This window comes from Pseudonaja textilis, chromosome 2 (assembly GCF_049901715.1).
Source record: "Pseudonaja textilis isolate UNSWEBS1 chromosome 2, rPseTex1.2, whole genome shotgun sequence".
Lineage (NCBI taxonomy): Eukaryota > Metazoa > Chordata > Lepidosauria > Squamata > Elapidae > Pseudonaja > Pseudonaja textilis.
Window position 1 is genome coordinate 105,835,752 of NC_141991.1, and position 448,341 is coordinate 106,284,092.

The 448,341-nt window shown below is 39.3% G+C and overlaps 1 protein-coding gene and 1 long non-coding RNA gene across 4 annotated transcripts; both read right to left on the reverse strand.

The window, feature by feature from the left end:
* Window positions 1–84,240: 84,240 nt before the first annotated feature.
* Window positions 84,241–329,345, reverse strand: MGAT5B (alpha-1,6-mannosylglycoprotein 6-beta-N-acetylglucosaminyltransferase B). 2 transcript variants are annotated; one of them, XM_026702067.2, is made up of 17 exons: window positions 328,577–329,345; window positions 314,569–314,681; window positions 226,901–227,045; window positions 199,720–199,832; window positions 184,124–184,197; window positions 178,218–178,388; window positions 176,216–176,380; window positions 175,875–176,044; window positions 142,992–143,123; window positions 135,685–135,818; window positions 129,398–129,528; window positions 122,305–122,460; window positions 120,168–120,314; window positions 119,152–119,268; window positions 96,462–96,536; window positions 89,554–89,825; window positions 84,241–84,802 (listed from the first exon to the last, which is right to left on the reverse strand). In XM_026702067.2, the coding sequence occupies exons 1-17, from the start codon at window positions 328,642–328,644 to the stop codon at window positions 84,604–84,606; spliced, it is 2,382 nt and encodes a 793-aa protein (XP_026557852.1). In that variant the 5' UTR covers window positions 328,645–329,345; the 3' UTR covers window positions 84,241–84,603. The 2 variants fall into 2 exon arrangements, with proteins under 2 accessions (XP_026557852.1, XP_087780915.1); XM_087924789.1 differs by lacking the exon at window positions 89,554–89,825 and having other exon boundaries at window positions 84,668–84,802.
* A 23,397-nt stretch (window positions 329,346–352,742) lies between these two features.
* LOC148126994 (uncharacterized) lies at window positions 352,743–368,373 on the reverse strand. Of its 2 annotated transcripts, none has more exons than XR_015741443.1 (4): window positions 368,082–368,373; window positions 366,409–366,561; window positions 356,534–356,573; window positions 352,743–352,943 (listed from the first exon to the last, which is right to left on the reverse strand). It is a non-coding gene; the product is annotated as an uncharacterized LOC148126994 (long non-coding RNA). The 2 variants fall into 2 exon arrangements; XR_015741444.1 differs by having other exon boundaries at window positions 356,497–356,573.
* Window positions 368,374–448,341: the final 79,968 nt, after the last annotated feature.

Below are 448,341 nucleotides of genomic sequence, written 5' to 3' on the forward strand. Positions count from 1 at the left end.
CAACAGCTATTGTTGTGATTTCATTATTTGTATTGTGATATCTTGTGAGGTGAGTGAGACCAACTGGTATCTTTAAGTGGTGCAAATGGATCTAAGGATTGCTTCTCCTGGGTGTGCTCTTTCTGGAGAGCTTAAATGACCTCTCTGCTAAAGGGTTTCACTTTATGAGCAAGAGTTGGCTGCTGATAGTTATCATTGCATTTTAACTATTTTAATTCCTCAAGGTGTTCTGGCACCCTGCCTGATTTGTAACTCCAGCTTGCAGGTATTTTTAGTCTAAAGATTGGTGTTTAGGGCAGCTTTTTGCAGGCAAAGAAGCTTTTTGTATTTTTGTACAGGTAATCCTTGACTTTCAACAGTTCATTTAGTGACCATTCAAAATTACAATGGCACTGAAAAAAGTGACCATTTATGACCATTTTTCACACTTACAACCATTGCAGTATCCCCACTGTCATGAGAGGCCAGGTGAGGAGAAGTGCCCCTTGACATGAGTAACATCAAGTTGACCACGACCACTTAGTCACATGACTACCAAGCCACACCTACCAACTAAGCCATGCCCACAGAACTGGTTGTTAAAAATTTGAATCCCACTCCTGACTATGACACTGAGTGCTCTAGCAGTTGGGTTGGAGTAGCTTTGCTCTTTTGATAGTGTACGGGTTGTATACTACCATCAGTGGTGGGATTGAATTTTTTTTAGTACCGGTTCTGTAGGCATGGCTTGGTGGGCATAGCAGGGGAAGGATACTATAAAATCTCCAGTCAGAGGTGGTATTTGCCGGTTCTCCGAACTACTCAAAATTTCCACTACCGGTTCTCCAGAACTGGTCAGAAGCTGCTGAATACCACCTCTGGCTACCTCTGGCTACCATGATCTGAAGATGGAAGGACTCCAATTCCATCTATATTGAGCTGGTACTTGGACACTGTCAGGATCTGGATGGTCAGGAACAAGTGCAGGCTGAATCCCTTCCAAATGGAATAGCTCCAGGTTTATGAACCAAACAATCCCAAGATGATTCTGAAAATAAAGTCAGTTCACAATTTTGGAATCTTCCTGGCTGACATCTGTGACCAGAAGCTCTTTTGCACAATTGTGATCATTCCTGACTCATGGTCACTTGTGAATTAGTCACCTCCTGCTTGAGACTACTAGAAAAGGGCTCTGTACAGGACTGTTGTTAAAAAGCATTTGAAGTCTACCATTGCTGCAAAATACAATGGCCTAGACAGGGATGGGTGTGATATACAGCTTTGGATTCTGTAGGAATGAATCAAGTTTGGAAAAATCTTTGTTCAACTCATCCGCTTTTTATTTCCTTCAAAGGAGCAATTGTAAGTACGACAGCAATTGTTCACACACAGTAATACTGTACTTCTGTTTAAGAACCTGTTACAACCAATTGGGCATTGCTAACATTGACTCCCCAGATATCTGTCTTACTAACTTAGCTGGTGATAGAAGGGAGAATGCTGCTGATTGAACTCGGGATAGATCCCAATTATCTATCTGTAACGAAGAGGGATTCTGGGAGGGAGAACAGAAAATTTTAAAATAATTGGGAGTAGGAAAAACTCCCGATAAAAATGTGCGTCTTTGGTGGGGGGGAAGCAGTAGGTGAGAGTCTAAAATGTACTTTGACTAGAATGCATTTATTTGCAGGTAAAAGAAAGTAGCAAGCAAACAGACAGGAAAGCTCTAAATGCAGCTCCCTACATGGCTAAGTAATCATTTTAGAGTCCTATAAAATATTACTTCGACTTTTCACACATGCACCCTAATGGATGGAAAGATGCTTTAAAAAAAAAACTAAAATGACAAGCACAAAGTCTGTTTTTTAAAAATAGCTGGGAATGGAAGAACTTGGTTTTCTTTTTGTCAGCATGCCCTGCATTATCTCCCCCCCGCCCCCGATATTCTTTTTCTTTTAGAGCCAATGTGACATTGCACACATCTTTGTTATTATTCAGTATATATGTATCTTCTCGCTCACTCTCTAGCACATGGATGAATGTATTTCGGGAGTCTGTATATCATCTTGTAGAGCAAAGCCTCCCATTTGAAACTATATGAATGAAAGCCCTTAATAATATTAAAGTATAAAAGAAGAAAATAGCTGTTGTTAAAAGCATACAAAGTGCTAAATATACTCAACAAGTGTTTGACATGAAAGGGATTAGAGATTTGTTAGAAACCATTAAAATATTGGGGTTAGGGGGAAAATACTTAATTCATGAGGAAGATAATTTGCAGGTATCCAGTCCACTACAAAATAGTCAGTCTCTATTGTGCCAGCCAAGTTAACAGATTTGGGGGATTGACAGGTAGGTACTAAATGTATAGCCAGTCTTTCAAGTAACCTGCCTTCACATCATATTACAGACTCTAAAACTGTGTTCTGGCCAGCCACTTGGACCCCACAAGAATCTGAAGAGCTGCATTATGCATCATCTGAAATCTCTGACCCATACTTAAAGCCAAAGCATGTGTTAACAATGGCCAAGGAAAGTGCCAGAATATGCGTAATTGCAGAGATGTATAATTAAGGCAAGCTCTGCATTCTGCAGAAAGAGTTACAATTGGTGACCCAGCTAATGTTGATTAAACACATTGTTAAGCACTGCTAGTACAGGCATTTAAAGGTGCTGAATTCAGAAGAATGGTCAAACTTTTGGAGAGGGCAGCAGCCCCATTCCCAACTTGTTCTGCCATCATTGGACATCCAACTTAGGACTTATCTCATAGGTAAGCTGCATTTTGTTTGTCTTCATCCAAAACTTTCCAGAAACCTACCCATTGTTTTTAGAGGTCACATGGGACAAGGCAGGTCAATTTTTCTAAGACACCCCCAAATTGTAACTGAATCTCTTCTGATAATGCATTTATCAAACTCTTCTTCCTCAGTAGGTATGTCCATATCACAGCATTACAGTATACGCAGTGGTGGGATTCAAACATTTTTACCACTGGTTCGGTGGGCATGGCTTGGTGGGTGCACTTTGCGCGCATGCACACACTTTGCATGCGTGTGTGCACCAAAAGCACACTTTGCGCAGGCGCAGAGGTGTTTGCGCAGGCACAGAGGCATTCTAACTCATCTTCTACAAGCCTCACAATCCCAGTCGCTTCAGCAGCTGTCTCATGACACTCTTCTATACCGTGCAAAGCAACTGCGCTTCAAATTCAGAGGATAAAGGTGAGTATGGGAGCCAGGGCGGGCGGGTGGGCCCATCAGCAGAGCAACAGAGAGAACTGATTTGGTCTCTGCTGCTCATTGTGCTACTGGCTCGGCAGAACCGGGCCGAACCGGTAGAATACCAACATTGAGTATGCTGATTTTACTTATGTTCTCACTTCTTCCCATACAATAGGGAAATTACAATTCAAGATTAAATCTTGAAAATATATAATTCCCATCCAGCAGTGGCATTTTCATAGAATTGGGGGGGTGGGGGAGCAGGGGGCAGAAATGACTATATCGCTGAAATGAACAATATTTGATACAGTGATGTGTTTCCTTCATTAAGTATCCCTTCAGAAAAATCCTTATTCCAAACCTTGTTAGGTTGCCCTAGCATCTATGTCCTCTGTTTGTATTTTGCATTAATCTCAAACAAAACTTTAACAGAAGGGTTGATTTGCATGAGCTATTTAGTCCTGGTGCTTACATCAATATTCAGAAAAGTAATTTTTGAGACTTTATAAATGATGAAGCCATCCTTTGTGAACTAAAATCACAGTTGTTCATTATGCAGTAATGCAGAGCCATTGTCAATAACCTTCTAAATAAAACAATGCAAACTATTTTGATAGAGAAATGTTTTTAACAGATGGTAGCATTATGCCAATTCTACATGAAACATCTTTCTTTACTGAGAACATTCCAAAATTTAGAGAGTTATTAAAAGACTATATTTGTGAAGTGCAGGAAGGAAGGAAGGAAGGAAGGAAGGAAGGAAGGAAGGACTAGCTTCTAGGGAAGTTGTCTTCTATTAACATACACAGGAAGTAGGAATATTTTATTTGTATTTTGAATTTTTTTATGCAATATACTGGCTTTGGTAGCAATGATCTCATGACTGAATTGTTGCAATGCCCTTTATGTGGGGCAACTTTTGAAGACAGCAGCAGGTAGGGTGTGGCTGTCAGTTTAGTGGGTCAAAGCACTACATTGATTGACAGTGAGTTACTGAATGAACTCAGTTCAAGCAGGCACTGACCAGTCAGAAAAAAGCCTTAAATTACTTGGTGCCCCAATACTTACCCCAATAAATGTGGATCATCTTAAGATAATCACTAATCTGAGAAACACCTGGAGTATGAAGACCTTAGACCAATTCTTCCTGATCCAGCATTTCAGGTGACATTCCTCCTATGTTTTGAAGTGGTATGTCCTCCCAGTCTTACACGAACATATATTTATTTAGAATTATTAGATAATTGGAATTTTCTGATTTGGAAAAGGTTACCTTGAAGCAATTACAAAAAATACCTCCTACTAGATGACAGCACAATACTTAGGCACTGTGATGACTATTAATCACTGATCTAGTTCAACTGCAGCTCATAGGTAATTATGCTGATCTCATGGCTCTAATTCGAGTACTGCCTTCACCCACCTAGCTCTGGAATCGGCATGGAAAGGAACAATGTAATCAGTCTGATCTCTCGGAGCTTGTTTTATGGAGACAGAATTTCACAGGAGTAGTTTTCCAATGGACATCCTGTAGGGTTACCACATCTGGACTGCAAAACTTCAGATAACCACTAGATGGCAAAAAAAGAGGTACAGAGGACTCTCTTTGTTGCCATCTAGTGACCATTTGGACGTTTCCAGCCAAGATCTGGTCATCTTGTATATTAAGTTACCTTGACCATGTTAGAATTAGATTTAGGACGATAGCATTGCTATCTAAGCACTGTTAATGTATTAGATTTATACATATGATTTGAGCTAAGACTCATCTGAATGATGGAAACTTAATGCTGATTGAAAAATAACATGGAGTGCCACTGGGCTCTTGACCTTTGTTTTGGTCAGGCAGTAGACTTCACCATAGCACTTTGGTGTGTAGCAAGCAATGTATCATGGCAGTACAGGAATATCCAAGCAAGTTTAATCATATTGATTGCAGGCACAAGAGGGCCATCTTTTTGGTTGCTGAGAATAGTACTCTATATAGGTAATTAGTACAATACACTTAAAATGATAAATTTTCCTTGGTGGTAATTAATTTCCAGCAGGTTTCTGATTTGATCTGTGAAAAGGAGATATTGCCTTCAAAAGCCTGGGAATTTCTAATGTTGTATGTTAACGATCTACTGATTTCCACCCCCTAGTCATTCATTCTAGATAATGAAAAATACACAGGAGATTCAGCTAAATTTACCATAATCTTTTTTGTTCCTTTATAATTTTAAAAAGCATGCATAAATAAATCATGAAAAATAAGGAAATATTATTACTAGAGGGGATTCTTTCCTTCCTTCCTTCCATCCTTCCTTCCTTCCTTCCTTCCTTCCTTCCTTCCTTCCTTCCTTCCTTCCTTCCTTCCTTCCTTCCTTCCTTCCTTCCTTCCTTCCTTCCCTCTCTCCCTCTCACATGGCCTCCAGAGCTTATAAAAATCAGAGGGGAATCGGGTGTGCTTCCAAAAAGTCTGGAAGCTTTGGCAGAGCATACCCCATTTTTATGTGGCCTCCACAGCTTCCCTCCCTCCCTCTTTCCTTCTCTCCCTCCTCTACTCCAGAAAATTATCTGAAATACTCATAAAACAGTTGATGGAGTTGATGCTACACTATGGAAAAGGAACAGTCAGAAAAGAAGGAAGCAACATGGTAATTTAAAAAGAAGGTGGCAGCCAAACCAGAAGACCTGGACATTAAGGGATTCCCTGTAGTATAACAATGCTATAGGAGCATTTGCAAGAGTGACTAAAAAAGTCAAAATGGTGATTGTGGCAAAACCCCGTTCCCTTGCCCTTTTGATTGTTTTTTTTTAATCTCCCCACTGCTCCTCCAAGGCTGACAAGAAGAACATATAGATATGTGTTGAAATACTGACGTTTGCTGTTTAATGAAATAATCAGGGCAGATAATTTTTTATTCCTTTGATTTGAGTATTTTGTATTTACCATGCAAGGAAAATGTGTGTTGTATTGTCATTGCCAATGCATCAGCAGTTCAGTCAGTGTGTTTTCTAGAAGAGAGATAGCAATTTTGGGACATACGTGTCAAAGCTGACATGTCATGATGCTTTGTTCTAGTGTTCACGCCAGTGTTCACTAACAGCTGACAACTATTCTCGAAAGCACATCCACTTCTTGTGTGGTTTTTGGAGACTGCAGACTGTGAATCAAAATGAGTCATGGCCTCTGGACCCTGTGGAAGTTGCACGAGAGGATCATGCTCTCATGTGGCCTCCAGGGTGTCTAAAAGTCACATACAAACAGGGTGTGCTTTCATGCAATTTTTGAAAGCTGTGGAAAAACCTGCACAAAAATGGGAGTATGCGCTTGGGTAGCTTCTGGATTGTTCAGGAGCATACCCCATTTCTCTCTGGCTTTTGGAAGCTCTGGAGGCTGTGTGCAAGCACATCCCATTCTCTCATAGCCTTCGAAAATTGTACAAGAGTAGGTTGTGCCTTCGTGAGATTTTTGTTTTTTGCTGCAACAATGCACTACTGTTCAGGGTGGCCTAGTTGATTTCAGGGTGGCCTGGTTGAGTTCAGTGGAGGTGGGGTGACAGCTTGACAGCAGACAGTTTGTGAGTTTTTGACAATGAATTCAAAGTGTTTGCCCTCTGAAGTTTGGATTTCAAATAAAGTGCCAGTGCCTACATAACTTTTGTTACCCCCAAAATAAAAATGGGTTTTATATTAATTTTTGCTCCAAAAGATGCATTAGGTCTTATTTTTGGGAAAATATGTTACTAAATGCATCTGACTATCTGACAATCTTAACTGGGGCTTATTTTTGGGGTGGGGCTTTTTTTACGAGCATCTGAAAAATCATTTCCCAGTTGAGTCTTATTTTCAGAGAAACCAAGTGGGTTTGAGCTAGTTGCAGCTTTGCCTCTTCTCAGTTTAGCAAGGTGTAAGAATTCCAGTTTTAAACCTGTACAGTCAGATGTATGGAATATAAACTTGTCTTGGTCCATGTATGCATACAAACACATCAAGTATAAGGGGAAAAGAAGAAAGTTAAAGAATTAAAAATATGTACTTCCACATAATATTCTCCAGTGTGTAACCTCCATTACTGTGACATTGCCTTCATCTTATCCCCAGTCCCAGTTTTTAACTTCTTTCACCTGTCTTGATGTTAAGGAGGAATCCCCCCTCAAGCTAAATGCAAATTAATCTGGTTCCATCCATGTAAAATATGACATGGATGGGATTCCACCCTAGTGATATAGAATTACTGGCAATCAAGCAACGTGTGCATTTAATATATTGGTATTCTTGATTACACAGGCAAATGGCACCAAATTCATACACAGAACAAGCTGAACTGAAGCACCTACAAATCTCCATCAGATTGCTCCTCTGTGATTGTAAAATCAAATGTTCTTTACTTTCCAGAAGTCCTATGATAAATCCAAGGGACACCAATGCAATTTTTACTAATTTCAAAGAGTGGCCAATTCAAAAGCTGCAATGCACTCAATAGGTAAAAAAAAAAAAAAGATCATTGTTATCAATTTATCAATGCCAGCAGTGGCATCAGCACAAGGATTTGTCATTAGGGCCATACATTTTTAGCAGAAAATGCACTCTCCTTGGTTACCATAGCAGCCAGCATTGACTGAGTCCATGATACAGTGACTAATTTTGCTTAATTGCATTTCTATTCGCTCCTTTTAGATAAATGAGCATGAATTTCTGTGACACAGATCAGTTGGCTAAATTTACCAGTTTGAGGAAGCATTTGGCCTGAGATGTTTCCAAAGGCTCTGATGTTCCAGGAATCTCCCAAAAGGTTCTGTTTGGAACATTGGGTGCTGAATGTGCAAAACTGACATTGATGATAAAACACTGAAGCTGTGATTTAAGGGAGCAAATGTTTGTTAGAAAAAGATGAAAGGCAGTGGTCCTAGGAAATAAACTAGCACCTTGACCTTTTAGAGATTGATGAACTATATTCCAACCAGCACTGCAATATTTGGAAAACCTCAGATTCTTTATTATTTTATAATGGATAAGATCTCCTGACTGTAAATTACTGTACCATTATAGTTACATTTCCTTGAAGAGAGTTGTTGTCCTTACCCAGGCTTAAATAATCATTAGCAGATATTGCAGTATTTTATTTGCCAAAAGGGTCTAGTGCATCTGTATTTATAACCATATAAACTGTTTATGTGTTAGATTTAAATCCCACCCTGTGTCGTACAGAGTCCTTATCCTCCTATTTTACCCATGGAGACAACCCTGTGATGTACATTGGACTGAGGAAGAGTGATTGGTCCAAAGCCACCCAGGGAGCTTCTGAAACTGAGGATGAATTTGAACCTGGACCTCACTCAAGCCAACACCTTAATCACTTTTTTAATCTTTAAATCTGTGAATTCTGAAGAAGGTACTGAAAGCCAGAGTTGTTTTTCCAATATACCATATCAGGAGACATAAGGGATTTTAACTCTTAGAAATGTTGGATTTATAGCTAATAGTCTGTTTAATATTTTTAAAGTCATTCTGCTTCTGAAGGTCAAAGTCACACTGACTCTCATTACAGCAGTGATGTAATGTCCCAATTGTACTATAAAGATGACGAGGAGAGATTTGAAGATCCAGTTCAGATGCTGGAAACTGTATATCAACATGGACCAATCTAATCTGACTCCCACTGGATTGGACTAACCAATCCAAATCACTGCCTGGATCTGGAGTAATGGTGGTTTCTTTTTATTCCATTATCTAATATAGAAAATATATAGTATATGGTTGAAATTGCTTTAAAAACAAGGCTGTTACATTTTCAAATAAATTGTATTTTTATGGCAAGACCATCCTGCTTAAAATTGCTTAACATTGGCATAGAACAGGGGTGTCAAACTCAAGGCCCATGGTTTGGATCCGGCCCACAGGGTACTTAGATCTGGCCCATGGTGCTGCCTTGGAAACAGTGAAGGGCCAGCCTCTGGTGCCTCTGCCAGATAAAATAGAGCTTGGGAGGGCCAAGGCTCTGTTTTCAGCTGCGATGACTGCCGCCCTCTGCCAGTGGAAATGGAGCCTGGGGGGCCGGCATGCAGCTCCTCAAGTGCCATTTTCACTGACAGAGGGTGACAGGAGGCCTTCGCAGTTTAAAATGGAGCCCGGGAGCCTGTTTTCACTGGCAGAGTGCTTGGGCCACCACAGATGACATCAAGCTAGCTTCACCCACCCCAGCCACACCCACCCGGCCCCCAAGGTCAAACACAACCATGATGCGGCCCTCAATGAAATTGAGTTTGATACCCCTGACGTAGAGGATTTGGAGAAGTATTCCTTGAAAGTTTTATTTTTTCAAAAAAAAAAAAGATTGAAATTCTGTTGTCACATAGATCGAGGGATACAGAAAGAGAAAACCTTTATATGAAATGATGATGTCTCTTCCTGAATGTGGAAAATCTCATTCTGGAAGTAGCGGGATGAAAACAGAGCAATTAAAAAGGTAAGGGCATTGTCCATTATCCATTCTTGTTGATTTTTAACAAAATAGGCTAAATTTAACAAAGATACTGATGGAAGGAAAATAATGTTATTAAATTGTATGCGGTTGCCGCTTCTTGACATTTTTTTAAAGTGGATCCTCCAAAAACTACTTGAGAATTGCTGTTCCAGGATGTATTTAGTGTAGGGTCTCAGAATTCTATTGGCAGGAGGAGAATTTCAAAGCAGAAATGCAAAGAATGTAAACATGCAGTGCCTTCAATGAACTTTTCAGGAGAGCGCATTAAAAGAACAGCCAAAGCATCACAATTATACAGGAAGAGGCACAGGGGGGGGAAGGCAAGAATGACTTAAAGCAAAAATGGGTATACAGTTAGTTCTTGAGTTATGATCATTGTAACTCATGATGGTTAGTGGGTGAGTGCCAATTATATGATCTTCTTTGTGGCAGTCATTTAGTGAATGCTATGATTAAGTGAACCACTGGTTCACTAAGGGCATGGTTTTGCCAAAACCCTGTAGCAAATGTTGATTTTGGGCAAAACCATCATAAAATGTAGTCATGTGACTATGGGATGCTGAAAATGGCTATAAAAGGAGGCCCTGGTGGCCCTGTGCCTAAAGTAGGGAGGATGACTGTCAGAACTTTGAATTTGATAGGTCTTTTGGAACTTAAGTGACCAGTCGTAAGTTAAGGACTCCCTGTACTTTTTTAAAGGTAAAACTTGCTTGCTTGTTCATCACATCAGCTGGTTGTAATGGTTTCCTTTTTTGAGTTATCATAAAAATACAATTCTACGTTCATCTTCATGATCATCCAGCTGTCTGTGGAATTTACTGCCTATTCCTTGTCTGACTTAGGGGAGCTTGCCATACAAAAACCAACTCAAGCTATACTAAGCTTCCTATGCATTAAGAATATATCCTAGAACAAGCATGAGGTAGCTTTATTTTCATCTTTACTAGATTCTAATAGATTCATATCAAAGGCAGGTCTGAAATAGTGCTCAAGGGTGGACATAAAAGGGATCACCAAAGAAGCTCTTGATTTTTTATGATCCTATCTTGAGAAATGGTTTTGTCATGCCCCTGGTGGAGTCTGACTCTGAGGAAGAGGAGGAACAGCCAACAGGGAGTGGGAGTGTGGCTCCAGAGGTGGTGGAGGAGGCTGGGGAAGGGCAGAGGCTGGCTGACCAGTCAGAGGAGGATCCAGGCCCATCCCCTATCCATCCTAGGTCACACAGGGAGGAGAAGATCAGGGAAAAGGGAGGTCTACTCAAGAGAAGATTACCATGATCCTCCTCATGGCTTGCAAGTGGGAGCTATGTATATAAGTTTGAAGTGCGCAGTTAGAATTGCTGAAGCCAATTAGTGTTCACCTTGAAAGAGGCTTATCTTTGCTGGCTTTTTTCCCATGGACTTTTCTTGGTTATTTGCCTGGAGTTTATGATTAGTTATCTTGGCTTGCTTCAGAACTCTCATCAATGCGGTTTGTTTTGGTTTTCTGTTTGCCTCCTTATTTACTTTTGTGACTTTAAACTGTGCCTAATAAAACAGTGAAGTTAAGTTGAAGGCTTTACCGGACTTTAATATATGTTTTGGGTTTTGAGTTATTTTGAGAGACTACGGATTATCACAGGTTTCTTCCAGGTTACATGTTACCAGAGATTAGCCACTGTGAGTTTCAAGAAACTTGGTCTGTTGCTCTTGAACTTCCCATCCAGATAAGCTTCCAAGCCACCATTGTAATATGTAATACGAAACATGGAAACATTGATCTGAAAAAGAACAAGATGCTGTATGTTCATCCAAGACATTAATGTTATCTCTGAATTATTGCAGGGGGAACTAACTCCCTAATTGAGTTACTTTTTGTTCTGCTTCCTAAATTAACATTGGGAACCTGCTGTGAATTGAGCAGAGATTCAAACCATTCTAGGACTGAACCACCACAATCCAATTGCAATCACAATGAAAGTTGGAATAATAAATATAGCATTTCACCGAGCACCTGGGGCTTTGTATATTTTTAATTAGCACTTGCAACTAATTAAAAATATTTAGTTGATTATCACCAGCTTTTTAACCAATTTTAACCAATTAAATTTGCATAATACTAACACTGCAGTTTGTGTCCTTTTTGCATATTTGTAAAAAAGACAAGATCAAGTAAATTATTGTTAGCAGAACCAGACACACTTCATGGGTTCCAATTGTTTCCCTATGATAGTATTTCAGCAGAGTAAAAAAAAAAAAAAGCACAAATCCTGTCAATTAACATTATTCCTGAATCAGTCCATTTAATTGATGCATGCTGCAATCTTATGCATGTTTATTTGGAAGCAAGTCCCTCTGTGTTTAGATTTATTTCCGTACCTAGGTAACCATATCTGTGGTGGCGCAGTGTTTAGAATGCAGTACTGCAGGCTACTTCTGCTGACTGCCAGCTGCCTGCAACTTGGCAGTTTGAATCTCACCAGAGTCAAGGTTGACTCAGCCTTCCATCATTCCAGATTGTTGGGGGCAGTATGCTAACATTGTAAACCACTTAGAGAGGGATGTAAAGCATTATATGTCTAAGTGCTATTGCTATTATCACTGAAACTATGCACAGTACTGCTAAAAGATTTAACAGTATTTTATTTTATTATGTGATCCCATTGTTTTACTACCTTATTAATTTGTTGCCCTTTCATAGTTCCATTACAGATGTTTCCCACACCAGCAGGATATTTAAATATCTAACAAATTGGTTCTATGAATTTTGTTTGATATGCCTGTATAGAAGGAAGCAGTCAGAGTTTAGGGTTTATTCAGGCAGTTTGGATTTTGGCTACTAAGACGTGTCTCCTGACTCTCTCTTCTTTTCTTTCATTTTACTGCTAATTTTACACTTCTCTTTTTTAGTTGGACTGTTGAGAGTAATGAACCTGGGGCTGATTTGCTGTCAGATAAATACTCACCACCGAGACTATATTTTTCCTTTGTGATGAGTTTTCAATATCCTCCCAATGAGTTATTACTTCAAGATCTTTAAGACTTGGACTTTAAGTACCAACCAATTACTCTGTAGTCATTTCAAGGCTGTCTACCCAGCCCTTTAAGCGTTATCATCAGGATGATTGGAAAACAGAAGAAAATAGTGTAATTTCCTGGATTTGTGATGTTGGTTCCTTTCCTTGCTCACTCTTGCTACTCCCTTACTTCTCACAGTTCGGATTTCTTCCCTTCTTGCCCCCCACGCCCCAAACCCCCACCTCTACCAATACACACTTCTGCACTGCTCCTTTATTCAGATTGGGATATTTTGGCAGTGGCATGCAAGGGATCAATCCAGACAGCCACCCCACCACCACCCCCACCCCCACTGACAATGCTCTTGCAGCTGTGCTTTTGTCAGTCTTAGAAGGTAGACCAGATGAAGAAACCACTGCTGTACAGGTCAGGGCTAGTTTTATTATAAAATGATAGTCACAGCATTTTACAACTCTCAAATCTCCTCATCTTTTATCTGTGTGAATTAGGAAGGAACTTGTCTGAGCCATTTACTCAACTTAGTTCTTATCCTGGGCTCAAGCATCTCTTATCTGACTGTTGTTTTGTTCCCTTGCTTTTCCATCTGTCTTCAAGGTCATTCTCTATATCCACAACAGCTTCGCCAATTTCTTTCTTTTCTGTGGGTGGGTCTTACTAAACCTAGATACTTTTTTTTTTGAAACTCTTAAGGCTGTTTACAAAGTCAAAGCATGAAAACGCACATGTATGCTGGCATAGCAACCAGCTTTAAAAACATTTTTTTTAGTTTTTTTCAGGTTTGGTTCTTTAAGATCTACTGTATCTATCACTCATGTATTATTTATTTATTTACAGTCAATGACCAGCAGCTATTGTTCTAGCAGTATCCCCGATAACCCAGTGGTTGAAACATTTGCTTTATACGTTAAAAACAGCCTGGTTCAAAACCCCTCAGGAATGCATTAAAAAAATACAATTTTTTCTTTGCCAACCTACCCACTTGATTGTTGTTTTCAAAACAGTTCTCCAGTGCACCATTTCATCATTTTTGCTGTCACCTGAGGCACAGTGGTTTCCCCTCAGCTACCAAACAACACCAGCAAATAAATATAGCATGAGTTATCATAGTACTTATCTGGGCCCAGTAAAAGAAAATAGAAAAAAGCCATCTCCAGCATTTCAGTGGTACACTATGTATCTGCTTCAAAGCCAAATCAAGGCCGGCCGAGCCTTGTGAAGAAGTAGATAGCTTGGTGTGGTAATGAAGGAGGAATTGTAATATGTACAACAAATACCATTTGCTGTGATTGAGAACTTGATTGAGACATGAAAACTCACATTGCAAGAGTCTGGAGGCACCATTCAAGATACATTTATTTATCCTTGTTAAAACTTTTATGGATCAAATTCCACTGTATCGAATGTATAACATAGTCTGGTGAGAGAAGGATGATATATGTAGCTGAATACTGCTTTCCTGGAGCTAAATTGCAGACTTATATAGAAGGAAACTGAGTGACAAAAAACGTATGTCATAATAGATGTGTTCATTTATAGATTTTCACCAGACTCTCATTTTTGCTGCAGAGGCATAGCATGAGTATTCCCCTTAAATTGATATACATGAAAAAATATCTTGTGTGACAATGTGGCAATGTGATATTAGCTTCTTTGCATGCATAGCATAAGCTACTTTGATAAGAAAGTATTGTAAGTCTGATTTAATAGTAACAGTCCAGGGTCATGAGAGTCACTGAATTACTATTTCCTAGTCTCTGGAGTATACTATTTCCTAGTCTCTGGAGTAAAAGAAAGATGCTTTTAGCCAAAGGCTATGGGGATCTGCACTAGTTTCATGCCATCATTGAATGTTCCATAACTCTTAGTTTCCTTTCACATAGGATAGGAAAGAGACTGACTATACTGGATCCTCCATCATCAATACATTGCAAGAGCTGATCTTTTAAACGGGTTTCAGAATGGCCTAACTCCACTCTATGCAGATTTGCAACTCTCTACCAAATTTAATGGACCGTGGAATTCAGTGACATGAATATTGCCATTGAATATTGGGTGAGAAGACCGCATGATCCAAATTATAATCTGATTTGCCTTTGGTCAACCCCTTAATGTAAAGGACATAAGTCTTTGCCTGGACCCTTGGAAGATGAAATCAGCAGGAACTCAAGGTTTAGCCATAGGCAGCACAAGTAAACATGAATTCATGGTTTTGAATACTCTGCTTGCAATTGCTGAAGGGGCTCTTTGGATATCTTTAATTGAGAAATAACAAAGCAAACAGCCGTTATATTATATAATGTATAGCTATTATATATATCTCCAAGCTTCTTTCCAGTTGCAGCTGACAAATAGTCTTAGCAATATCTCTAGTTACGAAATGATTTTAAAACATGGGAGGTTTGATAGGCCACTAACATGCTTTTGAAAAAGTGCTCTGTCTATGCTTAATGCAGCCATTTTACTCTGTGTGGAGTCAAGACACCTGCAGCAATGTGCGAACTTTCATAGCAGTGTTGTAATAGATCCATTACATGCTGCCTATTACTTGTGGGAGACATTTTTATTCCTTCTGAAAGAAGAAGATTCCCTTTATCACAGGAGGACGAGGCAGAATGATGCTCTTGATGCCTATATTGGCACTAAGTGTTCCTTTGGTGCTTCTTCAACAGCTTCCTTTATATAAGAAGAGCCAACTGTGCAGATGTCTGTTCCTGCCTTTACTGCATATTAAGAGCCATGGTGGCACAGTGGTTAGAATGCAGTACTGTAGGCTACTACTGCTTACTGCTGGCTGCCTACAATTTGGCAGTTCGAGTCTCACTGGCTCCAATTTGACCCAGCCTTCCATCCTTTCACGGTAGGTGTCAGCCTTCAAGATTTTCTTCCTTTGCTTTGCATCTTTCGGCTGTCGTAAGTAACGGGGGGAGGAGGGAGGATATGGTTATGGGAAGCGAGCTGGAGGTGTTACAAAACAGAACTGTATAAGTTGAGGGGGGAAAGTTTCTTGCTTAGGCTTCTATCTTATGCTATGTGCATCCGCAACTCTTTATCAAAATATGTCAAGGTCAACGGACACAGGCCTCATCATCACCTGGAGATGCCCACATGATGCTATACACAACTTTTAATTGGATGAGCCAGTTGAATTATTGGGAGTGGGAACGTTGCCATCACTTTGTATATATGATTTACGCGCTCATTTTCTCAGATTCACAATTCTTTTGTTGCTACCACTTGATTTCCAGTAAAAGATATATTTGCTCTAATTAATGGAGCCTAAGTATTTCTTTCTTGGATTTTGAATGGAGCACCATCTGACAGTAGGTAAAATAAGGACCCAGATTGTTTGGGGCAATAGGCTGACTCTGTAAACCGCTTAGACAGGGCTGTAAAGCACCATGAAGTGGTATATAAGTCTAAGTGCTATGGCTATTGCTATATTTCTAAAGATTTGGGAAGATGTAAGTAAACCAAACCTATCTTCATATCCTAGCTTCATTTAGGAGTTGACAATATGAGAAGTGGGTCACTAAGATGCTTCTTTGTTTTGTTCCTTGAAGGCAGGGAAACACTATAGTTAAGAATAAGAGACAGGTTCCATTTGTGTATTTGTGATGGTTTTTCTTGTGTTAGCATTTAAGAAAAGACTGTCCAGCCACTTGTCTGAAATAGTATAGGGTCTGCTGCTGAGCAGGCGGTTGGACCTCTAAGGTCCTTTCAGTTTTGTTATTCTGTTATTCTGTCTATTTCCGTGATGGCGAACCTATGGCATGCGTGCCACAAGTGGCATGCAAAGTCACTTGTACTGGCATGCGAGCTGCAGGCAAACTTACCTCACTGCACATGTGCGTGCCCCACAGCTGATTATTATTATTATTGGTTGGTTTGAGGCCTTTTTCGGCCTCCCAGAGGCTTGGAAAAAGCCTCTGCAAGGCTTTTCAGGCCGAATTATAGGCCCGTTCATCACTTTCTATAATAGAGGAAGTGATGAAATGGGCCTATAATGTCTCCTGAAAAGCCTTGCAGAGGCTTTTTCCAAGCCTCTGGGAGGTCAAAAAAGGCCTCAAACCAGCCGAAAAATCAGCTGTGAAGCGCAGTGCAAGTAAGGGGATTGTGTGCGCATGTGCGGGGGGCATGGGGAGGGGGCTATGCATTGCATTCTGGGGTTTTGGCATGTGAGTGTGTGCACACTGGTGCGTGCGCAATTTTTAGCACAGGAGCCCCAAAAAGTTAGCCACTGCTGGTCTACATCTTAATATAGGTCAACAGTTATTCTCAATGTCACGTTATAACATTTGCATCTACCCTGTTTCTCCAACAATACGGCCTCCCCCAATAGGAAGTCCCAGCATGTTTTATAGGCATGAAATGAAATTAAGCCTCTCCCCCAAAATTAAGGCCTATATTAAAACATGCGAAATGGGGGAGAAATGGCAGGGGGGCTTGCTGTTAGGAAGTACTTTTGTTGCACACCTGGATATGGTGCTACCTGCGTTGACCCTGATACAAAGTGCCCCACCAATGCCAAGGTCAACATCCAAGCTGTCGCTGCCCGCCTGCCCGAAGATGCAAGGGGGGGGAATTAAGTCACCCCCGAAAAGACAGCCTAGCCATTTTTTCGGGGCTCAAAAAAAATAAGACCCGGCCTTATTATATGCGAAACACGGTAATAACTAGGGATCAGAAACATTGCAGGAGATCCCATGATTTCTGACTGGTTTACTTTGCTTAGCAATTAACAGGTTTCAAATTTCTTGCTTTGTGTGAGAGACTGTGGGGAACAAGACAGCAGTGGAGGAGTTCAGTAGGTGCAAGAAGAGGCAGCAGAGAGCAGGGGAGGAAAGGAAACATTTTAAAGAGATTCGGCTTTAATTGGTTTGCCATAAGTCTCCCTGGCAACTCAGTTTTATCATTTTCAAGATTGAATTTTTACCCTGACAAGATGCCGTTCTGAAAGCCACATGGTTCTCACTTCTTCAGTTTGCCAGTTCCGTGGGGCTTGACTTCTTCAGTTTGCCAGCACGTTGAAAACTAAAAAAAATAAGGTCAAGGCAGATTTATAGCGAGCCAATTAAGATGGTGTCTCTTTGAAATATTTCCTTCCCATGGCCCCTACCTTTAGGCTGTGCGGCCTCTGAGCTCCTCCTCTGATTATTCCCACAGTCGTTCATGGCTAGCAACTTCTCTAAGATGTATTTCAGTGAGAAAATGTGGCCGTACAGATGGTCTGGACTACACTCTTCAACAGTGCCAAGCAGCATGGCCAAAGATGAAGTAACTCATCAACTATTAGAAGTCTATGCTTCTTCTTATAATTGCCATTTACCCCAACAATATAATGGAAGGGGCAGAAACAACTTTCCCCAACTAACGCCATTTGAAAAATTGCAGATCAGAAAGTTCTTTATATTGTTTTATCTAAAATGTTGCAGGCTATTTAGCGAAATGCCCTTCTAATGACTTATGTCATTGATCTTCATTCTTGTCTTGAACGTGAACAACTTTATTGCTCCTGGAAGCAATAAGGGCTGCTAAATTAATCAGGGTTTAGTAGTCCAAAAGTTCTGGACATCATGTACATAAGCTCCCCAGATGGCATACATAGACCACCATCCCATTAATTAATTAAATTAACAAATCAATATCCAAAACAAAGAATGCCAAAATGTTTCAAATGGTGTTGAATTCTTGAGATTTGGACTATTTTAACCATTATATTCATTTTGTCATCTACATCATAGATCTTCTGTGGTGCTCTTGTAGGCCATCAGAAGCTTTTGAATACTAGTTGGGAATGTATGTCCCATATAGAGATGCTTAGTAAACATCCAGCTTCATCCAGTCACCTGTCTCCATCCCAAGTTAAGGGATTACGGGGTCATAAAAAAAGGAGGCTTAAAAAAAAAATACTACAGGTAGTCCTTGATTTACCATCACAATTGATCAGAATTTCTGCTATTAGGAAAGTAAGGCAGCTGTTAAGTAAGTCATGCCTGATTTTATGCACTTTTTTGCCATGGTTGTTGAATGAATCATTGCAGTTGTTCAATGAATCACACAGTCGTTAAAAGAAACCATCTTCCCCCATTAACTTTGCTTGTCAAGGCCACAAATAATCTGGTATGGTGCAACTGTTATAAATGCATCCCAGCTGCCATGTGGCCAGATTTTGATTTAGGTGACCAGGGGGATGCTATGGCAGTTGCAGGTGCAAGAAAAAGTTGTAAGTCTGCTTTTTTTTTTTTCAAGTGTTGTTATCATTTGGAATGAGTGATTGTAAATTGTAATGGAGGACTACCTGCAAATTGCACACAAAACCACAGCATTCTCCTTCCACAACCTCCAAACTTTTTTTTTTAAGCAGGGAAAAAGCCAGAGGGGAAAGAGGGAAGAAGACCTTCTCCCCCACTGCCAGAACAGAATGAAGACTTCAGGAGTCCATGGCAATGGAGGCAACCCAGAGAGAAAATTGGGATGCCAACCAGCCCATTAGGTACATTTCTGCCTTTTCTCTTGACCCAGAAAGGCTGCAGCTGAAGGTTTTGTTGTACTCTTCACCTCAGGGAAGCACTGCAGAGGCCTGTTTTCCAAGGGCAGGTTGCAGTCCACTGACATCCCTCCAAGAGGGGAAAAATAAATGCTTCATCTTGACAGATTAAATCAAAACCCGACATGTTTGTGGATAAAAAGAGGATACATCCCTCAAATTTTTGTAAAAGGCAAGACAGCCAATATTGTGTAATGTTTTCACATTTCAGAGACTGACAGCAGTTTTTGATTTGTTGCTGCAGAAGAGGCAAAACAAAGTGCATGGGAGAGAGTTGTGGAGATAGTGAAAAGGAGCCCAAAGCAATACCACAGAAAGGAATGAAAGGAGAAAATTAAGGTTTCTCTCTCTCTTTCTCCTTCCTTTCCCCAGCCGTTGTGACCGCTTCTGAGAAAGGAGAAAATGTGTGTGTGTGTGTTCATGGCTAACAGATGGTAAATCCACAGTTTCTCACTTCATATACCTCTTTCCATTCTTCATTATCTTGTTGATGGTGAAATAATGCTGGGAGGCATATTGTCAAAGAAAGAAACATTAGACATGGCATTCAGTATTGTTTTTGCGTCATTGCAGTATCTTCCTTTTGCCCCTGGTCTTGCAAGAAACATTTCCTGGATAACTTCAGATTAAAGTGAAGCGGCTGTTCAGGTTGCACTGTTTAACCTGCCTGGCATTTGTCTTGGGTTCTAGAGTGGAAGGGCCATTCTTCCTTTCTCCCCTGTGAAATGTCAGTTGGATGCAAGTTCATCCAGCAACATTCAAATATTAGAAAGACTCTGACGAAGGAGCCATCAACCAGAAGATTATGTGTGATTGGGCAATTCTGCAAGGTTTTTTGATACCTGTAGAAGTCCCACAAGAATGTATATGTTCAGTCTCATTGAGGTAAAATAATGTGTTGTTCTGGTAATTTTCTTGTCCCACAACAATGTCCTGCATCCAGACAATAAAATTGCCAGGCTTCACTGTTTGTCTGAGTTGGTATGTCTGGGTAGATAACAGGTAACAGATAATCAGAGTTGGAAAGGACCTTGTAGGTCATCTAGTCCAACCTCCTGCCCAAGCAAAAGGTTGTATTAACAGGTCCCTATAGTCCCTTTCGTGGTTCTGTTCTTCTTTGTCTCAGGCATAATGGAAACTGAAGTCCTAAATCTGGAAGATTCAAATTGAGGAAGACTATTATAATCCAAAAATTCCTCCCTTGATTCCAAACAGGAAAAAAATATCACCACCTATTCTCTCATAGTTTTGTCTGTGTTCTTCTGTCAATTCACCCACCTGGTTCACTTGTGCAGATGGTCACTTTTTAGTAAAGCATCTCTAAAATCTATATTAATATATGGTGCACAAGGGATTGGGTCAGACATGTGAACATAAGCCAGTCCACTAGTATACCATCAGATGGCCTTCAGAAGCAATCACACTGCCCTACATCTACTAGCCCTTGATCCTATGACCTCCATGAACTGGTCCAACCCTTTTGGAGAGCAAATCAAGCCAACATCACATCTCATGATCAAAAAAAAATCTTGAAGTTTAACTATATGCTGTATGTTTGTGTGTGTGTGTGTGTGTGTGTGTGTGTGTGTACATTCCTTTTGCCTCTCCTGATTCTTTTCAAATTCAATTTCATTGATTATTCTCTGGTTCTAAAATTTTGGAAAGGGGAAAATAACTCCTCTTTGTCCATTTTATTCACACCACATAAGATTGTGTATACCTGAATCATGTCCTCTTTCGCATGCCTCTTTTCTAGACTAAAAAGCCCCAAATGTCATAACCTTCCCTCATGGGAAAGCTGTTCTGGTCCCTTCACTGCCCTCCTCTGAACCTTCACTAGCTCCACTCTGTGCTTTTTGAAATGCAGTAATCAGAACTGCAGACAATATTCCAGATGCAATCACACCATTGATTTATATTAGGGCATAATGGTACAGGCACCTCTATTTCCAATACCTTTACTTATTATACCTAACATGCTGTTGGTCTTCCTCCACCCCCTTTTACTATTTGAACTGTTTGTCACCATAAGATTTCTTTCCTCAGCAGTCACTGCTAGCTCTGATCCCATTAATTTGTATGAGTAGGTGAGATTTTTGGTATCAACACCCAAGACTTTACACTGGCTGATGTTCAGGGACATCTACCATTTTGATTCCCACTTGCCTAATATACAAAGATTACTTTGGAGTTTTTCCCAGACTCTTATTTGTCAATTTAGTGTCATCACCAAACTTGGCTATTCCATGGGTCCTGTCTAATTCTAGGTCATTCATAAATATGTTTAAAAGCACTGGTCCTGGGTCAGAACCCTGGGAGGCCCTACAAGTTAGACCTCTCCATTTTGAGAAAGTTTAGTTTAGTTTAGTTTACTTTATTGTCATTGCACCTCATACAACAAAATCAAACACCATCTTCAGTGCAATCATGACCATGAAAATAAACACAAATACACATCCTTCACCCTCCACACATTGAACCAGAAACCCCTGATACCACACCAATACTGCACTATACAGCAGAATTCAAAACAGCTACTGCCCTGGGATAGAAGCTGTTTTTCAGCCTATTTATCCTTGTTTTTATTATTTTGTACCATCTGCCAGATGGTAATAGTTAAAAAAAGGGTTCCCAGGATGAGATGGATCCATTTACTCATTACACCCTCTCCATTGTGAGAAAAATCCATTTTCCCTTACTCATTTGCTTAATAACAAGAGGAGCTGACCTTTATTCCATGGCTGTTAAGGTTACAGAGAAGTCTTTGATGAGGGACTTCATCAAAGAAAATTTCTACTGGCTTATTCTTATCCACGTCCTCAAAAAAACTTTTAGCAATTAGTGTAACAAGATTTTTACTTCATGAAGTCATGAGAAATACCTATCTCTAGATGTTTGGTAATTTTATCTTCGGTGGTAGTTTCCATTATTTTCACATACTAGTGTTTAAGCTGACAAGCATATTATTTCCTGGAACTCCCTATGAGCTGTTCTTAAAAATTTGAAGGCATGTTGGCCATCTTTCATTCCTCAACTACAAAGGACAAATGTAAAGACTGGCTGTATATTTTAGTTTGAAGGTCAAAAATCTGTTTTAACCTCCTTAATAACTCTTGAGTGAATGCCATCAGTGCCTGTGATTTGTTGATGTGCAATTTGTCCATAACTTCCTTCCTGAAATTTTCTTGCTTAACTTTGTGACTATATTTAGATAAATCCATAGACCAATAATCTTTGCAAATTATGTCAAGAAATAAGAATGCAGCAGGTAGCCAGCCTCCAATTGTGAGTGGAATAGCCCTATTTTTGTCCCATATTCTTCTTAAAATCTCCATGCCTTTTTCCCCCATGCCATTGTTTATTATTTCCTTCATTCAGTTGTCTTTGTTCCCTTTTACTACTTCTACCAATTCCAAAATCCTCAATATCCAAACAGTTATGGCATATTCTGATTTTTAAAAACTCAATGAAGTAGTAAGGGATGAAATAATTTAATGGAGTTAAATTAAAAGGAGTTGGGGGGGTTGGGGTGTTATATTTTAGCCCGGCCATGAGCAAAACAGAGTGGCCATTGGTACTGTATAAAGCCTGTGGAACATAATACTGTAATCACCTGATAACAAAGAAAGTCATAAGGAAAAGTGCAGTTCAAGACACATGGACTGGTCATCACATTGCCAAATCTACTTGGGGTAAAATGAAGATCACAGAGAGCTACTTTTACAAATCACTGGATCACATGTGCTCATATTAGATGGAGTGTTCTTTTTTGTTACCAACAAAAAAAAATACATGACACAGGGTGAACAAAAATATATCAATTTGTATGGAAACCAAAAAGTCTTCCATACCACCAATGGAGCCTTGTATGGAGTCTATCAGCATCTCTTTTTCCCTGGTTGAACATTTGCATCTTAAGACCTTTATTTTTTACAAAAGAAGTATAAGAGACCATATGGTGTTCAGAAAACTGTTTATAAAAACAGATTTTTTAAAAAAGGAACATACGACATTATAGTTTTAAAACCTCTAAAGGGGAGGATGGATTTTTTTTTTAAAAAAAAGAACAATAGGAATGCTCATTCTCAAGATATTCATTTGCTACCAAAATAGGGCAACATACAAAAAGTTCTCCACCTTGGTAAAAACTATAAATGAAAAGGAATGTAGTTATTTTTAAATGCCTTTTAAAAATGTAAAAATGCACAACAGACTGGAGCAGTGATTCTTAAACTATTTGACCCAATTATTCTTTTCCTGGTTTCCTACAATATCGTGATACTCCCTCTCCCTCTCCCTCCCCTCTTCACACACACAACCCCGCCCCCCAAAATAAAATAACATAGGCTCTGTTGTTTTATACAAGTGTCTCAACAGCAGAAGCAGTCTCAGACTGGATTCTCAACTCAGAAACAAGCAATTAGAAATTGCTCCATTGTTCCCACGATATGCCCAAATTATTCCCTTGAGGTAATTACCCCAGATGGTCCAGAATATCATCCTATTAATGTGGGCAATAAAATGGACTATATATAGCAAGAACTCCCGATCCCTTAATATCATCTCTGGTAGAACACTGCCCTAGATTTCAGAATACACTGTGGTGAGTTGCATGGACCAATGGTATAAGCCCTGACATGCAATTTGGCTTTGGGTGTGTTTTTAATTGGAAAACCTCAGGGTTCAAGAATTAAGAAAAGGAATAAATTTGATCCTGTCCTTTACAGGAGGGGCCATAGCTCAGTAACAGAAAACATGCCTTGAATTAAGAAAGACTGTTCCATATTCAATCCTTTGACACCTTCAGAGAAGGCTGGAATTCAGCCTAAAAGTATAGAAAGTCACTCCTCATCAGCATTAACATAACTGAGTTAATTGGACTAACACTCAACCTAAGTGTCAGGCAGCTTCCTGTGTTTCTGGTGATGCCTCTGGAAATGTACAGAGTTGACACAACTTTCTCTCTCCAATTTTCTCTACCGTGGATCATATTCCATGCAGGGAGAGAAAACTATCACGGAATGCAATAATGTTCATTTCATTAAGGCCACTGCTACAAAGCACACTCATTCTAGAATAATGCTTGCACCTCAGGGATGTTGTTCTGGTTTCCCAAAGCTTTCAATCCCTTTTGCAAGATACCACAGATGTGCTCAGTGTACCTACTGAATGTTGGAATCAGCCTAAATCCATCACATCACATTAAGATTGGGCAAGAGAAGAATGGATTAAGGGCTTCCTGCATTTTCTTTATACTTTCCTTTCTCTATATTGAGGGGCTAATTTTGTTCCAGAGCAATAGGACGATAAATCTTACCTATTAAGATTTTTCAGGTGCTCTCTGATCTAATTTCTTTGTCCTGCATGTTTTTATCAACTAGCATCTTCCAGGGTGCCAAGGTTTGCAAATGGAAATTCTGTCTTTTGGGATTAACAGCTGCTTTTTTCCCCGTTAGACTCTTGCTACTATTTATATTTGGACTTTGTGATGCATGGCATCAGCACCTGTTTCAGAGAAGAGAAAACTTGCAGCAGGATTAGTTTTAGCAAATCTAAATCTGCTAAATTGAATTGCTGTAAAATAACTTGATATCCTACCAATGAAGCGGTTATTTTATGGCTGAAGTATTTCTTGGAGAATTAATTAGGTGCCATTGAGCTGGGCACAAATCCTGACAACCACATGGGCAAATGTCTGTGGAGGTTCCCAATCATCCAAGTCACGGTTGTCCCAAAGGTGCTTTTCAAAAGGCAAGTAGACTTTCTTGTTGAAGAAACTGTTTTGCTTCTCATACAAGAAGCTTCTTCAGTTCAGGGGGAAAAAAAACAAACAACGTTCGGATGCTTTTTGAAAAGCACCTTTGGGACACATGGGCAAATGTCCACCCTTTCATCTTATCCCTGGCACCAATCTGTGACTCTTCCAAGGGTGCTGCACAATTTTCTTGGTCTCTTTCATTCACCCTCCCTTATCTTCACCTTCTTGGAATTCCTTCAACCTTATCAGTTCTAGACCCTTTTATTCTGTCTAACTCTAACCCAACAACATGTATGAAAGAAATTATGTACAGAGACTCTGCCTTTTTACCAGCAGGATAATGCTCTGAAAACTCAACAAAATGGAATCAAATTCAGTATGGGGAAGCACTATCAAAAGAAAGGTCAAATCTGAAAAGGGATCAAATCCAGCTCATTCTTTCTCTATGTCCAACTTGCATCACCACTGTAAAAAAAAAACAACCCACTGCTTCAAGTATTCTGATTTTTGTTATCATAGAAATATCCTTATTTTTCACAATGTTTTTCTAGACGTTTGTTATTGCCTTTCCCTTAGTATCAACATTTTTAGTTCTCCTGAATAATCCATTTTAATCTATTTTTGAGTCCAAGAAAACTATAGTTCACAAATGATAAAACTTCACCCTTTAATAGTCATCTGTATATTTATTGAGTTAACAGATTGATCTTATCTGTGTATCTCAAGTTTGCACTTTAGTGTTTAACATGCCATTTTTATTCCAGGTGTTATTTCTTCCAATCCAGTTAATTGTAACAATCCATTTATCGTATAGATTAAACAAGGCAGACAATGTTTTTCCTCGTCTCATTCCTTCCCTATTTGAACCACTATTTTTCAAACTCAATTCTTACAGATTCCTTTTCACTACAAATGATTCTCAGAAGAATAATCAGGTGTTCTGCTACATCTATTATTCTTAATATACCGTATTCCACATTCTGGCATGTCCTACACAATCAAAGGCCTTGCTGTAGCTAATAAAGCAAAGGTAAATCTTAAATTCGACTGCCTTCTCTATTTCCTGTCATAGTTTAATTTTTAGTGGAACTCTGAAATATATGTTTATTTTAAAAAAATGTTTCTGCTATTCTATAATCCTATTTGAAAAGGAAGGATTTCTTCCATGATTATTTTGAATAGTTCTACATTAGCTGCAAACTTTCTTGTGATTTAAACAAATAATTTCCTTTCCCATCATCCTTCTCTATTTGTTGGTCATATCCTTGGCTGAAATATTTTTCCTTGCTTCTTATTATTTATAAATGGGAAGTTTTCATTCAGTTAGTACATTGTTGCCCAAGACTTCTTTCTTTGTCTTTTCCTGGCTACATGATAACTTGTTCTGAAAGTCACTTCATATTTTTGTCTTTGAAATTTTGGGATTCTCAATAGGTTGGCTTTCCTTATGCATTTAGGGCCTCACCTTCCCTCTCACCTGCTTTCCTGCCTCTTTGCCCATAATGTTATCTCTATAATTTTCTTCTCACACCAGCATTGCTCTCAGAACCATGGAAGCTACTGAGCCCCCCTCCCCACACACACACACATTGAAGGGCTAATCTTCTAGAAGACCCACTTGATAGAAGGTAACACAATATTTGGATGCTATTGCCTAATCTGTGCCTAGAAATGGAAGAATTACCCAGAAGCTTTCAAATATATTTCTCCATGTGATGTTCCTAAATGGTGCATGTGATTTGTCCAACTCTTTTCTGTGGGATGTGCTGCCTTCTGAATTAGTACAATTGTGATCTTTCAGGGATTGTAATCTGCTTCCCGAGTTTTGCTTTATTGGCATGCATCTTAATATTTATTTTATTTGTTAAATATTTATCACAACACAAGAAACAATACAACAAAATAACAAAAAATATAAACACTTAAGTGAGAATTAAAATAGTAGCTTAATTCATTTTTTTCAGCATAATTTATCCCCCCCCCCCCCATGATATCCATAGAAATGGAACTGACTATGTTAAGAATTATGCAGATTGGCAATGTGGAATGGGAAGGTATAGGCAAATATTTTGCTAAAAGGGAAATTAAGTTGAGATTATCTATCGTCTGTGTTAAGTATGGTCGGTGGGTCCCATTGAGACACGAGGCTCGAGTAGTGAACAACACCTCTTTATTAAGGAGGCAGATTCTGAGACGACAAGCCTAGCCGCGGAAGCCCTTTATATAGAGCTGGCCGCGGCCAGGCAGCCTATGACAGTCTTTTAAGCTTGCCGCGCTTGGTTTCACCCAATCGCGGCAAACCCCGTATGAACCAACCAGGAATGCTTATATCGTCCAATCACGGCCCGGCTATTCCGGACCAATAGGAATGCAGGTCTACGAGCCTGCTTAGTATGGAACAGTCTGTCTGTCTGTCTATTATCTATCTAGTTAGCCAGCCAACCAACAATTCAACCAGCCAGCATCTGGCTGATACTGTCACAAAATGTGGGATGACAATATGACATAAACTCTACTGCTCATTTTAAAAATACCTTCCAGTCCCTTTTCATTGCAACCATTTCTAGCTCATACATTTGTTTACCCAATTTAGAGGAAAAAATTGTGAGCAAATATTTAATATTAAGACCTGATGATGGATGGATGGATACAGATACATTAGATAGATAGACAGAGAGACAGACAATAGATATGGGTGGTAAGAGACAAGATAGTAATATGTGGCAATAGGTAGTAGGAGAAAATATGCTTCAGGAAGCATGCATTTGTATTCACATCGGATTACAGGCATCAATCAAATAATCCAATGTGCAAGGTCACCTGTTAAAAGAAATTTCATTTTCATAGATTATATTCCACTTTTAGTGGCTTTTGTTTCTTTCCACTCTTGTTCTTTTCTAAGACCCTTCTTTCTTCTTTAGGAAATTTATGGAGCTGAAATTAGCACTCAAATTCCTTAAGCTTCTTTAATGTGTGAAACTGGGAAGGTACTCCCTGAGAGACTAAGGTTTAGTAGAAAATTTACTATTCACTTCTCTTCTAACTTTAACTATACAATATGCCACAACTGGATCACAAGGGAAAACAGCACAGAAGGCAGTGAGAACAACAAGTTGCGTCACTTTTCTTTATAGGTATTTGAGAAATGATCTGTTGTTCAAATAGAATGTATGAATAATGTTGGAATGGGAGGACAGTAAATTAATATTCAATTTCTACTTCAGAGGCTCATGAGGAAGTCAATGATGTCAGACAGATTAATCAAATCAGAGCAGCCAATATAGATAAAGCAACTACTGCCAGCACAGTGAAAGCAGAGTCTCTGTGTTGAGAAGCAACATTACCCAGAACCAGCAAATGAAATCTAAGCTTTCATGTTAAGGCAATCAAAGGATGTTTTCTTAGCTGAAGTCTTATATCGATAGTCATGATTTGCCCTGTGGTCAGTTCCACCCACTAAAGGAGTTTGCTGAACTATGAAGTGGCTGTCGATTCATTTTACTTGGATTTCTGTGAATCTGGGATATGGAAGATTCTTTTGCATAACAGTGATGGTTGGTCAACTTCAAGTGCTGAGGATTTGTTAAGGTTCTTGAAAAGTTTTGAACATAGAATCAAAAGACTGTCCCCCGAAAAAGCAGTCTGAACTTCTTTCATCCTATCATGCTGAGAAGTCCTAGGTCACAATGGCAGATTCCAGTCGTTCTGAAAGGAAATAGCTCAATTTATCTCAACATCTCAGTATCAGTAGTGGGATTCAAAATTTTTTACTACCGGTTCTGTCGGCATGGCTTGGTGGGTGTGGCAGGGGAAGGATACTGCAAAATCCCATTCTCTCCCCACCCAATTAACCTGCTTTCCAGCTCCGTTCTCCTGTGCAGGGCAACAAAAGAAGACCCAGCCACTCAGCTGGGATTCAGGAGGCGGAGAATAGATGCGGGTGGGGCCAGTCAGAGGTGGTATTTGCTGGTTCTCCGAACTACTCAAAATTTCCACTACTGGTTCTCCAGAACTGGTCAGAACCTGCTGAATACCACCTCTGCTCAATATTATTCCAAAACTGGGGCTTTGAACAAATGGTTCAGCACAGTGATTTTTTTAACTCTGAGAGAAGGGTAAAGGATATGAAATTGTCTTATAGGTCTGACCCACGTTAATAATACTTAGGTAAAGTGACTGATATGTTTGGTGTGGGACTTGTTGGATGTTGGTGGTTTTCAGCGGCCTGCTATATCAATAGCCAGCAGAATTTAAATGCGACACTACTTCAACCATAGTCTACTTCCCTTGTATAATTATCACTTTTCCCCCTTTTCAGAGAATGATTGATTGATTCATGGAATGTCTGCCACCCAGTCAATGTCAACTCCTAGATACAGGAGAATGTCATAGAAAAATAAATATTTTTTTTGTATGACCTTCTACCCCAAACCTGGTCTTTCAGGTCTTCCCATGGTGCACTTATCACCACTATAATGGAGTCCATTCATCTTCTTGCTGGTCATCCTCTTCTCTTTCCTTTCACCTTTCCTATCAGTAGAGTCTTCTCCAGAGAGCCAGGTCTTTGCAAAACGTGTCTGAAGTAGAATAATTTGAGCCTGGACATTTGTGCCTCAAGTGGGAACTTTGGGTTGATTGATGATCCATTTCTTTTCCTCCAGTATTCTCATAGGTTTTCTCCAACACTAAAGTTCAAAGTGTCAATATTCTTCTTATTTTGCTTCTTCAGAGTGCAACTTTTACTTCCATAGTTACACAGGGAATACTGTGACTTGCATGATTTTGAATTTTTTAGGTATAGATGTGACAAACATTGGAATAGCTTTTCCAAGGCTTCATGGGGCCCCCAATAAGTGCTAATTTGTTATATATTTTTGGTTGCTTTTTCCTTTACTGATGATGGTTGATTGATGCACCACTTGGATTTCTTCACTGTCATTTCTAAAGTTGGTTGATATATTTGCTGTCATTACTCGTAGAATAAGGGATGAGCTAATTGACAGTGTTGATAAGAGAGCAGCCTGAAATTTGAGACAGCCTGATAGCAAAGTCAGGATGAATTGATTTTATGTGTATAATTCAAAATTGCTGGCAATGTATAACTTGTATACATGTAGATAAATATAAATATTACAAAATATAATATAATAAGACTCTGGAGATTTAATGGTAAATAAAACAAACTTGGTTAAGTATTCAGACTCCAGGAAATTCTTGTCATTTGTTGAATTGGGTTATACATAGTGAAATAATTATGTATGGTTTTATGGAAATAAAATTAGAATCAGGAATTTTGTTAAGAATGAGCTGCATATACCTACATGAAAATACTTGATACATCAGCCCAAATCTTTGTATTTACTGTTGACAGTTCATAAACCAAGTTAAATTCTTATGTCTTCTAAGAAATAGCCTGATGGATTTTTAAGGCAGCCTTTTTAGTGTTGTGTGTTCCAGATATTTTAGTACAACCATGCTCAGAAATCTCTAGCCTTATGAACATCTAATGAACATCTTTCAGAATTATCACTCTGTGTTCCCTTGAATTTTGAATATAATATACACATACATATACTACTTATGTGTGTGCTTTTGCACATATCGTAGCTACATGTTTACAGTTAATTTATCTTTCATATAAGCTGACAAAAATAGTATTTGCAAAAACATTTCAATCTCTATTTATTAAATCAATATTAAGAACAACAAAAGGTGAATTTCACAATCTGTATAGTAACATAAACAAATAAACAGTGGTATTCCTTGCAGACATTCCTGAAGGCATGTGGAAGGGCACAATTAAATCTCTTGGACTCGTGATTTGGGAAATTACATGGTCTGAAAAGGTAAGATAATGATATAGGGCAGTGTTGGTGAATCTTTTTGGCACCAAGTGCCGAAATGGGAGCATGTGCGGGTGTGTGGAAGAGCGCCAGAAACTGAAAGCTCAGCTTCCTGGTGCGCACATGCAGTTTCCATGGCGCGAAGAGCAACGGGCGATGGCTGGAATGCATGGAGAGATGGCTCTGTGTGCCTCTTTTGGCATGAGTGCCATAGGTTCGCCATCATGGGTATAAGGTCTCCTTCTTGAGCAGAGGATAACCTAACCCTAACCTCCAAGGTCCCTCCTACCTCTATTCTTATTCTAAAAGATTATGGGGATATAATCCCCATAATGGGGAGCTCTTGGGACTGTTCAGTGAAATTAATTGTAGGTTTATTCTGTGGACCAAAAGGATAGAATAGAACGTGGCCACAAAGTCATTAAGAATTTGCATGGTTTAAATGTTTTAGATGTAAATAAGACATTTAAAAATTGTTTTAACACAATGTAGGCTCTTTGCTGGCCAACTGAAGATTGTGTCACGATTTCCTAATTTCTGCCCTCTGTATCTTAAAATAATACTGCAGAGAGAATATCTCAGAAATGCATCACAATAAGCCCTTGAGGCATCTAGTTAAAATTTGGCAAGGTCAATGTTCCCTAAAGGGGTCTACCATTCCTGCTATTTTCAACCCATTCTCCAAAACAACGAGGCAGCTGCAGAGATTTTGATGTTTCCCTTTTATAGCTTATGAAGAAATGAATCTTGAAGTGGCGCAAAACAAATTGCTTTGCCCTTGAATCTCAAGCTGCATACTTTAATTGAATCACATCCTTGGTGAATCTCAAATTTCCTAATCAAATCAAGACTAATTCATACATCTTTGAACTATTTTCCACAAGCACCTCTGTTTACCATTAATGCTTGCTAGTTTACATAATTAAGCTATGACCAGCCAATAGTTTATTAAACTAGATGTGGAGCCATTTCTCTATAGCTGATGACGATACCTTCCATCTCTGATCACCTCAGAAAGCAGTTAATGAGTAAAAATCTATTCTGACCATTCTGATAAATAGGCACTGCAACTAAACAGGGAACTTTGTGCTGCCATGGCATGAAAATTGGCTCCTATTAGTGCTATGAGAAATAACAACAACTTCTTGATGTTAATGAGGTGATTAAATCAGTATGAGTAATCCTGTTGGTTGAAGCCAGATGTAGATTGAATTTCAAACTATAGCACAGTTAAGAAAGCGATAGCAAGAACAGAAAAAAGAGGGGGAGAGTTAGGAGAGAAGGGAAGAAAGGGAAATGAAGAAAGTACTTTTCAAGGTAAGGTTTTCTATCTAGTGAGCAGTCTTGAGGGATGGGTGAGAGTCTGTTTGAATATGATGGCAGGAGATCCGGAAGGAACAAACTAAAGATTTTAAATTTCGTGACAGGGAGACTCAATTAGTAATTTTGTTTCTGCATAACTAAGCTGCATGTTGTTGAAGAAAAGACGAAAATATTGGTAGGAACTATATATTCCACTGAAATAATGTTTGAAATCCAGCAACCTAGAGAAATTGAGTTAGCAAGTTTCACATCTCCATCCTCATTCTTTAGGGACTAATCATTCTGTAGAATTTTTCTGCCTTACTTGAATCCTGGAGCAAGGAAGAAGAGTTTGTGTACTTTTTCATGTACTTCTATTCCCATTTTGCTTTCCCTTGATATTCTGTTATTACTATTTCCTCCCTGACTTCAACCAAATTCTCAATCCTCTTGGTTTATTAATGCTATAGAATCAGGGGCCACTTTGTTGTATGATCAGCACAGTAGTCTTGTGTGATGCTTTGCCTGTTTCTATAGCAACAGAGGAGAGAAAATACTATACAATACTTTGGCAGGCTAGCATTAGGATCCCAGGTTTCAATGACTTTCTTTTCTCTGGTGGAAGTTCTGACCATTGTACTATTTGAGAGAAATATTCAGACGAGGGTTTCTCTGGAACCATTGGGCCTTGATATAGATGCTTATGATTTGGGAAAAAAGATTAGGATTTCTGGGCCTGTTATAAACCTGTGCTGTGCCAGAGAGCAAACAATAAACAAACAGAAACCTTGTAAGGCAGGAATAATCCACATCCAAGTTTGTAAATTGGTTCAATCAGTTTTGGACCATTTCTATGGCTCACTAAAGTTAAGAAATTTTCTTCAAAAAAAAACCCTGCTTGAAATTTCAGGAAGGTTTTCTTTAAAGGGCCACAGGCACCACCATCTCTCTAAAAATCTATGTGTACGTGATGTGCATTTTATTCAAAACATTGTACATAATTTCTCATGTTTACATTTCCAAAGCACTTTACAATAACATTAATATGAAACTAAAGGGATGGTGACCATGCCAAAGACACCCACTGAACTTCATGTCCATTCAAATATACATTATTTTTATTTATTTATTGAATATACGTTGAATGTACATTTGCACAAGAAGTGTGTATATGGGGCCCACCTGGTTATTGCATAAATGTCATTCCCTACTTGCTCCTTACAGCTCCAGCTTCATTTTTCAAATTATGCTTTCCTTCAGTCTTTGTAGGTTACTTTGGGTAAAGATAATTCTGTCCACTGTCACCTTCACTTATGATGTTACTTATAACAGCTGCAAAAAAAAAATTGATCTTGACTCTTGGAAAGAAAGGGAAGGTGAATCAGAAGCTTCAGTTTTTCCATTCCAGGGTCCTGATGAGGCCAACAAAAACTGTGGCAAGCATCCTTAAGATGGAAATAATGAGATATAAGACATCTGCTTAGTCAGGCTGAAAAGATGGAAAGGCCAAGAGTTAGGGTTTTTTGACTCCAGAGCGTGCCAAAGAAGGGGAGACCACTTGAGGTTTGTTTAATACATTCCAGCATCCAAAGCAGAAAAGGACTTTCTATTGGCAAAGATACTCTCTGACTGTTTCAGCTAAGATTAACTAAATCTTATTTATTTTTATTAGCCATTTATAGACAGATAAAATGTGCCACAGTGATGCATCATAACATGTTTACAGCCAGATTGGGTTTAATTACAGCGTATCCATTATAAGTGGTGTGATAGATTTTAAGGGGGGAAAAAAGCCTGAAGATTGGGTAAGACTGGGACCTCAGTCCAATGCAGTCTGTGGAAGCTTCTTTTTCACTGGCTGTGACTGCCAAAAGCAGGAATAGCTGCTTGCTTATTTCTGAATTATTTAAGATATCATTATGTCACATTGGCAACTTGCTTGGAGAGGCATGCTTTGAACTCCCAGCTATTTGCTTTGTTCACTTAGATGGAAATGTGCCAAACTGAGGGCTCCAGTCCTGAGTAAACAATCTCAATGAACGTCCATCAAGTAGAGTTTCCACATTGCACCCTAAGGAAGGAGGGGAAAAAAAAAAAGATCTGAATTTGTAAAATATGTCATGCCACATGTCCAGGAAACCAGATGTGAATTCTTCAGGTTTTTCTTCAGAAATTTGACTTCACTGTACTATTGTTCATCTGCTGCAGAGCTATTAACTATTACAATTGCATAAAAATAATAACATAGTGAGTATGTTGCTACAGCTGGTATGTACATGAGAGGCTGTTCATTTCTTTATGGGTTGGTTTTATCATAGCAGCCTTAACTATCTTGGTGCCTCTGAACTTGGTAGCAGCCTTGTAAATTGATGAGCAAGGCTGAAGATGTTTCTATACACATCTGGGCCACTTGCATGTCTTTTTAATTACCACCCTGGCTCTATGAGAAGATGCTGGCTATGTTCTGTGCTGCTTAGTGCAAGGGAAGAAGCACTTCTGAATTCTGGTTATGTAGGAATTAATGTGCACCATTCCAAGACTGCTGCTGAAGACAAATGGAAGGTTTGACTATCTGAAAACACGGAGGTATCTCTGTTCTTTTCTTTGTCTTTCTGGGAGCACTTATGAATATTTAATGACAGGGTTGCTCTCCTTGGTCCTGAATGTTTTATAGATCTTTTTCCATAGTCCTGAACATGTGCTTTCCATAGTCTTGCATCCTTGTGTCCACATTTGCTTCCATCATCTATTTTACATTGTCTTGATGTAATCATAGGGGGAATGACCTTGGTGAGACAGGAGGAAGAGCTGCAGCCTAGACAGTGGTCTGTTCAATCAAATTTGAGTCTGAAGGAAGAGGGGTGGCTCAGAAGGGACCTTCCCTAGTTTTCAGGAAAGTAAAAGTGAGGGGTGGGAGGATCTCTTATAATAAAGATAGAGATAATATTCCTGAGCATGCCTCTCAAGGCTGACATTCCTTTTGAGTGAACTATCATTGACTTGAATGATAAAGGCCTTGGACCAGAGCATAGAATTGGAATGTCATTAAATCAGTTTGTTTCTGGTAATAAGGGATGAAGATTGCTAAACCTCTATGCTATGGAAAGAATTATATCCCTGCTGCTTTCATTTAATTCAATTCCAAAATGAAACAGCTGCAAGCATTTTGATGCTTTCCAACAGGGATGAATCATGAACTTCAATTAAATCATGACCATTTTTAATGTCAGATCTTCAATCTGAACTCAATCAGAACTGATTTGCGCAGGCCCAATATTGACTTGGATTCTCAGCTATCATTTTAAGATGAAGGGATTTCTTCTTCTTCTATAGCTACTGCCAGGAAACGTCAAATGGAATATTTGTTGTCTTTAGGAACCAATTCCAGCTCAGGTTAAAAGTTGGATGATGAAAGATGAGAGTTGTGAGAACCAATAACTGGAGACAAGCATTCAAAAATATACTCATTTAGAGAAAGGGAACATTGTGTTTCAATCTGCAGTTGTGTCCAGCAATGCAAGTTTTCAAATGCAAACAGTCAGCGATACCACCAAAGAAAATTTAAAGGAGACCTGCTGTTTTTTCTGCTGCTTTGGAAACTGATGCCATCAATCTTCGGGGGGCGGTGGGGGGAGACCTCTATGTTTCTGTTTTACTATGGCTAGAGGCCTTTTCTTGTTTATTTTTTTTTCTGAAACATTGTAAAATACTAGCAAGAAGGTTCTTCCATTCATTTCCCAGCCTGTTCACATTGTGGCTGCTGATGGCTTGAGTGTAATGCTGGGGAACATATGACAAATGCTGCATTAACTAAAGGTAGATGGGACAAGCAATTGGCTGAAGGTCACCCAGGGAATGCATGAGAGGAGGAGGCTCACATCCCTCATTCTATTTTCCCTATTGCTGCGCTGCCACACGTTCCAGCTTCATATCATGGTTGTGCAAAAGAACTTTTTTAAAATTAGTTTTTATTAATGAATTTTTACAGAATAAAAGCAATTCTGCTTTTAAAAAGAAAAGAAAAAAGAAAGAAAAGATGGTAGATAGATAGAAAGAGAAAGGGAAGATATAGAAAAGAAAAGTGGAAAGGAGCAGCTTCCGATCATCTTTTTTTGTAGTTAAAATGCATATACACTTTATTCTCTCTCTTTAAAATTGAAGCATAACTCCGTATTTTTCCTGTTCTAATCTTCAAACCTATAAATCTCATGTTCATTCCCCCCATTTTCATCAAAAAGTCCAGTCATTAATAAGTTTTCATTAGACATATTAGTTTTGCCATTTCTTGCAAGTTCTGTCACCTTCACCAACCACTCCTTGGTTGTATTTCAGGCTTTCTATCTAGATACGTATAATAATCTCACTGCATATAAAAACAATATTCTATAAGACTTTTCTAATTGACTGCCATGAATGCAGACAAGAACAAAGAAAATCAACAAGAGCTGCAGGAGCAACAAAGTGAATTGTCCAATCTGATGCCAAAATCAATAATCGGTCAATATGCTCTGAGGATCTGGAGATGCCATGCTTGCCTGCTCTTGAATTCAGTGATTAAGTATTGTTTTTAGATATTTTTCACTTACCAATTGTTTGCCATGAAAATCAATGATATGGATCAAAGGCACATGATGTGATCTGGATAATATTCATCAGGTAATTTCATGAAGCCTACTATGGTTGCATGATGAAATAATAGTGGGATATAAGTTACCATACTCGGCATTGCAAGACAAGATAGAAAGACCTACACATGGATTAGAGAACAAATGAAAGTATACAATATAGTCAAGAGAGTAAAAAAATTGAATAGAAATGGGCTGGTCTCATAGCAAGAAGAACCAATGACAGGTGGACCAAGGCAGTTAAGAATGGACCCCACTTGATAAAAAGAGACCTAAAACCAGATGGACTGATGACATCAGCAAGTATTGCGTGCCCAATTGGCAAAAGAAAGCTCAGGACCAGACTGGTTGGAAACATACAGAAGAGGCCTTCATGCTGCAGTGGATAGACAATGGCTAAAATGATGATGATGATGATGATGATGATGATGATGATGATGATGATATTATTATTATTATTATTATTATTATTATTATTATTATTATTATTATTATTATTATTATTATTTACCATAAGTGACATATGTTGGAAATAGTAGATATAACACTATGTATTGTTTAAGAAAGGGACCAAATCTTAAACAGCTGACCAGGTTGCATTATCATAGTTAAAAAGGAAGAAAGACACTATCTGGGATATGGGGAACATAGATAAGATTTATCCTAGGAATGTCAGCTCCACTAAATCAGAAAATCAATTCCATCAGAAAGCTAAAATTATTGTTTTAGAGATTGAATCTTCCCCTTCATATATTCCTCCCCTTCACATACTCTAGTGCATCAGGGAGGCATCAGCCTGAGGTACTTCTGAATTAAAAAAAAGACAACAACATTGCAACTCCTTTTGCCTAGTTTACAATCTTGTATATTTCCATCGTAGTCATCTTTCTTACTTTCTACACTGAATTTTAAAATCCCAGAGCTGTGCTTTGCTCATAAATCATGGCCAATAAATAGTTGAACTATTCTGGGCGAGTATCAAGTGCTACCACCTGAAAATGAACCACTGTAGTGTAATGTGACCGGGAATGCTAAAAGCAGAAAACTCAGCTGCAATTATATCATAAGGTAGTGCACTCAATTCTACTGAATTTCTTTCTGTATCATCCCTTCCTCATTTTGGGCAACTCAATGAGAGCCAAACGGTTGTGGAGTGACCCTGAACATTTTTTTTTGGGGGGGGGGTGGAGGGACAGCATTTGGAGTCTCTTCCAATGACTGTATATTATCTACCTGCCACTTTAGGAGAGGAACCCAATGCTGGAAGTCTAAATAGCTTAATAAAATCAAGAACATAATCCAAAGCTCCTCTTCCCTTACTCTACCTCTGAAAATGTATGGATATATGAATGGTGAAATTACATCCCTCTTACAATATTATCCCATCTCCTATGATCCTTCTCAAAAATGTTGCGTGTAACCCCTCCCCCCAATAATCATGTGCATCTACACTGGATAATAATCTCACACATCTGAGGCTCCCTTCACCATACAGACTTCAAGAAGGAGGCCTCTGTCTCCTCCACACCTCTGTTATTAGCGAATACAGGAATCTAGCCTAAAACAAGCCCAACATCAGGAACTTCTCTGATATAGTTGAGAAACACCAGCCAGAATTAATGTAGTGCATGACCATGGACTTGCAGAAGTCTCAAGCTGGCCCTATGACAGCATGTCAGTGTGATTTGCAGAGAGGCACTGGTCTGTGGAAACCCATAGCAAAGAAATACACCAGTATTTCACAGCCAGGGCTTGACAAGAAATAATCACCTTATTTTTTCAAGTGCATCCAAGAGGCAGTGGCATGCTGACAGGGCAGCCTGGCTTCTTTAGACCCATGGGGATGCCATCTGGCATTGAGAGCTGGGCAACTGTCAGTGAAAAACTATGTTCCTGCTCAGAAAAAGGGATGTGAGTACACAGCTGGAAATTTGACTTCTCTCTTTAGAGTTCCATGCACTTAGCCTGTCTATTCAGTAGGGACTCCAAAATAAAATGGTTCTCATCCTGCAAACACCCTGCAGGAATTTAGTGAAGGCATTGAGTGTTGGTAATGCAAGCAAAGAGCAGAGTATTGCTTCTGAATCAGGAATAATTGGGTTCAAATGTCTGCTGAGCCATGAAGCAATTCCTTAGTCTCATAACAGAGGTGACTGTAAACACCTTTAGCTTATCGGCATACCCTTGTAATTTTTATACAAAAGAATATTTGTAGCTCAGGCTTGAACTGTGGGCTCTTGGTGATCTCTGAGCTGGGTTGTTTTCTTGCAGATATTTCATTACCCGACTAGCTAACATCCTCAGTGCGCTGAGATTGTAGGATACGAATGGTACCAATTCATGGTAGTGTTGTGGTCTGCTGGTGGCCTGCGGAGCTGGCAGCAGAGTCAGACAGTGGGGAGGAACATGGGCCAGTCCTGGAGTCTGTGGAGGGCTTGGACGAGGGATCTGCGTCTGACTCAGAGATGGGGCCAGAGCCATCTGAGAGTTATGTGCGGATTCCAGAGCCTCCAGAATCTGACATCAATGAGGCAGAGGAACAGGCAGCCTGAACAGGGCACAGAGCTGCCAGAAGGCAAGAACAGTTAAGAAAAAAGGAGTGACTTGGGAATAAGGCTTGGAGATGATTGGCCCCTCCCATAAGATATAAAGGAGGAGCAAAGGGACATGAGCCTTTGCAGGAAGCAACTTCGTTCATTCTGATTTGTTTAAACTTTGAAGCTCCGTGTTGACTTTGTACTCTGTTTGGCCTTATACAGCTAATTGGCAATTTAGTCAGCATTTCAAGGGAAATAAAGGTGAATGCTTATCAGCCTTATCCCGAAAAGACTGTGGCAGACTTCTGTTGGACTATTCACAAACTGTTTGGGACTCATTATGAGCTGTGAATTATATTCATTATACAGTTTATAATTCACAGCCATTGAAATAAAAAGAGTTTTTTGGGGACTGAGCATGTGATTGTTACTGTCTCAGGAAGCCTTGGTCAGAACAGGTGGTGCCAGAAAGCTGCTAATTAGTTGATCCTCTTTTGTATAATTGCATGTGAGAAATTAACATTATATTTCTTTGTATTTTAACTGTGGAATCAACATGACAATAAATTGGGATTCTCCTCCCAAGGAGGGGATTGAGCAGAGCTCATGATAAGGCATCACCATTCCATGTTAGATGCTGCATCCAGTTTGGGTTGCCACAATGTAAAAAAGGTGTTGAGGATGTGGAACAGAGATGTCAAACTCACATTATCGCGGCAGCATCATGCTAAACCGAGCATGAGTGTGGCCAGTGTGGGGTGCATCCAGCCCATGGGCCCTGAATTTGACAACCCTACTCTAGAACAGGGGTCTCCAACCTTAGCAACTTTAAGTCCGGAGGACTTCAACTCCCAGAATCCCCCAGCCAGCTTTAAGTCCTCCAGGCTTAAAGTTGCCAAGGTTGGAGACTCCTGCTCTAGAAGGAGTGCAGAGAAGAGCAACAAAGATGATTAGAGACTAAAGGGGGTTAGAGACTAAAACATATAAAGAATGGTTGCTAGAATTGGGTATGTCTAGTTTAATGAAAAGGACTAGAGGTAATATGATAGTAGTGTTCCAGTATCTCATGGGTTGCCAGAAAGAAGAGGGAGTCAAGCTATTCTGCAAAGGACCTGAGGGCAGGACAAGAAGCAATGGATGGAAACTAATCAAGGAGAGAAGCAACCTAGAACTAAGGAGACATTTCCGGACAGTTAGATGCCATGTTCTTTAGTCAGAAGGTTTTCAGTTCAACCCTTCATCTCTGCAGAAAATAAAAAATAGAAGATAAGAAAAACTGTGAAAAAAGGACTGCAGCTCAGTCTGAACTCTCATGCCAGAAATTCAACTTCTATATTAATAGTGAACATTACTATGAACTCCCAACTCATTTAAAGGAAATTATTTGGGAAAAGCTGGAGTAAGTGCTAGTGGGAAAAATGGAGAGATTGGAGAGACCCTGAGTGATTATCTCTAGAGTTCTTGTGTTTGAAAGAAACAAAAGAGTTGGAAAAGTGAAGGTATCCCATCACCTTGGATAAATATAATGAATACAGAACATGGAAAAATAGATCCAAGAATTGATTGTTTCTCTCTGCTGACCTGCTAAAGGAGAGTTTGGGTAAAGCTTCAGTCGACACTCAGGTTGACCAAAATTCAAGAATGTATGAAAATGCATTTATTTCTGATAGCTACTTCCAAACTGTTTTGATCCTATAGCCCAAGAGTCTTCAAACTTGGCAAGTTTAAGACTTGTGGATTTCAACACCCAGAATTCCTGAGCTAATATGACTGGAGAAGGAATTCTGGGAGTTGAAGTCCACAAGTCTTAAAGCTGTCAAGTTTGAAAACCCCTGCTATAACTTGCTGAGTGCTGACAAATATTGCATTTAGATTTGTAGCTGGGATATGCTGATATAGTCAAAAAGAGTTTGTTGCATTAAAATCATGCATTGAGAACATGTTGCAATACCTGGGCAAGCCAAGTATTTCTATTTACAGACATAACTCTTCAGATGGCCAAGCTACTGCTTTAGACATTATATCTCACCTATTAGAAGAGTTCCTTTTGAATGTAACTTTCAACAAGTGTTGAAAGTGTATACATATACTTTCTTTTACCCCCATCCTTTAAAAAAAAGGATGGAGGTAAAAGAAAGTAAGTGTATACACTAGGAGTACACACTGCTTATAAAATGGTACTCATTTTCAAGTATACAGGGAAATAATTGTAAAATTAAGATAAACTCTTGATAGCAGCTGCAACCTTTCCTGGGAGCACATGACTGCTTTCTACAGCTGCTGCAAAACAAAAAGCAAAAGGCACAGTGGCTTTAAAGGGTTGAAAGAAATGTTACGTTCCACATTTTCCAAAGCAGGATTTAAAACTGAATCTGGAATACTGTCATGAACTATAAGGATGTTTATATAGAAGTACAAAGAAAGAAAAAGGAAGATGCTTATTACCTTGTTCCTTGTAGATGACATCTCCTGCAAAGTGTAAAGTTGAATCATTCCTTGGAGTTGAAATCCATATTCAATATTTTCAGATGCAGTACTTGAATATCATCATTTGTTCTGAACAAGCCTTTATTGGATACAGTATACATGAGTTGAAAAACCTGTCAAATACCAATGATTCCCAAAATTGTTATTTACAAGTTTCTGGGAAGTTTTCCCCCCACGAGCAGCTGTTTTTGCACAATATCATGCAACTGAAATGGATATTTTGAACAATATCTCATAACTTCCAATGTGCAAAGAATTACATATATAATATGCCTAGAAGCAGCTTAAAGTTCATTGACAACTATGAGTCATGTTGCAAGCACTGAGTTTATGATTGATTGTTCTATATTCAAAAATCCATTTGTATATCTTTGCTTTAGTTAAGCAATGAGCTTCTCAGCTTAGCAGATATTCTTAGTTTTTAAATATATTGTAAAACCTCCCTGGGGACATAGGTCTCTCTGGAATCTTACATGAGCAATATTTATCTTTAAATCATTTTCTGAAGCAAAAAACCCTCTCTTTTTATTAAACGTAATTCTATTGCAGATTAAACAGGCAACTATCATATCAAAGATTAAAAAATTGTTAATTTAGCATGGCACTGCGTTTATACAATTACATACTAGTACATTTCTATATCAAGACTTGCATACTTAGCAGGACTAGTTGAACCACACAATTAAGAAGGAACTGTTCAATCTGGGTAGCTTAAGCAGTTTCAAGAAAGTTTATATATATATATATATATATTTATCTATATATATATATATATATATATATATATATATATATATATATATATTTATCTAAGATTTATTAATTGTCCATATATCATGTTTAATTATCATTTATGTCCAAATAATATGTATCATATTCCAGCAATGTGACTGTGAACAGCACACAACAAACTAAAGAACAGAAATGCAACAACAAAATGTATTTATTTATTTGTATCCTGCATTTATTGTTTTCACAAATAACTCAAATAACTTGCTTGAGGTAGATTTGCACTGGTATATGCTCATTGTCTGAAATATCTATGGAGTATCCGCTCTGCTTCAGCTCATTCAACTTATTAGCCCCCAATCCTTTATTGGCTTATTAATGGATGTTTATTTGCACAGCAATGCAGATAATTCCTTCCCATATCTTTAGTATTATACATAGAGGATGACACTTCATCCTCCTGTCCTCTATTGTAGCATGAATTGCATATATTTAAGTCCAGGTTCCTTTGTAAGTATACCTGTGAATAATAATATTAATAAGTGGCAATATTAAGGAAGTTCTTGTCTGATTCTACATTTTTAAATATAGGGATAAGTAGATAACCTTGAAGTAGATATGCAGGAACAAGTAAGGCAAAATAAGGGACTGAGATAAATAAAAATCTGAGAAAGAGGCTCAAAATAACCCCATCTTCATTCTGTATGGTATAAAAGGGGCAGTGGGAAATTCTGACAGACATTCAAGATTCTGTTATTACGTTCTGCAATGATAAAGTAGCACTGGTCTAATCCTTGTACTGTGTTTCCTAATCTGGCATACCTCAAAGGGCTGACATTTTCTGTCGACTGACAGCAGTTTGATTCTCATTGCTCAAGGTTGACTCAGTCTTCCAGCCTTCCGAGGTTGGTAAAATGAGGACCTAGATTGTTGGGGGCAATAGGCTGACTCTGTAAACTGCTTAGAGAAGGATGTAAAGCACTATGAAGTGGTATATAAGTCTAAATGCTGTTGTTATTTTGGTTGCTTCTCTCTGATTGACACACAGGCACGCAATATTATAAGGAATGTATAAAATGTTCTGTGCACAGGCCATACTGTGTATAGAGCAGCAGATACAGATGGGCCATAAATTGAGTAAAATCAATATGTTTCATCTGGATGTGGAAAACGTATCTGTGATCCAGGCACCGATCAGGAAAGATGTTCCAGGGCAGGAGATAGCAGAGAAAAAACTAACCAGCAGCAAAAGGTAGAAGAGGGAACGAAATTGATTTGAGAAACGGGTGGGTGGACTGTTTGGCTTAGGCTGCCTTGAATCTATCTGGAGCAGCAGCAGGAAAAACAGAGAACAGAACTTGATGCTACTGGGCAGATTAGAGGAAGGGGCAAGGGAATGTGGGCTGGTTTAGTTTAGCAGAGGTGATAGCAAAGAATAGGGAAGGAAGGTCCTGGTGCTGGGTCGATCAGGTGAATGATGGACATAAGGTGAGATGCATAGCACTATTTTACTTGTCCTCCAAGACTATTTGGAATTTGTCCCCACCAAAAGCCAGAACATCAAGAGGCAGGAGGCACCACCCATTTTCTTAGAAAGACTGATGCAGGGAATGGACCCCAACCACCTCTGTGACCACTTTTATGATACAGAAAGAACCTCCATCCAATAAACAGGTAGCTGGACTAGAAGCACAGAGAACCTTGTCCGTGTCCTTGGGAGTTACCAAGTCAAACTATTCTGGATCAGGGCTGTCAAACTCCCGGCCCGTGGTCCAGATGTGTCACATGCTGGCCATGCCCACGCCCACTTTAGCGAAGGGAAAAAAGTCCTGATACATCACGACATGAGTTTGACACCTAGATCACACTCCCTGCTTGTGCCCTAAGGACCTCAGCCTGCTCTGCCCAGTCAGGTCCATATTGGAGCACTTCCTTAAAATGATGCAGAAACATGATATACTTCAAACTAGTCAAAATCATCACAGATCTTTTCCAAGAATGAAAAATGGTTCTCTTAAAAACACATACATTTTAAAGACAATTAGGCTGAATACATATTATTCAGTACTATATGCTTCTTCTCTCCAGAAGAGGACACTATTATCAAAAAGCTCACTATTTTCATCAAAGTATAATGAAGTTATAGCTATGTATGAATTTGGCCACTAGAATACATAGAAAGATGTCCAATGCTTTATTTATTTTAAATAAATGAAGAAAAATATCAGATCAAAGCAGGACGTCAAACTTAACTTGCTCTTTTAAGTGGCATGAGATCCTAAGGGTTCCCCACTCCCCGCCCGCCCCACAATCAAGAGACAATTTCATTTTAAGAAATGCTTGTTTGTGAGGGAAACAAAGTATGTATCCTGGTCAGGCTTCCTTCATGAATTTCTCTAAGACATTTGTAGCATTTGTCAAACAGAAGACAACATAAGACAAGACAACAAGAGTTGTCCTGTTGAGTTAAATTGTTTTCCCCATCTTAACTGCAGTTCTAAGCTAACAAGACATCTCATCTAATCCAATTTAGTACTTTGTACTGTCATATATTCTTATGCCTTTCTAAAATACCCAAGGCTCTGTAACTGATATGAGCTGAAGCAAAGGTTTTGACATCTTAATGTGTGTGAGAAAGAATCAGAGTGCCTGAGCATGAAAATAAGTGGGAATCCCTTCTTAAAGGATGGGTATACAGTATAGTGTTTACTATTGTGAAAAACAAAGTAAAATCTAGAACAGTGGTCGCCAACCACTGGGCCGAGGACCACTGGTGATCCACGAGAAAATTTTGGTGGTCCATGGAGAAATGTTACCCCCAAAGCACCCCACAAAGCAATGCTTCTTTCTGCTTCTTTCTTCTTCTGCTTTTGGCTGCACACAAGGAAAGCAGCAATAGTCTTTCTTTCTCTCCCCCAAACTCCACCAGAAATGAGTCTTTGGGACCCTGCAAAGTATCCTGCTCCAAGAGGCTGCACCAGGGTGACAAGTCTCATAAAGAATCAGTTGTGGCAGAGTTTGGGGAGAGACAGAAAGACTTCTGCTGCTTCTGCTGCTGTCCTTGCATGAAGCCAAAAGTCTCAGTCTCTCTCTCTCTCCCTCCCCCCGCCTCTCTCCCTGAGAATGAAGCTGGAGATGATATCCCGTGATCCCAAATAAAGAATTATCAATCAGTAGGAAAATGGGGTGGGGAATTTTCCTGCTGACTTTTTTGGGGGTTTTCCCGGGGTCTCTGGTCTGCAGGATTTAAAATTATGAGTCTGGTGGTCCCTGGGGTCCAAAAGGTTGGCGACCTCTGATCTAGAAGAAAGATCAGAGGTAGTATTCAGCAGGTTCTGACCAGTTCTGGAGAACCAGTAGTGAAAATTTTGAGTAGTTTGGAGAACCAGTAAATACCACATCTGACAGGCCCCACTTCACCTATTCTCTGTCTCCCAAGTCCCAGATGATTGACTGGGTCTTCTTTTGTTGTCCAGGAGAATGGAGCTAGAAAGCAGGTTAATGGGGTGGGGAGGGAATGGGATTTTGCAGTAACCTTCCCCTGCCAACACCCATCATGCCACGCCACACCACATCCACCAAGCCACGCCCACAGAACCGGTAGTAAAAAAAATTTGAATCCCACCACTGAGCAAGATATAAGAATACACTGACAAGCTGACTTTCTTCTATAGACTGTGGGAACACTTCTAGAACACACATCCTATTTTTGTTACCCAAACTCAGTAACTTATGTCCTTGCAACCTCTCAATTAAACTACTGTAACATGGAGCTGCCCCTGAAAATCATTCAGAACTTTCACCTGATGCAGAATGCAGCTGTGTGGACAGTAAATGAAGCCAGATACATGGCACACTTAACACCATTTCTGCATGCGCTGTATTGATTACCTGTGTGTTTCTGGGTACAATTCAAGGTATTAGTGGTTACCGGCTTGTGACTGAGGTACTTGAATGATTGCCTTTTTTCAAGGGTCTGTCCAACCAGATCTAGCAGAATGGGCATGCTGCAGATCCTGTCAGCCGAAGAGTGTCAGAAGATGGATTTTTCCAATCTATGGAATGTCTTCCCTTCAGAAATTAGAATGGCCCCAATCCTGTTAGCTTTTCATTCAAGGTCCTAAAAACCTGGCTATGTTCCCATGACTGAGGCACTGAATGTGTTAAGAACCCTGTTTCTTGGCTATATAGCTAACTGGCCAAGTATCTTGACTGCTATGTATATTTTTTTTGGATACTTTTTATTGTTTTAAAATTGACTGAGTCATTGACTAAGATGGGCCACTATAGAAATTGAATAAAAAAAATAAAACAGAAGACTCTTCTGTTCTTCTCCCACCCTTTTCCATATCTCAGATTTAACCTTCTGAATTCTTTTTTCATTCCACTTGGCTTTTTGCTCCTTTTCCTTAGTAACCCAATTAATCCTTTTTAAACAGCATTATATCATATTAAATATAATTTTGTTATCTAAGTATTTACTGTTCAGACACCTATTTGAGGAAATGTGTTCTGATGACTATATTAGAAAACCATGTGCTGCAAAACAAATGATAAAATTTCACCGAATAAGCCAAAAATGTTGGCTACAACTCTTAGGAACAAAGATGAAGTTTTATATTGAAGAGGTTAAGCCCTTGGCTGATCTGATCATAGCCAAAACTAAATGATTTATTTAAAACTGTATCCATCCCAGTTAGCAAATAGTGATAAATAAATTCCCCAGCTGTAGCAAACATAGGTTGGGAAATGGACTAGAGAAATTGAAACTTTCATTACTCATACTCTCCCAGACATTAACCATTCAATCTGCCCATGACAAAGAAGGAAATGTACTTTGTGTCATGCCAGGTCATTGAGCTTCAAAGACACCCTTCCACCACTGACAGCACCTCTTGAAGGATATACCTTTAAGGCTAAAAGAACGCTCTTAGAAAGCATTTGCTTTTAATCATTGCATTATATCAACAAAAGAGTTCATTGAAATTTCCTAGCACTGACTAAATATGCAGAGTAAATATGTATTCTGAAGTCTATCTATGAAGTTCTCAGTCATACAATGTAGAATTGGTCCTTGGCCCCATTTGTATGCATAGAAGAATTTTATAACATTATTTTTGTCAGATAATAATGTCATAAGAAAAACAATCCAACAAGTGTTATTTTTTCTTCCTTGTTAAAAAAATACTTCATAAGAAATTCATCGCCTTATGTTTGGGAAACAAATTGAGTTTTCTTTCCTATTAGTAGTCTCTCTGGGGTGAGGGTGGGAGGAAGAAAAGCCTCAAGAAATCAAAGGGAAGATTTTAATTGACTACAATTTTGGTTTGGTCTGGTTTAGTCAGCCTAAGGGACTTTTACAATAGGTAGTAAGTAGAATTATGCCAATTTCTGAACTTGCATAAAGCGTACTTTTCCTGTGCTAAGGAAAAGTCCATAAATCTTTGGGGTAATTTACATAAAATGGTGTAAACTGAGAAGCATCGTAACCAAATTATAAAAGGTCATCATTCCATTATAGTCTATGCTGGTTGGATTGCATTTAGGGTCCAGGTCTTGGTATGGCATCCTAGAAGGAGCATGAAAAGGTTAGATTAAGTTCAGAGGAGAGTTATCAGGATAATAAGAAGTCTAGAGACCAATACCAGAGCACATTTAGCTTTCCTTTAAAAAGGAAAATAATGACTTATATCATCATGACCTAAAAGGCTCTCACATGCAAGAAGGAGTGAGCTTTGAAACAAAGAGCAGATGAAGACTTAATGGACTGAAAGAAAAAACAGAAAGAAAATTCAGGCTGAATGTTATGTTAAGAGCTATAAAGTTATGGAGCTTGTCTGCCTATAGGTTTTAAAATGGGAGAAGGGTTAGATTTATTTGTTTATTTTATTTATTTTGTCAAAAGCTTATAATAAAATAGAAATAAGAATAAACATAAGTTTAAATATAAGGAATAGGAACTAATAATTGGGGACAATAGGACAGGGACAGTAGGCATGATCAGGGATCATGATTACAGATCAGGGATGTCAAATTCGATGTCACTGAGACCCACATCAGGGCTGTGTTTGACCATGGGGGGGTGGTGTTGGGAAGTGTGTGGCCAGGAGGCATGGCCAGCTTGACATCACTTGTATTGGGGATGCCTGTGGTGGCCTGAGCACTCTCCAGTGAAAACAGGCTCCTGAACTCCATCTTCAGTTGTGATGGCCTCCTTTAACCCTCTGCCAGTGAAAACAGAGCCCGGGAGGGCTGCACACAGCCGTCCCAAGCTCCGTTTTCACTGGCAGAGGCACCATGGGCCATCCCTCACTGTTTCCAAGGCAGCCCTGCGGGCCAAATATAAGCCTGTGGGCCTTGTGTTTGACACCCCTGGGCTAGATAGTCACATACTGGGATGGTTTAATGGATTTCTATATTAAACAGATATTGGACAAAATGGTTTATAAAATCCATAGCAATGGACACATTGTGTGTTTTATATACTTGGAATATAACACATTACTCTCATAACAAATGGACTATTTCCTCCAAGGTCTATTTGAGAAAAAACAAGGAGTTGGAATTTCTGGCCCAGATTCTCTTCCGTTTGGTTTCATCTGGGGGCTCAGCAGTTAAACACACTGAGCTTGTTAGCTGAACAACAGACAGCCTGGGTTTAAGACCCAAGCTCCACAACAGGGTAAACTCCTGTTCCTTCCTTAGCTCCTGCTCATCTAGCAGTTTGAAAATATGCAGATGTGAGTAGATTAATAGGTACTATTTCGATGGGAAGATAAAAGCATTCCATGCAACCTTGGCATATAACCATGCTGACCACATTATCATGGAAAATGTCTTCAGACCACTCTGAAGCCTCGACCAAGAAATGGAGATGAGCACCATGCCCTAGAGACAGACACAAATGGTCAGGGAAATCTATACCTTCACATCATTTCATCCAGTTAAAGGAGCTCAATGGCTTACATTATTAGGAAGCTGGTTTGGAGGTCAGCAAGCCCAAGTTCAAGACCTGAGTGCTCTGTGGGGTGAGGTGAGCTCCTATTTTTTTGGTCCAGCTCCTGCCAAGGACAGGAAACCCCACCCTGGCATCCCTTGGGCAACGGTGATGTCACTGTCTAACCTTTTTCAAAAAGTGAGAAGCCATTTTGTCCAACTTCTTTCCATGTTCCAAAGAACCCCTTCTCCATAATCATGATGAAAAGCTAATAGGGAAAGGGACTAATGAAATCCTTCTAGTGGGAAATGTTTTAAACTTAATTCTACCATGTCTATTTTTGCATGTAAAGGGCAGGAAGGCAGGCATTTATGCTGGAAGGAGTGCCAAGCCTTCACAACAGCAGCAATATTCTGTCACCCTCCATCTCCTTCAAACTATTTAACCTACTCTATCAAGAATAGATTGCTCCATGCCTAGGTTGTGTGTGAATAATCAGCACCATAGCTACTTAAATTCTAAAATATGGTTCTTACATAAGGCTCCAAGCAACCTTATCCAAAGAGATCCCAGATCAGTATCAGATATCCTGAAGACCCTCCATTTTCATGATGTAGTCATAGAATCAACAGCCACCTGTGAAGCTTCAAGTCTATTTTTTAAAAAACAAACCTTCACTGTCTATATTTTTCTTCATCTCATCTCACCTCTGCCTTAAGTGATAAGACTTTCATCTGCATTCCCAATATATCTGTAAGTTGAAAGTCTTCAGGCTGAACTTCCTATAAAGTTATTCTGGATGATAAGAAAATATCCTAGACTGATATGATCTAATTTTGTTTGAAGAGATAGATTTCCAGATTCAGACCTATATTTTAATTAAGTTAAAATGCATTATTATACACAAAAATGACAATGTACACAGCAAATGAGATAACCATGCTGGGTTTCGTATTACAAATCACTAGTCGAACACTTCCCAAGTGTTTAGGACTGCATGATGTATTATTATTATTATTATTATTATTATTATTATTATTATTATTATTATTATTATTATTATTATTATTATTATTATTATTATTATTATTATTATCATCATCATCATCATCATCAATCCCCAACCTAATTGAAGCTACAGGATATAGCATTTCTATAACACTATCATTTAAGCATAACATTGTCTTTATATGCAGGATTTAAATTTAATCTGAATAATCTGAATCTGGTTTCAGCTGTCTTTTCTTCTTTTCTTGTCTTTTTTCAGAAATGGCAGGATCATCTCTTATTCCCATATTCTGAAAGTAGTCAGCAAGTTAAGACTCTCTTTTTTAATATTTCCAAGTTTGACATTGTCTGGCTCAATGATTGAGAAAATAATATTGTCTTAAAAGAAACAAAACAAATAAGTCCTTATTAGATGTCAGCTGTAAATTAAAAAGGATAATCCAAGATATTTTAACGAATAGAATATATTCTTACAAACATGCTTTCTTATAAAGAATTGACATTATTAATGGATCTAATTCTAAACGGAGAAATAATAGCTGCAGCTTTGAAGGAAATCATTGTGAAATGATGGTCAAAGGTATTTGACTCAAGAAAAATTATTCAGAACACATAAGAGCTACTGAGAATTGAAACTTAATTGCAACAGCAATTTTCACAGTTGTTCATGGATTATATCAAACACAGACACTTTGAGATATTTTTGGAAAAAAACATGATTATATTATGAATGTTAATATGAATTGAACTCAAATATTTTAACAGTGACTTTGCAGAGGTTAAAGACATTTTACATGGTAGTAGCTGCCAGAATTTCCCTACTAGTTGAGAAATGGAATGTATCCCACCTCATTTTATAAGATAAAATGAATAGAATGTGAAATAGCAGACCATTGGGGTAAATTAAACTGACCAAAGTATATTAGTAATAGGAGAATAATTAAAAATAGTATAGATGTTATCCTTATTATTCATAGGTTTCCATTCCAACTTAATTATGATTTAAAAAAAAACATATTTCACAATGCATGGCACTGAGTTTTAACTGGCCTAGTATGTTATGGTTATGCTGGTGTGATAGAAAAGGAGAGAAGAAATTCAATTCTAGTCTTGAAGGGCAGCTATGCTATCATAAGGGTAACCAGTTGCTTGCGGGGAAGTTGTAGACAGTAACCCCATAGGTCCAACCTGGTATGTAGGTGTTGAGGATAGAGCCCTGGGACAGCAGGGGTTGAGGTAGGTGGGGAACAGTTACCCTTTCAGTGGTTGAAGGGCATGCTTCTGAACTGACCCACAATTGGAAAGAGAGAGAAAGACAGAAAATAAGACTGTGTAAAACAAAGCAGCTGGAGAGAACAGCTGGAGAGTAAAGTTACAGCATTGCGCAGAGTAGTTGCTAATATCCAGTGGGACACAGAGAAGAAAAGTCCTTCACCTAAGGCCCAAAATGGGATGGAGGGACCTGGAAAAATAGTTGTCATTGGCAAAACACTGATCAGTGGGAAAGGAATGGGCAGAAGACCCAAAGAGATGTTCTACTCCCAATGGAGAAGGTGATTGGCTGAGCAGATCTAGGAGAAGGAGGCAAGTGGGGCTGAGCAGACCACACATTTTCTCTCTCTATTGATTCGGCCAGAAGCGAGGGAGGGAAACAGAGTAAAGGGGGAAGAAGAGAAGTAGTCAGCAGGAGGGCTAGAGGAAAACCCACCACAGGTTAAAAGGACTGCTTATCTGAACCCTGTTGTAAATAGCTTCACTGTGTATAGTAAAAAAATATAAATGCTTCTACAGTCTTGGTCAGGGTTGGGGTTAGGATCTGGGTCAGTTGCCATCCTTGCAAACCAAGATATATCTCCAGTTTAAAAGAACCTGGTAATACTGTAACCACATCAGAAAAGCCACCTGTCACTTCCATACATGTAAAATATACAAAAATGTCCTCAAAGCATGATATGCAAAATTCTTTTTAATAGAAGTAGAGAAAATGAGGGACACCTGTATTTTGCAAGTGTATTTAACATGGTGACAGCTGTTTATGCTATTTTATGACATAGTACAATGCCTTCTAAATCCAATAACTCTTCAGTTGGTGGGTGTTCATTTATGGAACGGAAAAATATTTGAGAAGGGTTGGACATAAATTAATTACATTCTTGTGATACTTTATGATTCTTCTCTTTCCTATGTAAACTTTGTTTCTTTCAATGCCTGGACCAAGTAACATTGTATTTCCTTGCATAACAACAATAATTTTGTTGCAAATTGTCCAAATGCTTTGATTCTTCCTAAGGGCGGGCATTTTCCCTAAAACATCTCAAATCAGAGAGATCCTTACAATCAGGTATAGAGAAACGGTAGGGAGAAAGAAAAAAGAAAGCTCTTAGTTTCAACATCATTTGTTTTTGTCTAGATCACACTCCCAGATTTTGAGATTTTACAAGAAAATTAAGAAGACTGTGCCCTCAATTAATCCTAGACCAATTGAGATCTAAACATGAAAGCATCTACTTGTCAAGATTTCTTTCTATTTAATCCATTTTTTCTTCCAATAAATATGATCAGAGGAGTCTTTGTGAGAATCATGATTTCTGTTATGAAGTTTGTCTACAGAGGAAATTTTTTGAATTTCCCCAAGGACAAGAAGCAATGGATGGAAATTAATCAAGGAGAGAAGCAACCTAGAATTTAAGAGAAATTTCCAGACAGAACAATTGATCAGTAGAACGGTTTGCCTTTAGAAGTTGTAAGTGCTCTGACTTTAGAGGTTTTTGAGAAGAGATTGGACAACAATTTATCTGAAATGGTATAGGATTTCCTGCTTGAGCAGGAGGGTAGACTAGAAGACCTCCAAGATCCCTTCCAACCCTGTTATTCTGTTATCCAGATCCAAATATTGACATATTACTAAGGACCATTAGTTTATGAGCTTTACATCTGTTCTGAAAGCGTCAACCAGCAACATTTAAAGTTGGATCTGGGATCTGTGAACATTGCATTGGGGCACTTTCTAAAAGCAGCTAATCAGAACATGCAGATATGCATAATAACTGAAGACTAATTTCATTCCCATTGTAAATGATGCTGTATTTATTAAATAATAATAAACTGGCTAATCATTTTTATAAAGGTTTAAATAACCCAGCTGGTCTTTTTACTCTGTGCCATCTATCTATTAGCCACATGTAAATACTGCTTATCATATGACTGTTAATCCCTCTGAACCACTATTAAAACAGATGTCTTTTGCTAAAGCTTAGCTGTTCAGAACGTTATTGTTATCAGAATTATTAACAACACAGATCATTATTTTTCCTGTTAAAGCCAAGTGTTGTTCTTTATTACTATCTGAAAGCTGTTCTTTGACAGATGTTCACCAATTGTTTTCTGTGTTATGTAGGAGCTAAAAGCTGTGTCAAAGACTGGAAGTATTTTCTGTTTTTACATTTGCATTTATTATGCCTTCTATTGGATCTAGCTAGAGTTTCCAAGTTTAGAGATTTTCTAATGCTAATACTCCTTTATTAGTCTCTTCTGGCCAGCCAGAAATCTGTACACAGAACAGATTCAGAACAGGAACTTTGGAATGAATTCAAAAATTAAAATCTGTAATGTTCAAGGTTCAACTGAATTTGAACCTTCTAGAACAAAAAAACAATAAGTTTTTTTTCTTACTTCCCTACCAAAATCCAATTATTAATGGTTAAGTCAATGGTTGACCTTTACTATTAATTGGCCATGAAAACATGCCTTTGGAATGGTGGACAAAATGAAACCACTGTGTCAGATAGTCTTTCCCTATATACACTCTCAAACTGCTATTAATTTTTAATATTGCGGCCTGAAGTTGATGTAATGGTTAAGGTACCAGGCTAGAAACTGAGAGACTGTGAGTTCTAGTCCTGCCTTAGGCACAAAGCCAGCTGGATGACCTTGAGGCCAGTCACTTTCTCTCAGCCCCAGGAAACAGGCAATGGCAAACCACTTCTGAAATCTTTGCAAGAAAACTGGAAAGACTTGTCCATGCCGTTGCCAGAATGTAACACTGACTTGAAGGCATTTTAACAAAATGAAGAGACTTCTTGGGAGTACCCCTTGTGCCCACAGGATGTTCCTACATCCACTTTCAGGTTCCCAAGGAAATAGTGCTCTGATATTAGAAGTTGAAATCAGATATCAAACCTTTACTCTCACTCAATGAGGCCCTTCTCCTCAACTGAACTTCTGTGTGACATGAATACATAAGAGCAGCTATAGGAACAGATACCCTACTAGAGTCTCTATGAAAATTACATTATGCAAAAAAAAAAAAAAAAAAGCTTTGCTGACAGAACACCTTCCCTCCCCCGACAATGCCTTATCATACGGGGTGATTGGAGATTCTAGGAAAGGATGTTCATGTTGGAACGAAACCCTGAAATAACCAGGGTGGTTGTGGGGAGGGAGAGGTTTATAATAGTGCCAGGCACAGAGATTCACTGCAGAAGATGCTGGCAACACTTGTAGGGGAAGAGGGATTGGAAACATGAAGCCAATTGTCTCTTCCAGCCCTCTTTCCTCAGCTTATAAACAGATGGTGGGAGATCTGTCTTCAATTATTATTCAATTGGCCACTTAGAATGAAAATGATTGAAGCAGTATATAAACTTTCAAAATGAACAAATAGATAAATATTGCTCCACATTATCTACAGGTACCTTCACTTTTTCTCCAATAGCTTCTATTAGTCTTTCTGACAAATCCCACTAAGGCCACATGGATTTATTGAACGCTGGGAAATCTTCACTCTTTCTTTTCTCCAGTCCAGCACAAAAGAAGGTAGATATTATGCAGATTCACAAGTTCAGCCATGTGCTGGATCCAGAGTGAACTTTTAGGAAGAGCAGCAAAGTAGCCAGTCAGAGAGCGCTTCCAAGCAAGCAGCCTTTTCATCCCTTAATAACACAAAATATATGCCTGACCTAGAATGTTTTGACTGTTTTCTGATCTGATCAGACAGACATTGGATACTATATGCTCAGGTGTGTTTTTGAATCTGTAAGGCCCTTTGTGGTCAACAAGTGAACATCAAGAACTGACAGCCAATCAGCACCAATCAATAACTGAGATCCTGGTCCCACCTTCTCAGGTCAGAACCTAAATACATATTCCTTTTTCTTGTTGCAACAATAAAATACCTCCATCTCTCTGCCTCTGTCTCCCTCCCTGTCTCCATCTCCATCTCTGTCTCTGTCTGTCTCTGTCTCTGTCTGTCTGTTTCTCTGTCTGTTTCTCTGTCTGTCTGTCTGTCTGTCTGTCTGTCTGTCTGTCTGTCTCTCTCTCTCTCTCTCTCTCTCTCTCACGCACACACACACACACACACACACACACACATCAGGTTAAACCTGTTTTGCCTTCAAAATACTTAATGCTCACCTGCTGGCACTGCCGCATTTCAATCCCTATAATTAATTATACTAGCACAGCACTATGACAGCTTCTCAGGAGATAGAAAGTACAGCTATGGAAAAATCTTTTCTACAGACAAGCCTTTCAAGCAGTGGACAGTTTTAATGGCATTTGCTGACTTGAAATGGCATTTTCCTGATCAGTGCAACCAGGACACACTAAAATTGTTTTTGTTTGCAAGCCCAATTATGATGTTATATGATTAAGGAGGAACTGTCCTTTTGTGTGGAAAAGCTCTTAATTGCTTGCCCTCTTCTAGTGAGAGCATCCCATGAGTGAAACTATGTTCAGAGAAACTCTGGATCCAAGTCTTTGCCTATATAAGCTGTTGAATAATTAAACCAAAGGAAATTAATATTTTCCACTTTAAATCTAAATGAGAGTATGTGTAATCACACTTTTACGCATTAAAAATTAAAGTGTATCTTGAGGTTGTACTTTAGGTAAGTGCTGTAATAAGTGCTGGTGAATACAGTTGAGGGACTCAAGAGAGCAAGCCAAGCTTTTGAATAGAGACCACTAATTAATGAATAATATGAAGAGCAACAAACCTATAAATGGTATTACATGCCTCAAAGTTGCCAGAGGAGAACATTTTTACTAGAATTAGGTCTAATGAAAAAATATGTACCATATACTCTCATTATTTTAAGAAGTTAATTAAGACAATCTCAGTGTAGAGAATTGGGGCTGATGATCTATTATTAGCTGACCTTGCAGTCCAACTATATTTGATCATCTTGGACTAGAAATGTAGCATTGCTGAGCTGGGCTTTGTCCTACAAGCAGAATGTCTTAGAGGTTCTGGTTTTAGGATCCTAACCAGCAGGCTGAACAACAACAAAACAATTCCTTAGGTCCAATGCAAACATTCTACTTGGAATCTTTCTCTTCTTTCCTTCCTTCTTTCTTTCCTTCCTTCCCTCCCTCCCTCCTGCCTGCTTGCCTGCCTGCCTTGTTTAACAGCAGTTAACATGTTGGAATAAAACTGGTATGGCTGATATTCCGTTCCACCCATAGGCTTGAAAGCCCAGTGAGTCACTCTAATTTTAACCTACCACAAAGGGTATTTTGGAGACAGTTTAGCTTCTTCTTTAGGAAATGAGGTAAGATAAATCAATAATAGTAATAATGGCAAAATTTCCATCAATGTATTGCCAAAAACAAACAAACCCCATGCTGTTTTGATCCATATATATATTGTGTTGATAGATTGCCATCCTAGATTCTTGAAATTAACTTGATCCATTTGAAGGTCAACACCAGCTAAAGAAGACAGACCAGAAATAAAAGTTAAAATAAGCAAAAAAAATAGTAAGAAAACACCTGTCTGATCTTGATGAACAGAAATCACCAGGGCCTGATGGATTACATCCCAGAGTTTTAAAAGAGCTGGCAGAGGTCATCTCAGAACCACTACACCATATCTTTCAAAAATCCAGGAGCACCGGAGGACTGGAAAAGAGCTGATGTGGTTCCCATCTTCAAAATAGGAAAAAAATAGACCCAGGAAACTATAGACCAATCAGCCTAACATCAATACCCAGGAAGATACTGGAAAAGATAATAAAAAAACAGATCTACAACATCTAGAAATGAGTGAAGTAATAACTAACAGTCAGCACGGGTTTGTTAAGAACAGATCATGCCAAACCAATCTTATTTCATTCTTCAACACAGTGGCTAAATTAGTAGACCAGCAAAATACTGTGGACATAATATATTTAGATTTCAGCAAGGCATTCAACAAAGTAGACCACAACCTACTTCATAGTAAGCTAGAAAAAAGTGGAATAGATAGCACCACCACCAGATGGACTCGCAACTGGCTGACAAACTATGATAGTCCTTAATGGGTCTAAGTCTACATGGAGGGAAGTAAGCAGTGGGGTGCCACAAGGTTCAGTCTTAGGCCCAGTACTCTTCAATATCTTCATTAACGACTTAGATAAGGGAATAGAAGGGGAACTTACCAAATTTGCGATGATACTAAGCTGGCAGAATAGCTAACACCCCAGAAGATAGGCTCAAGATCCAGATGGATCTTGACAGACTAGAACACTGGGCCCTATCTAACAAAATGAAATTCAATGTAGAGAAAAGTAAAGTCCTACACTTAGGCAAGAAAATCCAAAAGTACACATATAGATTGGGTGAAACCAGGCTCAACAGCAGTAACCGTGAGAGGGATCTTGGAATCTTAGTGAACAACCAGATAAATATGAGCCAGCAGTGTGCAGCAGCAGCCAAAAAAGCTAATGCAATACTAAGTTGTATTAACAGAGGGATGCAAGGGAGGTATTAATGCCACTCAATAAAGCCTTAGTAAGACCATAGCTAGAGTACTGCATCCAGTTCTGTTCACCATATTACAAAAAAGATGTTGAGACTCTAGAAAAAGTACAGAGAAAAGCAACTAGGATGATTAGGGGACTGGAGGCTAAAACATATGAAGAACGGTTCAGGAACTGGGCTTGGCTAGTCTAGTAAAGAGAAGGACCAGGGGAGACATGATAGTGGTCTTCCAATATCTGAGGGGTTGCCACAGGGAGGAAGGGTCAAGTTATTTTCTAAAGTGCCTGTAGGCCAGACAAGGAATAATGGATGGAAACTGAACAAGGAGAGTTTTAACCTGGAAATAAGGAGAAACTTTCTGACAGTGAGAACAATCAACCAATGGAAAACCCTGCCCTCAGAAGTTGTGGGAGCACCATCACTTGAGACTTTCAAGAAAAGATTGGACTGCCATCTGTCAGAAATGGTGTAGGGTCTCCCACTTGGGTGGGGGGTTGGACTAGATGACCTACAAGATCCCTTCCAATTCTGATTATCTATTATCTGTTAAGTGGCAGTTGTGACTTCACATTGTTGTGAACAAATAAGAATAATAGCCCCTCCATGATATCCCTTGTCGTGGATTCTCTGATGCTGCTGCAGTAGTGTATTCTAACAAAAGGATCAGGCTCCACCAACCCATTTAATATGGCAAGAGAATAGAACAAGAATCCTACATTAGATCAATAGTTGCCTCGACAAGATGTTCAGAGTTCATTGGCCTCTATTGATAAGCAGGAAGCAGAACTCAAGAGCTGTGGTTGGGCAACCAGGGCCTAGCCCTGTAGGATTACTGGAAGAACAACAATCACAGAAAGAACAAAAAATATACTTTCTTTGAAAATCACACTGTTGTAGCCTGCTAGTATAATTCAGAACCCACAAAGCAGGGGAGGGGGTGTTTAAAACAAAGTTTTGAATATTGGAAAATAATTTATCCAGACTCAAATATCACTGAACAACAATTGGCAGATCAAAGGAGATTCATTGTTAAAAATAAAACATTCAGGGAAGCAGAACTGGAACAGATTCAGAAAAATTGTGAAAACGGAAGCCCCCCCAAACAATAGTAGAATAGTAAAAGAAATTCAGCTAACAACGATTGGAAATATAAAAGAAACAGTTCATGTGAACAATAGAAGTGATAACTTAGAAGAAATACAGTTAGTCTTTGACTTACAACCAGTTGTCTAGCGATGACTTCTTCAGAAGGAGTATACCACTGCCTCCTTGAGAACCTACAGAGCCCCCTCTCCCTCAAGGAATTATTAACTAATGCCCAGACCTAGTCACATGTTTTCTCCTGAGTGATCAGCCTTAACTAACCAGGAGAAACATGGATCTAACACCAAAGTAGCTGGACTAGCAGTTGCAAGACCCCTGTCCACCTCCATAGGTACAATAGGACCAAACCCTCAAGTTGAGAGAATGGGATTGGCCCAGCTGGATTTGTGCTTCAAGTGGGACTAGAACTCACTGTCTTCAAGTTTCTAGCCTGTTGCCTTGACTGCTACTCCAGCTCTATTGGCTCTCTCTAGCCCAGGGGTCCCCCAACCCCCCAGTCTGTGGACCAACACCGGTCCTCAACATGCCAGAAACCAGACATGCAAACAAGCAAAGCCCCATCCACCGGATGCAGGCAGCACATGAAACCACACCTCATCTGGTCCATGGAAAAATGCCCTCCACAGCACCGGTCATTGGTGCCCAAAAGATTGGGGGGGGGGGTGCTGCTCTAGCCCATTCTTAATGATCTTACCTAAGAATCTCCTTTTCCCTTTTCTGCTTCTACTCTCTTGGCTAGAGAAACAACTGTCCTAGGACAGTCATACATTGTCCCCCAGAAGGAACGCTGATAAAACCAGACTGGGGCCTCAGCTGAGTTCTGTAATAGTGATGGCACTGCTGCTGTGACAGAAATGAGGCCTCTCTTATCTTAGCTAAAACAAGGCAGCAATATCTCCATCACCTCCCAATCCTTTTTCCGAGGGGAGATATTGCTGGTTCAACATATTGTAGCCTGATCAGAAGGAATAAACTGGAGAGAGGCTGAGACATGAGAGTCTCCAATAGTAGTTCTATTATACAGCTGCTGCTTTTCTGATATAAATCTGTTCTTATTTTTAAAACCAAACCAGGGGCTTTTCTGATCAAGAACTTCTATTTTTAAAATCTTTTTGTTGCTTTGAAACCAATCAGAAATTCACGCCAAAAACCCCCCCAGTGAACTTACATTCAACTCCTCGTAGAGGGCTAGCAATTTATAAAGCCATCTGGTAAGGCAAGAAATATATTGTTTGCAAGTTCACCATTCTCCCCTCTGTAGCTAGGCATGCTTGGCTTAATCTTTGAGATAAGCATTTGCTGCTGGCAGGATTAATTTCAGATACAACTGCTCCCACAGTGAGAAACACGTCTGTAGCTGCAGTTGGATAATATCTTTTTCTATTGGATCCATCGCTGTAGGGCTTCAGAGACAAATGCATGGAAAGGTAGGTGGGAAGAGTACAACTGAATACATAAATGCATAACAGATAAACAAAAAGGTAAAAAAATTCAGACCAGCTCATCTCCTTGCTACTTCATGGACAGGCTAATATATTGTAGGTTTTTGGACAATATCAAAGTAACTTGACTTTGCCTTCCTCTGAGGTGCTTTTCTGACAGCCGTAATATCCCCTGAAGACCTCTCATCTTGGTATTAACCAGGCTTAACCTTGCTAAGCTGCTAAACCTAGACTCAGTCAGCTAGATCCTGCCACTAGCTGAGAAACAAATGAAATGTTATTGGAAACCTATGAGTGCCTGGTGGGATATTAGCAATCTTTTTATAGCAAGAGTTCTCAAACCTTACCATGACCCTCTTTAATGATAAATGAATTTCTGAAACATCTCTCATGAATAAAATTAACAATTTCATTGGGGTTAATATAAAGCGAGAAATAAACATGCCAATTACTTGAAATATATGTGGCTTTTGCCACACTTTCCTGATGTAGATTTACATACTGGAAGGTAGATCGTTTACTACCCAGTGAAAGCTTTTCTATTTTGACAGATTGTGAATTAAAAATGACTGACAAAAGTACTGAATTTGACTAACACATAAAGACACTTCAGAGAATATGGATATACATATCACACTGGAAATTGCCAGCCAGTGGAAAATGTAGTTTGATTCCTCAAGTCTGATTGCCTTTAAAGAAAATTTATGATCTGTTTTTAAGCTGTTTATGGTTGACTCAGCATGTGTGTGTGTGTGTGTGTGTGAGAGAGAGAGAGAGAGAGAGAGAGAGACAGACAGACAGACAGACAGACAGACAGACAGACAGACAGAGAACCCTAAATTATGCTTCTCTCAATCCATTATTGGAATGAAGTGACCCTTTCAAAGTTTTGGCACTGCAGAATAACTTAAGTACCATTATAACCTACTATTTATTGTAATGAGCAAAGTTTGGTCACTGGCCACAATTATAAAATTACTACTATTAATAGTAATGAATGGGATATTTGGCCCACTCACAGATCCAGAAATTTGAAATTATCCACCTTCTCATAGCCTGTGCCTTCCAGGCTTGCTTCTTCTAAATTATTTAGCAAAACAGTTATAGAGGGTTACATCAATGACAGATAGATAAAGAAAATAACTGGAAGTGATATTTATGAAATGTAAGTACTTAACAGTTATATAGACTATTTTACTGGTATCTAGCAGTTGTAAACATTAATAATTGTTTTGCTAATAGTTTTTTAAATAGATGTAAGAGAGACAGTTTGGTGCAGTGGTTAAGATAGCAGTTGAGAAATTGGATCTGGTGAGTTGTAGTCTGAACTTAAACCCAAAAGTAGCTGGTTGGTTAACTTTGGGCCAGTCACTTACGTCCAGATCTAGGAAAAGGACAATGGTAAAGCACTTCTGAAAAACATTGCCATGACAACTGCAGGAACTCATCCAGATGGTTGTCAGAAGTCAACACTGATTTGAAGGCATTAAAAAAAGGGTGCCCTGTTGGGCTTTTAAGAAATAATATTCTACAATTTACAGGCAAAGACTCTGCACTGTTTTCAGAGAAATATAATTGTCCTACTTTCAAAAATCCAATAGGGAATAGAAAAAAATATGGTTCAATTTCTAATCAAGGTATAGAACTGCTTCCATCTGTGCTGTTCATTATAGCCCAGTACAACAAATCATGGGTTGAAAATTACGAACCTGAGTTCAATTCTTAGAAACTTCCACTGACTTAATTCTGAAAATCTATCATCAGAAGCAGTTGCAGATGTAAAACCCAAAGAGATGTACAAATTCAACTTTCAAAATCTTTGTGGAATATAATTATCATAATTTCATCCTGGATTTTAATAGCAAAATCAATGAGCAAAAAAGTTAATCAAAAACCAATGTTGCACACAATCCTTTTTATTTATATTGTCAAAATATACTATATAAGAATATTTCAAAGGAACAGCAGAAACACACTGCTAGATTTATTAAATCTTCCAGAAATAGGGTGAAGCATGTTTAACATACTGCAATGCTAAAACTGAGTTAACTTTGACCAGAGTTTTGTTCACTATATTCAGAGATGGAATCCATGACTCCAAGAAGCAAAATGATCCAACACCTAGTAGCTATATATAATCTTTGTTAGAAATTGTTTATTAAAGATCCCAAAGACTTCAGCATTTGGGAATTTCAAGTCTTAAAAGGTGGCACTGTGGACTTCCTGCTTCCATTTTCATTTGGTGGTGGTGGGAATAAAACTATCCTACCATATTTTTGCCGTTTTGAGGGTGTGATGTTGGAGGACTGGGTCATGAAAATTGGGTGGTTGGTCATGATTCTTTATATAGCCTTTGTATGTTGACCCAGACAATTGGGAATGAGAAAGAATCATCACATTGGTGCACTCACTTTTCATTTTGAGGTCACAAGTATCCCTAGTCTTTATCCTTGTAGAAATAAACCTTTTAATGTATGTCTATTACCTGATGAAATCTCAGCTGCTGAAAGTAAACTCAACAAAACTGCCAAGCAAAGGGGCTTCAGAGTGTTTATCTAGGTTCAATGAGTTTTGGGTAATAACATAAAATAACTAAGCCAGGAATTCCCAACATTTTTGTGCCTTTGGAAATCTTCGAAAATTTTGTGGACACTCTTGCAAAATAATTTGGGAGGGGGAGAGGGAGAGAGAGGGAGGGAGAGGGGAGAGAGAGAGGGAGAGGGAGAGAGAGAGAGAGAGAGGGAGGGAGAGGGGGAGAGAGAGGAAGACTTCCTATAGAGAAAGTGATATTCATGAGGACATAACCGTTTACAAAGTACTAAATGACCAGTATGCTACCTGCCAGCATCCAAATTTATCTCTTCACCTTCTGGAGAATGTACTGGATTAGCTCAGTTTTCTAGTATTCTATTTCTGGACAGAAAGATACATTTTAAAACAGTGGGGCATTCAATTGTTTTATCTATCAAGAAAAGTCCTTCTGAAATCCAAAAACATTTTTAGAAATATGGATGATTGTTGGATTTTTTCTTGGCAACATGTCAATTTTCTTTCTTTTAATTAAGAGTTTTTTTAAAAAGGTAAAAAAATTAAGAACAGCAGAAAACTTGGGCCCCAGATAAATATGTGAGTGGATAAAAATGTTCTTAATTAGAATAATCCAAGCAGGCCAGTGAAATCCATTTTTTTCAATACAGTATGTGGATGGCTTATTTTCTACCATATGCAAAATATCTCTAAATATGTGGTCATTAAGATTAATATTTTGAATGAACTGTTCTTTTGGCTGGATCTTCCAAATGACTCACATACAGATTTCCTGCGGATATTGATGCCAATATGATCTCCAACTCCAATATTTCGGTCTAATTCCATTGCTAGAAAACATTCTGTCACTTACAAATGTCTTTAAATTCATATATCATATCCTTTCCAACTGTGAGAAATCTCTATAACTATTCTTCAGATGAAAATTACGACTTTGAAAAGGACTTGATAAAGGAAAAATAAATCCTATATTTATCCCACATATCCCAGAATTGAGAAGAGTTGTTATAGTTATAGAAAATGATATTAAGTTTAGAAGCAGCAGATTATTGTTGAAGAGTTTATTTCTATTGCTAGAGACTTGGGTTATATTGATGGACATGCCTTAGAACAGAGATACAATTCATATTTTTTTAATGTTTTGAAGAAAATTCCAGTTTAATGTTTGATGTTCTATAGCTGATCTCTCCACCTTGATTTAAGGATATAATTAAGAACTGGAAACAACTCTATTTATAATATATATTATCCCTTGTTCAGGTGTCAACATATTCAAATGATTAAGTGTAGATGATTGTGAAAATACTTCAAATAATATGTTGAAAGCTGACATTCAACCTTTAATTATATTAATAATCAGTTTTTCAGGAACAAGATGTATTTCTGCAAAATCTAAAGTGTCAGTGCAAATGCTTTTAACAAGATAATGGAAGTAGCCAAAATTTATCCCAAAGGTTAAATAATTAAATTATAGAAATGGGAAAGCATATGGGTATTTTATATAGGATAAATATTCCCAGTAATTTATGTGAAAACATAAGCTCTACCTCTTAAAAATAAATTAAGATATATATGAACAAAATGATCTCATAAATTCAGACTTAACTGGGAGCTTTTTATTTTTTATTTATTAAGATTGTTTGCTGCTCATCTTACCTCGAGGTGACTTAGTAATGTTAGAATTCAGTAATTCTACCTCTGTACCTCAGATGTATGCCACATAAGAGTTGTACGTTTACCCTTTTGGGTTGATGGCAATGAGACTAAATTCTTATACTCAAAATAAACAGAAGAAATCAATTAGTCTGATGTAAACCCAGTTTCATCATATGGCTAAATAGGAAACCAAAGGATAAATCTACAGTTTTTAATATTGAACTGGATGAAATATACAGAAACCTGAAACCTGCTTTTTGTCACAAGCTCTTGAAAATCACTTTAGAAATCTATTGGGATACTGTTTGTATATGTGCTGCATTATATGTTTAGCTAATATATATAGCTAATATATATGAGTTAAATAAACCATACATCACACAAACTCAAGTGTCTCTTCATATCAAGGAAACAAAATCCTAGGAAAGAGAAGGCAGCATTGGTATGAAAGGCATTTTACAATAAATTTGAAAACCTTGCAGAATACCTTATGTCACCAGACTTGAAATTCTAGACCTTGAAAACTAGAACTACGCCGCCTTTGGTCTGATCTAATTGTAGTACATAAAATTATATATTGCAATGTCCTACCTGTCAATGAATACTTCAGCTTCAACCATAACAATACAAGAGCACACAATAGATACAAACTCAAGGTAAACTGCACCAAACTTGACTGCAGGAAATACGACTTCAGCAACAGAGTGGTCAATGTCTGGAATACTCTACCTGATTCTGTGGTTTCTTCCCCAAACCCCAAAAACTTTAACCTTAGACTTTCTACTATTGACCTCACCCCTTTCCTAAGAGGTCTGTAGGGGGCGTGCATAAGCGCGCCAACATACCTACCGTCCCTGTCCTATTGCTTCTTTTTATTCTTCTTATATGTATCCATTTCATGTATTCATAACTATGTTTATACATATACCTGTTATCTTATAATCGCTTGACAAAATAAAATCAATAAATAAATCCGCTGTCCTTTTTCTCAGAAGAAAGCTCATGTGAATACATGCAGAGAAGGAGAACAGCTGGTCTGCCAGGCCATCCTATCCTGTTCCTGTAGAAAATGGGAGCCTCCAGTTAGCAGCCAAATGAAAAACCAAAATCTGTGTTCAGAAGATTTCTAGTAGAAAGAGCTTTGAAAGAAGAAATTACTCAACATTTCCAAGCAGAGCCTTGTTATAGAAGAGAGGACTGGGCATTATCCCAGGGACTCCACAATGGTGGGTATTTCTCTGCAAAGGGAAAGCATGGGATGCTTGTTTCAGCCTTTTCATCCATAGATAAGGGGATCCTTTCTCCATTAAAATGGAGCCAAGGCAGTGCTTGTTACCATACGATGGTGAGGAGAAGTTGAGACTATCAAAGAAGCTGACCAAAATCTTGCACCGTTCAGATTTCTTGGACAACAGTTGGCATAGTTTCTAGAAGGAAACCAATCTCCATACTGAGGCTCACCTTACATTAGAGTTCTCAAAGTCACAATACCGGATCCAAATTTATAACTTTCCCTCTTCTTTTGCTGTCTATTACTTTATGTACAGCTAACAATGCTGAATTACAAGAAATAAGGTGACCACTAGATGAAAATAGGGTTGAAGATTTGTGTGGCTCTTCGCTGCCATCTGTGGTCATCTGGAATTTTGTGTGTGTGTGTACATACATACATACATACATACACTTATACATATATACATATATACAAATATGTATGGTATTCAGCTTTGTTCGGGTATTTTCCCACATCATTATAGTTGTGCTTTTAAAGTTGTAGCGACGTTTCAGCAGAATCTCATCTGCCATCATCAGGCTTGTGTATTGTGTTCGTCTGTGAGCCAGACTTTCACAGCCATTTCTGTTTAAAATTTGGTGCAAGCCTGCTGCTGTGTTAGAATGGTTTTTTCTTCATCCTGATTGGTTCGGAGTCTTGGTCTGTGTTTATTGGTCTTGGAGTTTGCTATGTTCTGCTTGATTGGTGTTTCTAATATCTTCTGTCTGTTTTGTAGCTTTCTTTTTGTCTTGATTGGCTGGCAACATTGTGTTTCCTGTATTGGAGGCTTTTAGTGCAGCTTGGCTTCAGGTAAAAGGACGGCTATCATTTATTAGGAAGCTAGGTTTCATCTGGGTGCCTAGTTGGGGTGTGTTTGGCTTTTATGTGTTGGACTAGTGAGGAAGTGTGTTCCAGCTTTTTTACTGCATTTTTATGTTCATCTAGGTGGGTACTTATTCTTCTATTGGTCTGTCCAATATATGTGGCAGGGCATGATACACAGGGACTTCATATATGCCTTGGTTTTCCAGGTCAATTTTATCTTTGGGGTTTCTTAGGATGGCTGCTATTTTTCTGTCTGTTTTGAAGGCAGTCTTGATGTGATGCCAGTGTAGTATCTTGCTGATTTTGTCTGTAGTACCTCTTATGTAGGGCAGGACAGCTGTTCCATAGGTCTGTTCATCTTCTAGGTCTCCATTATGTCTCAGTGTGTTTTTGTGGATCAAGCCAGTGATTTTGCTTTTGTGGAAGCCGTTGGATGTCAGGACTTTAGTTAGGGTGCATAGTTCAGTCTTTATGTGTGTCTTGTCTGCCAGACATTTGGTTCTGGCAATTAGTGTTTTGGCCACAGAGTTTATCTGTGCTAGGTGGTGGTGGGATTGGGTGTTGATGTAGTGATTGGTATGTGTTTTCTTCTGGTATATGATGTGTCCTAGTGTGCCAGCTGTTTTTTTGTAGATTAGTACATCTAGGAATGGTAGTTGTTTGTTTGTTTTCATTTCCATGGTGAATTTGATTTTGGGATGTGTGCTGTTTAGGTGTGTTAGGAAATTGTTTAGGTTTTCTTTTCCATGGGGCCAAACAACAAATGTGTCATTGATGTAACTTAGCCATAGTTTGGGTTTGTGGGTGGCATTGGCTAGGGCTCTGGATTCGAATTCTTCCATGAACAGGTTTGCAATGACAGTGGTGATCCCATAGGAGCTCCTTCAATTTGCTTGTATCTTTGTCCTTTATATTTGAAATATGTGTTGTTTAAGCAGTGTTCTGTGAGTTCCATGAGGTGTTTGGGTGGTTGGTATTTATTTTTGATGATTTTGAGAGTTTCTTTTATTGGGACTTGAGTGAATAGTGAAACCACGTTGAAACTTACAAGCAGATCTTATTATTCCACGTGTAGATCTTTGATCATTTCCAAGAAGTGGTATGAGTTTTGTACATGTGAAGCTGCTGCTTCAGCATGGGGCTGTAGCTGCTTTGCTAGGTATTTGGCTAGGTTTTGTAGTGGTGCTCCTCTGGAGCTGACTTTGGGTCTGAGAGGTATGCCTTCTTTGTGTATTTTGGTGAGGCCATATAGTTTGGGGCATCTGGAAGATTTCTCTCTTGGGATGATCATCTGTTGGATCTCTTTGCTCATGTGGCTGGTTATCATTTTCTTCTTGGTTATTTTTTTCCAGATATGTGGTTGGGTCTGTGTTTATGGGTTTGTATGTGGAGTCTTGGAGTCTGTCAATTTTGTTTCATAGTCTTTTCTATCCATTACTACTGTGGCATTACCTTTATCTGCTGGAAGTATGATTATGCTACTATCGTTCCTTAGGGCTTGCAGGACTTTTAGTTCCTCTTTGTGCAAGTTGCTTTTGGGTGGTTTGCTTGTGCATAGGATGTTAGTGACTTGGTGTCTTGTTCTAAATTTAAGAAACTTAAACTTAAGAAAACAAATATATATACATATACATACATACATACATACATACATACATACATATAATGCCTTCTTTAATGTATCATCCAGAGAGTTCAGAAACTTGCATATAGTCACTATGTGACAGTTTGACCCTAAAATGGAAATTTGCCAAGGTAAACTGCCAGTCTGTGGGTCTTTATCTTAATTTAATTTTCTCAAGGACCAACATCGCTAAGATTTTTTTAAAAAATAACAAAGGGAGGAATTTTTAGCCTTTCCCCTGTTTTGCTCATCGCTTGGTAACATCATAACATTATTGAACCTTATGCTATCTCTTTTGATACAAGACTATAATTGTGTGGAAAAGCAATATTTTTATAAAAATAAGTACATATTTGGCACACTCTATTCAATATTAGTAGATGATTTCATGAAAATGCAGAGGTAATGGGTAAAGGAGACCAGGGCACATTGGAAAGTTGTCTGACATGTCAGGAAATACTCCTTCCAATGGGGTCAGGTTGAAATGGGCCTCAGCCAAAATTAATTAAAGAAGAATAAAACACAAAGTAATAAATAATAAAATCAACTGTATTGCCTATTGTTCATATTTGCTGTTGATAATTCCCTTCATCTGTTGTATTAATAATTATAATTTGACAATCAGTTTTGTGAGGACATAGCCAAAGGCAGTTTATGGAATCCTTGTGGAAATGGATTTGTTTAGTGTGAAGTCTGGAATCTTTCAAATTATAAAATTCAAATAAAAACCGGTGCGGGATATTTGTTTCTTCCCCATACAAGTTATTTCTCCCTATGTGTATGTTCTGAAATTTTTGAAGATATTTAACATGCCACATTTGTTTAACACTGGTGCTTTGAGCATTTCTGTTAACAAAGCTCCCATTCCTTTTGGCAGATGCTTTTACAAATGACAGCTTCACTGTAGAGGACTTCCTTTCTGCTGAATGACATGTTCGGTTTTTCTGGGCTGCAGGTTTTTTTTTGATGGACTACTGCTATTTCTTTATTTTCCTGATGGAGAAATTATATTGAATTGGTCCCATCTCCCCTGAGAAAACATTGATCGGCAGTTTAAATGGTTCCCATTAACACCTCAATGGATGTCACTGGAGATTAAGTTTTGATCTGATTACAAAGGGAAGTGTCAGATATTCTGCTTCAAAAGAAGCTGCTATATATTTCAAGCCTTGTCCCTCCTGCAAAACTAGGACATTTTTTCTGCTGTTTTCATTCAGAATGCCTAAAAATGCCCTCTTTCTGATGCATATCCCTACATACATGACAACATGACTCTGACAGCAATTGTATGTGCAATTTGAGAATAAGTCCTGTTGGTCTCAGTGGGGCTTAATCCTGAGAAGAATATTATCAAATTGTGGTTTTAATTTTCAGAAAGATGCAGGGCATTTATTTATTTATTTATTTTAAGATTTTTAAAGCTCTGCCTTTATTATTTTGATAAATAACTCAAGGTGGCAAACATAGCTAAGACTCCTCCCTCCTCCTATTTTCCCCACAACTGTGTGAAGTGAGTTGGGCTGAGGGAGAGTGATTGCCCCAAAGTCACCCAGCCAGCTTTCATGCCTAAAATCGGACTAGAACTCCATTTTAGGAGGTTTAGGAGCTTTCCTGGTGTTTAGTCTGGTGCCTGTCCAGAATACCAAAACTTATAAAAAGAGCCATTTTCAAGGGAAATTGCACAACACTCGGCCTCAATTTTAAATGTACAAGATGCTTGGGAATTTCAGCTAAGTTTTGTAACCCAAATACCAGTAATTATTACAATTCATTCAGCAGATTAGAACCATTTCCATATTTTATTTAACACCATGCTAACACCAAACTATTACAAATTTGTTGGTGTCATAGAAGATAAACTCTAGGGTTGTATATAGGAGTGTGAAAGTTTCTGACATCAAGGAATTAGCCTCAGGGCAGAAATGGTGGGGAAAGATGAAAGATTCAATTTTCTAAATCCTCAGCCATTTCATTATCTTTTGCTAAAGCTCATCTTCTTAATAAAAGGAAGGCATTTGACTAGATTTTTAACAACACAAAATCTACTTGGTGAACATGAACTCTTAAGCAACCATTTTGTCTTCTAAATCCCAATGTTTTCATTTTAGCTTCAGAAAATTGGAACTCTTAACTTCAGTCCCCCCCACCCCCAAATATCATGTAAAAATCTACAATGAAAGTAAAGATATGGATTTTAAAAAATGCTGGGGAAGTTAAGTCAATGTTTCTCCCTACAGTACTGATTTTTTAAAAAAAATAAAACAACATAACTTGCTATTTTCATGGAATTTGACATCAATATGTTTGGGAAAGTAGTTTTATTTTCAAAATAGCCCAAGGACATATGTTTGACATTCCAAAATAGAACATAAATAAAGATTGCAAAAATATTTGTTTATGTCTTTTCTGGCATATGAGCTTGTCCAAATATTACAACAGTTTGGAGATTAGAAAGACCCCCAAATGTCTCTGTTTTTTTCCAGATCCAAATTTCTGTATAATGACTCTCCCATCTCCAAGTTTCTGAGCCTTCCTACTGCTGGAATGAACCAATTTCAGAAGCAGGAAATAAATGCTTGGGTAACTAAATGGATTCTCAATAAGTACCTCCTTGATGTAATCCCTTATCTACTGTTATAATATTTAATACAATATAAATGTAAGATACAATGGATCAGTCTTTTCAGAATGATTACCAACATCTGCTAAATACCATTTTGCAAATTGTAGGATTTGCTCACAATCTATTAAGGCTTTCTAAAATAATCCAGGATAATACTTCCAGTGCTAAAAATAATCATTTTTATGTACATCAGCCAAAATGGTTTCAGGAAGACAGCAGGAGCATCTTCAGATTTAATCATTTTAAAAACAGTAACAGAAACATTTAGCTGTTTTGCAGATTGATAAATTTAATGGATCTTGTTTATATAGTAGGTAAAACAGCAGGTCACCCCTTTCGATATGAGAGGCAACTGTGATGACCTCCACAATTGGATTGGCAATTCAATGCCAATTGATACTGATTTATGCATGGCAAACATTCTATTTCCTCCCTTCTTCTTAAAAAAATAAGAAGTGTGCCTTTGTCCTTTGAAGCTACACATCATTAAGAAAGAGGCATTTGCATTGACAGTGGAAGGAGGAAATGCTAAATCAGGGGGAAAAAACCCACACACCTGAAAACAATGAGTGGACTGGCCAACTTTTGTTCCATCTGACTTACACTGATTTATAGTTGCACTCACAGCATTAGGTAAAGTCTGTTACTCATTTTACAGATAGAAGTTGGCTGATTGTCAAATTTCTAAAGCTTCTTCTTTGCATGATGTGGTTGCAGGTGGCAAAGGACAAGCAAGATAACATCACACCATTCACAAATCGCCGTCACCTAGAGGGTGATTATGCTTACATTTATGCAGGCTTCCATTTATTCATATTTTATTGAACCCTGCTTTCAATTCGCAGGACGGCTTTAAAGCTCAATAGTAAACGCATGCAGAATAAAATGCAAAAGAAAATGCAGAGGAAGAATTACAACCAAAGATACATCTTTGACCTTGTAAATATGCAGTGCCACCGACATTTTTTTCCCTGCACTAAGATTTCTAGTTTTAATCATGTTTCACACCATTATTGATCCAGTTACAATTTTCTATGGCATACAAAGAAAGTAAAAATGGTAGGCAAAGGTAATTTGATTTAAATCATTGTATGTCACACAACTGATAAAAGCGTAAAGGTCCGGCATTATTTGCTTTTCGGAAACAAGTAAAAACAGCCACCCATAGCCGATTAAGAATAGGCATGAGTGGTATTATGTTTATATTTTCCCCCTTCCTTTTCTATAATTTTTATTATTATGGTTTATTGTATTTTCTTTTAGCTTTTCAGAGTCGTTACATGCTGGGGTAGAATATGAATACCAGAACAAAACTAGACAAACTGTGATTTAGTGATTATAATAGCAATAGCACTTAGACTTATATATTGCTTTACAGTGCTTTGCAGCCCTCTCTAAGCAGTTCACAGAGTCAACACATTGCCCCCAACAATCTGGGTCCTCGTTTTACCCACCTTGGAAGGATGGAAGTCTGAGTCAACCCTGAGCCTGGGGAGATTTGAACTGCCAAACTGCAGTCAGCCGGCAGTCAGCAGAAGTAGCCTGCAGTACTGCACTCTAACCACTGAGCCACTGTGGCATCAAATAAACATATACACTCTTATTATATATTTCAATTAAGTCTTAATTATTGTTACTGCAACCTTGCCTAATTACATGAGCAAAACTCCAACCAAGCAGTTAAGGGTTTAATAGGCATGAAATACAGACATACTGAACTCTTCTACTTAAATAGGCAGAATCATAGGTGCCTCTGCCTAATCCTTGGGATATATAGTGCCCTTTGATTTGAGGAACTGCCCATGAGAAGATCATAATTTCATCAGCAACATTTATGAACGCCTATAGATCAGTATTTATAAGCAACAGAAAACCTGTTTGGTAACAAGAAATATCTATGATTGTTTTTTTAAAAAAAATAAACAAAATGAGTTTGTAATGAAAATACTGTATTTTAGAAATACATCATTCTCCTCTTGCATTCAATACCTCAGTTAAAATAAGCCTTAACAGGTTTCTAGAGCAGATGTTGATTGGGGAATTTTGGAATTGAAGTCCATATATCTTGAAGGGATTGAGGTTGAAAAACACTCTTCTAGAGCATTTTTCACCAGGAATGTGCAGATTTGGATTTTCTAGGAGTGATTCATCAGAAATTCTGGATGGTTAATTCAGACTGGAGCACAGATGGAAATCAATGACCCACTTCTTTTTCCAGAAGATTCACTTCCAGAACATAATAAAGCAGATGGGGGAGGGGAATCCAGATATAAGCAAAGTTTAGAGTATGCACAATCCTAATATAGTGATACCTTGGTACTCAACTACTCTGAAACTCATTGAATTTCGTAGTCCACACATTTTGACATGAACATTTTGTCCTGGCACTCATCGTTTGTCAGGTACTTGATACACAAACTAGACCTTTTGGGTGTTGGCTGCCTTGTGACTCACTATATTATTCTTTATGGGAAAAATTGGTTTGGTACTCATTGTTTTTGGTACACATCATACCTCCTGGAACCAATTGGCAATGAGTACTGAGGTACCACTATTTGTTTATTTGTTTGTTTTATTTATTTATTTTTCTATAGCTGCCAATGTCAATCAATGGGCATCTTATAATTCCAAAAAATATATTACAGTTAAAATGCTAAAAACATATTTAAAACAAAAAAAGTAGAGCAAACCAAAACTAATCAATAGAAACATCCAAAGTAAATATACATAGCAGCTGAGATACTTGGCTGGTTAGCAATACAACAAGGACACAGAGCTCTTAACACATTCAGCACCCCAGGCATGGGAACATAGCCAGGCTTTTAGGGCCTTAGGAAAGGCTAACTGAGTTGGGGCATATGGCGTTTGCACATTTCTAATTATGACAGGTGGAGAAATTTATCATTGCTATGTTGGTGGCAGCAGCAGTATTTTCTCAATTCAGCTCTATCATTGTCAGCAGCCTGAATTGTTCTCAGGGTGAAGTAAAAACATTTTTCCTCCATCCTGGAATACTCTATCATCTGCTCCTTGAGGCATCCATGGGGTTTGTCTAGGAGTTTTGCAATAGGGGGGATGGGGCAGGGGGAATAGATGGAGAAATTCAATTGAGATAATTAATTGAGGGTAACTATGTAAAGTAAAGCATAGTGCTGGGGAAGGAACATATCAGGTAAGAAGAAGTGAGACTAACATCTTGTCCCTAATCCCTCTTCCTGGTTACTCCATTATCCAGATGAACTCTGGTAGCCATATTAATTTGCTGTATCTTGCTGTATCAGGTCAATAAATATTTAGCTTTCTTTTACCCATGATTTGATTGTGGAGGAGAAGGTTGACCTCATGTGCATAACAAGGATGGAGGCTGTTTGTCTTTCCTTGCCATTTTTCCCCTCAGTACTTTCAGTAGTCAGTTAAGGAACTAAGAAGGAGTTGCTGTGGTCTATAGTAATTTTACTTCTCTCTCCAGGCTTCTTGTCCATTTAAGTGCCAATTTAGTATTTGTATGAGGCAATCAGGGAAAAAATGGGGTTTCTGCTGGATAGTATTTCCACTAGTGCCCAACAATTTTTCACCATTGCTGATGGACATGGTCTGCAACCAGGTGTTAAGAACTCCTAGAATATTAGTTCTAGGAAACTTCCATACTCTTACCAAGATTACACTAGTTGAAGTATCTCAGCATTTCATGGTTGCCATAATGATCTGTTTGAATTTGTTACTGGCCCAAAACAGGTGGCAGGACTCAAATTTGGTTTGTGTTCAGCTTGGCATGGAAGGCTGAAAGTGGTTTTGTAAGACCACTTCTTACTGAGATTTAGACTTGCCACAACAATTTGCATGACTGAGGAATCTGTTACACACTGGAGACTGATGGATTGCAGAAGGCTTTGAGGGACTATCTGGCTAATATGGTTAGGACATTGAAGATTTGATTGGATATAGAGATTCTGACCAGAGCATTCTGGGATTATTGTTTCTGATGTTCACTTCCACTGAATAAAGCTGTTTAATCCTTGGTAAACCTCTGAGCTAAGGCAATGAAGTAGAGACTTCTAGAAGACTGCACAAAAACAATAGCAGCAAAACCATTTTCTCCAGTGTTATATCCACTCAGTGTCACTCAGCAAAGCATTTTCTCCAGTGTTATATCCACTCAGTGTCACTCAGCAAAGCTATTGTAAGTGATTTGTGGCCTTTTGGGATCTGGCCAGGTACAAATCCCAGGGAACCCTCAATGCGACATTCTCATTAAAACCCATGAGGTTTTCATCATTTAATTCCATAATTCAATACAATTCAAAGCCTCCAGGGCACTATCTGATCACTTTTAAGGCTTGATGATACAGAGAAAGCGCTTGATTGAATCCAGCAGATTGACTCCTCGTAGTTATTGTACCATATGTAGTAGGAAGGAGGTGTTCACCTGGGTGCAAGAGGTTGTAATATGCTCCATTTGAGAAGAGGCTTCAGACTTAATAAAGGAAGCTGTAGTGAGGCCACCTCATCAAACCTAGAAATTCCTTGTACTTAGAAAATTTAAGTTATTCTTGAGTCAAGCAGAACTACTTAACTAAACAAATAAAATAGACAATATAAATAATTTTAGGCAAGGAATTTAAATAGTTAAAAGTATGTTCTATATTCATTTCAAGTAGGGATTAGGGCTGGTTTTGCTTCTGAAACTGCCTCTGGGTGGTTGTCTTTGCTTTATTGATTCTCCTGGATTCTTGCATCTTCTTGCATATTTATGCTATGGATTTCCTTCTGGGCCCATTTGATCCCCATGCTATTTAGCATCTCCATGGAACTGCTGGGTGAGATCTCTTGGAGACTTCAAATGTCACTATTATGTGGATAGCACCCAGTTCAGTCTCCCTGTTAACTGGATTTAGAAAAGATGGTGAAATTGCTGAACCAGTATCTGCGTGCACTAACGGACTGAATAAAAACCAATAAATTGAAACTTAATCCAGAAAAGACAGATATGCAGTTACTGTGTGATATATTCATCTAGTTCAGGGGTGTCAAACTCAAGGCCTGCGGGCTAGATCTGGCCCTCAGGGTGCTTAGATCTGGCCTGCAGGGTTCCTCTCTGCCAGCTAAGATGGAAGCCCTCCCGAACTCCATTTTTGCTGGCAGAGCGTTGCCACACCCACCCTGGCCATGTCCTCCCCAACCCCTGAGGTCAAACACAACCCAGATGTGGCCCTCAATGAAATTGAGTTTGACACCCCTGATCTAACTGATTAGAGTTCAAGTTGTTGCTGTGCTGTGTGATTGCACTTCCCACAATGAACTGTGACTTTGGGAGCACTTCACATGTTAGAGGCATGAGTTGCCCTCTGTGGCCCAAAACACCCTTAACCCGTCAGATAGGTCCACCAACTGCAGCTCCGCTTAGAGAAAGACTCATTGTAATTGTCCATGGCCTCTTAACTTCTCATTTAGATTACAGGCAGTCCTCAACTTACAGCCATTCATTTAGTGATTGTTCAAACATATGACAGCGCTGGAAAAAGTGGCTTCCAACTGGTCTTCACTCTTACAACTATCATAGCATCATCACGGTCAGATGATCTAAATTCAGGTGCTTGGCAACCAGCATGTAATTATGATAGTGGCAGCATCCCTCGATCATGTGATCTGCATTTGTAACATTCACTGGTCTGTTTTCAATTGGGAAAGCCGGATTCACTTAACAACAGCATGATTTGCTTAACAACCATGGCAAAAGAAGGTTGTAAAATTGGGCACAATTCACTTGACCACCAACTTGCTTAGCAATGGAAATTTTGGTTCCAATTGTGGTTGTAAGACATGGACTATGTGTACTGCAATGCATTACACAGGGAGCTGCCCTTAAGGAAGCTTCTGAAACCTCAATTAGTTTAAAATGCTGCAGGAAGAGAACTCAGTGAGAATGGGAGACCTGATTTCAGAATGAAATTAGTCCTTCTCTCTGTGTTCCTATCTGTTACCTAAGGACCCTTTTTGAGTGTCTGATCTGAGTGGTCTTCTATGCCAAGATGCAGAGAGCAGCTACTCCAAAACCAACCATTTCAGTGGTTATTCCTGACTGTGGAAAGTTCTCCCCAATTCTGGTGCTATTCTTATTGCCTTTTTGCCACCGGTAAAGGATCTGTTTATCTTCCAAAGCTTTTCAATAGTATTTGTCCCATTTATCTTCTTAATGCTGCTTTCACTCTTGTAGCTTTTATTTTGTCCTTTTGTAAATATGTTTGAATATTAAAGTCGCCTGAGATAGCCTCCTATTTTTAAATGTAAATGTAATTTTTAAGTGTAAATCACTCTGAGGTTTCTTTTAATGGAAAGCAGTTTGGAAATGTTTTAAATAAATAATGTTAATGAAGGATAATTTTACACATGTTATCAGGGTTTAAAGGGAGAATTGTTAAGGAAGTCTTAGGGCATTTCCGCATGGCCTGCTAATGGCAGATTAGAGTTGCCTCAGCAAACAAATTTAGGAGACATGAATGGAGACAGCCTGAAGTCATGTTTTCCTGCTCCATTTGTAGAAGGCTGCTTTCTAACTTCTTTTGGCACAAGGCTATCTGGTTTGTGTGAAGCACATTATATCCAAGTAAGGATAGATAGAGAGGGATCTTCTGCTTGTCTTGGCCCATCAAGGTGCTGCGGGATGCCCATCCATCCACTGCCCATGATTTTTAGGACCATGGGCCTTTTGGCAAGAGGGAAGATGCCCAAACATCATCTTTCCTATTTCTCTGGTCGTCCTGTGGTTTACTCTATGCAGCTCTCCAGCACCAAAAAGGCCTGCTTCTTTACATGGAATACCAGAGAAAAAACTGTTTTTCTGCATTCCTTTCTGTTGTGACTCAGAGGTTTGAGCCTGCTCTGTTAGAAGACATAGACTTGAGCAATGAGGAAGAGGAGGATTTGGCCTTGAGGTTTGAGCCTGCTTTGCTGGAGGATTTGGAATTGCCTTCCTCCCCAGGACCTTCCTCCCTGGTTGTGCCTCAGGTGTCGGCAGATAATCAGGAGAGCGTAGCGGAGCCTCTGGCTGAGGATCAAACGGAAGAATGTTGGTTTGATGCGAGGCAAAGATGCAGGCATAGGCGTGAGATGCAATGTAGAAGGAAAGGACAAATCAGGGACTGAGATGAGAGACTGACACGCCCCTCAGGGAATAAAAGTGGGCATGTTAGCTCTGGATTCTCGTTCGGGACAACTTGTTAACTTGGGGTAGAAGCTTTGACAAATTCTGTGTGTGGCATTTGCCTGTGATTTATGTTCTTGCTTTATTATTGGACTTGGCAGGCAGCTTGTGGGAGACTGCCAAGGACTTCTCCAGCCAAAGGAATTTAACCCTGTCATTACTGGTCTTGTCTGCTTGTTTATATTCCTTTGGAAACTTGGATTCTCACCTCGTGGGCACAGGTGAGACATAACACCTTTCTATATCCTCTCCTTTGCTACCCTTACTTCACTTATCATCCATGGCAAAAGAGGAGGGGGTGAGGGGAGAAAGAAGTAATAGGTAATAGCTCCTCTGTTGACATTCTCTGTAGAAAGAACTGTCAGCAGAAAACCCTTTTCTTCCTCCACTTCACTTGATACCCTTGGCAAGAAAAACTGCAGGAGAGAAGCCAAGACTAGGTTTCTCCTTCCTTCCTTCCTTCCTTCCTTCCTTCCTTCCTTCCTTCCTTCCTTCCTTCCTTCCTTCCTTCCTTCCTTCCTTCCTTCCTCCCTCCCCCTCCCTCCCCTCCCTCCCTCCTTCCTTCCTTCCTTCCTTCCTTCCTTCCTTCCTTCCTCTCTCTCTCTCTCTCTCCCTCCCTCCACCTGTAAGTGAAGTGGGAGGAGAGAAGCTGTAGGCAGAGAAGTAGCAAAGAAGGGTGTTTACAATCCCATAGATTTACAACTCCACAGGGTAGTGTTGCAAACATACAGCAGAGCCTATGGGTTTTCTGTTGCCATCAACTTGCACCAAAGAAAATATGACCCCCTGCGGACACCTTCGCCACTCCTCATGCAGACCAAACTCCTATTGTGCTTCAAAGGAGAATAAGGGTTGGGAAAGTAGTCAGTACTTATTTAAGTCATTATACTTTTCTGCAGGCTCTCGTGCTAAGTAATAACATTATAGAAGAGCCAGGCAAGCCACTTTCCATTTATTTGAATACAGTATTTAGTTTAGTTTTAGAGTTCCACAAAACTACACTAAAGAAAAAAAATGGAATTTCAATGTCCTCTGAATATGTTTAATGGAAAGCATTCATGTTCTTTATCATTGTGCTAAAAAAGACTATCATCTACAATACATTCATTTCACCCAGAATCCAGTACCAAGGTTATTACCTTGGCTTTCCAAATGGGTTGAACTTGAAAGAGTCTGGCTTGCTTGATCCACCTGGGAAGTTCATGATGGAGGCAGGCTATAAACCAGACATTACTTTGCTCAAAGTTTTGCCCCATTGTTAGAACTTGTATGGGATATGAATCACAGCTGACCAAGAATCAAATCCATAAAGAAGTAGAGCCTCCTGTAATTGTGCATAAATTTATATAGGGCAAGACTGTATCCATGCTAAGTAACTTGTTTAGAAAATTCAGGATATAGAAGCAATAAAAATAGCAGTAATAATAATGGGCTTGCGTATCTCACATCAAATTAAATGGTGCCTTTATGATCCCTAAGCTCAAATCATAACTGAGCACCATCCCAGCACTATGGAAAGATTCCAGAAGGTTTGGAAAGCCCCCCACTCCGCCCACAACATGATAAACATTTGCAGGAAATCCCTCAAAATTCTCGAACAAGGGAGGAGAGAGCTGCATCTGCCTGAGTCTGAACTAAAGGAGAAGAAACAGGATTAAGACATATGAAAGTGTTATAATAGAGGACCGCCGAGCCCAAACCCAGAGGTGACACTGAGAGGTCCAACTGAATTCAGTCCTTTATTCTAATTACACATAGATATTCTCTTTTGAGGCTGCCTTCTCCTCTTAGCCTGAGACTGACCTACCCAATAAGATCTAGAAGAGAAGGCTTCCTCTGGATCCCAATTGCTTCATTGTGTTTCCATCTGGTAGTTTATGGTGATCTTCTAGGTCAGGGGTGTCAAACTCACGTTGTCACAGCAGCGTCACATGATGTATCGGGACTTCCCCCCCTTCATTAAACCGGGTATGGGCCAGTGCATGATGCATCCGGCCCACCGGCCGGGAGGTTGACAGCCCTGTTCTAGGTCATTTTCATCTCAACTAGAAGAGCCTTCTTCAGAGAACAAATAATCTCTAACTCAGATTTTCAAATAGTTGTGAAGACCTGATTTTTCCAGAAGACTTTTGAAGTGAGACTTGAAATGTTTGTTTTTATAATATATGTTACTATCAAGTTAAGTCCCTTTCCTCTAATGTTCCACTCTGATAACGAATGGCTCAAGTATAATCTCTAGCATAGGGATGGATGATTTTATTCACACTGCAGGCCATATTTGAGTTTTGAAAGACCTGCTGAGAGTTATGTTCTACAAAGTGGACAAGTTCAGAACAAAACTTTAAATTGAATTAAATGCAGCTTATAGGATATTTCCCAGGGTATTTAATAACTCCCACTTCTTTTGCTTTAAGAATTACAGTTTAGCAGCAACTTTTAGGATACTATATCACTTCTAATCCCTTAAAAATTGTAATATGGTCACGAGAGGTCATTGCTTCAAGCATGTATCACTTCCCTAGAACAAGAAGGAAAAATAACACTTTTTGTTTTGTTTTTTAAATTAAACTTCCCTAAATTTCTTCTTGTTCCTATGGGGATACAAGAAATATCTAATATAGGTGGGGCAAGGAGAACAAAGGGTTAGAGCTTTTGTCTTCTCAATAACTCCCTCACTTCTGTCTGTCACTTAATGGCTTCCAAAAAATTAAATAACTAAGACTAGCAATCTAGTGCCCTGTGATAGAGCACAATTCCCATTGATCCTAGCTGAGGATGATGGGACGAGAGTTAACACAGTCAAGGTGTCCTGAAGGTAGGGAAATAAATTGGGGATCTCTCCTACCTCCATACTCCTATCTTGGTTGTTTAGAGGAGGGTGGGGGGGAAACATTTTTGTGTATTTTTTTGTAAAACTTGTTATGGTAAAAACAAAAGAAAGATAATGGAGAGGGAGAAATAGCTCCTCTCACCTAAACCATTGCCTGATCCACTTTGGCACAATACAACCTTAGTTGCATAGGTCAAGTTGGTACCAAATAACAACCTATCAGTCCCTGGAATACATATTCTCACTGAAAGTCAACAGCTTGCACTCATGATGCGCAATGTTTTTGAGCCAAGGGCTGTCTTTATGCTGATGGCTGCATTTCATGAAGTGCCTGGGGAAAAAAAATCAAATTTCATTTCATTCGCATGCAATTAAAATCACATTTATTTAGTTAAATAGAGCTCATGTGATAACTCCCTTTCTGCCATTTTTAAAAAAAAAATCACAACTAGGCAATCATTCTTGAAGGTTGTCAGAGAATTTACACAGAAAGATTTCAGAGGGGGCACATAGGCCTATATTGTGGCCCAAACTGCCCCATATATTTAAGTACACGACTATGAATAAATAGTAAGAAAAAAGAGAAAGGTTCCCTTACACAGAAAAGGAACATTTTTGAAATTTTCTTTGCTTCTAACCCAGCCTGGAGATTTGAGCACATTTATTTGTTGGTTTGTGGGTTTGTTTGTTTGTTTGTTTGTTTTTCTGTCTAAAAATCTTATAGAAATTTTGCCTCGGAACTGCAAGCACAACCACTTAACAGCAGAAGAAAATGGGAACTTGTCTATAGGAAAGCCTGGCACTTTATGGTAGCAAGTTCTTGCTGGCTGTGTTGTTCAATTACAGTATAAGATTGACACGGCATTCATGGTATTTTTGAAGAGTGGTGACATCATGCATTCCTTTTATGTATAGCAGACTATAAAACCACCATCACCCATTATGTAATGTTGCTTCTACAAGAGTAAAGTAAAAAAAATATTGTTCCAGCTACGTTTCTTTGATATCTTTAATTTCCCCCCCTCCCGCCCTTCCCATGTTGGTCAAAAAACACCATAAAGGTTTACTTACCTACTATCTCTAAGAATGAATGGCACATGAGTGTAATTAATGATAAAATCCCTGGTCATTTTGAAACCATGAGGCCTCAGTCTGTAAGTTGAACACAATGACCACCATACCTGTTAGGCTTAAAAGCAAAAGATGGTTGAGCCTAGAAAATTCACTCATGTTTTCATTTTTCCACTATAAATTCCTTCGATCTATTCTCTTTTTTTTTTCCCTGCAAAGCCACCTGAGGTTTCATACACACTATGTGCCTTCCTTCTCATACATTTTGTACGGGCTTTTTCATGACACGCACAGCTGCATGTTGGTGTGTACTTTTCCATAAAACCACTTTTCTCTATTGCTGACTGTCTTATTATATCACGTTTTTGCAATCTTTAATATTAAGCACCTAATGCTACGTGCCTGGAATGTTGCAATGCAGTTTGCAATTCAAAAAGGCAATACTGACTGATAGGCACACATTACTGGCACTGATTGTGGACTGTAACTCTGTTCCATTTTATTTGCAGGTATTGGAAGAATGAACAGGTAACCTTTATACTGAAGTACAAATCAAACAAATCCCACCCCCCACCCCCACAATGAAGAAATGCAAAATCTGTCTCACTCAGAATGACAGTGAGGAAAATATTGAGGGCCCATCCCTAGACCAATAATACCATTATCAGCTTTTTCAAATTCCAGTGGCAGATATCAAATCCTGATAGGCACAAGTCTGCTCCAGAGGTCTTCCTTGCAGCAGAAAACCACCCAGAAGTCATCTTAAATGAATAAACATACTCCTGAGCTTAATGCATTAGTTGCTTTACTTAGGATAAGGCAGCTTCCAATATCCTATCACCTTTTTGCCTTTTTCTAATTGCAGTAATGACTCCGTGGTACGAGTAATCAGTGATTTATGACAATGGGGGCCAGAATTTCCACCGCTAAATGCTTGTTATATGGGTCATGCCTGGTTTTTGTGACCTTTTTGCCACAGTTGCTAAGTGAATTTCTGCAATTGTTAAGCGACTCATGTGGTCCTTAAGTGAATCCATTTCCTCTATTGACTTTGCTTGTCAGCTGGGAAGGTGGCAAGTAGTGACCCCCTGAACCTGGGATGCTGCGGCTATCATAAATACATGCCAGTTTCCAAGCATGCAAATTTGATCACTTGACTGTAGTACAAACACTGGTTGTAAGTCATTTGTTTCGGTGCCACTGTAAGTTCGGACAGTCGAAGTTGAGGACAGTTGCTAAACGAATGATTGTAAGCTGAGTACAACAGCATTGCATGAGATACAGTAGTTTTCACGTTCCCCTAACCTGATGCATTTCAGATCTGCTCCTACTTACAGTGGCCTCACAATAGTTTCAGGTGAAAATGTGGCCAGGATTATACCTGAACACATTTGGAATGTATCAGTTGGGCAAAGAAGGGAAGGGAAGAGTTGGAAGGGACCTTGGAGGTCTTCTAGTCCAACTCCCTGCTTAGGCAGGAAACCCTGTACCATTTCAGACAAAGCTATGAAAATGAATAATATGCTGCACTACATCTCTTGGCAAGTACTTTCTTATTCTTTTCCTTTTCATCCCATGTCACCTTTTATCGCAGGGTTAGGCAATAGCCAGAAGTTTGGGATTGCAGCTTTCATAAACCTGAGATAGCATGACCAATTGTCAGAGATTGTGATAGATGTAATTCAAAGCAACACCACTGGGGGATATAAATACTCCATTGCTTAGTCTGCACGCCTACTAAGATTTGTTCTTTCCAAAGAGATAAGCAAGCATTTTGAAGACATGCCACTTTGAAAAAAAAAAAAAAAACCACACACACACACACACACACACACATACTATTTCATGACTTTCCTGCTTTAATCTGAACTTATTTTCCTCATAAAAAATAATGTTTCAGGAAGATGAGAGCCTAAAGAGGTGCTTTGCTTTCTGAAAAATATTCAGCTTGTTCTTCTAAGTTCCTTCAGGGGTGCCAAATGATTTTGGGTGTGGTAGAAGAGTTGTAAAGGAACATTAAAAGAGTTATTCATCCTTGAATGGCAAAACCAACATCATTGGCATCCAAGCATTTTTGCAAGTCTTCAGAAATAAGTTCCTTCTTGGAATTGTCTTGAATTCCAGATCCTTCTTGACTATTGCAGAAGAGTTTATGAAAAAAAAAGTCACTCAGTGCATGTGATATGTTGCCACACACTTGCCTCACAAACAGTCCCTGCAGAGTGCCACCTGTCCCTTCTGGTAATCACGGCATGGGCAGAGACGCTGGTACTTGGTATTGCATCCGGCACAGCTGAATAACAGATGATCCTTCTGAAGGTAGCATTCCTGGACATTTTCAGCCACAGCTGGATAAAGGTGATTCATCTCAGACTCTGTGCTGTCACAAACAATGTTGAGCCTAGAAAGTGAAGGAAAGACTCAGTAAGAACTTTGTGAGGGTAGATTTTAGCAGGGCTCTTGAGATGTCATCTCCATGGAAGCAGTATTAAGGACCATTTAACACTTTACCCAGCAATAAACACAGGGTTATTAACGCAATGCAATTTAAAGCACAGAGGACGAGAACATACAGATATGCTCTCTTTGGTGAGCATATCTGTGTGATGCGTATTGTCTTAAGGGGTTATAATCTTATGCTTGTAGATATCTCCTGAGGGTCAAGTTGAATGTTGTTAGTAAATCCACAATTGGAGGATTAAAAAAAACAAAACCTCTGCTGGGATTTCATTTGAACCGTGAGTTCCTCTCTGTTTTTACAATTGGTGTCACTGATATTTACACATATGCACAACCAAACTGCTCTTAGCCCAGCACAGAAAAGAGTTACATAAAAGACCTACTTTTAATTTCAGTGAGGATAATTAGGAACAGAAGAGTTTCATGGAGTCAAACTCTCTTCTAAACTGGTGAAACATCTCTCAGGAAGTACATAGTATCATTGTTTTTGTTATTTTTTCTTGAATGTTTCTTGTTCTTTGACAAAATTCACTTTAATATGTCCAGTTATCTCTCTATCTCTTTGTAGACTATCTCATGGCTAACCAGTAATGAAATGACACATAAATTTCCAAACTGGCAGCAAACCTGTTCTTGATCTAATTTATAGATGCTTAATCCACACTCCTCCAATGGTGAGCCCCTCTAGATGTGCTGGGCTTCAACTTCCATCAGTCTGCCTAGCATTCTTGAGGGAAATCATTGGCACTCTTGCCTGACGTATCAGAAAAGCATTTGTTGAGAAAATCTAGGTTAAACTAATATGTGATACTGTAGATAATGCCAGCAACCATAAAGAGGCCAATGCAATGAGTGTTCCCCAGAATTTGTATTTTACTTCATAGTAGGTGCTTTTCAAAATAGTAATTGATTTTCAAAATAAACATTTCCATTCTTTCTATCTCTCTGAGTCAGAACATCTTTTAGACACAGATTCCTGATCCATGTTCTTCCTAATCGTAATCATAATGATCCCTTCAGAATTATTTTTTTTAAAAAAATAAGCACCCATTTTTTCCTTCTTCCTGATTCCTGGGGACACTCCGGATGTTGTGACCCATCGGCTGCCAGCAGAGCTAACAACAGAGTTAGACGAGGAGAAGTGGGAAGGAGAGCCTGGGCCGGTTTCAGAGCCTTTGGAAGGCTCTGATGAGGAAGCAAAATCAAATGCAGAGCCGGGGCCTTCTATCCAATCCCAAGTGGAGAGGCAGCTCTTTTTAGGGCCTGAGCTGAGTGAGGAGAAGGAACAGACAGGGCCCATCCTAGATGCGCATATGTGTAGAGAGGAGAGGAGAGGAGAGCAATGGAAGGCAATAAGCTAGTTCTCAGGGAAAATAAGTTGCAGACTCTAGTCAGCTCTTTCCCTGGCTAGGAAATAAATAGTAGGGGTTTGGGAGTGTCCTGTTATCATAGACAACCATTCATTTTCTAGTATACATCAATCAAGTTGGATTCTTTTGCCAGAACCAGGTTTGTCAGGACTAATTACTCTGTATTTGAGATGCCAACTGAGTCTCTCTGCTGGGAAATGATAGGTTGTGAATTTCCCTCAGCCGGGGTGAACAGAGCATTTCTGCTTGGCTTAATCATTGAAGGACTTTTTTTATTTTGAGTTCTATGTGAACAGAGACTGTGCCCTGTTTCATAAGGGGAAAAGACTCTCATTTGTGATGAATTATTTTTGGTTTTGTCTATCCAGCATGAATAAAGACTGTTCCTGCCCTGTTTTTAAAAAGAGGCTTGTTTTACTCATGAGTAAATGGCTTCTCATTGCTTGTGAAGGCTGGGTCAGAACACTGGGAATCCATAACATAGCAGATGATTGCAGCTGGCGATACTATTAGCATCAAATTAATAATAAGTAGAAGGGGATGAATGTAGGTAACAAGGAGAGCAAGGTTTTGAAAAAGCCATTTATTATATTTATAACTCATCTTCCATTGAGGAGCTTCAGGCAGCATACAGTCATTTCCCTCCTCTTATTTTTCCTTACAGCTACAGCCTAACAGAGGGAGGGAAACTGATCCAAAGTCCTCCAATGAGTTTTTATGGCTGAGGCTGGACCAGAAGCTGAAGCTGAGTCTATTTATTCTAGTCCAATATCTTAACCTCTCATCACCCACTAAATCTCTAATAATAACACTAGGAGTTTTTATCTCTGGACTTCACTGAAAGTTACCAAGTAATATATCCTTACTGACAATTTGGAGCCATCCGGTTCTTTTAAACTACAACTTCCACACCTGTTTGTCATTGACTTGGCTGACAAGGGTTGATGGGAACTGAAGTTCAGACTGCCTGAAAGGTCCCATGTTGCAGCTTCTGCTCCAGCTTTGCCTCACCTTCTCAGTAAATGTCCTGCCGTCTCTTTAATAAACTATGATTTGAACTAGTGATTCTGACCTAGCAATTTCTCTAAAATGGTTGAATTGTAAGGAGCTAAAGCGGCTTAGCAAGTCGAATCTCAGCTCTGGCTCTTATTTATCATATAAAAATGTCACTCGGACTCAAATTGCCTGCTTGGCCGCCGTGACAAAAATGATAATGCACCCATTTTAATTGTCCAGAGCTATGTATGGAGCTGGGTGGCAGATTTATGTTCTGTTAAAATGTCAGTGCCTGTGTGTTCCAAATGCATGCTCATAGACAGAGGGATAAAAAGGGAAGGAGATGAGAAGAGAATAATGGTGCCTCAAAACCCAACATCTTTCAGCTGCGTAAAGCTATTCATCCTCAATACAACTGGAAAGTCTATCCAAATATTTTTTTTTTGTCTTTTGCACTGTGTGCAAGGGACACTAAACAAATGTCAGGGAGACATTTGCAGGGGGAGGGGGAACCATTTTAAAACAGGAAATAAACAGCTACAGTCTCTGGTCTGTGAGAGAGGCTTGTGAGATCTACTCTGCATTCTACTGGCTATAAACCGTGAGTCAGATGCAGCTAGAAGTAGACGCACATGGCTCTAAGATAGAACGAAGGGATATGATATCTTCAGGGGTGGGCTTCAAAAAATTTGGCAACCAGTTCTCTGCCCGGTTGCTGGATGGCCTAGTCAGCCTCCTGCACCGGGGGGGGGGGCTGTTTTCACCCTCCCCAGGCTCCAGAGACTTTTCTCGAGCCTCCAGGAGGCCAAAAATGGCCTCCCAGGGCTCCGGAGGCTCTCTGGGGGCCAGAAACCAGCCTCTTTCTGGCCTTACAGAGCCTCTGGGAGACCCATTTTCACTCTCCCCGAGCCCCCAGACAGGCCCTGCACTTACCTGGGATCCAAAACGAGCTGTGTGGAGACTCCTGAGAGGGGTGGGGTGGAGTAGGTGGGGCTAGCCAGTCGTTGCAACTACAGGTTTGGCAAACCACATGTAAAATTAACATCCAGTTCACACAAACCGGTGTGAACTGGCAGGAGCCCAGCCCTGGATGTCTTTAAGCTGTTGTTGAAGCCAGAGAGCTATATTTGGAGTACCAGAACTGAACAGAACTTATGGTTTTCCCATCAAAAACTTATTCCTGGCTACCACAATAATTTTTCATGACATTAGTTTAATTTGTGAAAGGGACTTCATTTTGTTGATTTGGCAGCAAAAATAAACAAATCACTGAAAAATGTACACATTAATTCAAGACTAATTTTAAGAGTTAAGAGCTGTGATGGTGCAGTGGTTAGAATGCAGTATTGCAGGCTAATTCTGCTGACTGCCAGCAGTTCGATCCTCCCCTGCTCAAGGTTGACTTAGCCTTCCATCCTTCCAAGGTGGGTAAAATGAGGGCCCAGATTTTTGGAGGCAATATGCTGACTCTGTAAACCACTTAGAGAGGGCTGTAAAACACTGTGAAGCTGACTAAGTGCTACTGCTATTGCTAACTCCTGCCTATCCTTAAGCTAATTGGGCCAAGAGAGCAAAATAGCTTTTGAATTAGGGCAGATATGGAGAAACATTGTTTTCCAACTGTAGCTGAACTGCAGTTACTAACAGCATCAATAAGCATTTCCAACACTGAGAGATGCTAAGAACTGTAGTTCTGCCATATTTCAAAGATTAGGGACTCCTTATTCCTGAAACAGGGACTGATACCTCCTACTGAGCCTTCCCCCAAGCTCCCTAGATATTTTGAGACAATCAATATTGATAGCTACAGAATTCTGGGATTGGTCATTTCAATAGATCTAAGAGGGAAAGGTTGGAGAAAGATGGCATAAAACTTTGTGTAATATTTCTTTCTTGGCATTATCAATTTTGAAACAGTAATCCGAAACTGTAAAAAGCTTAACATGCCACTCTCTTCAAATTTGCCATAAGACTCCACCTCGGATACAAAACATTAATTTTCAATATAGTCTTGCCTAAATGTCAAAACTCAGCATCAGTATAGATAAAGATAACAAGGTGTCCTTTACTGCTTCCCCCAAATCAGCTTCCAAAGCCTGCATTGGAATTTTACATCTTTAAAGTTCCATAAAGAAGAGAGGAACATCTTTGGTTGGGAGAATAAGAGAAGGGTGTATAAGCACGCCAACATGCCTACCGTTCCTGTCCTATTGTTTCTTTTATTTATTTATTTTCTTATATGTATCCATGTATTCATAACTATGTTTTTACTTATACCTATTATCTTGTGAGCAACTGACAAAAATAAATAAATAAATAAACTTACTGCTGGAACACTTCCTTTTTGTTCAGGAACTTGAAAAACTCAGGCTCACAGACTAAATTGTGCTGCTGACAAGTTCTGGTGCATGCTTGGCCAGCCTCAGATAGCCACACCTGCAGGGATTTGACTGGGGGCCAAGCTGGAAGATGGCTGCTGGTCACATTATGAGACCATACCAGAGCAGTTGAATTGGGTTGCAGGATGAAAGGACTGAGAGAGCTTTGCATAGTTGGGCTGCTGGACTTGTCTGGTAGAGCAGCAGTAGCACAGAAATCCTATCCGATTGGGAGGGATAAAAAAAAACAACATTTGTTACAAAGACATTTCAAAAGACAGTGCTGCAAATATGTCACCTGATCTGAATTTCTCTAATCTGGAACTTTCCAGAGTTATAACTCCCACAATTACTAGCCAGCATATTGCCCGAGAATCCTGGAAACTGTAACCCCAATGCATCCAGAAGATGCCAGATTATACCAAGGACAAATTTGAATGTCAAACATGCCCCCAATAGTCTCTTAAGACTGCAGGTTAATTCAGATGCCATAGTTTTAATATCACTTTCTTTTCTTGCCCACCCCTTTTTGGTTATCAACTTGCCAGGTGCAAAATTCTGGAGGTACATATAAGCTTACACATTGGTTTCTGATCTTGAACTGGCCTAAAAAGAGTAATTACTATGCAGCTGCATGGGAAAGTGTAGTCTCCCTCATTCGATTGCATGTTACAATGTATTCTATGTGAATAGAGGCTGATACAACCTCTATATTGTACAAATTAAATACAATCTATTTTTCTCCAAAATTGAATGCATACTTACTATTAATGCAGAGATGCAAAATAAGAAAACAGTAAGCATGGCGACTTCTGGTTTGAATCTCTTTGGCAACAGACCAAAATCTGTGATTGTGCGTGGTTTCGATCTGTGCTCGCTGCCAGAGTGCCCCGAGCTGGCTGGTTTTGGGGCTAAGCCACCCCGTAGAGGTGGTGAAGAGGGGGGAGACTGCCAGCAGGGTCGAGGAGAGCTGCATCTCTCTTCCCCAGCTGGCCATTACTCCCTTTCTCGAAGGTGGTTGCAGCGGTGGTCAGAAATGGCCACCTCAAAAAAGAACTGAACCGGAAAAGAATGTGCAGGAGGAAGATAAGAAGAGAAAGTTTTGGTTGACTGGGTTAAATCGAAAAAGCAACAATGTAAGGTACCCTGGAATTTAAATTTAATAACATTGTTCCCAAAGAAGATTTTGAAGCTGCAAAGGAGAGAGAGAAGGGAAAGGAGTAGGGTTTTTTTCCTTCCCTTCCTTATACTGACAGCTAAGAGACTTAAGCAAGAAATTGAAAAAAATCCACTTTGACATTAATAGGCATCTAAGCTGAAAATAAAAGTCAAAGGGATAATAAAGATTTCTGGATATTTAAAAGTTTTTAAAAGCAGGAAAGGAGGGGAAAAAAAAGAATAAAAGGGCAGGATCTGGAAAAATGGAGGAGACTGCCTGGAACTAAGGAATGGAACTGTAACTAAAAGGAACTTACAGTGAAATTTCAACAAGATTCTTCAAAGATACATCTTAATTGAAACTTAGTAACAAAATAATAGAACCCCAGGAAGAGAAAGTGGAAAAAAGAAGCAAGAAGAAACAGCCTTGGATTATCTGGATTACTTGGTGATTTTTGGTTTTTGCATTTAGATGACTAAAATTAACCGGGTGGTTGTTTAAAAGTCTTTAAAATGGTATCACTCTTAGAAGAACTGAAAATGGAACTTTAAAAATGGAAAGAAGATGCACAAGAAGGGAGAGGTTTTTTGGCTTCATATTTCAATTCTTAGAAATGGAGATCTGGAACTATGAGAAACAACAAGAAATGCTTGCAGAACAAGAAGATTGGGACAAAGAAGAAGCCATCTTTAATGATCAAATAATTTTAAGTGGGGGGGGGGGAGAAAAGGGGGAAAGAGAGTGAAAGGTTTAATACTAGAAAAAACAACCAAAAAGAAGAAGAACAATTTGAAAGATAAGTATAATATTAGAAAGCAACAGATGAGAGAGTTAGAAGTAGAGAGACGAGGGGGTAAAAAGGGGAGGGAGAAGAAGAGGGGGAAGAAGGCAAGGAAAAGAAGTTGTAAAAGACAGAAACAAGAAATGGAGAAACAGGGAAAAGATATAAGGATTGTAATCATAAGTTTGTTTAGAGATAATGGGTGAAAATTTAATTGCAAAAGGGATTCTGCAAAGGTACATAAGATAGCATTGTTAAATTACAAACAGAAATAATTTTAGAAAATATGATTAAAATGATGGATAAAATATTTACTGTAATGTAGTGGAATGTTTGTTAATAAATAAATGAACTAAAGTGATTGAGAGAATTAAATGGGAACATTTTAATTATTAGTAATGATTTATAAAAATATAAGTGAGAAATATGGAAAAAAAAGAATTAACTATGGAAAGTTTATAAGTGTTCCCAAGGAAGCATGATATTTAATTGAAAAGAAATGCTAAAGATGTTAAGATTTTAATGAATATTAATGATAGAATTGAATTGGAATGGAATGTGTGTTTTATTTACATATATATGTTCTGTCTCACTTTTCTTCTTTCCCAAAAGATGAAATACAAGCTCACACAAACAAAGGCAGGCAAGCTGTCTAGGACTTCACAGAGTTAATTCTTTGGAACTGATAATATCCTTGGCATTCCAACACCCTCTGCCTGCCAAGTCCGAACTGATAACAAATAAAAATCTACTCACAGAAAATTACAAGGCAGTCCACAAAAATCATTCACGAAGAAAATTTGAAGTAAGATTAAACTTTGTCCCGTACAAAGTTCCAGCTGAAAACACACCCACTTTTATCCCCTGTGGGGTGTGGCTCAATGACTCAGCTCACTCTCTGACCCTCCCACACCTCCTACGTTGCTGCTCACGTTTCTCCCTACGACGCTGCTTAGGATCAAGCCAACATTCTTCCTCTTGACTCCCTGTCAGGGGCTGCTCCGATATGCCTTCCTCCTGATTAATCTCAGGCTGTTCTCGGTTGTCTGATGAAACCTGAGGCATTATCAGGGAGGAAGACATTGCCAGAGAGGAAGGTCCTGGGGAGGAAGGCATTCCCAATTCCTCCTCCTCATCTTCCAGGTCTTCTTCCTCTGACAGCATAGGCTCAGGAATCGGGGCCACAACATACATACATACATACATACATACATACATACATACATACATATTTTCTTTTTAAGAATATAGTGTGTATTTTAAGAATGTACCAAGAAGAATTCAATTGGAGGTTATGCATTATATTGAATGCTATAATCTTAAAGGTATACATTGAAGCTTAAATAAGAGTTTGAATGGAAAACAAATGAAAATTTGTTTAATAAGAAAAGATAATATGAAATTGAAACAGGACAGACAAAGGTATAAATATAATGATTTGAATTGAGATGAGATAATTAAAATAAAGTTGAGAAAATTAAAAGAGGGTAAAACTATGTAGAAAATATAAAACGGTAATAAGATATGGAGTAGAATATAAAAATGAGCATGAAATTGATTTTTGTGTCTGTATGAAGAAGTGATAACCTGGGACCATGCTATTTTCAAAAAAAGATGTTTTATTTGTATTTTGTTTTTGTGAAAACCCAAATAAAATTTTCAAAAGAAAAAGAAAAAAGAAAATAGCAAGCATGGCAAGCGTAGACATTTGAATACTTTTCCCATTGATTCAGCGTCCCTTTTTTCCCCAAGTCACTCTCTCTCAGCCCAATCCACCCCACACAGTTGTTGTTGTTGTGGGGAAAGTAAGAGGAGGAAGGAATATTATGTAATTTGTAAAAAAGAATATTAAAGGCAGGATATAAATTAATACAGAAAACACTGATTACCTGAACTCTATATTTAGCCGGATGATGATTCTACAGGTAAATAAATATTCAGATTCTTCTAATCTTTGAGTTTGTGACTGTTGTTTCTATCTACTTTTCAGCAAAATGAGCTCTTCTAGCAGCTGTATAAGCATTTGAAAATTAAAGTAACAAAACTAGAGAAGACGTTTTACAGAAACTAAATGTCTCCAGCTAGTAAATTCTAGTAATTGAAAAATAGTGATAAGAAATGGAAGTTGCATACTGTAACTTTTAAAATCAAGGTGAAGTCTGGAAGAGCAAGAAAAAAATATTTTTACCAGACCTGTCTTGAAGGAGATCACATCTGCAATACAAAACCTGTAGGCCATTGCAAATGACCAGCCAAAATATTTAGCTGATGTTGGAGTGGTTGTCCACTTGTCCATAGAATCACATTGCTTATACTGTGCATGGGACAGTAATCAGAAGGAAACTTTTTCTCCAACCTCTCATCATCTAGTATGCAAAAGAAAATCTTGATAAAATATTTTAGAAAAAAGTGCCTTGGATTGTTGAAACAAAATTTGAATGGTTAGGTCACAAAACATGCATTTGGAGAAAAAAGGGTGAAACTTTTCAACAAAAGAACTCCTAGGTAGCTATTAAAATAATATTTGGAATAGCCATCACAGTTCCATCAAGCTTGAGCCTTATTGAAAATCTGTGGCAGAGCTCAAACATATGCTGCATTCAATATTTCTGAACTAAAAGTGTTCTGCAAGGAAAAATAGGAGGGGAAACTTTCAAATTAAGAACAGATGGGCTTTTAGTTGGCCAGAGGAAATTGTGGAAGCTGTTATTTTTGCCAAAAAAAGTGTTACAAAGTCCTGAATGAAAGGGTGTCCAGGCTTTTCCACCTGCCATGTCCTCTGTTTTCCTATTTTGCATCTGTAAATAACTGCATATAAATATTAAATATGCATTAAAAGTTGCAGAAATATGCCATGATTAAATAGTTATATGTGGCAGTGCTGCCTCTGTTCACCGAGGAGTCTTTGAAGGATACAATTGGACCGGAGATGCATACATTTTTGCCTGCAACTGCAATAAAGCTCATTTCTTATGGCCAAGAAACCCACCCTTGCTTTTATGCAAAAGTAAGTACTTTAATTATGTTAATCCTCTTCTTTAATAGAGTCAGTCTTATCCATATCCTTCCATAGGTAAGTGCCAAAGAGTTCATAGGTATTACTGCTAGGTAAGTAGATAGAAAAATACAGCTGTTAAATGGAGTTTATAATCACTCCCAGAAACCTCATATGCTTGTTAAGAGATGAGGTTAAGGACTGAATTCCAGGATCATTGGCAGTGGCTTTTTAATAGATTGGTGATGTGATGTGGTGAATATTTGGTGGCCAGTTTTTTAAAGCAGTCTTTAATTATATCTAAAATCAGCTGAAATTACTCAAAAATATGGATCTCTTGATCCTTTGCTGAAGTTGCTGATATGCTTTCTAGAATAGACTTTCCTTCCTTGAGGTGCAAAACACTTTTTCCATAGTATTAACACAATTGTGGAGAAAAATTTACACTCTACTTTCTGTGCACAAAAGGGTACTAAGTTACATCCTTACTTTTTATTCCAATAATAATCATATTATTTCAAGGATTTAAAAATGGAACAGTGTGCTGGTATTCTCTGTCATATCAAAGCACATCATTTTTCCAATTAGCAAAGAGAAAAAAAGTGTTGAAAATAGTAACTGTCATTAACTGTGGATGGAGAGAAACAAATTATACAGGAATAGATTAAACATTGGGGTGGGGAGGGGGAAGCTTGAGAGAAAATACACGTTTAAAATAGCTTTTTCCCATTTTAATTGCTCAAAGTTTGCCAAAGTTTCCAACATGGCCAAGAATTGGCAGGAAAGGGATTCAATCTTACTGATCATTTGGCAAATCAAAATATTTCAGGTAGGGATTTCTTCCAGATTCCTTCTCCATATTTTTATTTTTCCATTTCTGGAACCTCAAAAGAAGGGAATAAAAACACCCTTTCCACAGTAGCCCAGTAACAGAGATAGAATAGAATAGAATAAACAGAGTTGGGAGGGACCTTGGAGGTCTTCTAGTCCAACCCCCTGCTTAGATAAGGAAACCCTATTCCATTTCAGATAAATGGTTATCCAATCTCTTCTTAAAAACTTCCAGTGTTGGAGCATTCACAACTTTTGGAGGCAAGTTGTTCCACTGATTACTTGTTCTAACTGTCAGGAAATTTTTCCTTAGTTCTAGATTACTTCTCTCCTTGATTAGCTTCCACCCATTGCTTCTTGTCCTGCCCTCAGGTGCTTTGGAGAATAGCTTGACTCCCTCTTCTTTGTGGCAGACCCTGAGATATTGGACCACTGCTATCATGTCTCCCCTAGTCCTTCTTTTCATTAGACTAGACATACCCAATTCCATCAACCGTTCTTTATAAGTTTTAGCCTCCAGTCTGCTAATCATCTTTGTTGCTCTTCTCTGAATTCTTTCCAGAGTCTCAACATCTTTTTTACATCGTGGTGACCAAAACTGGATGCAGTATTCCAAGTGTGGCTTACCAAGGCATTATAAAGTGGTATTTAACAGTTCACTTTCTGTGCACAAAATGATGTGAAGTGGGCTTCTTGCTTTGATTTTTATTATCATTGTTATTTAGTATTATTTTATCTCCAAAAGTGCTATGAACATGGCCTATGATGTCAGGATACCACTGGAGTATACAGGGCCATCATTTTCAACCCATCTGTTAAAAGAGAAATAGGTCCCTCATTTCGCTCTTAAAATACTTGACTCCCCCAGAGAAAATAGGACTCAAAATTTGGCCTTGCTTACTTTAGTAGATGTTAGTAAATATTTGAGTATCTGATGGCTATGCTGGCTGGGGAAGGTGGGAATTCTTGTCCAGCACAATGGGAAGAATTAGGTTGATCAGAGTTATTTTATACTACATAAACCAAGTTAGTGGTTCTAGGATATTCCTATTTGCTGGGTTAAGTCGGAAAGAAGGAGAAGATAAGTTACCTGGTTTTGAATGTAGGCATGAATCCGCTCTAGCATTCCTTCAGATGTGTATTCATAGGGCAAGTAAGGATCAACCTAGAGGAACAAAGGAGGAAGAAATATGGACATGAATGAGCGTAGAATAGATCACTTCTACTTTCTGTGAAAAAGTTATGAAAAATGTGGTATCCTATCATTACGACAGAATGTCTAACTTTCCATAGGAAGCAAATGAAGGACAAATAAGCAAGTTTGGTTGCATTTACAATCTTTTCTGCAAGAACTTATCTCTTTTTCATAGTTAAAAGTGAAAATGTCATTTCATCCTCATTTACCTTTAAACAGACCTTCAAACAGGTTTTGGCCGTGCTTATAATGTAGTCAATGTAGGACTTAACAATTATCTATATTTGGTCAGTAATTAAATTGAATTGCCTTTTAGCACAACTCTTAGAATTTCAGCAAGTGAACTGAAATTCCTGATCATTTCAGGAATGCACATTGTCCAAGCAAATACTCTCTGACATAAAGAAAGCACTTGGAGTGTGTTGAAGAAGCACATTACACAAACCACAAAAAATCTAACCTCCATTGCCTGGAGCCACCACCTAGTTCTCATGCAGGTTCTCATGCAAAACTACAGAGGCAGCTTTGCATTTTCAGAAATCTGATGAAATTAGTGTATTGATCAAGTCCCAGATTTTGCAGTTACACGTGACCATCTGCTGGGATGCAAAGATTCTTCAGATCTGTTCGCCAATATATTCCGATCAAAACCATTGATGCTGACTGTATATTAGACTACTGGCACATACTGCTGGGCCTGGAATATGAAGACTATTCAGTTTCAAGCTTATATCTTAGCAAGCCTTAGCACACATTTTCCCTCCCTGCTTCTTCTCAGACATACCAGCAAGCCTCCTGTTTGATCTGTCAAATATACTCATGATGGCAATGACAGCAGATGCTTGCATTCATCTGCTACCAGCAAACAATTGGATGAAGTATCTCCCTGTATGGCAAGAAGGCCAACAGCCAACAGATTCACTAGGGTCAATGGTTCTAATGAGCCCATCTTTCATCTTTCTCCATTCCCTTTATTAAAAAAAGAAAATAAAGATCAAAGCTGATTAAAATATGCCAGCAAAACAAAAATAAAAAATTATCTAAGTAATAAAGGTGCAAGGCATTCTTTCTTTTATCCAAGGCCTGCTGAATGCTTTGGTTAATTCTGTGCTTCTAGAGCATACTAGTCTAACTATGAATCCTTTGACCCTAAGGGTGTTTGAGTCTTTCAATAGTTTATTGGTGAGGAATGATGACAAGATGGATGCTCTCTTTCATGGTCTCTGATCTAAGAGCTTCTTGACATTTTCTACTTATTGCTTCTCATTTTATTTTCAGAATATAAACTTTGAGCAGGTCCTTCTGAGGAGTCCTCAGATCCTGACTAAGCACTTAATAATTCTGTTGATTTTTTCCCATTTACTCAGATTTGACAGCAGACAAGTCCTTGAATGACTCAGCACATTGTCCTGAAAGGAAGGTCTGTTTATGGAGCTTTTGAGAAGATGTCACCAAAAGAAGGATCTTCAGAACTAAATTGTTTACAAGCCTTTTCTCAGATATTCTGCTTTCCTGTTTTAACTGGTTTTTCTCTTTATTAAGAAAGAAGAAACAAAAACAAAACAATGGGAAAATATGGAAGGGTTTCAGCTGGGCATCTCCTTTCTCATGAAATTCAAGGACTGAAGCAGAGGAATTACTGATTAAGGATTCTGCCTGGAAGCAACGAAACTACACCAAGCCTACCAATCTATAAAAGGATTGTGCTTTCAGGTTACATGGAAGCAAGGGTGGGATTCTACCGATTCTGTGTGGCTCTGTAGAACCGGTAGCTCTAAAGAGCAACAGACATAGAACCGGTTCTATATCTGCTGCTGTTTTAGCCCCCCCGCACCCCCGGTTTCTTTCCTGACCTTTCTTTCCTGCTTTTCCAACCTCAGCTGCTTTGCACGGCACGGCTGCGGTTGAAAAAGCAGGAAAATAGTGCTTTTCCAAATGCTACGTACCCACACGCAGTGCTGCTTACTGTTCGGGCAGCATAGCTGATGATGTTCTACACGCACGTGAAGCGCACATGCGTACGCAAATCGCAAATCACAAAATCACCAAACCGGTAGTTACACAGGTCGGATCCCACCCCTGAGTGGAAGGCTCTAAATTGGGAAACAAGAAGCTGAATTATGATGCCCAAGAATACTTCCGTACAACCATCACTTCAACTCATAAACCAATTGTCAGAATTCTGCAACTTAGGTACTCTACAAGGCGGTGATATAAGACCAGTTACATTCTCTTATTATGTTCTTCAGGATGGACAATTCGGACTCATCAGATATGCGTAGACATCTTTTCTGTAAGGTTCAACCCCTCTGCCAGGAATTGAATTTATGGTCTGTTTATTCATTAAGTAACTACATGCAGTACATTAACTTTAGGAGTTATTCAGGTCCTAGTATTCATTGGAGTTGCAAGAAGGGATACATAGAAATCTATCAAATGGTATATACAGTGCAAATAAGCTTTCTGAGAGAAAGAGAAAGCTCACATTATAATGTAACATGGCTGACTCTAACATCTATATCTCTCTGAAACTATAGAGGGAATAGGGATGGCCTAGAACAGGGGTGTCAAACTCACATCGTCACGACAGTGTCTCATGACATATCGGGACTTCCCCCCCACACCTTTGCTAAACTAGGCATGGGTTTGGGCAGCAGGTGATGCATCTGGCCCATGGGCTGGGAGTTTGAGAACTCCCAGGACTAGAAGGACAGGAGAAACAACTGCTACCAAGACAATGATAAATGGGGCAAGAGCCCAGCTCAAGAAAATAACTTGAGAAAATATCTCAAATTCCTCCCTAGTTCACAGGAAGGTCAAGTGAGAGAGGGAAGGACTATACAGTCAGATTTCCAAGATTCTGTTACTATAGATCAGGGGTCTGAAACACAATTTACTTGGGGGCCGCTGGAGGCAGAGTCTGGGTGAGGCTGGGCCGCACATAGAAGTGTTTAGCCAGCTAGCGACGCATGGAGAACGCACTAATATTATACTTTCATATCACGGGGGGGGGCACAGGATATCATCCTGCGGGCCGCAATTGGCCCGCAGGCCATGAGAATGAGACCTCTGCTATAGATGTTACAATAAAAAGTAGTCCTAACCTATATGGCATTGGTTTCTCAGTCTGGGCTGACAAAAAGCTTCAGAGAAGGTACATTGTATAGATCAAGTTGACAAGGGTTTCCTCCAAATGGCCAGATAATGAATACAAGAAATATAATGCTGATCTCTGGATCTCCAAATCCTCCTATGTTGCTACTGAGCCAGAAACAAATTAGCTCCATTCCCCAAGGCAGAAGCTAATATAGGGATACAGTGGGTATGATGTCGACCCAGGAGTGACATCAAAGCCATTTAGCTATTATTCCCAGGTGTCCTACTTGAACTTGAAAGGGAATACAAGTAGGACTGTTCAAGTTCTACTTGAACAAGAGAGGGAAGTCAAGGGATAGAACTTAGTTATGAAAGGCATCCTTCCCTTTTGTACATAGTAAGAGCATTGACACACCCTGGAACAACAAGCATAGCATTTCCATTCAGTTCTGAAATGTAATAGAGACAGGCAGTCTTCTTTGCGGCATCTGTGCAGATGGAGTAAAGATGGAATAAACACCTTCCTGTCTGCTATAGAAAATAACCCAAGAAAGAGAACAGTCATTTCCATGTTTTATCAGCAATTGTTCCTTTCCCTTGTTTAGCATGTTGAAAGGAGGGGAGGGGCACTGAGTAGTCTCAGTGGATATTTCACACTTGCAGTTTAAGTTTTATTGCACCAGAACACCAAACTGTATGTACAAAGGGATCTGTGTCACAGAAAAAGATTAGCATTTAAATGGAGAATATCTTTAGTTCCCAAATCCAGCAGGCCTAAAGAAAGAAGAGGGTGACACTAATGTCACAGCATTAAGAAACAGAAAAAACTGGCTGCCAAACTCCAGCGCTGTGAATGCTAAATATTATGGATGCTTGAATCTACTTTGTTCACTCAGATTCTTACCATAACTGCAACATATGGCAACCTTTGTGGCCTTTCATTTAGGAAATGAGAAGGAGAGGAAGGAGGCCAAGCTAAATCCTTGGTGGCTAAGGGCTTTGCCTTTGCCTTCTCTAATTACTCTTCCAATCCTGAAATTTTTGGCAGGTTGGGAGTGGTTGATTCTTTAAGTTTGATTTGGTGATGAGACCTGCTCTTTCATGTTTTACTTTCCTTGACATAACTCTGCTGCAGAAGATTGGGCTTGCTTTCTAAATGGGCCAAGGACCCCATCTATAATTTTTTAAAAAGAGAAGCAGTAGTGTTAGGATCTTTAAAAAACATTATTTCCTTTCCCAGGTCTTCCCAGATTCAATGGAACAATGTGATTTGTAAGTTATGGATTAGTGTGAAATATGGGTCCAGCCAATTGTAGACTTTCAACAAACCTAGTGTAAACAATTGTATGATTCTAGCCATTGAGATTCTGGTGAGTTTACTATTGTTACACAGAATCCTTGGAGCATAAAAATGGCTGCCTTTAGTGGGACAGTGGCTATCGTTTCAACGAGAGGTATATTAAAGTAATGGCTTGGAGTCTTAGTATTAATGAAAAGTAGAAACTCCTCTAATTATGGAACAGTCAACATCTAGCAGAGACTTTATCCAGATTCTCATGATATCTTCCTTCGTGTAGAATCAATTCCAGATCAATTCCTATGGTCAAACCTTGGGGCTAATGGGGAAATTTAAAACCTTATTTTTCTTCTGAAACTGATCCATTTCCTGTTATTTAATATTAAAATGAAGTGGAGCACTTGAGATGCCTACTATTACCAGCTGTGTTCTTTTCTTCTAAACTGTCCACCAACTCTCTGGATCAAATTTTCAGGTTCTGGGGAGGAAAGTACTGGCAATAAATCTCTCTTCTGTCAAAGGGAGTGCTGTGAGCTAGACTCTACTCAGGAAGTGCTTCTGTCAGTGACAATTCAGGCAACTCTACTGAAAAATCACTTTGAAATGAAACAACAACAATTTGAGTCGACAGCAAGAACAATTAATGGAACTTTGCCTACCCCCCCACCCCAAATTGTGATTGCTCCATAACTGGAAGTTTTTAAGAAGAGACTGTAATGTGATGTATCAAGACATTTTTTCCCTTCATAGAGCTGGGATGGGCATGGCCTGCGCATGATGTATCCAGCCTGCAGGCTGGCAGTTTGATACCTCTGGTATAAAGTCTCCTGCTTGAGCAGAAAGCTAGAGTAGAAGGCCTCCAAGCCCCCTTCCAACTCTCATATTGTTAATTTCATAAGAAGGCCAAAGATTAACTGGCAATTATTTTGCAAAGTAGCTTGAGTATACTTAATACAAAAAATTAGCATCGTCCTTGCACATTTGTATAAATTATACAAATGGCTGGAATCATTATGGGCAAGAAAAAAAAAACTCATAATGGTATTTCAGTCCATCTCCGTAGAATTCCAACCAAAGACTTCCCACTTCTCCAGTTTATGAAATTTTAGAATTATTTTCCAGAACAGTACAAATGTGCTTATGCAGAAAAAGAAGCTGTTTCAAATAGTCAACTCAATTCCCCAAAAGTAATATTTGCATTGGCTTAAAAATATATTTGTACTAATGCTTGCATTTACAGTATGTGCAAGGAATAAACTACAAAGTCAATATTTAGATCACTATAAGTCCTACATCTTGAAAGGTGACAGCACATAGTCAGTCTAGATTGGATTAAGAAGGGGGAGAGAGAGGGTGGAGGGAGAGGGAGAGAGAGAATCTATCCATCTCCTGGAAGAAGACAATAGGAAACTGCCAAGATAATCCCATAACTGAAGTCACCAGAAGTCAAGCTTGATTCGGGAAATATTTCACCTTTTTGCTAGTTTTGAATCTCCATAAAGTGATGTTCTTCCTAGTGCTTGGACAGTGGCATTAAATGGGCTCTAAGCCAAAAGTGTCTTCTGATTTATGACCTATTTTCAGTCTATTGGTCCAGCTATATATTCAGTGGAGAGAATTATTTCTTCTCTTCTGATGAATGAATCAAACCGAAACTCGAAAGGCTGGGAGAGATAATTCTTAGCAACCTTCTGCCATAAATATCTCAGCAGAAGGTTCAGCAAGGCTGGAAATTGTAGCCATTATATCTAATTACAGGTGCAAATGGTAATCAGTTCTGACATAATGACAGGAGTTGATACTGCCTATGAATTATTGAACTTGCCCCCAGTTTGATTGGGTTACTTTCAGACAGCAATTGCAGGATGCTTCTATGGAGCTCTTAAGCAGCCTGGTCATCACCCAGATCCTTCCTAATGCAGAACTCTGTATTGTGCTTGACTTTCACTTACAGAACTAACTTTTCTATGACCTATTTGTCATATTTCAAATTCAAAAGCATTTAAAAAGTGTATGTGAATGGGAGAAAATCCTGCTTCTGGTGCTCTGGAGCTAGCAAAACTACTTTTCACTCATTTTAAGCCATATGCCAGAAGCCTTTCAATCATCTTCTTCCTTTCTGATAGAGGGCTTGAAGAAGAGCAGAGGAGGAAGACTAAAGAACAGCTGCAAATACCTGAATGGCCACAGAGGATAGATGTCACCCTAGATTATTATCTGATGTAAACTAATTTTAGCTTAAAAATACACAGAAAGTCAACATGGATGTAGAAACATGGTGACAAGGACATCAGAAGGAGAGAAGATTAAGTAAATCAGGGGGCATTAATATCAAAGACGTATATTCTCAAGGGATTACAGGTTTTTATTTTACCAAATTTAAACTCAGAACACACAAGCAACAATCTCTCTTCATTTTCCATACTTTACATACAAGTTCACAACAAATGTGGGATCAGAAGGCTTCAGAATTTATGATGGCTACCCAACAGCCTTCCCAGGATTTGCACACTGTCAAAGTACATCTTTCTTTCCTTCTTTCCTTCCTTCCTTCCTTCTTTCTTTCCTTCCTTCCTTCCTTCCTTCCTTCCTTCCTTCCTTCCTTCCTTCCTTCCTTCCTTCCTCCCTTCCCTCCCTCCCTCCCTCCCTCTCTCTCTCTCTCTCTTTCTCTTTCTTCTTTTCCTTTCCTTTTATTCATTCATTCTAAACCTACCTCATTTCAGAGGTTTTAGTCATGCTTTATCTTACTTTTAATGGTCATGCTTACTGGGAATTATGGATGTTGTACTCCAACAATTAGACATAATAGTTTGAAAGATGATTTATTATACATTTTGAGCTTTTCTTCCCACTGGTGACTGAAAGTACTAGCCACCCAATCATCAAGTTACTAGAACAATGTACTGGTGTGAAGTATGCTGTTCCCATTCCCTCCTTTTCTGTTGCCTCCATTATGATTCACAGCCAAATGTGCTGTTTTGTTCATATATCACAGCCTCTTAGCCAAATCTGTGAACCTGGCATTTTATCATGTTTCCTTGCATGTGTTTTATACAGATAGTCCTTATCTAGCAACACAATTGAATTAGCCACAGGATCATTTAGTGAAAAGCCTGCTGACAGTCATGACTGTACTTAGGTTTTTCAGCTCTGTCAAGATTATAAATTCAAGCATTGGGGACAAATTTATTTTTTCACCATTGCGGTAACTGTGAACAATTGCTAAATGATGCAGTCACTTAACAAGGATCACTAGTAGAGAAGAACTATTGCTTTTGTATTGTAACCATAGCACCTAATCTTATCATGAGTAGATTAAACCTTACATCCAATGAATCCAGTTTGAGAAATGGTGAACAGGCTTCCTATTATAGTTTTTCTGTAATTTAGGATGAAGCCATACAACCCATTCTCAAATAAAGCCATTACAGAAAACATATGGTATCGTGAAACTTCCTGCTGTAGCCTCACAAAGGAAATTTTATTTAGTTCATCGTGCTTAAAAATCAAATCACAGACCAGTTTTGCAGCCAAATTGCATAGCTTTTGAGCACAAGGAATAGATAAACAGATTTTTCTTTAATAGTTTCATAATAATTTCACCTAATGGCTATTTCTTTTTTGTTTATGCCCAGGTCTGAAGTTAGAACTTGCCACCATCAGAATTAAATTACATTTTGGCAGCTCATGCTAAATTCAGTCATTCTACCTGGTTTATAAGAAAGAGTAGATAGCCCCGTGTGCCCATCTCTTCTCAGAGAAAGTACCTGTCACTGTCATGACAGACTGTTGTCTGGAAAGGTCTCAAACACTACGATGACCAACAGAAGACAGAACATGTCAGTTTTTAATTAAGCAATTATTTTTGGAGAAGGCAACACTTCGCTGTGGCCCTGAGAGCACAATCTGAATTTATAAACAGAAAAGAGGGGGTAAAGAATAGGAGCATAAGAGATGCTCTTGGGATTGTGGTTAACAGATGGGTCATCAGAAATATGCACGAAAGATTCAATTAAAATGATTACAACACCAGGAAGAATGCAGAAGATACAAGATTACAAAGAAACTGGTTGCATCAAGAGTATTTCAATATGGTCTGAAAGCTGCAGAAGAAGATAAGAGGAAAGTTCTAGAAGAGATTGAAAAACCACATATGTGCATCATTACACTATGTGGACAACTCTTAACATTGCAGCGCAAAGTCAATGGGATGTTCATTGTGGATGTCCAATAAATATTTTCCTTTACTAGGTAAATAACTGCCAAGCAGAAGTCCCTGAACAATCTTGGGATTAACATGCTGTAAATTAATCTTTTACAGGCATGGTGCCTTTCTGCAAAGCTGCTGTTTGCTTTTCAAGAAAGCTCTCAAGGATGCCATTTGATGCTTCCCTGTATGAAAATAGCAACTTCACAAAACTGATTTTTGTTAGGCCAAGAGCAGTAGGTTTTAGAGACCTTGTGGCTGTTGTTGGATGCTGGTGGTTAATGCAGGGAAATGGTACTTTAGTATCAATAGAGCAAGAATATTCTAAACTGGTTATACACATGTACTTGGGATAAGATTATCAGGATTAATGCTTTGGCCAAGAAATATTGTGCGTGGATTAGGTCTATTTGGCTCTGCTACAAGCATTCCCTTTTAATATAAACTTATTTGGGAAAAAACATATACTATATTCTAATCTGGTAATAATACTTGAATATGTTTCTGGTGGTTATCATAGATGCATCACATGCCCATCTTGTGCTCTTTTGTTCATGGAAATGACTTCAGTAGACAAGGTTTGCAGAATCCAGAAATGTTGCAAAATGACAAAAAATGCATTGTGATAACATGATGCAGGCTCTCTCTCTTACATACATGCATGAAAAAATTAAAACTATAGAGAAAATGGTTATATTTCTTTTCAAAAGGCTGTCCTTTTTTAAAATGGGTGTTCCATCTAGCAGATGAGATTATAAACCCTTCAAAAAGATTATACAGTTTTATCTACCTTTTATCTATTTCTTTACTTGTTTTATAAGCAGTTAAAAACAACTTTAGAAAACAATAAAAACACATCAAAAGATATATAAGGACTGAATGAAACAGTGCTTCCAATGTCAGAAGTCATCAATAGATGGCAGTAGTGACATGCTAGAAACTCTGACGTGTTCTTTAACAGGTGTTCTTTCATTACAGTTGGCAGGAATTTGTTGTATGTTGCTATTGTTTGTAAAAAGGAAGGCTGCATCAAAGCAATGTGCCATGATTAAATTTTTGATTGGCATCGAAGTCCCTCCAATTAAAATTCACTGCTAAATGCAAGTTGTTAATGTTATGACTGTATGAACATGAATATTGTGTATTGCTGCCCCTCCAAAATGTAAAAATGAAAAAGCTGATTTGTGTGTTCTAAAACAAAGGGGAAAACCTGTGATAGCAATCAATAAGTTTCAGATGAGCAAGCTTGCTGAACTGATTAAGAACAATTGGTGGATCAGTGAAATGGAAATTGCTGTCAAGTCTGGCACTTCACAGGAGCATGTAGGCTCCTGTTGATGTTCTTATTGATGTTCTTCAATATCAGAAAGTTTGTGCAAAATGGGTCTTTCAAATGCTGATGGCAGACATGAAAGTTTCAAGAGTTGAAATTTGCCAGCAATCATTGTTACATTGTGAGAATAAACGGGAGGAATTTCTTCATAGCATCATGACAGCTGACAAAACATAGGCTCATCATTATGACCCAGAAATGAAGCATCTGTCCATAGAATATCACAAAACTTACCCTCAGAGGAAAAAAATCAAAACCCAGTCTTCAGCAGAAAAACTTGTGGTTATCATTATTGAAATGGTGATTCTTAATGAATGTATCTTTTCTTTATATGTACACTGAGAGCATATGCACCAAGACAAATTCCTTGTGTGTCTAATCACACTTAGCCAATAAAGAATCCATCCATCCATCCATCCATTCCTTGAACATGACACCATTATCAATTCAAACCATTGTGTTTCAACCTTCAAAGCTTTGAGACAACAAAGCATTAACCAGAATTCAGAAGCACAAGAAGTAATCCACTAGACTTTACAAGATATCCAAGAGACAATTGTAAAGTTGGACCTCACTTTCCACTACACTCTCCAGACTTGCTGATCATATGACTTCCACCTTTCCCCAAAATTGAGGGAATACCTTTGGGGGCATCTTTTTGACTCATGTGAAGAGAAGGAAGGGATTAACAGGATCTAATTGAAGAGACAAAAAGTAGTGTTCTTTCATGACAACTTTAAGAAGCTTGTCTGTCATCTATGGAGATTCTCAATCGTTCAGGTCATGGTTGTCCCAATGGTGGTTTTCAAAAGTCAACTGGACTTACCTAGTTTTTCCCTTGAAAATGTTTCACTTCTCATCCAAGAAGCTTCTTCAAATCTTCAGAACTTCTTGGGTGAGAAACAAAATGTTTTCAAAGAAAAAACCCAAAAAAGTCCAGTTGCCTTTTGAAAAGCATCTTTGGGACAAGCTTGTCCTTCATTGGCAGAAGTACAAACTGAATAGTGATGGCTATGTGGAAAAGTGAAAACAGGTAACAAAACAGCTCATTTCAAGGATTATGTTTTGATTTCATGTATTAAAATAGCCCTATTTCAACAAAGTTATGGAATGGAGACATTACTTTTCATCATAAGAAGAGCCCATTCAACCTGTCGTATGATAAGACAACAGGTAGCCTGAAGGTGAGCATTGTGGAAACTAGCAGCAAAATTCTTTTAAAAAAATGATAATAAAATAGATAATAGCACAGCCATACCAGCACACAATTCCACTGTAAGAGATAGCCCTTCACATTTCATAACAAAAAGCTTTTTTTTTTCAATAAATGGACCATTTTCTTTAGATCACAGATAAAGATTGGATAGCAGCAAAAGAATGGCTGAAAAAAATTAATTCAAGCTATCTTCACTTAACTTTACAGCAGTATTTTTCAAACTTGACAACTTTAAGATGTGTGGACTTCAACTCCCAAAACTCCCCAGTCAGCATGAGAATTGAAGTGCAAAATGGGAGTTGAAATCCACATATCATAAAGTTGCCAGGTTTGCAAACACTGCTTTGGAGGAAACATACTTAATCCAGAAGGGCTTTTTTTTTTTTTAAGAAATAGAGGCTTGCAGAGCAGTGAATTCTCTTCAACTAGATCTAGGAAGCAGATCTTCCTTACCCCGCCCCCAATTTCTAGTTAATTTGTTTATTTATTTCTAAAGGTCTTCTGGGCGTTTGACTAACAACAACTGTACTAATATACCCCAGTAAATACATTCTCTGAAGAAAACTGGATCTCCATTCAAATCATAAACAAGCAAACACACTCATACTGTAATCTAGAAACACATACTATATCAAAATAGAATTTCTCCACAGGAATCATAGCCCTGAAAAGAATAATGAATTAATTATAAACAAAATAGTAGGGGAGAGGAAGGAAGGAAGAAAGGAAGGAAGGAAGGCCCAACCCAAATGGTACTAGCCAAATAAATAGAAAATAATGCAATTGCCTATGCAGCAGCTGGGGGAATGTTTTAAGCAGCTATTTTTGCAGTGATGCTTAATATGCTGCTTTCCCTAGCGTAACCTGAAATATATAATTTTCTATTATATTCCTTTCATTTGACTTTAATATGACAAAGCCTTTTCCCTTCACTACACCAGAATATTGGCTGCATTAAATTGCTTATGCAGGAATCTTTTTTTTTCTCTTTAATGTAGAAGTTCAAGTTCAAGTAAAGGACCTCAAAGGAAAGCTGTCTCATCTGTACAGTCACCTTTAACCCCTCTGTAACAGCTGCAATTCATATCTGAGACAATACCTCTGAGATCACCTTTCTCAGAGGACTGTAATTTGTCTTTTTGTCTCGCTTGCTCTCAGGGTGTCGTACAACTGCCCTTCAGTCTCTTCTCCTCCCGCTATGAATGTTGTGTGTCATGTGAAAAATGACAAGCTCCTAGTGTAATTATCTCAGGGAACAATAACTTAACTTTGATAGCACAACCAAATGCACACGTTCAAAAGCTAGTACAGGGCAGGGTGTTTTTTTTTTCCTCTGTAGGAAAAGAATTATAGCCCTCTTGTAATTCATGGTGCCCTGGTACACTTAGGCTTCACTGAACCACCTGTTTTGGATGCCACCTAGGATGGTTTTAAAAGGGAAAACCACTGCAAAGTTTACACCAGAAAATACAGGAGTAGCACACATGTGTCAAAACTACACAGGGCACCATAGATACACCATTTTGCTAAGGAACCCAAGGAAGAAGTTCACATGTGTTTTGTTCTAAACTAAAGAGTAGTAACTCTCTGTAGTAGAAAAGCTTTTTTTCCCCCATGGGTTCCATAAACAGATTTTAAAATTATTTCACTAAAGGATACATTTTATGTTTCCCCTACTCTTTTCCAATGGTTCAAAAGAGTTTGGGGGTAGGAGGTAAATAAATGTGTGAGTGAGGCATTTCCAGTCCACGTTGAAAGAAATCCTAAGTGGGAAAAACACCATATATTTAAGGCAAGAATACACAAGCTGAAACCTCAGAGCATTGGGTACTCCTTTAGACATCAGGGTGATATCCAACAGTAGTAGTGAATTGTAATTTTGAATGTGACTGAAGTAAAGAATTGTTAAATACAGAGAATATTCATGTGAACTGCATCACTATATTCACATCTAGTTTAATTTTTGCCCTCCTCTGACCCTTCTATTTCTTTTACCTGGCCCCATTCACATTTTTTGAATTGATGGTTCAAAAACCAACTTATTTTAAAGGCATTAGTAGGAGTGTGTTGCTGGATTTCTCCAGTGTTTGGTTTCTTATGAAAGAAAATTAAAAACAAATTCCAGGGCAGAGAGATCAAGTATCTTAGTATGCAACAATATATGCATTTGTCTAAGATAAGCCTCATTAAACTTTGTAAGGCTTACTTCTGAGGATTGCTATAATACCTGATGTTCTCAGCTTACTTGTTCTATTCCTGAAATCCTTCCTCCATCTGATGCTTAGAGGCACATTTAACTAGAAGGGGAATCACTGGAATTTCTGAATAATGTGAATAATACAATTGTAATTTTTCTTTTCTTTCTTTCTCTTCTTCCTAGGACTTTCTCCAAATGGAGAGTTTGCTTTTTTTAAAAAATCCACTGAGTTTTGATCTGTTAATTGCGAAAGGGATTGACCAATCAACATGTCCCCTGAGCCTGCCATCATTGGCTAAGAAAAAACCAAGACTGGCTCATGGTTTCCCAGATGGCTTTCATGCCTAAAGTAGGACTAGAACTCACAGTTTTCTGGTTTTTAGTCTGATGCTTCAACTACTGGATCAAACTGGCTCTCTTTATATATAATAATACAATTGTAATGCCTATTTAAAACTACCATGGGGTTTTGTTTTGTTTGTTACAAGTATACCCCGTCAAGTGCCAGATCATTTGGTACCTCCAATTTTGGGAAGTTATTTTGAGAATTGCCTTAGGAAACTTTGTTTTAGCCAAAGATATAACTTTAGCCTCTTCTTTCAGTGAGTTTCCACCACAGTCTTGGGGAAATACTGGTATTACTTTCCTAATATTAAATTGAATTATGCTGTAACAATTCTTTGCATTTTTGTTGCTCTGGGCATAGTTGTGGCTTTCTGGAGTTCAGGTACAGTTCTCCCAATGCCCCCAGATTCTGTCACTGAATTTCAATAGCACTAATCCACTTGCTTGGGTCTCCAGTCCTTCTCTTTTCTTAATTCCATCCTGCCACTGCTGCTTTTCTGTACTATTTCACTGTGTAGCATCTTTCTTCCTGCTAAGTCACAAGTCACTGAGCCCCCAACACTCCACTCCTGATCCTGCCCCCGCTTTATAGTGTGCAACCTTCCACATAGCATTCAGTGTCTATTTGTGGCTGTCATTTCTATGAAAGCTGTGCACCATTGGTACAGATAGCCTTGAGGACCCTCTTGTTTTAGAGCTCCTCAGTTTCACTACAATGAGGGCCAGGACAGCTCTTCTGGGCCAATGATGTGGTGCAGTTATTTTTGTATTGCTTTTGCTTTTAGCAGACTTGTACTCAAGAAAAAAAGATAAAGCTAAGTGCCTTAGCACTTGGATGGGAGACATTTAGGAAATCGCAAGACTGTTGTAGGCTAAATTGGGGTCAAGAAACATCCTGGAGTAAACTATGGCTGCATTGTTGCCAAGAAAGCCACGTGGACATGCTGGTAGTTGCTAAAGGTCAAGGTTCAACTCAAGGGAGTTTTCAATCTTACCTAATGTTCCTCCAAGGTGCACATCTCAAAATGTTATTAGCAGAGAATGTTCAGCTGTTGATGTCAAACACATTTGGCTTTTGAACTCATTAGTGCCATCCTTACCTTTGTTTTCCAGCAGAGAGGGAAAACAATGTTGGCATATGATGGAATGCAAAGAAAAGGATGCTCAAATAAATATTCAGCCTGTAGGGCTCTTACAATGAACCATCTGTGTCACCGTTAATATTGATTTAATTATTAGAGTGGCACACACATGGCAAAGAACGTGGAGGAAATATTTCAGACTATGTGCAGTCACCAATTTTTAGGAAAATAGCCCCATCTTGTTAAAGTACACAGCTCTATTGTTTTTTCTGGGTCACACATTTCTCTGCATGGTCTCTCATATGTATATGTATACAGTATGTGTATGTGCATATATACTATATACATACTCTGTATGTGTGTATGTTTTATGATCTGATCCTCATTCATTCTCTCCATAAGACTAAACTGTCTCAATGTGCTTCTTTCATATGTGTCTGAGGTTATGTTTCTGTATTCGATCCACATCCATTCATTGTTCCTATATTTTTGGCTCCCTCTGTTCTTGTTTCACCACGTATATTTCTTAAGAAGCCCATTCCTACCCTATTCAGCTTACTTTTGTTTTTCCTGACATAGCCAATCTTCACTTCCATATAACAAGGTAGACAGAAGCATAACCTTAGACACAGTCATTCACACTTCTTTCAATATTGCAGGAGACAAACACTACCAAGTTCTGTTCTATCAGCATTTACACACCTTAAATTTTTTTCCAACCAGTTTCCCATCTTTACTAAATATTCTACCAAGATTGATTCATATATTTATATTAGTCCATCACACACAATTACAAAGCCTTCATTTCAATCCATTCTATCCCTACCATTTCCAAATTATGCCCTTAAACTGCTCCTTTTGGGATTTCCTTCCTTTAATTATGCCACAGATAATGTCATCACTTTTATTGTTAATGGCATTCAGTGGGCTGGTGGTTTCTTGTTTACCTTTTTTTTTTTTCTCAAAATGACTTTTGAGTAAATTATTTTTAAAAATCCATTGGTATTTTCTCTATCTCTGTTTATCTTAGCTATTATTTGCTCTCTTTGGCTGCCAACACCACTAGGTAGACCAAGCCAGGAAATCAAGTCTACCAAAGGCTAATTCTATCTTTACTGAATTGGCTGCAATAACCAAATCTTGTAATTCTGATTGTGCTGAGCCTCCTGGTTTTTTCTTACACTCCAGTGAATTAGGAAGGCATCCACCCAAACCATTTCCTAATATCATCTCATTTCTCAGGATTAAAAAAAAAAATGTTTCAGCCTCTTTTACCTAGATAATGGTCATCTTCCTTACTCTTCACACAGACTATGTTTGTCACAACTATCTCTTTTCTTTCCACTACATAGGATCTTTTTGCCTCTTCATTTTGTTTTTAGACAATGTTGTCTTAAATCCATTTTTTTCATCGTGCAGGTCCCCATTCCACCAAGCATCCTGTTTCATATCTCCTATCAAATTTTTATGGTCTTTCAAAACCACTGTTATGTTTACTCTGATCTGACCAGCTTCCACATCTTCTTTATGTCCTCTTTGTCAGCTTTGAAGCTGACCTGACCGGAGCCATTTTGGAGTTTCAACATTGCCACAGTGAAGCTGAGGGATAGGGAGGGGGGGATAAAGATAGCTGGGGTTTGTAGTCAAAACAAAATACTTTCTCTTGGGAACCAAAGACATTCTCACACCTGGTAAGAGGCAGAGGAGGAGTGATGTTACCAGGCAACTGGATGGCACCCTGATTGGACCATGTGACTGATTGTTTGGGGGAAGGGGAAAAACTTTTACTTTTAATTTGGTGAAAACTGGGAACCTTCAGAGTCAGTTTTCACCAGAACTGTGCCAATATGATATATCCAATAAAACTATTATTTGAGGAATCTACCGCTCTTGGAGTTTTGTTTGCTTTGGGATTATTGCTTGGAACCCTGACACTTTTTTGATGTATTCTGTTGGGAGACTAATCTATGTTCTAATATTTCTTGATAAAACATTCATATTTTCTTTTCCTACAATTGTTATACTTTCAATTTCATTTTATTTCATTCCTTTCTTTTTCTTCTATATTGGGTTTTCAATCCACACCTGATACTATCAAATAATAGGCTGCAGTAAATTCTATCAGTCTTTCATTGTAGATACTTGAACATGTTTTTAGATCAATTGCTCTGCCATGTGTATGCATGAGTAGATCGAAACTTAAATCATACATTTGAAAAAGACCTTTCTTTGCCAGTTATTGACCAAATAGTCACCAATCTCATTTGGGGCTCCACATTTTCTATACTCTGTACTCTTTTATGCCATTCCCACCATTCATTTGCATCACTAAGCATAATATCCCCACTGCCCGGATTTCAGATATTCATAATTCTGCACTATTTTCTCAAAATTCTACCTATTTACTCCCCTTATATTCCAAGTCATAGTCTTCCATCATGGTTTTGATCAATCAAACTAGTCATATGTTTTTAGTAAGACATCTTCCATGTCATGACTATTCTATGAGAGCCCATAGATATTAAACTTCCCATCATGGTGTAAATAATAAAAAAAGCATTGTTAGCAGCTTTAGTCACCCTATGTTACATTGTTAGCAGCTTTAGTCATACCTATGTTGGTCAAAATGACCAATGTGCCACAAACATAGCTAAACACTCAATTTCAACTTCAAATATGCTCATAAAATTATGTGCAATCTAAGATCTCTAATCTAATCTCTATCATGTAACCAACATACCACCACACATCCCACCAGCTAGGAATTACATATCGTATATTGTGGCCCCGGTTCCCAAGGCTATGCTGTCAGAGGAAGAGGACCTGGAAGATGAGGAGGAGGAACTGGGAATGCCTTCCTCCCCAGGACCTTCCTCTCTGGCAATACCTTCCTCCCCAGGAACTTCCTCCCTGATAATGCCTCAGGTTCCATCAGACAACCTAGAGGAACAGCCTGAGATTAATCAGGAGGAAGGCATATCGGAGCAGCCCCTGACAGGGAGTAAAGAGGAAGAGTGTTGGCTTGATCCTAAGCAGCGTCGTAGGGAGAAATGTGAGCAGCAACGTAGGAGGCGTGCGAGAGAGTGAGCTGAGTCATTGAGCCACACCCCACAGGGGATAAAAGTGGGTGTGTTTTCTCCTGAAACTTTGTATGGGACAAAGTTTAACCTTACTTCAGATTTTCTTCGTGAATGACTATTTTTGTGGACTGCCTTGTGATTTTCTGTGAGTAAAACTTTATCAGTTCGGACTTGGCAGGCAGGACATGTGGGAATGCCAAGAATATTATCAGTTCCAAAGAATTAACTCTGTGAAGTCCGTGCCAGCTTGCCTGCCTGTGTTGGTGTGAGTTTGTACTCTTTCATATTTTGGGAAAGAGGAAAGGCGAGACAGAACAGTATATATTAATCTACCACTCAGAATGCAAAATGCAGAATTCAAATATAACAGATAGCTATTTGGAAATCTTTGTACTGCATAAAAATAACAACGAGATTTAATTATTTGAAAGACTAATGATTTACTGTGGAATAATCTTCTCAACACATGATAAACTTAATGTCATAAAATGGACACAATTTGAGCTGCCGCCAAGTCCTGTTGCTACAAGCCCGGATGTCATGACTATTCTATGAGAGCCCAAAGAACCCAAACAAAGAGACAGTTTTGTCAGCCCATGAAACAGATCTGGAAATCAAAGCTGCACACTGAAGTAGATTTATGTAGAGTTTCTCAGAGGGAATGGCTTTTCTGCCGTTTCCAGGCTTGTTACATGTATTGCCTGATGTTGCAACTTCATTTCCTTATATGGAGAATGCTGGGTAAGCATGTTGCCCTCTAGTTGTGTCAGTCTGACATTGATCTGCCAGCTTTCTCAACTGCTTGTCTGTCAAGGAGTGTAAAGCTAACATCCCTTTGGGCTTAGTCCACTTTCTTCCCTAAGCGTTGCTGTCTCTCGTCTTAATGGACTGTTATTCCCCTTCCAACAAACAACTAAGGAGCTCAGCTCAGCTCACAACACTTTAAATAGCGACTTAGGCCTGAGCACCCAAACTTTATTTTTAAAATCTGCATAAATGAGTCAGATGCCATTTGATAATGAATGAGATAGGACAAGACTAACATTTATGGGCATTGGCCCACATATTCTGTTTTTTTTTTTTTAAGAATAGTTGTGTGGCAAGCCTATGGCTGGCCTGTCTCTGAGGCATTGTATTCCAATGGATCAAGATGTTTCTACTGTCTTTGCTAATTTACACAGACTATTGCCAGCAAGTCACAATCATGTCTGCTCAGAAAAGTACATCTTTGCCAGTGTGCAAAGGCAGTGTGGAGAAGGTTTCCAGGCAGGCAATAATAGACCAACCAGGTGTGCCATCGTGGCTGGTTTATTAGAGCTGTGGTGGTACAGCGGTTAGAATGCAGTATTGTGGACAAACTCTGCCCACAGCCAGGAGTTCAATCCTGACCAGCTCAAAGGTGACTCAGCCTTCCAAGGTTGGTAGTATGAGGGCCCAGATTGTTGGGGGAAGTATGCTGACTCTGTAAACCACCTAGAGAGGGTTGTAAAGCACTAGGAAGCAGTATATCAGTCTAAGTGCAATGCTGTCATGGAACTCAATGATCAGAAGAAGCAAAGCTGTACTTCCACTTATGGACTAGTCAATGGACAACCTCCATTTTCATGCAGGCCCAGCATACTCAAAAAGTGGGTGGAGGATTACATACTTCCTTTCTATTGCTTTTAAAAAATATTTTATTCCACTAAGAAAGAGTGGGACATTTTATTCAACTAAGAGTGGGACATTTTCTGCATTGGTTCAACATGGTTTTTATGCAGGTTATTTGAAGGGAAATTGAGAAGCTTGTTGAACTACCCCTGTTCTCATTCCTGTTGCCTCTGCCTTAAAAGAGGCACAACTCTGCTCATTATATGCCTGCTTCAGAACTCGACATACAAGTACAAAAGGGGTAGAGTTTGCATCATGATAATACAGTTCACATTTAATCATTGCTCCTCGTGGGTGCAGGGGGAATGTTTTAAAAATGACTTCTGGTAACATCTTGAAAGTAATCTGATGGAACTTGGAGAGTGAAGATTCTCTACTGCACAGGTATCAATTTTGCTGTGTCACATTGCCACCACATGACATTTTGTGATGTTTTTCCCCTTCACAGAGCTGGGGTGTGCATGGCTTGCGCATGATGCATCCGGCCCACAGGCTGCCAATTTGACACTCCTGCTCTACTGAGTCTCCCATTGCTATTACCTTATTCCCATTCCACCAAACAGCATGGAAGCAGCTTCAAATATTCAGATACCTCCTCATTTATAGCCTATGTAATCCTAACATAATTTGAATCAAACTGGCCTGCCCTTGAATTTTCAAATATGATTTAATCATAAGCCCTTTGAATCCCTAATATTCAATCTGAATGTAATCAGAGCTGATTTGCACAGGCCTAATAGGAACTTTTACCAGGAATATGGGATTAGCAATTATTGTACTTCCTGGCACATGTACATTTGGCAACGAGCCAGTTTTGTTATAGTATATGAAAGCTCTCACACTAGTTCCTAAAACATTCTCTTTAATAGCATCTCAGGTGAGCTGAATTTCTTGGCTCCTGCTGATCTTCAGAACCAGGTATTAAAAAGAAGCAACGTTTTGCAGTATATCATCTTTTGGAACAACAGGGACTAGCTTCTACCCCCTGAAGTAAGTTGAAAGCAAAATGGAGATCAGCCCATTCCCTCTCTCCCACCCCAGGAAAATTGACTTTAATGATCTAGACAAGTTGAAAGGCTTCTGCTAGTAGGGAGTTGACAGATATATGTTGAAATTTTGAAGGAAAAAACTGCATCACACAGCAGGACCCACATTTTTCAGAAGTTGCCTTTTTCAAATTACTTTTCCCAGTAATTTTACTAGCATGCGAAATACTCATATTGGGAAACGAGTACTTGACACATTTTCTCTTATTGTTGATTAGCTTAATATGGCTAATTCTAATAATCATTAAATGAAAGAACAACCGTTGTTTGTTTTTGTCGCATTCACATTTGAGGAAGAGCAAGCTTCATAGAGCTGCCTGGGGGTGCGGGGGAAGTGCCCAGAAGCTGACAATGAATATATTAATGTGCTGAAGTCTGTGACTGCTTGTTGTTAATGATGAAAAATAACGTCACCCACTAAGATATGGAGGCTGAGATGCATAGTGGTGGTAAGGTAGCCTAAGAATTATTAGTGGGTAGAAGCTATTTGCAGATTAGATGGAACTGCAAGGGAGGCTTTTAACTGCAGGACCGGGCAATCTTTTAAAACTGGAGGAAGGCTGAAGATTATAATGGGCAATTATCCATAGAGGCAAGTATCAGGATTTTTTTTGGTTTGGAAAGGATTGGAAAGTTGTGTTTTTAATAGTTTTAAACCCATGATAAAGCTTACATTATGCTTTCTATCCCATTAATGGAATAAAGAGAATCAGTTTGATGTAGTAGTTAAGGGCACTGGATTAAAAAGCAGAAGACCTTAGTTCCAGCTTAGGTGAAAAATCAGCTGGGTGAACCTGGGCCAATTACTCTGTCTCAGACCTAGGAAGGAAGCAATGGCTTCCCCGTGTTATCTGGAGTCAATACTGACTTGATGGCAGACACACACACACACACACACACACACACACACACACAGCAATGGAATAAAAGACACAGAGAGGAATATCTGTCCAAATGTATCGATATAGGATCTAAGACATTCATATTGAATGTGTGGAATGAGAGAATGAGAAACATAGAGAAACTAGATGCTGAACTGATAAAAAAAAAAAGATATGCACATTTGGACCTGTGAAATCACTAATAGAGTGATAGCCTAAATCTGCCTTTAGGAGTATTACTGACTTGAAGTTAAACAGACTAAAATGAATTATGCACAGCCTAATTTATTGGCTTCTGAGTCTATTTTGGGTAACAGGTTCTTGCAATTCTCCCAGATTTTGAATTCACTATGTACTACATACTAGTATATACTAGTACAAGGACTTGGGTTGATCAGATCTTGGAAGGGGTAAAACACTGGTAGCTTTGAGATATCTTTGTGGCTTTGTCTGTTTCACTCATCTCCCATCATAAGATATTTTGAAGATATTTTGTTTTTTGCAAGCCAGATGGACACACAGGAGTCTGAGAAACCATTATAATAAGAAAAAAATACTCTAGACTCAATTTTAAGCAACTGAACTCATTTTGCCCTTTTTTTACCCCTTTGTAAAATTTGATACAGAAAGCCATGTGTTTTGGCAGCACAATAATCTCCTTTTAACAACCATCATCAGACCATGCTGTGGGCAATGGAGCAGAGGCACATTCACACTGTCTCAGGCAGCACCCCATGTGGGTACCACATTGTTATAATAACGTGACATCTTCACAACAGGACAGCTAGTTTTCTTATGACACAACCTTGGTACAAGTCAAAATTGCAAAATTTCCATTTTTGATATTGACAGAAAGAGGAAAATAGCAAAAAAAAAAAAAAGAGTAACAAATTGGGGTCATTGTGCATGAAGTCCTGCAACTGGTCATATATGCAAGCCAGTTGCCAAGTGCTTGAAATGTGACCATGTGACCATACAGTGCTTTGTGGGGTGTGTGTGTGTGTGTGTGTGTGTGTGTGTGTTAATTATAAATTCAAGGACAGGTTCTACAAATTTTTTAGCCCATCATAACTTTAAATGTAAGTAACCAAACTTGCTAGGCAACCAAGAACCACCTGTACTAGTGCAGTCCATCAATAATTCACCTACAATTACCTTAGTACTCATAATGGCTTTGATGGCCGATTCAAACTCCTTTGAATTATTATAATCCACCGTCCACACATGAGGTTTTCCAATGAAATCTTCTGCATAGGGATGCTGAGAGGACACCTAAAATGTACACAAGAAAAGAATTACTTAGCATTTCCCATATGGCCCTCTGGGGTGGGAAACATTTCTGAAAATATGACAAAGCATCAGAGCCAGAAGAGCTACAGTAGTTATGAGATAAGGGTGGGAATGGGTTCGTTTTGGTTTCCTGACTGCTTCTGTTCCTTACTCTGAACTAATTCTTACTCGTTATTCTGCATCAGTGAATTCAGCAAAATATGAAATCTCCATGAACATTTATGTTATATGTTATAAGAATGTTTCCTACTGATTTCTGGCACATAATTCTTCTGCTGTTTGGATAAAACCAGGGGTGGTAGTTGTGGAAACCACAAGCTCTCACCATCATTCATGGTGAGTGAGATTTTGGAAACTTCACAGGCATCTAAAGTGCCCCACTAAGGTTCCAAAAGCATGCATTTCATAAGTCTTCATAAACATTTTCATGGACCAAATCTTCCTTTTATATCAGATAAATTCTTATAAAATAATTTGAGTCATTTATACATTTTTCTAGGTTATTCAAAATCAAACATGAATTTGGCCGAAATATGGTCCAAACCTCTCACTCATACATCTATATGCATATTGCAACATGCAGAATCACTTTTACTTTGCTTTATGCAAGCAAAAATAACACTACATTTTTCTTCAAATGCATTTGTTGTCAGAACAACGCATTTAAGTAATTGGTTATATAACTTCTTTATCCTCTGGAGCAGACTATGTCTCAAAAGTATTGACACATTTAGTCTGGATACAAATTACCCCTTTCTGCGTCAGTTATCCAAGTCAACAAGACAGTTCTGGCTCATCAGTTCAGAAATCATAATGCAGTATGTTATGAAAAAGCAAACAGACAAAAGAAGCTTGGTCGTAACATCATAAAGCAGACTAACCTCCCTTGATGTTGGCTTCCCTCTGAAGAATTCATGATTGAGTGAACTGTGGGGTGGATTGAAACGAGCTTGCAGAAAAACACATCCATTAGCTATTGCTTCCAAAGGGGCAGGGCCTTCGTAAGGAAAACCAAAGCCGATAAAGAGCTGTGGAAAGCAAATCCAGGCATTTAGCAATCTTTGGGAGAGGTAGGCTATTCAAATATATGTATTTTCTCCTTCAGTTCCTTGCCTCGGCCAGGGGGAGAAAAATTGTTGTACAACACTTTTGTAAAGCAGTTTTGATTGCTCCTCTCTCACCCATTCAGCCGAATGGAACTTATGGCTGTTTTACTATAAGTGGGAATGAATGTTCCATGAAGTCTTTGCTTGAACTTTTCATTGACATGTTTCCTCTTGGTTGACCAGTCTTCCTTTTTATATACTGTAGAACAAGCCACCGAATGTTTTTCCTCTCACTGCCTATGACTATTACCCTTTACTAACTTGCCCATATTAATAATTAGCTATTGAAGTCTAATTTTCTTCAATAGACCAGATGTCAGATGATAAGTTTATAAATGTTATCTTGTAATTTACTTTAGGCAGAGAAATGGTGAACAGTGTGAAATTGAGAAGTGCAAGTTCGGAATTTGGTTTCTTTATCTTTTCTTTCCTAGTCCTTCTTGTGTTTTTCATTTCTTTAATCCCTGCATTGAGAAGGCCTATACAATTAAATGGGGCTTCATTCACCCGTGTGGTCTCAGATTCCATGCATGCAATTTCAAAAGGTTGCACTTGTAAAAAAAAACATTTCCTATATACTGCAGTAAGAACATGCTTTATGAGCTATTAGACCCTGAATTTGACCCTTGGAAGAAACTAAGTGTTTGGAACTACATCTAAGAGTATGATCTCCCACACACTTTCACATGAAGTGTTACACAATCCAAATTTGGGAGGGAAAAGGTGCGCAATGTTCCATGACTGATGTGCATCCTACCTTTCCCTCCCTGAAAAATAAATGTTCCAAAGTTCTGTTTAATTTGTCTTGAGTGATTCTATTTAGCTTTATTCTAGAGTAGCATGAAAAACCAAAATGATGGCTAAAAAAAGCTGATCATACATTTTGAATTCTGCCATCCTCCATAAGGCAATCTGGTCACCTACTGATAAAGTCTTTAACCCATAGTTCTAGTGGACAGATTTCATCCCTGGAATGCAAACTACTATATATCTGTACTGTATATCTGTACTATGAAAAAAGTCTCCTGTCTTAAACTGTGTTCTCACAACCATTATAGTTTGACCATAATTTAGAGCAACTTGCATGGCCGGCTGGAGAATTCCAGGAGTCGAAAAACACACATCTTAAAATTCCCAGGGTTGGGAAACATTGATTTAGAGCAAAGAAATGCTGTCAAGTGCCTGATCCCCACTAGCAAATTAAGCAACTTGCCAAAGGAAATTTTCTTCACTGATGTTTTTAATACCACTCGCCTGATGTTTCCATTGTTTTTCAGCTCTGCAATCCTGCGATGCAAGGCCATCTAGATCCTCTTTCCTGAGGCTTTTTGTAGGTATGAATACATTCCCATAATTTGTTTCTGTGTTCATGCAACTGCAGGAAGCAAAGCTTTTTTTCTGCCAAAAAGGGGCTTTTAACCAGTTAAACGAACTAGTTAATTTAACAATTAATGAGTGGAACGGTTTGCCTTCAGAAGCTCCATCATTGGAAATTTTGAAGAAGAGAGTGGACAGCCATTTGTCTGAAATGGTATAGGGGTTCATGCTGGAGCAAGGGGTTGGACTAAAAGTCCCTCCAAGATCCCTTCCAACTGTTAATCTGTTATTCTCTAAGAGCTGCAGTGGTGGTGGTAGAATGCAGTACTTGCAGGCTACTACTGCTGCCTGCCATCTGCCTGCAATTTGGCAGTACCAATCTCACCAGGCTCAAATTTGATTCAGCCTTCCATCCTTCCAAGGTAGGTAAAATGAAGACCCGCATTGTTGGGAGCAATATGCTGACTCTGTAAACTGCTTAGAGAGGGCTGTAAAAGCACTGTGAAGAGGTATATAAGTGCTATTGCTAAGTGCTATTTTTTCCGTTAGCATCCACACATTCCTCAGCTAGGGAACAGAATTATCTGGCCAATACCTTGGCTTTTCTCAGCAGTTGCTGAAAGTCATGCTGGGACAAAAGACCGTGATTCTTCACAAAAGCTGGAACCTCCGGTGGGCGTTGGGTTTCATAATAAACAGTGCCATGGATCTCCATGTACTTGTTAAGGATGGCCAGAAACTTCTCTTTACCCTGGAAAGAAAAGAAAAGAAAGGAAAGGAAAGGAAAGGAAAGGAAAGGAAAGGAAAGGAAAGGAAAGGAAAGGAAAGGAGCTAGTCAGGTCCTGTTAAGACAGCCTGAAATCCTGAACATTTTGCTCTTTATTTTTCTTCCTCAACAGGCTTTGGAGTTTCTTTGGATGGCTTTTTGGACTTCTGAGAGGAGGTAGAGGTACGTTGTTCTTCCTTAATGATATTTATGTGTTAGTATTTTACATACTATCTCAATCCAGTGAGATCTGGGCAGTCTTCAGACATTTTGCTGCTTAGATAACACCCCCTCTCTTTCCTAGCATGACAAAGTCCCATGGGGGTTGTTTATGATAAATTTCTTGGGTTTCATATGGAAAGATGCAATACAATGCATCTCACACGCTCAGCCCTAACTAAATCAAAGGCAAGAGTGCCACCAGAGACAACTCAAGAGTCAGGCAGCTTAGAAATATGATATATACATAGGCAAATTTTGATATATATTTTCCTCCTTCGGGGGGCACAATATAATATATTTTCTATCAAATCTAATATGAATAGCTAAAAGAAGAGCCAGTGGAAAATACATTTTCAGCAGTCTGCTGCCAACTACATTTGAGAGTAAGGATTCTGTAACCCTCAAATTTTATTAAACTTACATAGATTTTATTCAACTGTTGGTCTTCTGCTGAAGAAACATAGAATTAAGCAAATAAAATGCATTCCAAATCACATTTGTAGATCCACTAAGGCAGGAATAAAAGAATAAGCTGTGATCTGAGAATGCTGTTTCTTCAAAAACCTCACCACAGCTATAAGCTGCCTGTGTTTAGAGACCCCTCTGTGAATGTGAGATTAAAAAATACTGGCCTATAATAGAAGGAATGTTATATGACAATGGATATTTGCCCTTCTATAATATCTTTTTTAATGAACATGGTTGATTTAACTTTGTACTGTGTGTGTGAGTATGTGTGTGTGTGTGCATGTGCATGTGTGTGTGTATGTATGTATATGTATGTGTATACACACACACAGACACAGACACACACACATCCCATATCAAAAACCAAACTTTACTTTTTAATGAGTAGGGCCTGAAATAGATGAAATTTTCATTACCTGAGAATCAAACCTTCAATTCTAGTGGAAATTAACTCAATCCACTAAGCAGTGCAACTGGCCTTAACTAATATTTAGAGTTAATGTCAATGTAAACTTAACACTTAAAACAAACCATACTCTTGGTGTCTATAAAACTGCTTTTTAGATTAACTTTAGATTAACAAGGGATCTGTGTAGTTTACTTCTGCACTTCATTTGTCCCCAAAGGGTAAATCTGCACCCCAAATTTCCCTTTTAACATTAAAGATTAGCCTCAATAAATTAAACTAAACACCCAGCCAAGAATTCTAAGTACTTGAAAACTTACTATGGATATTTTGTTTCTGGGATTTACTAGTTGATACTAAATAAAATATCACTTTGGTACAATTTGGATGGTTTTTTGGTGTTTTTTTTTTTTGGCTTAAAATATTAAAATTTATTCTTAATGAGAGGGGCTTCCTGTACTGTATGATTTCTCTCTTCTCTCTTTTGCTCTTTCTCCTTTATTCTAATTCTTCTGCAACACCCATCCTGTTAGAGAATGATTGTCTTTGATCAGTGTGTGTATTTATTTATCTATGGGTTACTGAAAAGCCTTCAGAACGAAAAAAAAAGTATAAACCAGTGATATTATAAACAGCAATTAAAAGCCTGGTAAACAGTTCTATTTGGAAGCATTCAAAGGGTATGTTTAGCAAATAGCACATTCAGTGCAAAGCTAAAGAGAAAAATAGGGTGAACCATTTATATGTTAGAAGGTGAGAGCCTCTTGAACACCTTCTTGAGTGCAGGTAGAAAATGTAATTGCTTCTATCTTGTTTAATTGCTTTATTGCAGGAAGAAAATAGACAGATTTAAAAAGATAAAAGAAGAAGAAAAGTGGTATCTTGCTGCCACAACCTGGCAATTTTCCTTCTGGAGATCCAACATGCATTAGGTTGATTAATTTGGAGCTCATCTGATGCTATCTTTAAATAATTGCACAGAGCCAGTAAGGACTTCATTAACGCTCTATCTAATGCATACGCTTGCAGATCAATATATATTGCACAATATTCCCAAGCATGGATCTCTTTTCTGCAGCCAGCACAAATTCTACTCAAAAAAGCAAATTCCCCTTTGAAGTCAACTTTGGTCAGCACCAAACAGCACTCTGAACAGCACTCTTTTCATTCCCCTTTCCTTTCTTCAACTCCTCATCTACCTCAGCCTTAAAAGACCCAATTATTCTGAGAAAAAAGCAAAGGTGTCAACATTCAATATGGTGGATCTGAAACTCAACTTTACACAAATTCTCCTAATTAACACTCATAAAGGAAGGAATGTCCCAGTATTGCTGATCAATTTATAGAACCTGCAACAGCCATGTGGTACAAAGATTGGGCTCAATTGCTCCCACTTCAAGAGATCAGTAGTGGGTCTTAGTCATTTCAAATACCAGCATTCATCTAATTCCTATCTCCTGGAGCAGTGTGCACAGCATCATATACAGGGAGTCTTCAACTGATGACCACAAATTGAGCCCCAAATTTATGTTGCTAAGTGAGACATTTGTTAAGCGAGTTTTGCCTCATTTGATGACCTTTCTTGCCACACCTGTTAAGTGAATCACTGCAAGGTTACAATGCATGGTTGTTGACAGAATCTGGCTTCCCCATTGATTTTTCCTCATCAGAAAGTTGCAAAAAGTGATCAAATGACCCCGGGATATTGCAACCATCATAAATATGAACAAGTTGCCAACTATCTAAATTTTGATCACATGACCACGGGGATGCTGCAGTGGTCATAAGTGTGAAAAATAAGTCACTTTTTAAAGTGCCATTATAACCTTGAATGCTCACTAAACAAATGGTTGTAACTTGTGGACTACCAGTATCAGCTTTTTGGAAACAGTGAATTCAATTGAATAGGCCACAGAACAGTGGTGGGATTCAAAAATTTTTACAACCAGTTCTGTGGGCATGGCTTGGTAGGCATGACAGGGGAAGGATACTGTAAAATCTCCAGTCAGAGGTGGTATTTGACGGTTCTCTGAACTACTCAAAATTTCCTCTACTTGTTCTCTAGAACTGGTCAGTACCTGCTGAATGCCACCTCTGCCAGAGTACAGCTAGAGCTAAGCATACTAGCAGTTGTGAAATGTTTTGGGGAACCCAGATATTTATTTCTCGATTCCATGAACTCTATAGCTTCCTTGGAGCCTGTGACGACTCAAACTGGGAAAAGAAATGAAGCTACCTGGCTGCCTACCTTTTTTCTGTTCACACCCCTTTCCCACCCAGTTTTACAAATGGACATATAAACTCTGAAAAGAGTTGAGGGGCATTTGCATCAGAGCCAGCAAAGCCAGTGGACGATTTAATTCCTAGATTATTATTTTTTTACACCCAAGCAAATAGTTGAAAAAAAGAAAAGGAGAAAAGGGTGGAGGAGGCAGCTTTATTATTCCTTGCTGTCAAAAATTAGGCCAAGTTGCTGCATCAAGTTGCTACTGGTCTCCTTTTGGCTGATAATTAGTAATGACTGGCAAGAAAACAAGCCATCTGTCAAACAAGGAATGAGATTTGCCTGTATAGCAACTGAGTCTCTGTGGTGATGTCCTTGCAGGCCCCACCCTGCAGCTTCATCATGATGGAGGCAAAAGGGAGGGGCTTGCAGTGTGATGTCACTGCAGGGCAAGGCTTGCCACTCCTTGCCCATTGGGTCCCTCCCAGCTGTGCAAGATGCCTTAGAATCGATGTTGTTTCAAAATTTGTTTTTGAGTATACAGAACAGTGGTGGGATTCATTTTTTTTTTTTTTTGCAACTGGTTCTGTGGGCGTAGCTTGGTGGGCATGGCAGGGGAAGGAAGGATACTGTAAAACCTCCAGTCAGAGGTGGTATTTGTTGGTTCTCTGAACTACTCAAAATTTCAACTACCAGTTCTCCAGAACTGGTCAGAACCTGCTGAATACCACCTCTGATACAGATGCACAAATGTGTTGGTACTTTTTTAATGCAGCTGTAACTTGTCTCAGTATCATAATGCTGTTCTGCCCATGTGTGTGATCTGCTTCCTTTCATTGTGTACTATTGCCTTGCCTCAGGCAACTTTTTCCTCAGATTCCCCAAAATTTCAACAATGGGCTATTCCTGATTTAAAATTCTACCCTTAGTATTTCTGGCCATGAAACACACCCCAGGCCCGCTGCTGGACCTTATAGCAGAGGTACAGAAATGTTTTAGCATGGATTCTACAGGTGAATGTTTCACGATTTCTGATTCTACACAGGGATGTCTGAACACAATTGAGCAGAAGAATATATAGGATGATGATGCTACCTAGTTAGGGTAATGAAACATCTGCAAGAAAACAAGCAAGCTCAGAGAGCACCAAGGAGTCCTCACATATAATTTATATGTGTCACACATTTATTCCTACATATCAACAAAGGAAAACCATTTGATAGCAGATATGTATTTATAGTAATTGTTTTATTTGTTTCATGTTAGATATGCATAGAAATGAACAAGACAGTAAAATATGTTGCATATTTGGTTGGAGTCATAAATATGATGGGAAAAGAGAAAGAACTTTCTCTAAAAATGTCTGCTGTTTCTCTTTGCGGTTGATGCTCTTCACTGCCTCTTAATAGAGCTTTTTTGCCGCTTAGAGATTTCAGTAAGGAGCAATTGCAGAATGAGGCATAACTGATTTCTCCAATTGTGGAGGGGCCAGATTTCTAGGGAGAAAATGTCTCTGCCAGAGTATGTGTAGATTAAAAAAAAAACCCTTTCTCTTAAAAATTCACTATGAACACTTTGATTCTGCCTAGGGAAGAAATAATTGTTTTCTCTGAAAAATGGAACAGTAGTCACAGGAGGGAAGATAACCCTTTTCATAGATATGCAAAGTATATCAGCAGCAAATGAGAGGAAGCAACATGAAGAAAATGAGAACTTGCCATGTCCATGTCCTTTATAAAGAATGTATGTGTGTTGAGCAAATGCCATTTGTACCAAAGCAATCAGAACAAAATGATTTATCTTGCTAAAAAGACGAGATGAATGTCACTTTAAAGAATTATCCAAAATCTCTTTGTAATAATTCATATTAAACTCCACTTTGAAAACAGTTATTTAAATGCATATAATCTACATATGAAAAGCATTAAAGCACTATTTGTTCTGCTATAATACATTAAACATATATATATATATAGTTCAAAATGATTTGTGACTTACTGTACCTGTAACTGGAAATCCATGTTGGCACATAGAGAGAAGCAAGAAGAGGCAAGATTGACTTCCTGTGTATAAAAGACAACAAACTAAAATGCTCCAAGATGGTGAAATACAAGTTATATGACCATGTAAAGAGCTTGGGTGGATCAGAACAGCCATTCATCAAATCTAACTTCCCCCAGCCTGGTGGTCACCAAACAAGCTGAATTTATAATCAACCCATAGCAAATTCTTCTTCATTCTTGAAAAGGCCAGCAACATAGCTGTCATCACTCTTCCCGTGGAAAACAATATTCTCCAAATAAAAACAAAACAAAACAGAACAGAACCAATGCTATGAATGTTTTAGATGACTTAGGTTTGAAGGGGTCAGCATGAATGATCAAATATGGAACATAGAACTCTTAAAAGTTGTGATTAGTTCAGAATCTGATCTTGGTTTGTAGCATTAATGCAGGAAAATATTTGCTATGGTCAGTTGGCCTGTGTGACTTGTCTTCTTCTAGGAAAATTGAAGCAAGCTTTGATTGCCAGTTTGTATCCTCAAGATATGAGCTTTGCAACCTGAAGTCAGACCAATCATGACATCTTTCTCTCAGTTCTACCAACCACCCCATACTGCACAGCCAGGTTTTTGAAGGAGTAGATCCCCTGTACAGTAGTTGATTGATGGATTTTGGGAAAATCTTTGGGTTGCAGTTTCAGAATACTGTCCAAACAGTGCTTCTACTGAAACTTCACATGAAATTAACTTCAGGTATAGCTTTTTCAATTCAGGATTGCTTTGAATGTCAGTTTTTCTTCTCTTGGGCAAAATTCTCACTGAATGTCAACATAGCTTAAAACTGCAGCCTGCTTTTCTATGACATTCATAAACGCCCCTGGGGCCATTATTAACATTAAGTAGTATAAAGAATAAAAAATTAAGATAAACAAAGATTAAGGTCTGGGCCGTCACAAAATCAATCTAATAGTCATAGTTTTCCCAGGCTAAATATAACATTCAAAGAACTCAACAGGGAGTGAGACTATGCAACTAGGTTTGGTATGAAAAAAAAGAGACTTGTGGATTATGCACCCATAATTGGGCGGAATTAGCATGCAAGATGTGGTGTCTGAAGATGGGATTCTCTAGAAAGAGGTTCCCAAACTCTGCAGGACTGCAACAACTTAAAATGGCACATATGTTTATGTGGTTCTTCCCCCATCCTCACCCTCAATTAAACAAATGATTTCATTAATGTAGGGTTGAGCAAGATATTTATATATCCCTCTTATTCATTAATACAAAGGGCATTTTAAACTTGGTTTAGCAACTGCCCTTCAAGGTTTGGATAAATAAAATCAGGAGACCCAATTTTGACCCCGCAACTCCTTTGCCTGTGGAAGCTGGATCAGGCTGGGAAAAGTGTGTGAATTCACTCGGTCAGTTAAATCCCAATTTGAGGAGATAAAGGATACATTCCTTATTTCACAAGATCCTTGAGCTTATATATAAAATGCACCCCAAAGGCATAAAAGGCATTTCAAACAGTGGCGAGGGATGAATGAGTTTCATTATTTATATGGTTGGGATGAAATGTTTGTTTGTGTACGTAACCAACCTTCCAAATGCTGGCTTCCTTCCCATAGACAACTGCCATATTGTTGGCCTTGTTGGATTTAATAAATTGCTTCTCAGTCACATTGAGCTCTTCTGACACAAACCCCATGAAAGAATTATCTGGTGTATGAGCTGTGGAGGAATAACATATTATGTCACTGTAAGAATGGAAATATTCATCTCTCTCCTCTGAATAATACAATCTACCCAGAGGTGGCATTCAGCAGGTTCTGACCAGGTCTGGAGAACCAGTAGAGGAAATTTTAAGTAGTTCAGAGAACCAGCAAATACCACTACTGACTGGCCCCCACCCCTATCTATTCTCTGCCTCCTGAGTCTCAGCTGATCAGCTGGGTCTTCTTTTGTTGCCCTGCACCAGGAGAACAGAGCTGGAAAGCAGGTTAGTGGGGTGGGGAAGGAATGGAGATTTTGCACTAACCTTCCCCTGCCATGCCCACAGAACCGGCAGTAAAAGGTTTTGAATCCCACCACTGAATCTACCCCATCTCCAATGAAATAGCATTCCATTTCATTGGAAGAGTATATCTTTTGTAGAGGCGACATTGAATTTTGTGCTTGCCCTAGATCAGGGGTATTCAATCTTGGCAACTTTAAGACCTGTGGATTTCAACTAGCAATGGTCCTGGCTGGATAATTCTGGGAGTTGCAGTCCATAATTCTTAAAGTTGCCAAAACCCCTGCCCTAGAGATTTCTTGCAAACTTTATGTATCAAACCCTGAAACATGGGATCCTAAACATCATCATTATCAGAGTTGGAAGACACCTTGGAGGTCTTTTACTCCAACCCCCTGCTCATGCAGGACACCCTATACCATTTCAGATAAATGGATATCCAGTCTCTTAAAACCCTTCTGTGATGGAGCACCCACAACCCCTGAAGACAAGCCCTTCCATTGGTCGATTGTTCTCACTGTCAGGAAATTTCTCCTCAGTTCTAGGTCTATACCACCAATCCTCCGGCTATCCACATGAGAGGAGCTTTGTTGGTTTAGAAATCAAATATCCTTATTTTAAAAATGAATCTACTAATATATTTCATACCTCTCTTACCTGATACTTTTCATTCTGTAATAGAATACCACTTTAATTTTATTTATTTTTTTGTTCATGCGACAGCTATAATAGTTGAATGAGCAGTCTGAAGAAGGATGGACAATTTTTAGAATCAAAAGATCAGTCCTGAAAAAAATGTTACTTTTATATAACAATTTATTTTGGCTCATAATTTGCACTTGGTACAAGTGTTTAAACATCTTAGTGAAAACTTGGCTGGCCATACTAATTCTTATTATTGTTTGGAAGGTTTTCAAAGCTTTGATGATTTGGGCATACTCAATGACTTGTATTGATGCTAAAGTTGTATTTTTCCAAAATTCAAAGGTTTGGGTAATTGAATTATTTTAGAACTGAAACTTGTTGCAGGATTAATTCAACAATATGCTATAGTTTGCAGTTTATAAGATCAATTCAACTTCTGGTTCCATGAATAAAGTTTCATCTAAAATAACAAGAAGATCAAATAATTAATGGTAATTTCTTAAAACCAAGAGCTATCTGCTATTGATCCTGTTACTGGATCAGTGATTCATCAGATTTTCATGAACAACCCATATTTATTGAGAGAAAATAAAAGGGGAATAAAAGAAAATGTAACAGTACTAGCTTTGGAGAAAGGGAAGAATGATAGAGTATATTTAATTCCCAGTACATTTTGTAGTCAAAATATGTGCCAAAATATCACATGGACCTCCAGATGTCAGATTTCTATCTACTCTAACAAGCATGCTCAATAGTAAGGAATCATAGAAGCTGCAGTCCATTGACATCTGGAGAGCTATAGGCTACTCATTTCAACCTTGAGTATGTATGCATGCTCACAACTTGGTTCGTGCAATTAGGAATATTTCTTTCTCCCGAATTCAAGTCATTTATACAGTATGTAATCCCGGCCACATGTTTTGGCAGAATCTCATCTGCCATCATCAGGCTTCTGTATTGTGTTCATCTGTGAGTCAGACTTTCACAGCCATTTCAGTCTTAAATTTGGTGCTAGCTTACTGCTGTGCCAGAATGGTTTTTTCTTCATCCTGATTGGTTGGGAGTCTTGGTCTGTGTTTATTGGTCTTCGAGTTTGCTGTGTTCTGCTTGATTGGTGTTTCTAATATCTTCTATCTGTTTTGTGGCTTTTTTTGTCTTGATTGGCTGGCAACATTGTGTTTCCTATATTGGAGGCTTTTAGTGTGTCTTGGCTCCGAGTAAACGGATGGCTATCATTTATTAGGAAGCTAGATTTCATCAGGGTGCCTGGTTGGGGTGTGTTTGAGCCAGAGGTATAATTCTTATATTGAAAATAAAAAGAATCATTATGCTACATTTATCCATATTTTTATACTATTATTTTGTCTACACATTTTTACTACCACTGATTTTGAGTTTGGCTTTGTTTTGACTGCCTCTTGGCAGAAAAAAGGAGCACCAACCAGCATCTTCCTTGGTCTGCTTGCTTTCCCAGCATGTTGTCAAACTCAACAAAGAACTCATTCTTATCCCCTTATGCATGCCATATTTCTTTTTAAGAGATGGCAGGAAAGATCCACGGCTTCCTTTGCATGTATTTAAATATATGTTGGAGTCAATCATATAAGAATGGTCTTTCTGAATAGTGGTTAACAAGGCTTGAACCTTTATTAGAAAACACACTTGGTTTATTTAGAGATAATTCTTAATTCTTTGATAAAATATTCCCATGAGCATATCCCTGACATAATATTACAAACAAGAAAAATGTTATGAGATGATTACTGCTAAATGTCACCCTCAGCCAATATATATTATTAGAGGAATTAGGATAGTGAGAATTTTGGACCGATTGGGAGGACAGAAATTTCACTCTTTTAAGAGTCACTCTTAAAACTGACTCTTGTTCACCTGGCAAGGGCATCCTAAAGGGCCAAAAGAGGCAAAATGGGGGCAGTAACCCAACCTCTACCCTTTGTTTATGGTTATTGCATGTGGAGATCCTTTCATTGGGTGATCCTGGACTCATCTTCTCTCTCAGCCTAACCTGCATGATCAATTTATTACGAGGATAAAAAGGGATGCAATGAAAATCTGTGCTCTTTGTTAAAAGTATATGCATAAAACATTTATTTACAAATGAAACTTTTGTGTCTGTAACTTTAACTGAGCAAAACAGTGTATCATAAGGCAACAATTTTTGAACCAAGATATAAAATGGGTTAATTTATGGAATCCATCCATGGAATTCATGACTCCTGTGGGATTGAAATTTAGCAAATTTGTAGTTGCTTCTCTGCTGCCACAATGTTGCCCAGATGTTCAGTAATCTGGTTTTGCTGTAGCACTCCAGAGACCAGGTACACCAGCCTCTTCCTTGGCTGCTGAAGATCAGGTAGACTTATCCCACCCTAGCCCTTTGGAGGCCAGGTAGACCAGTCCCACTATGACCTGAGGGAGGGCAGTCAACCACAGCAAAGCTGTCAAGAAGTTGAAAATTGTTGTCACTGTCACTGCTTTTTTGCCTTTGGTCATTCTGTTTCTCTGTTTTGGTAAGAAAATATCTCTGAAACAATGACCCAACGGATCACAGTTTGTTTATTGACAAATAAAATAGTAATATTGGATAAATCTGTCCTAAGTAGAACTAAATTGATAATGGCATATTATCAGTGAAAAACCTACAGACATGCCTAGCACATCTCAAAGCTAACAAATAGGACAAAGAAATCCATTTTGACTATAAGAGATTGCCTGTGAAGCTAAGGATGAGTTAATCTCACTACAAAAAAACCTTTTCATTTCTAACCAATACATTGTTGATTCTCACCATACTGATTTCCAGGGACCTAGCAACAATGAAGTCACCCATCCTTAACTAAAACTAGAGCTACAATTTTCAGGCCACACATAGCTGGCCTTTTCCCAGGAAACCTGCCTGCTTCTAACAATGATTTCTGGTTGTTGTCATTCCCGCAGCCCATCTCTCTTTAACCTTCCACTCGGAACTGTGTATTTTCCCACCTGCCTCTTCTGATAGTTTATCACATCCTCAGGGAATTCTGAGACAGATTCTGTGCAATAAAATATATCAAAGGAGGGGACCTAAGAAACCTAATACGATGCCGATCTATAAAAGCCCATTTGTTTCATTTCTCATTTGATCCTTAGATTGTTTTGACCACAACATCACATCCCTCTCTTACTGCTTCAATTGGGTTTTAGCTAGGTGAAAATGATTGGTTATTTTGGCAACTTCCAAAGGGAGACAGAGAGAGAGAGAAAAAAAAACTTGCATGGGAATCATGCAGTGTTGATCAAACTATGCTGAGGAAAAAGGTAGGTACTGGGGTAGCCTGAAAACATAATTAACAGAACAGTGGGAGTGGGTAGTTAAAAGCTAAAGTGAAAGCTAATTAAAATGGCAGGCCCCATTAAGCCAACTTATCCTTGGGGTATCGTTGTCAAGGTTAAGGGTAGGGTGAATCAGGAAATTTGCCTATTGGGGCCCTTGGGAAATCAGCACAGAGGTGCACAAGTGGCAGAATATCTTAACACAACAAGAGGCATCTCAGGGAAAAGGGTATTTTTAGTTTCTGTATTTGTGGTCCCTTTGGGATTTTTCCATTTTTCACAGCTTCAACTTTATTCCCTAGTCTCCAGAACTGAATGTCAGTCAGTCAACCTGATGCAAATTACTGGTTCAAAAATATGATCAGATCTGGGCTGCCACAAAATCAGTGCAGTCACTAGACAACAGCAAAATATTAGAATTATATGTATCTTTTGACTGTTCTCATGGGATCATCTGTGCAGCCCAGATCTGGTCCCCTGGTTCAATCAGCAGTGGTGAAAAATAGCATCATAGATTGATTACCTGGTCAGGTAATGAGGTCAATAATTGTTTGCTCAAAGTATAATCTCCAAGCTTGTCTTAGAGCAAAGAATGTTTTGAAGATGCAACAGTGCTGTAACAAGAAGGGAACACTAAAAGAGTTCAGATAATACATTTTTCTTTGCTTTATGTGTGTCCACTCCTCGAAAAGCAGAAATAAGGCTTGGAGAGCACAAGTTTGGCACACCTTCTGGCAGGGGTGGGATTCAAATTTCTTAGCAACTGGTTCTGTGGGTGTGGCCTAATTTGTGGGTGTGGCCTGGTGGTCATGTGACTGGCTGGGCATGGCTTGTTGACTGGACATGGCTTGGTGGTTATGTGACTGGCTGGATACGGCTTGTATGTAAATATTATAAGTATTTATGTAAATATTGAATTTTTTTTATAAAAAAGAACAACTTTTACCCCAAATCAGGCAAAGCAGGCAAGCAGATTGAGTTGCTCACAGAATCACAGATTCATTCAGAGATCTGTGTTTCTGCCATCTGCTACCTGAGTCAGCACTGAATAATAGAAGCTTCAGGCTCAGCTCTGCCTTTTGATTAGCTAGAAAGCAAGAAATCCAACAATTGTCTGCTTTTTAGCTAATCTAAATCTCCAGACACAGCAGAACAGCTGATGGTTGGGGGGTGGAAAAATAGCAACTTAGCAGGCAAGTTTGATGGCGCGCATGCCACGTAAGGAGTGAGTGGGCAGGGCAGGGTCATCCAGTGGTGCAATTTGCTGGCTCTACAGCAGGTAGAATCCCACCCCTGGTAAGAGTTCATTTTGCACACGCGTGTAGACCATTTCCAAAAAACCTCAGCTGTGCCACCCGGACAGCTAAGAAGCGCTGTGCGTGGGTGCACAGCATTTGAAAATCCTCTTCTTTCCTGCTTTTTCAACCTCAGCCATGCTGTGCAAAGCAGCTGAAGTTGAAAAAGCAGGAAATAAAGGACAGTCAAGAGCCCAGGCGGGCAGCTGGGCCAAACAGAGCAACAGACACTGAACCGGTTCGGTGTCTGCTGCTCTTCAGAACTGGGCCAAACCAGTAGCATCCCACCCCTGCCTTCTGGGACAGACAAAGACAGTTCTGAGGTTTACAGAATGAATAGTACATTGAATAGCGTTCAGATAGTGATCCATGCTTCATATAAGTAGTCAACAGGCAATGTTCAGCATTCTAGACCAGCTGAAGGATCCCAAAAACACATTTCAAAAGGGACTTCGGACAGAACATAGTGGAGGAGGTTTGTTTTTTGGGTTCTTCATATAGAGCTTCCTGGAGATTTCTGTATTTCCACTCTGGAAACCTAGGAAGGTTCTTACCTTGTTATCCCACATGATAACCACAATGAATATAAAAATCACTTACGAAACATTGTCATGAACTGCTTAGGATGGAGGTTCCAATAGCCCCAGTTTGTTCGATATCCATGTAGAGTGGCATATTCCTCATGGTTGTATGCAGGTTCAGTCCCAAAAGTATCAATTACTCGAACACGGCATCTGTGTAAGAGAATAAGAGGGGAAACCTATAACACTGACATCTTTGAAAGTCATGCTTTCTTAAGTGGAAGTACCCTATTATGTAATTTAGGATTCCTGTGATCTTCAATGAATAATTATAAACTTCTTGCACCGGGGACCTGTTTATTTGTTTGCTTGTTTCGTAGAGATATATCTTGCTTTTTGTTCAAAGGCTGCACTTATTATTCCTGCTTTTTATTTGTCCTCACAATAGCAACCAATAGTTGGCAGAAAGAAATATGGCACAAACACACCTGATGAATTTCCATGGTTGAGGAGTACTCCAAACCTGGGTCTCTCCAATGCCAATCCAGCAGCTTAATCACTATAACATCCTAGTTCGACATTAGACTCATGTCCAAGAGTAGCCTTAGCAGTCAGGCACTAAGGAAATGCATTGCCAGAAACAGAAGAATGTGTCCCCAGTGCTTTGCACAACTTCTCTTAGCAATAGCAATAGCCCTTAGACTCATATACCGCTTCACAGTGCTTTACAGCTCTCTCTAAGTAGTTTACAAAGCCAGCATATTGCCCCCAACAATCTGGGTCCTCATTTTACCCACCTCAGAAGGATGGAAGGCTGAGTTACCCTTGAGCTGGTCAGGATCAAATTCCTGGCAGTGGGCATTCTAACCATTGTGCCATCACGGCTCTCTTCCTTTCCATTTCAGACGATGTATGTAACCCATGCCCAAGTTAGTTTTGGACCTGAGTTTAATGCTCTTTCAGAAAAATTCTAGCCTGTGTGTCATCAGCTCAAAAGACAGATTATATGTAATGAGCACTTCTCAGTGATTTGTCACTCAGGATACTTGAAAGATGGCTAAATCCTATGTCTCAGGCACCCATCTCCATCTCACCAACTGTTACAAAGAGCTATTAAGTTCAGCCATCAGTGTAGTACATTTTATGCCAGCATACTTTTTTCCATTGACTCAATGAATGCAGGAATGAGTGGGATCTGTTCTTGAAGATAGCTAAGACTCCTTTTTTCTTGAGAAATCATATTCATGAATGTTAATAGGAGGAGCCATGTAACAACAAGAGACCATTGGCTTGTTTTTAGGTGCAATTCAAGGAGCTGGTTGCAATATTTCAAATTGCCTTCCATCCTTCCAAGGCGGGTAAAATGAAGACCCGTATTGTTTGGGGTGATATGCTGACTCTGTAAACTGCTTAGAGAGGGCTGTAAAAGCACTGTGAAGTGGTATATAAGTCTAAGTGCCATTGCTATTGTTTGGGGCCTGGTTATCCACAAGACCAGTTCACTCTGAACAGAATCCATCTGCCTGAGGTATTCTACCCAAAAGATTTGCTGACAGTCCCCACCAGCCATAAGTGGCAATGAGAGGAAACCTGGAAGTTAGCATTTTCTGAGATCTCCCCTTCTGTAAAACGCACCCCCTCCCCCACCAGCTATAAAGATCTGCCCCTCTCCCACCACTCCTGGTGCCCAAAATACCACTCAAATTTGAGTTTTCCAACATGAATTAGAAATACGCCTCTGTGACGTATAATCTGGTATAAAATAGCCCAAATGCTTTACGATTATGGGGTTGAATTGCTGCAGTTTGAATGATTATGTTACATTTTGATGTTTTTGGTATTTGCTTATCGTATTATTTATAGATTATTTTGTATTTTGCAGCTTGTGAGCTGCTCAGAATTGAGTTAATGGAACTAGCAACAAACAAATGTTAATGCAGACAAAGGAGAAGCTCTAAGACTCTCTTTTTCTTGAGAAACCATAGTCATGAATTTTTTAAAAATGTGCTTTTAAAACAGAGCTTGCAAAATGAAGCATAGCATGCAACAAAGACAATAGGAGCCACTAGACTTCATGGAGTTTTTACTATTAAATTTGCCACTCCATTAATCTACAGTCAACTCCATGTATATCTTGCACTTAAAAGCTTGTGCAGTGAATAATATTAGTCTGTAAATAGCCTCTGCAACCATGTATTTCCTCAGAGAACAGCTGTTGGATCAAAAGAAAGTGTAAAGTAAAGGGCAGGGGAGAGAAAAGATCTCAAGCAATACTTCCCCAAAACAAAGCATAAAGAACCCTCCCACCCCAAATCTGGATCGGTGACAGATTTCAGTTCCCATGGAAGTGCATTACAAATCAAAACATTATATTAAAAAAATTATGTACAATGTATGTTAGTTTGAATCATGGAATCTAGCCTGCTTTATCTGTATATGTACTGACAGTGTATCTGTGTGGTTTTCTTCAATCTTCTTGATCTGTTTCATAACTACATAACCTCTAGTCCCCTAGAGTAATATTGTGTCCTCCCAAACACCCTTAGAATGGATGGGATTTGCTTTTTCCTGTTAGGGAACTGTAAGATAAATTTAAGGATCATTATTAGCATCTCTCTCCATTAAAATTCACCATTCAACCTCTCCCTCTAAACAAAAAGCGAACCAAGAACTTGATTCTACCCATTCTGCTGATGTTTGAATTCATCTACCCAATTACCCAGATATATGGGCAGGGACAGAGTGCCTCTCTCTCTCTCTCTCTCTCTCCCCATTAAATCACTGTGTGAATTCTAATATGTTTTAAAAGAAGTCTTTTTAAAAAAAATACAATTTCATTTGTAGTTGCACAGGAATTCTGTTTTCTCTATCTGTACATTGTGGTTTTTGTTTCTATTTGCCAATAAAAGATGAGTGTATAATGTCAATAGTACAGAGTCGTTCTGGAAGCATGCAACTATCAATATGCAAAGAAGAGGAAAAAGAGATGGAGTCTTCTCATTGTTTTTACCTTTCTTCTTCACTCCTCCTTGCATGGAATATCTGTGAGTCTTTCCACTGCGTGCTACAGTGACTCTTTAGGCTGCATGGGCACTGGAGGGCAGGAGCTTACCATTTTGTCCCACCCCAATCCTCACACGCCTCTGGATATTCTCAAGCCAATCAAAAGAGTTCGAGATTGGGAAAGGAAGAGAGCAAGATCTGAGCATACAGCAAATATGAATCAAGCATCAGAATCCCAACTCTGCTCTCTTAGGTCAAGCAAAATACACAAGAAAAACTGGTTTATAATAAAAGCTATAACACGACGTGATATTTTTGAACAACAATCATGAAGGATAGCAGGGGTGGCAGGTGGGAGAAGAAAAAGATACTATCAGTGCTAAAATGAAATCCCAAATTTTGCTAGCAAATGATCTGACAAGAGACAGAGAGTTGGGTCATTTTGCTTTGTTTTCCTGTATTTTTAGTACTGGGGGGTGGGGTGGGAAGGCAAAATAAAGATGACTTTGTCCCTTTAACGGTCACTTTTTCTTTTTTTTTGTGATGTTTACAGAATGTAAACATCAGAAGGCTGATCCATTAGTTCCCTCTGATCTCTTCACACACCGAACACCCAAACTCTTGCCTCTTCCCTCGAAAGCCTGAGGCTGATGATGATGGTGATAATTTCTCTTTTGAGAACAATGTATAACTTTGCTCTTTTGCCATTGTAAGCACAACATAACATGTGACAATGGCAGCTGGGACAATGGCAGCTGGGAAACAGAATCTCCATTGAGTGTGCAATTGACCAGCTGTCCCAGTCATGGAGATAGTCAAGGTTTGGAAGCGTAAATCTTAAGGATGTGTTGGAAATGTACTTCTCCTTGCTTCAAAGGAGAAAGAAAGGCTAAAGGGATTTTCAGTTTCAGTCCCATTCAGAATTTGGAATAACTGCATGTAATAATAACGTCCAGGTACAGCAAGGGAATAGTACAGTCCATTTTGTTTCCTTGAAAAAGCAAATAACAGGCGAAACCCATTTATTAAGAGAACAGCCATTGAAAGAAAATCACTCTACTCTCTGCTCTGAGAAGTGTCAAATACTGGCTATAGATTTCAAAGGAATTGGTATTCTAGGCAGAAACATAGAAATTTAAAGGTTCCGCATGGTGAGTACCATCCAGCGATATTAGCACTGGGAATGCTGCATGTATAAATAAGGCTGGGAACTTAATCAACACCCCGTGGCCTTCCTCCCTAAACGTACATGAACATACCAACTGCCCAAAGCCATAATGGGCAAACCAAGTCTAAAATGGGACTTCTGTTGGCAACCAAGCCATGTGGAAGATTCAGGATCACAAAACACAATGAACACATTGTGCCACCCTGCCCAAGGGCACTTCATGATACAGGGCTTCCTGCTTGAGCAGGAGCTCTCCAAGGTCCTTCCAGCTCTCTTATTTTGCATTCTGTACATAGAGGGGCATCAATTCAGTGGTGGGATTCAATTTTTTTTTACTACCAGTTTAGTGGGCGTGGCAGGGGAAGGATACTGTAAAATCTCCGGTCAGACGTGGCATTTGCCAGTTCTCCAAACTACTCAAAATTTCCGCTACTGGTTCTCCAGAACTGGTCAGAACCTGCTGAATACCACCTCTGCACCAATTGTTTCCAAAACCACACCACCCTATTTTATAGAAAGAGACCATCTGTGAAACTGAAGCAGGTGCAATATTCTAAATATTTTTTAAATGTGAGGGTTTTGGGGGGAGGGGGTGTTAAGTGAAATTCTGCACAAGGGCGCTTTGTATGTCAGTCATGACTCTGGAAAGACTACAGCCTGGAATGTAAGAAGAATAAATGGCAATGGGTTTAAAGGAAGAAATCAAAGGAGGAAAAAAATAGATTTGTTCTGTGTCTATGAAGCTAGGAAAAGGAGAAAGATATAACAGGTTGAAATAAAGATAGTCTGATCAGTGACTGAGTGAACAAAGCAAGGAAAAGGAATTTGGCCCATGAAGTCAAAGGAGAATCATTTGTTGTTGCTGTTGTGGTACCATCAGAAAAACAGGGAAATGGAGAGAAGTTTCAGCATGACCTGCAGTACAAAGACCAGGCAACATATAACCTCCATATTTTGGGGGAATGAAATCACCACAGTTCTGTATCATTTAGGCCATGCTGGTTAAGGTTGACGGGATTTGAAGTACAATGTATGTGGACCAATCATCTTGTCTAATACAGATATAAATCAAACCTTGAGCCTTGTAAGAAAAAACAATTTCTTAAATGAGATGTTTTGATATTTTTTAAATAAGCATTCATGCTCTTCTTTAGGATGGGAATCAAGAAAAATGTCCAAGCAATCTTATAATTGGTTCCGGGTTTCGCCTCAAACTATCTATGATCCCATTCCTTCTATATATGGATGAAACATGACTTTGGAAGAGGGCTTGCAGGGGAAAATATTAAGCAGCTTTTCTCCATGCTTCCATAACCCGTTATCAAATTCAGTTTCCAAGGATTTAGCATTAAAATCCTGATGTGTAAAAATTTCTCAGCTGACCAACCTAGAAAGGACCACAGAATTGTGATGAGGAAAGTTTTGATGATTGAAATAACAAAGAAAATTTCCAATGCATGACAGAGTTAGCGGAATGGATCTGAAGGCTGGAATATCCAAAAATAGAAAGCACCTAAGAGATATATAGCTGGTCCTTGAATTATGACTGTGATTGAGCCTGGAACTATGGTTGTTAATCATGGTGGTCACTAAACAAGTCACCACATCACCATGCCCAGTTGTACTATCTTGCAGTGGTCATTAAATGAATGCTATGGGCATTAAGCAAATTTGTTTTCTACACTAGACGTTTTTGCTGGAAACCAGAAATAAGTGCTGGAAACTAGGGGAAAAACACCAAAACTTGTAGTTGCGTGACTGCAAACAGTCATAAAGATGAGCTGGTTGCCAAGCACCCAAAATGCAATCAAGTAACTTTGTACATGTGTGTGTGGCCATTGGAATTTTAAACTGATTCATAGATAGGTTTGAGGAAGTCTGTTGTAACTTCAGACGGTCACTAAACTTAAGCATGATTGTCTATATTTAAGATTACATGGATTTTATGCAGTTTCATTCAAAAATCAGTTTTCAGTAATTTACAAAAGTGGTACAGTATACAGTATATTCAGGGTGGGATTCAAATTTTTTAACAACCAGTTCTGTGGGCATGGCTAGGTGGGCATGGCCATGTGCCTGGGTGGGTGTGGCTTATTCTTTTTTTTTTTTTGCATCACACCTTCCCCACCCCCGTGTGCCCCTTTTTGCCTTCTGGGCCTCAGGGAAGGCTCCTGGGCGAAGCAGTAAGACAGCAAGGGGGATCCCAGCACAGCTGATCATCAAAATAGCTGATCATTGGGAGGGTGAAAAATACCTTAAGGAGCGACTGGGGGAGTGACAATGCAGTCAATGATGTCGGGAATGCGCAATAAGGACTGACTGGGCAGGGAGGGGAGGGGTGGGCAGGGAGGGGCAGGGCCAGCCAGAGGCATGATTTGCCGGTTCTCTGAACTGTGCAGAATCATAACAACCAGTTCTATAGAACCAGTGTGAACTGGTAGAATACCACCCCTGAGTATATTTGTATAAATTGTACAGTGTATATGTCAGCTTTGAAATTCAGCTGCTACATTTTTTTTAAGGGAGTTGGAGGAGTTGAAAAGTTCAAGGTTATTCTGTGTGTTGTATTAAGAAATTCCAGTTGCAGTTAATTGGTTCTCGTGATTTATGAAGTGTAGAAGTGGGAGGAGAGAAGCAAGGAGAGAAGGTGGACTCTGTGTAACATTTTCATTTTAGGAAATTGTTTTAGACATACCAGGTCTGTTTCTGAATAAACCAATTGGAGAGAAAATATCTTGGAGTGATTGATATCATGGATACTTCCTGGATGCCTTACAGTATGTACGTATGTATGTATGTATGTATGTATGTATGTATGTATGTATGTATGTATGTATGTATTTATGTATGTATGTACGTACATATGTATTTATTATGAAATTTATTTGCCTCCATCTTGTATCCAATGTCTCTAGGTGGCTTATAACATATTATATTATAATAACAACTTCACATAAATGAAAATGTAATCATGACTACATTCTTAGAAGAAATGCCCATATATACTCTAGTTACATACATCTTCCATATCAATCCCAGAATTCCTGCTTTCAAAAATATGTCTTCTCTACTTAAATTAACAAGGTAGATGCTGATCTTATTTCTATGGGAAACTGATTCCACAGTAGTAAACTTGTACATCTGTCAGCCAGTACTGTCTTTCTCCCTTTCACCAGATATGTTGCAAAACAGGATCAGGGGATGTCAGTTCTTACCTGTATTTTTTAAAGGAGAGGCCCATATGCTGTTTCATCTGCTGCAGTCCATGGTAGTCCGTATAAATGAGATCAAAGGGCAGAGGAACCATCAAGGGACAATTACCTCGACCAGGTGGCACTCCTAAGTTACTGGAAAGAATAAAGGGATGAGTTGCATTTGTGCACAGAAATAGGACAATCTGTTCAGAAGAATTAACACTGTGAAACCACTTGGGAAATAATTACTATTCTACATAGGCGGGGTTCACACAACCCAGCTAAATAGATTTGGTTAGTTTGTGATTCAATAAGTTATAAGAACCCAGCCACTGACTGACTATATTTTTATTTTATTTTTTTGTCAAATATGTAAAAGATAACAAGTATAAGTATGAACATCAACAAGGACAAAGGGAGTAAATACAGATAAATGGGGACAGTAAGACAGGGACAGTAGGCACACTGGTGTGTTTATGCATGCCCCATTAAGGACCTCTTAGGAATGGGGTGAGATCCACAGTAGACAGTTTGATGTTGAAGCTGTGAGGGGTTGAGACTGTAACAACGAAGTTGGGTAGGGCATTCCAGGCTTTGACCACTCTGTTGCTGAAGTTGTATTTTCTGCAATCGAGTTTGAAGTGGTTTACTTTGAGTTTATATCGATTGTTTGCCCGTGTATTATTGTGATTGAGATTGAAGAAGTCATTGACAAGTAAGACATTGTAACAGACAATTTTGTGTACTATGCTTAGATCAGACCATAGGAGGCACAGTTCTAGATTGTCCAGGCCCAAACCAAACTGCAACATTAAACTGTGATATAGACAGGTGAAAAACAGTGATTTCATTAACAAAAATTCTGGTTTGGAGGTGTTATACAAAAATGGCCATATTGAAATATATAAGATAGACTCTAAGCTGAACCATCCGTTTCCAAGAAAGAACCAACAAGCCCTGAAAGGCTTAATTCAAATCATGTTCACTGAGAATTCAGTTGGGCTGCCTCCCAATTAATTGCTTATATGATTGTAGCCAGATTTATTGCCTAGGGCTGTGTTTTTGGAGAGTAGGTCACAGACTCCCTGGGGTGCATAAGGCAGTGAATGAGGGTCACCCAAAATGCCTCTCCATGCATGATGTATACAAAACAACGATTCCAGAATTCTCAATCTTCTATGTGGGTTTTTTTTTAAAAAAAAAAAACTCCTCTTTTTTTTTTAGAGGATAAGGAATTCTGCACAAAACATTTATGCAAAACTTTATCAGACCTGATTCTGTGCAGTGGAGACTATGAAGGGAAGGAGAGGAGAAGAGAAGAGGAAGGGCAGGGAAAGAAGATGCGGTCTGTAATGTCAGCAAAACTGAGTTGGCAGAGAAAGTGCCAAAAAGAATTGACACCCTGCCCATCTTTTGCAAATTGTAGCATTTTAAGGGAACCTAATTTAAAGGATCACATTTTTCATTCTTTCTTTTTTCCTTCCACCCTGACTTCCAGATTTCAGAAAGAGTTTGCTGTATGGGAAAATAAGAAAGATCACCCTTCCCATTAGGATATGTTTTTACGTTTTATTGGGTTTGCTTTGATTTTATGTATGGTTCTAGCATTCTTTTATCTGATATGTAAAAAAATTATTATTTTGATATGTATCTGATATGTAAAAAAATAATTATTAAATGTGGTATATTTTTTTCTGGCCTAGCCCTAACTTCAATGAAATCGGGTACATTCACTTCTCCATCCATAATATTAGGGGGAATAGCCTACGAATGATGGCTGTTCTCTGCCAAACAGTATGAATTTTTTTATTATGGCACTGTGTCCCAAATGAATGAAAACTATTGTGTCTGGAAGAGTTGACTTGCTGGTATTGACAATTACCAGGATAGTATTAAAATGCATATCACTAGAAAATATATCTCTGTGGCTGGTGGTTACACACATTGGGTATCACATTGTCCTAAGGCTCTGGATATCACCCAGAAAATTGCAACACCAAAGAATACTGTCAACCTTGTCACACAGAACATCTTAAGTGGTGTCCAAGTGAAAAGAGACTGCACCAAACTGCCCACATGTACTACTATAGTGGCAATTTCAACTCAGATGCAACTGCATCAATCTAGCAGGAAGGAGATTTACAACCTAAATGGTTCCAAATTCACGTACCTGTATTATTCTGGTATGAATATCCGCTACAAGCAGTAGGATTCACAGCCAATAGTGGATAAAACAACTCAACAACATCCTTTGAAACAGTCTGGACTGTATTGCCATTTTGATCTGCAAAGGAGCCTTATCTTGAGTATATTCTACTACAATTGTCTGATTTCTTGATAATGTGTGGGAGATAACTGTGCTGGCTTACATGCTTTTGATGGACACTATTTGCTTTTTTATAGAGTTTGTTTTTCTATGGTTGGCATTAAAGACTCAGCCTTTGTAAAAGACTCCTGGAAAACTTGCTCCAAAACCAAAACTGACAGATCCCTTAATTCAATGAAATTGTACTAATCACTATCACTGGACCCTATGTACCAAAGAGATGTGTAAGTGAAGACAAAACAGACCATTTTTTCATACTGAACCACAAAACCCTCAAAAGAGACTTCTTCATTTTGGCGGGTGATCTAAATACACAGATTAATAAACTGTGGTTTTCCTGGAAGTAATTGTGAAAACATTTTGGTCTGTTAGCATGATCAAAAATGCTCTGCGTCATTAAACTCACTGGTCATATGAAACAATTTATTCCAGCCAAGCCCAATCATCCATTAACTTGATATTCACACGCACTAAGTGGTGCTTCTACAGTCTATGTTTCCAATCCTGATTGGCAAACACTTTAGGCCTGCTGCTAATGATGTCCAGGTGTTGAAAGGTGCAGAAGAAGGGTCTGATCATCACCTGGTTTGATGCTGATTAAATTGAAAGCTGTATCACAGTGCCATCTACCACCTTAACTCCTGTTGAACTTGCTGCCACTTCAGCAACACCACGAAGCATTTCAGATAGCACTGTATAACAGATCTGAGGCCCTGCTCCCAAATCAAGGTGATGACAATGTGGAGGAGCAGAGGCTTGAAATCAGAGACATCATCAATGCACCAAGAGAAATTATCTGCCCTTGTGGGAAGAAGGATAGCACTAAAAAACAGATGACAGGTGACACAATGGACTTGAAATGAAGAAAAATCTGTGGCTAATCTTGCAAATCCAACAAGGTCAAAAAAGCTGACAAAACAAATCCGTAAAAAAGGTAGAAGTGAAAAGGAGCCTTATGTGGATAACATAGCTGCAGAGGTGCTGGCTACAAAAGACACTGGCACTGTGACCAAAATTCATTCTTTTCAACTTGGAAAGTACTATCAGAGCCACAGTGGCGCAGTGGTTAGAGTGCAGCACTGCAGGTGTGACTTCAGCTGATCAGCTGCTAGCAGTTTGGCAGATAGAATCTCACCAGACTCAAGATTGACTCAGCCCTCCATCCTTCTGGAAGGACCCAAATTGTTGGGGTGCAGTATGCTGACTCTGTAAACTGCTTAGAGGGGGCTGGAAAGCAATTGTGAAACAGTATATAAGTCTAAGTGGTATTGCTATCGGGAAAGGCTAGTTATCCCAGAATGAGGATTTGCAATGCAACTGAGTGACTTGCTAAAACAACAGAAAATTCTACAATGACAGAAACAGTGTTTTGATTTAGATTTAAAATGTAATCCATTAGCTGCATTAGATTGGGAACTCGATGATCTAAGACCATCCCCTAATATTGCCTGTGAATCTGAGCCAAATAAAAACAGAACAATGCAATATTCAATGGCTTAAAAACGCAGGACCTGAGCCCTTGGAAGCAATGAAGGCAGATTAGCCTTTGGTAGAAAGTTAAAATGGCATCTGGCAAACCCAGTAAACACATCTGATTCTCTCTGAGAATGGTTGTTTGCTTTCAGATGTTTCATTAGCCATCTTGCAGTGGTACATTTCAAACATGTTTACCACCCTTTTCGGTAGGCGTACCTTGGTGGGTGTGCTTTGCATGCTCACACACATTTTGTGTGTGTGTGTGTGTGCATGTGTGCCAAATGCACACTTTGCACAGACGCTTTCTGACTTGCTTCCTGCATTCCTGCACTCTCCCTGTTGCTTGATGCGCGGCAATCTGCTCCGTTGTGCAAAGCAGCTGCGCTTCAAAAGCAGGGGATAAAGGTGAGTATGGGAGCCCTGGCAGGCGGGTGGGAGGGCCCAATAGCAGCGTGTCAGAGAGAACCAGTTCGTTTCTGCTGCTCATCAGCTCTCCCGGCTCAGCAGAACTGGGCCGAACTGGTAGAATACCATCACTGCCATCTAGGTGACATCATCAGCACCAGTGAAATTGTGTTTGCTCATTTATATACAGTATAACTTGTCCTGCTAGTGGGTGTGGTTTTCCCCTTGGTCATTCTTTCATTAGGATAAGGTTTTCATTTGTCTGGTGTTAATCCCTGCTTATCTGGGTGTTGGCTGCTGAAGAGGATATGTTCTGGTGATTTTGTTTCCTTCTTTGCTTATTTTATTGTGTCTTTCAAATGGTGTGTAAATGTGGTTTATCACTATGTGCCTACTGATGGCTAATGGGTCTGAGTTCCAAGATTCCAGGAATTCCCTAGTAGTTTTGGATTTAGCTTGGTCTACTATCCTCACAGGTTTCCAGTTGAGTCTATGATTGAGTCTGTTCATGTATTGTGAGAATAAGGATTTTTCATCTTGTCTTATGATTGCTAGTTGGTATTCATGGATGAGCTGTGCTAGTCTCCTGCTTGTCTGTGCTACATAGTGGTTGATACAGTACTTTACACTGTATGTGGTAGATGACTCCTCCTGTTTTTTCCTTCTTGGGATGCTGGGTCTTTTGATTTATTTAAGATATTTTAGAGGGCTTTCATTGGTTACCTAGTTTAGTTGTTAACTAGTCAGATAGCAAAATGCCTGCAAGGAAAAAAATTAAGCTCAGCAAGCACTAAGGATTCCACAGTTTAACCCTGAGCTACTTATATTCTCTTCTACTGAAACTCATCTGAATCATTGCTGCCTTTTATGACAGCACTCCTGGGAATGTTACAGGGCAGGCTCTTTAAGAGTCAAACAGGAGTAAGACATTACTGTTCAGTAAGGTGATAGATTGGATAAAAGGGAAAAGCATCCTTGGCATACAGCATTTTAATGTAACACAGATGATCTGAACTTTACAGAAACAACATATACTGATGGTGTTGTTTTCACAGAGGGATCAGAACAGGAGTTACTAGATGTCATAAGCAAAGCAGCAGAGAGCTCAGGATATGAATAAATACCCCCCCAAAAAATAATCTACACTATGTCACCTGATGGCATCAAATTAACCTTGCCTCTTAAGGTGCATCAATAGAGCGGGCGCATGAGTTCAAGTACCTAGGCTCTTCTATCTCTGCACTAATGCTGCTGCACAAATTGGTAAAGCTCAAGGCACTTTTTCTAGCTTACAGTGTGCTTCTAGAAGAAGAAAAACATCAGTGTGAAAACAAAGATAAAATGCAGTCACCATGCTAGCCTTGCTCTATGAAGAAAAAACATGGACAACAGATAGGAAACATGGACAATGCTAGCTGAGGAGCTGTCAATGCTTGCTCCTTAACAATCAAAACAGGAGTAAGACAAATGTGTGCATTACCATCACTGTTGTTCAGTATGGTGACAGATTGGGCTAATGGGGAAAAGCATACTTGGCATACAGGAGTTCAATGTGACACAGATGAGCTGAACTTCAGGGAAGTTCATGGTCAGGAGCAGAATGAGGACACTTGACAAACATTGCTCCCTTCTCACATTCCATTTGGTTATGTATTTATGAGACTTGTATACACTCTTTCATCCAGAAGGTCAAGATGCCATGGTCGGCATACGTACTTCCTATTTCCACTCATCAATAAACTGGAAACTGGGCTCAGAAAGAGTAATTGGCCCCAAGTCCCCCAATGAGTTTAAGTAGCAAAAAATAGATCAGATCGTCCCATTTCCTAGTCCAATTCCTTGCCCACTATTCCATGCTGACTGTTGTTTTACATACTCCCCAAGATACCCTCCTCAGACTATCCCTGAGCTACTCTCAATTACTCCTTTCCTTGCCATACAAGTATTGCTCCTTTATAGAAAGCAGGAACATATTTTCCAGTTTGTAGAAATGGTTACTATATCATCTTGGACGGTTTTATCTGAAATTTTGAAATCTTGGCAATGCTTCTTATGTACTGAAAATATTCTCCTAATCTCCTAATTTGTTATTTCCATTTCACTGTCCCTTCAGTGATGGAGTCAAGGTAAAAATGTAAAAACACTCTGAACTTAAGCTCAATCCCTAATTTATAAAAGAAAAGGCTTAGCGTTAGCTCAAGAACAAAGGCTCATTAGCAGACTAATTAGATTTATGTACCACTTTACAGTGGTTTACAGATTTGGCATATTGCCCCCAACAATCTGGGTCCTCATTTTACCCACCTTGGAAAGATAGAAACTCAAGCCATTCTCTGGGCTGAAACTAAGGAACACTCAGAAAAAAACTAATGAAGGAAAAAACCATAATAAATTGCAAAACATGAGGGAAAGGTTCTTGAGTATATGGAAGTCTTAACTGGTGATAAGTGGTTGCAGTTGCTTCATTGCCCTTGTCACAAAGAATAAAAGGCCCAGCACCAGGTAAAACCCCAAAGGCTGGCAAATGACTAAGACAGGTTACTTATGGGCAATTTTATGCTAAGTGGTTGGCTGGAAACACAATATGAGCAGAAGGTCTCAGACAGGCACTTAAAAGTAAAGACATGATGTAAACCAGCACAAAAGGCCTTGGGTGACTATTATAGAGGAACCTTCTAAAGCTTTACTGGTGCTTTTTAAATAGCTGTGAATACAATGCCACAAAAAAGAAAGGAGGGAAACACTCAACAGGCAAAAGGCTCTTGTGAATCAAAGCAGCATTCAGAGGAGAGCAGGGGTATGAGAATTCTAAGGCCAGCTCATATTGTGTTTCTGGCCCTGCAAGCTCAAGAACTACACACTCTTGTCAGACTTACAAGAACACCATTAGCAATGCCTTTAATGGTTTTTATCACTACTATCAACTGTAGCCCAATGTTGGGAGTACCAATAGTGATAGGCTCCTTGGGTGCAATCCCAAAACTACTGGAGCAGCACTTGGACACCATTGGCAAGGAACCCCCATTTCATCAGTCAAAATCCCCATCAGTCAATTTCAAAAGGCGGCTTTAGTTGGAACAGCTTACACCTTGTCTTGATACCTTTAACACCATGAAACCACATCTGCCTATCCCAGGTCCTTGGGAAGGACTCAATAGGTGAATAAAAATGCCAAATGCAATCTAAAAATCTGGCTGACTGTGCAACAAACCACAAGAATAAAGTATTTTCACTTCATTTCACTTCTAAATGGCACCTCCGAGCTAGACTTCTAAAGTGGGCAGGTCCAGAACAAAGACATGGGTTGTGTACAGACAAAAACACAATACAGCAAGCTGGACTTTGACTGAATTTGATTAATTTCATTTTAGAGCTATACATACCATATTCTCTTTCATGGTAAGCAATGTTATGCCAAGCACAGAAAAAGAGTAAGAAACGGTGGGCCAAAGCCATTAAATGCACCATTTCTGATTCTTCAATAGAATCACTATAGAATTATTTACTACCACCTATGGGGTCCTATTTTTAAACACACCCAAAGCAGATGACACCATTTTCTTACTTTTTGGACATTGTTTTTAGTCTTTCATTTATGATTAAATCTATACCTTTACTTCTCTGCATATATTTATCAATTCCACTCCATAGTATCATACAATCATGGAATGTAAAGTTTGAAAGGAATCTTGAAGGTCATGTAGCCAACCCTGTCCATTTTAGGAATCCATATCTCCAACAGCTGGTAATGCAGGTGTTCAACCTTCAGTGAAGGAGAGTCAATCTTCTCCAGAAGGAATTTGTTGTATTGTTGAACAGTTCTTACCATTTGGATTTTTTCCAGATGTCTAAACTTTTGATTTAAACCTATTATATCTTGTTCTATCTCCTGGAACAATTTTGAACAGTTCTGCTCCATCCAGATAGTTGAAGACAATAATCAGGCTTACCTGCAGTATTTCCTCTTCAGGCTAAACACATACAGTGCCTCCAACCCAGGGGTGGGGTTCAAATTTTTTAACAACTGGTTCTGTGGGTCTGGCTTAGTTGGTGGGCATGGCTTTGTAGTCATGTGACTGGCTGGGCGTGGGCGCTGCAACAGTTATAAGTGTGAAAAATGGTCATAAGTCACTTTTTTCAGTGCCATTGTAACTTTGAATGGTCACTCCACACAAGCAAAGTATCAACAAAGGAGGGGAAAAAAACCTCCAGAGACGTTCCAGAGACAGGAAGTCTAGTCCTGCCAAGAATGTAATAAGGGTTAACGGAGAGGCAGTTTCTATAAGCAACACCAGAATGTTTCCTTCCTGCCTTCCTTACAGGATTAGGCCAGTAATTTCTTCTAACAACTGGTTCTCCAAACTGCTTAGAATGTTAACAACTGGTTCTAGCAAATAGGTGCGAACCTGTAAAATCCCACCCCTGCTCCAATCATTCCTAACCCTTTATTATTTTGACTGCTGTCTTTTGGACAATTTATCAATATTCTTCTTTAAAAAACCTGGAACCGGACATAATATTCTAGATGTGGTCTGCCCAAGACAGAATAAACAGGAATTGTTATTTGTCTGGTTTTCATTATATTTCTGGGATTGCATATACCCTTTTTGGAGCTGCATCAAACTAAATGCTTAAGTTCAGTTATTGATCTACCAAGATACTGAGTTCTTTTTTGTCTATTCTGTTTTCCAGTGTAATAGATTCCATTCTCACCTTGATTTTTCCAACAATTGTAGGGCTTTGCATTTATGTTAGGTGAAATTCATCATTCTCATTACTGTTCATTGTTTCTACTTATTAAGATCCTCAAATTTACCACAGTGCTATCTTCTTAAACAATTTTTCTCAACCTCAGCAACTTTAAGATGGCTAGACTTAAACTTCAGTATTATCCAGTTCACCTATCTTACAGGTGGTAAGACTGAGAAACAATTCCCTGAGATTTTACTATCTCTCCATCTAGGTATGATTTGAAAAAGAAAACACCACCATATTCTTAAACCTTACACTCAAGTTATTTCTAAATATGTTGCAGTAGAAAGTCTAGAATGGAGCCTGCAACTCAACACTTCCTCCCAGCTTGATGCTAACCTATTAACATATACCCATGGGCATATGTTTGACAGGAAAGAGTAAATCAACCATCACGTATGCCCCCAGGTTTTTCAAGGCCTAGTACTTCATACTGTGTTCCCTTGCACTGTCTTCAAGGCTGTGTTGAGCTATATCATTTGTTCTCATGTGGTTCAGCAGGAAGGGATATTTGTCAGTAGATTTGAAGACTATTAGGAGTTGCATTCTGAATCTGTGTCAAAATTTCCTTGTAGCAATCTATTGTGTGTGTGTGTGTGTGTGTGTGTGAGAGAGAGAGAGAGAGAGAGAGAGAGAGAGAGAGAGAGAGATGTGGGCCTAAAGCAAATAATTATTTGACATTGACATGTGGAACTAAATCAAAGGGTTTTTGTTTAAGAGAAGCCTCTTTTTTTACACTCCAATGTCCATTTTATTAGCCATTTTAAGAGTAAGCAAGCATGAGGAAGTTTTTCAAGTATCCAATAGTACTTCAGATTAGATCCAAGAAAAATTAAGCAATATTTATTAGAATGACTTACAAAGCCAGTGCATTTATATGGGATGAATAATGAAGCCGAAAGCTCAGCCTAAAAGCAGGGGTTTCTTTTGAAATAGGTTTTAAAAGTATAATTGCATACAACTGAAAATCCTAGTGGCATAACAGACTGAACCATTGTGGATGCATTTCACAGGTTTCAGATTCAGATTCTCTTGCTTGTACAAAGTAGAATTTTGTTACAATTCTTTCTTCATTCTGTCTAATGGGGAAAAAACTACGTCCTATTGGGTCGTAGAGACATCCGATTCAAGATTGCACAGGCGAAAGCAGGAAGGTTATCATTATCATGGAGAAGTGTGATAACATTTATCTCTGTGCTTTCAGGAGTGGAAGGGTAATAGGCTGGGAGCTTTATGACCTACAAGGCAAAGAAATTTCAGCAGTTGGGGTTTTTTTTAATGCATAGAGAGAAACTAAAAGCAGGAAACCTTTGAAGGTTGTCTGAACTGGGTTTCTTCTTGTTGCAATTTTAAAAAATGCCACTTGTTGCGCACTTGCCTCAATTAGTCCTAAATGCTTATATAGAGTAGTGATTGGAAAGGTGACATAGATGTGTAAAGGCTTGAAAGAATGGGAGAGAAGCTTCCTGGAACCTTCATATTTATTCATGCCAATTCTTATTTATTTCAGCCATCTGCAACCTGCTATAGTTCCAAAAGTAGGACGAAGACAAAATTCTTCCCAATGTGGAATCCTCATCTCGCTACAGGGCATTTGGCAAGTAATGACATCCATTTATCTTCTGGCAAGCAAAAAAGGTGTCAGATTTGGACACTATGATTATGTGTTGCCTGCTTTCAAAGTGGATCTCTCTTGAGTGCTCCAAATAATTATACCCTGAATAAATGTGGCTATTGTTGTACATGTGTCTGCATATGGAAGAATCAATGGATGGATTGGACAGATAGATAGATAGGTAGATAGATAGATAGATAGATAGATAGATAGATAGATAGATAGATAGATAGATAGATAGATACTGGAGATACAGATAGATGATAGATAGATAGATAGACAGACATAGACATAGACCTATAGACATAGATATATAGATAATATAGATATAAATATAGATATAGAAGATATATAGATATTTTACACTAGAAAATAGTTTACTAGAAAGTGTATGTATGTATGTATGTATGTATGTATGTATGTATATATATATATATATATATATATATATATATATATATATGTGTGTGTGTGTGTGTGTGTGTGTGTGTGTGTGTGTGTGTGTTTTCTGAGGTTCTCATGGTATTTATATGTGGATCTTTGGTTGTTCGGTTTTCTCCGCGTAAGATTCAAGTATCTAGGCAACGTTTCGATGAAGTCTCATTCATCATCTTCAGGCTTCTGTCTCCGGCTCTGTGCTTCTCAGAGTAATGTGAGATTGCAGCTGCTTCCTCCTTTTAACTGCCAGTGGGGTGGGACTTGATTGGGTGGGGGCTTGGCTGTGTTCTGATTGGGTGGGGTGTGTTCTCATTGGTAGGGGGTTTGGTTGTGTTCTGATTGTTTGGGGGGGTTAGCCGTGTTCTGATTGGTTGGAGGCGTGTTCTGTTCAGGTGGGGGCTTGGTTGTGCTCCGGTTAGTCTTAGTTGCTGGGGGATTTGAGCTGGTGAGTTGTGATCTTGCTGTTTGGCTTCTAGTTCGTGGTCCTGCTGCATCTTCATAGTGGGTGTCGGTTTGCTTCATGTATGGCTCGGAGGGGTTTGAAGTGGGTAGTGATGCAGCTGTAGTGCAGCTTCTGGTCCATGGTCGTGTCTCATCTTCTGAGTACAAACAAATAGAAGGAGCACCCATGGGATCACCCCTCTCACCTGTCATCGCTAACCTCTACATGGAACACTTTGAAACACAAGCTCTAGAAAAATACGACCACAAACCCAAACTCTGGCTCAGATACGTAGATGACACCTTCATAATCTGGCCACATGGGAAAGAAAAACTGAACAACTTCCTCACACACCTCAACAGCCTACACCCCAAAATACAATTCACCATGGAAACAGAAGCCAACAACCAACTTCCCTTCCTAGATGTCTTGGTATACAAAAGATCCAATGGCTCCCTAGGACACACCATCTACCAGAAGAAAACACATACTAACCGCTATCTACATGCACTCTCACACCACCACCCAGCACAGATCAATTCCGTAGCCAAGACACTCATCTCCAGAACAAAATGCTTAGCCGATGAACAACACCAAAAACCGAACTACACACTCTCACCAACGTACTTACAGCCAATGGATTCCAAAGAAAGAAGATTACCCACCTAATCCAAAAAGAAACCCCAACCAAAATCCAAGACAGAGAACAAGAAAACGGCAAAGCCCTCCTCCCATATATAAAAGGCACTACAGACAAAATTAGCAAGATCCTCCAAAAACACAACATCGAAACAGCATTCTGCACAAACAGAAAAATATCTACCATCCTAAGAAACCCCAAAGACAAAATTGAATTAGAAAACCAAGGAGTATACGAAATCCCCTGCACTGCCTGCCCTACCACATACATTGGACAAACTAACAGAAGAATAAATGCACGCATTGAAGAACATAAGAAGCTGCAATCTCACATTACTCTGAGAAGCACAGAGCCGGAGACAGAAGCCTGAAGATGATGAATGAGACTTCATCGAAACGTTGCCTAGATACTTTGAATCTTACGCAGGAGAAAACCCGAACAACCAAAGATCCATATATATATATATATATATATATATATATATATATATATATATATATATATATATATATATATATATATATATACATACATACTTGTGTGTATATATATAAAGTCAGCATTTTATTAGACTCTACTAGTATATCTATGCAACTGACATATTTTTAAAAAGAGTCACAAAAATGTTAAGATGAAGCTTGCAAAACATTTTGCAAACTATATTTGCTAGATGAACAAACACCCTGTTCAAAAAAATATAGTTTCCTTCTGAAATCTATTTTCTTTTCTATTTTTAATTTCCAAGTTTAGCCTGCTGGCAGATTTTATAGCAACCTGTTGTACCTTAATTTCTGTATATGAATGACTCAAGAAAAAAAGACAGGCATTTTCTGCAGTGGCTACAAATTACAGCCTACCATTACAATTTGCATTTCCCATCAAAGCAAAAGCCAACTTGCTGGCTAATTCAGAATCAGTACATTTTCATACCATATGTCGATAGAACCATATTATTTGGTGAACCAGGTTTTCTTCAGTCAAAAACTCTGCATTCACTACCAGTCTCCATTCATCCATCATATATTTTAATATATACTAACTTAAGTATTATGCTCAATTCAGCCTACACCTTGAAGCTTTACTTCCACAGTTTCTCCTGCTTTAAACATTCTCTATTCAAGCTTTATCATCTGACAGTTCAGTCAACTAATTTTCTCCTAAACCTAATTTCACTCATGGCTGGAGTGAAATCGTGGTAATTTTTCCTCATGCCATGTACTATTAATGGTGCTTGAAATTATGCAAATAAAATTGAACACAAATGCTTTCTTTGCCAAGAGCTTAACAGATTTGTTTAGGGGAGAAAATGAACTTTGCATCCAGGGCCAGTCATTTCTGAAAACTTAATCTTAAAAGAGGAGGGGAAGAAAAATTTGCTAGTACAAATCTGATTGGATTCTAATGTAACCTCATTCTCTGATGCTACAAACTTCTTACAAGAGTATCATTAATTAAGATGGCTCTGGAACATGCAATAACAAAGCTAATGAACAGAAAAAACTCTGCAAAATTAGTCTGGGTTGCATTAACTGAATAAGAAGTAAAATGAGCAATAGCTTGCATAGTTTTGTTTCCCCTTTAATTAAACTGCTTAACAATGTTGTGTTCACCTATTCAGCAACCTGTTCTGTCAAGGGGCATCTGTCTTGAACATCTGCACACATCCCAGAATAGATATGTAGCCAGCATTTCCTCCACTATTTCCACTTATAAGTAATTTACCTTGGCAGGAGACCATTATGAAGCTTATATGGCAGATTCAGATTACAGCAGGAGGACTTTACAGCCCATTGACCTATTTTCAAATTAAACTGAGTTTTGCTTCCAAATTATTGATCCCTGAGCTAAAACATCCAGCACAAAATATGTCTAGGACAGTCTCCATTTTCTTACAGAAGACCTTCTAATATTCTAATTTCTCTGCTGTTGATTCTTCAATGGAAACTTTGTAAAAGAGAGGGGCAAAAGGACTCAATCCTAGTTACATGAATCCCCTGTTTTTTTATTTATGAATATTGGGTTAATCTAACCCTGAAGTCTTTGGTTTATACCAGGGAGTGAGCGAAGGAAGCCATAGATGTGTGTATAGGATATGAAGTGAATGAAAAGATAGGAATGGGGAAAAAAAAATACAGAGTTATGGAAAAAAGATACTGTAGATAACAGAGAAGCTGATGCAGAGGTGGAATTCAGCAGGTTCTGACCAGTTCTGTAGAACTGGTAGCGGAAATTTTGAGTAGTTCAAAGAACCAGCAAATACCACCTCTGACTGGAGATTTTACAGTATCCTTCCTTCCCCTGCCATGCCCACCTTCCCCTGCCATGCCGTCATTACTCTGCTAAAACAAATAATTCTCTCAACACTATTCAACTATTTACAAAGTGTACACTACTATTACTGTTAATCTCACCACTCCTTATCACCCATTCCCTCCCACATGACTGTTTCCTAGTATGATTTGATTGTTGATTGTACCCTATGACTATCATTAAGTGTTGTATGTTATGATTCTTCATTCTTAACAAATGTACCTTTTCTTTATGTATACTGAGAGTATTTATACCAAGACAAATTCCTTGGGTGTCCAATCACATTTGGCCAATAAAGTATTCTATTCTATTCTATTCTATTCTATTCTATTCTATTCTATTCTATTCTATTCTATTCTATTCTATTCTACTCTACTCTACTCTGATCTACTCTACTCTGATCTACTCTATTCTATTCTTAAAAAAAAACACTAGTATTGCTTGGGACAAATAATGCTAAATCTTTATCTCATTCAGATGTACACTGGAGAGGTTTATGGAACTACTGCTACTCTCTGAGCTTGGTTGTTTGATTGCAAATGTTTTATTACTCAACTAAGTAACATCTCCAAGACTAGAAGGCAGTAGGGTTTGTTCCTGTTTATATCCATTAGTTTGCCCTCTCAGTGTTGATGGGGTTGATGGGGTTTTCTCCTTGGTAGTTCCTTGATTAGGCTACTGTTTACTGCCTGATTGTTTATCTGAGTTGGTTAGGGTGTTGTTTACTTCTAGATTATTTGTTTAGTGTAAATCCCGGTGTTAATTACTGTTCATATGGGTGTTGATTGCTGGCAAGGTAGTGTTCTGGTTTCCTTTTTAACTTTTTTATTGTCTTTTTTGAATGATGTGTAAATGTTAGTTATCTCTGTGTGCCTGTTGATGACTGATTTCCCTGAGTGCCAAGTGGAGAAGTTCTTGTTTTAACAGTAAAAAGACATAGAGGCAAAGGTTGCTTAATTATCACTCTTTCCTTGCCTTACCTCCCCAGAAGTACTTTCAAAATCAGAGCTGGGAATTTTGGAACAGTAGAGATGAAATGAGGTCTACCATTTTTCTCTTTTTATGCATCACTTTATCTTTAAAAAGGGTTGACACGTGAATGGCTATCATGTCATATCACATCTGGCCTCAGGGTGAAAGAGCAAATTAAAAAAACCCAAAAACCACCTGTTACCTCCTGCTTTCTTTCTAACATTAGAAATATTTCCATATGCTTGGTATCTTAAAGTGATTTAAAAACACACACAGGCCTAAGAGCAATTTCAAGCATGAAAGAAAAAGCTGTTCTATTTTAAGTGGTCTGATTGCATGGGAGGAAAAGATAGCTATTGAGCACTGAGTGCTGTTGGACAGCTCCTCTATTTGTCAGAGAACTGCAGTCCATACTTCCAACATTACAACAGTAAAAAGTAGCATAGACATTTATGTACACACACACACACACACTTGTGTGTGTGAGAGAGAGAAAGAGGTACGATGGGCTAAGAGAGAATGACTGTCCCAAAGTCACCACTCTGGCTTTCATGGCTAAAGTGGGACTTGAACTCATGGTCTCCCAGTTGGTTAAGTTATGAGATTAGACATATTATGGGTTCCTAGAATTGGAACAGGCCATTTTAGGCCATCAGACCCAACCAGTTAACGCATGAATCCAATTCAAAGCATTCCCAGCTGAAGGCTGCCTAGCTTCTGACGGAACACATCCAGTGATGGGAACTTCCTCCTTCTGCCCCGATAAATGGTTTCAGTGACAAACTGCTCTTCCTATTAGGAAGATTTAGCAGGGAAAGGGACAAGAACTTGTCTTCCTATAATTTAAGACCATTATTCTGTGCGCTGCACTCAGGGATGATAAAGGACAAGTCTTGACCTTCTTCTGTGTGACATTCCTTCAAGTACAAGAAAAGTATTTTCATTTTCCCACTCAGTCATTTTTCCCCTCAAGGCAAAGCATTTCTCGGTTCATCAGTCATTCTTAAGACTTAGTTTGCAGTTCCACAATAGCTATTCCTTGAACTTGTTTGGGTTTCTTCTAACATTGCTTACAATGTTGCACCTAGAACATGACACAACCCTTAAAATAGTCTTAACAGTGCATAATACAATGGAACTCTTAGTTTCCATGATATACAAACTATATTTCCATCGATACAATATAAAATTGCATTTGGCTTTTCGGCAGCTGTCATATTGTTTGTGATCAAATACCTTTCAAAAGCCTTTTCCTATGTATCTTACTAGTACAAACGATATGTTCCCCCTTACATTCATTTGTATTTGAACTTTTCCCTCCTGGAAGAACTTTCCATTAGTCTCTATCAAAGCTCTTTCTGTCATTTCCACTCTAATTGTCTAACCTAACAAGGTCATTTTTGTCTCTTTCAGCATTAGCTACCTGCCCTCTCTTTATTTGAAAAAATATTATATCTCATCATCCAATTCATTACTGAAGAATACTAGACACAAGTTCAATGGCACCCCAGTAGATATCCCAGCCCAATTCATTGAATAAAGACAATCAGCACTTGTTGGATATGGCTTTCAAGCCAGTGGCTATCTGCCTAATAAGCACACTATCAAGTCCATACTTAATTAGTTTGCCAATCCAAATATCATGGGATACTCTGTCAGATACCGACATAGAACTCAATGTTTGTGCCTTCTTGTCTGGACTAACTGAAAGGGCTGACAGATGCTTTGCTAAAGTCAAGAAATATTATTTCTCCAACAGAGAGAATTTATATCCAGTCAGAACGGAACAGAAATAGACCCAGTTTAGCAAACCTTGTTCTTAAGAAATCCATGCTGCTTTCTAATAATATAATTTTTATGACCATGTTTATTAATTTATTATCAATCTTAGAATGTCAAACTGATTGGCTTGTTCTTCCTCCCATCCATGTTTTCCCTCTTTCAGTCATGTGGTACTTCTCTACTATTCCAAAATTACAGTGGGGTAGAGATTGGTGATCAGGTGCTCTCTGAGCTTGGTTGTTTTTTTTGAAGATGTTTCATTAGCCAAACTAGGTAACATTGCTCCTGAGGAAGTGGACAGGATCTTAGGGAATATGTGTCGAAGCACCTGTTTTTAGATCCATGCCCCTCCTGGCTTGTGAAAGCTTCCCAGGAGGTGACAGGCAGAGGAGTTTGGCAGTCATTAATGTTTCCCTACAAGAGCAGTAGACCCCCAGCACTTTAAGGAGGCTGTGGTCTGCCCTCTTCTCAAGAAACCATCATTGGATTCTATCCTATTGGATAATTTTCAACCTGTCTCCAATCTTGCCTTTTTGAGGAAGGCTGTTGAGAAGGTGATTGAGTGGTAACTCCAGAGGTTTCTGGATGAAATGAATTATCTAGACCCCTTCAGGATGCAGGCCCAGGTATGGGACAGAAACGACATTGGGCATGCTTTCTGATGATCTCTGGCAGGAATGGGATGGGGGTAGTGCATCTATCCTTGCTCGACTTGACCTCTCGGTGACTTTCTATACCATCAACCATGGTATCCTTCTGGAGCAGCTTTGGGGATTGGGAGTGGAGAGTGGGCTCTGTGTTATCCTGTCACTTCCTTCCTCTGGAGCCTTTCTCAGTCAGTGTTAATAGGAGGCAAGAGATACAGCCCTTACCCACTGCTTTGTGGGGTCCCACAGGGATCGATAATCTCTCTCTGCTCCCATTCACCATCTACATGAAGCCATTTGATGAAATCATCCATCATCATAGACTGAGATATCATCAATATGCCAATGATACTCAGCTGTATATCTCAGCCCATGGTGAGTTAACATGACTTCCCTCTCACAGGGGTTCTCCTGGAAGTGAACCTGGTGGAGGTCGTGGCCAGAAGGGCCTTTGTACAACTGTGGATTGTGCACCAGTTATATCTTGTCCTGGACCAACAATCCCTACTCACGGACACTCATGCCCTAGTCATTTCCTGTCTTGACTATTGCAATGTGCTTTACCTGGGGCTGCTCTTTTTTTTTAAATAAAAGTTTTATTTAAGTTTTCACAAAACATACAAATACAAATAAAATATCGTTTTTTGAGAACAGTGTGGCCCCGGGTTATCACTTCTCCATATAGACATAAACTTAATACATACTTATCTTATACATTCTAATCCATATCTAATAACTATTTTTGCAATTTTTTCAATAGCTTTTCCCTTTCTTTACTTCCTATAGCCTTATTTTAAACTATCTCATTCCTTTCTTAATTCAATTACATATCTTTTTCTAATTTTTAAAATCTTTCTAATCAATGTTTTTATACTTTCATCTGTCCTGTTTATGATTTCATATTATCTTTTCACTTAAAACAAATTTTCCCCTGTAATTACTAGACTGGAGTGTAACACCTTTGTATCTTTTTTCAAATCTTATTCAAAAATTTAAATTACATCTTTGCAATTATAACATTCATTTTCTAACCTCTATTTTATAACACATACCTATTTGTTTTGGCAGAATCTCATCTGCCATCATCAGGCTTCTGTATAGTGTTCATCTATACAGAAGCCTGATAATGGCAGATGAGATTCTGCCGAAACGTTGCTACAACTTTAAAAGCACAACTACAATGACGTGGGAAAATACCCGAACAAAGCTGAATGACATACATGTAAATACCCGCGAAAACTTGAGAAATATATATATTTCTATATATATATAACTTGAGAATATATCTATATCTATATCTATAACTTGAGAAATATATATAAAATTATTCTATTCAAGTACAGCTCTGCAATTAATATTAATAACAATCTTTTACATTCCTATTTTTTTAACAAACATTACCTAGTAATATCAGTTGTCTTTCACTTTAATCATCTATATTTTATATTTTACTTATTACTGTCTTTAAATAAAAAACCAAACAATAGTTATTAACAGTAGTCAATAAAGTTATTATTCTTATTCAAGTTCATCTTGTCAACTGATAAAAATCTTCCATGTTTCTTTTCAGTTTTTTTTTAAACTTTCTTTTCAAATCATTGAGAGCCTTATTCTCTTTACAAACAAATATTCCACTACACATCAATAGAAATTTTTTCTATTATTTTAATCATCTAACATATTTTCTAACTATTTCTAATATAACAATGCTACCCCATGCACCCTTGCAGAATCCTCTCCTTAAGTTAAATTTTAACCATTGTCTCTGTGTCTTTTAAATAGGTTTATACCTTTAATTCTTGTATGTTTTTCCTGTACCTCTATATTTTGTTTCTGTCTTTTGTAGCGTCTTTTCCTTTCCATCTTCCCCCTCTTCTTTTCCCTCCCCTTTTTATTCCCTTTTCTATCTGATTCTCCCTTCTGTGATCCTCCCTTCTGCTTCTTCCTGATATTATGATTACTTTTCAAATTACTCTTTTTTTTGGTTGTTGCTTCAGTGCTTAAGTTTTTAACTCCCTTTCCCCCCTTTCCCCTTTTTACCCCGCTTAAAATTGCTTGGTCATTAAAGATGGCTTCTTCGTTGTCCCGCCCTTCTTCTTCTGCCAGCGTTTCTTGTTGTTATTCATAGTTCAAGATCTCCATTTCTAAAAATTGAAATACAAAGCCAAAAGATCCTCTTCCGTCTTGTGCTTCTTCTTTTTGCTCTTTAAGTCTCATTTTTAACTCTTCAAGGAGTGATGCCATTGTAAAAAAATTTAAACAACCCCCAATTGATTTTATTTTATTTCATTAGGATCCTCCATCCAAAGTTCCAGGAATCATCTAATAATCCAAAGCTGTTTCTTGCTTCTTTTCTCACTTTCTCTTTCCAGGGGCCTTGTTATCTTATAACAAAATTTTGGCTACAATGTATCTTTTGCAAGCCTTGTTAAAATTCCACTATCAATTTTTTTTTAAATTCCAGGTGGTCTCCTCCATTTTCCAGTTTCTACCCTCTTTTTTCCTTTTTCCCTCTGCTGCTTTCTTTCTTTTTTTTTTACAGAAAGTTTTTAAATTATCCAAGAATCTTTATTCCTTTGACGATTTATTTTCAGCTAAAAATAGCCTATTAATGTCAAAGTGGATTAGTATCAATTTCTTATTCGAATCTCTTCTTCTAAATGTTCCAAGTCAGTTAAAACTGTTGATGTTAGAGGGAAAAAAAGCCAGTTCCGTTTCCTATCCCTTTCACTTTCACAGCTTAAAATCTTTTTTAGGAATAGTATTAGTCTTTAAAATTCAGGTTTGAGGTACCTTAAATAGATGTTCTCCATTCAACCCAGTCAGTCAAACTTTCTCCTTTAAACTTCCTCCTGCACAATCTTGTCCATCAGGTTCTTCTTTGAGGTGGCCATTTCTGACCACCGCTGCAACCGCCTTTGGGAAAGGGAGTAATGGCCAGCCGAGGAGTAGAGATGCGGCTCTCCTCAACCTCTCTGATGGCTCCCCCTTCTTTACCACCTCTATGGCATGGCTTCAGCCCTGAATCCAGGCGGCTCAGGGTGTTCCAGCAGTGAGCACAGATCAAAACCGCGGACAATCGCAATTTCGGTCTGTCGCCAAAGCAGCCTTGACTATTGCAACGTGCTTTGCATGGGGCTGCTCTTGAAGAGCATCCAGAAGCTCCAGTTGGTGCAAAATGCAGCAGCCCACATAGTTTTGCGTAGACCTCAGTGTGCACATGTATCACCTCTTTTCTGGGGGCTGCATTGGTTGCTGGTTTGCTTCCGGGTGCAATTGATGGTACCAATTGTCACCTTTAAAGCCCTTCATGGTTTGGGACCAGGTTATCTGAGAGACCGTCTCTTGCTGGTCATATCTACCAAACCCACTAGAGCAGGGAGGAAAGGAATGTTGCGGGCCCCATCCCCTCAAGAGATACATCTGGCAGGACCCAGAAGATGGGCCTTCTCCGTGGTGGCTTCCTTCCTCCCCTTCCTCCAGAACATTATCACTCCAGAAATTAGGCTTAACACTTAAATAAAAAATAACACTCTTTCGGAAGGCCTTGAAGACATGGTTCTGCCAGCAGGCTTGGGGACCCAGAGTAGGATGGCAACCATTAAATGGCTGGTATGAATGTAAGCCATCCTCAGTTTTTATTACTTTGGTCCTTTTGAACAGGCTGTATTTTGTGACAGTTATGATCATCACTTCTGCTTCTGCTCCATAAGCATGGAATATATTTGTGGAAGAACAGAAAAAACAGCTTCTCGTTTATTTAGGGACAGAAGTAGAAGTGATGTTTGTCTTTCCTTGTACCAATTTTTTGTGCCCAATATGGGCAAACTACACCCATCTTTCTTGGCAATAAATTTTATGGATGCAGATCAGAACATCAGTTTTTCTATATAAGCTGTGATCTTGCAATGGTTAGAATGCAGTATTGCAGGCGAATTCTGCTGATTGCCAGCAGTTCAATCCTGACCATCTCAAGATTGACTCAGCCTTTTATTCTTCTGAGGTCAATAAAATGAGGACCCAGATGGTTGGGGGCAATATGGTGACTCTGTAAGCCACTTAGAGAGGACTGTAAAGCACTGTGAAGTGGTATATAAGTCTAGGTGCTATTGCTGTATTGTGTGCAATTTCTTTTTTGCAATTCCTTCATGGATTATTAACTAAAGAAAGAAAGAAAGACAGAAGACATGGATTTCTGAATATCCCATCTAATTTTGCATGCAAATGTATACACTGGAGTCTCCACACCCAAGTGGCCATTTAAGCAATCTAAATTTTACAGTTACCATTATCAGTAAAATAATACATGCAATTAAAATTGAAGATTAGAATCCTGAACACAAAGGGACCACCTTATAAACCACCGGAGATGTATTCTAACTTCGCTTGTACCTTCTGAAGATGATCAGAATTCCTCGCACCTAATAAACATTTATCATTACTCCCCTGGCTAGAGTCACACTATGTTAAGATATATTTATTTGACTCTGGATTAGTGATTACTGTGAAGTTAATCATTGCAGTTTATTAAACAAACCATGCTTAAAGTAAGCCATGGTTTTGCATATTGTATGAGGGCAGTTCACAGGCCAATATTTTCTTATAATCCAAGTGGTAGCATATCACTTACAAAAAGCAAATAAGGGTCATTCAGCAAACAGCAAACAATTTCTTTATGTCACAAAATCAACATTGTGCTCTTAAATCATTCAGAGATGCAAAATAAGGCCAATAGACTATTTATCATCAAATCTTACTGCTATGAACTGTGTTTAGATATTTACAGTTGGTGCTATAGTAGCAATATAAAAGAAATCCATTATGGATAAGGCCAAAAACATGACCTGCCAAATCAAAATCTGTTCTAAGGCAAATGAACGCTTAATGCAGGGAATCAACATTACTCAACTCCAAATATTTATTAGGCTATAATTGTATCTAATAGTAAACATAGGAAGTTGAATACAAAAGTGAAGTACACCTGAAGAAACTGCATAACATACATAGGTAGTCCTCAACTTACAAGCACAATTGAGCCCAACATTGATGCTGCTAAGTGAAACATTTGTTAAGTGAGTTTTGCCCCATTTTACGATCTTACTTGTCACTGTTGTTAAGCAAATCACTGCAGTGGTTAAGTTAATAACGCGGTTTTTAAGTGAATCTGGCTTCTAAATTGACTTCGCTTGTCAGAAGGGGACAACAGGGGATCACATGACCTTGGGACACTGCAACTGTCATAAAGATGAACCGGTGGGAAAGCATCCAATTTTGATCACATGACCATGGGGCAGTGGTGCGATTCAGCCAGTGTAACAAATGGTTCGGTGATTGCGCACTTTGCGCGTGTGTGAGCCAAATGCATGCTTTGCGCACTTGCACACCATTTTAAAAAGCTCATTTTCAGCTATAATACTTACCTTCTATTGCAGCCCCGATGAGTAAAACAGCTGAGGGGCAGCAAAACCGCTCTGCCACGCAAATCAGCCATGCCCCAAAACAAGGAAGTAAAGCACAGGAAAGAGCAGGGGTGGGTTGGTGGGGCCAAATGATCACCAGAACTACCGGTTCGCCTGAACGGGTAGCATCCCACCCCTTCCATGGGGTCATTAGTGTGAAAAACAGTCTGTTTTAACTTTGAATGGACACTAAATGAACTCTTGTGAGTTGAGGACTGCCCATATTAAGGGAGATTGCCTATAAAAGATGTATATTTTAAATGCCATAGGGGAAGTTATGCAATTGCTGCTACTTATTTGTTTTCCCTTAAATAAATAGAATTTGCAGACAATTTTATGACATGGATTAATACTTGAAATTATGCTAGTTTGACCAATCCCAGTATATTAGCTGCAAACTACTTCCCGTGTACTTATATTCTTTCTGGCTATAGTATTCCAGGTAATGTATAATACATGCTTGTTTTCTACCTTGTGCTAAGGGGAAAGAGAGAAAGCCCAGATGCAAAGTACAGGGAGATTCACAGTAGCATCGTGTGAAACGATGGGCCACAGGGCTAATCATCCATCTCATGGTTACAACAAGGGGATCAGTGTTCATTATGTTGTAGTTCATATGTTTGGTAAAAATCAACTGTGGGCTTATCCTAAAAGATACTCAATTACATACAGGTAGTCCTTGACTTACAATAGTTCATTTAGTGACTGTTGAAAGTTACAACAGCATTGAAAAAAGTGACTTGTGAAGGTTTTTCGCAGTTATGACTGTGCTGTTTAGAGTTAATGGGTTTTGGGATGGTTAGTTAGAAATAAGAGCTGTCCCCTCAAGGGAATGCATGATGGTAAATGTAGTTAAGGTATCCTAGGGAATGTAGTTCATGTCATGTGGTCACATCTGTAATCCTGATTGGTCACTAAATTGACCCTTGTTGGGTTGGGGGAGGCTCCCTCACTCTTGCCTGAATCCTTTACCATGCAGCTGCTTCAATCAGTTTATTATCTTTCACATAATAAGCAGAACAATGACCTTTGCAGCATCCCCATAATCACATGATCAAAATTCAGATGCTTGGCAACTGGTTCATGTTTATGACTGTTGCTGCGTCCTGAGATCATGTGACCAACTTTTGTGACCTTCTGACAAAATCAACGGGGAAGCCAGATTCACTTAACAGATGAATAACTTATCAACTGCAGTGATTCCCTTAACAACGGTAGCAAGAAAAGTTGAAAAATAGGGCAAAATTAACTTAACAAATGCTTTGCTTAACAACAATTAGAAAATTTAGGCTCCATTGTGATTACAAGTCAAAGACTACCTGTATTTATATATAGCAATAGCCCATCACTCTGATATTGTTCTCCCAAAAGATATCCATACCACATGTTCTCAATGCAGCCTGTGTTACCTTCTCTTTTCCCTGCCTGGTCATACCTGTTTCTTTTTTTCCTCAATAGATTTGCTGGCACTCATCTGCTAAAAATTGATCCATTCTATTATTATCAGGATGCAATGCAAATGGATCTATCTCTACAGAAGCAGTAGACTGGAAGCAAGTACAGTTAGCAGGAAATTTGTCCTGAGAATTAGCTGTTCATAAAGTGGTGTAAATTTTCAGTGGCTAAAATCGGGCAGTAGAACAAGAAGTTTGCTCCCTTGATAACATCTCTATTAAAAGTAAACAGGTATAATTATACCACCGATATATCTTGAGGTTTTATCTTTTCCTGGCAAACACACTTCCCTTGATCTGTGCCTGTTGGGAGTCATTAATTCATTGAGAAGCATTATAAGGTTAGGAAGTATTACGTTCTACTCTCTTTCATCTTTTTTTTCTTGAATTACCATAGGCTTATTTACATTGAAAGCCAGTATTGTGGTATATAGAACTGAATACTGGGGATTTTCAGCCAGGAAATCTGGGTGTCTTGGACCAGCCATATATGGTCCAAGACATGCATACATACATATATACATACCTACATACCTACCTACATACATACATATGGAGCACCTTTTGGGAAATGAACCCTATTCATTGTGCAGTCCTAACAATTATTAATTGTGAGACACACACACACACACACAGAGAGAGAGAGAGAGAGAGAGAGAGAGTTACAATTACAATTAGTAATTGTTAGGACTGCACAATAAATAGGGTTCATGTCAGGGATGAGATCCAACTGGTATAACTACCAGTTCTGTTGTTCTCCGTCGCGCAAGTGCAGTTTATGACTTGCTGAGCTGCCCAGACAGCTGAGCAGTGCTGCGTGAAAGTGCACAGCGGTTGGAAAAGCCCTTTTTTCCTGCTTTTTTCAACCGCAGCTGTGTCGCGGTTGAAAAAGCAGGAAATAAAGGTCAGGTAAGAGCCCCGGCGGGCGGGCCAAAAGATCAGCAGACATAGAACTAATTCTATGTATGCTCTCTGTCTGTTGCTCTTCAGAACTACCAGTTCTACAGAGGTGGACAGAACCAGTAGAATCCCACCCCTGGTTCATGTCCCAAAAGGTACTTCAGCATGTACAGGAATGTAAAGGTACCAGCTGTTCAAAAGTCTGTAGAGATTCCCAGTCATCCAGGTCATGGTTGTCCCAAACATCCTTTTTTCAGGAGGCAACTGGACTTTCTTGTTTTTTCTTTGAAGATATTTAGCTTCTCATCCAAGAAGCTTCCATTCTCATCCAATCCTTCCATTCTCCACCATCCGGTCAGAGCTGAAAAAGCTTCTTGGATGAGAAGCGAAATGTCTTCAAAGAAAAAAAATGAGAAACTCCAGTTGCCTCCTGAAAAGGCATCTTTGGGACTACCACCTGTTTAATACAGCCATGCCTTGTAGCAGCTGTAGAGAACAGATATCTCTTTGTGGGAAAAGATGGAATAATTTATAGTATTGCGGATAGGTTTTCATCCACTCTCTTCATGCCCTCCTACTTGATCCAGAGTATCCTTTCAGGATTCTACCTAAAAGCATTTTACAAACCAGGTGGGTTCTAGAAACTTTTCCCAGATCAAAGTGATTTGCCTCCTTAATGCCAGTTTTGCCTTCATATCAGCCTTGTAGACTTTCCAGAGACACCTTTTTGTCCTATGTGAGAAACAGGCTCTGGATAGATTAGTTCTGTGAATTAATTTCATTAGGAGACACAAAAGAATTAGTAATCTCTAACCTTTGTTACCTGGATTAATACACACACATCCAATTTGTTATCTGAATTTCCCATCCAGTGGCAGTTATTGCGGCCTATTATAACCTATTTGGACAAAAAAGAGCTATATTTGCATTCTATTCTTTATTCACAGAGCTCAGGGCAGTGAGGACACATGGAAACACATCACTTTTAATGATGCAACCTCTTATTTGTTCTGCTCTGTTCTTTATTTTGTGCCATACTTCATTCTAAATTGGAAAATCTATAGTAACTCCAAATTTAGAGAGTACAATCTTAGCTATAGCTTTCTGTTAATCAAATCTTCCTGTTTTTGTTACTTGTGTGCATGGGTGTTGTGCCTATGCACATAATACATAAGGATGAATGTGCTTGTAGTATGAATGTCTGAATAATTTAATCTTTATAAAATCTGAGGCTAACTGCCTGTATCTTCTGGACTAAGTAATTTTGTGCCTCACCAAATGTCAGACTATATTTCTTGGCTAAAAACAAAACAAAACAAGAAGCCAAACTGCAGTTTTAAATGCCATGTTTTAAAATGCATTTATGGAAATGTATATTTTAAGATAAAACAATACAGCATCTGTGTGTGTATCTGAGCCATAAATAAAAAGCAAATAATTGATTGATTTAAAAATTGGCTGATGTAGAAAAAAAAATCGATGCACGAAGAAACAAGAGAGAGATGCACACAAGAAAAATTCAATCGTCAGTCCCTAATATATCACCTAATAAACTAAAGCAATACAAAAGCAATTTTCATTGATATGGATTGCCTCAAGATAATTTTTGTTTGCTATTTCAAGATGTGCCATATTACGAGGCTGTGAGAATTTCCCAAAAGAGATTACAATTAGCCCCAGGGATCAGAATATATTTTTTTCAGTGTTTTATTCTGATTTTCCACATTTGTTATCAGAGGTAACAATTGCATAATTCTACAATGCATTACTCAAACACTAAACCTAACTAAATGGCTGTGTGAAGCTGACACAAAACTCTTTATAGCTTGGTTGATGCAACATGCTAAGTCACAATTTCATTTGGCTATGGTTTGTAATGTTGGTTTAGCATGATGAATAAACACAATCTTTCTATGAGCTTTCAGTTTATATTTAAGCAAACATTTTTATTCTGACACCTGTTGATTTTTCAAGTCCCTTGAATTACAATTGCAATTGTTTCATTACAGGTTCCCTGTACTGTGTTTTATCCATGTACATGCACATCTTGATAATGTAGGCAGAACACAGCGTGTAATGATTAATGCTAATGAAGCAGAGAAGGATCTGTGATTCTGAATTTGGATATGCAAAGTGGATAAATTTGAATTTGTAACAGAAACCCCAGAACAAAATGATAGCAAAACGTTTCTCTTTTACTGCCCCCAAAAGTAATAGGGGGACATCTACCTAGTCTCTAGGTGAGATGCTTGGCTCCAAGATATCTTCATCTTTATACAATAGAAGAAGACAGCTTTATGAACATCTTTCCATTCACAATGATAAGGGGATAGGGATATAGGCTTTACTATGCCAAACAAGATTCATTAGCAAAGTTTAGGTTGGAAAATGTAGAGCAATTAACCAATACATCTTTTCCCAGTCGCTTCATAGTCCTGTCTTAGCCATAAAAGTGGGGTTGACTTTGAGCCAGTCACTCTTTTACAGCCGACAGTGTTGTAGGGAAAATAGGAGTAAGAAGGAGTATTGGATTTGTTTTCAACCTTAACTTGATTATTAAAGAAATGATAATTAAGGTGAAATATGAATATATAAGTAAAATGGTATGGGTCCCATTCACTAAGGAATGTCCTCTGATGGGGGGGGGACAGGAGGACAGCCTTTTTGATACATCCCCCACCCTTTGAAACATCATTTGCGTTGAGGTCAGACTGGTCCCAACCCAACTGGCAATCCAGCAGGACCTGAAGACAATGGCTTTTGCCATCTGACCAGGGGATCTGGGAATGGTGGAATGAAGCCTGTCTGATGGCTATGTTGTTAGAGAGATTAATTATGCTTTCCTACGAATCACAATTTTTTTTACTTTTTAAATAGCTTTTGCTCTTTTAATACTCTTATGCTGTTGTGATTTTGATTATATTTTCCCACTGTTTTTTGTGTTTTTAATTCTGTAAGCCACCCAGAATCCCATATGTCAGATGAGCAGTGATATAAATTGAACAAACAAACAAAATTGATCTATATACAGGGCACGATAACATCTCATCACCGTAATCAGGGAGCAAAGGTAACAACATCCCTGAAACACCCCTTCCCCAAGCTGCCCCAGTCCTTGCTCCTGTCTCATTCACACTATCACCCAGTGCTAATTAACAACTTCACACTCTTAAGTGTGCATGGAGTGTCTGCGTTATTTTTCCTCTTGATGTCCTAATAACTATAGCATTAGGCCATCGCTGCCTGACTATTTTGCATGGAAAATGCAGTCTCCCCCCCCTACACACACACACAAAAGAAGATATGAAAGGAAAATTCCACAAGGTGCTAATAAAAACAATGGGTAAGTGTGAGTTGTCTGTTTGTTTTTAATAGATTACCACAGATTTCATTAAACAGAATAGCTTTCCTGACCTTTAAATTTTACTTAAAAAAAAACACCTTCCTGTGATTTTTGCCACCGCAGAACCAAAGTGTGCTAAAATAAATGAGGAAAAGAGCAAAAGAAATTCAACTTTTGAGTGGCTCTGCATATAGGAAGCCATGTGTGACAGTCCTGGTAGGGATAAGACATGAAGAGCATTTTTACTTCTAGTGGGACAATGGCTGCTGGAAGAAGAAGGCCCTCTGCTGGTTACATACAAACTGGATGGGATTCAGGAAGAGGTCTAAGTGTCCATCACACCAGCCTCCAAGTCATGGTTCATCAAGTCATGGTGAATCTCAAAATCTCCTACATGTCCTTAAATGTTCTGGTTTTAAAGCCAGAGTTCCCCCTCTTATCCTCATACAATTTTGCCAAGGATCCAATCTGACAGGCTTTAGTGACCATCCATTCATTGATACAGAATAACAGAACTGGAAGGTCTTCTAGTTCAACCCATTCCTCAGGCAGGAAGTCCTATACCATTTCAGACAAATGGTTACCCAAACTCTTCTTAAAAACCTCCAGTGTTGGACTGCCCACAACCTGTGGAGACAAGTCGTTCCACATGTTAATTGTTCTAATTGTCAGGAAATTCCTCCTTAGTTCCAGGTTGGTTCTTTCTTTGATTAGTTTTCACCCATTGCGTCCTGCCTTCAGGTGCTTTGGAGAATAGCTTTACTCCCCCTTCTTCATGGCAACCTCTGGGATACTGGAAAACTACTATTATATTACCATAGCATGATTTCATTAAATTGGACATACCCAGTTCCTGCAGCCATTCTTCATATGTTTTAGCCTCCAGTCCTCTAATCATCTTTGTTGCTCTTCTCTACACTCTTTCTAGAGTCTCAACATTTTTTTTTTATTTCATAGCAACCAGAACTGGATGCAATAAGTCCAAGAGTGGTCTTACTAAGGCATTAAAATTGCTATTAACAGTTCACATGATCTTGACTCTATCCTTCTATTAATGCAGCATTGGACTACTTTTTTTTTTTTGGCAGAGTCAGGTGATCCCTAAACGTTGAGACTGGTCCAACTTTCCCTATCCAGTTTAGACTGGTGCAGGAATGTCACCTCTCTACTGCCCCCTAGACCTTCTTCTGCAGGGCCATTCTTCTCTTGGCATCAGGAAAACTCAGATCTTTCAAACCACCCTTTCCCCCAGAACTCACTTGGTCTCCAAGCTAATCAGAGGCCAGAGGCTTGGCTCAGTTCCCAATAGCTAACAGACACTAAGCAGAGGTGGTATTCAGCAGGTTCTGACCAGTTCTGGAGAACCGTAGTGGAAATTTTGAGTAGTTTGGAGAACCGGCAAATACCACCTCTGACTGGCCCCGCCCCCATCTATTCTTTGCCTCCTGAGTCCCAGCTGATCGGCTGGGTCTTCTTTTGTTGTCCTGCACAGGAGAACAGAGCTTGAAAGCTGGTTAGTGGGGTGGGGAGGGAATGGAGATTTTGTAGTAACCTTCCCCCAGGAGTGCAGAGGGAATGGAGATTTTGAAGTATCCTTCCCCTGCCATGCCCATCAAGCCACGCCCATCAAGCCACACCCACAGAATCGGTAGTAAAAAAAATATGAATCACTACTGACACTAAGGTATCTTTCTGGTGTACTAGGAGAAAGATGCTCCCCATTGTACTGGGCTATCACTACCATGTACTGGAGACATAGGATTAGTACATATCTGCTGGCAGAACCTGGAAACCAGAGGGCAGAGTGATATAAGAAGACAGGAAAGTCATATCAAAGATTAACAGGCAGGGCTGAGGATCTTCCTATGGCGCTTTCTTCTATGTGATACTGAATTTCATTTCCTGCAACGTTTACTTTGGCACCTTGATCTATTGGGTGTAAAATAGCAAGAAGCTAGGAATGACCAGGGAGCAGACTATTCAGACTGAATCAGCAATTGTTCAATACTAGCCAGCCCAACCTTGCTCTGATCCCGTTTGCTCTTCTTCCTTTTCTCACCCCGCATCAGAGAAATCCTGCATTATTTAAGAAGATTACATTTCTTTGCTTAATTTAGTCTTGTGGGGTGGGGGGGGGAGACGGTTTTTAACAAACGTTCAGCATTAAAAAGAATCTGCTGCTGTGTCAAGAAGGGGAGGTGGGCAGCTCGCCTGTTTAAAAAAAGCATCCCCCTAAATAAGCTTGTGTCCCGGGAAACATTGCTTTTCCTTGCTAAGCCAGCTCCGTTTACCCTCAGCAGTTATGCAGCGTTGTTAAATCATCACTTGCACCGCAGGAACCTTTGATTAGCTGGGCTCATTCTAGGAGAGAGGATTTGCTCCCCTATCTACAAAGGTAGGAGATCAGTGAAGGGAAGGAGCAACAGCTAGCACAGTACGTGTATGGAAAAGGCACGGACTTGTTTCACAGCAAAGATTTGCTTTAGGGAATATTTTAGGGTATTAAAATCACTCCCCCCCCTTTCCCCCCCTGCGAAATTAAAGCTGCCTAACACTAGTGGTGGCTTTGGTGAGAAGGCGGACGATATGAAGATATCTACTGTATGTAATGCTTTGAGATGCTACAGATGTTACTGTGCTTTATCTGAGGAAAACCAGCATTATTTGGAGACTTGTATCTATCACAGGGCACTTTTGTTGTTGCTGATCACATAAACATGTGAACACTGTTTTGTCAGTTTTCATACATTAAATAATTTTCTGTCTTTACAGAAGAGGAAGGACAAGGCTTATGAGAGAGAGTGTATGGATAATATCATTATATCTGTTAGTCATCAGATGCTACCAGGCGCAAAATACCTGGGTGATTTTTTTCCCCCCTGCAATATACTGCTATTGTATCAAATAACACTTCTCTGAGTTCTGGACTGATACAGGTAGTCCTTGACTTACAACAGTTCACTTAGTAACCATTCAAAGTTGCAACGGCACTGAAAAAAGTGACATGACGATTTTCCACAGTTGCAACCTTTGCAGGTTGCAACCTGGGATCCTGGGATCAAAATTCAGGCACCTGGCAACTGGTTCGTACTTATGGTTGTTGCTATTTCCCAAGGTCATGTGACCAACTTTTGTGAGCTTTTGATAAAGTCATGGGGGGAAGCCAGATTCACTTCCCAACCAGGCTGCTAATTTATCAACTGCAGTGATTCGCTTAACAACTGTGGCAAGAAAGGTTGTAAAATGTGGCAAAACTCCCTTAACAAATGTCTCCCTTAACAATTTTGGGCTCAATGATAGTCGTAAGTTGAGGACTGCCTGTAGTTCTTCTGTGACTTCCATAGTATGAGGAATCTAAATCAGGGGATAGGCTTCAAAAAATTTAGCAAAGGGTTCTCTGCCCGGTTGCTGGGTGGGCGTAGCCATGGTGGGTGTGGCCTAGCTGGCATGGGCGTAGCCATGGGGGGGGTGCTTTTGCCCTCCCTGGGTTCCAGAGGCTTTCCTTGAGCCTCTGGGAGGGCAAAAATGGCCTTTCCGGGCTCTGGAGGCTCTCTGGAAGCTGGAAACAGCTTCCAGCCTTCCAGGAGGCTCCTTTTTCACCCTACTAGAGCGTCCGTGCACTCCCTGCACTTACCTGCATCCAAAATGGGCCACGTGGGGATTCCTGGGAGGGGCGGGGTGGGGTGGGTGGAGCCAGCCAGGAGTGGGATTTGGGGGTTCTCCGAACTGCACATAATCTTCCTAGGGACTCTCCCTGTGAACCTTCAGCAGCCCACCCCTGATCTAAATCAAGGCATTGAGTCTAAGATAATGGAACAGAAGGGCTCTTCGGTTTTAAGATAATTTCAGACTTCTACCACAGGATGACAATGTTTTAAAAATAAGCCATTAAGAAGATTGTTGTGCCATAAATGCCATGCTTTAATTATGGAAGAAAACCCACCTCTGAAGTTCTTTCAAAGAGACCGTGATCTTCAGACTATGGCCCAGGATGTAAAGAACAGCTAATATGTCTGCCCATTGGACCATCTCCCCCAATGGACCTCCTTTTAATACACGAGGGCTGAAAACATCTCCCGATTCTTCTGTCAAGAAGCCAATGTGGATCAAAATCTATAAAAGCCAGAGGAAAAAAAGAGAGGGGTGTGTGTGAACAGATACATCAGAAACAGGGTTGTTAGGTAGGCAAGAAATAAATAACAAAAACACAGCCCAAGTGAATACTCTGTGCCTTACACTTATAACACCATACACAATGAACAAGCAACTCATTTAATTGTGTACCTGCTTCTGATCTCGGTGTTTGCCCTCCAGCTTCTGTTCTAGTTTATGAGAGGCCCTCAGCCATTGTGCAGCCAAATGACGGATCCGTTTCTTCATGAAGATCAAGGACTCCTTGCCGCTGCCAATTAACTCCAGAAGATAGGAGATGTCTCTCTGAAAAGCCGCCTAGAAGGATTAAAAAAACAACAGACTTTCTACTCATGCAAGGCTCAGTGATCTTCATAAAATCTATCACTTGGGCATATGCTCTTCTTTCCATGGACTCTTTGGATAAGATACTACTGAAATGGTTTAGGACAATATGGTGAGCTTAGGATAGTATCCTGAGGACTATTTTGAAAGTTCATTATCAGGTACAGCCTACTGGTAGAGTGAAGTGGTAAAATTACAAAGTACTAGTTGTTGTAATGTGGAATGTCCCGGTTCACATTTGCAGCAATCATATCCTTATCTAGGATACTGATTTGCTTTCTCACATCTTATAACCACTGAAAATTGTACAGTATATTTGATGGAAGTTTTGCTGTTAGGGTTGGTTTTTTTTCTCACCATAACTTTTATTTTATAGTTCTGTAGACCGTACAACAGTTACTTTGATGTTCTTTAGTGGTTTCATTTTGCTACTGCCTTAAGAGCACTTACCACTTGAGTTCATGACCCCAATGCAGTGAACCACTCTATGCTCAGTAGATAACACCAAGACCGGCAGGAAAATCCAAGGGTGTAAGCTAGGCTGGTAGATTTAAAATCATCCTAGACGGGGATCATGACAAACCACTGTTATCTGAAAGTTATCAGGAAAAGCTAAGAAAAGATTCCTTCTGTTTCAAGCTTCCCATTCTTGCCATCTGATTTTCAGGCAGGTGTAGAGGGACTAATTCCCTCACTTGCTACTTAGTGAAATTATAGGCAGCATCTCCTTATTCAGGCATTCTGCCTATGTTAACACTACTACAACATCAATGTCATGCCCCTGTCGGAATCTGATTCCGAAGGGGAGGTTGAGCAGCTGACAGGGAGTTGGAGTGTAGCTCCGATGGCTGTGGAAGAAACTGGGGAAGGGCATAGTCCGTCTGGGCATTCAGAGGAAGACCCAGGGTCACCCCTTCTTCATCCTAGGGCATGCAGGGAAGAGCGGAGAAGGGAGCAATGTGGGTTATGTGGGTTATGGGAAGAAAAGGACCCTGATTCCCTTCATTAGCTGCAGCTGGGAAAACAGGATTTAAAAATGGCATTTGCGCACAGCACCTTGCTGGAAGCAAAGCGTGAATTATTTTTGTTTGTCAAGTCTTATCTGGGTTCTGGTATTCTCCCAACTGTATGTGTTTTGTTATCTTTGGGAGTCTGCAATTCCTTATCTTGCCCTGTCTCATTAATTGCTTCAGGGTGGTTTGTAGTGTTGGTTTTTATTTATAATTTATATGTACTTTGGGTTTGGACTGAACTTCTTCCCTTTAAAAACTGTTCTTGGAAGAGTTTTTTCTCCAACCAATGATATGGACATTGGGGGCCAAGTTGGAGGTATTAAAGGAACTTTACCTACTTTTGTGACTTTGTTGCTTTTGTGCCACGCCATGGGTCATCACAATCAGGAAAAAATATAATTGGGAGGAAAATTCTCCCTATTGCACCTGATCCTATAGTAATGTAATGGACTGTGTGCTCTGATTTTACTTTATAATGGGGAATAGAGAATAGATATTGAGTGGGATGTGTGATCATTCTTAGTTGTAGATAGTATAGAATCTTTTTCTAATCAATCAGTCTTTATTATGGACTTGGACCAGAAATAATTTTTTTCTTGCTCCTCTCATACTCATCCTAAAATAGGAATCATTCAGAAACTACAGTCTGTCCACAAACAGATATTCGAACACATGCTTTTCTGTGGATGGTTGCCCATATCCATTACTATCCAATGAGAAATAGTCAAGTTTCAAAAGAAAACCACTTTGATAAATAGGTCATAGCCCCGAGTCAATCCAAAAGCAGCAAGCCTTACCTGAATCCTGGGTGATGAGTTGGAAGAAGGGGCAGCTGCCGACTGATTTCGCCAAGGCAGCACTGGGCAGAACCACTCAACTTCGCTGAGGTAGATGAGGAATGAGCATTCTGTGCCATCCACACCAAAGAATGCATAGCAAGGGTCTGACGTCCATCGAGCCCTCATCCACTGCCAGGCGACATAGTGTGATATTTAATGATAATACAAAGAAAGATCTGCTACAAGTACAAGTTCTTGTGAAGGAGAAGGAGGCAAAAATGCAACACAAGAAGAAACTTTCTGCGTGCTCTGTTACAGGAAAAAAATTCACAGTACATCTCGTGAAAAAAAAATGTGTTTAAACTAAATTAGATGCTGATATATATCTGCTGCAGTGGTAAGATTCAAATTTTTTTACTACCGGTTCTGTGGGCGTGGCTTGGTGGGCGTGGCAGATGAAGGATACTGTTAAAAAATCCAGTCAGAGGTGGTATTTTCCGGTTCTCTGAACTACTCAAAGTTTCCGCTACTGGTTCTCCAGAACTGGTCAGAACCTGCTGAATACCCACCTCTGATCTGCTGGGGTTGTGTTCTTATCTAAATGCAGAGGAGATGCTGCCACTATTCACAAAGTGTATTTTGCCTTTTATTTCAGTCAGTACTAGCAGAGAAAAAAGAACCATTGGATTAATTTCACCAGGAAAAAAAATAAGTATGCTGGTTAGGAAGTTTCAAAAACAGATAGGTGAAAGATCATTGCTAGCATTAATATTCTATTGCCCAGCTGACAATCCTGTACTAAGGAAGCAAAAAAAAAATAGCAATGCCCTCAAAAAGTGATTTTGCATACAAAGCAATAAGCTTAGGCTCCTCTGCGTAGATCCATCATCCTCCATAATTGCTGGTGCCATCCTCTTCCAAACTTAACTACACAAATGAATCCACTCAAGAGACAGCCCTCCACTCCCAATATGTAAAACTCACCAATCATCCAGACAGGAGATAGAATTACTGCCACCCACAATTAAATCACACTTAAAATTTAACCCAGGCATGAATAAAGGCAGCAAAAATGAACGCTACAGAACTGGAAAAATCTGAGTAATGTAAAGGTTGTGTCTTGTTAATCTAGCAGTTAATTTATATTGTCAAGTAGTCAGATTAGTAGCTGAGGTTCAGTGGGGGAGGAAGTAACTAATTTTAACTTATGGGTATACTGTCCAGACTTCGGCTGATTGCCTGGACCAATCCCTGCAATTTTCTTGGAAATATTTCAAAAATGGTTGGCCCTTGCCTGCTTCTTAGGGCAGGGAGGTCCAAGGTTATCCCACTAGCTTTGTGCCGAAGGCAAGACAAGAACTCAGGGTCTCCAGGTTTCTAACCTGGCATCTTAACTACAGTACTACACCAAACTAGCTTTCCATTTTAACTTATAGTTACACTAAAACATTGGGGTGCAGCTGTATTGTGCTGAACACATCCACATCCAGCTGTAATGATTTATAGGGATGATTTTGAACTGGGTAGAAGAGATGCTGCCTGGGAGATGATCAGATAAGGTGGGGGGAGCCCACAGCTGTTTAACAGGCAGAAAGGAAACTCAGAAAGGATCCCGCTCTAACTTATCAGTCTATAAAAAGCGAGGGTGAGAAATTTGCACTTTCAGGCTTGTAAGCTCCTGTTAATGTACCCTTACAATAAAGTGGAATTAGTTCACCTGATCTGTTTCCTGTCTGCTCTACCTGGCAAGGCTAGCTAAAGTTCTGTTCTTTGTTAAAAGCACAGCAAATATAAGGTGCCCAAAACTCCTCAGGCCAGAGATGACTTTCTACATTAAAAATAAGCAAGATGATAAATTCATATTGGTGTTATTTTTGCATTGCTTGTGTGTGAATAATTAACACTGCTGTGAAAGTTGCATCCATCCATTAATCATAAAACGCAGGGCAACCTAGCTACTGTGATTTGAGAGCAAAAAACATCTATCCTCACTCTCAAATGACCAGTTTTTCATTAAGCTAGCCTACATCTCTACTTGATCCTTTGGAATATGGAGTATAGTATAGTCTCCTATTTCAATAGCGCATTTATAAGGGGAAAGTTGGAATTCTTTTCAATGTATGTTTTGGGGGTTTGCATTATCAAATGAAGGAGGAGAAGGAGGAGGACGAGGAGGAAAATGTCACGTTCAGTACATTTCAAAGGTTGTTCCACATAGTTGCAATATCTAGGATAATCTATTGTTTGGCATTACCAATGTCAGTTTTATTATTAGATTTAATTAAAAATAATAATAAAAATGTTTCTTCAAGTTATTGGACCCTAATGGAATTTGAAATCCCTTTCTAGAATTTTCAGCATTATCATTTCTATTGAGGCTAAGTTGCAAAATGTGTGGCACGCATTTGTTCATAGCAGATGACAAATGATTTCAGCACTCTTTAGGTGGGGAGCAAGGAAAGTAAATTAATTGGAAGATTTAATAGTTATTGCATTTCCTGGACTTTTGGAAATTAATGCATATCATTTTCTGCCTTTCTAGCAGGCAGCGAAAAGGACATGAAATCAAGATTTAACATTAGGATCAAGGTTGCAACATCGACATGAAATCCACAGATAACCACATCCTGAAGAAAATCAGAATTAAGGCATTCTTTCCTACTGAGGGGTCCTTGGTGCTTTCTGATCTTGGTTGTTTTCTTGCAGATGTTTTATTGCCCCAACTAGGTAATATCATCAGTGCTAGTTTTGGTAATGAAATGTCTACAAGAAAAAAAAAACAAGCTCAGAGTGTACCAAGAACCCCTCATTTTAACTCCAAGTTACAATATTCTCCTTTATTGATTCTTCCTACTGCACAGTTTTTGCCTATTCAGAAAACAACACAACAAAAAGACACTGATAACCTGACACTGCCATAGCTTCCCTTAGGATCACTAAATATTTAAATGTATCAAAATATATGGGCTGGATAGGGAACACCTTGCTTTCTGGAATAAACTGTCCCAATATGCTTGCTAATTAGTATCTCACTATAACAACAATGCACAATAAGTGCAAAACATTTAGAATGATAAAGCAAGAATAGTATATCTGTGGTACCATCTATTAAGTATTTAAGGGTGGGGTTGCAATACCAACTCGGACTGGCCCCATGCCCATCTATTCTCTGCCTTCCGAGACCCAGCTGATCAGCGGGGTCTTCTTTTGTTGTTCTGCGCAGGAGAATGGAGCTGGAAAGCAGGTTAGTAGGGTGGGGAGCAGGGGTAGGATATGACAGGGTTAACTACCGGTTCGGGATTTACGCGCTTCCTAGCACGCTGTGAGCTGCGCGCCTGTAAATCGTCATCAGCACGCTGAGTGCAGAGAAGCAGCCTTTGAAACAGCCCTCTTTTCCTGCTTTTTAAACTGCAGCTGTGCCTCGTTCTACAGCTGAAGTTGAAAAATCTGGAAATAAAGATCAGGTAAGAACCCAGGTGGGCAGGTGGACAAAAACATCAGCAGACATAGAACCGGTTCTATGTCTGCTGCTCTTCAGAGCTACCGGTTCTACAGAGGTGGACAGAACCAGTAGAAACCCACCCCTGGTACGGAGGGAATGGGTATTTTACAGTATCCTTCCCCTATCATGCCTACCAAGCCATGCCCACCAAGCCACACCATGCCACGCCCACCAAGCCACACTATCCCCACCAAGCCATGCCCACAGAACTGGTAGTAAAAAAATTGAATACCATCTCTAGTCCAAAGTATGTCTGCTGCCAACTTTACCCACTAGGTAGGAGTGCTATTTCCAGGGTTTAAAAGAAAAGAAGTGATTTAATGATCACCAACACAAGCGCATATAACCTAATCATGAAATCTAAGAATCTTTGTAGAGCCTAGGATCCATTATTACTTGTAGCCAAATCAACACCACAGAACAGGCCTCAAGCTCAGGAACCAGGTGAAGGTGGCAGTCTCACAGCAGATCTACCAGGGCTATTGTAGCCAAGTAGATCATTGTCCCTCATCAAGAACATCTCAAGTTTCCTTTTTCTTGTGCCATGGATTATCCAGATAACCAGTCTCCCCCCGGCCCCCCGGAAAATATTTCATGCTTGATATACTAGCTTCCGCCTGCCCCTGCAGTGAGCTAGTTAAGAGGCTCTACTGAGGGCTCTTCAGGAAATGGTAAGAGGGGCTTGCAGTGTGGATAAGCCTATGAGCGAGACAGCCTTAGGCTGCATCAGAGTGCCCCTAATCCTGATATAACCCAAAAGCAGCCTGAAGTAGTTGAGCAAAATCAGTTACCTTGAAGGGAAGTCAGGGGACTGCAGTAACTTGAAGCCGGTAACTGGGGCAGAATAGGAATCAGCAATGGGACGGCCAAATTCATTCCAAGGTTTACAGCCAATTCAAGGATACATGGTGTACAGCAGTAGTATTCAGTTAATACAGAAATTCATATGCTTTTGCAAACTTTTAAAAAGTGTGTGTGCGTGTGTGTGTGTATATATAGGATGGTTGGATGAGATCCAGGGTTATGCTCCAAAGAGTTATTTTGGTGCTGGGGGAGGTACTGAAATGGCAACTGTTGTTTATAACCCTCACAGCACCATCTGTTCTCTGCAAAATCACTCCAGATTTGCATGAGTAGGATAAAAATCAACTTTCCACTCCTTTGCTCATGTAAGGGAACGACTTCCAGATTCGACTCCTTTATTCAGCTCTTTTAATTTGTTTATTTAATTTCTACAGCCGCTCATCTCAATCCAATTGACTTTGGGCAGCAAACAATATCACAATAATTAAAGCCATAAAAACACTCCAAAAATAGTTATACATTTCACATATAAGTGAACGTTTTCATAATGATTACATAAAAAATTAACAGTGCATTCAGATAAAAAAGGGCCCCTAACAATTTTAGGACCCCAGGCTCTGGCACGTAGCCAGGTCTTTGAAGGTCTTTTGAAAAAAAAAGTAACAAGGATAAGGTTATCTAAATCTTAGGATGCAATACACTTGTATTTCAATAGAGCAGGAAGAGCTATATAGGTAGTTCTTGGTTTGCAATAGTCACAGAGGTGGTATTCAGCAAGTTCTGACCAGTTCTGGAGAACCAGTAGCAGAAACATTGAGTAGTTCAGAGAACCGGAAAATACCACCTCTGACTGGCCCTGCCCCTATCTATTCTCTGCCTCCTGAGTTCCAGCTGATCGGCTGGGTCTTCTTTTGTTGCCCTGCACAGGAGAACGGAGCTGGAAAGCAGGTTAGTGGGGTAGGGAGGGAATGGGGATTTTACAGTATCCTTGCCCTGCCACGCCCACCAAGCCATGCCTACCAAGACACACCCACCCAAGCCACACCATGCCCACAGAACCAGTAGTGATTTTTTTTGAATCCTACCACGAAACAGTCCACTTAGTAACCATTCAAGGTTACAATAGCACTGAAAAGTGTGACTTAGGACCGTTTTTCACACGAGCGTTGTGGCATCCTCATGGTCACTTGATCAAAATTTGGATGCTTGGCAGCTACGTCCTATTTGTGCAGTATCCTGGGGTCATGTTTGCAACTTTCTGACAGGCAAAATCAACAGGGAAGCCTTAATAACCATGTTCCCAATTTAATAACTGCAGTGATTCACTTAACAACTGTGGCAAGAAAGGTCATAAAATGGGGCAAAATTCACTTAACAAGAATCTCACTTAACAATAGAAATTTCGGGCTTAATTAATTGTCGTAAGTCAATCGTAACTGGAGAGTGATGACAGTGCTTGAGAGTGGATGAGATTCGTTGATTGCTATTTTGCTTGCTAGGGAAAGGTTACCTCCTTCTCAAAAGGTTTTACTTGTTGTTTTTAACTTGTCGTGCAATAAGAGAGCAGATCTTCTCACGGATCCTAAGCAGAATATGATTTGAAATCTTGCATACGCACCTCTACTTTTCCAGAGCAATCGGGGTACTTCGGATCTCTGGGCACTTCACACTGGTCCCGGCGGCCTTCTATGGCTGTAGGAAAGAGGGAGGAAGATGATATGAACTGTAGTTCCCTAACAGTGTTTCACATCTTTGAAGCAACCAAACCACACTGCCCTTTGAAACAGCTTGTGTTCCCCCACATCCAACACAGATGGTCTGCCAAGTGGAAGGAGGAGGAAGGGAGGAGAAATATGTTTCGTTTGCATTTAAATGTAAGCAAATTCAGTTCATTCATATGGGTAGTCGAATTATTTATTTATTTGCTCGTCTCCAAATATTACTCTACAGGTTTCCAATTAAAGAAACCTACACATAACACATTTTCAGACTCTGGAACTAGCGCAAGACTTTTCCTTTAGGCATGATCTTCTCCCTATTGTTAGGAGTCTTGATTTTTCTTCTAAATATTTGGAATGCTTCGTTATGAAAACTCCTTTTTCCAAGAGTGAAATAGATGGTTTCCAATCTCTGTTTTCCCCTTCACATTTAAACCAAATAATCATAAATTAGGCAAATGCTCCAATCCCATAAAGCCATAAAGTCCAAATTAATCTGGAAGATGATTTATTATAGGATGCAACAAGTCTTAAATGATGAGTTTCCTTTTCTAGATGTTATTTATCTATTCAGTATTATTAAATTATATATATTGTATCTATAAAATAGACTGAACTGGTTTTGTATATGCAAAGCTCTTACTAGGATACATTATGCTTTTTTCTGGAAAACACTTCTAATTTCTTTATTAGAAATATGGCAGATGAAACTATGGGAGCACGCAGCAATCTCCAAAATACTTCAGACATGAAAAAGAAAAAAGAAAAACAAGTCTAATACTAGTTTTTATTTAATTTGGAAACTATAGAGTACAATCCTGTGCATGGCCATTTGTCGCATCCAGGCTTTGATTCTTTTAAAATAAGAAGTTTAAATTCTTCAATTATGTCATTTTATTTTTATAGCTAATCTAAAATTTGACATAAATAGCAGTTAAATATAACAGTTCTGAATGTGACAAAGTGTTAAATTACCATGCAACTCTCCCTGTATTTGTTTTAAACCAAGTTGAAAAATAAGAGTAAATGTGAGATAGTTTTTCTAATGGAGTAGTTTGAATTTTCTTGTAATTATTTCTTTTTTTTTTTTATAAATTTTATTGAATTTACAATTAAAAAATAACATAACAACATTACATATGCAACAGAGAGAAAAAAAGAAGAAAGAAAGAAGAGAAAGAGAGAGGAAAAGAAAAAGAAAAAACACTCGGTCTTGCGACCGAGAAAGGAGAAAAAGAAGTATAAAAGAGAAAAAAAACAAAGAGACGGAAGAAAAAAGAAAATACGTTAAAACCAAACAGATATTCTTTTTGACAGTCTGCAAGATCCAATTCTCCTACCTTACTTTAAATATACACATCTTATTACTATTTATGCTTAAATTACCCATTATTCCTTGAACAGTTTATCTCTGATATAACCAATTATACCACGCATTCCAATTATTATCAAATGCTGAAGACTCTTTATTTTTAAGAGCTATGGTTAAATTGTCCATTTCTGCGCAGTCACATATTTTCTGAATGACCAATTGATCTGTAGGTAAACAGGATGATTTCCAGCACTGGGCAAATGCTAATCTGGCCACAGTTAGAATATGAATTATTATATATTTCGTCTTTTTAGGAAAATGTTTATCAGAGATCCCTAGTAGGAAGAACTCTGGTTTGTATTCGATTTGTTCTTTGGTTATCTCCTCCAGCCATTTTCTAATTTTTTGCCAGTATTTCTGGGCTTCTTTACAGGTCCACCACATATGAAAGTAGGTTCCCTCTATGTTTTTACATTTCCAACATTTTGGACTAGAGTTTGGGTTCATTTTCGCTAACCTCGAAGGGGACAAGTGCCATCTATATAACATTTTATACATATTTTCTTTGTACGCCGCAGATTTCATAATCCTAATGATTCTATTCCAGATCTTTTCCCATTCTGTTAATGTAATGCTTCTTCCAATATTCCTACTCCACATTATCATGTTCCCTTTCACTATCTCTTGCTCTAATTCTACCTCCAATAAATATTTATAAAATTTAGAGATATTCTTTTTATTTGATCCTAATAAGATTTTATCTAAGTGTTGTAATTTGCTATAGATTCCAAACTCTTTGATATCTTGTTTGTATCTACTATGGATTTGTATATATAACCACTGATCAATTTTAAATCCCTGTTCCTGTAAGTCCTGTCGAGTTCTTAATTTCCCCAAAGGGTCTAATAAATCTTTATATTTAGTCGTTTTGTTATATCCAAATTGTTGGGATGAACCATTGCCTCCATTGTTGAAAGCCAAATCGAATTTTTAAATAATGTTTTTTACATATTTTTTCCAATTAGTTAATAGTGAATCTCTAATAAGATGTCTATGAAAGTACGCCTGTTTAGTTTTCCCACATCCCATAGAAATGCGTGCCATCCTCTCTGAAGGTCGTGCCCTTCCAAGACTAGAGTTCTTTTGTTCCGTAAATTGACCCAGTCTTTTAACCATAATAAGTTGGCTGCCCAATAATATAATTCCCAGTTTGGAAGCGCTAGCCCACCTCTACTTTTTGCATCTTGTAAGGCCTTAATACTGATTCTAGCTTTTTTCCCTTGCCAAATAAATTTAAGAGTTACCTTATTTATATCATCAAAAAAATTTTTGGTAATTTTATTGGGATTGTCTGGAATAAGTAAAGGAGTTTTGGTAAGATGTTCATTTTGATTGTGGCAATCCTGCCCAGTAGAGAAAGCTGCAACTTATTCCAAGATTCTAGATCTTTCTTAATTTGCTGTAACAGTTTATCATAATTATTCTCTTTGAGTGATTTACTATGTGGTGTTAACCATATGCCTAAATATTTGACCTTTTTTGTTGCCTGTATCCCCATGGTTTTTTCTAATTCTTTCCTCTGGTTCTCTGTTAGATTTTTAGTCAGTAATTTCATCTTATTTCTGTTAATCTTTAATCCTGCTACTGAGCCGTATTGTTCTAGTTCTTTTATTAGATTATGTCCTTTTTCCATGGGATCCTCTAGGAAGAAAACCATATCGTCTGCAAACGCCTGTAATTTATATTCCTCTGCTTTGACCCTAACTCCTTGGATTTCAGAATTTCGTCTTATCCACGTTAACAATGATTCTAAAGCAAATATAAATAAGAGGGGTGAGAGAGGGCAACCCTGTCTAACGCCCTTTTCAATGCTTAGTGGGCCTGTTTGTTCACCATTAATTAGTATATTGGCTTGTTGGGTATTGTAAATTGTTGTGATAATATTCTCGAATTTAGTGCCCAGATTCATGTTATAGATTTTTTGTATTAACAAGTGCCAATGTAAGTTATCGAATGCTTTCTCCGCATCTAGAAACATGAGTGTAAATTGTTTCTCTGGATGAGCTTCATAATATTCTAAGACGTCAATAACGGTTCTTAAATTGTTTTTAATTTGGCGGAATGGAAGGAAACCATTTTGGTCTTCATGAATGTATAAATTTAAAACTTGTTTTACTCTATTCGCTATAATTGAGGTAAATAATTTATAATCGGCGTTTAAAAGTGAGATTGGTCTATAATTGTTGATATATCTGGCATCCACATCCTCCTTCGAATTAACGCAATCAACGCCTCCCTCCATGAGTCTGGCATTTTGGCAGCCAAAAGTACTTCGTTAAACACTTCCAGCATCAGAGGCCCTACTAAATCTATTGTGGCTTTATACAATTCTACTGGAATCCCATCTGGACCAGGGGATTTATTATTACATTGATTTTCCATTGCAGATTTTAACTCAGACCATGTAATATCCTTATTTAGTAATTCTTTGTCTCCTTCCCCTATTGTTTTATCATTCGTATTCTCCAGATAAGTTCTTATTTTATCCTCATTGATTTCTTCTTTTTATATAATCTTTGAAAATAGTTTAATATAATATCCTTTTTCTTCTCAATCTCATGTTGTGGGATGCCTTTCTCGTCTATTAATTGGTGTATCAATCTCTTTTCTTTTTCTTTTTAAGTTTATAAGATAGCCATCTTCCTGGTTTATTGGCGTGTTCAAAATAATTTTGTTTGGACCTTCTCAAGCTAACTTCTATTTTATCTTGTTCAATTAAATTCAGCTTATGTTTGGCTAGTATTAACTGATTTTGTAGTCCTTGGATCTTAGGGGTTTTTTGTAATTGTATTTCTAAGTCTTGGATTTGTTGTTGTAACACGTTTTGTTGGGCATAAATTCTCTTGTTTCTCATAGCATTATAGGAAATTGTTGTGCCTCTTATAATTGCTTTCATAGTATCCCAAATGTTCTGTTTTGAAGTTGTTTCATTATTATTATCTTTTAGAAAATAGTTTAGCTCCTCTTTCAGTTTATTAATATACTCTTCTTCGTTTACAATTTGGTTGTTTAGTGTCCATCTTTTTTTTTATTCGTCTCCTATCTCTCCAAATTAGCTGTATTGGGTTATGATCAGCCCATTCATTCGGTAGGATTTTGATTTCTTTTATTTCATTAGCCAAGTCCAAATCCATCCAAGCCATATCTATTCTGGTCCAAGTCTTATGTGGGTTAGAATAGTATGTAAATTGTTTTCCTTCAAGATTCCGTTCCCTCCATAGATCTTTTAAATTTAGCTCTCTCAACATTTCCTTACATGCCGCAGAAAGTTCCCTTTTCCTTTCTTGTTTTTCCCCATATTACTATGGTCTTTCTGGTAGTCTGCAATGGAGTTAAAATCGCCAATCAAGCAAATGTTTCTTTTTTCAAAGCCTACTATTTTTTGGTGAAGGTGTTTAAAAAATTTCCCCTGGTCATCATTTGGGGCATAGATTGCTACAAGTAAAAATGTGATGTGGTTTATCCAAACTTGTATAACCAGAGTTCTTCCTTCGGGATCCGACCAGATTAATTCTGCCTTTACATCTTGTTTTACATAAATTGCAATTCCTTTTTTCTTGTGTTTGTCGGCCGGTGCTGTAAAAAGTTTACCTAATTTTGGACAAATTAGATGTCTTTCGTCATTTTTCGAAATATGTGTCTCTTGAAGACATATTATATCTGCGTTATGTTGAATAAGTTTTGAGAATATCCTTTTTCTTTTGATAATGAATTTAATCCGTTTATATTGATGGAGAGCAACTTCTTCCCCTCCACCATTTATCTACTTCTGCTTAGATTTTTGCCTAGTAATGATTCGGTTCTCTTGTTGTTGTTGTTGTTGTTGTGGGATTTGCTCTTCTCTCCCATGTTGTGGATTATCACTCCCTGAAATTGGAGAAAGTCGTTCCTTTTGGGTTCTGTGATAATATCGGACCTCCTGTGGTCTTGTTTTAGGTTCTTCTTTGGTGGGTTGACTATTCTTATCTGTGAACTGTTGATGAAAAACTTGGGCCTGTTCTATCGATTCTATTTTGATTTTCCTCTCTTTCCATGTAATTAACATCCCTTCCGGGATTAACCATTTAAAATGGATTCCTTCTTTATTTAAATCATTAGCTAAAAATTTATAATCTTGTCTTATCATCCTCACTCTCTTTGGAATTTGTTTTAAAATCCTAATTTCTCTGCCTTTATATGATATTGTTTCCTCCCTAGACATTTTCAAAATTAAATCCCTCAGACATCTCCTAGAGAAGCGGATATGAATTTCTCTTGGACAGTTGTTACGCCTGGCGTAGCTTGTGCTAACCCTATATACCTCATCAAACTCTTTAATTAGATCATCTTTTTCCTTTCCTAGCCATTCAGCCAATATTTCTGCCATCAAATGTTCCAATTCTTCATTTTTGGCTTCCGCCACATTCTGGAATCTTAAATACGCCATTGCTTTGTCCATCTCGAGGTGGACCAGAGAGTCTTCCGTTTCTCTAAGTACATTTTTAAATTCCTCATCCATCCTTTCAAAGTTAGTCTCCATGCGTGTTGTTCTACTCTCTATATCTTTTATTTTCACTTCGTTTCTCTCCATGGCCTGCTGTAGAGACCCTATCTTACCCTCCACCTTCGATATATCCGCTTTCATTTCAGCCTTCAGTTTCCCCATCTCATCTTTCAATTCGCTTATATCTGCTCTAGTTTCTTTGTGATTTTTAATCATCATTTCTTGCATTTTAGATATAGCTTCCTGCAAGGCTAATATGGAAGTTTGTATATTAATATTGGGGACATTGGGCTGCTTTTCCCCTATTAAAGACTCCTCGATAGTTTTTTGAGATGTTGGTGGGGTGGCTGTCAACGTAGTCGATAGGGTCGGGATAGCCTTCTTTCCTGTTTTTAAGGCCATAGTTGTTGTGGATGTCATCTCTCTAAGTATTTGTTTTTGTTGATGCACAATTTTAAATATATTATCCCAAATCACCATTCAGTATTTGGGTCCTGTACTTGAAAGACTATTCACGTATTTCAATTTTATATCTCACTCCACAGTCTTTTCCCCTATATCATAAATAGATATCTGCAACAATATTCTAGTCTATGTAATAAGAAAATTGGTCAGCAATAGTACATCAATTAGCACTTTAAGGGCTTAATCTTAAATGTCATAAGTAGTCTAAATAATTTATAAATAGATTATATCAACAAAGTTTATCCCTTTTTACTATTAATACAACAGTAAACTCTTAACTCTTTGATAATAGTGTATCCTCCTCTTCCCCCCCAAGTAAGTAAAATTATGTAAAGTATTTAGGAGATACAATAGGGAGGCAGGGGGCAAGATAATAAGAGAAGGGGTAGAAGAGAGATTACCACAGCTTCAGAAAATCAACAAACAAACAACAAGGAAGTCATCTTAAAGAGAAAATAGTACCCACTTAGTAAACTTAAGTAGTACCACGTAATAAAGAAAGCAAATTGGGTGAGCTAAAGTTCCATCTTCCAGCTAGAGGTTTCTTTTCAGCCTTCCAATCAGCAAATGGTGAAATGTGCTGACTAATCTGCAGTCCCAAAACCGTCTTTCCCAGCCTACTGTTCGCCTCTGCCTTCTTCCTCTTGCTGCTGCTTCTTCCTTTGCTTTCCAACTTTTAAATCCACATACAAATCTTCCAAAGTCCAATATAATGCTCAATTTATCTTCTCCCCAATATTAAGTAGATGTAATAGTCATGTTATGCTCAGATCAGTTCCGGACCTCCGATCTCCAGGTTTTAGCAATCTCCCTTTTTCCCCAAAGCTTCCCCTTCACAGGGAAAAACTATTTTCCTTCGCTCTCCATTATAATCTTTCCATTTTCCCCATTGCTTTTCTGGCCGCTCTCCGCCCGACTTTCAAGAGGTGCTTATCACAACCAGGAGAGAAGAATTTATGCTATCATTCTTCTGTCATTCTACTCCCTTCAGACTTCAAAGAATCCAAGATATAAACCGTTTCTCTGTTCCTGTTACTCGATCTCGCAGGCTGTCACTGTTTTGCTTAATCACTCAAGTGGCAGACCGGATTGGAAGCCGCCATAAAATGACAGCTTACTCTTTAGCGCCGAGCTCGGGAGCTTCCCTCTTCACTGTCGGGGAGTTGCCTTCCCCCCTCTGCAGCTCGAGGATCTCCACGTTGACACGAACCTCTCCGGGGTTCATGTATCCCTGGGGGATCGCTCCTGACACCAGAAAAGGTGTTCGAAACCTGCACCAGACTTCTTCACCTCCGTTCTCCTGTCCTGCCACTCTGCTTCTTATTTCTTATACTACTCTGCAATTTTCAGTTTAATGTCTATTTGTATAATTTCTGTCTCTTCCTTTTATTATCTATCTATCTATCTATCTATCTATCTATCTATCTATCTATCTATCTATCTATCTATCTATCTATCTATCATCTACCATCTATCATCTACTATCTATCATCTCCCAGGCCCAATTTTCTGGTTTTCACAAGTTCAGAAATTGTGTAGCATCTGTCCCATCCCTTTAAGACAGATTTTAGGGCTAAGGAATACTGAAGTTGTTAAACCTTTTTGTTTTAATAGGTTTTGGTTCAGATCTCATAACTAGGTTTGGATAGAGAGACCACATGCGTAACATTATCCCCATCCAGATAACTTTATGCTCAATGGGAAGACCTTAATTCACAATACAAAAATCAGTGTGACAGTGACTCATATGATGTGTTCCACCTTGAATGGTGCAATCCCCTGAATGTTTAAAAATCTGCTTCCCTTCATTGTCCATAACTTGTATTAAGCTTAACAGGGCAACAGAAAGAACATTTAAACAAAAAACAAAAAAAATTGCACTATTATTTTTAACTGCATTGAAGCCTAAATGGAGGTGTAGCAAGTCTCATGACTTCTTTTTATTTGGCTTCTTAAGCAACGCTGCAGCAATTTGTCATTCTTTGTGATTTTTGTCTACTGGACCCTACATTTATAACTGCATCATTAAAAAAAAAACCTCCAACATAAAGACATGTGCAAATAACAGCAGATTTGTATGCCAGTAACTAATTAACTTAGAAGCCATCAATGAGGCAAATAATTACAGGCACAGAAATCTTCTAGACTAGATAAAATGTAAACACATTACATTTCCTTGAAATATGCTCCAATGTGCTATTCATAACTGAATTGGAGGCCTTGTTCATGCTTGCCTTAGTCGGTCTTTCAGCTTTAACTACAATCATGCCATGATTGCAGTTCTTTTACCAAAGATCACAGCAGGCTCCAGAGCAGCTGGTTTCTTGGTCCAGCATAACCAATTCCACTTTGGTAGTGAAACACAGAAGGAATCTTCCCAAACTTAATAATTTCGCACTAGGCTAACAACTCTTTGAGGAAGGTAAGCAAAGAGGGGAACAGTGAGTAGTAGAGTCAGGAGACTCCAGGGAACAACATCAGTCCCAGCTAGGATATGGGCTTCCACGGTGCCCCACTGAAGTGGATCCATGATGTTAGTTGTGCTACTAGGTATGCTCGAGTACATCTGCCTGTCCTCACATAGCACATGCTTAGCACTCACCCAGGAAGCTCCACTTTGGCATGTTCCATTATTCATACAAAAGAAAGCCAGCAAGGCCTTTATCAACTATTTATAATGTGCTCCATTTGTTTTCATGACTAGTTTTCTGAAACCTATGCAATTATTCATGTCTCTAATGTTAAATAAGGTCATTGCTACTCAGCTTTATTAAGAACCCTATCTGCAGATTAAAGATGGATGTTAAAAACTGATATTAAAACAGCCACCGGCTATAGTTTATTGGCTTTTTTGCATTCTCTCTTGCCAGGGGAGAGATGGAAGGCACAGCTATTTGGAGCCACTGGATGGGCAAAGAACACTGAGAGGGAAATTGTCAATATTTAATATTTGAGGGTCACCACACAGTAGCTTGGTTAGACAGGCAGTCATAAAGTGCTCTTGCGTCTGCCACATTAATCATCATAATGAAATCCTTTGGCAATTTCAAAGATTAAGTCTTTGATTCAGGAAGGCAAAGGCATCATTTCCAAGTCTATATGTGATAAAGAAAGCTCTTTGAAAAAACAGAAAAAGAGGAAGAACAGTGTTCAAGGTGTGAGTAAAACCCTGATTTAAGCAACACCTTAGAAGTCAATGGACCTGTTGGATTGGAATTTATTTCCTTAAGATTCTCTATGCCTGTCTGAAGAGGCAAAAGGTCAAAGGGAAGACATGGGGTTCAGGTGATGTTTTAAACAAAAAAAGGTAAAAGATTTGAATCGGGGTGGGGGGATTGAACGCAACAAAAGACACCAAGTACAAAAATCTGGCTCCCATCACATACTCATTTTATGCAGCAACTAAGACTTTGGTTGAACCATGCACCAGAACTTCAAGTTCCCTCTGGAACCTCAACAGGTCCTCCTGGTGCTTCAGGCAGACATATTGGTCTTTTCTCCATGCAGCAGAAGTTCAAGAATAATTGGAAGTAATCTCTCAATGACAAGAGACTGATGACTACATCTTCAAATTATACTACATACTATACGTACAAGAAAAAGACTATGTAACTTCCCACTGGGAAATGAGCCATCAGCAATCTGAATCGGATCCATAATTGCTATTAACTCCCGAGACAGCTCATATTCTTGTCTAAAAAAGGTAAATTAAAGTCCCCAAGAGTTGTAAGTCTAGGGAACTCTACCACCAATTTTTGCCATAGAATCAAGTGGCTAAGGTAGAGAAGAAGCCTTAGGAATACTGGTACCCTTGCAGCGGCTTCATCTATTCTAAGAGATCATCCAAGGCTCAACTTTACAAAGAAGTTCCCACATCCAGCAATGTCTGGAGTAGCACTTCTGGAAGCCCTAGAACATCTTGGATGGCAACGGCAACACCCCTCCCACTTCCCCTGGATCATGGGTGATGGCACACCAGAAATCCAAGTGGGCAAAGATTTGAGGGGCTTCTTATACCTGATACCTAACCAAGCTTTGTAATGCATACCTGCTCAACCCCCTTATCAGTGATTAAATCTGTGAATATTAATGCACTGTCAATGAAAACCTGCAAAACTTTATTTGTGGGGTAAAGAGAGACACTGGCTAGATTTATATTGTACATAATACTAAGTCATGATTTTTTACCATAGTGTATTGAATAAAGCTCAGTTGATGAGTTCAAACTTAACACTTCTCACTCTCTCACACACACATACAAAAAACACATTAATGTGATATGGGAGCTCAGACATAGTCGATGAAGTTGTTGAGGCATCATTGAAAACTAAAATGTGTAGAAAAGCACACTTTCCCCGCTCAAGGCCTCTCCTGAAGGCTGGATTATTCTAGAAGCTGCCAAGATGCTATTCACAGCATGTGCAGGATGTTGAAAAGACTATGTGAAAAGAAAATCTTTTTATCAGGAAGATATTAAATAAATATTCCTTTTATCAGGAAGATATTAAAGGCCACACAGGAATCCCCAGGCAGATTGCTGGCTCCTTCCCTGTTAAATTTCTATCTCATAGTTAAGGCCTTTCTCTTTCAAAGGGCTTTTGGGGATGGAATCAAAGGATGATGCTACCCCTGAGGCTGTTGATAGGCAGGATTATAATTAGTGTTCACTATTCTTGCAGTTTTTATATATTGCTTTTACTCTTATTTATTGTAACAGGAACCTGTAAGCCACTCAGGATCTTTGGATTGTCGCAGTACAGAAGCAAACAATAAAATAAACAGCAAACAATAAATAAGCACATGACAGAAAGGCTTCCCTGGATACTGGATTAAACACTAGTTTGTGGCCACATTTTTGAGGTAGAAGACCCAAATGCTACAAGTCCCAAGCTTGACAACTCACAGCTTAATACATAAACCTGACAGGATTTCTCTGATAATTGCCCCGTTTTGATTAAATTAGATTAACAGAGTTGGAAGAGACCTTGTAGGTCATCTAGTCCAAACCCCCACCCAAGCAGGAGACCCTACACCATTTCTGACAAATGGCAGTCCAATCTCTTCTTGAAAGTTTCAAGTGATGATACTCCCATAACTTCCGAGGGCAAGCTGTTCCATTGGTTGATTGTTCTCACTGTCAGCAAATTTCTCCTTATTTCCAGGTTAAATCTCTCCTTGTTCAGTTTTCATCCATTATTCCTTGTCTGTCCTTTAGGTGCTTTAGAAAATAGATTGACCCCTTCCTCTCTGTGATAGCCCCTCAAATATTGGAAGATTGCTATCATGCCTCCCCTGGTCTGTCTCTTCACTAAGTTAGCCAAGCCCATTTCCTGCAACCATTTTTCATATGTTTTAGTCTCCAGTCCCCTATCATCCTGGTTGCTCTTCTTTGAACTTTTTCTAGAGTTTCAACATATTTTTAGAGTGTGGTGACCAAAACTGGATGCAGTATTCTAGGTGTGGTCTTAACTAAGGCTTTATAGAATGGTATCAGTACCTCACTTGATCTTGATTGTATCCCTCTGTTAACGCAACAAAGGATTGCATTGGCTTTTTTGGCTGCTGCTGCACACTGCTGGCTCATATTTACCTGCTTATCCACTAAGACTCCAAGATCCCTCTCACAGTTACTGCTATTAAGCCTGGTTTCACCCAATCTATATGTGTGCTTTTGGTTTGCCTAAGTTTGACTCCCATGGCAAAATAAGAAAGGCAGAGCAACTACTATAGCATCCCTGAGCTATTGATTAGCTCAGGATGAAAGTCAGCCTAGAAAAAGAGACTATCATAGGCATGGAGTTATGGAGAACAGGAGAGTATGAGTTATGAAGAACAACAGAGAGCAAAGTTGACAAATCCTCATGGTATTTAAAGCACATATTTTAATGGTTCAATTGGGAATCATTTCCTTTAGTGGCTCAGTAGGAAACAAACTGAAATCACTGCAGCATGATTTCCCCAGGATTATGGCTTTTAGCACATCCATCCACTAAAAGGAGGTTATACACACAGTGAGGAATGCTGAAGAAAGAAGTAGGACAAAGGTGTCCTCAGGATATGCATCTGTTGCCAAAGGGACAGGCTCCTTCCCTCCTTACCCTCTCTTCCACCGTGTTGCTGTTGCTGACTTAGGAGATGGTTTGGCAGTTCTAACAGTGAGAATTACAGTACATAATGTTTGACATTCCACTTATCAATGGCTTTGCAGATAGCAACTCTTCCATCCCCTTCTGAGTTAAATGAGACTAATATTAAAAGGATCTTCTCTCTTTTCCCACATTGGTACAAAAACTGCCAAACAGAACTGAATGTGCAAACGTTCCATGGTGTAATTTCCACAGTTTGAAACCATGTGGAAGAAAGATTTGATTATGAATGTTCTTTTCACTTAATTTTGCACGTTCCATTTTTCAAGTCTAGAATTAAACCTATAACAAGCTTGTTGTAACTATGTCTCCATTCATTCCTAGTCTAGATTGCCTGATTTAAGATGGATTAGTGTTTCTGATCTGTACAGAATCCAAATATGAAAGATGTTGACTCTTCGTTACACAGATAGTCATGTGATGGCCATGATCTTAAGCCTAATGTGAAACATAAAGCACAAATAGCTTATAAATCGTATCAGAAAGACATGAACTACATTAGAGAATAGAATGAGCAAAACAGATAATCAGCTGATAATCCCTGCATGGATATCTATGGAGATGCTCAGTCATCCACATCATGGTTGTCCCAAAGATGCGTTTTCAAAAGGCACCTGCACTATTTTTCCTTGAAGACATTTCGCTTCCCATCCAAAAAACTTTTTTAGTTCTGAACTGAACTGAAAAAGCTTCTTTCATGAGAAGCAAAAAATCTTCAAGGAAAAACAAAATCCAGTTGCCTTTTGAAAAAGCCCCTTTGGAACTCTATATGGATATAGGACATTATATCAACCACTTAGTTGATATCAACCACGTTATCTCAACCACTTAGAGGATTAAACATTTCCTTCCACAAAAGGCCAAATTGCTTTCTTCTCACTGTGTGGAGAAAGTTTCACTGATGGCTTAGCTGGTTGAGTAGAAAGTAGATTTGGCTTGGTGTGGTTTAACTTAATATGCAGTTTATCTAAGAGGTTATAAAAAGGTACAGATCTGCGTATTTGTACATGCTAAAGATGTAGGCATACAGGTGAAACTTGAAAAATTAGAATATCGTGCAAAAGTTCATTTATTTCAGTAATGCAACTTAAAAGGTGAAACTAATATATGACATAGACTCCTTACATGCAAAGCAAGATAGTTCAAGCTGTGATTTGTCATAATTGAGATAATTATGGCTTACAGCTCATGAAAACCCCAAATCCACAATCTCAGAAAATTAGAATATTACATGCAATCAATAAAACAAGGATTGTACATAGAACAATATCGGACCTCTGAAAAGTATAAGAATGCATATGTACTCAGTACTTGGTTTGGGCCCCTTTTGCAGCAATTACTGCCTCAATGCGGCCTGGCATGGAAGCTATCAGCTTGTGGCACTGCTGAGGTGTTATGGAAGACCACGATGCTTCAATAGCGGCCTTCAGCTCTTCTGCATTGTTTAGTCTCATGTCTCTCATCTTTCTCTTGGCAATGCCTATAGATTCTCTATGGGGTTCAGGTCAGGCGAGTTTGCTGGCCAATCATGCACAGCAATCCCATGGTCATTGAACCAGGTTTTGGTGCTTTTGGCAGTGTGGGCAGGTGCCAAGTCCTGCTGGAAAATGAAGTCAGCATCCCCATAAAGCTCGTCTGCAGAAGGAAGCATGAAGTACTCCAAAATCTCCTGGTAGATGGCTGTGTTGACCCTGGACTTAATGAAGCACAGTGGACCAACACCAGCAGATGACATGGTTCCCCAAATCAACACAGACTGTGGAAACTTCACACTGGACTTCAAGCTTCTTGCAGTGTGTGCCTCTCCAATCTTCCTCCAGACTCTGGGTCCTTGGTTTCCAAATGAGATGCAAAAGTTGCTCTCATCAGAAAAGAGGACTTTGGACCACTGAGCAACAGATCAGTTCTTTTTTTCTTTAGCCCAGGTAAGACGCTTCTGACATTGTTCGTTGTTCAGGAGCAGCTTGACAAGAGGAATATGACATTTGAAGCCCGTGTCCAGGATCTGTCTTTGTGTGGTGGCTCTTGATGCACTGACTCCAGCCTCAGTCCACTCCTTGTGAAAGTCCCCAACACTTTTGAATGGCCTTTTCCTGGCAATCCTCTCCAGGCTGCGGTCTTCCCTGCTGCTTGTGCACCTTTTTCTTCTACACTTTACCCTTCCACATAACTTTCTATTAATGTGCTTTAATACAGCACTTTGGGAACATCCAACTTCTTTTGCAATTACCTTTTGAGGCTTTCCCTCCTTATGGAGGGTGTCAGTGATGGTTTTCTGCACAACTGTCAGATCAGCAGTCTTTCCCATGATTGTGATTCCTATTGAACCAGACTGAGAGATCATTTAAAGGCTCAGGAACCATTTGCAGGTGTTATGGCTTAATTAGCTGGTTAGAGTGGGACACTTTGAGCCTAGAATATTGAACCTTTTCACAATATTCTAATTTTCTGAGATTGTGGATTTGGGGTTTTCATGAGCTGTAAGCCATAATCATCTCAACTATGACAAATCACAGCTTAAACTATCTTGCTTTGCATGTAATGAGTCTACGTAATATATTAGTTTCATCTTTTAAGTTGCATTACTGAAATAAATGAACTTTTGCATGATATTCTAATTTTTCAAGTTTCACCTGTGAATAACCTAATTAAATAGAAACAGAAGACATATCATCACAGTTGGAAAAACTGTTTGCTGCTGATAGTCATTCTCAAGCCATCATTTTCCTTTCCACCATTGACCAGAGAGTTTTTCACATAGAGAATTGTCTATATATCTAATCCACTATTTTAAATCAGGTCTCTTAGGTTGCAGTAGTAGTAGAAGACATGGCAGATTTCCTCCATGTCAGACTACTGCACCATAATGCTTAACCCGAGTTTGGAGGGAGGGGAAATAACAGGTAAACTTGGATCTACACAGAAGCACTATATAGCATGAGAGACTCAGATTCAGTTCCTTCAGTGTACTACATAGAAACAAAGATCCTGCCTCCAGACTGTCATTTTCACACCTGAAGGTGTTCTTACATTTTCCATTTAGGAGACTGTTGCGAAGAATCTGATCCACCTTCATTGCGATGTCTGAGACATTCTGAGCTATTGCTTGAATCCTCTCCATCAGGCCAGCTGCTGGATGGAACCTAGGAAAAGAAAAAAAATATATAATCCATGTTTCACTTTTGGTGGGCATCTCAGCTTGTCAGAAAGAGTGACGAAGGTACTCTGCTCCTGAAGCAATAGTTCTTCATAACAGAAAAGCCAACTACCAGAAAAGAACAACTTTGACAACTAGAAAGATGTTGGACCCAATTTTCATAATTTGTTACTTATAGGAAGAGTCTTATTTTTGGAGGGCAGCAGGACCAGTGGCCAGTTTCTTTCTAGCCTTGCCTTCATCTTCTCCAAATGCTCTTTTTTTCTCCTTTGACCAATCTAATTTCTGAATTGCTTTCTCCCACTCCCCATTTGAATGTCATTTTCAGATGGCTTCACTTCTTTTTAAAAAAATATACACTAAAAGCTACTTCAAACATAAATCTAAGAAAAAAATAAAATTCAGGACTATGTACCTCCAAATACATATGTTCTCTGGTACACTTCTCAAACAGGTATGACCATACAGACCATAGGGTCAAACTTGCGTCATCATGGCGGCATCACGTGACATATCGGGACTTTTTTCCCCTTCGCTGAACCGGGCATAGGCGTGGCCAGCACATGATGCATCTGGCCCAAAGTGAATTGGCTTCTATGTAACATGAAACTCATTTGCCATCCCAAAGAGATAAGCCTATCATCTGTTTCAGAATGGGCCATATTCCAATGGCATGCTAAGCCATAATTCTGTTCACAATTTGTTCACATTGAAGCTTTATAGAGATAAGCACATTTCAATGTCTTGTTGCCAGTTTGTTTTAGGCTTGCTGAGTTTATGATATGTTCCCTTTATTAATTCAAAGTAACTTTTGTATCCCCCCTCTTTGGTCACAGATACTGCAACATTTCAATGTAACATCTGGTTTATATCTTTGGACCCAATCTATAAACAATTGTTGCTAATTATGTACCATCCTTCATTTTAATGAAAAGGAAACACAAGCTATTAACTCACTACTGCAAGCAATGGTTTTTGCATTAAATCTGGTGGCCTCAAGCTTGTATTCATTTCATTGCACATTGCATTTCCAACTTGATTTAAAAATAAATCTTTTTTCATCTATAGAGAACATCCACCATCCCTTGCCCACTTTCTTTTATTTGCAGCAAGTTTTTTTTAAAGTTCACTTGATAACAATGAAGATCAATTTCTTCACTGCCAGAACATGCACAGGGAGACTAAAAAAAATGCCAAGATGGTGGCTGAAACCATTGTCACATGGTCTTGATTACCATCTTGATTTTTCCAATATGCACAAATGCACACACATCCATCCATACACACCCCTCTGGTAGGTGCTATGAGGGCATGTTTTCTTTGTATTTGCAGAGCAGTGAAGTAAGATTCCTGTTCTTTGTTTCAGGGCACGTCTAATATTAAGAGCACACGCTCCATCAATCTCAGTAAAGAAAATGGTTCACGTAGCTTAACAACAATGTGACAATTGTCACAGATTCAACAATATTTCCCATGGAATCTCACATGAATCTCAAAACAGCATGAATTGGTTTTGTGGATCTGAAATTGATGTCTGCCTCTCAGCAAGGTGGCTTCAGTGAATGTGGAACTACTGAGATGATTACAAAGTCATATGACTAAGACTGAAACTTTTACTTAGGCACAAGGGGGTTTAGAAATAGCAAATTTAACCAATTCAACAGAACACTCAATAATTTGTAAAGAAGCTCTAGGGGCTACTTTAAAGTTAAAGCATAAGTTCATGTTTTATTCATATATATCCCATTGTTTACTGGGGATTGCTGCAGGATAACTGGGTGGTTTTTCTTTCACATTGTTCTTTCAGGATGAAATAGAAAAAAAGAGAACAAATTGAATAGTTTCAAATTATATATTTGACTATATCTTAAAAATAAATGATGAGTGATTTGTTAAAAAAATACATGGCATTCTGATAGTAAATCTTACGGAAATTGTATTATTTTTAACTTGCCAAATGAAATGCTGGATATTTCTTCAAAAGGCTGCAAGCCTTCTTGCCACATTTCCAGGGTGCAAGGCTCACTGAATACAATTTATAATAAACAGTCCTAAGCAGGGCTACATGGAAAACCTAAGCAGGCCTTTTACTCAATGTCTATGAAGATTCTCAATCATCCAGGTCATGGTTGTCCTAAAGGTTTTGCTTCTTCAGTTCAATGGCTAAGATACATCGATGACACATTTGTTATTTGGCCCTATGGAAAAGAAAACCTAAACAATTTCCTAACACACCTAAACAGCACACACCCCAAAATCAAGTTCACCATGGAAATGGAAACAAACAAACAAACAACTACCATTCCTAGATGTACTAATCTACAAAAAAAACAGATGGCACACTAGGACACACCATATACCAGAAGAAAACACACACCAACCACTACCTCAACGCCCAATCCCACCACCACCCAGAACAAATAAACTCCGTGGCCAAAACACTAATTGCCAGAACCAAATGCCTGGCAGACAAGACACACATAAAGACAACTATGCACCCTGACTAAAGTACTGACAGCCAACAGCTTCCACAAAAGCAAAATCACTGGCCTGATCCACAAAAACACACTGAGAAATAATGTAGACCTAGAAGATGAACAGACCTATGGAACAGCTGTCCTGCCCTACATAAGAGGTACTGCAGACAAAATCAGTAAGATACTACACAGGCATCACATCAGGACTGCCTTCAAAACAGACAGAAAAATAGCAGCCATCCTTAGAAACCCCAAAGATAAAATTGACCTGGAAAACCAAGGCATATACGAAGTCCCCTGTGCATCATGCCCTGCCACATACATTGGACAGACCAATAGAAGAATAAGTACCCGCCTGGATGAACACAAAAATGCAGTCAAAAAGATGGAACACACTTCCTCACTAGTCCAATACATGAAAGCAACAGGTCATAGCATCAACTTCAATGACACCAAAACCCTAGCCACTATAGAAAACCCCAGCCACAGAATTATCAGAGAAGCTATAGAGATTGAAAAAAGACCTGAAAGCATGAATAGAAGAGATGACTCCACCAGGCTGTCAATTATTTGGAAGCCTGCACTCTCAAAAAAAAAAAAAAATCTCCACACCACAAGCCAGGCAAATACCTGGGCACAAACAGATCCCCCCTGATACCTCCAGCTCAAACACGCCCCAACCAGGCACCCAGATGAAACCTAGCTTCCTAATAAATGATAGCCATCCATTTACTTGGAGCCAAGCTGCACTAAAAGCCTCCAATACAGGAACACAATGTTGCAAGCCAATCAAGACAAAAAAAGCCATAAAACAGACAGAAGATATTAGAAACACCGATCAAGCAGAACAGAGCCAACTCCAAGACCAATAAACACAGACCAAGACTCCCAACCAATCAGGATGAAGAAAAAACCATTCTGGCACAGCAGTAGGCTAGCCCCAAATTTAAAACTGAAATGGCTGTGAAAGCCTGACTCACAGACGAACACAGTACAGAAGCCTGATGATGGCAGATGAGATTCTGCTGAAACGTTGCTACAACTTTAAAAGCACAACTACAATGACAAGGGAAAATACCCGAACAAAGCTGAATGCCATACATATATGTGTATGTATGTATATATATGGTATTACATATATATAAACTGGGGGGAGGGGGAGGAATAAAAACAACTCTCCCAACATTGTACTTAGGATGTCTCAATTTTGATAATATCCAAAGCATTAGGCAATTATTACAATGCACACAACCAACTTAAGGCAGCTTTTCAGAATCAGAACCTGGACTACTATGTTCCTGGGCATCTCATGAATGAGCAGAAATGGTCTCTGTCCCATCAAGCTAAATGCAGCTCATCAACCATATATTGTGGCTTGCCCAATATTTTTCTTCCTAGGTTAGCTTTTGTTGTTCCATAAGGCAGTAATACAAGGAGACTCATTTCTTCCATGTATTGACCATCATACATGGCTGACAGGCTACGTGATAGGTCACAAGCACTGCATTCCTTTTCTATTTCCTGTGACAGAAAATTTTCAATAAATAATTGAATCTAGAAGACCTGTAACAGATACCCATTCATCTCAGCTTTATACATTTCTATATGTTAAAATAAAGCTGAAGTGTCAGCCCTGGAGCCATTTTCTTCTGGCACTTTCAGGGCTGCCACAGTGGAGTTGAGTTGAGTTGTGAGAATGGGGAGGGGGAGGAAGAGATAACTGGGGGATTGTAGCCATAATAAAATTCTTTCTTCTGAGAACCAAGAACTTTCCCACCAGGTGCAAGGAGATGGGACCTGAGATCAAATGACCTTTGGACTGTGACCTGATTGGACCATATGAAACACTGCATGGGCAGGGGAAAAGAAAAGTTTACTTTTAACTAGGGAGAAACCCAAGGGGGGTTTAGAGTTGGGTTTCCCCAGATGTGCCAATATGCCTAATAAATCTATACTTTAAGGACCATGCTTGTCTTGGATTTTTGATTCCGTTGGGTGTGTTACTTGGAACCCTGACATAAAGGAGAGGGAAATTGTATATTGAGGAATGCAAGGGCCAAAAAACTCTTGAGAGTTATTCCTTTATTTATTTTTTATTTATTTATACATTTTGTCAAGCATGTATTAGATAACAAATATAATTAGAACATGATTATGATTACATGAAATAGGTACAAATAAAAGGTATAAACATTGGGGCAGGGATAGTAGGCACATTGGTGCGCTTATGCATGCCACTCACAGATCTCTTAGGAATGGAGTAAAGTCAATAGTAGACAGTCTAAGGTTAAAGTTTGGGGGCGTTGAGGAAGAAACCACAGAGTCAGATAGTACATTCCAGGCATTGACAACTTTGTTGCTGAAGTTGTATTTTCTGCAGTCGAGTTTAGAGCACTTTACCTTAAGTTTGTATTTATGTTGTACTCGTGTATTGTTGTGATTGAAGCTGAAGTAGTCATTGACAGGTAGGACATTATAGCAGATAATTTTGTGTACTACGCTTAGGTCAGACTGAAGGTAGAGTAGTTCTAAGTTTTCTAAGCCCAAAATTTCAAGACTGGTGGTATGAGATATTCTGTTGCAAGCAGAAGAGTGGTATACATTGATATCCAGAGTCAGCTAACATGAAACAAGATATCTACAATATGGATTTCAATCAAGGTAGACCTTTTAGCAGAGACAAAAATTAATAGGATGTGATGGAATGTAGTAGGCTGGATTTCCAGGAGGAAGGGAGTGTATTCCAGAGGAATAAGAGGCAGCTGAGTCCAAATATTTTATGTGAGAGAAAGAGGGTAAAGACAGCCACCCGCCTAACAGTTTTCAGAATATACACTGGATGTTGGCAGTAGAGTGCTTCCGTTTGGCAGATTCTGTTTATAAATGTGGAACAATAAACAAATCTGCTTGAAAGAATCACAACTGCCTTTCTTGGATTTGGGTCCTAATATAGGATCACTGTATGAACTCACAGAATATTCAGCCTTTCCTGCAACTTTTCCACGGCACTGCCCTAATTTGCCCAAGCATTTCAATTTTTTATTTGTATGCTTTCCTTTCCTTTTTTACTTAATTCTATGTTGCATGAGTTCAACAAACTGGGATGGATTTGAGTTTTATAAATGTTGTTGGTTGGACTATTGTAAAACTAGAACAGAAAAACTAGAACATTGGAATATCAGTAACAGTTGCACAGAGAAGCAATGAATAGGCAGTAAATTAATTTGGACATCAATAGTGCCATAAATATCTAAAAAGCTATACTTTCCCCTACACAATGGCACAAGACTATAAGATTCAAAGGTTGGCCGTCTCCAGTCAATAGAGTTCCTCATGAAAACCAAAGCATTTATCCATCCTAATAGGTAAATTGGAGGATTCCCAGAATAACAAGCATAGCTTTAAGGTGTAGCATTTAGTGTAGAGATAGTATATGGTTCAGTAATGAATATGTTGGCCCAGTTCTACAAAAATCCCAATTAAAATCTCAGCTCAGTTTTTGCTTTTCTGGGCAAACTGTCCTTCACTTACCTTGTCTAGTTTTCAGAGCGGCTTTCCTGAACTAGGGAAATCAGCTTAATAGGTTATGCATTAAATGTGTCTTATAGTGGGCAGTAGATGCCACACTGCCCCCCCACCCCTCCAGTCCTGCTTTTCTGAGAAAAAAAATGGAGAAGGGCACTTTGTTCTAAAGAACAATGAGGGCAAAGATAGATTAAGAGGTTGCACAGGAAATCTAAGGGGAAAAGAATAAAAATGCTAAACGAGTGTTTTGGGCACCTAATTATGTTTGGCATAACTATCTTGAGTGCAGAAGATGGTTTCTGTACCCAAATGATAGTGATGCGTAAAAGATTGAGGTCTAACTTCAAAAACTAAAACACAATAGGAATGACGGATTAATCTGCTGAAAACATTTTCCAAAGTGTTGCATATATTAAATGGAATTTAATTGCTTCTGGGTTTCAGGGCAAATTTATCAAAGGAAGAAAAAACAAGACAAAAATGAAGTCCTTGGACAATAAAATTCGAGCATATGAGGATCCTGTATGACCATGCTAGATAAAATATTAAGGTTGAAACTGATTCAAATTTGCTCAGCCAGGATGTTCACTTAAGCAAGTCGTTCAGATTTACCTGCCATATATATGGCAAGCCATATAAATATGGCAAAACTACACACTGCAGTACCATCTGCATAGATATGGATAGCTATAAATGGATACCAAAAATAGGGAATTGGGCAGTCATGAATTTGAAGTAACATTTAGATCAGCATTGATTTAAACATTTCTCCAAGAATGCACTTCCTATTTGGATTGAAACATCTGAAGTGGGATAATGCAGAAAATCCTGTTTCTTTTTTCTTTGTAGGACTAAGACTTATTCATTTATTAAATGTATATTCCACCTATCTCACTTTGAAAAGCCACTATGGGTTACTATCAAGACTAAGCATCTGAAGTATATATCTAAGCTCACTAACCAGAGTGTAAAATGAAAGAGAACTATGTTTGCAAATGAGCAAAAATGTATATCATCATCATCATCATCATCATCATCATCATCATCACAACAACAATACCCATAACTATTACAAAAGTCTTCTGATTTCAAGTCCTTTCTGTTTAAGTGTTGGATTTGCTCCTGAACAGCTCGGTGAATCTGAAACATGGAATTTAAAATACCTCAAGGCAAAACCAAAACCCTTAAATTGTTCTACCTCTTATTTTGTGGGTTTTCACAGCTTGGCTCTTGATTTAAAAGTCTCACTTTGACAGCAACTAAGGTGATTTATGGCTCATTATTGACCATTCATATTATTAGAGGAGAACTAGCTATCTGAACAAACTTCACCTCCCATTCCATCCAAAATCAAATTCCATTGCAAATGCAAAGCTTTTTCAAAGATGGACTCTTATATTAAGTAAACCAGCAATCCTATTACCACATATTTATTGGGACTTAACTATTGAGCTAACTGGTGTTAGATCCCAGAAGAAGAAGAAGAAGGAGAAGGAGAAGGAGAAGGAGAAGGAGAAGGAGAAGGAGAAGGAGAAGATCAAATAACCAAATTGTCTTCAGCAGTGAAGAAATTTTTTAGGTGGAAAATGAGTTATCCTTCTAAGGAGGCATAATGATCAAAATTTTCAACTTGCTATAAAATCGCTGCATCTACTTAAGTCTTGTTCTACTACAGATGGTAGTTTTATCTCCTATTCACACAAAGAGTTTCTTCCAGTTCTATTAACTGTCAGGTATTTCTTTATCAAAAAGTATTAATTTGGAAACAGATGTCTGGTCATCCTGCTCAATAGTCTTCTATTTCTACCAAATGAAGTTGTTGCATCACAGAAGAAGCTCTTCTAGAACGTGAAATGTGCTGAGAAATATTTCTTTGGAAATAGATTTCAGTATTTGATACTGCTAAGAAGGCACAGGAAATAAGGCCCTCTCTGTAGCTATTTCAGAGTCACACTAGAACTGATCATCTTTAAAGTGTTTCTTTGCATTTACTCCTAAAAGAGTTGCAAAATATTTTCTCTGGGCAAGTAATAACACAGTATGGAACCAATTTCTTTGACAATTTGTATTTTCAAGTGTTTGAATGTTTCAAATAATTCAAAGAAAAAATGGCTGGCCAATGCTTGGAAAATCTTAGATACATGTATCTTGTGTCTTAATGTATATAGACGTGTATGTATGTAGTTTCCTACTCCACAATTTGTTTCCCCTTCATTAACATCCATGCCCCATCATGAACTAAAATAACTTTTTGAGACCATATTGGATATTCAAACTCTAGGAAGATTATTTAATTTATCTGCAAGAAAATGTTGTTCCTCCTAACACAGAGATCCTGTTCTTCTGGCAAAGTTAAGGTAAGCATTGCTGGTGGAATGCTCTCTACCTAAAACCTCAATGTCAGTGAAGTCTTGCCAACTATTAGGTTCAAGGCAGCTACCCAGCACATGTATGTGCCTATGCTAGATGTTGCAAAATCTCTTCCTTACTTCTGAAGAACTGTAAATAAGGGGGCTGGCTGGCCAACCTCACTCTAGCTAGCTTGACTAACGCATTTTATTTGCTATTGCACTTATTGGTTGGTGAAAACAATGAGTGCAATAGCTTTCTGGGTGAACAATATGCTATAAAATTGGATATATTTTATTGGGTTTCAATTTCAAATGCATTACAGCTGAGCAAAAAATAAATTGGTTCTACAATCAAACCCAGCTGACATCATGGGAACACAGATGTCCAGAGGGCTTTCAAACTAACATAGAATCCCCTGTGAAAGTGTCTTGTGCTCAAATCAAACCATGAACTAATAATGCTTGAAATATGATTCTTTACATATGGAAGTTTTGGTTGTGTAGAAATGCTCTGTGGTGGATTGATTGTTTTTTTTTTTTGCTGGTGTTACAAAGTTCTATCTAGGTTATTTTAAAAAAGATGATAAAGGACTAATATAATATTCTTTACAGCTGGCAGAATTGTAAAAGTATTTATGAGTGATCTTGGCTGCTATTTTTATAGTATTTCTACTGTTTTTAATTAGGATTGTTTTTATTTTTTAACTTAATTTTAATTGTTAGCCATCCAGAATCATATATCAAAAAGGGAAGCCCATATATTATATAATGAAATCAATAAATAAAATTCACAATTGAATGATCATACACAAATACCCATAAAAGCAGTTGCCAGTATTTCAGTTTCTGGAAGAGCTGCATTCCTGTCCTGTTAACAAATTTTCTTAGTGCATCAGCAAACTACAGTAGCCATAGGAAAATAATAAATAATGCTTGTTTATACTTTTTTTCTGAAGCAATGATTTAAACCGCACCAAAACATTCTGGGAATTTGCCAGCTATTGAAATTAAGATAAATTACCCTTAGCTTCTTGCAAATGGTTTTTTTCCCTGGGATCTTAATAGCTAATAAAAATATAGTGTTTTTATTCCTGTGCATCAATACTGATTTTTTATTCTTTTTCTTTTATATGTACTATATATTTCTAAGTCTTGATTAAGATTCAGCCCACATGGAGTTTATAATCAGTATTTATCACATCTGAAAAACTCCCAGGAATATGAAGTTTCCTAATAGCACTTCATATTCAATATAAGATGACTGGGAGTTAACTTTATAGCATGTGCAAACACACTAATTCAAATCTCCTTTGCTTTCCCTCATGTTTGCAGTTTTACCTCTTTACAATATCATCTTTATTGTCTCCAAGGTCAAACCCTATATATTCTCAGCCTAATCTGGTATTCTGAGCATCTCATTGACAAAAGCAGTGACTTTAGTCTATGACAATGTAACTTGACTTAAAATAGATATTTTTAAGATAGACCATGAGAGATACAGTGAAACTGAGCTGCTGTAAAATACCATACATTCACGGGTCTCAGATTAACATATATCCTTTGCTTTCCTAATTAAGAAATGAAAGGTAATTTCAACTAGTAGTTTGAAGTGAAGTACAACACTAAGATCGCTCCATGTGGCAATGCCTCAGCCTGATCTAATCCAACTTTCCTTTATCTGCTATCTTCCAGTTGAGTTGAAAATACATCCTCCATGACCCTTAGTTAGCACAGATTTGGATGCTGCCACCTGGAATTCTGAGATGACTATCCCAGGATACTATTGGCCTGATTTAGGCACTAAATCCAAATATTAAGAAAACTTTGCTTCTCCAGCACAGAAAAAATCACTTAAAAGCATGAGGACCCCATTATTTTGAAGATGTCAATTATTTTTCTTCCTCTCACTTATTTTCCCAAGAACTTCTAGTTCTAAAATAAACATATCTTGATCAAGAACCAATTTGGTGTAGTGGTTAGAAACCAGAAGGTTATGTGTTCTAGTCCTGCTTGAGAGCCAGATGGATGATGCTGGGCCAGTCATACCCTCTCAGCCCTAGGAAGCAGGCAAGGGCAAACCACTCTGGAATCTTGCCAAGAAAATTGCAGGGACTAGTCCAGGTAGTCACCAAGAATGAATAATGACTTAAAGGCATAAAGTTTCTGCAGTTGTTTCTCCCTTTAACTTCCCTAGGTTATTTGGCTATTAGATCTTCTACACCAAGGGTGGCAAACTCTATTTAATTGAGGGTCAGATCAAGATTGTGTTTGACCTTGAGGGCCATGGTGGCCATCACCAGGGTGGGCATGGTCAGCTCAACATCACTTGTGTTGGGGCACCTGTGGTGGCCCAAGCACTCTCCCAGCAAAAATGGGCTCCCAAGCTCTGTTTTCACCTACAACATCCTACTGCAACCCTCTGCCAGTGAAAACGGCTCAGGAGGGCCGCCCACAAGCCGCGGGCCTTGCAAGCTCTGTTTTTGCTGGCAGTTACACCATGGGCTTCACTGTTTCCAGGGCAGCTCCATGGGCCAGATCTAAGCACCTCGTGGGTCAGATCCAGTCCCTGGGCCTTGAGTTTAACACCCCTGTCACTATTAAGAAGTCAAGGGTGAAATATGTAAATGGTTTGGATATTATTACAAAACCAGGCCAGGAATGATCCCAGTGGGCAGTTCATTATCAAATATTAATTCAGGGAGAAACGAACTTCTCTTATAATAAATGGTCTTTCAGTGTGGTGACATTTAAAACTGAGCACAATTCAGAAAGAGAAGAATGGAAGAAATGCTGAGGTACAGCCTCTCAACAAAGAAGGAAGCATTTAATGTATTGTATGATGTTCTTATCCATGGTTAATTGAACCACATCTTACTTAAGCAAACCAATTTTCTTCATTTGCACAATATATTGAACTATAAATTAATTATGTAGGTATGTATGTATATATGTGGTTTGGTGTTAGGCCAAAGATCAACAAAATGATACCGACTTTCAAATTTTTAAAAATGCATATTTAGAAAAGTAAGAATGACCTATCCCAAAGGAAATTTCCCAAAAGGCAACTGGATTTTCTTTCTTTTTTTCCCTTGAAAATGTTTCACTTCTGAAAGCTTCTGAAGCTTTTTGGATGAGAAGTAAAACATTTTCAAGGAAAAAAAAGCCCAAGAAAGTCCAGTTGCCTTTTGGAAAAGCACTTTTGAGACATCTGTTATCTGGATGATTGAGAATCTCCATAGACATTAAGAATGACTTAATTTTCAGGACACAATTAAATGTCAAGAATTCTGTCTTCTCACATGAAAACTTATGAGACTTGGAGTACTTGTAATTATTTATATACAAATTATTAGGAGGATATTCCACAAAAACATATCTGGCAAAGATGACTTATTCCTGTAATAGCTTCTAAATAGTTGGTTTGTGATTCAGTGTAACTTATGAACATAGCCAAAAGAATGGGTATATCTCTTGGCAAATGAAATAACCTTTACTAAAAGCGATAAATGCACACATTCACTTTCAGAGTGATGCCTATGAAGTACAGTGAGCCTTTTTCATAAGAATTATTTGCAATGGTGGTTCTCCTTCATCCATGGAATAAACATTGGGCTTACTCTTGCATCTACCTTTTTACATAACTAAAACAGAAACACCTAGCGATCGCTCTGTCAGAATTGCTTTGAGAATGAGTAAGGAGTTTTATGGATGAAGATTTAGGTATATACCTATGCCTGGCATAAATGATTGATGAGTAATGTTCAAGTACTCTGAAGCATAATCTACTTTGGAACAGAATCCAGGTTGAGAATCAATAATATCAGTTCAGTTCTCTGGAAGTCAAAAATCTTTACATGGCTTCAGTCCATATGTCAATACAGCTACAATCTTTGACTCCAAGGCCATTAGATTTGATGGTTTTTATACTCCTGAAACAATGCTATTAAGGAAATGAAAATCTTCGTGGAGACTCATATATGTTGCTCATTACCATTCTGACTTTTGTATTAATAACAGAACTGCACGGTTTGCATTACAACTACTACTTGCCCATGCATGAACTACACTCCAATTTTCTTGTATTATATTGAGCTGGATTTTTACATGGCAATACATATGCAAATCAGGCTAGTCTTTGCATGCGGGTGTTGATGTTTAAAGGAGTCTTCTCTCTGTGCTATTTATCTTGGTACTGATTGGAAACCTTTGATGGAAAAATGACACCCAAAGGCCAATCTGGAAATCAAGAAGGAATTATTCACCCCACTTTTCTTTTAATTGCTATTTTAGATTAATATGCAGTTTCATCATCCACTGGTAATGTTCATGTTTCCTTGTGCTGTTTACTGCATTCAATGCAACCCTTTTAGAGACTAAACAGAACTGCAACATGTTACACAGATAGGAATATGGTAAGCAAGGAAAGTAGCACAGCTTGAGGGGAATACCATTTTGCAGTACTTGTTTTTTAAAAATATGCTTTAAACTATTTTTGTTGTACTTTAAAATATTTAAGTATTAGTGAGATAAATCTTAAATATGTTTATTTAATTAGTGTACAGTGACAGCATATTAGCCAGGAGACACTTAATGTTAGTACAGTGTAGTTGTTTGGCTGCTTAAGACTAGTTTGTTCAGTTCATGCTCACATGCTATCTATGGTGCACCACAGAAGCCAAACTAGCTACACAGTTCTGCAGCGTCATCTGGGGCTTTTCCCTCCACCAATGTTGCATCATGTTTGGGCACCAATTGGGATCATACTTCTGCACAAAGCACCATTATTTTTCTCAAGTGGAACCCATTTATCTGCTTGCATGTAACATGCTTTTGAATTGCTAGGTTGGCAGAAGATGAGGCAAGTGACGGGAGCTCACTCCAGCATGTGGTGCTAGGACTCAAACCACCGGAGCACAGAACGTCTCCAGCCACCACTCCTCTCTATATTTTAAATGAATGCATGTTACAATATTACAAGCTAAAGCCCTAACTTGGAAAAAAATTAAACAGGGGATTGTTTTAGCAAAATGAAACTTCCCTAATTCAATTTTCTTATCTATATATTTATAGAGATTTCATTTCTCTAATCCAAACAAATTTTAAATATATTGTTTATTCTTATGAGTAGTTCTAAACAATTAAGCTTCAATGAATAATGGTTTGCTGTTGTTTTTGAATAAGCATTGTTTGCATGTGTTCCTGCAAATCCTGGGATTGTAAATTGCAATTTATCTGGATTGGAAAAGGCAAGGAAGGAAGAAAAATGCTAATGAGTTTCAATCTATAAACTATTTGAAACCTCTTTGGAGACCTCATATCACTGAGAAAGGAGGGCACTGAGGGAGCCAAAGTCTAGTTGCACATATGGATGAGAGTAGGACAACGACTAAAAAAGGGTTAATAAAAAGTGAAGCACAGACATGGCACTTATTTTCCCTAGATCAAATGACAGGAGAGGAAATTGAAAGTTAGTTGCATCTTTTGTCCAATTTTTAATCCAGATGAAAGCAAATCTTTGCATACAACACACTAAGTCTCAATTGTTTTTAATCTCAACTGGCTTTAATCTCAACTGACTGGGTTTGCCAATATGTCTTGATAACCATTGCTTACAGATTATACAATCTGGCTTCACCTAAAGCAGTGCCCTCCAATCTTTTGGGCACCAGGGACCGGTTCTGTGGAAAGAGGTTTTGCTGCGAAGCAGAGTGGGTGTGGTTTTGTGTGCTGCTTACATCCCGTGGATGGGGCGTTGCTTGTTTGCATGGCCCAGTTTCTGGCATGCTGTGGACCAGTGCTGGTCCACAGGCTGACCTAAAGAACCAAGCCAAAACCTCAATAAACCACATGTACAAGTTGTATCACAGTAATGGACCCTGGGCAGCATTTCTCTGAAAAGCCACATATTTAAAGGGAAATAATATTAGCCAATCTTACAATCTCTTGAAAATGAGGGCTGAATGAAGCCCAGCCTGATACAGCATGGATCATCTTACCCAGAACAGTGAAAACTCAGATAAGTTTTCCTCCAGAGGGAAAAGAATCTAGTAAAGCTTATGTTATTCTGACCTATATTTATGCTTTCTTCAAAGGTTAATTTTGATCAGAATAGCTTGGAATACATTGCAAGATTTTAATATCTGTTGGGCAATACTTCTATTATGACCAATCCAAATATTAAAAAGATCTGTTATAGTATGTTTGGTTTCCTAGTTCTCAGAAATGCTTCCCAGCTAGGAATTTGTGAGTTTCACTCAAAGCATTTACATTACAATCAGACTTCATGTTTTCAGAAACATGAAAGGGGATTGCAAACCATATTCTACTGAGTAATGTGCCATATCTGCTTGCACTAATTCATTCAGCCTGCAGTCTCCATCTTCAAAATGAGTTTAAAATGAAGAATCACAACTTCAGTTGCTCTACTCCAAACAATATGAATTGTGAATTAACAAAAATCCACCCTCTCACCATAAAAATCAAATCACTTGCTGCTGTTCCCCATTTTTTCATCATGTAGCCTTGGTTAACAGAAGATTAGGGAGGGAGGAGTAAAAAAACAAATCCACCCCAAATGCATCTGAAGAGCAGTTATATATGGGTGGGAAGGAAGGAAATAAAGTAAAAAAAATGCAAACAATCAGCCCATTTTGCAACAATTATATCATCATAATAATTATAGTAGCAAATCCTGGTAGAGAAATTCAGAACGGTTACAATTATGATGACATGGCTGCAATTAAGCACTTTTCCGGAATGGCTGTGACCATGGTGTCATGTTGCTGGACTGGGGAAAATAGGCCCAGAATGAAGAAACAAGTTCAAAATGTATAGGTATGAAACCAGAACCTTGAAAGTTGAGTAAAGCCACCCTGAACATACATTCAATTTTGCAGCTACTAAGATTGTTGGATGAACAGGCACAAAAACAGCCAGGGAAGTGATTGAAGTCTGGGAAACGGGCTTCTCGTCAGTCAACAGGAGTGCGGGCTTACCACCAGCTTATCAAATACTAGGAGGTGACAGCTTGGCAGCACAAGGAAACAACAGCCCATGACTTAATAGTCAGCCATCAACACCCAAAACAACAACTAAAAAGTCACACACAACAACAGGCATCATATAAATACCACACACAGAATAGCCCAAAGCACACAGTCTGCTAGAGAGAAATTTCCTGATGATGGCCTCCAGCACAAATCTGAAAGCTTGGAAGATTAAACCTCTGATCCCAATGACCAATCCAGATTGGATCCTGCAACATTATCCTGGGACATGTATATTCTCCTTCATTCATGAAAGCCACTCTGTCTGCTCAGGTTAACTATGAAATGAGGTGGAGGAGAGGTTACAAAAATTCCATTCATTGGAAAACAGATCACCCTTCCAAAACTTGTAAGAGTGCATCTTTGAGCATCGGGGCTCCCTTTGAAGCTAGTCTAGACATAGACATTGGTTTATAGAGTGTAGGGGTGGAGGGAATGCTCACAAGCAAGACATTTTGTTGGTGGAGTACCCAGAAGAGGTCAGGGATGTTTGTATATCTTTTTTTTTTAATATTGTGGGAGCACAAAGTCTCAGTGGTTAAAGACCCTGAGCTTGTCAGCTGGAAAGCTGATAACCTGAGTTGAAGACCCAAGTGCCACATGATGGGGTGAGCTCCCATTCCTGTCCCATCTCCTGTCCATCTGGCAGTTCAAAAGCATGCAAATGTGAGTAGAGAAATAGGTACCACTTTGGTGGGAGGGTAACAGCATTCAGTGCACCTTGGTGTACAGTCATGCTGGCCACATGACCACAGAAGTGTCTTTGGACAATACTTGGCTCCCTTGGCTAGGAAAAATCCTTGAAAGCTTGTATTTTAGGCAGGAACTATTAAAGGTATTGGCTAAGAAGCAAGTTAGCATTTTTCTTCCTTCAGACCCAGTAGTGTTTCTCTGTTTTTCTGTTTGCTTTTGAATGCATTATTGTTTGCTTATAAAGTATGGTGTCATTATCTTTTTCTTTTTTTCTTTTCTTTTTGGTAGTTAAAGAAACATAATTTGAGGTTTATTTCCAATTGTTTAAAATCCTCTGGTACCATGATCCACAGTAAAGTTTTGTTAGAGCAACTTTCTGGAGAATACTTCCTTGCCTTAGTGAAATACTGCCCACCATTATTTTTTATCAGAAAATGAACTGTGATTATTTTTCATGCAACTAGTCAATTATTACTTATGCACAATGTCAAGTGTTACTGCCTAATCATTTTCTTCAGTGGGGTACATATTCTGGTTCAAGGAAGATGCTGAGACCCTTATATATTTTACATATTAGGTTATTTCTGTAGATATTGAGTTCAAAAGGTGATAGCCATTCATATAACTCAAAATCTCAAGTACTATTTAATAAAAGAGGGCTGCTGCTTTTTTCCATTATTAAGACCTAGATATAATAAAAGACAGTGGGGCTTTGCTTTTATAAACTTTCTCAGACAATTGTCTATTATGAATGGGATAGGATAGGCAGCGAACTAAATGTTCCATTAGACTGATGTTTAAGGGCATGAATAGATCAAGAGGACAAGCATGGAAAGGCACACTGCCTCTCAATAGTTTATCTAAAGATGGTCTATATATGGCAACAATTCAGAAGTGAAAAGATCAAAGCTGGCAGAAGACTAACAAAACATGTCTTCCTTTAAGTATAATACTGTGACTCATTATATGTAACCAGGAGTGAAGTCACTAACTACAATACTGAAACGAATGTATTAGATTTGTGAAATTAACTGATTCCTGGAAATAATTAAATATGAAGATTAATTGGCCACTTTATGGAGGCCATACATTACTATATAATCAAATAATTACACATCTTTATGCCAACAAAATTGCAAGCAATTCTGAGGACACAGCTGTCGGAGAGCACTCCATCCCTAACACAAAGGCTGCGCTAATCACTTCTAGCCTCTTCGCCTTCAGAAAACGCATTGTAGAATCTAGATATGTCACAATGGAGCTCATAACACTTCAGGCATACAGCAAATCTGATTAGGCACATGACTTTTGCAGCTACAGAAACATTCTGAATTTGCCCTTAGAGGAACAAAATTGTTCATATTTCTCCCAAAAACATAAATGCTTTTGAAATTTCAAAAACTAAACTAACTGCAACTAACTGAAGAGTAACGTTTGGAAGTCAGTTGGAGTTGTATGTAGAAATCACTCGTTTAAATATTTAATTATAGTTTGTTTTAAATGCCTCTGCCTCTAAATACTTTTCAGGAAACTTATGGACGAACACTAAACATTCAGAATGAAAAAGAACTGGATAAACTATCTACTTCTACTTGTCAGCAGGGTTCCAACATCACAGTATCATTCCTATTAATGCCTGAGTTATGTTTTGAAGTGGCTATAAATTTGAGAATAGAATGGGCCCTTCTTACAATAAGGATGGCCTCAAAGGACAAGTCCAGCTATGGTATATCATATTATTTTGTAAACTAAAAAAAAATGATGACCATATATCCCCACTGATTTCCAAGTTCTGGAGAACACTAAGAGAAAATAGCAAAAACCAGAGCTCCTCTCTAACATGAAAAATGACAGCAGTAAAAATATAAATTATCCTCCTCTTGGTTATTAATTGTCATGTCCCACCATTTTTCAAGGTGGTTTCTTTTTTTAATTTAAAAAAACTAACCAACATTGCTAATTGTATGAATAAGCTTCACATTTGGCTTGGCCCAGTGAAAATGCTGGAAGAAATCTAAAACCCAATTGATTCAAGCCTGATTACAAGGTATGGCATGGTATGGCATATCATCATAATAATTATATTAGGGGAATGCAATGGCTCAGCAGGTAAGAACACTGAGCTTGTCAAGCTGGAAAGCTGACAGCTTGGGTTCGAGACCTAAGCACTGTACAAGCACTGTTCCTGCCCCAGCTCCTGCTCACCTAGAAGTTTGAAAGCATGCAATTGTAAGTAGATAAATAGTTACCACTTCAGTAGAAAGGTAACATGTGCCTCTGCATTCAGTCATGCTGGAAGTGTCTTTGGACAACACTGGCTCCCTTAGCTAAGAAATAGAGATGAACATTGCCCCTAGAGTTGGATAGGGGAAATTTTTACCTTTACTAATCACACTAACAAAATATATATATTATGGATGAGCCATCTTCCAGACCCTTAATTGAATTTCACATTCCAGATGTTAAGGCTGCTTCAAATTTTACTCTTTTTTTAATCAAGCAAATATATGAATGAGACAGATTTCTTTATCCAACATCCAGGGTTCTCTCTAGTTCTTTGTGTAATGTATGTGATAGCTGGACTCGTGCCATACGTCTCAGAGTAGCTGGTTATACTGCATGCTGCTAGCAAGTTGGTAAAATACCAATTATGGATTAGTATGAAGTGTGAATCGAGCAAACTGATTTCTACAATAAACCACAATTAACAAAATTTGACCTTAGCGTGGTACGTGAATCCAGTCAGAGAGGAGTTCAGATATGCTGCTATGTAATATGCTAAACTGGCTTGGCCATGCCAGAAGACAAACAGCTTTGAAAGCTCCTGGGCTCAGAGCCATCTACACTTGACAATTCTCCAGGATTTCAACAGAGAATGGATTAAGCCCTGTTTCTCCAGTGCCCTCCTTATTGTCCTTATTGTAATTGCAGCAATAGTCATTCATCAACACTGCCTGAACTCAGAAACCCCCCATTATTCTATGCTGCTGCCTTAGGACTGTTGCCATGTTTCTACCCAGGATGTGAGTGCATCTGTGGGAAGTAATGGATGGCTCAGGAACCCCCCAAGGCTCCAGTCTCATTCTTCTTCATAGTGACATATTGAAAATGGGAAGCAACATTGATCTGGGTTCTGCATTTAAGAAGCTCTACCTTCTGCAGAAAACCCATTTAGGATTAAGATGACGGCTATAGTATAGACTTAAGTTCAGAAGAAGAAACCAAATACCAGCAATATTAATTAGAAAAATCAAAAAGAAACTATCACTATCCAAAGAGCTGAAATTTTCTTGTCAGTCTCAGATTTCCTGGTCTCTGAAAGTAAAAGTTTCACAGCAAAGTCAAGGCTCAGTCATTTTATAAGATCTGGAGAAATCTATCTGCTATGTCCTATACTTTGCAAACTATTAGTGAGAGTGAGGGTTTGGCTTGGATTCTCTCTGTCTGCTAACAGAAGAACTGATAGATTTCAACTCAGCCAAAAACAGACACAAGCCAGACAATAATGTATCTATTTAATTTAAAATTAGGAACAAGTCCTTGATAACTATTAATTCCAAGAAGGTACCAGATACGAAAGAACAAGTCAAAGTCAGAAAGAATAGCAACTAATAAACCACAAATTTGTTTGTCAAAATAGCTGCAGTGAGTTAGCCAGTGGCAACCTGAAAATCAGGAGGAAAAATCTATCACATCTCTCCCAGACTTCAAATTAGTTGTGTAAAGAAGTTTGACACTATGCCCCGTTTTTTACATAGGATTTTGCATCTTAAAATTTGGATTCCTTTTCTAAATTGGAAGTCATTATTAACACCAAATGAACCCTGTGATTCTCAAAAGGCAAAGAACCATCCCAATGGTTTGAAGCTACACTCTGTCCATGGTAACATATTTCATTTTATAATTAACTTTTCTAGTTTCATACACTTTTCTTCATCCAGGCACATTGGCTTTTTTTTTTTTTACTTCTTATGTAACACAAGACCTGTTTAAACCAAGAAAGACTTAACATTGATTTTCAAGCATTTTTTCCACAGTAGGAAAGTAGCTAGGCTCAACTATTTGACAGTTAGGATCAGTCCATGTGGACCTTAATTCTGAAGCTAATCCTGAAAATCTGGGCTTTCACTATAAGAAGTAATTATGCCAAAGGAAGAGTTTTTGCCATTACCCAGATATATTGGAAAACGATATCCACAAAGAGCAGCCAATGAGTTCTTTCCTGTGGAGGGAGGGAAAGCTAATCTACAATAATATAATATACTGAGAAAATGTTAGTTGAAGACGACAGTTTTAATTATGGACCCAACCAAGCTTGTGGTCTTTAAATCTGGAACATCTCAGAGTCCTGGCTATTATCTTTGTCAGCTGCCCAGAGTTACATTAGTGAGTTAAGTGGCCATAAGGTTGAAATCAATAAATAAGATGGTGTACCCTGGATATTTTGGGATGGGGCAATCTGGCATGTAGATGAGCCCTAACCAACCACTTAGTGTATGGAATACTCAGTACAAAGTTGGGTATTGAGTATATTGTATTAGGTTCCTTGCAGACAGGAGCAATTCTATTAAAAATAGAAAAGGAAGATTTCTAAGTTTATAGATAAATATCCCATTTACAAAAGCTTTTTGGTAAAAGACAACCAAACTGTTCTAATTCTTTGCAGAGTGTTGCAATCCTGCCAAAATAAAAGTATCAAAGATACAGGAGAGCACACTTTAAAATTAGTTCCTGATGTACTCTCACATTTTCCTGGCAAAAGTATGGAAGCAATTAGACATTACAATTTTTCAGATTTTTTTTCAACTTTCCATTCACCTTGCAAGTTTCCAATCCAAGTATTAATCAGGCCTGACTCTGCTTAGCTTCTAAGCCCAACCAAGCATTGCCACTAGCTGAAATGCCCTCTGGGAAGAAGCTGACGTTGATTAAACAAATGTCAAGAGCAGTTGAGGTGATTCCAATGAATCTTAACCCAGAAAGCACCCACGCATGATTTACCATTGATGCTGTCCAAAGATCAAATTATGTTCATCTCTTTCCTCTTTTGTTTTTTGAAAACCTATTTTGCTTTTCTGGGGCAGTTTGAAGTTCCATTTTGATTTTTGCTATGTTAATATAGTCAGGTATTTTAAATGTTTTTAATTGCCTTTGAAAATCATTGTATAAACTTCAGCTGATCAGAAATATAAATTCTTACAAACAAGCAAACTTTTGTATATGTGATTTTAACAGTTATACCGACAGCACTACCTTGCTGTGTGAGTCAGCTTGGTGCAGTGATTAAGGCACCTGGCTGGAAACCAGGAGACTGTGATTTCTAGTCCCACCTGAAGTCCAAAGCCAGCTGGATGACCTTGGGCCAGTCACTCTCAGCTCTAGGAAGGAGGCAATGGCAAACTACTTCCAAAAAATTGGTCTGCCGGCACATCATTTCTGGTCTTCCGCCTACATTTGATAAACACCAGTTTGTATACAGAAGAAATAGATCTACAGAGGATGCTATAGCCATCACTCTTCACACTGCTCTGACTCATCTAGAACCAAGGGGGGCCATATGAGGATGCTTTTTGTAGATTTTAGTTCTGCATTTTACACAATTCTTCCATATAGACTAGTGTCTAAACTCCTGGACCTTGGCCTGTCTTATTCAATCTGTCTTTGGATTAGGGATTTCCTGTCTGCCACTCACAGAGGGTCAGATTAGGTAATCATATATCTTTAGCCCTTATTCTTAACACTGGTAGACCACAGGGTTGTGTGTTGAGTCCCTTACTCTATACTCTTTATGTGCATGACTGTATTCCCACTCATGCTAGTAATACTATTACTAAATTTGCAAATGATACAGCAGTAGTGGGACTCATCTCTAGGGGGAATGAGTCTGCCTACCGAGTTGAGGTGGACAGGCTGCTTTCGTGGTGTGGAGACAATAACTTAGTCCTCAACACCAATAACACCAAGGAGCTTATAGTGGACTATAGAAGGAACAGATCAGACATCCAGCCTTTGCTTATCAATGCAGACCAAGTGGAGCAAGTGGCCAGTTTTAAGTTTCTGGGTGTTACCCTAAAAGAGGACCTGACCTGCAGCCCTGGTCAAAAGGGCCCAGCAGAGATTATACTACCTGAGACTTCTCATAAAACAACAATTGAATGAAAAATTGCTGGTGATCTTCTACCGCTGCACCATAGAGAACATTTTAACATACTGCACTTCTGTATAGTTTGCCATTTGCACAGTGGCAGATAGGAAAGCACTCCAGAGGGTTAACGTCATTGTCCAGAAGATCATTGGTTGCCCTCTCCCTCTTTGGAAGAGTTTTATAGCTCCCGCTGCCCTAAGAAAGTTCAAAACATTCTCAAAGACATTTGAAATTAGAGAGCAAGAGGATAAACAATTCTATAAAATTTGGGACCTTTTTAATCAATGGTTAGATAATAAAATACAGTAGTGAAATGTGTAGAAACTTAGAAAATAATAAACATATAAAGATGTATTTTTTCTTTTTTACTATATCTATAAAAAAATTTTTAGGATAGATTTGGGAAGATTATATGAATTGTTACAAAATGGTACCAAGTAAATTATAGTTATCTCACAAAATCTGAATGAATAAAATTATTGTCAAATGATTGAATAATAATGATACTAGGGTATTTAATCTCTTATTGAGAATATGGGTTATTATACTATGTAACTGTGATTGACGATTATGAAATGGATGCACAAAAAATTCGTAAACCAACCGACGCACTGCTTGTATATTCATGGAAAAAACGTTGATGTTTTTATGTTTTGTTTGTTTATGTTTGTGTTTAAAAAATCAAAAAAAAATCAAAAAAAAAAAGAAGGAACAGATCAGACATCCAGCCCTTGCTTATCAATGGAGACCAAGTGGAGCAAGTGGCCAGTTTTATGTTTCTGGGTGTTACCATAAAAGAGGACCTGACCTGGGATGCTCACATTGCAGCCCTGGTCAAAAGGGCCCAGCAGAGATTATACTACCTGAGACTTCTCAGAAAACAACAACTGAATGAAAAACTGTTGGTGACCTTCTACCACTGCACCACAGAGAGTATCTTAACTTACTGCACCTCTGTATGATATGCCAATTGCACAGTGGCAGATAGGAAAGCACTCCAGAGGGTTAATGTCATTGCCCAGAAGATCGTTGGTTGCCCTCTCCCCTGTTTTGAAGAGTTTTATAGCTTCTTAAGAAAGTTCAAAACATTCTCAAAGATCCATCTCATCCTGCGCACCCTTTTTTTAAACTATTACCACCTGGCAGATGGTACAGAATAATAAAAACAAGGACAAATATGCTGAAAAACAGCTTCTATCCCAGGGCAGTAGCTATGTTGAAGTCTACTGTATAGTTCAATGTTTGTGGGGTGTTGGGGGTTTTCGGTTCAATGTGTGCAGTGTGAAGGATGTGTGTTTGTTTATGTCATGGTCATGATGTGCACTGAAGATGGTGCTCGATTTCGTTGTACGAGGTGCAATGACAATAGACTAAACTAAACTAAAAACTTGCCAAGGAAACAATAGTGACTAATCCAGGCAGTTGTCAGGCATCAAAAGGCAACAAAGCAAATTTTTACTACCTTCTAACCAGCAACCCTTGGTCGCATGTTTTTGTAGACTTGTTCGATGTCTTTACATTTTGGGAAAATTTTGAATACTGACAAACATTTCATAGCACCCCTGCAATTCAGCCAAAGTCCATCAAAGTCTAATTTCAGATCAAGGTTAAATAGTCCGTCCTTGTAATAACTCTCAAGTAGAGTAAAATCAGTCAAAGGCACATTACTTACAGCACTTTTAAAACACATTTAAGTCAGAGTTTATTTTGCACTGGGAGAATGATATAGTGATGGCTTCTCTTTTTTTAAAAGGGGAGGGGGAGGGGGAGATAAACACATTAGTTTTCTGCAAAACTCGATGATATGTGTGCCTTAATGCAATGCAATCTATTAAGCTTCCAAAAAGATTATCCAAGGCCTGCATCGATTTTTCATATTATTGATTATTCATACGTTTCATTGCTCATCTGTTTCCTTTCTGAGATCAGAAGAAAGTATGGAAGAAGCTTCGGTTTTGTTTCTAAAAGAAAGTGGGGGGGAGAGGAGGAGGAAAGATTGCCAAAGCAACCCAGCAGTCAACATTGCCACCCACTTATTTGCTACTAACTTAATCAAAGCTTAACTTCAAAGCAGCCCATAGCTGCATTAAAGAGGAAATTGCTCTTCAAAGCAGGCTTGGACTACTGAGCTGGAATGAAGCCAAAAACTAAGGCTTCTCCGGCTTTTTATTGCCTCCTTCCCCCAACCCCCTTTTTTTTTTTGGTGAGAGTAGTCTGCCTGTGAAAAGCAGGGAACGGCTCTCTCCGAAAGGCAATTCCTGGAGAGAAAAAACAATGAGCTAAACGTGGAAAAGGACTGAGCACCGTTACAAATGGAATCTGCACAGTGTCTTAATAATAAAGAGCTTATCACCACAGCATGCAGCAATTTTACTTTCAATCCTTTGGGTTTGCGATACAGTAGAAATCCACTGATCACATAAATCCTTGATGTCCAATATCTGTTGAATATTCAACATCAAACTGGTGATGCTAGTTTTCACTTCTGATACTACTGATAACTGTTAACATTTGAGGTAAATTTATAGGTGTGGATCAATGATGATCAATACATCAATCTGGAGCATTACTACTCTATTTTATGAACCTTGGCAGCTGTATTATCTTTTTTAAAGAAAATATATGGTGATAAAATACAGTGCAAGCATAAGTCTGGTGACTCAGAAATAAGTCTGAATTAAATTGGGGCTCAGCATATATACTGAGAGCCAAGATACTCTCAATCTTACACGGGAAAAGACCCGAACACACCAAAACCTGCATATATATATATAAGTGTGTGTGTGTGTGTATGTGTATGTGTATGTGTATATGTATATGTATATACATTCACTACCCGTGTGAGTTAAAGTGTCTGTAGTGAGAAGGAGTGCCGGCTGACAGAGGGGGTAGGGGAATCTACTCCAGCCTTGGAGAAATTTAAAGGAGTTGCTTCCAAAATGCTTGTCTGTTAAATGCTCTCTTTGTGTGTGTGTGAGAGAGAGAGTGGGGGGGAGGGAGAGAAAGAAAGAAAAATAGGAAGAGAGAGAGAGATAAAACTCTGTGCTATTATTTTAAATTGTTCCATTATTTATCATGTGTTAATATTTTACACTGTCCCTACACCTAGATTGATTTTTCTGCCTTTCTTTTGCCCAAGGCTACCACATATTTTTCAGGGTTTACATGCATTCAATGTCAATAGTCCAGAGCATAAAATACACATTGTTTAACAAGAGTTGAAAAGGGACCTTGGAGGTCTTCTAGTCCAACCCCCAGCTCAGGCAAGAAAACTGAGGATGCCAAACTCTGAGTAGAAATGCTGGGAAAGGTGTCAGAATAATACTTAGAAGGGACCTTGGGGTGAACCCTATACCATTTCAGAGAAATGGCTGTCCAGTCTTTTCTTAAAAACTTTCAGTGATTGAGCACCCAGAACTTCTGGAGACAGGCAGTTCCACTGGTTAATTGTTCTCACTGTCAGAAAGTTTCTCCTTAGTTTTAGGTTGCTTCTTTCTGTTCAGTTTCCATCCATTGCTGCTTGTTTGCATTCTGCTTCTTTGGAAAATACATTGTCCCCCTTTCTTTGTGGCAGCTCCTTAAAAACCTGTTGCCTATCACACTCTTGAGTAAAGCTTGTGAGCCATTTCCTCTTTTCAATGGTCCATGAAAGTACATCTATAGTATGCAGATAATAAAGTCAAAAAAGGTGAACAACATTTTTACAGAACTATAGATAAGTTGAGGCTGGGAAGGAATGGCTGGGAGGGGAGGGGCCAGGTGAGGCACCCCTTGTTTTGAGTGACACTGAGTTGGCCATGCCCACCCAGTCACATGACCACCAAGCATGCCCACCCAGTCACATGATCACAAAGCCACACCCACCAAATAAGCCACGCCTACGGAACCCGTAGTAAAAAAATTTGAATCCACCACTGGACAGCACAATGAAATTTTTACTGAAATCACATGTAATGAACCCCTAGAATTGCTGGGTCTTTCATGCTATAGAATTTTTACACACATACACACACACACACACACACCAGAAAATAATATGCAATTTGTTTCTCCTAACACTGTCCCTTGAACATTCTGTTTTCTCTCCTTCTTCATTTTGCAATTAACCATGTTGAAATTTTGCTTGCCAGGACAAGTAAAGGAACACAAGAGTGATATGGTACCTGCAACCCCAGGTTGCATTGTGACCTCAAACATAAGCTTATATTTGCTTCTCTTTTTGATATACCACCTGTACCACTCAATGAACAGAGATTCATAAATTACATGTACATAGTAAGCTAAACATAAATGTCATTTTCAAACCACAGTGGCTAAGCTAAAACCCAACTATCATAATATATCCAGGTCATCACACTAAGCCCCAATGAGCTTTGTTTTTGCTTCACGTGTTTTTATATCCCCCTTTTATTATTTTTTACAAATAACTCAAGGTGGCAAGCATATCTTCCTCCTCCTATTTTCCCCACGACAAAAACCTTGTAACGTGAGTTGGGCTGAGAGAGTGTGACTGGTCCAAGGTCACTCAGTTGGCTTTCATGACTAAGGCAGGACTGGAACTCACAATCAGTAAACCCAATTCATGTGGTTTGTTAATCAATTAGTGCATTATGAGACCATAACTATATTCTGTACTCCACATAATGATTTACACACCTAATTGTGCCAAGAAATTGGAGCCATGCAGACATAAACATTCATTCTTCATGCAGATCAATCCCATGTGGAGCGATGGATTGATCTCAATCCTTAAACCTAGAAGATATTGGACGACACTGGGAAATGCCAGATCAACTGTTCAGTCCATAGGTACTGACCTGTCCATTGGGAAATGGGCTTCTTCCCCTTTCCGGAACTCTGTGCTATTCTCCAGCCTGGCTAGCACTTCCATCCTCTTCACCATTGTCTCCAGCATATCACTCATTTTCCTCAGCACTCCTCTGGACTCCAGAGTCCCCATCACTGCAGTCATACAGGAAAGCAAGAGAAAGAGAAAGGAACAGAAGAACATTCTACAGTGGTGCTCAAGAAGCAGCAGAGATACATTCAGACAGATGGAAAGGGCAAACATTAATTCTTGTGAATGGGAAAAAGGCGGGAAGGAGTTGCTGACAAGATTTTGATCTGACACACATTACTACATGGTACTATGCTCTGTTCTTGGATTAGCTTCTTCTCAGCAAAAACAACACAATAACCTTGGTGGCCCCCCAAAAGCAAATACAACATTTTGTGATGGGCCTGGGTAACTCGGTCCTGATTGAGATCAAAGTGCTGATTCAACAGGCAAAGAAGGCATGAATAGGCAGCTATTTGCAATTTGAGATTCATAGATTCCGTATAGGTATAGAATATAGAATTCTGTATTGGCCAAGTGTGATTGAACACACAAGGAATTTGTCTTGGTGTAAATACTCTCAGTATACATAAAAGAAAAGATACATTTGTCAAGAGTCAAGAATCATCAGGTACAACACTTAATAATAGTTATAGGGTACAATAAACAATCAAATCATACTAACAGTCGATATAAATCATAAAGATACAAGCAACAAAGTTACAGTCATACAGTCACAAGTGGGAGGGGATGGGCAATAAGGAGTGATGAGAAGATTAACAGTAATAGTAGTGCAGACTTTGTAAATAGTTGAACAGTGTTGAGGGAATTATTTGTTTAGCAGAGTGATGGCTTTCGGGGGAAAAACTGTTCTTGAATCTAGTTGTTCTGGTGTGCAATGCAATATAGCGTCGTTCTGAGAGAAGGAATTGAGACAGTTTATGTCCTGGATATGAGGGATCTGTATTCATAGAAAAACTGAGTTGAGCTTCTCTATTAGACTCCAATAAGAAGTTTCAGAGCGTTTGAAACACTTTCATTTTCTAATCCTGCCAATTTTCAGCTTAGTGGCTATATATTTTTCCAAATATTATCCCTGCATAACTTTTAAGGCAGAGAATGCTAAGTAAGAAAAAGACAACATAGCAGTTTCCAGATTATCTGGAAAAGAGCCTTTAAAAAAAACCCAATTAGGTATATGCTCAAACAAACAAGCTTTAAAACTGGCTTTAAAAGTAAGTTCTATTTTTTTTGTCTTGCTTATCTATACTGCCACGTTTGGTATACTAACACTCGAAGAACCATCAATGACTTGCTCATGTGAGATGATGCAACTTTGCTGCCTCTGATCCTTCAGATTTTGGAGGTGTCAGGAAGGTAGGTACCTGAAGCTCCCCTCCCCAGTGGCAGGACTGGATGGTGTCAACGCTGTGGCAAACTGTGAACACTTTGTTAGTTACTAGCAGTAGAGACAGCAGAAGCAGGTTGGCACAACAAAATGCAACAACCTTCACAGAAACAGCCCACTGAGAAAGTTGTATTTGTAGCTTGCAGTCCTCTAATTTAAAATAAAGATAGTGTGCTTTTCAGTACTACAGGTAGTCCTCAATTTACAACAGCTCATTTAGTGAGTGTTCAAGGTTACAATGGCACTGAAAAAAGTGACTTATGACCAGCTATCACATTATGACCATTGCAGCATTCCCATGGTCACATGAGCAACATTCAGATGCTCAGTAACTGGTTCATACTTATGACCGTTGTGTGTCCCAGTGTCACCTTTCGTGACCTTCTGACAAGCGAAGTCAATGGGGAAGCCAGATTCACTTAACAACTGTGGTACTAATTAACAACTGCAGTGATTCACTTAACAACTGTGGCAAGAAAAAAGGTCATAAAATGGGGCAAAACTCATGCCAGATGTCTTATTTGGCAAAAGAAATGTTGGATTTAATTGTGGTCATAAGTTAAGAACTACCTATTCTTGTGCTACTCTATTCATTTGTGGTCCAGAGATTTAAACCTCTGCCTCAATCCTGGGAATGTTAAAAGTAGAACCTGATTAATAAGTACATACAAGAAGTCCTTCTTGTTTCCATATTCAAAGTGCTGAGAATTGAACTGATTCCCAGTTGGTTTGGCAGGACCAGCAGAGAAGTATAAATAAATAAATAAATAAATAAATAAATAAATAAATAAATAAATAAATAAAACTCTAGTCCTTAAAGTTTGTAGTTGGCTACATTTAAAATGGTGAGAGCTGAAGAAAGGGAGTATTAGGTATACTTCTGAGGAATCCAATCAATATACATGGTGAAATGGAAGGTGGAACACAAATATTTATGTGTTAAGAATTTGTCTTTGATATATCACACGATTCTTATATTTGATGTAATAGTCTAACATGGCCACCCAACCAAAGTTATATCAATAATTTGGCATTTCCAGGATTTGTGCTGTAACCTTAGGTTTGTTACTCAATAAATATTTCCACAGCTATGGGAATTATTTCTTGCAAACACGTTCAGAGAACATTACAAACAGCATTAACTTTCATTACTTAATACATTTATCCATAGATTTCTTTATCATGTCGGCTGAGAAACCAAGCCTATGGTTTTTTTTATTGTTTCTTTCATGATAATGCCAGAAAGACCTTGAGATGAAAGTAAAGGACAGAGAACAAATTCGTTCTGTATAATATTTATATGTACGCCCCCTACAAAGCTAAGTTACTCATCAAATTTATTGCTGTCATTTCATTCTTCTCTACTTCTTTAAAACAAATTTTCATTTACAAAGCAGCGGGAGGTGAGAGGACAAGAGAAACAATTGGGGACCTACAGACACACTGTAATGTAATGCATATTTCCCTAGCATTCAAACATAGACCTGCCATCAAACAGTAAAATGCAGTGTGCCCCAATGTTCCAGTGTAGAATACCATATCTGGGAGGCAAAATTTCTACTCTTCTGCTGCCATCTAGGGGCTGTCTGGATTTTGCAAATCAAAGTATAAGATTCCTAATATTTACTTTATTGATATTTTTACTTCTGTTACTTGGTTAGATTTATATCCATCCTTTTCTCCAAGAGCTCAAAACATTTTACAAGGTATCTCCCTTCATTATATTCCTACACAGCAATCCTATGAAGTAGGCTGGGCTGAAGGAAAGTGACAGCGCCATAGACACTGAAAAGGTTTCTCTTCATAATGGAATCTACGTCTCCCTGATCCTAGTTCAACCAATCAGCCACCATACCATACTAGCTCTTTTAAGACATATTTTGGGAATCAAGATTCAGGTCCACAATGGTTATCATTTAAATTTCAGGTTGTTAATTGCATGACCTTTGTGAGGAGTTTTAATTCTTAGCAAAATTTACATTATAATAGGCAAAGCATAAATAGACCAATTTTCTTGTGCAGAGATTGGCTAAGAAAAATAATACTATAGCTATATGGAGTTCTATATATCTACAATGAAGCTGTTAAGACATTAAAAAAATGTCAGAAGCATGGCTATCTGAGCTAGGGATGTTAAAGTCTACTTTGCATTTTCATGCAAATTTCCCCAGTATCTACTTCTGAAATTGTCCAAAATGTCCACCCCTAAAAAAACAAAAACCTTACAGTATCCTATTATGGAAAAATACATTAAAGATATACCATATTGGAGAAAATTGCTTGCAAGAGTGCATACATTAGGTGAAATGCATTTAAAAATGAATATTATTAGGAGAAAGTGCATACAGAATGCATATATTTTTGCAGATTTTTTTTTATATTACAAAGAAAAGAGCTGACCCAATCCCCCATGATAGAAAAATGAATTGTACAGGCGAACAAAATGTATGAAGTTATTCAGTTAAATCTTCCTGAATAATTTAAAATGTCTTTCTCTGCAACTGAACTCAATACACCAAGGACAACAACTTTGTTATTGTTTACATGCTTATTTCCCACCCACCCCCAAATGAGAGCAGAGATAATTAAGAATCCCTGATGCTGTTGGGACTGCCCAATTCTTAACTAGTTCTGTTCCAATGTTTTTAAGAACAACGTGAAATTAAGCAATTGGATTTTTTCCCATTACTTCATATCCATATTCACATCAGCCATTTAATTTCTGGATCTTAGGCTATGTAGAATTTAAAAAAACAAAGACATCAGAAGGTGGTTCAAAACTTTACAATAGCAGCAGTGCAACATATTTGATTAAGTACTAGCCTGCCTTCAATGTGAGTGATCTGTCCAATAATATGAGATACCCTTTCTTTGTTTTAGTGAAGAATTTCCAGTTGGCTTTAAAAACTATTTTTTTTAAAAAAAGAGAGAGAGAGAGACTTCTTTTTCTTGGCAACATATCTTTCAGTTGGGAAGGGAAGTTCTGCCACAAATGGTAACCTTGTGAACATCAACAAGCTTCCTTCTCCATGGGCTCTTTCATGTGTGAGATGTCAGGTGTCTGTTCTTAAGATTACCCTTGAATTATAATGACCATAAAATTTGTGTTATAGAAAGTCCTTTATTAAAGGGCAATCAGAGGACATTCTCCTGTTTGACAGATTGTTTGATCCAGATAAGATAAATTCTCATAAGTTGAATGTGATTTCTAGTGAATTCATGGACACATCTATGTTGTTTCTTGACAGCAATATAAAAATGGCTCATACAAGCATACTTCCAAGATATTTCCCAATCTGGTTCATAGCACATGATTTCTCAGTGGTCTCTCATCCCACTACTAAATAGATCAGACCCTGCTGAAGTTTCCAAGAGTAACCAAGATTGATTAAATGAAATATTTAGATAAAGAATCATAAGAATAATATATGGGGTCTTTATCAACGATTGAGGAAAAAGACAGATGCCTGGAATACCCCTTCACGGCTTGTCCCACTTGAATGAAATGATTTTTATTCAGAATAGAATAACATTTTCTAAAATTGTGTCTGTACATTTATTTTTTATTGATTTATTTTTATTATTATTAAACAAATTTATATAGCCACCCAACTCACATAGATGATTCTGGCTGATTTACAACATTTAAAAAAATCCACCATGTAATAAAAACGCATTTAAAAAAACAGACCCCACATCCATGGGAGCAATAACATGATCAAATCAGCTATTTAATGGGCTATGTCTCCATGTGGGGTCCCCAGACCCACTGATGAACCCCAAGCTTTTTGGATGAGAATGGGAGGCAACCACATCTCAGGGGGAATGATGTTCCATAAAGAAAGTGCCACCACCAAGAAGGTTCTTTTTTTCCCCCTTAAATAAGAAAAAAATACAAGCAAGCTGGGGTCTTCAACCTTAGCAACTTTAAGACTTGTGGACTTCAACTCCCAGAATTCCGCAGCCAGCAAAGCTAAGGTTAGAGACCCCTGAGCTAGCATATGCAGTTTGGATACAAAACTTCTGACTTCATTTCTTTTCTTCAATGATGTTTATATGATCACCTCACCTCAGATCATCTTGCAATACTTTCACTGATGTGGCTACATGCTGTGATGTGGTCTATAAATTACTATAAAGCCCTACCCATATACCCACCCATACAGGATATACAAAATCAATTTCCATCCCAAGACCATCAGAATAAAAAAGGGGGGGAAGAGGACGGAGCCCAAGAACTTTCCTATGAGCCACAAATATATCCTGCCCTACTTTAAATGATTCCTGGTGAGAAAAGTAGGGAGCTTAAAGACATGTAAGCCTAATACCCAATACTCATTGTAGAAGATAATCATAAATGAGATTTGGTTTGAGCTTGATTTATGCAAATTTACACCGTTGTTGCTCAGTCAGCAAACTGTGGTTTTACAAACTGATTTAGCATAAGATGGGATTGGTTGGCCTGAAATACGATTTTTTTTATTGTTATTATTTATTGCTGTATAATCAATAAAAAAGCTTTAAGAAAAAATGAAAGAAATATGACAGAGAAAAAACATAGTGCAATAAATCATTTTACCAGGAACCAGTTAATAATTCTATGTATGCTTATCTAACGAGAATATTATTCAAGTACAAGTACATTCTCCTGTTACAATATGGTCCTTTCAGCAGTTCCAAGAAGGTTCCACACCGATTTGCACTATGCAGGTGACCCCAAGGATACAGATAAACCTCCAAGTGGCCTCAGCAACTCTCAGAAAGAGGGCTAATGACCAGACAACTGTGAGGAATATAAATCCTTCCATCTTCCACCATTCAGTCAGAACTGAAGAAGCTTCTTGGGTGAGAAGCAAAACATCTTAAAGGAAAAACAAGGCCCAGTTGTCTCTTGAAAAGGCACCTTTGGGACAAGTACATATATATAGTCCTAATACACTTATATAACGATTGTATTCTTAAACTACTGTATTTTTTATAAATGAGTCGCATATTCCATACAAAGTCTACAACTATAGGCAATACATTTGTAGGTGGCAAGTGCAATCCAATCTTCAGTTCACTGCATGAAAGGGGCCATATATTTATCTTTTCAATGCTGCAATATCAGTTTTATGGCCATAGTAATGGCATAAAGAATCTATTTTCAGAATCCGCAGAGAGTCCAGTTCTCAAATTCCATGTAATAGGTATATAATTTAAGAGAATGTTATCTCCTGAACGTTTTAGCTTTTCTTGCACCATCTTATTTTTATAATCTCCCCAAATTCAGTAAGCATAGAACATTGTGAAAACAATTAGAATGTACTAAACTCCATTTTGCTTGTATAGAAAAGGCTGTTAGAAACAACATTCTTTTCGGAGATGTAATAAGGGGTAATGCTTCTTTCAGATATATGTTTTACAATGGTCTGGATAAAGGGTAGTTAAAGGGCCAGTTAATAATGCTTCTACCATTGTTAGGAAGAGGCAGAGGCTGGAAGAAAATGCTTCCTTCATGCCTTCCCTTCAAATCTGGTGTGGGTCTTGAGTGTGTGAACAAATCAGAAATAGAAGAGAATTGGCAGGACGCAGAAGTGGTATTCAGCAGGTTCTGACCAGTTCTAGAGAACCAGTAGCGGAAATTTTGAGTAGTTTGGAGAACCAGCAAATACCACCTCTGACTGGAGATTTCACAGTATCCTTCCCCTGCCATGCCCACCAAGCCATGCCCACAGAATCTGTAGTAAATTTTTTTGAATCCCATCACTGGCAGGAAGGCATTTCACATAAATGGTTCCCAGGTCTCTCGGGAGCTTTTTTGTACATTAATTTTTATTTGTATTTTGCCTTAAGCAATGCCTAGTTTTCAGGAGGAAGACTGTTGAATGCAGCACAATTCAATACCAGATAAAATTCAGCTCACTGAATACTTAGACTCTATATGGAACTCCAGAGAAAGGAAAGTAGAAATAGGAGAAAACATAGAGGGACAGATAGAAGAATCAGCAAAATAATACATTCATAATTTAAAAAACAGAAGCATCCTACTTTGAGCCCAGAAAATGTCAAGGTTTCAAGTTCTGGCTTGAAAATGGGGTCAGAAGAAGATAGCTAGTAGTTTTAATGGATATGGTTTATAGACATGTATGAGGAGGTCAGTGGCCTCAATCCATCCCAACAGATCTGTACCCTGTCAGTTTTCATTAGGAAATGTAATGTGCTGGGTTCACAGGATCCAGGCCAGGTTTTAGCTTATCCATTGCTGATTGTGGGACAGTTCTGTTTGGACTCCAATATGGGTCAGGGAACAACAGCGGAGAACTGAGATTGGAACAGGGCATGGCCCAGTTGCAGAGAGTATATAATCTATTTTTCTATCTATATACACATCCACAAACATGTAACTATATATTATCAACATGTTTCTCACAAAAACATATTACAACTGTAATTTCTTTCATGTGACTAGTTAAAATACTGTATTTTAATGGTAAAACATGCATTTTGCATTTTTACAAATCAATATGTACACACAAAAAAATCCCTATGTACCCTTTTCTGTTATAAGCCAGCTTCAAAACAGAGTACCTATCTTCTTTAACTTCAAAGTTAATCAAAACTGAACTTCGTTCTAGGAAAGACAACCAATCTCCAGTCCTCAGAGGCTTGTGTGGTGACAAGGCCATTGCAGTGTGTGTCTGTGGCTTTAATATATTGTATTTCCAGTTTATATAAACATATTACCAATAGACCTTTACTAAGAGACGCGACTAAGTTGCAACTTTCAGCCTTGCAAAGACCTGCCCCAGGCAATGTCCTTGTTCATACATCATTTGCAAAATCACACATTAACTTCTCATTCCACACTCTCCTTGGTTGGCAGTGATATATGATGCAAAAGGGATGGTATTAAATTATTTGGCTCCCAGGTAGATCCTATGAATGTTATATAAACATACCTCCCACAGATGACGAGTAGGATTGAACTAGAGATTTGTAAAATATATTCATTCTTTATAGCAAAATAACTCACTTTGTGAGTTTAAGCATTGCATGAAGAAAATGAAAAAGCAACCAAGGAGAGTTACAACTTGAATAATTTAGTTACAGTATGTTTATCTTGCCTGTATGCCAAGATGACAGGTACAGTTGTACATCTCACAATGATCCTGTAAGGGAGGCTATGCTGACACAGTTACTGACCCAGTGACATTGGCGTGAATAAAAAATTTCTTATCCAAGAATTTGGAAAAATAAAGAGTTGGTTCTCCACAGTCTTATTCCAGTCCTGCTTCTCAGAGGCAACCTCCTAAATCTCTGGTCATTAATTGTATTAGTTTGAGAGTGTGGAAGCTGTAGCCCCAATTTTCTGTGGGTATCAGATTGTCTTCTTCCTTGCTAATCAAAGCAACCAAAACAGAAGCATCTTAATTCCTTGGAGACAGTACGACAGCCAGAATCTAAGCATCGATGCAGATTAGTTTGGAAAGCATGATCGATCATGACAGAATCCTGTCATATTTATAGACAAAAAGATGGCAACCCACAACGCTTCATCTGATTAGACAGCATAGTAATCCAGAGCAGAGCTAAATATATTAGCATAAATAAAAACAGGAGCTATTCCAGTTCATCTTGACTTTGTAATCGTGATGCCTTTATCAGTATGTGATAAATTGTCATAATTTATTTTATTTCCCCATCAAAGAGAGTTGTTTATTCTACAAAGTTGTGTTGTTTTATACCTTCCAGGAAAAAGCATGGGTTTCATAATAGGACAGTTCCAAACCTTACTTCACGTAGTTCATAGGAGGAAACAGTTACCTGAAGCCCTGAATCTGTTGCCTATGGACTGCTAGCTGACTGACTAATGGAATAAAGAAGGATTTTGTTTTGTGATGGCTGTGTTCTCTTTCCTGCTGGAGAGGTCACTTTACCTCAACAGATGATACTTTAAAATCATTATTATTCTCAGAGGTGGTATTCAGCAGGTTCTGGCCAGTTCTGGAGAATCGATAGTGGAAATTTTGAGTAGTTTGGAGAACCAGCAAATACCACCTCTGATTGGCCCTGCCCCCATTTATTTATTTTCTATCTCCTGAGTCCCAGCTGATTGGCTGGGTCTTCTTTTGTTGCCCTGCACCGAAAAACGGAGCTGTAAAGCAGGTTAGTGGGGTGGGAAGGGAATGGGATTTTGCACTAACCTTCCCCTGGGAGTGGGGTAGGAATGAAGATTTTGCAGTATCCTTCCCCTGCCATCCTTCTGTGCCACCAAGCCACACCCACAGAATCAGTAGTAAAAAAATTTGAATCCCACCACTTATTATTCTGACCCAGTGGATATAGCTCATATTTAATGGTCATATCTTACCATTATGAAGTATTAAAACATAAATCTAGAGAAAACAACCATTCCACATGACCAGTCTCTGACTATTATTCTCATCATCCATAGCCAGCATGGATATAAAATGGGGGAAAGAAGATTCCATGCTGTCGCTGGACTTTTTAAAAAGCATCATTTGGTTAAGATATAGTAGTAACCCCATGCAGAATCATTTTGGATATTGAGATGGAAGGCATATAAATTTAATAAATAAAACAACTTATCTGCCTATTACTGGAACAAGAATTCAGGACTGGGAAATCCTCCGTATTTTTGGTAAATGTTGGCCTGCAAGGTCTGTACCCCAGGTTCCCAGACTTAGGGTAATTCCTAAACTACCTGTCTGCCACCTCTTCTTGAAGCCAATTTAACAAAATTCAGCCAAAATTGCCTTGTTCTGTCAATAGGATCATATTCATACTCAAGGCGTGATTGGTTGTTTGCCTGCTTTTTTGTTCTTCCCATCTGACAGGGAAGGCAAATCACATCAGCTGGCCTCTGTGTAGGAGGATGTCGCAATACCTGCCTTTTCCTTTTGCATGCATACTAGATACATACCCTTCCTACATTCTTATTTTGACATGTGGAGCTCTTTTTTCCACTTATGGTGTTTTTATCACTCTCGTGCTATAATGATTAAAAGTGAAGAACATGATGCTCTTTCATTCCACTGTAGGATTATAAAAACTTTGTGGCAACAAAGGATTTATTTATTTATATCCTATCTTTATTACTTTAGAATGTACCTAATACTCCTACCTCCTCCTGTTTTTGGCCTGTGAGGCATTAGGTTAAGAAAGGCTGACTGGCCCAAGGTCACCTAGCCGCCTTTCATGCCTAAGGCAGGATTAGAACTCACAATCTCCTGGTTTCTAGCCTGGTGGCTTGACCACTAGATCAAACTGGTACAAGAGACTTTACTGAACTTCTTGGAAGGTCACTGGATAAACTGGGAGGTGGGCGGGGGAATCACTGAACAGATGAAAAGATAGCAGGCCAGCAGACTTGGTTGACATTGCCTTACAAAGTGGGTAGAAAGTAGGCATTGCAGCCAATCAGAACTGGACATGTGGAAAGACTGAAATGGAGCATTATAGATTAGCTATTTGGATGGGCTCTGGAATGGCTCAGGACACAAAAGAATAGTACTGAAGCTACCGATGCAGAGCTTCAAAACATGAGCATGACACATTTCTGGTAGACTGGCAAACAATCAGAATAACCCAGATTGATCTTGGATGTATTTTATATTGCAATTAGGAGAGCTGAGAGGCAGAAAGGCTGGTCATCGTGAATAGCTCTGAGTGAGCCCATAAAGAGCCCCCTATCACTAGCATGCTAATTTAGTGTTCAAAGCCAAAATTAAGCCAATTTCTAAAGCTCCACCTCTTTTGGAAAGCTCTTTGGGGATGGAAACTGGCACAGAGCATTGTGTTAGATTCCAGAAGGAGAAAGAGCAGTCAGCTATTAATTATACCATTAAACAGGCAACCAGCTGAAAAGGTGACTGCTAGCCTGTAGGATCAGGCACAGATGCTATATGGGCATTGCCTCCCTTTGAATGCCCGTACTGGACTCAAACGACCTGGACTCTTGCCCAGTTATCGGGGAGCAAGTAAAATCACTTCTATTTGAAAAGAGGGAACTTGCAAATGAATATTTGAAACTGATTCCAAGCATAGCATTTGGTTACAATTTCAGATCTGCTTATTTTTATTTTTCTCTCCCCATGGGTTTCACTGCATAGTTTGAATTCACCAACTCAGAAAGACAGAAAGAGAGCTGGTGAAGGCAAAGTCATCTGGATGGGATAAAAATGCAGGTGGCAGAGAACACTATTAAAATGCTGAAAAATAGTTATTAAATTAATGAATGAATGCCATAACAGCTGCATTGAACATTCCCCAGGAATTTGATATTTAATTGATTGAGCAGATTTGCGTGTCAGGTGAATAACACAGAAATATCATTTATACATGCCTTGCAATGAAGAGACTAACTGCCTTCCAATCCCATTTTCAGAAAATCAAAAACTTTTGCTTCTGCCTACATGATAATTCCTCAGTATTGGATCTGCCCAGAATGGATTTTCCAATGGCATAGATGCTATTCCATACAATTTGTTTTAATCTCTGTCTGGATTACAGACAGAGTTCAAGAGGGTCACATTTGGAAAAACGAGATCAGTTAAGAAGTGGGTAAGAAATGGTGGTCCCAACTGGGTTTCAGTGCCATTTAACAGCATCGTGCCTGCCAGTTGTTCAACAGATGGAGTTGCATGTTAGATAATAGAGAAAACTGTCCCATAAGACAGAAAGTCATTAATGAAAGAGCAGCTGCTCTGGAGAAGAAGAAGGGAAAGAGGGGAAAGTTCTGTGTAGTTTTATATTTTGGACAGAATTTAAAATAATGTAATGTCACAAGATCTTACAGTCACCGGGCAGCAAATCACTCCTATAACCAGATATGAGACTCTCTGCTGATGGTGGGTTTTGGAAACAGATGGGATTGTTGTTGTTGTATAATCCTCCCTGCCTGACCTGCTGGATTTGGATACAGAGCAGATGATGGAAACCCAATGGTGCCCAAGAAGTTCAATTTGCCACCTGGCAACATTGAGTTTGGGGCAGCTCAGGAATTCATTACCTGTGTGGAAACTATGGACCTGCCCCAGGTCAGCAGAGGCTCAAGGCATACTAGAAGTCACATGTTAGACTTGGGTTTTATCTCAAGACATGATCTGGTTTTGGAGGAAGTAATAATCAGTCAGTTGCCATGATCAAATCAATGCTCCTAGCTGCTTTTCAGCTCATTGGCACTGCCCCACCCTGCATGGAAATAGACCCTATTCAGTTGGCTTGTCCCAGACTAGTGATGGGCCCACGCTGGGTTCCAGAGTGAACTTGGAGTTTTCCCTAAGGGTCTTGTGAACTGTTCTACTGAGGCCATGGCCATGGCTTAGAATGGGGCCTTAGACTGGATTGTCCCTAGGTGAACCCTCTTGAGGCACAAATGACTAGGATCAAATTATCTTTCTTTGGATGAGTTATGTGAAGACCTGACTCTGTAGAGAAGGCCCTAGTGCTGCAAAAGATGGAAGGAAAGAGAGATGAGGACTGCAGCAATGAAGTGTATGGATTCAGTTAAAAGAGCAATAAATACACTGGTGGTGAACCCGAAAACCAGATTAGGAACATATGTAATATGAGGGAGATGTATGTGGCTGCTAGAAGTCTAAAACAACTTGATTACATAATCAATCAATTCCGTCAGCATAGCCTCAATTATTTTTATTTTACATATAGGAAACCTGGGATAGTATACACCTTGTACAAAGTCAGAGCTAATTTAACAATGGCTTATTGAATTAACTTTAATGAGATGGGTTTAGTAGGTTGCACTAAATCCTAGTTTACAAACCCACATTAGCCGGGTTCATATAACAAGCTGAGTCTGACAGCAGCAAATTATAGCTTCTTCTGATGTGTGATTTCTGCCTTAATGTTCAATGAACAATAATTCATCTAAGTGAAGGCGGAAGTGCTCTCGGGGGAGCCTAGGAGCTGACCAATTCCTTCAAGACAAAGAGAGGATCTTCACTGATCCATTCAGTCCTGAAACAGGGAGCGGGTGCCTCTTCCTTCCCCAGCCATGCTGACTGGCAAGAACCTATAGTTGAAATGGAAGATATTTCACTTCACTGTTAAAGTCAAGCTGAGCTGCCATTCCCCTGGGAAATACCCTTTTGCCTCACAGTTGGAAGATGCAAGACGCAACTGAAATTGTCTCCAGGTTTATTCATGTGGCCGATAGTCTCACTTTGCAAGCTGAAAACCCACCATCGGCAGCATCATTTCCCTGGAAAGAAGATTCTTTGCTTAGTCTCTTTATGATGCGGGGATATGGGATGGAGGGGTGTGTGTGTGAAAAATAAAATGCCTCCTCTCCGTTGCTGCCTAGAGTAGCAAGCAGTACCACTGAAAATCAGAGTGCAGCGTCGCCCACGTTTTCCCCACCATCCCTCCCCAGAAACAGGGTAATAAAACTGGAAATACTGTAGTTAAAGATGTAGTTTATCATGTTCAAGGAATGCCTGAAACAGAAGCTAGTTTGTATTCATACCCGCAGCTACTGAGGCAGAAGGAAGCCAGCGCATACTAGGAACTCTCAGAGATAACAAAACACAGCCCTCCTCCCTCCTTCCTTTCTTCTTTCTAAATCGTTTGTTGTCCCCAGCGCTGTTGTAAATGTGAGCGATTGTCTTGTCCCGGCTATTTTTTTTTTTTTGTTCTGTTTTGTTTCAGCAACTCATTCACCTAGTACTACACACCCTGGAAAACAAATAGATCGGGTCTATTCCCTTTAAGTAAAATTTTAGCCAAAGAGATCTTTCAAAAGATGGCATGCTTTTACATGCTTGCTCTCTTTCTTTTTCCCAATCTAAATGATAGGGCAATCATGGTGGGGCAGTCAAGGCCGATCTTCTTGTCTGTCATTTGCAGCTGACCTATTCAGAAGCTTTTATTTTTATTTTATTTGGTTTGTCAATTGCTTACAAGATAATAGGTGTAAGTAAAAACATAGTTATGAATACATGGATACATATAAGAAAAATAAAAAGAAACAATAGGACAGGGATGGTAGGCACGGTGGTGCACTTATGCACGCCCCCTACAGACCTCTTAGGAAAGGGGTGAGGTCAATAGTAGACAGTTTAAAGTTAAAGTTTTTGGGGTTTGGGGAAGAGACCACAGAGTCAGGTAGAGTATTCCAGACATTGACCACTCTGTTGCTGAAGTCGTATTTCCTGCGTGTGATTAACCTTGAGTTTGTATCTATTGTTTGCTCTTGTGTTGTTATGGTTGAAGCTGAAGTATTCATTGACAGGTAGGACATTGCAATGTATGATTTTATATACTATACTACCATTTTTGTTTGTTTGTTTGTTTGCAGTGTGTTGCTCCTGAGAGTCAAAGAGAGGGAGGGAGAAAGGAGCTGCTGATGTAAGGATTTTATAATACAGGAAGTCAATATTAATTTGCCTTAAACACAACATGCATTTCTTGACACTTGCAGAATACAGAAATACACCTCATTCAAAAGAGAGCCAAACCAGGGTACAAGAGAGAGTAAGAGAGACACTTTTGTTCTTGTCATTGTTCCAGTGTTGTTGTAGGCTATTGGATGGAATGGGCACTTCTGATGCCAAGAAGCTGCACAACTGCAGTGGGAATCCATTGGCATCCATTTATTACACTGCCTTCTTTCCTTCCACAAAGCTATTAGCACCAGGGTTACCAAGCATCCTGCCTTTTACTTGCCTGAGTAATAAAACTGTTCTGTTACTTTGCAGATGTCAGCAACCAGCACACTTGGGCAGCTTCCCAGGCCCGACAGCTACAAGACTAGCATTGCTGATCTTTGACTTAATTATTTGCACCAGATGGTCAGTTTATGAGATGCTATTTTAAGTTCATACACATGGTTCCCCAGTGTCCCAGATCTGTGACAAATTTTAAAGGATGATGTCCAGCAAGTTGCCCATTTGAACAATATGCATACAAAAGGAGAACAGGGCAGTATCTGTCAGGTGGGGGATGGAACAATCATGTTCTAAATTACTCAATCCAACAGTAGGAAAATCAAAAGTAAAAAGGGAGAAGTTTCAAATCAGTTTGTTCATAACAAAGAAAAGGACCAAAACACTCTTGTTAAACGAAAAGTTTCATGGAATTAATTGGACTTTGCTAGAGAATGACAGCTTTTTTTTTTGCTTTTTTGCTTTTGAAAGATTGGCACTCTTTAAGACAATTAATGAGTAAGGTAGAGATTTTCATATGGCACTTTGAAATAATCACTATAATCAATCACTTCCATTGCCTCCAGAGATGTGACAGGAAACATGGAGGAGATTTGTGGGAATTGATAACAGAGCTGCAGAAGAACATAAAACTTCATAAATAAAAACAATCAGATAGAAGTTAAAGCAGATAAAGACAACTCTTGAGTTTCACAATCACCAAAATATGTTTTTATTTTCTCAGGGAAGAAGGAGGCGCCATACTAGTTCTTGTAACTATGATGCTGAGGAGGCAAAATCCACACACCAAATATCCCCCCAAAATTAATTTCCATAATTCAATTTTAGTGTATCCTAAAGTAATATTATACAGATGGGGAGGTGTCTAAGGTCCAAACAGTGTGTCCCCTAGGCCTGTGCCTGGCATGAGATATGACAATGGAAAACTACAATATTGCTAAAGAACTTATCAAGCTGACTGAGAGTGCTTCTGAGGTCAGATCTGCCCTTCTGAAGATAGACTTCTGGGGGGGTTGGAGAAAGTTTTAAGAAATGTTGCAGAATGGGAGATTGCTGCCTTTTTATCACACTTCTGAGTCCCATAGATGCTGGATGTATTAGATTTTTTTGTTCCTTAGAGAATGGATTCATTGCCATAAAGCATAACAGTGTTAAAAGTGCCCAGAATTATTGCTACCACTTACATTCTTTGTAAGAATACTTAGGTTTCTATTTATTATTGCATCTGAGGATTGGATTATTCAAATCATAAGGTTGCATCCTGTTGCTAATCCAAACAGAAGCAATTAATTTCTCCCGCTGATGTTGGGAAGTCATGGGTTATGTGTTGATGATTACAAAATGCATGGAAATGGCTGAAACAGATACTGTACAATTACATGGGAGACAGAAGACAAACTACAGTAAGACTTATAGAGGAGAAAACCGTGTCTGCTGAGTAATAGCTTTGAAATATGAAAATAACAATAGGAATGGAAGAGTGTGAAAAATACCTTCTTGCTGTTCAGGATATCTCACTATAGCCCCTTTTAAAGCATCTCCAACTGAGCCTTCTGCAGATATGTAGACCTAATACTTATCTGTGATCTTTGGAGATGGTGATGAGTTGCTTGGTGACATAGGCATAGCATATCTGAAGCTGATTAGGGGAAGGAAGGAAGGTCTTTAGTTTCTAGAGATTGGAAAGTGACATGCTCATTGCACCCAGTGAGACTTCGATGGACCACTTCTCCTAGTAGCCTTTTTTTTTTTTTGTCGTAGTTTCAGAAATGAGGGAAGAGAGCTGACATTACAACACAAGTGTGGTGCTGTTTTTCGTTTCTTCTTCTCCTGCTTGGTAACCCAGAAGGACAAGTGCTACTGCATGTCTTTCAAATGCTTGCCTTAGGGAAATGGGCAAAGCTTCTCCTTCGAACTGAAGCAATCTGCACACACAGCATTCACACAAGATAGCTGTTGTAGAGTCAATAAATAAATGCAATCTATCATTCAAGTGGCTGTTCCCTAACAGAAGAGGCAGACAACTGAAAAATTGACACAGCAAGCCTTGACAGAGGTGCCATTCTTCTCCTCTTTACTCAGGCTTCAAACAGTCCACCCAGACAGATGCAGTATAATTAGCCAATATTTTACTGCCATTTACAGCTAGGTAATTTGCTTTTATATTTGCTCCATGGAGGTTTTCCTGTTTCCTTGTCCCATAAAAGCCCAATTGCTCACTTCATTCTAGCAAAAACAAGTTTCTTTGTAGAAAGCTGATTGTTTAGAATTTGTCATTGCACTGCCTGCTCTTCAGAAGAACTGCCTTGCCAGATCTTGCGTTACCTCTGAAATGCATCCCATATATCATCTCTCTTCCTTGCCATGCCTATCCCCAAAAACCCAACAGTTGGTGTGAGAAAGCTTCAGCAGAAGGATTTTTTTTCCAAGCTAAATTGCAGTGCACAGTAGCACAAGCAAATTGCCACACAATACAGACGCTTAAAGATCACTTTTAAATGCATAAATTTTGGAAACTAACAATATACTCTTAATCTGCCTTAAACTGATAAGTGATGTAAAAGCTTTAGGCATCTTAGAAATATAGTTTTAACCGGATATAGAGTGATCAAGTGATGGCAATAATTCCTTCTGCCATATTTCTTTTTTGCCCATTGTGGATGGTCAACCTATTAAAATGAGGCTTCAAGATAATCCAAAATATTTGTTTCCCAAAGTGAGTGGTAGGCACTGTTCTTCCCACCCACCTTTCCCTCACTTTTCTCCTGTGTTTTACACTGTTGCTGTGACCATGTACTATATGGTTACATTACTGGTGGCATTTCAAATGTTGCTTATACTACAACTCCAGGAACTGTGCTTCAGTAATGTCTGGTTTGGCATAATGATCAGGCCCCTTAAAATTAGCGTGTAGGTAGACAACCCACAGAATTTCCTCAATCCTGCTCATTTTTCCCTGATATCTGAACAGCAGTGGCAAGAGAATGCTATCAATACCAAATCTCGACTGGATCATTGGAAATAAAGGAGCTTTCCCAATAGCATTCCTGTTCAGGATATATTTTTTTTCCCTTCTTTTTGCAACATTGGAACTTCTTCCACACTGTCAACAAATCCCAAAGTGTTTGTCTCCTACTTTGTCCACACACCACGAACAGATTCCAAAAGCTTCTGGAAGAGAAGCACAGCAGATCAACCTCTCCCCTAACGGCGGAACCAGCATGTAGCATTCATCCAACTGAAGAACGTAGGACATCAGCCATATTAGATAAGGCTGAGATGCAGAGTCAGAAGAAAAGCTTGTTTTTCAGATCTCAATAGATACAGCACTTCTACATCTCTACCTTAAAGCAGCTTGGGAGAAGCCTGGCAAAACAACAACAACAACAACTCTGGGTTTCATGGTCAAGACAGCTTAGGGAAAGTCAAAAGCACTTCTTCTGAATCATTTTCAAAGTATGAGTCCCATATTAGCAGGAGATAGACTAGTAAATTCACAGGATTCTATTTTATTATTATTTCTATTTATGTATTTAAATTAGGCTGTGATGTTTCTCTGTGTCATATGTGGGTATATGCATAATGGTTATTTTTTGAGAGCTGAAGGCAATTTCATTTTAATGTATGTTGATTAGTGTATATTTAAAGTGACAAATATTCTAGTCTAGTCACTTAAGAGGCTGGAGGGAGAAAATAGGACTAATAATTAAGGTACCAGCCATTATCAGAGGTTTCTCCCCTGTGGGAAACCATTTTTTTTTACATCTGCCCCATAAATTGCATAGGGATTTTTTTAAAAAAAAAACACCTCTAGAGGATATGGAAGGTGAGGAGATGTACCTCTTTCACCTATCTGGCTTCTTATACTCCTTGTACAGAACACCCGCATGAATGCCTGCTTGGATGACATAATCATTAGATTATTCAAGCAAAGGAAGGAAGGACAACTGAGGACATTTCAGGCTATAACAGAGATAGCAGTGGAACTTGATTTTTCAGCTTTTTCAAGTGATCGTAGGGATTCATTTGCATCCACTTATCTCTCAACCTTGTGTTGACTACCCTTCCCTCTGATGAAGATTTCTTGCAGGTCTGCAGTCAGCCAAGTGTGGGAGAAAGTGAGTTAAGATTCTCTTAGATTTGATTTTTTTTTCTTTTACCTTGGCTGCTCCATGACGCTTTGCAAAGGCATTTAGCACCCCTTCTTGCTTCTGACAGATTTTCTGTCAGGAACTCTAATATTGCCTGCTCCTGAGAAGATACCAGGGCTGTGCAAAGTTTCAACAGGGCAATTTGACCGGAAGCAATTGAAACACCTCACTGAAGCTGACTCATGAAGCAGCAGGTGCTTTGGCTTACTGACTTCAAGCAGTCAAGAGTACTTCAGTTCAGCTGCTTCTCTGGCCTTAGAATTGTGTGTGTGTGTGTGTGTGTGTGTGGCTTCTGCTCAAAATGAATTTGTCCAATGTTGATGCTTCACTCTGACTACTGATGCAGATCTTGTCACCAAAGTTTCAAGTGAATCAGCAAGGAAGAGCACTTCTAATAGATGAAGTTAACAGATTAACAGGATTGGAAGGGATGTTGTAGGTCATCTAGTCCAACCCACACCTCTCCCACCCAGGTGATGGTTTCATTCATCCATCTTTAGACATTTGAGTTCCAGCTACAAATTATTCAAGTAACATCTTAAGCTATAGTTTGTGGCCTGCAAAGGGAGGGGGGCTGTAATTGAGATAGCCCAAACATTTAATTCTTCTAAAATGTTATCTTTTGTTCCATCCACACACCAATTATTATAGGGATGACTTTCCAGGATCTTTTCCCTTTTCTACCCATTTCAAATTTTAATTGCTATGCTTTGTAATTTTTCCAACTCCGTCCTCGCTTCTGCTATCCCTAGGAAGTGCCATGGGGACAAAATTTTCTGTTTTACTTTCAATGATTGTTACATTTTATATGTTGTTATCAGTTTATATGCAAAAACCCAATACAGTTTAACATCATTTTCAGCAATGTTTTCAATTTTGTGATTATGCCACATTCAGGAACCATGGAAGTTATCTTTGCACTGATACCAATGGATTATTGCAAGTACCCTATAATTAGGTGGCTTATAATCAATCTGAGCAATTTTGTTGCATTCATTAATTACTTGGTTTACTGTATCTTTTCCAAATCTGCATTTGCTGCTGTTTGTTACATGTTGAATGTCGGACAAAAGTACTGCTGTGATGTACACTCCACCCGAATTTTCTACATTCATCATGCTGTGCTTTCATCATTTTGATGACAGCTCTGGATCTTATAGATACCATTCACTGTTTAGAGCCTTAGAGAAGATGTTGCTTGAGCTCAGAGCTTACAAAAGTTGTTGCACTTTAAATTCACCATAATCTGACAAAGAAGTTATGAAATTGTCCTGTTGCCTTATTACATACTATCAAAATAAGATGCAGTAGTTCTTTCCAATGGAATAAGAACTGATACCACTAGATATGGAGAAAGACCACCAGCTTCTCTTGAGTGTCATAGCTTGTGAAAAAGAAATATGCAAAACTAGCTAAACTCTGGGCCCCAATTCACACAACCTAGTGTTGCAGTAAAATCCAAAGCTATATAATCCCTCACCATACTTCCTTAAAGATGTTTTAGCTTTCCTCATCCAAGCTAAATCTCTCCTATGGGACTTAGTGCTGCCAGTCTTGACAAACAGGCCAATATTTTCCCCACACTTCTATATTCCACAGAAAGATAACAAATCCTGAACTGTCACATGTGACATTTTAATTTCCTAAGACGTCTCATTTAAGGCACAGCTGCTAATTTATTCAGCTCAGCTTGTCTCTTAGTCTCTCCTTCCTGTGATGTCATATTTTTTAAAAAAATCTCCTTTAAAAAAAAAACAAGGTAAGTTTAAAAAACAAAGGGTGTATGAAACAAACTGGAAGAAAGATGCAAAACGCTAATGTGTAGCAAAGCAAGGAGAGCAATGAAGGGCTGCCTTGAGGGTAAAGTGAGGAAAAGTTTGTCTTTACAACAACCAGCCAACAATTAATGATTGTACAGGTGACCTATCTGCAAAAGCAATTTCATATTTTAAGATCAAGGAAAATGTATCTCATACCCAAATCTCTGTTTCAACCATAAAAAAGCAAAGCCAGCGGGTTGCTCCAAATTCTACAGTTGGCCATTTTTTCCTAAAAGGAATCCTAAATCCAACTGGGTGAACTTTGGCCCAATCATTCTCTCTCAGCCTCAGGCATTGCCCTAGGCAATGGTAAAGCTCTTTTGAAAATCTTACTAGGAAAACTGCATAGACGTTTCCAGGTAGTCACCAAGAGTCACTAATCACTTGAAGCTCCCTCCCCATCAAAAAAAAAAAAACTTAAATCCTGCCCTACCCTCATAGGCTGTATGTTGATTTTTGCAGAACTTTTCAACTGTATTTTTTGAGGGGAGCTGTGCAAATTCTCTGAAAGTACTTCAGAACATGGAGTACATACAACATACTGGAAAAAAAAGGAAAATATTTTAAAAAGAAATCTTGACTGTAAAACCATTTTGCTCAATGGGGATGTCCCTGCAAGTAAGCATGCTTGTGGAAGCAGCTGGAAGCAACTTCTGAAGCAGTCAGATAACAGATAATCAGAGTTGGGAGGGACCTTATAAGTCATCTAGTCCAATCCACCGACCAAGTGGAAGACACTACACCATTTCTGACACATGGCAGTCCAATGACTGTTCAATCACAGTCATGTGATTGAAAGACACAGTTGTTTTAATGAATCAGGTAGGTGTGCGATGGGCACTCTTATGCCTTCAGGAGCACCTCTTTCAAATGATTTGCACAGCCATAGCTTTTTTAAATACCACTTAGACCACAATCCCCCAATTTGGTGCCATCTAGATAGATTGGATTTACAACCCTCAGAATTCCTCAATAGAATAATTATTAACTTGCAAGCGCTTATCTGCTAGTTTGTGTGGTAGCTTGTTGGTTTGTTTGTTTCTTATACCATTTTCATCACTATGCTTTTATTTTGAGGTGGCTTAAGGCGGTATAGACACAGCAACAACAAAAGCAACAATGCTTAGATTTGTATGTATGGTATTGAAAGAAATAAGAGAAGATGACAAAATACAAAGACCTACAAATAGAAATAGAACAACTGTGGCAAAGTCAAACAAGAATAGTACCAATAGCATTAGCCATGGTGCAGCAGTAGTAGAATGCAGTATTGCAGGCTATTTCTGCTGACTGCCAGAGGTCTGAAATTTGGCAGTTCTAATCTCACCTGGCTCAAGGTTGACTCAGCCTTCCATCCTTCTGAGGTGGGTAAAATGAGGACCTAGATTGTTGGGGGCAATAGGTTGTTTCTGTCAACCACTTAGAGAGGGCTGTAAAGCATTGTGAAGCAGTATATAAGTCCAAGGGTTATTGCTATTGCTAACAGGCACCTTTGGTGCAATCCCAGAATAACTGGACACCATTGGCATTGACAAATTTTGCCATCAGTCAATTGCAAAATGTGGCTTGGGATAGCTTCCATCCTGTGACGATATCTGTAACACCATCAAACATCCAGATCTGCCTATCCCAGGTCCTTGATAAGGTCTCAATAGGTAGACAAAAATGCCAAATCCAGTCTGAACATCTGGCTGACTGTATGATGATCAATAACAACAACAACAACAACCCTGTTAATGGTTACTGCAAAGAAGGAAGTTAATATGCATCTAAAGAAATCTGTTATGGGGGCCTTTCTGTCAGCAATATCGATTCACACCTGCAAATGCCTGTGAATCAGCTTGTGGGCTTGCTTTTTAAAAGTAGCATTTCACAACTTCTGCAGATGCACCAACAATTTTGCTGAATATCATTAAAGTATACTGACAGTGAATTTATTCCCTTGCAGATGGTCAAGTAAACAGACTTGAATCTTCTGAGAATAGGACTGTTTATGTGAATTATGTTCTTAGTGCTATGCAGGCAAACTTTTTCAGATTTTTTTTTCTTTCCAATTCTCATTTGATGGATAATCTGTTTTCCACATTTCCTCTGAGGGAAATCCTCATGGGTGGGGAATGGAGAGTGCCCCTTTCACAAAATGCTAACTGGGTGGAGAACATTCTGTAGACATCTTTCTCTTACTAGCTTCTCTTCTTTCCCAGAAATTCCAAGGGAAAACCCACAAAGGAATTCCTCTGCTTGGATATTTTCAGTATAGAAGGTATCTGTGTAAGCAGCAGGGAGAAGGGATGAAAAGGAGGGAATCAGAAAACATCAGCAGTTTCACCTGTCTTTATCTTCAACAAAAAAGAAAGCTCGGGAACATAATCAAGAGAAATCCAAAAGTAATTCTCAAGCATCCTGAGAGTAAGGTAGATGCAAAGAAATCTTTTCCATGGAAGAAGAAAGTTTCTGAAATAATTGCCACACAGCACTTTCTCTTCAGATAATTTATTCCCCACCCTGCCTTTCCCTCCAATATAAAAGGCTTATTCTGGTTCTGCTTTCTTTGACTGATCATGACACCCCATCCTCCAAAAAAGGAAAGTGCATATTTTATATTCTGTACTTGTATTTTCACTTCTGTACTTATAAGTGCCTTTCAGGTTATCTTACCAAGAATTTTCAAAAAAAAAAAAAACCCTATTGGGTAGCTTCCTGCAGAGATGACTTTACTGTTTGTCTTTATTCTCAGTGGGCCTTGTTAGTTGTAGTCACCAAAAATGCTTTTTTGTAGTAGTACCTACAAGGAGACAGAATACCCAGCACTCTGAACAACAAAAAAAATCAAAATCATTTCTATTGATTCCATAAACAGATAATTAAATAAAATAGGCAGGTTCATGGCATGCCTGAGAGTAGGATTCTCCATTTGGGGACTATAAATACAGGTTTTGATTACACTGCTTAACTCTTTTAAAATGAATATTTTTCCTTCCATATAGATTGTACTACCTAGATCAGGGGTGTCAAACTTATGGCCCATGGGCTAGATGCATCACATGCTGGCCCCGCCCCCGCCTGGTTTAACAAAGGGGGGAAAATTCCAGATACATCACATGATGACGTGACGATGCAAGTTTGACACCCCTGACCTAGATGGTCTTAGTTGATCTGAAAAAGCTAAGTCAAGTTGGGCCTGTTTACTATTTGGAGATTACAGGAATTCCAGAGCCATAAACTAGAGTAGGAAGTTCCATCCCAAAAGAACGGAATGGCAGACCACTTCTATTGCCATGAAGGCAACACAGATGAGTCTATGTGGCTACCAAGAGTTGAAATTGGTTGGGAAGAAGCTTCTGTTTTCATGAAGATGATTTGAGGAATAATCTCCTTGAAATTTAGTGACGTGGTCAAGGTAACAAAGAATATGTCACCTTGAGACCACAAGTTTCCCATCCTTCTGAAACTAGGGAAAATAAAACCCTAGCCAACATCCACATTTTATTTTTCCAAAGTCTTTGCCGTATCACAACACAGAAGAAAATAATCATCTCCGACTCTAGCTTTCTCATTCTTTTCCCTAATCACATCTTTAAAGAAGTGTGTTCAGCTTATCTTTGGAATGACTATCCAATACATTGCTTCTCAGCTCAGATCTTTTCATCTCTTGATTTAGCTTAAGCTGAAACTTACTTAACATGACTGCACATCTCAACAAGCCAATATGTTCTCTCCATATTTCTCTGTAAGAAAATTCACAGTTCAGCTATGCCGAGGGGCTTTTACATTATAAATGGGCACCTTTTCATTGCTGCTGGATAAAGAAAGGCTTTCTTCTCTCTCTTTCATTCGCCTTCCGGCACTTTCCACAACTCAGATTTGGTTCTTGAAGAGAAACCAGGGCACCTCTTTCTTCTCAACAAGAGTCTCTCTTAAACATTCCCATTATTTTTTTAATGAGATTTGCCTAGGAAGACTTCATGGGAACTTGATTCCACCAGCTAATAAGAAACGCTGATTTCTTTGTATACTTCTTGATTCAAAAAGAAGAAGTAGTTGAGAAAACCAGCCAATTTTGACCAGTCAATAATTAAAATGTGTTAATTTTTGTACATGCTCATTTATAGGGGCTCGGTTTGCACACTTTAAGAAAAAGAGAGTTATATAGCAGAAATATTGTGTTAATGTCTTCTCCCTAATGATTACTCTGGTGCTGTGGCTAACATTTACTTGAGGTCTGATTGAGAAGGCAAGTTCTTTTTCCTGTCCTTACACAGAAAAGCAGTAGCAAGTAGAGTCATGGCCCTGGATTAGCAACATTCATAATCTGAGCCACCATGAATGACAATAATTCTAGAGAGTAATCAGAACTAATTTCAAGATTCCCTTTTGAGTCACATTTGCAATCCATGGGACTCAAAAGAGCTGCTGCTGTCCTTTGATGCTAAAGAGGTGGCCCTATATTTTTCCAGGTAGGAAGCAAGGAACATTTTCCAATCTGCCCATTATGCCTCCAATCCATATCTGTGGAAGAAAATACCTGACAAGAAAGAGGTCAAGCTTTTATATAGATGGTTATAGCAATTGAACGGATAAACAGTTTGGCAAGACTGTCTGGGATTGGCTTTTGGATAGAGTTGGGTGAGCTCTTTGAGTCCTTGCTTTAAGATAGCTCTATCTGGTCTTGAAGCTTCAACCTTTTCCTCGTTTACAGGGCTAATAAACTGACACTCATTCTAGATAAGAGAAAGAGGGTCAATGGATGATTTCTCTGTCCAGCAAATTGGTATCCAATCTGTTCTGGAAGGGGCTGCACTCCTTCCATAGTGGGAGTTCTCTTAGCCTGCATTGCTTGGTCACACTAAAATGAATAATGAATTTGTGCAATCACTACTTGGTTAAAACTAAATGAACAAACAAATAAAGCAGCCATGGTCAACATACAGTTTTGGCAGATGGTTTATTTTGTGGGTTTGGCCACTCTCAAATCTCACTTGAGGATTTGTTCCCCATTTTGCGGCACCAATTGGTTATGGGCTTACCCAGCTAAAAGAGGAGCAAATTTTGAGAGTATAGCAGATTTGTATGCATAAGCTATTGGCTTGAACAAGCAAAAAAAGAAGATTTTTGAATCTCACTCTGGCATTAAATAAAACCTGACACTTCCCCTCGACACTTCTTATGACCTCTGAAAATCCCTATCCTAAAAGGACCAAAACTACCCCGGAAGTTCTTCTAGATCCATTTCAGTCATTAGAGGCACAAGGAAGGAAAGTCTCACAGGCTCAAAAATAAACAATCTGATACTTGATCAGAGTTTTACCAAAACAAGAAACAGGTGAGAACTGTATATCCCAGTGGTCCCCAACCTTTGCAGCTTGGCAATCCAGCTGGGCGGGCGGGGGAACTGGGCTGCACAAGTGGTGAGCCAGCATGCAAACAGGCAGCTCAACTTCAGCAAGTAGCAGGTCAGCACACACGTGAGCAAGTGTCCATTGGTCCGCCACTCATGAAAATTGAGATGCATGCGCATGTGTGCGTGCTCCAGCCAGTCACTGCATGGCCCAATTCCAAAGAAGCCTCAGCCCAGTAGTGGGTTGTGGCCCTGGGTTGTGGGCCCCTGGTATGTATGCAAATATCCCACCCAAAAGATATTTGTCTAGTTCTTTATGTAAAATGGGCGAGAAAAAAGCACAAGAAATTTGATCATTGATTGTTTTAAATAGCACTCACATTTGAATCACAGCAGTTGCTGGAGTTCTTTGTTATGGCCTCACAGTGTTTCTGCAATAACATTTATTTATCTGAAGCTTTGTGTCTTGGGAAGTATATTATAGCAGCCTTGTCATCCTAGAGATATCTGACACAAATATGCTTGGCACTCAGAGTATCTTTTACCAGCTAAGCTAGTGCATAAGCTATAAACCTACTTCGATCAATAGATAGTGTTTGGTTAGATAGCTTTGCTACAGTAATCCCAGCCCTAGTAACTTCATTTTTAAATTACTGCAATGCAGTTAAATGTGGAGCTTCCTGGAAAGCATTCGAGAACCCACCATTAGTACACAATACTGCAGCATGAATGTAACATGATGAAAACAGAATTCCTATTACACCAACTTTATACTATTAGAGCCAGTTCATCTCTGATCATGATGTTAACCTATACGTCTCTTCGTGGCTGAGGACAATTGTACCAGGAAGAAGCTCCTTTCCATATATTCCCAGGTCCCGCTGTGTTTGTTGTGCCTACCAAAATGCAATGAGTGATTGTTCAATAATGCTCATGAATGTGCGGGTGATCTAGCTGTGAGATCAAGCACCCCATGGATTATCAAAGTTGATTTAGTTAACTTGACTGGCTAGGCAAGTGTCTCCTTCCTCCATCACTGCTTCCATGCGCATTCCTCTCAAATAGGTGTGCTTGGTGGCAGAGAACATCCAGAAGCAATCATACTATTCTTTACTCAGGGGTATATAAGTTGCTACAACTTTAAAAGCACAACTACAATGACGTGGGAAAATACCCAAACAAAGCTGAATGCCATGTATATATATCTGTTAATTTTAAATATATCTGATGCATTAGAACTCTGAATTGCTCTCACTATTGCTTTGTTTCCTTTGTGTTGGTAGTCTATAGTAGTTTAGTTGCTATTTTAAATTTTAATGTTGAAAAGTTGTTAAGCTAAGTTGATGTAGGCAGCATAGACTTAAATAGAAATGTAATTGTGGTTGGTGCTGTATCTCTGCTTTGTTTGGCTCCACTGAGTTGTCTTTTACTATGCACCTTCCCCACATCAACTGGAGCAGCTGATGGTGTCTCAGATGGACCTGGGCAATTACCCGGAGCAATCTTAAGAGCTCCTACAGGAAGAGGAGATTTCATGAAAAGAAATCAGTCTTTCATAGATGAGCAGCAATTAGCAGGAATGCTATTGTTTTTTTCCCTTCTTTCTCTCCTACCCTTCCTAAATGACTCCAAAATTAAAATGCGATCATTTAAAGAGACTAAAACAAAATCACAGACCAATATCAGCTTAAAAATTATATTTAAAGCCATTTAAAACTAGTGAAAACTATTAAAACTTGGTCAAAAAACTGAGTCTTTAACATGTTCTTGAAAACATCTAAAGATAGGCTTCTAATATCTACCGACAGTATATTCCAAAACCTGAAAAAAGGCCCCATGTAAAATCATTACCAAATGACCTGGTGACACTTGAAGCTAGACCACTCCAGATAAAACTTATAAGCAATGAGAATCCTAAAAATAAAGGTGTTACCTCAGATATAGAGTGCATATAGCCTAGTGGTGAAGACACCCACCTTCTAATGGGAAAGTCGAGAGTTCAATCCTAGGTAGCAATGGAACTTTTTCTCTCAGGGAGCAAGGACAAAATATCTGCTGCAAACTCCTCATAGTCATCAGGAAGGACAACTGGCCAGTAAACGCTCAGCTCCATTCAGTCACCCTAACTCTATCCCAAATTAAAGAATTACAGGTTCATAAAAAGAAGAAAAAGTTATTATCTCAGGTATGTTGTTTAGGTTTATGATAACCAGGGGTGGGATTCTCCCGGTTCGGACCAGTTCAGATGAACCCCTAGCTCCAATCATCAACTGGCAGCGATCCAGTTTTCTTCGATGATCATGTCGGCCTATCCGCCTGCCCCTCCGCTGTACTTACCTATATCCTCTCAGCTGATTCACGTGGCAGAGCAGATTGCCACTCCTGAGCTGTGTTTTTCCCCAACAGTAACACAACAGGTAAGTTTTTTCAGAAAGCTGCTCATGCGCGCACTGTGTGCTTCAGGCGACTCGTTGTTACACCGGCAGCATCCCACCACTGATGATAACCACACCTTTTATTTACCGAAAATAGACTTCATTTGGTTAAGAACAAGATAAATTTTATTTTATTTTTGTGCAGCCATAGCCAAAATAAAACAAAAACACATATTGTCAGATTGGGAAATGAACCTAGACTCTGCTCACTTAAACTATAACCTTGTTGCAAAAATAACATTCAGCCCTGCTTCATACAATCTATTGATTTTACAATAGTTATAGCCCATTCCTATCCTAATGGACTGTAGGTGGAGTACAAGATAAAACCAGAAATAAAAGCCCAATATTAATAAAGTAATATCATTAAAGACTGTGGTAAACCTCATAGGCATCCTTAAAAAAACTAAACTAAATTCCTCTTAAGGGCCAAATGCCCTTAAGGGACAAAACTACTCTAGCCTTTTCATGTAATGCCAGCAAGTTTGAGGCTATTCATTCTTCCACCGAAAGAACATTCCATAAAATGTGGCTGTTATTGAGAAAGATTGTGTGTGTTTCTATATTTAATGTCTAAAAACTGTTTAGGTAGTGGTCTCTATATAGGAAATATTAAACATATAAGGCAATCCTCCTTCGAATACAAGGATGAATTTTCAACTTGCAGAACACACCCATTTTACTTCTCTGTGGGACAGATGATTTTATTTATTATTAAACTTATATGCTGCCCGTCTCATCAACAACATATAGCTTACCAAGAAAACATTTGCATGCCTGATAATTGTATGTCAGTCTCCTTCAGTTTGCTGACTATTGCCTGTATGCTACTGCAATTATCACCTCCGAAGGCAAAACTGGAGATTCCTGTTGGAGGTTTTGTTTCCCCAAGGGATTCTCATGCTAACTCCTGCCTTCGATCCCACCTAGGCACAGAAGCAATAGTGATAAAGCAATATATTTTCTTTCATCCTTGATAAATTAATCATAGGAAGCAAATATGTACACAGTGGATAATTTATAAAGGCTCCCTGACCCGCATATATCAAGTGTGGATTTTTGTCAGAAAATGTGCTGAAACTATGGATTGATCCTTTCTCAATTACTGTGCATATTTTCTTGCAAAAGGGGAAAGCAAGCAAACCCTTGAACCCAAACTCCAAATGAACATGTGAATCAGATTTATGTGGATTCGATCACAAAGCTATATTTGTCATGTATATAGTACTACCTCTGAGTGTGGCTAGCGGACAAAAGAAAACGTGACATCATAGGAAGAACCTAAAAGCATACCTTATATCCCTACTTGGGACAATTGAACTGGAGGTGGGGAAGAAGGGAGGTGACAATGTGAATGCAAAAGAACAACGTGGGAAGTTTGTTTGTTTGTTTGTTTGTTTATTTATTTATTTTGTCAAGCGATTATTAGATAACATTATTAGGTGAAACTCAAAAAATTAGAATGTCATGCAAAAGTTCATTTATTTCAGTAATGCAACTTAAAAGGTGAACCTAATATATGAGATAGACTCACTACATGCAAAGCAAGATAGTTCAAGCCGAGATTTGTCATAATTGAGATGATTGTGGCTTACAGCTGATGAAAACCCCAAATCCACAATCTCAGAAAATTAGAATATTGTGAAAAGGTTCAATATTCTAGGCTCAAAAGTGTCTCACTCTAACCAGCTAATTAAGCCATAACACCTGCAAAGAGTTCCTGAGCCTTTAAATGGTCTCTCAGTCTGGTTCAGTAGGAATCACAATCAAGCTTTCTGGGGATGCTGACTTCATTTTCCAGCAGGACTTTTCCCTATTTGGTTATTTTCTGATGAGAATAGCCACTTTTCCCTCAATTATTGCCATTGAAATAATTCTATACAAGCATGTTAAACTAATTATAGCTAAGCAGTTTTCCTTCACATTCCCAAGCAGATGATACATCTTGGACGGCATCAACCAAACTGTTCCTAATAAACTTTTGGTAGGATAGTAAAGGTTTGAGAAAGTTTGGGGGTAATGGAAATGTTTTCCCATCACCCAAATAATTGGATTTACTATTATTGTCTGTGGTAAGGATTGGGTAGATTGCCAGTGGAAATTAATGAGATAGATCTTGTTGCCAGTGATTTCTTAACTTCTTTTAAAAATTAGGGTTTACATCAGACAAGGATATGTTTGGCAACTTAAGGATCTATCTTCAGGTTTCCTGTGGCCAAGCTGGTTCCCTAAGCATTGCAACAACATTTAAATTGACATTTTGAAATATTCCATTTCTGGCATCTTTAATTCTCAGTGACCTGGTAGAATTATAGGGAAAATCCTTGCATACAATCAAACAGAACCTAAGACTGTTTTCTATGGGAATATCATTTCTCAGACATATGGACTCATCATGGTCCTTTCTCCACATGGCCCAATTATCTTCTTAGTGTCCTTCATTGCTTCCAAGTCTGCACATTCTCTTCCCTAGTGTTCTGTATTTATATATCTGTCAGATTTGAGGACTGCAGTAGCAGCCATCAGTAGCCCAGGCAGAGCTACAGGATATGCATCCTCCATTGACTCTCAATCATTTGGCCTTCTTGGAATTGAAGCTGATGCATTTGAAGCAAGTCATCCATCTGCCAAGCCAGAGAAGTAAATACTGAGGCAGAAAGGTCTTCCAAAAAGTCTATTTATCTGTTTTCATTGTTTTTAGGTGGCTCAGTGGCTAAGACGCTGAGCTTGTCGATCAGGTAGGTCAGCAGTTTGGCGGTTCAAATCCTTAGTACCGCGTAACAGAGTGAGCATCCGTAACTTGTCCCAGCTTCTGCCAACCTAGCAGTTCAAAAGCTTGTAAAAAGGCAAGTAGAAAAATAGGGACCACGTTGGTGGGAAAGTAACAGCGTTCTGTGTACCTTCGGCATTTAGTCATGCTGGCCACATGACCACAAACAGATCTTCGGACAGCGCTGGCTCTTCAGGTTTGTAATGGAGATGAGCACTACCTCCTAGAGCCAGAAACGACTAGCACGTATATTCTCCCATCTTACAATCGCTTCTGAGATGCTATTTGGTTGAAGCAGCCCTAATGCATTCTAATAATCCCAGACCTTTGCAAATGTAATATATGTTAGGAATGTAAGTCACCTTACAGTTATTTGGGTTGGAAATATATAAACTAGGATAGACATTTTAATACTATGTCTTTAAGAGAATGCTAAAACTGTAATTCCGCAAATGGCCATAAGATGGAGCCAGAAACATGTGTTGTTTAGTCTTAGTGAAGTGAGTGAGTCTCTGTTTCCTTTTGTTGGAGAGTTTTGCTGTTCCTCCTAATGACTGTTACTGATCATTGATGTAAGTCTGTTACTGAACTGTTTTTGATACTGGACTTTGATATTTGGATTATCCCTGAACTGAACACTGACTGCCTTACCTGTGAATGACTTGGACTACTTATCTTGGACTGTGCTTAAACATTTATTGGAAGTAAAAACTTACATTTACTGTATAGTGTATCTGTGTGCTGTGTGCATGTTATTCTTCACCACTCTCACTACATCTCCCTCTGTGCGCTCATTCTCCTAACGGGGAATTACCTCAACAATATAAGCAAATAATTTTATACTCAGTGTACATTATTATATTAACCAAGTATAATCCACAGAAAGAAAAAATACCTAAATAGACAAATTATTTTTATTTACTCTTCGTGTTCTGTCAAGATCTATCATAATACAAATGAGAACAAATTTCAATTTCTTACTAACCGAATGACTCCTTAGGTATCAGTCAATTTATTAATTTAAGAAACTATTCTAGAAACATGGCACTGCATACAGGTAGACCTTGCCTTATGACCACAATTAAGCCCAAAATTTCTGTTGCTGAGTGAATCTTGCTCCATTTTATGACCTTTCTTGCCACAGTTGTTAAGTGAATCACTGCAGCTGTTAATTTAGTAACATGATTGTTAAGTGAATCCGGCTTCCCCATTGACATTGCTGGTCAGAAAGTCACAAAATGTGATTCCAAGATCCTGAGTCAGTATAACCATCATAAGTATGAGTCAATTGCCAAACATCTGAATTTTGATCATGTGACCTTGAGGATGCTGCAACAGTCATAAGTATACAAAATCGGCATGAGTCACTTTTAACTTTGAACAGTCCTTAAATGAACTGTGTAAGTCGAAGACTCCCTGTATACAGTTCTGTTCAATTTAGGCTCTGCTGTATCTCAGTTATTCCTAGGCATAATATACTTTGGAATCAGTATAGAACTTACAGTCCTGACCCTTTCATAAATTACTAAACTTGAGAAGTCTTATAAAAAGGTAATTTGGAAGCTACTGAACTTTGCCAAAAATAGCTTTCAAATCAAAGGAAAATATACTTGATGCAGTTTATCTTCGAAAACAATTTCACACGGCCCATTTTTCGAAAAATGTTGAGTCTCAACCCTAATGTGACTTTGAACATAATGATGTTGGCAACTGAGCAGTTCACCATGTCACCACTTTTCTTATGAAGTACATAGATTAATAAGTGAGGCTGGTCTAAGTTTGTGACAGCTCTCTCCACTTCTCAAAGCTGTCACTATTTTGAAATTAGTTTTAAGCTCCATCGACCTGGCACTCTTTTTGCAAATGCCAGAGGAGCGTGCACAAAACAAATCACAACGTATTACAATAGAGCCCTGGGTCTGGGCAGGAGATACCCAAATTGGTATCAAGTGCATTTTTCCCCCAAACCAGTGTCTTAGGCAACACTCTGGGGCAACCCAACAATGACATCCATGATCCAAGGGACCAAATCCTGAAGTGGAATCATCCAAAGATCATCCAACTTCCTGATCTCACTGTGTTTGACAGACCTGCTTACCAGCCTCCAAAGAATAACCTGCTGAACCATATATCATTATGGGATGCAACTCTACTGAAGTTTATTTTTTTGAAGGGAAAAACTGGCAAGTAAATATGAACCAAGTCATACCCTCGGAGAAGGAAAAAAGAATAAATCTAACTGGGAAAGAGTTTCATTTTCAATCACAAATTTTAAGGTCAAAGGTTGTTGCTTGATAATCAGAAAACTAATTTGGGTTCAGGAGCCTTGGGGGCAGGAATGAAAGTCAGATTCCCCACCCATACCTAACCATGATACAAATATGCCATGATATCTTTTCCTCCTGTATCTGCACTGAGTTCATCTCATAAGTGAGATTGCCTAAATTATTCATCTTTAGTAGGACTTAAGTTATAGTAAACTTCTTTGCCTTATTCTTACATCCTCCAAGGGCAACTTCAAGGAGTGAGAAGTCCATTAGACTTTGTCACCCATTTCCTTAAGAAAATTTGGGCTGGGAACAGAAAACTGAAGAAAGACTAATTACAGCTGACAGCAAACTAGACTCTTTACTAGCACAGGGATGTTACCTAGTTTGGGTAATGAAATACCTGCAAGAAAACAAGCAAGCTCAGATAGCACCCCTCAAAATAACCAGTTGCATGGTAATGTGGGCCTGGTAGAGAGTGCTTTGACTCAGCAATGGGAAAGGTAGAAAGTCAGGATTGTAGGCTAGATTGTGAAGCCAAAACAACATCCTAGGAGAAGACAACAGCTGACTATTCTTTTATGCTATGAAGGAAACTGCACATGTTATGTCCTGAGGACTCAAGGAGTTCTCACTCAGGTCCACTCACTTTACGTGGGCGTTATTCCCCCATTCCCATTGGTTGGCTCTCCCCAGCAGCCAGCTATAAAAGCAGGCTGCGGGGTCCAACCGGTTGCTGATTGCTGCGAGCCAGTTCCAGGCTTGGCAAGCACGGTCAGCCCTTTATTGTAAAATAAAGTATTGTTGCACTCATGCTCTGGTTCAGCCTCTCATTGCTCAAACAAAACACTGGCGACGAGGATGGGATGGCTACCAGAAGCACCTTGCAACCGCTGAGTCACTAGCCACCGATCCACAGCCCAGAGAGAGCGATCGGCTGGCGACAAGGGAAACGCTGATCCGCAGCCAGAGAGAGCGGTCAGCCAACAATACGAGCGATCAAAAAGAGCAAACGCTGATCCGCAGCCAGAGAAAGCGGTCTGATTCAAAGTTAGAAGCGTCTGTAGCCGCTTGTTAGCCCGCTGCAGGGAAAGTGAAGCGCTGCGAGCCGCAGCCGCTCTGTATTTGGCGCGAAATTCAAACGGGTGTCATTTGAATTTCGGGCCAGTAGGAGACACAGCACAGCGCTGTAGGAAGTCACTAGCGCCCACTTTTTGTCGCGAATCAAGACACCTCCAACGGCTAGCAGCCAACGTGGTAACCCAGAGAGAGAAAGAGAGGGTAGCAAAAAACCTCTCCAGAGCTGATATCACTCACGAGCGCCCGTAGTCCCAGAGAGATTTTTTCCGCAGGTTGCACAGCCGTTCCAGCACCATGAGTTCCAACCCAGTATTCCCGGCGTTTAAACCAGACGAAGAGAAGTGGGAGTCGTATAAGAACCGTTTCAATCATTACATCGATGCAGTCGGCTTGGCGGATGCGGAGAGCATCGGAAAAATCCTATTTCCTAATCTACTGCGGAGCCACCGTTACGATACCGCCGCAGCACTCGTAGCGCCGAGAGAATTGAAAAACGTTCCGTGGTCCGAGTTGCTTGAGGTCCTCACTAACCACTACGCTCCCAGGCCTTCACAAATCGCCAGGAGGTTCACGTTCCGTATGAGGAAGCAATCAAGTAAGGAGACCATCAATCAATATATGGCCGCCCTCAGAACAGCAGCCCTGCACTGCGGGTTTGGAACATACTTGGAGGACATGCTCCTCGATCAATTAGTTTGTGGGGTCAAGGATCTCAACCTACAGAGGCGCCTGCTAGCAAAAAGACCTCAACCTCGCGCAAGCGGTCGAGGAGGCCCTAGCAGCCGAGCTAGCAACGAACTCAGCCACCGAAATTCAGGGCCCAAGTGCCAAGCTAGCATCGTTCCCAGTCCATTCCGAAGAGGTGGAAGCGGAGGAAACCCACAACGATGAAAACGACGTCCACCGCCTCGCCAACGACAGACGGTCGCAGGTAGGGGCCAAACAAGAATACACAGGTCCACCCAAGCACATCACATTGTGCCTAGCCTGTGGGGGATCGCATCAAAGGGCCACCTGCAAGTTTAAAGGAGCCACTTGCAACAACTGCCATAAGAGGGGGCACATCGCGAGAGTCTGCCAAGCCCCCCAAAGTGCTGCACACAGACCCCCGTCCTCGCACGCGGGACCACAGAGGCAAGTATTAAACTGTCGCACGCACCGCCTTGCCAGGCGTCTTGCCATGCTGTTAGTAAAATTTCTCTCTCCGTTTCCCTAGAAGGTAAACCGTGCCACATGGAGGTTGACACAGGGTCAGCGCTCTCAATAATCTCGTGGAACACCCTCAAGAGACTCCACCCCAGCCTATCTACTACCCGGCTTCAGAGATGCCAGTTCGGTCTGAAGGACTACCAGGGAAGGCCATTCCCGTGATCGGCAGAGGCAAGTTCTTTGTCAGTTTTAGAGCTTTTAAAGGCCACCTACCTCTAGTGGTAGTTAACGGCAATCTACCCACCTTATTGGGGCTCGATTGGTTTCCCACCTCGGCCTAGGGTTAACAGGAGTCCATGCTGTCTCAACCTCAGACACTGACTCCTTATTCGCTGACTACGCAGATGTGTTCAGCGAGGAGCTGGGGTGTTATAATGGAACCCCATCTCATTCACCGTTGACCCCCAGGCAGTCCCAATCAGATTAAAACCACGTAGAGTTCCATTTGCTATTCGACCAAAACTAGACGCTGAATTGGATAAACTACTAAAACAAGGGGTCATTGAGCCAACAGATTTTGCCAAGTGGGAGACGCCCATCGTCACACCCTTAAAAAGATGGTAGCCTGAGAATTTGCTCGGACTACAAGACAACAATCAATAAATATTTACAAGTTAGCGCCTACCCTGTGCCCGTCATTCAGCACTTATTGCACACATTCGAGCCGGGCAGTATTTTTGCTAAATTGGACATGTCTCAAGCATATCAGCAGTTCCCTGTTGATAACCAAACAGCGGAACTTCAGACCATCATCACTCACAGGGGTGCCTTCCGATGCAAGCGTCTCCAATTTGGCGTAAGTGTTGCCCGGGTATTTTTCAATCCCTCATGGAGCGGATTTTACAGGGCCTCCCTGGTGTAGTACCCTACTTCGGACGACATCTTGGTCTCGGCCAGGGACAGACCCCAACTCTTCCAGAGAGTGCGAGCAGTGTTAGAAAGGTTCAGACAGCATGGCCTCAAGTTAAAAAAAAGAAAAATGCGCCATTGCCACTAGACAGGTGGACTTTCTGGGTTATAAAATTGACGCCTCTGGCATTCACCCCTGGAGTCCAAGGTTAGAGCAATCCACGAAGCTCCCACACCAACCTCCAAACGGAGCTACAAGCTTTCCTAGGGCTGCTGAACTTTTATGCATCCTTCTTGCCCCATAAAGCCTCAGTAGCCGAACCCCTACACAGATTACTAGACAAAAAGTCACCGTGGCACTGGGGACACAAAGAAGACCAGGCCGTCAAATCACTACTTACGTCAGAGGCAGTGCTCATCCAATTCGACCCCAACCTTCCTTTAGTACTGGCAGCAGACGCATCCCCTTTTGGAATTGGGGCGGTCCTTAGTCACAGACTCCCCAATGGCGCCGAGGCCCCCATCACCTTTTTCTCCAGGACGCTCTCGGCCACGGAGCGAAATTACAGCCAAATAGACAAGGAAGCCCTAGCAGCTGTTGCGGCCGTGAAAAAGTTTCACGAATTCCTTTTTGGCCATTTCTTCGAACTGGTCACCGACCATAAGCCCCTCCTGGGCCTACTGGCCGGCGACAAACAGACACCTCAAGTCCTTTCCCTAGAATGACAAGGTGGACACTTTTCCTAGCGGCCTACTCATACAAACTTATTCACCGCCCGGGCAAAACTCTATCCCACGCCGACGCTCTCAGTCGCTGCCCCTTACCCGCTCCGGCTGAAGACCCAGCTCCTGTCAACGCCATTTTTGAAATCACCCAGTTGGACCTGCCCATCACCGCCCTTGACATCGCCGCTAAAACCAAGGCAGACCAAACGCTCGCCCAGGTGCTCGACTGGGTGAGGAGGGGTGGCCGGGAGGCAACGTTGATAACAAATTCGCACCCTTTAAGACTCGCATGCAGGAGCTGTCCAGTTTGCAGGGTTGTCTACTGTGGGGCACCCGAGTGGTCATTCCGACCTCGCTGCGTACCCGAGTCCTGGAGGCATTGCACGAGGACACCCGGCATTGTGAGAATGAAGGCATTAGCACGCAGCAACGTGTGGTGGCGGGTCTAGACGAGGACATTGTCAATTGGGTAAGTTCCTGCAGCATTTGCCAGGAATCCCGTCCTGCTTCCCCATTGCCACCCCTACCAGATGGGAGAGCGCCAACGCCCCTTGGTCTAGAATCCATATCGATCTGGCAGGCCCGTGCATGGAAAGATGTTCCTAGTGGTCGTGGACGCTTATTCCAAATGGATAGACGTGGCACAGCTATCCACGACCACCACACTAGCAATCACCAACGTGTTAACGCGCCTGTTCGTTACACATGGACTACCCGACTCCATTGTCTCCGATAATGGCCCACAGTTCGCATCAGTAGAATTCAGCCGTTTTGCTGCCAACCTGGGCATTCGCCACATTTTCACAGCCCCATTTCACCCTGCCAGTAATGGGTTGGCTGAAAGGGCCGTCAGGACCACCAAAGAGGCCCTCGCTAGGTTTGGCAGGGATGACTGGCACCACAAACTCGCACGGTTCCTGATGAGCCAGCACTCAACCCCCTGTGCAGTCACCAATAAGTCCCCAGCGGAACTTCTGATGGGCCGGCGCCTGAGGACTGTATTGGACAGATTGCACCCACAATATTGCCCTGACTCTCCCCTCGCTTCTACGTCGGGGGTTAGACATTTTTTGTTACAGGAACCGATATTCGCAAGGAATTTCGCTGGGGACCCACTGTGGATTCCAGGCGAGGTCATCGCCATCACCGGGCCGAGATCGTATAGAGTCAGGCTGGAGGATGGTCGCGTCTGGAGGAGACATATAGACCAGCTTAGAAGGCGCCTCAGCACCCTTGCCAACAAGAATCCAGAGTCTCCAGTCGAAGGGGAACCACCTCATCCGCCGCCCAGCCACATCGTACCCAGCGACCAGTCGGCACCAGCGGTCGTTCCGGTCAGCCCAGACTCGGACAACAGCGCCCAGAGAGTTGACCAGCCTGATCCAACCCACGAGAGCTCGACCCCAGTAACCAACCCGGTGGTTCCCGAGGATGCCCAGTCCAGAGAGAGTGTTGGCGACACTATGCCGGCTCGACCATCACAGACTGGTACCGAACAGACAGACAATGTTCCTGAGTTGCGCCGTTCCGGGCGCCAACACAAACCCCCCGTCTACCTCAAGGACTATGCATGTTCGCATCTGGGGGGAAGGGGTGTTATGTCCTGAGGACTCAAGGAGTTCTCACTCAGGTCCACTCACTTTACGTGGGCGTTATTCCCCCATTCCCATTGGTTGGCTCTCCCCAGCAGCCAGCTATAAAAGCAGGCTGCGGGGTCCAACCGGTTGCTGATTGCTGCGAGCCAGTTCCAGGCTTGGCAAGCACGGTCAGCCCTTTATTGTAAAATAAAGTATTGTTGCACTCATGCTCTGGTTCAGCCTCTCATTGCTCAAACAAAACAGCACATATGTGGAAAGAGGTGTCTCAAGTTCAACTCAAGGATATCTTGAATTGTAAAGCTAAGGCAGGGAGCCCTGTAACTTTGAATGCTGGAGAATCCTGGGTACAGACTCAGATAGGTCAAAGAAAGGGCTAAGCTAGAACTTTCCTACCTTGTGTTTTTCTATCTGTACGGAGTTGCCATTTTCCTTTGTAATACGCGATACCTCCAGTAACATAATTCAGGCTAAAAGGAATGATAAGAACCTATCAGTCTGATAAGAACCGGTAAGTGGTTTGGAGTTGCCTGTTTATTTAAATACAGATAGCATTATTTACTATTTCCACTCATCTGTTCATGCCCTCTGTTTAATGTTCCCTATGCAGAAAGAATCTGTCTTCTCTGACCTAGATCCGGGGCTGGTGGGCAAACTAAATTATACATGCAAGATCTATTGGATTTAGACCCCCCCCCCTTTCTCCCTTCCTTATTCAGTCAAAGCTTGGAAAGCAGTCAACTGATTTGTCAGGACTACAGCAAGAAGAGGAGTATTTGAATGATCCCACCTCTTATTTTTAGTAATAAAGTAGGGAACTAGAAATTGAGAGGTGCTATTGTTTTCTCTTGCAGTGATAATAACAGAAACACTCAATTTACATCAAAGGAATGCTACATGGAAAGGTCTGAAATGATGCTTCCTTTGGCTCTGTAGGAACAGATCTGAGAAAAACACAAAAGCAATGGGAAATCCCATCATGAATCTCTTATGCCACAAGTCCTCAGTGAATTGAACCCCCTCCTTAAGATTTCCCCCCACTGGTGCTTATTTGAGCAGCTGTAAACATACACATGCATAGTTGGCATTCGGAAAGGTATTTACTACTTCAGGCAGAGCTATATGTCTCTAAAGAAAGCATTTCCTCTACCCCACAGAGGTGATTACCAGCCACAGTTTGACAAGCCATAAAAGCACCCAGTTCAGGTTGGATTGATCAGGAAGCCATGAAGCACTGAACATTAAGACTTTGTACCCAAATAATGTAATTTCCCTTCTTTCCTGTGTCTCATGTGTGTGCATTATGATTCGTAAAATGCAAGATGAAACCATAGAATAAAAATGCAATCACCTGATACATTATATTGTAGCCATTGTAATCCTCAACCAAAATTGCAAGAAGTCTTCAACTCTGCTCAAAGTTCCCAAGATAACAGGGAACAAACCATTCTAATCTTAAGGGAAACAAATTCCATAAGGCCAGAAAAACTATGGAAAAGTCTTGCTTCCATGAGTCTGTCTGGCAAACACACACACACACACACACACACACATACCTAGAAGAAGGAACGAAAAAAGCATACTTTCTACACAGCTTGGAAAAACTCTACTCAATGTCAGTCATACAGATAACAAGACCTTAAAGTAATGATCAAGTTGTACCCCAGAAACCGTTCACAGCTTAATACAACTTTTGCAAGGCAAGTGTTATTCTGAAAAACAGATTCTCTGCCATTAGCAAGACAATTACTGCTTTTTGAATGAATAGTGGTTTCTGAATAGACTTCACAAAAAGCAGAGCATTTTGCTCTGAGAAGAGATGTCTTTGTAACATCAGATGAAATTCGACAAGTGCTCTCCTGATTGCGGCTTTCATCCCTAAACCTACAGGTTTACTTTTGTAATGTAATTTTTTAATTGAACATGTTTACGTAAGTAAATGATAAACATGAAAACATACGTAAAGGAAAGTTAGAAAAAAAGAAAAAAGGATTTAAAAATGTAAGAGTCAATACTGGTAAAGAAAAGATAATCAAAAAAGAAAATCCTGAGTGTCTTTACAACAATTACAAGCAAATGTATTATCCTTCCTCTTTTTCTAAGATTACATTACATAGTTTCCCTCTATCTCATACTCAATCCTTTTTAGCTCCAAACCCCACAGGTTTAAAAGGTTCTGAGATGCTACCGCAAGCTGTTCCAGACATTCCATTATATCCATTTCCAAGCAAACAAGTGATTCTTTTCTGCTTTTCCACAATAGGGCTATCATATCCTAAGGAAGGTAGCTGACTGCCATTCCTCAGGCACAATTAGAGTGGAGAAGTGCCAATGCTTTGATGCCCGTATTGCCAAGGTGTAGCTTGAACTTGGGTGCATAACCAGTTTTGATCATATTCACTCTTCACTGACATCCTGGCCATCTCTTCAGTCAATTCATCTCCCAAAGCTCCTCTATGATAGATAAAGCTACCCTGGATCTGAGCAACTCAAAACTGTTTAGGAGCAACTTCATCCACCGCTTTCACAAATTCTGCATTTTAGCCACCTGTCAGATTGCTTGCGAAATCCTCAAATGTCCATTGGAAACCAGTAGGATCCATAAGCCACTTGGGATGGCCTGTCCTAATCAATCTTACCTCATTGCAGAGATGTGTAATGATGGCAAAATACATGGTAATTAGAAATGTCTTCCAAATCCAAATTTTGAACCAATTGCTCTAAATTAAAAATATGAAACCTGTACAAGTCAGGCTTATAACCACTCAGTTAAGGCTAGATGCCTAGAAAACCCAAGCTACTCGTGACTCAGATCCAGAACATGAAACCTGAACTTCAAGACTATCCAGAGAATTAATCATCAGCTCCAAGGCCAGGATGAAAAAGTCAGGAATAGACGTGATCGAACAATAGAATAGATGGACAGCATCGCTATCTTGTCCCTAGAGGCTAATTCCAAGCAGGGGGACTCATATCCAGAACATGAAGACACAATATGGTCAACCCCGATGTCTTTTGGAAGATCATCATGAGTCTTGAACGTGTCAGAAGATATCCTTACATTTGAAGGCAACCTCCATAAATACATATGGGTTGCTTTATCAAAGAACCTTTTCCAATTAGCCTAACAATTCCAAGTTGACCCTCTGGTTATGATTTATGCAGTCTTATCCTGCTGCTTTCCATGCTGCAAGATACTGGGCAGTAGCAAAACATAAATACAAGAGGAAAATGAAATGGATAACACATTATGACAGCTAGGTCTGGGTTCTGCTAAGAATCTCTAGTCAAGAAAAGCGAACACTCCAGGCTATAAGAATGGAGAGACAGAGATCTTGAAGTTTCCTCCTGGTATATGGTTAGCAGATCGAGCAGGCACTTAGGTCACCCAGATACAATCTGCCCTTTCAATTTATTTCTATTGAAATTCGATGAATTCTTTCCAAATTTGCAGCTTGCTGATACTTCTCAATTAGGTGGTTTTGGGGGAGTGGTGCTGGCAAAGTATTTCCTCTTTTTCACAGAAAAGAACTGAGATGCAGACTCACCAAAAAAATTGAGAGCTCTACCAAATGTATTTCCTTAGTTCCACCTTCTGGTGCCTGATTCTATTTTGGTGCCAGATAATCACATAATAATACTTTTCCAGGTTGCTCTGCCAGTGTACTATTTTCCAGTCTGCCTAATGCACACTTTGTGTCCAAAAGTGTTGGGCTATTACTTTCACTTTCACACTTTCCCATCTGTTCCTCCTGCTTTTCCACCTTAACATTCTCTTACCCTTAATTCCATCAATCCAAACATACAATTCCCAAAGCAAGCAACTACTATGAACAAAACTCCAAAGCAAATAAGAGAACTTGAGATCGAGTTCAAGAACATGCACTATGGATGCTAAACAACATGGGACATTATATACAACTTGGCATATTTTGATATACTCTGAAGCAGAGGTTTTTGGCCAAACTAGGTGTAATTGGGGAGCCTAGTTTCATTTAACAGAGAAATGAGCACAGGAGAAGAGTCTTAAACCCACCCACCCCTCAAATTTTCCCAACTTAAATCATATTCCAGGCTCCCTGATAAACGGAACATAGCAGAAGCACAAGCAGAATCCAAAGTTGGTTTCTTCATTACTACTTTCTATAGCAGGGGTTGCCAACCTTTTGAACCTCAGGGACCACCAAACTCATAATTTTAAATCCCACAGACTAGAGACCCTGGGAAAATCCCCCAAAAAGTCTGTAGGAAAATCCTCCACCCCGTTTTCCTACTGATTGATCATTCTTTATTTGGGATTGCAGGATACTGTCTCCAGCTCCGTTCTCAGAGAGGAGGGGGGAAAGAGGGAGAGGGAGAGGGAGGGAGAGAGAGAGACTTTTGGCTTCGTGCAAGGAAAGCAGCAGAAGTCTTTCTTTCTCTCCCCCAAACTCTGCCAGAAATGAGTCTTTGTGAGACTTGTCACACTGGCACAGCCTCTTGGAGCAGGATGCCTTGCAGGGTCCCAAAGACTTATTTCTGGCAGAGTTTGAGAGAGAGAAAGACTTTTGTTGCATTACTTGTGTGCACCAAAAGGAGAAGAAGAAAGAACTGGAAGGAAGCAGCCGGGTGGCTAAGTGAAGCACATGGGGTGAGTGGAGTAAGTTCCCCTCCTCTGCCCTTTCCCCCCTTCCCTCACTACCTCATGTGGTACACAATGCAAGCAATGTAAGCCTTGTGTTCCTGCGGGCCATGTGGGCAGCCCAGCCTTGTGTGCAGCCTGGATTAATTGCTTTGGGGGGTGCTTTGCGGGTTACATTTCTCTGTAGACCACTAAAATTTTCTCATGGACCACCAGTGGTCCCCAGCCCACTGGTTGGTGACCACTGTTCTATAGCATGTTACTTCTAAGCCACCATGGAGCATATCAGAACAGACTTGCACATTCATGCACATATGCAAGGGAAAAGTAAATCTAAACCAATAATTGGTCAAAGAAGCAGAGATGTTATGAAAAATATGCAAAGATTAATATCAAGCAAAAGAGATACTTTTTATTAAACGCCATGTTCTGATCAGGATGCACCCTTAGATTTTAGCATTCAGTTTATGACTTACATTCTGCTAATATATTTTAAATCCTTATGATCTGGATTCAAAATAGCCCTCTCTTCATCCACGCCCCATAATATTTCAGCTTAATTTTTCCTATGATTTATATTTCATTTTAAGCCATCCTGTAATTTACAGTAATTTCATCTGTCTCCAGTTCTGTTCCCAAAAGATTGCCCTGATGTTGTATTAAGTCTAAGTGGATCAAGAAAATAAAAGAGGGTGGGGTTCCGGTTTGAGCTTCTTCAACGACAGACCGAAACCTCATCCTTGTGAGGCTTTGATCTGTGCTTGCTGCTGGAGCGCCCCAAGCTGGCTCGTTTCAGGGCTAAGCCACCCCGTAGAGGTGGTGAAGAAGGGGGAGACTGCCTGCAGGGTTGAGGAGAGCTGCATCTCTCCTCCCCAGCTGGCCATTACGCCCTTTCCTGAAGGCGGTTGTAGTGGTGGTCAGAAATGGCCACAATAAAGAAGAACTCGACTGGAAAAGAATGTGCAGGAGGAAGATAAGAAGAGTAAGTTTTGGTTGACCGGTTCAAACAGCAAAAGCAACAAATAAGGTACCTCTGAATTTAAATTTAATAACATTTTTCTCAAAGAAGATTTTGAAGCTGCGAAGGAGAGAGAGAAGGGAAAGGATTAGATTTTTTTTCTTCCTTTCCTTATACTAACAGCTAAGAGACTTAAGCAAGAAATTGAAAAAAATCCACTTTGACATTAATAGGCATCTAAGCTGAAAATAAAAGTCAAAGGGATAATAAAGATTTCTGGATATTTAAAAGTTTTTAAAAGCAGGAAAGGAGGGGAAAAAAAGAATAAAAGGGCAGAATCTGGAAAAATGGAGGAGACTGCCTGGAACTAAGGAATGGAACTGTAACTAAAAGGAACTTACAGTGAAATTTCAACAAGATTCCTCAAAGATACATCTTAATTGAAACTTGGTAACAAAATAATAGAACCCCAGGAAGAGAAAGTGGAAAAAAGAAGCAGAAAGAAACAGCCTTGGATTATTTGGATTACTTGGAGATTTTTGGTTTTTGCATCTGGATGACTAAAATTAACCGGGTGGTTGTTTAAAAGTCTTTAAAATGGTATCGCTCTTAGAAGAACTGAAAATGGAACTTAAAAAATGGAAAGAAGATGCACAAGAAGGGAGAGGTTCTTTTGGCTTCGTATTTCAATTCTTAGAAATGGAGATCTGGAACTATGAGAAACAACAAGAAATGCTTGCAGAACAAGAACATTGGGACAAAGAAGAAGCCATTTTTAATGATCAAATAATTTTAAGTAGGGGGGGAGAAAAGGGGGGAAAGAGAGTGAAAGGTTTAAGACTAGAAAAAACAACCAAAAAGAAGAAGAATTTGAAAGATAAGTATAATATTAGAAAGCAACAAAAGAAGGGATTACAGATGAGAGAGTTAGAAGTAGAGAGTCGAGGGGGTAAAAAGGGGAGGGAGAAGAAGAGGGGGAAGAAGGCAAGGAAAAGACAGAAACAAGAAATGGAGAAACAGGGAAAAAATATAAGGATTGTAATCATAAGCTTGAGATAATGGGTGAAATATATTAATTGCAAAAGGGATTCTGCAAAGGTACATAAGATAGCATTGTTATATTATAAACAGAAATAATTTTAGAAAATATGATTAAAATGATGGATAATATATTTACTGTAATGTAGTTGAATGTTTGGTAATAAATAAATGAATTAAAATGATTGAGAGAATTAAATGTGAAGATTTTTAATTATTAGTAATGATTTATAAAAATATAAGTGAGAAATATGGGAAAAAAGAATTAACTATGGAAAGTTTATAAGTATTCCCAAGGAAGTATGATATTTAATTGAAAAGAAATGTTAAAGATGCTAAGATTTTAATGAATATTAATGATAGAATTGAATTGGAATGGAATGTGTGCTTTATTTACACACACACACACACACACACACACACACACACACACACACACATATATATATATATATATATATATATATATATATATATATATATATATATATCTTTGGTTATTCAGGTTTTCTCCGCGTAAGATTGGAGGTATCTAGGCACGTGTTGATGAAGTCTCATTCATCATCTTCAGGCTTGTGTCTTCAGCTCTGTACTTGAAGATGATGAATGAGACTTCATCGAAACATTGCCTAGATACCTCCAATCTTACACGGGAGAAAACCCGAATAACCAAAGATCCACATGCGAGAACCTCAGAAAACAAATATATATATATATATATATATATATATATATATATATATATATATATATATATATATATATATATATATATCTTTTTAAGTATATAGTGTGTATTTTAAGAATATACCAAGCAGAATTCGATTGGAAGTTATGTATTATATGGAATGCTATAATCTTAAAGGTATACATTGAAGCTTAAATAAGAGTTTGAATGGATAAAATTAAAAGATATAAAGGTGTCATACTCCAACCAGTAACTACAGGGAAAAGTTTGTTTAATAAGAAAAGATAATATGAAATTGAAACAGGACAGACAAAAGTATAAATATAATGATTTGATTGAGATGAGATAATTAAAATAAAGTTGAGAAAATTAAAAGAGGGGAAAAACTATGTAGAAAATATAAAACGGTAATAAGATATGGAATAGAATATAAAAATGAGCATGAAATTGAGTTTGGTGTCTGTATGAAGAAGTGATAACCTGGGACCATGCTATTTTCAAAAAAGATGTTTTATTTGTATTTTATTTGTGTTTTTGTGAAAACCCAAATAAAACTTTCAAAAAAGAAAAGAAAAGAAAAGAGGGTAACACTGTATGGAGTGTTGTTTTCCCCAGTATTTCTTATTGTTCTTCTCCCTTTCATTTCCTAAGACCAACCTGCTCCTGCACTTCTGGTCCCATTAATGGTCATTGTGACATTCCTCCCAGGATTCCTCTTCTCTCTTTCCATGCACAGCACTACAGCGCTCCCAGCCAATGACACGATTTAGCAACATATGCATTTGATTATATTCTGTCAGCCTTTCCCAGCACTCTCCAGATGGATTGGACCACATAATTTATCATTTCAGTATCGGCGGGGGGTTGCAATGTGTACCCAGCACATCTGGAGGTCTCCAGGGTGAAGGGAAGAGAGCTGACTGGCAGGGCGATCTGCCACCTACCAAGTGGTGGTATAGTGTAGGGCATTTTTCCCAGACACTGCATGAGAATCAGCTAGTGATTTGGATTCTGTCATTTAGGACAGGCAGTCCATTTAAACCCCATTATTGGAAAGAGGAAATGACTAACTTTAGAGTGAACAGAATCCACAATCCAGACATTTCTGGCTCAAATAATTAATGCCCACCCCAGAATACACATGTGTAAATTAGGCGCTAATGGATTGTAAATAGTGATTGTAAGAGAGAAGTGTGGTGTTGCTTATATACCTGCAAAAGATACATCCAAAATATGGGCAATGTGATTTACCTATGGAATCATTGGCATGTCCAGTCTGAGCTGTTCCCTTTGCAGGTTTCCTTTGCAGATCAAAGGGTAAGGATTTTCAGTAAAATCTATTTCTTTTCCTCTTATTTAAGTATGGCCTTGGAGTCTTCTGAACAAAGGTTAATTCTGTGGCAATGCATTCTAAACTCTCCCCTTCATTCAGTGTTTGGTAGACAGCAAGAGAGCCATTTCAGGCACATTCCATTCAATCAGGAACTTTAACCTACTCACCCTCAGTGCTACTCTGTTTAAAGGATTTCCAGCTTGTTTCATGTGGTCAATAATATAGAAGTGAGGCAGACCCTCACTCTCTTGTCCCCTTCCAAAATGGTTCTGCAGCCTTGCGTGGGGAGCCCAAAGAAATCGTGGGGTTGGTTAGTGCCATGAGAGTTTTCCTTTTGTCTTTGCCAACCAATTTTTAACAAGGTTAGTTATTCTTGACTCCATATATATCATTTTTTAAAATGGAATTCAAAATTTTGACACGAACATTTTACCGGTTCTGTAGGCGTGGTTTGGTGGGCGTGGCAGGGGGAGGATACTGCAAAATCTCCATTCCCTCGCCAGGTTACCACTGGTTCTCCAAACTACTCAAAATTTCCGCTACTGGTTCTCCAGAACTGGTCAGAACCTGCTGAATACCACCTCTGGATGGAAGATTTAGAAATATGCTTTATTCATCTTATAGTTCTGTAATGAAATGATATGTGAAACTGTCTTTGAAGATGACCCAAACCCAGCCCTAAAATTCATTTTAGGATAGTACAGTACATTCAGATTACAGTTCAGGGGTATTATTAAAAGCCTATACAGCCTACTGTCAGACTGAAAGACTGGGATATACCTGAAAGAAACAGCACCTTCTCCTGTATCAACCTGTATGTGCTGCAGGACCATCTGCTGATGTCCTATTTCTCTGGTTTGCATATACTGTACATATCCATATCCACTCGCACTATTTCCTTTTTTAGGCACCATTATGCAGAGCGCATAACCTTTCCTTCAGATCCAGGACTTCAAGCTACTTCTGCATCAGGTAATCAGCTGAAGGATCTTTTTTTCCCAGGTTCATCTTCCCTGGGTAGGTTTATAGGCAGGGGTGGGATTCAAATTTTTAACAACCGGTTCTGTGGGCAAGGCTTAGGTGGCGGGTGTGGCTTGGTGGTCATGTGACTGGGTGGACATGGCTTGGTGGTCATATTATTGGCTGGACGTGGCCAACTCAATATCACTCACATCAAGGCATGCATTTCCTTGCCTGGCCTCTCATGACTGTGGGGATGCTGCAACAGTCGTAAGTGTGAAAAATGGTCATAAGTCACTTTTTTCAGTGCCATTGTAACTTTGAAAGGTCACTCCACACAAGCAAAGTACCAGCAAAGGAGGGGAAAAAAACTCCAGAGAAGTTCCTAAGACAGGAAGTCTAGTCCTGCCAAGAATGTAATAAGGGTTAACGGAGAGGCAGTTTCTGTAAGCAACACCAGAATGTTTCCTTCCTGCCTTCCTTACAGGATTAGGCCAGTAATTTCGTCTAACAACCGGTTCTCCAAACTGCTTAGAATGTTAACAACTGGTTCTAGTGAATAGGTGCAAACTGGTAGAATCCCACCCCTGGTTATAGGGCAGCAATATGCCTTTTTTTCTTTGTCACCAGATAGGACTCTTTTTTCATTCTCCTAGATCTAGAATTAAAAATTCCTTCTGATGACTCTGCTTCTCACTGCTGGTTGTCTTGTTTATGTACTTGCTCTTTGATGGGTTCATTTTTTGAAACTCTGGAATCAAACCTGGTAAATGTATATATAAGTAAAGAGATAGAATCCAACCTAGGCCTTGCTCCTGGTTATGACCAAATAGTATAGTGCAAAGTTTAGCCAGAGTAGTTTCATTCACCGATAAATCAGCCAAATCTCCACACCAAAACAAGTCCAGCAGTGCCCCAGCATTTCCAAAGACCAGAACAGCCATTCAGCTTCACTTGGCCTTTCATATGAATTTGAAACCTATGCCAGATTTTACTACTGCCAATATTAAGCTATTATCTCCCAAAACTTGTATCAATTTACCCAGGCTTAGTAACTATAAGTTAAGTAAAGTATAGAGGCCCCGTTCATCTCTCTTCCCAACATACACAGTCTCATTTTTCTGTACACATCTCTGGCCAAGGGCAAGTCATCAACTCTTTCCAAAATTCAAGGTCAGCCTTCCTGTTTTATCTCGGAGAACTAAGGAAATGAATTCTCTCAAAATATAAATACAAAAGCCAATCCTGGAGCAGAAAGTGGGAACTGCTCCTGAGCCAGCTGCATGACTGCCATATTTTGAGGCCACACAGGGAAAAAAAAAAGAAGGAACACCAACCGTTGTTGGAAATGTGAGGGGGAATTCAATGAGGCTGAATTCAATTATCTAAGCTGAAACTCTGGCCTGCCTGCTGTGAAAGAGGGGGAAAATGTGGCAAGATGGCTTTTACACTGAAATTTTGCTGGCACATCATTTTACAAGACTTGGATTAATACCCTTAGAACTTCAGTAGAGGGTTTTGTTTTTTTTAAGTCATTGGGCAAATGGATGCAACAGAGTTTTATCCTGGCTGAGTTTAAAGTCTGAAGAATTTATTCCCATTTACCTTCAACAAGCTGTGATTTCTCCTACCACCTACCCTGGTAGAATAAAGAACAATTGATAAACCTAACTGATAAGATTTGGCAAGCCTAAATAATAATGGGTCAATTTCCCAGGAGAGATATAAATACAATTTAACTCAAACCACTATTACTGTTAAAGCATCTTATAAAACTTTATATAAGTATAAAAGATTTGGGCTTTTGTACTAATATAAAGGGATCCCTCAAAGAACTGAAAATACGGTTCTTTGGTTATAATTCAGTAGACTTTTGAAGTATTTCTACATGCCACCTTGATCTGTAGCAAACTTTCAAATTTAAAAAATAATTCTCAGTGGGATGGGGACTAAATTTTTGAAAGAGAGGTGGAACCAGCCTCCTCCGACTTCTTTCTTCTTTCATTTTCAATACTGAAGGAAGCAAATTGAGGCGTTCAACTTTCAGAGAAACCTATAGTTCTATGAATGCAATTCATCGGGGGTGTCACGTTTTCATAAAATCAATCCAAAAATGTCAAGGAAAGAGAGAAGGTTCTGAGCCCTAACTTCTGAGACCACAGGATCTTTTAAAAGGAAAAAGTAGAAAAACTCAATAGCTTCCTTGTGTAAGATTAAACTAAGGAAGTACCAGGTCTCTCTCACTCACATGCACCCATTTTCTAAATGATTTGGGGCGGGGGGTCTTCTAAGAATATCCCAAAGGCATTCTTCAGCTCTTGGGTGAGAAGCAAAACGTCTTCAAAGAAAAATCAGAAAGTCCAGTTGCATCTTGAAAAAGCGCCTTTGGGACCATGGCCTGAGAATCTCCATAGACATTCTTCTAAAAATGTTTAACTGAAAACCCATAGAAAAATTAAATAACTAGAAATCTGTGAAATCCAGCAAATATATGAAATAAATTTAGAGAATTCTGCATATCCCAGCTTTTATGCCAGCAGGAACAGTAGCATTGAAGTAAATGGGCAAGCCAACTGTCTAATTCCTCTTGCCTCTATAATAATTCAAAGGAAGAAAACACATTTTCATATTGTGTTCTGCTACTGCTAAAGCTGGGCAGCAATGAGATATATCTACACATTGGGACAATGTTCCCAAAGTGCTGGCTGGGGAATTCTGGGAGTCAAAGCTCACAGTGTCAAGTTGTCAGAGCTGAAAAACATTACATTGGGAAGTTGGAAGAAACTCATTCTGCCCCTGGTAATACAGCAATAAGGAAGAAAATCCCAAGCAACCACACCATTATCAGAAGCCCATCAGCCTTTGGAAGAAGAGGGGCAATGAAATAACAACAACAACAAAAATGTTCCCCTGACCTTTCTAGAAATGGGCCATAAGCAATATAACTTGAGGAGAATGGGGAGAATCCTGTAACCAGTGGTGGGATTCAGCCGGTTCGCACCGGTTCACATAAATCGGTTATTAAATTACCCACCCACCCCTGCTATCAAAGTGGATCCTGGGCACTGTGCTATGCTACAATGGAGAAATGGGCATGAGGGAAGGAGAAGGCCACTTTCCCTTTTTCTTCTCTCTGCTCCTCCTCCTTCCCTCATGCCAGCCACTCCATTTCCCATTTCTCCATTATAGTACAGCGCCCAGGATCCATTTTGATAATGTGGGGGAGGGGTAATTTAACAACCTGTTTGCCCAGGGTCAGGTTGGCCATTGTGGGAGCTTGTCCCATATGTGTGGCGGAGCCAGAGGATGGGTGTGTGTCACTCCTCCTACGACAGCCAACCTGACCCTGAGTGAACCAGTTGTTAAATTATTTGAATCCCACCACTGCCTGTAACCATCATCTGCTTCTTCAATGGAAAAAGAATTACAAGATACAGATTCAAGAGATAAATCCATAGATTACTGAATAAACTCAGATGCTGAATCCTTTTTTGCCCTTAATCTTCCGCTTTCATTTTAAAGACCAGCTATATGTGAAAGAGTATGAAAATTCAACTTTTAATCCTTCATTTACTAGGTTGAACTGCTCGTTTCTTGGCGATATTGAATATATGTGCTAACTCTAAAGATTGCTTTTAAATGTTTTTTACTCCAGCCATATAGGCAGGATAGTTACAAGTTATAAAGTTAGATTTGGCCAACTCAAGACTAGAGCATCTAGCACAGAACAGTACTTGGCAATTACACTCCAGGTTCAAAACCACGGTGTATTAAATCTGAGAATACTATGGACAGCCAAGGAAACAAACCAATGGATCATCAAACAAATCAACCAGAGTTTGCAATTGAGGCACAAATGATCAGGCTCAAATATGTTGGTCTCATTATGCAAAGACCTGGCTCTCTAGAAAAGACTCTAATACTGGAAAATGTGGAAGGAAAGTGAGGAAGAGGATGACTAGCAGCAAGATGGATGGGCTCAGTTACACTGGCAATAAGTGCAATATTGGAAGACCTAAAAGACCAAGTTAGGGGCAGGTCATCATGGAGAAAATCTGTGTTGAAAATGAAGTAACCAATCAATCAATTAAATCTTCAATTCCCTCTTATGATATAACTCAAATATGACTGAGAAGGCTAACCTACATCATTTTTGTTACTAATATATGTGCAAAGATAGGTAAGCTCTGGCCTTTTAGGGGCTGCTGAACAACAACTCCCAAACCATTCTTCCCCATCCAACAGAAGCCAAGGATCATTGATCTAATACTGCAGAGTCACAGGTTTCCCAACTTGTATCATAAAAGTTGGCATTGTAAGGTTCAATTCTGTTGTTTATTTACATGGAAATAAGCCACTCTAATACAGTGGAACTTATTCCTAAACTAAATCAAAAAGATTTCTGTACTTGCAGATGAGGCTCTTACTGTGCTATGTCACTGACTCTTTCACAGAAGTTTGTGGATACACTTTTTTTTAAAAAAAATAGAAAAATATTTTGAAGAAAAAAGCTAAATACCTACACAATACTTTTTTCAGAAGCTGTCATATGGCAGAAATCTCTCTCTATGCCCACCCACCCACACACACACACACACACTTTGCCTTCAAATAGCGATGCATCAACTCAAACGTGTATAATTTTAGTTAAACTAAGCTTTAAGCAGTAATGCTATGAACATTGATAATGGAGAATGTAAACTGTTCTTCCAATTTTCAAAACAAAGAGAGAAAGAGAACCCAAGTTAGTACAGAGTTGTCAGCCCCGGATCCATCTTGAATCAGATTTGGAGAATGGGTAACTGTGGGAATGAGAGTAAAATGAGAAAGGAGGATAGCCACAACAACATTCTTTAGCCAGAGCTCAAAGTCGAATCACTGGAGCTTGGAGGAGAGTGACTGGATTTGGCCGGAGTTCAGAATGGAGGTGGATTGGAGAGTGTGACTTGAGGGTCATCAGTAAGGGGGCTGGGTGTGAGTTTAATATAGCAGGGGGAAATGTGGGAATTCAGATTCGGGTTTTCCCCAGATGTGCCAATATGTCTTCTCTAATAAATTCTTACTTGGAAGGACATTGTCTCCAAAGTGCTGAATTGGGATGGAGAGTTTGGTTGGAATGCGGACAAGAGTGGCAATCTATACCAAGAAAAATTCTTGAACAAATTGTTAAGCAATTGATTTGTGAGCATTTAGAATACAATGCATTTCTTGACAGAAGCCAGAATAGATTTTTCAAAAATAAAGCATGCTGCTTCTGCCAGTCAGGCTAATAATTAGACCGTATTTGAAATGCCACCATTGTCCCTCTAAGCTAATTCCTTTCGTGCTACAGCTATTTGTACTTTAATGGGCATCTTGTTCAATTGCAAGCAATTGAACATCCATTCCTCCTTCATCAATTACTTCCATGTGTCTGCCTGCATGGGCTCTTAAATCACAAGAAGTGTGCTTGTTGACTGCACTGGAACAGAATTAAACAGGTCCTAGTACATCCTAGAAAACAGTTTGCTGATAAGACAGGGAGATGGGCCCTAAATTCCTGAGTGAGCAAGAAAGGAAGACCAAGGACAATGTGGTTACTCAACTTCCCACCCATTCAATCTCTGGTTTGTGCATCTGTTCTCTATTTCATATAGAAGTGTTTCTCAATTCGGGCAATTTTAATATATGTAGACTTCAACTCCCAGAATTCCCCATTCAGTCATGAGAAGATTGACAGATATTGTCATATAGCAAGCAGGAAAGAAAGGAAGCTAGTGAAGAAGTCAGTGCAAGAAGACAGAAAATATTTTCTCTCCTGAAGCTACAGAACTAGCAGAATTTTCTCTTGACGTACAGTATATTTGAAAAATTCATTATGAAGCTTCCACATGTTTGGACTGCGGCAGGCAGAGGTGTACAGGATAACTTTTGAGCTGGGGAATATGTTTAATATTTTTTTTCATTTGTCCTGGACTTGTTTTATCAGACAGAGAGAGTAAATACAGTAAAACTTTCAATATAAGAATGATTATTTGCTTTATATTAGGATATTTTCGTGGCTTTGGGGAATTTGAAAGAGCTCATCATATATATACTGAGCGAGCAGTAATTCCTGTCATACATAGCTAGAAAATGCCTTTTGTGGTATTTCAGATATTAAAAGATACTCAGTGAAAAATGGAAACTCTAGAAATAATGTCTAGAGTTACAGGATTTACAGACTGTGTGAATCACTGAATTATATGAAAAGAAAGAAGCAGTTATTTTTGTGGTTTTGTTATTATTCTTATGTATTATGAGGGTGAGGGCTGAATGTAACTTTTTATTCTACAATGAAATTGTTAGCCAGAGGCATAAAAAGTTAATCAACCGGTATACCTATTTGCACCCGCATGGCCTAAATAAAGTTAAACATAAATAGCATTATATAAATCCCTTAGCAGGGGAAGTCTTGACTGTTTGACAGACATGAAAAACTACACTATTCTGGAATACCTATTAGTGGATGCAATTAAATGAATTTGCATTGCTTATAATAATAGATGTTGAATATGTCCAATGGGAATATTGTTTTCATTGTTTGATGCTGGGCCAGAAATCATCTAATAAAGTATTCCAACAAACAAGTGAAGGAAGGATATATATGATAGTAAATGGGATTATCATTGCAGCAAAGATTTCAAAATATCATGGTAAAAGTAATAAGAGACAGTAGATGCTAACAATATTAAATTTAAGAAAATAAGATTCAGTTTAAAGTTGCTTTCATTAAATACAGAGACCCAGTTGCATTCATTGACACAATATGCAGTGGAGTGGAAATTAGAACAGAGTCGAGTCGAGTCGAGTTGAGTCAAGAAGAGAATGTCTTTTTTGGTCAAGTGGGATTGGACACACAAGGAATTTATCACTGATGCACAACTTCTTAGTGTACATACCAGTGGTGGGATTCAAAATTGTTTACTACTGGTTCTGTGGGCATGACTAGGTGGGCATGGTCATGTGATTGGGTGGGCATGGCTTTTTTTGCAGCACCACCCCTCACCCACCTCATTTTTGGGGCCTTCCTGGCCTCAGGGGAGCCTCCAGGGGAGCGTTTTTGCTCCCATTAAGGCTCCCCTGGGACTCAGGAAGGCAAAAAAAAAATGGGGGGGGGGCTGCACCTTCCTGGGCCTCAGGGAAGCCTCCTGGGCAAAGCAGTAAGAAGCGAGGGGAATCCCAGATTGTCGGGAGGTTAAAAAAAGAAAGAAATACCTTAAGGAGTGACTGGGCAGGCAAGCATCGGGCAGATGGGGTGGGCGAGCATCAAGCATTGGGCGGGGCAAGTGAGCGGCGACCAGGTGACCAGGTTGGGGGTGTGGCCAGCCAGAAGTTACTACTGGTTGGGCAACCCACACCAAATCCTTGCTCCCAGTTTGTCTGAACTGGTGCGAAACGGCTGAATACCACCACTGGTACGTATAAGCAACAAATGATAAATCATGATCATAATCATAAAATACAATCATCATAAATAATAAGACATATACTCAGTGATAGTCATCAGATACTAAATAAGCAAACAATATAAATCATAACAGGATACTAAATAAGTCAATCAACATAAATCATGAGATACAATACATCCTAATGAAGATAACATTCGAGCTACATGGGACAATGGAATACTCACTAAACAAGTCTTTTGATTTTAAGAGTCTGTGCAGTATGTGTCCCAATATGTTCCTAGAGAAGAAGAATTATATATCTTAATGTCCACAAACCTGTTCTACACTGCTAGGTACTTCTAGGTGCAGGAAAGTATGGCTTTGGATCACAATCAAAGCATCAGTTTTATATAACTCCAGATCTCTGAGTCTATCAAGTAAAATTATGCAGAGAAAGTGTTGCTTGCATATGATGAAAGTTATGCGTTGGAGACATTGTTTTGAGTCAAACTGATCATAAGCCTCTGGAAACAATTTTTCAGAATCCTATTGATAGTGCTCTTGTCTGCTTGTGTAGCATGCACTTATAACTTCAGAGGCATCAATTTAATGCAGTGGATGCTCCAAGCAAATTGATATATCTTGCTTATATGTGGTCTAGATCAACTTCAGGCACTCTACAAATGGTATTGTGGGAGGAGAACAACGTTACTCTATGATAGCAAAAAAATGAGGAGTCAGATAGCAGGAGGTATGACACTTTTAGAACACAAATGCTTTCAACATTTGAGAGAGATTTCCCCTGTTGCACATTTTCACTATAAAAAATAACAACCTGTTACATTGTCAGAAGGGTACTTTCTATCAAAGTGATTAACCTTGAATCTAAGCTTTAAAAAAAATACCTCGATCTCATTAGTCTCGTTGAGATATTGCCAGGGTAAAAAGAATACTGTTGTCAATTAAATTCACCTTCAGGAAGTGAGGGGAGCTGAATGTCAACTAAAAAGATACTGCCAGAAAAAGGGAGTGGGGAAAACGAGGCATTCTTGAAATGCCTAGATAATCACCCCAGTAGCCCAAAGTTGTCGGAGCATAAGAAGGTTATTGGAGAGCATGATGGATATCTCTTGGAGATGACATGTCCTATTGGAGAAGACACATCCAGGGGGTGGGGGGAAGACCAGGGTCAAAGGGGAAATGCTTGATGTAATTTAGTATCGGCTGCACCCAACCACGCGCCAACATGGCAAACTCTAATAAATCAATTTTCTTTTCTCTGAGATGCAGCTAGAGACTTTTGATTTGAATAAGGGTGGATTTGTTGGAGCCCTGACAACGGTCTTCACCCTGGGAATCTTCAATCAAACATAATGACTAAAAGGTTGATTAGGTGCGGGGGGGGGAACAACCATAAGAAAACTATGTAATTTGCAATAATCAAGTCTATTGCTCCCATTGTTGGAATAGTGGTAGTAAGCAGTATTCACATGCTCAGTGTTTGAAGGATGAGATGGTGAGAAGAAAGTCATCAGTATCTACACAGACACAGGGTAGTCAAATGATTGCAGGCCCAGCCATATTAGGCCACCTGGTTAAATCAAATCCAAATCTTAACTCCAGCCTATTGATCCAATTGATTGCTTTTTCTTGAAGCACAAACTGTGGTCAGGTGATAAAAATGCAAGGCCGCCTATATCTTTGCTCCATATGAATGAAAAGACCGATTTTTAAGATGAGAAGGGCCACACCTCTTGTTTGAAGATCATTCATCTGCCAGAACTGTCTTTTCAGAGATAGGAGAAGCCTTGCTATGCTACCTCTTGAATTATGTGCCAGTCCTCTGCAGCCCTAAACTCAGGAGTGAAAGAGGCAAACTGTCAACAAAACAATCCTCTGTTCTGAAGCAAAAGCTTTGGGGACTTTCTTCATTTTTCTGGTTGAAAAGACAATTCCATCTGGCTCAGAAATTGGACAAATACGATTAGAGGAAGAAACAGAACTAAAGGAGTTTTCTGCCGAAGCCAAAGAGGTCAGAACCCATGAGAAATTAGTCCTCTATTAGACAACCGCAACTCTTCTGGGTCAGCATTTTGCAATTGCCTCTTACCAGGAGATCATTTTCTAAAGGAGAATTCTTCTTTGGAGCTTTCTGCCATGCTGTTTGGAAGCCATCATAACAGGTTGGTAGCCACTGGAGGCAGCTGGGATTTTTCAAGGGGGAGTTTCAAGTTACCAGGGGGAAAAAACTTAATTCCATTTCAGCAATGCTTATCTGTTCTGTTTACAGAAACTGAGAAAGATGGCTGCTAGACTTGTTCCTCTTCATTGAAGAGGGCCCTGGCTGTAAGGTAATCCACTTTTAAAGTGGAGTCAGGAAGTGCAATTAAGTCCCCACCCCACCACCCCCAATCCACCCAGGGCACACACAGTGGGCTGTACAGACAGAAAGCTGATCTTTCAAACTGACAGTGAAAACTGAACCTTGAGAATGAGATTATTTTACATCTGACAAGAAGAAGGCCTCAAACTTTGCACAGCTATATTGTCATAGTCTCTAAAAAATTTAATGTTCTGTATATTCTCTGAGGATTTTTATATTTTGCAGTTTTGGAAATTACAGGATTCTGCCAGAGGAATACACAGAGTAGAATGATAGGAAACTTCTAGCAGTTTAATTGCAAATGACAACATTTCTTTTATTAATTATGGCTGGCTGGCTATAGAGTCTATATTATTATTATATTTTTATTTTTAATTATTTTGATTTGTCAATCGCTTACAAGATAATAGGTATAAGTATATACATAGTTATGAATACATGAAATGGATACATATAAGAAAAATAAAAGAAACAATAGGACAGGGTGGTAGGCATGTTGGTATGCTTATGCACGCCCCCTACAGACCTCTCACGAAAGGGGTGAGGTCAGTAGTAGACACTCTAAGGTTAAAGTTTTGGGGATTTGGGGATAAAAAACAGTCAGGTAGAGTATTCCAGACATTGACCACTCTGTTGCTGAAGTCGTATTTCCTGAAATCAAGTTTGGTGCGATTAACCTTGACTTTGTATCTATTGTGTGCTCTTGTGTTGTTATGGTTGAAGCTGAAGTATTCATTGACAGGTAGGACATTGCAATGTATGATTTTATATACCATACTTAGATCAGACTGAAGACGGCGTCGGTTCTAGGTTTTCTAGGCTTAGAATTTCAAGTCTGGTGGCATAAGGTATTCTGCAATGAGTAGAGGAGTGGAGAACTCTTCTTGTGAAATATTTCTGGACTTTCTCAACTGTGCTAATATCAGATACATAATGTGGGTTCCAGACTGATGAGCTATATTCAAGTATTGGTCTAGCAAATGTTTTGTATGCTCTAGTTAGTAGTGTGATATTATCAGAGAAAAACCTATGTAGGATTAGGTTAACAACTCTTAATGCCTTTTTGGCTATGTAGTTACAGTGGGCTCTAGCACTTAGGTCATTTGAGATGAGTACTCCAAGATCCTTGACAGAGTTTGGATGATCAACAAGGTCTTGACTATTCAGCTTGTATTTTATTTTCTGATTATTATTTTTTTGCCAATATGTAAGTAAGAGCATTTATTTGTTGAGATTTGAAGTTGCCATTTGTTTGACCATTCTGATACACAGTCAAGATCTTTTTGAAGGGTAGCAGTCTTGTCTGTGGTATTGAACAGCTTCATATCATCAGCGAAGAGAATGCAGTTGTTCTTAATATGATCACAGTGGTCATTTATATAGAGCATGAAGAGAGTTGGTCCCAGAACACTGCTTTGGGGGACACCACTATTGACAGGTACAGAATTTGATAGGACACTCCCAATTTTGACCATTTGTTGTCTGTTTGACAGGAATGCTTCTATCCAGTTATGCAGGTGTCCAGAAATACCATAAGATTTTAGTTTTAGGAGTAGTTTGTTGTGTACCACTGAATCAAAGGCTTTACAGAAGTCTATGTAGATTGCGTCTATTGTTTTGCCCTGATCTAGTTGTGTAGTCCATATGTTTTTGCAGTGTAAGAGTTGCAGATTACAGGATAGTTTTTTCTGAAACCAAATTGTTTATTAGAGAGTAGGTTGTTTGTCTCTAAGTGGAGGATAATGGATTGGTTAATAATTGATTCCATGACTTTACAGGTGATGCAGCATAAGGAGATTGGTCAACTAGGCTGGGGTCTCCCTTATTGAAGATGGGGATGACCGTGGCTTGTAACCATAGGTTAGGCAAGGAGCTGGTCCTGAAAGATTTTTCAAAGATTATGCTTAGAGGTTCTGCTATGGCAGTGGATAGCTTTTTTAAAAAGTAGGCACATATTCCGTCCGGTCCAATAGATAGAGATGGTTTTATATTGTATAGTGCTTTTTCAACATTGTCTTCTGTAAAGTCGATACGTATTAGATCATTGTAGTTGTCTGTGATTCGGCTAGGAAATACTGGGCATGATCCATTGCTGTTTACAAAAAATGAGCCAAAGAATGTGTTAAAGATGTTGGCTTTAATGATGTCATCGTTGCAGTCTTTACCATTAGGTCCTAACAGGGGTGGGATGGACCTTGGGTCTTTTAGTTTGTTGTTTACAAAATTGTAAAAAGTGTGGGTGGAATTGGTGCATAGAAGGTTTTCCTTTTGTTTAAAGTGATAATTGGCACATTCAGTCTTTATCTGGTGGCATAAATTTTTGTGTCGGTTTTTGAAGTTGGCAACATGGCCAGATTTGCTTTTCCTCCAGGGTGATCTCTTTTTTGGACTGAAGTTTCGTTATTGTTATGGGTAATCTGTTTTTGGTTTTTTGGGGGGTGGGGGGGAGTTGTTAATGGTACATATAGTTTGATGACTCTTTTGACTTCAAGTAAAAATATGTTGTAATGGTCTTCAACAGTATTGCATCCAGTGAATAGAGATTGCCAGTCAAGGGATGAGAGATCGTTGTCCATAAGATCATAGTTGCCTTTTTTGAAGTTATAATTGGGGGTTCCATCATTGTGATGATTTTTGTGTGGGCGTATGATGAGACAAAAGTCAATCATATTGTGGTCACTGTTGGAAAAAGGTTCTTTAGTTTGTATTTCATAAATTAAATTCAAACTATTGCAGAAGATGAGATCGAGACAATTGTTAAGTCTAGTATTGTTGGTTACTAGTTGTTCCAGTCCCAGATTTGTAACAGCATTGTAGAAGGTTGCATGTATGGGTTCAGTTGTACATTTGTTTAGGATCCAGTTAATATGAGGTAGATTGAAATCACAAAGTAAGATAAAAGCATGTAGGCAGGATGTTTCCCATGTTAGTAGTGAATTTAGCTTGTTTACATGTTCGATGTCATAATCAGTTGCTCTGTAACATAGTAAGAATTGAAATGTGATATTTAAGGATAGTTCACAGATGATGGTCTCAGGAAGAGCAAGCTCCTGGGTAACTTGGATATTTTTTAGATGTAAGGACTTTTTATAGAAGATAGCACCACCACCTCCTCTACGAATTTCACAATCTGATCGGTAAACATGATAGTCTCTTACGATGGTAATGGAGTCAGGGAGAGATGCGTTGAGCCATGTTTCACAGACAAATATGATGTTGAATTTAGCCATATTTAGTAAGAAGAGAAATTCAGGTATTTTATTCACAAGGCTTCTTGCATTGAGTAGCTTGCATTTAAGGCCAGCTGTAGTTGGAATTGAGGTAGTTAGGGGAATGCTCTCTTTTTTAAAATGTTTTTTAAAATGTTTCTTTCATTTTTAGTAGTCATTTGATATGATTATGACAGCGTTCAAAAGCTAGATATCTCTTACATGGTAGTTAATTTCTGGCCAACATCTTCACTGTTCAGGGATGATGACAAGTACACTAACATCTGAAAGACTGTAATTCTGAGACAGTTTGGTACAATGGTTAAAGCATGAAATTGGGAGACCACGAGTCCTAGTTATATCTTAAGCATGAAGCCAACTGTCTCAGCTAGACCAGAGAAGAGTCAAAAACTGACTCAAATACTTAAATCACAAACCTCTACTCAAAAATTGATCTATGACTTAAATATCCTCTGCAGAATATGTCTTCCAATGACTGATAGAAATGCAGAAAATGGCTGAACGTACTCCAAATGATCATGTGGTTGACCTGTGGCATTTTTTTCAATCCCAAATTCCTGTGAAGGCTATCATTCCCTGATGGAATGGGCTACGATCCTCTCACACATTGCAAATCTGATAGCAGAGGGTGCTAAACTTATCCCTGAACCAATAAGTTCATTTAGAATGAAAATAAGAAACTGCCTTCTGAGTGGACTCTATGTAGCCACAGTTCTGCTGCTTTATGAGCATTGGGGGTCTGTTATCTGGAGAAGCAAGTGAAATCATTTGCATTGTGACCTTATTGTGCTAGTGACAAAAATGATTTAAGCTGCATGTGTTACATTCTTTGTGCAATGACATGGCCTAGATGGCATCTAAGTGAGTTCTATGGACTACTTGATGACAGTAATTAACTGAGAGTATTGGGAAAGGATGAAAAACCCTTGAGTTTATCTTGGGAATGAAGACTGGATCAATCAGAGATCCCTTTCTGCTAATAAGGCTCCTAATCTATCTGAAGTGACAGCTACTAGAAGATGTTACTCAGGGTTAGGGATGCTGTAGCAATGTTCTCAGCATATTTTTCAAGCTTTTGATGGAGGACCCAGGCACCATTGATCAAGGCAGCATGGAGAGAATTCTACAGAATGAGGACAGATTCAAAGTCAAAGGTTGTAAAATGAGGCGTGACTCACTTAACAACCTCCTTGCTTAGCAGTGGAAATTTTGGTCCCAATTGTGGTTGTAAGATCAGGACTGCTTGTACTTAACTTTTTCTCTGCTGTCATTGATGTAGAAGCCAAAATGAAATAAGAACGTGTCTGCTAAGTGATTATGGTGTAAAGTTCGCAGGACAGTGCTAAATTAGTACCCTGCCTTTGTCCATGGAGGAAACGGTTTATTGGACTCAATTCAGCATACTGGTTTATCTGATCTTTTCCATTTGGGAGAGCTCAAAACCCTTGCAGACTGAGGTCATAATTTGTCTAACCATGATTTGTTGAATAAACTACACTTGGCCTAGCAATGGACTAAGTCAGAAACAATGTGAGGGTCAGCCTCATTAGGAAGACCACAGCAGGAAATCAATTCCACAGGAAAGCTGCAACTATCTTTATTAAGACTGACTATAATAACAGACTCTTGCAGGTCTGATTGTGCTGTGTTTCTCCCTCATTCTTCTGCAGTGGTGGGATTCAATATTTTTTTACTATCGGTTCTGTGGGTGTGGCTAGGTGGGCATGGAAAGGTGGCTAGGTGGGCGTGGCTATGTTGTATGTTTTTCCCCCTTTCGCAGCAGGCTCCCGTGCCCGTTTTTTGCCTACTGCGCCTCAGGGAAGCCTCCCGGAGAGGTAAGTACAACAGAGAGGGGGGGATCAGCTGTGCCTCATGATTTAGATTAGCTAGAAAGCAAAAAATCCGATGATTTCCTGCTTTCTAGCTAATCTAAATTGCACACACAGCTGACTGTTGGGTGGAATCAGTAGCATTTTTTTTACTACAGGTTCACCCAAGCTGATAGCATTTTTTATTACTGGTTCAGGTGAACCAGGCCAAACCAGTAGAATATCACCACTGTTCTTAAACTCCAGTAAATGAGGGTGGTGTCCCTCTGAGCTGCTTCCAAATATTAACTCTTTATTAGGACTTAAAATGTTTCAACCCCTTTTACCTAGATAATGGTTCTTATATATTTCTGTCGAGGTCATCTTCCTTGTTCTCTATGGTGAGTGAGTTGACCTGGATTCTAAGTCAAATCCAAACAAATCACATTATGGTTTAGTGTGAGGCATGAACTTTCATAGGATTAGTTCAAACCATGGAGTTATATGCCTTCCGGGCTTAAGAGTGCATTCCTGTGTATGACAAACACGCAGCATAAAGATTTTTGAGACGATATTTGAGATGCAATTTAACAAGCCCAGCCCAGCTAATGCCACTAATCTTAAATAACTAAAGAGACTTAAAGAAGTACTTCAGCTCTTCACTGTGGGATTTCTGGAAAGCACCATTATATTTGAACAGCTTGATTGTAAAATGATGATTCAAGCCATGCTGTGTGCTGTGAATTCAGTCAGCTGCTTCATTAGAAAGACGCCTCCTCCTACCCATATACACCTTGACACTGTTGTTCTATTGTTATCAGATACTTGGTGCGCTGAACACCTCATTGACCATAAAACGCAACAATGCCACAAGCCAGTCTGACTGGGAACAATAGAAATTGTAGTACACGACATCTGAAGTACACCAGGCTGGGGGCGGCTTTTGTAAGCATCTCAACAAGAGCCCTTGCCAAGGTTTCAAAACAACTCTAGCAGCAACCTTTTGTAGCAGTGCCCCAGATATCTCAGCATGGCCTGTTTAGGTCTCTAGGCAAATCATAATTCAAACCTGTGGGAAGGAATTCCAGCTTCCACAAGCCAAAAAGCCAGGGTTCATCAAATGCAGAACAGTCACATAGCATTACAAACGTTTTGCATTTGGGCTTTATTGATATTAGTCTGCATTTGCAGGCAAGCAGCCAATATTGCTTCATTGCATTATCAGGTGATGAAGTCTCACCATCCCCAAACACCCTTCTGGCATCAGTAATCCTGGAGAAAAAATGCATTCAGGCACATGGAATCCAAGCTAACCTTTTGGAGTTGATTCGTACCGTGCCATAATGTAAACCCGTGTTTCTTAAAGGTAGCAACTTTAAAATGGGTAGATTTCAACTCCCAGAATTCCCCAACTAGTCTGCTGGCTGGGGAATTCTGGAAGTTGGAGTCCACCCATCTTAAAGTTGTTAAGGTGCAGAAAGACTGACACAAACGCTGTACTTGCATACTGGGAGTCAATCCAGGCACAAAACAACCGGAGTCCTCACTATCTGATGGACTTTTCAGCGAAAGGATTACAGCTCCATGGAATAGCACAGTCAGTTTTTTCTCATGAAGGAAATTCCAGATTCAGTGCCAGCCTTTTCCAATTAGGATAAGAAGGCAACTCTAGCTGTCTTCCCATCTGATGGGATCAAGTTGTAATTTCAAAAAAAAAAAAAGAAGCAAAAATAAATAAATAAAACTTAGGGGAGTAATCAAGTTAAGAATATTTAATTAAATGTAATTTAAAATTAGATTTAATTTAATCAACATTATTTTTTTCTCCTGGACCCATCTATTTGATGTGATTTTTTTTTTCTCCTGAAAAAGAGCTTTCTATCAGTGCATCTTCTGCCTTCCCTTCCTTAGAGATTTTCTGCAGTGGAAAAAAATGAAAGACGAGAAGAGAAGGATACAAATGGGAAATGCTCTCCAGCTTCCTATCCTATCCTATCCCTGCCTCCATCCCCTTTATACTGGAGACATAGGAAATAACAAATAGCATTTGAAACATCTAGAAACACCCTCAGATAGTTTTTTTTTTCCCCTCAGGGCCTGCCTTGCCTTGAAAATCTTCTTCTAGTGGCTATCTTTTCTTCTGCCTCCAAAGTAAGGAAAATATACAGCTTAGGACACTACCACATAAGTCTTTTGTTTTCAATCTTCCCCAACCCTTTACAATCATTTTCAAGACAGTTGTAATTTTGCTCCTCAAAACCCAGAAAAATTCCAGCAGGTCCTCCAGTGTTCTTTCTCACCGATCAATAGGATAGAAAAATCAGCATACCATCCTTAGTTCATGCTGGATTATTTCCAAACAAAACCAGATCAGTCATTTTCGGGGTGAGTAAAAAAAGCAGTTTAGAGGTCTGAAATGAGGCTACCAAAAGCCACTATTATGGCTTCCTAGCTACAGAGAATGGGAAGAACCAAGGAACCACAACGTCGGTTGCATCAGTAGCTCCCACCAGTGAGAAATTACTAGACTCCAACTCTAGTGTTCCTACTGGAAGCGTATCTTTGCCACAATTTCATTTGTACCACAACAGAAATGGAAGTTGCAGTTGAAAGGAGACAAAGAGGTGTGACCGAATGAGAAATAATACCAGGTGGGCCCTAGGAAGATCTGCTGTTTTTTTTATTTCAGCAGTAGGATCTTATCCCTGGGGTTCATTCCTCAGGGAGGCTCACTCACTTTAAAATCTATCATGTCACTTTCTGACTTCTCTTCTTTAGAGGTTTTTTGCAGTGAGAAAAAAGTATTGGAGGAGGAAAAGCCAAAAGATACAAATGGGAAATATTCTCTGATTGGATATTTGTGGTCTCGTTCTATTTTATTCTGCTGCTATTTATCCCCTAAGATGAATTTGCTGTAGTTTCTTTGGGGAGCATTTGTTCTACCACTTTTAATTTTAACAGAACCTGCCTTGAGGAATTCTGTAATAGTCAAGAGAGACATTCGTTTTATAAGCAAACAAATACATAATGTGATGTTCTGTGAGAATTGTGGGCCAGTGGCATGTGAAGAGAGAGAGAAAGAGAGAGAGAGAGAGAGAGAGAGAGAGAGAGAGAGAGAATGCTTCCTGCATATACTGTATGTTATCTGAAACACTATGAAACTTTGGCAGAAATTCCAAAATATATTTAGAAGCCATTGTGGATACATTGCCACAGAGTTCAGAATATCTTATTTACATAAAAACCTCTGTCCCATCATTTTATTGTGCAAACAGTATTAAATTACAATGTTTACACAAATGTTAGAATTTTTTTTGCAAAAAAAATGTTCTTCATTTCTTTTGGCAGAAGCAAGCTGCTTCATAATAAGCCAGGCACTGGCCAAATCAAAGAAGGATTCTTCCAAACTAGGTACTCGTCAAATTTCAAATTGGTGAAGTTGAAAGCCAGTATCTCTCAGGGCAGAGATGCCAATTATGTCAACAGCCAATAGCCAGCTTCAAGCTTGAAAAATGCAAAACAAATAGCATTAAACTGCAATGAGTGTAAGAATTGCACTTTCAGAGGCTAGTTTTAAATGGCTACATCCTAACAGAATAACACAGTTGGAAGGTAACTTGGAGGTCTTCTAGTCTAGCCCTCTACTCAGGCTGGAAACCCTATACTGTTTCAGATAAATGGCTGCTCAATCTCTTCTTAAAAACCTCTAATGTTGGAGGCACCTACAGTTTCTAGAGACAAGTTGTTCCACTGATTAATTGTTCTGTCAGGAAATTTCTCCTTTGTTCTAGGCTGGTTCTCTCCTTGATTAGTTTCTATCCATTGCTTCTTGTCCTGCCTTCAGGTGCTTTGGAGAATAGCCTGACCCCCTCTCCTTAGTGATAGCCTCTCAGATATTGGAACACTGCTATCATATCACCCTTTCATTAAACTAGGCATACCCAGTATCTGCCACCATTCTTCATACATTTTAGCCAGGGGTGTGATTCAAATTTTTAAACAACCGGTTCTGTGGGCGTGGCTTAGTTGGTGGGCATGGCTTGGTGGTCATGTGACTGGCTGGATGTGGCCAACTCAATATCACTCACATCGAGGCACGCATCTCATGACTGTGGGGATGATGCAACAGTCATAAGTGTGAAAAATGGTCATAAGTCACTCTTTTCAGTGCCATTGTAACTTTGAATGGTCACTCCACACAAGCAAAGGACCAGCAAAGGAAGGGAAAAAAACTGCAGAGAAGTTTCTGAGACAGGAAGTCTAGTCCTGCCAAGAATGTAATAAGGGTTAACGGAGAAGCAATTTCTGTAAGCAACACCAGAATGTTTCCTTCCTGCCTTCCTTACAGGATTAGGCCAGTAATTTCTTCTAACAACCAGTGCTCCAAACTGAATATTTCTAGATGAGACTTTTGTCATGATTTCACTCTTTTTCATTCATGGAGGTTTGAATGGAACTGGATCCATGTGTAAGTCAGTGCCTATTCTCCTTTTTTTTCCTCACACAAAATCCATTAAGAAGTATATACTGAACATCAGGAAATATTTTCAAGCAGTTCAACAATGACACTATTAAAGCCAACCTGTTTAACACATTCTTTGACTCAGTATTTGTAAACAGCAATGGATCATGCCCAGTATTTCCTAGCCGAATCACAAACAACTTCAATGATCTAATACATATCGATTTTACAGAAGACATTGTTGAAAAAGCACTACGCAATCTAAACCATCTTCTATCTATTGGACCGGATGGAATATGTGCTTACTTCTTTAAAAAGCTACCTACTGCCATAGCCAAACCTCTAAGCATAATCTTTGAAAAATCTTTCAGGACCAGCTCCTTGCCAAAACTATGGTCACAAGCCACGGTTATCCCCATTTTCAAAAAGGGAGACCCCGGCCTAGTTGAAAATTACAGACCAATCTCTTTATGCTGTGTCACCTGTAAAGTCATGGAATCAATTATTAACCAATCCATCATCCTCCTCCATCCACAACAAACAACCTACTCTCTAATAAACAATTTGGTTTTAGGAAAAATCTATCATGTAATCTGCAACTCTTACACTGCAAAAACATATGGACTACACAACTCAATCAGGGCAAAGCAATAGACACAATCTACATAGACTTATGTAAAACTTTGATTCAGTGGTACATGACAAACTACTCATAGAACTAAAATCTTACGGTATCTTTGGACACCTGCATTCGTGTCAAACAGACAACAAATGGTCAAAATTGGGAGTGTCCTATCAAATTCTGTACCTGTAAACAGTGGTGTCCTCCAAGGCAGTGTTCTAGGACCAACTCTTTTCAAACTTTACATAAATGACCTCTGTGATCACATCAAGAACAACTGCGTTCTCTTCGCTGATGATGTAAAGATATTCAACACCACAGACAAGACTGCTACCCTTCAAAAAAACCTTGACTATGTATCAGAATGGTCAAACAAATGGCAACTTCAAATCTCAACAAATAAATGCTCTGTCCTACGTATTGGCAAAAAAAAAAATCAGAAAATAAAATACAGGCTGAATAGTCAAGACCTTGTTGATGATCCAAACTCTGTCAAGGATCTTAGAGTACTCATCTCAAATGACCTAAGTGCTAGAGGCCACTGTAACTACATAGCCAAAAAGGCATTAAGAGTTGTTAACCTAATCTTACATAGCTTTTTCTCTGATAATATCACACTACTAACTAGAGCATACAAAACATTTTCTAGACCAATACTCGAATACAGCTCATCAGTCTGGAACCCACATTATGTATCTGATATTAGCACAGTTGAGAAAGTCCAGAAATATTTCACAAGAAGAGTTCTCCACTCCTCTACTTGTTGCAGAATACCTTATGCCACCAGATTCGAAATTCTAGACCTAGAAAACATAGAACTACGCCGCCTTCAGTCCGATGTAAGTATAGTATATAAAATCATACATTGCAATGTCCTACCTGTCAATGAATACTTCAGCTTCAACCATAACAACACAAGAGCAAACAATCGATACAAAGTCAAGGTTAACAGCACCAAACTTGATTTCAGGAAATACGACTTCAGCAACAGAGTGGTCAATGTCTGGAATACTCTACCTGACTCTGTGGTTTTTTTCCCCAAACCCCCAAAACTTTAACCTTAGACTGTCTACTATTGACTTCACCCCTTTCTTAAGAGATCTGTAGGGGGCGTGCATAACCGCACCAACGGGCCTACCATCCCTGTCCTATTGTTTTATATATCTTCTTCTTCTTCTTCTTTTTCTTCAGCGTTTGTCTCGCGCTCGGGCGAGGTCCGCTAATGTCCTTGAGTACTGCTTCCACGCCTCTCTGTCTGCCACGTGTGTCGGGTCTGCCTTCGCGATCTCTAGATCGGCCTTGATCGTGTCCATCCAGCGTTGTTTAGGTCTACCACGCGGTCTCGCTCCTCCGACAGTCATCTTCATTACAGATTTGATGATGGATTCTTCCTTGGCGCGCTCACGTGGCGAACCATCGTAGCCGGGACTGCCTCATGACCGTGGGGATGGGCACGACGTTGAACCGTCTCACGCACTTCTTCGTTCCTGACGCGATCGAGTAGGGTGAGGCCTACCGACCATCGGAGCATTCGCATCTCCATTATCTGGAGTCTGCTTTCGACTCTTTGGTCGTCGGCCAGCACTCTGCGCCGTATATGGCCACGGGCGCACCACAGAGTTATAGATTTTCGCCTTCAGGCGCATCGGCATCTTCTTGTCACAGAGGACGCCCGTGACGGACTTCCATTTGCCCCACGCTGCATTGATCCTGGCTGCCACCTCAGTTTGTAGTAGGCCTTCTTCCCCAAGAGTAGTTCCCAGGTACTTGAAGGTGGAGGCGCGCAGTAGCTCCTGCCCGCTCACGTGGATGGAGCCTGTCATTTCATTGTCCTATTGTTTTATATATATATATATATATATATATATATATATATATATATATATATATATATATATATTTTATTTTTCTTATATGAATCCATGTATTCATAACTATGTTTTTACTTATACCTATTATCTTGTAAGCAATTGACAAATAAAAATAAATAAATAAAATAAAAAATAAATTAAATGAATGTGCATTTTGAAGTGTCAAAGTACCATACAAATCCCTTCTTACTTTCGGTACCCATTCCAAAACTTGTGATTTCTACTCTTCTAGACACAAATTAATTATCCATGGTCAGCAACCATACAGTCAGCAAAAGCCATGGCTGCAGCAAACATGAGGCCAAGGAAATTCATGCTTTTTTAAAAAGAAGAGGATTGGGTGCAAGTGAATCCAAATGATGTAAATTAATAGTGTATGTTACTTGGCAATCATTTGTGTATGATCCTACCTGTTGCAGATGAAGCTATTATCCATTCTTTGCAATTCTTGCTTTGCAGAAAGGAATGTGTGAAGAGTGCTAGACTTGAACATGAATTGAATGTAGAGTCGAAGAACTCAACATTAAGGCACTGGAGGCTAAAACATATAATGAACTATTACAGGAACTGGGCATGGCTACTCTAGTGAAGAGAAGGACCAGGGGAGACATGATAGCAGTATTTCAATATTTGAGGGGCTGCCACAGAGGAAGGGGTCAAGCTATTTTCCAAAGCACCTGTAGGCCAGACAAGGAATAATGGATGGAAACTGAACAAGGAGAGATTCAACCTGGGAGTAAGGAGAAACTTTCTGACAGTGAGAGCAACTTGCCTTCGGAAGTTGTGGGAAATTCATCACTGGAAGCTTTCAAGAAGACACTGGATTGCCATCTATCAGAAATGGTGTAGGGTCTGCTTGGGTGAGGGGGTGGACTAGATGACCAACAAGGTCTCTTTCAATTCTGTTAATCTGTATCTGTATCTAACTTCTCTTTTCCTTTTATTATCATCTATAAAAAATACCAAGTAACAACATGATGGAGATTTCAGTATCAAGTAATTTAGTGTAAGGCCCCATAATCTTTACTACACAACAAATACCTTGATGTATGTTCTTCCTTCCTTTTCATTTCCAATATTATATTTAAATTTGAATGAAAATGCAAAATAAGTATAATGCTTGTAGCATTAATATCCTAAACTGTAACTAATATTTACAGAATATCCTTTTTTTCTTTCCTCTTGTCTATATTAAAGTGTAAAGAATTTACGTATACTATATAAATATTATTGTGTTGAAATAACATATTGCATCAAGAATTATACTAATAAAAAGGGGAAAAATGCAGAGGGAAACAGATAGAGTAGGTCTTTGGAAATTAAGAAAGCAGAGTATCAACTGGCTCTATTATCCAGCAATGAGAAGAAAAACTTAAAACAACAGATTTTAGGATAAACGTATTATTTTTATAGAATGTTTTAATTGAAGTACCTCTTGGATTTGCCTCCTCTGACATCAGCTAGTCTTGTTGCTAAAAAAGTCCAAGTTACAAATCCTCAAAGTGCACTTCTGCTGCGGTTAATATAAAACCAATTGTTGCAGCAAAAGTTGTGCCTATAGATTTCTTAGATTGGGAGTTGCACAGTGCTATTTGTGTGTGTGTGTGTGTGTGTGTGTGTGTTTGTGTGTGTTTGTGTGTTTGCTTTAATGATTTTTTTGTGGGGATGGTCATTAGCAATGTGATGAAATCTGATGAAAATCTTTAAATGATTGTACGGTCATTTAAAAATAACGTTATTAGTGTTGTTCTTTTGAATTATAATTGTAGTACATCATTAGGAAATGTTCATAATATTCAGGACCACCAGATTCCAATTCAAGAGAAATACTTATAAAAATATTTAAGTATGCTAACATAATTTTGTCAGGATATTAATATCAGAGAGAAGAATCTGCACTGAGCTGTGATTATCACAAAAATATTCATTAGTTAGCTTTCCATTGTGTGTAACCATCATTTTCCACTGATGTGCAATTTTGAAAGGCACCAGAAAAACATCTTGAATGTTTCCAACAAATCTTAAATACCTAGTTTTGTGATTTGATGACTGACAAGCTTAATTAAATCTGGAGGAATAAAAAAAAAGGAATAAATAGTCATTGGGGATCTGAAATAATTTCTGTAGATGAAGTTAAACTGAGACACTGTTATGCCTGCACAAAGAAAAGGAGGAATGTAAATGGCCTATTACCTCCAAAATATTCTCATCCACCCACAAAGCTTTTTAAAAAACAAGACTAAGAAATGAACGTGTGGCAAAATCTGGAATTATCATTTAGTTCTAAGGTTTAGAGATTTCCCCTATTCAGATATGACCAACTCAATGGTGTGTGTGTGTGTGTGTGTGTGTGTGTGTGTGTGTCATTTCCAATTTTCAGCCGAGGGACCCTGCGTGGTCTGAGAGATGTTTCTATTAGGAAAATATGAAAAATGCAGTAACCTTCCTACCAAAGTGGTAACTATTAATCTACTCACATTTGCATGCTTTCAAACTATTAGGTTGGCAGGAGCTGGGGCAAGTAATAGGACCTCACTCCATCGCTTGACTCTCAGGTCTCAAACACAAGCTGTCAGCTTTAGCAGACTATACCAATTACTGCCTTCATTTTGAGATTATCTGTGTTTGGGTAGCTACTAGTGTCCTGCCCTGTTAGTTGAATTGAAGTACTCTCTTTCTTTACTTATGTGATTTCTAAAGCCCCTATCTCAGAAAATGACTCAGGGCAGCTCACAATTCAGAAACATGTATTACAAGTAAAATCCTAAAACATTTTTAAAACAATAAAAACTATCATGCTTATAGGTTTCAGAAAGTATCTCCCTATAGTGTGTGGAGTGGGTCTAAGAAAGGCAACCTGCTGCACCTAAGAACTTGGGTCTGCCCCTTAAATTATCAAGGGGAGGCTGAGCTGCTTCGATCAGCAAAACCTTCTCAGAGGAAGTGAGTTCTGCCTTTGCCCAGCAGCCATCTTCCACAAGGGAAACTAAGCCTCCATTCTTGTTTCACTGCAGGAGAACATTATTTTTGCTTTTAAGGAGCACTCTGCTCAACGTTTCATTAAAGCATCATTTCATTAATGCAAAGCAATCCCAAGTATTTTTAAAAAGTATTTATTTATATAATTTGTATAGTCACCTATCTCACAAGCAAACTCACTGGGTAGCATACAACAAAGCTAAAACAATAAATATCTAGGATTGTGATCATTAATAAGTATTAAAACATGTTTAAAAATAGCTAAAATAATAATAGACAACAAATAGTGGAGCTCCCTCACTAGATTAAACATCTCCTGGGGGGTCTCCATGCTTGCTCCAGGCATAACAAGGTCTTAAGCTACCTTCAGAAGCTTAGAAGCAATGAGGCCATCCTCACCTCAGAAGAGAAGTATTCATAGTCTATAAAAATATCTGCATTTTAAAAATACAAAAATAAAGTACAAAACAAAAAATAAAAAGTATAATAAAACTACCGGTAATAAAGCTTTTGCTGTAAAGTCTACCATCTGTCACTGAAAAACTAGAGTATATAGCACATCCTTCACCATCCTATTATTTGCAAAGATTGTGGGATTGTTGTTCCAGCTCTGCCAACTAACAAGGTCAACACATTGAAGGGTCCAAGTTGCAGAAAGCTGTTTTAATGCATGTAATTATAAGCTTATTTTATCTATTGCAAATGTTGCCACAGGAAAATGCGATTTCTAGCATCAGCATCTACATCTTAATAACTGTATGTTGTGGTATTATAGGAACGACAGTGGCTCTATATATGTAATTCCTAGCACACTTTGGAAATTAAAACCAATTATTAGCTTTCCCATGATATGAAGGAAAAATCCATGGCTTTGATGGTTATTCATCACATAGCATACACTGATATATTTAAAAGAATCACCACAAATGTCCAGATTATAATTATAGTATGAACTGCAGAACTATTACAACAAGTCACAATCAAACATTCAGCTGGATATGACTTCCAGTTTGAGCTACTTCAGAGACAGACCGAAGCCTCGTCTCTGTGAGGTTTCGATTCGTGCTCGCCACTGGACCGCCTCGAGCTGGCTGGTTTCGGGGCTAAGCCACCCCATAGAGGTGGTGAAGAGGGGGGGAGACTGCCTGCAGGGTTGAGGAGAGCCGCATCTCTCCTCCCCAGCTGGTCATTACTCCCTTTCCTGAAGGCGGTTGTAGCGGGGGTCAGAAATGGCCACCACAAAGAAGAACTCGACCAGAAAAGAATGTGCAGGAGGAAGATAAGAAGAGAAAGTTTTGGTTGATTGGGTCAAACAACAAAAGCAACAAATAAGGTACCCTGGAATTGAAACTATTAAAAAAAAAACAATAACATTGTTCCCTAAGAAGCTGCAAAGGAGAGAGAAAAGGGAAAAGATTTGGGGTTTTTTTCTCCTTTTCCTATACTGACAGCTAAGAGACTTAAGCAAGAAATTGGAAAAAAAACTCCACTTTGACATTAATAGGCATTTAATGCTGAAAATAAAAAGTCAAAGGGATAATAAAGATTTCTGGATAATCAAAAGCTTTTGAAAACAGGAAAGGAGATAAAAAGAATAAAAGGGCAGGATCTGGAAGGGAGGAGACTGCCTGGAATTAAAAAGAACTTACAGCAAAATCTCAACAAGACTTCCAAAAGATACATTTTAATTGAAAAATCGCAACAAAAACCCCAGGAAGAGAAAGTGGAAAAAGAAATAAGAAGAAACAACTTGGGACTATTTGGATTACTTGATGCTCTCTGAATTTTTGGTTATTGTATTTGAATGACTAAAATCAATCGGGTGGTTGTTTAAAACTGTTTAAAATGGCTCCACTTTTAGTAGAATTGAAAATGGAACTTAAAAAGTACAAAGAAGATGCACAAGAAGGGAGAGGTTCTTTTGGCTTCATATTTCAGTTCTTAGAAACGGAGATTTGGAACTATGAGAAACAACAAGAAATGCCTGCAGAACAAGAAGATTGAGACAAAGAAGAAGCCATCTTTAATGAACAAGTAATCTTAGATGTGGGGGGGAGGAAAGGGGGGAAAGAGAATGGAAAGTTTAAGATTGGGAAAAACAACCCCCCCCCCAAAAAAAAATAGAGTGAAAAATAAGTATAAAATCAGAAAGCAACAGAAGAGGGAAATGCAGAAGAGAGAATTAGAAGTAGAGAGACAAGGGGGTAAAAAGGGGAGAGAGAAGATGAGAGGGAAGAAAGAAAGGAAAAGAAGTTATAAAGGACAGAAACAAAATATAGAGAAACAGGGCCTATTTAGAGATAATGGGTGAAAATTTAATGGAAAAAGGAATTCTGCAAAGGTACATAAGATAGTATTGTTATATTAGAAATAGAAATAAATTTAGAAAATATGAAACAATCTGATTAAAATGTTTGATAAAATTGCTATCATAATTCAGTGGAATGCTTGTTAATAAATAAATGTAACAAAATGAATATTTAATGATTTACAAAACATATGTGAAAAAAAATAAGGGAAAAATTAATTATGGAGATTATACGAGTCTTTAAGGAAGTATGATATTTAATTGAAAAGAAATGTTAAAGATGTTAAGATTTTAATGATTATTAATGATAGAATTGAATTGGAATGGAATGAGGGTTTATAATTACATATATTTATAATGCTTTTTTAAAAAAAGAATATAGTGTGTATTATAAGAATGTACCAAGCAGAATTCGATTGGAAGTTATGTATTATGTATTATATTGAAGGTCATAACCTTAAGGTATATATTGAAGTTTAAATAAGAGTTGAATGGATGTAATTAAAAGATATAAAGGTGTCATACTCCAATTAGTAACTGCAGGAGAAAACTTGTTTAATGAGAAAAGATAATATGAAATTGAAACAGAACAGACAAAAGTATAAATATAATGATTTGAATTGAGATGAGATAATCAAAATAAAATTGAGAAAATTAAAAGAGGGGAAAAACTATATAGAAAATGTAGAATAGTATAAGATATGGAATAGAACACAAAAAGGAGCATAAAATTTAGTTTTGTGTCTGTATAAAGAAGTTCAACCCGGGACCATGCTATTTTCAAAAAAGATGTTTTACTTGTATTTTGTATGTGTGAAAACCCAAATAAAAAAAAATATTTAAAAAAAACACCATTCAGCTGGATCAAGATTTTGTAGAAATAAATATTGGACCACATATGCTTAAAAGGTTTGACTGACTGGTGTCATTGGATAGTGGAAAAGAAAAACATCAAGAGATCAAACTATTTCCATTCTAGCAAAATCCACTATAGAAAACACAATCATTTAGTAGCAAACATAGTAAGATTCATAAAGATAACAGAGAAAGGAAACCAGGTTTATAATATTTTCTTCCATCATGGAGGAAGCTGAGTCAAACACCAAAAAGATAGCATTGCATGATAATGTTTTATGAAGACAAGTAGATATTTTATAAATACCACACTAAATTTTGGCAAGCAAGTTATTCATCTTCTTCCAGTGCAGTATAGACCTAACTAGCAATCTCTGTCATTTGGTATGAAAAAAAAGACAAGAATAAACTTTGCATGAAAAAAATGGGGCACATTTAGTTCTTTAAAAAGACACCTTCTAAATGTGCCAGAAATAAAAATAAAAAAGAGTACTTCCACAAGTAGAATAAATTTTAACAGTGCATTTTCTTAAACAGAATGTAATCAATTTGGTATGATCTTAATTCCATTTAAATTTACTTTCCTTTCAATTGAATGCTCATCTGGGCCTCATATTACTACTGAAAGGCAGCCCTGGCACACATCTGTCAAAATCCAAATGAAATTCTATACTAACCCCCACCCACCCCCAAAAAGTTGGTACATTCTTGTTTCAGGGACTGAACATGTGGAGGACAGCACCATCTTGAGCATGATGGACATTATCCATTAGATCTCATCAGGATGGAGGAAAAATCCAAAATGGTTGATTTTATTTATTTGATAACTTCCTTGAAAGATTCCTTAAAAGATATATCTTACAGAAAAATGACACCTGAATAACAAATGGAAGAGCGCTAATAATCACGGAAATCTTGCAGCATGGTACTTTGCTCTCTCCCTAAAAATAGAATCTCCCTCACACATTGCATATCCTATCCTTTGGCCACACATATCTGTACAGAACCAATTCTTGCTTCCCTGTTTTTCAGGCTTGGCTGGAAACTTGCTTCCTTTAGAAACCTATCTTCCACTTTTAAACCTTAAATTGGAATACCGTTCATCAACCCAGCAGTCAGGTCATAAAAGCAAGCTATCATTCAGCTAGCAAAAATTATTTGGTCAGTTAACTTGAATGTAAGAAGACATGATACAGGGAGCTTCACTAATGTAACTCTGTGAGGAGGAGAGAAGTTAAAAGAAATCTTGGCTAAATGAGAGTTTATGTGACCTCTGTTTCTGACTCTCCTAGGGCATATTTGTGACAAGGTTTCCGTTTTCTATAAAGTGCATTTCATTAAATTCCACAAGAATCAGCACAGCTTAGGGCTGGAATTTGAAGACACTCTGGCTAAAATTAAAAGTGGGGTTATGAGAATTATTTGGCCTTAAGGGGCAGCAGAAAAAAAAGCATGATGAGACAGTAATCATGTGATTTGTGAAACGGGAAGTAAGGAAAGCTCCCTGGACATTTTGCAGAAAAAGATTATGAATGTTTTATATGCTTAGGCCAGCAGATCGTCAACTGCCTTAGCAAGCAAACAGGCAAGAAAACATCTGTTCCCCAACACCCACTGCATCCTAGAGAATATAAGTAATCTTATTTTTACACTAAGAACTTACCTTTATCTTTTTTATAGTTTATTGGCTTTATGGTAATTCCTTTCATTACTGTGAGCTGCCCAAACTTTTTGAAGTTGGGTGGCATACATGTTTAGTACATTTACTGTTGAGGTAATTCTCCGTTAAGAGAATGAGTGCACACAGGGAGATGTAGTGAGAGTAATGTTGAATAACACACACACAGCACACAGATACATTGTATAGTAAAATGTAGGTTTTTACTTCCAGTAAAAACGGTTAAGCAAAGTACAGCAAACAGTCCAAGTCATTCACAGTTAAAGCAGTCAGTTTTCAGTCCAGGGATAATCCAATAACAAAGTCCAGTATCAAAAACAGTTCAGTAAAAGACTCACATCAATGATCAGTAACAGTCATTAGGAGGAATGGCAAAACTCTCCAACAAAAGGAAACAGAGACTCACTCACTTCACTAAGACTAAACAACACAGGTTTCTGGCTCCATCTTATGGCCATTTGAGGAACCACACCCAGTTACAATTTTAGCATTCCCTTAAAAGAGACAGAATTAAAATGTCTATCCTGGTTTATATATTTTCCAACCCAACTGTTCGGTGACTTACAATCCTAACATTTACCATTACCCTCATCTTTATTTACACCCTCATCCAATGTACCTGTTGGAAAAGATGGTGCTTCTTTGTATGAAGGTTTGGATGATCTGTTTAATTCACTGCCTTTTGCAGGAAAGACAAAAGAACTTTAGCATGGACATCAACACCTAAAATTTGGGAAGCGGGGGTCCCACTTGACACCCAGAAGATGGGATGGATGGAGCCACCAAATTTCCCATCTCCATTCAATTAACAGAAAGAAAGAGCTGCTGTACATCAAAGCTTTCTTTCATACTGAGTATAAGGAAGAAGGCGGTGATTGGACAATCTTTGGATGCTATTAAAGGACCCAGATAAGACCATTCCATTTTATTCACAGTAATGTCCATTGTACATATGTGGAACATTGATGTTTTGACAATCAGAGGCAACCTGTCTATTCTCTCTCTTAGTACATAGATCATTTCATAAGTGAAATTGCCCATTAGGTGCAAAACTATCCATTTCAGGACATAAAGATCAATCATCAACATCTGTCTTTTTTGTCTGTTGAACTACTTTCTATGAAACTTTAAGGTAAATGGTATTGAATACAATAATTCACAAGCTAAGATGCAAGTAATAGGAAAACATACAGTAGTTCTTAGCAGACACAGTATTTCACAAGGTGAAAGGACAGAATTAATATCTTTTGACATCCACTTGCTGTAATTTCTCAGGGTAACATTTAGGGAAGAGTCATGACATTTTCAAGAAATTGATGGATAATTTTCTCTACTTGTGATTTCTGAGAGTTGCATGACATGCAAAAATGGGTATGGAATGTCTGAAATTGATTAGAAAATATTGTTGTGCTAAGTGGGTTGGCCTCTTCTAGGTTGAACAGTTTTTACATGGAAAAGAAATTCCACTGATAGGCTGCAACACATACAGGCTGGCTAGTTTGCCCAAGTAAACTAGGCAAAGGGTTTTTTTTAAGATCATAGCACTTTGGGGGGTGGGGGTTGCCTTCAACTCAGTATTGATTCCTTGGCAGGGGTGGGATTCTATTGGTTTGGACCAGATCAGTTGAACAGGTTGTTGTGATTCTCTGTAGTTCGGAGAACCGGTAAATCGGGCCCCTGGCTGGCCCCACCCCTCTCCACCTGCTTCTCCGCTGCCTGCCCATCAGTCCTTATCATGCATGCATAACATTGCATGCATGTGCAACACTGCTGCCTGCAGCCTGCTCTTACACACCTACCAGGCCAGCCATTGCTGCCTGCCTTCTGTTGCGGTCCTGCCTTTACTGATCTCCCTGGGTGAGTGAGGCTCTGCAAGCTCCAATCACCTCCCCCCCACTTGACTTTTGCTACTGCCACCAGTTGCCTTCCCCCCTCCCACTTGCCTTTTGCCACCACCACCGGTCGCCTTTCCCCACTGCTTGCCTTCTGCTGGGGAATACGTGGAGAGACTCCAGCCAGATCAGCGGCTGCTTCTCTCACCTGCTGCTGCATAGCAGAAAGCTTCCAAGTTCCCCTCCCATTAAAAAATGGCTCCTGGGCAAGCAGAGAACAAGCCCGGTTGAACCCTGCTTCTCTCTGCTTGCCCAGGTGCCATTTCCAATGGGAGGGGGACTTGGAAGCTTTCCACTGTGCTGGGAAAATCTTGCTCTCCCAAAAACAGCAGCAGGAAAGAACACGTGGAGAGGCTCATGTCAACAAGGTGCCCCTTGATCGAGTCCAGAACAGCTGATGGGGGCTGCAGGGAGCAGAGCCTGGAAGCCCCAATGCACCATGTGTGCAGCCACATGGATGGCAGGGGGGACTGGTCCCGGAAGCCCCAATGCTGCCAGAATTGCCATTGCCATCTCGCTGCTACTGCATCCCCCACCCCCTGCACGTATGGGTTGCGTGAGCCCTGGGATGGTGACTGACTGCCTCAACTGCTGCTCCCACTGACTTTTTTCCAGGCCAAGAGTGGAGGTGAGAGAGAGCAGCCCTCTTGATATGGAGAAAAGTTGCACATCTCCCCATATTCCTCTCTCTGTGAGCAGCCTCTCACAGCACCTTTAAAGTTAGCATGCTTCACAAATGAGGAGGAGGGGATGAGGCTGCTCACAGGGAAAGGAATATGGGGAGACACACAGCTTTTCTCCACACTGAGTTGTTCTTGCCAGTGACTCCAGAATAGTGTTTTGGTGGTCCATAGAGAAATGTCACCCCCATATCACCCCCAGAGCACCCCCCAAATCAATTAATCCAGGCTGCACATGGCCCACGGGAACCCTCCGAACCCACTCACTCCTTACCTGGCAAACTTGCCTGCTAAGTTGCTATTTTTCCTTTTTCCGACCATCAGCTGTTCTGCTGTGCTGGGAGATTTAGATTAGCTAGAAAGCAGGAAATCATTGGATGTCTTGCTTTCTAGCTAATCTTTAGATCTTCGGCTCTGCTTTTAAGCAGAGCTGAACTTTCCTTAGGACTGAAGCCGTGCAGACTCATCTAGCTGATGGCAGAAAGATAGATCTCTGAATGAATGTGTGATTCTGTGAGCAACTCAATTTGCCTGCCTGCTTTGTCTGCTTTGGGGTAAAAGTTGCTCTTTTCTTCATAAAAAAATTCAATATTTACACACATGGTGTGTTGTGAGTTAATTTTGTGAGTTTGCTTGCAAGCAAATTTTATGTGACAGACTCAGGTAGTCAATAGCAGAAAGATAGATCTCTGAATCAATCTGTGATTCTGTGAGCAACTCAGTCTGCCTGCCTGCTTTGCCTGATTTTGGGTAAAAGTTGCTCTTTTTAATTAAAAAAAATCAATATTTATATAAATATTTATAATATTTACATATAACCCATGCCCAGCCAGTCACATGACCACCAAGCCACACCCACAGATTAGGCCACACCCACAGAACCAGTTGTTAAGAAATTTGAATCCCACCCCTGGGCAAGTGGCCATAATCTTTCTCTGTCCCATGCAACTCAAAATGAGACCCCAGAAGCCACCACCACCATTACACAACCAATCAGGATGTGCTCCTGGTGTCTAGAGTTTTACAGGGTAGTGCACATGGAGAGGAGGCGAATGAAGAGTCATTCCACACTATCCAATCCTTTCCATGGCTGTTCTCCAAACTGTCCTTTCAGGCAACTGTAAGAGCATAACCTTCCAAGCTGAATTTCATGATTGAACCTTGCATGATTTGTCATAGCCACCTACTACTATAATTCTGTTTTGTTTTTGTTTTTTGTCTTTGTGTGGTAGAAATTGCTTGCTCTGGTCGCTTCTGTAATGCTTTCAAAGTTCTCCCTAATCTGCTGTGACTAGCTTTGCCTGAAGAGTGGCACCCCAGTGCCTAGCCTCAGGGATTCTGGTTGGCCTCTTGTACTCCCCATGCACTGTCCAAGAGTCTCTGGGACCAGGATTTTATCACCGATTTAAAAACTGTGATTACGGTGCTCAATAATAGACAGAACACAAAAAATTATTCTGAGCTGACAATAGATATGTTGATCACCCTCCCCTCTTGCTCCATGACAGCATTTTAAGCAAGCAAGCAACCTTTAAAAAAAATGAATAAACAGTCTTGGCATAGCTATGGTACTGACATTTGCAATAGACAAACCTGTGGAATAATAAATCAAGGCTGACACTTAGAGGTTTTTGAATCAGATCATGATTGAGTAGAATAGATTGAATAGAAGCCCCATCCCCATGGCTATATGTGAGTCAAAGCAAAATCCTAACTACATATGTATGTATGTATGGATGGATGGATGGATGGATGCATGTATTGGCCACTGTAGTTTTCTCCATTATCTTGGGTTGTAAGGTCTGTCAGTCTAGCATAGCAAAAAATCTGGGAAACATGGAATCTCCACATTAGCATTAGTTTCAAAAGAAGGCAGAGAAGGAAGAAGAGAAAGAAGATGAAGTGAAGGAGATCTTGTGCAGAAAGGCAAAAAATGGCATACTATTTCCATTTTTTTCTCTCATACAGAATCAATTCGGCTACAGTATTACAGATTCATTTGTTTCCAAATAGGAACACTCTATTTTTGAGGAAAAAGAAAAGTTGTTTGATGGCAGCTATCTTCAGCACTCTTTTTTTATTTAAATTATCATATCTTTCCTTGAGTCATTTTCATTCAAACTTATAAAAATAGAGAGTTCTGCCCTTTTTCCTTCCCAGACATCGCTGCAGAGTTATCAAAACGTGTTGGCCCGAAATCCCTTATTCTGTCCAAGTCATTTAAACCTAAATTACTTCTACCATAATTAAACAATGACTGGAATAATAGGTCTTTTGAAGTCTTTCAGTTATGCCCTTCTCCTATCCAAACCTGTTCATCAGCTAAAATGATTATTTTATTTAAGTCCTGGCTCTAGTTATCTACCTTTAAAAAGTAGGGAAAGAAGATAACAAGTGCCCTGTCCAGGTACCTTTACTTTTCCCCAGTTGCCACTATTTTCAGCCATGTTACCACACTCAGCATCATTTCCTTGCCCTTCAAGATAATATTAGGCTGAAAGTAAACTCTAATGGGAAATGCTGTCTGGAGAAGGTGAATGAAGGCAACCATACATTTATGACAAGATATAGCTTGGATGCTGTAAAAATGAGATGTCACAAGAAAGTAATTTGTTTCTTTCTCAGCATGTTTTTAACCACTCATTTCACAGGGTTATCATATAGACTGAGCAAATAATAGCTACAAAAATAAATTTCACACTGGATATTTGCTGTGAAAGATCCTCCTGTCCTCTGAGATATGCATTGTAGCAAGCAAGTGTGACTATCTTGGAGGAGCCAGCGAGTCAACAAGCTTAATGATTGATGCAAAAACAAAATGGACCTCCTGCATAGGCAATAGATGGCAGACTTAGACTCAATCCCCTAACTCTGAAAAGTGGATTGAGTAAGTGTGCAAGTGAAATAGAAGGTTGTGATAATTAAAATTAACAAACAGAGCACTTTTGCTAATTCTCCAATAAAGTGTTTAAGTCCACACGTCTTAAAAGTTGTCAAGGTTAATGAGAGCTGTGTGTGATGGAATGTGCAATTACAGGAAGAATGTTGGTAACACAAAGCTTTCCCAGAGAGAGCCCAAATGAAGGGACTGCACAGTCCCCAGCTGAATGGGCAAGGGAGGAGGTGGTACTGGATAGCCACATTCTAAAATCTCTTAGGATATGTCTAGTACAGTTGGTGGCAAACCTTTTTCGGCTCCCATGCCCATAATTGTGGCATGCTCATGTGCTCATGCTCGTGTGCCAGCACCCAGAAGGCAATGCATGCTGAGCCCCCCCATACCCCCTGTGCCTGTGTGCGCAATCACCTTACCACAATCCCTCCATGTGCCACGCGCCTCTACACATGCACCCGTGACCCCCAGCATGCACTGTGAATCTCTGTGCATGCGCTTATGTCTCCCCTTGTGCATGCATGCCAGATACCCGACAATCAGCCGTCAGGCGGTGGCGGTGCACACGCATGTGCATTGGGGCTCTTCCAGGTGAGCTCTCGTGTGCCAGGGGAAATGGCTTTGCATGCCACTTCCGGCATGCGTGGCATAGGTTTGCCATCATGAGTCTAGTAGGTGGGAAAGTTATAGCTTTAGCTTGGCAAGATTCTGTCCAAAGGATGTAAGCAAATAAAGGATTGGACTCGATTGGATTCTACTGTGTCATCTTTGGACTTGGACCTGACAATATGATATATAAGAGGTACAGGTAGTCCTTGACCTATGACCATTCATTTAATGACAATGTTTGAAGTTATGATGGCACTGAAAAAATTGACTTAAAATCTGCCCTTAAAGTGATAACCTTCATACCAAATTGATTGCCATTTGGGCGCTAAGCAACATTTGCAGCATCCTCTGGTCATGTGATCATGATTTGCAACCTTGTCAGCTGACTTCCAACATGCAAAATCAAAAGGAGAAACTGGATTCAATTGACTGCTTGATTCACTCAATAAAAATGCTCATAAAATTTGGTCTGGTAATTTGGTAATTTGTTTAATAGTCAGGCATGCAGATACTCTCTACACTTTGAGAGAGAATTTTGGAAGACACACCCTTGCTACAAAGTTGTTGTGGAATTCATTAAATCCAGTTGTCATGATGTTAACCTCATTGTCCCAAGCTGATATAAGAGAAAGTGAATCAACTCTGTGACGACTTTCTGCAAGTATTTAGATAGCTTTTATCTCTTTTTCCTCATGATATACTTACAACGCTGAAAACAACTGATCAGGTCAAGGCCATAGTTTAATCCAACTGAATAACTTCTACAGTGTTTGGACTCTTGGACTTCTCTTTTGCCTGCTGTTTAGGAGTTAGAATTGTCTCAGAGCAAACTTGCTGGACTTTGGGGAGTTTGATTTTGTGTGGGTTTCTATGCATTTGGACTCACATTTCCTTTGCTGCTTGTTTATTTGCTTCACAGGCTTCTCAGTAAAGGTTGCAAACACCTCTGTGGATGTTTGTGAATGTGTGGTCTGAGACAAGACATATCCAGCCCATGAAAAATCTAGTACCATACAATACATTAAATAGTAACGTTGGCCTATTTCAATTTTGATTTGGCTTAAACCAAAGGTGCCCAAATTGTTCTCTAAAGCATATCATTATAACCCAGAAGAAGAGCCTTCTTGGTGGTGGCTCCCTCTCTCTAGAACATCATTCCCCGAGAGATTAGACTGGCCCTCACTCTTTGGGAAGGTGCTGAAGACCTGGTTCTGCCAGCGGGCTTGCAGAACCCAGAGCGGGATGGAGCCCATAAAATGGCTTCTGTGATCTGCTGTCACTGGGGCAGGGGTGGGTGGGAGTTGAGGAGTGAGTTGTTATATTGTATTATATTAATTTATTTCATTCTTTTTGTTAATTTTTTTATTGTTTTAAATGTTGTTTTACAGTATATTCTGCAAGCCGCCTTGAGTCACCATGGGCAAATAGGCAACAATATAAATTCAATAAATAAAAATAAAAATAAAATAAATTATGCCATCAACTACAGTTATTTTCTTTCAATGGAGGAAATCCTGTTCAAAATCTTATAAGATTTTGGTATTTCCATGAAGAATATTGTTAAAATGTTGGAATAGAACTGGAATGATTCAGGTTCCACTAAATTATTTTAAGTCAGTCGCTCTCTTTCAATCAATCTAACAGAGTTTTTTGCTGTAGGGAAAACTCAGAAAAAGAGTGCTATTGATGTGGCCTTGAGTTTCTGGAGGAAAGATGAGATATAAATTCAACATCAGCCAACAGTTCTTAAGAAGTTTGAACAAAATCTTACAAGATTAGATCAGTTCACAGGATTTTTTTTTTACTGTTTAAACAGTATCTATCTATCTATCTACCTACCTACCTACCTACCTATCTATCTATCTATCTATCTGTCTCTCTGTCTGTCTGTCTGTCTGTCTGTCTGTCTGTCTGTCTATCTATCTATCTATCTATCTATCAAACTATTCTAAAAATACAAGTTCCAGGTATAGCTATAACAGAAGAGACAGACATCACAATCTCAGGAACAAAAACTATATTGTCCACTTAGCTTTCGTTAACCTCTGCTAACATCGTCAGAGTGTAAAACTACCATTAAAAAGGCACATACCTCTTCAATGGTAGTTTTACACTCTGACGATGTGAGCAGAGGCTAACAAAAGCTAAGTGGACAATATAGTTTTAGTTCTGAAGATCGCCATGAACCACCAGTGAACCTCAGACCACAGATTGAGAACTGCTGGTATAATCTTGGTTGTGGTTACTTTAAACCTACCATGATTTTATTCAATTCCATTTGAAGATATGTTTTATAATTTTGTTTCTTCCCTCTGAACATGATCTAGTCCTGCTAAAAATTTCCCATATTTCCTATCTGGAACCTGGTGTAGAATTCAAAGGGGAGTATTTATTGTGACATATACAATCATGTTTTTCATGGAGAATATTTGTTTTTGTCTTTTACAAACATACATTAATAGAGCAAGTCATCCAGTGCAGCTAAGAAGTGAGAAACATGGACTGAAAAAGAATGGTTTCATGCCATATAAAATTTAAATATGGAATTTACCCTTACAAGATTTAGGAAAGACACTAGCTTGGGAATTTCTGCAAATGAATTAGGAATATTTGTGGTAATTAAATTAGGATGGACATGTATTATTCCAAATATCAAAGTGGCATAACTCTTAATATTCTTGAGGTAGAATTTTGAACATGCCCTAACAGTGAGCTTCCCAGAGCTGTCTGGATAGCTCTTATGGAAACCAAAGGATGGGGTTGCCCTTTGTTTGATCCATCATAGTTCCTACACTGTTCCTTGGATGTATTTAGGACCCTCCTGTGGTTAGGAGCACTTAAGGATGCAGTATATAGCACAACATACTGTATATCGAGGGAGCCCACCTTTACTTGCTTCTAACAGCATTTCTTGGTGCTCAGTGGCAACTATATTTCTCTCTTCACCAGCCATGTTTCCCAAAATTATTAAAGGGAGTTAATTCTCTGGGCTGTCAAACTGGAAACCTCTAATTTCAAATGAGTTGTAGGGTTACCTTCTGTCCTGATGGTGAATGGAGAGTCTCCCAGTCTTTTGGCTGAAAACTGACCTCCCAAGGATGTCATTAAGAAGCAGAGAGTGAAAAATCCAATGCCTACCACAAATATCCTAAATGGAGAAAAAGAAAGAAGACACCAATCAGAAATATTATAGCTGAGCAATAGATGGAAATATTTCTACATTATCCATAAATGAGTTTAGTGAATGTTATTTCAAATAACTTCTCCTCCAGAAAAAGCTAGTATTTGTCTACATCAGGGGTGTCAAGCTCACGTTCTCACGGCAGCATGATGTGACATATTGGAACTTTTTTCCCCTTTACTAAACCGGGCGTGGGCCTGGCCAGTGTGTGACGTATCTGGCCCACGGGCCAGGAGTTTGACAGCCCTGGTCTACATGATACCAGGTAGTAGACATGTTGTCCTGTACGAGAATTTTATTGAAACATTTCTTCATCGTTCTTATAAATCTCAAAAATATCATTTAATTACTCCAAACTAAAATAATATAGTATTTCACTTTAACAAAGACCCATTTAACAGACTGAAAATGCAATAAACATTTGCCCTAGATATCTCCCCAAATAACAGACAAATCTGTTTCATTTGAATCAAATTAAGGGACCCTTAAATATTATGTAACCTAACATAAACATATACCATTTCTATTGAGTAACAGTGGCATTAATTGACTTAAGTGACAAACTGACATGAATAATATTATTTGGGCTCTTTGTGTAACAATGTAATTATGCAAATGACATATCTCATTACAAATGACACACTTTTTAAGATTTGAGGCCTTTCCCCACTTGCACTTAATTGTAACACAAACATCTGTGGCAACCTCTTTTTTTGCCATTTCCTGAGGTGGTTATCTTCATCCCATCTGCAACCATATAGCTGTGCAGGTGTAAAAGGAGTACTGCCCTGCTTGACAAAAGTCAACAACATCTACCACAAGATACGTAACATTCATTACACTTGTTCATTCATTCCGGGGGATTGTGAGTGGCTCATTATGTTTTTGTGGTGGCACAGTGGCTCAGCAGTTAAGATGCTGAGCTTGTTGTCTGGACAGCCAACAGACCAGGTTTGAGAAGCAAACACCACATGACAGGGTGAGCTCCTGTCTTTGCCCCAGCTCCTGCCAACCTAGCAGTTCAAAAGCATGCAAATGTGAGTAAATGAATAGGTACCACTTCAGTGGAAAGGTAATAGCACTCCATGATACCATGCTGGCCACATGACTGTGGAAATGTCTTCTGACAGCACTGACTGAATGGCCTTGAAATGGAGATGCGCACTTATAGTCGGCAATGACTTAGCAGAGTAAAATCTGCATGGGCTTCTTTATTGGGGTGGGGTTTTTTGGTTGTTGGTTGTTGTTTTTTTCTTCATCTCCCCAGAGAACTACAAAAAGCATTGCTATGCCGAGTTTCTCAGATTTGTACAATTGTGCTAGCCTGATCAGTTGGCAATAGGGCATATATTTTATGGTTCTTATTGCTTTAATGCAAGTCTGAAATGGTGGACTATCAAGAGCCAATACATCCTCCTTTGTCTCCTACACAGAGCTTTGTGGCATGTAAACTGAAGGAAAGGGTCAGAATTCCTTTACAAAAGTGTTTCTTATCTTTAGTTCAATTTGTGATACCAGTCAGATATATGTTTTTTATCAGCAGAGATGGTATTCAGCAGGTTCTGACCAGTTCTGGAGAACCGGAAGTGGAAATTTTGAGTAGTTCAGAGAACCGGTACATGCTACCTCTGACTGGCCCTATCCCCATCTATTCTCTGTCTCCCGAGCTGGTCAGCTGAGTCTTATTTTGTTGCCCTGCACAGGAGAACGGAGCTGGAAAGCAGGTTAGTGGGGTGGGGAGGGAATGGGGATTTTGCAATAACCTTCGCCCAGGAGTGGAGAGGGAATGAGGATTTTGCTGTATCCTTCCCCTGCCATGCCCACTGTTATGTTCAGAAGGTCGGGTTCATTTAAGATGAGAGACTTCGGCTCAGTAACAACAGCTTTTTATTTACTGGCTAGAACAAGCTTAAGAAACAATAGCAGCCGCGGCGGCTCTTTTATAGAGCTCGCCGCGGCTAGGCAGCCAATGACACCGCTTCAAGTCTGCCGTGCTTGGCTTTAGCCAATCTCGGCAGACTCTTAGCGAGCCAATCAGAACTGTCCAAGCTGTCCAATCAGGTAGCGGTCTAAACGGACCAATGGGAATGCGAGGCTTCAAGTCTATGGATATGGAACACCCACCATGCCATGCCCACCAAGCCATGCCCATGAAACCAGTAATAATTTTTTTTAATCCAACCACCATTTATCGGGTTATGACAGAATGGGGTGCAGAAGAAGGAACACAAGAAATAGGCTAGTGGTAGATGAAGACCTACAGACTGACCAATCCCATTCTTACTGCAACTCTCTGATTTTTCCGGCCATCTGGTGAGATCCTATTCAGTGTAGCCCATAAAAAAAAAATGGAAGATTGTGAAATTGACAAGCAGCTTCCAGGTTTCCCTCTTCCTGAGGGAATTTGAGTAGGTGTTCAAAGAAGCACAGAGAGTTTTTTCTTTCTTTCTTTCTCCTTTCCTTTCCTTCTGAGTGAAGCAGAAGTAAAGCAGGATTTTTGTTGCAGCAGCATTTGCAGCTGTTCTGGACACAAAAAGAGATGTTCCTCTTTTTTTTTCAACAAGCCAGGAGAAATGAAGAAATTACAGATCATGTCTTCCAACTTCTTCTGAGGGTTGGGGGAATGAATGATGACAGCCAAGTGAAAGTGCCTTCGGGCTCAGTGAAATCTGGCCAAATGGAAAGCTCTCGACTGACCCAGGGGAAAAAAACCTGAACCCAGTATCAATTTTCTCACACAAGTGGCAATTTCAATTTAGGTCAATTCGTAACATTCTCATTCTGTTAAGAAAATAAAATTACTGGAGCAAAGAGTTTCCTTTACTATACAGCAGATTTAGTTCATTACGGGTTTTTCCTTCCCGAAACAAGAGCTGGTCTGAGTCCAGGTTTCAAATTAAATTTGGTTACTTTTCCATTTTTCTTCTACCTAGTGATAGTCCCCATATGCTCTAAATGAGTTAGATTTCCATTTCCTTAATTACCAGTAGCTGGCTGAGCAATATGACCACTGAAATCCCACCCCATCTGAGCAAAACCATTGAGATCTGTGCCATTCCAATACTTATATTTCATCCCATTTCAAGAATAAAGTTCTGGCAATCTTAAATGGAGCATTTGACTTGCTATATCTAGACCTCCTAATGTAAAGGGTTCTTTTTTTCCTCCAAAGACCTAAGAATGAAGAAAATACAAAAAAAAAATCCTATTCAAAGCAGAGCATGGTTTATTAAAACACTCAGAGTTATGCCAACTTGAGGGAGATTCAGGCTGGAGTTGTTGCATATGCTAATTTCTTAACATTGTTAGAAAGTCATGAAGTTGACTTTTTAAACTTTGCAGCTGAAATGATATGATGTTAGAAGACCCTGCTTGAAAATTATTCAAGCAGTTGACTTTTTAGCAAGATTAATGAGGGTGAGACATTTTGAAACAGATGCCATAGAATTACACTATTAGTGAAATGCTGGTGTAGTTTTCTAATTTCTATGCTCTGCTTATAAAGGAAGTTTCTTTGTCTGAAAAGACCAGAAAACCTTCCTCTAGTACGATGTGTATCGGTCTTGGCAACTCTAAGATGTATAGTCTTCAGCAGCCAGTCTTCTCAAGCTATCATGCTTATAATCCAATAGTTGTAGCTACCTAGATACGAGAGCAAAGCCAAGCAAACCATATCATGATTGAACAGATTGTGTGAGACAGAGTTCTCCTGGAACTCTTCTTCTGTTGATGAATAAAATTATTTAACTTTTTTTTTTTTTTAAGGATGCAATATTGCAGGCGGAGTCTGCTCATTGCCAAGAGTTTGATCCTGACAGGCTGGAGGTTGATTCAACCTTCCATCCTTCCAAGGTCAGTAAAATGAGGACCCCAGGTTGTTGTGGGCAATATACCAACTCTGTAAACCACTTAAGCAAGCCTGTCAAACTGGTGGCCCACAGGCTGGATGGGTCACATGCAGGCCACATCCACCCCAGCTCTGTAAAGGCAAAAAAATGTCACAATATGTCGTGTAATGTGATTGGGTTTTGACACCTATGACTTAAAGAATGCTGTAAAGCACTGTGAAGCACTATATAAGTCTAAATGCTATTGCTATTGCTTTATTAGCAGAAGGGGACAAACCCTTAAGAATACTGATCTGAAATTTTGACCAGTTCACAATGATATTGCATTTCACAATGAGAGGTTCTATGAGCATCTGATTTCTGTATTTGGTTCATTGACTGTAGTGAGAAGCACACTTCTCTCAAAATTAGGAATGTAGTTAACTATGAGAAAGAGACTTTCATTGTCTGGATCAGTCATTCTGTACATGTAGTCCTCACTTAATGACTATAATTGGGACCAGAATTTCTGTTGCTATGCAATGCAATTGTAAAACACAATGTCATGTGACTGTGCTGCTTAACCAGCACTTTTGGTTATTGTAAGTGAATCACCTTGGTTGTCCCAAAGGTGTTTTTTTCAAGAGGCAACTGGACTTCCTTGTTTTCCTTGAAGACATTTCACTTCTCATCCAAGAAGCTTCTTCAGCTCTAAGGACATCACGTGGTTGTCATTTGAAACTTGCTGCTAACTTCCCCAATGATTTTACTTGTGGGAAGAAGATAGTAAAGATCCAATGACCGCAGAGACATTGCAATTGATATTAGTGCAAGGACTGATCATAAGAACCACTCATTCAATACTGCTGTACATTCAAATGATCGCTGAATGAATGGTAAGGCAAGGGCCATCTTGATAGAAATGCCAAAACTATTCCATAAGCCAGGGGTCTCCAAACTTGGCAACTTTAAGACTTGTGGACTTCAACTCCCAGAATTGCCCAGCCAGCTTAACTAGCTGAGGAAGTCTGGGAATTGAAGTCCACAAATCTTAAAGTTGCCAAGTTTAGAGACCTCTGCCATAAGCAAAGAGGACTGAAACATTCTTTAAGTCCTGGCAAGCAAGATAGCATTCATAAATGACTTAGGCAAGCTCCAACCTGAGTCACTGGGGGATAAGGAGGAGGGGAGATAAAACCCAATCCAGCATGTAAGATTCCATTATTACAACCTATCTCAAAGTGTAGTTCTAATTTTCCTAGTGGAGATCACTCCACCCTTTCTCAATCCTTTTATCCTGAACGAACTCTTGAACTCATGTTTAGGTCTCAGAGACCCCCTGTATAAAAATTTTTACATCTACAGGCTCACAATAGGTGAATGTGATCAGTAAGATGTGCCATGTAAAAAATCCCACCCATGTGAAAACTAGCATTGCATAGCTAGATTTCAAACAACATTGTTTTGGGGGTGGGGGGGTTCCCCAGTCAAGATATTTTGTGGAACCCCCAGCAACTTTTCACAGATTCTGAGGGTTTCCCTGGAACTCCAGATGAGAAAGGCTTATTTGGATGGTTTCTGCTTTTCTTTCCCCAAAGTTTCTTTAAATTCTTCCAGCTGATAAGAAACTCATTATTATGTAAAAGCATGTTTATGCATTTCAATTCTCATAATTATAATTTAGCAAGAAGTGATTGTTAAACACTGCATTTAATTACTACTTAAGACCATTAGAGGAGTGAGGAGGGGAAAAAGAAAACCTTCATGATTAAGTGAAAAGGGAAAAAAAAAACATTTGCCCAGTCTGTATAGAATCTCATTACAGAATTTTTTTTAAAAAAAACTGCATGAATATTTTAGTAGAATGAAGCTGCAATTCTCTATTCTCTATTATGAGAACTAGAGTAAGCTAACAGGATGATCAGACATTTAAGAAGCTAAAAAAAAAACCCCACACAATCATGGTTGAACTTCTCTCCTGCTACATTTCCTAATTCCTAATATTACTCCAAGGAAGTTCGAAAAACCATCGCAAGTGGAAGAGCTGGTCAGCTGAACAATGTTAAGAGACATAGACCTGAGGTCTCCAAACTTGGCTACTTTAAGACTTGTGGACTTCAACTCCCAGAACTCCCTGGGAGTTGAAGTCCACAAGTCTTAAAGCAGCCAAGTTTGGGGACCCCTGACATAGACTGACTTTGGATAATTCAACTGACAGCCACAACAAGGACAGAAGCCACTCTTTTGACTTCTCCCTTCTGATGGGCACATCATACAGAACACCAAGATGGAGGGCTCCTTACATGTCAATCCAGATGAAACAATTAGGAAGAAAAAAAATCTATATAATAATAAGAAAGAAGGAAAGGGAAAAGAAAAGTACTGGTACAATATTATCATAACACGCCTTAGTTTTCCCATTTGTAGTCTCTTTCCAAGCAGATCACAGGAGAACTATTAAGCTTTAAACAAAGGGAAGGGCTGGAAAAAGTAGAAGCTTCCTTGTGGTTTTAAGAGAGGTAAGAAGAAAAAAGGGGTTTTGCCATAGGAAGTTAAAGACCAGCATTAGATAATAATAAAACTGAGGCTACTATCAACATCTTTCAATTTGGTCAAATATAAAAATTGGCTGCGACTGCCCACAAAATATATCCCCCAATGTTTTCTGTTAACTCTTTCCAACAACCTTAGCGATTGTGTATGCTACACACTCATAATTCACAAGTTAAGGGAAGGATGTGTTACACCAATCAGAATAATGTAAGTATATTTAGCCTAATGAGCCATCTGATCAGAGGTGGTATTCAGCAGGTTCTGACCGGATCTGGAGAGCCTGTAGCAGAAATTTCGGAGAACCAGCAAATACCACGTGAAGATTTTACAGTACCCTTCCCCTGCCACGCCCACCAAGCCACACCCACAGAACCAGTAGTAAAAAATTTGAATCCCACCACTGCATCTGCCTTTGTTTCTGATAGGTTTTGATTACAGAAACAGAAATAAATGGAACACCGGCATGCTCCACAGAAAGCTGTCAATCTGTTCTTTTTGTGTTTATATATATTTATTAGATATATATCATGCTTTTTCCCCTCTTCAAAATCTATTATTTTAACCCAAATTAGCAACTCTGTGAGGTACTTTTTGTTGAAAAATCCAATGTCTCACAGGGCACTTCCACAGCTAAGGGTGCACTTACATGTCAACATAAGAACAGTCCCTGATCTAATATCTTAACTGCTGCAGTATTTTGGCTTTTCTTTGTTTAGAAATTGCCTATGCAGCCTATGTGGGGCCTGGAGGAATTCCTACAAAACAGAATTGATTGACAACCATCTCTCTCTCTCTCTCATAGACACACACACAAACACAATGGCTTCTCTAAAAAACAAAGGTGTCATAAAAAGAAGAAGGTATATTGCTCCATCATAGCAGCAATTTTGTGAATTGTCAAGTCCTCTGTATACTAGCCATTTTGTGACAGTGCCTACATTGTAGGGACGGCAACATATCCCCAGTTCCAAATAGGCCTACCAATGCAAAACAATTGCCCATCCCTAATTTAGCACATTGACATTTTTATTAGTTTATCTGCACAATATGCTATGCATTAGTAATGAAAACAGCAACAGACATTTTTTAAAAGCAAACACAAACTAGCACACAGATGATTTATTTAGTACGTTTACTGCATCTTCTAGCTGAAGCTCTCTAGATAGTTTACAAAAGCATTTGAAGGCTACAGTTAAGCTCAGAGAGGGGAAGGGATCTGCATCTTGTAGTATTGTAGGCTCTCATGGCCAGTATCTGTTTGGCAGCTTTTGATTTTTCCTGACATTTGGCTGGCAATTGTGGATGCCATCTTCAGACCACAAACAAGTGAGCAGGAATTGACTGAGCTCCAATGTTTATAGCCAGGTGTCCTAACATCTGATTGGCCTTTATCTGATTTCGTTTCTGATTGGTGCAGGCTGGTGAGGGCTGGTCTCTGCTGGTTGGTGAATGTCCAAACGCATACTGCACCAGTGTTTGTTATGGCTGTTTGCTTAGTGAAGCCGCTTTCATGGGCTTCCTAATAAGAGATTCTTAATACATCAGAATGATAGGGACAAAATGAACTTATTCACTTTGTATTCTGACTCCATCCAGGTATTCCTACATTAATGCATTTGCCTTTGTGCATGAGAATAGATTTCAAAGTGCCAGAAAACCAAGTGATGCAAAAATTGGCTCACCGTGTCATCTTTTTCAAGGGCCTAAACCTGGTCTACTAAATGTGTCTGGTTCTGACAACCTTCCACTCGCTATCTCTCAGCTCAATCGGCTAAGTCAAGTTCTACAGTGCTATTAAGCTGGGTGTCATTCAACAGGAGAAAAAGTGACAGCTCCCACCAATGGCTGCAGATCCTTCCTGACACAACCAGCGCAGCTGGTGACCTGCTACCAAGAGAATCCTCCTTCAACCCTGTTCCTAGCCTTGCTCTGCACTCCACATTAGGACTCATTTTGCATTATGTCAGGCAGCTTTACTTTGCAACCGTAGCAAAATCAGGGCCGGCATTTTCTGTTAGAATGATTGGGGTGGAAGGTGCATCGCTGAGGTGAATCCAGGAAAATTTATTTGAAGGGAAGCAGAGCCAATTACAGCTCCCTGACAAACATCCTTGGATGATGTTAGCCCTCTCTGCATTCACATTGTTCATGCTTAAGGAGACGTCATGTTGGAATTGTTCTACATAGCACAAATCTAGCTTTGCCACCAAATATACACAAAAAAAACTGCTGCTTCTGGCTATAGTCTGCCAATAAGCATCATACTTGCATTTTCAAACACTTCCAGTCTCCATTTTGAATATATAAAAAAATGAGCTGTATGTCTTTAAACAATATGTCCAACCCGGAACTTCACATTTCCATTGAAGTCAGCTTTGCATTATCGCCTTCTGTCGAGAAGACAGCCACCCTAAACATTTCTCATAGTGTATATCAGTTTTTCCCAATCTGCTGCTTTCCAATCACGTTTATTATCAGCTCCCAGGCATCCAGCACATCTGTACAGCACCAAATTGGGAGAGATCTAGTAATAGCTAATTTCAAAGAAACTTTACAAGGCATCTCACATGGAAATTCTTTCTCTCTGTATTTTAGGCACAAGAACCAATTGTAATTTTTCTACAAGAAAGAATTATTTGTGTGTATGTGTGTAGAGAGAGAAAGGGGATTTTTCCCCCAGATCAGTAGATTGCCCTGGATCTATCTGCCTGATATACACTGCTCAAAAAAAATGAAAGGGAACACTTAAACAACACAACGTAACTCCAAGTCAATCACACTTCTGTGAAATCAAACTGTCCACTTAGGTAGCAACACTGATTGACAATCAATTTCACATGCTGTTGTGCAAATGGAATAGACAAGAGGTGGAAAGCATAGGCAGTTTGCAAGACATCCCCAATAAAGGAGTGGTTCTGCAGGTGGTGACCACAGACCACTTCTCAGTTCCTATGCTTTCTGGCTGATGGTTTGGTCACTTTTGAATGCTGGCAGTGCTTTCACTCTAGTGGTAGCATGAGACGGAGTCTACAACCCACACAAGTGGCTCAGGTAGTGCAGCTCATCCAGGATGGCACATCAATGTGAGCTGTGGCAAGAAGGTTTGCTGTCTGTCAGCGTAGTGTCCAGAGAATGGAGACGCTACCAGGAGACAGGCCAATACATCAGGAGACGTGGAGGAGGCCGTAGGAGGGCAACTACCCAGAATCAGGACTGCTACCTCCACCTTTGTGCAAGGAGGGACAGGAGGAGCACTTCCAGAGCCCTGCAAAATGACCTCCAGCAGGCCACAACTGTGCATGTAGCTGCTCAAATGGACAGAAACAGACTCCATGAGGGTGGTATGAGGGCCCGACATCCACAGGTGGGGGTTGTGCTTCAGCCCAACACCGTGCAGGACGTTTGGCATTTGCCAGAGAACATCAAGATTGGCAAATTTGCCACTGGCGCCCTGTGCTCTTCACATATGAAAGCAGGTTAACACTGATGACATGTGACAGACGTGACAGGGTCTGGAAACGCTGTGGAGAATGTTCTGCTGCCTGCAACATGCTCCAGCATGACCAGTTTGGCAGTGGGTTAGTAATGGTGTGGGGTGGCATTTCTTTAGGGGGCCGCACAGCCCTCCATGTGCTCACCAGAGGTAGCCTGCCTGCCATTAGGTACCGAGATAAGATCCTCAGACCCCTTGTGAGACCATATGCTGGTGCGGTTGGCCCTGGATTCCTCCTAATGCACAACAATGCTAGACCTCATGTGGCTAGAGTGTGTCAGCAGTTCCTGCAAGACGAAGGCATTGATGTTATGGACTGGCCCGCTTGTTCCCCAGACCTGAATCCAATTGAGCACATCTGGGACATCATGTCTCGCTCCATCCAAGAACGCCCTGTTGCACCACAGACTGTTCAGGAGTTGGGGGATGCTTTAGTCCAGGTGTGGGAGGAGATCCCTCAGGAGATCATCTGCCACCTCATCAGGAGCATGCCCAGGCATTGTAGGGAGGTCATACAGGCACGTGGAAGCCACACACACTACTGAGCCTCATTTTGACTTGTTTTAAGGACATTAATTACATCAAAGCTTGTAGTGTTTTTCTCCAATTTAATTTTGAGTGTAACTCCAAATCCAGACCTCCATGGGTTGCTAAATTTGATTTCCATTGATAATTTTTGTGTGATTTTGTTGTCAGCACATTCAACTATGTAATGAACAAAGTATTTAATAAGAATATTTCATTCATTCAGATCTAGGATGTCTTATTTTTGTGTTCCCTTAATTTTTTTGAGCAGTGTATTTCTATACCATCTCATTGCAAATACAATGTAATATAGTGATATTTAATGATATTTTAATTATATTCTGGTATTATTACTGGTACATCCCCTCCAAGTAAGCATTTTGAAAATTTATATGCTGTTTTTCCAATAAAAACTCCTAGAGCAGCAGTCAATGAAATAAGAAAAACAATGAATATGCAAAACCCTACAAGAATAATGCAGCAATTAAAATGATGGCAGAGATTCAGCAAAACAGATAAAATCATTATCAAATTCATCCGACTTACCTAATGAAATAGCTGAACAAACACCTGGAGCCAAAGTATTTGCACCAGTGGCAGGCAAGTATCTTTGGGAAGAGCACTCCAGGGTGCCACAGCCAAAAAGACTGGTACATTTCCCCCCCTTGAAGTAGCTTTATCTTTGGCAAAATGATCAAGTGAACAACAAGCACTCTAAAGACTCCAGTCTCCAACCTTTAATACATGAGCAATCAATTACTACCTGGTTTTATGAAGCAGAACTCCTAAATAAGGATCATACCTAGTTTTAGATCTTAAAAGGAAGACCTTGTTGGGGTTGGTGAGAATCTTAGGTGAAAATATGCTGAGAATCTTATTTTTTTAATCACTTCTCTCCCATTCCAGACACTTCATTCTGGATGTACCCTTATAATCTATGGACATTCTACTTGGCCTTTCACCAGTGCAGGCTTCTCACCACTTTCTGAGTGCAGGAAGGGTTGATGTCATCCTTTTCCCACTCCCAACCCATTGCAAATGCATCCCACAACTGAACTTTCCTTCTTTCATTCAAAACTGTGGGTTTTTTTTACCTGAGATATTTTATGCCCTTCAGAACAGAAGATGTCCAGAGCTTCATTCCGTTTTAATTGAAGTCCCTGCTCTGATTGGCTGCAGTACCCAGCCTTCTCCCTCCTCTGCAGAATATGGGCTCCACTACTTTATCCAGTCAAGCTGTTGGGTTTTTCTGTTCTTTTTACGATATTGAAATTAATATAACAATGCCCTGTTAAATTAAGAACAATCTTTCTTTTTAGAAGCTCCTGCTCCATTCAACTATACATGTTCCAGTAGGCAGTCTTTTTGATTTCTGTCCAGGCTGGGTAGAGCATGAACTCTCTGCTTTCTCAATCTCTGCTTCCATTCCTATAAAGCTACCCTTCCTTTTTTCTAAAAAAATAAATAAATCTTTAAGTTGAAGTGTAAGAAAACTTCTGCTCTATGAAGCTGAATACATAGTTCTTCCTTGCTTTAAAGTTTCTATAGATCAACAACAGCAACCTGTTCCCTATTGTTTTAGTTATCATCAGAGCTTGGATGCTACCATAAGTGGGAGGGGAAAAGGTGGTTTTAGTGTCAAGGAAAGTAATAAGGGTGGCACAGTTGAAAGTATCCCATCCTTTATGCAAATATCAGGGGGAAGTAAAGGAAAGCCTTGGGGATTAATTAGGGTAGAATAATGGTTACAAGGAAAAGACAAGCATTGGGAGACTCACCCCCAACAACAAGGTTTGACTTCACGGACTGGGAAAGAGAGGAAGCAAAGTAATGACCAATCAGGTCTTACGATGGCCACAGTCTGGTCTAAACACCAGAGAGGACCCACTGTCAGCTCACTACAATCCAGACTAAAATTTCTGAAGTTCTGAAAACAGCCAGGAACAGCCTGGGAGATGAATTGATGCAGTGCAGAAATGTCCTACAGTTATTTCTTACTCCTTGGGACTATTTGTCATGAGCTAGGAGACCTGAGCAGCCAATGGGCAGCTGGAACAATTGTTGACATCCCCACATTCCTTTTTTTTAAAAAAAAGATTATTGATGGTTCTTCTGATTGGGTAAAGTATAGGAAACCTGTGGCTTCCCGGGAGTTGTTGAATTTCAGCTTTCAATGTGCTGCACGAAGGATTTTCATAGACTGGGGTTGATGGAATTACAGTCCACAAATGTCTGAAGAGCTCTATATTCCCATGTCTAGATTTAAGCACTACGCTCTAGGCCAACTAGGCTCTTCTGATTTTTTTAGAATATTGCCAACCCCATCATTGTCACCATTCACATACAGATAGGCCTTCCACCTGTGAAATGAATTGAGCTACAATTACTCCAATCCATGGCCTCTGTGGTAATTCCATGCAATACATTGCACGCCTAGATCCTAGCTTCATTTGACCCTCTTCTTTAATTGACCTTGTTGTTGCTGTTAGATTAGCTCATTCTGAAAGTTCACCAACAACCCCTTAAAGTGGAGCAGCCTTCTGCTAGATGAGACAAATAAAAATAGCACTGTGGCACATTTGTGCCCAAACACCTGAAGACTATAAGTTAAACATTATTTAAGTTAGCCCTATTGGTTGGTTGTTAGTTGTGGACTTAGTGACTAAGTGATACGCTTTTTCTTTTGACCCCATGTACGTGGTTTATTTTGAGTTTATTTTGTTTACACTATTTTGTTTCAGGTTTTAATTTTACCAGAGTCATTATGGTGAGAAGGAAGCTATATAAATTAGTAAATGCATTTCCTAGGACAAAGAAAATCTGAAACTAGTTGGAAAAATGGTAACTCAGTGCATCAGATGATCATTGTTTGGGGTGCTCACTCATGCTTGCTGCCATCTATTTAATGTCTCATCCCGTATTTGGTGCAATCAAAAAAAAAGGTGCCGTTTGAAAGAAGCCAGGATATAAGCTCCAAATCCTGTCAACTAATTTAAGGAGCAAGAGAGGGAGAACAGCGGGAAGAAGGACCTTGAGAAAAGCCTCTAAAGAAGAAGACAAGTGCTATTCTTTTAAAGCAGGCTGATGTGCAGCAAATACTTAGAGAAAGGGAGGGGGGAGATGAAAGCTGGTGTGTTTGTATCTGCAATAACTCCAGCTGTGAGTGTATAGCACTATATAACAATGAAGTTTAATAACAACATCTTGCCTTCCCCCTGGTAAATCCTTCCCAAATTCCAAACAAGCTGCTGAAAGCTGCATTATGCCACCCACTTCCTCTCTCTGCCCACACTTCAGGGGGTTCTCAAACAAATTACTTTCTGCTACCTGCGTTCATCTTACAGGGTTTATCACATCAGGACAAAAAAAGAGAGAGGTGACCACATGCAGTTTTGAAGCCACTACCCACCCGCCTCTTTCTTTCTAATTGCACACACCCAGGAAGTGGTAGAGGAGAACTTTACCTAAAAGGCCTCAAGGTGACGAGACATCTTCTGACCATTATTTTCCCATCTGAATTCACTGTGATCATGGTTCACAACTTTTCTTTTCTTTAGGAAAAAAAAAAAAAAGTAAAACCAAACCAAAAGGAAGGAAAGCAGACGTCCAGGAAGTCAGATCCCAGTTCTTAGAAGGAGTTCATGTTTCGAGACAGGTGAAGGTTGTCCGGCAAAAACAAAATCAACCCAAGAAGTCCATAAGCACAAAGGCAACAGGATCAGGATCAGCTTCCCTGCTAGGAGCGCTGCCTTCTTGACTGCTTGCCTCTCAAGGAGTGGTTGCTTCCAAAGACATAGGTCTGCATGCACAAGAGTGGAGGCTGGATGATGGGGTGTCTCCTCCAAGGTTTCAGTCACATTTTGGAAACAGGCTGTAACAAGAAGCATAACATCTTCCCTTTCCTCCAAGTATTAAATCCACTGCCCAGGTGAGCAGCCCCTAGACCTAGATCCCCTTCTGTTCATGGGATCTCTCATCACAGCCAAGCTCCGTCTGCTTACACCTGAACCAAAAATCCTCCAGCAAAGGCTTGCCTCCCTCCCTTCTCCAAGCTGCCTTCAGCACTTCCAGGAAGCTGCCATTCCCTAGGACTGTTGTCTATTTGAGTGGTGACTCCCAGTCAGAGCTAAAGCTGTCCTGAAAAGGACTGGCTCCATCCCTGCCTGACAGACAGCTACCTTGTCTCATCCTGGCCATCCAAAACAGGCAGTTTTAGTCTTGCAAAGAGGCTGCACTGTCTCCATCTGTGAAGGATGCGCTGCTCCAAACCAGCATGGGAAAGACCGTTCAGCTGGAATTTGTGAGTTGGGTACCATCTAGTGGCCGCTGCAAGGAGATTCTCTGGCATTTTTGTTCCGCAGATCTTGTAAGTTCTAAGGACAGCACACCTGAAAGGTGCAATGTGATACATCTTTCGTACAGCATGGAACGGTGCTGCGTACCCCCTCCAGTCATTTGTAGGAGAGGCCTTGCCAATCAATAATGCGAGATGCATTCATATCATCATTACTGATCAAAACATATGCGTGAGAAAAGGACCAAGGTGTGGCCCATCAAGACACTTCGGTTTATAGTGAAGCCCTAGCTGACTGGAGGATTGGACAGAAAAAAAAGATTTGGAAACAAAATCTGATTCAGAATGTTCAGATTTCTTTGACAATCGCTAGCTGAAAGAGTGTATTACGCTGGTGTTCGTAGCTCTGTCTTAGTTCACTGTTTTCAGGGAAAATCAGGGAACAGCTGGGAGTATTTCTCTGATCTATGCTAGCAGAATCCAAGCATCTTTAATATACAAATAGATTAGACCATTCATTCAAAAACTGCTGGCAACTGAGTTTTGGGGACATAGTTCCCTATCCCATTTTTCCTGCTCCAAACCACGATACCTTAAAGCAAGAGTGTCAACTCGATTCATTGAGGGCCACAACAGGGTTATGTTTGACCTCAGGGGGCGGGGTGGGCATGGCCAACATGATGTCACTTGTGTTGGGGGGCACCTGTGGTGGCCTGAGCACTCTACTGATGAAAATGGGCTCCTGAGCTCCGTTTTCAGCTGTGACTGCCTCCTGCAACCCTCTTTCAATGAAAATTGAGCTGGGTGGGCATGCACAGCCCTTGTGAGCTCCATTTTTGCCAGCAGAGGCACCACAGGCTGGTCCTTCACTATTTCCAAGATAGGCCAAATCTAAGTGTTCAGATTCGGACCCCGGGCCTTGACTCTGACACCCCTGTCTTAAAGGGTGCTAACAATGTCCTCAGGATCTGTTCTTTTCCTTCTCCCTATTTGATTTTTCTCTTTGTACAATTTATGCACTCCCTGAATAGACTATTATTTTATGGATAACAATATATCAAAATAACAATCATCAGTTACATTAATAATGAATGAATTATTTAAATGAGTACAGTGGTTCAAAGTGGCAGGCGCTCACCAGCCCCTGAAAGCCTTCCAAAAAAGCCAAGTCTCTGCTATTTTCCAGATGGCTATGAAAGGGGAAACCATTTTTATTTGGGAGAAAGGCTATTACAAAGGAAAGGAGCCCCCAAGGAGATAGCCCATCACTGGATCCATCTATTGGAAGGTTTGAATCCTTAGTAAGCACCTGCTGACCATTTGGATTAGCTACACAAGCTCTATCTGGGAAAGGAAGCCTCTGAGATTCCTAGTAGTCCCAAACTACAAAGGGCTTTAAAGATAATGGCCAGCAAATTTAACTGTACTAGCTAGACAACACTGGCAACTGTTGCAATTGCTGCAGAGTGTCATTTTTGTACCATGACTGGCTAGCCATCACATGGCTACATATATGGCATTACATAGCATTACATGGACAGTCGCAGGAGGATCCCATGGCTGTGAGCCTGATCGTTCTGGGGGAAAACAATATTGGAATCAGTAAACTTCAATAAACTGAATTTACAACCACTCTGACTTGTTTTGTTTTGATTGAGCCATCAGCCTGTTTCTCTCTATCCAGACCGTGACAATTTCCAGGCTTCAGATCAGAACTTCCACCAAATCTCACATTGGGTCTGGGGTGGAGACGTGCAACTGGATATCACCAGCATATTGGTGATGACTCATCCCAAAGCAGTGGTGTCAATGTCCGAGAGTTGGAGTTGCCACAAACTGAAGAGGGTGGAGGGGCTGCACAGTTGGGTGTTGGGAACTGGGTGCTAGGATGCACTCACACTGGTGGAAGGTCAGGAAGAAAGAAACACAGGAAGCCAGTTCAGAAGCCATGAATCCAGGTCTGGTGAGTGATTGCTGGAGCAAGCTGGTATTATTATCTTTATTGTCAGAGTACAACGTGCGTACAATGAGATTGGCTGAGCCTCCCTTCATGCACCCCCCAACACAATTCACAGTGAGGACAGAAGTCCCTAACATGAAGTTATTTTCCATTCGGAAGTCTGACAGCCCATGGATAGAAACTTTTCTTCAGCCTGTTCGTGAATCTGGCTATGCTTCTATATTTCCTACCCAATGGCAGGAGAGTGAAAAAGGGATGTGAGTCATCCCTGAGAATTTTTCTCACTCTTCTAAGGCACCGAGCCCTAGTGATGTCATCTAGTGCAGTGGCCCCCAACCTTTTTTGTGCCGCGGCCCCTTACCGGCATCACAAAATCATCCGTGGCCCGGTACCGGCATCAGCACGCATGGCAAGGCGAGCCGAGCGACCAGCCAGCCAGCCGTCCCCCGCTTTTCCCCACCACCTTCAACTTCTCCTTTGTACCTGTGTTGATGGGCTTTGCGACGGCTTCGGGGTGGTCGCTTGGCTCGCCTTGCCATGGGTGCTGAAAGAATCCTCGTGCCTTAGTTTTGTTCGAAGCCGCCCCTCCCCCCCCCCCCGATGAAACTAAGGCACGAGGATTCTTTCAGCACCCAAACGCCGCTTTCTACCCGGAAAAGCTCACCGGAAGCACTTTTTCATCAAAACAAGATGGCGGCGCCCAGCAAACCGGCGGCCCAGTAGAAATTGTTCCATGGACTGGTATTGGTCCAGGGACCAGTGGTTGGGGCCCCCTGATCTAGTGCTATCAGGAAACAGCCCACTGTATTTTGTGCTGTGCTCACCACCCTCTGTAATGTCTTTCTACCCGTGGCTGTCAAGCCAGCATACCATACCATAATAAAATATGTGAGGATACTTTCTATTGTGGTAAGTGGAGGTCATCTGTCATTGTTCCACTTTATTTTTTCACAAGACTTTAAGGAAATGGAGTCTCTGTTGGGCCTTTCTGGCCACCTGGGTTGTGTTGATTTTCCAGGTGAGATCTTTGCTGAGGTAGACTCCCAGGAATTTAAAGGAAGAAACTCTCTCCATACAGCCCCCCTCAATGTAAAGTGGGGTGGGTTCCTCTCTCTTCTTCCTGTAGCAGGCATGGGCGGAGCATGCCGAGCTCTCATAGCCATCTGGCCAGTGGAAGCTGGCAATGCTGGCTAGAAACGTTCTGTATTCACTATGTACCGAGTCAAGACCAGTAAAATTTTCTGTTGAAATCCACAGCATGGTCTCTTCTTTTTCTTGCCAGATTCAGAATGATGAGGATGGCCTTTCCCAGCAGTTTTCTGTAAATGTTAAACATGATAGGGGAAAGAACCAAGTCCTCGGGCATTCCAGAAGATAACCTTTATGAAGGCCTCGTCTGTCCCATACCTGCGACCACCAATTGATTCTGCTTATTCAACCACTATAACCTGGTTTTCTCAACTGCCAACCATCATAGGCAGCTAGCAGAGTATTGTTATTGACAATACCAAAAGGTCCCGATAGGTCTAAAAAGTCAAATACGGCTGCAGTTTTTCCATTCAAGTCCCTTCATAGATCACTCCTGAGAGTGGTTAATGCGGTTTCTAAATTATGCTCAGACCTGGGGAAATCCAGAATGCTATGGATCTAAACTCTCTTTAATTCCGGTAGTCCTCACTGAATGACCAGTTGCTTTGCAGCTGTTAGAAGTTACAACAGACCATCAAAAAGGTACTCATGACCCATTTTTGAAGTTCCAATGGCGGCACACACAACCATGGTCCATGTGATCACATTTTGGATGCTTCATAACCAGTTTGCATTTACAACCATTTGCAGAATCCTGCAGTCATGTAATTGCAATTTTTGACAGGTTTCGCTGGTATCCAGAATTTACTTCCAATTTCCTCCATTGGATATAATGGATTCATTTAATGATCACCGTGTACACTTAACAAACACAGCATTTATTTAACCATCACAACATTCACTTTACAACCACATCAAAAAATCAATTTTCCCCAAAATTGGGAGTTGTCATCACAAGAAAATGATTTATTCTTATCTCCTAGTCTAGATACAAGCCTCACTCCTGAGAATTGGGAAGAAAATGTCTCTTGGGATGTTGCCTTTCTTTATAGAAGCATTGACTGAGTCAATGTCTCTCTGTCTCATGGCTGGCTGCTTTAACCAACCAGGTAGAATCCAATTCATAAGTAGCAAAGCTAAGGAGATGTATAGGAGGAAGGTCGAGGGCCACTTTACTGACAGTGACCCAGGGCAGATGTGGAGGGCGATTCAGGCCCTGACCAACTATAAAGGCCAGGGCCCAACAAACAGCGAGAGCAGTAGCACTCTGGCAGAGGAGCTAAACAGCTTTTTTGCACACTTTGAGACCACCAAGAACCTGGACATACTGACTCACAAGGACCACAATGCTGCACTTCTTTCTCTTCAGATGCATGGTGAGAAAAACACGGAGAGCAGTAAATCCCAGGAAAGCTGCTGGGCCTGATGGCATTCCTGGTGCAGAAATTAAAGCGTGTGCTGACCAGTTGGCAGAAATACTTACAGAGCTGTTCAATCTATCTTTAACACATGCCATCATCCCACAATGCCTGAAGGCTGCAACCATCATCCCCTTTCCCCGCAAAAACAAATATAAACACTCTCAATGACTATAGGCCTCTAGTGTTAACAAGCTCCATTATGAAGGTTTTTGAGTGACTAGTTTCACAGCACATCAGAGACTGCCTCCCACCCTCCTTTGATCAACATCAGTTTGCTTATAGAGCAAACCGATCTACAGAGGATGCTGTGGCCATCACACTTCATAGAGCGCTGAGTCATCCGGAGAACAAACAGAGCTATGTGAGGATACTCTTTGTGGACTACAGCTCTGCGTTTAACACTATCATCCCAGATATACTAGTAACCAAACTGTATAATCTGCAGGTCCACACCCCCACATGTTCCTGGATTAAGAACTTTTTGACAAACAGACCACAGTCTGTTAGACTTGGTCCCCACCCTTCTTCCACTATACTCAGTACTGGTTCCCCCCGGGGTTGTGTCTTGAGCCCTGTGCTATATGCCTTGTACACCTATGACTGCTCAACAAGCCACACAACAAGCACCATCATAAAGTTTGCGGACGACATGACCGTGATTGGTCTCATCTCCGGAGAGGATGAGACGGCATATAGGGCAGAAGTAGAGAACCTGTCTATCTGGTGTTCACAGAACAATCGGTCACTGAATGTCCATAAAACCAAAGAACTGATTATGGACTTCAGGACCACACCCCACTCATCATCAATGGAGAACAAGTGGAAACTGTCCCTACGATCAGATTCCTTGGCATCCATATTTCAGCTGATATCTCCTGGTCCCCTAACACCAAGGCCATAGTAAAGAAGGCTCAGCAGCGGCTGCACTTCCTGTGGGTTCTCAGGAAGAACAATCTGGATAAGAAGCTGTTGCAGGCTTTCTATAAAGCCTCTGTGGAGAGCACTCTGACATATTGTCTGGGTGTGTGGTATGCAGGCTCCACAGTTGAGGACAGCAAAACTGTACAGAGGGTGATAAACACAGCTCAAAAGATCATTGGTTGCCCTCTGCCCTCCCTGGAAGACTTAGCCAGGTCCCGTTGCCAAAGCAGAATCAAGGCCATTATAGAAGACCCCTCACACCCTGGCAATTACCTTTTTGACCTGTGGTCATCTGGATGGTGTTTTAGGTCAATAAAATCCCACACCACTAGACTAACAAATAGTTTCTTTCCCTGGGCCATCCGAACTGCAAATAAACATGAAGTCACTACCTTATTAAGATGTGAAAAGATGTGAAATCTTAATACCCCATTCAGATGTATAATAACATATTACAGTACAATCCATCTCTTGTGTATTATACCCAGCTAAGCGTTACAGTCAGTGTTGGATGTATATTTTGTGTATATTCATAGATATTGTGCTCTCAAATTGCAAATGGAGACGTGGGTACTCTATTTTTCTTATCTTCATTTTTAAGTGCTTTGGTTTTATTGTATTGCAAACAGTTGCTGGGGTGCATCCAGTTTTGTTATACTTATACAATGACAATAAAGTTCTTCTAATTCTAATTCTAGATTGTAGAGGTCTCCATTTCCTCAAGTTCCACAAATCCAAAAATCTCCCAGGTGATGTCAGAAAGCATCCCCTCAGTCATTTCAAAAGCTTCTATCAACCTCGCTCCCATTTGGAAGTGAACGCAAGAGATTTTTATCCATGAAATGCTCAGTCAGATTATCACAATTTATACTAATTGGTTCCTCTGGCCCCGTCCTCCCTTAATAGAATCTGGGTCACTCTGAATAGTGTAGCAGCCGACATTTCACAGACGCACTAAGCACGGGAGAAGTAATTCCACTTCACCACTTTTATTGCCACAGAATGAGCTGAAATGTGAGCTCCTATTCAGTCACATTCAGTTCCAGGCATATATTCATTTGTCCCATTTTTGTTGGAAAACCAATGATTGGCAATTGAGGAGAGACTTGTTGGGACAATCCTGTCCAGCTCCCAGTTATTTCTGTGTTCCAGAGACTGACCAGGCACTCCACAGAGCTGCCCCGAGGTTGCTGGGGAAATGGGGGGGTCATCAGGCACCTTAAGCTAGCCATCATAATTGTCCCTTCCTCACTGCAATGGCTGGTGGCTCTGGATAACTCTAGAAACATTAATTCAAAACTTAATCTGACCATGACAACAGCTTGTCTCTCAGAACCAGATCATGTGTCATGTGCTCTGGCATAAACTCCCCAAATTTACAGTGGCCATCAATGTGTGTATGTGATAAACCCTGTTCCATATCTGCATCTGATCCCAGTGACAGTAAGCTAAAAGTGTTGTGTGTAAGTTCTCAATTACTTTTGCCATGAGTTCAAGCAACTCAGGAAAATATATCAAGATCTGGACTGCTTAAAACTATTCTATTTTACAAGAGATCTGTCCCTCTAGGACACAGTGGAACAAATTAAATTAAAATGCACAAACCTGCCAGACTATCCAGTGATTTGATTTGTGTATATTACCAAATCTTGATCACAGAGCAATATCAGGAGAACATTCAAGTGGAAAATAAACATTTTAGATACTTGTAGAGAAATATTTGCATACTCCCGGTTTTCTACATGTTTCTCGGTATCTTAGCATTCATTCCATGCTTTTCCACCAGAAATCTCACTAACTAAAGCTGAAATGAAAACTTTTGAGGATTGGTAATGCATGAATTTTTTATTTGTAAGGAACTTCTTTGTGGAAGATTTCACCTGTTGAAAGCAGGACTGTGGAACCAGCTTCAAATAGAAAATGTACCATTCACTGAATAGCATCAGCAAGCAAAAGTCTCACCATCATTTTTACAGTAAATTTAGAGAGCAATTTTTGGGACCTGCATGTTTTAACTTTTAACTCCGACAAACTTGTCATAGGAAATAAATACCAAGTGGAAGATTAATTACGAAAACTAGGGAATGAGCTCAGAGGACTGAGGAGAATACAGTGATCACCAAATTATTCATACAGAGATATGCTTATGATAGGACCCTCCTAACTTTAGTGACTCCCAGAGGTATTGGGAGACAATACCCTGAATTTACAGCATGCATGAAATTCCAGGCCAGAAGCCCCAAGCTGAGGAAGAAAGCCAAGGAGATGACCTTGAAGAAATTAGGTGATGATGGTTGCATAACAAGAGTTGCTTTGAGCTCAGGAAATAGAGGAAACATGAGGAAGAAGCTGAGTGCCACCCCCCAGTTCAACAGGGTATAATGGGGAGAGAAGAAAAAACACAGTCAGGCTTTCAAGATTGTATTAAAGTAGCATACATCAATAAAATAGAGTTCCAATATTTCTTCTGAACTCTGTTTCTTAATGTGGTAAATCTTGAGGGACTGACAAATTGCACTGAGGATGAAAAATTCAAATTACAGATACGTTGTTCAATCAGCTAATACCCCATCCCCTCCACATCAAACACATTCCTTTCTGGGACCTTTTGTTTTATGCAATTCAAAGCTAAACCACCATAAATAGATCGGATAGGCAGATAGGATAGAATCATTCTGATGTAAAGCAGGATTTTTACAATGTTTGTGTAGATGGTAGGAAATAGACTTTTCTGCTTTTTACAGTCCATGATCTTTTCCTCCAAACTCTTTTCTCCACAGCCTAAATATAATGCATGAAATTTTCCAGCCTAGGGGGGAAAAAAGCATCAAGACTCAAGATGAAGATCAGATTAAAGTTCAGCTCTCATCTCCTGCATTAGCCAGGTGATGTAAGGATTACATCCATGCAATTACATTACATGAAATTGGTACAGAAATATCAACATGTTTGTTTAATTTGTCTACCAGTTCTTGCATTAGTGAAAATAAAAGCATATGCCCCTTAAGTAACTTGTCTGGACCAACCTTCTCCAACCAACCTTCTTCAACCTGATGTTTTCCAGATGTACTGGACTCAGATGTATTGGCCCAAAGTCCATTGGAGTCCTGATGTATTGGCAATGATAGGTGTTACCTAATTGGGTAATGAAATGTCTGCAATCAATCTCAGTGAGCACCTGGGTGTATTGGACTCAATTCCTGAACACCTCAAATGAATTTTGGCTTGCATTTCTTGGAGTCCCAATATACTAGGTAGAGACCAGTTTTTGTGAAGTCTGCTTTGGTTGTGTTAAAAAGTTGGGGGCTACCAAAGGCAAGAAGACAACATTTGAACAGATATCCAGAAAACTTTATAGGAGCATCTGAGTATCTGTTGAAGCCAGATTTCCCACTTTCTCAATTCAATATTCTAGGCTGACTAACACATACAGGTTTTACCTTTTTTTAAACTGTCTGCTATATTTAATAGCTGGCAGCTCAGTGTGTGAACTGGCTCCATGGAAGAATGATGTATCTAAATTAATGTGAAAATTCATCTATAATACGACTCAGTTTGAATTCGTAATGCCAACATATATGGAGAATGCTAACAAAGTGCACCACTGTGCATACTGGGCCCAATGAACAGACCCTGATCCTGAATAATGCTCTAGAGCAGAAGAATTTCCAAATCCGAGTAACGAGGCCTATTTATTCCTATTTGTGGAATAATAAACTAGAGGGCAAAACTGGAGCCAAAAGGTCAGCATCACTTGTCTCCCAAAGCACAAGAAAATAAATGGGCTATAATGTGGACTCCTTCTTTGCCCTTTTTTGGGGGGGTGGGGGGGAGGGACAATTTGGGCATTTTTAAAATGGCAAAAGAGATACATTATGATTTTTGAAATTCACCCTTCAACCTGCCATATAGAGCCAAGCACATTTTTTTTTTCTTCAACCAAATGAGAAATAATGCCTGGGTTATAAAGCAACTGTGAACTAAACTAGTTTTGTGAAAAGAATGTCAAAAATAAATGTTTGGACACTACTTGAAGAAGTGTATTGAAAAGAAGGAGGTGCTATAGGGCTATTTTGCTTACTGCAGAAAACTCTTGGTGGAGCTGAAGATAATGAAAGACAATTAAAAAGGGAAAGATAAACCTGCCAGAATAAAGCCAGTAACAACAAACTGCTAGTCTGATTGATTGGGGCTGGCCTGCCAATATAATTTTAAGCTCTTCCTTAGTTCTAGATAGAACTAATTCTGGTCTGTAGAAACAAGAATAGGAATGTAAACGTTTTGCCATCACATCACACCTTCCTGCAATGTAATCTTAACATATGCATTTCCCCTAAAAACCCCAAATACCAAAATAAACACAAACGAACAATGACAAAAATACAATTAAACATTGGGAAAGGTGGATTTATTGTAACAATGTAATTAAATGATCCTCCACATTTTTTTCTGAAGTTTGTCTGTTCCTCCCCAAGGATAAACACACCTATGTTAATCTTGTATTATTACTTGCTAGGATTTGCTTACTTTGAGCTGTTCTGAGAGTATACAGTAGAAAAGAAAAGCTCATTCTGAATCAGGCTGGATCAGGTATCAGCCCAGAGAGGAACCTACTCACAAAAATAATGCCAAATGATGTAAAACAGGGAGACACAGGGCCAGAAAAGTAAACCTGATGATTCCTTTTGCTGTCTTCTAAGTGAATAAAAAAAAACAAAATCCCAAAACTGCAAAGGCTTGTGTCCGTGCCGCTTTTTTAATGTACATAATTTTTATTAAGAACTTTGACTATAACGGTAAAAGCCAATACAAATTAAAGGAAGAAAAAAGAATGGAAATGAATGAAAGGTTCAGGGGAAAAGAAAAATAGAAAAGTAAGAATAGAATAAAGAAAGAAGGGAAATGGGGAAAGAAATGATTTCCAATCTTCATCACAAAAATAAACAAATGTAAGTAAATCGTTACATTTATTCTTCTTTCTATATTTTGTATTTATTTTATTTCTTTATTTATCTTCAGTCTTTATTTACAGATAACTCAAGGCAACAAACATATCCAACACACCTTCCTCCTTCTATTTTTCCACAACAACAACCCTGTGAGGTGGGTTGGACTGACAGAGAGTAACTGGCCTAAGGTCACGCAGCTAGCTTTCTTGGCTCAGGTTTACAGTGGTGGGATTCCAACTGTTTTACCACTGATTTGGTGGGCGTGGCTTGGTGGGCGTGCTTTGCCTAACACGCACGCGCAGCTTTCCCCACACCAGCTGAGGACTGCAGCGCCAAACAGCTGAGAGGATAAAGAAAAGCGTGGGTGAGAGCGCCAATCCTGCACTTTTCTCTTCTTTCTCCTCTCAGTTGATGGAGACTTTTTTTCCTCCTCTCAGGTGATCAGGAGGCTTTTTCTTACCACCAGTTCAGTTGAACCTGTCCGAACCTGTAGCATACCATCACTGCTCAAGTAGGACTAGAACTCACACTCTCTAGCTTTCTAGCCTGGTGACTTAACCACTAGACCAAACTGGTTCTCTTCCCATCTCTTATTTAGAAACAAATCCCTAAAGCATCAACTTTTTAGTCTCGGTGTTAGCAGAAAGTATATAAAGGGTAGCCAGAACAAAAAACATCTTATTTTAAGCTTGATCAGATAAATCAACTTTATAGTCCTTCATTTTACTTCCAACAGTTTTAAACTTTACTTTGTTCGAATATTGTCATAGAATTAGAATTCTTCAAGGCTTTAGCAAGCCCCTTTTGTAAATCCAGTAGGAAAAAATTATTCCGGTCACTCGCTTGGTTGTTTTCACGTATAAATTTTAAAACTTCAGTCAGTTTATTTTGTAGTTCCAATAAAACATCCTTTTCTAAATCATCTTCTTGGCCTATCTGTTGTAAATCCATTTTAGATACCATATCTATCTTGTCACATAAAATTAGTTCTACATCTGACATTTCTTAAATAACTTCTTTTTGACATATTTGATCCATAGAAGCAGATATCACAATTAATTATGTTGATATTGTGGCTACCATTTTTTGATTCATTCTTCAGAAGTCTCATTCAGTATTTTTATTGTCAAAGTGTTATTGTCATAACATTTTGCATCATCTTGCAAGGCTGTATATCTTTCTTCTATCTCATCATCATCACCATTTTAGCCATTGTCTATCCATTGCAGGATGAAGGCCTCTTCCACATGTTTCCAAACCAGTATGGGTCTGAGCTTTCTATTGCCAATTGGGCTTGCAATACTTGCTGGTGTCATTGATCCATCTTGTTTTAGATCTCTTTCGTGGATGCTTTTTAATCAAGTGGGATCCATTCTATCTTTCTTCTATTTAAAATCTTTAATTCCCTCTAATGTCCCGTTTTTGAAATAATGACATGATTTATCTATGTTATGTCTTATAAAAACCAAAATAAGATCTATTTTCCATAAGAACTTGTTTGTACTTTATAATGAATTCCAAAATTGTAAAAGTTTCAGTATTCCAATTTCTAAAATCAAAATCTTATTTAACTTTTTGCTGTTTACTTCAGATTCTTCAAATTGTTAAGCATGTGGTTAAAATTTATTTTCATTCAGGATTAAAGACAGAGTCACCTAGCACTTTCAAATGTGTCATTCTGAAGATTTCTAATAGCTTATGAGTAGTTAATGAGTTTTTTCCAAAAATGATTAGAAAGTAAAGTTAAACTTTGCAGATCTATTTCTCTAGATGTGGAAAGCACTTTCCCAAATTCTTGCTAAAAACATTTTTGCAGCAGCCAGCACACTGTTAAATAGCTGTCTATTTTAGTTTTTTTTAACACATCCATTCAAGTAATTGAAGACAAAATTGTGTGGCATAAAGATTACTTTGTCTCTATTAGTACCACAATTTTTAGAGTCTTCTAGGACTAGGGTGGCATAAAAATGTACCTTATTTGATATTATCTATATTAATGACTCATGAAAAACCAGACCAAAAATTTCAATCTTACCACATTGATTTACTTTCTTTATTTCTAAATATTTACAACACTGCTCCAATCTATAAGGACTGTGGCTACTGCAGAACAATAAAAAAGAGTCTCCTAAATTCTCATGAAGGCAGAACAATAAGTAGATGGCCACCAATGAATTAATAACAAGATTTTTCAAGCCTTCCAAAATGGGCAGGATTGGATGTGTTTCTGGGGACAGCATATTCTATACAGGTAGTCCTTGACTTATCAACAATTCATTTAGTGACCATTCAAAGTTACAAGAAGACTGGAAAAAGTCACTTATGACCATTGTTCATGCATTGCAGCATCCCTGTGGTCATGTGCTCAAAATTAGGATGTTTGGCAACTGGTTCATATTTATGACAAGTTGCAGTGTCCTGGGGTCATGTGATCCCCTTTTGCGACCTTCTGACAAGCAAAGTCAATGAGTAAGTCAGATTCACTTAACAACTGAGTTACTAACTTAACAACTGCAATGATTCACTGAACACCGGTGGCAAGAAAAGTCATAAAATTGGGCAAAACTCACTTAACAAATATCTCACCTAGCAACATAAATTTTCGGCTCAATCTGGTTGTATGTTGAGTTTGCTATTGAGTAGAGTAGAGTCGTGTAGAGTTTGCTATTGAGAAACTGATTCATGCTCCTGAGCCAAAAATGTTGGCCTTCTTTTATTTGGGAGGAAGAGGAAACTGTTTATTCACAATAGAATGTCAAACCTATGCTGATGTCTATTTACCCATAGGAAAAATGGATTGTCCAAAATATTACCAATCTGGTGCAGAATTTGGGGAATGCAGCCTTGAAGATTCTGGTAGTCACAACATGGGGACTGAGCCATTCATGGCACAAGGGCTGCAAGTGACCCATTGCTGATATAAAGAAAGAAAGAAAAATTTGATTCAATACTCCTTTCTCCTGTTCCGACACCCGAGCCATAGATTGAAGACATCATTGTCTCTATTCACAGTAGCAATTCACAGATAATGAGTCATGGTGGTGCAGTGGTTAGAATGCAGTACTGCAGGCTACTTCTGCTGATTGCCAGCTGACAGCAGTTTGGCAGTTTGGGTCTCATTGGCTCAAGGTTGACTCAAACTTCCATCCTTCCAAGGTCAATAAAATGACCAGATTGTTGGGGGCAGTGTGCTGACTCTGTAAACCGCTTAGAAAGGCACTTTGAAGCGGTATATATATCTAAGTGCAATTGCTATAATAGAAAAGTGGGATTTTTTTTTTCATCTTAAGGGGAGAAGTTATAGATTCTCAGATTCATTACTTATAAGAAAGTGTCTATGGAGATTCTCAATCATCCAGGTAATGGTTGTTTCAAAGGTAGTCCCAAACTACTTATAAGAAGCAGATGCTGATGAAGAAGATATAAGTGTTAGAGAGCTCACCTTCTATTCCTTTTGCCTTTTTACACATTTTTATCACCTAAAACACTCTCTTTTATTTCAGAGAGAAATCAAAAAACACACGAGTGCCAAAGTTAACAACATCCTCGTTCTCCCTTTTCTGCAAAATGCTACAGGTAGAAGCATGCTCTGCCACCCTCTTTTCCACTCTTTCACAGTAATTTTTATCTTCCCTTTTTTTGTCCTATAAAAAAAAAGATGTTTTTGTCTAAGGAATTCTGCCGGTTCTTCAGTCTAACTTTTTGTGAGATATCCAATATGGCTGTGCAACCTTAGGAAATAATTTGAGAAAAATTGCTTAGGAATCATCATCATCATCCTCTTTTAATGACCCCATAATCCCTTGCAGGGTGGGATCTGGGCAACTGAATAGAGCTAGCAGAGCGTTTAATAGCCAGATGCCCTTCCTGTCACCAATGTGGAGTTTCATTTAGCAGATATATTCTCATTGTGCCCAGAGAGAGAAATATCTACCCCTACCTAGGATCGAATTCACAACCTCCTGATTTGTGAGGCAAAAACACCACCACTAAACACCATCGCACCACTCCACCCTCTTGCTTGAGAATGATGTGGCTGATTGAAAGAGTTGCAGATAAGCTATGCTCCTACTTTTACATAGTCTAAAGCATCTTTTTGGACTGGAATTCAAAGCACTAAACGTCCCCCTACCTGATGAAATCTCCCAGTGGAATAGTCAGCCAGTTTGAAATTCCTCATTAGACACTATCCCAAGCTATCCACCCCTCTCTGAAACCCCGCTACATGATTTAACTCTTCTTGTCTTTAAGCATCTGGAAAAGAGCAAAAAGCCCTGCTGTAAAATCCCAAGCAGTCCTCTGTAAACATCCTCAACAATTAAGGTTCTTGTTATATTTATGTAGTCAAAATCTGCCAGCTCTGTTTAGCAAAGTGGATTCCTTGTTTCATTTCAAAGTCCATTTCTGGCTCCTCTTTGATGGATTCTTTAATATTTAAAACTGAATTGGAAACCAGGATAAATCCAGTCTTTCTGCCTACTGCAGCTTGGGAGTCTGGTCATGCTCATGTGCCAGGTTGCTGAGCATATATGAAGGGACACTGTCCTATTATTACCCCACTTGGGTTTAACAACCGTTAAGTTTGTTAATATGAAGAAAGGTTGCAAAGAAGTATTCCTCCCAGCCAACAAAACCTAACCTAATCTTCCCTTTCCTATAATTTCCACATGGCTGGCCAATGACTGTTTTGATCAGGAATTCTGGTACTTGAAGTCCAGCATATATGAAGGCTACCAGAGTAGAGAAATCTATCTTAAGATAACAAAAGCTGTTAGTTTTTTTCTGAAGGAATCTATTCTGAAATACAGTATATTCCCTCCTATTAAGGGCTTATTCATTCCGTATCCCTGCAGTCCACTCTAAATTCCTCAGTGCCCTTTGGAGTAAATCTCCTTTGGATCTGTTTCTAGAGAGGAGTAGGTTGGCAGAGAGAGAGAGAGAGAGAGAGAGAGAGAGAGAGAGAGAGAGAGAGAGAGAGAGAGAGAGAGAGAGAGAGAGAGCTTCCTCTTGCCTGTGAAAGAACATTTGACACAACCCTTATGTTGCTACTTTGAAGTAAGATGTCAGCCATATGTTGCTGTTTCCAAACTGATCAAAACAGGAATTTATTAAAATCATAATTTGTCATCTGGTCAGGATATCAAACTAAGACATCTTTGTGGAGTTTACACAAAGCAACAAAGTACAGTTTCTGGTTTAACAGGTGCAGAAGTCACCTTTTCATGTGAAGAGGAGATGAAAAATGTGAGCCCTATTTAACAAAACCCTCAGCTTTCCCAACAGTAGAAAAACTGTTACATTGCACAGATCTTGAAGAATGAATGCTCTTTTCTGAATGGAAGCCTTGGTTTCAGTATGCAGTTTTAAGAGTGGAAAGAGTCGTGATGGATCATCTCATCTAGCCAAGTCTAATCACACAGTGGGCAACCATATTATCATTGAGCAAAATAGGGACTACCCTCCTAGGAGATTCAACTCATCTAGCAGCCACCAAATCCAAGATCTTTCTAGAGAGCTGTTACATGTTTATTTATTTCAATAGTGGTTTATATATTTTGGTTCCATTTCATTCCCAAGACAGCTAACTTTTTTTTTTTAAAGGACACAAAAAGTTAGAAACATAGATTAAAACTAATAAAATAGGTACTAAAATCTCATAATCAAACGCTTAGCGAAAGGGGCCCCTTTATTCTAAATGCTGAGAGAGTTAGGGCCAAATTCATCTAATACTGTGGACTCCATGTTCTGGGAGCAACTCTCCTGGATAGTGCATGAGAAGTTTCTTCAAATGAGCCCTGTAGATTTTATAATTGGGGACAAGTTTGAAATAGAAGAGGTCCTCCCTTAGATTTCCAGACCCTGCACAATTCATTGCTTTAAAGGTCAGTACGGTAACTCACAAAATGAAATCATGAGTTAATGACTCCTCAAGTCATATTCCCCACCAGCAGAGGAAATCTAGCATCTATTCTTACAATTACATCTTTGGGACCTCCGGAAAATAAAGAGTAGACTTTGGGGGGTGGGGGTGGGGTTGAATTACAGTCTTAAATCCATCATCAGGTATTCCAGTTCTTTATGCTATTCCTTCTGAATGTCAATAATTTCAACTTTAAAAAATATTCTTTAATTTTTGGCACAAATACAATGCTGATTTGGTTTCAGAAATTGACTCCATCATTAGAGGAAATGTCTCGAGTTTCTTTGAAGCGGCTAAAGAATTTGGTCCATGTTGAGTTGATTACATTGCCGCTGTTATGAATTAGCTATGCAAAATTCTATCTGTAGTTGGGAGAAATCCTTAAAATAATCATTGCAGAGTAATTAGTTTAAAAGAACTATCCCAGATTCTGCTCATGCTTTGCAATAGAACACCTTATCAACTATTTTTAATGTTTAACTTTACTGAATTCTTCCAAAGGATTCATATTCATGAGTCTCAGCATCAAAATGCAATCTACAACCCAAAGGGACTCACACATATCTAGTTGCTCTGCAACCCTCTTCCCTCTACTTTTTCTGACTCCAGTTTTACACTCCTACCTGAGCTGCTTTTTAAATTTTTCATCTTTCCATAAGCTTGGTTGTACCGTTCTTGAAGGTTTTAAGTATTACCTTTCATAATGAATGAATCTGTCACTTAGAGAGGAAAAATCTGAAGAGCTTTTCAGGGATAAAGGAATGGGCAATTTTCTTCAGAGAAGGGGAAAAAAAGCTGGCTCGCCTTATATTGAAAGAGATACATTTAAGTCCCCAATCTCTCTCAGATATATATTGGGAAAATATGCCTTTATGCCTTCTTTCATACAACTTAAAGAATCAAAACACTCATTAAATATCTCCCCGGAGCAGCAGCTAAAGGGCAAGAAAAGTTGAGAAATATGATAATGAAGAGCTCTGCAGGGAAAGTTCACTCCAGCTTTTGAACATATAATTTCCCCAGTACAGGGAGTAAGGGGTGGGATTCAAATTTTTAACAACTGGTTCTGTGGGCATGGCTTAGGTGGTGGGCGTGGCTTGGTGGTCATGTGACTGGGTGGACATGGCTTGGTGGTCATGTGACTGACTGGGTGTGGCCAACTCAATATCACTCACAGCACGCATCTCCTTGCCTGACCTCTCATGACTGTGGAGATGCTGCAACAGTCGTAAGTGTGAAAAATGGTCATAAGTCACTTTTTTCAGTGCCATTGTAACTTACACAACTTGTGTGGTCACTCCACACCAGCAAAGTACCAGCAAAGGAGGAAAAAAAACGTCCAGAGAAGTTCCTGAGACAGGAAGTCTAGTCCTGCCAAGAATGTAATAAGGGTTAACGGAGAAGCAGTTTCTGTAAGCAACATCAGAATGTTTCCTTCCTGCCTTCCTTACAGGATTAGGCCAGTAATTTCTTCTAACAACTGGTTCTCCGAACTGCTTAGAATGTTAACAACTGGTTCTAGCGAATACGTGCGAACCTGTAGAATCCCACCCCTCTAGATAGTCCTTGATTTACAATGATTGATTTAGTGACTGTTCAAAGTTACAAACGACACTGAAAAAAAGTGACTTATGACCATTTTTCACACGACAGTTGCAGCATCCCCATGGTTGCATGGTGAACATTTGGACACTTACCAACTGACTCATATTTATGACAGTTGCAGTGTCCCAGGGTCATGTGATCTTCTTTTGTGACCTTCTGATAAGTAAACTCAACGGGGAAGCCAGATTCTCTTAAGAAGTCTGTTACTAACTGAATAACTGCCGTCATTCACTTCAACTTCCCTGCCCAAGCAGGAGACCCTATACTATTCAGGGAAAATGACTGCCCGATCTTTCCTTAAAAACCTCCAGCAATGGAGCCCGCACAACTTCTGAAGGCAAAGCCATTCCACTGGTTAATTGTTCTCACTGACAGGAAATTTTTCCTTACTTATAGGTTGCAGTGATATACTATATAGTATCATTGTTGCTGCAATATTTTCAAGAATGGATCATACATGCCAAGAGAAGATGCATTTGACAAGGTAAACATTTGTCATTTATAGAATAAGACAAGCCCAGAGAAGAGGGGCAGAGATACTTACCTCTCCATTGCTGTTCACCTAGTCAAGATTTTCTGTAGCTCAATGAGAATGTACCTGCCTTGCATACCAAAGAGCTTGGGTTCAATCTCTGGAATTCCTTCTTTAATTTCAAAGGGGTTGTAGTTTCTGTAGTGGCAGATTATCTGTTTAACATTCTCATTGTCCCAGCTTCCATCCTAGGTATCTCTAGCTGGGATGAAAAAAGTGTAGTTTGAAACCCTGGATAGATACCAGATCAATAATACAAGTCAGCATTGATAAGGCACAGCTAGGTGGACGTGATATAAGACAGCTTCTGGAGTTACTAGTTTTCTGGCCAGAGAAAGAGGCTTGTGTTTTCCATAATTACTTTCTCTGTTAAAAAAATGTTAAGAGAAGTTCAGGAGAATAAGCGAAAGAAAAACCCCTACAGCTTCTATGCACATAAACAAAAATTTTCCCATCCCAAAGCTGAATCTCCTTTGGCATATTTTTCCAAATCCATCCAGGCTATTTCCAGAATTACAATACTACACCACCATGAAAAGGTAGCTTTTTCCTTAGAATATTGGCTATGTAAGCAAAGGAAGAAGCTTAAAAAAGCAGAGTTGGAATATCTTTATCTTCTTTAGATGTGAAATCTGCATAAATGCTGAAGATTTAGCAACATAGGTCATCATGTTTGTGTCAGGGAGATCAAAGTCAGAGTGAAAGAAATGTCTTAGCATATCTCTTCCCAGTCCAAAAGGCCTGTGTTCACTTCCAGCATGACAACATCTGATATTCAAGAAAATGAGTTTTCTGTAAACTTCAGTAAGAACAGCAAGGATCAGCTGCCCTCTGTGTTTAGAGAGGTCACTCAGCTAGATTGCCAGATGTGAAGGCTATTAGGAGAAAAAATTTCTTGCACATCAATTTGAAGACAAAATAGGGTATAGAATCACAGTGATATCACAGGGGATATATGAAAAATTATCTTGTCCAATGTTCCACTATTACAGAAACTCCACCAATCCACCACAGAAGCTTAATTTAAAATGTTACTGAAGCATCCATGATATTCCAGTGCAGTTTGTCTCATTATAGATAATTTACACCTCCAAGATGCTCTTCCTAATATTCAGTTAGCATCAGCTTTCTTGCAATTTGGACTCCTTGGTTAACATGTGCACTATTTCTATGTGGCAACCTTTCATCCATTCAAACATAGCTGTTATGTTGTCTCTTTTCCAGACCCACCTATCCAGCACATTCAATCTTCCCTCAAAGAAATTGGCCTCCAAGTTCTCATCATCTTCATTAACTTCCTTTGGACTCATTCTATTGGTTGCTATATTGTGGTGGACTGTAGTCTGGATTTCCAGGAACAAGGGGTTGCATCCCAGAGTGCAAACAGGCAGTGGAAAATTTGGTCAGCAGGAAAAGAGTTGCAATGGCTCCTCTTTGGTTATTCTCTTAGTATTTCTTTTTTTTTCCAAAAATTTTATTGATTTTTTAAAAACAAACATAAACAAACAAAACACAAAACATGAAAACATAAAACATCTTTTTTGAAAGCAGCATGATCCCGGGTTACATCTCTTCATACAGACACAAGTTCAAGTTCATGCTCATTTTTATATACCGTTCCATATCTTATTACCATTCTACATTTTCTATATAGCTTCTCCTCTCTTAACTCTCTTAGTTCTATTTTATTTATTTCATCTCAATTTAAATCATTATACTTATATCCTTTGTCTGTCCTGTTTCAGCTGTCTATTATCTTTTCTCATTAAAATAAAATTTCTCCTGTAATCACTGATTGAAGTATGACGCCTTTATATCTTTCCCCTAAATTTATAATACTTAATATAATACATAACTTTCATTCGGATTCTGCTTAGTACATTCTAAAGCTACACACTATATTTTAAGAAAAGAAGAAATTATAAATGTATAATATAATTAAAACAACAATCCATGCCAGTTCAACTCTATCATTAAAATTAATATTCATTTAAATCTTAAACATTTTACACATTACTTTTCAAATAGGTATCATGCTTCTGTGGGAACACTTATAAATTTTATGTAGTTACTTCCCCCCATTTCACTTATATTTTAAAACATTGTGTAATTAAAATGTTCCCATTCCTTTCTAATTCAATTCTCTCATTTATTTCATTTCATTTATTTTGTTCAAAAAAGTTTCACTAAATTACACTGAGTATTTTATCCCATTTTTAATCATATATTATTCCAATTTTCTTACATTATTTCTAATACAAGTATAACAATAAAATCTTATGTACCTTTGCAGAATCTCATTTTCAGTTATATTTTTACCCATTATCTCTGAATAAGTCCTGTTTCTTTACATCTTGCTCCAAATCTTTGTAACTTCTCTTCCCTTCCTTCCTCCCTTGTTTCTTCACTCTACCTTTTTTACCCCCTTGTCTCTCCACCTCTATTTCCCTCTTCTGTGTTCCCCTTTTCTGTTGTTTTCTGACATTATATCCACTTTTCACCTTATTTTTCCCTTTTCTGGTTGTTTTTTTAGGTCTTAAATTCTCCATTCTCTTTCCCCCCTTTCTCCTTTCTTCCCCAGATAAAGTTACTTGTTCATTAAAGATGGCTTCTTCTTTGTCCCAATCTTCTAGTTGCGCAGTCTTTTTTTTTCTTGTAGTTTCTCATAGGTACAGATCGCCATTTCTCCGAAATGAAAAACGGAGCCAAAAGAGCCCTTCCCTTCTTGTTCCTCTTCTTTGCATTTTTTTAAATTCCATTTTCAGTTCATCCACAAGTGATGCCATTGTAAAAAAAAAAATTAAACAACCACCCAATTGTTTTTAATCATTCAAATATAATTTCCAGAAGTCCCAAAGTCACCAAACAATCCAAGTACACACAAGCTGTTTCATTTAACACTTTCTTCTTTTTTCACTTTCTCTTCCTGGGATTACTATTTAGTTACAAAGTTCCAGTTAAAATGTATCTTTTAGAAGTCTTGTTATGATTTAACTTTAGATTCTTTTAAATTCCAAGCAGCCTCCTCCAGCCAAATCTTGCTCTTATTCTTTTCCTCTCCCTTCTCACTTACAGCAAAAAAAAAAGTTTTTTAAGTGTTCAGAAATCTTTATTGTCCCCTTGGCATTTAATCTAGTTTAATTACCTGTTAGTGCCAAAGCGGATTTTTCTGATTTCTTATTCATCTGCTGTCAACGTAAGGAAGGAGAGTGAGAAAAAAAAAGCTTTCCCTTTTCACTTTCATTCACTGCTTCCAAATCTTCTTTGGGAGCGATGTATCTTTTATAAGATTTAAATTCCAGGGTATCTCAGTTGTTGCTTCTTATCCCAGTCAGCCAAAACTTTCACTTCTTAACTTCCTCCTGCACTTTCTTTTCCGGATGAGTGTTTCTTTGAGGTGGCCATTTCTGACCAACGCTCTTACCGCCTTCAGGAAAGGGAGTTTAGCCAGCCGGGGCAGAAAGATGCGGCTTCCCTCGACCCTGCTGGGATCTCCCCCCTCTTCACACACCTCTACAGGGTGGCTTCGCCCCAAAGCCGAGTGGCTCGGGATGCTCCAGCGGCAAGCCCAGGCAGAAACCATGCACGATCACGGATTCCTGCCCGCCGCCAAAGCCCTGCAAACCAGAAGTCCCCTGTTATTCTCTTAGTATTTCTGTAGTTATACAGACATTGATTTAGTCTGGCAAGATTCTGTCTCTAAGTGAAGAACAATAAATAAAACTATTCGGAAGTAACACAATATGTCATTCTTGCTACTTGGGGTCTGATATCTATCTTGCCAGACTCAAACAACTATCTGCTTAACCCATCCGATATCTACACAGCCCTATCAAATAATCCATCAATTTATCTCACTCACAAATCAATAAGCACCCCCTCTACTTCTCTATCCAAGTACAGCCTGTAATTTATAAACATCTGGTCCAAATGTCCTCCCTCGAGTAAGAACAAAAGAGATAAAAGGGTAGTTGCTCAGTATAGGTCTATTTCCATTACTCATGGTGAGTAAGTCAAACAGAAGAGTATTGACTAAGTTGGTCCAAAAGTCTAAACCAGTCAGAGTACAAACTGAATTGCCATGGATAAGAGACCGAAAAATGGGCAAAGAAGGCTCAATATGCCAGGACAGTCTCTTCTGCAATCAGGTACAAAAAATAGTGAATTTCAGAAGCAAAAGATCTTGCTTTCAGCAATAAGGTAGTCTCAAGCAGAGTCCTCTACCCTGGGGGTTGTACTTACCTCCATGCTCACTCAGCTTGATTCTCCACAAGACCATCCAAATATACTGAACTACTCTTGGGCATCTTGATGGTTCTCTCTCATCCAAACCAAATGTTTTACCTCCTGGGTTTCGTGCTTGGGGTTGGCATTTATAATGGAGCAGGTTCATCTTCAGCAATAAATCCATCTAACAGTCCCAGTGTTTATATTTCCCAAGTTGCCAACCTGAATATTGGGGGGGAGATGGCCTTTTGTTGAAAACCATACTAAAATAAGATAGATAGCAGCTCCTGCATTCCACTGGCATATAACAGTAAATTCTATTAAATGGAACAATAAAATTAAAATTGCATGACTTCTTCAGAAATGTCTGTTTGGGATAATGATAGGCAGAGCTTCTCTCCAGCCCCAAAATGCTTAATTATTTAAAATGCTTCCAGATCTTGACATCAAACTGAGTGTTCAATAGTTACCTGCACCCAATATTCCTGCTCTTAAAAAAAAAAAAAAGATAAGAGACATTTTCTCACCTCAGCTGTTCTAAAATTTTCTAACACTGTTTTAACATACAGAAATATTGACATAAGTTTTTCTTTGATGATCAATATGAAGAACCTGTTTGAAACAGCAGGCCTATGGGAAAACAGAATGGGAAAAATAGTACAATATATAGTGTGATACTGTATGTTGTTCAAAATATTTCCTTGGCTTCCAGAAAATAAATTACATTAAATTGTTTCTATAAAAATTGAGGAAGGAGGAAAGCAAGATGAAAAGCAGATTGCTTAAAAGTCCATTGAGTCAAGGATTATCTTCTTTTTTAACTGACTTTACAAATTTGATCTGCTGCACAGTGTGATGACATAATGCTCACTTCATATCCACCAATTTATTCAAATCATCTATAATGGCTGATCTGGAAAAAAAAAAGTGGCAAAAGTTGTTCTCAAAGTATTTTGCTGCCTAAAATAAAGATGATAGATAGATAGATAGATAGATAGATAGATAGATAGATAGATAGATAGATAGATAGATGATAGATGATGGATCGATGGATAGCTGGATAGATAGATGATAGATAGATGATGATAGATAGATAGATAGATAGATAGATAGATAGATAGATAGATAGATAGATAGATAGATAGATAGATAGATAGATAGATAGATAGATAGATAGATAGATAGATAGATAGATAGATAGATAGATAGATAGATAGATAGATAGATAGATAGATAGATAGATAGATAGATAGATAGATAGATAGATAGATAGATGATAGATAGAGATAGATAGATAGATAGATAGATAGATAGATAGAGATAGATAGATAGATAGATAGATAGATAGATAGATAGATAGATAGATAGATAGATAGATAGATAGATAGATAGATAGAGATAGATAGATAGATAGATAGATGATAGATAGATAGATAGATAGATAGATGATAGATAGATAGATAGATAGATAGATAGATAGATAGATAGATAGATAGATAGATAGATAGATAGATAGATAGATAGATAGATAGATAGATAGATAGATAGATAGATAGATAGATAGATAGATAGATAGATAGATAGATAGATAGATAGATAGATAGATAGATAGATGATAGATAGATGATAGATAGATAGATAGAGATAGATAGATAGATAGATAGATAGATGATAGATAGATAGATAGATAGATAGATAGAAGATAGATAGATAGATAGATAGATAGATAGATAGATGATAGATAGAGATAGATAGATAGATAGATAGATAGATAGATAGATAGATAGATAGATAGATAGATAGATAGATATGATAGATAGATAGATGATGATAGATAGATAGATAGATAGATAGATAGATAGATAGATAGATAGATAGATAGATAGATAGATAGATAGATAGATAGATAGATAGATAGATAGATAGATAGATAGATAGATGATAGATAGATAGATAGATAGATAGATAGATAGATAGATAGATAGATAGATGATAGATAGATAGATAGATAGATAGATAGATAGATAGAGATAGATAGATAGATAGATAGATAGATGATAGATAGATGATAGATTGATAGATAGATAGATAGATGATAGATAGATAGATAGATAGATAGATAGATAGATGATAGATAGATAGATAGATAGATAGATGATAGATAGATAGATAGATAGATGATAGATAGATAGATAGATAGATAGATAGATAGATAGATAGATAGATAGATAGATAGATAGATAGATAGATAGATAGATAGATAGATAGATAGATAGATGATAGATAGATAGATAGATAGATAGATAGATAGATAGATAGATGATAGATAGAGATAGATAGATAGAGATAGATAGATAGATAGAGAGAGAGAGAGAGAGATTCCTATCAACCTTACTTTAGCAAGGAGCAATCTTAACACACCTGAGGACAGCAGGATTAAAAGATGCAGGAAATGCTATGATGCAAAAAACATTATTCTCTGGTAAAGAACAATAGCAAAAACAAAATATATCCCCCATTTTTCACTAGAAGCAATTGCCCACTTTCCCTTTGGCTGCAGTCACTAGGACCATGGACAAAACCTAAAATATATGTCTATTGGCTGTCACATTATCTTCATGGACTATTACCACTACCCCATAGAAAAATTAGGCACATGGAAAGTTACTTTATACATTTTGAGCATTTTGCCCATTCCTGGCTGCTGTTAACTGGAAGCAGCTTTCAGGGCCTCGAGGATATAATCTGTTTTTCCTATTACTTGATCTCTTTAACAAGAAATGCTAGAAGTCAAGTGGTGGCCCTTTGGCAGGCAAAATTTACCACTACATTATTTTTCTCCCTTCAGGTTCTCTCAAATCACAAGCACCCATTTCAATTACAACTTTTGGTAGGGTATATATTGATCATTGTGGATTGAATTACAGTCTACCAGTTCACAAAAACATGGGAGGGAGAGAGGTCAAAATGCATCCATTGTATGCCACTATTCAATTTTCTTAAGTAATCCCAGACAACATGAAAAAAAAAATAACTGGATAACTAACCTATTTTTTTTTTCATGTCTAAGCATTAAACTGTTCTCTGAGAAAGGAGAAAACCCAACTTAAAACTGGGGTGAGGTTTCCCAGGAGTTTCACTGGGGAAAGGAAGGGTAGCTTAGGTGGGGGCTCCCTCCTCACCATGCAATCAGCAAACCCCAGTGTTCTAGCCGTGGAAAATATTTGCATCTGCATTGTGGTTATAGGAATTCCTGAAGAGAATCATTCTTCATTCTTTAGAACAATTGAAACTGCTTAGCAGGAAATAAGTTTTCCTTTTAGCAAAGCAGCACAAAGGACTTTCCCTTCAAAGCATCTTCCTGGAAGGGGGCTGATTTTCACGCTTATCTTTAGAAGACAAACCATTTTTCTAAGAAAAGAAGCAGTGGGGTTCATGAATGAAGCCCGGAGCTTGGTATTTTTTAAATGGGAGCCTTCATTCGGGAGCTAGGCAGCATTTCAAAATAATTCAGAAAAAGCATTCTGGAGCAAAGAAGGAAACATATTTTAAAGGCTGTTTGCAACTCTTTAAAGCAACTACATCTATTTGTGGGATCCCAGAGCTGCCTCCCACAACTGCTCTGCCATCCTGAGAAAATGCAACATTGCAAGGGGAGGCGCTAACCAGGGGTGGGATTCTACCAGTTCGCACCTATTCGCTAGAACTGGTTGTTAACATTCTAAGCAGTTCAGAGAACTGATTGTTAGAAGAAATTACTGGCCTAATCCTGTAAGGAAGGAAGGCAGGAAACATTCTGGTGTTGCTGACAGAAACTGCCTCTCCATTAACCCTTATTGCATTCTTGGCAGGACTGGACTTCCTGTCTCACGAACTTCTCCGGGGGATTTTTTTTCTCCTTTGCTGGTACTTTGCTTGTGTGGAGTGACCATTCAAAGTTACTATGGCACTGAAAAAAGTGACTTATGACCAATTTTCACACTTACAATTGTTGCAACATCCCCACAGTCATGAGAGGCCATGCAAGGAGATGCGTGCCTCAATGTGAGTGATGTTGAGTTGACCACGCCCAGCCAATAACATGACCACCAAGCCCTGTCCACCGGTCACATGACCACAAAGCCATGCCCACCAACTAAGCTATGCCCACAGAACCAGTTAAAAAATTTGAATCCCACCCCTGGCGCTACCTTTTAACTACAGTTCAGAAGGGGAAATTGAGAACTACAAAACCAGACTAGTAGCTAAAGGATATTCACAGAATCTGAGTGAGGACATTAGTCCATTCCAGAAGTGTCCCTCCCATTCAGCTTTTGTGCCCATTTGTGTTTTTGCAACCAAAGAGAACATGCCTTCATCTGGCAACCAATTTTTTTTTAGTATCTTAAATTGCAACTAGAAACTGACTACGTTATTTCTATGAAATATTAGAAATCTTTATTTCTTCACAGTTTCTGTTCACCCACAAGGGAAGAGGGAATGAAAGAAGAACCTGTTCTCTACCGTATTACTTTGATGACTGCACGTCAGAAATACGAGGATCCTGTAACAGAACAAAGGATTCATATTAATGTCAAAAGAGAAAACGTGGGAAAGACATGTGAAGGCATCAATGTGTGTAAACATTGGGAAAGCAAAGGAAAAACAGAAGGACTAGGAAGGAAGGAACTGCTCCTAAAAGGAAAAGGCAAACATTGGAGATTTACTTGGCATGGCTAGTCTAGTAAAGAGAAGGACCGGGGAGACATGATAGCAGTCTTCCAATATTTGAGGGGCTGCCACAGAGAGAAAGGGGTCAAGCTATTTTCCAAAGCACCTGAAGGCCAGACAAGGAATAATGGATGGAAACTGAACAAGGAGAGATTCAACCTGGAAATAAGGAGAAACTTCTGACAGTGAAAACAATTAACCAATGGAACAGCTTACCCTCGGAATTTGTGGGAGCTTCATCACTTGAGACTTTCAAGCAAAGATTGGACCACCATTTGTCAGAAATAGTGTAGGGTCTCCCGCTTAGGCGGGGGTTGGACTAGTTGACCTATAAGGTCCCTTCCAATATCTGTTATCTGTTATGATGGCTCTCTTTGCTTGGATGGTAAGGTCAGAAAGAGGGAAAACCCAGTCAGGTTTTGCGGGGTGGGTGTGGGGGGTGTCATGGTTCAGAGCAATCAGCGTGGTATTGCCAACCTGCCGCAATCTGGACTGAAACATCTTTACTAATCTCTCTGAATCCTTTCTCTGCTTACTTGACCAATTTTAATGTCTGTACATGATCTCTAAAATGATACAACCCTAGATAAAGTTAGTTTCCTTTTTAACTCTGAAACTTGCCAGATTCAACCAATTGCTGTTGCTGGATTCTATGCCATGCTTTTCCAATAGTTCAGATCATAAAGAATCAGTCATGCCTTCTCTTCCCTCCTTCTTTTTAGATACCATGCTTGATCAAGAGCTGCAGAGCTCAGAAATGTGTCCACTCTAGTTATACTGAGCCCACCTAAAAATATATTATCCTAGCACAGATTTTCACTTTGTTTATTTATTTGCCTTTTTTATAGTTAGTGTATCCCTACCCCATCCCCCCCTTTTTTAAAAAAAAATATTCTCCATCATCAAGAGAGTCATGGTCCTTTATTGGTAGGACTCATTATCCTCTTTGTTGGATTATTCTGTTATTTGTTTAAATAATTCATATGGCCACTAATCTCACAGCAGTGTCTCTGACTAGCAGAGAAATATTAAAGCCAACAGTTATGACCAATAACCAATTGTGTCTGAGATAAGCAAAACTTCCCAATCATAAAACCACATCAACAGGAAAACTCATCTGCCCCAAATGCCTGGGGGGAAAGCCAGGTCTTCTGAGTTCTCCAGAAGGCTAGCAGTATCTAATATATAATTTATAATAAGCAACCAAAACAATGAAATGAAAGCAGCCCCCATACAAACAGATCTGCAGTATTGTGGCAAAGTGAAGCGGTTAAGGAGATCCAATGTGCAATACATTATCTATCTAAGACATACTTGAAGGCAAGAAATTAACATTAATGCAAAATTGTGATGGGCTTCTGACTATGATTTCTTAATTCTTGATAGGCATGTGGAGATGCACAGGTTGATTGCAGAATCACTAAGAATCTCATCTCTAAAAGGCACTGGCCTGGAATGTTATGAATTGGGATGTTTTGCAAATGGGCCACTTCAAGCTAACTGATCTCCAAATGGCACAGAAATGCACAATACAGCAGCACAATAAAGGCTTAACTTGAGGAACTGAGCAGTGGTGGGATTCAAACTTTTTTACTACTGGTTCTGTGGGTGTGACTTGGTGGGTGTGGCATTCCCTCCCCAGCCCACTAACCTGCTTTCTAGCTCCATTCTCCTGTGCAGGGCAACAAAAGAAGACCAAGTCAATCAGCTAGGACTCGGGAGGCAGAGAATAGATGGGGGCGGGGCCAATCAGAGGTGGTATTTGTTGGTTCTCCGAACTACTCAAAATTTCCACTACCGGTTCTCCAGAACTGGTCAGAACCTGCTGAATACCACCTCTGGAACTGAACCAGAGGCTATTTTTCTCTATTTATTTATATCCTGCATTTATTAATGAATACATCCATCTTCTTCTTATTTTCCCCACAACAACTCTGTAAAGTGAGTTGGGCTAGAAGTGCATGACTGACCCAAGGTCACCTGGCTAAAGTGGGACTAGAATTCATAATTTTCCAGTTTCCAGTCTGATGCCTTAACAGATAACCAGAGTTGGAAGGTACCTTGTAGGTCATCTAGTCCAACCCCTCACCCAAGTGGGAAACCCTACACCATTTCTGACAAATGGCAGTCCAATATCTTCTTGAAAGTTTCAAGTGATGACACTCCCACAACTTCTGAGGGCAAGCTGTTCCATTGGTTGATTGTTCTCACTGACAGAAAATTTCTCCTTATATCCAGGTTAAGTTTCTCCTTATTTCCAGGCCTTAACCACTAGAGAAAACTGTCTCTATGCAGTATCAGATGCTATTGCCATATGGCTGGCTGGCTAATGAAATATAGTAATGTATAAGCTACCTGCTCAAAGAATCGAATGCTTGAATCCCTTGCAGGCTTCCAAATTCAGGTTCCACAGCTGTTTATCTCATTCCAAAAAGGAGATCCAGGGCAGCTGTTTCCAATATAAGTTCTACTTCAGCCATATTTAGATCAGAGGAAGGCAAAATGGAGGAGATACACCACACTTATACATATACAAATATTCAGTCTTTCATATCTCCTAGAATCACTAAATGATTGCTCCTATATAAGTAATGCTCCTATATGGCAGTGGTTCAAAACCAGGATAAAGGAAGTTTCTTAATAAATAACTTCTGGATTTTACTGCTGTACCATAGGATTAGGAGACTATGAGGAACACTGGTATCTTTCTGACATTATGTGGTTTGTGAAGTATAAATTTATAAATGACCATTTTCATGATAATCCAGAATGTCAAAAGCCAAAATCAGATGAAGATTCATAAAATTGAAAGCCTAGATCTCTGAAAGCCCATATCCATGACTTAGTTTATAAGCTGTCACTAATTTCTCTCATTATGAAAATGGTCCTTACATATACAAAACATCCCATTATATGTCTAGTAGCCTGGAGTGGAGAATCTATGGCCTTTCAGATTTTGCTGAAGGACAAATCCTAAAATTATTCACAATCCAAGTTCTATAGCTGCTGGATACCATAGTACAAGGCCACAGGGTTCCTATCTCTGAGAAGCCTCTTTTGCCCTCTCCGAAGTGTGCTTGTGGGTTTTTTTTAAATGTTTGGCTTTGAAAGGAAGAGGTTTCTAAATGGTATTAAAATTCTGGCCAATCTCAGTATTAAATGTGATTAATAGTTCGATAGAAGACCATTGAAATCCTAGAGGTACTGGTTAGATTGAGAACTTGGGCAAAAAACTTCAAGAACTCTATGACCAGGGGTGGGATTCTACCAGTTGGCACCTATTCGCTAGAACCGGTTGTTAACATTCTAAGCAGTTCGGAGAACCAGTTGTTAGAAGAAATTACTGGCCTAATCCTGTAAGGAAGGCAGGAAGGAAACATTCTGGTGTTGCTTACAGAAACTGCCTCTCCGTTAACCCTGATTACATTCTTGACAGGGCTAGACTTCCTGTCTCAGGAACTTCCCTGGAGTTATTTTTCCCTCCTTTGCTGGTACTTTGCTTGTGTGGAGTGACCATTCAAAGTTACAATGGCACTGAAAAAGTGACTTATGACCATTTTTCACACTTACGACTGTTGCAACATCCCCACAGTCATGAGAGGCCAGGTGAGGAGATGCATGCCTCGATGTGAGTGATGTTGAGATGGCCACACCCAGCCAATAACATGACCACCAAGCCCCATCCACCCAGTCACATGACCACCAAGCCATGCCCACCAACTAAGCCACGCCCACAGAACCTGTTGTTAAAAAATTTGAATCCCACCCCTGTCTATGACAAATCAATTTCATCCTGTTATGAAGGGCACTCTATAGGTGTGCCTATGTCAACCTCAATCCAAAATCAACCTCAACTTTTATTTTTAGGAGAAAAGGAATGGAAGGAGAATGTAATTCCATGTTTCCCCAAACACAGATTTTGGTAGCATCTGTTAAAATGCCAAGCTAATGGTCAGAGTCTCCAGGCTCTGGCAAATGAAGGAAGAAATTACAAGGTTTCCAAGTGTTCTAAAAATGAACCAAAGTAGCTTCATTGCTTCATACCCCTCATCAGCATGCTGAGCCCTTGCAAATGCTGGAAGAGTTTTCTGCACATGTACAGCACAGCAGAGAAGCCTCCCTTAGCTTTTGCAAGCAGCAAAGATATGGGAAGAGACAATGGGAGGCTTGAAATGCAGCAATCTGCTTTGTGGAAGCAATTTTTGTGGCCTCTTTGCTTCCACAAGCAGAATGATGTCAGCACCATAGTCCCTTGTTGAGATGAATGTAAGTAATCTCACAGAGATTTAGCTGGAATACTTTGTAAAAAGCTCGGCGTGTTTTCCCAGCTGAATTTCTGCATTCAGAGAAGTAAGCACTCCTCTGTTCAGTGGAGCTTACTCTTAGGTTATTATGCACAGGATTGCAGTTATGCCCCATAAACCTAAAAGCGATGTTTTATTAGGGGGTTGATCTGTGTGTCGTTGTTTTATGACAACATTTAAACCAAAGTGTTTGCTCCTTTGAGTCCAAAGAACTCAAAGCAAAAGATACATCTTTTCAAGGGTAACCATGGATTCTCCTAGGGAATGAGACTCTTAAGAACTGCAATGGTAGCCTTCTGTGCTTCAGAATTTCAGAATTCAGAATTTCAGAATTCAGAATTTCAGAATTCAGAATTTCAGAATTCAGAAACAGACAACAAATGGTCAAAATTGGGAGTGTCCTATCAAATTCTGTACCTGTCAACAGTGGTGTCCCCCAAGGCAGTGTTCTAGGACCAACTCTTTTCATACTCTACATAAATGACCTCTGTGATCATATCAAGAGCAACTGCGTTCTCTTCGCTGATGACGTAAAGCTATTCAACACCACAGACAATACTGCTACCCTTCAAAAAAACCTTGACTATGTATCAGCATGGTCAAACAAATGGCAACTTCAAATCTCAACAAATAAATGCTTTGTCCTACATATTGGCAAAAATAAAATCAGAAAATAAAATAGAAGTTGAATAGTCAAGACCTTGTTGATGATCCAAACTCTGTCAAGGATCTTGGAGTACTCATCTCTAATGATCTAAGTGCTAGAGCCCACTGTAACTACATAGGCAAAAAGGTGTTAAGAGTTGTTAACCTAATCTTACGTAGCTTTTTCTCTGGTAAAATTACATTACTAACTAGAGTATACAAAACATTTGCTAGACCAATACTTGAATACAGCTCATCAGTCTGGAACCCATATTACGTACTTGATATTAACACAGTTGAGAAAGTCCAGAAATATTTCACAAGAAGAGTTCTCCACTCCTCTACTTGTTGCAGAATACCTTATGCCACCAGACTCAGAATTCTAGACCTAGAAAACATAGAACTACGCCGCCTTCAGTCCGATGTAAGTATAGTATATAAAATCATACATTGCAATGTCCTACCTGTCAATGAATACTTCAGCTTCAACCATAACAACAAAAGAGCAAACAATAGATACAAACTCAAGGTTAATCGCACCAAACTTGATTGCAGGAAATACGACTTCAACAACAGAGTGGTCAATATCTGGAATACTCTACTTGACTCTGTGGTTTCTTCCCCAAACCCCAAAAACTTTAACCTTAGATTGTCTACTATTGACTTCACCCCTTTCCTAAGACGTCTGTAGGGGGAGTGCATAAGCGTACCAACGTGCCTACCATCCCTGTCCTATTGTTTCTTTTATTTTTTATTTTTCTTATATGTATCCATGTACTCATAACTGTGTTTTTACTGTTATCTATTATCTTGTAAGCAATTGACAAAATAAATAAATAAAATAAAATTTACCATTACACTCCAGGATACGTGAAGTCAAGCAGCACTCGTAGTTACTGCTGCTTATTAGGTTTATGCAAATCACCCCTGTTTCAAATTGAAATGGAACAGAGCAGAGCATTCTGAACAGAGCATTGTTTAATTCAAGTTTGCAATCTGAAAGTCTAGGGCAAACCAATCTAAAAAAAATATTCATCAACGGGTTTTTTTTACCGGAAAATTGTTTAAAGTATTTTTGCATTTTTCTGGTCAAGGAATCACTTTGCTTCACCTGTGCTTCCTTGATTAGGGATTGTTGGTGTTTTATTTTTCTTGTGCCTTTCAGTATTTCCAAAACTGTTTAAAAGGCACACTTTTAATTTTTTGCTTGCTTTTCTGAGACACCAGGTTTCACACAACACGGAAAAGAATATTAATTCACCATTGTTGAGTGGCATGCTTTTGCTGTCTCTGCTAATGGATTTCACAGAAAACTAGGAGAGATGGAACAGCTCTCTGGTCAATTTACCACCCCCTACCTCCTGAGAAAGAATCACTAGAGCACATAGGCAAAACTTGGCCTCTAGTTTTCTAGTCAGAGATGTGGCTTGTTGGCAATATTTATTAAAATAATTTATTTATTTTTTATTTTTATTAAGAGGCATCTAAAATGCCATAGAGAGGGGTAGGTCAAAGAGACATGACAGAGAAAAGTGGGCATTTGTAAATTTGTTGTCACCACCACCATCTCCCCATCCTAAAAGCTAAAAACTCACCCCAGTTATACAGAATTTGAAAGGAAGTCTTGGTCCATGAATAATTACTGGAATCATCAACCTTGTGCCCATATTTAGAGTGCTGAGAGCACAATCAAACTTCCATATCGGTTCCCAGGACCAGTTAAGTTTCATTCATTAAAGGAGGTGAGAGCTAAGAAAGTGAATGAAACCCAAAAGCAAAGCTAACTTTGTGAATCCAAGACTTGATAAGAGAAGGCTTTGATAAAAGGAGAGAGTTGAATGAGATGATATAACTTATTAGCCAGCAATTCAGCCAAACCACCATACAGCATTTTCCATCTTGAGCTTGTTTGGCAGTTCTAGCAGAGAAGCACAGTTATCGGATACCCTTGACCGAAGATCGGTACATTCCTTCTATCTGGGGTGGTTGTCCATTTCCACCAAGCATGCGTCTTTAGGAGGGACGTGCATGGAGTGGTGAGGGAGGAAGGGCAACACCCGCCTAGTCAGTCAAATCAGCTGAATCAACCCTGGCGATCAATGGGGTGACAGATGTCACAGCCTGAACTCCTTCACATCCAGCATTTTCCACCAGAATTCTCCATGAATGGATGTGATTGAAAGAAACCACTTACTCTTTCCCCATTAGATCTGGTAGAAGAAGCATGTTACAGAACTTGTCAACTAAGGAATGTCGTCTGGTAGGACCCAGGAAGAAAGCCTTATCTGTCAATGGACCTGCTCTGTGGGAAACCATCCCTCTGCAAAGTCTTCAAGAAGTGGCTGTATTCCCAGGTTGTCAGAGCCTGTGGGATGGCTATGTTAATTGTGCTTCAAAGGTGTTATGTTAATTGTGGTTATGTTAATCGAAGTTATGTTAATTGGGTGTTTTTAAAACTTGGCTGCCATTGTCTATTTTATTTTCATTGTTATGAGCTGCCAAGAGTCACCCTGCGGTCATATAAACTGAAATAAATACATAAATAAATCTGCTATTTTGTCTGTCTGATTTGCAATGATAGTTGACAAGAATATAACCCAGTTTTATTCTTTACTCCAAACTTTGCCTCTGAGATATTCTTCAGCTTTCTGCCTGTTCATCTAACATAAGGTGCAGCAATGTATTTGTAATAAAGCATCATCCTTAGACATGCAGTAAAATCTTGCACTGTAGAACGTGCCTATGCAGGATGGCAGAAAGATAGGTAGTCCTGCCCTTTTTCAGAATGCTCCATTCAATTTTCTTTCTGCCACCTGCCTTCAGTTTTTCCTCAGCAGATGTTTGGCATGCTCACATCACTAGATTTGGGATTCCCTTCCTTAGAAGATGTTGCTCTTCTGAAAAAACTTGCATTTCCTGCTATGTGATGGGACCATCTACAAAAGCATCATGTGATGAGACCATCACACAATTTCCCATTTGACAGGACCAGCTACAAAAGCATCATTGTGTGTCTGCTGTGAATGTATAGGAACAGACATTCAGCCTGAGGCAATATTTGTATAGCCACATTTTCTTTTTCTTGTGCTGACAAAATAGAATCTTAATTAAACTACTACAGTGCTTCCTGTTTAATTTGAAAGATATAAAACTCAGATAGGGTAATAAGGGGGAATTCATCATGTCCTTCAAGAGGAGACCAGTAGTGCAGTGACCTAGAAAATCAATAGGTGTCTATATATTTGTTTGTTACTTAGCAGGTTGCATCAGCAATTAAGCTGCTGTCTTGTTTCAGAGTCTTGCTTGCAGACAATAGGTGAGCTACCATGTGGTAGATATTGTACAGAACAACCTTGTCAAGCTGATATCTTTAGATTGGCCAAGATCATAGCTCCCCAAATTCCCAGCCAACATACTCTTCAGCATAATATCAAGCCTAGTTCAAATTCTTTAAAAAACAACAACAAGCATTTAAGGAAAGTGTTCAATTTTGTCAGAGGTGCTGCTCTGGAAGCATCAGCTCTTTGCATCACTTCTTCTAGTGACTTCTTTACATCTAGTTATTCTCTAGACCACTAGAAGTACTACTAAAAGTAAAGGCAGCAAAGAAGGGACACTTTCTACCTCTCTCTTTGGGCCATTGCCCATTTGCATCTAATCCCAGTATAAACATGCCCTGGCAACTTCTTTCTTTTGATATTGCCTTCAATTCATCCCCAGGGAGCAAGTGAGACAGGCTCAAATCCTCCTTAACTGTGCATGAATTAAAGTTGTGTTTATCCCTTAAGCCAAGTATTTCCAGCAGCATCAGAAGCAGCTATAGGAACTGTAAAATCATAAGCACTTCACTGTCCATTCAGCTGGTGCTGTCCAGTCAGGTGGGTTATGCTTGGCATTTATTGGCCATTTCCAGCTAAGAAGCCATTCCCCCTACCTTCTACCACCACTGTTCTGTCTCCCTGATTGAAAGGGAATTGGCTATACCAAAAGTAATTAGATGAAAGGAAAACTATTGAATTTTTTTTTACAATCCCACTCCCATGAATGTCACCTGCATATGGCCTAGGCTGTCAAACTCCTGGCCCATGGGCCGGATGCATCACAGACTGGCCACGCCCGGTTTAGTGAAGTGGAAAAATGTCCCAATACATCACATGATGCCATCATGAGGTCATGAGTTGACACCCCTGGCCTAGGATCACATTGCTTGATCCCAGTGACTGATCAGACTGAGTTAGATAAATCAGCAAATTAAAAAAAAATAGCAACTGTTTTGATTTGGCTAGCTGATGAGCTTGGAATAGTTTTTGTTGTTGTTATTGCACTCTATACATGCTTGTGGTCTTAATTAACATGGTATGAAAGGCCCATCTTGCTTTCTGTGCTAGTGTCTCATCCCACCCTAGCTACATCCCTTCTGGCACAAACTTACTTGTTTCTTTGTTTGTTTCCTACCTTTATTATTTGTATAACTCATTCAAGGCAATGAATATACCTAATAACACTCTCTCCTCCTATTTTCTCCACAACAACAATCCTCTGAGGTGGGTTGGACTGAGATAGAAAGTGACAAAGGTACCCAGCCAGCTTTCATGCCTGTTGAATGACTGACATTGAAATAATGCATTTAAATAACTTGCAAATGAGTAGGGTTATTTCAAAGCACGTCTGTTTTACAGTAACCAACAAAGCACATTATTAACACCCATCTTTCTTTACCCAAGCTGCTTTATGACTGCTTTCTTTGAATGGACTGGCTTCACGTTTCACTGAAAAGTTGTCAACCTGTGAGAGATAGTGAGAAGTGTTAGGGGGCGGCAAAAGAGGAGCTCATTTCATGTGAAGAGACAGTCCAGCTCAGATGTGGGGATTCTGTGAGGAAAAGAAAGAAATGTCTGCCTTAATCTGTTGTTCTTTACCCAAGAACTCTTCAAGTTTTTCAACATTGTGCTTTCCCCTAACATTAAAAATGTGTGTGTGTGTGTGTGTGTGTGTACGTATGTGTGTATGTGTGTACGTATGTGTGTGTGTGTGCTTGACAATGTTTGGGAAGTTGTATTTCTGTCTTCCTAGGGCTGGGAGTCATGGTCCAAGGTCACCCACCTGACGCCATGCCTAAGGTGGGTCTAGAACCCATGGCCTCCTAATTTCTAAGCTGATGTCTTAACCACTACCCCAAACTGGTTCCTTTAGCCTAAAATTAAAGATGTCCACCTGAAGGGAATGGGACAATTTGCCACAGCCAACTTTCTGCTACCAACTCGCTGAGGGACAATGTAACAATTCTATTTAATTATTTAAAATAAATAAAAAATATTTTGATTTTTGCCATTCGCATTTCATTCTGTCCCTCCTTTTGCATCCTTTCTTTAATGATTCCATTCCACTATTACTTTGAAATTAGTGTAACTCTTGTCCCGCAGCAAGTTGTCCCATGGCGAGATGGCCATGGTGAATTGTTCTGCAGCAAGCTGGCCATGGCAAGTTGGTTGTGGTGAATTAGCTGTGGTGAATTGGCCATGGCAAATTGTCATAGACTCCCCACCTGAAAGCTGCATAGTTCTTGGGTCAGTTCTTATGCAGATCTTGGCACAAGGAGAGTGGAAGGTGAACTGGATGAATGTGTGAATTAACTGGTCCAAGTTCAGCTGTTTCATTGCTTCCTGCAGCAGGCTGTGCATCACCCCCTTTACTTGGAAGATCATGGAACTCATCTCTGAGTAAGGCAGTAAAGTAAGGTAGGTCTTCCTTCCCCATCCTCATATCCTTTGTGGATTGGCAGAAGTTTTCCCACTCCGAGATAAACCAAGAAGGAGAACAAAAATCAATGGGATGCATAATCAAGAAGTCAGGACAGAGGCAATAGAGGCAGACCAGGGATCAGCAATGGAGAGAGTAATCTTCACACCAGCTACACAAACTATCTGTGGGCTGCAGAGGTCCACACAATCATGAAAGCAGAAAGAGTTAGTGATACGTGTTGTTTCTTTGGTGTTATCTAGTGATTATCCGCAATCCATATATGTAATACCTGTGAGAAGCACTCAGTTCCGTAGCAGCAAAATGACCATTGACTTTGTGTTCACTCTGCTTCCCACAGAAAGAATAACGTACTTCCTTTTCCTTAACCCTGTTAAAAATATAGCTCAGAAATACAGGCTTTCTTTTGTAGCCTATAACTTCCTTAACTTTCTCTCCCTCTCCCTCCCCCCCCCCCCCGTTCTTCATGGGCTTGGCTCAACTCATATCCCAATTTTTACCTGAAGGTGCAATTTATTTAACCCTGAAGCTGATACACATCAGCCTCTCTCATTGTTCCTTAACCTTTAGAACTATTTCTAAAAAGAAAAGCTAAGTTGCAATGGAGAAAATAACTGGATCAGCAATCTTACCTCTTCACCGTTTCTGGAGACTTTTATGATCTCTGTAGGACATGAAGAAGAGAGACTTTATTGGCTTACACCAGAGGTTCAGGAGCTTAGAGGTGCTGTAGTTTTCCCCAAAACAAATTAAAAACAAAAGTGAGTTTATGCATGTTCCATTCCAAAGCTCTCTTCCAGGGAAGATTTACTGCATTTTCCCAGAAAGAGTAATAGAGAAGCAGAAGAAAGCAATATGTAGTAAGAGAGCACTGACTGTTTTTCTGAGAAATAGCTGCATGTATAAGGTTGCCCTTGAGATAGGAAGTGGAATTGGCTGGTGTGATAACTACAAGGACCCAAACACGTTCCAATGTGTAGTTTCAGCAACCCCCCAATTCCCTCTAGGCTCATGCTTTGCTATTACTGCCCCAAGGAGATGTGCTATTTACTGGAACTTTCAATAAAAGATTCAGCATTAATTGTCTCATGCAAAATAACATCCCCGACTAAAGGTAAAATTAGATCTGCTGCCTCTCATTGATTTACGCTGCTGTAAAATGGCTTTCTTCTTGCTTGTCTGGAAAAAAAAAATCTGCTGTTTTCCAGTTGATTTGCATGAACACTTTTTGTATTAAAATTCAAATCCAGTCTATTTTATCTGACAGGCCAAACTCGAATGTGCATGTAGGGAAGCTGTTATCTGAGCACTCAGCTATAAACAAAATTCCCATCTGAATGCACCCATATAAATAATCCTTCAGAAATAGGAGTATGCAGACTGGCAGCAACATGAAGATGCCATGTCTGGAGTCTGCAAATCACTTGAGCTGCATTCAGAACCACATACTGGAAATGTTATGTTTCCAAGCTTATTTGCTTTTTTAGATGCTCATTTTTTAAAAAAAAAATGCATTTAACTGAAAACATTTCAAAATATGATATGTGCATCAAGGACTTCAGGTCAAGTTGATATAAGTATATCAACTTAATATTTTGCCACAATTAACGTGTTTCTAGAGCCTGTGAGCACATTGCACATGCCTTTCTTCCTCCCTATCCTGTCCCCTCATCATGGGATAGCAAAAGCATTTAACAATAGCACTTACACTTATATACCACTTCATAGTGCTTTACAGCCCTCTATAAGCAGTTTATAGAGTCAGCGTATTGCCTTCAACAATCTGGGTCCTCATTCTACCAACCTCGGAAGGATGGAGTCAACCTTGAGCCAGTGAGGATTGAACTCCTGGCAGGGAGCTGAATTAGCCTGCGATACAGCATTCTAACCACTGCACCACCATGGCTCCTTTTGTGCAGTGGTGAGAGTACAGTATTGCAGGCTAATAGTGCACACCTTATCTTGACTGAGACTATTAACCATGCAAATATGTTTTTGTTCAATCAGTTCCGGCCCATAAAGATAGCAAGGGTCTTGCAATGTAAATTTATATACTGAATGTTAATGTCTAGGTTGTCATAACCAATTTAAAAGGAAAATGGCTAATCTGCACATATAGTTTAGTAGCCATAAATCTGCAACTTTATTTATTTGTTACTTAGATTTAGATCTTCGCTTTTATTTCCAGGAGCTCAGTGGTGCAGATAATACTCTCTCCTCCCATTTTTTTTTCCCCCTGCAACAATCACCCAGTGAGCTTCATAGCTAAGGATGGATTAGAATCTGAGTTCTCTCAGTGCCGCCCCAAACCCTTAACCACTTCACCACCTGCCTCTCCTTGAATACCTTTTTCTTACCAAATTGCTATCAAGCACTTCATTGCAGACAATTTCAGGCCCTCCAAAGGAACATGTACTACAAGGCCAGCTGATCCAGCAACATTAGAAATAAGATGTGATATCCGAATTAAATAAAACTTACTTGGAAATTTTTCTCCCTAAAAGATTCTATGCTTTCGTCTTGACACTTGCAGTTGATTTCAGCACAGTGGAAGAAGGCAGAAGCTGAAATGATATGCAATTAAAGCTTCATATATCTGTGTTTTTAGCTGCTTTACTTGCTAGAAATGCATGACATATCAAAAACGTTACACTTTTCTGCCTTTTGTACTGATCCGCAATGGGTGGGAAAGACCTGGCAGCATGCACCAAAATCAGTTCAGCTAAACAGACTGAATGGATAGAGTATAGTAAGGCTAGCTGACCTGAAGCTTTTACATTTGGGCATAGAGACACGGGAAAGATAATAAGATCAGTGGTGTTTCACATGGCTAGGATCTTGAGCTAAAATCATATCCCAACAGCTGCTGTCCGGAGATTTCCCATTTGAATACTGCCTAAGGAAAGGGGCTGGAAAAACATCACATGAAATTATTAAATACTGGCCCAGTTGGACTTCATAGAATACACCCAGTATTCTTTATTTTGGGTGGTGGATTGATGCCGAATTTGAATGGTTGCGAAAGTAAAGGTAGGTGGGAACTGGGGTCAAAGGAAAACGTCAAAGAACAAAGCAGGATGTTTCCACTCAAAACCAAAGAGAATGTTTGGACCAAGCAAGGAAACTGTTCCAAATGAATATTTTATGTATTTTTTTTTCCTGGACTCAGAAAATGAGGGCCAGCTGACCCAGGTTGCAATCCTGTTATATCATGCGGGGCGGATGAGGGTAGCAATAGTACTTAGACATATACCGCTTCACAGTGCTTTATAGCCCTCTCTAAGCAGTTTAAAGAGTCAAAATATTGCCCCCAACAATCTGGGTCCTCATTTTACCCACCTCAGAAGGATGGAAGACTGAGTCAACCTTGAGCCTGGTGAGATTCGAAGTGCCAAATTGCAGTCAGATGGCAGTCAGCAGAAGTAGCCTGCACTCTAATCACTGCACCACCACAGCTCTTGTAAGAATGCATGTGCAAAATTTGATCAAGGTATGAAGCAAAATTATGAAGGAACAGACAATTCTTAACAAGCTTTCCTGATCCAAATTCTTATATTATCCATGGACTGTAAGAGTTATGGAAAAGAAACCTTGATCTGATAGACAAGTATCAGACTTTGATGACAGGAATATGTTAGCATGACAGATATGATCTGTCATGCTAACATATTCCTACATTTTTATTTTTTTTAAAGTGTTGGAGGGAAGAGAAGTCCAACTCTTCTACCATCCACTCCACCAAGGTTCATTGAAAAGAGCACAGTAAGAGGACTTCCACAGCCCTTTCTCCCTGTCCCATAACAGCTGAATGACTGAGAGTGTCAATGGGAGATAATTTGCTCAATGTTTTGTCAATGTTGCTAAGTTAGAGCTTTACAGGTAGTCCTTGACTTACAACAGTTCTGTGATGACCCAGGATAGGATACAAAAGAAACACAGTCACAGAAAACAGATGAAGCCCCTTTTATTCCTTCAGTTTGCTTCCAAACTCCGAATATCTTTGACGGAAGACAAAAAAACTCCCACACAAACAGCTACATGAAGAAGGAAAAAAGCAACACAAACCAGGCAAGATAAGGGCTGGAGGATGTCCACAGATAACACACACTGGGAAGGGCACCAAACTCAGAGAGGAATTATAAACTAGAGATATTTACACACTTTGTTTCCAGCGTTCGCCAGTACGCAGATCCATACTCTTATTCAGTTGTCACAGCTGCAACCCATGAAGAGGATCAAGGCCCTCTCCTCCTGAGTAGACTAAGTCTCTCCCTTATCCTCTCCTCCCTCCATGCCTTAGGATGGATAGGGGATGGGCCTGGGTCCTCCTCTGACTGCTCAGCCAGCCTCTGCTCTTCCCCAGCCTCCTCCACAACCTCTGGAGCCACACTTCCACTCCCTGTCAGCTGTTCCTGCTCTCCCTCAGAGTCAGTCTCCACCAGGGCCATGACAAGTTCATTTAGTGACCATTCAAAGCTACACTGAAAAAAGTGACATGACCGTTTTTCACATTTACGAGTATTGTAGCATCCCCATGGTCACATGATTTACATTCAGATGCTTGATAACTGATTCACATTTATGCTGGCGGCAGTACCCCAGAGTCATGTGACCACCCTTTGCAATCTTCTGACAAGCAAAGTCAATGGGGAAACCAGATTCACTTAACAACCCTATTACTAACTTAACAACTGCAGTGATTCACTTAACAAATGTGGCAAAAAAGTTGTAAAATGGGGCAAAACTTATTTAAGAAATTTCTCACAGCAACATAAATTTTGGGCTTAATTATGGTTGCAAGTTGAGGACTACCTGTATAGGACAACCTAAGCTGGGCTACGAAATTCCAGGCTACAATTATATGGCAACAGAGATAAAGCTCCCTCTCTTCACTCCCATCTAGCAGTCACCCAGAATTTTTCAGTCCAGGCCTGAATTTAATTCAGAGTCAGATTCAAAGAGGAAATAGGTGCCAAATGATACATTTTGGCATTTTATAGACATTACCATATTAATTTAACATCCAAACCACTGCTGCTAATTAATTTAATTCTTTTTAGAAAGCCTTTTCTTCTTTTTCACTTTAGTTCCTGCCAAATAAAAGGAGGCTTCTTTCATAAAAACCCTCATTTTGATCCCCACAATTGCAGCGGGCTCAGCTGGAGCGTCTTCCATCAAAATGTTGCTATACATTTAATTGCCTTTGAAAATCTTGTAGCATTTATATCTTCACACAGCATAATCCAATAGAAGGATTATGGTCTTAAAGTACATAGAAGAAAACCCAATTTCAGCCTTAAAAAATAAAAAGGTTAGAAATAGGTGGGAGGGGCAGCAGCTAGGAAATATTCCCTAGAGAAGACATGTAGGAAAAAAAAATCAATGATTACAGTTTTATCATTTGCATCCCAAGCAGGCATTAGGTGCAAAGTTACACTCAACAGAGAATGTTTCTAGTAAATAAAAAATGAACTGGGATCTTGCATAAATTATATTTGGTGTTTAGTCAAAACATATTGGCCTGGCTCATATTGTTATTCTTTTAAAACTTGATTTTCTGGATTAACCATTGTGGCCTAATTCACATCAGAACTAAATTCACGCATTGCCCTAATTTATGAGGTAGTCGCTTTGGTTTACCATGATACATGAACCAAGTGACTTTGGTTTGTGTGCACGGTTTATAGTATGGTGTGATGTGAAATACAGACACCATGGATTAATACACTATGCGAAATCTGCCATTACCCATACCCTCCCATGAACTCTTCAGATAATTTTTGCAAGAGGATATCATAAGTGCCCCATCATGGCTCAAAAAATTACAGTTATTTTTCCTTCAGTGAGCTCACCAACTGCAACACTGACAGGAGAAGCCATGAAGAGGGAGGGTGGTGTGTGACTAGGCTGAGGAAAAACAAACCTCCTCTGGCAGATGGTGTACCAAACATTTTAACAAACGGTAGTCTATTTCTGTACTTGTTCACTTTCTAACTATTATTGGCATCAGTACAGATGGCCAATCTTCCTTCACATAAAGAGATATATTCTAGTCTCCTGGTTTGGTCTGTTTCAATATGGTAAGCACCAGCAAAATGGTAAACATCTATGATTGAATATAGTAGGCAGGATTTTCAGGAGGGATGGGATGCATTCCAGAGGAATAAGAGACAGCTCAATCCAGATATTTTGTGTGGGTGTCCCTAATAGTTCTCAGAATACATAGTAGACACAGATAGTAGAATCCTCAGTCTGTCAAGATTCTGTCTATAGGTATGGAAAAAATAAAGAACTCAGCCATTCTTGCTCTTGGGGCCTGATAGCATCGAAGTCAGAAATAGCACCTAGGTATGCCCACTTCTGATCTAAACTAAATTCTTCTGATATTATTGCCTCCAATTGTGTGATAGTTTTATCAACCAGGATGAAACTACACATTTCAATTAAACCTTTCTAAGTTATTACTTGATGACACGCAAAAAAGGGGCTTTTACCTACCCAAGAAACCGGACATAATAATGTAAGTCTGCTATCATGCCTGATTTCTTTTGACTTGCCATTAATCATTTCTAGGCATTAATTTCATCCGGATTTAATTAGTAGAGTGTCCTTGCTCTTAAAGGCACTGAACTTAATCATTAGGTGCCTGTCAGTATTTCAATATCCATTCTCTAGAATGATGAGAATGAACAGAGTGAATGAAGGTATCAAAGAAAAAAATAACATAATGAGCAACTAGAGAATAGCAAGTGTATTTTTCCCAACATGCAAAAGCCCTCTTGTTGGGAAGAACTATAGCTTAGAGCAGGGCATATGTAGTTTATGCTGAAATGTTATGTTAAGTCCCTGACATTTCCAAGTTGAGATAATTAAGCGTATGAAACCAGAAAACTCAAGTTGAGCCTTCAAATTGGCTTGATCTGTAAACCAGAATGTATTGTCTTCCATTAGATGTGAACAAATCTAATATAGGAATGACCTACATTAGGTCATGGGAAGGGTGGCAGAAATGCTGCCTAGAGAATGATCAGATAAGAGAAGGCATCCCCCACAGCTGCATAATGGACAGAGAAAGAGACTTAGAATGGAAATTCCCTAACTTCTCAGGCTGAAAGAGATAGAGGGAGATTTGTAATATCAGACTTGCGAAATTCTGTTTCTATAACCTTACAGTAAAGTTAATGTTATTGCCATTTTCTTTTCTTTTCTGGACTACCCTGAAGATGTGACACACAGTAAACCTTCCTAAGAATCTACCGTGTTTCTCCAACATTACAGCCTCCACCAATAGGAAGGCCCAGCATGATTTCTTGGCATGAGGTGAAATTAAGCCCCGCCCCCAAAATTTAAGCCTATTTAATCCATGTGTTTCCCCGCCATTTCTCACATCGTTCGTTAGAACTACACGAGGTGAAGAGAAATGGGGGGGAAGGGGGGGTGAGGAGAAAACTTGCCTTTAGGAATGCCCTGCAGGTAGCCTAGGCTAGAATACCCCGATAGCCGATAGAAGCTCCCCGAAGGCAGAGTCCCCAGCTGCTTCAGGGCGTGGCATGGCTGCCCGTGTCCCCTCACCTTTAGGCAGTCTCTTTCGGGTGATGGAAGCTCCCCAAGTGCAGTCACCAGCCACTTTGATCGGCTGGTAGAAGCGGCCTTGGGGCAAGCACACACACACACTCCCCTCGCCGCAAGGCCACTTCTACCAGCCGATCGAAGTGGCTGCTGATTGCACTTGGGGAGCTTCCATCGCCTGAAAGAGACTGCCTAAAGGCAAGGGGACACGGGCAGCCATGCCACGCCCTGAAGCAGCTGGGGACTCTGCCTTCAAGGAAGCTTTCATTGGCCGATAGAAGCAGCCTCGTGGCGAGGAGAATGTGTGTGTGTGTGTTTGCCCCGAGGCCGCTTCTACCAGCTGATCAAAGTGGCTGCTGACTGCACTTGGAGAGCTTCCATCGCCCGAAAGAAACTGCCTAATGGTGAGGGGACACAGGCAGCCACGCCTCGCCCCGAAGCAGCTGGGGACTCTGCCTTCGGGGAGCTTTCGTTGGCCGATAGAAGCAGCCTCGTGGCGAGGTATGTGCGTATGGGTCACTCTAGGTGGGGGAGGAAATTAAGTCACCCCCCGAAAAGACGGCCTAGCCATTTTTTCGGGGGTCAAAAAAAGATAAGGCCCAGCCTTATTTTGTGAGAAATATGGTAGCATAATATCTTCAAAGCTATTCATATTCATGCCTATTATCAATTTTCAATAGCCAAAGCAATTTTTTCCTCCCGGTATTATAATAACACATAATTTACTTTCGTGGAAAAAGCAACTAGGCTAAATTATGTAATGGATGAGTTTTTTAAATTGACATTCCCAAGGTATAATAATGCTCAGTGTGGTAGCATTTGATGATTGTGTCTCCCAAATTAGGCAGTTTTTCCAAAGCTGTGCAAAAGAGCCCCTTGAGTTTGTGAAATGGAGACAGCAACACCTGCTACTGCGAATTGCTTGTGAGTCCTTACAGTCAGATCTTCTAGAGCATATAAATTGCAGACATTCTTGAATTGGTGAACTAATTAACCCCAAGGAAACTGGGGTCTCTGTTCTGTCATTGAAACATAGAAGTAAATTACCTATTAAATTTTAGCTAAGCTGTTTGGTTAACCCTTTACTCCAAGATGATATATTGAGATCAGTGACAGAATGTCAAGGAAATGAATTTTTTCTGCCACTTGAATTTAGATACTGCTATTTCTCTTGTGTTATGTGGAGGGGGAGGGGTTTATCCTCTGATCCGACCAGTCTATTCAACTATGCTGCAGATTGAGAGGTTTGACTAAAATTAGAAATGTGGCCAAACTAAAAAAAAAATAGTTACAATTTCTATATGATAACTAGGGTGAAATACAGGTATATATTACAGCAGAAGCAAATAAAATGTTTGCACTTATAGTGCCTACAGAGGACATCAGGTTAAGGGTGTGTTATTAAAGTGGGTGAGATTTTGTGACCTAGTAGTTCATGTCTGCAGCTCACAACTCAGGGCCTTTCCCCACAGCTAAACTGAATCCCCACAGCTAAACCCCACATGCTCAAATCAGCAGAAACCTGTACTGGCAAAAAGTTATCTGTCCCCCACTTTTCTACATCCTGAACAAGAGGAACACAGTACTTTTTACAGCAGTACATCTAAAACAAAGTCTTAAGCCTGCGGATGAGGTAGAGGCATCGTTATGGAGACATGGAAAAGGAAACATGTTGACATGGCATTCTTGTGATATCATTAGGTCAAAATGAGGAAAGTCCCCAGTGGTTTTTATACTGAGTGTTGTGTGATAGAATGTCAAATAAATCAAACTTTAATTGCTTTAAGTGATCTTCTTCACAGTATGCTTTCATTGTTGAGGGGGTATTTTCTGTATGTCACTCAAAGGTACTTTGTGTGAGATGGATGGTCATATAAAGCTGACAAATAAAATAAATAAATAAATAAACATATAAATAACATTGTTTCTGTCAGTCATGAAATTCACTGGGTGAACTTGGTCAATTATTCCAACCTCACTAGACTGCTGAGTGGATAAAATGGAGAGAATGGAGTCAAATACATTACCTAGAGCTAGAAAGGTTGCATATAAATGTGTAAAATCTAGGCAATGTTATATTGGAATTATGGGTTTCCAATTGAGCTGGTCACAACAATTTTGTTACAAATGCAGGTCAGGCTACCCAAATCTAGGATTTCATGCCTGAAATGTGGTAATGTGAATCATTGCCTTTCAGATTTGAACTGCAACAATGACTTACTTTTATTTTTTCATTAATTGTCACTGGGACAAAATGAAACTTTTGAATAGAGAAGAAGTGTAGTTTCATTGCAAAATAAGTCCACCTATTTGTGCCCTAATCTGTATACACTTACAAATGCAAGTGGTGGAGAAATGAGGAATCATGGTTGAATTTTCTTGGAATCCCTTGTTGATTTTGAGAAACAGATGGTTGGTGGCATGTTGAAATTGTCTACCAATTCATTCACTGCAGTCCCCAGTATATCCACATCTTTATGTAACTAACATTGGAAACTTTCTGCTAACGCTCCTTTTGGACAACATAAAGCAAGCAGCTAAATACACCACCTTCAACTGAGAAAAACATACACAACATTCCCCTTTGTCTGTAATAAGAAAGCTGTGAGGGAGGAAGAGTAATGGAAAATCTACTATGGGTAGAGATGATGCACACTGCTAAAATTTGCAGAGAGGATAATCAACTTTCTGCTTTCTAAAATTCAGGCATGAGCTAGAAGCTAGGCCTATGTGGGAAATTGCCGGCGGGTGGGGGGGAGATTTAATCGAGTCATTTAGATCAGAGGTTGTATTTAGCAGGTTCTGACCAGTTCTGGAGAACCGGTAGCAGAAATTTTGAGTAGTTCCAAGAACTGGCAAATACCACCTCTGACTGGAGATTTTACAGTATCCTTCCCCTGCCATGTCCAACAGAACCAGCCACAGAACCAGTAGTAAAATAAATTTGAATTCCATAAGAAGAGTCCATAAAGACTTAGGGTTTAGTTAAGGCTTAGGACAAAGTCAACTTCTCTTGAGTGCAACCTACGTAGACTTTAAGGCCATCTAATGTGTCCTTCATCTAAGTCCCCTCACTCAAGGAGATGAGCTGGTCCTTTGCAAGAGAGATTTTATTCACAGAATTCCCAATTCCAGAGAGGCTCAACTGGTACCCATGTTAGCATTATTCTGGCACCAGGTTGAATGTCTTTTTATTTTCTGAGGCTTTTGAACTAACTTTTATTGCATTTAATTTTCAGTTGACTGCTATGTTGCCATCTAGTTTACATGGTCTTTATATTTAGCATTGTACCATATATGCTTTCATTCCCATGGCATTTTCAGTCTGTTCCATTGTAAACTGCCCTGGCAGCTTTGACTATTGGACGGTTTGCATATGTACATATACATATATACATGCATACATACATACATACATACATACATACATACATCACTCTGAGAAGCACAGAGCCAAAGACACAAGCCTGAAGATGATGAATGAGACTTCATCGAAACGTTGCCTAGATACTTCCAATCTTACGTGGGAGAAAACCCGAATAACCAAAAATCCACATACAAATACCTGCGAGAACCTCAGAAAACAAATACTGCACCTCTACGGGGAGGAAACCCACCATCTGACCAGGACTTATGAAAAACTTGAAGTCCAAAGAGCTTCCATTTTATGTGACCTCGCATTCCTATGCAACTGCCAAGATCAAAATTTAATTCCCACAAGCTTCCAATTGAAATTCCACACCAACACAGCAGCCACCAAACGCATCATAAAAAGAACAGAATTGGCCCTAATTAGAAATGAACTTCACACAAAAAGATTTCTCCTAGACCAAATCAACAAAGATCTCCTCACACTTCACCTCAGACTCAGCAACAAGATTCACCCCTTCTTTGGGACAAATCCAAACAACTCGCTGTCTGGAGAGCCGAAACACAGACCACCCTCAAGACAGACACACACACCAACAAACTCAGAAAACTACAACAATGCCAGAAACCAACTCCTCCCCCATCACAGCCGCACATGAAACAAACAGTACACAACATCTCAGACAAGATCCTCACCGAAGCCGAAACCAAGGTCCTTTCGAAAGGATTCAACTTTGCTCTCTCTCCCAAACACATCCCCACAGAAACCATCATATGTGGAGTTGAAACCAGCCTGACCAAAACCAACCCTGATGAAGCTAATAGAATAAGACTCAAAATCACCAACATCCTCTGCACTAGCAAACCACCCAAAAGCAACTTATCCAAAGAAGAACGAACTGCACTACTTAACCTGAAAGAAGACACCAGCATAATAATCCTACCAGCAGACAAGGGCAACGCAACAGTGGTTATGAACACATCTGACTACCAAACCAAGTTAACCAACCTACTCCAAGACCCCACATACAAACCCCTAAAGACAGACCCCACCACCTACCTAGAAAAAACCACCAAAAACCACCATCCAAAATAAAAGCCTCCCCCATTAGTGAAGAAATCCAGCAAAGAATCATACCCAGAATCATCCAGATGCCCTAAGCTTTATGGTCTCCCCAAGATACACAAAGAAGGAACCCCACTTAGACCAATAGTCAGCTCCATAGGCTCACCTCTACAAAACCTAGCCAAATTTCTCGCCAAACAACTACAGCCCTATGCAGAATCCATCAACTCACACGTAAGAAACTCAATCCAGTTCATCGAGATCATAAAGAAACAAAACTTACAACCCAGCGACCTACTAGTGAGCTTCGATGTCATATCCCTCTTCACCCAAGTGCCAATAAAAGAAGCCTTGACAGCCATCCAAAGCAAATACAACCCCCCCAAACACATCCTAGATCTGACCAACCACTGCCTATTCAACACATACTTCACCTACAATGGACAAAAATACAAACAAATAGAAGGAGCATCCATGGGATCACCCCTCTCACCTGTCATCGCAAATCTCTACATGGAACACTTTGAAACACAAGCTCTAGAAAAATACAATCACAAACCCAAACTCTGGCTCAGATACGTAGATGACACCTTCATAATCTGGCCACACGGGAAAGAAAAACTGAACAACTTCCTCACACACCTCAACAGCCTACACCCCAAAATACAATTCACCATGGAAACAGAAGCTAACAATCAACTTCCCTTCCTAGATGTCTTGGTATACAAAAAATCCAATGGCTCCCTAGGACACACCATCTACCAGAAGAAAACACATACAAACCGCTATCTACATGCACTCTCACACCACCACCCAGCACAGATCAATTCCGTAGCCGAGACACTCATCTCCAGAACAAAATGCTTAGCCGACGAACAACACCTAAAAACTGAACTACACACTCTCACTAACGTACTAACAACCAATGGATTCCAAAGAAAGAAGATTACTCACCTAATCCAAAAAGAAACCCCAACCAAAATCCAAGACAGAGAACAAGAGAATGGCAAAGCCCTCCTCCCATATATAAAAGGCACTACAGACAAAATCAGCAAGATCCTCCAAAAACACAACATTAAAACAGCATTCTGCACAAACAAAAAAATATCCACCATCCTAAGAAACCCTAAAGACAAAACTGAGTTAGAAATCCAAGGAGTATACGAAATCCCTTGCACTGCCTGCCCCACCACATACATCGGACAAACTAACAGAAGAATAAGTGCATGCATTGAAGAACAAGAACTCAATCAAAAAAGAAGAAACGACCTCTTCCCCGGTCCAACACCTCAAAGCCACAGGACATGAGATTGACTTTAAAAATACCAGAACTATCGCCAAAACCGAACAATTCAACAACAGAATAATCAGAGAAACCATATAGACAGAAAAACGCCCACACAGCATGAATAAACAAGATGACACCTCCCACCTACCAGCCATTTGGAAACCTGCCCTCATGAACAGATGAGTACCTAACATGAAGAATGACACCAGACCCACACCCACGAGAGCCACACAAGATGCCACCACCACACTTCCATGTAGAAAGCAGACTCACACCCACACAGAAGATGAGGCACGACCACGGACCAGAAGCCACACTGCAGCTGCATCACTACCCACTTCAAACCCCTCCGAGCCATACATCAAGTGAACTGACACCCACCATGAAGATGTGGCATGACCACAAACTCGAAGCCAAACAGCAGGATCACAGCTCACCAGCTCAAATTCCCCAGCAACTAAGACTAAACTGAGCACAATCAAGCCCCCACCTGAACAGAACACACCCCCAGCCAATCAGAACACGGCCAAACCCCAACCAATGAGAACACCCCCCACCCAATCAGAACACAGCCAAGCCCCCACCCAATCAAGTCATATCCTCACTAGCAGTTAAAAGGAAGAAGCAGCTGCAAGTTCACATCACTCTGAGAAGTACAGAGCCGAAGACACAAGCCTGAAGATGATGAATGAGAGTTCATTGAAACGTTGCCTAGATACTTCCAATCTTATGCGGGAGAAAACCCGAATAACCAAAGATCCACATACATACATACATACACACATACATACATATTCGGGTAGCATGAAACTATCAGTTGCTGGAACAGTTGCAATCACATATTGTCTTATCATACTGTTGATCATTCCGAAGTTGCTGGATGAGCTAGGAACTTCATCTGGCCTTCCTATAGGCTTTATGTAACTTTTAGCTGTAATGATCAAGACTTGATTGCCAAATTAGGTTCCTGAATTTCTCTCCCATCCATTTCCCATGTGCCTTTTTGATGTATCTAGGAACACCCTCAAAGCAAAGAACAGAAAGACACAGTGTCCTTTATCATTCAAAGGATGCCCTATATCTTTATTTCATGTAATGATTCTTCTGTTCTGCTCCCTTGGTTTCAACAGAGCCATGCGTCCCCACTTCCCTCAGCCTGGATTTTGCCTTTTGTCTGGACAGTGGAAGATACAATAATTTCCTCCAGCCTTTGCTTCTTATCCTCATTGCCCAAGAACAAAGCACATATTCTCTGATTTCATCCAGCACTTGACAGGCAGTCCCTCCCTCAATACCAATTATACATTCTGTCCATTGAACAAAGCAGGATCTTTCTGTAGCATGTGAATTCTGATGCCTGCATTTTTTTTCAATGACAAGAGACCCATTTCTGAAGATATCACAAAACACAATCTGTTTAGCCTTGAGAATGATGTCAGAGGTAGAATATAGCAGTATGAACCTTTCCAATTTCCTACCAAATTCTTAACTACAAAATTTTAGCATGGGTTAATCTATGCCTGGCCAAGCGCTGGTCAGGCATACATTAAGCATCTGGCCTCTACAAGTATTTGATTCCAGCATTCGAGAGCTGACATATTGTTTTGTCTAAGAACAGACATATGACGCTATTTGGTATTCAAAGTATTTATACTTAGTTCTATTCAGCATTTGACACTACTTGTTACCTGACAATGATATTGTCCCAGCTAGCTGTAATCTGATTGTTAGCACACAGTGGCATTGTATCAAAGAGCTTATGAGATTTGGCTCTCCAACAATGAAAAATAAAGCCTAAAATGAGGTTTCACATTCAGATGCTAATTCTGATTTTAAATCTGATATTCATATATCTTCCAAATATGAATATTTAATTCCTGAACGTGACTTCTCCTAAACCCTCTACATCTTGGGATTGCCTCTTCTTTCCTTCCTGTTGTTTTTTGCCCTTAATCCAGGCATCCTCAACCCCTGGGCCACAGCCTACTACCAGGACATAGCCTGTTCAGAACCGGGCTGTGCAAGTGGCGTGCAAGAATGCACACCCAACACAGCTCTACTTACACGAGCCGCCAGTTGCTGGAGTAGTGCATGCTCAAGTGGGTGCCTGCCACTCACACAAAACCATTCTCCCTCCCCACCCCCCAGCTGGTCCTTCAAGCTGGAAAGATTGGGGACCACTGCCTTAGTCCTTTCCTTTTTCTTATGATCCTTTTCTTAAGATTATCATGTTTAAGTGGCTCTTCTTTGTTTCACAGCACTTGTTTCTCAGCATACATGTAGTTTATTAAAAAAAAAAAATCAGAATGTCAAAAATTTTAAATGGCCCAAATCTAGGATGTTTGTGAATATTCATTATCTTTCTATTTTGAGAACATGTTAAATTTCAGAAGCAGTTTATCTACATTTTATTTTTATTTTTTTAATCAAAGGGCTTCCATGTCAAAAATTACTGCAAAGCTTTTAAGCTTGCCTGTCTATATCAGGTTTCTGATTATTTTTTGCAGTAATTTTACTGCTACTGCATTACATTTACTTCCAATCAATATTGCTGAATACTAGAAAAAGTCCTGCTTTGTGGGTCCACAATAGAATATAGATTAGTTTTTTTAAAAAAAAAAATCCTTTGCAATACATTTCCAAGAGTGCTTTGGATGGCTGTATACAATTGTAAGATTTTCTTTTTTTTTTTTCATCTCTACAATTTTGTGATATGGATTGGTTATGAAAAATGTCTTTGTGGCTTTTTAATTTAGATATAAATTTCTTTGGATATTTTTCAACATTTTCTATCTAGCAAAGGAGGTGGTACAATTCTGCAAAGCACCCAAGAAACCAGAGCTGTGATTACACTTTGCAGAAGATCCATCTGATGAAAGAAAAAGTAATCTTTTTCCTGCTTCTGTTACAATAGCAAACCACAAACCCAGGTTAAATTCAGTTTTCAGATTCTGTTAATGCAACCTTACAATAAAGGAGATTTAATCCATCTGGGCTTCCCCTCTAGACTACCTTCTAAGAACTGATATTAATCTTGAAAGTCTGAAGGTACACTTCTCCCCTGTGGCCTTTACAGCCCAAGAAACAAGAGAGAGTCCCTTCCATTCTGAGGCATTTGCCACAGCCAGGCTCCTTCTGGGGGCTAAACTGCCTCTTATCCAACTGGCAGTGGCTTTTCCATCTGTCTCTCCCATACCATCCTAATCCCTGACCAAGCTCCACAGCTATATAGTGGGGATGAGAACTTTCCTTGGTTCAGGACTTCAACACCCCAAGCCTGGAAAATACTTTTATCTCTAATGAATTGGAAATAATGGGGGGGGGGGTGTCCCTCCCTGAAAGAAAAGGACAAGTTCTGAGAAACAAGCTGAAGGGGAAGATGGATTATCTGTACAATTTCTACTGCCTTGTGTTTTCTTGTGGTTTTCTTCTGCATCACAATAAACTATACACTACAATACACTAATAAAGGTTCGACCATTAGTCCAAAGCAGACTTTCTCAACCTTAATAACCTCCAGATGAATGGACTTCAACTCCCAGAATTATCAGCAGCAGTAATCCTGCTTGGAGCTTACTGAGAAATGATGTTTACACATGTGTGGGTTACCTGGATTCAGGAAGACCAGTCCACATTTCTATCTGGTCTTCTTGCATTTAAGTCTTTGGTCTAAGTCATGATATGCGTGTAGGGTGGGAGGGAATTGGAAGTGACTTGGATATAAATTGAGCACTCAGTTTCTTCTTATTTCATTGTTCCACCGAGAGTGATTTGTATTCTGCTAATTCCATGTTTCCTGTTTTGTTTTTCTGCTGCTTTTGTTCGATGGGGATGTGGGGTAATGTAATTTTGTAAATTGTTGTATTTTAAAATATTTTTCACCACTCTCGAAACTAGTTTTAATTGAAAGTGGGCTCAAATTCATTTAAATGAATTAATAAAAACAAACTACTACTTCTCAAGATCTCTGGCATTTCTCCCTGAACCTATAAAGAACAAAATGACATTTTCATTTTCATCTCTCCCGAGGAATAGCTTTTAATTGTATTAATTTTATTATTGCATTATTCTTCTATGTAAAGGCTGCATAGAAAATAAGCCCATTTCAATGCATTCAAGAGTGAAATTAAGTTGAACAACAAAGCGGTTTCTATTAGTGGAAGGAGGGAGAAGGAGGAAAAGCAAATTAAGAATGAATAGAGAACTCACAAAGGCAGAGAAGTGTGTCAGGCAATTGTGCAATTAAGAAATAGAATGGGCTGTTCAGACAGACAACGCAGTCACATTGTGTTACAATTTGCTGCCTGTTTCTTCCCTCTTAAATAACTTAACTGCATGAGGCATCTGATATGTGACACATAATGATATATTTTGACACACCTCCTACAAAGTGTGGTTGTTATTCCTTTCTTTCAATCTCCTCTCTTCTCTGCTTTCTGAAGTTTAAATTTGGGTCCCGACAGGTGAGCATTTGCAATGAGTGACAAAGGAAAGTGGCACAATCTCTGGATTTCTGGTACATTTCAAGCAGCAGAATTAAACACTTCCATCTGGCTGGAAATGCAAAGTATCATCAGATTTTTATTCGTCCCTCAAAATGGCAAACCCAGAGTTTACCACCATGTCTTCCTTGACCTGGATTAATTTACCATCACATCACTCAAATGCCACTCATGCAACCCAAGTATACCTATTAACCAGCAGTCCGGCATTGCTATATAAAGCGGTATATCACCCACTCACCAACATTTTCTCACTCCTTCTGGTTTACTTCAACCCCCAATTAATAGTGAGATTTATCCCCTCTCCATACTCTCCACCGATGCCCAAACTCCAACTCCCTGTTCTTTATGGCAGGCAGAGCCACTAGCAGAAATCCCCAGTTCTCCAAATGGGATCCACTGCGTAACAGGTCACCATTCAGAGAGCAATTAAATGCTATAAAAATGGGGCCATGTATACTGCTAGGGCTTTATAGCCTAACCCCCAGTGGCTCAAGCCCTTCTAATACAAAGCCTGTGCTGCCATCATCTATTTTGTAGTGAGTGCCCCAACACAGTCCTTCTTATAAGGCAACCCAACTCCTACAAAGCTATTTCTATCACTGAGGCTCCTCCATTGCCCGATGAATGTGGGAGACCTGGAATACGATCAGATACATAGACACACAGATACCATGTTAATGGAATCAGTAAACAATTGCAAAGTATACCACATGAGGGAAATATATTAAACAAAAAACATAGACTGTAGTATGAACTTCATAGAAGGTCCGTCTCAGAAGCAATATGTACTGCATTCATATGAAGGTTATTTGGTCTCCAAGGATTGCGCACCATAGCATACCAAATCTGCACACAACATTTTATTGCAGCACACACCTTCCCCAACAAGATATTCCTCTGGGTCAATTTCCCTCATCTAGGGCTTCTAGGACTTATGTGATGTTGCCATCTAAATATGTCCTTCATATTCGGTCCTTCAGATTCTCTTATTGTCCATGGAGATTCTCAATCATCCAGGTAATGGTTGTCCCAAAAGTGCTTTTCAAAAGGCAACAGGACTTTCTTGGGTTTTTCCACCCCTTGAAAATGTTTTGCTTCTCATCCAAGGACTCAGACTTCAGTCTGTTAACACTCAACTCAGATGCTGTTTCAGTTGGTTGCTCCTCTTTTAGTTGCTGCCAAGCTCCAGGCCAAAGTCTAAATTCTCTCTTGAGCATTCCAGCTGAGCTGCCACACCAAGCTCCAGGCGGGAATCTCACAGGATATGCTGCTTGCCATAACTTGTGGCCCTGGCAATTGACTGATAAACATCTGGCCTGCCTGTAGTAGCTGTCAATCTTCAGATGTCTCCTCACCCTTCCTCATACACCCCTCTTCCCACTCTGTCTTAAACACCAGGGCTCAATTAGCCAGGCAATTGGGACACTGTTTTGAATGGCTGTGAGTGCAGTTCTGAAGGAAGGAAGGAAGGAATACCTGAGGAAGGAGCACAGAAACTTGTCTGCATGACTGCAGTTACTTTTCAAAAGAACAGACAGCAACCCAACTTCACTGCCTCACAATGCAAACATGGTTAGTGAATAACATGCAAAATTATTAATATTTTTGGATATGCCTGTTTGGCAACTAAGTCAACAAGTATCAAAGGAACAATGATGAATGATAATTACTTTTTTCCCACATTTTCATTCAAGGAACAAAAGAGGAATTGTGTGCTAGTATCTACCTTATTAATGTGATTGACCCTGAATTCTTTGATAAATATTCTATTATTCAATCCAGTCTGCACCCACTTTCTATTCCAGTGAACATGTGGTATATCACAATTGTAAAAACAGCTTGAAAAGCTGCAAATGTACTGAGAAAACTTCAAAAGTTTCATAATTCATTTTATACAGGATTTTCCACCTGATCAAAGATCTAAGAGCTCTGGTTTAGTAGAAGGAACATTAATGTTACATTTACTTAGAAGGAACTTGTATTTGTTAGAAAGTGAAGATTACAACACAAGAAGTATTCTATCTTCTAAAGTATTGTATGAAAAACCTATAGGTAGGCAATCCAAGGCACCAAAATTATTGTGTGTCTTCTCATGCTGTTTTGATGAAGATGAGACTTGGTGAAGGTAGGCTATTCTGCAACTCTTCGTTCTTCTGGTAATAACCATTTTTATCAGTATGAGAAACTCCTAACATGTGAAAGCAACACACTTACACTTTGCTTGAATACTTTCAATCTTTAATCTCCCACATTGTTTGGTATAACTCAACTGTATTAATTAACGTTCTGGAGAAAATCTAGATAAAACAATGAGCTTGTAAATTCTTTCCAGCATGTGGGCTTTTAGACCTCTATTGATTTTGGCAATTACCCCCCCAGATTCCACACAATATAGCTTTTCTGAAAGCCAGGAGATAGATGCACTTAAGAGAGAAAAAAAGCATGACTCTGCAGCAGCAGATACTACATGCCAAGAAACCAATTTGTAGCACTGCATAGCAAGTTGATGGCAATTGTTGTTCTGACCAAGGCTTCCTGAGACCGTTATTAAGCACATGCTTAGTTAAAACAACTCTTGTTTTATTTCAACACTGGGAATTATGTTCATTCCCAGCCTGTAATGAGTCCAACACAATCCCTTCAAGATAAGCACCCACCTTTCTCTCCTGTGAATTGCTGCCAACAACTAAAGTGCCAAACAAACTATTAAAAAACCAACCAAAGTACAAAGTCCACACAGAGCTTCAGGGATTAATCCAAACAGAAAGAACGATTTTGCTTCTTACAAAGCTTTCTTTACCTTTGCATGTTTTTTATACCTTATGGGAGGGGCAATCACCTCCAAGCCTTACTCCCAAGTCACTCCTTTTGTCTCAACTGTTCTTGCCTTCTAGCAGCTCTGTGCATATGGGCACTGGGAATAGGCTCCCCTTGTTCCTCTGCCTTGCTGCTACCAGACTCCGGAGGCTCCGGAGTCAGCACCCCACTCCCGGATGGTCTTGGTCCCATCTCTGCATTGGACACAGGACTCTCATCCAAATCCTCTTCAGACTCACGGACTGGTCCCCGTTCTTCCCCACTGTCCAATTCCACTGCCGTCTGCATGGGCTGCCAGCGAATCACAACAACTATACCTAGAAATATATTTTTGTAGAGCTAACTTTGAACAACGGCAGACTTGCAGCAAGAAAAATCTCCCCATCCCGCTCCATGCAAAAAAAAATACATTGTGTTTCTCCCCATCTCTCGTCTATATTTTCCCTACACGTTGTGTCCTATGTGCCAAAAAAAAAAAAAAAATCTGAACACTTACTAAGATAAGAAGCTCCCTAGCAATGAAAATTCCTTATGCATCTCATAGCCTTTTGCAAGGTACAATGATGGTATGTTAACTTGCTGCTGCTTTTTTCTTAACAGAAATTATAGGCCTTTCCTTAAAATGCTATCCACTCATTCCTGAGATGGCAGAAAATGATCCCCATGAAATCCGCTGCCTCCTTTGCCTTTCTTTCTACTGCCTTTGTTGTGCCTTGTTGATTAATGCTGCCCTTAATTAGGTATGCAATGCATGATGGTAATGTCAGTCAGCCTCTCCGGGCTGGTGTCAGTCAGCCCCTCTGGATAGACCAGACCATGCAGTCAACTCCACAGGATGGCTGGGGCTGCTTTTATTGAGATGGCTCCATTTCCAGAATCTTGCCTCATTTCTTTTTTGTCAGGACAACGGCAGCTTCAAATCTCTAGCAAGATCATTTCCCTTACTCACTGCAGCTGAATTTCCTCTAAAGCAGGTCCCCAGCCAGCAAGAAAATCATCCACAAATCATGGTGATGTGTAGCACCAGCATACTTCCACCTGCGGAAGTCTGTCAGTGATCACAAGACTCCTTTTTCTACTTATCTGCCCTATGCCTCCTTCTGTTATAAGTGAGCGTAGTAAAGTTTTAGAAATGGAATCACAAGCAGCACTTTTGTCTACAGAGATTCTCAGTCATCCAGGTCAGGCTTGTCCCAAAGGTGCTTTTTTTTTTTCAAGAGGCAACTTGACTTTCTGGTTTTTCTTTGAAGACATTTTGCTTCTCATCCAAGTCTTTATCAGAGCTGAAGAAGCTTCTTGGTTTTCAAAGAAAAAACAGAAAGTCCAGTTGCCTCTTGAAAAAAAAAAGCACCTTTGGGACAAGCAGTATTTTTCTTGCAGAATGATCCCTGCATTCCTTTCTGTATGGACTTTAAGGTTCTTCTGGGCTTGATTGGGAGAGGCAATAGGGTGGGCAGGCAGCTGCCCCCACAGGGTTCCTTAAAGCTATTATATTCTCTCCATTCTGATTTATTTCTGTATTTACATAAAACTGATGGATGACAGTTTGATGGTAAAGTACCAAAGTACCTCCTGCTTGAAGGAGAAACAATTTCATGTCGTGGGACACAGATGTGCCTTCTTTGTTGTAGTCCCAGTCCTATGGAAAAAACATTCTCTCAGGATACATTTGACCCTCACCTTACTGGCCCACTGGCTACTCCTCAAGGCATTGAACCAGGTTGTTTTACAATGGTTGAGATTATTATTGTGGTTGACCTCTGTTCTATATATTCTGTTGTGTATGTTTTGGAGAGAGCTGTTTTCTGGGGAGTTTTAATCCTATGTAACCCACTCCAAGTCACAGTTTACAAATTATGTGATCATATTAATTGTATAAATATAATTATATAAATGAACAGATAATCAAGATCATAGAACTTTTGAGCCAAGATGTGACTATCTACTATTGCCGGCCTTTTTATTCATTTTATACATCAGTCCAATTATTTCTTCTCTCCATGTTCTGCCTTGGTCCTGAAAAAATACCATGTCACCAGGTGCCAAGAAGCAGGTGATAATGGATGAACCCCAAGCAAAGGTGAAAGAGGAGAACTGCAATACAATAATGAGTTAGTGGTTAAGATGGGAGTATAAGTGCTGAAAATCTGCTACACTGGAAATTATTTCAGACCTGTGACAACCTGCTGATCATTGCAGCTTACTGTCCTGAATTATACAAAAAATAAGCATCAGAAACCAGAAGAACAGTATTGTCTCTCCATTTTTAATTTTTTTTTGCCTAAGTCTTCAGACACCTACTTCTCTTTCACTAGAATTCACCCAAGCCAAAGGATTCTGAGGATCTCCATATTGATATTGGCTGAACCGTTAAATAGAACCCCTTCCCATACACATACTTTCTAAAAGACTTTTCTCTAATATGAAGCATTCACCAGTCAATAACATCATTTGCAAGCAGATAGTTTCTGAATCAAATGCTAAACAGACTATTATGCTGTGTCCAAGGCAACTCCATCTTCTCTCTCTTTCTCCTGCCTTGCCTCCTTCACCCTGTCCATTCTTCTTCCCAAAGGCAAAGAATAAATAAAGAGATGGAAACTCTTTTGCACATTCCACTGGTGATAAACAGACCACAATTCATTTCAGCACACCATTTGAGAAGAGAGTTCACTTTGCCATTAGAACAGAACATAATGTTTTCAGAGCAGTTTTTAATCTATTTTATGTGGGAAGGGAAGTTACTTCTACATAGCTTAGCTATTAATGAGAGGTGGGTGGAATATAAATGAATGCTCAATTTCCCTGAATATTTTCTCTATGGCAAGTAAACAATATAGGTAACTACTGTAACTACATAGCCAAAAAGGCATTAAGAGTTGTTAACCTAATCTTACGTAGCTTTTTCTCTGGTACTATTACACTAATAACTAGAGCATACAAAACATTTGCTAGGCCAATACTTGAATACAGCTCATCAATCTGGAACCCACATTACGTATCTGATATTAACACAGTTGAGAAAGTCCAGAAATATTTCACAAGAAGAGTTCTCCACTCTTCCACTCGTTGCCGAATACCTTATGCCACCAAACTCGAGATTCTAGACCTAGAAAACGTAGAACTACATTGCCTTTGGTCCGATCTAAGTATAGTATATAAAATCATACATTGCAATGTCCTACCTGTCAATGAATACTTCAGCTTCAACCATAACAATACAAGAGCAAACAATAGATACAAACTCAAGGTTAACCGCACCAAACTTGATTGCAGGAAATACGACTTCAGCAACAGAGTGGTCAGTGTCTGGAATACTCTACCTGACTCTGTGGTTTCTTCCCCAAACCCCAAAAACTTTAACCTTAGATTGTCTACTATTGACCTCACCTCTTTCCTAAGAGGTCTGTAGGGGGAGTGCATAAGCGCACCAATGTGCCTACTGTCCCTGTCCTATTGTTTCTTTTATATATACGTATATATTATATACGTTTTCGTAGATTTTCACGGGTACAGGTATGTAGGTCTAGGTGTGTTCAGGTCTTTTCCCGTGTAAGATTAAGAGTATCTTGGCGAAGTTTCGGCGAGGTCCCACTCGCCATCCTCAGTCTGGTGCTTTCGGCTTTGTGCCAGTGCAAGCAGACGAACACTATACAGAAGCCTGAAGATGGCAGTTGAGATTCTGCTGAAATGTTGCTACAACTTTAAAAGCACAACTATAATGACGTGGGAAAGTACCCGAACAAAGCTGAATACCATACATATAAATACCCACGAAAACTTAAGAATGTGTGTGTGTGTGTGTGTGTGTGTGTGTGTGTGTGTGAAAATCTTTGGTTATTCGGGTTTTCTCCCACGTAAAATTGGAAGTATCCTGGCAATGTTTCAACAAAATCTCATTCATCATCTTCAGGCTTGTGTCTTCGGCTTTGTGCTTCTCGGAGTAATGTGAGCTTGCAGCTGCTTCTTCCTTTTAACTGCTAGTGGGGGTGTGACTTGATTGGGTGGGGGGTTGGCTGTGTTCTGATTGGGTGGGGGGTTGGCTGTGTTCTGATTGGCTGGGGGTATGTTCTGTTCAGGCGGGGGCTTGGTTGTGCTCAGGTTAGTCTTAGTTGCTGGGGGATTTGAGCTGGTGAGCTGTGATCCTGCTGTTTGGCTTCACGTTCGTGGTCATGCCACATCTTCATGGTGGGCGTCCGTTCGCTTCATGTATGGGTCAGAGGGGTTTGAAGTGAGTAGTGATGCAGCTGTGGTACGGCTTCTGGTCTGTGGTTGTGTCTCATCATCTGTGTGGGTGTGAGTCTGCTTTCTACGTGGAAGTGTGGTGGTGGCATCTTGTGTGGCTCTTGTGGATGTGGGACTGGTGTCATTCTTCATGTTAGGTACTCGTCTGTTCATGAGGGCGGGTTTCCAAATGGCTGGTAGGTGGGAGGTGTCATCTCGTTTATTCATACTGTGTGGGCGTTTTTCTGTCTATATGGTTTCTCTGATTATTCTGTTGCTGAAGTGTTCGGTTTTGGCGATAGTTCTGGTATTTTTAAAGTCAATCTCATGTCCTGTGGCTTTGAGGTGTTGGACCAGGGAAGAGGTCGTTTCTTCTTTTTGGATTGAGTTCTTGTATTCTTCAATGCATGCACTTATTCTTCTGTTGGTTTGTCAGATGTATGTGGTGGGGTAGACAATGCATAGGATTTCGTATACTCCTTGGTTTTCTAACTCAATTCTGTCTTTAGGGTTTCTTAGGATGGTGGATATTTTTTTGTTTGTGCAGAATGCTGTTTTAATGTTGTGTTTTTGGAGGATCTTGCTGATTTTGTCTGTAGTGCCTTTTATATATGGGAGGAGGGCTTTGCCGTTCTCTTGTTCTCTGTCTTGGATTTTGGTTGGAGTTTCTTTTTGGATTAGGTGAGTAATCTTCTTTCTTTGGAATCCATTGGCTGTTAGTACGTTAGTGAGAGTGTGTAGTTTGGTTTTTAGGTGTTGTTCATCGGCTAAGCATTTTGTTCTGGAGATGAGTGTCTCGGCTACAGAATTGATCTGTGCTGGGTGGTGGTGTGAGAGTGCATGTAGATAGCGGTTTGTATGTGTTTTCTTCTAGTAGATGGTATGTCCTAGGGAGCCATTGGATTTTTTGTATACTAAGACATCTAGGAAGGGAAGTTGATTGTTAGCTTCTGTTTCCATGGTGAATTGTATTTTGGGGTGTAGGCTGTTGAGGTGTATGAGGAAGTTGTTCAGTTTTTCTTTCCCATGTGGCCAGATTATGAAGGTGTCATCTACATATCTGAGCCAGAGTTTGGGTTTGTGGTCATATTTTTCTAGAGCTTGTGTTTCAAAGTGTTCCATGTAGAGGTTTGCGATGACAGGTGAGGGGGTGATCCCATGGGTGCTCCTTCTATTTGTTTGTATTTTTGTCCATTGTAGGTGAAGTATGTATTGAATAGGCAGTGGTTGGTCAGATCTAGGGTGTGTTTGGGGGGGGGTTGTATTTGCTTTGGATGGCTGTCAAGGCTTCTTTTATTGGCACTTGGGTGAAGAGGGATATGACATCGAAGCTCACTAGTAGGTCGCTGGGTTGTAAGTTTTGTTTCTTTATGATCTCGATGAACTGGAATGAGTTTCTTACGTGTGAGTTGATGGATTCTGCATAGGGCTGTAGTTGTTTGGCGAGAAATTTGGCTAGGTTTTGTAGAGGTGAGCCTATGGAGCTGACTATTGGTCTAAGTGGGGTTCCTTCTTTGTGTATCTTGGGGAGACCATAAAGCTTAGGGCATCTGGATGATTTCTCTCTGGGTATGATTCTTTGCTGGATTTCTTCACTAATGGGGGAGGCTTTTATTTTGGATCTGGTGGTTTTTTCTAGGTAGGTGGTGGGGTCTGTCTTTAGGGGTTTGTATGTGGGGTCTTGGAGTAGGTTGGTTAACTTGGTCAGATGTGTCCATAACCACTGTCGTGTTGCCCTTGTCTGCTGGTAGGATTATTATGCTGGTGTCTTCTTTCAGGTTAAGTAGTGCAGTTTGTTCTTCTTTGGATAAGTTGCTTTTGGGTGGTTTGCTGATGCAGAGGATGTTGGTGATTTCAAGTCTGATTCTGTTAGCATCATCAGGATTGGTTTTGGTCAGGCTGGTTTCAACTCCGCATATAATGGTTTCTGTGGTGATGTGTTTGGGAGCGACAGCAAAGTTGAATCCTTTCGAAAGGACATTGGTTTCGGCTTCGGTGAGGATCTTGTCTGAGTTGTTGTGCACTGTTTCTTTCATGTGTGGCTGTGATGGGGGAGGAGTTGGTTTCTGGCATTTTTGTAGTTTTCTGAGTTTGTTGGTGTGTGTGTCTGTCTTAAGAGTGGTCTGTGTTTAGATACTTCCTAAAATCTGCTTCCTGGACATTATTATGGCACAGGACTCAGACACCGAATCTGATTCCAAATGCTCCAGCTGAACCTGTAGATGTCACTGTCAGAAGACAACAAGCCAAGAATCACATGAGGCTGATCAAGAACAGGCATTACCTGGACAGCTGGAACAGTTAGAGGAAGATGACATAAGACCTATCAGCCTCTTCCCCCAGCAAGTGAAAGAAGAGATGTTCCATGTGGCTTTTTACCAAGCATAAAGATCTTTTACCAAGAGTAAATATCTTTAATAGTGACAGCTGGTTAAAACCTGATTGAAGAGGCATCTTTCACACATGTTCCTTTTGCTAGAAATTGTCTGATCTCCAGCTCTTGTGTGATATTCCTGTGAATCCTGTTTATGTAAGAAGCCTTGATCCTGACCTCTGGACTGGCACCAACCCTGACCTATCTCTTGGAAGGTGGACTAATGTTGTACTATTCCTCTGCATATTCTTATTTAAAAGCAAATCATTCAGGCAAGTGTCTGAGACTTTTGGGGGGGTTGCATCTTTTTTGTTAACTCCTTGACCTTGAGTAATATATGAAGTACCATAGCAACTGTGAGTCAGTATCTGAAACCAGAAGCAGGAAAGACATTGTGTTCCAGTGTCATTCTGCTTTGGGCAATGGGAAAGTTCAGTTCTGTCAAACAAAGCTCTTGCCCTCTACAGTATCTGCCAGGTCTCAGAGGTGATCCCAAGTTCTGAGATTTAGATAAACCAAACTGGCAGCTGGCCAACTTAGCCAGAGGAGGTGGGAGAGAGATGAGAACAAACTGTTCCCCAACAGATACTAGAAGTCTCACAGGCAGCAAAATAATGGCCACTGCTTTTTGTAAGTCCATTTTATTACAAGCATTAGAACAGCTACGGTACTAATGAAGAAATCCAGGAACTGCAGAGTAGAGCGCAAAAACCATACATATAGCAGAATCAAGATTCTAATTGCATGCTTCTCTGTCCCACTGGTGCAGCCTAACAGACTGAAAGCTTCTCATTTTTGGTGGGAGAACCAGCTGATTTTTATATATTGGTATTCTAATGGAGCAATCTGATTTTAGTCTGCTTCAGCCTTTACTTGATCTATACCTCACCTCTGCTTTTCTGTCCTTTTTATGACACTGTTATTTTATTTATAGTTAATTTTTTATGCTCTGATCTCCCCTACAAGATGACTCTGAGTTCTAAACGGCCCCTCCCCTCCCCCAATTGCAGCCATCGTCTGTAGTTCAGGCTGCTTTCAGAAAACCATTTAGCACTTTTCCTGTTCCCCTTGTCCAAGAACAGTTTGAACCACCATGAGAAACTCAGCAGAGGGAGAGAACTGGCTCTCATGCAACCCCGCCCCCCTTCATAGCATGGACACATATGCCTATCAACCTTTCACTCTGATCCAGATCTTCAAGTGGGAGATTAGCTGGGGATAGGAAAGGGGTGCGTGCTGACAGATAACTAAATCCTTGGCTCTAGAGCCATCTGCCAAAAAAAAAGCAGATGTTTCCCACCAGCATGTGATGTGGAGAATAAATGGAAGGCAGCTCTTAGTACATGGCAAGTAAGATACCATCCTCTGGCTGCAAGTGAGTAAAGAGTTCATTGGGATTGGCAGTGAGGACAGAAAAATCTATTTTCAGTTTAATTTTTTGCTGGTTTACAGATGTGTTATTTATTAAAACAATGTAATTGCCCGCTCAACAGGTGACTCAAGGTGCCATAAGCCCATAGGTCATTAAAACACAGTAAACTACATGAGGCAAGAGGCAACTTCAGACCCTTTAACCAGCCTTTGCCCTTTAACGTGCCCAAGGCAGGCATGTCAAGGCAGGTGCATCACCCACCTTACCCTGACTCAGTGCCAGGGCTGTTTTTTGGAGTCTTTTGAAAGATAGTATGCAATCCAGTGGTGAGAAAAGTAAAGTCATGCACTTGAATGAAGGAATGAATGAAAAGTCAAATGCATGGGTACAGAATAGGTGGTACCTGGCTCAAGGATGATAATTGTGAGAGAAACCCTAGTGGATAACCACTTAAATATGAGCCAGAAAGGTGCTGCAGCTGCCAAAAAAAGCCAGTGCAGTCCTAGGCTGCATCAGTAGAAGGATAGGGTCAAGACAATGATAAGAAATGGTATCACTTTACACAGCACTGATGAGACTACAACTTGGAATATTCCGTCCAGTTTTGGTCACCATGATAATATTTAAAAAAAGATGTTGGGACCCTGGAAAGCATTCGGAGAAAAGCAACAAAGATGCTAAAGGAGGGTAAATCATATGACAAACAGTTGGGGGAGCTAGCCTATCTAAGAGAAGAAGTAGGAGCAGAGATGGTATTCAGCAGGTTCTGACCAGTTCTGGAGAACCAGTAGCCAAAATTTTGAGTAGTTCGGAGAACCGGCAAATCCCACCTCCGACTGGAGATCTTACAATATCCTTCCCCTGCCACACCCACCAAGCCGTGCCCACAGAACCGGTAGTAAAACAAAATTGAATCCCACCACTGAGTAGGAGAGAGATAATAACTGTCTTCCAATACTTGAGGGGTTGTGATAAAGGAGAGGGGGGATTATTTTATAAGACACCAGAGGACAGAACAAAAATTAATGAGTGGAAGCTTGTTAAAGAGAGATCCAACCTTGAAGTAAGGAAACATGTTCTGACAAAACAATAGAATAGCTTGCCTCCTGAGGCTGTGGATGCTCCAACACTGGAGTTTTTTTTTTTTTTTAAAGACTGGACAATCATTTGACTTTGACTTGGGATGTATAAGGCTCCTGCCTTCATCACGGGTTGGAGTAGAAGAACACTGTGGTCCCTTCCAGCCCTACGGGCTATGTTTCAAATTCTAGAGGCAGTGCTGATCCGCGAGGCAAGTACAGCGACAGAAAGCGGGCAGGGATTTGCCGGATACAGACAGACTGCTACATTTATTTTCAAGTAAATAATGTGCTTATTCTAATAGATACACTGGCCTTAGCTTAACAAATCATGCAGACATTTCTATATGGAGCTTTTTACAACTTCTTAACTGTCTCGCCCCCACACTCTGATTTTCACAGGTGCTTCTTATCACAAGGCTTTCTCCATTAGACATCAGTACTTTCACGTCTTGGGCTTATTTTTTTCCCCTATCGCAAAGGTGGGAAAAGAGAAAAAAAAAACCTCTTTCCTAAGCTACTTGGAAACCCAGCAATTTAAGATTTCCTTGCTGATGTCTGCTCTTTCCTTTCCAAACATAGCAGTCTTTTTATATTAGACAGTCTGCTCTGCAAATCTCTCTCCCCGATCCTGTTTGTTCCAGTTAGCTTCTCAGCAGATTCTTCCTTCAGCTGTGCATAGATTCACGCAGCACCTCCAATCCACCCAGCACAAATGCCACATCAGCAATGACCCACCACCTCCTCCATTGCCTGAGATCAAATGCTTTTAAATGTTTTCACTAAAAGTCAGACTTTTCTTCACAGAGTCTTAATGGGACAGGAAGCTTTTGGATGTCTACGTGCAACTTTGCCTAGTTTTGACAAATGAGATCAAAATAAACCACCACCACCTCACCTTGAAACCAGTTTATCATTATAAAAAAAAGGGGAGGAGTGAAGATGGAGTGGACTCATTGTCAGTTCTACATTGGAGGATTGGGGAAACCATGGCATTTTCTTTCTACTCCATCAACAAATTAAATTATCAGTAAACAATGATGCACAATCATTGGTTTAGTGACCATTTGAAGTTATAAGGCATTGGAAAAGTGACTTATGACCATTTTTCACACAACTGTTGCAGTATCCCCATGGTCACATGATCAAAATTTGTATGCTTGGCAACTGACTCATATTTATGACAGTTGCAGTGTTCTGGGATCATATGATCGCCTTTTTGTGAAGCCATGCTCACTTAATAACTGCAGTGTTTCATTTAACAACTGTGGCAAAAAAATGTAATGGGGAAAAACTCAACTTGCTTAGCAATAGAAATTTTGGGCTCAATTGTGGTCATAGGCTGGGGATTGCCTGTACGTGTCACACACAGCAATTCTTAAGAAACGGGCCCAAATTAGAACTATTTGGAGAGCGAATAAATACCTGGTTCTTGTCATTTAAGTCAACCATTTTAAACACTAAAGAATAGATAATTCCAAGAGGTAAGGGCCACAGGATGGGTGTGCTGAGCTATGGGAAGACAGAACCTGTGTGGACACTTCCTGACCAAGTGGGGTGAAGGACCCTTCTCTACAGTTAGTAATGCCATATAATTCAACTGGTCAGTCACCTTGAAAGAAGAGTGAGCCACTGGGACCTAACTGCCTTACAAAGCAAACTTTTATTTTTATTTGCAAATAGCCAAACCCTACATGGCATGATGTTAAAGCACCAGGCAAGAAACCAATCAGGAGACTGTGAGTTCTAGATTTCCCTAGTCATGAAACCAGCTGATGGACTTTGGGTCACTCAATCTCAGTCCCAGGAACAAGCATCTGGCAAGCCACTTCTGAAAAATGCTGCTAAGAAATCTGTAGGGACTTGTCCAGGAGATTGTCCAGAGTCAAGGCTGCATTGAAAGCCCTAAAATAAAACACACATATACACATCATCTCTGCCTTTGATGGAAATCCAGCATGACAGTCTCATGAACAGGTATGAAAGGGAGCTTGATTGGAAAGGGAGAAGAAGTGTGGCTCATAATTTATTGCTCTGAATTAGGGGATAAATGTCACTAAGGCAAAATGATTAAGTGAGACCCATGAGAGTTTGTCCAAGGTTAAGCCTTATTGGATGAAAAGGGGAAGAGCAGAGGCTTATCAAATGTATACTTGACATGTGCAAGTTCTAAAGGGGATGAAAGCACTTTTGAAAATCTTTAAAATACAGAGATAATGTCCTGAATCTACAACAGAAAAGCAGAATACAAAGAGATAATTTTAAAATGGGGTAATAGAGCTTGCTAGGAAGAGACAATTCCCAGTTGAATTATAGTAGCCAGGTTCATGCTTAGCATTGAGGACACTCTGTGGTGCAGTGGTTAGAGAGCAGTACTGCAAGCTACTTCTGCAGCCAGTTGCCTAGAGTTTGGCAGTTCAAATCCCACCAGGCTCAAGGTTGACTCAGCCTTCCATCCTTCCGAAGTGAGTAAATGAGGACCCAAATTGTTGGGAGCAATATGCTGACTCTCTAAACTGCTGAGAGAGGGCTGTAAAGCACTATAAAGTGGTATGTAAGTCTAAGTGCTATTGCTACTGTATCAATCAAGCAATCTGAATAGAGCTGGAAGGGATCTTGGAGGTCCTCTAGTCCAACCCCCGGCTCAGGCAGGAAACCCTATACCATTTCAGACAAATGGCTGTCCAATCTTTTCTTGAAAATCTCCAGAGTTGGAGAATTAACAACTTCTGAAGGCAGGTTGTTCCACTGGCTAATTGTTCTAACCATCAGGAAATTTCTCCTTAGTTCTAGGTTGCTTCTCTCCTTGATTAATTTCCATCCATTGTTTCTTGTCCTGCCCTCTGGTGCTTTTGAAAATAAGTTGACCCCCCTTTTCTTTGTGGAAGCTCCTCAAGTATTGGAATATTGCTATCATGTCCCTCCCCCACAATCCTGGCCATACCCAGTTCTTGCAACCATTCTTCATATGTTTTTGTCTTCCGGCCCTTAATCATCTTAGTTGCTCTTCTTTGCATAGTGTGGTTTGTTTAAGTTTGATTTGGAATGTTACATACACTCAAAAACTATTTTTATTGTTAACCATGATTTAGCATGTAGCACAAAATCAGAAAAACTGAGTCTATTTAATAAATAGTAACTTAAAGTTTTGTGGTTTAAAATGATGTGTGCTTAAATTATTGGATGTTGTAATACCATAAGAATAGGTGCTTTAGGAAATGGCTTGTAAATTATAAGGTATACATTATCCAGAATATACTACTAGTGTGAACTTGGAAAACCAAGTGCCTCTTATCATCAAAGCTACTAAAGCTTTGAAGTCGTTGGACTGAACCTCAATTTACCCCTGTTTACTTAGAATAGATTTTTGTTAAGAATGTTTTTAATCCCATCTGTATTATTTTTATAAAGATCTCAAGGAGGCAAACATACCTAATACTCCTTCCTCCTCCTTCTCCTATTTTCCCCATAACCATGCAAGGTGGGTGGGAGACAGCGCCTGGCCCAATGTCATTCAGCCGACTTTCATGTCTAGAACTCAGTTTCCTGGTTTCTAGACTGGTGCCTTAATCACTTGTCCAAACTGGTTTTCTTTCAAGATTTCATAGTATCTTGAAATCTGTAGGTCTAAATTAATCATGACTTTTCATCCCATTAATTTGTATGCTCTCCTCTAAATCTGAGCCTTTACAATATTTATTCCTAAAATAAAAAAGCGAAATCTTCTTTGTGCTCAACACCTGTCCTATGATTTCGTGGACGTGTCCACATGGTTTTCTTGACTTAGCTTATAACCCTGGGCTTTCTTTGTGGTCTTCAATCCAGGCCTGCTCTTCAAGGTCAGCCATGGTGGAAGAGCATAAGGAACCCCTGCTTACAGGGTTTGCTATCTCAGCAGACTTGAGTGCATAGCTTTTTATTGGAAGAGTTCAGTGGAAAACCCATGAATTAATTTAGGCAAGGAGAAGGCTTTTCACTGTATTTAATAAATTACATTTTGGGTGTATTGCCCTTAGGGAAATCCCCCTACTGGCTCTCCATATGTTATAACTGCACCCAAAATAATTGTATTAAACAGCTGTCTACTATGGCTGGTATTAACAGATCTTCTCAAATCATGTTTGAATCCCATCTTGCTGAGAAAGTATAATCAAAGTGGCTTTGCCAGAGATATTGCTTAAAATGTGTTTTTTTTTCTAAATGAAACCTGGTTATCCTCAGAGATTTGGTGCCATCAGAACTAAATTCTTAAAGACTGGACTAAAATCCACATGTGGTTGGAGAAAATGACGAAAAAACATATAGACTTGAAACCAGAGATATTTTTATTGGGAGTTTTACCTGAAATATATAGTAAAGACTTGAAATACCTGATTGTAAATGTATTAACACCGGCTAGGATTGTATTTGCTAAAAACTGGAAAAATGAGAAGATACCATCACAGGAGAAAATCATTAAGAAAATATTGGAATGTGCTGAAATGAGTAGATTGACATTTGAAATTAGAGAACAAGAGAGCAACAATTTTATAAAATTTGGGATCTTTTCTATCAATGGTTAGATAACAAAGTACAGTAATGAAATATGTAGATTTCTAGAAAATAATAAATATATAAAGATGTACTTCTTTTTTATTATAACTACAAAATGATTTTAGGATAGATTTGGGATGATAATATGAACTGTTATACAGTAAATTAAGTAAATTATGGTTATCTTGTAAAACATGAATGAATAAAAGTATAGTCAAATGATTGATTAATAATGATACTAAGGTATTTAGTTTTTGATTGACAATATGAGATTATATGTAATGTAATTGTAATTGAAGACTACGAAATGGAAGCACAAAACAATTTGTAAACCAACTGGCACACTGTATGTACACCTATGGAAGACAGCTTGATGTTTTGTTTGTTTATGTTTGTTTTTAAAAACCAATAAAATCTTTTTTTTAAAAAAAAGAACTAAATTCTTAATCCAGCAAGTCAGATTTCTTGCTTCAGGTTCTGACGTTTGCTAGGAAATAATGGGAAGAAAGCTCTCTGAATTTGATTTCAATTACTAAGCAGACAGTGCTGCTGAGATCTAGATGTATATGCACTTGAGCCCTAAGATCTTGCTTTTCTATTATTAACCTATTGAAGGTAACTAGGAAATAAGCTGTATAGACTTTGACTGCCCAACATATGGTGTTCCCTGTAGGCTTCCATGCCTTCTGTTGTCTTCCTTCTCCCTGAGGTTTGATCTTTATTTTCTAAATAGTCCTAAACCAGCAAAAATATTTCTCCAGACTACCAGTGATAATGAATAAAATCCAGTAGTCCCTTCCATTGAGAAGCTCTTTCATGTGGAAAGAAAATATCTACCTTGCAAAAAATAACCATTTTATTTATAATGCCCCTTTCCCCACTAAGGTACATTCCAGTCACTATTAAAATTAAAAAATAAACCCTAACAACAATTAAAATTATATGAACTCAATAAAATCCCCAAATATTCTTAATGTATTTGCACTTCCAGTAATGTAGTAGTAGTAGTAATAGTAGTAGTAGTAATGTACTATTGTTTCTACAACTTGGATGATAGTAACCAGAATAAGACAACTCACCATGGCCAACTCACTGTGGAACAACTTGCCATGGCCAAATCTCCATGCTGCAGGACTATTCAAAAATTTAATTTCTTTAAAATAATGTAAATATATATATACATATATATATATATATATATATATACATATATATATATATAACATATATTTTGTCCTTTAATACTCTAATAATATTTTATAGGGCTGTCAACAGGTATGGGGAGTATATATCCCTTAGTTCTATTTCTAAAGTTATCTGTATGTGTGCAAAAACTCCATGAAACTTCTCAAACCTGTATATCCTCTGTTTTGCATACAGGCATCTTCCTCAAAGATGGAAACCTTACAGATAAACATTAGCATTGTCAAAATATCATATTTAAAAGGAAAAGGCGGAAGGAGCTAGCAAAAGCTCAGTATTTGGAGGAGCTAAGAAAAGCACTCATTTTGTAGATGAAACAACTAATGAAATACATAAGGGCAAAGTATAATTTCTATAAGTAGTTCCAGAGAACATCATTTCCCTCAATTTCTCCTTGGTACAAAATGCACATCTAGCCATGGATTTTTGCTGTAGCCAGCAGGAATGGAACAGGCGGGAAATGAGAAGGCAGCAATTCTCTGGTCAGGCGGATACTGGCAACTTCCTCAAGCAGCGTGTAGCAAGAAGACTAGTGGTGTCAGGAGAAATAGCCATTGCTCACCATCTTCTGTGCTGGTCTGCAGCCCCTGTTAGGCATGTGATTTACAGTTAATTCCCTTATCAGAACTATTTTTAAAATCTCACAAAACTCCATCACTGATAGCATCAAAGAAATCCCAAAGTGTCTTGGGAAAATGGCAACAAAAGAAAGCCAGAGTCATTATAGTTTAGGCGTTGAATTAGAATCAGACACCCAGATTCAAATCTACCTACAAATGTTGAAGGACATTAGGTGATATTATTTCCTTTCAGTCCAATCTACCTCACAGAGTGTTTGCTGTGGGAAAAAATTGGGGAGTCAGTGCTATGTACCCAGTCTTGAGTTCTGGAAAAAGCAACTAAGTAAATGAATAAGAGATCCATTAGACCAAAATGATATAATAAATGTTTCCTTATTTATTATGTAAAATGTTGCACAGTCAAATCAAAAGTTTTAGCTAATGGAGAGAAGACAGATTGCAACAACTTATAAAAACCTTTCAGAGCTTCATCTAAAGTGTAAAATAATTTTCTCTAGAAATGCATGAGTGAACAGTCAGATTTTAGCCTCTCCAAGCCAGCTTTCTTGCACAGAATAAATACGGTACTTTATTTTGCTGTTCTCCATCCAAGCAATAAGATGCCTGTAATTATTGTTTTGTCTGCAAGAGCCCGGCAAATAATTCAAAGAAATGTTTTGCCACTTTTCATTTAAATTAGCCTATATAGAATTTGTTCTGTTAAAAATAATCATTTCAGCCAAGAAACAGCTGGCATCATGGGCTATGGAGGGCAACCTTCCTGCCAACTATTTAGATGAATTCTAAAATGATTATTAATGGACCACTTTCTAAAAAGCCTCGAATTCAAGGTTAGATTAAATTCTGCTACAGTAATAGAAGCAAGAAACCTTTCAAGCATTGATAATAAACTTCCAAGGAGATCTTCTGAATGTCCATTATATAAAATATATATTTATGTCATCTTCGGAATTACTGAGAGGTTATACAATAAATATAAATACAGCTAAACAATGCAAGACAATTGAGAAACACAATTCAAAAAAAGTGATATATTAAATGCAATATTTATGTATTAGATTTGTGTAGCCCCCTCCCTCCCCATCTCACATAAATGACTCTGGGTGGCTCACAATTAAAACCACTGACAAAAAACCAAAGCAAAACAAAACATATATAATCATGTTCAAACTGGGAAACCAATTCAGGTGAGTTACAAAAACATTCAAAGCATTAAGCATAACCCCTGAATGGACTCTATGCCACAACCAGATCCTTTCAAAAGGCAATTGTAAGGAAGGCCATTCTAATCTAACCATTCAAAGGAGTTATTATTTTTGGTAAAGTTGAACCCCTAGAGCAGAAATCACTAGCACGTAAGTGCGAGGGGAACCTTTATCTTTAACAGCTTTCAGTGTCATTAGCATGGTTAGTTGCACAGTTAGCCAGATGTTTGACATTTTTGTCCATCTATCAAGTCCTCCTTAAGAAAATGGATAGGTGAATGTTGTTATTTGATGGTGTTAAAAACATTATCACAGCATTTAAAGCTGGTCCAAATAAAGTTGCCTTTTGCAATCAATAGTGAGTTTGTCAATGCTGCTGGTATTTAAGTATTGCTCTAGATGTTTTGGGATTACACCCAACTATCTTTGTTTTCTTTTGCCATAATCGTTCTTCTTCATTCGCAGGTTTGTACTTTGTGATTTTTCTCAACTTTATTTTCTCCTGTTCTGCTGTCTCCAGGTTTTGCGACATCCGTTATGCAGTTTTGTCTTTCTTATCAACAACGGTTAAGTCTGGGGAGTTATGTGGTAGGTGACTGTCTGTTTGAATGCCAGAGTACTTTAGCATCTTCATTTTCCTATCACTTTATCTACTTAGTGGTTACGCCAGTTCTTGCTTGCAGGCAAATGGTATTTCTTGCAGAACTTCCAGTGCACCATTCTTGCTACTTTGTCATGCTGTTGTATGTAGTCAGTCAGTGCAGCAGCTAACTAGATGGTCCAATGTTTGTTCAGCTTCTTTTATTATTACTGTCATTATCATTATTAAATATGTGCCACCACTTGTCAACAACTCTTGGCAGCTTGCAACAATCTAACAATAAAATCAACAAAAGATAAAAGATGGCAAGTGCGATGAAGCAAGAAATCTCCTTCTTCTGTCTTCACAGTTTTTCTAAATAGCAGCAGAATGGAGGGTCACCTGGCTGTCAGCTGCAACCTCATTTTAGAGGGCAGGTGATACTACAGAGAAAAAGGCATGCTTTCAGAACCCAGCAGATGCCATTGTTTAATTAGAGGAACCTGGAATGACTACCTACCCTGTAGGTTCAAATCACATGGGTAGAGTAACCAGACCCTATGCTGTGTAGGACTTTTGCTTCCAGCACCTGGAAGCAAACCGGCAACCAGTGGAGCTCACAAAGCACAGTTTTATAGGGCATACTGAAGCATGCTCATTACTGCTTACACACCCCTGCATTCTGGACCAACTGAAGTTTCCAGGTGGTTTCCAAGAGCAGCCCTATATAGAGCACATTGGAGTAGTCAAGCCACGAGGTGACTAGGACATGAGTGACCGTTGGAAGGGTCCCCTAAACTAAAAAAGGGAGCAACTGGTACTGCAGATGGGGTTGTACAAAGGTCTTCCTTGCTACAGCTGGCATTGCTCTTCAGGCAGAAGCTGGGAGTCCAGAAAGACCCCTAGATTGCACACTAACATTGAAGGGGGAAATCCTATTCCATTCAGAGTCAAAAGATGGAATATCCCAGATTTGGGTGCCCCAAATACCCACAGATGCTTGTTCTTTGCAGAACTGAGTTGGTGGTAGTTCTCCCCACTCCATTCAAGCCCACTTCTATCAGCTGGAAATCAATGTTACATAAACCAAGGAATTTCCTCCCTCTCCCTTTATGGTAATGTATTAGCATGTGAGACTTTAGAGGGGGAGAGCTCCTTGGGCAACCAAAATCCTGAAGTCAGAATTGCACCATAGAGAGGGAATTGCTACCATATAGAATAACAAGAGCCTTTAGTGAAGATCTCAGGATGTGGGTGAGCTGATTCAGGGGAAATGCTCTTTGTTAGGCTGTACTCATATTCATCATGCTATGAAGCAGCAGTAGATATATGTTTCTGTTACTTTCTGCTGTAAAGGCAATATGATGGATGAAATGAGTAAAATGTTGGATCTTGGACTGAGAAATCTTGATTTCAGTGCTGTCTTACTTCTGAAGTTTACTAGGAAGTATTGGGCATTCCATTATCAGTTTATACGGGTGTAGGCTTTCACAGCTGGTATTTGTTGGGCAGTGTTGGGCTTCAGGGTTTATTGACCATGATCTAGAGAATAGATTTCTTGATATTTCACCAGGAACTGTGGTTGCAATCTTCAGAGGCAAAGAGATCTGCCAAACAGACCATAGCAAACAGAACAAGGACTGACTGGGCTGCTATCTTTATAGCCAAATGTCCAACACCACCAAAACGACTGATTGGGATTAGGTACAAACTAATAACTAGAGACAAGCCGTCATCAACCTGCACAGCAATTAGAAACCAGCTCAGTCAGGGCCAATTAGAAGTTATGGATGGGACACTGTCCACTATTAGCTGTTTAATTTATTCTATATCACTGTTTCTCCGAGTAACCTGAAGGAAGAGTAAAAGGTTTCGTATGGGTCATCCTGCAACCAAGGTGATATCAGTGCTAACACATGATCAGATGTGGAGACCAAGTTCAATAAGATACATTTTTCAACCTTTGCAGGGAATTATAAGGAGGGAAATATTGAAGCTGACAGCATGACAATAAACCATGGAAGCTGCTGGATGACAATGCACTTAATGTTTTTAATTTATTTCCCTGACAGTGCATTTGTGGTCTGGGCACAGTCTGCTACTTCAGGAAAACACCAAAGAATGATTTCTTTGAACTCAATAGCTCCTTCACTATAGTCGCCTATACTGAGATAACCTCTCTTCTAAACAATTAAACAACTCTCATTTAGAAGACTAAAAAGGAAGGGCATCCAAAAATAATAATAATAAGTGAGAGGAAGGGATGTCAGCAGTAATCCAGGCAGAGCAGCTTAGGTACGTCTCCATATTCTCATGACTGGGAATAGAATAGAACTCCTTCAGGTTCCCATGAATAATTCATGCCAATTTTAGCCCATTCTTCCAATTTATAGATGAAAAATAAACACACATGCCTTGACCACTTTTGTTTAGATGCCACCCCATGAGTAGATTGTGCTGTCTGAAGTTTTGACAGAGAAGGAAAAAACGAGATGCAGGCAGCTCAGTATTACTTTTCAAAATTTGCCTAATGACTGTCAGCTACTGTCTGCTTTTGTGAGATTATGGAAGAGGGGAGTTTCTCTAGGTGAGAGCAAGGATGGTGGAGGGTGTGCATTAAGAGCCTGAGGTAGTGATATGGAGAGTCCTAGTTTTCCAACAACATTTCCATGTCACAGGGGAAAGGAAAACAAAGAGAAAGGAAAACAAAGGGAAAGGAAGGAGAAAGGAAAGGGGAAGGGGAGGGGAGGGGAGAGGAGAGGAGAGGAGAAAGGAGAAAGGAGAAAGGAGAAAAGAGAGGAGGAGAGGAGAGGAGAGGAGAGGAGAGGAAAGGAAAGGAAAGGAAAGGAAAGGAAAGGAAAGGAAAGGAAAGGAAAGGAAAGGAAAGGAAAGGATGCCAAATAGATCTGGAACTCATTTTGTTTAGGAACATGATGAAATGTGTGTGGATACTATTAGATGAAGAATTATTGTGGCCTGTGGGAATGAGCTTGGAAGACAAGAGGAAGAGTCAGTCAGTAAGAGGCATCTTAACTCATAGAATTGATGGGATTGTGTCAAATATTTCAGAAAGGACCTTCCCTAGTTTTGGGGACTGTAAAAGGGATAAGTTGATAAATATACTTTCAGGCATGCGACATTATATGTTAATGTAACCTTACAATAAAGTGAGAGCTAGAACTACTTCTGGGTGTGCTTTTTATCTGGACTGTCTTGAAAGGCTGCCAATAACTGTTCTCTAAGAACACATTCCCATAATGCAGCCTTTTTTTTTCATCCCAAGCTCATACCTGAGATTGCTTAACTTGCTATGATCTAATATTAAGGTGGTGAGGAAAAATTTGGTGTACTGTATTGGTTAAAGGCATAGAGCTAGAAACCAGGAGATCACAAGTTCTGGTCTTCCCTTAGGCAGAAAGCCAGCTGGTGGTCACTCTCTCTCAGCCCAAGGAAAAAGGCAATAGCAAGCCACTAATAAAAATCTTGCTAAGAAAAATATATTATGCATAATATAAATTACCTAAATAAATAAAATAAATCAATTTGATATTTGGTGCTTCTTTGCATAATTATTTTGGCTTGACCAACATGATCAAATGGGAATTTTTCAAGCACAAATCATGCATTATGCAGACATTTCATTTTCATGGGTCTAGTGGTTCCATGCAAAACTATTAATGATGTTTTTTTAAATTGCCCTGACAAATAGGAAGTAAGCATGTCAATGCAGGCATTTTGGGGCACACATGCCCCAACTGATAGGTGCTATTGCTGATGGTTGGTTGATGGTCAGAATTAGGGGCTCATATAAATCCATCTTGAACTAAAAATAAAATTCAGAGCACTTTTTCTGAAATCTGAGGATGCAGTGAAGATCTGATGGTTGACTCTAAATGAATGTGTGGAAACAACCACCAGTTGTGCCCCACCAGATTCTGACATCTCCTGTCATGCAGTAGGAAGATGGGATTCAACCAAGCTTTGGGTGATTGTTCTGGCTCAGACCAGGGCAGAAGTATACAGTGACTTTCAGGATGTAAAATCTGCAGTGGATAAGAAGACATGGGAGCAGGAACAGTCTATCAAGCAAGGGCTGCCTTCAACATGAAGCAGAAGACATAGGAGCCAAACTTTGTAATGTGTCTCTTTAACTTTAAATAATCTGAAGCTTCAAGAATGTGACACAATAAATTCAGTGTTCTCCATCAGCAGTTCAAACCATGAAGGGTTCCTGACATGATCAGTGTGACTGTAAAATTGATTTTGTATCTGAGTAATTGGAAAAATTGAGTTACATTGATGCTTTTTATATTAACAGTCCAAATGCAAAATTCATCCCATCTCTTTGAGCTATCCTTCCCCAAGATGTAAAATTAGTTTTTTAAAAATAAAACCATGTGGCAGCTCAAGAGAATAAAAATAGCATTTTTAAAAGAACTCTCTAAATTAAATAGCACAAATTGAACTCTCAAGATAGCATCAAATACATCCTCCCACCCAGAAATCTTTGCCTGTCTGCTGACTGAGACAAGCATTAAAATACCACATGTATACACCCAAGAGACCATCTATTCAGATATTTTTATATCACTGATACCAACTGTTTCTGCCTCCATTGCTTACAATGTAGCAAATGAAATGGCAGGTTTTACATATCCTCCAAACTATCATGTACTGAAGTGCAAATGGGGTTTTTTTTTGTTTTTTTTTGTTTTATTAGTATAATATATTAAAATTCCATTTCAATCGAACAGTGTGTTGTCTGGGTACAATTATTTATTTATTTTAATAAATTTTATTGATTTTACAATTAAAACAGACCAACACATACATAAATGTAAGAGGGGGGGAAGAAAGGAAGAAGAAAATAGAAAGAAAAAGATAGAAAACAAAAACATTTTCATCTTCAACAGTTTGTGAGACCTCCTTTTTATCCTTATTTTATGCCATATACACACTTAATCCTTACATATATATGTATATCACTACTATGGTTCTATCCTATCCTCTTTTGCATTTTAGTGTGAAATCTATCTTTGGTCTATCCATTTGTACCAGAAGTTCCAGCTGTTGTAGTATATTGAAGTGTCTTTATTTTTTAATGCCAAGGTTAATTTGTCCATTTCTGCACAACCTGAAATTTTTTGAATAATCATCTCCTCTGATGGAACATGAGGCTGTTTCCAACATTGTGCAAAAGCCAGTCTGGCCGCTGTCAAAATATGTATTATTATATATTTCACTTTTTGGGGTATTTGTTTATCAAAGATCCCTAATAGAAAGGACTCTGTTTAGAATTCGATCTGTTCTCTTGTCATTTCCCCCAGCCAATTTTTAATTTTCTGCCAATATTTTTGAGCTTCTGTACAGGACCACCACATGTAGAAGAAAGTTCCCTCATTTTTTTTTTTTTTTGCATTTCCAGCAATTCGGACTCATACTGGGGGTGCATCTTTGCTAATCTTGAAGGAGGAAGGTGCCATCTATAAAACATTTTATAGGCATTTTCTTTGTATGCTACTGATTTTGTAATTTTATTATTTCGACCCCAGACCTTTTCCCATTCTATTATGGTGATACTACATCCTATATTCCTACTCCAGGCTATCATATTCCCTTTTACAATTTCTTCTTCTAATTCAATTTCTATTAAATAATTATAAAAATTTTGTTATATTTTTTTTGCCTGATCCTAATAAAATTTTATCTAATTGCTGGAGTTTATTATTAATTCCAAATTCTTTCTTGTCCTGTTTATATCTACTTTGAATTTGAAGATATGCCCACTGATCAACTTTTAGTCCCCGATCTTGAAGTTCTTGCCGCGATTTCAGATTTCCTTGCGTATCCAATAGGTCCTTATATTTAATCATTTTAGTAATATCCAGATTATTTGGGTGAATCATCGCCTCCATTGTTGAAATCCAAATTGGTATTTTTAAATAGTGTTTTTTCTGTATTTTCTTCCAATTAGCCAATAATGAATCTCTGATTAGGTGTCTGTGAAAATATTTCTGGCTAGCTTTCCCAACATTCCATAAAAAAGCATGCCACCCCCTCTGCAAGTCATGGCCTTCAAAGAATAACATTCTCTTATTGGTTAAATTCACCCATTCCTTCAACCATACTAAAGAGGCTGCTCTATAATACAATTCCCAATTTGGAAGTGCCAGCCCTCCCCTGCTCTTCATATCCTGCATTGCCTTTAAGTTTATTCTAGGTTGGGTACAATTATTTTTAGGCAAACATAATCAAGGTGTTTACAATAACATATATCACAGTAACATTAATACTGTAGTATTTTGTGTGTCCATTTTAACAAATTTCCATTTTAACATCCTTTTTATGTCCCTTTCTTTCTAACTTTTGTTTTTATTGTCTAGGCATCAATAAAATAAGACCCATGTCAAAAAGTATTCAACAGTGAAAGGACACAGGGCGAAAAACATCCTGCTGCCAAGAAGGCTTTATGCCCATTTGCACTACTTAGGTGACCCGAGGACACAGATAAACCTCCAAGTGGCCTCAATGACTCTCTAAAAAGAATGCAAATGATCAGCTGTCTTCAAGGAATATAAATCCTTCCATTCCCCACTATCTAGTTAGAGCTGAAGAGGTTTCTTGGATGAGAAGCGAAACATCTTCAAAGAAAAAGTCAAGTTGCCTCCTGAAAAAGCACCTTTGGGAAGACTATGATTAAAAATCTCTATAGACTATATAATTCATTCCTTTCCATTTAATCTAAATCCCCCTCATTCCTCTCTTAACAATTAAACATTACAAAATAGTAGCAATAAGAATTACATCTCATCATCATCATCAGAAACTTTCTGCAAAGGTCAATGGCACAATGGAAGACATGGTTGCTGGGTTAATAGTGGGAAAATTAACTGGGAAAAGTTAATATCACTGACTTACTGACTACAAGTAAGTCCAAATGAAGAATAGAAAAGAGAAACAGCAAAGCATAGCATTACATTTATTTGATTGATTGATTGATTTGATACAAGATAATAGGTATAAGTATAAACATGAGTAAGAATACAGGAAATAGGTACAAATAAATGGGGACAATAAGACAGGGACGGGAGGCACAATGGTGCACTTATGCATGCCCCTTACAGACCTCTTAGGAATGGGGTGAGGTCAATTGTGGATAGATTGAGGTTAAAGGAGTGGGGGTTAGAGGATGTAACAACAGAGTCAGGTAGTGCATTCCAGGCATTGACCACTCTGTTGCTGAAGTCGTACTTTCTGCAATCAAGTTTGGAACAGTTAATATTGAGTTTTTATCTGTTGTGTGCTCCTGTATTATTGCTGTTGACTGGTAGGACATTGTAGCAAATAATTTTGTGTACTACACTTCAGTCTAACCATAGGCGGCATAGTTTAAGATTGGCCAAGCCCAAAATTTCAAGCCTGGTGATATAGGGTATTCTGTTGCGAGCAGAGGAGTATAGTACCCTTCTTGTGAAATACTTCTGGACTCGCTCAATTGTATTAATGTCTGATATACAGTGCGGATTCCAGAAAAATGAGCTCTTTTCAAGTATTGGTCTAGCAAAGGTTTTGTATGCCCTAGTTACATGGTAAGTACATAAAAATAGCAAATAAAACAAGGCCTGGCAATGGCTAAGAGTAGGAAAATTGAAGAAAGAGATGGAGGGAGGGATAATTCTGGCTGCACAAGGCAAGCCTTAAGAACAAATGCATACAAATCACAATTGAAAAGACAACAACAGACAGCAAATATACCTCTACAAAGAAGCTCAAGAATTAGTTAGCTGCTGCAAGAAGATGGCACAGACTGACAACAAATAACAGTATGACAATGCTGCATTGGAATATCTTCAAGAAATACCATTTTTCTGCAAGCAAGAATTGATGGAGACTACAAAACAGACAAAGTAGCAGAGAATGAAGAAGCCAAACTGCTCTGGGACTTTTAAATTCAAACAGACAAAATACCTACACTTAACTCCCCAGACTTAACAACTGTCAAAAAGAAAGACCAAAGAAAAGGTCTGGATAGTGCTGAAGATAAGCAGAATAAGAAAGAATGAACTGGAGAAAATCACAAAATACAAACACTAGCAAATAGAAATAGAATGACCGTGGTAAAAGAAAGGAAATAGTAATAGATGTTTTGGGTGCAAACCCAAAATATCTGGAGCAGCACTTGAACACCATCAGAATTGACAAAATCACCATTTGTCAATTGCAAAAGGCAGCTTTATGTAAAACAGTTTAAATCCTGTGATGATGCCTTTAACACCATCAAACAACATCTGCCTACCTCATGCTTGAGAAGGACTCAATAGGTGTACAAAAATGCCAAACATCTGGCTATCCAACATCACAAAGGAAGTAAGTCACTATTTTTACCAGTCAAATAAACTAAATTTATAGGGTTTTTTTTTACTTCCTCCACCCAGCCTTACTTAAGTCCTATAGATAAAAATCTTCTTTTTCTACTCTTTTTGTTCCTTCTTTTGAAGCTTTTTATTCAAGTCAATTTGTGCTTTTCATCAAATCATTCCAATCAATCTCTCATATTTTAGTTTAAAAGGTTAGTCCACATGACCCTTTGGGTAAATTATTTGAGTGTCTTTTTTTTAATCATTCAATTACACTTGTAACTTCCATCTCTGTCTTGTACATTGTAATTTTTAAGGCCCATTTTAAATCCATTTTGATCAGCCTCCAAGAAGTTCCTTCATCTTCAGTGACAAGTTTTAGTTCCATAAATAGTTAAAAAGCTCAAACACTTCACATGCTCACGGATCAAAACTTTCCTTTAAAGTAGCCATCATATGCCTTAGTAATTAACCTTCAAAGGCTTGTTTTGCATTGAATGTAAATCAAACAATTTTTTCCCACACAAGAGGATCTTTCTAATTAGTTTCAAAATCTTTCTTTAAATCAGCTCACAAAGCCTTAGCATTTAAACTGTTTTAATAACTCTAAAATCTAAAGTCACTCATTTGTTGAATATTGCAAAAATTTACATACAATTATAATAAAATATTAAAAAGCTGAAAATATATAGTTTCCTTTCTCTTAAACAGATTGAAGAGACACTCTCCCAGCAGCTTATGGACTTGACATTCTGAAGGTTTTTCAATCTTAAAGAGGTAGTACAAAACAATAAACTCCAAAATGATTAAAAATATTAGGTTTGGTCAAACCTTGAGTCCATGAAGGCTTGTATGTACAGCTCCAGGCACAACTGAATTCATAATTCATGGGGAGGAGAAAAAATGCAGGCACTAGCTTATCTTGCGTTAGTAGAAGTAGAATGGGATGACTCTCCACGTCCAATGCATGGTGGCCAATTCACCACAACTAACTCATTGCGGGACACCTCACTGCGGCCAACTTGCTACAGGAAAATTCAATTCAATTTAATTATTTCAAATTTCAAATATTTTGTCATTCACATTTCATTCTGTCCCTCCTGGTGCATCCTTTCTTTAATGATTCTATTCCACTATTTCTTTGATATTAGTGAAACTCTTCTCCTGTGGTGAGTGGGCCATGGCGAGTTGTCCTAATGAAACAAACAACATGTTAAAAAGTTATATTTATGTAGTTACTTACCAAACACATCTAAATTATATTAAAGTAATCAAAATATCTTTACAATCCCCACAACTTTTGAGCACCCCTAATGTTTAGAAATTGAAAGTTGAAAAATTTGACACATCCTATAATAAATAAATGTCCTATGGTGAGTTGGCAATGGCCATGGTCCTAGACCCCACCAGGAATGCCTTGTAAGCATGGAATTTGGTGAAGATGTCATCGTGCAGATGACATCATCTGCCCATCTCTAGCTGTCCAGAGGCCTTTAATTTTCTATGTTGCAGGAAGAAAATTCACTATCCAACAACAAATCAGGGGGTGTGGATCTGGTTTGCACTTTGGATCAGATGCCAGAGCATTGTTTTAATCTTGGAATTTGCTACTTTCAGGCTTTTGGTGGAATTATAATGCCTTGCAGGGTTTTCTTTTTACAGGATTGTAAAATATATTGACCTGATATGCTAGGTTTGTTAGTCTCCTTGGAAACAAAAATCCAAGCTACATATCTTATTGGAGAACTTTGTTGCTATTATTATTTACGCACACGCGCACAGCTTTTGAAGGTGTGCTGCAGAGCTTCCTTTCCTTTCATGTGGCTTACTTCCTTTGAAAGTTATGGGCAGCAGTGATATCTTTTCCAGGGATGTGCATGAGCCTAAATAAAAGATCTACATCATGTTAATTTTAATGAGTGGATTTTATAAAGCAACTTTTCTCAGACTTGAATAGAAGCCACGAAGTTGGGTTGCTTTAATGAGCAGCAGAGAGCTACTGTTCTTGTGTGAAGTCTGAAGTACTTCCTCCGATTCATTTTTGACACGTTCACTGCCCTACTTAGCAACTACTGCAACAGAAAGCATTTATCATGATTCTGAGTTTTTATTCACTTTTACCTCTGAGTTCATCCTTTGAAAGTGCAGACTTACGTATCTACTGTCAGATTTGTATCCCACCTTTTCTCCAAAGATTCAAAGGTGCTTACCGAGGAAGCACTGTCTCAGTTATATCTCTACAAATCTCCTGTGAAATCACTTGGGCTAGTTCTTAGTCATCACATCATGCTAACATTCAGTCAAAAGGGAGAAATGGAACTAGAGTTACTGTGCAAAAATGCACGCCATCAATGTTCTGTGAGTGAAATGGAAAGAAGGAAGGAAGGAAGGAAGGAAGGAAGGAAGGAAGGAAGGAAGGAAGGAAGGAAGGAAGGAAGGAAGGAAGGAAGGAAGGAAGGAAGGAAGGAACTTAAAATGTAATTTTAAACACAAATAAACAAAAATTAAAAGAAGAATTTTATAAGCAAAGTCCCTTTAGAAGAAAATAATTAAAGTAACTGGAGTTGTAAAATGTTTCAAATTTGAAACACCTCATTTCATTTGAGTTTGTTGGAACTGAGAACAATTGTAAAACACTAATATTCTATCTTAAAACACTGACATGGGTGGGGGCAGTTTTGGTTCCCTTCAAGTAAGGTTGGAGAAAGCAGTTTGAATTCTCAACTGTACCATCCTTGAAGCATTCCAAATGCTAATATTTTACACATGACTGACATTACTCTTGATGAGCTGTAAATATTCATATTGCCATTCTAGATGTTTTAGTACAGTATTGTATTGGAAGAAAGAGTTAAGTGGGAGATGGCACAAGCCACAAGATTCAGAATAACAGAGGTGGAAGGGACCTTGTAGTCCAACCCCCTGTTCAATAGCAATAGCATTTAGACTTCTATACTGCTTCATAGCGCACTCTCTAAGCAGTTTACAGAGCAGCATTTTAATCCTCCCCCCACAACAATGGGTCCTCATTTTACTGACTTCAGATGGATGGAAAGCTGAGTCAACCTTGAACTGGTCAGGATCAAACTCTGGCAGTGGACAGAGTTAGCCTGCAATACTGCGTTTTAACCACTGTACCACCACAACTCAAGCAGGAGACCCTATACCATTCCAGAAAAATGACTGTCCAATCTCTTCTTTAAAACTTCCACAATTTTTGGAGGTAAGCTATTCCACTGGTCATTCTCACTGACAAGAATTTTTTCCTTTATACGAGTAGGATCTTCTTTTGTTAAGCTTCCATCCATTACTTCTTGTCTTGCCCTCAAATGCTTTGGAGAATAGGTTGATTCCCTCTTCTCCACACAGTCCCTCAAATATTGGAAGACTGCTATCATGTCACTCCTAGTTCTTCTCTTTATCAGACTAAATATACCTACCGTTCATCCTATGTTTTAGCCTTTGTTCTTTGACTCTTTCTAGAGGTTCACCATCTTTTTTGTATCATGGTGATCAAAATCAGATCCAAATATTCCAAGTGTGGTCTTACCAAAGCAGAATAAAGCAGTAGTAACATTTCATATGGTCTCGATACTATCCCTCTGTTGATGCAGCCTAGGATTGCATTGGCTTTTTTGGCAACTGCAGCACACTGCTGGCTAGCACTGCCCACTAGATCAAAATTATGCATGTTGAGCCAAATATCATATATTCTATACCTGTGTGTTTAGCTTTTCTTACTTATGTGTAAAACCTTACTTTTCTCACCACTGAATTGCATTTTGTGAGAAGGGTCAGTGTTCAAGTTTGTCAAGATACTTCTGGATTTTGACCCAATCTTCTAAAATGTTGACTATTCCCCTCAGGTTGGTGTCATCTGCAAATTTGATGAGTTCCCCTTCTACTGTCTCATAAACTATCAAATTGTTTGTGAAGATGTTGATGAGTACTGGGCCTAAGAACCTTGGAATACCCCACTGCATGCTCCTCTCTGTGTAGATTTAGTTCCACTGAGGACTACACATTGTACAGATAGTTAACTAGGTATGAATCCATCTGGTGGTAGTATTGTCGATCCCACATTTTTCTATCTTACCAATAGGTTGTGGTCTATTTTGTCAAATGCCTTACTGAAATCAAAGTGTACTAAGTCCCCAGCATTTCACTGGTCCATTAATTTAGTCATTTTATCAAAGAATGCAATAAGGTTTGTCTGGCATGATCTGTTTTTGACAAACACTTGTTGACTTATAGTAATAGCTTTGCTTGTTTCTAACTGTTCTCAGACCTGTTACTTGATTATATTTTCCATGATCTTCCCAGTATTGATGTCAGGCTGTTTGGTCTGGATTCATTTCCCCCCCTTTTTGAAGATCAGAACACAACAGCTCTGGTAATTCCCCAGTGCTCCAGGGTCTTTGAACAATATGGTTCAGTGATCACATCACATCTGCCAGAGGACCATTTCCAAAGGACTTGCTTCACTCTCAAGAACTACAGCATCTCGCTAAAGCGGCCCACTTCAAACTGGAATTCCTAAACACATCCCCACTAAGTCCATCCATCTTGTTTTCTCTGTTTTTGCAGCCTTTCACTAGATTAATACTGTGAATATCCAGAATTCAATATGATGAGTCCTGTTGCAGTTTTCATGCTATTATTGTTGAGATTTCTTCCTAACACAACAGACCTTTTGATATGTCTGATATTTCGAGCTTTGCTGAAAGTTGTGCTCTACTTCTCTTGGAGGTTGGATAGGCTCTGGTCCTCTCTTTTTAACTGCTAGTGTTGCTCCTGAGGATTACCTTTCTTCTGTGCTGTTTAAGTACAAGTGTTTGAGAAAAAAGTCAAGATTCTCATTGTTTTGGATTCTGGACCAAATCCAAAGCTACTGGAGAGATAGGGAGAATCCAAATGCTTTTCTCACCTTTAGTACCAAGCTTATTCCTCAGATTTTTTTTTTTTTACAGTTCAGCCTTCTGAATTCTCACTTGCTTTAAAAAAGATTCATACTTTCTATCTCCAAGCAGGATGTCCCTCTGTGTGTGAGCATCTTGCCCTCTGGGAAGATTTCATTGTTTCTCCGCCTGTCTGGCAGGTTGTCTAAGGCTTGTAGCCTGACATTCTCAAATGATCCATAATGCAGAATGATTTATGAGTGGAGGGTATCAGATGCAAGCCGTGGGTACAGCATAGAGCCAGATCACCATGGCTTAAATAGAAGCCAATGTAGGCAGCCATGGATTCTACCTACCATGCAGCTTGCAATGAATGCAGATTCTTGCAGATCACACTACAAAGAGAAATGAACCAATCCTTCAATCAATACTGAATTGAACCAAGTGCAGGAATTATTACTGAGCCAGCTTCCACACATTTCAACTGAATCAATTGTCTGCTGTCATTGTCGGATTTGTGGATCGCCAGTGTTTGATTCTTGATACTAGGCAAGATAGTTGACTGTGAGCTGTATTCATTTTTGTTTTGAAGGGGCATTCAAAACTGCAAAATGGTGGAAAACTTCTTTGCAAGTGCATCCATTGTTGGAGGTAGCTTGACCAATTGACTTAGGCCTAGAGTCTGTAAAGCACTGGGGAACTACAAGAATGAATTTTATTTTATTTTTTTCATATTTTCATTTTTAAACATTTAAAATTCACACATCCTAAAACTGAAATATTTAAGATACTATTACAGGTAGTCCTCGACTTATAATCACAATGGAGCCCAAAATTTCTGTTGCTAAGGGAGACACTTGTTAAATGAGCTTTGCCCCCATTTGACAACCTTTCTTGCCTCAGTTGTTAAGTGAATCGCTGCAGTTGATGTTAGGAATTTGGTTGTTCAGTGAACCTGGCTTCCCCGTTGACATTGCTCGTCAAAAGGTCGCAAAAGGGGATCACGTGACCTTGAGAACATAGCAATGTCATAAGTCATGACACTGTATACTGTACTGTACCATATGTCCTAAGTACAGTACCAACCAGCTGCCAAGCACCTGAATTTGGATCACATAAACATGAGGATGCAGCAAAGACCGTAACTGAGATAAATGGTCATAAATTGCTTTTATGGGGATAAATGGTTTTTCCAATGCCATTGTAATTTTGAAACTGTTGTAAGTCAAGAACTACCTGCACTAACTTGCTAGGTGTCTGCTTATTGTAGTCCAATCATGTGACATGATATATCTTGGGAGAGAAAGAAAAATTTCTGTGACTTATTGAAGAATATAGAGCCAAGGAATACCTTTATCCCTCTAACCACCCTGATTACCAACAGCAAGGGAATAGGCAAATAAATGTACCGAGGGGCCTAACAGGGTCTTAATGCAGCCCTGGCATTTCTGCCTATTCAACATACATTACAGGTACATCTTACCTGATGTTATGCAGAGATTTATACCACCAATGCCTTCATGCACAGGTGCCTCTATGCTTTTGGATTTATATGTTCCAAACAGCAACTTTTTTTGGACAGATGCATGGACTGTCTCCATGCTGTCTTCTCCCACATCCCCAAGTTTGCTTGCTGAGCAACAAGCTTTCTCTCCTCCTGTTCCAGCAACCTCATATATTTCAATTAGGGCGTCTTCCTGAAGGGGAAAAATAATGAAATCAAATTCTTAGCTAGGAGGAAAAAGCCAGACAAAGCTTGATTGGGGCAGCAAGGGGGAGGAATGCTTCCTCCCTATGTGCCTCATTTATCATTTACCAACCATCTGTGCTTACGCAGCGGAATGGGGTCTGGAAGCCACAGAGGCAGAAGAAAGGAAGCTTATTTTGACCCTTGCCCAAGTCTGCCTTGCACAGAGCATAACCAGTGGGCAAGTACTTCTGCAGCTGGAGACGTTGATTAGAACCCCACAAGGAGATGTAGCAGGACCTGTTTTAGGAGGGGGGGGCAGAAAACAGCAAGCTGTCAATTAAAGAATGTGGATGTCTACAAACGGTGCCAAAAGAGTAGCGTATACATAGAAAGCAACTGAACGGTTAAAGACCAAAAACATATTGCAGAACAGAGGGAGGTTTATGTTTAATTTTTAGATGGCCCCACAAGGTTTTTTTTCTCAAGCAACTATAATGAGCCTTTAAAGAAAATGATTGGATTAAAAGAATAAGCCTTTCCCCAGAAAAAGGTCTATTTCTAACAAGATATTTTAGAACACAGAGGGCATCTTCACAGAAGGGATTTACTTCATTCTTGGATTAACTCCGGATCCCAATGTTCTGCCTTTGGCAACCGAGCTGATCTATTTCCAGCCAGTGACGTCTGCGTGATCAAAATGATTACATGCCAGCAAGCAAAGCCCACCATTATATATTTCCATCATGAGAACTGAGGAAACGACTATAACATTTGCATGATGACATCATGAATATTTTATGGTTTGCCTTCCTTACCAACAGCTGTCCACTCCTGCCCCTCCCTCATCAGCCACCCAGGAGTTCCATTACAATGGAAAAGGGAACAGTCTGAATGCACTTTTCATCACTTGGTGTTTGAAGAAATAAAGATGCTGTTATTGACTTCTAATAATTAACAAACAACCACCATTCCATTTCCTTATAAATCTAAGTACATTTATGTTTATTCAAGTATCATATATGCATCCATTGTTTATACTGAATTAATGGGGAGGTAGCTGCTTCGTTCCTAGTAATCTAAGCAAATTGATGAGGAGGCTTCATTTGCTTACCAATTTCTTCAGCATTAATTCTGCCCATGCTATAAAAAGTTTTGTAAAGGTTTTGGGGTTGTTTTTTTTAAGTTAGCATGGATCTTTGGAGCAAAAGCTGCAAACTCGGATAGGACACAGTAGACATTTGAAGGCTCTTATAATCTTTCTCCATGAAGATCCAATGCTATTGGCTGCCAATTGATTAGGAGGAGGTCTTCTTTTCAAAAATATTTGTTCAAATATTTTGCACTAAGTTATTTGGAAGAGAGTTGTATGCCTTCTTCCTAAAATATCCTTCTGGTGCCTACCTTGAACAGTCCTTCAACATCTCTCTAGACCAGGGGTTCCCAATCTGGGGTGCTCGAAACCCCTGGGGGTCCAAGACGATATTCCGGGGGTGAGAGAAAAGTCCAGGTAAATAATAGGATATTGGCCATATGTTGGCATTTTTATTCCAGGGGGTGCGAGGTTCGAGTGAAATTTCTTTAGGGGTGCGGGGTGAATAAAAGGTTGGGAAACATTGCTCTAGACTCTTGTTTCTTTTTTGCTGTCCAAAAGGTTTTTGCTCACCAGTAAGTTATATCATCACAACAAGGATACCTTTGAATGGATGTTACATTATCTATGTAACATTCATGGAACTGAGTTGATGGTTAATAAAAGTCCTTAAGACTGCTTGTGCAGAATTCTCTGCCACTGGGCAACAGTTTTTGGACATAAGATTTAATCACTAGTGGTTTGACGGGGTGGGGGGGGAGAACAAGAGCCTCTCCCCGCCTTTCAACAATATTTTTAAAAGCTCGATCATTCTCTGACCTCTTGGCAGGCAAGTGATGAACAAAATACATAGTATGTATCATATGAATAAGGACCCAGGTTCAAGCCATTGGCCTTATCCAAAGAAGTTTGGAAAGTTTAACCATTTCTGAATAAAGATAAATAAAGCTTAACTGAATCCTCAGAAAGCTTCTGCCAATCAGTGTAAACTATTCTAAGCTTGACAGATCAATTACTTGACCCAGCATATAATAGATTCCAATATTTCTTGAATCTAAGCTATGCTGGTTCTGTTGGATAGCCCAGGTTGAATTATGTGGAAAAGGCATGAGAAGTTATCTCCATTCATTTTTGTTGAACCATTTTGTTACTGTTTTCCTAAACATAACCAATGGTAAATAGTCTATAATTTTCATAGTAGTTTATTTGTCTCATTCTAAGATTTTATTTCTGTACTATTTTAATTTTTTTTTAAATAATACAGTAGTACAGAAATTAAAGCATAGAATGAGTCTAATAAAACCCCTATGAAAAATCTGAAAATTATAACACACAGTTGGATTGTTTCATTTTTTTTAAATGTACAACATTGTTTCAAAAATAAGGTATTATTATCAAAATTTTATAATCAAATAAAATCAGCCTGGGCAAAATTTCAAAAACAGTCAAATAAAATTCTATTTTATTACGTGCTTTGTATGTGGAGTGTGTTTAAAGCAATCCATTTATATTTTTCCAGAAGCATAAAATCAGTTCAGATTCAGCAAAAGCCAGAATGATTCACATTTTATTTTTCTGATCCCTTTTTCAGTAACTTTTTTAATGAAAACATCTAACAACTTTTGATTAACACTTTGATGGTTTAGTGAAAATCATGTACTGGAGGTCACCGGCTTTCACACAAGGTAAACGATTTCAGCTAGAGGCAGATAATGGCAAATCTCTCAGCTGGGCAGTTCTCCTTTCAATTAACCTTATGATGACAATCTTATTCCCCACCCCACCCCCAGGTTCTACATTTTCCTGGAAGAGTACGTTTTTCATTAAAATGGAAGGATAGTTTTTGGTTTGCTGAGAATACAGCAATAGCAACAGATGAGTTTCCAAAGGAAGCAGACTGAAAGCAACTGCTCTTATCCAGCACAATACCAAAATGAAAAAACATGGGTCACAATGGCATGGCACAACCATAGCAGAATAACAGAGTTGGAAGGGACCTTAGAGGTCTTCTAGTCCAACCCCCTCTCAGTCAGGAAACCTTATACTATTTCAAACAAGTGGCCATCTGAATCTCTTCTTGAAAACCCCCAATGATGTTCTCCACTTGAAATTCAGCTAGTGTATGGTCATTTTGACGTGCTTTGCTGGAAACATGTCCGGAGAGAGAGAAGGGACAGGAAAAAAATATTCAGGACAGCTGCCAGGTCCCCTCGTTGAGAAAGGACCTGCTCATGTTTGCGTTACCTGTCGTAATTGCCAGCAAATGCTGGAAGGGTTTCATCAAGCAAGCCTGATTGACTGCAAAGCCATAGATATGGTTCTCTGGGATTTTCCAAAATGCTATTGATAAGAACGAGGCAAAAGAAAAATTAGCTTTCTTTCTGTGTTCCCCAGCTTGAAAGATTTTCTTGCTTTCATCTCTATCAGTGTAAGAAGCACCATTAAAATGACCAACGTTGTCAACTTCAACACCCCCCCTTTGGATTTGTACTGATGTCACAATACAATTTTAATCACTGGCCCACTGCCGATTCCAGTGGGGCAAATATAACATCATCTCTCCATGAGAGTTCATGGAGTAGTTACACTCTTTGAGGTATCCAAGCTTATCTGTCAGTTCTTTAGCAAAGTTTCATGTTGGGGTTCCTGGTAATGATACAAATATTTTCTGAGGTGTTCAATGTACCTCAATAATATATATTTAATTCTTTTACTGACTTCACTGTAAAATCATAGGAAACTAATTTCATGATACACAAAGTCATCCTCTGATCCTTTATAAGGATGTTCAAGCATAGGTGGGATTCAAATTTTGTAACAACTGGTTCTGTGGGCGTGGCTATGTGGGCATGGCCATGTGACTTGATGGGCATGGCTTTTTTTGCAGCACCCCCCCCCTCTGTTTTTTGGGCCTTCTGGGCTTCTAGCTCCTAGTGGGTATTTTTGCTCCAGAAGGCTTCCCTGCGGCTCAGGAAGGAAAAAAATGGAGTATGGGGGGGCATGCAGCACCCCACACACTCCATTTTGGGGCCTTCTGAGCCTCAGGGGAGCCACCTGGGGGGTCATTTTTGCTCCCAGAAAACTTCCCTAGAGCCCAGGAAGCCAAAAATGGAGCCAGGGGTTGCCCACACTCCATTTGGGGTCTCCTGGGCCTCAGGGAAGCCTCCTGGGTGTGTGTTTTTGCTCACAGAAAGCATCCCTGGGGCCTAGGAAGGAAAAAAATGGAGGGGGCGGGAGGGTTCTGTGCCCCCCCCTCCATTTTTTGCCCTCCTAGGCCTCAGGGAAGCCTCCTGGGTGAAGCAGTAAGTCAACGAGGGGAATCCTGGCACAGCTGATCATAGGAACAGCTGATCATCAGGAGGGAAAAGAAAAAAGAAATACCTTAAGGAGTGAACTGGGCAGGGAAGAATGCAGTCAGCGAAGTCAGGCATGCATGCAATGTTGTGCATGCGTGATAAGGACTGACTGGGAGGGGAAGGGAGGGGCGGGCAGAGAGGGGTGAGGCCAGCCAATGGCACAATTTGCCAGTTCTCCGAACTGTGCAGAATTATAACAACCGGTTCTAGAGAACCGTTCCAAACCGGTAGAATCTTATTCCTGCGTTCAAGCCCTCCATGCTAGAAAGTGTGTTCACAGCTAACATCTATTTTCCTACTTAGGAGCAAGAGTTAAATCCTCCTGTCGAATGTCCAAAGCAGCAATGACATGGTCCTGTCATTGATCCCCTGCATTCTTAATTAACACCTGGAACAGAGGCTGCTTAGACAGATAGCTTTTTCTATTTACTCTAGCAAGTTACGAGATAACAAACGTCCCACTCTGACCCAAATTAGATAGTTATTTTCCACCTTTTTTCTCAGCTAGGCACCCAATACTTGTCAGACATTTAGCAATGCAGCTAATTTTCATCGATATGTAATCTTCCCCTTGCTGATGCTTAGGCTAAGTAACTGGAGGGACTGGGAAAGAGACAGAGAGGGAAGTTGACATCGAAGAGCTACAAAAATATCCAACATACACATAAGAAATGGGTATGTGGCTACATACCTCCCAAAATTTGGACTTACCATGGTGCTCTGAAGGGATGATTCCGCAACGCTGTAAATATAGGAACCATTTTAATAAATATTAATTGTAAGCATCTTTCCTAACATTCATCTTTTTGATATCCATCTTCTAAATAAATAAATAATTCATAATTGCACCAGCTATTTATACAGACGCAGCAGGCATCCATGCGAATAGGCAGAATAAAGTCCCTCAAGAATAACTCTGAGATCGACCAAACTACACACGTTTGAAGAATGGCTTCTTCAGAACTGAGGATGGGAGGTTCTAAAAGAGGCAGGGGGGGGGCGGGGGAGAAGGCATGCCTGTTTATGTACCGCAGTGCAAGTTTAATAAAAAAAGAAGACACCCTATGAATGTTTTCTAACCTATGACTTAGAAGCTGAATATACTTTGCCCATTTACTTGGGGGAAATGAAGCGCAATTCAAAATCAGTCTTAACATTTCCAAGAAACCACATCAATGGTTTTCTTAGCTTCCTAAGCAGTTGTGCTGCTGGAGTTTATCTCTTGCTCCAACCTGCAAATCCAGCAGCATAATTACAATCAATTCAGCTCTGATGTTGTCAGAAGTTGGATGGCCCTGTATAAATCCAGCCCTGTGCACCAGAGACACCAGCACAAGCTATAATTTACAGGGCAAGATAATTGTTGAAATCTCACCATTCACATTTATAAAAAAAAACTAGGCCTATAATTAAAATTCAGAGGGGTATCCTTGCCTGACTGAGGAATAACTGTGATGTTTGCCTCGTTAGAAATATAAGGGTGTATTTTTTAAAAAGGCACTTTCTATACAGTAACTCCAATAAAACAGAAGATAATAACCCAGTACAGTTTTGTACCGATACAGTAAAAAAACATCAGGGTGAGAAGCCTTTCGCAGCTCAGATTTGTAACACCAGTGAAAATAGTGAAGTAAGATTAATGTGGTAACTGTGGTAACCTTACTTTCTTTAAAATGAAATAACTGTTATTAATAGATTTGAAATATAAACTATTCAGGAAAAAAATCCAGTTCAACAAAGCAGATTAAAAGATCTAGAATCCATAAATACTCTTCCATGTGTACCCTGGATTGATGGTACCATATTAAATTGCTCCACTTGTTTGAGCCTGAACGTCAGTGATTTAGCAGGCTTCTCTTTCTTTCCCCTGCATTGTTCCCTGGATGCCTCAGTAGCTAGTAGTTACCAGATGATCTTGGTTCATCTCGAAGGTTGAGATAAGCTCTGCATAGTTCTATGACATGGGACAATTTGGGAGTTTCAAGGAAGGAAGGAAGGAAGGAAGGAAGGAAGGAAGGAAGGAAGGAAGGAAGGAAGGAAGGAAGGAAGGAAGGAAGGAAGGAAGGAAGGAAGACCATACCAGAAGAAGGCGGTGGCAAAACACTTCCTTAACTCTGATGCTGCTTAAACTTCATGGCTGTCATCTTCAACAGCAAGCCTGAGCAAAGAATATCTTCACTTTTAAGTAAAGATAAAGATTTCCCCTGCCTGTCAAATCTAATGCTAGGAGGTGGTTCTCATCTCCAATTACAGCCAAAGAGCCAGCATTGTTCAAAGATGTTTCCTTGGTCGTGTGGCCAGCATGGCTCTACGCCGAAGGTATACAGAACATTGCGACCCTCCTGCCAGGTGGCACCTATTTATCTACTTGCATTTGTATGCTTTCAAACAGTCGGTACTGGGGTGAGAACCCGGCTGTCAGCTTTCCAGTTGACAAGCTCAGCAACTTTAACTGAGAGCCATCTCACCCCTATTTTTTCACCTTTGCCCTGTAATAAAGATTCTGTTTGAGGAGCATGATTTTTGTATTTAGCAAAGACCAAGGCGCATAAAGAACCAAAATGTCTTTAATGTTCTCATCTAAGGTTTATCAATAGCTAGTTTTACTTCTTTTGATAAGATGTGGGTAGAACAGGTGGTTTGTGATATCCCTATCAAAGACAGCAAAATAAATGAGTACTTGTTAATGTAATAAAAATCCTTTAATTCCATATGCCATTTCCTTAAGGAAATCTTTATCTTTCAGCAACTCTATACTGTATTCAAAACTACCTAGACACCTTTAAAGGCTTGTCAGATACAATTGTAAGAGATATGAAAGCATGATACTAAACTATAATTGGTCTGTTCTCACCTGCTGTCAGCCCCACTAAATAGACAAGACTAAGAAATCCACTCCACAGGAAAGCTAAAACTGCTTTGATTTTATTGGCTACAATGACAGAATCTTTTAAGTCTACCTGTGCTGCACCTCTTTCTCCTTCTTATACACCAATGAATTAGGAAGGTGTCTGTCTGAGGTGCTCCCAAGTGTTCTCTAGCTTTCTGGACTTTAGACATGCTTCAGTGCCTTTTGCCAAGGCAATGGATACCTGTTTATCTCCATCAAGGTCACCTTCTTTGCTCTTTACATTTGCTTTAACTTTAGTATCAAAGAAGGAAAAATCACAGGAAATAAACTAGACAAAAACAGTGCAAGGAAGAATTGAGTACATATTACTTTGCTGCCCATTGGGAAGAATTAACAGAACACCAAATAATATAACTCGGATAAATTTAGACATATAATCACAAAACAACCTGAAGCCTAAAAATTTAAATTGAGTGACTAGAAAAATGATACAATTTGATGAACATTAAAGTAAAGCTTCAATTTCAACTACCACTTCAATTTCAACTACTTGAAATTGCATTGTTTGTATCAATTTATGTGTTTGCAAATTTATGTATTTTCATATACAATTTAGAAATATAATGTAATCTGAAATAAATTTTAATTGCCTCATCCAGATTACTAATGGACATCTGTTATTTTGTGGGGAAGTCTAGATGGAAATTTTGTCCATGTATCCAGTGTTGTAGCCTCCTGACTAAAGTTGTATCTCCCTCAACACCCAAAGTAGTACAAAGGCAGAAAGTACATTAAGGTGGCCACAGGGAAGTAAGTATCTGTAGAAATGGCTTGTGAATGAAGAACTACCTCATCTGAGCTACAAAAAAAATCCACTATGTGACAGCAGAAAGAACCTAAAAACTCTAATTCTTTGCTTGATGTTATCATGATTTCTAAATACCAGATATGGCAATCCTAAGATATACATGGATTTGATATGAAGACCAGACAGTGAAAGTAAATCTCTTAAATAGTTTGCACTCTAGGAATTCTACGAAATTGAAGAATTTCAGCAACATTGGTGAAAGAGAGGAAACCTCAGCAGGATCAAACAAGGTTCTAATTGCTAAACTCAAAAATATCCCTCTAAGAAACTGATTCCTGGTTTTTAGGAGCACCTGTTCAAAGAAAATATGCTAAAATGGTTATATAAACTTGGACAGTGTCCTTTCAAACTAATTAGAAACTGGCTTGCCAAATGTTTACTAATTACACAAATCCCTTGTTCTGTAGAGCTAATGAAAAAAGTCAAAATACTTTTTAGTAAGTCTCATTTTTAAGGAAATAATAATCATCTTTATTAAATTAAATTGCTAATTTATTCTATTCTTTGCTAGCTTTTATACCATGTTTCTCTTTTCTGCTAACATTCCTCAGTAGACCATACTCTTATAATCATCATCCTTTTATTAGGAATGACAAAATAGTGTTTACTTTGGGGAGGACTGTACAGGAACAACATTGTAATTATAACTGTATCAGGGACTACATCGTAATGCTGTAGTATATGCTAATATCCTGCATTGGGTTTAGATATTAACATTAATGGTGTATTATCATTTTGCAATGTTTTGAGTCAGTGTATTGTAGTATTAAAAGTATAAGATATTGAGTCAGGAAACTCATATTTAAGATCCACTGGTTTGGCCAATGGCTGATTTTGGATAGTCACTCTTACTCAGCCTAATCTACCATAAGGATGTAGCATGAGAGATGGAGGAACAAACTGTAGAAAGCAAAGAAGGAGACCTTGAGGGAGAAAGGGAAGGTCTGTAACCAAGGCAACAATTGGATCATAAATTGTTTCAGCTCAGGGGGTGTTACAAAAAGGACTCAGATAGCCCCCCCCCCCCAAATCTCAAGAAGTTTTTAAAAAGGGAGGAAAGGAAGCATATTCAGACTTGCCAGGCTCAATTAATATAGCCAATCTTAATAAAAGTAGTATTGGAGTCTGTTTTTCATGTTCTACCTTGTATGGCTGACAAACTCTCTGGTAGAATAAGATTGAATCAATTAGGATTGGCACGATTGGCAACTTGCAGATATAAACCGCTTACATGTGTTCCCCTGTTCAATTCATGATCGCTCACTCACACAATCTGTTGAGGCTTGTGAATCTTGTTAAGACTCCCTTTGCTTTCCAACTAGGTTTTCCAGGTGGGTGCAGCTAAAGGCAAGACGCACATGATATACAATTATTTCAACAGCCAGGAGACAGTTAGGGACACATTTAAATACAATCACTTTTAGAGATTACTGAGGCCAAACAGGTTCTTTGGAATATATGGAATACAGTTTGGAATACATGGACATCCAACTACAGTTTGGGGTAGTGAAAGCATCAGAAACTGGAAAACTGTGAGTTCTAGTCCCATCTTAGACATGAAGCCAATCTTTGCTCAAATCCTCCACCTTGATCCTTCACAAAAAAAGCTTGAAACTAATGTGCAGTTATCTTAACCTTTGCCAGCTGTGAAATGCAGAGAACAGCACAAGCTCCATTTTTCCTTCCACTGACTGGTAGAAGCATGCAGTAAATTTCCAGTTAGCGCCTACCTTCTGAACTACCACCCTTCCTGCAGTCATTCCCACTCTATGCTGGGAGGGGCAGGTGAAGAAAATTGGTAATCCTGATCCCCATCTGTGTTTATATGCATTTGTCTAATACTTTGTAGAAACTAAACAAAACAAACAAATTAATAGGACAGGAGGTTTTATATGGGAATGATTACTGTAAAGAAGTGCATTGAAATTTTCCAAGGTTCCCTCAGCCACTTTGCTGCCATTCCTCTGTTAAGTTTTAAAAGACAATCTTGCAAACAGGCACTTTTCTCAACGTTGTGATCATAGCCGCAAGTTGCTATGACAGCAAAATTGGGAGAGATAGAAGATAAAATCTAAACAATGCATTTAGGAAGAAATGTGTCCCCAGAATTAAATAATGAACCTCAACTAGAGTAGAAGCAGGAGAGGGGAAAAACAATGGCTATCTTAAGTCCAGAAGGTGAGAAGCAGAGAAAGGTAAAATTTCCACAAATAGGGAAACAAATTGCCAGAAACTCTGAAATATGGCTTGCACTAGGGCAGGCGTGTCAAACTCAAAGCCCACTGGCCAGTTCCGGCCCATGGGACTGCCCTGGAAATAGTGACGGACCAGCACGTGGAGCCTCTGTCAGTGAAAACGGAAAGTGGAGCCTGGGGGGGTGTTGAGTGACATCGAGCTGGCCATGCCCACCCCGGCTGCACCCATCCTGGCCATGCCCAACCCAGCCCCCCATGGTCAAACACAACCCTGATGTGGCTCTCAATGAAATCAAGTTGACAGCCCTGCACTGGGGTGATAAAATTGCCTCTTTCAGATTTTATGAAACTACAATTTTTAGCAGTCCCGGTCGAGATGGCAATGGCAACACATGCTGGGAAGTATAGCAGCATCCGGAGTGTAGCAACATCATTCTCCCTGCTGGACTTAACATGGAAAAGGAAGAAATCATCTCACTATGCAGGGATGTTATTCATGGTGGTGAAATTATTTTAAACTGGGGTATAGAATTTACCAAAATAAACACTTCAGCTTCCGGATGACTAATACAGGGTATCATAAGACATAATCCATTTATGTAGATAGGCTTCAAGAGGAAGAGGATTCATATTTGGCTGAGTGTTTTCCTGTGTTCTGTATTTGAATTGCCAACCTTTAGGGAGTAACTTTAATGTATTCTGGTCTAATAAAAACAATCTCTGTGCTGTGAAACCCATTTTTCTATCCTGCCACAAGCACAAGGAGCCTCTTCCAAGTGCATCCAGGTTTCACAGCTTGATTTTTCCCTAATCATCTACCTTCCAGATCTATTGGGACTGTCCCACCCAGATTTCTCAGACAGTATGATACATAGAGGATGCTGCTGGAGAAGGCTGCTGTATGGTCTCAGTCCACTTAACAATCAGTGTTGGTCTTGTTTGGAAAAAGACGGAATTCCACGTGTGAAAGCCTAAAAGTCCCCCAAAGAAGCATGGACAAATGAGCCAAGAACTAGTAAAGGTCCTTGATTGTACATTCTCATCAAGACAGCTCTGTCTAAATAGTCCTGGCTCAGTGGCTAAGACACTGAGCTTGTCAATCAGAAAGGTCAGCAGTTTGGCAGTTCGAATCCCTAGCACCACATAACCAGAGCTCCCATAACTTGTCCCAGCTTCTCCCAACCTAGCAGTTTGAAAGCATGTAAAAATGCAAGTAGAAAAATAGGGACCACTTCGGTGGGAAGGTAACAGCGTTCCGTGTACCTTCAGCATTTAGTCATGCCAGCTACATGACCACAGAGGCATCTTCAGACAGCGCTGGCTCTTCGGTTTTGTAATGGAGATGAGCACTGCCCCCTAGAGCCGGAAATGACTGGTACGTATGTGCAAGGGGAACCTTTATCTTTATGAATCCAACCTGTGATTCCTGAAATACAATATAGCAGCGCATGTAAGAGACACAGAGCCCATCTTTGTGGGTGCCAGCTGTGCAAGTGAAGCTGCTGGTTCCCCTGGGTTTAAGCTGGAAGATGTTTGCCTGAAAGTGATTAGAACCATCAGCGTGATTAGAAACTCTGTTATATTGGAATTAACCATCACAGAGGCTTTCATTTGCATACGATAACCCTTTGCAGGCATGCAGCAAGAAGAGATTGGGGATACGAGAATAGAGCTGGTAGGGGCTGTTGTTGCAACTTGTACAGGCTTAATGTCTGAATAATTACAAGATCTCTCTTCATGTGAGGTGGGGAGGATTATCTCTAGCAAAACATCCTTCCAGAAGCCTCTTTCTTCTTTCTTTTAGAAGCAAAAAGGGGAAATTAGTTTTTTTTAATACAAGCCTAGAATTTCTATGAGCACCTGTGTCACAAGTGTCACTGACGTGGTTATGATTAATTTAAATACCATTGATTTCATTTCACCGATTCCTTGATTTTTGAAGTTTTTTGATACATCAAGCACTGCAGTCATAAGCTTGCTTAAGTTTCTTATGCAAAAACTGCAAAGCGTTGCACTCTTAAGCTTGCTTGACTACTATGTTGAAACCAGTTAGAAATGAAACTGGTATACAAAACGGCTGCCCAGATTGCTGTCCAAATACTTTGCCAACAATTCCAGTAGGTGTTTGCTCTGGATTGCAGTTAATATGGTTTCCTGGCTGATTAATTCTCCTGCTCTTTACCCCTCACCCAGGCTGGGAAAGCAATTGCCAATCACTTCCTTCCCATGGACCAATCTTTGAGAACTTATAATTTCTATGAATACTCTTGAATGCTCTTCCTGTCATTCTCTATTATCTATCTATCTATCTATCTATCTATCTATCTATCTATCTATCTATCTATCTATCTCCACCACCACCCCTCTCTCTCTCACACACACACATGGGCCTCCTCTCTTATACTTGATGCCTTTTGATTCATGTGGACCAGAAAAAAAGAAAAGACCAGTTCTGTTTTCCTTCCTTGTCACATGTGCTAGAAAGGGATACTGGGAGAGCACTTGTTAATTTCAGGGAAGGGGAAGGAGAACAAGATCCACACTTTCACTGGTCCACTGTGAATCTGTTAAACAAAACAAAACCAAAAAAAGCAGGTATTTTACCAATCACTGTGATTCTGTTAAAAAAGGAAAGCAGTTTCACCTTTCACCAGTCCACTGGTGGACTGATAACACAAGAGAAATAGACAGACAGTCACACTTTCAAAGGTTTCCCGATAAAACAAATGAAATGTAAACATTTACTGGCCCAATGGAAGGGAGTTTCCAACATGGTGGCAATAGCCAACTGGAATGGAAAATTGCCTTCAGTGAAAAGAGGCAGGCACGTCTTGTGGCAGCAGAAGTTGGAGGGAAAATGACTATTTTGGTCATGGAACCAAAATGAGCAAAAGTTGCCTTGATGAAGGGCTGGGCCAGCTGAGGGCCCCATCGTGTGTTCATGTTCTCAAAAAAAAAACAGCTGGTGCTCTGTATGCATGCCAAAGCAAGAGAGATAAGGAGAGGAACCCTACACATACCTATGTGCATGGCATTTTCATGAAAGTATTTTAATCAATTTAACCAATTAAATAATGTAATATGCTACCAGTTCATGAACAAATTGGACACCACACCAGGCCAAAACAGATGAACAGCCATGCTTTAAGGTCTGATTTTGCAGTATATGCAAACACAAATAACCAAAACCTATCCATATGTGATCATTCTTTCTTCCCACCCCATTTTTGTTTGGGTTTTTTTTTTTAAGTAAAAAGTTACTCCAGAAAGGCTGATTTTGAGTGTAGAAATGGCAAGGAAGGTATGTTGTTTCCTCTCTTGCCACTTTTTTCTCTGTATTCCCTGGAGATTTTTGGCAAGCATACCTGCTCTTTCAAAACACCATCATGTTGTAACATAATTATACATTTCAATCCTTTTGTTCGTTTTGGCAACAGCCCTGGCTTAATATGTATGTTTATTCCCTGACAGTTCAGGGTGACTTCTGCTCCCAATCAAGATGCAAATGATTTTGCTTATAAAAATGGCTGCCACACCTCTAAGGGCTGCAGTGGAGCTATATTTGTGAAATCCTTAAATAAACCAAAATGAGCATTTCATCATACGTCAACCTTCTTTTACAGGCATCAAGAGCTCCACCTAGTTATGAGTGTGTATGAGCCAAAGTGTACTAAATTGAACAGGGATTGACAAAGCACCTGGTGTTCATTTCTTACCACAATTCTGGGTCTTTTCAGCCAGCCTCTAGTGCTTCTGGAAGGGATAGGATGCTGCCTATAATGGCCAAGAAGAGAACGGCTCCTCATCCTAATTAGGGAAAGAAAAAAAGGCAGATTCCAGAAGGAAAGTTCTTATAGGCATGGTGACATGTTCCATCTCTCAAGAATTTTTTTTCAGGTTTTTATAGGCATTTCTTAGCTGTTGAGGGTGCTGATCTCAAGCGTTGGGTCCAGCTAAAAAAGATTCTCTTTCATCTGAGAGTTCTCCATCCTAGTGAGACAAATTTCTGAAGTGCTCATTGATAACAAGTAAGAGAAGATGTCTTATGAGGATGAGCCCCAAGATGAGGAAGAAACTTATTATGAAGTTCTGTTCAGGGAAGATATCCACAATGGTGAGAGGAAAAAGGCAGAGAGGAAAGGTTGCAGTTATGTGTAAGAGTGGATCTCACAGGTATTAGCTTCTCTAAAGGAGAATATTTGTAGCTCAGGGTTGAAATGAAAGGTCCTTGGTGTTCTCTGAGCTTGGTTATTTTCTTGGAGAAGTTTCATTACCCAAACTGATGGCATTACCTAGTTTGGAAAATGAAATTTCTGCAAGAAAGCAACCAAGGACCCCTCACTAGCGTCTCTTTTGGGAGAAAAGGTTGTATAATTGAAATGACTTTTAGCTGAGAGAATTTCTCAGCTAAAGACTTGATTCATATGTAAAGTGGCACATATCTTTTTAAGAAAGAGCATCCTTACCAGACTTAATTTTGAGCAATTAAGCCTACTAATATACTAACTATTCACAGTTGTTATTAAATCTAATGATAGGTTATTCTTACAGTGAGCACCCCTGGTAGAGCGACCCTGACTTTAATGCTATATTCCTTATCTCAAATTTTCTTTTCTTTTAATACTATTTAGGTACATTTTTCAGTTCATATATCACATAGCAGTCTTCTATTTTCGTTCCAAATCCAGAAAACACACACACACACAACACACTAGCAAAATAAAACCAGAAATGAATCAAAAGAAAGGGAACAAAAGAACCAATTAGCATATTGGCAGTGATTATTTCTAAATTTGTTTCTGAGGGGTTTTTTTGGCCAATGTGTTTTCCTTTGGGGAAAATGCATAAGCGACTATCTTAATAACACAACTGATCTTAGAGCTGCCTTTCTCTTTACCTGACATTATCCCATGGGCTTTTACTTACATCTGAGGCTTTGCTCTGAATATGGAACATTTAAATAAGATGTGGAGCGCAACCAATTACTGGAGAGGAGGGGGATTCTATTTCTCAGGAGTGATTCCAGCTCCTCTCTTGAGATAGATATAGTTTTCTTCCTTTCTTATCAGGCAGATTCCTGTTTTGCCAGAAGTCTTTTCACATACTAAATTAGTAGAACAGCAAAATACTGTGGACATAATATATTTAGATTTCAGCAAGGCATTTGACAAAGTAGACCACAACCTACGTCTTAGTAAGCTAGAAAAAAGTGGAATAAATAGCACCACCACTAGATGGACTCACAACTGGTTGGCAAACCGTACTCAAGAAGTACTCCTTAATGGGTCTAAGTCTACATGGAGGGAAGTAAGCAGTGGGGTGCCACAAGGTTCTGTCTGGGGCCCAGTACTCTTCAATATCTTCATTAACGACTTAGATAAGGGAATAGAAGGGGAACTTACCAAATTTGCAGATGATACTAAGCTGGCAGGAATAGCTAACACCCAAGAAGATAGGCTCAAGATCCAGATGGATCTTGACAGACTAGAACACTGGGCCGTATCTAACAAAATGAAATTCAATGTAGAAAAAAGTAAAGTCCTACACTTAGGAAAGAAAAACCAAAAGTACACATATAGACTGGGTGAAACCAGGCTCAATAGCAGTAACTGTGAGAGGGATCTTGGACAGCCAGCTAAATATGAGCCAGCAGTGTGCAGCAGCAGCAGCCAAAAAAGCTAATGCAATCCTAAGTTATATTAACAGAGGGATACAATCCAGATCCAGTGAGGTACTAAAACCACTCTATAAAGCCTTAGTAAAACCACACCTAAAGTACTGCATCCAGTTTTGTTCACCACATTATAAAAAAGATGTTGAGACTCTAGAAAAAGTACAGAGAAGAGCAACCAAGATGATTAGGGGACTGGAGACTAAAACATATGAAGAACGATTACAGGAACTGGGCTTGGCTAGTCTAGTGAAGAAAAGGACCAGGGGAGACATGATAGAGGTCTTCCAATATTTGAGGGGCTGCCACAGGGAGGAAGGGGTCAAGCTATTTTCTAAAGTACCCAAAGGCCAGACAAGGAACAATGGATGGAAACTGAACAAGGAGAGATTTAACCTGGAAACAAGGAGAAACTTTCTGATAAAAAAGAGAACAATCAACCAATGGAACAGCTTGCCCTGTTGTTGAAGTTGTGGGAGCGCCATCACTTGAGACTTTCAAGAAGAGATTGGACTGCCATTTGTCAGAAATGGTGTAGGGTCTCCCACTTGGGCAGGGGGTTGGACTAGATGACCTACAAGTCCCTTCCAACTCTGATTATCTGTTTAATCTGCTGTGCACAGCTTTCTCTGTTCAGCTATCACTTTTAACATAGTGTCAATCCCTGTGTCCCTGCCCAAAAAAACAACCCTACAATTTATTTCTATTATATTACAGGTAGTCCTCAACTTACAACCACAACTGAGCCTATAATTTCCATTGCTAAGCAGGTCAGCTGTTAATTGAATTTTGCCCTGTTGGAAGAATTATCCTTCTGGGTTCAGTTCCAAATGGGGAAAAAGACACTGGAAACATGGAGGCGGTTTGGAAAGATGGTTTAATGGTGGACAAGAGCACATGGCTTGGAGTTCCTAAGTGAAAAGAATGATCACATGCTTCAAGGTGAAGGAAAAGATCAAGAAGGGCTGATATGCTGAGAGTGCCTGGGTTTTATAAACTTTGTTGGGATTTGAATTTGAGCTTGTATTCTGATTGGTTGTCAGACTCCCATGGGGCCATGCAGGAGCAACTCTGTAGGCTGTCCTGAGTTCCAGGCTTGGTTGAGCCTTGCTGGAGGAGGATGTAATGAAAGTGCTTTGGGGCAATTGCTATAGTTTTACATGGAGATCTTTTGTTATGTAAAGTATTCTGGCCCAGGCCTTAATGGCCCACCCATTAACAAAGGTGGGGTGAGTTTCTATTTCTGAGGTGAGTTTCTACTCTTTTTAGGTGAAATATTCTGCCTTTTTAATATTTCCTAGGATATCTCAATTTTCTAGGAGGGGTGTGGGTGCTAACTTTCTACAGCCCCATTTGTAACCTTCCTTTTCACATTCATTAAATGAACCAATGCCCTTGTTTAGTAACATAGTGATTAAGTGAATCTGGCTTCCCCCTTGACTTTGCTTGTCAAAAGGTCACAAAAGGGGATCACATCACACACACACACACACACACACACACACACCAGCACTGCAATTGTCATAATGCCAGTTGCCAAGCATCCGAATGAATGTTGACCACATAACCATGGGGATGCTGTGACAATTGCAAGTGTGAAAAATGGCCATAAGTCACTTTTTTCAGTGCCATTGTAACATTGAACAATCACTAAATGAATGGTTTAAGATGAGGACTACCTGTAATCTCATTCAGTTTTGATGAAAGACAATGTGCTTTCGAAGGAGAAGAGAACGGTGGACTCACTCTTACTGTGTTCTCCTTATTGTGTTCTCCTTGCTCATATTTGGTTATAAGTTAGCCAAGAAACACATGTGAATGTTCTGCCTTTCACATATATCTATCTCCTCAGTGATCTGTAGCTTCCCTCTTCAAAGTTAAATCTATATAGCAATGTTTCTAAAACTCCCAGAATTGTGGGAGTTTGAAGTCCACACATCTTAAAATTGGTAAGATTCATAAATACTGCTGTACTCGAGGACCTACAAGGCTTTTTTAGAGGCTGAGAAGCTTCAGAATGATGGAAAGATGTATAATAGAAAAATGATAACAGTAGGAACCTCCACCGCCTCCTATCATGAAGTAAGCTCTTTTTTTAAAAAAGCATAAATTAGAAGTAAATTATTGAGCATCAAAAAAAAAAATAAGAGCAGAAAGCCTCTTTCACAGCAGAAGAAATTGCAAAGCAGGATTGACACAAGATTAATTTGTCTAGCCCTTTTGCTTTTTCTTCCAAGCAGCTGCTTGGATTATATTGCTATCCAGTACATTGGTCACTGCCTTATCCTACTTCTAGACTGAGAAGGAAGAAACATTAAGGAAGGAGGAAGATATGATTTCCTATTTTTATATATTGAAACTTAGCATCCAAACCTTATTTGCAGTCGATACTACGGTCTGATATTTATTTTTGTCTCGCTTTCTTTTTATAACTTTCTCTGGGCCTCTTTCCAGAAAAGCTTGAAATGACAAAAATTGTGCATTTACAAGATGGATTTCTATCCCCTTCAATAACAGGAGAGACTAAACAATTGCTCACAGGCTGACGATTACACAAATATGTACAAGAGAGCCAGACAGCCTCACTTTTGAGGGAATTGCTACCTTTCACGATTGTTCTGAAACAGCAACAATTTATTATCCTATACTACTCTTCCATTCTTTCCAACACACAGTTTTGGCCCTGAATTTAATGGATTTAATGATTAGCGCTCGGATGAAAATTTCAATGTGGCTGGGACGGTCTGCAAAATGAACACACATTTTGTTTTTTGTTTTTTTGAAAATTTTATTGATTTTTAAAAACAAACATAAACAAACAAAACATAGAACATAAAAACATCTTTTTTGAAAGCAGCCTGATCCCGGGTTACATCTTGTAGAGTTGTAATTGCAGGAATACTCTTATCTTGGATGGCAAACCTCAGATTAAGAAGGTTCCAAAGCAAATACAACTCAGGCAAACAAAATCACTAATGTAAAGAAGGATTAGAGAGAGGAAGTAAACATATGTTAGACTTTAACTAGAGATAATTAATTATGTTAATTACTATGCTAAACAGTAACGAAAGCTGAGCAGAAACTAAAGTTAACCAATGTTAGAGGATTACTAAAAATGTGTATAAATGTAAGACTAGACTCCAATAAAGTTCATCATGATGATTCAATTGATCATGATCAAACACCTCGACTGCCTTGTCATTACAACAACATCTCTTCGTGCAGACACAAATTCAAATTCATGCTCATTTTTATATTCCATTCCATATCTTATTACCATTCTACATTTTCTTCTCCCCTCTTTCAACTTTCTTAGTTTTATTTTATTTATTTCATCTCAATTCAAATCATCATACTTATATTCTTTGTCCTGTTTCAGCTGTCTATTATCTTTTCTCATTAAGCAAAATTTCTCCTGTGATCACTGATTAGAGTATGACACCTTTATATCTTTCCCCTAAAATTATAACACTTAATATAATACATAACTTCCGTTCAGATTCTGCTTGGTACATTCTAAAACTACACAATGTATGTTAAAAAGAAAAAATTATAAATTTATAACATAATTAAAACAACAATCCATACCAATTTGATTCTATCATTAATATTAATATTCATTTAAATCTTGAACATTTTACACATTACTTTTCAAATAAGTATCATATTTCTATGGAAACACTTATAAACTTTCCATAATTACTTCCCTCTCACTTCACTTATATTTTATAAAACCTTGAGTAGTTAAAATGTTCCCATTCCTTCCTAGTTCAAATCTCTCATTTATTTCATTTCGTTTATTTTGTTCACAAAAGTTTCACTAAATTACACTAACTATTTTATTCCACTTTTTAATCATATGTTGTTTCCAGTTTTCTAACATTATTTCTATTACAAATATAACAATACAATCTTATGTACCTTTACAGAATCCCCTTTTCTGTTAAATTTTCACCCATTATCTCTGAATAAATCCTGTTTCTTTACATCTTGCTCCAAACCTTTGTAACTTCTCTTCCCTTCCTTTTTCCCTTCTCTCTCTCCTTTTTACCCCGCTGTCTCTCCACCTCTATTTCCCTCTTCTGTATTCCCCCTTTCTGTTGCTTTCCAATATTATATCCCCTTTTCACATTATTTTTCCCTTTTTTGGCTGCTTTTTTAGGTCTTAAATTCTCCATTCTCTGTCCCCCCTTTCCCTTTTCTTCCCCAGATAGAATTACTTGTTCATTAAAAATGGCTTCTTCTTTATCCCAAACTTCTTGTTGCACAGACTTTTGAAAGATGGAGCCAAAGGAGCCCTTCCCTTCTTGTTCCTCTTCTTTATATTTTTTAAATTCAATTTTCAATTCATCCAGTTCATTCAGTTCATCCAGAGGTGATGCCATTGTAGAGTTTTTGTTTTGTTTTTTTAAAACAACCACCCAATTGTTTTTAGTCATTCAAATATGATTTCCAAAAGTCCCAAAATCACCAAGCAATCCAAAACCCACAAGCTATTTATTTTAACACTGTCTTCTTTTTTTCACTTTCTCTTCTTGGGATTACTATTTAGTTGCAAGTTCCAGTTAAAATGTATCCTTTAGAAGTCTTGTTAAGATTTAACTTTAAATTCTTTTAAATTCCAAGCAGTCTCCTCCTTCAAAGTCCTGCCTTATTCCTTTCCTCTCTCTTCCCACTTATAGAAAAAAAAAAGGATTTTTTAGTGTTCAGAAATCTTTATTGTCCCTTTGGCATTTAATTATATTTCCAGCTTAATTACCTGTTGGTGCCAAAGTGGATTTTTCCGATTTCTTTATTCAGATCTTCTCGTTATCAGCATGAGGAAGGAGAGTGAAGAAAAAAAACTTTCCCTTTTCACTTTTGTTCACTGCTTCTGACTCTTCTTTGGGAGCGATGTATCTTTTGCAAAATTTAAATTCCAGGGTACCTTGGTTGTTACTTTTTGTCCCGGTCAGCCAAAAACTTTCACTTCTTAACTTCCTCCTGCACTTTTTTTTCCGGCTGAGTGCTTCTTTGAGGCAGCCATTTCTGACCACCGCTCTTACCGCCTTTGGGGAGGCGGGAGTTTAGCCAGCTGAGGAGGAGAGGTGCAGCTCCCCTCAAACCCTGCTGGGTCTTCACCACCTCTACGGGGTGGCTTAGCCCCGAAGCCAGCTGGCTCGGGATGCTCCAGCAGCGAGCCCAGGCAGAAACCGTGCACGATCGCAGATTCTTGCCTGCCTCCGAAGCCCTGCAAACCGGAACTCGCCAAATGAACACACATTTTGTAAGTTCTTTTATAGCCATACCTGATTCATGAGACAGCGGCTATCATATTCCTTCTGTGAATTGGAAGGCTTTTTTCATTAGATCCTGTGATGACCACTAACCTAGATGGATTGGTCTGAGTTCAGATGAGACCATTTTAATTTGTTATTGGCTTAATTGTTCCTAACATTTTTCCCTATCTACCCACCCACCCACAAACAATGCATACAATCACTCATGTCTTAGTCATCTCCCAGCTGGATTAGTGCAACACATTCTACATGTGTATTAATTAATTAGTTAGTTAATTTAATATTAATAATGCATATGAATCCAGAATAGCATTAAAAGCTTGAGCTGGTGCAAAACGGCAGTGGCATGGGCACTTATGGGTGTCAGTCATTCAGCACATCTGAAATCTCTATTCCACAAGTTGCATGGGCTACTAGCTTGCTTCTGGGTACAGTTCAAGGTTCTGGTGGTCACCTTCATGGCTTGGGGCTAGGTTAATTATGAGACTGCCCACCCTGTTAGATCTAGCAGCAGAGGTGTGCCATATGGCAAGATGCAGGATGAGAGTCTTTGCTGCCCTCTGGAATGTCAAACCCCTGAGAACAGACCCTGCTCTGGCCCTGCCGACTTTTGCAAGGTGTTAAAACCTCAGTTAACCATCTGGTGGTATGGGTGAGCTTGTCATGGTTTGAATAAGATCCGTTATGAATGTTTTCAGCCATTGATGTCATCTTTAAAAAAAAAGTTGGGTTTTTTTTAATCCTATTTTTATTTTGCTTGTAATTGTTAGCCACCCATGTATATAAGATGGGCAGCCTTATATATTTATTAAACAAATGTTTATGAAAAGTTAGATTAGAAATGGGGGCACTACACACACACACACACACACACACACATACACACACACACACAGAGTGAGGGGGAATGTCAGAGGCGTTTCACAGATAATGTAAATTATTAGAGACAGTGTGGTGTAGTGGTTAAAATATCAGGGTAAAAAACAGGATATTGTGAGTTCTAGTGCTGCCTTGGGCACAAAACCCGATTGTCTGACTTTAGGCCAATCACTCTCTTACAGTCTGACCCACCTCACAGGGTTTTTGTTGTGGGGAAAATAGGAAGAGAAAGGAATATTCTATCTGTTGTCATCTTGAGGTATTTATAAAAAATAATAAAGGCAGGCTATAAATAAATGAAATGAAATATTAGACTGACAGTATCTGAGGCACCGAGGTATTCTGTGAAAGAATGGCTGCACTCCTAAATAATTAGCAAACTACACCAATCTCAGCAGGATTTACTTCTGATGGTAATTCTGATTTGGATCAATGGGACCTCCTCTCATTAAATTGTAGTTGAACACCACAATCCTGCAGATTTACTTGGAAATTAATGACTGAAATCAGTGGAGCTTATTCCGAGGGAAATGGATATGGGATTACAGGTTTACAAACTCACCTCTAATGCAGGGGCTCTAATCTCTCTGTCTTCCACATAACTTCAGTTTCTCTGTGGAAGTCTGACTTTTTAAACTATGCTATTAGATTGATATCTGAAGTTAGATTGATATCTGAAGTTATTTGAGATGATGAGCAGCCTTGGCAGGCATCCATGCAGAAATGCTGCCAGATGAAATGAAAGATGCTGCAGAAATACCTTCTATTATTTAAAGGCAGAAGTACCACTGGCCAAGAAGCAAAGCCATCAAAAGGCTTCAGGGGGGCTTAATTTGGGACAGTCCACAGGAACTTTACAAGACCCTGGGGAAATGAGTGCTGGTGCCTGAAATCTTAAGTGAAATTAAACCTAAAAATGAACATCAGAAAGGACTGGCCCCTTGGAGAAAAGGACAACAGCGGATGTGTTCTTGTTCTAACAGCAGACATTGGTTTGGGGGCATCTCTAGGTCCCAGAGTGATTTAGTAGGCTAAGCTCTCAGCAGAAAGAGCTTAGCCATCCTTCCAAGATTAATTCACTGAGTGTCTTTAGTGTTAGTCTGAGGGTTAGATTTCTATGGCACTCCTCCCCACCTCTTCAGAGGACCTTGCAAAACTGCAGTGGACTCAAAACCCAGTATACAGTGACTGGGAAACAAAATAAAAGGAGGGAGGGAGGGAGGGAGGGAGGGAGGAAGGAAGGAAGGAAGGAAGGAAGGAAGGAAGGAAGGAAGGAAGGAAGGAAGGAAGGCTATTTCATAAGAAATGGGAAACCACTTCTACATTGACACAAATTTTCTGGGAAAGGAGCAAATTGCTTTTGAACTCTAGACACAGAAGGCAGAAAAATCTTTTCCTGTCCTCTATTTATTCAATCCTATCAAACTTCACATTTTCAAAAAGGCAGTTCTTCATCGCTCTTCATATTATACCATGTAGCTTCTTCATCTGGATGAAGATACAGGTATGCTCCCGAAAGGAGTGATGTTTGGTTTTTTTAAAAGGGGGTGCCAAAAAGTGGGTGTAGATAAAGGCAAAAAACCCTCTTCCTTGCAGAAAATGCATTAGCTACCTATCAAAACATGCACATTGGGAGAATCACACACAAATGTTTCACTGAATTTCCAAGAGGGCATTTTAATCATTGTCCAAGCGGATTTGAGATTTGAAAAACAAGAAATCTTAAATAGGCAGGTTTCACCATTAGTATTTATGAAGAGCCTTTAAAATAAAATTAAAAGAGCCATCAGATCTACTTCTGTGATCTAATCTAGTAAAATCACCCCTCTGAGACCTCCTCTCCTCCCTCCCCCACCTCCAGCAAAGGTATGCCTGCCAGCCTTTGTTTTGATTTGATTAGACGGGAAGGCCATTTTGCCCAAGAATACCAGAAAGCACCATTCTTTTTCTTTTTCTATTTCTCTCTCTCTCCCTCCCTCTCTCCCTCCCTCTCTCTCTATCTCCTCTCCCTCCCTCCCTCCCTCTCTCTCTCTCTCTCGTCCTACAATTTAAGCCTATCAAATAGTCGTCGTATTCAATTTTTTTAGAATGAAAGATCCAGCCAGATGGCCATCCACATGAAAAACATAGCAAAATCTGTTCTATTTTTCCTGTTGTTTTTTCACTGGAAAAAAAAATACTGTGGTTGCAAACATTACAAAAATTATTCAAACCCCATTCTGTTCCTTAATATCAATAGGAAGCAATTTTGGGCAGCTGCATCCACAGTCATCCAAACCTCCTTATGCCAAAATAATTATAATGAGGACAGACTTGACATTGTCTCCACAGTGGCTAGAAGAAGCTCAAAGGCAGTAGTGGGGATTCTGCTTTAATTAACCGGGATATACATTTAAAGGTCTCTGTAGAGGATTAAACTTCATAGTGGTAATTCATCTGAGCTGCAATCTTATGCTTATTTAAGAATAAGATGTACTGAATACTCTTCCTTGGGTTTATAAATGATGCTACACTTACATGATTAGATAGACTTGTTTCTAATGCGATGTGCAAACCTTATTATGGTTCATCAAACCATGGTTTATGTATTAGTGCTTTTGTGCAGAAAATACCCCATTTAAATAAGGGACCAAAATGACTTAGAGATGCAGCAAAGTATATTTCATTAGCATGTACAATTATAGGGATGCCCAGCAGCAGTGAGATTCAAAATTTTTTACTACCGGTTCTGTGGGCGTGGCTTGGTGGGTGTGGCAGGGGAAGGAACTGTTAAATCTCCAATCAGAGCTGGTATTTGCCGGTTCTCCGAACTACTCAAAATTTCTGCTACCGGTTCTCCAGAACTGGTCAGAACCTGCTGAATACCACCTCTGATCCCCAGGCTTCAGGGGTGAAATTCAAAAATTTCCCCTACCGGCTCTGTGGGTGTGGTTTGGTGGGACTCAGTCTCTAAAAGGAAGAAGGCAGGCGTGGGCGGGGCCAACCGATTCAAATCGTCCCTACCCTCCCTCTCCTGAGGTGGTGCAAGGTGGTTGAATTTCACCCCTGCTTCCCACCAAAGCACTGTGGAAGAGCCATGAACAAGAAAGGATACAGACTGTATACATTTGACTCCTTTCACTACATAAGATAAAGGGGGAAAGCACCAGGCTAGAAACCATGAGAACATGAATTCTAGTCTTGCCTTGAACATGAAAGCTGGCTTGGTGATTTTAAGCCACTCCCTCTTTCTCAGCCCAGGCCACCTCACAGGGTTGTTATTGTTGTGAGGAAAACAGGAGGAGGAAGGAGTATCAGATACATTTGCCACCTTGAGCTATTTACAGATACCGGGAGTTGTCGACTTATGACCACATCCAGGGCTTCCAGGAACTTCAAGGACTAAGTGAGACAGTTGTTAAGCGGGTTGTGCCTGATTTTATGACTTTTTGTTTCTTTGCTGCGGCCACTAATCACCATGATCATCAAGTGAACTGCATAGTTATTAAGCAAATCAAGATACCCCCATTGACTTTGCTTGTTGGCAACTGGCTGAGGGGATTGCAGGTGGCAATTGATGATGATGGCAAACCATCATCATCAATACAAGCCAGTTGCCAACTATCCCAATTTTGATCCCGTGATGGCAAGGACATTGTGACCATCGTAAGTGCGAGGAGATCGGGTTTTTTTTCAGCACTCTTGGAACTTTGAACAATTGGTCATAAGTAGAGTACTATTGTATAAAAATAACCAAATTGGAATAAAAATCTTTTTTTAAAAAAACACTCTTTTATTGGAATCCCCTTGATAAGGGATATCGAGGGAAGGCTTACTAAGGCACCCCACCATTCCTTTACACTTTAAAGATTGTACCCAGAACATGTTGATATAATGTGAACAATGGCCTGTGTTGTATCTACATACATAGTTCCTCTTTTAACACTCAGGGGCTGCCACAAAGAAGAGGGAGTCAAGCTATTCTCCAAAGCAGTGGTTGCCAACCAGTGGGCTGGGGACCACTGGTGGTCTGCGAGAAAATTTTGGTGGTCCGCAGAGAAATGTCACCCCCAAAGCAATTAATCCAGGTTGCACGGGAACACAAGGCTGTGCCACCCACATGGCCCGCAGGAACACAAGTCTTACGTCACTTGTATTGCAAACAACATAAGGTAGTGAGGGGAGGGGGAAAGGGTAGTGGGGAACTTGCCCCACTTGCCTCGCCTGGCCACCGGGCTGCTTCTTTCTTTTTCTGTTTTTGGCTGCAAGCAAGGAAAGCAGCAAAAGTCTTTCTTTCTCTCCCCCAAACTCCACCAGAAATGAGTCTTTGGGACCCTGTAAGGCCTCCTGCTCCAAGAGGCTGTGCCAGCAAAGACTCATTTCTGGCAGAATTTGGGGGAGAGAAAGAAAGACTTCTGCTGCTTCTGCTGGTTTCCTTGCATGAAGCCAAAAGTCTCTCCCACCCCACCCCCCAAGAATGGAGCTGGAGACAGTATCCTGAGATCCCAAAAAAAGAATGATTGATCAGTAGGAAAACAAGGTGAATTTTTCTGCAGACTTTTGGGGGGATTTTCCCAGGGTCTCTGGTCCATGGGGTTTAAAATTATGAGTTTGCTCATCTCTGAGGTCCAAAAGGTTGGCAACCCCTGTTTCAAAGCATCTGAGGGCAGGACAAGAAATAATGGGCGGAAACTAATCAAGGAGAGAAGCAACTTAGAACTAAAGAGAAATTTCCTGAAAGTGAGAACATTTAATCAGTGGATGTGATGACCCAGGGCATGGCACAAAGGCAACACAATCACATAAGTAAGAAAAGTCCCTTTAATACCTCCAACTTTGCCCCCAGTGTCCAGTTACCTTTGGCTGGAGAAAAAACGCTCCCAAGAATAGTTTTTAACTGGAAAAAATTCAGTCCGAAAACAAAGTACATATAAAATGTAATCAAAATCCACACAAACAATGCTGCAGCAATTAACTGGACAGGGCAGTATAAGGAATTGCAGACTTCAAAGGCCAAAAAAACACACACAGTTGGGAAGATGCCAGGAACTTAGATAAGCCTCCACAATTAAAGATTACTCACGATTTGCTTCCAACAAGTTGCTGTTTGCAAGTTCCCTTTTTAAACAGTGTTCCCAGCTGCAGCTAATGAAGGGAATCAGGGCCCTTTCCTCCCCTATAAGCCACGCAACTCACGTTGCTCCCTTCTCCGTTCCTCCCTGCGTGCCCTAGGATGAAGAGGGGGTGGGCCTGGATCTTCCTCTGAATTCCCTCTGCCTTGTTCTACCTCTCCCCTCCTCTGCCCAGCCAGATTGTGCCCTTCCCCAGTTTCTTCCACAGCCAACGGAGCCACACTCCCACTTCCTGTCAGCTGCTCGGCCTCCCCCTCGTAATCATATTGCAACAGAATGACAGTGGAACAACTTGCCCCCAGAAGTTGTGAATGCTCCAACACTGGAAGTTTTTAAAAAGATGTTGGATAATCGTTGTCTGAAGTGGTGTAAGGTTTCCTGCCTAAGCAGAGGGTTGGACTAGAAGACCTCCAAGGTCCTTTCTAACTCTGTTATGCTATATTCTGACTCCATTTGGGTCTCATTCTAAGAAAAGACTTAGAATGGCTTCTGTTATAATGTGTGCCCACTTGAGCAAGCCTTTATTTCAATGGGCAATTCTACTGCAGCACAGCTCTGCTTTAAAGCAAGAACAGGCTCTTTCTAAAAGCAAATAAATGAAGAGTTATATAAATTAAGTCTCCACCAGTGTTAGGTATGAACCAAGTCAAAATGGCTTATTCAGCAAAACGAGGCAGTGAGTTGCACATAGGAATTGCCGTATGTTCGATTTTTCAATGAGCTTCAGCGTCATTACTTGGACAAAGCAAAGCCTTCCAGATACCAACCCATCCACTTCTCAGATCTTTTAAAGCAGGTTGGAAGGAATTTTGGAATACTTCCAAATCATCTCTCTCTCTTTTTTTAGACCTATAGCTATAATAGTATAATTATAGGCCCCCA

Excerpts from the sequence above, each read along its gene's own strand:
- MGAT5B (XM_026702067.2), bottom strand. The coding sequence starts at position 328,644 with ATGATCACAGTGAATTCAGATGGGAAAATAATGGTCAGAAGATGTCTC. Across the intron at positions 120,315-122,304 it reads AACTGCTGAGAAAAGCCAAG|CTCTTTATCGGCTTTGGTTT; the intron begins GTATTGGCCAGA and ends TGCTTTCCACAG. Across the intron at positions 96,537-119,151 it reads AAGCCATTATGAGTACTAAG|GTTGATCCTTACTTGCCCTA; the intron begins GTAATTGTAGGT and ends TTGTTCCTCTAG.